The 558,948-nt window shown below is 45.8% G+C and overlaps 2 protein-coding genes and 1 pseudogene across 2 annotated transcripts; all 3 read left to right on the forward strand.

Moving 5' to 3' along the window:
• The first annotated feature begins 7,468 nt into the window (after positions 1-7,468).
• On the forward strand, positions 7,469-46,294 carry LOC148543337 (uncharacterized; annotated as a pseudogene).
• Positions 46,295-59,075: 12,781 nt separating this feature from the next.
• MYO3B (myosin IIIB) lies at positions 59,076-479,585 on the forward strand. Its single transcript, XM_088474539.1, has 30 exons — positions 59,076-59,094; positions 62,659-62,809; positions 80,030-80,095; positions 145,316-145,471; positions 189,845-189,941; positions 193,802-193,918; positions 196,398-196,502; positions 197,825-197,908; positions 202,746-202,948; positions 204,915-205,013; positions 205,112-205,226; positions 211,096-211,222; positions 212,106-212,316; positions 220,512-220,659; positions 222,207-222,360; positions 226,574-226,662; positions 230,519-230,648; positions 273,690-273,769; positions 319,099-319,176; positions 334,102-334,307; positions 342,431-342,542; positions 346,158-346,320; positions 349,981-350,061; positions 364,656-364,770; positions 373,818-373,881; positions 385,588-385,696; positions 388,370-388,476; positions 391,889-391,935; positions 397,379-397,543; positions 479,488-479,585. Exons 1-29 carry the CDS (start codon positions 59,076-59,078, stop codon positions 397,506-397,508), a joined length of 3,363 nt encoding a protein of 1,120 aa, XP_088330665.1. The 3' UTR covers positions 397,509-397,543; positions 479,488-479,585.
• Positions 479,586-493,379: 13,794 nt separating this feature from the next.
• Positions 493,380-496,369, forward strand: SP5 (Sp5 transcription factor). Its single transcript, XM_088467506.1, has 2 exons — positions 493,380-493,727; positions 494,643-496,369. Exons 1-2 carry the CDS (start codon positions 493,674-493,676, stop codon positions 495,714-495,716), a joined length of 1,128 nt encoding a protein of 375 aa, XP_088323632.1. The 5' UTR covers positions 493,380-493,673; the 3' UTR covers positions 495,717-496,369.
• Positions 496,370-558,948: the final 62,579 nt, after the last annotated feature.

Below are 558,948 nucleotides of genomic sequence, written 5' to 3' on the forward strand. Positions count from 1 at the left end.
TACTGCTCATGCATTTATTCATTAGCACTGGTACCTAGCTATGGTCTCGATCCTATTCATAAAGCCTGATACACATAGTTATCATTATTCTGTGTACTGCTGGTCCTGCACCTGCAGTTACATGTATTGCCTGATCCCTAGCAATGAATGTAGTGTGGACTACTGGTCATGCATTTATTTGTTAGTCCTAGTACCTAGCTGTGTTTGTGGTTTTTATTGCTGGTACTGCTCCTGTGCATAAAGCCTGATACATAGTTATCATTATTATTCTGTATGTACTGGTCCTGCATATAATCACAATGCCCGGTCCAATCAATGAATGAATGCGGTGTGGACTACTGGTCATGCCTTTAATTATTAGCCTAGTACCTACCTAGCTACGTTTGTGGGTTATACTGCTGGTCCTGTTCCTGTTCATTTGGCCTGATACATACACTGCATCTGGAAAGTATTCACAACGCTTCACTTTTTACACATTTTGTTATGTTACAGCCTTATTCCAATATGGAATAAATTCATCTTTGCCCTCAAAATTCTACACACAATACCCTATAATGACAACATGTAAAAAGTTTTTTTTGAGATTTTTGCAACTTTAATTAAAAAAACACAACTAAGAAATCACATGTACATAAGTATTCACAACCTTTGCTCAATACTGTGTTGATGTACCTTTGGCAGCAATTACAGTCTTTTTGAATATGATGCCAAAAGCTTGGTACACCTATCTTTGGGCAGTTTCGCCCATTCCTCTTTACAGCACCTCTCAAGCTACATCAGGTTGGATGGGAAGCATCGGTGCACAGCCATTTCCAGATCTCTCCAGAGATGTTCAATTGGATTCAAGTCTGGGCTCTTGCTGGGCCACTCAAGGACATTCACAGAGTTGTTGTGGGGCCACTCCTTTGATATCTTGGTTGTGTGCTCAGGGTTGTTGTCCTGTTGAAAGATGAACCGTTGCCCCAGTCTGAGGTCAAGAGCGCTCTGGAGCAGGTTTTCTCTGTACATTGCTGCATTCATATTTCCCTCTATCCTGACTAGTCTCCCAGTTCCTGTCGCTGAAAAACATCCCCACAGCATAATGCTGCCACCACCATGCTTCACTGTAGGGCTGGTATTGGCCTGGTGATGAACAGTGCCTGGTTTCCTCTGAACAAAACGCCTGGCATTCATGCCAAAGAGTTCAATCTTTGTCTCATCAGACCAGAGAGTCCTTCAGGTGCATTTTGGCAAACTCCAGGTGGGCTGCCATGTGCTTTTTGCTAAGGAGTGGCTTCCATCTGGCCACTCTAATATACAGGTCTGATTGATGGATTGCTGCAGAGATGGTTGTCCTTCTGGAAGGTTCTCCTCTCTCCACAGAGGATTCCTGTAGCTCTGACAGAGTGACCATCGGGTTCTTGGTCACCTCCCTGACTAGGTTCCTTCTCCCCTGATCGCTCAGTTTAGATGGCCGGCCAACTCTAGGAAGAGTCCTGGTGGTTCCAAACTTCTTCCATTAATGGATGATGGAGGCCACTGTGCCCATTGGGACCTTCAAAGCAGCAGATATTTTTGTGTACCCTTTTCCATATTTGTGGCTTGAGACAATCCTGTCTCGGAGGTCTACAGACAATTCCTTGGACTTCATGCTTGGTTTGTGGTCTGACATGCACTGTCAAGTGTGGGACCTTATATAGACAGGTGTATGCCTTTCAAAATCATGTCCAGTCAACTGAATTTACCACAGGTGGACTCCAATTAAGCTGTAGGAACATCTCAAGGATGATCAGTGGAAACAGGATGCACCTGAGCTCAATTTTGAGCTTCATGGCAAAGGTCGTGAATAATTATGTACATGTGATTTCTTAGTGTTTTTTTTTTTTTTTATTAAATTTGCAAAAATCTGAAAAAACTTTTTACACGTTATCATTATAGGGTATTGTGTGTAGAATTTTGAGGACAAAAATGAATTTATTCCATTTTGGAATAAGGCTGTAACATAACAAAATGTGTAAAAAGTGACGTTGTGAATACTTTCCGGATGCACTGTACAGAAGTCACCACCATTTTTCTGTGTACTGGCCCTGCATTATTCACAATGCCCTGTCCTTAGCAATGTATGTGGTGTAATTTATATTTACTGCTCTCGCGTTCTATATGTATGTCCTGGTACCTAGCTATGGTTACTGTGTATGTAGATTACTGTTCCAAATGTATTGACAAGCCCTGGCCAGTGCTACTGTACATATTACATATGTGATTCAAAATACCTGGTACCTAGCTGTTCAGGGTGTGCACGTCCAGTATCTGATATAGTTATAAACTGTTTAAACTCTGCTTTACAGTATTGGACGTGAAACCTTTGTCCTTTTGCATTTTTGCTTTGGCTTTCTCGTGTTGTCTTAATATAGGCGTACATGGCTATTTTTTTATCATATATTTTTTTTTTTAGAAAATGTTTTGGATCCCTCCATTACACGTCATGGCGCTGATTCTGAGGCAGTCGCATCCGCTGATGCGTTTTCATTTGGCCACAGCAGCCTACTTACTTCCTTATGCCAATGAGAGAATCCACTCGGGTATAATGAAAATCCCTGCGACTGCCCACTGATTTTTTTCCTTTGATGCATGCACAGTACCCTGACATCCGGCATGCATTTTAAAGCTTTTTTAACGTATATTAAAATGGATTAAAGGGCACATTATGCATTTTTAGGTCCATCAACAAATACTCAGGGCTCAATCCAATTAGGAGTGAGTTTGCGAAAGTGGTATTCTCACATGCTGTACATCGCACAAATGCGCCACTGAGAAATGCGATATTCAGTTAGAAATGCCAATTTACGGGAAACCGTCCTGGACCCCACAAACTGGCAACTGATAGCAGGACCATATAGAAGGCTGTGGCCATAAGGAAGCACTGCAGGTTCTGGAAAGGTGAGAAATGGCAGATTTTTGCACTTTTTATTAATAGTGGAAAAATGATAGCGAGCAAGTGTTTTTCAGCAAATGAAAGTCTTATCAGCATTTTGGGGTTCATAAATACATTTGTATAGTAATTTTTTAGTGTTTTTTTATACAAGTTTGTAAAGTTGGCATAAACACTTTTTCCTCTCATCTGCAAGTTCTAAAATCCCTCTCCCATCAATGAAACACCTCCACATACCTGTCCCACATCATTTACACCTTCACATACCTGTCCCACATCATTTACACCTCCACGTACCTGTCCCACAACATTTACACCTCCACATACCTGTCCCACATCATTTACACCTCCACCTACCTGTCCCATTCCATTTACACCTCCATGTACCTGTCCCATTCCATTTACTTCTCTACTTACCTGTCCCACATCATTTACACCTCCACATACCTGTCCCACATCATTTACACCTCCACTTACCTGGCCCACATCATTTACACCTACACATACCTGTCCCACATCATTTACACCTACACATACCTGTCCCACAGCATTTACACCTCCATGTACCTGTCCCACAACATTTACACCTCCACATACCTGTCCCACATCATTTGCACCTCCACCTACCTGTCCCATTCCATTTACACCTCCATGTACCTGTCCCACATCATTTACATCTCTACTTAGCTGTCCCACATCATTTACACCTCCACATACCTGTCCCACATCATTTACACCTCCACTTACCTGTCCCACATCATTTACACCTACACATACCTGTCCCACATCATTTACACCTACACATACCTGTCCCACATCATTTACACCTCCATGTACCTGTCCCACAGCATTTACACCTCCACGTACCTGTCCCACATCATTTACACCTCCACGTATCTGTCCCACATCATTTACACCTCCACATACCTGTCCCACATCATTTACACCTCCACATACCTGTCCCACATCATTTACACCTCCACTTACCTGGCCCACATCATTTACACCTCCACTTACCTGGCCCACATCATTTATACCTCCACTTACCTGGCCCACATAATTTACACCTCCTCGTACCTGTCCCACATCATTTACACCTCCGCGTACCTGTCCCACATCATTTACACCTCCGCGTACCTGTCCCACTTCATTTACACCTCCACGTACCTGTCCCACATCATTTACACCTCCACGTACCTGTCCCACATCATTTACACCTCCACATATCTGTCCCACATCATTTACACCTCCACATATCTGTCCCACATCATTTACACCTCCACATACCTGTCCCACTTCATTTACACCTCCACATACCTGTCCCACATCATTTACACCTCCTCGTACCTGTCCCACATCATTTACACCTCCGCGTACCTGTCCCACATCATTTACACCTCCACGTACCTGTCCCACATCATTTACACCTCCACATACCTGTCCCACATCATTTACACCTCCACGTACCTGTCCCGCATCATTTACACCTCCGCGTACCTGTCCCACATCATTTAACCCTATATTTAGCTTTTTAGAGAATTTCACCTGGAAACTGACATTTATTTATTGTCCAAATTATGACATTTAAAGTGCAATATTATTCTTTGGGAGAGGTGTACCAGAGTTTCTGCACAACATTTTTTCCTTGAAATAAAGAGTTTCCCTGCGCTCAGGGGTGTGTGCACAAAATCAATGCGAGTTTGGAATTGGATTGCAAATGAAATTTGCAGGGTGAGTTCGCTGTGAGAATGGCCCGTAGGACCCAACTCGCACCTAATTGGTTGAGCCCTTAGTGTTAGCAATAAAAGTTTATTTAAAAAGTAGATAAAAGATGGTGTGCACTGTTATTGTTTTCATCATAAGATAACATATGCTTTTATTGTTCATTTTTAAAAAAAATAATTTTTTGAAGAATAAAAAGGATGAAGAAAGCAGGAAAACAATTGCCGCTGTATACTGACTTTTATTTAGTTTCCCTTTTATATTTATTACTATAAAATTAAAAGTTAGTAAGGCAGTATATGAGGACATTTATGGATAAAAAGGATGCTGGTGTAACAATTACAACAGAATGAAAAAAGTTGCATATAAAAGACAAGCTCGACAAGCACTATAGCACAATACGGGAGGGACCTGGGTGGACTTTTTTTTTAAGATTTTCCCAAGATTAAATATTATAGGCTAGGTTTTAGCGTAACAATAATTCACAAAGTTGCTCATAAACATAAGGCACATACTTGGCATCCAGTATACATTGTTTCTGAGTGATATTGGTTAATTAATTTGCTAAAACATGTAATGAGGAGGTATGTGACAAACCTAAGTTGAATATTAATGTTTTATTTCTCAGTAATGGACTTATTCCTCCTCATCAAAATTGATTATAAAATCCCGCAGATGCATTTATGAGTAACGGCCTTCAGTGCCTCGAGATGGAGATAAATCATCCTGTGAGAACCCTGAACCATGAAATGATTCTGTTAACATGTCATCTGTCCAGAATATATTTTAAAATCTCTAAAGAACGCTCTAAATGGTGAAGGAAAGGTGTCTAACAAAGTTGGTAGAGTGGGAATTGATACTTTCACCCTCTTCCAGATGGTGAGTGATAGACTAGGCATCTTTATATAAAACACGTGTGACACACACAAACACAACAACTAAATAGCAATAAAAGAAAAACAAAACAGTAACTGGATAACTATCGTGTCTTGACTGCAACTGGAAAAGTCCATTTGAAAGTAAAATTGCCTCATAAATTCTTTGAGCCACATTATCAAATGAAAAGTATTATATCATGTAGATATAATCTTGTCAGCTAACGCCGCAATTACATTTTGAAAAGACGATTAATGGCTGTAGATGAAAACGTGGCAAAAATCCAGGATAAAAGTTTGTGTGAAATATGGGTCCGATATAATGAAATGCTTTTATACGCCCCTCCCACTTTTGATAGTGTTATTAATTTAACCCATGCCTATGTTTGTTATAAATAGTAGTACATCATAAAACGGTGCGCGTGTTCGATTCGCTCTAGTAGCCTCAACGTTCTCTCAATTTAATTTGCTCTCCATAGGACCCTGAGTGGTTGATGTGAAGTCTGTGCATACCCTCAGGCTCATCATTTTCTCGAAATTATTATAACAGGCCCTTTGGGAAGATTTCTGTGCTATTTCAGTCAATGACTACTTCACAACACAGAAATACCGGCAAAGTCTCCGTACGGAGAGGAAATTGTATATCATTAAAAGGGAACTGGCGTTTTGGTTTCCGTATATGTGGGTGTATACCTATTATAATTTAACACCTCTATTCATTTATTACTGACTGAATAGTCATTAGGGTTTACTAGCGTACATATTTAATATAATAAACAATATGTTATAATTATCATTGTCATTTAAAATGTATTTATCTCTAAAATGGCAGCTATTTTCATTAACCCTGTGGGATAATTACAAATTTAAAGCTGGAAAAAAGCGGTATGTAATGCAGTGCTTGTGTTTGGCTCCTTGTATGTATATTCTGTATGAATTTAGATTTATAATAGTTTTACAGTATCCTACTGAATAAATTATATAATACAAATTGGGGTTGCAATGTACTGTACATGGATGTAAATAGGCCTCTAATGCATCCAGAAGGAGAAAAGAGGACCCTACTCCAAAGAGCTAACAATCCGATAAACTAATATGAGACATGTAGATCTATAAGTTGTTATGTATTCTTATGTATTTTATTTAATAGGATTATGCAAAGTGATCCCAGGATAAATATTAGAGATGAGCGGTTCGATTTGGGGTTTCGAATCGAACAGAGGAGCTGATTCAGACCCACTCACTAGGATGCGTTCACTCACAAATGTCTGATTTTCGCAATCTGCGCATGCGTATGCATCGCAATGCGCGTGCGCGAACCAGAGCGAGAGGTTGGGAAGCGTTCGCACGCTGAGCATAGACAGCCCAGCAGAGTGAGTGACAGGAGAAGGCGTTTGTGGGTGGTGACGGGCTGACTGCAAGGAATGGGGGAGTGGAGGTGCGAACGCAGGCTTGTCTAATTGTCTTAACACCGTTTCAGAGGCGTGTATAACTAACAGGCAGCGTCATTGTACACGTCACCTATTGTACACGTCACCTGGTTGTATTTTACACTGAAGTGATCGGAGTGCTTGCGGTAGGGTATAGTTAACCTCAAGCACTGTGATCGCATCCGATGGTCCTCTATCTACCGATGGTTTCATGCAGGGCCGCCATCAGGGGGGGACTGCTGGGACTGGAGTCCCGGGCCCGGCCTCTGTCTGAACGGGGGGGGGCCCGCCCGCTACTACCACATTTGCAGAGCCTGCAGCATGAACTACACCCTAAAAGAGAGGAAAGGAGGCCCGGCCGCCGCCGCTACTGCCCGCCGACCCGGTCCCTTACTAAATGAAAGAGCTGTAGGAGGCTGCCCGGCCCGCTCGGGCCGCTCCTCCACCAGCTTACAGTGAGATAGTCAGACTACAAAGCAAACTTTCAATAAAGCTTGTTTTGGAGTCAGCGCGCGTGACGTCATGACGTCATGGCGCGACTCCGAAGGGCGAGGTCGACGTTGGAGGAGCCGTGGATCAAGAGGAGCTGTGGACCGTGGAGGAAGAAGCCATCGCCAGATTCTTCTTATCGTAAAGGTAAGTGGGGAAATGGTGCGCCGCGCACAGACTGCATTCAACAGGGAGAGGGAGATGATTAAAAAGAAAAAAGGGAGGGGGGGCGGGGAAAGGAGGGGCACAGGGTGGGGGGAGCCCTGCCTGTTCTGTCAGTCCCGGGCCCCACAATTTCTGATGGCAGCCCTGGTTTCATGCACTTCCTGGAGATGACGTGCGCAAGTGGGCATCTTGTAACAGGCTGGTGGGCATCTGCATACTCAAAGTGATCGCATGCTAAGCAGGGCAGTTGAGAGCCTGGCCGGGCCCAGGTAAAGGAGGGGGCATGGCCTAATTGCGGGAGGCGTGGCCACGCCCCATTGAAAAAAAAAAGGAAAAAATTATCACTTTTGCAGCGGCGCTAAGCGGGGGGGAGCACTATGAGCCCCCCAGCCTGGTGCTAAGCGGGGGGGAGCGTGATCAGTGTGATCGCTCACCCCCACAGCCATAGGCGACTGCTCCGGCTGCTGGAGCAGTCTCACACAGCAGCTCAGCACAAGCTGTGTCCTGAGCTGCTGTGAGGGGGGGCGATGCTGGGCCCCTCTAGCAATCCCGGGCATGGGTAAACTGTACCTGCTCCCCCCCTCTCGGCGCCCATGTTGCCAAGATATAGTGGGTGTGCTTATGCCTTGCTGTGCGATCGCCTGCATTGCTGGGTGTGTACCGGATTTGCATACGCTGGGGTCAAGCAAACGCATCTAGCGAGCGGGTCTGAATGAGCTCCAGAGTCCCAGCTCTGATCGCTTTTGGGGTTCCAAGTACAATTGAGTCCCAGTTTTGGATCTCAGGTTTTGGATTGTATGTAAATAGGTCCAAATTACATGATTTTAGCTATTTTTAAAGAAACCCAAACCAAATCACTTGAGGGTGGTTTTGCCAAAACATGGAGGTCTGCACACATCTCTAGTAAACATATGTTTCATTTTTACAAAAGTAGTATATCAGCTTTTTAAAGGAGACAAGTGGAGAAGTTGCCCATCAGCTTTTTAAAGGAGACGAGTGGAAAAGTTGCCCATCAGCTTTTTACAGGAGACAAGTGGAGAATTTGCCCATCAGCTTTTTACAGGAGACAAGTGGAGAATTTGCCCATCAGCTTTTTAAAGGAGACAAGTGGAGAAGTTGCCCATCAGCTTTTTAAAGGAGACAAGTGGAGAAGTTGCCCATCAGCTTTTTACAGGAGACAAGTGGAGAATTTGCCCATCAGCTTTTTACAGGAGACAAGTGGAGAATTTGCCCATCAGCTTTTTAAAGGAGACAAGTGGAGAAGTTGCCCATCAGCTTTTTAAAGGAGACAAGTGGAGAAGTTGCCCATCAGCTTTTTAAAGGAGACGAGTGGAAAAGTTGCCCATCAGCTTTTTACAGGAGACAAGTGGAGAATTTGCCCATCAGCTTTTTACAGGAGACAAGTGGAGAAGTTGCCCATCAGCTTTTTAAAGGAGACAAGTGGCGAAGTTGCCCATCAGCTTTTTAAAGGAGACAAGTGGCGAAGTTGCCAATCAGCTTTTTAAAGGAGACGAGTGGAAAAGTTGCCCATCAGCTTTTTACAGGAGACAAGTGGAGAAGTTGCCCATCAGCTTATTAAAGGAGACAAGTGGAGAAGTTGCCCATCAGCTTATTAAAGGAGACAAGTGGCGAAGTTGCCCATCAGCTTTTTAAAGGAGACAAGTGGAAAAGTTGCCCATAGCAGTCAATCAGATTGTAGCTATCATTTATCCAGCACATTCTATAAAATGATAGGTAGAATCTGACTTGTTGCTATGGGCAAATTCTCCCCTTGTTCTCTTTAGAAGGTTTTATACATTGACTAAAGGGGGAATTAAATTTTTCTTAGCCGCCCGCAGCAGTATTTCACGCCTGACGGTAGCTATTCAATTATTCCTGCCAACTGGCAAGATAGCGTGATTTCCGCTCACGGCCTCCTGAGGCTGTGAACAGAAATTGGTGAAAAGTCCTGGTTTTGGGTGCCCAAACTCCATATTGGGCATGCTAACCAGGTCTTTAGAAGGGTTTAGCCACTTTACGCGCCTAAGCTCAGTCTATTTGGTCGCGACATGCGCTAAAAGGCATGGGTGCCCAAAACAATTTAATATCATCCCTTGATCTTCTGTCACTTTAGAAGGGAGGCCATGCGCAAAAAAAACTATTGAAATACCCCCAAATAGCGTAAAATTCTTGAATTTGGGACCGTGAGACTAGGCTTAGCAATAGAGCTTTGCTTTTTAGGAAATATACACTTTTATCTGATAGGGGAGACTAGTAACATATGGGAGCTGACTTATCATCCTACGCAATCTTCTCTCAATAACTATTATTTCTTATTGCCGCAATAAGAAATAATTTTTCGGGGCAGTTCATCAGGAATATCTTGCTGGAACAGTGGCCCTGTTAAGAGCCGTCCTGGCAAAGAGTAAGTAGCTAAGTTGTAGCTTACGCTATCACTTTACTGCCGTGTTCAGACCGGGCTTACCTAATACGCACGTATTAGGCCTCACATGTTCTTATAGATCCCTTGGTGATTAATTAATTTTTTTATTTAATTTAAAAAAAAAAGGGAGTAAGCATTTACAAACAGTTCAGTCAATCAAGCAGCAGCAATAGAACACCAAAAATATGAGGATGGTTCAATAAGTAAAGTAACAAGACCTCTCACGTGTGTAAAGTTCTCTATTGCTTTCTAATTTCCCACCTGGCCAGAGCAGGTAGATCACCGCTTCTCCTCACGGCCATTATACTACGCCTCATATCAGTCATACTGGCCGGGAAGTACTATATGGAAAATGCGGTGAAAACCCAGTTTTCGGGGCTTTACCGCATTTTTAGTATGTACCATCACCTGGCCGCCGGCTCTCCGATGCGGAGGGTAACGCCAGCTTTTGCTGGCATTACCCTATAGAGGCCTAGGGGCTTCTACTGCATCGGTATGAGTGATCCCTCCCAGCATGCCCCACGCCCACCGCGTCAGTCTGCGCATGCAGCAGATGGACTCCCAGGTCATAATCCCGGAAGTCCACGGCAAAGAGCGACTAGCAAAGGACAGCTCTTATCGGAAGAGCTGTTCTTTGCAGTACTGATCGCATACGTTAGTACATATGCGATCAGTAGGGATGTGGTGACTGGCGGTAAGTAGCAACAGTTTATTACAGACAGATCTGGTATTCCAGAGGGCACAGGAGAGAGGGGCAGAGTTAAAGGTAGAGATGTGAATGAGATTGTCAGGGGTGCTGTAGTGTGGAGTCGAGATTGAATTGGAGCAGTGAAGAGAGTGTAGGGATAGTGCGAGCGCCTCAGCAAGAAATGGAAACTGTAGGTGATGGACAAGGAGAGAGTTTACTGTGATGTGAATGGAGGTGAGGAGAGGTTACTCAGAGCTAAGGGAGGGTACTGGGCTTAGTGGGGCGGTATCAGGATCATGGTGGGAGAGATGTGATAGGAAATGGAGGAACAGGAGAGGTGGAGGAGGGTACTAGAGGGATGGAAGGGAGACAGGGGGAGGAGGAGGAGGAGGAGGACACTAGGGGGGAGGATAGAGTTGGGAACAGGTGGTAGAAGAAAGGATTATCTAGCCGCTGAGCGAGGGGGGAGTTGAAAAAGAGAGCAAGACCATATTCCTCTCTTTTTCAACTCCCCCTCTACACCATATAGAGGGAAATATGGGAGGATAAATGGTTGTAGAAATAGAGACCGTGTGATGCAGAAACTGTCCCGTGAAATTGTCGAAAATGCAGATAAAAGGACAGTGCTGGTAAATAAATATATATGTATAACTACAGTAGTTTATCATAAGATTAATAAACGGGAGATGTTATGGGCGCAGGAATAAAATACTAAAGTAAACAATGTTGAAAAAATTGCATTGATGTGAAGCTATGGTAGAAAGCAAGGACAATGCAGGTAGGGAAAATGTCATTGACACAGGAATGATATAATCAGAGATGTGTAGAAAATTAAAATTAATCAAAAAAACAGAAATCAATGTGTAACTCCTTTCAATGTAAAAGCAGGGAGATCAGTAAGGAGTTCCCAGGACATACTGAGAGCAGGTGTTTGAGGTGATTTATCACCTAAATCTCAGCAGTTTGGTAAAATTAGTTCTTCAAAGATTTGTGATAAAATGTTCTCCGTCTGTTTTTCTCTTGTTTAACTCCAGTACAACTCCGAGTTTATGAGTAAAAAGGAAATAAATAATAAAATGAAATAATCCAGTCCCTAAAGTCAGTTTAATAGACAAGAATCAGAATCAGCCACCCTATAAAAGTCAGGACAGCAGCCTTATAAAACTGATATGCGGGGTTTGAACAAAAACACTTAGGGGTCTATTCATTATGTTAATTATCGGGGTCCGGACAGACCCCAATAATTAACATTCCTACTCGTGGCGAACGCTGGAGCAATTCATCATTGCTCTGACGCGGAGACAGCTGATCCAAAAATCATCTGCCTCCCTGAATGTCTTAATTCAGATTTTTAACTTCTCATACAAATTTTGGACTATTTACCCAAACAATATTTTTCAATGCAGTAGATTAGAAACAATAGTCTGAAAGGTGCAATGATGTAATTACCTGTGGATGAAAAGCCAGAAGAACTGAGAGCAGTATAGTGTTACACAACTCCACATGGTCTAGAACTGGGTCTGCTGTGGCCTTTCTATTTATACATGGCCCTGATCACACAGGAAGGAGCACTTCACCTGAAAGTCCATATTAAGCTTAATGGTGCAGATTTGATAAAAATATAAACCGTTACATAGAAAAACTATATAGATTTTATTACAACATTTTATTTGTAGTTGTACTGCATCCTGAGATGGCAACAGCATTGGGGGACAGGTTTCCATAGGGAATCTAATGCAGGAGCGCCCCACAATGGCCACCACGGGTGACACCTATTGATGGTCAGCGCAAGCATCTGCCTTTGATAAATAGGACCCCGCATATCAGTTTTATAGGGCTGCTGTCCTGACTTTTATAGGGTGGCTGATCCTGATTCTTGTCTATTAAACTGACTTTAGGAACTGAATCATTTCTGTCTTGCAATTTTATTATTTATTTGCTGTATTATACTAGGGGTGAGCGGGTTCGGATTTCTGAAATCCGAACCCCCCGAGGCCGATCCGAGTCAGGCTCGACTTTTCCCGCCTGACTCAGATCTGAAATCGAGGCAAAACGTCATCATCCCGCCTTCCGGGTCTCGCGGGTTTTGGATCCTATATAAGGTACCCGCGTCGACGCCATTTTCTCACTCGGCTGTGGACAGTGAAGAGGGAGGCTGGGAGTTAGGGCTGGCTGGGCTGTGTAGTGTAGTGTAGTGCAGAGTAGTGTTGTGCTGTGCTGTGCTGCTGTTGTCCATAGGGGCTGTGTCCACTACTTCAAAGTCCATAGGGGCTGGCTGGACTGTGTTGTGCAGTCAGTTGTCCATAGGGGCTGTGTCCACTCCAAAGTCCTGTGCAGTGTCCCAGTCCTAAAGGGGTGCTGTAGTGTTGTCCAGGGGGTGCTCTGTCCATCAGGGGTGCTCCCCCCAAGTGCTATAAAAAATTTTTTTTTTCCTGTGTTTGTGAATTGTGTGCGCAGTAGCCGCACGTGCATCAACAAAGTAGTTCCAAGAGTGCGCCTGTGTCATAAGTAAAGGGCCGGCTGGCTTGACCGTTAAAGGGTGCTGTAACCCCCAAAGTACACTCCAAACCAAATAAAAAATATTTTCTGTGTTTGTGAATTGTGTGCGCAGTAGCCGCACGTGCATCAACAAAGTAGTGCCAAGCGTGCGCCTGTGTCATAAGTAAAGGGCCGGCTGGCTTGACCGCTAAAGGGTGCTGTAACCCCCAAAGTACACTCCAGTCCAAACCAAATAAAAAAATATTTTCTGTGTTTGTGAATTGTGTGCGCAGTAGCCGCACGTGCATCAACAAAGTAGTGCCAAGCGTGCGCCTGTGTCATAAGTAAAGGGCCGGCTGGCTTGACCGTTAAAGGGTGCTGTAACCCCCAAAGTACACTCCAGTCCAAACCAAATAAAAAAATATTTTCTGTGTTTGTGAATTGTGTGCGCAGTAGCCGCACGTGCATCAACAAAGTAGTGCCAAGCGTGCGCCTGTGTCATAAGTAAAGGGCCGGCTGGCTTGACCGTTAAAGGGTGCTGTAACCCCCAAAGTACACTCCAGTCCAAACCAAATAAAAAAATATTTTCTGTGTTTGTGAATTGTGTGCGCAGTAGCCGCACGTGCATCAACAAAGTAGTGCCAAGCGTGCGCCTGTGTCATAAGTAAAGGGCCGGCTGGCTTGACCGTTAAAGGGTGCTGTAACCCCCAAAGTACACTCCAAACCAAATAAAAAAATATTTTCTGTGTTTGTGAATTGTGTGCGCAGTAGCCGCACGTGCATCAACAAAGTAGTGCCAAGCGTGCGCCTGTGTCATAAGTAAAGGGCCGGCTGGCTCATTTCTTAAAGGGTGGTGTAACCCACAAAGTGCACTACTCTCCAGCAAAAATAAAAAAATATTTTCTGTGTTTGTGTGCGCCTTAGCCGCACGTATATATCAAATCGATATAACATAAATGGAGGACCAAACTTTCTCCGATAAAAATAAAATAGAGAAAGATCAAGAACCACTTCCTCCTAGTGCTGAAGCTGCTGCCACTAGTCATGACATAGACGATAACATGCCATCAACGTCGTCTGCCAAGGCCGATGCCCAATGTCATAGTAGAGGGCACATACAATCCCAAATGGCAAAGTTCAGGAAAATGACCTTGAAAAAAACATTTAAATCATCTGAAGAGAAATGTAAACTTACCAATATGCCATTTACGACACAGAGTGGCAAGGAATGGCTAAGGTCTTTCCCTATGTTCATGACTAGTGGTTCAGCTTCACATGACGATGGAAGCCCTCCTCCCACTAAAAAAATCAAAAGAGTTAAGCTGGCAAAAGCACAGCGAAGAACTGTGCGTTCTAAGAAGATATCACAAATCCCCAAGTAGAGTCCAAGTGTGGTGGTGGTTGCGATGCCTGACCTTCCCAGCACTGGACGGGAAGAGGTGGCTCTTTCCACCATTTGCACACCCCCTGCAAGTGCTGAAAGGAGCACCCACAGTCCAATTGCTGATATGCAAATTGAAGATGTCACTGTTGAAGTACAACAGAATGAGGATACTGGTGTAGCTGGTGCTGAGGAGGAAGTTGGCGAGGAGGATTCTGATGGTGATGTGGTTTGTTTAAATCAGGCTCCGGGGGAGACAGTTGTTGTCCGTGGGATGAAAAAGCCCATCACGGTCATGCCTGGGCAGAAGACCAAACATTCCACCTCTTTGGTCTGGCAATATTTCTATCCAAATCCGGACAACAACTGTCTTGCCATATGTACCATATGTAAAGGTGAAATAAGTAGGGGTAGGGACGTTAACCACCTAGGAACATCCTCCCTTATACGGCACCTGCAGCGCGTTCATAAAAAGTTACTGTCAAGTTCAGAAACTTTGGCTAAGACCGTAAGCAGTCCAGGGACACCTAAATCCCGTTGTCCTGTTGTATCCAAGCGCCTGCAAACCACACCGTCAACTCCCTCCTCATCAATTTCCTCCTTAGTCAGGATCGGAAGTAGTCCTGCAGGCCATGTCACTGGCATGACTGACTCTCCTATCCGGGATTCCTCCGGAGGATCCTGCATTGCTACGCCTCCTGCTGCCGATGCTGCTGTTGCTGCTGCTGGGAGTCGTTCATCATCCCAGAGAGGAAGTAGGAACACCACTACTTTTACTAAACAATTGACCCTCCAACAGTCCTTAGCGAGGAGGATGAAGTACGACAGCAGTCATCCTGAAGCAAAACGTATAACTGAGGCCTTGACTGCTATGTTGGTGTTAGACGTGCGTCCGGTATCCGCCATTAGTGCAGTGGGATTTAGACAATTGCTGGAGGTAGTGTGTCCCCGGTTCCAAATCCCGTCTAGATTCCACTTCACTAGGCAGGCGATACCGAGACTGTACAGAAACGTCAGAAAAAGTGTCCTCAGTGTCCTGAAAAATGCCGTTGTACCCAATGTCCACTTAACCACGGACATGTGGACAAGTGGAACAGGGCAGACTAAGGACTATATGACTGTGACAGCCCACTGGGTAGATGTATCACCTTACGCAGCAACAGCAGCAGCGTCACCAGTAGCAGCATCTCAGAAACGCCAGCTCGTTCCAAGGCAGGCTACGCTGTGTATCACCGGTTTCAGTAAGAGGCACACCGCCGACAACCTCTTAGAGAAACTGAGGGAAATCATCGCCTAGTGGCTTACCCCACTTATACTCTCCTGGGGATTTGTGATATCTGACAACGCCACCAATATTGTGTGGGCATTACATCTGGGCAAATTCCAGCACGTCCCATATTTTGCTCACACAATAAACTTGGTGGTGCAGAATTTTCTGAAAAGCGACAGGGGCGTGCAGGAGACGGTTTGGGTGGCCCGAAAAATTTCTGGCCACTTTCGCCATTCAGCGACTGCGTGCCGAAGACTGGAGCGCCAGCAAACACTCTTGAACCTGCCCCGCCATCACCTGAAGCAAGAGGTTGTGACGCGGTGGAACTGAACCCTCTATATGCTTCAGAGAATGGAGGAGCAGCAAAAGACCATACAAGCCTATTCATCCACCTATGACATAGGCAAAGGAGGGGGTATGCACCTGACTCAAGCACAGTGGAGAATGATTTCCGTGTTGTGCAAGGTTCTCCAGCCCTTCGAACTTGCCACACGTGAAGTCAGTTCAGACACTGCCAGCTTGAGTCAGGTCATTCCCCTCATCAGGCTTTTGCAGAAGCAGCTGGAGAAAGTGAAGGAGGAGCTAAGACGGAGCGATTCCGCTCGGCATGTGGGACTTGTGGATGAAGCCCTTCATTCGCTTTGCCAGGATTCCAGGTTGGTCAATCTGTTGAAATCAGACCACTACATTTTGGCCACTGTGCTCAATCCCAGGTTTATAGCCTATGTGGTGTCTCTCTTTCCAGCCGACACAAGCCTGCAGAGGTGCAAAGACCTGCTGGTGAACACACTGTCAGCTGAAGTGGAACGTGACACGTCAACAGCTCCTTCTTCATTTTCTCCTGCAACTGGGGCTGCCAGGAAAAAACTTAGGTATCCTAAGCAACCCGCTGGCGGTGATGCAGGGCAGGCAGGACCAAGTTTGGACATCTGGTCCGGACTGAAGGACCTGGCAACAATTTCTGACATGTCTACTGTCACTACATATGATACTGTCACCATTGACAGAATGGTGGAGGATTACATCGGTGGCAGCATCCAAGTAGGCATGTCAGACAGTCCATACCTGTACTGGCAGGAAAAAGAGGCAATTTGGAGGCCCCTGTACAAACTGGCTCTATTTTACCTGAGTTGCCCCCCCTCCAGTGTGTACTCCGAAAGAGTGTTTAGTGCAGCCGGGAAGTTTGTCAGCGAAAGGCGTAGGAGGTTGCTTCCACAAAATGTGGAGAAGATGATGTTCATCAAAATGAATTATCAACTCTTCCAGGGAGACCAGCCTCCAGAACGTACAGAGGGACCTGTGGTGGTGAATTCCAGTGGGGACGAGTTAATACTCTGTGAGGATGAGGATGTACACAACACTGAAGAGGGTGAGGAATCGGTGGATGAGGAGGATGAGGACATCTTGTCTCCGTAGAGCCAGTTTGTGCAGGGACAGATTAATTGCCAGCTTGTTTTGTGGGGGCCCAAACGAACCAATCATTTCAGCCACAGTCGTGTGGCAGACCCTGGCGCTGAAATTATTGCTTTGTTAAAGTGTGCATGTCCTGTTTATACACCATAAGGGTGGGTGGGAGGGCCCAAGAACAATTCCATCTTGCACCTCTTTTTTTTCTTTGCATTATGTACAGTTTGGGGCCTAGTTTTTCAAACTGCCATCCTGTCTGCCACTGCAGTGTCACTCCTAGATGGGTCACGTGTTTGTGCCGCCCACTCGTGTCGCTTAGCATAGTCATCCAGCTACCTCGGTGCAGCCTTTTGGACATAAAAACACTATTGTGAGGTGTTCAGAATAGACTGGAAATTAGTGGAAATTAAGGTTAATAATAGCATAGGAGCAGAAAAACCAACACATTCTGTGATTTTAGCTGTTTTTATGCTTTTTTAAAAAAAAATACAGATCCAAAACACAAAACCCAGAACTCAAAACACGGAAGGGTGGTTTTGGAAAAACCAATCCAGATCCAGATCCAAAACCAAAACACGAAAAGTGGCCGGTGCACACCCCTATATTATACATACCTTGCATTATTGCTCGCAGCCGCAGGACATTCACACAGCTTCAATACGTGCTCTGCACTTTAGTAAGTATGGCACTGGATTAGGGGCGAGAATGAGATTGGGTAACACAGCTATGCACTGAACATTAAAATGTAATATGTAGTTTAGCTCTGCATTTATGTTTATCTAGTAACCAGAGTGAAATAAAAAACTGCTAACTCCGTTGTAATATATTGCTAAAAATGAGTACTGCGAGTGTATTATCCACACACCTGTGCACCTTCTGCTATGCAGAATTAGCACTTCATATTATCTTCAGTCAGTTACTTGCTTTTGACACTGGCTGCTTTGGATATTGCTAATCTCGTCAAACTACTGAATTAAGCAGACCTGTGGGGCTGCAGATGTGATGCCCTGTCACATAGCTCAATATCTTGAATCATTCTCTTTATTTCTGTCATTACCTCAGTTAATTGCTAATATCATTAGCTGAGTACAGCTCTTTGATCTCGATTTTGTGTTATTCAGTAGTGATTCCATCTCATGACCGCATGACAGAACTGCCATTACACTTAGTTGTGTCTACAAAGAGACTGAGGCAGTGAGAAGTAATTGTCCCCTGATGATGTGCTTTCAAAGGGGAGCTTACCACTGAGCATCTGCAGGGACCATCTTGTCTTTACTATAAGAGTGACATGGTGGGAAACAGAAGTCTCCTGCTTAGTGCATGAGAGGCCCAGTGTATACCTGTATAACACTGTTCCAGATTCCTGCACCGCTATCTGTTTGTAGCATATATTCACCAGCTGGTGCGCTGTATAGAATCCAACTCTGCTCCCTTACCAATGTACATATAACAGTGAGTACGGCTGTACCTGCTATCTTTCAATAAACTAACACCACTGGTTATGTAAGCTGTTCACAGTTTTTGTCATCCACTGCTTTGCGCCTATATAACTCTGCAATAGCAATACCTGCACAGTCACATATTTTTCAGCAGTGACATTAGGCCCTTCACCGTGGTGCCAGAGTATTTGCTATGTTATGCACTGGTGCCAGCGCTATATTTCCAGCAATTGGGAGAGCCGCAAAAATCATGAAATTAAATGTAACCAGTATTCATAGAAATACAGCAATTGAAAGCACAAAAGATTTCCATATTGTTATTTTGTAGTAAGATTATGTATCAACCAAATACTGTATATTATTAATACATCAGTAGCAGTGTAAAAAATGGTGATGATTTGTAGTATTATCAGGCATTGATCTTTGCATTGCGCATCTCTGAGAGATGGGATCAGACCTGTTATAATTTGCTTACTATTGGAATACACAGTAAAAGACTAGCCCCCACTGGTAATAGATTTAGAGGAGTGATCTTGGCTCTGATTCTAGGACCTGGAGTTCAGAGACACTGGTATACAGTATGTTCCTGCAAGCTCTGAATAAGTTCCGTTGACTGCAGCTTGCGCGCTCTGAGCTGTATTCATTTACAAGCGAAAAGTCGGAAAGTTTTCGCCTGTCCGACTTTTCGCCTCATTCGCTTGTTTCAGAGGCGAATTCATTCCGTGCTGGTTCCCGCTTTTCGCCTAATTCAATTGCAAAACAGGCGAAAAACGGAAATAGGCGAATGCGGAACAGGCGAAAAGTAATGAAAGAATTGGGGAAACAAGTCTGTACCCCATAAAAAGATACACTAACATAGGAAATCAATATAAATGTGTACTAATAGCCCTAATAAAGCTATTTTGGGTACCGTATATACTCGAGTATAAGTCGACCCGAATATAAGCCAAGGTACCTAATTTTACCACGAAAAACTGGGAAAACTTATTAACTCGAGTATAAGCCTAGGGTGGGAAATGCAGCAGCTACTGGTAGTAATCCCCCCCTGGTACTGTCCCCAGTAGTAATCCCCCCCTGGTAGTGCCCCCAGTAGTAATCCCCCCCTGGTAGTGCCCCCAGTAGTAATATCCCCCCCTGGTAGTGCCCCAGTAGCAATATCCCCCCCTGGTAGTGCCTCCAGTATTAATCCCCCCCTGGTAGTGCCCCCGGTAGCAATATCCCCCCCTGGTAGTGCCCCCAGTATTAACTCCCCCTGGTAGTGCCCCCAGTAGCAACATCCCCCCCTGGTAGTGCTCCCAGTATTAATCCCCCCTCCTGGTAGTGCCCCCAGTAGCAATATCCCCCCCTGGTAGTGTCCCCAGTATTAACCCCCCCTGGTAGTGCCCCCAGTAGCAACATCCCCCCTGGTAGTGCCCCCAGTATTCCCCCCCATCCCTGGTAGTGCCCCCAGTAGCAACATCCCCCCCCCTGGTAGTTCCCCCATTATTAATCCCCCCCCCTCTGGTAGTGCCCCCAGTAGCGATATCCCCACCTGGTAGTACCCCCCAGTAGTAGCCCCCCCAGTAGAAAGAAATGTAAAAAAAAAAAAACACTTACCTGTAACCCCGCTCCTGGTCCTGACGCTGCTACAGGCTCCTCCGCCGCTTTGCATAATGGGAGAGACGTCGTCATGATGACGTCTCTCCCATTACCCACTGCGGGAGCCGGAAGATGGCTCCCGCAGTGGGAGCAGCAGTAGCCGCTGAGAGTCTGACAGACTCTCAGCGGCTGCTGATTACACCAAACACATAGCTGCCGGCTCCAGCGGCTGTGTGTTTGGCAGTGTGTAGTGCTGACCGAACTCCGTCCGGTCAGCGCTACACACGCGGTGCTGGCTGTGTCACAGTGACACAGTCTGCACCGCGGCCCGCATGGTACGCTACTCAGCAGCGTACCATGCGGGCATGACTCGAGTATAAGCCGAGGGGGTGCTTTTTCAGCACAAAAAATGTGCTGAAAAACTCGGCTTATACTCGAGTATATACGGTACTTAAGTTGTGTAAATTGCTTGCTATTAGCGTCCTTGTTAAAGTGGTGAAGAAAGGCATAAAGCAGTATTTTTTGGTAAAAATAAGTAGTCCCATCAAATTTGGGGGACTTGAAAATGGGTGCTAGCATATTATTATGTCTCTAAAGTGAAGTTTTTAAAAGCATGAAAAATCCACCTACTGCATGCACCTGCAATCCCAGAAATGCCTGACCCATCCTTGCAGCCCCCCCAAGAAGCCTATTTTGCTAGTTTTTATGCTTGTCCCCCCACTTTTTACATTTTCACCCCAAAAATTATGTATTTTTTTGGGGTGTTCTTAGGTTTTTGGGGGTTTTTTGGCGATTTTTCCTTTGGGTGACTGTCCCAAGGGTTCTAAGTCGTTTCCCCATGTTTACACCCCAAAATAAAGATTTTGCACTTCTTTTCACCTGCGATTCAGTGGAGAAACTTTTTTGCCAAATTCAATGCCTCAAGTTTCCGCTTAGGTGAAACCGTCATGGAATTGAATTAGGCGAAAAGTTTTTAGGTGATATTTTTGGCAAAAAACAGGTGAATAAGGGTTTTCGCCTCTACTTGAATACGGCCCTCTGTGTGTCTTCAGTCTTCTGAATATGAGCCCCAATGTATTGCTCTGTAAGGGTTATCCATGCCATGAACATACATATTGGGTAGATCATACCTGGTGTTTAGTACAATGGGTTGAGCCATTGCTGTTGCCAAGAACACAAAGACAAATTATAGCTGCATTAACCAAGTTTTTATGTAGCCGTTAGTTAGGGCTTATTGTTTGGCATTTTTTCTCTTTAGCTTTGTCATGGGTGACATAAAAGACGTTGCAGTGTCTGGTGCTATTGAAAGTCTGAAAGGCGTTGCTGGTCAGTGTATAGATGTCTTGTTCTAGAAAAAAGCAGGGTAGGTCAAGACCATCTACAATTAAGATATTGTTATCGGCATTCATCCAGGTAGAGCGTTAGAAGATACCAAAATGCATCAGGGAGTCAGATTCTATCAGAAGGGTCAATAACTAAACATATTCCAATACATGTGTGATGTGCCAAAACAGCCCCAAGGTATTATAATCAGGTTCTGAAGCCAGTCTGCAAACAGAAGCAGAGGTAGTGCAGGAAGTCAGTAGTAGAAAAAGTGGCAGAATCAAAGCTGATTATAGACAAGGGAGTGATTACTGGAATTGATGTTATTATTATGACCTTATATATACATATTAGCAGATCATGGCACAAATAACAAACAATGACATGAAATAGAAGGTAAAGATGACCTTGTGTAAGTAATCTTACAGTCTAAATGGTGTGGAGAACACATGATACATAAGTTGTACCTGTTGATGGTGAGTCTCCTGTAAGGCATTATCAGCCGTCTAGAATGAAGCAGCCATGGGCGATTGGCATTTGTGGTGTGATACGTTTTGAATGTGGAGACATGAAACATCAACTAGTCACTGTAGGAATCTTAAGACTGTCAGATGCTGGCAACCATAACTGTCCATTATTTACCTTAACTGAACCACCTAGAGAAGACCTCCACTTTCATGCTGCATGGTCCACCTAGTGGTTACCTGCCACCTTGCTGTAGCTGTGCGCCTGGTGTTTTCCTTCCACACCATGCTGGTTCCTGAAAATGGACACTTGTCTCCCATGTTCAGTGGCAGCTGCTATCACAAAGAATGCAGCAGAGATAACCAAAGGAGGAACAGAGATGGCAGTAGCAGTAATTACAGCTGAACCTGTCCAGCAGCTGATCGGAGTCTCCTTGTCACCACTATTTACATTACCAAAGCCTTCTAAAATGTTTAACTCTTTATTTGTGAGAAGACAATTGTGTGGAAGGTAGCACCTAGCTGATCTAAGGTGCTACCACCCGCATGCCAAAAGTCAGATTTCACATGAATCACCAGCTCAGTTGCCAGCCACTTTGCACATACCACATTATCAGATACATTAATCAAACCTCCTTGAATAAATATTCTTTTGTACATCTCCCACGACAATGCCTTATTATATCTTCATTGCGACATTATATACCCGTGCTGCAGCTTCCAGGTTCAGCTTCAAATGTGTAATGATGAGACAAATAAACTGCCAAGAGACAAAAGGGTGCTGGCTGGGGAGACAGAAGGGGAGCTATCTGGAGAGACAGAAGGGGTGCTGGCTGGAGAGACAGAAGGGGAGCTATCTGGAGAGACAGAAGGGGTGCTGGCTGGAGAGACAGAAGGGGTGCTGGCTGGAGAGATACGAAATGTTCTGGCTGGAGAGACAGAAGGGGTGCTGGCTGGAGAGATACGAAATGTTCTGCCTGGAGAGACAGAGGGGGTGTTGGCTGGAGAGACTGAAGGGATGCTGGATGGAGAGATACTGTAGAAGGGGTGCTGGCTGGAGATATAGGAATAGTTGCTGCCAGGTATAATAATCAGAATCATACATATCGTGTGACAGTTTTAATATGCTAAGCCAAGCCTGCCTCCAAGATTAATATGTACAGCCATATCTGGTGCCATATGATATGTTGGACACTGTCTCCTGTAATCTGGTAAAGTTGAGATTATGGAATGAACACCGTGTAAGGAAAAAATGTGAACATTTTATTTAACAAAGAGAGTAGCCCTAAAGTGTTAGTAGGAAGGACTTTGAATGGACACTTTTACTCCTTCCAACCTGTGCACCTACCTGAATATGCAGTGCCACAAATAGTAGCTACCACATATATTACATCTTTCCTGAAACCAGAATATGGATGTTCACCTACGTACAGTATGCACAAGGCAGATAGATAAGAACTATATAGAATATCTCAAAGACTGGGAGCTCTGCAGAATGATATGGGGTAATAGTAAGTCTAACAAAATCTCTATATGTAACATAATATCTGGTGTATTTGTTCTAAACCAGCAGCAAATGGCAATTGTTCTGTGGGAGTCACATTTTTGCTGTTTATTCATGACCCTTATTATCTTTAAAATGAAGGGTTTGTTCTATAACTGACTGAATGTGATGTATGTCGATGGCACAATCAACATATAGAAGAGGGTTCTGTATTTTTATACGGCAACAATGCAACATTGTTACAATGAAGCAGTATCTGAAGTGGGAGGCATTATATTTTTGATTAATACAAAGAAATCACTCAGATCATAATAAAACCGCATATTACTGCCAGTGATTAGGGAAGAGCCATTGAGGCTTTTCCTCATATTTTACATGCAGACCTTTTTGCTTTGAAAGAAAGGAGGTCTACGACAAGTAGGCACACCGCAAATCACAGTCATTTTAGGTACTCTGTAGCCTTGGAAACTATAGAACAGCCGCAATTATGTGTCATTTTCATCTCTGGTTTATCACCTAGGAAACCGTAATTGGTTTTCCAGTCTTAACATTTATTGAAAGCCTGGCCCTGCATAAAAATATCAACGCTCAAATGGAAACCATATATTCTATGTTCTACTGAAACAACGGCTATTTCTGTTTCATTTCATCTTATTCTAAGCTGCTCAGTCATAAATAGGTGAACAAACATTATGCACAAAGAGATGTCCTTTTATTGCAGGATATATTGATACACCTGTCATAAGCAAATCCCCAATTGCTGACATAATTCAAGGCTATTATTGAAACGCTATTGTTTAAAGACAAAAGTCAATGCTTGATGTTTTCTGCCTGCCTCCTCCCTGCAGTGACAAGACAAGTGACTTTATTTGTAAACTTGCATAGGGATTTATTGAGCAGCTGACACAATAATCTATAGATATTTTAGAGGCACTTTTATTGAGCCACTTAGAGCTTAAAACAAATTTTCTGTTATTGGGCCCGGAACCTTTTAAATGTTCTGCTATCTACCAATGACAGATCTGTCAATAACACGCAGCAGGAATACATGAATACGGACACAATTCAAAGTGACAGCTGTAGGCAAGACTCAAGAAAGATAATTATGTTAGGATGCAGTGGCGTATCTATAATGGGTGAAGTGTGTGCGGGGCACACAGACCCCCGGGTCCAGGGGGGCCCCGCACCGCACACCCTGCAGCCATATTATTTTAAACTCACCTGTCTGTGGTCCCGCATCGGGTGTCAGCGCTGTTCAGAACACCGGAAAATGGCCACCGCGGCCATTTTTCCGGTGTTCTGCGCATGCACAGTAGACTCCTGGCACACTCTAGTGCCTGGAATCTACTAATGCTCTGGGGCTGGCCAGGCGCTCAGTCGGCTGCCATCCACCGGGGAGAGAGGAGGGGGCCCCGCACGTGGAGTGCACACGGGCCCTCAACTCTCTTAAAACGCCCCTGTTAGGGTGCATACAGAATATTATAGATACAATGTAAACCTCCATGAACACAGATTATGTACAATATACATTATAACCACACCTCTCCCAGAATCTATATTACAGAATATATGTCATAAGAAGACTTGTCCTCCGATCATTCAGAAGGTTGCATTTGACCATAGTATTATATTGGATGTTTCATCAAATGTAATGAAGGACTGAATGAAGGTTGTGGCTGTACAAATTAAGCTGCCTGTATCTCTGTATCTGTATCTATGTGTCATCATTTTTGTTGTCATTTAAATCCTATCCGAAGGGTTGAATACTTTGACCCCAATATTGACATAAAAAAGACTGTGCTTGGGAATATGGTGTGCTAGTATCAATTTCAAAAAAGAAGATTCACATATAATAAAAGACGTATAAGTACTTTCCTTATATATGCAATCTGGATGATTCCCGTATCTGTATGTTCTCTTCCTTATGTGTCCAGTATCATAAAAAACACAATAAATGGGAAAGGAACCATAGTGTAATCAAATAATAACAAAATAATGTATTAACAACCAATAAATGAAGATGGAATAATATTCCTAAAAGTGTCATTCTTATAGATAAAATATGATATAATCCATAGACATCAAATGAAGTTATGGTTTGCAAGATATGTAATTACCAGACATCCCCTTGCATAAAAGCCTGGAGAAAACCACAGCGTGGAAGCCTCCGGATGCTCCACCTCGATTCCTTTGTGCCAGGGGATAGTGTCAGGAACGTCCACACCAAAAACCTTCAGTCTGTACCACAGGCCAAGCCTTTCGAGAGTCCCAGCTCTCTTCCACAAGGCAATGTGGCTCAGACTGTGATGTACAGGCTTTATATCCTCCTCTCTATGTTTACTTCCGGGTCAAACGGCCCATGTCATCACTAATCTTCCATATTTGTATATAATAATAGATCCCTATTGGACTCCATTAAAACAAAATTAATCCTTCATGACAAATAGGCTAGAACAGTTAAATTCTATAAAATCGCATATAATCATTCCTAAACAATTTCAAACCGGAAGTGCCCATCCGAACTTCCGGTTTCGCGGAACGTGTCCTTTGTGACTCTGTAAGTCGCCTTCACTTGTCACACTCCGTGGGTCATCTCTTGGCATCAGTCAGCCTCACTAGCATCTGGACCTTGTTCACAGAAATTCTTAATATTGTCGCACTCTCTAACATGAGAAACCACTTCCGGTCTTTCAACTTCCGGTAATGGCGGAATCATCCGTTTGTTTTGGAATCATCACATGCACAATGGATAAAAAAGCGGAATCTGAGGAAAAGCACAAAAATAGTTTGCATACTATCTTATCATCATAGTGGATCAATGCACCAATTAAATAGATAATCCACACTTAAAAAAATGTAAGAATAAATGGATTAAAAAGGAATTCATATCAACTAAAATACCACTAAATAAATGAATAAGTGAGTAAATGGATATAAAAAGACATTCATCAAACATTTCCAACAAAAAGACTACAATCTAAATATGGACTAGATATATAAAATAATTATAAAAAATATGTCTAAAAAGCTCAGAGAATCCTCTTCAGCTCAAAATCAGAGTTAAGACCATTGGGAATTAATGTCTTTAAATTCAAAATCCAGCTTTCTTTTTTTGCTGGGCGTTTTTCTAGATCTCTATTTTTCCATGTATTTTTGACATTCTCTATCGCTATGAAACTTTGACCCCAATGTTTTCATATTTAGCTTATTCCTGCTGTTGTAGAAACAAAAATGTGCATTTTATAGTTGTACAATTATTTTATTTCCCTGTTAGTGTACACATATTGTTGAAGACTTAGTAGAAATTAAGACAGTAGAGCTGTACCGTAATGGGAGAGGAAGTTGGTTGCCTGGTGTTTGTAGCAAAAAAGTTGTCATGGGTCAATCCTCAGCAACTGTAGTTCTTCTGAGACTGCGGCCATTTTCAGACAAGCCCCATCTCTTTCAAAGTATGCGATTCAGCTGATATTAGGCAGTTGGGAGGTATGGTGGTGTAGGAGGGGAGAGCAGTCCTATACAACACAAACTTAGGGGCACCAAGGGGGGGAGGGGGTGAGAGCTAGTACTACTTACCCGGGCCTGGTCCATTTGGAGGGGCCCAGTGGGGGCCCGGGTTAGCGCCAGTATAGCAGCACATCGGGCTGTGAGAGCACTGAGACTCCTGCCTCCCCACTGTGCTGAGCATGCAGAGTAGTTTCTTCATTTGTTTTGTCGAGGGGGCGACGCATCTGGGATTTGGACATGCCTCCCCCAGTACCTAGGCCCATAAGAACTCTTGATGGCTCTTCACAAACCTGCCTAAGTGCATGGTAGAGCTTATTTCCCCTTCATGCTAAGAACCTGAAAGTGACGTGAGTGAGGGCGGAAGTGCGATTCCATGCCCATTAAGTCCACTTAAAGAAGAGATTTGTCCGCTCGCCTTGCCTCACGGATGGTAGGGAATGACGTTGGACAGTAGCTAATGACGTCCTCTCCGTGAAGGGCATCTAGACACTACCCTAAGGGGTGCATGCCTGTAATACAGCAATGTGATATAGTATTATATACACAATAGAGAATAGTGTCCTCACAGTGTTATTGATAGACTTTTTTTCCTGCTACAGTCCAAATGGAAATGTCCAGGGCCAGATTAACAATAGGTGGAAGTGACTACAGGTCCTGTTCTCCACATAAAAATAGGCCCTGCATGATGATGACCAGTTGTCCCGCTGGCCAGGTGAATGCAGTTAAAAGCAATTCAGTGGTGTGTTAGGCTTATACTGTATGCTAGTGCAGGAACTTACAGTGAACCTTGGCGACAGGCTGCCTGCAACATACTTACTGACTTTGTTGCCCCCCAGGTCGGCAGAGGAAGCGTGGCAGCCACAAAGGTGGGCTGTGTAGGGGTCGTGGCGGTACAATCGTGTCATTGTGACTCTGCCCTCTGCTAAACAGTGCAGAGAAATATGTCCTTGTATAGTGGGCAGCGGGGCTATGATGTCACAATTCAGTACAAATTGCGTCATCCCCCCCTGGAGCGCCCACTTGTGCTCTGGGGGTGGCGTGGATTGAGGGAGTGCGAATGGATGGCAGTGGGGTGCGGATGGCTAGAGGGTGCGGGAGACTTGCCCACTTTTCCGGGTGGTCGGGAACGCCACCCAATTTTTGGGAGAGTAGGCAAGTAGGCCTGCAAGCTTAAATGTATGGATAAAACTATGAACAAATCCCCATGCTTTTATTTGCTAGATACACACAGATTTGTAACACACTGTTACTTATTATTAGTGCAGATAACAAAACTCTTTCAATAAAAGTCCTCTCCTTCTGATTGGCCACATACAGTAGCTTAAACATTATGTTGTCTGAGCTATCTTGCCAGTCACAACCACTTGAATCATTATTCTGGAAGTTTCTTTTCTAGAACAGTGAAAAATCTTGTCTGACGTCAGTGTCTATACTTTCATATGTCTAGGATTTTTTTCCCTTTTAAACAACCACAAGATAATTGGCGGTTTTCACAAACCGCACTTTAGTAAATTCCCCCTATGGCGTTTCCTGCTCTGCAAATGTTAGTTCAATGCAGAAAGAATTGAAGCCCTATCTGGACCAGGCTGTTGACAGTTTGGGTATAAAGTCATAGGGGATGTAGTTAGGCACCACAATGTAGTTAGGCACCACAGTTGGGGTTAGGCTACGGGGGGGAAGTTAGGGTTAGGCTGCGGGCAGGGGGGGTTATGTTTAGGGACCACGGGGGAGGGGGGGTTAACGATACTGGATTAGAACCTCTATATACCCCTAGCTATACCTTCTAATAATCCTACCTATAAACCTCTAAGGATGATGCTAATTTGCGTACGCAGTCATACAGTAAATAGAGACTCCAGACTTAGAACATGTGGTTCCAAAGCACAAAGTATTATTCAAGTAAAAGTACAGTCAGTTACACGCTATTGATCCAGACACAATTCAGCGCAAAGGAATTATACAGACCCAAGTACAGTATACATACGCAGTGCTTCCGGACCAGATGTTAGGCATCAGCAAGAAACCCCTCGTATATCAGCATTCAGCATGAAGACTAAAGATCCAGCGCTTGAGCACACATATTTATACCCCCCAGGAATAGACAAGACAATAGAGACGTTTGTTGCTGATGTCATTGGTTCCCAAGGGGGATACATCTGTTACAGAGCATTTAACAGGCTGATTCACATAGACCCAACCTAGCCCCTAACAAATGGGGGTCTCTGGATTCCCGCCACATGCAACATCCTAACAGTTGTTCATATTATATACATTTTGTTGCTTGAAGTCTCTGCGGTCCATAAGTCGAGAATGCATGATGCGATCTCCATACCGATAATACCGGAGTTCTGTTGCATCAGTACAAAACCAAACACGGCTTACTTATCATGTATAAAACCTTAGTTACCAAATAATCTTTATTTCACAGCATTTATACTAAGTGAACAAACTTAGAATCTTATACCTTAAAGCTTATGGAACCTTGTATGTGAATATGTAATGTGTGAGTATACGGGGTTTGATATAAAGACGCTAGTTAACTGGGGACAGATGCGTGCACATTTAGCTACTAAACAGCGTTTTCATATAGGATCTTATGCATTCGCTAATATGCGACTAGTTAACAGCGCAATTGTGCGTATTAATGTGTATATGAGAAACGGTGAAAGATGCAATCACATTATGCTATTAGCAATATCACCATATGTACTTAAATGTGAGTTTAACTAAAATGGCGCTTGGTCGGCCATTCGCAAAATGGCATCTTGTGATCTCATTTCCAAAATGGCGTCTTGCGGCCAGTTGCAAGATGGCGTCGCTGCGATCCAATTTTAAGCTGATCTTGTCTCAGCCAATAATCTAGCTTCGACAGGGGTTAGGCACTAAGGGGAGAGGGTTAGGTTCAGGTACCAAGGGGAAGAATTTGGTTTATTCACTAAAGTGCAGGGTTAAGGTGTGGGTGTGGAGGGGGAGAGGGTTAGGATGCAGGTACAGAGAGTTAGGGTGTGGAGTAGAGGGGGGAAGGGTTAGGTTTAGGCACTAAAGGGGAAGGTTAGGGTTTGGGGGTCGAGGGTAAGGATACAGGAACAGAGGGATAGGGGGTGGAGGAGAGGGGGGAGGGGATAGGTTTAGGCACTAAAGGGGAGGGTTAGGGAGTGGGGGGGTCGAGAGTTAGGATGCAGGAACAGAGGGATAGGGTGTGTGGGAGAAGGGGGGTTAGCATACTTACGGACCCATGTTGGGATACTAAGCATCGGGATTCCACTGTCAGTATTTTGATAGCTGTCATCCTGACTGACGGTATTTCATACCCAACCCATGTCATACGGACATGCCCAATTCTGTTTAGTACTACTCGAATTTTGTATTATATTTGAGATGCATAATGACTGAGACACCTTAAATTTACAAGAGAATGTCTGTATAAAACTAAGTTTTGTTTTTGTCTATAGTAGCTTTCTGTCCATAATGCCAGTAGCTCAATATTATTCCAAGGTTTCCATCCCCGAACTTCAATGCATCCCATGTAGTGGAAACGTACAAGCTCTGTTTATTCACCCGGCGCTGGAGGTACTGCTGATGTGCAAGTTGCTGGTATCTGTCAGCATGGAGATAAACGCTCAGCTTATGACAGCATAAAATGATGCCTTGTCAAACTCTGAAAAGGGCCTAATGAAACTTTGCAGCTGCCAAACATAGCCAAGACCAGTGGCCTGTAAATTGCAATATTCAGGCAAAAAGTCACAGATAATCCAAATGCTTCAGAGCAGAACATTCTTTATATAAAGTTCTCTTCTTTTTTTTTTCAAAAATAAGTTTATTTCTTCCATTTCAGTTCTACTTTTTCAGCACAGTGTAACTTCTCTGACCTCATTTACAGCAGCAAGATGAATTGTCTGCTGTGTAAAGATGAGAATATGATGAGAGCCATAATACAGGGCAGGGAAAATGTTCTGCTATAAGCATCAGGGTTCTCAGAATATTTTAGTTTCTTACCACAACCGGAAGACAATTCATTTTAATTGACTTGAAAATAAATATCTGCACTGGATATTAAAGGGTGTTTGAGCAGTAGGTTTTTATTCACTTATAAAGATAATGTGACTATAAATTATAGAGATAGGGCTGCGTCATATCTAAAGAATTACCGCAGGTTATATAGCAAGTACTTCTCTGTCATGGGCATCCACAGTCAGCAGTAGCTAAGGGTTGCACTCACCACCATTCAATACTGGACCGACTGGAGTACTAGGCATTGACATTTTTTCATATTGACTTTTGGCAGCAAAACAGAACTCCTGTAATAAACATTAGAGATGTGCGGTTCGGGTCTCTAGAAATCCGAATCCACTTGAATTTTGCGAATCCGGACTGATCCGAGTTGCTGATCTACAGTAATCTCCTGACGAGATCCGGATAAATCCGAGTCACAGTTCTGATCTTCCAGCGGTTTCGAATTCGGATTTTAAATACAAATTTCGGGTTTTGGATTGCAAAAATGACATAATTTTATTTGTTTTTTAAAACTTTTTATCATTTTTTTTTGTTAAAAAATCCATATCCAAAACCAAAACAGGAAAATTAATCCAGATCCAAAACCAATACACAGGGGTCAGCGCACATCTCTACTAAACATGAGTAAAATACATTTAAAAGGCTGTTAAGAGAGAAGGGAGAACCCATGCTATACACATGGAACAACTTAACCATAGATATCGTTGATAGATTTCCCTCCAACTTTCTGTAGTGCAGGTCAAACGATTTTGGTTGGACACACTGATATATATCTATGATAGATTTTGGTTGTACACACTGATAGATATCTATGATAGATTTTGGTTGTACACACTGATAGATATCTATGATAGATTTTGGTTGTACACACTGATAGATATCTATGATAGATTTTAGTTGTACACACTGATAGATATCTATGATAGATTTTGGTTGTACACACTGATAGATATCTATGATAGATTTTGGTTGTACACACTGATAGATATCTATGATAGATTTTGGTTGTACACACTGATAGATATCTATGATAGATTTTGGTTGTACACACTGATAGATATCTATGATAGATTTTGGTTGTACACACTGATAGATATCTATGATAGATTTTGGTTGTACACACTGATAGATATCTATGATAGATTTTGGTTGTACACACTGATAGATATCTATGATAGATTTTGGTTGTACACACTGATAGATATCTATCATAGATTTTGGTTGTACACACTGATAGATATCTATGATAGATTTTGGTTGTACACACTGATAGATATCTATGATAGATTTTAGTTGTACACACTGATAGATATCTATGATAGATTTTGATCATACACACTGATAGATATCTATGATACAATTTGGTTGTACACACTGATTGATATCTATGATAGACATTGGTTGTACACACTGATAGATATCTTTGATAGATTTTGGTTGTACACACTGATAGATATCTTTGATAGACATTGGTTGTACACACTGATAGATATCTATGATAGATATTGGTTGTACACACTGATAGATATCTATGATAGATATTGGTTGTACACACTGATAGATATCTATGATAGATTTTGGTTGTACACACTGATAGATATCTATGATTGGTTGTACACACTGATAAATATCTGATAGATTTTGGTTGTACACACTGATAGAAATCTATGATAGATTTTGGTTGTACACACTGATAGATATCTATGATAGATTTTGGTTGTACACACTGATAGAAATCTATGATTGGTTGTACACACTGATAAATATCTGATAGATTTTGGTTGTACACACTGATAGATATCTATGATAGATGTATCAGTGAAGCTATCTTTTTACAGGCAAATCTTTACAAAATCGGCCAAGTTGGCCTGCATGCATGAAAGACCATAGATATTGTTATCGTTCATGTGGGAACGCACATCGTTGGTCAGGTTGGTGAATGCAACAAAGTGAACGATATGAACGATAATGATATGAACGATATTGTTCAAATCGCTCATAAAAGTCGTACCGTGTGTACTCACCATAAGTGTGCCGAAGCATATGCAGAGAGCCCCAGTATTCAAGGCAGGGCATGAACATGCCCCCCACGGTTTTCCACTCACCCACCCCTAGTACAAAGACGTTCTGGTGGCCCTGTACATTTTTGCGAGTGAATCCTCTGTGTGAGCGTGATTGCAATACAATCGCTGCATGTGCGCAGTGGTGTATTCGTGCATGCGCAATGACTAACAATCGCTAGAGCTGCGTAAATATCGGAATCAAGCCCATGGTGTATTATTTGACAAATGAAAATAAAGTTGTAGCAGGAGCATCTCTCAGTCCTGGAGTACTTGCACTGGTTCCTATTTGCATATTAGTGTGGTTTGTATGTATTTCCTGGGCAGGACATCCATACATTCTTTACGTAATAAAAGGCCATTCTATCAGGTGACGTGCACCCTCCTAGGGGCAGGATTCTCACCTCTCTGTCCCCAGCCTGCTCCTTCTTCCCCTCCCCAGTCACCATGTTCTATGTCTACAGGAGGCAGCACAGTGTGGGTACTAGGAGGTACGAGAAGATACAGATACTTGTAGAGCATGGGTTTGTGACATTGGAATGCTTGAACTGCCTCTCTATACTGTATATAAACTGTTTGCTATAGATATGTTGAATACATACTGTACACATATAAATGGATCATAAAAAGAAAAGGAGAAAGATTCTCATGATTGGTGGTACTTAGAACGAGAGTGTTATTTTTTGTTAGAATTTTTGTTTCTACCCAGCTTGCTATGTTTAAAATAAGTACTTTTATTTTATCTACATTTTTTCCTTAACTTTTATAGGCATACTGTAGATCGGATTAAAAGAAACGTAACTTTGGAAAGGTAACTTCTGGATAAAAGCACAGATTGGTATTTTGCTAAAATCAGATAAGAGCAATGAAAATTACTATTTGCTACTTTAGTAACAATTACTCAGAAATGAGAAGGATTAGTTACACACTCACAGGGAATTCATTTGGAAGCTCAGACTGCAGTGCACGTTATTGGCATGTGCTGTTGAAATCCTATACATATGAATAGCCAAGACTTGGGCCCTGTCAATGTTATCTTGTTGTCCATACAAAAGGAAAAAGTCCCAACAGCTCTGGAGTCATTGGACAAACAAAAATATTGGGTATGTTTGACCAAGATTTTCTAAGTTGGTCTTGCAACTCTATAATTCAGAGAGCATTAGTACCACTTACTGGCAAATCAACATAAATACATGCCCAGGGACCGGTGGACTCCCTCAGAGCAGATAAGTGTGGCTGACAACGGGAGTCGCTGTGCACTGTGGCTACTATTGTTGGTCACTTCTCAGTAAGAAACTCAAGACACAAAAAAGTTGAGGGCAAGACTTGGGACAATAATTCTACAAACTGCTGCTTCCAATAAAGAGGGAACACTGTAACCCTCAGAAATGAGAAAAACAAGAAAAGAACAAAATGGAAGCACTGTCTGACAGACTATTTGATTATATACCATATTATAATAAATAACATAAACAATATAAACCACTCGTCCAGTAAATATCGCATAAAAGTACACTTAAATTTACATACACAATATAAAAAAAAACAACGCAAAGCAATCTATCATCATAGTCTCTGAAACATACTAAATAACTACATAAACATGTGCTGTTTCCAATGTATTTATCAAGATATTAATGTTATTAGTAGGTGTTTAGTAGAAAGTGTTAAGATTTAGTTCAAAGCCAGCATAACAGTAGTTAATAATTGGCAATACCACCTTGTTGCATATATATCCAAACCAGTGGGAAGCAAATAGTATTCCTAATATTAGATGGGATTTTGCTTAATCCAAAGCATGTGTTGCTCTCATGATTGGAAATGCCACCTTAGGTTAGTACAAACTCCAGTGTGCAAGCACTATTATAGCAAATGTCCGTCCAGTTACTTAGCTTCTGGCTGCTGGGGCACTCTATAATGCAGCCTTCAAGGGGGTACCTTTTGTCCGGTCCACAGAGTATAAATCCGAAAGCATAGGCTGGCGCTGGATCAGCACAGTGAGCCAAATGCTGTTATATCTGTAATCCAACACTTAACGCGTTTCTCTGCCTATAATTCCTTTCAGCAGCTTCTCAGGAAGTCTCTGTTCATTTTGCATCTTTGTGTAATGTGGCTTGGAAAGATATCATTACATAACAGGCTGGCAATGTGCTCTGTGAAATTGGACTGTTGGCGGAATAATCATAAAACACCCAGCTAGTATATTTTTGCAGTAGTAATAATAGAACTAATGGTATGTAATTTGCATGGGCGCTGAGCACTGGAGAAACATCTGTCTCATATAGGGCATCACTGGCTGTAATCTGGTTTCAGCAGTCTGGTTTACTGTGTTAAATTGTGGAGCACATCTTTGTGATAATCCATACAGTACATAAGCAGGACTTAGTTTGAGTGTTGTGTATATTAATCAGCACTAACCAGCCATCTCTATAGCAGTTTATCGCACTGATACACAGCACAAATGTGCACGAATCAACAAGCAGGTTTCTAGGGACTGCATTGGCTACAGTGGGTGGGGCTATGTGATTTGCAGGAGACACTTACAGTGTGGGGAGAGACTTCCTCCTGAGTGCAACCCAAACCCCTGAATGTGCTATTTTTTATATTCTTTTTTAAGAGGGGCTGTGGCCATGTCTGCCTCTCAATATCGGGCCCACTTTCTACGGCCCTGGTGGCATTAATGGGCTGATTCACAGTCGCAGGGGGTTATGCAATAAGTGTCGATTTCACCGAGCCGTCTGTATATCTGCAAAATTGCGGCTAAATTTAAAGAAGCAATCATTTATAAGGTTGGTTCAGCCTTATAACTGATTGCTTATTTAAATTTAGCCGCAAACTTGCAGAAATACAGACGGCTCCGTGAATTTGGCACCTATTACATAACCCCAGCAGATTCAGATGCTTTATCGCTTGCAGTGGAGGCCATACTCTGACGAAGAATCTGGACCTAGTATGGGGCAATTGCAAGTCTCTTTGGTGCTATAAATAGTGGGCGTCTTAGCCCTTGCACGCTCAGACGCATGCTTGTACGCTGGGCATGGGCTTATACTAGCTTTAGCATAAAGTCCAAACACGACTAAGACACTAAAGTGGTCCCAAGTCTGAATCAGCCCCTAAATGAGGAGTACAGGGCCGTTTCTAGGGGCAGGCGACCTGTGCAATCCTGCTCCGACCCCTACCGTGCAATGGGGCGCTCTTCCTCCGACCCCTATTTTTTCATGTGGTTCCCTGCAACTGTGAACGCTGGCTTCTGAAGCAATCAGAGGCTAAAGAAGCCTCTGATTGCTTCAGAGGCCAGCATTCCCAGTGATGCACTGATGTGAGGAGCGAGTTTGCTCTGCGAGTCTACTTGGTCTAGTCAGATCCAGTCAGAGCGACTCAAAGGCAGCGGCGATGCAGGAGCTAGCATCAGCATGGTGGGGAAAGTACTGGGCTGGGGGCACTGTATAAGGGGTACTGCATAAGGGGCACTAATTTGAGGGGCACTGCATATGGGGCAAAACTACAGGGGGCACTGCATAAAGGGAACAAATACAGGGGGCTCTGCATATGGGGCACTACTTTAGGGGACACTGCATAAGGGGCACTACTATAGGGGGCACTGCATATGGGGCAAAACTAAAGGGGGCACTGCATAAGGGGAACAAATAGAGATCACTGCATAAGAGGCAAAACTACAGGGGCACGGCATATGAGGAAAACTACAGGGGCACAGCATAATGGACACTATTGCCTGAGAGCCAGTAGGGGGGGCAGCCTGAGAGCTGGTGGGATGCCTGCTGTCATGCTTATAGGGGCATAGTGGGGCTGTTCAGATAACTCAGGGGGGCGTGGCAGGAGTGACACATGAGGGACTGCTGCAATGGCATCGGGGGGCTGCAAAGACACATGAATGTGGACTGGAATGGCAAGGGAGGGGGCTGGAGAGACACATGGAGGAGCTGAAGTGTGTATTATGTGAATCTTGCTTTTTCAATGTATTTTATATGGTTCTGATTTTCAAAATGTGTTTGATGTGGTTTTTAAAACATATTTTATGTGGCTCTGGCTTTTTCAATGTATTTTATGTGGAAGTGGCTTGTTTCAGTGTATTTTATGTAGGGATGTGCACCGACCCCCGTGTTTTGGTTTTGGATCTGTCTGTGACCATAAACATTTCTGGACATTTTTGCATTCAGCAACCACATATCAAAGATTGCAGCAGCTGTGGCAGTTCAACTTCCAACATGGCACATCAGGAAACAAATGCTTTTATTATTCAAGAGACCTGAGGGAGTTGGAGTATGTATGTAGTTGAAGGCAGGGAAAGGAAGATTAATTAGTAGCAAATTTAATTACATTTTTTGATTCCGAAGAAAATTTATGGGGGAGGAGGGAAGGCATTTACAAAAAATATTGAAATCATTCACATCAGTCCTTGCCCCAGAAGAATCCTTGAGCGCTATGCCTGCTGCTGCTGGGAGTGGATTTTCATCCCAGAAGTACTTTAAAAAGCAATTGATTGTTAAACAATCCTTTACAAGGGAGAGCAAGTATGACAGTAGTCACCCAGTTGGACAGCGGATCATACACCATAACATCTATGCTGGTATTAGATGTGTGTCCAATAACTGCCAATAATGCAGTGGGTTTTAGACAGTTAATTGAGGTCCTGTGTCCCCGCTAACAAATCCCTTCTAGATTCCACTTCACCAGAAAAGCAATTCCCAACCTGTACAGGGACATTAAACAAATCTTAATTAGTTAAAAAAATGCCGTTGTACCCACTGTCCACTTAACCACAGATATGCGGGCAAGCTTATCTGTGTATCACCGGTTTCACTAAGAGGCATACTGCTGACAACCTTTTAGAAAAACTCAGGGAAGTCATTGCAAAATGGCTTACCCCACTTGGACTCTACTAAGGATTTGTGATTTCTGACAATGCCACCAATATTGTGAGAGCATTACAGCTGGGTGAATTCCAACACGTCCCATGTTTTTCTCATGCAATCAACTTTGTGATGCAGTTTTTTATTAAAATGACAGCAGGAGATGCTCTCTGTGGCCCGAAAAATTTCTGGATATTTTCGCCATTCAGCATGCGCATGTAGAAGATTGCAGCACCTGCAAGAAATGTTGAATTTGCCCTTCCACAGCTGAAGCAAGAGGTAGTTACAAGGTGGAACTCCAACCTTTATATGCTTCAGCGGATGGAGGAACAGAAAAAAGCCATTCAAAGCTACACAGCATACTATGACAGAGGAAGGGGAATGTACCTTACTCAAGCTCAGTGTAAAATACTTTAGTGTGGTGCAAAGTGCTGAAACCGTTCAAAGTAGTCACCTGTGAAGTGAGTTCAGACACTGCCAGCTTCAGCCAGCTAATTCCCCTAATTAGACTGTTGGGAAAGCAGCTTGAGAAACTGAAAGAGGAGCTGAAACGAATTGATTCTGTAAAGTATGTCGGACTTGTGGATCAAGTCCTTTATTCGCTTCACCAGGATCCAAGGGTTGTCAATATTTTACAATCGGATCAATACATTTTGGCGACCATGCTGGATCCTAGGTTTAACTCATATGTTGTATCATTTTTCACAATTCATACGTTATGTCTTTATTCCCATCTGAAGAGATGCAAAGAGCTGTTGGTAAGCGAATTGTCAGCTCAAGTGGCACGTGATGCAGCAATGGCTTCTCTTTCAGTTTCTCCAGCAAGTACATCTGCTGAGAAAAAACTAAATATTCCCAAAAGACCCACGGGTGATGCAGATGAGTCAAGGAGCTAGCCGACACTGGACTGCTTGTTGGTACTTTTTTAGCCAAATTTTTTAGCTGTTAGCTTGGTACTTTTTTAGCCAAATTTTTTATCTTTTTTAGCCAAAATGATGGATGCGCTGCAGATGATGTAACAGGGAGGAGATTCCTGGACGGTTAAGGTCCTTACCTCTACTTACTCTGGCTTTACTAAAGATACAGTTGGCTTGACAATTGTTATCCGGATTTGGGTAGAAATAATTCCACACATACTGTAAGTGGATTTTTTTGTCTTGTACGCAGGCATGACAATGGGCTTTTCCTCATCATGGGCAACAACTGTTTCTTCCAATGGTGCCTGATTTACACAAACAAACAACATCCTCAACAACCACATCCTCATCATCAACAGTCTCATCATCAATATCCTTATTAGCGTCAGCCCACAAATATCCTGCTCATCCTGGTGCACTTGCACAGAAGCATCCTCAATTTCTATGTCAGCATGTTCACTTGTGCTTACATCATCATAAGAGGCAGAACCACCAGTCATAAATAAAGGCCAAGGCCTTACCCTTTCCTTGCCACTTCGTGGGGTGAAAGGCATAATGTAAATTGTATGTCTTTCTGCAGCTAACTTTCCCTTTTATGTTTTTTTCTTTACCACTGTAAAAGATTGCTTGTTTGATTTTAGATGCCCTGACTTAAGCCCCATGTGCCTTTGGGCATCGGCTTTAGTAGATGACGTAGACGGACTAGTATTGTCATGACTGGTGGCACTGGCAGCAGCTCCTGCACTAATATGTGGTTCCTGCTCTCCTCTCAACTGATCGTTCTCCATATCAACAAACACGAACGAAGTGGGGTACAGCACACACGTCAGTTTGTACCAATTTTAAGTATTAAACTGTGGTATCAATGACCTACAGTGTCACAATATTTTTTGTGAATACACTGCGCTACCACTTACAGTGTCACAATACGTGTTGAATATTACACTGCGTTTCCACTTACAGTGTCAAAATATTTTTTATGAATACACTGTGCTGCCATTTCCAGTGTCAAAATACGTGTTGAATATTACACTGCGTTTCCAGTTACAGTGTCAAAATATTTTTAATGAATTCACTGCACTGCCACTTAGGCTCATATTCAATTTGAGGCGAAAAGTCCAGACTTTTCGCCTGCTGGACTTTTCGCCTTCTTCGCCTGTTTTCCAGGTGGAAAAGTATCGTGCATGTGCCCGCTGTTCCCTTTTTCAATTCCAAAGTAGGTGAAATTGGGAACCGGCGAAACCTTCCCTGCAGAAGAAAGTCGGGTTTTTAAATAGCCGCGGCAGGTGTTTTTTTCCCCGACATTGAAGAAGTGATGCAGAAGAGCACTTAGCTTTTTTTTTCGTTTTTAAAAGTGGTCCCATCAAATTTGGGGTACATGAAAATGGGTACTAGCATATTTTTAAGTCCCTAAACTAATTTTTTAAAAATTCAGCAAAAAAGCACCTGCCGCTAATAGCCTATTCTAGAAAACACCTGCCGCATATTTACAGAATACCCCTGAACCTATGTCGCTATTTTAAACACTGTTCCCCTATTTTTTTTACACCCCAAAATTTAGTATACATTTTTTGAGGTGTTCCAATTTTTTTTCTTCAATTTTCTTTTCACATTTCATTTTAAGGGGGCATTCCCAAGGGTACAGGCTATTTTTTTTAGGCCTGCACCCCTAAACTCCAATTCTGCACTTTTTTCCCCTGCTAAAGGCAAGCAAAAAATTATCACTGTTTTTTGACATTCACTTTTCGCATCATCTACAAAAAAAACGTGAATTTTCGTAAAATGTGCTTGGGACCCCCCTAAAGATGTCCAGACATGGGGGATCACTATGGGTACCCCCATTTTTGCCTGTTGAAGGAAGTCGGGGTTTGTAATAGCCGCGGCAGGTGCATATTTGCGGCTATGAAGAAGTGGTGAAGAATAGCACTTAGATTTTTTATTTTTTTAAACTATTCCTATCAAATTTGAGGTACATGAAAATTCCCTAAAGTGCATTTTGAAAATTCTTCAAAATGCACCTGCCGCAACCACCCGCATTCTTTTAAACACCTGCCGCATACTTGGGAACCCCCCCCCTGAATTAATTTCGTAATTTAAATACGTGTTCCCCATATTTTTTTGTTTTTAACCCCAAAATAAAAATAATATTTTTGGGGTGTCCCTATTTTTTTTTTTTTTTTTACTTTTTTTGACACAGTTAATTGTTAGGGGCTATTCCCAGGGGTGCAGGCTATTTTTGCCTGCACTCCTAAACCCCAAAACATGGTGAAAAGTTATCTCCGTTTTTTTTCAAAGACTTTTCGCACTGGCAAAAATCCAAAACCCGCGAGATTCCGACAGCGGGTTGATGACGCTTTGCCTCGTTTTGGGATCCGAGTCAAGCGGGAAAACCCAAACTGGACTCGGATCCCGGCCCGGATCATGAAGTTCGGGTAGGTCCGGTTCTCTGAGAACCGGATCCGCTCATCTCAATCTCAATTTTATGTGGATCTAGCTGGTTTCAGCGTAGTTTATGTCGATCTGGCTTGGTTCAGTGTATTTTATATCGATCTGCCTTGTTTCTGTGTATTTTATGTCGATCTGGCTTGTATTTTCAATGTGCTGGGCTCACCCCCAGCGTGACTAAAAACTGAGGTGTGACACAAGGTGACTCCTGCAAATGTCATACCAAAGGAGTGCATACAAACATGGGGCGTGGCCTTGTGACAGCTAGGCCATGCCCCATCTTTGAGTGCGCTCCTTAGGCGCACGCAAGCTGTTGACTCTTTAACATGACTACAGATAAATTTATACGGACTCAGGGCCCGATTCAGATGTGGGCGCTAATGCATTAGCAGCTGCGATCCTCTACACAGCTGCCACACAAAGATATGCCAATGCTACAGCCACCTGGCAATGTATAGAGACGGCCACCGACAGTTTCGCAGATCCAAGCAACTGTGCACAAATATGCAGCGGTGGCTGCAGATCTTTTGATATTTGACGATCTGAGTAACTCTATGATCTCGAGACGAGATTGCAGATGTAGGCAGACACAAGCCCCGAAAATGGTCATGACATGCCTGCCTTTTTTCCTCCACTCCCTGTTAGGGTTTGGTATGAAATACCGCCGGGCTAACATGTTATACCGACGCCGGAAAGCAGAACAGGATTCCGACTAAGGTAAGTTTCTAACTATCCCTAACCCTCTCCCCCCCTAACCCTAACTCTCCCTTAGGGGTGCCTAACTCTAACCTCCCCCCCTAGTGCCTCCCCCCTGTAAGTGCCTAAAGCTAACCCCCCTCCCCACAGCCTAAACCTAACCCGCGTGGGGGCCTCACCCTAACCTCCCCCCGGGGGTGCGTAACCCTAACCCTCCCTTCCCCTAGCCTAACCCTAACCCTCCGGGGGGATGCCTAACCCTGTCCCCCCCAGGAGCCTCTAACTTAACCCCTTTGTTCGGTATGCTGGGCGTCGGCTCCCGGCGTAGGTATAATGACAGGTGTCGAGATTTCGACGCCTGTCATTAGTCCCCTGCTGGGATTTGACAGTCGGGGGATGCAGTCAAAAAGCTGGCAGTCGAAATGATGACCGCCGGCTTTTTGACTGCATCCCCCATATTACCTCCCCCAAAATGGTTCCAATCTGTCAATCAACCATAGTCGCCTTTGATCACAATTCAATTGTGCCATGTGCGCATTAGAAACATAGAATTTGATGGCAGATAAGAACCACTTGGCCCTTTATGGCTAAAATGCATGCGCAGTCCACCGATAATCGCTCAACTGCGTGAAATAGCGTAATAATCGCTCAACATCAAAATAGCAGCTACATCTGAATCAGGCCCTTAGCCCATTCATATAACTAATCTTCATGTGAAGTGGGAGTTCTCCAGGTGGTGACTGATGCATATGTAATTGTGTTCTGGACTTAGGGCCTAATTTAGAGCCGCTCACTGCTACTGAGCGCTCGCTCTGAATCAGGGCGTGTTTTTTTTTTTTTCTCCAGCCCGCTCGCAAAGCTGTGGGTGACCACCCACAGCTTGAGCAAGCGGCCTGGAGTCCGTCGCGATTATCCCAACCATCGGGCTTGCGATGAGACCCTGTGGTATGGTCTCGGCTCCCGCAGGCCCGAGTGGACTTCCTGCTCTAATAGAGCAGGAAGTCCACTACTGACATCACTAGTGATGTCAGTAGGGCCGCCCACAAACGCCAGGTGTTCCTAAGGGAACGTCTGCGTTTGTGCAGCCACCCCCCCCTCCCCACATACAAAACGGGGCAAGCTGTCACTCACCATCAACAGCCGCCCCGTCTTGTAGCGAGACCCGTAGCAACTGACATGCAGTCACTGGACGGGTCTCGCTCATGCGCACGCCGGAGATGGCACATGAGCAGTGGGTTAACATCGAGCCACTTGCGAGCGGCTCTGAATCAGACCCTTAGTGCAGCATTATTTATTTTTGGGGTCCCAACCATGGACTTTACCATTTTTGTTTACAATTAGCACATATCCATATATTTTAGCCAGTACATTACTTATTTATTTTTGTACCATTGTTTCTGTTATTAATAAATTGTCATTTTGTACCGCAAACCATTTATTAGTATACTGTTACCTTCATATTCATATGACTGATGGGCTCTGTGTGGCATATAGACAAGTGGAGAATTATGATGTGGCACATTATCAATTGGAGCTACTGTGTGTCATATTGTGAATATGGGGTCACTGGGCCTGATTCAGAGCCGCTCGCAAGCGGGTCAATGTTCCCCCACTGCGCATGCGCTGCCTCCGGCTCATGATGTCAGTAGTGGACTTCCTGCTCTATTAGAGCAGGAAGTCCACTCGGGCTTGCGGGAGCCGAGACCCTCCTGCAGGGTCTCGACGCAAGCCCGATGGTCGCAATAATCGCAACCATCGCCAGGCCGCTCGCACTAGATGTGGGTTGTCACCCATGGCTTTGCGAGCGGCCTGGAGGCCGAAACAAACAAGCAAAAAAAACGCCCAGATTCAGAGCCTCCGAATCAGGCCCAGTGTTGTTTCTTGGAATAAGATTTACTCAGCAAAGAACCCTTAGCTAAATGCTGGGAGGATAACTGTGAGAAAGTATTTTTCTGCCCTCTGTCCAAAGTCATTTTCTTAATTCAGCAATCCAAGAAAAAGTTTGGATGTCCCTGTACTTAACAGTCACTCTTGTTTAATATTTTCAAATGCCTATATTTTACCAGAAGTCAAAGGGGGAACTCAATTAGCTGCGATAAAACGTTAAGTTGACGTGTGTTAATGTAATGCACCTTTCGCCCATTAATGTCACTTATCGCCTGTATGTGTGCTCCCATTTTACTCCCAATGCAATTCGGACAGTCATCTTCCAGCATTTGGGCGATAATTCTTGCAGGTGTTACACACGTTACATATAGGTACAAATGGAGACATCAGCATGTACCAAAAAATATGCAAACTAATATAGGATAAGAGTATAGAAATTTGTTAGTGGCGCAAAGCACTCTTAAAGTGTATCAATTGTCTGCTATAAGCATTTTTCAATAACAGTGAAAAAAATCATAGAAAGCAAGTGTTTTTCCCCAAATAAAATGCTGAAGTAGAATAAGGGGTACATAAAAAAGCCTGTCAGTTTATTTTTGGGTCATTTTAAGCCACTGTTAAAAAAAAGGGCTAAAAAAAACACCTGTAACTGCCATCTGCAATGTTTAAAACACCTGCCCATCCATACAGCACCCCTATATACCTGCCCTATCCATACAGCACCTCCATATACCTGCCCCATCTATACAGCACCCCCATATACCTGTCCCATCCATAGAGTACCCCCATATACCTGCCCCATCCATACAGCACCCCTATATACATGCCCCATCCATACAGCACCACCATATATGTGCCCCATCCTTACAGCACTCCCAAATACGTGCCCCATCCTTACAGCACCCCCAAATACGTGCCCCATCCTTACAGCACCCCCATATACGTGCCCCATCCATACAGCACTCCCATATACATGACCCATCCATACAGCACTCCCATATACCTGCCCCATCCATACAGCACCCCTACATAACTGCCCCATCCATACAGCAGCCCCATATACCTGCCCCATCCATACAGCACCCCCATATACCTGTCCCATCCATAGAGTACCCCCATATACATGCCCCATCCATACAGCACCCCTATATACATGCCCCATCCGTACAGCACTCCCATATATGTGCCCCATCCATACAGCACTCCCATATACGTGCCCCATCCATACAGCACCCCCATATATGTGCCCCATCCATACAGCACTCCCATATACGTGCTCCATCCATACAGCACTCCCATATACGTGCCCTATCCATACAGCAGCCCCATATACCTGCCCCATCCATACAGCACCCCCATATGCCTGCCCCATCCATACAGCACTCCCATATACGTGCCCCATCCATACAGCACCCCTATATAACTGCCTCATCCATACAGCAGCCCCATATACCTGCCCCATCCATACAGCACCCCCATATGCCTGCCCCATCCATACATCACCCCCATATACCTTCCCCATCCATACAGCACCCCCATATACTTGCCCCATCCATACAGCGCCCCCATATACCTGCCCCATCCATACAGCACCCCTATATAACTGCCCCATCCATACAGCAGCCCCATATAACTGCCCCATCCATACAGCAGCCCCATATACCTGCCCCATCCATACAGCACCCCCATATACCTGCCCCATCCATACAGCACCCCCATATACCTGCCCCATCCATACAGCACCCCTATATAACTGCCCCATCCATACAGCAACCCCATATACCTGTCCCAAATATTTTAACCCATTTTACTGCAGTTTGCAGAATTTCTCCCCAAAAATTACATGTCATTATTGGCCAAAGTAAGCTAATTAAAAACTTCTAAGTGCCTAATTAATCATTAGATAGGTGTCCCAGGGGTTCTGAACCAGGGGTCCCGATAATTTCGACATACAATTTTTTGCTTATGTATGTTAGCCTAAATCTAAACCTAACATGTTGAAATCTTTGAATGTCGCATATTGGTTGTCGACCTAAAGTCCTTGCCGACATTCAGTCGATATTTAGAACCTGTCGACATTCTGGTGCTGACATTCTAACCGGATCGCCTTTCAAACACACAGGCGGATGTACTGTACTGTAGAAAACATGGATTATTGGGCTCCCTGTGCTGGATTTTTCAACATCTTCACGACTGCAGAAGTTAATAGGGCACACAAGTAACTAGGACACATTTGCTGGAAAGATTCAGCAGATGGCACACTGATTATATTTCCTATTTTTGGAATCGTTTATGATATAGTTTACAAAAATGTATCTGTTCCTGATGAAATCCATCATCACACCAGCCGCTGGTAAAACTACTACAGGTTTTTGCCTCCAGTATTGCCGACCACTAACACTGACAGGTGTTCGTAAAGAGTGGCTAATTTGCCTATTAGAGATAATTTTCTACGGTCTGATTATACAATCTGTTCACCACAGATTACTCTGATATACCTAGAAAGATTATATTACCGCACGTAGCTAAGTAAATAAAACAAATATGGACCACAGCAATGTTATATTTCATATCACTGCTTCCTACTATAGTGATTATAGAGGTCAAAAGTGATATAGTTTTTTGTCTGTTGTAAACTATTAGCTTCCGAATGGATGTAATTAGGCAGATTGCTCAATGTAACAGCAAATGGCAGTCAATGGACCGTGCCATTGGTCTTATTGTGGTACAATGACACATTTTCTCCTGCCAGCTGTGACATTGAAAGAGGATAAATGACAATACATTACAATGTGACACTTTCAAAGCCAGTATTATCCTTGCTACAGCAGAAGCTTAGCATATCTGTTTAATTCCTCTTATACATCCAGAATAAATAATAACAAAATCAAGACATATACTGTATACAATATTTTATGCCAGTTCTGTATGTTTAGTACAGGCTGTCATGTACATTTATGTCTACGTATAAAAGGCAACTCCAGATGTTTTACTATTTCTCTACTGATGTTTTCAAAATGATTGTTTTAATAAATAAATAATTGTTTTATTAACTTTTCTGCTTTCTGGTGGAAGAATAATCATATGTTAAAGGTGTTTCTAACCCATCTACTTGTGAGGTGGAGATCAGCTGTCATGTCAATAGACTGGAAAAGTGTAGGGTAAATAATACCGTTTTTACACCTAAATTCCGTGTCTGACTCGAAGGTTGGAACAGGGTTCCAATCTGGATCAGACCCGGAATTTAGCCGGCGCTGACCCTGGATTTTCACACCGTTCACACCGGAGCCGGGTCTGCATTGACCCGGCTTTTCCGGCGTTGAAGTGGACGCTTGGAGATGACGTCATCTCCAAGCGCCACTGAGGCTGGCCAATCGACAGGCATGCGACACGATCCAGGTCACCGTGACCCGGATCGCGCCGTTTACACTGCAGAGTTTCACGGGTTATTCCCATGTTAAACCCTGCTAGTTACCTTGGTTGGATTGCCGGGTCACTCGACCTGGCAATCCACCCCTTTCACACCAAGGAGCTACCCGGGTTAACCTTGCAATAACCTGGGTTTTAGCTCTGGTGTAAAAATGGTATAACTGACCAGTAACTGATCCAGTCAATGTGAATACTAAATCTGGATGATTTATTGATAAAATAATAACACAATCCGCAGAGCTTTACAATCAGAACAATGTTCTATTTTTGTTCAAAACTTTAAAGGGCTAAAAGAAAAATCTGCAAATGACTAGAAAGAGTAAAGCTGTCAGTCTGTCCAAGATGAGCAATGAGGTCCTAGATAGTTCAGCTCTATAGAGCAATACTTTTAGTTCTTGTAAGAAAACAAGTATGACAGCAACTAAAATAACCCCTAACATGTCCCATCATCTCTTGTCATGTGTAATGTGCACTATGAAACGGAATATTTGGCCGGATTCACTAAAGATTGCTATTGCAGTAGTGTATGTATGTAGACGGGCGATTGTTACGTACTGCACATGCTTATGCATCGCATTGTGCGTGCGCAGCCACAGAACTGCGGTCGCACTTCGATCACGCAGCTCACATGAAGCCATCACAGAGTGAGTGACGGGAAGTCAGCGTTTGGGGGTGGTGACGAGGGAGTGGCCGGAAAAACGAAGACGCGCCTGTCCGTTGAATAGTGCATAAATTAGCCACTACGCAGCTTGAGTACTTACTGCGTGCAATGAGGATAGCAATTTCTGAGACAGGTCAGAGCTGCTGTAACTGTGTGTGAGGGGCTGATGTTTCTCAATGTTCCCGATGTATACACAGGACTGCAAGGTATTACAGATGTGAGATAACAGTAGTGGGCGTATCATTGCCCCTGATCCACTGTTAAACTTGCATTGTCTGTGTCCTGTAAAATCATTAACAACTTAAAAAGCTCCACTTCATTTTAATATCTTGTTCAGTAAAGTTATTATTACTATTATAAACATACTCAACAACACTTTTTAATTGGGAAGTGCCAATACATGTAGGGAACAATTATCTGACCTCTGGATCCATTGATCAACATGTGTAAGAATGACTAATTTTACTAATGCTGGGTACACACCAGACGATATATCATCCGTACAGCCAATGAACGATATATCGTCTTGACCTTCTGTAAGAGTGTACACCCAATACATCTTTGAGCAATGTTTTTTTCCAATATATTGCATCGGCCATGCTGCACGGCAGATGCAATATATTGAGCAGATATGTTCTCCACATATTGTTGTGTGTACGGTCGGACGATCAAATGGCTATATGAGATGCTGGGCGCAGGAACCTTCAAAAACGTCATCAAAACCGGTTGGGCATCTTTAAATGGGTTCTTCTGAAAATACCTATCGTGTGGCCGATTTCTAAGTGTGTATATAAGATATAGTTGGTGTTCATCGTTTCCTAAATTGTTAAATAAGTTTGTACCCCACATTAGATGTGTGGTCCCGTTTATTAAGGTGTGTAACCCTGTACTGGCTCTACATGTCATTAGCCAAAGTATGTTCTGTAAAATATCCCTATTGGTGGATCTTGGAGTCCTTACTACACCTAAACCTTTTTTTTTAATTATACCCTGCATAAGCGTTTCCTCCATTAATTATACTCTGAAACATGCAACTAAAACATACATAAAAGTTTCTAAACACTGAGCTAGCAGTTTTGTAAGAAGAAAAGAAGAACTGGAATGTGACTGCTTATTTGACTGGTTAATTGAACATCTGTTAATTCAAGGGCAATTTGGTGTCAAGGAGGTTGCATTTTGCAGAGTATGGTAAGAAAGTATGCCAGAAACCAACAATGTTTTAGATATATAATTTTTATTTCCATTCAGCTTGCAGTTTAATTAGTAATTAGTGTGACATTTTGGGATGATACAAGGGCTGCCTTTTATTCCGATTGCACTAAAACATTTTTTTTTTTTAGATACAGTAATTCACTCAGCCTATTAGTTGGCTACTGCCTCTTGTGGAAATATCACACAGGAGGAGAATTGGGTATCATGTGATAAGAAGTTACTTTTCTTTTTTTAGCAACATGGATCCATTAGAGAGAGAGCGTACTAGCGTATAGCAATACAATAAGACTACAGTAGGTCTCTCTCTCTCTCTCTGCTCCTATACAGAAGTGCCAAATCTCGTATACAGTAATACATACTTAAATGAAGTTACAAGATGTATCATTATCACATCTAGGCAGTATTTTATAAGAATTTTTGTTAACAAATTAAGTCACAGCTAAGCATTATTTAAAAATTTCTTGCACAAGCAAAAATACCTCAGGTCACTCAGTAAGATTATAATAAAAAATCGAATGGATATGATGCACTCCTCTTACAAAGAAGGCAGCTCCTAAAAGTGACTGCAATCACCTAACCCTAACCTCCCCCTGGGGGTGCCTAACCCTAACCCCCCCTTCCCCTAACCTAACCCTCCCCGGGGGGTGCCTAACCATAAGTTCCCCCAGGGGCAGTGGCGGGCTGGGCCGGGGGGCAGGGTGCCATGTGCCCCCCGGGCCGCAGCGTCATGCGGGCCGCGGGCAGTCTGTGTCACTGTGACACAGACTGCACCGCATGTGTAGCAGCGCTACACAGCACAAACACACAGCCGTCGGAGCCGGCAGCTGTGTGTTTGCTGTAATCAGCAGCCGCTGAGAGTCTGTCATGACGACGTCTCTCCCATAATGCAAAGCGGCCAGAGGAGCCGGTGGAAGCGTCGGGACCAGGAACGGGAGTTTCAGGTAAGTGTTTTTTTTTTTTATTAAGTCTCTCTCTACTGGGGGGGGGGCTACTGGGGGCACTACCAGGGGGGGGATTACTATGGGGGCACTACCAGGGGGGGATTTCTATGGTGGCACTACCGGGGGGGATTACTACTGGGGGCACTACAAGGGGGGGGACTACTACTACTGGGGGCACTACAAGGGGGGGGGACTACTATTACTGGGGGAACTACAAGGGGGGGACTACTACTACTGGGGGAACTACAAGGGGGGTGACTACTACTGGGGGCACTACAAGGGGGGGGGACTACTACTACTGGGAGAACTACAAAGGGGGACTACTACTACTGGGGGCACTACAAGGGGGGGCTACTACTGGGGGCACTGCAAGGGGAGAGGACTACTACTAGGGGCACTGCATAGGGAGGAGGGGACTACCACTGGGGGCACTGCGAGGGACCACTGCTGGGGGCTCTATATAAAGGGCAATACTGGGGGTACTGCATAGGGGGGAGACTACAACTGGGGCCACTATTTAAGGGACATTGCATAAAGGTTACCACTATTGGGGGCACTGCATGGGGGGGTGGACTGCTACTGGGGGCACTGCATAGGGGGTACCACTATTGGGGGCACTATATAAGGGGCTTACTACTGGGGGCACAAGGGGCAGTGAACAGGGGGGACCACTACTGGGGGAACTACTGGAGGCCTGCATAAGGGTGTTATCTCCTGTGGCACACAGGGGCACTGCATATGGGCACTACGACAGGGGGATGCCCCATATCTTTATTTTTACCTTACATTAATCCCATATGGACCCGCCTCCTCCCTGAAACACTTGAGGGGGGGCGGCGCCGTAGCACGCACGTTCTTCGGGCACCCTGGCTACATGCTACTCCTCTGCCAGGGCCGCCTGCATGCATTTGCCCCCCAGGCTAAAAGTTGCCAGCCAGCCCCTGCCCAGGGGTGTCTAACCCTCTCCCCGCGGCTACGACTTAACAGCACAGACGGTGTAATGGTTAGCATTACTGCTTCACAGCACTGAGGTCGTGGGTTCGATACCCACTACGGCCTTAACTGTGTGGAGTTTGTATATTCTCCCTGTACTTGCGTGGGTTTCCTCCGGGTACTCCGGTTTCCTCCCACATTCCAAAAATATACTGGTAGGTTAATTGACTCCCAGCAAAAATTAACCCTAGTGTGTATGTGTGTGAGCATGTGGTAGGGAATATAGACTGTAAGCTCCACTGGGGCAGGGACAGATGTGAATGGCCAAATATTCTCTGTAAAGTGCTGCGGAATATGTGTGCGCTATATAAATAACTGGTAATAATAATAATAACTATCCCTGGCTTACCTTAATCGGGATGCCGGGCATTGAGATTTTGGCGTGGGGCTAAAGATAGACGTTGGCATTTCATCGCCTAACTTTAGTCCCGGGTCGGCCTTCCGCTCTCGGGATTCCGATGGACGGCATTCCAGGCGGCGGTAATTTAACCGCATCCCAATTATACTTAGGTCCTTACATTATAGGCACATCCCTGTGAGAACTATACTTAGGGTCTTACATTATAGGCCCATTCCTGTGAGAATATAAAGGGCTTTACATTATACACAGACCCGTGAGAACTATACTTAGGGCCTTACATTATAGGCCATCCCTGTGAGGATTATATGTAGGGCCTTACATTATAGGACTTATATGCCCACTCCTGTGAGAAAATATATATGGCTTTACATTATAGGCACACCTCTGTGAGGTCTATCATGTAGGGCCTTACATTGTAGGTACACCTCTGAGAGAACTATACATAGTGCCTTACATTATAGACACACCTCTGAGAGAACTATACATGGTGCCTTACATTATAGGCCTACACCTGTGAGAACGATATATAGGGCCTTATATTATAGGCTCACAGGACCCTACATATAGTCCTGTGAGGACTATATGTAGGGTCTTACATTATAGGCCCACACCAGTTAGAACGATATCCAGGGCCTTACATTATAGACACATCTCTGTGAAAATAATACTTAGGACCTTACAATATAACCACACACCTGTGAGGACTATACTTAGGCCCTTACATTATAGGCACACCTCTGTGAGAACTATACAGATTATAGGCCCACCCCAATCAGCACCATATGTAGAGTCAGCTCCAGGACTCAAGCTCTGAGAGTCGCCCTTATCCATTAGGATGAAATTGGATCATTTGGTGCATAGCCCGAGCTGCTGGCTAGGCTTCACTGGAGCCTGAGCTTTCCTACATGATGCAGTTTTGCGATGTACAACATTGTACAGCGTGGGGTCACATGTGGTTCTATGATGGAACAATTCAGTGCACATTTGCATCATCAATCCCCCAGACTGACCACTTCCACAGTGAAGTGCACAATCCTAGGGGGAGGGTCTTGCTAGCGTGATTTGTGTGTGCATATGAAAAGCTCTCCCAACCCTCAGCAGAGCCCCCCTCCTAAAAAAAAATTAAAAATTGTGAGCCTCCCGAACTTTCTAGAAGAGTAGGTAAGTATAGAATAACATTTCAGGGGCTTATCAACATAAAGGGGCCACTGCAGTTGGGGCAGATGTAAAATGTGCAGAGAGATTTAGATAATAGAGGGGCAGGGGTGTATCTATAATGGTTGCAGGGGGGGCACACGGGCTCCTGGGTCCAGGTGGGACCTACACCGCACACCCTGCACCCATATAGCCTTACACTTACCTATCCGTAGTCTCCAGATGCGCTGCAGAGCAGCAAAAATCACTGGGAAAATTGAGGCGCTCTTTTTCCCAGTGACTCGTGCATGCGCAGTGCTGCTGTCCCCGGGACACCAGCGAGGGCGCCATTTTCCCAGTGACCTGCACATGTGCAGTAGATTCTGCCACAAAGTCAGAATCTACAGCACCGCAGCACTGCCAGAGAGAGGAGGGAGCACACATGGGGTCTGCACGTGGGCCCCATCCTCTCCTAAAACGCCCCTGAAACCTAACGCTATGTTATAATAAAGATGTCCAGCATTTGTGGGTGCATGCAAAAGTCGCCAATATTGACCCTGCATGCAAAAATAATAAATGTATTTGCACCACTTGCATGGAAACATAATTTACCCTGGTCAAAAGCTACTAACTCTTTTCTGCTTTACTCCCACCTCAGAATCAGCCCTAAAATATCCATGACCATTGTATATTACTGCTAGAATACAATTATCTTATGCAGATGGTCATGTGGTGAATGTCAGGTCCTTGCAGCTATGTGGTGATAGGGGAGGAGAAGGGGGTTGTTATTAATAAAATACAAACATTGATAAAATATCATATTCATGTTGTACATTGAGGATATTTGCAGTGTTTCCATTTAATACAATTATTTTTCTACCATATAAATAAGTTCTGTGGCATTTACCTCCAGATGCCTATTCTCATGTAACAATAATCTACATATAGATTGAAAAAAATAAATTGCACATGAGACTTTTCGCAGCTGATTATTAATTAGCATGAAACCATCAAGGACATTGAACACCTGCCAATGCTGCCATGTTAACATTGTTGTGTATGGAGGTTACGGCTATATTTCGTCTGCATTCTGGGCTAGGCCTGGTGTTATTCCATTTTATCAATTATTACCAGGAATTAAATGATTACTAGTAGTATTTCTTAGACAGGACATGTTTTTTTGCACAAGTGGAGGCAGAATTTTTTGGGGTTCAACCAATATTCAGGCAACGTGAACATTTTTTTCTCACTGTTCTCCATGGAATATAGCATGTAGTGCTGGCCGAATACCTGAGATACATCAAGCTTAGCAAATATAGCATATGCGCTTGCTTTAATAGAACTGCACCTCATACATGTCATATGAAAGCTTACGTCTGGGCAGGGGCGTACCTAAGTATTTGAAGGCTGCATAGCAAAAGTTTGTAAGGGCCCCTATGTACCACCCAATGGTGATAAATGTATATAACACATGTAACTTTGACAAGGAAAGTGGGCCACCCTAGGCTGTGGGCCCCATAGCAGCTGCACCCATTGCATCTATGGTAGTTACACCCATGCCCCCATGGTGCATTAGTACATTGATTAAATTAATTGTAGTGCACTTTTGTTTTCTCTTCTCCAAGAGAATCCCAGAGTGGAGAGGAGAGGTAGCTGAAAACTTTAGGGGGTGGGGCTGGACTCTCTCACGTCAGTAGGCCCCGCCCCTGTCATGGCAAAATGCCGCAGAACGCGCATCCGCAGTGAGGGGCTAGAGCCACAATGATGCAATTTGCTGCATTTTAGCCCCGCCCCCTCTCTACCCCACGATTCACAGCAATTATCTACCCATTCTGCCCACTTCACCAGCAAGTGGGTGGGATGAGGGAGATCCAGACACTCAGGGGACTACTCATAGTATCAGGATAATCCCACACCTGTAGGTATATAAGCATGAATGCTACTGCAAATAATCGGGAATGGCTGTCCTGTCTGCGCCATGGGCAGTGGGAGCCATTCCCGATAATTTCATAGATGTGTATTATGCTAACCCCCCAGTGCTTATCATGTAATTGTAATTGCATGTGTGCACATCCACCATGTGATCTTCGCACACTGCACAAGCCGAGTCTAAAGTAGAGATGTGCGCTGGACCATTTTTGATGGATTTGGCTCTGATTCGTTGTCCGGTTTTGGATTTGGATTTGCTAAACTGCCGTCACTGATTTTGAATTTGTATTTTTTTTTAAATTGACATAAAAAGCTAAAATCACATAATTTGGGCCTTTTTTTGTTCCTAGAGTATTATTAACCTCAATAACATTAATTTCCAGTCATTTCCAGTAAATTTTGACCACCTCCCAGCTGCGTGGATTCAGACTGCTTTTACACACACTCTCTGGGGTAACAGCGTACTGGGGTGCAGTGCACAGTACAAACAAATACAACAATTTTTATTTTTAAATTGGCAGCTTGGCTCACACTGCATGGAGTCAGACTGCTTTTGTGCACACGCTGTGGGGTAATACAGTGTGCTGGGGTGCAGTGCTCAGACCAGTACAAATACAACAATTTTTTTTATTATTTAAAAAATTTTTTGCTGACAAATATGGAGTCACACTGTGAACACAGTGGGTGGGGCCTGCAGAGTCAGTGCAGCACCACTATGATAGAATTAGACTAGTTAAAAAAACGTGAAAAATCCACCTTCCGCAAGCACCTGCAATCAAAAAAACACCAGAGGCATACTTGGGGACCCCCCTGTAGTCTATTTCGCTAGTTTTTAACATTGTCCCCCAACTTTCGTGTTTTTTCACCCCCAAAAAGAAAGTAATTTTTGGGGGTTTTCTTAAGTTTTTTTTTTTTTTTTGGACACAATTTACCTTTGGGGAACTATCTTAAGGCTGCACGGGGATTCCCTGACTTTCTTGTGTATGGAAGTTACGGCTATATTTTGTCAGCATTCTGGGCTAGGCCTGGTGTTATTCCATTTTATCAATTATTACCAGGAATATCAGGATACTCCCACACCTGTAGGTGTATAAGCAATAAGCACGAATGCTACTGCAGAATCTATATAATAATCGGGAATGGCTGTCCTGTCTCCGCCATGGGCAGTGGGAGCCATTCCCGATAATTTAATAGATGTGTATTATGTTACCCCTCCCCAGTGCTTATCATGTAATTGTAATTGCATGTGTACACAGTCTACACACCCACCATGTGATCTTCGCACACTGCTAAAGTAGAGATTTGCTGGATTTGGCTATGATTTGTAATCCGGTTTTGTATTTTTGTATTTGTATTTTTTTTTTAATTGACATAGAAAGCTAAAATCACATAATTTGGGCCTTTTTTTTGTTCCTAGAATATTATTAACCTCAATAACATTAATTTCCAGTAATTTATAGTCAAGTTTGACCAGAGCCGGCCCTAGCCAAATTAGTGCCCTAGGCAAGATTTTGGGTGGTGCCCCCTCCCCCCCATGGGATCTAGACACACACACATATGAGTATATATATATATGAGTATATGTATATATACATATATATGAGTATATATATATGTATGAGTATATGTATATATACTCATACATATATATATACTCATATATATATATATATATATATACACACACATATACATATACTCATATATAATTATATATATACATATACTCATATATAATATGTATATATATATATATATATATATATATATATATATATATATATATATATATATGAGTGCCGTCATATATACTGTATATAGCTGTGCTTCATATTATTTGTCCCACCCTGAGTCAGTCTTCTTACCTACACAGCGAGCGTTATTTTATAGTGGCTGTGGCTGGGACAAGATGGAGGCGGAGCCGTGAGTTGTTACTCATGGCTCTGCTCTGCAAGGGCCCATGGGAGGTGTGGCAGCGGCTGGGCATGCGCACCTTTGCTCCTCCGACCTGTACTGTCAGAATGAGCTTCTATGCAGAAGCTAATTCTGACTAAGGGGCCGGGAGCTGGGCGGATGCGGATGACAGTCACATGACCGGCCGCCGTGCTGCCCAATCGGAGAGCTCCGATCGCGGCAGCGCGCTGGGGGGTTAGCTGTGCCGGCGGGCTCTGGGTAGGTGCCGGTGGGACTGGGAGGGCCCTGCTTGATGGAAAATGCCCCTAGCATGCAGAGTCGCCCCTAGGCATTTGCTTATCATGCCTATGCCTAGGGCCGGCTCTGAGTTTGACCATCTCACAGCTGCGTGGACTGGACACAGCTTGCCACTTAGGCCCGTATTCAATATGTTTCGCACCCGCAATACTTTTTCGCTTGGCGGACTTTTCGCCTATATCGCGTGTTTTGGGTGCGGAAAGTTTTCACGAGCGTCCCCGCAATTCCCCGTATTCAATATGAAAGTACGCGAAAAACTGCACCCGGCAATACTTGAGCAGGCGGAAAGTCCTCTCCAAAATGGGGTAATCAGCCTGGCAACCCCCAAAAGATGCACTGACATGGGGGATTACTATGGATACCCCCAAATTGGCCTGCTGAAGGTATTTGGTGTATTTAAATGGTCTCAATAGGCGCTGCTTTGCGTAAATGGTTAAGTGGTGAAGAATAGCATTTTGTTTTATTTTCTGGAGAAAATAACTAGTCCCAGCAAATTTTGGGTACCTGAAAATGGGGGGGGGGGGGTAGCATATTTTAAAGTTGCTAAAGTATAGTTTAAAAAAACTTGAAAAATCCACCTGCCACAAGCACCTGCAATCCAAAAAACACCTGAGGCATACTTGGGGACCCCCCGTAGTCTATTTCGCTAGTTTGTAACATAGTTTCCCAACTTTCGTTTTTTTTTTTGTCCCCAAAAAGAAAGTTTGGTGTGTTCTTAAGTCTTTTTAAAAAAAATGTTTTGACGCAGTTTACCTTAGGGGGACTGTCTGAAGGCTGCACAGGGGTTCCTGCAATGTTGCACCCTAAAACCCCAAATCTGCACTTCTTTCCACCTGCTATTCATAAGCGAAACTTTTTTGACTATTACATTGCATTGACTTTGAAATTGAATATGGCGATACTTTTCCGCCAGGTGAAATGACGTCATCGGCACTTTTTCGCCGATCTCGGCTTTTCGCTCCAAATTGAATACGGGCCTTAGATGGACATAGTGACAGCACAGCCCTTAGAGATGGACATAGTGACAGCACAGCCCCTTAGAGATGGACATAGTGACAGCACAGCCCCTTAGAGATGGACATACTGACAGCACAGCCCCTTAGAGATGGACATACTGACAGCACAGCCCCTTAGAGATGGACACAGCCCTCATTGAGAGTTGATGGCAAAACAGAGGCAGCTTGGAAAGGTAAGCAGAGAGCACAGGGTACCTTGTGCTAAAAGGGGCGCTAAGGCTGGGGTGGGCACAAGCGGCATGGGTTTAGCGGTTCTATATCCTCCTCACCCTGCATTCTATACAGTAGCTGTACATATGCCATTAGTGAGAGTCACAGTGAGGAGTGAGGGGCTGGTGTGAGGACTTGGAGGAGCGTATTAGTACTGGCTGCCCGGGTCCCTGACCGGTCACCTAATGTCACCCCTCTGCTATCTGGCTGTTATCTATCCATATCTCACACTGAATATATATATGTGTGTACTGTGTCTGTATATATGTACATGCTTGTAGAATGCAAGTCCATATCTCATATATACATATATAGATTTGAAGTTTGCAGGGGGGCGTCTAACACCCTAGCACTGCCCATGCCTGCATTGCAGTGTACAATAGCTAGCAATCCAGAAAATGACAGGACCAAAATACTAGTTTAAGATAATTCTTATTGATTTTTTTTGGGGGGGCAGCTACCATTGGGAGATCCCTATTCCTCAAAATCTTTTTTTAAGAAGAGCAATATAAAAGTCACGTTTATAAATATATTCTTTCAAATTTGATCAATAAAAAAATAGGGCACTTCAACAAACCCCTGACACAGGCAAATGCCCGATTTGGCCTAATTTTTTTTTTGCTAGGCAACAGTCTCTGTCTAATTTGCCTGCACAAATAAGTGTATCCATTTGGCATGCAGGACAATTAACCAGATCACTCCTGGCGTAACTGTGGATTTGTAGTGTGGGACGATGTTTTTTAACATAAATCATTGTGATTTGTTATAAGAAAATTGACGCTATTTGTCATTTTCTCTGGTTTATTTTCTTCAGGCTGCTATTAATGTTTTATGGTTTAGGACTACCGTCACATCGACTGTAACATGGCACATGTTTTAGTAAGCAGAGAGGCTTTGAAACAATTCTCTGAGGTCTATCTGTACTGTGACATCCTCATTCTCTGACTTTGCCTGACACATGACATGATATGATCTTTGAGAGTTTGTCTGCGCCTGGCAGCCATTTTTGTTAGCCCTCCAGAGAGATTTACAAAGGAGATAATGATTAGTACGAGAACAGGTAAGAGAAATGGCAGGTGCACGCTTAAAAGGTTATTAACTTGCTATCTATCTATCTATCTATCTATCTATCTATCTATCTCTGACTTTGCAATAAAACAAAGCCTCTTTCTTTCAGAACCTGTAATCTAGTATTTTATGCATTGAGAAATAAAGGGACTTGGCCAAGGTCACTAGCAGCTAACTCAGGAATCGATCCAGAATCTCCTGCCTCAAATTCACTGTCACAGTTTGTGGAGCTGACAGCTGTGCTTTTCCCTTTCCCATCTATAACGAATTGTATTCAATCGAATTGCACCTGCTAACATGCCTCATAATAGATATAAATGTAATTGTCTACCTGCAGTAAATGGATTGTATAAAAGCAAATCTCCAGATTGTGCAGTACAGAAGTTGTGAAAGGGGCGGTATTGGGTGATATCATAATCCGTTACCTGAAACACAAGGATGATAATTACATTAGGGAAAGTGGTGGACTAGGAACTGGTTTTATACGTTATCGGTCATCCTGGGAGTCATTGCTCTCTTCTAATTTGTCATGACTCAGGATGTGGCTCATGTCTAGTTCTTGAAAACTCCTTGGGGTATATAAAGTGAGAGTTTGTAGAAGGGGAGATGTTGCCCATAGCAACCAATCAGATTCTAGCTATTATCTTCTAGAAAGTGCCAGTAAAATGTTAATTAGAATCTGATTGGTTGCTACTGGCAACATCTCCACTTCTAAAAACTATCACTTTAGTAAATAATACCCCCTTGTCACCACAGTTCTTTTTGATCTATTTGAGAGCAGAGTTCTCTCCAGAGAATGTTGACCTATTTTAAATTTTGTTATTCATTACTTGATTTATTAGGTTATTTGCAAACATTTTTATATATTATTTGGCTACAGTAGCTTAGGTTCAAGAGAAAAACAAACACACGTAAGATTACTGGCTTTGCTCTAGTACCTACCACTTGCAGTATATATATAAGTTCAAACATTGGACCTCATGCAGAGTCGGTCGTTGCGGCCGCACGCTCGTACGCCACCGATTTTCGCTAAACTGCGCATGCGTAAAATTCGCAATGCGCATACTAGCTATTACGATCAGAAATTGCTCTCTTCTTCAACTTGGCCAGGTCGTTAGTTTGAGTGACAGGATGAGGCGTTTGTGGGTGGTAACAGGGGAAGGTGCTTGTGAACGGGGGAGTGGAGATCCGAACGCAGGCGTGCCTGACTATGCAAACGGCATTTTATGGGAGTGCATAATTAACTAAATAGCGTCATGGCACACGTGACATGGGAGGATTTTACACTGACTTGATCGTAGTGCTTAAGAGAGGGTATGGTCAACCTGAAGCTCTACGACCAGCTCCGATGGTCTCAATTAATCCTTATATGCCCGGAGATGACGTGTAATGCCAACGAGAAGGGGGCGTATTTTTAATCTTACGGCCGCATCCTCGTCCAGCTAACAATCACATCTTAACGACACAACTTGCAAGCGCTTCATTTGCATATCCGGCCCCTTTTTCCATACGACCGTGCGGCTGTAACGACCGACTCTGAATAAAGTCCATTATGTGAACTGAATGTCAAATGTTTTGTTGACATGTGTGTATTATTAATAAATCCATTAAATAGAGCAGACAGCATCCAAAAACACACAATGCTCCCAAAGGTGATTAATAGGGCGGGATGTACTAAGCATCTGTCATGCCGTACATATTGCCACTTATCGGGTACATACCGGTGTACGCCGAATGATGTGTCGCTCCATGCTGCATCATCTCATCTGTTTTGCTATAGAGCAGATGGGACAATGCGATGAGCGACCCGCGAGCACCCGCGATGGGCGTACACACAATATATCTTTCTGATCCGCGTCGGAACAATATATCATAAGACAGGTCGCAAAGTGTTTACCCAGCTATTATGCAGGGTATAAAAGCTAACCATAGTAGCAGGGGCGTTTTAAGAGAGGAGGGGGCCCATGTGCACTCCCTGTGCAGGGCCCCCTCCTCTCTCCCCGGTGGCCGGCAGCCGACTGACGCGGCTAGCCAGCCACTGGAGCCATAGTAGACTCCGGGTACACTCTAGTGCCTGGAGTCTACTGCGCATGCGCAGAACACCGGAAAAATGGCCGCGTCGGCCATTTTCCGGAGTTTTGAGCAGCGCAGACACGCGACGTGGGACCACGGACAGGCAAGTCTAAAATAATATGGGTGCAGTGTGTTCGGTGCGGGGCCCCCCTGGACCCGGGGGGCCCGTGTGCCCCGCACACACTGCACCCATTGTAGATACGCCACTGCATAGTAGCAGCTGGTTCTAATGTTCAGTTCTAGAAGGAAGGGAGAAGGGTGCAAATAATATCTATGTTATCATTTAAATCTCCAGCTCATTAGTTATTAGAATTTAGAACAAATTCTATTAAATTTGCTTTAAACTACCATGTGACTAGTTCTAAAATATATATGATATGAGTTGTTAATGTAGTATTGTTCAAAGATCTAGAATTTTATAATAGTTCATTTCAGAAGCTGATAACTCATTTTTTTCAAACAATAAGGGTGATTTCTTCAAAGGAAAATATATATCGGCTGTGTCCATAAATAGGAGCCTGCCCGCGTCCGATAGTTTGGCACTCTCCTGCTAGAATGCTTTGTGTGACAATCTGCAGATTTGGGAAATGCACATGTCAGCAAAGGTAACAATTGCGCTTCCATTTACTGCCTGCTATTACATTACAGCACCCCCATCAATAATTAGGTTTCCTTTTTGTCTTCAAAACGTCTGCTGTGGAAGTCTCATTTACCTCTAAGAGCTTATGGCAGAAATGGAAATAGCTACACTTATTGCAAGTGTCACAACTTTATTTAAATGCATACATCAGCGGTTCCCAAACAGGGTACCATGGCACCCTGGGGAGCCTCCGGGCACTTGCAGGGGTGCCACGGGGTGGTGGTCCAGGACTAAATAAAATTATTTATGGTCAGTGTGATAGTGGCTGCCAATCATAAAATGTGTGGACAAACAGCGCTGGCGCTGTTTGGGCCTGTCAAATTTTTGTTTATTATCATTCTTGCTAGTAGCTTCCTCTTATTTCATCCCCAGCATCTCCTAGCCTCCCCTATCTCTTCCCTGGCCCTTCCCCATGAAGCCATGACCCTTTTTTGGGTGCATTATGTCCCTTTGAAAAATGAGGGGGGCGCCAATGCTCTTTCTTGGCACAGGGCACCAAAAAGTCTAGTTACGGCTCTGCTGCCCACCACCACATAACTGTTTTTCTGAATTTCTCAATGAGAAACAATTGGCCTAGGGGTGCCATGAAAGAAATGCTGATACTCTAGGGCGCCATGATTCAGGAAAGTTTGGGAACCACTGGCATACACTATTGCTGGGTATACACTATGAAACATACTACATAAGATCTTGCAAAAGGTGCTTCAATTAAAGCAACGGCTTAAGGTCTGATTACCACTAGTTTTGGTAGTTTACGGTAATTCTGTAGTGACTCCAAATATGCGCAGGCTTCATATATATCTTCTTCCTCGGATTAAAATCTTGCTTGGTATTCATATGCAGGATATGGAGAATTGCTTGAGCTCTTGGATAGTCGGGATCAAAGGCCCCGATCTATGAATGTCTGGTCATCGCTGTCCGTCATAGATCAAACGTTGTGCAATAAGCCCCATCTTGCTGCACTTATATCTGTGTGTATAGGGACGACAGTGCAGTAAATACATATGACTGCACAAAGCAAAAGAAATAGCCATTGTGTTTTTATCGCCAGCAAATAATTGTTGTATTTTATTTTTTGTTCTATTCTACACAGTGGTGTAACTGGAAATTTTGGGGCCACATAACAAAGTTTTGAAGGGTCCCACAAGGTTTCTTTGTTTCCCTGGACCAGCTGTTGTCAGGCTCCATAACAGTTGTTACCCCTGCTGCTGTGGTAGTTGCCAGGGCAGGAACAGGACATCGATACCTTAACATTGATGTTCAGGGGCAAACGCAGGATTTTTAGAGGGGGTTTTACACACACACACACACACACACGTACTGTGTGTGTGTGTATATATATAGTATATATATATATATATTATATATATATATATATATATAAATAATACATACACACATATGTATGTATACATATATACTCACATATACATATATACATACACACACCTACTGTATGTCACACATACATTACACACACACTTACCTTGCAGCAACTGCAGGTTGTAGACCTGGTGAGGATGGGACCTGGCAGACTGGCACCATGTCATTAGGCCCCTCCCCCTCTCCTCCAGACTGACCCGCAAATTGCCGCATTTTGCCATGAGGGGCGGAGCTTAAGAAGATGGTGCCTGCTCTCCAGTCTGTCAGGGGGGGTTCTGGGTACTCAGAACACCCCCCTGCGTGCGCTAGTGATGTTACCAGCAATGTTGCCATCGACACATCACACATTTGACCTCTCACCACTGTCTTCTCCAAAAGGGAGGCGCCAGTCAGAATGCAGCAGGAGCTAGTAGGAGAGGAAATTGAATATGAACAAACATCACTACAAAATCATTGTTGGTGGGAGAATATTGACTTCTCACCATTTATGACAAAATATCATGCATCAACTTAATGTTATCGATGTTTGCACAACATCGGTGTCAATGTCCCATCCCTTTACCAAAGCTCTTCCTGTACATTTTGGGGTCCAGAGCAGACCGAGCAGTTCCACCCCCCCCCACTTCTGCAAATCGGTTGCACAGCCATGGGCGTAACTACAATAGATGCAAGGGGTGCAGCTGCTATGGGGCCCAGAGTTTAGGGGGCCCATCGTCCTTGTCAAAGTTACATGTGTTATTTACATTTTTTTACCATTTGGTGGGACATTGGGGACCTTACAAACTTTTGCTATGGGGCCTTCAAATATCTACAGTAGTTACACCACTGCGCACAGCCTTCTGTTACTCTACAATATATCTTATTTTAAATGTGCTTTTGTTTATCATCCTAAATCCATCATTTGTGTAGGTTGTAAGTCACTTATCAGCTTCCTGAAGTCTAATGCTGGGTACTCACTTGAGCGACGGGCATTTGTTCCGACAATGAATGCCCTTGAACGGGGATTGCCCGTACACACTGGAACAAGTTAATGAACGATGGAACGATCACTGTTCCGTCTTTCATTAACTTACTACAGGTTACTAGTGATATCGCGAAGTTCATACATGCCTACTCTCCCGGAAGTCTGCTGGAGGCTCCCGTTTTCTCGGGTAACCCCCCGCACCCCCAGAAGAGTAGGAATATCTTCCGCACCCCGCCCACTTCCTAGTGAAGTGGGCAGGATGGGGAGATTTTACGAGGAATTTTCGGGTCTGCGAGTAGGGGGCTTGGCTAAAATCCCGTGAATTGCCTAATGACGTATACAGTCCGGCCCCACCCCCCGAACATGTCACAGAATCTCCTCTCCAGGGCTTCTCCCGAGGAGGGGATTTAGAATGTCAGTAAGTATGGCTGTTTGATATGCATCACATCAAACCTAGCGACCATCGCTAGCAAACTGGGGAATGCGCAATCGCTCATACACACTGAGCGGTGTAGGCGATTTGTCTTTACGAAATGACAAATCAGCCCGACATCGCTCCAGTGTGTATCCATCTTAACTCACATTTTGTGTGGGTCAATGGCCACTCAAAGTTACATTTGGTGTTATAACATGCAAAGCAAGACTGTAAAATTAAAAAAACCTGAATGTGGGCATTGATGGTTTGTAGGGTAAATAACATAACATGTCTTCCATAGACTGCCCAAAGGGATATGTTAACTCTTTCTAAGCATTGGCGATCTAACAGTTAAGTATAAGAAAATAACTGACTGTCCCACCAACTGCTGGCTCTACTGAACCTAAATTTTCTCATCTGTTTCACAGATGTTTGCTTGGGGCATGGGCAGGTGGCCAAATCTGCTACACACTGCCAAGCGCAAGTACAATTCAAACAAAGAAATTGCTCATTTACAGCAAGTATCATGTATCTCAGCCAATTTGTACTTTAAATATGTTTTTGCTAACATATCACTTACTGCATATGTCACTGTATCATATGGTATTTAATAACAGCAGGGAAGGCATCAGAAAATGTTAATGTAAACATATAAATATGTAGGAGGGGTGCGGTGCGGTGCCTGCTGCCGTGCAGGTGTACTCCTGTGGCTAACTTTGCGTCACACCCTCTCACCTTCAGGCAGTGTCGGACTGGGGCATGAAGAGCCCACCAGGGAAATGCAACAGAAGGGGCCCACTGAAGGGGCGTGACCAGCCATTACATAGGCGTGGTCATCAACTGGAGGGGTGTGGGCAGAGATAACTTTAGGAAACTAAAGATGAAAAAAATATGAATGGAGGCCAGGTTGTTGCACAGATTGAACATTACAGAATGTGTACAACAATGGGGGAGAGGGAATTGAGTAGTTGTGGCCAGATTACTGGCAACCAGGAATAGGATCAGGGATAGTAGGAACAGTAAAGGATCCAGGGGGAGGTGTGTTGGGGGGCAATCACGGACCCTTTTCCCGGCAGGGTAGTGCCCATGCAGCAGGACTTGGATTTTTTCTTAGCAACCAGGTATATTAAACTGAAGCATTTCACCCTGTGCTGATTCCCCAAAAACTACTGGAATCGGTATGATATCGCGGCTGCAGTATGGCTGGAAGTTCGAATCGTGGCAGCCCGACAAAACAGCAGAGCCCGGCAGCGGAAGCCCGACAGCGCTGGAAATCCCGATTGTCGCTAAGGTAAGCATAAATTAATCTAACCTAACCCCCCCTAAACCCCCCTTACGGGTGCCTAACCCTAACCTCCCCCCCAAGTGCCTAACCCTAATCCCCCCTTCCCCGCTGCCTAAACCTAAGTCCCCCATGGGGGTGCCTAACCCTAACCCTCCCTAACCCTCCCTCCCCCTAGCCTGACCCTAACCCTCCCGGGGGGTGCCTAACCCTAAGTCCCCCCTGGGTGCCCTAAACCTAACCCTCCCCCCCCCCGCTCAGTATGCCGGGCGCCGGTCTCCCGGCGTCGGGGAAGTGACAGGCGTCTAGATATAGATGCCGGTCATTTATCCCACGGCGGGATAAAGCAGTCGGCTTCCCGATTGTATACCAAACTACTAGCCTTGGCTTAATTTAAGGCGTTTTCTATGCCATTCACTCTGCTGGGTGCAGCTGTGGCTATCTGGACCCTCCTCCTTATTGTCTTCCTCCACAGACCTCACACCTTAGTGGAGCGGGACATCATTGCTGGTTCTGGGTGGGTGTGCAGAAATTAGTCAACTGCTCAAAGACAAGTGTACAAACAAATAACTACATGCCTGCAAAGGTATCCACATGCCCATATAGACAGGGCACAGGTAAGCCCATGCCCACACTTGCACGAGCACACTGCACAAGTAAACACAACACACTACCACCCTATTCTAGTCTGAGAATCATTATATAAGGGATGTGAACGGTGCCACTTTTCCTCTTTAAATACAGTAAACCAGTAGAAAGTGTAATTTGTTACAAAATACATATTTCTTTAAATGCAGGTAGATTGGACATTTTATTTTACTTTTCCAATTTGTGATATTCCAGGGTTGCCATGTGCATGAAATAACTGCTCCAGCAGGACGGCATAGTCTTAATGACTGAGTGCTGTTAAGGCGCACACACATGTAACCTCAGCACACATCTGCGCACACAGAGTCCCAAGCACTCATGCACACTGACAGAGATCCAACACACATGCACACCCGCAGAGTCCCTGCACTTATGTATACCCACAGAGTCCCAGCACACCCAAAGTCCCGGCACACATGCACACCCCACGTAGTCTCCCGGCACACATGCACACCCCACGCAGTCTCCTGGCACACACACAAACACACATGCAGTCTCAGCACACACACCCCATGCAGTCTCAGCACACACACATGAACTCACATGCAGTCTCAGCACACACACCCCATGCAGTCGCAGCACACACACATGAACTCACATGCAGTCTCAGCACACACACCCCATGCAGTCTCAGCATACACACAAACACACATGCAGTTAGCACACACACCCCATGCAGTCTCAGCACACACACATAAACACACATGCAGTCTCAGCACACACACCCCATGCAGTCTCAGCACACACACATAAACACACATGCAGTCTCAGCACACACACCCCATGCAGTCTCAGCACACACACATAACCACACATGCAGTCTCAGCACACACACCCCATGCAGTCTCAGCACACACACCCCATGCAGTCTCAGCACACACATAACCACACATGCAGTCTCAGAACACACACCCCATGCAGTCTCAGCACACACACATAACCACACATGCAGTCTCAGCACACACATGCAGTCTCACCACACACACCCCATGCAGTCTCAGCATACACACAAACACACATGCAGTTAGCACACACACCCCATGCAGTCTCAGCACACACACATGAACTCACATGCAGTCTCAGCACACACACCCCATGCAGTCGCAGCACACATACACGCATGCAGTCTCAGCACACACACCCCATGCAGTCTCAGCACACACACCCCATGCAGTCTCAGCACACACATAACCACACATGCAGTCTCAGAACACACACCCCATGCAGTCTCAGCACACACACATAACCACACATGCAGTCTCAGCACACACATGCAGTCTCACCACACACACCCCATGCAGTCTCAGCATACACACAAACACACATGCAGTTAGCACACACACCCCATGCAGTCTCAGCACACACACATGAACTCACATGCAGTCTCAGCACACACACCCCATGCAGTCGCAGCACACATACACGCATGCAGTCTCAGCACACACACCCCATGCAGTCTCAGCACACACACAAACACACATGCAGTCTCAGCACACACACCCCATGCAGTCTCAGCACACACATAACCACACATGCAGTCTCAGAACACACACCCCATGCAGTCTCAGCACACACACATAACCACACATGCAGTCTCAGCACACACACCCCATGCAGTCTCAGCATACACACAAACACACATGCAGTTAGCACACACACCCCATGCAGTCTCAGCAAACACACATAAACACACATGCAGTCTCAGCACACACACATAAACACACATGCAGTCTCAGCACACACACATAAACACACATGCAGTCTCAGCACACACACCCCATGTAGTCTCAGCATACACACAAACACACATGCAGTTAGCACACACACCCCATGCAGTCTCAGCATACACACACCAGTAAAGAAGTTAGCACACACACCCCATGCAGTCTCAGCACACACACATAACCACACATGCAGTCTCAGCACACACACCCCATGCAGTCTCAGCACACACACATAACCACACATGCAGTCTCAGCACACACACCCCATGCAGTCTCAGCACACACACCCCATGCAGTCTCAGCACACACACATAAACACACATGCAGTCTCAGCACACACACAAACACACCCCATGCAGTCTCAGCACACACACCCCATGCAGTCTCAGCACACACATAACCACACATGCAGTCTCAGAACACACACCCCATGCAGTCTCAGCACACACACATAACCACACATGCAGTCTCAGCACACACATGCAGTCTCAGCACACACACCCCATGCAGTCTCAGCACACACACATAACCACACATGCAGTCTCAGCACACACACCCCATGCAGTCTCAGCACACACACATAAACACACATGCAGTCTCAGCACACACACAAACACACCCCATGCAGTCTCAGCACACACACCCCATGCAGTCTCAGCACACACATAACCACACATGCAGTCTCAGAACACACACCCCATGCAGTCTCAGCACACACACATAACCACACATGCAGTCTCAGCACACACATGCAGTCTCACCACACACACCCCATGCAGTCTCAGCACACACACATAACCACACATGCAGTCTCAGCACACACACCCCATGCAGTCTCAGCACACACACCCCATGCAGTCTCAGCAAACACACACATGCAGTCTCAGCACACACACCCCATGCAGTCTCAGCACACACATGCAGTCTCACCACACACACCCCATGCAGTCTCAGCACACACACAAACACACATGCAGTCTCAGCACACACACCCCATGCAGTCTCAGCACACACACCCCATGCAGTCTCAGCACACACACACATGCAGTCTCAGCAAACACACCCCATTCAGTCTCAGCACACACACCCCATGCAGTCTCAGCACACACACAAACACACATGCAGTCTCAGCACACACACATAAACACACATGCAGTCTCAGCACACACACATAAACACACATGCAGTCTCAGCACACACACATAAACACACATGCAGTCTCAGCACACACACATAACCACACATGCAGTCTCAGCACACACACATAACCACACATGCAGTCTCAGCACACACACCCCATGCAGTCTCAGCACACACACCCCATTCAGTCTCAGCACACACACCCCATGCAGTCTCAGCAAACACACCCCATGCAGTCTCAGCACACACACCCCATGCAGTCTCAGCACACACACCCCATGCAGTCTCAGCACACACACATAACCACACATGCAGTCTCAGCACACACACATAACCACACATGCAGTCTCAGCACACACACCCCATGCAGTCTCAGCACACACACATAAACACACATGCAGTCTCAGCACACACACAAACACACCCCATGCAGTCTCAGCACACACACCCCATGCAGTCTCAGCACACACATAACCACACATGCAGTCTCAGAACACACACCCCATGCAGTCTCAGCACACACACATAACCACACATGCAGTCTCAGCACACACATGCAGTCTCACCACACACACCCCATGCAGTCTCAGCATACACACAAACACACATGCAGTTAGCACACACACCCCATGCAGTCTCAGCACACACACATAACCACACATGCAGTCTCAGCACACACACCCCATGCAGTCTCAGCACACACACATAACCACACATGCAGTCTCAGCACACACACCCCATGCAGTCTCAGCACACACACATAAACACACATGCAGTCTCAGCACACACACAAACACACCCCATGCAGTCTCAGCACACACACCCCATGCAGTCTCAGCACACACATAACCACACATGCAGTCTCAGAACACACACCCCATGCAGTCTCAGCACACACACATAACCACACATGCAGTCTCAGCACACACATGCAGTCTCACCACACACACCCCATGCAGTCTCAGCATACACACAAACACACATGCAGTTAGCACACACACCCCATGCAGTCTCAGCAAACACACATGCAGTTAGCACACACACCCCATGCAGTCTCAGCAAACACACATAAACACACATGCAGTCTCAGCACACACACCCCATGCAGTCTCAGCACACACACAAACACACATGCAGTCTCAGCACACACACATAACCACACATGCAGTCTCAGAACACACACCCCATGCAGTCTCAGCACACACATAACCACACATGCAGTCTCAGAACACACACACATGCAGTCTCAGCAAACACACACATGCAGTCTCAGCAAACACACCCCATTCAGTCTCAGCACACACATGCAGTCTCACCACACACACCCCATGCAGTCTCAGCACACACACAAACACACATGCAGTCTCAGCACACACACCCCATGCAGTCTCAGCACACACACACATGCAGTCTCAGCACACACACACATGCAGTCTCAGCACACACACACATGCAGTCTCAGCACACACACCCCATTCAGTCTCAGCACACACACCCCATTCAGTCTCAGCACACACACAAACACACATGCAGTTAGCACACACACCCCATGCAGTCTCAGCAAACACACACATGCAGTCTCAGCACACACACCCCATGCAGTCTCAGCACACACATGCAGTCTCACCACACACACCCCATGCAGTCTCAGCACACACACAAACACACATGCAGTCTCAGCACACACACCCCATGCAGTCTCAGCACACACACAAACACACATGCAGTCTCAGCACACACACCCCATGCAGTCGCAGCACACATACACGCATGCAGTCTCAGCACACACACCCCATGCAGTCTCAGCACACACACAAACACACATGCAGTCTCAGAACACACACCCCATGCAGTCTCAGCACACACACCCCATGCAGTCTCAGCACACACATAACCACACATGCAGTCTCAGAACACACACCCCATGCAGTCTCAGCACACACACATAACCACACATGCAGTCTCAGCACACACATGCAGTCTCAGCACACACACCCCATGCAGTCTCAGCATACACACAAACACACATGCAGTTAGCACACACACCCCATGCAGTCTCAGCAAACACACATAAACACACATGCAGTCTCAGCACACACACATAAACACACATGCAGTCTCAGCACACACACATAAACACACATGCAGTCTCAGCACACACACCCCATGTAGTCTCAGCATACACACAAACACACATGCAGTTAGCACACACACCCCATGCAGTCTCAGCATACACACACCAGTAAAGAAGTTAGCACACACACCCCATGCAGTCTCAGCACACACACATAACCACACATGCAGTCTCAGCACACACACCCCATGCAGTCTCAGCACACACACATAACCACACATGCAGTCTCAGCACACACACCCCATGCAGTCTCAGCACACACACCCCATGCAGTCTCAGCACACACACATAAACACACATGCAGTCTCAGCACACACACAAACACACCCCATGCAGTCTCAGCACACACACCCCATGCAGTCTCAGCACACACATAACCACACATGCAGTCTCAGAACACACACCCCATGCAGTCTCAGCACACACACATAACCACACATGCAGTCTCAGCACACACATGCAGTCTCAGCACACACACCCCATGCAGTCTCAGCACACACACATAACCACACATGCAGTCTCAGCACACACACCCCATGCAGTCTCAGCACACACACATAAACACACATGCAGTCTCAGCACACACACAAACACACCCCATGCAGTCTCAGCACACACACCCCATGCAGTCTCAGCACACACATAACCACACATGCAGTCTCAGAACACACACCCCATGCAGTCTCAGCACACACACATAACCACACATGCAGTCTCAGCACACACATGCAGTCTCACCACACACACCCCATGCAGTCTCAGCACACACACATAACCACACATGCAGTCTCAGCACACACACCCCATGCAGTCTCAGCACACACACCCCATGCAGTCTCAGCAAACACACACATGCAGTCTCAGCACACACACCCCATGCAGTCTCAGCACACACATGCAGTCTCACCACACACACCCCATGCAGTCTCAGCACACACACAAACACACATGCAGTCTCAGCACACACACCCCATGCAGTCTCAGCACACACACCCCATGCAGTCTCAGCACACACACACATGCAGTCTCAGCAAACACACCCCATTCAGTCTCAGCACACACACCCCATGCAGTCTCAGCACACACACAAACACACATGCAGTCTCAGCACACACACATAAACACACATGCAGTCTCAGCACACACACATAAACACACATGCAGTCTCAGCACACACACATAAACACACATGCAGTCTCAGCACACACACATAACCACACATGCAGTCTCAGCACACACACATAACCACACATGCAGTCTCAGCACACACACCCCATGCAGTCTCAGCACACACACCCCATTCAGTCTCAGCACACACACCCCATGCAGTCTCAGCAAACACACCCCATGCAGTCTCAGCAAACACACCCCATGCAGTCTCAGCACACACACCCCATGCAGTCTCAGCACACACACATAACCACACATGCAGTCTCAGCACACACACATAACCACACATGCAGTCTCAGCACACACACCCCATGCAGTCTCAGCACACACACATAAACACACATGCAGTCTCAGCACACACACAAACACACCCCATGCAGTCTCAGCACACACACCCCATGCAGTCTCAGCACACACATAACCACACATGCAGTCTCAGAACACACACCCCATGCAGTCTCAGCACACACACATAACCACACATGCAGTCTCAGCACACACATGCAGTCTCACCACACACACCCCATGCAGTCTCAGCATACACACAAACACACATGCAGTTAGCACACACACCCCATGCAGTCTCAGCACACACACATAACCACACATGCAGTCTCAGCACACACACCCCATGCAGTCTCAGCACACACACATAACCACACATGCAGTCTCAGCACACACACCCCATGCAGTCTCAGCACACACACATAAACACACATGCAGTCTCAGCACACACACAAACACACCCCATGCAGTCTCAGCACACACACCCCATGCAGTCTCAGCACACACATAACCACACATGCAGTCTCAGAACACACACCCCATGCAGTCTCAGCACACACATAACCACACATGCAGTCTCAGCACACACATGCAGTCTCACCACACACACCCCATGCAGTCTCAGCATACACACAAACACACATGCAGTTAGCACACACACCCCATGCAGTCTCAGCAAACACACATGCAGTTAGCACACACACCCCATGCAGTCTCAGCAAACACACATAAACACACATGCAGTCTCAGCACACACACCCCATGCAGTCTCAGCACACACACAAACACACATGCAGTCTCAGCACACACACATAACCACACATGCAGTCTCAGAACACACACCCCATGCAGTCTCAGCACACACATAACCACACATGCAGTCTCAGAACACACACACATGCAGTCTCAGCAAACACACACATGCAGTCTCAGCAAACACACCCCATTCAGTCTCAGCACACACATGCAGTCTCACCACACACACCCCATGCAGTCTCAGCACACACACAAACACACATGCAGTCTCAGCACACACACCCCATGCAGTCTCAGCACACACACACATGCAGTCTCAGCACACACACACATGCAGTCTCAGCACACACACACATGCAGTCTCAGCACACACACCCCATTCAGTCTCAGCACACACACCCCATTCAGTCTCAGCACACACACAAACACACATGCAGTTAGCACACACACCCCATGCAGTCTCAGCAAACACACACATGCAGTCTCAGCAAACACACACATGCAGTCTCAGCACACACACCCCATGCAGTCTCAGCACACACATGCAGTCTCACCACACACACCCCATGCAGTCTCAGCACACACACAAACACACATGCAGTCTCAGCACACACACCCCATGCAGTCTCAGCACACACACCCCATGCAGTCTCAGCACACACACACATGCAGTCTCAGCAAACACACCCCATTCAGTCTCAGCACACACACCCCATGCAGTCTCAGCACACACACCCCATGCAGTCTCAGCACACACACCCCATGCAGTCTCAGCACACACACAAACACACATGCAGTCTCAGCACACACACATAAACACACATGCAGTCTCAGCACACACACATAAACACACATGCAGTCTCAGCACACACACATAAACACACATGCAGTCTCAGCACACACACATAACCACACATGCAGTCTCAGCACACACACATAACCACACATGCAGTCTCAGCACACACACCCCATGCAGTCTCAGCACACACACCCCATTCAGTCTCAGCACACACACCCCATGCAGTCTCAGCAAACACACCCCATGCAGTCTCAGCAAACACACCCCATGCAGTCTCAGCACACACACCCCATGCAGTCTCAGCACACACACATAACCACACATGCAGTCTCAGCACACACACATAACCACACATGCAGTCTCAGCACACACACCCCATGCAGTCTCAGCACACACACCCCATTCAGTCTCAGCACACACACCCCATGCAGTCTCAGCAAACACACCCCATGCAGTCTCAGCACACACACATAACCACACATGCAGTCTCAGAACACACACCCCATGCAGTGTCAGCACACACACAAACACACATGCAGTCTCAGCACACACACAAACACACCTGCAGTGTCAGCACACACACATAACCACACATGCAGTCTCAGCACACACACCCCATGCAGTCTCAGCACACACATGCAGTCTCACCACACACACCCCATGCAATCTCAGCACACACACAAACACACATGCAGTTAGCACACACACCCCATGCAGTCTCAGCACACACACATAACCACACATGCAGTCTCAGCACACACACCCCATGCAGTCTCAGCACACACACCCCATGCAGTCTCAGCACACACACCCCATTCAGTCTCAGCACACACACCCCATGCAGTCTCAGCACACACACCCCATGCAGTCTCAGCACACACACCCCATGCAGTCTCAGCACACACACCCCATGCAGTCTCAGCACACACACCCCATGCAGTCTCAGCAAACACACAAACACACATGCAGTCTCAGCACACACACATAAACACACATGCAGTCTCAGCACACACACATAAACACACATGCAGTCTCAGCACACACACATAAACACACATGCAGTCTCAGCACACACACATAACCACACATGCAGTCTCAGCACACACACATAACCACACATGCAGTCTCAGCACACACACCCCATGCAGTCTCAGCACACACACCCCATTCAGTCTCAGCACACACACCCCATGCAGTCTCAGCAAACACACCCCATGCAGTCTCAGCAAACACACCCCATGCAGTCTCAGCACACACACCCCATGCAGTCTCAGCACACACACATAACCACACATGCAGTCTCAGCACACACACATAACCACACATGCAGTCTCAGCACACACACCCCATGCAGTCTCAGCACACACACCCCATTCAGTCTCAGCACACACACCCCATGCAGTCTCAGCAAACACACCCCATGCAGTCTCAGCACACACACATAACCACACATGCAGTCTCAGAACACACACCCCATGCAGTGTCAGCACACACACAAACACACATGCAGTCTCAGCACACACACAAACACACCTGCAGTGTCAGCACACACACATAACCACACATGCAGTCTCAGCACACACACCCCATGCAGTCTCAGCACACACATGCAGTCTCACCACACACACCCCATGCAATCTCAGCACACACACAAACACACATGCAGTTAGCACACACACCCCATGCAGTCTCAGCACACACACATAACCACACATGCAGTCTCAGCACACACACCCCATGCAGTCTCAGCACACACACCCCATGCAGTCTCAGCACACACACCCCATTCAGTCTCAGCACACACACCCCATGCAGTCTCAGCACACACACCCCATGCAGTCTCAGCACACACACCCCATGCAGTCTCAGCACACACACCCCATGCAGTCTCAGCACACACACCCCATGCAGTCTCAGCAAACACACACCAGTAAAGAAGTTAGCAATGGTCCGGCAGCTTAATGAGGAGATCACACTTACTTGAATTACTGTAGTCTGACTCTGGCAGCAGCTCTGTCGGGTCTCTGAGTGCAGGGGATGGAGGAGGCCAGATGGGAGGAGCCTGCTGTATACACTGAGAGAGAGGAGTGCACCTGCCTATGCTTGTTGCTTGCCGAGTTTGTTGTATGCCGCTGGTCACTCCCTGCTCCTGCTGACGACAACACCCAGCAACCTTTGTATCATCCATGATCCATCAAGGGGAAGTTCCGCAGGGGTTTGTTGGAAACGTAGTCCCTTCCACCTCGGTGACTGACCACAATGAGTCAGACAGAACCTGCCGCTTGCAGTAGCAACTGCAGCCGGCTATAGTAAGGTTATGGTAAATGGCGGCGGAGAGGACCTAGGCTAAGCCCCGACCTCCTTTAATAGTGGGTGTGTCTAGAATCAGCGGGGCCCACCGGGGATTTCCCGGCTCCCCGCTGGGCCAGTCTGAAGCTGCCTTCAGGCCGTGCGGTTAACAGACGGTCCTGGTATGCCAAACTGGACAAGGATACGATGACCTACGCCTAGGAGGAAGGAGATGATGTGAGAACCGTCCTTCCTTAACACAGACTGACACACCCTACCGGACTGAGGACCACACACAACAGGGATTTGAGTTTTAAGTGAAGATCATCACTGGCACTTTTGGTCTCAGATCCTGAGTTTCACCTATTAGTACTCTCTCTCGCACCAGGAGGAAACTTGACCTTGCACTGGAGTGCAAGGTCCACTGTACACCCTGAAGGAAGATAGACAGAAAGAAAAACAGACACAGAGGTTCTCACCAGTGGCACTCTTGAAACTTTGTCCAGCTCGATCCCTCACAGGTCCCTGTAGGGAGACAACAATAACGCCGTACAGGGCCCTATCCTGCTCTAACAGTGTGTCACACTAATACACCTATCTACATATAATAATGGCCCTAACTCACCGGCCTAACAAACTATGTATGTGGTGTAACACAATCTACAAAATGCAACAAGTGGTAACAGGGCTATGTCAATCTACTCTGCACGGCACAACAATCCATATACATAGTAAGAACAGATATACATGCCGCCCTATTAACACTGCCTATTAGAGCTGGCCAGCTCCTCTTCTAGCTGACAAAACCGTTGCTTTAGTTGGAGCCTGACAACTAACAACGTGATTGGCTCGCGGCTTCAAGGCCACTGGGCGCGCCCAGGGCCAACCCTCGCCCGCCGCTGCATTTAGACCGGCGCTGGGGACAAACACTGTCCCAGCATCGGCCACCGATGACATCCCCCTTGTCTGCCTCTGCACTTCTGGCGCTGGGATCGGACACTCGATCCCAGCGCTGGCTACTGACCATACCCCCACAAATATACCTTAGTTATACAGAGCACATGGTCTTCTTCAATTACGTTCTATGTGTAAATGAATATTAATGCAGTAAAGCAAATGGAGTAAAGGGAAAAAAAAAGTAACTTTATACATGGAAAATACCATGTTTCAATGCAAATGGAGCAAATACATTTATTAATTTTGCATGCAGGGTAAATACTGGCTGCTTTTGCATGTAGCCCACAAATGCTGGGAAGCTTTGTTTATACATTGCAATTTAGATCTGGGTTTGAACAGAGAGCAATGCAGTGACAAATGGCGATAATCTTAAAATACCGCTGTGTGTTAAATACAGAAAGGATGACATGACCCCTTTAGCGAGTGCTAAAGAGGTTATACATTGTTAAATGGGACCTTTAATGTGGTCATGTCCTCAAATGGACAACCTAAAACTCTTTTGTCAACTATATTATGTCTACTGGTTATAATAATCTAATTAAAATTGGGACACTTTGGCATGGTATGTCCTAAACACTGATATTTGTGTAAATCTGAGTCTCAGTGTCAGCTAAGCTTTATCACGGCCAGACCGAAACAAGTACTCAATAAGAATCATAATTCACCAATATTGGGTTTATTCTTTGGGTATCTAACTAGTAGCTATGCATAAGGATCAAAAAGAACAGAGATCCTTTTATATGATGTCTACTGTAATGATACCATTTGAAATCCAGGAGTGGTAAGACACATACTGGTGTTTTACTTTGCATAGTTAATTGTTCCGTAAACTGGTCCACCCTAAGAACTAATGAACTAATGTATATTGTGGTTCTATCCTTTCTGGTATTACTTCTTATATCGAACATATACTATCATTTTATATCTGTGTTGTTTTTATGGATTGTTATATATGGTTATATATTACACTAGTGTCATTGAATGCATATATATACATTTGTGGCTATTCTTGATTTATATTATCGTTTTTAATTAATTTCTTTGTAAGTAAATACATTTTTAGGTATATTAGAATGGATGACAAGTTTCTGCAATATATTCTCTACTGTGATGTGACTAATATTTTGATCTTTTTATTAAGAATAGTAATGTGCTGGGCACCTATCCTTTCTTTTTGCCTTTAGTACTATAGGGGTTAAATTTACTACAGTGAGAGTTTTTAGAAGTGAGTTTTAGAAGAGATGTTGCCCAATAGCAACCAATCAGATTCTAGCTATTATCTTCTAGAAGGTGCTAGTTAAATGTTAAGTAGAATCTGATTGGTTGCTATGGGCAATATCTCTTCTAAAACTCACTTTAGTAAATTTACCCCTAGGAGTTTACACAACATCTTTGAGTAGCATCCTTTCATTTTTAAAGCCTTTTAGCCCAAAGGAGATAGATTATTATTATTCTTATTTATTTATATGGCGCCACAAATGTTCTGCAGCGCCTTACAAAGTACATAAACAAGTTGTAGATAAGCGACTTACAGAACAATACAATACAGGACCAGGACATGGATAATATATATTGCTACATTAGCGACCATAACACCCAGATAAGCAACAGAGCATTAGAAACCAAGTGTTGGGTGCCCTAGTGGTGAGTAAGAAGTAGATGAAACTAAAGAAGGGAGAAGCACAAGAGGATAGAGGGCCCTGCTCGTAAGAGCTTACATTCTAAAAGATTGAATCTGAAACAGAGAATATGTAGTTATTATCCATCCTATGATGATTGCTGCCAGCAACAGTAACATATGCGCCTGGTTTACATCCAGGGACAGATTAACAATGGGGCAGATAGGACTACAGCTCCAGGCCTCCACGTAAAAAATAGGCCCATTGTCATAGCATGATGATGACCAGCCGCCCAGCTGGCCACACATTTTCCCATAAATCTTAAGTATCAACATTTTATTTTGTAGTTTCCTCACAAAATTATGCAATTTTTTATGCAATTGTGGGTATGGTCAGTGCCATGTCGGCGTGTACATCCCTTTCACATGGGGCTGATAGTGAAAGGGATGTACACACCCACATGGCACTGGTCACACCCACAACAGCACTGGCCACACCTCCTCTGCTTCAATCTCTCAATAGACCCTGGATCATTTTCAGCCCTGGGCTCATGTGGCCCTTAATTGGGCCCTGTGTATTTACTTGTCTTTATTGTGTTCTGGACATTTTTGGAGGTTATTGGTTATCGATCATTTGCCTTTCTTTTCAGAAATCCACCGCCGACCTTGCTTCATCCTGAAAAATGGTGCAGAGGATTCAGCCACTTTATTGCACAGTAAGTGTCCATATATTTAATTTGTCATTTGATTGTCCATTTATAGTGCAGCTCTAGCCAAACAACCCAGACTTCTCTCCAGCCATTGGGAGCCAAATGTGTTATTTCTTTGTAAAATTGGCAATCTGGAGGAGCACTGATCAGGTTTTTCCGGGCAATGTGGAGGCTTCTAAGGACAAACACTAGCTATACCTGTGCTTAACAGGTCACACATAGGTTGGGTATGAAATCCCGGCTGTCGGGATGCCGCTGTTCAGAATACCGACAGTGGCATCCTGACAGCCAGAATCCCGACACCCATAAGAACTGCTTGTAAGTATTTTCCCTACCCTATTCCTTACCCTAACCCTCTCTCCCCGGTGCCTAAACCTAAACCCCCTTCCTAGTGCCTAAACCTAATCTCCCCCTTCCCGCACCCTAAACCTAACACTCCCTCCCCGGTGCCTAAACGTAACCTCCTCCCTAGTGCCTAAACCTAGTCCCCCTCCCTGCACCCTAATCCTAACACTCCCTCCTCAGTGCCTAACCCTAATGCTTAACCCTAACCCTGCTACCTAACACTAACTTCCCCCTACACCCCGATACTTACCTTTTGGATGCCGACGGTCGGCATACTGGTGCCGAGATCCCGGCCATTTGGGATTTCAGCCCCGGTATTTAGACCATTGGCAACCCGCACGCCGGGATGCCGACTACATCAGTTGGGTATGAAATCCCGGCTCTCTGGTGCCGGGATCCCGACCAGTCGGGATTTCGGGACCGGTATTTAGACCGTCAAATCCCGCATGCCGGGATGCCGACTACATCCCATCACACACGGGTATATCTATAAATGATGTGTACGATGACTGCAGAGATACATGTGTGGCTATTGTCTGGCAAACCTATATGAGGCCCCAGTGATTAGTTAAATTCAATATCAAAAGATCACTTGCCTGTTGAACATTTATGTGATCTGGTTGGTACACCGATATATGGCCATGTGTCCAATGTTGCCTTAACACTCTTACCGGCAGCAGACTGACTTTCATCAATACACTATCTGCATGAAGCGAGACCAGGCCAACAGGAGCAAGGAAACTGTGGCTAACGCCAGGGGACTCTCCCCGGCATCCTCGCTCCTGTCAACCCATTTGTTTTATGCAGGCAGTGAAAGCGAGCAAGCAGCCTTGGGTAACTCGCCGGACTGCATAAACGCAGGACCCCAATCAGGGATAGGGTTAATTATCCTTTATTTACAGATAAATGAAACAATATGGTAGCCGCATGACGAAGTAGGAGGAGTTATAAAGTGATTGTTCTTGTGTACAATAAGCGTTTGTTATGTTGCACCCATGTGGTTGATACAGGTTTAATTTCCCGTTAATTTCAGTAGCCCCTACGTTTGAATGAGTTTTCCAATGTGAGCTCTACATGTAGAAATCTCATTGAAATGAATGAAGAACAATGTAAACTTCTGTAAATTCATTCAGTGACCCTGTAAAATTCCTCTAGCACCCCCAGCACTGGGCAGCCTATGCTCTACTTAAAACTGGAGGACATCAAGCATGTGGTTCCCCTGCTACGGTGAAATACAGCCCCAGGGTAGATTATCTGAGGTAGTTCCAACTAACAGGGGACAATGAATGTGGGGTCAACATGTTAGAGTGGAGACTAGACCCAGGCTAAACAGACCTGGATACTTTCCACAATTAACAGGTAGGCCAAGAGCGTGGGGGCAGAGCCGGATTAATCTTTCGGGAGGACTCGGACACTTAAAACAGGGGGGCCCGCCCCATCCCTCCGGGCCTCTTCCTGTTGTCAGCACTGCCCCCCTTATTGTCCAGGCCTTAGGAAAAGCATGGGACTGCACAGTGCAGCAGTGTTCTCTGGCCAGAGGGGATCCCTGAGGGAGGTGGCCCAGGGGCACCATCCACCTGTTATTCTGGCTCTGGCATGGGGTGCTTCTGTCAGAGTTCTAATCATTCCAAGACTAGTCACAGCAGAGCTTCTATGGGACTCTCAGAGACTGACGGTTCCACAGTGGATAGCATGGTGTTCTTACTGGTACCACTGACCTATGTGTGTCAGGATAAGGAGGTCATGAGGTAGACTGAGGACACTGGAGTGTCGACATTTTGTCACTCGGCAGTCCCAGCAGAATGGTAAGGGTTCCCTTTGACCCCATTGCATTATACAAAAACAGTAAAATATGTCATTCAAATCATACACATGAAATCACATTCTCTTGAAATTGTATACTTCTCCAACATTTACAACTTTATAAATTTTTGGAATTTGCAATTCAATGGGATCCTCCAGTGTTTTATTAATCTTATGAAATATGCATATCTACTTGTAATCCACAGGAAATTGTATCATCAGAAACTCCGCTTAAACTGTAAACCACAGGATAAGAATTGTTGCAAATTGCTCCCTATGAGCCCCACTGCAGAATGGCTATGCTAAATCACTGCAATTGGATTGGCTGGCAGGTGGAGGGGCAATGAACAATGCTGTTGAGCTCCATTCATGTTATAGGGCCATTCATTTCAATGTTACTGAACTTGAGCATTACAAATTCTGATGTGATGAACAGGGAGCAGGTGCCATTGCTATCTACTCTGGCCCTGAAAGCATCATGGCAACATTCCATTTACCTGATGTAATTGATTGTCACTTGGTTTTGAAATCTAATTAGATCAGAGGAATTAAAATGGGATTATATGATTGGGGGCCATCATGATAGTGCACTTTGCTGATGCCAACTCCACTAATCAGGTTCTCCTTTCAGTATAGCCAATTTATCAGGGGTCCCCAGTGGCTTCAGGCATGGAACCCCAGTTGCAAACGCAGGATTTCTAGAGGGGGGTTTCTAAATGCCTAATTTAAAGCAAGTGTGGCCAGTCCATAATAAGCACTTAAACAGTTATGATACAAACGTATGTAATAATTGTGACATACAGTATACAGGACCAGCACAGAATCCCATTATATGCAGAAGTAGGGCCATTCTGTCTGAGTTTGATTTTTTTATTTCAGATGTGGGCTCCATTCCAGATCATTTGAGCAAGTTTGGGAATCTGGGCGGGTGGGCAAAAAAGAACCTTGCACTACCCTGGACATATAGGTACAGATTGGTAGTATTATATAGTATTAATAATTAACCCTATAGATGGTCTATATCAGTGCACCCCTAACAGTGCATGTTTACCTGATCTCCTAGTTGGTGCACAAGTATATTCATTACTGGATGACACTTTTTAAAAGATCAACAGGTGGTGCTAATTATTTCATTTGTGACACAAAGGGGAATCCTAAAAACATGCAACTCTAGTATTATATGCTATTTCTATTGTGGTCATCATGGTGTGGGCTAGGAAGGAGGGTTTCCAGGCAACCGGAAACCCCCTCTGCGCTTGCCTATGAACCCACACTGTAGAGATCAGGGCCCAAGGGGCTGCATCTTTAATGGCACGTGTTGAAGAGTAGACATGCACTTTCCGTAAATAGCGCAATAATGGTTCAAGAAATGTGTGACCTAACTTACAAACCCATCCGCCCAAACTTAAACTTTCTTTAACTTTTTTGAAGAAACGCTAATTTTTTTTGCATTGAAATTTTTTTGAAATTTTATTATTATTATTTTTTATATGCCGTCATTTTGTTTGATTTTATAAATACTGGGAAAGAAAAACCCAGCTAACATAAGCACTTATTTTAGATGTTTTCTGCATACTTTGTTTATTCTTTTGGCTTCTAGACAAACTTGGCTGTATGTTATCTCCAGTGGTGCTGTAATGACTTTAGAAATGACCGTTTTATCATCATAGAACAGATTTTACCTCCAGTCTGGGAGTCACAGATAGAGCAAATGTTTTAATCTACCTGCCACCATTTGCCACTATAACATCTGAGACAGTGCTGATACAGTATTGTACTTCAGTACTGCTGATGTAGAGGCACATCTACCAAGCAAGCGCAGACTGCTATACAAGTGTCCTCTCCCCTCTTGCAGTACTTACTCTGCTTATATATTCCCTTGTTTGTATGGAGAGTGATGAATGGATCTTTCACAGTTAGGAGATAAGATAGAAGAAATGTTTTATTATTTTTCTTGGAATAGGGATGCTGGCCAGATAAAGCCAAACAGATTCACAACAATTTAGGTTGAAACACATTGAAGCCCACACTAAAAACAATGTTTGTGGGGATAGATAGAGCACCCATTGCTATGAATACTCATAGCCAGAGCTGGATTAAGACCTTGAGGTCTTCTTGACACTTAAATTAGGGTAGCCCACTATGGTCTAAAATATCAGGGGTAGATTAATCAAATTCTGGAGAGATAAAGTGGATCAGTTGCCCATACAGTATCAACCAATCAGCTTCTAACTGTCATTTTACAGACTGTGCTAGATAAATGACAGAAGCTGATTGGTTGCTATAAGCAACCTCACCACTTTCTCTCTCTCCAAGATTTGATAAATGTCCCCCTAATGGTGCATACACACGGTCAGATATTACAGGATCATATCGTTATCGTTCATGTCCTGTTTTTGGACCCTTCCAACCCCAAAACGATGGTCATGCACGGGCACGGATGGTCGATATCGACCATCGCCCGTGCATGCAGGCCAACCTGGTCGATATCGACCAGGTTAACCTGGTTAATATAGGGACCCGCAATCGTCGATTGCGGGTCATTATAGTTGTTTGGGGGTTGGTGCATGTGCTGGATGTTCAATATCGAACATCCAGCACATGTAGGACGATCAGACAACGATATCTGATCGTTGTCTGATCGCTCCATGTGTACGGAGCTTTAGAGCATTGTGTCATTATGCATAAGATTGAGCTTTCATAAGCAGGTGGTAAATATTAAAGAGGCAGTCAGACAAATTACGTCATAAATTAAATATCTATTTAACATATACCCAAATACAATAGTGCAAAAATAATACTACCTTGCCGACATCGCCAAATAATCGAATTCCCATGGAAATGTTAATATACCTAAAAACGCAGAGTAGCAGATGAACATATGGGACCGATTTTGAGGGGTGCTGGTTTGGGCGCACCAGGGCGACCTAACTTTTAGTGTTCTGGACTGTGACCATCTGTCTTTATTTCTCTGTGCCCCATCCCCTAAGTCTAGCACTATCCATTACCTGACACTAGTGGATCATCTGCTGCTCACTTAGGGGGTCATTCAGACCCACTCGCAAGCGGCAGTACGCTCGCAAGTGGGTCGATGTTCCCCACTGCGCATGCGCACGACGGAGGGAGCTCCGTCGTGCGCATGCGCGAGACCCGGACTGCGACAGCCAAGCTGTCGCTCCGGGTCTCGCACCAAAGGGGACGTGCTGTCGATGTTGATTGACAGCACGCCCCCTTTGGTGGGCGTGCCGGGGGCGTGCCTGCCAGACGGAGGCGTTCCCATGGGAACGCCTACCGTCTGAAGCCGGCCCCACTGACATCACTAGTGATGTCAGTGGGAGTGATTTTGGCTCTGATAGAGCTAAAATCACTCCAGGGCTTGTGGCTGGAAAACCCGACCGCAGGGTTTCCCTTGCAAGTCCGATGGTCGCGATGGTGAAGACCATCGCGGCCATCTTTTTGGACGCTCGTATATGCTGTGGGTGGTGACCCACAGCTATACGAGCGTCCAGGAGGACGCTCCATTTTAATGGAGGAGGGCCCTGATTCAGAGTGAGCGCTCTGGTCAGAGCGTCCGGCTCTGAATCAGGCCCTTAGATCATTCTGTTGTAACATGAATACACTTGATAATAGAAAATTTTAGTAACCTCACCACAATGGAGGTAGCCATTTTACAGAAGTCTCTTTATGACCAATATTCATTGACCATGCCCAACATCCGTGTTGTACTTGATTGAAGTGAACTGACATGCTACAGATACCTAAGTCCTACCTACAAAATGGCTACCTCCACACCACCATCATTTCAAATGGATGAATTAACTTTATCTATTACATGCCTGCTATGACAATATCCCTGCATCCTTTCTGAACAATTGCTGCTGCTGTCACTGCTTATTCCAGCCAATAAGGGTGTGTTTGTATACAACAAGATGTCTGCCACTCAGGCATGTGACGTAAGCCTGGCTCTATAGGTTCATACGTATGTGGCTGCATTAAGTCACAAGTATCTCTAGTATTTCTGTGTCAGGCTAATGTTAAATGTAATTATGAGTTTTCTTAGCTAACAACAGCATAGAGAGGTGGCTTTACAGTGGTATTAGTAAATATCACATTACTCTGTATGTACACATTATAAGGATTTAATGAAGTGTTAGTAATAAATGTGAACGTTTCATTTTCCATTATGAGATGTCATTAAAGAGTACCACTATAAATATTAAATGGAAATCTTCTTTCCTGCAGTAGTCCAAATGAAAATGACAAATAAGTATTCCGAATAGATGTTGGTGACTTAATATAGTGAAGTGCTATAAGCTGGAGGGATCAATTGTGAAAGAACCATTCAGAATTGGATATATAGTGCTGCTTGAATTGTGCTGCCCACTGGATGCATGTGGTCAGTTGGTGCCATGGAGGGTATAGGACGAGCAAAGCAAAAATGATTTAGATTATTATTGTAATAATTGCATTATATGATAACTACAAAAACTGTTCAGGGCCTGATGCTGCGTTGAATGTAGGTTTGTTGGCAGAGCATATTTTGTGCACTGTGCAGTGTGCATGCAGTGATGTTACAGGGCTTTTGAGCGCCCTGTGCTGCACCCAGGGCCAGCTTCAGGGGTCGGAGCACCCTGTGCCGCCCCTTTCCAGTGCGCCCTATCAGCTGCGGTGGTGGGGGTCCCCAACCTCCCGGTTTGACCACCCTTGGGCCACTTCGGCCCACGGGTGGAACAGCGGGACAGTACTGTCCCGCTGAAATTGGGTTGTTGGGGAGGGGTGCGCCATCTACGGGTGACGCCCCAGTGTGACCGCACAGGTCAAAAACTCCTACAGCCGGCCCTGGCTGCACCCACCCCCTGAGTGCATAACATCATGATGTCAGGCAGAGGGGGCTGGGCCGCCGGCTCTGCCCGGAGCATACTAGGACCTACATGCGCACAAGACCCTATTGTCCGGCGGAAGGAGCCGGACAGGGGTGGAGGGATATCGAAAGGAACCCTCTTCGCAACCTGGATCTCCTTCCCTTAGGGAAGGAATAGGTTGCGAGGCTGGGGCGGGAGCACTCGCCATCTGAAGATGGCGAATGCTCCTGCACTCAAGCTCCGATATTATATACTTAGTATTCTAATTTCCGGAGCTTGATGAATTCTGTCCCCGTACTAGTGTATGGGGACTGCGGCCATTACACGAGAGGAAGGTAAGCAGGAGATATCTGTGATACAGTATCTCCTGCTTTACCTTCTTGATGAATGGCCCAAATACTTAATTTCTACAATTACAGGTGAAAATGTTAATTTTCACCTGCTTTTGTATAAATTAAGTGATGATGAATAGGCCCCATAGAAAGAAAATGGAGAGACAGAATGTACCAGCCAATCAGAGGCCCGTGTTCCCCGCACACCCTGCACCTATTATAGATACGCCCCTGCCGTACACACTGCACGATTTGCCGTGAATCATTAACAAGATTATCAGTTTGAGCTGCATGTAGGGAAGACCTGAAGATGCGACTGACGACGCAGCGGGAGCGCACATAGGACCTGACTCAGACCTGCTCGCTATATGCGTTTGCACGCTAGATGCATATGCAAATTCTGCAAGACAGGCGATCACACAGCAAGGCATTAGCACGCCCACTATGTCTAAGTGTGCGATCGCATTGTGTATGCAGACGCCCATCAGCCTGTCTTAAGGCGCCCACTTGCGCATGTCAACTCGCACCATCTGTAACATCGAGTAACATCGGATGCGATCGCAGCACTTGTGGTTGACCATACCCTACCACAAGCACTGCGAGTGAATACAATCAAGTGACGTGTACTATGACGCTGCCTCTTAATTATTCACGCCTCTGAAACGGCGTTAAGACGCTCAGGCACGCCTGCGTTCGCACCTTCACTCCCCCGTTTCTAGTGGCCTGCCTCTGTTACCACCCACAAATGGCTTCTCTTGTCACTCATTCAGCCAGGCTTTCTATGTGTGGCGAGCAAACGCTTCCCGATTGCTCACACTGGTTCGCGCACGGCGATGCGTACGCAGGGGCGGATTGGGATGGAAAACCAGCCCGGGAAATTTTTGGAAGCAGCCCTAAAGGGGGTGGGTCTATTGAGGAGGTTGGGTTTGTAAAGGGGGCGGGATCCCTATTTATAAGGCCTGTTTCTGAGTCGAAGAAGGTAGCGGCCTTCCTTGCATCTTTTGCTGCAGTTGTGTCTATGACTTTATGCTATAGCCATTACAATGCCCTTCCCTGGTGTACATTCAAGCATCTGAATGATGTGCCAGGACTGAGACGCCTTACAGATGCTACAATCTTGCTTTGTGCGTCTTTAGAAGCCACCATTGGCCACACCATTGAAACTTGCACAGTCCTATACTAGGTGCACCAGAAAAAATATTTAACAAGCCCCACTACTGCGCACTCCAAAAACCATCAATGTGAAACATAAAAGAAATAATATACAAAGGATAGTCCAATGATACATCGGGGCTCAGAGGGCCTGATTCAGACCCACTCGCAAGCCCACAGCGCTTGCAAGCGGGTCGATGTTTTCCCCCTGCGCATGCGCCACGTCCGGCGTGCGCATGCGTGAGCCCCAGCGAGCGACTGAAGTTTAGTTGCTCCGGGGCTCGCTACAAGACGGGGCGGCTGTCGATGTTGATTGACATCTCGCCCCATTTTGTAGGCGGGTAAGGGGGGGTGGTTGAGCAAACGCAGGCATTCCCAAAGGAATGCCTGGCATTTGTGGGCGGCCCTACTGACATCACTTTTTATGTCAGTAGTGGACTTCCTTCTCTATTAGAGCAGGAAGTCCACTCGGGCTTGCGAGAGCTGAGACTCTACCACAGGGTCTCCTCGCAAGCTCTATCGCGACCATCTCCAGGCCGCTCACAAAAGCTGTGGGTGGTCACCCACAGCTTAGCAAGTGGCCTGAAGAAATAAATAAATAAATCCCCGCCCTGATTCAGAGCGAGCGCTCGCAAGCAGCGAGCGGCTCTGAATCAGGCCCAGAGTCCTCAATATTGTAGAGAAGTTTTCATCTTAATAGGTTCTATTCCAATTCTTCTGTCCAACGTTCTCAGAATCCACATGGACTATCTCTCCAGAGTGAACAAAGCTATAAACATCATCTAGTTCTCCACGTAAGAAGTGAGAGCACCATTACATCTCTCTTGTTTTCAACCAAGTGTATATCGGCCACCTCTCTACCTGACTCCTGAGATTGTGCTCTTGTGGATGCAGCTTTACATGGTTGGTGCAGCAACTGAGGTAATGGGCGGAATTTCTGTACTACTGTCTGTGTTAGCAGCAGCAGCGGACACTATTATATCATGACACATTGATCCCTACAAGAAGACAATAACACACATTGGTCCCCACAGGAAAAAAAAGACAAAAAGCATACCTATTGGCCTCGATAGGAATAATAGCCACACACATTGGCTGCCACAGGAAAAAATAACACACTGGCCTCCACAGGTAAAAAAACAGATTGGCTCCCCGAGAAAAAAAAAAAATCTCTTTGGCCCGGACAGGAAAAACATATGTATGGGCTTGTCCTGTCGGCAGAGGGGGTGCTCAGCGCATGCGCACCTGCCGAAACTGAAAGGTAAACAGGGAGGCGGAGCCGTCGGCTGCTCTAATTGTGTTGTATAGCACACAGAGCAGCCGGCCCGGCGAACATCCACTGCTTGTCTCCTCCTTTCTGCCTCCCGTTGCTAGCCATGCACATGCGGCTGCGGGTGGCCCTAGACCACCCACACCGTAGATTCTAGAAGCGCGACCGCCTACCCGGGCTTGCAGGCAGTGGTAGCCGGCCCAGTAGAGGGGAGGATGGGACCGACCCAGCGGGAACATTCACGCTGTCCCGGTGGGCCAATCCGCCCCTGCACATCTCTATATACCACAGTCCCTATATAATGACACACAGCTCTCTATACCACAGTCCCTATATAAATACACAGCTCTATATACCACAGTCCCTATATAATGACACACAGCTGTATATACCACAGTCCCTATATAATGACACACAGCTCTCTATACCACAGTCCCTATATAAATACACAGCTCTATATACCACAGTCCCTATATAATGACACACAGCTCTATATACCACAGCCCCTATATACTGACACACAGCTGTATATACCACAGCCCCTATATACTGACCCACAGCTCTATATACCACAGCCCCTATATACCACCACACAGCTCTATATACCACAGCCCCTACATAATGACACAAAGCTCTATATACCACAGTCCCTATATAAATACACAGCTCTATATACCACAGTCCCTATATACTGACACACAGCTCTATATACCACAGCCCCTATATAATGACACACAGCTCTATATACCACAGCCCCTATATAATGACACACAGCCCTATATACCAGTCCCTATATAATGACACACAGCTCTATATACCACAGTCCCTATATAATGACACACAGCTCTATATACCACAGTCCCTATATAATGACACACAGCTCTATATACCACAGTCCCTATATAATGACACACAGCTCTATATACCAGTCCCTATATAATGAAACACAGCTCTATATACCACAGTCCCTATATAATGACACACAGCTATATATAACATCAAAGCTTCCTATATACAGACACAACCCCTATACACTGAAATACAGTTCTATATATACCACCACAGCCCCTATATAACACAACAGCCCCTATACAACACCACCGCCTCTATACAACATCAACACCCCCTATATAACACCACGTTCCACAATAACATCACATCGACCTATAAACACCAGAGCCTCCCATATAACAACAAATCTATAACAACACAGCCCCCTATATATAACACTGCATCAGTGGCGTAACTAGAGTATTTGGAGCCCAGGGCAAATTTGAAAAGGGAGCCCCCCCCCCGATGGCCGTGGTCACTTAAAAATGGGGCGTGTCAACATGACACACCCCTTTATTTTCACACTGAACATTCCTATCCATATGCACCTTAACCCCAGTAGTACCCCTTATACAGTACCCCCAGTATGGAGTTGTGGTCCCTCTTATGCAGGCCCATAGTCGTGCCCCTTATACAGTATCCCCAGTAGTGGTCCCCTCAAATGCAGTGCCCTATGTAGTGTTCCCCCTTATGCAGTGCCCCCAGTAGCAGTCCCCACAATGCAGTGTGCCCAGTAGCGGTATCCCCTGATGCAGTGCCCTTTATATGGTTCCCCCAATAGTAGTCCCCCCCCCTATGCAGTGCCCTTTATATAGTGCCCCCAGCAGTAGTCCCCCCCCATGCAGTTTTCCCAGTAGTGGTCCCCTTATGCAGGCACCCAGTAGTGATCCCCTCTATCCAGTGCCCCCTGTAGTGGCCCTTCCTATTATTGCCCCCAGTAGTGGTCCCCCGAGTGCAGTGCCTCTACTAGTAGGCCCCTTTTATTATGCCCCCAGTGGTAGTTCCCCCCCAAGTAGTAGTCCCCAGTAGAGGTTCCCCCTCCCGATTAAGTGCCCCCAGTAGTAGCCCCCCCAGTAGAGGTCCTCCCAATAATGGTGCCCCCACCCCCAGTAGAGGTCCTCCCAGTAGTAGCCACCCCCCTCCCCCATTCTGCAGATAGGTTAAAAAAATAAATAAATATGTGTATATATATATATATATATATATATAAAAACATACTTACCTGCTGCTCCGGTCCGCGCCGCCGCTCCCGCCGCTGCCCACCAGTCCTCCTGGGCTGGCACGCTCAGCATTATGGGACAGACGTCATGACGTCAGTCCCATTACCCACTGCAGGAGCCGGACGGAAGTCCGGCTCTTGCAGTGGGTGCTGCTGCAGTCAATGAGAGTCTATCTGACTCTCATTGGCTGCTGTTTAACACATGCATCGCTGGCAGCGATGCGTGTGTTATGCACAGTCTGAGCCCGCCTCCTGGCGCTATTGGGCAAGCGCTCATGGTGAGAGAACGGGCTCAGGCGTGCAGCACAGGACCGGCGCTGGAAGCCTAGCGCCGGTCTTGTGTAAATGTGTAGCGCCGACCGCAATCACTGCGGTCGGCGCTACACTTGTGGCTAACTAGGGGGGGCCGGACCGTGGCCGGCAGCGCCCCCCCGTGCCGCCGGTCCCACGGCGCCCAGGGCACGCACCCTGCCCGACCCCCCCTAGTTACGCCACTGCACTGCATCCCCTATACAACACCACCGCCTCTATACAACATCAACACCCCCTATATAACACCACGTTCCACAATAACATCACATCGACCTATAAACACCAGAGCCTCCCATATAACAACAAATCTATAACAACACAGCCCCCTATATATAACACTTCATCAGTGGCGTAACTAGAGTATTTGGAGCCCAGGGCAAATTTGAAAAGGGAGCCCCCCCCCCCCCCCCCTCCCCCCGATGGCCGTGGTCATATACCACAGTCCCTATATAAATACACAGCTCTATATACCACAGTCCCTATATACTGACACACAGCTCTATATACCACAGCCCCTATATAATGACACACAGCTCTATATACCACAGCCCCTATATAATGACACACAGCTCTATATACCACCCCCCTCCCCCATTCTGCAGATAGGTTAAAAAAATAAATAAATATGTGTATATATATATATATATATATATATATAAAAACATACTTACCTGCTGCTCCGGTCCGCGCCGCCGCTCCCGCCGCTGCCCACCAGTCCTCCTGGGCTGGCACGCTCAGCATTATGGGACAGACGTCATGACGTCAGTCCCATTACCCGCGCCCTGGGCGCCGGTCCCACGGCGCCCAGGGCACGCACCCTGCCCGATCCCCCCTAGTTACGCCACTGCACTGCATCCCCTATACAACAACAGTGACAGTCACCTGGTGGACACACTCACCAGCCACAGTCATGATGCTGCCAAGCTGCCGACATTGAAGATAAGAGGATCCATTCCCTCTCTGCTGCAGCTGCACCTGGCTCTTCTGAGACCCCGGGCCCAGTTACTGCCTGGCTCCTCCCCTTCCTGTCACACTATCGCTGCTGCTCTCAGCAGGGGACAGGGCTGTGTGTCTCCTTGCTTCAGTACACAGAGTGGAGCCCTGCCCCCCGCTTACTCAGCAGACAGGTCCTGGTAGTCAGCACAGCAGCCAGCAGTAGCCCTCTAATGAAGCTCTGCAGAGCGATGCAGAGCTGCTGCGGTCCTTTCTGCGCGGCCAGTGTTAGTCAGTCACTGCCTGCGCTTGTTTACATGCAGCCCAGTCCCCGGACACTAGCGGCCAGCCCTGGGGGAGGGGGCAGGAGCACATTTGAGTCGGCCCAGCGGGAACTGTCCCGATCTCCCGGCGGCCCAATCCGCCCCTGTGCGTACGCATGCGCAGAATGCAAACCACCGGCTGGCTGCGTGCGAACGCATCCTAGCGAGCGGGTCTGAATCAGGTCCATAGTGCGTACACACTTGACAATTTGAACAATTTGACGTTCCAATGCTTCCGAATCGGCCAAATTGTTCAAAAAAATCGTCTAGTGTGTACGGGGCTTTAGGCTTAGTACATCTTCCCCAACATTCCTGTATCGTATTATTTGTAACTAGTAGAGGGCTGGGATACGGGCGTAGTCAGGATAATGACTAGTACCAAACCATGGGCCTGTGACATGACATTTAGGACCTGATTGGCTGGTACTTTATCGCCGTTCAAATTATCTTCATCCACGGCTTAGTAAATAGACCTCATAATGGTTTATACAATGAGGGACTAATGTTGAAATGACCCCTAAATCTGCAAACTCACTTTGATCAGTCAGTCCTAGGCTACAATGGGTATTTTGCTTTCTTTCATGAAATAATGCATACATTTATCTCTTCCTGCTAAATTGTTCACTGTGAGTTTCTTGACCTCAGATTATGCAATCTGCATTTTTTGTTATTTAATCATCTATGCAAGCAATTTTGAATCATGTTTTCTTTGCAATAGATCATGAGCTAATGAAGCATAGAACAAGAGAAATGTATTAAGTATAAACAATTTAAAGAGAGCTGTAATTTGAGTTGTCTCTGCAGATATTGTTAGTACATATTTTTGGAATGTAATTCCTAGTGATAATGTGCAGGGGTATAGAGAGCGTTGTTTATCCCTGTGAAACGATGGGGTGAAGACCATTAATAACCAGCATTCCATTTATTTAAATTAAAACATCAGGGCACATCGTGGCGAGCCTTTGGCCATTATAGATAATTGACTCATTTATTTGCATTAGTTATGCATTTGTCAATACAGAGCTTCTTACAGTTGTGCGATGATAGATGTAAAACGGTGCTTCTCATAATTCCATATTGCATTTCTGCGTGTGATCAAAATGTGGCTGGTACGTTCTGTCATTTTTTTGACGAGCAGTTCGCTGTTTAGTGATTTAATTAGCAGAAGACTGCGTGAAGGATAGCAATATACATACCATGCTTATCTTGTTTAATGCAGTTTAGGTGTTTTGTTGAATGTTTTTATTTAGTAGTATTGTTTTTTTTTTTTTTTTATAGAACAACTTTGGGCCTGATTCAGAGCCGCTCGCTATTTGCGGTCGTTCGTTTTCTAAAAAGGGGTGGCTATTCAAATGAACCGTTCGCACTTTGCGGTCTGTTCACGCCTCTAAGTCTGAACGAGCGAGCAAAACTTGCGGTTGTAATTTTGAAAAATACGCCCCCTGGCCGCTCACACCATACGTCATGTCCGCTATTTAATAGATTAATCGAGTACATCGTACAGCGTATGAACTGCTCGCTATTCTTGAGGTTGGTTTTTTCAACCGCTATTTTGCGAGCAGTTCTGAGTTTAAAAAAAACGAATGACGTGGTCAATGACGCTGCTGGATTAATTATGCACTCCCTTAAAACGCCCGTTTTGACCTTTAAGCATGCCTGCGTTCTGAATTTCACTCCCTGTTTTCAAACACCTTCCCCTGTTACCACTCACATACGCCTCCTCCTGTCACTCAAAATAGCAGGCATTCGCTATATAGCGAACAAACGATTTTCGGCCGCACTGACTGGTTCGCGCATGCGTATTAAAATCCGTACGCATGCGCAGATGTGCGAACATCGGTCAGAACAAACGAGCGGCCGCTTACGAGTGGCTGTGAATGAGGGCCTTAGGCCCTCATTCAGAGCCGCTCGCTATTTGCGGTCGTTCGTTCTAAAACAAGGGGTGGCTATTCAAATGAACCGTTCGCTCATTGCGGTCTGTTCACGCCTCTAAGTCTGAACGAGCGAGCAAAACTTGCGGTTGTTATTTTGAAAAATACGCCCCCTGGCCGCTCGCACCATACGTCATGTCCGCTATTTATTAGATTAATCGAGTACATCGAACAGCGTATGAACTGCTCGCTATTCTTGTGGTTGTTTTTTTCAACCGCTATTTTGCGAGCAGTTCAGAGTAAAAAAAAACAAGTGACATGGTCAATGACGCTGCTTTATTAATTAGGCACTCCGTTAAAACGTCCGTTTTGACATTTAAGCACGCCTGCGTTCTAATTCCACTCCCCCGTTTTCAAGCACCTTCCCCTGTTACCACCCACATACGCCTCCTTCTGTCACTCAAAATAGCAGGCATTCGCTATTTAGCGAGCACACGATTTTCGGCCACACTGACTGGTTTGCGCATGCGTATTACAATCCGTACGCCTGCGCAGTTGTGCGAACATCGCTCAGTGCGAACGAGCGGCCGCTTACGAGCGGCTCTGAATGAGGGCCTTAGTTTTGTGACCTGGGCTCTGGAATGTAATTAATCCATGCAGATTTCATCTAGATTACAGGTTTTATGTATTATTTTCTGGTTTCTATAAAAGAGCATATATTAAATCTATAGCAAACATAAGTTTTCCTAATATTAAGACGTATTGGCCATGTTTTCAGGACACAGGAAGGGAATAGGGATTGAGCTACTATATGGGTATCACCTGGGATAAGAAAAATATGTTTACATTTGCTGGCTAGTACCTGTATCACTTTGTGGCCTCCAACTACTTAATTTGTTACATTATAACGGAATACTATTGGAATACTTGTGCTTAACTGGGCGGATTTTGTTTTACTTATGACATTATGCACAAGGTGATATCTGATTTAGTGGCTGATTTTTCAGAATTACTAGACTATGGTATCAATCTAATTAGCCGCAATGTACTCGAGAGTCCAAGTCATCGCGGCAACAGACGCACTACATGGCAGCCCGAACTCAAAAGTGCTTGCAGCTCCATAAGGCTGTAATTGAGCAAATTTGGGCTGAGAGCAGGCCATGAGGGGTGCGAGATGAGGTGCCGGTGACAGGGTTTTAACGCCGTGGCAGCGGCAACTCGCACCCTTCGTGGCTAATTGGATTGACCCCTATAAGTCATGTGGTGATCATTATGTCCAGCACAGCTTCAAAAATCTGCCTGTTTATCTTGTGTTATGCTGATCCTATAACAGCATGAACAGGTATTCCACATGCAGGTCACACCATCAAAATGACACATCTAGAAGTTACTGTATCTCAAAGCCTATATCTATGTGCAAGGTCTATAGAAGCTGTTTTGTATTGACTCAATGTAATCAACTGGGATGTTGGCCCATGAATTGGTTTCATAATTGACTCCCACTGACTTTTTGCTGCTAATTAGAGGTAATGCAATATTTAGAAAGCACAAATGCAACTGTTAATAATACTGCATTATTTGGAAGGCTATGAGGGCTGTGAACTATCATTGACTTTTATCAATTGTTGAACTTGACCATGTAAAGATGCAGAGCAGAATTTACTTTTGTGTTTACCAATCACCACTGATCCTCTGACAGTAAAATAATAGGTAACCAGTGACAAACATGCTACAGTAATACCGCTTTTATACCTAAATTCCGGGTCTGACCCGGAAGTTGGAACAGGATTCCAAACCGGATCAGACCCAGAATGTAGCCGGCGCCGACCCAGGATATTCCCGAGTTGGCGCTGTTTGCACCGGAGCCAGGTCTGCAGTGACCCGGTTGTTCTGGTGTGGAAGTGGATGCTTGGAGATGATGCATCTCCAAGCGCCACTGAAGCTGGCCAATCGTCCGTCATGCGGCGCGCTCCAGGTCATCGTGACCCGGATCGCGCCATTTACACTGCAGGGTTTCACGGGTTATTCCTGTGTTAAACCCTGCAAGTTACCTGGGTTGGATTGCTGGGTCACTCGACCCGGGAATCCAACCCTGTCCCCTTTTACACCAAGGAACTACCTGGGTTAACCCTGCAATAACCCGAGTTTTAGCTCTGGTGTAAAAGGGGTATAAGTTAGTATAGGACCATAGAATTGTGAAGCCCCTGGTGCTCAGTATAACAGGGCACAATGATAAACCCTTCCTCTTAAGTCGCAGATAGGTTGTGGATGGAGCAGACTTGACCATTCTGTAGGTACTCCGAATACACGGTTGCTTAGCACATAAATTTCCAAGAGGGGGACACGGATGATGAAATATGAGGCATTGCAGATTATGAACACAATTTGGGCACTAGGTCATCTCTTATGCAAACCCCCCCCCTTTATTTACGTCTCTCCCTATGGCACATGAATATTTACAAATTTAATACAATCTACTGTATACATTATAAAGGATTCATACATTAACATATCTCTCCCAGCACAATACTTTAGCAAATATTTATTCCCCTTGATGAAGTCCAGATAAGAGGATGAAATGCGTTGGACCCTGCTTTCTGCCATTATGAACTTTCCCAAGCACTGCTGAAAGATAATCTGAACTCTGATTTCCAAATTTTTACACTAAAAAAATATTACATCTTATTGCTTTTTAGTTTATTTCTCCATTCTTACTGTTTTATATTTCCATATATGTTCTGTGTGAAACTTGGATGATTTGTCATTTTTTTACTTTGATTATAAATAAATTGTATTTTAATACTTAAGAACCCTTAAGTCAGTTTTAAGGTGCATACACACGTAACGATTTTTTGAACGATTTATCTATAACGACGTCGTTCAGTTTCTGAGTTATAACGATGAACGATTATCGTTCATGCGCGTTCCCGTTTGTAGTTCATTCTGACTGACCAACTGAACGATTTTCATTAAGGGAAGTTACAAAAATCATTTGTAGTTCAAAAAATCATTCATTACACTTTAAAAAATCTGACAGATAATCTGACAGAAAATTGTTCATAAAATCGTTCATAAAATCGTTGGTAACAAAATTGTTGTGTGTGCATGCAGCTTTAGTTTTTTATGTACTAAGAGGTTCTTCACATGCTCTTATCTATATATTAGGATTAGACTTATATATTTTTTGCACTAAGTCACTTTCAATGTTGTTACAGTGATGTTACACTAGCAAATAAGCACGTTTGCACTTTTTCCATAATTTTGCACATTTCACTTTATAAATCATTCAGAAATTGCACTAATAGGCAGTATAAATGTTTGATAAAATTTTATACCTAAGTGGCAGAATCCAACTGCCACCACTCTGTTGACTGAGCAGTCCCCTTGTACAAAGGGAGTGCCCCATATATACAAGTATATGTACACAGTCACACATATATAAATCACCTTATATGCAAATTTCATCTAATAAGCACCCACTAGTGGAAGTACTACACGCTGTTCAATGTGGAATAATATCTGGCGCTGTTATCATTTATTGATTTGTAAATATTTATTTGCTGTTAACTTGCATAACGGACGGTCTCCTCACAGTATTACCAATAGGTTACATGTTCTGCAGCAGTATGACGGTGACTCAGGAATATACTATCTAATCATACCTTGCAGCTCGCAAACATCCTCTTACCCAGGAACTAAAGTTGTAGCCAGGCTGGCCAGTCACATGCAGCTCAGCCACTGCACCTCTGTTGGACATTGATGGTACAAAACCATTGATGGTTACCTATCGATGGAAAACCATTTTTACTGGGGTAGCTTTGCTTAAGTCTGGCCAGCGCTACAGAATATAAAGAGGTCAGTAATTATCTAACATCCTATTGAAAGACTACTACTACACTCAGATGTCCCAGAATAAATACCTTGGGTTTTCTGTCTGTCCAGTTATGATTGTGACCCTATTACAGCTACCTTGGGTGTGCACTGTCACTGTGTAGTGTGATGAGCTCTGGTTTTCTAAATTAAATAGACATTAACCTCATTAATTTTTATTTCTTTACTTGTTTTATTTACATAGTTACATAGGGCTCTATTTATTAACATTATTTTGACTAAAATAAAGTGATAAAGGCTGTTTTGTGTTTTCACACCCTTTTCACATTATTTTAGTATCACCTATAGTTATTACAGGGCAATTGGAGTAGAATTTGTAAACTTCTACTCCAACCCCTAAGTATCACTTATTTTTAGTAAGCAGATCGCATTTCCCATAATTGTAATGGGAAATGTGATCTGCCTGGTAGTTATTAAAAATAAAATGTGAAAAAAATACCTAGGGAGGCCCTGTGATAATAACGGCACCTGGAGGTGGCGTTATCCAGGGTCTCCCCCAGTTACCGGACTCTTGCTCCGCTCTAACGGGGAGAGCAGAGCCGGGAGTCAGTCCCAGTGATCAGCTGTGTGGTCTAAACAGACCGCAAGCTGATCACTGTAAAAAAAAAATAAAAAAAAATAGTAAAACAAAAATGTACTTACCTGACTCCAGGGACCAGTGGTCGGGACTCCAGGTGATGTCCTCCCTCCAGTCAGCTGGTCTCCCATAGTGCACTGCGGCCCGGTCATCAGGTGATCGGGTCCCAGTGCAGTATGGAATATCACCTGACCGGAGGACATGGAGGACATTACCGGAGGCCCGGATCATGCAGGTATGTGCAATTAAGGGAGGGGGGGTCTGCGATCGCGGGGGCAGTTCTTAGCGCCAGGGGACGGGGCTTATTGCAGGGGGGGCTAACAGCGACGGCCAGTCGGCGCATGCGCGGGCACTTTGTCACGATATTTTTTCCGAAAATACCGTGACTAGTGTGCGGATGGGATTCGCAGGGACAGAGCTTTTTCGCAAGCTCTGTCCCTGCAAGGGATTTGTAGTAAATCCCTGTGCTATTGCCTGAATTCGCAATGCGAGTTCAGTCGTTCATATCACACTAAAATTTGCATTCTGTATGCAGATTGTAGTAAATAGTGCCCATAGTAAGTAAAGTTGAATAAGAGCAAAATTCAAGTCCTAAAAGTGCAGGCCTGTGAAAATTTGATTTATTTTTAACTTATATCTTTGCTAAAAAAAACATTTTTGAGTGCGGAAGGAAATTTTTACCCCAGCCATGATAATTATTTATTGACTCCCTCGCCTCATCTTTCTCCCCAGAGATCTGTAGGGTTCCTGTGCCATAATTGCCTACATTTCATTTCTCCCTTCTGGGAGAAGGGTGACTCCCTGAAAATGTAGGAGTCTTCCAGACATTATGGGACAGTAGGTAAGTTTTCCGTGTGGCCACATGTATGGTGGTTTAGGCATTGTTGGTCCTCTGTCGAAGCTGAGGGGTGTGTGGGAGTGGCATCTCTGGAATGTGTTCACACCTCCCTGGCACTGCTAGGCATCGGATAGCCCCCCTCTTGGTGACACTGCTCCTCTCTGAATGAATGCCTGATAAGAAAGTACACTTTGGAAGGATAGTGGTGCAAAATAAAGGTGACAGGAAGTGACCATTTTTAGCAGACACATATACTGTAGGAGGTCTTACCTATAATACAAGCACCAAATCAGATATTAAGGCCCGAGCTATAAAAGAAGATTCAAAAGTGATTCCGTAATCAGACCATCACAAGCGGATAGCTAGTGCTGGTGACTGCATATTTGTAGCAGCCACAGACACTGTCAAATGATATGGCTACTGACAGGGGTATATGCATCACCATGCAGGTCTGCCACAGTTCATAATTATGCAAACTCACGCTTACTATGTATTTGGTCTGCATTTGCACACCCCTTCCCTCCATCGCTCATATGGGAGCTGCTTTCTTGTCTAATTTACTAAGCTCTGGGATGCAAAGCATCCCGGAGATTGGCCCCTTTAGCCAACGCCACTGAAGATGGCGGTAACCATTGTAAGCCATTATGCTGCATTTCACAAAAGGTTCTGGGAGAGGTATCGTTAGGATCCCTCCCTGGCAGTCACCACTCGTACATGTGCTGTGGCCCCCAGAAACTAAAAGAAAAGTGATCGTTTTACTTTTACACATCACAGGGATGGGCTCCTATTGGAACCCTGTCTCTGCATGTGTACAATAGTACATCCTGTTGGTACTAAAGTTCTTATTGCCGCGATTATTAATAAAAGGGCCCCCATGTGTAAAAGTCCAGTGTTAGCTACGGATACGGACATAGATGTACACAAATGTCGTTGGCACGCGCAATACAAATCTCCCACTACCCTGCTTGAGATACATAGCAGTGTCCCTCTGCCAAAGGGCACCTAGACCATCAAATGACTGTTGCTCTGCACATATGTCCATTTAATTGCCCGATGCATAACACACCAGCTCGGACTCTGGTGAGGATCTTTATGACATCCTGCGCTCAAACGGGACAAGAGAAAGAACATTTACATTTAACAAAGTGCGCAATAAAGAAGCTACCCGGGAGCATGTGTGACCACATTGAAAAACTTAGTGACTGCTATCATTTCCGGGTACAGTGCTTGCATCATAGTGCTACGTGAGAGACCATGCAGCCATATCAACTATGGGAATAGCAAGTTGACCTGGCGGCTGTTAAAGGGCGCACTGAGCAGCAACAGCAGGATGGTCATGATCGCACATGATTACACACATCAGCCCTGCGGACAGTGCATATGAAGACTCTCGCAGCACACTGATCTATGGGAGCAAGGCCAAGCACATCAAGGCATGGGTGGAGAGGAACCATGTCTGTGTCCACCACAAGACCTCCTGAGGTCAGCAGAGGAAACAAAGTGCTGCCGAAAGACACTCGTCCTGCAGGGCCCGACCATAAGAACAACTCGCAGAGAGCACGGGACATTGATGTGGGTTCGCAGCATATATTGCCCCTCATGGTTCCTATCCCAAGGAAACAACTGGCGCATTTGAGGTGGGGAGTAACCATGTCTGTGTCCTCCACAAGATTTCTGAGGGCGGCAGACAAATCAACGTGCAGCTGAAACTTGTCCTCCAGAGTGGGACCATAAGAACTTGCACAGTGCCCGGGACATTGATGTTATCAGATACATTGCTAGTTTGCGGCATAGATAAAACCATATTCATTACACTGGGGAACAATGAATCTGTTGCCAGGGATTTAAGAGTCAATTTCGATTAATTTTGTGCTCCTGATCATGAATATGTCATGCTTGTTTTTCAATTGGCTCTAGTTTTTGAGATATGCATATGACTTTAATATTTCTGAAAAATGTAATTAAACAATGTTAAAAATAGTAAAAAATTTTTTTTTTAATTCTGATTACATTTGATTTGTAAAATGTTATAAAAAGACACAGGATAATTACATACATAAGTGTTGGGAAGCTATGAGAACCGTTTTTTGTAGGATTTACTATTGTTTTCTTGTGCGGGCAGTCCCTCTGCAGACTCCAACAGTAATTGGCCATCATGTGACGATCCCACCTACTTTGATATCTTTCTTCCCTTACCTGACTATCCTGGTGGAACCGTGCACCCTGTTCTCCGCTTAAATCTCCTATATTGGATGGGAAGAGATCTAAATGGCTGTACAAAAAGTGTACTTGAATACTCATGTTGGCACCTACTTTCTGAAAACATTTTAGCATGTTGTTGACTAAGGGCCTGATTCAGAGGCACTCACAAAAAGCGAGCGCTCGCTCTGAATCAGGGTGGCTGCTTTGTTTTAAATAACCCGGCCTCCTGGCCGCTCGCTAAGCTGTGGGTGACCACCCACAGCTTTAGTGAGCGGTCAGGTGATGGTCGCGACCATCGGGCTTGCGACGAGACCCTTGTGGTAGGGTCTTGTCTTCCGCAAGCCCCAGTGAGCTTCCTGCTCTAATAGAGCCGGAAGCTCACTACTGACATCACTCGTGATGTCAGTAGGGTCACCCACAAACGACGTTCCTTCAGGAATGCCTCCGTTTGTCCAGCCACCCCCTACCCCACCTACAAAACGGGGCAAGCTGTCGATCAACATCGACAGCCGTCCCGTTTGTAGCGAGCCCCGGAGAGAGAGAATTTCTCTCTCACTCATAGGCTTGCGCACGCGCATTGCGCACGCCGTGCGCGTAATGCCCCACCATCGACCCGCTTGCGAGCGGGTCTGAATCAGGCCCTACGTCATGATAGTTGTCTGCCTTGTGATTGCCTAAAAAATTTTGATTGACAGACACATAACTCAGCCATGCTTCAGATTCGGTTCCAGTCATAGATATGGTAACATTTAGATCCTTCACCAGTGTCCAGCTTCCTGCCTTTAATTTTTCAATACTAAGAGATGGAAATGTTCGACAAATGTACGTGAAACAATCGCCTGACTTGTCCTATGCTTTTACAAATTGTTTAATTAAACCCAGTTTGATATGGAGAGGCGGCAGTATGATTTTTTTCCTGTCAATTAAGGGCTCATGAATGATGTTGGCTTCTCCTACAGTTATAACTTCTCTTGGAGGCCATATGGTTTGCTGCCAGTGCTTTTGTTTTGCACGACTATCCCATAAGCATATGTAACAAGGATACTTAGTATATCCACTAGCAGGGGCGGATTGGGATGGTAAACCAGCCCGGGAAATTTTTGAAAGCAGCCCTAATGGGGGTGGGCTCTGTTGAAAGGGCAGGGTCTGTTGATGGAATGGGATACTCCCTCCTTATAAGGCCTGATTCTAATTGGATGCAGTCACGGCTACTTCTAACCCCTTGCATGGTGCACAGCTGTGTCAGAATGTGCAAGGACTGAGACGCCTACATTTAGAGTCTATAGATGCCGCAATACCGCTTGGTGCGCTTTTAGATGCCACCATCGGTTGCACCAGCAATATACAAGTTGCATTTCATCTATCCGTATGGCCTGAATGTGTATGCAACTACTCGCAACCTTCCAATAACATGCCCATATTATGCTACATCTACATCTGATTAGTAACCACCTGTAACCTCCCAGGATCGCCCAACACATTTAAAATATTGATATTGCTTTGCAGAAATAAATAATTGAACAGCACCTTATTTTATCATAGGGCCTGATTCAGAGTGGGATGCTGCAGTGTCAATCTGTGAGTCCTTTGCCGCAGTCGCATCTGCAACCTTATACTAATGTTGCAGAAAAATCCTTGCATGGTGCACAGCCATGCATCTTAATGTGCAAGGACTAAGATCAGAGCCGTAACTAGATATTTTGGTGCCCTGTGCCAGAAATAGCATTGGTGCCCCCCCATCCCATAGTCTAAACAGGGACAGTGTGCGCCTCAGGCGTGCTGCTCAAAAAAGGTTGTGGTCTTGTAGGGAAAGGTCATGGCCGCACTATAGTACCCCCAATTCACATTACGAGACATAGTAATAATGCTTCTTACACATTATGACCACACAGTAGTAGTGCCCCTTACACATTATCCAAAAGTAGTACTGCCCCTTACACATTAGGCCCACAGTGTTACTGCCCCTTACACATTAGGCCCACAGTGTTACTGCCCCTTACACATTATGCCCACAGTTGTAATGCCCCATACATATTATGCCCACAGTTGTAATGCTCCATACATATGCCCACAGTAGTAATCCCCCATACATATGCCCACAGTAGTAATCCCCTCCCATTTACACGTTATGCCACATTACAAATGCTGTGTGTTCACGCTCATGGAAAAGTGGAAGTGACTTCGCAACAAGGAGGCATGGCCTCAAAGGTAGTGTTGTATCCACAAGCTATGCCCTCATTGGAGAGGAAGTGGGTTATGCCTAGAAATGGATGACAAAGGGAGGCAGTGGGTGACGCTATGGGGAGGTAGTGGGTACCGTAGAGGAAGATAGGGAGAGGCAGTGGGTGTCAGGGAGCAAGGGTAACAGGAGACATAGGTGACGAGGAGAAATAGTTGGAGACGGAGAGGCAGTGGGTGATGTATAGGGAGGCAGTAAGTTGGGAATGGGGCAGTAAGATGGTGCTGGGAGGAAGGGAACACTAGGTTGGAGAAGGGGGTTCACTGGGTTAAATGATGGGGGGGGGGACCCCCCAGTCTTGCTGAGAACCAGTGGGCTGGTTGGGTTAGGGAAGGAGCTAGATACTAGGCTGGCAGGGTGGGAGACACTGGTATGGGGGCATGAGATGGTGAGTTGGATGGGGGGACATTTTGTGAATGGGGGCACTGGGCAGGATGGGAAGGAGGCAATGAGAAGGTGTAGGATTACTGTTTGCATAGTACCAGTGCCAAATAGAATTGCATATAGTAGATGTGCTGGGGTTTTGGAATTGTAGAGAGAGCAGAGCAATGAGCTGCAACACAAAAGATGTCATCTGTGGAATTGCTTTTCCACATTTTTGTTTTGCAGATCATTGTACTCTCTTTCTGCAATTCAATTAAAAAACCCCAGCACATGTACTATATATTACACAGTTACTATGTATTTGCCACATACACAGTGTGTATGTGTGTACTAAATAATAATACACCTTACCTATATGGTGGTTTCTCTGTGATGGGGAACCTCTGAAGAAATTGGTCCTCCTTTGGCAGACAGTCGGTATTCAATATTCATGTAGGAAATCCCATAAACCGGATGATGCCTGTTTGTGTAGGAATATAACCAATGTCATCATCATACAACAGGTTCAGCCAAACTCGTGCCTCATGTCCCCTCCAGCCTCCTACCTGTGACACTCCAGACTCCTGCTCCATGTCCAATCATTCATGTATCTCTCAAGCTACATGCCCCGTGTCTCTCAAGTCTTGTGCCCTGTGTCACCTCCAGCCTCCTGCTCCATGTGTTACCTCCTGCTCAAAGGCCCTGATTCAGAGCCGGACGCTCTGACCAGAGCGCTCGCTCTGAATCAGGGCCCACCTCCATAATTATGGAGCGTCCTCCTGGACGCTCGTATAGCTGTGGGTCACCACCCACAGCCTATACGAGCGTGCAGGATGATGGTCGCGATGGTCTTGACCATCGCGACCATCGCCACTGTGAGCCGAAGCCTGCGGTTGAGTTTCTCAACCGCAAGGCCCGGAGTGATTTTGGCTCTATCAGAGCCAAAATCACTCCCACTGACATCACTAGTGATGTCAGTGGGGCCGGCTTCTGACAGTAGGCGTTCCCTTGGGAATGCCCCCGTCTGGGAGTCACGCCCACGGCACGCCCACCAAAGGGGGCGTGCTGTCAATCAACATCGACAGCACACCCCCTTTGATCAGACACAACAAGCGAAGGAAAGTCCTTCGCTCATCGCGTCTCGCGCATGCGCACGACGGAGCTCCCTCCGTCGTGCGCATGCGCAGTGCACACCATCGACCCACTTGCGAGCGGACAGCCACTCGCGAGTGGGTCTGAATCAGGCCCAAAGTCCCCACCAACCTTCTGTGTCTCCCTAACCTCCTGCCCAATGTCGCCTCCTGCTCCCTGTGTCACCTCCTGCCCCATGTCACTTGAGCTTCCTGTCCCACTGTCTTTCCTCTGCTACCTGTCTTTCAAGACTCCTGCTCCCCTCTGTAATTTCAAGACCAGCTCCTGCTGTCTTTCCTGCCCGTCACCTGTCTTGCAAGCCTCTGCCCCATTTTCAAGCATCCTGTCTCCCCTCTGTATTTCCAGCCTCCTGCTCCCTCTGTATTTCCAGCCTCCTGCCCCCTCCGTATATCCAGCCTCCTGTCTCCCCTTTGTATTTCCAGCCTCCTGTCTCCCCTCTGTATATCCAGCCTCCTGTCTCCCCTCTGTATATCCAACCTCCTGCCCCCTCCGTATATCCAGCCACCTGCCCCCTCCGTATATCCAGCCGCCTGCCCCCTCCGTATATCCAGCCGCCTTCCCCCACCGTATATCCAGCCGCCTGCCCCCTCCGTATATCCAGCCGCCTGCCCCCTCCGTATATCCAGCCGCCTGCCCCCTCCGTATATCCAGCCTCTTGCCCCTGCCCCCTTCCATATATCCAGCCTCCTGCCCCCGCCGTATATCCAGCCTCCTGCCCCCTCTGTATATCCAGCCTCCTGCCCCCTCTGTATATCCAGCCTTCTGCCCCCTCTGTATATCCAGCCTCTTGCCCCCTCTGTATATCCAGCCTCCTGCCCCCTCCGTATATCCAGCCTCCTGCCCCCTCCGTATATCCAGCCTCCTGCCCCCTCTGTATATCCAGCCTTCTGCCCCCTCTGTATATCCAGCCTCTTGCCCCCTCTGTATATCCAGCCTCCTTCCCCCTCTGTATATTCAGCCTCCTGCCCCCTCTGTATATCCAGCCTCCTGCCCCCTCTGTATATCCAGCCTCCTGGCCCCTCTGTATATTCAGCCTCCTACCCCCTCTGTATATCCAGCCTCCTGCCCCCTCTGTATATCCAGCCTCCTGCCCCCTCTGTATATCCAGCCTCTTGCCCCCTCTGTATAACCAGCCTCTTGCCCCCTCTGTATATCCAGCCTCCTGCCCCCTCTGTATTCCCCCCCACCCGGGCACTATCTTGCCAGCTTGCTCAATCTGCAGCCTGCATGGTCCTCCTCTTCATCTGGTGAAATCGCGCTCCGGCTCCCGGCAGTCTTGGAGATAGAGGAGCTGACAGAGCACTGTGGGCCAGGATGGGAGAGACTTCCGTCATGACGTCTCTCCAAGTTCCTGAAGAACTAAGAAGACGGGCCAGGGAGGGGGCGGAGCACATGGGAGAGACAGCTGCAGCGCTCCCCAGTGCGTCGGGTGAGTAAACTTGTGCGCATGCGCAGAAGCTGTAACACTGCCGATCGCGGCAGCAGGGGCCGGCCCGGCTGATCATAGAGGTGGTGGGTGATGGGACCGCACCAGGCAGCTGCCGGCCCCTAAAGGCATATAAACGGACCGGCCCGGCGTCCCGGCGGCCCAATCCGCCCCTGTCCACTAGGGATGTGCGCCGGACCATTTTGCCGGATTTGCTTCTTTTTCTTCCTAGAGTATTATTAATTTCAATAAACTTAATTTCCAGTCATTTACAGTCAATTTAGACCACCTCACAGTTTAAATTATAGTTTTCACCATTATTGGCCAAAGGTTGCAGTGCGCTGACTGGTTACCAAGCGACAAAGCAGCGGCACAGACACCACAGTTTAAAGCACAACTATGACACAGTGCCACACAGCAGTGGCAGAAATGAAAAGTAGTGCACCCACCCAGTGGAGTACGGCCAGCAGAATCACAGTACTTGTTTACAAAGTGGGCTATGGCCCTAGGAGTCACAGTGCACAATCTTATTCACATTACACTGCCCCTGATTCACATTACACCATAAAGTAGTGTCCCTTATGTATGTTACGACACACAGTAGTGCCCCTGTTACACAATGCCCACATTAGTGACCCTTTTATACAATGCCCACAGTAGTGACCCTTATACACAAAGCCCACAGTAGTAATGCCCCTTATACAATGCCCACAGTAGTAGTGCCACTTATACAATGCCCCCAGCAGTGGTGTCCCTTACGCAATGCCCCCAGTAGTGGTGCCCCCTATGCAGTCCCCTTAGTAGTAGGGCCCCCTATGCAATGCCCTCTGTAATAATATGCCCCCCATTAGCAGGCCCCCAGTAGTATGCCCCCAGTAGTAGTATGCCCCCCAGTAGTAGTGCCCCCATTAGCAGGCCCCCAGTAGTAGTGCCCCTCATTAGCAGACCCTCAGTAGTATGCCCCCAGTAGCATGATGCCCCCAGTAGTAGTGCCCCCAGTAGTAGTATGCCCCCTAGTAGTAGTGCCCCCATTAGCAGGCCCCTAGTAGTAGTGCCCCCATTAGCAGGCCCCCAGTAGTAGTAGTATGCCCCCCAGTAGGAGTGTCCCCATTAGCATGTCCCCCGTAGCAGGCCTCCAGTAGTAGTGCCCTGATTAGCATGCCCCCAGTAGTAGTATGCCCCCCATTAGCATGCCTCCAGTAGTATGCCCCCCAGTAGCAGGCCCTCAGTAGTAGTGCCCCCAGTAGTAGTATGCCCCCCAGTAGTAGTGCCCCCATTAGCAGGCCCCTAGTAGTAGTGCCCCCATTAGCAGGCCACCAGTAGTAGTAGTATGCCCCCCAGTAGCAGTGTCCCCATTAGCATGTCCCCCGTAGCAGGCCCCCAGTAGTAGTGCCCTGATTAGCATGCCCCCAGTAGTAGTATGCCCCCCATTAGCATGCCCCCAGTAGTATGCCCCCCAGTAGCAGGCCCTCAGTAGTAGTGCCCCCAGTAGTAGTATGCTCCCCAGTAGTATGCCCCCAGCAGCAGGCCCCCAGTAGTAGTACCCCAAGTAGCATGCCCCCCAGTAGCAGGCCCCCAGTAGTAGTGCTCCCATTAGCAGGCCCCCAGTAGTAGTGCCCCCAGTAGTAGTGCCCCCATTAGCAGGCCCGCAGTAGTAGTATGCCCCCCAGTAGCAGTGCCCCATTAGCATGCCCTCAGTAGCGCCCACTTACAAACACACATATTAAAAAAAAAATCTTACCTGAATCCCCGCTCCTGCCGCCGTCCGCTCTGCTCTATTACGCGCGGAGGGAGCCGGAAGATGGAGCTCATGAGTGAGCTCCAACCGGCTCCCTCCGTGCAGCAGCCAATGAGAGTCTGCCTGACTCTCATTGGCTGCTATTACAAACACACAGCTGCCACTGGCGGCTGTGTGTTTGTGTCTGTGTAGGGCAGACCGCTATCACAGCGGTCTGCCCTACACTGGAGGAGCCCTGACGTCGGAGTCTCTCGTGAGAATCCGACATCAGGAGGCCACCGTTCGGCCCCGAACGGGGATCCGAGTCAGGCGGGGAACACCCGAACAGGGTTCAGGTGAACTTGGATCCCCTATGTTCGGATTCCCCTCATCTCTAATATCCACTTTGCTGCTCAAGAAGAAAGTTTACAATTTTTAAATCAACACAAACAGACCACTGATGCTGAGAACAAGCAATTTTTTCTAAGACTAACTTGATATTTTCATACTGTTCTTTAAGTTTTGTTGATTGATCGATAGGAATCGAAACAATTTATTCCCATTGTGCAGTAATACTCATTTTATGCTCCTTTTAGAACTATCCAAAAAGAGCCGCCAGTCTTCTGCTTGATATTCTGGTAAGCCCATCATCTGGAGAAGTTCCAGAATATTGTTGCAAGACACAAGATTGTTATCTTGGCTAAAGAACGGCAGTATGGCTTGCTCTCTATTTCGATACGGCGTTATAGTAACATCCGGCTCAAGACAGTCTGGATGCTAAAAGCTCAGCTCCTTTTTTCGATAAATTCAAGTCATGAATTAAATCGTTTAGTTCCTTTTGAGAAAACTTGTTTGGAGTAGAGGAACTTTCTTCAAACTCACTTTCATCTGTGTTGTCACTTGCACTGGATGAAATAACATTTCCACATCATCACATTCAACTTCGCACAATGAACTGAATGATGGTACAGGTAAATCTTCGCTATGTGGTATTAGTTGTTTTGCAGAATTCATACTTGGGTATTCCCATTTGCGTTTCTTAAATCGATTCATACCCTTCACATGTACAGCACAAAAATAGCAGTCACTCAAGTGATCTTTTGGCTCACACCACATCATAGGTATGCAGAAATGAAGTCCTTTCCGATCACCATTAGTCCAATTGCAGAGTGATTCCATGCAGGTTTTACAAACTTTGTGAGGCACCCACATCTTGTCTTGCTGGCTTATGTGACGTCCAAAATAAGCCTGATACGCTTATTTTACAAATACAGTTATATTTTTTCATACTTTTGCAACACTATATTTGCCACAAATATAACAAAAAACATCAGGGTTGTTAGTACACTGTCTCCGAGAAGAACTAATTTTTACGGCGAAACGTTTTGTTTCACACATTCAGTGCTAACTCCCAACAAAAGCTGAGGACGTGCTGAACAACACAAGCCCAAACGGCGGGAAATTGGTTGCGGTGTGACAGAGAGAGGGACGAACAAAGGAACAGGAGGTGCGCTAATTGCTTCACTCGGTCCTCTCCATTGCTCCTCTCTGTATGCTGGGAGGAGGCGTGGCTGTGGTCAGGATGTCCCAGCAGTGCATGGCCACGCCTCCTCCCAGTGTTAGTGAGGAGATATGAATGTGTTATGTGTGGCTCCTCGCTGTATGCTGGGAGGAGGCGTGGCTGTGGTCAGGATGTCCCAGCAGTGCACTGCCTCGTCTCCTCCCAGCGTTAGTGAGGGGATATGAATGTGTTATGTGTTGCTCCTCTCTGTATGCTGGGAGGAGGCGTGGCTGTGGTCTGAGGATGTCCCTGCAGGCTCAGCAGTGCACGGCCACACCTCCCAGCGTTAGTGAGAAGATCTGAATGTGTTATGTGTTGCTCCTCTCTGTATGATGGGAGGAGGCGTGGCTGTGGTCAGGATGTCCCAGCAGTGCACTGCCACGCCTCCTCCCAGCGTTAGTGAGGAGATATGAATGTGTTATGTGTTGCCTCTCTCTGTATGCTGGGAGGAGGCGTGGCTGTGGTCTGAGGATGTCCCAGCAGGCTCAGCAGTGCATTGCCTCGTCTCCTCCCAGCGTTAGTGAGGGGATATGAATGTTATGTGTTGCTCCTCTCTGTATGCTGGGAGGAGGCGTGGCTGTGGTCTGAAGATGTCCCAGCAGGCTCAGCAGTGCACTGCCACGCCTCCTCCCAGCATTAGTAAGGAGATATGAATGTGTTATGTGTTGCTCCTCTCTGTATGATGGGAGGAGGCGTGGCTGTGGCCTGAGGATGTCCCAGCAGTGCACTGCCACGCCTCCTCCCAGCGTTACTGAGGAGATCTGAATGTGTTATGTGTTAAGGTGCATACACACTAGACGATATGCTCCCTGAGCGATATCGTCTAGTGTGTCCCCGGCAGGCTGTGCTCAATGTCATTCATGACATTGAGAACAGCCGCTGAACGATATCATTAACGATATCGTTCAGCGCCGGGCTCTCTCCCCCATTCCCTGACATGCAGCAACCTGACGAGATCGTCAGGTTGGCCTGCATGTCAGCCCGATGAACGATGATGACGAACGACCCGCGGGAACGCGCGTCATCGTTCATCTTTTTGGGCTTAAAAATGGACGATAAAGTGGACGACTGAACGATAACGATATCGTTATCGTTTAGTCGTCCACTTTATCGCCCAGTGTGTACGCACCTTTACTCCTCTCTGTATGCTGGGAGGAGGCGTGGCTGTGGCCTGAGGATGTCCCAGCAGTGCACTGCCACGCCTCCTCCCAGCGTTAGTGAGGAGATATGAATGTATTATGTGTTGCTCCTCTCTGTATGATGGGAGGAGGCGTGGCTGTGGACTGAGGATGTCCCAGCAGGTTCAGCAGTGCACTGCCACGCCTCCTCCCAGCGTTAGTGAGGAGATATGAATGCGTTATGTGTTGCTCCTCTCTGTATGATGGGAGGAGGCGTGGCTGTGGTCTGAGGATGTCCCAGCAGGCTCAGCAGTGCACTGCCACGCCTCCTCCCAGCGTTAGTGACGGGATATGAATGTGTTATGTGTTGCTCCTCTCTGTATGATGGGAGGAGGCGTGGCTGTGGTCTGAGGATGTCCCAGCAGGCTCAGCAGTGCACTGCCACGCCTCCTCCCAGCGTTAGTGACGGGATATGAATGTGTTATGTGTCTCAAACGTTATTACAAATAAAACAAATTCTTGTTATTGTTGAAAGAGGGTAGTTGTTAGAAAAGCAAAACTAAGTTGATTCTGTTAAGTAAAGCAGCCTAGACTAGTAAGGTACTTCAAATGGAGAAAATAATTGAATTTTATAATTTTTCATTAATTTGAAAACTGGAGCCAATTCAGCTATAGCGAAGATCTAATGCGAAAATAGGACCTGCGAGTACTCTCACACCGATCTTACACTCTTGGCAAGAAAAAATAATATTTTTATGTTCCCCAGTGTTATATAACTGTAACTTGACCATGTTTTGGTAAACAGCTAAAATAAAAAAAATTGTATCAGTGTCCACAGGGCCGGCAATAGAAATCTCGCGGCCTGGTACACACGTGTTTTTGGGGCTCCCTTTCCCCTCCCAGTAGGTACATGCAGGACATCCCCTGTGTCTCTCCAGCCTCATCCCCAACTGTGTCTCTCAGCCTTAACCTTGCGTGTGTTGCACCAGTCTCAATCCTCATCTCTCCAACCTCTTCCTCACCTGTGTCACTCCAGTACCATCCCGGTCTCCATCCTCATCCCCTGTGCCTCTCCATCTGCAGCCATCCACTCATATTCCCTGTGTTTCTCAGCTTCATATGCTTCACTGTGTCTCTCAGATTCATTCCCAAGCCCCCGTATCTCTCATCTTTATTCCCCAGCTCGTGTGTCTCTCAGCTTCATTCCCCAGCCAGTGTCTCTCATCTTCATTCCCCAGCCCGTGTCTCTCAGCTGCATCTTCCCCAGCTGTGTCTCTCTTCTTTTCCCCAGCCCCTTTGTCTCTCGGCTTGATTTTCCCCAGTCCCGTGTCCATCCCCCTCTTCCTCAGCTCCTGTCTGTCATCCCCCTCTTCCCCAGTCCCTGTGTCTGACACAGCCCCTCTCTTCCCCAGCCCGTGTCTGTCACCCCCCTCTTCCCCAACCCCTGTGTCTGTCACACACTTCCTCTTCCCCAACACTGTCTGTCACCTCCTTTCCAAACCCCTGTGTCTGTCACTCCCCCTCTTCCTCATCCCGTGTGTCTGTCATCCTCCCCTCTTCCCCAGCCCCTGTATCTTTCACTCCCCTTCCCCAAACCATATGTCTGTCACACACACCCTCTTCCCCAACCCTTGTGTCTGTCACCTCCCCTCTTCCCTAGCCTCTGTGTCTGTCACACACCCTCTTCCCTAGCCTCTGTGTCTGTCACACACCCCTCTTCCCTAGCCTCTGTGTCTGTCACCTCCCCTGGTCCCTAGCCTCTGTGTCTGTCACACACCCTCTTCCCTAGCCTCTGTGTCTGTCACACACCCCTCTTCCCTAGCCCCTGTGTCTGTCACACACCCCTCTTCCCTAGCCTCTGTGTCTGTCACACACCCCTCTTCCCTAGCCTCTGTGTCTGTCACACACCCCTCTTCCCTAGCCTCTGTGTCTGTCACACACCCTCTTCCCTAGCCTCTGTGTCTGTCACACACCCCTCTTCCCTAGCCCCTGTGTCTGTCACACACCCCTCTTCCCTAGCCTCTGTGTCTGTCACACACCCCTCTTCCCTAGCCTCTGTGTCTGTCACACACCCCTCTTCCCTAGCCCCTGTGTCTGTCACACACCCCTCTTCCCTAGCCTCTGTGTCTGTCACACACCCTTTTCCCTAGCCTCTGTGTCTGTCACACACCCCTTTTCCCTAGCCTCTGTGTCTGTCACACACCCCTCTTCCCTAGCCCCTGTGTCTGTCACACACACCTCTTCCCTAGCCTCTGTGTCTGTCACACCCCTCCTCTTCCCCAACCCCTGTGTCTGTCACACACCCCTCTTCCCTAGCCTCTGTGTCTGTCACACACCCTCTTCCCTAGCCTCTGTGTCTGTCACACACCCCTTTTCCCTAGCCTCTGTGTCTGTCACCTCCCCTCTTCCCTAGCCTCTGTGTCTGTCACACACCCCTCTTCCCTAGCCTCTGTGTCTGTCACACCCCTCCTCTTCCCCAACCCCTGTGTCTGTCACACACCCCTCTTCCCTAGCCCCTTTGTCTGTCACCTCCCCTCTTCTCCTGCCCCTGTGTCTGTCACACACCCTCTTCCCTAGCCTCTGTGTCTGTCACACACCCCTCTTCCCCAGCTCCTGTCACACTCCCCAGCCTCTGTGTCTCACACACTCCCCTCTTCCACAGCCCCTGTGTTTGCACCCAACCTTTCCCCAGCTCCTGTGTCTATCACCCCCCCTCTTCCACAGTCTCTGTGTCTGTCACCCCCCCTTCCCCAGCTCCTGCCACACTGACCCCTCTCCCCCAGCCCCTGTGTCTGTCACCCCCCCTCCTTCATCTGCAGCTCATCTCTAGCCCATCCCAACCCTGGCCAACACTTACATACTGCACTGCCAGTCTTCCCTGGTGGCTCAGACCTGGCCGGCAGCTCCTCTCTGTTTCAGCGGCGCGATGTCAAACACACTGTGCTGGGCCCGGGAGCCATCCTCCTTGACTCTGTCTGTGCCGGCCCGGGTGGCTCTAGCTGCAACCGTGCCAGGTGCCCTGCTTACTGTTGCCTCTGCCACCTGCTGTGTAAGCAGCTTACACAGCAGGTGGCAGAGGCAAGGAGGACATGAACTGGGCTCCAAAAATTTCTCGGAATCTCGGGTCCTGGTACAAGTGTCCCCTTTGTACCCCCCTGTTGCCGGGCCTGAGTGTGCAAATATTTATGGAAATAACTGTATATTTGAGTATACACACACTTATATTATACTTTCATACTTGCCTACTTTTGAAAAAGTATTTCAGGGAGATTGTGAAAGCAGCACCTATGAGTGCGGCAGTAAAGTGGGCGTGTACTGCTACATCTGAGAGGCGTGTCATAAAATTGATTTACAGCCAAATGTAAATGATCCCCAAAGTAGTTAATAAGATCTACTTGTTGATGAAAACACTCCGATACTTTTCAGAAAATGCATGTAGCCATAGGGTTCATTGTGCCTTATAATCAATGCAGAGAAATTATACTGATGATCCTATTTAAACGTATACAGTATATCTCCGATTTTTTTTAATGATTTTTAACAGCTACATAATGGGGGTGAGGTGCAGACAGGGAGATTGCTGCACTCTTCAGGGAGTCAGGAAGATTGTTACTATTTCAGGGAGTCTCCTGGACAATCAGGGAGAGTTGGCAAGTATGATTATATACTGTACAACATGTGACATAGAGGACTTTTATAGGAAACGAGTAGAGAGGGAACCAGAACCTGTGGAGACAGGAAGATGATAATGTGTATACTTCTTTTTTTTTTTTGTTAAATCATAACAGCGGTCCCACGCCATCTCTCGACATGCTGCCATCTCTCGACATGCTTCCATACAGTAAATGACTGTCAGCACTCTGTTTGGTGGGAAGCTCCAGCATTCACTGTTTGACCGCAGGCTGGGAGGCAGGTAGAGAATGCTGCCTGGCCGCTCTGATTCTGTGTAATTTACAATTAGTGCATACAGGCAGCATTCTCTACCTGCCTCCCAAAAAGCTGTAGAGGAACCAGCCCATAAGGCAGATGCCCCTTGCCCCAGCCTATACTGCTCAAAGGCCCCTAGAATTGTGGGGCCCTGGGCAGCTGCACATGCGTTAAGTTGGCCCTGCAAATGCCAACATACGACTAAGTATGCACTTACCAGCTCATGCTAAACAGTACAGATCCAAAATCTATAATTATTCTATTAACTTTGTGGTAGATATTGAGTTTGGTGAATTCTAGCAAGAATTCTGATGTGGTATCTGGATGGGACATATGACAGGATATAGGAATTCTGATGTTGTGTTGTCTGGAAGGGACATATGACAGGATATAGGAATTCTGATGTTGTGGTATCTGGAAGGGACATATGACAGGATATAGGAATTCTGATGTTGTTTTATCTGGATGGGACATACAGTCAGGTGCATAATTATTGGGACATTGACAGAATTTTCATATTTTGGCCTCTATTCACCACCACAATGGCTTTGAAATGAAACAAACAAGATGTGCTTTAACTGCAGACTTTCAGATTTAATTTGAGGGTAATTACATCCAAATCAGGTGAACGGTGTAGGAATTACAACGGTTTCTATATGTGCCTCCAACTTTTTAAGGGGCCAAAAGTAATGGGACAAACTAAACAATCCTAAATCTAACTTTCACTTATTAATACTTTGTTGCAAATCCTTAGCAGGCAATTACAGCCTGAAGTCTGGAATGCATAGACATCACGAGACGCTGGGTTTCATCCCTGGTGATGCTCTGCCAGGTCTCTACTGCAAATGTCTTCAGTTCCTGCTTGTTCTTGGGGCATTTTCCCTTCAGTTTTGTCTTTGTCAAGTGAAATGCATGCTCAATTGGATTCAAGTCAGGAGATTGACTTGACCATTGCATAACATTCCACTTTATAGCCTTAAAAAACTCTTTGGTTGCTTTTGCAGTATGCTTCGGGTCATTGTCCATCTGCACTGTGAAGTGCCGTCCAATGAGTTCTGAAGCATTTGACTGAATATGAGCATATAATATTGCCCGAAACACTTCAGAATTCATTCTGCTGCTTTTGTCAGCAGTCACATCATCAATAAATAAAAGGGAACCAGTTCCATTGGCAGCTATACATGCCCACGCCATGACACTACCACCACCATGCTTCACTGATGAGGTGGTATGTTTTGGATCATGAGCAGTTCCTTTCCTTCTCCATACTCTTCTCTTCCCATCACTCTGGTACAAGTTTATCTTTGACTCATCTGTCCATAGGATGTTGTTCCAGAACTGTAATGGCTTTTTTAGATGTTGTTTGGCAAACTCTAATCTGGTCTTCCTGTTTTTGTGGCTCACCAATGGTTTACATCTTGTGGTGAACCCTCTATATTCACTCTTGTGAAGTGTTCTCTTGATTGTTGACTTTGACACATATACACCTACCTCCTGCAGAGTGTTCTTGATTTGGCCAACTGTTGTGAAGGGGTTTTTCTTCACCAGGGAAATAATTCTTCTGTCATCCACCACAATTGTTTTCCGTGGTCTTCCGGGTCTTTTGGTGTTGCTGAGCTCTCCGATGCGTTCTTTCTTTTTAAGAATGTTCCAAACAGTTGATTTGGCCACACCTAATGTTTTTGCTATCTCTCTGATGGGTTTGTTTTGATTTTTCAGCCTAATGATGGCTTGCTTCACTGATAGTGACAGCTCTTTGGATCTCGTATTGAGAATCCACAGCAACTGATTCCAAATGCAAATGTCACACCTAGAATCAAGTCCAGACCTTTTACCTGCTTAATTGATAATTAAATAACGAGGGAATAGCCCACACCTGTCCATGAAATCCCAAAAAGTGGGAGGCACATATAGAAACCGTTGTAATTCCTACACCGTTCGCCTGATTTGGATGTAATTACCCTCAAATTAAATTTGAAAGTCTGCAGTAAAAGCACATCTTGTTTGTTTCATTTCAAAGCCATTGTGGTGGTGAATAGAGGCCAAAATATGAAAATTTTGTCAATGTCCCAATATTTATGCACCTGACTGTATGACAGGATATAGGAGTTCTGATGTTGTGGTGTCTAGAAGGGACATGTGACAGGATATAGGAATTCTGATGTTGTGGTATCTGGATGGGACATATGACAGGATATAGGAATTCCGATGTTGTGGTGTCTAGAAGGGACATGTGACAGGATATAGGAATTCTGATGTTGTGGTATCTGGATGGGACATATGACAGGATATAAGAATTGTGATGTTGTGGTGTCTGGATGGGACATATGACAGGATATAAGAATTGTGATGTTGTGGTGTCTGGATGGGACATATGACAGGATATAAGAATTGTGATGTTGTGGTGTCTGGATGGGACATATGATAGGATATAGGAATTGTGATGTTGTGGTATCTGGATGGGACATATGACAGGATATAGGATCTTACAATCTGAATATTTCTTTTAATGTATATCTAAAGTATAGGCCAACATGACCCACCCATTTTGTCAGGGAGAAATGTCTTTGGTCTGGTATTCCATTAATTGTTGACTGGATTAAACTGGACATAATTCATTGTTATAAAAATAAGCATTTCCATTAGTCGAGTGCCCTTTATAGTGATAATCAACATTTTTATTGGCTCTCTATGCCGCCTTACATAATTTATGCTCATAATGTATGAGGCAGCTGAGTATGACATTACAAGCCTGAAGTGATGAGAGGTAACTCACTGGTTTGCTGGGCCAGTCTCTGTAGTTGTGCTCATATGTGTTTAAGGGGCCTATTCATGATGTTAATTATCTGGGGCCGAACAGACTCTGAAAATTGACATTCTAACTCTTCGCGGCCACCGGAGCAATTCAGCATTGCTCCGGCGCGGTGGCAGCTGATGTGATATGTGACGGCAGTGCCTACAGGTCACGCATGCGCACAAGAGCCCCGACGTCCGACGGAAGGAGCCGGACAGGGACAGAGGGATCCGAAAGGATCCCTTCTCGCAACCCGGACCTTCTTCCCATAGGGAAGAGCGGGTAGCGATCCACAGGCGGGAGTATTCGCCGTCTGAAGATATCGAATGCTCCCGTAGTCAAGCTCAGAAAATATAATATTTTCTGAGCTTGATGAATTCGGTCCCCATACTAGTGTATGGGAACAGCGGGCCATTCCGCAAACAGAAAGTAACCTTCTTACCTTCTTAATGTATTGCCCGAATACTTAATTTTCACAATTTTCTTATTTACCTTGTTGCTTACTATATATTATACCAGCCTACTCTCCCGGAATGGCCGGGAGGCTCCCGAAGATCTAGTGGTGATCCCAGCCAAGTCTCGCGGAGCCGGCCTCAGAAGTACAGCCTCCCACTTGGTGATTCAACACCCTCCCAATTCAAATCACTGCAACTATGCTAATTTCAGCATATACAGGGGCTGATTCAGCATTGCCTGCGCGTGCGCGGGACCCATTCTGCGAGTGTGCAGAATGGGTTCTGCATAATCGCACGCAGCCCCTTCGATGCTTCTGCCTGATTGACCTTGCATACCTGCGTGCAGCTTTGCAATTCCGTACGATGCTGAATCACCCCCTTTACCTATAAATTTTTGATTTTTAACAGAGCGGTTAGATGCTGTGACTGAAACAGGCCAAAGGTTTCTTGCTCTATTTAAAAAAAAGGGGTATTGAATGGACAGTTAATGGAAACAGCTTCCTGCGAATCAGGATAAATATATACACTCCCCCTGTATGTCTGAAAGCTTTATTACCAGTCACAGTTGTAGAGCTATAAAGATACGTTTCTTTGCTGGTAAAAGGTCTGAGACTGACACAATTTGTCTGGATGTGGTGAAAGACATTTTATCCAGTTAAAACAACTAATGCTACCAAGTAACCCTATGTAACCCTATGTTAATAAGGGACTGAGGGACCTATTCATCATTACTAAAAACTCTCTGAAGGTAATTAGGTTTAGAACTCGCAAGGAGTTCTATCTAATTACAGGAGGAATTCATCATTCCTCCTCTCCATAACTATCTATTCCGAAAAGCTGTCATTTCTGCGATGACAGCTTTTCGGAATAGATACTGTTCCCAGCCTAGTCCTACCTTACCGCAGCTGTCATTCCGTGCTGTGCATGCGCCGCTTCTATTCAGCACTTACTACAGCTGTGCTAATTGAATATATATATATTAGTTACACCAAACGGGCGGCACTCAGTAGACTTTCCAATGAATATTTTCAAAGCATTTATGCGAGGTTCAATGTTTCAGGGTTGCCCCCTTTGTCAAGAACAGCAGAAATACAATACTCAATACAAAATACAATCATATATAGTCAGATTCAAGATTACAAACACCCTCACCTGGAGAACGCCAGCAGATCAACCACCGGAGATGCACGGTCGTACACCACGTTGTGGCTCTCCGGACGTCGTCATGCCGCGCCACCACGCGAGTGTGTACGCAGGGGTGGCTACTACTGGCGGCACTGCATAAGGGGCACTGCATTGGGGGGACTACTACTGGGTGAACTATATAAGGGGCACTGCATAGGGGGTACCACTACTGGGGGCACTGCATAGGGGGGAGTACTACTGGGGGCACTATATAAGGGGCTTACTACTGGGGGCACAAGGGGTACTGCACAGGGGGGACCACTATTGGGGGCACTATATAAGGGGCACTGCATAGGAGGTACCACTACTGGGGGCACTGCATAGGGGGACTACTACTGGGAGCACAAGGGGCACTGCACAGGGGGGATCGCTACTGGGGGCACTGTATAGAGGGGCACCAAAAAATATACTCGCTTACCAAAAAATTTGGGCTAGGGCTGGCCCTACCTTTACTGATGATATCTTTCACTCAGACTTTCATTCCATTGTCACTGAGGAGACTGTTTTCTTGTGAAGCATCAGAAAATGATGGAGCCTTCATAGTGTAACCTTGCCCAACAGAAGCAATGAGGTCTATTCTTCTAGCCATCGAAGATAATCTAGGAGATTTAACAATAGGCACCAACGGTATTGTGAAATGGAGTTTATGCTACACAGTGATCCATAACCAGCCTTGTAGGTTTAGGGGCCAATTCATCATGTGAATAGGCCCCCAATGATTAAGTATCCAACTGACTGTGGGGGATACGTATCACCAGAGCATTTCAGCATTGCTCAGGTGCGGGGGATAGCTACTCCGAAAAGCAGCTATTCCCGCAATTAGTAGCACTGCTACTTACCATGTGGCCAACTTCTGTGCATGTGTGACTTGAGGTCATGCATGTACAAAGCCGTTGGGTACGCAGTGAGGAGGCGGAAGAAGGATCTGCTTGGATGATACATCCAGGCGCTATGATCGCATATTGCAATGTGACCATGGGCGGTAATGTCATGCCCAGATCACATTGCAATTGCGATCATTAATAAATGGGGGCCTTAAAGTTTTAGGAGTTTGATGATATTAGGCGGCCCTATCGGACCCATAATAATGAATGGCCCATTACACAAATATGCGGAAACTTATGTTTTTGCATGTGTAAAGAGCCATTTAAGTGATTATGAATAGTTCCTTATTGAGGAACAGCAGTAACAGTAGTAACATACACAGCAGTGTTGTGACTATGCAGCGGTGGTGTTAGCAGTAATAGGTACTCACACAGTGGCGGTTCTAGGGGCGGGCTAACAGGGCTATCGTCCAGAGCGCCGGCCCCTACAGGGCGCCACTGAGTCCCCAGGAGAGAAAAAAAAAATCCCAGAAAAAAAAACAATGTCGGTCCCTCCCCCCCGCAGGGAGGCTCCATTTGTGGATATTTGTTATCAGCGGGCACTCGGCTCCCTCCGTGCAGCGGCACTCCTGAGCTCCGGCTTCCGGCAGAGAGCACTATGGGAGGGTCGTCATGACGTCCTATAGATCCGAGGAGCCGGAGCTCACTCCTGAGCTCCGGCTCCCGCAGAGAGCACTACGGGAGGGATGTCATGACGTCTTTCCCACAGATCCGTGGTGGAGCGGCAGTCGGACCGGATGGCAGCGGACGCAGGAGCGGGGCTTAAGTGTTGTGTTTGTATTTTTTTTTTCCAGAAGCACTAGCACTGGGGGCATAGCTATAGGGGGGATTACTATAGGGGGCATTACTACTGTGGGCAAGACTATAGGGGGCATTACTACTGGGGGCAAGACTATAGGGGGCATTACTACTAGTGGTATTACAACAGTGGACACCACTAATGGGGGCAAGACTATAGGGGGCACTACTATAGTGGGCATTACTACTGGAGGCATTACTATAGTGGGCATTACTACTGAAGGCACTACTATAGGGTGTATTACTACTGGGGGCACTACTAATGTGGGCATTACAACTGTGGGCATTACTATAGAGGGCATTATGCGTGTAGCATAATGTTTTATACAGGTTATGTATTATACAGGGCATTACTGTGTGTGGCATAATGTATTTTACAGGGCATTAAACTGCGTGTGGCATAATGTGTTATACAGGTTATTACTGCGCACGGCATAACGTGTTATAAAGGGCATTACTGCGTCTGGTATAATGTGTTATAAAGGGCATTACTGCGTGTGGCATAATGTGTTATACAGGGCATTACTGCGTGTGGCATAATGTGTTATAAAGGGCATTACTGCATGTGGTATAATGTGTTATAAAGGGCATTACTGTGTGCAAGGAGATAGGAGACCTCGCAGGAGCGCACTCCTCCCCAACAGATAAAACATTGACCAAGTGAGTCGTCCTAGTGTACATAACCCCAAGAATATTAGAATGTTTCATTAATACTGGACACACACTATCATTGGGGAAATACCTTATTTTATACAGTGTAAAGATATACTTTTGCGTTTGCTTAATGTTGGTATATACCTGTAGACTTTAAACATTAATTATAATTATACTTTAGAATTGGTTCACTATAAAGTAATCAGATATACTTTTGCGTTTGCTTAATGTTGGTATATATACCTGTAGACTTTAAACATTAATTATAATTATACTTTAGAATTGGTTCACTATAAAGTAATCACTTGAGTAAAACCAATTTCAGATTTTTTTCTCTCTCATGCTAAACAAAGACATCGAAATGCAAAATGCTGCAATAAGTAACACTCTCCAGTATAACTCCTGACAAATGAGACCACATATGAAAAACTCTTCAAAGCCTATTTATTTAAAAAGAAAGCAATCAAGTTCTTTTTTTTTTTTTCTAATTCCAGTGTATTTATTAGAAACACTCAGAAGATTAGTAGTAGCCAGTAAATGGTATAGTTCAGGGCGAGATCAATACAGAAACAAATGCTTTCTGCACTATAGAATATCTAGAACACAGATGATAATTGACCACTGTGTCATATGTTAAATCAATCATTTTATTATCTCTGAGTACAAGCGGCAAAGCTGAAATGGGTGCTATTTATCATTGTGCGCTGGGCTTAGACAGTAAATATCAATAAATATGTCTGATCTCTTCAGCCGCGTGCAGAATCCTCAGAGGAAGCAGCAAGTTACCTTATTTATTATTTGGGGATATGGGTATGGCAAGTAATGCAACTAAAGGATGACTCCACACACAATGGAGAAAAAATAGATTTTAGTGAATTTACTAAAAGAAGACATAGGACCTGATTCAGACCCGGTCGCTAGGAAGCGTTCGCTCGTAGCTGCCGATGGTTCGCATTCTGCGCATGTGTATGCATCGCAGTGCGCGTGCACAAACTAGTCCGAGTGATTGGGAAGCGTACGCTAATCGAGCATAGACAGCCCAGCTGAGTGAGTGACAGGAGAAGCTGTTTGTGGGTGGTGACAGGGGCTGGCCACTAGAAACGGGGGAGTGGAGGTGCGAACGCATGGCGTGCCTGAGCATCTTAACGCCATTTCAAAGGCGTGCATAATTAACAGGCAGCATCATAGTACATGTCACCTGGCTGAATTTGACACAGAAGTGCTCGCAGTGCTTGCAGTAGGGTGTGGTCAACCTCAAGCGCTGCGAATGCATCCGATGGTACCCGATGTACCGATGGTTGCATACACTTCCTGGAGATGACGTGCGCACGTTGGCGTCTTAAGACAGGCTGGTGGGCGTCTGCATACACAAAGCGATCGCACGCAGTGGGTGTGCTTATGCCTTGCCGTGCGATCACCTGCCTTGCTGTCACTTAGCCGAATTTGCATACGCTGGGAACGAGCATACGCATTTAGCAAGCGGGTCTGAATCTAGCCCACAGTTCAAAGTTCTACTTTGGGTCCATCATTATCCCAGTATGACAGATTCTCCTTGATGGTTCCAATGGTCCAGCACTCTGGGCCCAATTCAGAGGTGCACGCAGAACCCATGGCCAGTGGAGTCGCTATGCGGGTGTGGGGGGTGCATGCCACGCCCAGTTGTAACCCTCAAAGGGTTGACACCAAAATGTTGGCTCCTCCTCATTGACAGGAGTCGGGTGCTGCAGTGTGACATTCTCTTGTCTCTCCTGTCACAGAGGAGGAGCCGGCAGTGCAGAAACCGGTCTCTCGGGGCGGCCCAGCATCACCAGGGATGCTGGGCATGCCCCCGGAGGGATTTCCCGCGAGGCCACGGCCAGCTTTGATTCCGTGCACAGCGGACTTGCGAAAATATGCTAATGACTTCAGCTGATGTCTTGTGCACTGAAATGTCCACTTCTTGCTGCTTAGGTACAAAAGACGAAACTTCAGAAACATGGGTCGCGCATCGAACAGCTGAGCAACCCCATGCTGTCTCAGAATGTCTTTTTCCCCTGAGATGCTGGGGCCTCTCCAGCTGCGTACAAATTCACAGAGGTTCACAAGGAGATGCCCAGAAATCGATGGCGACACATCTGCGTTTTTGTAGCCATCCTCTAAACGGTCACTGCCTGTCACTCGCTTTGCAAATAAATCCTCACTGCATCTGCCGGTGTGAATCCATCGCAGCGCGTGCACAGTGCTGCTTAGATGCATGTGCAGTGGCAAAAAATTCCTCCACTGCTTCCGACACCAACATTGTGTCCACCTCTAAATCAGACACTCTGTCACCAAGAGGGAGATTTATTAAACCTCCTAAGGAGAAGTGGAGGTGTTGCCCCTAGCAACCAATCAGATTCTAGTTATCATTTATATAGTTAATGATTGGTTGTTCTCTTTAGAAGGTTTTGATACATTTTCCCCTTCTAAAAGTGACAGTGATGTTGTCACTAAGCCTTCACTATGAACGTCACAGACCAATTACCTGATTGAATGCAGAAAGTGGGAGCACAGTGATGGGCAACAGGCAGCCCTGGACCTGCACGTGGCACCCCACAAGCCTTCACATGCAGCTCCCAGATCCTTTCTGCCTGTTGTCATTTGTTTGCTATACAGTAGCTTGAAATGCTTGTATAAAATACCTGCCAATATGTCTCTTTCATCGATTAAATGTATTAAATGAATTTATTACTCAGATGAAAGCAATTATTGTCCCGATCCGAAGACTATTTGCGGATCGGGATGATAATTGCATAGTATATGGCTGTGACCGATAAGAGATGATCAGACAGACGGGCATGAAAAAGCTTCCAATTAGCTCACCTGACCTCACCCTGGACTCGCTGATTTCTGTATGCAGACCTATGGGGGCATGAACACAAAAATCAGCGAGTCCGAAGATACAGAAAGTGCGGCATATACCCGCACTTACTAAAGGGTGCCAGATGATCCCAACTAATTGAATCTACCCCATAGTGTTTTTTACTCATCAATCTCCCAAAGTCTGGCCAGTGGGAATAGCAGGTTCCTTACAATGGTAACTGTGCTGTTACCAAAATCTCGCCTTGGAAATGACCCAGGAAATACTGTAAGCCTGGTGCCTAGTGCTTCATAAACTGTGATTTATTAATAGCAGGAGCCCAAGAAAGGCAGCCCCATCTCTCCCCATCTCTCCCCAACTCTCCGATAGATTGTGAGGTTTAGCATTTTTTAATTTCAAAGCACTTCAAAATTTGGCTAGTTCCTTTCCATACAATTTGTATTGTGTCAGCAAAGTACAGTATAAAACAACATAGGGACTGGTTCTGAGTAGAACGCAAAAATGACCGCAGCAGGGTCTGTTGGTGGTCCCCTGTCTGTGAGTTTATGCGGTCTAATGTGTAAGGCCCATATTCAGCGCCCACATAATACCTACTGGTGTGTGTCCTTATATGCCAGAACACACCAGGTGCCGTGTCTCCTCCTGACTATGACCTCCTCTGCCTGCGGCTGTGTGTCTGTGAACGTTCATTTCTAGCCACCTCCCATTCATCGCACAGGAATGCCCATCACTTTGCCGTCACATTTATTATTCCGTCTGTCTGTTCAGTTCTGGAAGCCATATCTCCAGAAGGATATACTGTAGATACATTAGAGATGGTACAAAGAAGGGCAACTAAAATAGTGCACGGCCTACAGCACAGAACTTACCCGGAAAGACTAAAATATCTTAATACTGTATGTATAGTTTGGAGCAGAGAAGGGAAAGAGGAGACATGATAAAAACGTTCAAATACATGAAGGGTTTTAAGAAGGGACAGGAGGGAGACATTCTTCAAAGGAAGAGATGTACAAGAACACAAGGACATGCACTGACATTGGAGGGAGGGAGGCTCAGAGGAAGAAATGTACAAGAACACGAGGACATGCACTGACATTGGAGGGAGGGAGGCTCAGAGGAAGAGCTGTACAAGAACACGAGGGCATGCACTGACATTGGCGGGACGGAGGCTCAGAGGAAGAGATGTACAAGAACACGAGGACATGCACTGCCATTGGAGGGAGGGAGGCTCAGAGGAAGAGATGCACAAGAACACGAGGACATGTGCTGACACTGGAGGGAGGTTCAGAGGAAGAGATATACAAGAACACGAGGACATGCACTGACATTGGAGGGAGAGAGGCTCAGAGGAAGAGATGTACAAGAACACGAGGACATGCACTGACATTGGAGGTAGGCTCAGAGGAAGAGATGTACAAGAACTCGAGGACATGCACTGACACTGGAGGGAGGGAGGCTCAGAGGAAGAGATGTACAAGAACACGAGGACATGCACTGACATTGGAGGGAGGGAGGCTCAGAGGAAGAGATGTACAAGAACACGAGGACATGCATTGACACTGGAGGGAGGGAGGCTCAGAGGAAGAGATGTACAAGAACACAAGGACATGCACTGACACTGGAGGGAGGGAGGCTCAGAGGAAGAGATGTACAAGAACACGAGGACGTGCACTGACATTGGAGGGAGGGAGGGAGGCTTAGAGGAAGAGATGTACAAGAACACGAGGACATGCACTGACATTGGAGGGAGGGAAGCTCAGAGGAAGAGATGTACAAGAACACGAGGACATGCACTGACATTGGAGGGAGGGAGGCACAGAGGAAGAGATGTACAAGAACACGAGGACATGCACTGACACTGGAGGGAGGGAGGGAGGCTTAGAGGAAGAGATGTACAAGAACACGAGGACATGCACTGACATTGGAGGGAGGGAGGCTCAGAGGAAGAAATGTACAAGAACACGAGGACATGCACTGACATTGGAGGGAGGGAGGCTTAGAGGAAGAGATGTACAAGAATACAAGGACATGCACTGACACTGGAGGGAGGGAGGGAGGCTTAGAGGAAGAGATGTACAAGAACACGAGGACATGCACTGACATTGGAGGGAGGGAAGCTCAGAGGAAGAGATGTACAAGAACACGAGGACATGCACTGACATTGGAGGGAGGGAGGCACAGAGGAAGAGATGTACAAGAACACGAGGACATGCACTGACACTGGAGGGAGGGAGGCTCAGAGGAAGAGATGTACAAAAACACGAGGACATGCACTGACACTGGAGGGAAGCTCAGAGGAAGAGATGTACAAGAACACGAGGACGTACACTGACACTGGAGGGAGGGAGGCTCAGAGGAAGAGATGTACAAGAACACGAGGACATGCACTGACAATGGAGGGAGATTCAGAGGAAGAGATGTACAAGAACACGAGGACATGCACTGACACTGGAGGGAGGGAGGCTCAGAGGAAGAGATGTACAACAACATGAGGACATGCACTGACACTGGAGGGAGGGAGGCTCAGAGGAAGAGATGTACAAGAACACGAGGACATGCACTGACAATGGAGGGAGATTCAGAGGAAGAGATGTACAAGAACACGAGGACATGCACTGACACTGGAGGGAGGGAGGCTCAGAGGAAGAGATGTACAAGAACATGAGGACATGCACTGACACTGGAGGGAGGGAGGCTCAGAGGAAGAGATGTACAACAACATGAGGACATGCACTGACACTGGAGGGAGGGAGGCTCAGAGGAAGAGATGTACAAGAACATGAGGACATGCACTGACAATGGAGGGAGATTCAGAGGAAGAGATGTACAAGAACACGAGGACATGCACTGACACTGGAGGGAGGGAGGCTCAGAGGAAGAGATGTACAAGAACATGAGGACATGCACTGACACTGGAGGGAGGGAGGCTCAGAGGAAGAGATGTACAACAACATGAGGACATGCACTGATATTGGTGGGAGGGAAGCTCAGAGGAAGAGATGTACAAGAACACGAGGACATGCACTGACACTGGAGGGAGGGAGGGAGGCTCAGAGGAAGAGATGTACAAGAACACGAGGACATGCACTGACATTGGAGGGAGGGAGGCACAGAGGAAGAGATGTACAAGAACACGAGGACATGCACTGACACTGGAGGGAGGGAGGGAGGCTTAGAGGAAGAGATGTACAAGAACACGAGGACATGCACTGACATTGGAGGGAGGGAGGCTCAGAGGAAGAAATGTACAGGAACACGAGGACATGCACTGACATTGGAGGGAGGGAGGCTTAGAGGAAGAGATGTACAAGAATACAAGGACATGCACTGACACTGGAGGGAGGGAGGGAGGCTTAGAGGAAGAGATGTACAAGAACACGAGGACATGCACTGACATTGGAGGGAGGGAAGCTCAGAGGAAGAGATGTACAAGAACACGAGGACATGCACTGACATTGGAGGGAGGGAGGCACAGAGGAAGAGATGTACAAGAACACGAGGACATGCACTGACACTGGAGGGAGGCTCAGAGGAAGAGATGTACAAGAACACGAGGACGTGCACTTACACTGGAGGGAGGGAGGCTCAGAGGAAGAGATGTACAAGAACACGAGGACATGCACTGACAATGGAGGGAGATTCAGAGGAAGAGATGTACAAGAACACGAGGACATGCACTGACACTGGAGGGAGGGAGGCTCAGAGGAAGAGATGTACAACAACATGAGGACATGCACTGACACTGGAGGGAGGGAGGCTCAGAGGAAGAGATGTACAAGAACACGAGGACATGCACTGACAATGGAGGGAGATTCAGAGGAAGAGATGTACAAGAACACGAGGACATGCACTGACACTGGAGGGAGGGAGGCTCAGAGGAAGAGATGTACAAGAACATGAGGACATGCACTGACACTGGAGGGAGGGAGGCTCAGAGGAAGAGATGTACAACAACATGAGGACATGCACTGACACTGGAGGGAGGGAGGCTCAGAGGAAGAGATGTACAAGAACACGAGGACATGCACTGACAATGGAGGGAGATTCAGAGGAAGAGATGTACAAGAACACGAGGACATGCACTGACACTGGAGGGAGGGAGGCTCAGAGGAAGAGATGTACAAGAACATGAGGACATGCACTGACACTGGAGGGAGGGAGGCTCAGAGGAAGAGATGTACAACAACATGAGGACATGCACTGATATTGGTGGGAGGGAAGCTCAGAGGAAGAGATGTACAAGAACACGAGGACATGCACTGACACTGGAGGGAGGGAGGCTCAGAGGAAGAGATGTACAAGAACACGAGGACATGCACTGACACTGGAGGAAGGGAGGCTCAGAGGAAGAGATGTACAAGAACACGAGGACATGCACTGACACTGGAGGGAGGCTCAGAGGAAGAGATGTACAAGAACACGAGGACATGCACTGACATTGGAGGAAGGGAAGCTCAGAGGAAGAGATGTACAAGAACACGAGGACATGCACTGACATTGGAGGGAGGGAGGCTCAGAGGAAGAGATGTACAAGAACACGAGGACATGCACTGACATTGGAGGGAGGGAAGCTCAGAGGAAGAGATGTACAAGAACACGAGGACATGCACTGACATTGGAGGGAGGGAAGCTCAGAGGAAGAGATGTACAAGAACACGAGGACATGCACTGACATTGGAGGGAGGGAGGCTCAGAGGAAGAGATGTACAAGAACACGAGGACATGCACTGACACTGGAGGGAGGGAGGCTCAGAGGAAGAGATGTACAAGAACACGAGGACATGCACTGACACTGGAGGGAAGGAGGCTCAGAGGAATAGATGTACAAGAACACGAGGACGTGCACTGACATTGGAGGGAGGCCCAGAGGAAGAGATGTACAAGAACACGAGGACGTGCACTGACACTGGAGGGAAGGAGGCTCAGAGGAAATTTGAGAAAAAATTACTTCACAGAAAGGGTAGTGGATAAGTGGAATAGCCTCCATCAGAGGTGGTTGAGGCTAAGACGGGATAAGCATAAGAATATCCTTAAGAGGTACCTAAGGAGCAAATAGCGTTGAAGTTGCCAAAAGGATAAATGAAAAGGGGAAGACTAGATAGGCCAAGTGGTTCTTATCTGCCGTCAAATTCTATGTTTCTATGTGTTACACATGCAGAATAGATTTTGCACAGTTGCAAAAAACACCTCACTCAGCTACGTTTGCATCGACATTGCGAGCGGATTGTGTGCATCTCAGTATCAGGCCCTGATAGTGATAACAGCTATTTTTCCAGGCAAATGGATAGGGTCAGTGTGGGTGCATTCATTGAGCCAACTCTGAATACCAGTGATGTGCGGTGAGGTCAGTGGATGGGAAGGAACTTAAGACCCCCCGCCCCCACTCCTCTGACCCTCCCCCTCTTGTTTAGCACCACCCCCAATTGCCATCTGGCCTGCCCTTATTTGTTGTCCGGTCCACCCCCACTCATCATCCTGTTCGCACCGTGCCCCCTTGCCACGACCCCCCCAACCCTTCATCGGACTCTGGGCCTGATTCAGAGGCGCACGCTGTTTGCTGTGTTGTGCCGAGAGAACACAGAGGGCCTGATTCAGAGCCGAACGCTCTGACCAGAGCGCTCGCTCTGAATCAGGGCCCTCCTCCCTCAACTTGGAGCGGCCTCATGGACGCTCGCATAGCTGTGGGATACCACCCACAGCTATAGCGAGCGTCCATGATGGTGGTCGCGATGGTCAAGACCATCGCGACCATCGGGCTTGCGTCGAGACCCTGCGGTAGGGTCTCTGTGACCGCAAGCCCTGGAGTGATTTTGGCTCTATCACTTCTGATGTCAGTGGGGCCGGACTCAGACGGTAGGCATTCCCATGGGAACGCCTCCGTCTGGCAGCCACACCCCCGGCACGCCCACCAAAGGGGGCGTGCTGTCACTCACCATCGACAGCACGCCCCCTTTGGTGCGAGACCCATAAAGACGGCTTGGCCGTCGTTATTCTGGTCTCGCGCATACGCAGGACGGAGCTCCCTCCGTCGTACGCATGCGCAATTCGGCACCATCGACCTGCTTGCGAGCGTCCTGCGCTCGCGAGCGGGTCTGAATGACCCTAGTGTCTGAGCAGCAGCTGGAGGAGGGCAAGGGAGTGACAGAGCGAGCCGAGGAGGACCTGCTCACGCTGACAGCAGGTACGTATCACCTTCTGTACGCCACCTGAGAGTGGCGTATAGTAGCACCATCAGTAAGGCGTCTATAAATTTATTGCAATTAAAAAAAATATAAAAACTTACACTAAAATAAAGACTCGGACACAGACTGCTTTGATTAAATAGTCATAACTTGCTTTTATTGAAGGTATGACCATGAGCTTTTAATTTACTTTTGGGAGGCAAAGAAGGATGCTACAAACACTCAGCTCCAGCCATATGTACATGTACATAACCAATATTAGGGAGCGACTGAAATGCCCCCCCCCCCCCCCGTGGTCATTGAAAGCTGAGCACTACTTAACCAATATTAGGGAGCGACTGAAACGCCCCCCCCCCCCGTGGTCATGGTAAGCTGAGCTGTGAAGACTCACAATGATGAGCGTGTCCGCAGAGACGGACTCCCAAAGTCCTCCCGCAGAGGTAGGCCATACTATGACCTTTCAAAGGAAATGTGCTCCACAGCTTTTTCTTACACCTTACGTGGCAGCTGGTTTGTAGCACCTTCCCGCCCAATATGATAATAAAACATAGTGTTAGGAAGAACACAACATATAAAGAGCATAAGAAATAGATAAGGGAGGGAGGGACAAACACTGTCCAGAAAAGAAGTTGCTGGGCGTACAATAGCCTTATAAAGTCCACATAAGCTACTCCCAAAAAACTCACACATGGTCAGAACCAACCAACCAAATAAAACCCCTCAACTACTCTACCTAGCAACAGTTGACCAAAATTCTACCAATTACAAAAAACTAAGGACTCTTATATAGGGCTCTATTTATTAACATTATTTTTACTAAAATAAAGTGAAAAAGGGTGTTTTCACACCCTTTTCACATTATTTTAGTATCACCTACAGTTACTAAAGGGCAATTGGAGTAGAATTCGTAAAATTCTAATCCAACCCCTAAGTATCACTTATTTTTAGTAATCAGATCGCATTTCCCATAATTGTAATGGGAAATGCGATCTGGCCAAAGTTACTAAAAATAAATTGTGAAAAAATACCGGAGAAAGCCCTGTGAAGGTGGCGTTATCCAGGGTCTCCCCCGGTTACCGGACTCCTGCTCCTCTCTGACGGGGAGAGCAGAGCCCGGAGCCGGCCCCAGTGACCAGCTGTGTGGTCTAAACAGACCACATGCTGACTCACTGTAAAAAAAAAGGTTAAGAAAAAAAACGTATCTGACTCCAGGAACCGGAGTTCAGGGCTCCGGTAATGTCCTCCCTCTGGTCAGCTGGTCTCCCATACTGCACTGCGGCCCGGTCGTCACTTGACAGAGTCCCAGTGCAATATGGTATGTCAGCTGACCGGAGGGCATGGAGGACATCACCGGAGCCCGGATCATGCAGGTAGGTGTAATTAAGGGAGGGGGGGTCGCAGGGGGTCCGTGATCGTGGGGGGCAGCACGTGGCGACAGGGGCGGGGCTTAGCGCCGGGGGGTAGCCACGGTGGCCGGTTGGCGCATGCGTGTGGCACTTGTCACGGTATTTTTTTGCAAAAATACCGTAACTAGTGTGCAGAGGGGATTCGCAGGGACATAGCTTTCTCGCAAGCTCTGTCCCTGCAAGGGATTTGTAGTAAATCCCTGTGATTTTGCCTGAATTCGCAATGTGAATTCAGTCGGTATATCACACTACAATCTGCATTACCAATACGGATTGTAGTAAATAGAGCCCATAGTCTTAATCCTATTCAGATTGCGTCTCATCATTCCAAAAATACATAATTTTCGGAATTTGATGAATAGCATAATTTCCATATGCCCATACTAAAGTACTAATGTATGGGGAGTGTGGAAATTAACGCAGACGGACTTAACCAGGCGATATCAGTGATATCTCCTGTGTTAAGTGTCTTCATGAATACTAAAATAACAGTAATTAAGGAAAATGTCCTTAAAACCGTTATTTTAGTGTTGATGAATAGGCTCCTTTGGAGTGGTGTAAATTCATCCCAGAGGTAAGATATAATTTGGTGCCCCCCCCCCTCACAGCCGCTGACACTGTAATGTAGCAATTTGCATGCAGACAGGCTTAAGATAGATGAAGGCAGCAGCTTATGGTCTGACATGGAGCTCTCCACTAGTGTATGGTGGCTTCTCAGGTGCCGGGAAGAGGTGCCGTGTATTGGGCGGCCGTGATGGTACACTCCGGGTACATAGTACAGCCCTGAGTGGGGTGAATATGTTGAGGGCAATGGAGGAGGTGCCCCTTCAGTGCTGGAGCCCGGCTGCAGGCACCTCCATAGTCTCCCATAGTTCTGCCCCTGCTCCTTTGAGTGGTACAATTAACAAAGTTATCTAAAAGTGTTAAGTAATGTGAAAGCACGAAGAATAACTACGAGGAAGTGTGCTCTGTGCTGGTATTCTTCCTGTACCATCACTCTCTAATGGATAACCCCCTTCATCTGTTTTTTTAATCACAGACCTTCCATTCTAGAAACTAATTTATTGTTACCGTGGTTTACAAATTCTATTAAGGAGACTGAAATCGCACTCCTACAAGAGTTTTTAAAAAGATGGATTTCAGCAATGTAGCACTTATTAAGAAGAGAGGAGTCCGTGTAGATAGATTTACAATGCGTACACATAAAATAATACAAGCTGGTTAAAATTAACCATGACAGCGCTTTTGTGGCTCAGTCTGCCTTTATGAGTTCCACCATACGGCTTATTATCTGCTTGTAAAAAAAATTCTGTCTTGTGCTATATGTGTTCTCTTGTTTATAGGGAAGTGGTGATCAATTGGACCCAGCTTGATTTATTTGTTATAAAACCGATTTTCTCTTGGAGGCTTATAGAAGCGATCCTTACAATGTTATCATCCGAGAACATGCATTGTCTGAATTTGTGTAGTCTGCCTGTGTACGCCTGTGCGTTTGTACCTTTGTTGTGTGCTAATGAATACGCCCTTCCAGCTAGGAATTATGGCAGAATGGCTGGTTTACCGTAGAATCAAGATTAGTTTATGGAAAGTACAAATAGTGACTCTGTACCGAGTGGGGGAGAGCTAGATCACTGGTTTGCTGTGTCAATTCTTAGTTATTAATTACATGGTGTAAGAGGGAAGGTTCCATTTAAGCAGAATGATCAGGAAATAAATTTTTTTTTGACATGTTTGATTTTGCCAGTATCATTTCCAGACTGAAGAATCCTAGGAAGCCAACTTATTAAAAAAATATTAGCTAACAATTCTTATATTTGATGCCTTTCTTTTATTAGTTTAATATTATTGTCAGCATACGTACGTCCGTACGCATACACATACAAACATAAACATCCTGTGTGAATGACTCTCTACTGAATACTGAGTTTACAAAGACCATTAACTTGAAAACAACTATACTCCCAACAATGTCCCAAAGGTAGTGGTCATTTATGCCAAAATGGCATTGTTATGCCACATTTGGGGATGTGTCATTTTCCCTGGGGTACATGTCCAAGAGTTCTGGAGCTGTAGGCTCCACCAAACACTCCCTCTCCCCTCCGTTCCCCTAAAAGCATCCTTGAATTGACAAGTGCCCCAGAGGCACCTGAGACCAGCAGCATGGTGCACGGGACCATGCCTCATATCTTCTCAACAACATACATGCCGATGGAAGCCCTGATTTAATCAGTGGCCACAGGGTGCAGAGGAAGAGGATGCCAGGGGAGGGACACAGTAAATTCCGCCACCCCACTGATCGCACTGGCTTTGACTTGGATAATTATATGCCAAACATACAGTCTGTGGGAAAGGAGTTTTCTCCCTCTTGGTCTACCAGCCAAGACTGTGATTTGCAGAAAGCGGTCCCAATGGGAAGCCACTTCCATGCCTTTCTGCCAGCACTGTTGGCTTATAGGGGCAGCGACCACTGAAGTACCTAGAAGCTGGTTTCCTTGTCATCGTCCCCCAGGGTAAAAGATAGGTGTTACCACTGGATGCCTACTTTCATTACAAGGTGAGACAACATTAGACAAAGTTGGACAATGGCAACCATGAAGCTAAGTGATCTTTTGGAGACAGCTGCTTGCAGTCATTGGCTAAGCAATAGTTGGATGCCACAGGGAAAGGCTGACCAATCAGCTAGGGAGAAGGGAAAGCATTTTGGTAAAGACTCCAAGGTACAGGTTCATTTTGTTTTGCTACTAAAAGGTGACTGTATTGATGCACCTATGTATTCCTACCTCTATTGTGTAGTGTTCACCTATATTTGTACTAATAATCTAGACATATACCAGCACACACTATATTCACATTGCTCTGCAGAGCATCTCTTGTGTACAAATATAAATGTAACCATTATTTTTAAAGAGGAACTAAAACTGTCTACTAGCATCTCTATTACAAATGATCACAAGTATTAACATAAAATACACTTAAATATAAAACCCTTCAGAGTATATACTGTTTGTCAGCTAGTTCCCTGGCTCCAGCATTAACCCTGAAGGTGAATGTTGGTGTGGGGTTGGACCAGCTTTCCCATATATTAATAGCATGACTTTTTTGTGTGACATATTTCTATGATGCTGTTTGAGCAGAGCACATCATAATCCAAATGAAAGGTCTCGGTCAATAGATTTGCAGAAAAATATTGGCGTTGTAATTGGTTTCTGTGTTTTGAAGTTATGTGCAAAACGTCCGCCCGCCATTTACAATGCTTCACTATTGTGCTCTCCCTGGGCACCTTCTCGATGACCTAGAACATGTGACCTGCTGGGTAATCTGGTAACTGTGTCATGTATTGAACTCTTCCTGTGGACCTGCTGGGTGACCTGGAACATGTGACCTGCTGGGAAGTCTGGAAACTGTGACAGTTATTTTCAGCCACTTATATCAGCACATCTTGCAGGGACCTCAATCACTGACTGCTGTGTTATTTCATTTTTCACTTCACCTCGCGTTGTTTACACAAAACATGCCTAGAGGTCGGCCTCGAGGAAGTCGATGTTGTGGAACCCTTACAGGTCCCCCAGAGCGCACAGTTCAAAGATCTTAAACAATGTAACAAGATCAACTGATATGTCGCTTGGCTTGGACATGAAATATTCACCAAAATAGTACTCTTTGGGTCCTATGGACGTGCAATGTGTGAACTGTGGTGCCCTACACTTCTTGGTAGAGGAGATTAACAGCCATTTTCCAGATTGCTGTCACAATGGAAAGTTTTGTTGGCCAATGTGGTTGTTCCACCATATTTAGCAGAACTCTTTATGACAATGACCCTGAAATTACAGCCTCATTATCTCCATAACATCCATAATATTCTCCATAACTAAGGCGGTTACCGCCAGGATTCCCTAGTATGTCTTTATTCTGTCTGATGAGCATTACTGACATCTTAGGCTGTCTGTAACAGACCTTACCGGCAGAATGATAAACATGTTATTTAAACCATGCTTGCCTACTCTTCCAGACCCATAAGTGTTGCAATTGCAGTATTGTATAGTGGTGGGTGAGGCCACAATGATGCTATTGAGGTTCCACGCCCCTCACACCACCCACCTGGCTGCTCCATGGCCCCTGGGACCTCCCACATGATTGCCCCCTCCCAGGCAAACATTGTATTTTCTCAGGATTCCGTCTTGTGCTATTTCCCCTGACTGCCACCATTGCATACCCCTGCTGGGCACCTTCTGCCTAGTTTCTACGTCTCCTACGACAGCGTCTCTTGCTCGGTATGTGCACCTATGTTGCTGTGCACAGACTAGACTCACACTGGTCTTCTCCAAGCTTGTCCCCGTCATGTGCTCTGTATAATGTGATCCATTTTGTACTGCTATACATTTTCTGGTGCTTATATTATATAATAATAATAATACATTTGAGTGGGTTACAGCACATTTGTGCCACTTGCATCATGTTTTTAAATGAAGAAAAAAAGAGACATCCATTGTATGCAAAGCAGAGTGATAAATGTGTCTTACTGGGAGGGTAGGTTGTATACACACAAGGCATTGACATGATTTAGCTTTCACTGATTCAGCTCACAGAGAAGAGGAATGAAAGGTCCTGCAGAGAGACACTAAACCACCTGTGAGCAGTGATAAGCAATTTGGGAGAACAGCTTTTTAAGGATCAAATGCCTGAATAGGAAATTCATCCCAGACGCCTACCCTGCAATAACATGCTGTGCACTGACATACAGGATTACTAAAGGAAGCTGCTTTAGGCATAAGTTCCAGGTGAGGTTTATTCATTTTCTGATACTTACAATGATTGCTCATCCTGCTGGATCCTCTATCTCAGTGACAGAAATGTAAGATGCATTGACTCTAACCTGCTAGGAAACAGACTTATAGGGGATTTTGAAACACCGTGCGCATTTTGTGAAGCTGCACTATTTCGTCGATCTCAGCTGCAGATTTAAAGCGGCAAAAATTTAAAAGGCAAAACCAGATTAGCTTTTCCTTTTAATTTATTGCTACTTTAAATCTGCAGCCGAGATTGAGTAAATCGCTTTGCTTCACACAACTCGCACCTTATTTCATATATTCTATAACATCTATAAAGTGTTATATGATCATCTTTGTTTTTATTAAAGATGACTGTAATGCTATTTTGATGTTAACTGAGTCATTGAAACCAAAACCTGGGTCCCAGATGGAAAAGGTTAAGAACCGAACCCCTGGTGTAAAGTTTTTCTCTTAAGGAAGTTATTCTGTGGGCTGAACCCATATTCTTGGAAATGTCTAAGGGGCCTCAAGCTATTTTTTACATAAAATTATGCAGAAACTGCAGTTTCTGCATAATTTTATGTACTGTTCCTATGTATTAAAAGCACAATGCAGGAGATGTCACAGAAATCTCGGGCAAAGTGCTAATTAGCGTTGCAGATCGCAATCCACATTATTAACAATGGGGACTACAACCTGACCCCTATGTACTAAACTCCAAAAGCAAAGCTTTTCGGAGTTTAGTCCCGGTAGTTTACATCATCTTCAGATGGTTTAAACTAGTATAAGCCTATGGAGGCTCCAGGGACAGGAGAGCGATCTTTCGGTCTCTCCCCCGTAGCCCCAGGCTGGCTTCGGAAGCTTCCCCTGGAGAAGTCTTTCACTTCTGTGAAAGACTTTTCCTAAATGCTGTTGATATAACTCGCAAGGACAGCGTTTACAGCAACTGCTGTCCCTGCGAGTTCCGCTCTGTAGATAGCGGGGATATTTTCATAAAAAATTAATATATCCCCTGCGAGTTGGATACATAATAATCGCTGAAGTACCGCGACTATTAGTACATAGACCCCTAAGTTTTGTCACTAGTTACTAAGTCATTCCAAAGTAATTTATAGGCTGCATCGTTATTGTTCAGATCGTTTATTGTTTGGTAACCAGCGATGCGCGGGCACGTATGGTCGATAACAATATCAACCATCACCCGTGTATGCAGGCCAACCTGGTCGATATCGACCAGGTTACATAGGGACCCGCGGTCGCTGGCCCGTCGTTGGTGGGTTGGTGGGGTGCTGGATGAACGATAACGATCATCCAGCACACAGAGAAGGTGCGGGTTGATCAGTCAGTGATATCGTTATCGCTGACTGATCGTACCGTGTGTACGCACCAGTAGTGTATGTTTGCGTGGCAGATAATTAAGACTTTAAGTTCCACTAGGGCTCAAAATTTGCTTATATAGTACAGATGTATCACACTTTAAACCTTTTCTCTGCCGAGGGCCATTTTGATATATATAACATTATTCGCAGGACCGGTGCTAGCCACGCCCCCTCCGTGTGATGTCACACTGGGATGGGCCTCAATTGCCAGTGATTACAGCCTATGCCTGGAGCATCCTGAGGATGCTTCGGGGAGCTGTAAGGGCAGCGATGTGACCATCTGAAGCATCCTAAGAACGCTCCAGGCGGCACTGCCCTAGGCACCCTGTTATCCAGATGAGGCTAGCAGAAAAAAGCTCCGAGGGCCAGACCACATGATTCTGGGGGCCTTACACAACACCTGGGCCTGAGGTTCCCCATCCCTGCTTTGAACTGACAATTAGTCATACTTCCCGACAATCTGGCTGCTCCCTCCTGGAGGAGGCAGCCAGATTGGCACCGCGGGGGGCGTGGTGAGGGGCATGGCAAGTCATTGGTGGTGAAACAGGGACATGACTGCGTGGTCATGTCATCATGGCCCGGCCTCCGCTACATAATGCCGAGTTTACCGGCATTGTGCAATAGGGGGTGTCGCCAAGATGACGCAATTCAGCGCAAATCACGTCATCTCACTTTCCCTGGACCGCGCACTTGTGTTCTCCTACAGGGGGGAAGTGGACGGTGGTGGGGGGTGGCCACAATCTTTTGTTTGTAGTTTGTGAGTGACTCTCCCATTCACAACTACCTCTGCAGTGCCACACAACCCCGTGCACCATAGATGAGCCAGGGAAGCCCAGAGAATAAGTGCTTCTTTGATGGGCTCCTGGTAGGATATGGAGATGGTTAGTAAAATGTATCAAATAGATGGCAGTTTGGCTCTGTGGGGTTGATTCATTTAGGTGTGAGTCGGTTTGCTCTGCGAAGTACTGCGTGTATATATGGCACTTACGGTAGCCCCGGCCTCGCTGATTTTTTTTTGCAGCTCCATAGTGCTGCATACAGAATCCAGGGTGATATGGAGGTGAGAAGGGGGCAGGATGTGTTGCCATTGCTAGTGTTTCCACGCTGTTGCAACGGCACTATGCCCCGCTCTCACCTAATTGAATTGACCCCTGATAGCTGTCACGTCACTCTCTATCTATGTTATCCCATTCATTCTATTTTGTAGTTTTGTACAGGATTTTTAAATATGGAACTACATAAATTACAAATAACTGGTTTATTTAAACCAAAATATATGTTCTTTCCACTCTGTCTGTTCCTCTGTTTTCTTTGATATTTCAGATCCTTCCCCTAAATTTACATATTCTGTTCTGCTATAACATTCCACCCTCATCAGAGTTTTAACTACATATTTTATTTATTTGTTTCTATCTATCTATCTATCTATCTATCTATCTATCTATCTATCTATCTATCTATCTTCTCTGCCTATCCTGCTCTTGTTTATCTATACACATATGTCCTGTGTACCAATGTTGAAGGGGAAATGGTATCCAACCTAGTAACTTTAGTTGTCGTATGACGTATACAACCTGTTAATTGCTTATTTCAATGGTTTCCAAACTTTTTGGAATCATGGCGTCCCAGAGTATCAGCATTTTTTCATTGCACCCCAAGGCCAACAGTTTATCATTGAGAAATTCTGAAAAAAAAAAAAAGATTAAGGGCCCCATTTACCAACGAAGCCTAATACCAGCGCCATTTTTCATTTAGTATTGTATCGCAGTGATACAAACAAAAATGCCACTGGTATTCATCAATACTTACTCCTCCGGCGAAGTCCAGCGAAGTCCTTTGCATCGGCGAGATCCTCTGCTCAGCTGCAGGTGGCAGGCTTCTGTGTAACTACACATGCGCGACGGTCCGTCTGCGCACGTGCATGACATGTTCACCTGGCGAGAGCGATGCAGTGGCAAAGAGCAGTAATCTCAGATTACCGATGTTTGCTGAATAAGGAAAGGATGACATAACCCCTTTAGCAAAGGGGTTGTGCATCATTGGTAAATGGGACCCTGAATGATGTAACTTGTCCTTACATGTGATGTGATGCTTAATGCTTAGGGTCAGTTATGTGAGGGTGGACAGGCTTGTGCTTCTGCTGTCCACCTACTTTATGATTGCCAGCCATCAGCACTGGTTTTGCACCCAGTTTGGGAACCGTAGGCTTATGGCCTTATACCAAGATAAATAATAGGTGGTAGATGTACTGAGCACGGCATGGAATTATCCTTTATGGGAGCTGTCCAGTGCTGAGTGTTTACGTAAGCTTTAGTTGTCTTCATATATTCCTGCAGGTAACAGCTTGTACAGTATGCTGGCTATGTCAATACGTTGCTTTATTTGCACAGAGCTATAATAAGTGCTATTGTTGTATACTGCCTTATACTGTGGCCTCGAATTTCATCCCTGAAAAGTGGGTTGTTTTTTTTTTTGCATTGTGAAATGTCCCTTATTGTTTGGGAAATGGAAAGTCAAGAGCCAAGAAATTAAAGCTACATGTACAGCAAAATGCAAATCAATAATCACATTCACTTGTTATATCAATACATTGCCTATACTGCTCTGGTGTATTGTGGCTCCTGCATTTCATGAGCAATTGTTAACATCGTATAGGATTTGCAGGACACAAAACAAATAAAGAAGGGGGGAAAAAGAAAATCACGAATCGAATATCTATCATGTTGCTCTACTTTCACGCCAGGGAGATGCTTCATTCATCAATGTCAGATAGTTATTCTCCAGCTTTCCTGTGTTTTCTCACCCATTGGTGGCACATTTCTATTTCTGTCTGCGGACATTATATGAGCAAACTGCACATCCCGCACACAATGTACTGTGTGAGAATATGACCGACATACGTTTTATTACTGTATTTATTAATTAATATTTACAGAGAAAGAAAGTGATGTTACTTCTCATGTATTGCCACAGTGATCTGAACACAAAAGACTTATGGTGTGTACACACGGTACGATAAAAATGCACGATATGAACGATAATATGAATGAAAACGATATAGTTATCGTTCAGATCGTTAATTTTTTGGTGCCCAACGACCAGCGATGCACGATATCGATAACGATATCGACCACCGCCCGTGCATGCAGGCAACCTGATCGTTGGTCGCTGGCCTGTCGTTGGTGGTGTGCTGGATGAACAATATCGATCACCCAGTGCAGGATGTTCAGTCAGCGATATCGTTACCGCTGACTGATCGTACCGTGTGTACGCACCATAAAAAGATACATGTAATATGTTGTGAAACTGCTGTAAATGGCAACCCTGGACTTTTCCTAACAAGTTTAATGCTCTCCTTTCCAGATCACTCAGTTTCAAAGGAAAGTTCTTTAATTTGGGCAATTTATCTTTTATTTGGACAATTTTGACCACTTGTCCCAATGGCGGCCACAGCCTAGATTGAAGTGAACAGTTTCTTCTCAAAACATAACGCTACAGTATATAGTCATTCACCACTAGCATAAGCTGGTGGGCGGGCTGCTATGGCCAAATGGAAAAATGTGTACATAGGGCCTGATTCAGACCCGCTCGTGAGCACATAGCACTCGCAAGCGGCTCGATGGTCTCCCGCTGCGCATGCGCATGCCGGAGCCGGCTTCGGCGTGGGCATGCGTGAGACCCAGCCAGCGACAGCCGTTCCGCCGCTACGGGTCTCGCACCAAACCGGGGCAGCTGTTGATTGTGATTGACAGCTTGCCCCGTTTTGGAGGCGGGCAGGGGGGGAGGCTGGCCAAACGGAGGCGTTCCCGAAGGAACACCTGCCATTTGGGGGCAGCCCCACCGTGATGTCAGTAGTGAGCTTCCGGCTCTATTCGAGCCGAAAGCTCACTGGGGCTTGCATGAACGAGACCCTACCACAAGGGTCTCGTCGCAAGCCGCGATGGTCGTGATCATCGCGACCATCACCTGGCCGCTCACTAAAGCTGTGGGTGGTCACTCACAGCTATGCGAGTGGCCAGGAGGCCGTCTTTAAAAAAAACAGGGACGCCCTGATTCAGAGCGAGCGCTCTTAAAGAGCGTCCGGCTCTGAATCAGGCCCTTAGGCTTTATATTAGTCTGTATACATTTTATATTTATGTGTTTTTACATAAAAAAATATATATTTCAATTTTATATACACAAATCACATAAATATAAATGTATATAGACTAATATACTGCGAATGATCGTTTCCGCATTATTTAAGTAAATACAGTATTTCATTGCTGAATAGAGCCCTTAGTGGCATGTGTTTTCACATGGATCTGATCACTGAGAACATTGATTTCTAAGGACAATGCTTTTATCCACACTGATATTTGTTTCAATATTCAGAGTTCAGGTCCAGCCAGTGCTTAAAAAAACATTATATTACCCATAGAGATCTATGATCCCAATGATTCAGTTTGCGTTGACCGTGCAGTGAATGCAGCTGAAGGCTGACTCCTGCCAGTGGAGATAAGCTGTGGTCAGATTTATAGTAAGTACGTACCCTAAAGGCCCCCAAACACCAGCGACTGATAAAACATGTTGAATTTCACTGATTTGCCGATTGCAATCAAAATATGAACGTGATCAGCAAATTGGGTATTTTTTACATGAGGATTTGCACCGACCCCCCCAACAGATCGCTATCATCGAGCTGCCTTGTCCAGCAATGACTGGATACATCTAATGCCTAGTCAGTATCAATCAACCTAATAGTCTACCCTGCACCTGGTATGTAGACAAGAAGCCGGCGGTCTAAATGCTGACCGCTGGCTTCCCGACAGTGAAATCCCTGCATGGGACTAATGATAGGTGTCTAAATACCGATGCCTATCATTAGCCCCATGCCATTAGCCCCATGCCAAAATCCCAACGCCTGGCATACCTACGTAGGTAAGCCGACGCCCGGCATACCGAATGTATGTAAGCCGCGGGGGTGGGTTAGGTTTAGAGACTTAGGGTCAGGCACCCCCCCCCCCGGGAGGGTTAGGATTAGGCTAGGGGAAGGGAGGGTTAGGGTCAGGCACCCCCGGGAGGGAGGTTAGGGTTGCACACTCCCCGGGAGGGTTAGGTTTAGGGTGCGGGGAGGGGGGTTAGTTTTAGGCACTTCTGGGGGGAGGTTAGGGTTAGGCACCCCTATGGGAGGGTTAGGGGGGGAGAGGGGTATGGATAGGGTACTTACCTGCCCTAACGGGATCGTCTCCCTTCGGGCTGCCGGTGTCGGGTTTTTATCCGCCGGGCTGATGTCCGGCGGTCATCCATACCGATCCCCGTACCCAGTAATGGAGCTGGCATCACTGTATCCCAGGAATAGTACATTGATGTTACCATTTTAACATAATTAATATCCACCTGCTAAAATCACCTTTACAACACAAAATCTGGTTTAATGCATTCTCTTATCTGCAATCATAAATTTTATACAAACTGAAATAAAGCAATTTAATAATAATAATTACATTTAGCTTCAACAGCATCGCTTACATTAACCTTGCGGGGATAGCATGGAAAAAGCAGGTGAGGTTGTCATGAAAATAAAGATACAAAAGCCAGCATCTGCCTGTATAATTTTCCTATTATGTCATTATAGGTGTCTTATTAAGGATTTTGAAAAGAGGCCATCAGTCATCCATCTGCTGGAGCATCCATTCATCAGACAGGCGCATGGTAAAGACATGGCCTTGCAGGAACAGCTGTCCAAACTCATCTGCACTCAACAGCAATCCGGCTCCATATCAAAAACAAGGTACAATTCCCTTTCCTGTTCTGCTGCCTAGAAAGATCGCAGAGCATTCAATTCCTTTTGCTATTGTACTGTATAATTGATCTATTTCTATACTAACTGGAATTATCCTTTGCTTAGAAAATATAGGGCCTGATTCAGAGATGTAGGATGTGCCGATATTTGTGCAGTTAAGCGGTTTACGGTAAACTGCGTATGCATCTAAATCGCACTGCGCATGTGTCATGTTACATTACCGCAGTCTATTCCAGCAACTATTTACTCGCAGTATGATTGTCAGTCAGGGAGTGTTTTGGGGAGGTAATGGGAGTGACAGCAATTGGGCGTCATGACCGTTCCGGGGGTGTCTCATCTAGCAAGCGCAAGACCGTATGCAAGGAAAATGGCTCCAGCACTTCCGTTCCCTAGGACATTCTGTGCGACTATAGGGTTACTCAGAAGACCGAAAGCTGCTAAAGAGGATGATCAAAGTAAAAACGTAGGCATATAACTTGTGTAAAGCTGTGTTTAAACTGGAGTCATTATTGTAAAAGCCATCATTTTGCTAAGTACACCTTTTGGAGAGTGCTCTAAGATGTGTCCTGCTTTACATTTCCCTCTGTCTAAGGGCCATGTTCAATTTGAGGCAAAAAGGCCGTTATTTTTCGCCTTTTTCAATTATCCCCATATTCAATTTCAAAGACTTTTCACCGGTGCGGAAAAGTCTTTGTTAAAAAACGGGGATAACTTTTCTCCATTTAATACATGGCGAAAAAAAGTGCAGAATTGGGGTTTAGGGGTGCAGGCTTTTACAAAATAGCCTGCACCCCTAGGAGTGTCCCCTAAAAGTTTTCTGTGTCAATTTTTAGAAAAAAAGTCCTCAGGACACCCCCAAAAATGCACTTTCATTTTGGGGGTAAAAAAAAAATATTAGGGACCAAAGTTTAAAGTAGCAAAATTGATTCAGGTGGTGTTCCCATGTATGCGGCAGGTGTTTTCTAGAATGCGGCTGGTAGCAGCAGGTGCATTTTTGAAGAGTTTTAAAAAATAGCTTTAGGGACTTAAAAATATGCTTACACCCATTTCCATGTACCCCAAATTTGATGGACATAGTTATTTAAAAAAAAAAAAAAAAAGATAAGTGCTATTCTTCACCCCTTCTTCACAGGCTCATTTATGCACCTGCCGTGGCTATTAAAAAAACCCGACTTACCTTCCGCAGGCCAAAACGGGGGTACCCATAGTGATCCCCCATGTCAGGACATCTTTAGGGGGGTGCCAGGATGATTTCCAGAAAATTGACAGGACTTTTCCAATACTTACCTTTCCGCCGGGTCCCATTTTCGCCAGATCCAAATTGAATACGGGGATAAGCGGGCACGCGCCCAATTCTTTATCCCAGGAAAAAACAGCTATGAAGGTGAAAAGTCCGACCTTGGACTTTTCACCTCAAATTGAATACGGGCCTAATACTCCCAGCAGTGGTGATTGGTGGCTATAGCTATGACTGGTTTGAAATTTACCACTGAAATTATTACAAACAATAAGTGACAATGAGGGTGTGATGCATAACGTATCGCACTCGGGATGCGATGCATACCGCCACTCTGCAAGCATTCTGGTGTTGATTACGCTGGTATGCATGAAGGAAAGTGGTAAGAGCGGTCCTTTGCGAATAAGGGACTTCCGGGTCTATGACCCAGGAGTCCCTCTGGCATCATTCTGTGCATGCTTCATCCCGCCCTGAGTGAGGACATATAATTTGGACAAGACAATGGTCAGGGAGGACTGCATGAAGATGGACGGATAATCATCATAGACGGGCAAATATCTACATTAGCATATGATAGCAAACAGGGTGCAGCAACCGGATGAAAAAGCGGCCGCAGTTGTGTCAATTTCAGAACAAGCACACCTGTACACCCTCATCATTCTCATCACCATGGGCAACAGAAATAGTTGCAAAGTTGACGCGTTTCATTTTATTTTTCAAACTGATGGTTTTTTTAATGTATTTTTGTGTTTCTTCCAAAAGAGATTATAATACATTTCCATATGCTGGATCAGGACTGAGAATGGGCTTGTTCCATGGAAATTTCGACTGTTTTGTCTGTTTTGGATGAGGATGTATCAGGACTACTTTTCTCTGATTCATTACCACTAACACTAGCATTGCTTCTTTCTACTTCAGGGTCCATAGGGGGTCCACAGGGTTGACCTTGGGGTATAGGTTGGGAACCAAATCCAGGCACCACGCAGTTAAAGCTTTTAGCTCCCAGGATGCACTGGGTCCACTCTCCTATAACCCCACCCCCAAGCCAGAGGCACCTCAGTTTAAGTTGGTGCCCGGCCGGAGTCGGGTCACCGTTAGCGCAGGGGGAGCTGATTAGCAGCCCCTAAGCTTTCTTTTATTTTTTTAGGGACAAAGTTTTTTCTAAGGACTTTGGACTCTTCGGAGCGGCAGCGTCGGACTGTCCATAGGACGTCTAAGCTGCCGCTACGTCACCCCACTGGCGCTGAGACGCCAGTACAGATCTGGGGATCTCAGCGGGACCCCAGAGCACCCAGGACTGCTGCCGGATCCACGGGGAGCAGGTAAGGTCGCGGATCACCGCTTGTGGTGATCCGCGCATTTCAAATGCAGTCCTGTACCTCCGGTCTCAGGGGACAGACCGGAGGCGCCGGCAGTGGCGGCGGGCCCCCCATACCCCGTGTGTCCACTAGACCACCAGGGACTTAACAATCGGCGCAGGGAGCCGGCGTCCCAGGGGTTAATAGCCAGCCAGGGGAGCAAGCCTTCCCTGTTACAGCGGCTCCTCCCCTCAACTCAGCGTGCCTTTCAGTGTCAAAAGTCTGGCGTCGCTGAACTGCTTCCTCTGCGGGCCGCGCTGCTTCTGAGGTCTCCAGTGGCCATCTTCTCTGTGGTGCAGCAGCAGATCTCCGGAGATGGCGTTTGGCTCAGTCCCCCTGCGTACCTCACCACTAGGTCAGTGTACATAGCACTGTAGCCTTCCCAGACACAGAATCTGGGCAGTTGAATGCAGTGACATTTTGCAGTATATTGTATGTCATGCTTATGTATGTATGTATGTATGTATGTATATATATACAGTATATATATATATATATGTCTGCATTGTATGTGACTTATGCTAGTGCTGACTGTCTGTACTTTATTCTCTCATCTGTCAGTGTATATCTATCCCTTTTCTTTACAATCTACCCTTACAGCTGTACTTAGGGTGGTTCTGAGACCTCACATTTATATACTTGTTAATATTTGTGAGGTTTGTCACATACTGTTGCGTGCTGCGCGTTGCCATATTTTAGATGGAACGGTGTGTTGCATACGCTGAAAATGGGTCCCTGCAGCTAATTTTGGCATCAGTCAGGACCAGTATAGCGCTGCTTGATATTTCCGCCATTGGTCAGATATCTCTGACCAGGAGATAGAGCACGATACTGCACCCATTTTACTATCTTGCAAGTCATGTGCTGCAGGTGTTAGTGCGGAGGATTTGACTCATAAAGGGTTATGTATGCAGCGCCATCTGGTGCCGGCCCCCTTTCACGACCCCCTTGGGTGGTTTGTTTTCTCGGGATCCTCTCAATTGCGGATCGCCGGGCGGGCCCCATTGTTGTACCTCACTTGGGGTTACTTCACCATACTGCCCTTTTCAGTTTAGGGTATCTCGCAGTTTCTTGCACTCTTCCCCTGTGACACAGACTACCGCTCCCTGCAGAGATTTTTCACAGTATATGAATTCCCCCTGGTGCCACAATAGTAGTCTGTCATTCCCCTTGCAGGGATTACTGCTACAGCCACCCTGGATGGATGTCGTTTTTCTACGAAACGCAAAGTGGCATGGTAGACGCCCTGTGGTTACTTCCCAGTTGGCTGTGCCGTGCACTGGATACTGTTTTGGGCTCTTTCCCTCTTACACGGGGGGAAGCCTATTTCTGGTATTATTATCCCTGTTTTAGGGCTAGTAGCAGGTCCATTCTGGTTAGAGTGAGTGTTGACCTGCACCTGTATCATACACCCTCAGTCTAACATGCCTTCGGGTTCCCTGTTGCTGACTAGTGGGTGGATCGCATGGTGGGACTCTGGCTGTTGCCAGATACGAGGTATTACAACAGTGTTTGGCCTCCTGTCCCAAATTTCCTGAGGGTCATCACGAGCCCCTCTTGGGGTGGATGGGCTTGTTACTCGTCTTATTACAGACTTTACTACACCTCCCACTCCTGCGTGGTCGGATTCTTCGGATCCGTAGGTGGTAACTCTGCCTGAAATCAGTATACTCGCTTTCAGGGGTTGTTACCCATCCTACCATGGCTATAGCATGGTTGGTTAATACTACTGCATACTGGGCTGATGCATTTGTAATGTTTTGTCCCCTCCAACACGTCTGGTGTTCAAATGTCTTTGGTCGCTCACGTAATATATGCAGTTGTCATAGGTGGAAATACCTTTATTGGATACCAGTCTCCTAACTTTCAGAGTTCCGGCTGCGACTGTATCCTCCGTAATACCCTATGACTGCGCTCTGGGAATCTAGAGGTGCAGATACCATCTATAGGGAAGATCTTGTTTGGTCCTGACCTTGACAAGATTGTAGTAACATTGGCAGTATTACTAACGACAAGTTTACCGCCTTCAGCTACGCCCACTCCAAGGCCTCAGACTAAGTCTGTTAAGTCTTTTTGTCCTCAGGGTCAGCCTAAAGGTCTGTTTCTTCCTAGACTGTCGGCCTCTACAATGGCCGCCATATCCAGTACCGAGCAGGCCTGGACTGCCAGCCGATCCTACTTCTGAACCTACGGATATATGTTCAGCAGGCCTACAACTGGGAGATACCGATTTTCTCAGTCCGCCCGGTACTAGTGTCAAGTTGCCGCGGCTACTTGGGTAGGAGGGTACACCCTCTCATTGCTCAGGCGGCCTCTTTACATGTGATGGTACACGTGCCCTTATTTAGACCCGAACATGGCCTTACAAATCCAGAAAGCTATGCACTCGTTGCGGTAGGCAGAGCTAATTAGGCCATCCCCACTATCTCAGTGAGAGACTGGTTGTTCTGCCTTCTTTCTGGTGCAGTGGCTGAATGGTCCTCTTTGGCCTATTCTCTGTCTAAATTCCCTGAACCAGTTCCTAAAGCTACCTGGGCTCAGGAGGAAATTCCTATGCTCCATCATATGATGTTTGGAACCTGGGGACTTTATGGTATCTCTGGATATACAGGACACATGCCTTCGGGTACTTATAGAGACTTTTCATCAGCATGGGCTAATGTTTGCTGTTTCACTTACAATTTTTCGGACTCTGCCTTTTGGGTCATGGTCATGACAGTGGCTTCCTTTTTAGCAACACTGTTTTTTGGGTGGCAATGACAAGTATGTCACACATTCGGACATTGGACCTGATTCAGACCCGCTCACGAGTGCTGAGCGCTTGCAAGCGTGTCGATGGTGCCCTAGTGCGCACCAAAGGGGGCGTGCTGTCGATGGTGAGTGACAGCACGCCCCCTTTGGTGAGGGTGCTGGGGGCGTGGATGCCCAGACGGAGGTGTTCCCACGGGAACGCCTACCGTCTGGGACCGGCCCCACTGACATCACTAGTGATAGAGCCAAAAGCACTCCTGGGCTTGTAGCAGCGAGACCCACCGCAGGGTCTCGTCGCAAGCCCAATGGTCGCGATGGTCTTGACCATCGCGACCATCTTTTTGGCCGCTCGCATAAGCTGTGGGTGGTCACCCACAACTATGCGAGCGGCCAGGAAGCCGCTCTAATAATAGGTAGGAGGGCCCTGATTCAGAGCAAGCGCTCTTGTCAGAGCGTCCGGCTCTGAATCAGGCCCATAGTCCGAGGGTTTCCTCCCGACCATCTCGGCAGTGTTCATTTCAGGAGCTCTCCATTGGGAAGCGGGATTCCTCAGACGTCACGACGTGCATCCCGGGGACTAGTGTCTTCCCCAAGAGAGGTTTCATCTCCTGGTGAGCAGGGGGGGCCCCCTGAGGTGACCCTCATGGCCTTCTGAATTTATCACACTATGGTGTACAGTCCAGCTCTGGGAATTCTGAAGCAACCTTCAGTGACTCTTTGTCGGTGAAGTGGTCCTTCCACTTTGTGTACCTGTTTTCTCCGGTCTCCCTTCTTCCTCGAGGTCTTTGGAAGTGTTTCAATCGAGACGGAGATGCTTTCCTGCTGGTGGCTCCTGATGTCAGGGGTACTTGGATTTTCGGAGTCTCTCCATCGATACTCCATTCCTGATGCTTCACTGCCCGGGCCTGTTGTTTCAGGGTCCTTGGTTTTGCCTTGGACCTGGGTCATTTGTCTTTGACTGCGTCCCTACAGTGGTCTTACGGCTTCCCTGGCTTTGTCATCATTGGAATGATTAGAGCACATAGATCAGCTTTTGCTGGGACCTACCACAAACTGTGGCAGCCATAATTCTTATGGTATTGTACCTGTCGATACCATCCTCCGGTGTCCAGGATTTCCATATATTCTGGCATTCCTTCCAGCTGGCTTGGGTCTCACCCTCAGCCTGGCCTTCCTGACAGTGCGGATCTCTACACTGTCAGTATGGTTAAGATATGGAATTTCTCCACTCTGGTATCCAGTTCATCCTTTGGAGTGTTTTCTGGATTATGCCTCCATTTGTCCTCCCTAGGGGCTCCTTGGGAGTTAGCAGTGGTTCTTCATTCCTTCCGGGGACAGTCAATGGAACCGCTGGTTGCGATAGCCATTACATGGTCTATTGCTTAGGCTCTCTCTTTCTCTCAGGGTGTTTATATCAACCAGGAGAGTGTCTGAATTGGGAGCGTTCTCATGTGGCTCCCTCTTCTGGAGGTCATCATGTCAGGGTGTAAGTTACTCTCGCCCTGTGTTTCTTCTTAAAGTGGTTTTTAGGTTCTATATTATTCTGGAACTTATGGTACGGCCATTCAGTCCCCACTCCTCTCGGCTGGTGTGGCCTCATTGACTGTGGTCCGGCCTCTTTGGATTTCTGTGATCCGTTCAAGTTCCTTAGGGAAGTCGGACTCCTTATTTGTGGTCTGAGATTTCTGGTTTTCACAGGAAAGGATGGCCGGCCTATAACCAAATGTTGGCTGGATGGCCTCTTATGTCTTCCTCAGGGGCCTACCCATGGGTAGGCCTTTCTGTTGTTGATGCTTGTTTTTTCTCGGGCCATGTAACCCTCATGGGCGGCTCGCTATGGTGCCTCGGCTGTTTTGCCTTACTAGGTGGCCACGTGGTCTTCAGTCCACACCTTTTTAAGGTTCTAGGCATTGGTTTCCTTTGCCTCTCAGGATGCTTCCTTTTTGGTGATGGATTCTCCTCTCAGCACAGGAGTATCCCCACCCTTGGTTGAACTGCTTTGGGACATCCCCAGTGTCAACCCTGTGGACCCCCTATGGACCCTGAAGTAGAAAACAAGAGATATGGTAAGAACTTATCTTTGTTATCTCTGTTTATACGAAGTCCATAGGGTCCACAGGGCGCAAGCCCTGACAGTCCTGGCTTCTTATGGGCGGTGTTACTGGTCGCCGGTTTCCCGTCTCCTTCTCTGAGAGTATGGTTATTGAGTGTTCCAGTTTTCTCTATCTTTTTCTCTCCTCCTCCGGCCTTTGGCTACTTACAAACTGAGGTGCCTCTGGCTTGGGGGCGGGGTTATAGGGAGAGTGGACCCGGTGCATCCTGGGAGAAATGCTTTAACTGCGTGGTGCCCGGATTTCGTTCCCAACCTATACCCCAAGGTCAACCCTGTGGACCCTATGGACTTCGTAGAAACATAGATAACAAAGGTAAGTTCTTACCATATCTCTTGTTTTTCCTGTGTAAGGTATTTAACCATACTGGGTTTGTGTGCATACATTTGCACTAGTACCATGCCAGAAAATCAGCTTATCACTAGGTGGTAAGGTTTTGTCTTTATGTGACCGTCTTTGAGGATGAAATGAGAGTATGAGCCAAATGTAATAGGGTGAGAGTTTAGCAGTCACTATTGGGTTATCAATTGCACATGGAGCAAAAGGGAATATGACTATTACAACAGTCAGAGGGAAAAATACTGATGATCACCACAAGTCACAATCACATATAGCAGCATTCACAGTTGGTTTCCTTAGAACAGATGAGAGAATGATTGAGAGAAGAAATACATGTTCCTTAAATAAGACTATAGATGGGACGTTTACAACTCTTAACTAAATTATGTGTAAATCTGGAAAGTTTTGTGAAATGCTGACATTTATGCCACTTTCAGAAATGGCCGCCTTGATTCATTAAGTTTTAACTATTGGAATTACCAGGGCTAATCTGATTGCATAGACTGTCACACTGTCATGATACATGTATTTTTAACAGGTGTCTGCAATTAATCAATTTATTTGGTCAACCTAGACAGGACAGTCCCGGAGGGCTGATGAGCTTCCTCAGTAGACACAGGGGGTCTGATTCAGTGTTGATGACGGGCACAAGTGGACAATTTTTTTCAGTCTTCGCACTGCGATGATTACCGTTGAAAGCCACAGAATGAATTTGCAGACTCTGGGCCTGATTCAGAGCCGGACGCTATTTGCGCTCGCAGGGTAGCCTGCAATTTCGTTCACACACTCAGGGCACACTTAAGGGCATATTCAATTGCGGTCAAGGTAAAAAACCTTGCGCCCCTCGCGCCCAAATGTGGAATAACGCAGATGTGCGCACTCCTTACCCACGGTATTCAATTTAAAAAAAAAGGCACACTGGGTTTTCAGCACTGATAACCCCGCGGTGTGAGGGAAAAAAATAAATAAATACTCACCGGTCCGGTGGTCTCCACAGATCCCGGTCATCTCCTCTCCATCTTTGCACTGGGGTGGAGGCTGCTGTGAGGGTAGGGGGCTGCTCACACATAATTACACATACTACACACACTGACACAACATAATTACACACACCGCTACTGCAGGAGACCTGGGCCCTCATTCAGAGCCGTACGCTCTGAGCAGAGCGCACGCTCTGAATGAGGGCCGGCCTCCATAACTATGGAGCGTCCTCCTGGATGCTCGTATAGCTGTGGGTCACCACCCACAGCCTATATGAGCATGCAGTTTGATGGCCGCGATGGTCGTGACCATCGCGACCATCGAAACTGCGAGCCGGAGCCTGCGGTTGAGGTTTTCAACCGCAAGGCCCGGAGTGATTTTGGCTCTATCAGAGCCAAAATCACTCCCACTGACATCACTAGTGATGTCAGTGGGCCGGCTTCTGACGGGAGGCGTTCCCTTAGGAACGCCCCCGTCAGGGAGGCACGCCCCCGGCACGCCCACCAAAGGGGACGTGCTGTCAATCAATATCAACAGCACGCCCCCTTTGATCAGACACAACGAGCGAAGGAAAGTCTTTCGCTCGTCGCGTCTGGCGCATGCGCATGACGGAGCTCCCTCCATCGTGCGCATGCTCAGTGCAGAACATCGACCCACTTGCGAGCGGACAGCCGCTCGCGAGTGGGTCTGAATCAGGGCCCTGGTCCAGACGCTGGAGGAAGAAGACACCTCTTCGGAAGGTGAGTATTTACTGACTAATTAAGCTAATTGGAAACTTCCAATTGCTTAATTAGTCATTAGGAGGGTGTCGCTGGTTGCTGGTCCCAGTGCATTTCCTGACCATTTTCCTTAAAAATATGGATTTCAGGAAAAATTGGTCGTGCTCGGGAGGTGCGCAAAAAAACCTCCTGGCGCTCAAAAAATAAAAAACCCTGCACCTAATCCCTAAACCTAACAGGGTTGTATAATAGGTTTCGAGTATTCAGAAGCAGTGAGATTTCGGCCATCTCAATTTGCAGATTTAAAGCAGTAATAATTAATCATTGAAATGCCAAAAACAGGATGGTTTTGTCATTTAAATTATTGCTGCTTTATATCTGCAGTCAAGATTGCTGGAATCGCGCGGCTTCTTAACCGATGAAGCCTATTACACAATCCCCTGTATGTCTTGACAATTAAGTGGTTAAATCAGTGCACCCATTGCCTACACACAATGAAGGCGGACGTTTTGTGGACGGCTCTAATATTCATTAGAATGCAGCATATCAATTTACTAGATATTAGTGCCTTTAATTTGCGATCATGCCTTAGTATCATTGTTAGTATCTAGTGGATTGATAGGCTGTGTTCTCATGAATATCAATTCAAGCCACACAATGCTTATACATAAACTTTGACATTATTTTTTTTTTATATATATTCAAAGTAATCTAGTACTATGGAATTGTGTCTTAGATTTGCTTATAGTCATAAGAGCTAACAATAGATAAACTTCATCAGACAAATATAATGAACAGTTTTAAAATGTATTCAGCATTTTGGCTTCATGTGGTACCGGAAAAGAGGCTGCTGTTCTGTCTTCTACCAGAGGGTGGCAGGAGACCACTTCTAAAGTGAAGCTTTTATGTAAATGACTCATTGCATGACTGAGCACCAAACAACCCTTGCAGATAATGTATCAACATCCATTTCTGCTATGGGCGTAATTAGCAGCCTGTCCCCCGCTCATAACTATATGTTGCACACAGCTTAGTCATAATGTATATTACATAGCCTGCATACACTGCATCATATGAGAATGGACATACAGTACATTTCCTTTATATTTTAGATTACAAAGTACATTTTTTGCTTGCAGTCTTGTTTACAGGTAGGGTTAAATATTTTGGAGACAAGATGGGAATAAAATGCAGGTGGCCGGGAACGCAAACTTGCCAACTCTCCCTGATTGTCAGGGAGACTCCGTGAAATGCTAATAATCTCTCTGTCTCCCTGAAGAGTCCAGCAATCTCCCTTATTGCACTTTACCCCCATTATGTAGCTGTTATATAGAAAAAAAACCCAGAGCTATATACATTCAAATGGGATCATTAGTATAATTTCCCTGCATTGGTAAAATAAGGCACAATGGGTCAGATGTATGAAGCTCTGGAATGTGATAAAGTGCAAAGTTATAAACGACCAACCAATCAGCTCCCAACTGTCATGTTACAGGCTGTGTTTGAAAAATGACAGTTGAGAGCTGATTGGTTGGTCGTTTATCACTCTCCACTATTTCACTTCCCAGAGTTTCATACATCTGCCCCAATGATCCCTATGGCTACATGCAGAGCCGTAACTAGACTTTTTGGTGCCCTGTGCCAGAAAGAGCATTGGCGCCCCCCTCATTTTTCTAAGGAACATAATGCACCCAAAAAAGGGCCATGGGGAAGGTCGAGGGAAGAGATAGGGGAGGCCAATAGATGCTAGGGATGAAATAAGAGGAAGCTACAAGCAAGAATGATAATAAACAGAAATTTGACAGGCCCAAACAGCGCCCCAACAGCGCCCTTGACCTGTGGTGCCCTGTGCGATGGCACCGGCCGCACTACCCTAGCTACGGCCCTGGCTACATGCATTTTCTAAAAAGTATCAGAGTCTTTTCATCAATAAGTAGATCTTACTGACTGCTTTGGGGCTCATTTACATTTGGATGTCAGGTAAGTCAGATTTATGACACGCCCCTCAGATGTAGCAGTACACGCCCACTTTACCGCCGCGCTGATAGGTGTTGCTTTCCCAATCTCCCTGAAATGCTTTATCAAAAGTAGGCAAGTATGCGGGAACACCACCTAATTTTCGGGAGCTTCCCGGCCATTGCGGGACAGTCGGCCAGTATGGTTTACAATGCGCATCACAGACACTTACTTTATCCGTTCTTAATCATTTTTTATTTGCTACAGGCGCATTCGATAATACAGTAAGAATCTATAAATCTGCTGAAACCTCTCTAAAACAGCTGAATAAACTCCCCGTCTCATATCAGCGGTATCATATGCATGTGCGATAAATAAGCACCAATCAGCGTCAGTGAAGTGTTTGTAATTAGCCACTCAGAACTGGTTTGCCTGTGCTGGGGATCATTGTCATCATTCACCAGCAAATAAGGTCTTCCTCAGGCACATATGTGTCTGTGTCTCGGTGTATCCACAATTGCATGAACATGCCCTTATTGTTTGTAGCCTACATTAGAGTCCCACACCCTCCCTGTGCATTCAGCAGTGTCAGAATCACACAAACATGAATGGGAGCATATGCGGTTGCTCGCTGTTCTGGCCACGCTCAGATCTATGCCATGCTGCGAGATATGGTATACCAACTGGCAAAGTACTGCATCAGCTCTCGTCACCAAGCCGTCTGTGTGCTCAGATCCACTCTGATTCTACAAGAGCAGCCAAATCCCACTTTATGACAACTCTGTGCACCACCTTGCTACAGAAGGCTATAGGCAATACTATCAGTAAATCAATGATAATAGCAGGGGTTAAAGTGAACTGGAACGGGGTGGAACTGAGTTCCATTACCTCTAATGGTAGGTGGAACTAGTTCCACCTCCACCACATCCCTGCACAGAAGTCCCACAGACAGAGAGCCACTCTGGCGGCGGCCTCCAACCCCTCCTCCGTTTCCGGCTCCATGTTCCGCCTCCTCCTCCACCAGCCACGAAGAGCAGCAGGTACCAGGGCAGGCACGAAGACACAGACACGAAGGTAAGCTGCTGATAGAGGGTCCCGGGAGGTGTGTATGGGGGGGGAATAAGCTGCTTGTGGGAGAGGAGACACAGGGGTTGGGAGCTGCTGCTAGAGGGACACGGTGGGGATAAGCTGCTGGTGGGAGAGAAGACACAGGTGCAAGGAGCTGCTGCTGGGGGACATGGGGCAGGGAGCTAATGGTGGGGGGCGCAGGGGAAGGGACCTGCTGGAAGTACACAAGGGGGTAAGCTGGAGAGACACAGGGGGGTAGTGTTGGAGTGAAGACACGGGAATTGCGCTGGTGGGCTGATGCTTTTGAAACACAGGTAGATGGTGCTGAAGAGACAGTGGGGAGATGGAGTTGGAGAGATGCACGAGGGATGTAGCTGGTGAGACACAAGGGGGATGAAGCCTGTGAGAGGAAGGAGGGATGGCCCTGATGAGTAGCAGGGGGGGGTGTTGGCACTGTAGAGTTGCAGGGGGATGATGCTGGAGAAACGTAGGAGTATGTTGTCTCTCCAGGATGTTTATTCAGGGAAGTTCACATTTTGCTCTACCCCCAAAACGTATATTACTAATATACACTGTCAAAGCTGCTGGGGGCCTAGGCCATTCACTTTACAGTTTCCTATACACAACAGTAGTTAACGTGGGCCAGAACGGGAACCAGTTCCGCCTCCAGCCCACTTTTTTTTTTTTTTTTAATAGGGGCCCCCACATGTTTGTTGCCCAGGGGACCCCACAGACCTTAATCTGTCCCTCTATCTATCTATCTATCTATCTATCTATCTATCTATCTATCTGTGATCTATCAGTTTGTCTGTCTACCTGTTTGTATGTCTGTTTATCTATCTATATTTGTGTATCATCATTACTGTTTAATGATGTATAACAGCTGCATGTAATCCACAATTAAATATCATTCTCACTGTAGTATTGTTATTATTATCATTAATATTATACTTATAACAAAATTAATTATTTTGCTATTATTATTATTATCACTATTTGTTAAACTCTAATCCTATTTACATGCATATTTAGCTTTATTTGGATTTTTATTATTTATCTGGAATCAGGTCCCTGTCTATTTTATTAAATCAGTTTATTCCAGTTTTATATTTTATTCTATAATATTTCATTCCATATAATTTTACATTATTTTTATCTCAATTTAAATCTGTCATCACCATTATTGCTTCACTTTGTAATGTGATTTACAGCATTAACTTACTCTATACTTGTGTTTATGCAACTGATATCTTCCTTATAAGTACATATAATTATTTTGCATTTAAATAGACACACTGCTTAAAACACACTACAATTCCAGTACCATTACCCTACATACTCAGCCAGATCACATCAACACGGCCAACACCATTCCTAATGGAGAAAGATAAAATTGTGAGTGTTAAAGTACCAACCAATCAGCTCCTAACTGTCATTTTTTTAAATACAGCCTGTAAAATGTAAGTTAGAAGCTGATTGGTTAGTACTTTATCTCTCACAATTTTATCTCTCTCCAATCTTTGATAAATACCCCTGGCTGGACACAGCAGCTCACCAATCCAGTACTGAGTAATAAACACATTTCTAGGAAAATTTTGGCCAATGCAATAAAACCTTTAAAACACACAAAACTGATCTAATAAAAACAGTCCAAGTGTAGATGCAGACTAAAGCTGGGTACACACTGAACGATGTGGTTACCCAGCGATGTTGCTGACGAACCCAGCGCCGTCGGGCTGACATATCGGGCCTACACACTGGGCAATCCCCCCCCCAAATAGCGCTGCATGCAGTGGTCAAAGTGGACATTTTTAAGTGGGGGTATGGAAATAACAAGGGGGCTTTACTTTGGTAAGCCTAATGCTGATTAAATGATGATCATTCGCTCCTGGATGTGGTTGTAATTAGCAGCTTTCTTATAAATGGTCAGACACCTGGCCAATTAACAGTTCAATCAAATAAAAGAAGCGATGTATAAACTAAAATAAAATAAAATAAAGTGAGATGGAATATAAAATGTGGTTGGATAATGTACCAGCAGAGGTGAGACAAACAAACAACACTCAATACATACAATGTCACAATAGATGTTTATAGCGCTTTCTGTGAAGGGTTAATAGTCCTGGAAATCAGTGGTACCCGTGACTGCGCGGCGGTATATACAGGGTGTAAGTACTGACCCTACCTTTCCCTATGCTCCTCCGTGCGGGGCTAGCTTGGTCCGGGCTGCTGCTGCTCAGTCAGCTGTTCGTCTGCTCCACTCACCGTTGGTGAAGTACACGATGCGTCGGGGCTGAAGGTGTAGGTGTAGTTTAGATACTGGAATGTCCATGCGGACTCCAGTATGTGGGCCGCACAATCAGGAAGTCTAAAACAAGGATTGGGGAACATATTTATAATATACAGAAAGGGGTAACAACACACAGTGTCTCCAACCACTTTTTGACACACCACCAGAAAAATCCTAAAGGAATGAAGTTCATGGCAATCAAGAAAATACTGAAAGACTGGCGAGGTCGTCAATATTTGGAAAAAATCTCAAGGTCCGAAACAGAATGGATCTATCAAATTGGAACATTACATCCTAAAGGATTAAATATAGACTTCGATTTAGGAGCATTTCTGAGACTATGACCAAAATCTCATACAATGTATATGTACAGCATTATACATATTTATGTATATTTGTTTCATTTTATTCTTATTTTTATTTTTATATTTTTTATTTTTCATTTTTATTTAGATTTTTATTCTAATACCCTTTATTCTACTCATTCTAAACATTGTCCCAATATTTTTGCAACATTTGACACAATCCAGCATGAGGTGTATTAACAAGAAACATTCTACTGACAAAATAACATAAATGTGTTTGCTAGCAATCTGTTAAGGAGAATATATTACTTCAAAGCACTTTCATTTTAAAACAACCATTTATTTTTAACCAACATTCTTACCATTTGCATTAATGAAATATATTTTATAGCATACACACACCCAAGGATGTGCAATAACTCAGCCCCTTTCTCCGATATCCAGCTAGAAGGCTTGTTTGATTGACATAACACACAAGCCAATCAGCATGTTAACAACAGGTTAAAAGAAGAACAAGTGCAATCCTGAAGCACCTTGACAAAGTCCGAAAGGATGAAACGCGTTGGTGTCCACAACCCGATTGACGTCACCAGCCAGTGAGCGCGGTAAATGAACTCCACAGGGAAGCGGTGGCCGGCTTACAGATGGTCACAGGAATACTACAGAAGGAGGCTGCCCCGACGCATCGTGTACTTCACCAACGGTGAGTGGAGCAGACGAACAGCTGACTGAACAGCAGCAGCCCGGACTAAGCTAACCCCGCACGGAGGAGCATAGGGAAAGGTAGGGTCAGTACTTACACCCTGTATATACCGCCGCGCAGTCACGGGTACCACTGATTCACTGATTTCCAGGACTATTAACCCTTCACAGAACGCGCTATAAACATCTATTGTGACATTGTATGTATTGAGTGTTGTTTGTTTGACTCACCTCTGCTGGTACATTATCCCACCACATTTTATATTCCATCTCACTTTATTTTATTTTAGTTTATACAGCGCTTCTTTTATTTGATTGAAGCCTAATGCTGAGCCCCCTGATATTTTCTTACCCCCACTTCCTCCCCTCACAGCACACCTCCTCACAGCGCACCTTACACCACCCAATGCCACATACCTGCCCAGTGCACCGCTCCGCTCCGCGGAGCCAAATTTAAACGGAAGCCCACAGCCGCTTGTTGACTGGCGCTGGGACAGTGACAATCCCAGCGCAGGTCTCCGAAATGAAGTGCCGGTATGACATACCGTTTCATACCGGCACACTTCGAGCACTGGCTGCATGGAATCGTCAGACACATCGGGCCAATTGTAATAGGGTGAGAGTTTACAAAATGTGAGAGAAAACTGTTGCATTTTTAAACTCAGCCAATGTACTAAAGTCACAGAACATGGAAACTTGCTTGTTATTCAGACTGAAAAAACTCTCAAGATTTAAACTCTCATCCAGGTGTTTCCTGTTTTGAAAATACAACTCGATCAATGTGTAAAGCACTATACACACACAACGATTTAGTACATGAACGATTTTAGTAAACATATTTAGTTCATTTTTTCAAGGGAAAAATTAACGAAAATCGTTTGCTAAAATCGTTCATTTACTAAATGTAATGAACGATTTTTTTGAACTACAAACGATTTTTGCATATTCCCTTACTGAAAATCGTTGAGTTGGTCAGTCTGACTGAACTACAAACGTGAACGCGCATGAACGATGATTGTTCATCGTTTTAACTCAGAAAGTGAAAGATTTTTTCAACGATTGAACGATAAATGATATCGTTATCGATAATCGTTCAAAAAATCGTTGTGTGTGTGTATGCACCTTTAGTGTGAGAGTTTTACTACTAAACTCTCACATTTTCTAAACTCTTACCTTATTACATTTGGCCCATCGTCTGACCTTACATGCTGCACATAACATCAGGCGACGAGGCTGACGACCCCATGGGAGCGCGCACTACACTATGTAGTGCATACACACTACACATGTTTAATGATGTGTCGGAATCGGCCAAATCATTAAAGATATTGGGCCTGATTCAGAGCCGTTCGCTATTTGTGGTCGTTCGTTCAAAAACAAGGGGTGGCTATTCAAATGATCCGTTCGCAAATTGCAGTCTGTTCCCACCTCTAAGTCTGAACGAGCGAGCAAAACATACGCTCGTTTATTTGATAAAAACGCCCCCTGGCCGCACGCACCATACGTCATGTCCGCTATTTATTAGATTAATCGAGTACATCGTACAGCGTATGAACTGCTCGCTATTCTTGTGGTTGGTGTTTTCAACCGCTATTTTGCGAGCAGTTCTGAGTTAAAAAAAACCAAGTGACGTGGTCAATGACGCTGCTGTATTAATTATGCACTCCCTTAAAACGCCCGTTTTGACCTTTAAGCACGCCTGCGTTCGGATCTCCACTCCCCGTTTTCAAGCACCTTCCCCTGTTACCACCCACATACGCCTCATTCTGTCACTCAAAATAGCAGGCCCTCGCTATATTGCGTACCAACGATTTTCGGCCGCACTGACTGGTTCGCGCATGCGTACTAAAAACCGTACGCATGCGCAGATGTGCGAACATCGCTCGGAACGAGCGTACTGCCGCTAGCGAGTGGCTCTGAATGAGGGCCTTTGTGTATTGTGTAAGGGCCTAAACTGTATCATTTCAACATTTACCGAAACCGTGATGCGGATCTGCCTTTAAATTTACTTTAACGTAGGGGCAATTACGCAAATGGAAACATTATGCAAGTCCGAAACTTTTTCATTTTCTTAAATGACCTTTATTATTAGCAATAAAACTTCCAGTAAAATATCTTTAACAGAAACTGGGATTCCAAAATAATTGTCTATTTGTCTGTGTTTTTATCATACATGCAAATCTGTATGACTTGAAGCCGTACTGCCTGCCTCTCCCCCTCTCCCCCCTTCTGAACACGTAAGTGGCATCACCCCTGTAAATATCAGTGATCAGGATGGAGCAGCGGGTACAGCTGCAGGAGTGTATGATGTATTTTGCTAGGAGAGAATTTCCTCCATGTCTGCTGCGTTGGCCTCATTATCATATCGCAAGATGCAGCAGTTGATTGAAGCAGTGAAGCAGACATGCATGGGGCTATTTGTCAAGCAAGACTAAAGGGCACCGGAAGCAAGAGTCACTTAATGGAAGCTGTGCTTGTTACTAATGGTTTTCTACGCACTTTTGTGCACTGCGTGACACTAAACTGCAGGCAGCTTTCATCTATGCAAATGTGCTCAGTGTATGTAAATTTGCATTTCCGTTCTGAAATCACAGTTCTGCAGATGCTTTCTCAACGTTATTTTTTTACCTCCTCGTGACAACGAAAATGTTCTTTTTGTGTCTATTTGTTACATAAACAACATTTATACTACAGATGGGTCTTTTATTTTATAGAATATTATATTATATAAATATATTTATATTTTAAGTCAATCAAATTCAGATGAAAATATATATTTTTAAGATTCTGCTTACTATTAATACCATAGCATAAGGGGCGTTTTCACTGCAGAAAGCTTTTCCTTTATAATGACACATTACTATGAATAGGGAAAGGTTTTCTCATGGAAACCCTGCTGCATTATGCATCATTATTATCTCTTCTTTATAAAGAGCCACAAAGTGTCTCAGCACCCTACAAAGGGTAAAAGTAAAAACATAACCGCATTACAGGGCATGTCTTTATAATAAGCAAGAAAGCTGTCTATCTGTCTGTCTTTTTGCCCTTTATACATGTTCACCAAATTTGGCATGTTGGTGTAGTTTGACTAAGATTAGGTTTTTGCCTAGGTTTGAACTTCGTCAGGGCCACACACCGCCACACAGTCGCTAAAAATGGGGACACTCTTAAATCACACAGGTACCAGGGCTGGCTCCAGTGGAATCTGGCAGTCTGCCAAAAACCTGTTAGAATGCAGCATAAGTATCCTTTTCACCTCGATCTGAATAAACCTGACTGCTCATGCAAGTCCATATTAAATCCAGAGCCTCAGTGTTTGCATGCAAGTGCATAACCAGGGGCGTAGAAAGCCGCCTGGGGGAAGGTGCCTGGCCTAATTGTAAGATGCGCGGCCACGCACGCTTAGAAAATAAATAAAACTTTGGGGAGGGGGCGCTGTGAGCTCCTCAGCCGGGGTAAAACCAAGGGGGGCGCGATCAGTGTGATCGCTCCCCCCTACAGGTAGAGGAGGCTGCTGCTGTTGCTGAGCTGAGACTTAGCAGCACGCAGTCTCCCATTGCAGCCCAGCACACTGCAGCGTGTGCTAGGCTGCTGACAGGTAAGAAGGAGGAAGGGGGCGGCTTCTGACCCGGGCCCCCGCCAGGCCCCTCCAACAAGCCCGGGTAATTAGTACTCGCACCCCCCCTCTCGGCACCGCTTGGTGTAAATCCAATTTTGTGGGTCACATAGCAAGATCACCACACAGAGGGCCTGATTCAGAGCCGGATGCTCTGACAGAGCGCTCGCTCTGAATCAGGGCCGGCCTTCTGTTTTTTTAAAGCGGCCTCCTGGCCGCTCGCATAGCTGCGGGTGACCACCCACAGCTGTAGCGAGCAGCCAGGAAGATGGTCGTGATGGTCAAGACCATCGCGACCATCGGGCTTGCGACGAGACCCTTGTGGTAGGGTCTCGTTGCCGCAAGCCCTAGAGTGCTTTCGGCTGTAACAGAGCTGAAAGCTTTTGGCTCTATCACTAGTGATGTCAGTGGGGCCGGACCCAGACGGTAGGCGTTCCCATGGGAACGCCTCCGTCTGGCAGCCACGCCCCCGGCACGCCCACCAAAGGGGGCGTGCTGTCACTCAACATCGACAGCACGCCCCCTTTGGTGCGAGACCCCGAGCGACGGCTTCCCTGTCGCTCGCCGGGTCTCGCGCATGCGCACAATGGAGGTGCCTCCGTCGTGCGCATGCGCACTTGGGCACCATCGACCCGCTTGCGAGTGCTCAGCACTCGCGAGCGGGTCAGAATCAGGCCCAGAGAGCGGACAGGCCTGAGACATACAGTAAGGTGGAGGTCCCTGACCAGGGACAGACTGGAGCTCTAGATCAACCCTTGCATTCCCCCTTGTGCGCTCGCCATACCCCGTGGCCTCGCCTCACAGGGGTATGTCATGAGTAACAGGGGCCTGGCCACATGATATGCCCCCGTCTGTCAGTACCCGTGAATGGGTGGGTAGGGGCCCCAGTGCATTGCTTTGCCCAGGGCCCATACTGCTGTTAAGACAACCCTGCACATTGGGTGTTGGGAGAGACATCATGAAGTATCTCCCATAGTGCTGAGCGTGAGGAGCTGTTGGACGGTGATGGATGCAAGGTTTCAGATAAGTACAGTGTCGTGTGTCATTACAGATATGTCCACATCTATCCTACGTGCACTACAAGTCACAATACACATAACACGGGAGCTCCATGTGACTCGATACCGCAGAGCATCTTAAAGATGGCATTACCCATTGGGTCCAAGCTACGGAAAGCTTTGCCTATCAGAAATTGCGGCGAAACAGCATTTTTGGGGGTTTGACCGTGTTATTGATGATAGTGCATACCGCCCAATGTGTGATACTAATGTCTTTTGATGATATTGCACATTAGAAAATACATTACATGAAATTAACTCTACACACAGAAGATTTTATGCACTAGTTATGTTTGCATTTTTGTTTAATAGCGTAATTAACAGGGTTTATAGAGAATTGCATAAATTAAAAATAAACTAGATGTGGTTTTTGCCCAAAGCTCTTCAGTCCTCACACCACAAGCACACGCAGCATCCTAGCTCCTCTCTCAATCAGCAGCGCAACGTCATGACGTCACGCTGCGCCAGCTCAGAGTCACAAGCAAAACTTTATTACTGCTTAGGCAGGAGGCAGAGCGGGACGGCGGCTGGGTACTTCTTGTATGGTGGTCGGGGGTTAGTAGTGGGCGGCTCTCTGTTAGGAGCGGGCCCACGGCTGGGCCTGTCACTCACTATCGAGGTGATAGGAGTGGGCAGGCAGTCACTATTGTGCAGAAGCAGGGGGGTGGTAGACGGCGGCCCCCCGGAGTGTCCGGGCCCGTGACTTCAGGCCCGGCAGTCCCGCCCTGATGACAGCCCTGGCTGTCGATAGCGACAGCTGCAGCGGGCAGAACGATCAGGTGAACTGACCGTTCATACATAGCACCCCTGTAATTTACTGCCCAGACCCCCAATCACATGGGAGAAGCGGTATCAGCGTACATAACATGCGCTGATTCCGCTTCGGCGGTTAATACATCTCCCCCAATGCTACTTAGCAACCCTTACAAAAAAAGTCATATGATTACCATGCTAAATAGCCATAGATTCCATGCTAATTCCTTATCATTTAACATTGCACTTTTTCATAGGTAAATGCACTAGGAATTATTCGCATTACAAAGTGCCTCATGCCTCAGTGCCTTATAAAATGTCTCTCTCTGTTATGTGTTAGTAATTGGTCTTGAACGTGGTAAATCAAAGGAATTAATAATAATTAGCAATTTAATGTCTCAGCTACTGTATAGCGTAATGGAAGTTATCTCATTCATACCTCCCAACATTGGTGTAGAGGAGGGACAGGTTAGCCATTAGCCTCACTGGGAGTTTACTTCCTTCACCTCCCAGTTCCATCACCCCACCTACTGTGGTGTGACAGGAACCGTCCTTACCCTCAGGGTCATGCTGCTGTGTCTTGGCGGAGAGCACGGGCTAGGGGATCTCTGGGTGCGCTGTTGGTGGTGGTCTCAGGGGCTCTGGTGGCATTCCCGCAAGGCTCCGGACACTGTGCGCTGCTATGGTGGGCAGGGCAGGCTGGTGACGATGCTGGCGGGCTCCCAGTGTGGTGGTGGTCTCAGGGGGCTCGAAGTCCAGCGGCGTTCCCACCGACTCCGGACAGTGGGCACCGCCGTAGTGGTCCCGGTCAGCTGCCCGCTAGTCTCCAGTGACAGCCAGGCCACCTGGCCACATCAGCCAATCGCTGCGAGACTCAGGGTATAAGTATCCTGCCCTGACAGCACTCTGTATCTGAGCTGTGTCTCTGATACATGTCCTAGGCTCTCCTCCTGGCTTATTGTCATCACGCCCGGATGTATATGGGCTACAACTGCTTTAACTTGGGCCGGTGGTCTAAGGGTAGCGAGTGAGTGGAAACGGGAAGGCAATATACACATCCTCTTCATACATCTCTCCCAGGTGTTGGCGAGACCTATCCCAGGGCACGGAGTCTAGTCCACTCGATTGTATTAAGCATTAACCCCTCCAAGCGGGATGTGGGTTTCGCTGCACCTAGTGAACAGGTCGCAGCCCCTGAGGCAGGTACCTGGAGAAAACACAGAGAGAGATATGGGAGGACTATATAAGCACTGATGAGCAAGGATGATGCTCCAATGACTGATATGTGAGTTGCACTGGTAATCAGCACCTGGTATGGGATGCTGAATAGCGATGGTTATCAGGAGCTGGTATGAGATGCTGAGTGACGATTGTAATCGATAGTTGATAAGAGATGCTGAATGACTATGGTAGTCAGCACTTGGAATGAGACACTGAGAATCGATAGGGATCCTAATCATAGAGTTGCACTGAGAAATGTAGACAGGAATACACAGAATTTGTAGGAATCCTAATCGCAGGGTCGCACTGAGAAATGTAGACACAGGAATACACTGAGAATTTTTAGGGATCCTAATCGCAGAGTTGCACTGAGAAATGTAGACACAGGAATACACTGAGAATTTGTAGGAATCCAATCACAGAGTTGCACTGAGAAATATAAGGAGAAGTAAACACAGGGATTCAGCTTTACAGCTAAATTGGTAATTAGCTTGAAGGCTGACACATGTAACACAGAGAGCCAGCTAGAGATCTGAGCAGCACACTAAAAAACAACACAGGAGCTGTTACATGAAACACTGGAGTTCTGTGAGAAAGTAACACGCCTAGAATTAGCATGGGAGCTAATACAAGTAACACTGGAGGTCAGCACACTAGAGATACTTCTTGGAAAACACTGAAGAGCATAACAATCACTGGAACAGCGAAGTTGAACAGCATCTTCCTGTTCCTGGAGTGAGACTATATATACCCATAGGTAGCTGGTCATTGGATCAGAGGATCAGCTGAGTGACCGCACGGCTACCATTGGGGGAGACTAGTCAGATGATATGGACCAACATGTTTGTGCCTATGCCCGCTGCCACGGGAACTAGGACGCAGACATGGAAGCCCTAGCAGACCCCAGGAAGCCACCACTCACCTCCACTCCCAGTGGCTGAACACCTAAGCCCAAGGACGCTGGCGCGGAGATGAGCAGTGACTGATCCCAGGTCACATCCTGACAATTGTCTTATACTCATTGCAGACTCTGGCTCCAGTGTGTATTCCAAGTCTGTTCCCACTCCGGCTCCAACCATTGTTTCATGTCTGGACCCACTGCTCCAGTGTATATTCTACGTCCGGTCCCACTCCGGCTCCAACCTGTGCTTCAAGTCTGGTCCTACTCCGGCTCCAGTGTATACTCTAAGTCCAGCTACTCCAGGCTCCACTCTGTCCTTGTCTCAGTGCATACCCCAGTCCAATCCCACTCCAACTCCTGTGTATACTCTAAAGTCTGGTCCCACTCTGGCTCCAGTTTGTACTCCAAGTCCAGGATCAGTCTGGCTCCAGTTTGTACTCCAAGTCCGGGATCACTCTGGCTCCTGTGTATGCACTCAGGGCCTGATTCAGCAAGGAACGCATGCACTCGGCTGATGTTTGTACACTGTGCATGTGTATGCATCGCACTGCGCGTGCACGAACTAGTCAGTGCGATCGGGATAGGGAACACAGACTACATGCAGCGTGTACACAGACCCCTCTGATATTGATTGACAGGTAGTGGCGTTTATGGGTGGTGACGAGGACTGGTCAGGCAAACGCAGGCGTCATAACGCCGTTATAGGGGTTTGCATTATTAAGGCAGTGCAGCAGCATATGCAGCCATACCATAAGCTGTACACAGGAAGTGGGCAAAATCCTGTAGCAGGTCAGGTCAACCACTATTATGCTAACAGGTCCGATGGTTCTCGAAGTTACTGATGTTTACACTATCTTGCGTGCTGATCAGGCTGTGAGTAAAGGGAGATGGGCGGCATAGTATGGGGCTGGGCGTCTGCATCTTGTGCTGTAGTCTCTGTGCGTATGTATTGATTAGCATATTCTCGCAGCAGAGGGGTGCGTGCAGTCCGGTCTCTCTACGGCTCCAGTCTGTGCTCCAAGTCCGGTCCTACTCCAGTTTCTGTGTATACTCAAGTCTGGTCCTAATACAGCTTGAGTGCCTGTTCTGTCTAGTCCCAGGTCGTTTCCGGTATTACTAACCTAGGGGTAAATTTACTAAGATTCGAGTCTGATCAAGTTTGTTTTTTTTAAACTCGATTTGCATCACCGAAACTCGAGTGATTTGAGGCTCCTGAAACTCACAAATTTACTAAGAAGTGAGTTTAGCTGAGAGTGAGTTTTCCGATGGTGAAGCAGATCGAGATACAGTATCTCCACCGAGTAGCAAGTTTAGATGCGATTACTCACCCGAGATTGCAGTGTTTTCTCTCTGCCAAACTCTCCTGAACAAGCAGCCTTCACATATCAGTGAGATATGTGAAGGCTGCTTGTGATGTACCTGTAAAAAAAGGGTTAAATGTTTTTTTAAAAAATGATGAAAACCACAACACACACACAGAATAATCCTGGGGTGTTGGGAGAGGGGGGACTCCTTTATTGGGGGGTCCCTACCTCCCCTGAGATACCCAGCTTGGGCTAACCGCCTTGGGGTGCGAATGCTTTGGCTAAGGTGATCCGGTGATAGGGTTCCCTGGCTGTGGCATTACACCCCAGCCGGATTTGAGCCTAGTGCTGGGTTTAAATATTGGTGGGAGCCCTACGCAATTTTTTTCACCCTATTTTTGAAACCAGGACAGGCTCAGCAGCCAGGTGCTGGTAACTAAAATATGGGGGGGACCCTATTCATTTTTTTCCCCCTGGATTTTTAGGAACTAGGACTGGCTGAGCAGCTTGGGGCTGGATATGCTTTTGGAGGGGAACCCTACATAATTTTTTTTAAATTAACACTTTAGAGAAGGTCACCAAGCAGAAACATACACAAATCACACTGATCTGTGTATGTTTCTGGCAAACTCGCAGCTCAGGAGGTGTTCTATTTGAAACTTCTAATTAGCTGCAAGTTTGCTACAATTACACCCGAGATTGTAATCTCATTTCTTAGTAAATTCCTGAGTTGTATCTTTTTCATGAAAAGTATTTCAGAGTTTGGCCGATGGTGATTTTAATCAATTTCGCAATCTCACACGAGTTTTTCAGTGATAAATTAGAAATCTCTCCCAAACTCACCGGAGTTTGTCTTAAATAAATTTGCAAGATGAAAACATGCCTAAACTCAACCGAGATTGCAATCTCGACCAAACTCGAATCTTAGTAAATTTACCCCCTAGTGTTTATTCCATGCCCTTTCTTACTTATACCCCTTTTACACCAGAGCTCAAACCCGGGTTATTGCACGGTTAACCTGGATAGTTCCTCGGTGTAAAAGGGGACAGGGGTGGATTCCCAGGTCGAGTGACCTGTCAATCCAACCCAGGTAACTTGCAGGGTTTAACATGGGAATAACCCGTGAAACCCTGCAGTGCAACGCTGCGATTTGGGTCACGATGACCTGGAGCGTGCCGCATGCCGGACGATAGGCCGGCTTCAGTGGTGCTAGAAGATTACGTCATCTCCAAGCGTCCACTTCCACGCCAGAAGAGTCCGGTCACTGTAGACCCGGCTCCGGTGTGAACGGCACCGACTCTGGAATTTTCGGGGTCGGCGCCGGCTAAATTCCAGGTATGATCCAGTTTGGAACCCTGTTCCTACCTCCGGGTCAGACCCGGAATTTAGGTATAAAAGCAGTATGAGTAAGCTGAGCTGAGTAAGCCTCAGCTTACTCAGGCTGGCCGACTTGCTAGCCCAGGACACTTATACCCCTTTTCCACCTAAATTCCGGGTCTGACCCGGAGTTGGAACAAAGTTCCTATCCGGATCAGACCCGGAATTTTGCTGACTCGGGATATTCCCAAATCAGCGCCGCTCACACCGCAGTCGGGTCTGCATAGACCCGGCTTTTGCGGAGTGAAAGTGGTCGCTTGGAGATGACGTCATCTCCAAGCACCACTGAAGCCGGACCAATCGGCCGGCTAGCAGCGCACTCCAGGTCATCGTGACCCGGAGTGCGCTGTTCTCACAGCAGGGTTTCACGGGCTACACCCGTGTTAAACCCTGCTAGTTACCTGGGTTGGATTGCCGGGTCACTCGACCCGGCGATCCAACTCTCTGGCCTTTTACACCAGGAAGCTGCCCGGGTTAACCCTTCAAAAACCCGGGTTTTAGCTCCGGTGTAAAAGGGGTATTAGTTGATCAACACAGATCCTGGAGCCGCCCCTGCACCACCCCTTAAATGCCTCTGCCTGTCAATCAGACAGAAGCACAGAAGGGTCTGCGTGTGTCTATGCAGGACCCATTCTGAACACTCGCAGAATGGGTCCTGCACACGCCATAGATTCCATGCTAATTCCTTATCATTTAACATTGCACTTTTTCATAGGGAAATGCACTAGGAATTAGTCGCATTACAAAGTGCCTCATGCCTCAGTGCCTTATAAAATGTCTCTCTCTGTTATATGTTAGTAATTGGTCTTGAACGTGGTAAATCAAAGGAATTAATAATAATTAGCAAGTTAATGTCTCAGCTACTGTATAGCGTAATGGAAGTTATCTCATTCATACCTCCCAACATTGGTGTAGAGGAGGGACAGGTTAGCCATTAGCCTCACTGGGAGTTTACTTCCTTCACCTCCCAGTTCCATCACCCCACCAACTGTGGTGTGACAGGAACCGTCCTTACCCTCAGGGTCATGCTGCTGTGTCTTGGCGGAGAGCACGGGCTAGGGGATCTCTGGGTGCGCTGTTGGTGGTGGTCTCAGGGGCTCTGGTGGCATTCCCGCAAGGCTCCGGACACTGTGTGCTGCTATGGTGGGCAGGGCAGGCTGGTGACGATGCTGGCGGGCTCCCAGTGTGGTGGTGGTCTCAGGGGGCTCGAAGTCCAGCGGCGTTCCCACCGACTCCGGACAGTGGGCACCGCCGTAGTGGTCCCGGTCAGCTGCCCGCTAGTCTCCAGTGACAGCCAGGCCACCTGGCCACATCAGCCAATCGCTGCGAGACTCAGGGTATAAGTATCCTGCCCTGACAGCACTCTGTATCTGAGCTGTGTCTCTGATACATGTCCTAGGCTCTCCTCCTGGCTTATTGTCATCACGCCCGGATGTATATGGGCTACAACTGCTTGAACTTGGGCCGGTGGTCTAAGGGTAGCGAGTGAGTGGAAACGGGAAGGCAATATACACGTCCTCTTCATACATCTCTCCCAGGTGTTGGCGAGACCTATCCCAGGGCACGGAGTCTAGTCCACTTGATTGTATTAAGCATTAACCCCTCCAAGCGGGATGTGGGTTTCGCTGCACCAAGTGAACAGGTCACAGCCCCTAAGGCAGGTACCTGGAGAAAACACAGAGATAGATATGGGAGGACTATATAAGCACTGATGAGCAAGGATGATGCTCCAATGACTGATATGTGAGTTGCACTGGTAATCAGCACCTGGTATGGGATGCTGAATAGCGATGGTTATCAGGAGTTGGTATGAGATGCTGAGTGACGATTGTAATCGATAGTTGATAAGAGATGCTGAATGACTATGGTAGTCAGCACTTGGAATGAGACACTGAGAATCGATAGGGATCCTAATCATAGAGTTGCACTGAGAAATGTACACAGGAATACACTGACAATTTGTAGGAATCCTAATTGCAGGGTCGCACTGAGAATTGTAGACACAGGAATACACTGAGAATTTTTAGGGATCCTAATCGCAGAGTTGCACTGAGAAATGTAGACACAGGAATACACTGAGAATTTGTAGGAATCCAATCACAGAGTTGCACTGAGAAATATAAGGAGAAGTAAACACAGGGATTCAGCTTTACAGCTAAATTGGTAATTAGCTTGAAGGCTGACACATGTAACACAGAGAGCCAGCTAGAGAGCTGAGCAGCACACTAAAAGACAACACAGGAGCTGTTACATGAAACACTGGAGTTCTGTGAGAAAGTAACACGCCTAGAATTAGCATGGGAGCTAATACAAGTAACACTGGAGGTCAGCACACTGGAGATACTTCTTGGAAAACACCGAAGAGCATAACAATCACTGGAACAGCGAAGTTGAACAGCATCTTCCTGTTCCTGGAGTAAGACTATATATACCCATAGGTAGCTGGTCATTGGATCAGAGGATCAGCTGAGTGACCGAACGGCTACCATTGGGGGAGACTAGTCAGATGATATGGACCAACATGTTTGTGTCTATGCCCGCTGCCACGGGAACTAGGACGCAGACACGGAAGCCCTAGCAGACCCCAGGAAGCCACCACACACCTCCACTCCCAGTGGCTGAACACCTAAGCCCAAGGACGCTGGCGCGGAGATGAGCAGCGACTGATCCCAGGCCACATCCTGACAATTGTCTTATACTCATTGCAGACTCTGGCTCCAGTGTGTATTCCAAGTCTGTTCCCACTCCGGCTCCAACCATTGTTTCATGTCTGGACCCACTGCTCCAGTGTATATTCTACGTCCGGTCCCACTCCGGCTCCAACCTGTGCTTCAAGTCTGGTCCTACTCCGGCTCCAGTGTATACTCTAAGTCCAGTTACTCCAGGCTCCACTCTGTCCTTGTCTCAGTGCATACCCCAGTCCAATCCCACTCCAACTCCTGTGTATACTCTAAAGTCTGGTCCCACTCTGGCTCCAGTTTGTACTCCAAGTCCAGGGTCAGTCTGGCTCCAGTTTGTACTCCAAGTCCGGGATCACTCTGGCTCCTGTGTATTCACTCAGGGCCTGATTCAGCAAGGAACGCATGCACTCGGCTGATGTTTGTACACTGTGCATGTGTATGCATCGCACTGCGCATGCACGAACTAGTCAGTGCGATCGGGATAGGGAACACAGACTACATGCAGCGTGTACACAGACCCCTCTGATATTGATTGACAGGTAGTGCCGTTTGTGGGTGGTGACGAGGGGTGGTCAGGCAAACGCAGGCGTCATAACGCCGTTATAGGGGTTTGCATTATTAAGGCAGTGCAGCAGCATATGCAGCCATACCATAAGCTGTACACAGGAAGTGGGCAAAATCCTGTAGCAGGTCAGGTCAATCACTATAATGCTAACAGGTCCGATGGTTCTCGAAGTTACTGATGTTTATACTATCTTGCGTGCTGATCAGGCTGTGAGTAAAGGGAGATGGGCGGCATAGTATGGGGCTGGGCGTCTGCATCTTGTGCTGTAGTCTCTGTGCGTATGTATTGATTAGCATATTCTCGCAGCAGAGGGGTGCGTGCAGTCCGGTCTCTCTACGGCTCCAGTCTGTGCTCCAAGTCCGGTCCTACTCCAGTTTCTGTGTATACTCAAGTCTGGTCCTAATACAGCTTGAGTGCCTGTTCTGTCTAGTCCCAGGTCGTTTCCGGTATTACTAACCTAGGGGTAAATTTACTAAGATTCGAGTCTGATCAAGTTTGTTTTTTTTAAACTCGATTTGCATCACCGAAACTCGAGTGATTTGAGGCTCCTGAAACTCACAAATTTACTAAGAAGTGAGTTTAGCTGAGAGTGAGTTTTCCGATGGTGAAGCAGATCGAGATACAGTATCTCCACCGAGTAGCAAGTTTAGATGCGATTACTCACCCGAGATTGCAGTGTTTTCTCTCTGCCAAACTCTCCTGAACAAGCAGCCTTCACATATCAGTGAGATATGTGAAGGCTGATTGTGATGTACCTGTAAAAAAAGGGTTAAATGTTTTATTAAAAAATGATGAAAACCACAACACACACACAGAATAATCCTGGGGTGTTGGGAGAGGGGGGACTCCTTTATTGGGGGGTCCCTACCTCCCCTGAGATACCCAGCTTGGGCTAACCGCCTTGGGGTGCGAATGCTTTGGCTAAGGTGATCCGGTGATAGGGTTCCCTGGCTGTGGCATTACACCCCAGCCGGATTTGAGCCTAGTGCTGGGTTTAAATATTGGTGGGAGCCCTACGCAATTTTTTTCACCCTATTTTTGAAACCAGGACAGGCTCAGCAGCCAGGTGCTGGTAACTAAAATATGGGGGGGACCCTATTCATTTTTATCCCCTTGGATATTTAGGAACTAGGACTGGCTGAGCAGCTTGGGGCTGGATATGCTTTTGGAGGGGAACCCTACGTAATTTTTTTAAAATTAACACTTTAGAGAAGGTTACCAAGCAGAAACATACACAAATCACACTGATCTGTGTATGTTTCTGGCAAACTCGCAGCTCAGGAGGTGTTCTATTTGAAACTTCTAATTAGCTGCAAGTTTGCTACAATTACACCCGAGATTGTAATCTCGTTTCTTAGTAAATTTCTGAGTTGTATCTTTTTCATGAAAAGTACTTCAGAGTTTGGCCGATGGTGATTTTAATCAATTTCGCAATCTCACACGAGTTTTTCAGTGATAAATGAGAAATCTCTCCCAAACTCACCGGAGTTTGTCTTAAATAAATTTGCAAGATGAAAACATGCCTAAACTCAACCGAGATTGCAATCTCGATCAAACTCGAATCTTAGTAAATTTACCCCCTAGTGTTTATTCCATGCCCTTTCTTACTTATACCCCTTTTACACCAGAGCTCAAACCCGGGTTATTGCACGGTTAACCTGGATAGTTCCTTGGTGTAAAAGGTGACAGGGGTGGATTCCCAGGTCGAGTGACCTGTCAATCCAACCCAGGTAACTTGCAGGGTTTAACATGGGAATAACCCGTGAAACCCTGCAGTGCAACGCTGCGATTTGGGTCACGATGACCTGGAGCGTGCCGCATGCCGGATGATAGGCATCTCCAAGCGTACACTTCCACGCCAGAAGAGTCCGGTCACTGTAGAACCGGCTCCGGGGTGAACGGCACCGACTCTGGAATTTTCGGGGTCGGCGCCGGCTAAATTCCAGGTATGATCCAGTTTGGAACCCTGTTCCAACCTCCGGGTCAGACCCGGAATTTAGGTATAAAAGCAGTATGAGTAAGCTGAGCTGAGTAAGCCTCAGCTTACTCAGGCTGGCCGACTTGCTAGCCCAGGACACTTATACCCCTTTTCCACCTAAATTCCGGGTCTGACCCGGAGTTGGAACAAAGTTCCTATCCGGATCAGACCCGGAATTTTGCCGGTGCCGACTCGGGATATTCCCAAATCAGCGCCGCTCACACCGCAGTCGGGTCTGCATAGACCCGGCTTTTGCGGAGTGAAAGTGGTCGCTTGGATATGACGTCATCTCCAAGCACCACTGAAGCCGGACCAATCGGCCGGCTAGCAGCGCACTCCAGGTCATCGTGACCCGGAGTGCGCTGTTCTCACAGCAGGGTTTCACGGGCTACACCCGTGTTAAACCCTGCTAGTTACCTGGGTTGGATTGCCGGGTCACTCGACCCGGCGATCCAACTCTCTGCCCTTTTACACCAGGAAGCTGCCCGGGTTAACCCTTCAAAAACCCGGGTTTTAGCTCCGGCGTAAAAGGGGTATTAGTTGATCAACACAGATCCTGGTGCCGCCCCTGCACCACCCCTTAAATGCCTCTGCCTGTCAATCAGACAGAAGCACAGAAGGGTCTGCGTGTGTCTATGCAGGACCCATTCTGAACACTCGCAGAATGGGTCCTGCACAAGCACAAATTCCCTATAATGGGGAATCTGCAATCAGCAGTAAAATTCTTTTCACTGCTGACTCAGGCCCTCAGTCCTCAGGACCCCACATTTTTCAGGTCACCCAGCAGGTGCACAGGTGTATTCATTACTCACTGATACATTTTAAAAGAGCCACAGGTGGAGCTAATTATTTCACTTGTGATTCTATGAGGAGACTTGGAAAACATGTACTGTTTGGGGTCCTGACGGCTGAGTTTGAGAACCTCTGATTTAGATGATTAACAATCATCTGACATATAAACAATTCAGTGACTGTAACAATGATTATCTTGCCCAGGTCTATATACTGGGGTTTATTTAAACCCAATGCTCTCCCATTATATTATACCAAACAGTAATAATTAAATTGTTTTTAAAATTGTTGACTTTTATTAGCATTCTTTAGAAAAGGACAGTCATTGCTTTTCATCTACACAGCTCTTACATTAAAACTACTTTATTGATTTTCAATATAAACTATTAATTTTGGCACGTCATATTTCCATAGTATAACTGCACTATGGCAAAACATAAGAGCAAAGCACTGCTTTTGTGTGAACTAGGCATTTTGCTTACTGTATTGGTGTTATAGTAACATAACCAAGTAGTGAAAATTCCATTTGGAATGTGATGTGGGCAGTTGTTTCACTAGAAAGTGTGGTGAAACGGCCAAGCGTTATTACTCTATAAAGGTGTGACCGAGTGCCAGGGCACAAGTGCACCCTCTTCTGCCACTCAAGTGTCACTTGGGGACCTGAGTTTAAATATACTCAGGTTTCCCGCTCAAGGGGTGGTGGCCATTTTACACTGGGATCCAGGGTAGGGAAGGTCATTGAAGATGAAACCATCAATGGCTAGAGAGAACGCATGAGGAAATGGTAAGAGTCGCGGAGTGCATATGTAAAGTGGAGAGGATGGGAACTTCTATCAGATCTCTGCAATCGATTGCTGCATCCATCGATGGTTGATAGCCATCCTTGCTCTCTCATAGTACCTGGGTCTCACTGAGCCAATTCCACAAGGAATTCCATGTGCAGTTAGGTACTAGGTAATTCCATGAGGGCACCAGAAATAAGAGGAAGGGACCCCCAGAGATGAAAGGGAGTTACCTCCATTGTGTAATGAGCTGGGTGCCCCACAAAGCAGGAACAGGGTTCCCACATATGAAGAGAGGAGAGTCCTTGATAAAAAAAAGGGGGATGAGCCTCACTGAAGAAAAGAGGAAGAGTGGCCCTTTATGATGTGGCAGGAGGATCATAATACAAAAAGAGAAGGGAGAGACTTCACAAACAAAATTTTGAGGCACTGTTATTATTACAGCTCTGCCACACCTCAGAGACTGTTTGAGCATGTTCAACCCAGGTATTGTGCTGGAATGTAGAAGGTGTGTATATAAAGTTATGTGCTTCAAAATAGGAATGGTCTGGTGCCCAACATATTTGTATTCCACTACACCACCATCGCCTCCACCATCTCCACCACCATCACCACCACTAGCACCACCATCACCCAGTGACCACCATCACCACCACTATCACCCCTACCATCACCCGGTGACCACAACCATCACCACTACCACCACCATCTCCACCACCATCACCACCACCCCGTGACCACAACCATCACCATCACCACCACCCAGTGACCACAACCATCACCATCTCCACCACCATCACCACCACCCGGTGACCACAACCATTGCCACTACCACCACCACCATCACCACCCGGTGACCACACCCAAAGAAATTTAGAAAAATGCTTCTGTTCTCCAAACATATTTTAAACCGTCTTTTCTCCATTATTTTTCATGTTCTGTAGTAGAATAAAATTAACCTAATATACATTAATTTGTATATTGTAAAGATTGACAAAGGTACATTGTTCTCTGCAGAAAACTCATCATTTCAAGCAGAATGGCTTCAATTTATCCTCTTTGTTTGCATGCGTGTTACTCATGCATTGATAGTCACATATTGTTTAGGACCAGGTATGGGGAGATTTAATACTCTGCAACCTGCAGGAAATCCATATGCTTCTGTCTAACATAGACTATATGTGTACATGCCTGGCAGCAGTATAAGCAGATGCAGCTTTGCTTTACATTCATAGATGAGCACACACCTTGGAAGATGTCTGGAAACAAATGAAAATGAAACAGTTTAATGTTCATTTACATCACAAAGCGCTGTATTAATGTCTACATAGTAATGTCCTCCTGTGATAATCCTCCTCATATGCATAGTCGTGGGCGACCGCTGCTGAGTAAGTCTAATGCCACATACACACTAGACGATAAGTTGGATGATATGAACGATAACAATATCGTTATCGTTCATCGTGTTCAGTATCATCCAGTGTGTATGCCAAACATCATTAATGATGCGTGCTCCCGCGAATCGTTAACGATGTCTTTCATCGCCTGTGCTTACAGGGCAACCTGACGATATCATCAGGTTCTGCAAGTACGGGGATGAGGGAGGGTGCAGTCATTGAACGATATTGTTAACAGTATCGTTCAGTGTGTATGCTCATTGTCATTAACGACATTGAGCCCGGCAATGCAGGGGAAACATTTGCATATCATTAAGTGTGTATGAGCCTTTAAGACCTGATTCAGCAAGGATCGCTATTGCGATTACGCACACAGGGCCTGATTCAGACCCGCTCGCGAGCGCTGAGTGCTCGCAAGCGGGTCGATGTTGCCCAAGTGCGCATGCGCACGACGGAGGCGGCTCCATCGTGTGCATGCGCGAGACCCGAATAACGACGGCCAAGCCGTCATTATGGGTCTCGCACCAAAGGGGGAGTGCTGTCGATGGTGATTGACAGCACGCCCCCTTTGGTGGACGTGCCAGAGGAGTGGCTGCCCAGACGGAGGCATTCCCATGGGAACGCCTACCGTCTGGGGCCGGCCCCACTGACATCACTAGTGATGTCAGTGGGAGTGCTTTTGGCTCTGATAGAGCCAAAAGCACTCCAGGGCTTGCGGCAGCAAGACCCTACCGCAAGGGTCTCGTCGCAAGCCCGATGGTCGCGATGGTCTTGACCATCGAGGCCATCATTTTGGCCGCTCGCTATAGCTGTGGGTGGTCACCCACAGCTATGCGAGCGGCCAGGAGGCCGCTCCAAAAAGTAGGAGGGACGGCCCTGATTCAGAGCGAGTGCTCTGTCAGAGCGTCCGGCTCTGAATCAGGGCCACAGTTCAACTGTAATAGTATAGTAATCCATTGCGATCACTATGCCATCGTAGCACTACATAAGGACGGGCGTAGTGGGCACTTTACCTTATACACATCCATAATGTTTAGCAAGATTACGAAAATATCGGTACAATCGAGTACCATCGCAGCCTCGCGCACACCTGCACATGGTCAGACATTTCTCATAAATTGCTAACTTCAGCACATGGTATGAGACCTCAGGCTGCGTAGGACATTGCAGTGGATAATTTATGCACACCCACGAAACAGCGTTGAAATGCACTAGCACACCTGCGTTTCGCCGCCCCCCCCATCACCACCCACAAATGGTACTTCCTGTCAATCACTCTGCAATGGGTCTGCATAGTCACTGAGACCGCAGTCCCAATCGCAGTGTAGTACACGTGCACTGCGATGCTTATGCATGCGCAGAACGCAACAATCGGCCGTTTGCGTGCGTGTTAGCAACTGAGTTCTTTGCTGAATCAGGCCCTAAGACCACATCTATCACCTACACACAGCACAGACAGACACTTTGTAGATAACCAATATAAATGAGAATGCACGTGGGCAGCATGGATGGAGTAATGGTTAGCATTACTGCCTTATAGCACCGTGGTCTTGGGTTCGATTTCCACCGTGGCACTAACTGTGTGGAGTTTGTATATTCTCCCTGTGTTTGCAGTGTGCTACGGTTTCCTCCCAGAATCCAAAATATAGGAAGTATAGAATGTAAGCTCGCCTGGGGCAGGTTCTGATGTGAATGGCCAAATATTCTCTGTAAAGTGCTGCGGAATATGTGTGCGCTATATAAATTACTAAAAATAAAAATGCAGCTTCTCAGTATACTAGTTACCTAACGCTTCACAAATATTTATCATGCAGAGTCTCAGGGCCTGATTCAGACCCGCTCGCAAGCGGGTCGATGGCCGGGCAGTGCGCACGCGCGGCGTGCGTGAGCCCCGAAGCGAGAGAGAACTTCACTCGCTCGGGGCTCGCAGCAAAATGGGGCGGCTGTCGTTGTTGATCGACAGCTGGCCCTGTTTTGTAGGCGGGTGTGGGGGGTGGCTGGCCCCGTTTGGGGGCGGCCCTACTTACATCACACGTGATGTCAGAAGTGAACTTCCTGCTCTATTAGAGCAGGAAGTTCACAGGGGCTTGCGGTGGATGAGACCCTACCACAAGGGTCTCGTCGCAAGCCTGATGGTCGCGATCATCGCCAGGCTGCCCGCGAAAGCTGTCGGTGGTCACCCACAGCTTAGTGAGCGGCCTGGAGGCTGGAGAAAAAAAAAAAACGGCCCACCCTGATTCAGAGCGAGCGCTCGCAAATAGTGAGCGCCTCTGAATCAGGCCCTCTGTCTTTTGCTGGTCTCAGTGTATTATAAGGTGAAACAAAACTTGAACTGTTCACTCATCACTAATAATCTATACAGTTGCTTTCTGCCTATTGCCATAATATGAGAATGTTTACTTCACTTGTAAATGATCATGCCAATAGTTTTAGAATATTGATCAACGGGCCAATTAGCTATTTGAACTCTGGGCCTGATTCAGACCCGCTCGCGAGCGCTATGCGATTGCAAGCAGGTCGATGGTGGCCCAGTGCGTATGCGCACGACGGAGCCGGCTCCGTCGTGCGCATGCGCGAGACCCGGATAGCAACGGGCAATCCGTCGCTCCGGGTCTCGTACCAAAGGGGGCGTGCTGTCGATGTTGAGTGACAGCACGCCCCCTTTGGTAGACGGGCCGGGGGCGTGGCTGCCCAGACGGAGGCATTCCCATGGGAACGCCTACTGTCTGGGGCCGGCCCCACTGACATCACAAGTGATGTCAGTGGGAGTGCTTTTGGCTCTGTTAGAGCCGAAAGCGCTCTAGGGCTTGCGGCAACGAGACCCTACCACAAGGCCGCTCGCTATAGCTGTGGGTGGTTACCCACAGCTATGCGAGCGGCCAGGAGGCCGCTCTAAAAAAACAGAAGGCAGGCCCTGATTCAGAGCGAGCACTCTGTCAGAGCGTCCGACTCTGAATCAGGCCCTCTAACTCGAAGCAAAGTAATCTTTATTGATGAGTATGTATTTGCACTCAGCATAGTGCTGCGAATGTTGAGGCTGTGACTTTTTGATTAGCGTTTCATGTGCTTTGCCATTCACAGATCATTTCCCATCACCAATTGCTAACAGTCGCCCCAAATGCCTAAAAAACAAAAATTAAATGTATATACAATAAATGTATATACCACTAAATTAAATGATATATACAATTACTCTCCGGCTCCAACAGACTTCTATGCTTTGCTCCATCTGTAGTCTCTTTTCTTTTCTCTGCTCCATCAGCTGCATTATTGTTTTAGGCTGCATGAAAAAGTGGTTGGGTACAGGATGCCGGCGCTTTGGATCCCGGTGGTCAGAATCCCGACACCGGCATCCCGACAGGGTTAGGGTACCGACAGCTGTCAGTAAGCATCCTTACCCTGTCCCTACCCCTCCCTCCCCACAGCCTAACCCTCCCCCTGCTGCCTAAACCTAACCACCCCTAGTGCCTAACCCCAATACTTTCCATCGGGATCCCTGCGGTCAGAATCCTGACACCGGCATCTCGACAAGGTTAGGGTACCAACACCTGTCAATAAGTATCCTAGCCCTACCCCTAAACCTAACCCTCCCTCCCTCCCCACAGCTTAAACCTAACCCTTCCCCCCCAGCCTAAACCTAACCTCCCCCCTAGTGCCTAACCCTCCCTCTAACCCCAATACTTCCCATCGGGATGCTGGTGCCGGGATTCTGACTGGTGTCGGAATTCCGGTGCTGGTATTCTGGCCGTCGGCATGCTGACAGCCGGGATTTAAACTACATCTCTGAAAAAGGATGGTTAAGCTTGTAGGGAAGTTAGGGAAAGTAGCCAGAAGCAGAGGTTGCTAGATTTAAGAAAAGAGGAAGGAGAAGCACATTTGTTGGCTCCTGTGATTGTGGTTCCCCAATGTCAGTGGGAGCTTACCTGTTGGCATTCTGCACGTCGTGGTCTGTCTGTGTCCTCTGCATATGAAAGACACACCTCCAAGTTTGCTCAACCAACAGTTGATCATTGAAATTTTGCTTTTAAGTGACAATGGGCCCTATTTATATGATATTATCAACTAAATTCACTGGAAGCCTGTCCTGGCAAAGAGCTGCAAGCAGTGAAGCACATTGATAAATGACGCTATCACATTGCTTCTAGGTTGGGACCCGGCCAGCCTAATATGCACGCACAGCCGTCTGAAGATGGCGTAAGTTACCGGGAACAAGCTGCTTGGTAGATCTCACAACTAGCAGCCCACATAGAAATCTATGGCTGCTTGTGCGATCAAAAACCGAGAGTATCTGCTGCTGTCCCGTCCTCCTCTAGATACATTCAGGAGATACTAGAAATCTGCAGATAACACCCAACAATGGGTGTTTTAGGTGGAAACTCCTTAAATTCCTTTTTCTAGACATATCCAAATGGACGTGATACACGATCATCAATTATGCAGTCAAACCCGCGAATGCCATTTTCAGTGGTTTGACCACATTTCTGATATGCTCCAACATAGCTGTAACTACCATAGGTGACGGGTGCAGCTGCTATGGGGCCCAGAGCTGAGGGAGGTCCACCTTCCATGTCAAAGTTACATGTGTTATATACATTTATCACCATTGGGTGGTATATAGGGGCCCTTACACATTTTTGCTATGGGGCCTAGTTATGCCCCTGATTAACAGCTTGGTTGGCAACGCTATCTTCAGATGGATTTGCCCACTAGAAGCCTATGGACTTCTTTTTGCATTCTGACCTTAGAGGGATCCAATCGGATCCCTACCAGCACCGCCATGGCGTGCGCATCAAACAAGGCATGCGCAAAAGGACTTCTAGGTCATGAACCCAGAAGTCCTTCTATCTCAGAGGACAGCTCCTATCACAGCTGTCCTTTGCGAATTTACTCGCAAATCTTCATCCATACCAGCATTATTAATTCTTGCAATGAGTTAGTGAATGCTTGATGTATCCTGCCTAATAAGTCTTATTTACTAACATTTCTTAAAGGTTTGCACTAGAACTGTATTAGAATCATTAATTAGCCTTTAACTGTCTAGCCGTGCAAAGTGACTATTTAAAGGCAAATAAAGGGAGGAATAGTGCTGCTCTTCTTTGCTCCACACTTGCCTTGATACATAGGCCAGAAAGTAGACATAACCTTCTGTATGAATCTTTGCTAAATTAAGTGCACTCTTAGACATTCCACATGACACATTATGACCACTGGAATTTCGACGAGCATTGTTACTATTGATTTTTCAAATGGCTCTTGATTGTAAAAGTGGCAAAAGTTTTGGTGGCACAGTTGCTCCATGGTTAGCATTGCTGCCTTATAATGCTGGGGTCAAAGGTTTGATTACAACCAAGGTCCGATCTGTGCAGAGTTTGTATGTTCTTCCAGTGTTTGCATGGGTTTCTCCATGAGCCTTGGTTTCGCCCCATACTCCGAAGATACACTGATAGATCCAGTGGCGTCTGAAGGGGGGTGCGGGGGGTGCGGCCGCACTGGGTGTCACCCTTCAAGGGGGTGACACCAAAAAGAGCAGCATACAGACCCGCGCACCGCACCTGCTGGCCGCACACCCCCTTCCTCTGCACCACCAACAACCCCAAGGCCCTGCACGCCGCTGCCGGGGGTCACTTGGTTCTCTCACCGTGGCCGGCGTCCAGAGCCACACACAGGCACAGAGCATCTCTATGTGCCTATGTGTTGCTCTGGACGCCGGCCACGGTGACGTCATCATGCACGCAGCATGCCGGAGGAAGAAGGAGGTGCGCGCCCGGAACCCTCCTGGTGGAAGCCAGCCTGGATATCCTGAAGATAGGTAAGTATTATTGCACTGGGGAAGGGGAACAGCATAAGGGGCATTACTGGGGGTGTTCTGGGGCCACTGCATAAGGGCACTACTGGGGTCACAGCATATGGGGCACTACTGTCTGGGGGCACTGTATAAGGGGAGCTACTGGGGGTACTGTATAAGGGCACTACTGAGGTACTGTATAAGGGCACTATAGGGAGCACTGCATAAGGGGTGCTACTGGGGGTACTGTATAAGGGCACTACTGGGGTACTGTATAAGGGCACTATAAGGGGCACTGTATAAGGGGTGCTACTGGGGGTACTGTATAAGGGCACTATAAGGGGCACTGTATAAGGGGTGCTACTGGGGGTACTGTATAAGGGCACTACTGGGGTACTGTATATGGGCAGTATAGGGGCACTGCATAAGGGGCACTCCATAATGGGAGCAACTGGGGGCACAGCGTAAGGGGCTCTAATACAGGAGGCATTGCATAATGGGCTTTAATATAGGAGGCATTGCATAATGGGTTCTAACACAGGAAGCATTGCATATTGGGCACAACTACAGGGGGCATTGCATAAAGGGGGAACTGCATAATGGGCACTACTACTGGGGGCATTGAATTATAGGCACTACTACTGTGGGCATTGTGTATAAGTGTCAATAATGTGGTCATTACTGTGTGTCAGAGCATATATAAGGGACACTACTTTATGGTGTAATGTGAATCTCTAGCACTATGCGCGGTGTAATGTGGATAAGATTGTGCTACTTCTTTCAAGATCACGCCCCTTTTTTGCGCTACACGCCTTAGGCGCACGCTGTCCTTTTTTTCATAAATCGCCGTGGGCAGGGGGGGTCGTTCCACCATATCTCTAGGACCACATTAAGCACTGCTACCCAAAATATCGCCACTAGTGATGTCAGTGGGAGTGATTTTGGCTCTGATAGAGCCAAAATCACTCCAGGGCTTGCGGTCACCGAGACCCTACTGCAGGGTCTCGTCGCAAGCCCGATGGTCAAGACCATCGCGACCATCTTTTTGGCCGCTCGCATATGCTGTGGATGGTCACCCACAGCTATGCGAGCGGCCAGGAGGCCGCTCCAAGTTTAGGTAGGAGGGCCCTGATTCAGAGCTAGCGCTCTGGTCAGAGCGTCCGGCTCTGAATCAGGCCCACAATCCACACATAGGAGGAGGTGAGTATAGATTTTTTTATTACAGGTACCCTATGGATTCCTACTGGACAAGGGGACATGATGGATTCAGGGATAAATAGGTGCATGTATGTGTTATAAAATTTGTACTGTCACGGTGTGTGTGTTCTGTGTTTTTTTTTATATTTATTTTGCTGTGGAACTACAGGTACCAGCGGGCCCATAATGCCCCACATGCTGGTACTTGTGGTTCTCCAAGTAGCAGCATGCAGGGGAGGCTTGCTGGGACCTGTAGATCCACAGCAAAAGACAATATTTTTACTACTATCAATCACACCACACTACATAATCAACCCGGCACCCATCTGCCAGAGGTGCCAAGGATAGCCCCGAGCTATCAGCCCAGGCCTGGGGTTCCCTGGAGAGGGTTACCTCTTTATTGGGGGGATCCCTAGCTCCCCAGGGATCCCTGACCTGGGCTGACTAGTGGTCAGGGGTAATGCTTTGGCTGGGGACCCCGTGAAAAGGTTTCCCTGGCTGTGGCATTATCCCCCCACTAGAAAAGTTTGATAATGGTTCTGGAATTTTCAGGAGAACCCTACGCCTTTTTTCTCCTGTATTTTCAAAACCAGAACTGTCTCAGAGCCCAGTGCTGGTTGCGCTAAATACAGGGGACCCCTACATCTTTTGTCCCCTGTATTTTGGCAACCAGTGCTGGTTCTGAATAGCCTGGTGCTTGTTGTGCTTAATACAGGGGACCCCTACATCATTTGTCCCCTGTATTTAGCACAACCAGTACTGGGTCTCCAAAGCCCGGGGCTGGTTGTTCTTTTGGGAGGGGGGGCACACCATTTTATTTTTATTTTTTACACTGGTTTTAATTTTTTTAAACACAGAAGCACCGATCTCCCTGATCCTGTCCGTGCTTCTGTGTTTATTTACCCACGTGGGAACTGTCAGGAGCTGGAGCCAATCAGCGGTCGCTCTACAGTTAGTGGCCGCTGATTGGCTGCCGGCTCCTGACAGTTCACACTGAGCAGTCAGGAGCCGGTTAGCGATGTATGTGGTCACACACATACAACGCTAATGTAAGTTTCTTGAGTGGGTTGCGGTTTGTTTTTTTGCCAAGACATGGGAATGCTACGGAGACTAGCGCCAGGAAGGAGGTGAGTATTGTTTTTTTTTTTTTTTCGTTACTCCCAGTGGATTCTATGGGACAAGGGGGTAGACCAGCTGGTAGCAGGGATGTTTGAGTAAAGTAGGTAGGTATGTAATAAAGTTGTACTATACATGGTATGTGAGTGTTGTGATTATTTATCTATTTATTTTACAGTGGGGTTACAGGTGCCGGCCGCCTGCTGGCACTTGTAGTTCCACAAGTGCCAAAGGACAGGCATGCTGGCACCTGTAGTTCCACTGTAAAATAGAATAGTGTCCCACATTATTACCCCCGAATCCACAGCCCAAGGGTGCAGGGAAGAGCCTCAGGCTTCAGCCTAAGCCTGGGTTTCGGGAGAGGGGGGACCCCTTCTTGGGGGGGGTCCCCACCTCCCCTGAGATCCCCAGCTTGGCTGACTGGTTTGGGGTGTTAATGCTTTGGCCAGGGAGACCCGGTGATAGGGTCCCCTGGCTGTGGCATTACACCCCGGTCAGTTTGGGTTCAGTGTTGGTTTTAAATACATTTTTCCCCCTATATTTAAAACTAGGACTGGCCCTGCAGCCAGGTGCTGGATCTTAAATCACGGGGGAACCCCAGACATTTTTTCCCCGTAATTTTAGAAACCAGAACTGGCTGAGCAGTCCGAGGCTGGTTATGTCTATTGGGGGGGACCCTACATCATTTTTTTTAACATTAAGCATTACAATAGTGATTCAACGCAGAAACATAAACAAATCACACTGATCTGTGTATGTTTCTGGCAAACTCGGAAGGTGGTCTATTTGAAACTTCTAATTAGCTGCGAGTTAGCAACAATTACACCCGAGATTGTAATCTTGTTTCTTAGTAAATTCCCGAGTTGTATCTTTTTCATTAAAAAGTACTTCAGATGGTGAGTTTATTCAAATTTGCAATCTCACACGAGTTTCACAGTGAATAGAGAGAAATCTCTCCCAAACTCACCCGAGTTTATCTTTAGTAAATTTGTGAGTTGAAATAAATGCCTAAACTCACTAGAGATTGCAATCTCGACCAAGCTCGAATCCTAGTAAATTTACCCCTTACAGTTTGTTATCATAAGGCATTGCAATGTGAAATGAATGTTTTATTTTTAATCTAAAGGGTTTTTATATTATTGTTTTAATACTTTCATCAAAATGATAGTTATTTTTTCAAAATATATTATTGCTTCAACACATTGAATAAATGATTCTCATATATAGATTTTTTTTGGTAAATGAAAAGCTGCAAAGATAATTGGTATTAATGCAGTAATATAGCAATGCTTCGGGATTTATCCCAGAGGCATCTGATCATGTGACTGCCTAGCTTCTATGGGAGAAGTCAGAAGTCTTCATTGCGGATCAGTGCTAAATGTTCCACAGCAGGGGGCTACTGCTCTCTAACCCAGACACTGTTCTACTTCCCCATTTTATAATTCAAGACAGGAAATCTGCATAGGATACAAGCTTGCCTGCCTCAGTGGAGTTGCCTCGACAATCCCTAGTTTTTTGTTTCTTTGTTAGTCCATTTTAATGCAATTGTTGAATAGTTTCAAGATTTTGAGTATAATCAGATTACATAGAGTTAGCAGATAAAATGTCTTTGCTTCTAATTCCGTAACGTAAAGACCAAGATTACATCTCAGACCAGGAGCTTGGCCAGTACAAGTACAAATGGACTGCTTAAAGGAAGTCTTGTGTCAGAAAGGCTGCCTGATAGAAGAGGCCTTGTGTAATGCAGAAAGGTAACTATACAGGAGACCAACTCTGACAACCACTCTCAGGTAGCTGGGAAAATATTTATCTATTACGTGGAAGGATGGTGAGTTTTCCCACAGGCTGATTGAGCTGCTGTACCAGAGCTGCACATCTGATTCAGTATTGGGGCAATTCTGTCTGAATACAATTTCCCGTACCCTATAAATGAATTGATAGACACAACTACTCGCAGAGTTGCGTGAGCTGTGCATGTGTAATAATAACATATAAGTTTATTCAATGCCTTTATCTTACAGGTATGAACGGATGCACACGAGGCGGCCCTATGTGCTGCAGACCAAGGAACCCGCATGTCTGGATGATGACCTGGTCAATCTGGAGGTGCTAGATGAGGTAATACAGTAAAAATGTTGTATTGCGATGGTGCTCACCTGTGCATGATTGTTAGCATAAACCAGAGGATCCCAAACTCCGCCATTGCAGTCCAGGTTTTAAGGATATCCATACTTGAGCCCAGATGGTTAAAGCAAATTGACTGAGATACTAATTAAGTCACTGGTGCTCAAGCATGGATATCCTTACAATGTGAACTATAATGGCAGAGTTTGGGAAGCTCTGACATAACCAATATAGGGGGGTATCCAATTAGCCGCGATCTGCGAAAAACTGGGATTTTTCACCGATTAATCCAATTTTTCGCCACATGTTTTTTTCCCCCTATCCTATTATTTCAGATGAAATAATAGGATATTTCTCCACAAAACGCATAGGATCCGTGGTAAGTTCACAGACCTATGTGTTTTCGCCATTTCAGGGGTGAAAAAAACTGCACTTTTCGTGGAATTTTTCTCGGACACATCAGGTCCTGAAAAGAAAGCCCCAGTGAGTGCCCGCATCAGGCTGACTTCAGGGCTAATTGGATAACCCCACGGGATCCATTAGTGCCTGAACAATGTGCAGGGCTAATTGGATAATGCCATAATGTAACTTTTATATTATGTTTTATTTTGTAAATATATACACCAAAAAAATCCCAAATGTATTCTTATCTGAAGTGTTACACGGAGCATGGTCTCAGTAATTCCTTTATGTGAGTTAGGTTAGAGATGTGTTGGCATCTCCATATTACAGGATTAGCTGTATCATTCATTGTATACAGGATTGTGTGTAGGTGCTACTCTCGCTCAGCAATTCACCCTGCCAGAGTTTCCAGCATTTCAAAATAGTTCAAAGGAAGATTTTGCTGAATCTAACCACGTCATGTCTCTACGAACTTTGGAGCACTACAATCCCAATCATGACAAGTTTACTGATTTGATAATAACTTACTTTTTCAAGTTTAAACTTTTTATTATTGTGCTATAAAACCCAGACTATAAGGATACATGTGAGAATTGCATACAACATGCAGTAAAATATACATTTTACTGAATGTCGTCAGCATGTCAGAAGGTCGGCACCATCATGTCCAATATCATAAAGTTGAAATGGTTAAAATGTTGATACCTGCAAAATGTCAACACAGTTAAAACATTGACAATATAAATTTTAGGGTTGGGTTTAGGGTTAGCATAGGAGTAGAGTTAAAATTGGGTGCCTACATATTGTCTGTTGACATTTCGAACATGTCAACATTTTGTCAATGTCGACATCGTAGTTGTCATCATTCTGTACATTTCGACATCTTGTCTGTCGACATGTTTCTGTCAACATCATGATGTCTAAATAATGACTGTAGACATTGTGATCAGCGAACAAACATACTGAACCCATATTGTCATTACTGGAAAATAGAGATATTTCCAGGGGAAAAAATATTCTGAGAACAAACTTTTTGAAACTGGGACTGGCCCAGAAACTTAGAGGGAGTGGACCAGATGTGTCCTAATTAACCTACTGTGTTTTTAGCCATATTGTGCAAGACTTGTGGCGCAGATTAGAAGCCACATATAGGACCTCATTCAGAGTCGGTCGAAGTGGCCGCACGGTCGTACGCCACCGATGTTCGCTATACTGCGCATGCATACAGTTTGCAATGCGCGTGCGCAAACTAGCCGCTACGATCAGAAATTTCTCTCTCCTTGAACACAGCCAGGTCGGTAGTTTGAGTGACAGATGGAGGCGTTTGTGGGTGGTAACAGGGGAAGGTGCTTGAAAACGGGGGAGTGCAGATCCGAACGCAGGCATGCCTCATTATGCGAATGGCGTTTTATGGGAGTACATATGGATTATGGGAGTGCATAATTAACAAAGTAGCGTCATGGCACATGTGACATGGGAGGTTTTTACACTGACATGATCGTAGAGCTTAAGAGAGGGTATGGTCAACCTTAAGCTCTACGACCAGTTTCGATGGTTGCCGATGGTCTCGATTAATCCTTATATGCCCGGAGATGACGTGCAATGCGTACGAGAAGGGGGCGTATTTTTTGGTCATCCGACCGCTTCCTCCCCTTGGTCTGCCAACTACCGATCCGAACTTAGGGACGCAACTTGCGAGGGAATCATTTGCATATACGGACCCTTTTCGCGTACGACAGTGCGGCCGCTTCGACCGACTCTGTATGAGGTCCATAGTTTCTGACTTTTGCAATGTAGCACTGCAGCCGCACACCAACAGACTTGTAGTGCACTGGAGGATTTGCACATTTCTCACAATTATGGCACGGCTCAGCCATATCGGTCCCCGGTCTCTTGCTATTTTTTATCCAATTAGCATAATTTTTTGTAATAGCAGCAAATCCACTAGTGGTGCACAGGGTACACTTGTCTCTTACCTTGTGCTTGTATCAGATTAGCAGTGTGAGAAAGATGCAAATTGAGTAATTAAGCAAAAAAGACACATGTCATGGCTTAGTCACATTTTTCATGGCGCGCCCAACAGCGCTATTTAGCGGGATTTGAGGATGGGTGTATATGAGGATAGAACATCTGTATACTTTGCTGGTTCTCCTGTAATCATTTGATGAAGTGTTGGCTTGCATGATCCCAGGACTAACAATCACACTCAAGTCATGCATCATAATAGCCCTGCCCCTTTGCATGAAGCTGTGATTCGTCGCATTGTGTTGCGGGGGCGTGGCCAATTGACGCGTTTCTTCTGCCTCTTTCCCCAGTGGCCTCCTGTATCTCAATCCCTGTATGTACAGGTATGACACAAGTGGTACTTGTCCATGAGACTCCCAAATTTGATTGAGCTGAAGACTAGACAACCTCACCGCATCCTTTCAAATTCTGCAGTCAAGTGGGTGGGGGGAGGCTGCAGTGCACACTGGCCGACTTTATAAACCTCCTCCCGGGAGAAGCTCGGAGAGGAGATTCTGTTGACATCTTCAGGGGTGGGGCCGGACTGTGTACGTCATTAGGCCCCGTCCCACCATAGGAAAAGGCCACGGTTTGAGGGTCCGCCAGTAGGGGGCAGGGCTAAATGATGCGATTTGTGTAATTTTAGCCTCGCCTCCTTCTCACTGACCTGAAAATTCCCCGTAAAATCTTCCCATCCTGCCCGCTTCATTAGGGGCGGGATGTGGGAGAAGTGCCAACTCCGGGGGTGCGGGGGGGGTTACCTGAAAACTCGGTCGAGTAGGCATGTATGCTGCATTGATGTGATACACTGTGACCCCCTTCTGCTACAAATTGGCATGAATTGTTTTTAGAGGGGCAGAAACGTGATTCAATGCCCCCCCATCCCCAGCGCAGTCGTTCCTTGGACTTCCCCTTCGAAGATCTCCTGGAGGAGAGTCCGGCAAATCCTCTTTTTCCCCATTTGAGACCTCCTTATTTTACTATTAAAAAGTACATTAGACAACTATTCATCACTGCAGGGTACTACAGCGGTCTCTGCACGCGCCCCTCATCTTGGCAATAAGCTGTTATGCGTTGAGGCAAATTTGTAGAGCTGGATACAATGGTTATCTCATATATAGTGCATATCATATTATATAGAGGGATATTTATCAAACCTTCTAAAGAGGACGAGCAACAAATCCAATACTAACTATCATTTTATAGAATGCACTAGGTAAATGATAGCTATAATCTGATTGGTTGCGTTGGGAAGCTTCTCCACATGTCCTCTTTAGAAAGTCTGATAAATCTTTCCCATAATGTTTGATATAACTGAGCATTAGAATGGACTATTAGAATAATGGGCTCCTACTTACCTTCGTCAGGTATTATCTTCTTATTGTATACGGTTTGGTTGTGTTACCAATGGGTGACCGTTTGGCTTATTCTGTGCTTATTGATTTCAGGAAACCATAATACAACAGTTGCAGACACGATTTGCTGACCTACAGATTTACACCTATGTTGGAGATATTTTAATAGCTTTAAATCCTTTCCAGAATCTCAGCATTTACTCCCCACAGGTAAGAAGCAATAGTAACAGTAATATTATTATTATTATAATTATTATTAGTATTAATAATAGTAATAATTGTAAAGAAAATTTATATGGGAAACCGGAATCAGGTGATAAAATAATTACACTGCCATTAAAAACTGCAAAAGGTTCAGATCTACAATCCGGGTTGGTGCTGCCATTAGGCAGATGACTAGGGTGCTGCTGGGACCTCTGGAGTACCACTGAGGACACCTAAGACTAAAATGAAGTGTGTCTGAAAGAGACATCCTTATTGTACTTTACAAAATTCCCTTTACATAATCTCATCCCACAAAACTAAGGGGTATATTATTTATCAAGGCCTTGCATTATGAATTATTATGTATCAATGCATATTTCAGGGATAGATAATGTTCTTCCGCTGCAATTTTCCATGCTTGGGTTCCTGTGCAGGGATTTTGTCCTGGTCACTGACAGAGATGCCAGCGCAGGTTACAGTAATATGTACATACTTGGCTAGCGGCCACTACAGGTTTGCTAGTTATCGTGGCCACAGCTAATGCGCAAGGAATAGCTTGTTACGTGTACTTAGGCCGCCGTAAGTGTCGGGAAGACAGGTATTGCAGAAGAAATCAGTGATTTCTCCACTTTTTATTTAATGGTATATTGGGAAAGTCTGAGGGCCTGATTCAGCAGCGTACGCAATTGCAACTACGTACGCAGATCGTCGGATTGTTCAGTTTTGTGTATGCATCGCACTGCAATTACGGACGCACTGAGGAATCACTGGGGGTGGTGACGGGGGAGGTGACGGGGGAGTGGATGGAGAAACGTAGACGTGCCTCTCCATTTGAACGCAGTGGGCGTGCATAAATTAGCCACTGCGAGCGACGAGACTTGCAATTTCTGTCACCGATCAGACCTGCTGTAATTGTGCGTGACGGACCGATGTGCTTTGATGTTACCGATGTGTACGCAGGACTGAGAGGTATTATGGATGTGAGGAAGCAGCAGTGGGCTTCTCTATGCTGGCTGAGCTGTGGCAGACATTAGCATGTTTTCGCAACTTCATTGCGTGCGATTACGCAGCAACGATCCCAATTGCGATCCATACTGAATCAGGCCCTGAGATAAGCCCTTTCTATGACGAAAACACCAGAGAAAGGGCTTATACCAGCTTCATCAAGAGACCCCTTTAGTGTTCACCTTCCCAGGGCCATAGAGAGCAGCCAAGGGCACCGATATTGTGAGGGGGGTGGTCAATCTGGGGATGTGTGGCCACGGACCCTCTGAAAAAAGGCCAAAAAATTAGTGTCTGCCCTGCCTACTGCAGATCACATAGCCCTGCCCACAGCTGTGTAGAGAGACGACTTCTTGAGTGCACACACCCTCTGCCAATCATGTCCCCTCCTTCTTGCTGCTGTACAGGGGGGTGTCGGCGGCCGTACAGAGGGCCTGATTCAGAGCCGGACGCTCTGACCAGAGCGCTCACTCTGAATCAGGGCCCTCCTACATGAAAATGGAGCGTCCTCCTGGACGCTCGCATAGCTGTGGGTGACCACCCACAGCTTATGCGAGCGTCGTGATGATGGTCGCGATGGTCAAGACCATCGCGACCATCGGGCTTGTGACGGAGACCCTGCGGTAGGGTCTCGCTGCCGCAAGCCCTGGAGTGATTTTGGCTCTATCAGAGCCAAAATCACTCCCACTGACATCACTAGTGATGTCAGTGGGGCCGGCTTCAGACGGTAGGCGTTCCCATGGGAACGCCTCCGTCTGGCAGTCACGCCCCCGGCACGCCCACCAAAGCGTGCTGTCAATCAACATCGACAGCACGCCCCCTTTGGTGCGAGACCCTGAGCGACGGCTACCCCGTCGCTAGCCGGGTCTCGCGCATGCGCACGACGGAGCTCCCTCCGTTCGTGCGCATGCGCAGTGGGGTAACATCGACCCGCTTGCGAGCGTCCTGCGCTCGCGAGCGGGTCTGAATGTCCCCCAGAGTTCCCCGTAGCAGCTGATCTGGGCCCCAAGCTGGGCCCCTCTAACAAGCTTGGGCTTGGGTAATAAGTACCTGCTCCACCTCCTCTCTGTGCCCTGTATATTCCTAGTCTGTACCCCAATCTGTCTAACCCCTCCCATTGGCTTAGTTCACACTTTTGCACCCCAGAGTTGCTGCGGTCTCTACACAATATCTTTATTGAAGCTGCCGTCTAATTCACAGGAAAATGATAGCAAATATAATATTATTATAGCGTCTCTTCTTAACTATATTTAGCATACATTTTATATACAGTATACTATAGGCTATTTCTGTAGATTGATTGTAAACTTTCCACAATGCTGATATAAATATGCTGTAATACTGTTAGTAGCCTGTGCACGGTATTGAACACATTATATTCAGTGAACGGATATTACTTCTGAAACAGGTAATTTCTTATTGGCGATCTACCTTAACATACAGTATAAAGGTGTTGCCATATAACAGTTTTTTTTTTGTTTAGTTTTCCAAGTTGTATCATGGAGTGAAACGAGCATCAAATCCCCCACATATATTTGCCACGGCAGATGCGGCATACCAAGGAATGGTGACTTTCAGCAAGGATCAGGTACAGTACAGGATACAGTATACAAGGACTGGAATGCTTCATGTTCTGACATTTGCACTGCGGGCATAATGATGGCTTAGGATGTACAGTCTGCTCTGGATTCTGTCTTGGACTGTATCTAATGAGAACTAAAATGACATGATATATTAACAGCAAAATTTTGTTCTAAGGGTTTGATTCAGACCTGGACGCAAAGCCACGGATGCACGCTATTGGCAATTGTCGCCTGTCTGCGCATGCATACGCATCACAGGGTGCGTGCGCAAATCAGTCATTGCGATTAGGAATCGTGCGCTCTTAACTGGACGCTAATTTGAGTGACAGCGCTGTTTGAGGGTGGTAACAGGGGAAGGTGCTTGTGAACAGGGGAGTGGATGCGCGAACGCAGGCATGTCTGGGCGTATTAACGGCGTTTTATGGGTGTGCATAATTAGCAAAGATGCGTCATTTAACACGTCACTTGGTTGTATTTCAGCCTGCAGTGATCGCAGTGCTTGCGGAGGGGTAGGGTCTACCTCAAGCGCTGTGTGCAGCTCCGATGGCTCTCGATGTCACCGATTAGTCACACACTTCCTGGAGATGACGTGCTAAGAGAGAAAGGTGGGCGTCTTTATACTGGCGTGCGTTCGCTCTGCCGTCGCTCTCTAAGACATAGAGGGCATCCTAACACCAGACAGTGCGATCACGGAATTTGCAAACCCGACCCCTGACAGCAGCGAGAGAGCACAGCTTAGCCTCCAGGTCTGAATGAGCTACTAAGGGCTCAATCCAATTAGGCATATAGCCGTGAATAAGTGCGGCTATGTGCCGCCCTTACGGTACTGCAGATGCAGATGAACAAAAAGTCACAAACCTGGGGCAAGATAGGGCCAAAAGGGTGACGAGTTCCAATGCAGTTGCCGCCGTTGCAACAGCAACTCACCCCCTTCGCGTGCAGAACCGAGTTAATTGGATTGAGCCCAAAATATGAAACGAGGACAGTATTTGTGTGTTCATCTCTCTCCTGTGTCAGTAAAGTGATCTGGATCACTGTGTATTAGAAGTGTATTTCTGTGTTTCTTCACACTGCTATTGGTGTTATAAAGTCCAAATTAATATTGCCTTTTAATGGACATTTTCTAGGAAATACAATATACAGGATGTAATTATTTCTCTCTTTAACTCACTTTCGTCATTTCCCCTAAAATGAGGCAAATGAAATTAGTAAAATTGAAAAAAAAAAAAACAAGTTAAAGGCAGCGATCGTCTCCATCTATGTAATGTAACTCAGGTCGGCCACTTGTATGATGATTTCACACACTTCATTATTTCTGATCCATCAGTGCATTATCATCAGCGGAGAGAGCGGAGCGGGGAAGACAGAAAGCGCTCATTTGATTGTGCAGCATCTGACCTTCCTAGGAAAGGTACGGCCTGATACTTCATGTCACTATGTCCTTAGTATACACGGCCACACAACATACGCACACTGAATACAGAGCAGCACCTCCAATGATTTCACAGCAGTACAGTTTGTGTCATTTGGAGTGCTGCTATGTTTTCGTTGTGTACATAATTGTGAGGATCGGGGACAGCAGGGAGCGAGGTGGTTGTCAATGAGCGGGGTCTATGGTGGTTGTCAACGGGTGGGGTCTGTGGACGTGGCGGAATCGTTCTCCTAGAAATACCATCACACACACATTATAATAATACCAACACCCATATATACAATAATAAAAGCATCACACAAACACATTGGGGTAAATTACTAAAGGTCGGTGTTTGGGTTTTTCTGATGATTTTGCAAACCGGACATTTACTAACGTCAAAATCGACAGCCAAAACATCCAAAAACCCGACTTTACAACATCGGACCAACAAACGATTTTTTTTAACATGGAGTACACTAGGATACTAAAGGTCGGTTTTAAAACCGATCAAAAACCAATGGAAAAAACTATAGTAAACCAGCCCAAACGATAGATCTGCCTGTGGCAGGCGAGTTTGGGAGAAGCGCTGCACAGATCACTATGACTTGGCCTCCAAGTTCCCCAGAGCTCATAGTGAGTGTCCTGAAATGTCCCTACCTGTGCTACACCAGGTAAGGATGCTGTGGCAGCTGCATCGGGTCTGACTCCCCTGTTTTGGCCGTCTGACGTCACGAGACCCATCAGACGGCCAAACTGCGCATGCTCTGGAGATGTTTTTTTGCTTTGCTAATGAGTGAAACCTCTCCAGGCACTTCTCTGGGACAGACCTGATGCCGTGTCACTGGTTTCAGCAGAGTGAATTCTATGGCCACCCTGAGTAACCTGAGGGTTACTTAGATGCAGGGCTGTAACTAGGGTAGTGCGACCAGTGCCATGGCAAAGGGCAGGGGGCACTGTTTGGGCCTGTCAATTTTCCTGTTTTTTATCATTCTTACTTGTAGCTTCCTCTTCTTTTATCCCCAGCATCTCCTGGCCGCCCCAGGAGTACCCATATCTCTTTCCTGGCCCTTCCCCATGAAGCTAAGGCCCTTTTTCAGGTGTACTATCTTATGTCCCTATTTAAAAAATGGAGGGGGGGGGCTGCTCTCTCTGGCACAGGGCACCAAAAGTCTAGTTACGGCTCTGCTCAGATGACCGATGTTCACGCAGATAATCCAATGCTGCGTCTTTTTAAGCAACAGAGAGGCTGGCAGAAGGTGTCTATAAGATGCCTCCTGCAGCATTAGCTTATTATCACCCAGCCGCTGCATATAAGGACACAATGGCTGTGTGATTACCGTACACCTCCGAATTCTCTGACACACAGACATAAACGCGCACTGTGGTTAATTTTGTTGTGGCCAGTTAATCTAGACATACCAACTGTACACTGATAGGGCCCTGGTTGGAAATTAAAACATTGCCCAAGAACTGTTATGCAGTGTTAACCACTGTGCCACCATATCGCCCATGTGGCTGAGCATAGGGTATCTATATTTTTTCCAATAACTATATGTGGGAGTCACGGCCTTTGTTATGACAATGGGAAGTACACTATATGGTGGTCATGATGATGGGTGAAACAGTGTGTCTCTGGGTCCCATACCAAAGGAGCCAGCTAGTGTCAAAAGAGCAGAACAGGGGCCTCTTCTAGGCATGTATATATTTTGAGAGCAGAGTGGGGTCAATCTTACCGGGCCCCAGAGCAACAGCACCCCTTAGCTCTACCCCCACATGCAAGAATATCTGTGTTTATTACCACACCATGCATACTACGTGTCAGGGGCGTATCTAGAACTTTGTTGGTGTACATAGCAACATTTCAAGAGGCCCCAATGCTTCCAGAGGCACACATACGGGATGAAAGATACACATACAAAATTATAGACAGGCAGGTCCGGTGCAAGGTTTATTGGCACCCTAGGCATTTCTTCAGCCTTACGCCCCCCTGCCCCCACCCTTGATAGCTACACAAGCCCTTATACAGTGCCCCCAGTAGTGGCCCCCCTATGCAGTGCCCCCAGTAGTGATCCCCCTTATGCAGTGCCCCCAGTAGTGGTTCCCCCAATATAGTGCCCCTTATACAGTGCCCCCAGTAGTAGTCCCCCACCTATGCAGTGCCCCTTATATAGCGACCCCAGTAGTAACCCTCCCTATGCAGTGCCCCCAGTAGTGGTCCCCCCATGCAGTGCCCCCAATATAGTGCCCCTTATACAGTGCCCTCAGTAGTGCCCCTTATACAGTGCCCCCAGTAGTAGTCCCCCACCTATGCAATGCCCCTTATATAGTGACCCCAGTAGTAACTCTCCCTATGCAGTGCCCCCAGTAGTGGTCCCCCCGATGCAGTGTGCCCAGTAGTAGTCTCCCCCCAGCAGTACCCCAGTAGTAATCCCCCCAGTAGCAACCCTCCCTATGCAGTGCCCCCAGTAGTGGTCCCACCAGTGCAGTGCCCCTAGTAGCAGTCCCCTCCAACAGTACCCCTAGTAGTAATCCCCCACTATGCAGTGCCCCCAGTAGTCCCCGCAGCAGTGCCTCTAGTAGTCCCCCAACAGTGCCTCTAGTAGTCCTCCCAGCAGTGCTCCTAGTAGTACCCCCAGCAGTGCCCCTAGTAGTACCCCATCAGTGCCCCTAGTAGTACCCCCATCAGTGCCTCTAGTAGTACCCCCACAGTGCCCCCAACAGTGCCTCTAGTAGGGCCCCCCGCAGTGCCCCTAGTAGTACCTCCATCAGTGCCCCTAGTAGTACCCCAGCAGTAGTCCGTCCATCCCCCCCCCCCAGCTAGACACACACACATGAAAAATAAAAAACTCTCCACTTACCTTAATCCCCGCTCTGGCATGCTCCTCCGTCCGGCGTCCTCCTGGGCTGGCCCGCTCTGCATGATGGGAGAGACGCCATGACGTCTGTCCCATCAGCCACTGCGGAAGCCATAAATCCGGCTCCAGCAGTGGGCACAGCAGCCGATGAGAGTCTGTCTGACTCTCATCGGCTACTAAAATAAACACACAGCTGCCGACGCCGGCGGCTCTATGTTTGTTCCTAGTAGTGTAGTGCGGACGGCACTTATGTGCCATCCACACTACCGCCCTGCAGTGGCCAGCTCTCTTAGACAAATGCCTAAGTTTGCCTAGTGGTAGCGCCGGCCCTGTACACAGGGAGGGAAAAAGAAAGGGGAGACAGACATACATGGGAGCGATAGATAGAGACATACACACAGATGAGGGACAGAATGCACACAATTGAACAATGCACAAAATAGGAGTAGAAGTGCTCAGGAACTGCACACCCAGTGGAACCGGTGCAAAGGTAGGGGTCCGCTTACACAGCTTTTGCATATAAAAAGGCTTTGAACCGTATGTATAGAGAGTGTCTGCAATCTACCAATTGTAGTGGTCCCATTGGTAAACGCTCTGCAGAGAAAGACTGGCATAAGCTGGGCAGAGAGTGGGGAGACACTTGCAGCAGATGGACTGAGAGAGGGAGACACCAGTGTTGCCAACTCTGAAATGGAAAACAAGCAACCTATAAGTAACACAACAAGCCTAAACCAATCCTTAAAATCCCAATAAAAAAGCCCAATTTATGGGGGTGCCTTTGTCCTCACTCTCTACCTGCCTAACTTCCTTTATTCCCCTCTTCTCTAACCTAAATATGTTAGTGTGTGCACAGCCTTATCTGCCTATATTGCTTTTCTCCCTCTACACCAGCCTCCATGTTTTTACCTCCTCCCTCTTTTCATACCTCATTCCCTTGCCAGTCTTCAACTGGGTACACACTTGCCGGTGTGTGTGTCCAGCAATGCGACGCCCGACCACGCAATATATATCGGGAGGTCAATACATACTGCATGGTGTGGTGACCAAGCGCCCGATATGTCGGGCACCGGCTCCATCCACTATACCGGCGTCGGCATCTGGGTCGTTCCATCAACCCTACATGCAGGCCAACGGAGCGTCCCCGATGGACGACCCGCGGGAGTGTGCAGGGTCACGAATTGTGGGTACACACTGGCCGATGTGGACGATATGTCAGCCCAATCGGCAGGATCAGGCGACATATTGTCTATTGTGTGTACCCACCTTTCCTTTACTTGACTCTTCTTCTCTGCATTTTTCTCACCCCTCTTCTTTACCTCCTACATTCCTGTCACCTGTCTAATTCCATTATACCCTCCTTTTAACAGCCTCAGTCATTTTAACTTACCTCCATGTACCTGCCTCATTTCTGTCATCTAGCTTACCGTTCCTTCATGCCTACCCCCTCCAACTTCACCCTGTCCACTGCCCTCTATTCCCCAGACACAACCTTCCCCCCTCCCTCACACACACACACACATTTACTTACCTCCAGGGGTGCCTCGGCAATACACACAACAAAAACAAGCTAAAAAACTAGCAACCTTAAAAAAACAAGCCCAAAAACAAGCAACAAGCAACTTGCAAAAAAAACAAGCAACTTGCAAAAATAACAAGCCCAATTCCGCTTGTTATAAGCGATCTTGGCAACTATGGAAGACACTTGCACTGTGACTGTGCTATCCCCGCCCCATAAACACATGTTGCCAAGACATTACGCCAAGGGGATGGGGCCAGAAATACCTGGCTACATAAAAACTGTAACAACCATACTGGCTGCAGGGTGCCGTGCCCTAAATAGCCCTGATACTAAAAAGGTGCCTTAATCATGCAGAATATGCCACTTTGTTGTATCTTTTTTCACTATTAAACACCCACAATATATAACATTGTAAGAACATGCCTTTTTACATTCCCCTATGGTGTGATTTTGTACCTAGGCTAATAACCGTACACTGAGAGAAAAGATTCTACAAGTGAACCCTTTGGTTGAAGCCTTTGGAAATGCTTCCACTGTGATCAATGACAACTCCAGCAGGTTTGGAAAGTATCTTGAAATGATGTTCACTCCAACTGGGGCCGTAATGGGTGCTAAGATCTCTGAGTATCTGCTGGAAAAATCCCGGGTTATAAAACAGGCTGTGTAAGTGAAATGGCTTCATCAAATACAATGTTCCTTCTTATATATATCCTACCTCCTAAAATATGTATTCAAATAATATATCCATTTATGTCTATATTTTACCCTAAAAAACACCTTGATTTTTAATAGCTTATTTTTGGGCCAATATTTAAGAAAACCTATTTATACCAAAACTGTTCTAGCAGACTTTCAGTGATGTACTGTATATATAACAAAATGCAAAACTTCTATTTTTAATATTCTTTAGAACAATGTTTGGATCACTTCCTGTCAGCATGCTAATAATGTTATATATGAAGAGAGTAATGATTCATAACTAATGAAATAATGATCCTGAAATAAAACAGGATTTTCCTTCATTTTTATTTTTTAACACTTTTATTTCAGTTACATAAAATATCGGTTACTAGATTCTTTTTAATAAAAAGTGATTATTTCGATTTTCAGTGCAGCGCAGAAGGGGTTTTCAGTACAGCATTCTATGGGGAGCAGATGGCACGTTTATGGTTGGGATAGCTAGGGGTTTTCAGTACAGCATTCTATGGGGAGCAGATGGCACGTTTATGGTTGGGATAGCTAGGGGTTTTCAGTACGGCATTCTATGGGGAGCAGATGGCACGTTTATGGTTGGGATAGCTAGGGGTTTTCAGTACGGCATTCTATGGGGAGCAGATGGCACGTTTATGGTTGGGATAGCTAGGGGTTTTCAGTACAGCATTCTATGGGGAGCAGATGGCACGTTTATGGTTGGGATAGCTAGGGGTTTTCAGTACAGCATTCTATGGGGAGCAGATGGCACGTTTATGGTTGGGATAGCTAGGGGTTTTCAGTACAGCATTCTATGGGGAGCAGATGGCACGTTTATGGTTGGGATAGCTAGGGGTTTTCAGTACGGCATTCTATGGGGAGCAGATGGCACGTTTATGGTTGGGATAGCTAGGGGTTTTCAGTACGGCATTCTATGGGGAGCAGATGGCACGTTTATGGTTGGATAGCTAGGGGTTTTCAGTACGGCATTCTATGCACTGGGTCCTATTGGGATCTGTTTTGCTCTTTTTTACTGAACTGTTATACAGAGCTTGCATCAGCAAACCAATGGAATATTTAATGGAGTTTTTTCAGATCAGACTTTGCTTAATCTACAATGTCAAGATAATTCTACATCACGAGACATTTATAAAATCTGTTCTACAGGTAACTGTGCAGAAACTGTACTACTGACCATTGTAGCCCATCAGATTATTTCTTACTGGAAGTTTCTAGACAGGAAATGTGCCCAGGCCCTAGACAAATAGCATTGTAAAAGTGAAAGCATGTCTGAGTGCTTTGGACAACACGAGGTAACCTGAACTTCTTACTGCTTTAAAGGTTTTATTAACCTGCATAAGGCTAGAGAGTAATCCCGGGCACGCTAGCACTGCTGCAGGTACTCAAGGCTGACACTGCCTGTTATGTGCAGACATATAGAGCATGTAATGCAGGGGATCCTCGGGCTACAATATGCAGGTGCTTAAAGCTCCTCAGTGCCACTAGCCAAAGATTTCAGTGCACAGTACAAGCGTTGGTAACCACTTACAGCTTGTGTACCTTTAAATGGACAATTAGAACTATACATATTAATTTCCATGGAAACTGAATTCCTTTATATACCAGAAGGCAGTGTAGCTAGAGCTGCAAGCAAACCACCTTCACTCTCCTTGAGAACAAGACTTGAGAAACAGTCTCATCTCTCCTGGCTCCTCTGTCACACATGGGCCCTATACATTGGCACAAGATACACACCATAAATATTGGTCACTGCTTTGGGAAGTGGAATTAAAATGTAACCAAAAAAATTCAATAAATAAATTGTGTATTATTACAGTACTTATTTCATATTTTACAAATACCCATTCAGTTCCGTATAATGTATAGGTAATACTGTATGTGTATTGTTTTTATTACTGATTTCTTTTATTTCCATCAGGGGCGAGAAAAACTTTCATATATTTTATTACATCTACGCTGGACTTTATCACCATAAAAAGCTTTCTGAATACAGTCTCCCAGATAAAAAGCCTCCTAGGTAAGAAAAACAATGATTTTATAAAGTTCATATTACTCTTCGTCATTATTTGTTTTATTGCCTATCTTCTTTTTCTCTTTTCTTTGCACCGCTAATAGATATATTGACAATGAGAGAGGTTCAGTCATGCAAGACATTATCTCTAAGGAGTCCTACAGAAGACAGTTTGCAGCAATTCAGCACTGTTTTAGGATTATAGGATTTAGTAACGAGGTGAGTGACAGCGGGTTTAGGTTTAGCCATTTACTTCTGGCTTATTCTCCAAGAGTCAAGACGTAATATGAAAATTGTTTACTTGAAATTAACTTATTCTCTAACTGGAATTTGTTCCCAACCAGCCAACTAACCAACTGACTGCTGGACATGTCTTCTTGTGATAACAGAATATGAAATGAACTAAGTTAGCACACACGTGCACTCCTCCCACATTGTCTGAGCTACGCAGGGCCGTAACTAGGGATGGTCGACTGCTGCCGCCGCACAGAGCGCAGGGCTGTGTGGGCGGCACTATCGCCACCCCACGGCCCCTGCTTCTGACTGCAGGGTGCCTAGAACGGCACCCTGCAGCCGGCATTGCAGTTTTAGTGCTGCCTGCAGCACTCTTTGGACGCTACAGGCAGGCACCGGGCCGTAATTACAGCTTCCCAGAGCACTCCTGGCACTGCTGCAGGTGCCAGCGCCCCCCTCCCTCTGTGTAACGTCACCTAGTGATGAGCAGAGAATAGTGCACTCAGATGGAACGCAAAATTGGCGCAAGATATGTATAAAATGAGTGTAAGATGCATCAATCCTCTATTCACATATTAAGATTCTAAGTTGGGAATAAAGCAATAAAAGGAAATAACTTTGCACCTCTGTAAAACCATGTTGTACTGCCGGCGGGGGGGATTTAAAGGGGCTGATTCTAAGTCGGGCACAGATGCAACAACTACTCTCTCTGTCCGTGGATGGCTGATTACTACATTATGCTAATGTGACAATCCAGCCATGTATACTAAAAGTCTGAGCGAATGCATGTGGAAGCCCCCTGTTCTTATGTCCGCAGCTGTCACCAACAGGGCCAGACCAGCCATCCTCTACTTCTGACAATGACAGAAGGGCCAATGGCCTAATGGGCTGGTCTAGCCTCTTAAAAGCCTGATTGAGCAGCTCCACTGCTTGGCCGGCATGCAGAGTCACAGGGTGTTCCGCGAGGCACGGCCATGCCCCAATGAAGCATGGCCACTCCACTTCTCCACGGACATGCGTGCTAACAATGCTGGGGCCGGGAATCGAGCCCAGTCCATCGCTTTTCATCATTCGTTTTTGTATGCTGGGTGCGAAAGATCGGTCTGAAACAGAGGCCCCATCGGCGTCCGCAGGCTGCAAATGAGCACTGAAGGTGGCTGACACACCCATAAAATGCCAAAAAAAACTTCCATTGGCCTCGGCCAATGTGCAGCCAGTGATTCCTTTGTGGGGCACTCTTTTATAATAAATGAATTTACATAATTGATATCAGGAAATATACATAATTACAACATAACTTTTAATCAGTTCCCTCTTTAAAGAGATTGGGGATTATTTTGACTCTTGAGAGTGAAAATATGACAGAGTCACCCATCAATAAACACCCATAAATTCCATATAACTGATATAAGGAACTTAACATAATTAAAACATAACTTTTAATCGGATCCTTCTTTAAAAGAAATTGGGAATTATTATGACTTTGATTATGAAAATATGATAGAGTCACCCATCAATAAGCACACATAAATATCATATCCATCAATAAGCACACAGAAATATTATATCCATCAATAAGCACATATAAATATATCCATCAATAAGCACACATAAATATCATATCCATCAATAAGCACATATAAATATCATATCCATCAATAAGCACATATAAATATCATATCCATCAGTAAGCACACATAAATATCATATCCATCAATAAGCACACATATATATCATATCCATCAATAAGTTCACATACATATCATATCCATCAATAAGCACATATAAATATCATATCCATCAATAAGCACATATAAATATAATATCCATCAATAAGCACACATACATATCATATCCATCAATAAGCACATATAAATATCATATCCATCAGTAAGCACACATATATATCATATCCATCAATAAGCACACATACATATCATATCCATCAATAAGCACATATAAATATCATATCCATCAGTAAGCATATATAAATATAATATCCATCAATAAGCACACATACATATCATATCCATCAATAAGCACACATATATATCATATCCATCAATAAGCACATATAAATATCATATCCATCAATAAGCACATATAAATATCATATCCATCAATAAGCACACATAAATATAATATCCATCAATAAGCACACATAAATATCATATCCATCAATAAGCACACATATATATCATATCCATCAATAAGCACATATAAATATCATATCCATCAATAAGCACATATAAATATCATATCCATCAATAAGCACACATAAATATCATATCCATCAGTAAGCACATATAAATATAATATCCATCAATAAGCACACATACATATCATATCCATCAATAAGCACATATAAATATCATATCCATCAATAAGCACATATAAATATAATATCCATCAATAAGCACACATAAATATAATATCCATCAATAAGCACATATAAATATCATATCCATCAATAAGCACACATAAATATAATATCCATCAATAAGCACACATAAATATCATATCCATCAATAAGCACATATAAATATCATATCCATCAATAAGCACACATAAATATCATATCCATCAATAAGCACATATAAATATCATATCCATCAATAAGCACATATAAATATCATATCCATCAATAAGCACACATAAATATCATATCCATCAATAAGCACATATAAATATCATATCCATCAATAAGCACACATAAATATCATATCCATCAATAAGCACATATAAATATCATATCCATCAATAAGCACACATAAATATCATATCCATCAATAAGCATACATAAATATTATACCCATCAGTAAGCACACATAAATATCATATCCATCAATAAGCACACATAAATATTATATCCATCAATAAGCACACATAAATATCATATTAGACATTCTGTAATTGTGTATGAAATAATTACCTTGAGGTGATCATATTTAATCATTAACAAAGTATCCCCTAATGGGTAAATTAGGCAGGTCTAGCAGTTAATACATTCACTCCCTTTCTTCATTAATTCATTTATGTAGTAGTACTATATGCAACCAACATACACATAAATTAGAAATTAAACACTATAATGCTTCTAAAAAATTGTATTTGATAAATGTTAAAGTATATACATACAGGACAGATATATTCTCAATATACTTTTGTTATATGAGAGAGTTTGTTTTATCTCTGTCTTTCTCTCAACCATAAATGCCAGCAATTCAGTATCATGTATTAGAAACAAATAATAGAAAATAAATACATGACACATCTAGTCATGTATACAATGTTGCAGCCCCTGTCTCCTGTGATTATTATTTATACTTCATGGAAAAACAATTGGGGACAATACATGAACAGTGCTATTAATAAATGAGCTGGCAGCAAGAACCAAGGAGGTTCAAAAAGGACAGATAAATGGTTAGGTACGGTGTGAGGGTCCGGTTCCTTCTGCTTTCCCAGGTCTTCAAATTGAGAGGACCTGGGATGAGAGAGGAACACACGGCAGCACCGTTGGAAACAAAAGGGAGTCGTGGGGGACAGTGCGCCCGTGTATGCTGTTAGGTGGGCCCTGTTACTTAAAGTATTGCAGGAGCCGGATGCGCCATCGGGGTAAGTCGCGACCCACCTGAAATAAAAATACCTGACTTGAAGAGAATCCGTCTCAAAGGAGCCTGCCGCCTGCTGCAAACACTCTCCCCTTGCAGCGGGGAAGTGTCAGTGAGACAGTATGCACATTTCACCACAGTCGGGATTGTTCACCTGTCAGTCTGCAAAGGAGCACTAAAGTTAGCTGACAAACCCATAAAACTCCCATGATCCAGATCATTTCTATCACATGGTCGCCGTCCAGATACCGCACAAAAATACCCATAGTTCAGATAGTGTGGTCCGCCGACTGCTGGATCAATCTATGGCCCTGATTCAGAGCCGGACACTCTTTCAGAGCGCTCGCTCTGAATCAGGGTGGCATTTTTTATTTTTCAGAGCCGTCCTCCTGGCCGCTCGCTAATCTGTGGGTGACCACAGACAGCTTTTGCGAGCGACCAGGTGATGGTCGCGATGGTCTCGACCATCGGGCTTGCGATGAGACCCTTGTGGTAGGGTCTCCTCCATCGCAAGCCCCAGCCTCACTACTGAGGCCGCCCCCAAACGGCAGGCATTCCTTCGGGAACGCCTCTGTTTGGCCAGCCACCCCCCTGCCCGCCTCCAAAACGGGGCGAGCTGTCAATCACAATCATCAGCCACCCCGTTTTGGTGCGAGACCCGTAGCAACGGAGCGCCCGTCGCTGGCCGGGTCTCGGGCATGCGCACGCCGGAGCCGGCTCCGGCGTGCGCATGCGCAGTGGGGGACCATCGACCCATTTGCGAGCGCTGTACGCTCACGAGCGGGTCTGAATCAGGCCCATTATCCACTAGTGAACACCTTCTGTGTACTTAAGTCAGATTCCTGTCTTTGGCGCATGCGCAGTAAGCTGAAATCTACATTTGAGAGGGACGTGTTGAATCTCAAATCTAAAATGCAATGTAAAAATAATGCTGTCCAGCATGTGTGGGCTACTGTACATGCCAAAGCAGCCAGTATGTACCCTGCATGCAAAAACAATACATGTATTTGCACTCCTTGCTTTGCAGCATGGTTTGCCCTGGTAAAAGTTACTTGCTCTTTTTGCCTTGCTCCCATATCAGCCCCATTGTGCTGAATGACCTTTCCAATCTTCATATGGATCAATGATCCCTTTTTAAAGCCCAGCCTGACGTGCTTTCTCCTCTGATTAGCATTAGTACAAGGAAATGCGTGAGAGATATAATTGGACTTGGGGCTGACTGCCGTGTAAATGCAGCCATAGGTAAAATGCACAGAGGTGTCTTTCAATGCATTCACCATCCATCCTGTTCCTGGCAATGAATGCTCACAGAAGGAGCAGCAATCCCTATGGGCAGATGTAGTGTACATGGGCTGCTTATCAATGTATAACTAACAAGAGGTAGAAACATTGGGGGGAGGGGGGGTTCAGTACAGGTACGCTAACAACACGGTTCCCTACACTCATCTACAAGCCAGCAAGGTATGACATTGTAATAGTAATAGATGCAGAAGCCTTAATTGCATACATTTACACATACTGTATGTGTGAGCCACCACTTACAGGTAGAGATGGGCAAAGCAATCTGCCTGATAGGTGTACCATTGGCAAGTTAAATTGCTAAATTACCAAAGCACTAGTGACTAATGATAATCGGTCGCTGGAACACTGCTGCACTATTCCTGTAACCCCAGGAATTCTGTTAGCTGCGGTTTGGCCAAAATTCTTTCTCAAAAGCCACAAATTGCTGCAAAGTTCCAAAATAAGGAAAGTTACCCCCGTAATGTAAAAAAATTAAATAAAATCTATATTTGTTATAAGATCAGATCAGCGTGGGAGCACATATGCAGGTGTCTATGTGCACGTGCAGCTGTCTACAGGCACCTTGCACTATTACGGTTATGCGCTAACCAAGCAGCATCATGGGTGTTCCGATTAGTCCAAGTAGGTGATTAGAACCCATCAGTGGCACGTTCATAGTATTTAGGAACTGATCATGTATAGCCTATATTTTATCATGTACTCGGGAATTACAAACTCATTAGAAGCATGTGTGCATAATAGTGCAGCAACGTTAAATAATAATGTCGTGTAATTTAAAAGTTAGTTCTTTAATTAAATATTTGCTGTATAGGAAAAAAATGAGTTTGCCAGATATTAACCTTTCATAGAATTTCACTAGGTGCAGCGTAGTTATTTGTTTATCGTGTATAAATCATCACACAATTAACAAGTGCAGCGTTGCCTTCACCTTTAATTAACAGGAAGTCCATTCAGTGTACAGGATCCTGGCTGGAATATTAAACACAGGAAACATCGAATTCACTGCTATATCTTCTAAACACCAAACCGACAAGAGTGAGGTTCCTAATGGAGAAGCCTTAGCAAACGGTATAAAGCCCATATAGCATACATGATATACATTATAGATTTACAGTAATAATTATGGATGCATTTATAGTTATAGATAAGGTATGTAATTGCTATTTATACTATTGGGGAATGGAGAGAATGTACAGTACAGCTTTATTCTGTCTTCGCTGGCTGCTCTTAAAATGCAAGTTTTAAAAACATGCTCATATTGACAACCCGCACGATCCATGCAACCCTATATAATGAACTTTTCTAAAAGAGTAATAAGATATTAATGGGTACTTGTGTACTTTATGGACTCATTGCAGAGAGAACCCAATGAATGTTTGAAATGGTACTTTTGTGTACTTTATGTACCTATTAATATTTTGGAAACATACAAATTGTGGGTTTATATGTGTATAAACATCTGTATTAAAATAATGTGCATGTCTTCTGTGAAAGTTCTATAGATATTAGATAAGATTCTTATAACCTGTATAAAAGCACTATGGTATGGGGTCATTATTACATGGTAATGATCTCCCTGGTGACTTTATACATACCGAGATTATAGCATTGTGTGTGTCGGGGGCAGGACTGCGATGACGCAATTCAGCACGAATCACATCATCCACGTGGACCGCCCATTTTCAATCGTTAACTGGGCAGCTGTGGGGAGGGTGGGAGGGATTTGTCGCAGGTGGCGGCTGGACCAGAAGACTTGCCCTCTCTTGGGAGCGGTTAGGAGCACCCCCTAAAGATTCGGGAGCTCCCCGGCCCTTCCGGGAGAGTCGACAAGTATGATACAGTATCTTTATCATTTACAGTTGGGGTTTCCTAAGAGCACAGCTTATAGGAACAATGTATCACAAAACCTGCAGCAAGTACAATATGCCATTTGTCATTTACCTGCTTTTAGCCGCCTCCCTTCTCAGCATTGGTGCCGAAGAGCTACAAGAGGCGCTGACTTCCCACTGCGTAGTGACCAGAGGCGAGACCATCATCCGCACAAACACTGTGGATAAAGCTGCTGATGTGAGAGATGCAATGTCCAAAGCTCTGTACGGCCGTCTTTTCAGCTGGATTGTCAACCGCATCAACACCCTGCTCCAGCCTGACAAAAACATCTGGCAAGTAATGTGCGATAAAATGTCATCAAAAAGTTAAACTTTTTTTTTCTAACAGGAAAACAGACTCACAGCAAAGAGGTCTTCTTGGGGTGCAGCAGCCTCAGACACAGTAGAGGATTTTTGGGACAGATAAACAATATACTACAGTGATAGATTTCCTTGAGAAAAAAAAAAGGTGCAGGTTCACTTTAACAAACAAAAAACAATCAACAGCACCACACACGGTAGGCTCTTTGTTTGCACTGCAGTGTGTGAGTGTGCAGTGTGTGTGTGCAGTCAGTGTGTGAGTGTGCAGTGTGTGTGCAGCAGTGTCGGACTGGGGCATGAAGGGCCCACTAGGAAAATGCAGTGGTAGGGGCCCATGCTTAAGGGGTGTGGCCAGCCGAAACAGACAGTTGACTATCCATTAATCAAATCTTGGTGTACAGTAGTTTATATAGAAGGAAACCAAGCCCTCATGTTGATCAGTGGTCCTGCTCCTCCAGGTAATTGACCATCTTGATAGAAATCTATAATTTGAGGTCTGGAACCTGACACCTAGAAGAGGAGGGTCGGCCCACAGGCAGTGGGGCCTACCGGGGACTTCCCCTGTACCCCTGTGGGCCAGTCCAACCCTGGTGTGCAGTCAGTGTGTGTGACAAACACACATACAGTACACTGACAATAATGCCTGCGGTAACCCTTCCCAGGCACCTACTCCATCTACCTACCCTACAGACAGACTTTGTCCTACACAGACTCCTATTCCTATTGGTGCCCATATAGCACCCCGGAGGCGTGCTAATTACATTTTTATATTACAGTGCTCCAACCCACAGTCCCGCACCCTCTCCCTCCCCGCTCTCCTGTGTGAAATGGCGCCTGATCTGGAGGGAGGGACTTTTATATGCAATTCAAAACACGAGAGATCTGACGCTGGGTAGATGACACTTTGCCCTGTTCTGGGATCTGAACTTAGTGGGAAGAGTTGGTCACTATTCTGAGTCATACGTGTGCAAGAAGGTGGCCAAATTCAGACAGATCTTGGGTGTGGTATATTTGTCGACATTGCTGTAATGTTGACATGCTTGACATGTCAACATTGACCACTTCCACATTCCCATGTGGACATTATGATTGTCGCCATGATTAGAATGTCGACTAAATGTTCTTGGCGGTCTAGAGGTGACTCAGAAGTGACTCAGAGTCATCATAATGGAATGATGACCGCTGTGGCACCTTCCGACCTGTGCGCAAAAGTGGGAGTGGCTTTATGCCCTTGGAGCCACGCCCCCTAATATGTGTCATTTTGGGGAGTGTCACGTCCTCATCATGCTGGGGGCTTGTCCAGTACTCTGGGAGTTTCTGGAAAGCCACCAGTCTCTCCCAGCACAGTGTGGGTGGCGTGCGTCATCCATCACCGCTGCAGCTCTGCTCGGTGACACTATCACAGGGAATGACACCAAAATAGCAAAACAGCTCAGATGGTGTAATCCTGTGCAGCTCGCGCTCCCCTAGTGACATCATTATAGGGGGGTGCATAGTCGCATTAGTGCTGCTGTTTGCATTTCATTGACATTACATTCATAGCGGCCGTCTGGAGTTGCGTTCACATTATGTACTGCTCAGAATCAGGCTCACAGATAGCAGTAGTATTCCAATTGCATTTTCCAACAAGTTCGATAATAATCTGTCCATTAATTTGAATTGGATTATTATTATCTGGTTCATTTTACTGACAAACATCCTGCAGTATTGGACATACATACATGAAGCAGTGATGATACCAGTATAATATACTGCTGATAAACAAAGAGTTTAGCCATATCAAGTGGTAAATATATTAATGTAGTAGCAAGTGATACAGGGGCCTATTCATTGTAACTTAAATTCTCTGGAGGTAATTAGGTTTAGAACTCGCATGGAGTTCTACCTAATTACCGGAGGAATTCATCATTCCTACTGTATCTATTCCGAAAAGCTGTCATTTTTGCGATGATAGCTTTTCGGAATAGATACCTTTCCCTGCCTAGTCCTACCTTACCGCAGCTGTAATCAGTGCTGCACATGTGCCGTTACATTCACAAAAGCGGCACATGCACAGCACTGATTACACCTGCGATAATTCTGTGTACCCCCCTCTCCCCCCTTCACTTACCTGGCCGGCTGTAGCCGCAGATCCCAACCTCCTGTCCGGCCCTGGTCTGCAGCAGACTACACGGACAGGCAGAGGGGGCTGAAGATTTTTTTTTTATTATTATTTTTTTTACTTTATTTTGTTCTCACAAGGGAGCAGAGCGACAGAGGGAGCCGGAGGAGGACCTGCCCAGCTGAAAGCAAGTAAGTGTAACCCGCTGTACGCCACCTGACAGTGGCGTATAGTAACACCATCAAATTCCAAAAATACATAATTTTCAGAATTTGATGATTAGCCTAATTTCCATATCCCCGTACTAATGTACTAATGTATGGGGAGTGTGGAAATTAACGCAGGCAGACTTAATCAGGAGATATCAATGATATCTCGTGTGTTTAGTGTCTTCATGAATAATAAAATAATGGTAATTAAGGAAAATGTCCTTAAAACCATTATTTAGTGTTGTTGAATAGGCCCCACAGAGACCTATCTGATGGTAGGTTTAATATGTAGATCCATATCTGATGTTAAGTATATGATAGAGCAGGGCCGGATTAAGGCTTGTGGGGGCCCCGGGGCTCTCCACTGACTGCCAAGGATCGCAGTATACTACTTCATGTCCGCAACACTGCTGGGAACCGACTCCCAGCAGCATAGCATACATGGTCTAGTACACTGCCAGGGGCAACACAGGATTTGGAGTGGGGGGTTAGAAAGAGAAAAGGGGGGAGGGAGGGAGACAGGCAGAGATAGGGGAGTGAGTGAGATATAGGCCGGGATGTACTAAGTATCGGATCCACAATGCAGTACATCCCACTTGTCTTCGGGTACATACCGCAGTTGATTACCGCGATATGTACCTAGAATATCACAAATTACAGCTCTCCCGATAAGAGCTGTCCTTTGTGATGGCTCCGGACAGAGGGACTTCTGGGTTTAACACCCAGAAATCCATCTGGTGTCTGTCTGTGCATGTGCGGAAGGTCGCGAGCCGCGGGGGGTGATGGGAGGGATCCGCACGGATCCCTTCAAAGGGGGAGCGTTCCTATAATAAGCCCATAAGCTTCTAGGAGTAACGCCACCTGAATATGGCATTACCCATTGGGACAAAGCATTCTGGTGTACATATGGGGAATGAGGTAAATGCCCCGAAAACTGCATTTTCGGAGGTCTTACCGCATTTTCCCATTTAGTACATGGCGCTCATAGAGAGGGAGAGGTGAGAGAGATAGAGGGAGGGAGAGAGAGAACGAGATAGATAGATAGATAGATAGATAGATAGATAGATAGATAGTGGGAAAGAGAGATAGAGAGGGAGAGATAGGGAGGAAGATAGAGAGAGAAGTCATGAGAGAGTTAGAGAGAGAGGGGGAGAGAGAGAGTGGGAGGGAGAGCACATACATATTTCCCTATCTCTATGTACAGCAGCAGGCAGCAGGGTTGGCTTCTAATGGGGACAGGCACGTCACAGCATTAGGCCCCGCCCCCTCCCAATACACCTGCGAATTGTGGCATTATGTCAGTGAAGGGACGGGGCTTCCATCGTCTGCCGCTGTGTGTCGATGGAGTGTGCTGTCACTGAAGTGCAGTGCTGCATGCTGCCGGCCGGGACCAGGAGTCGGCCACAGAGGGTTCAGAGTGGCCCGGAATGTTTGTGGCAATGTGGGGGCCCCTGGACGACCACCCCTTCCGCCCTGCCTATAATCCGGCCCTGATAGAGAGCCATATCTAATGCATATATAACACAGAGAGCCATGTTTGGTGTCAAGTCTAATATGCACATTTATATTTGGAGGTAGGGCTGTAGAGAGCCTGGCTGGGCCTGGGTAATGACATGGGGCGTTACCAAATGCCAGGAGGCATGGCATCCTTACAATAATAAGTATCTGCAGTGTTGCTGTGCCATTGTGCCCCTCAGCCAGAGGCAGATCCAGAGGAAGGGGGCGTGGTTAGTGCGATCTCTCTCCTCCCTCCCTCCTATCAGCAGCAGTCTCTCTGTACTTACTGCACTGCTGCCGCTGACAGGACTAGGAGAGGGGAAGGGGGGGGAGAGGCAGACCCGGTTCCTGGCTGGGTAATCAGTACCTGCTCCCACCCGCCACCCCCTGTCTGGAGGCTATAAGCATAATATTAGCATGTGCTAGAACTGATATGCTGACCAATACTAATCGGTTGCACTTTATTATTATTATTATTAATAATAACAATTACTTGTATAGCACCAGCATATTCCATTGTGCTTTACAATTGGAAAACAAAACAGTAATAGAACAAGACTTGGTAATAACAGACAAAGAGGTACTGTACGAGGGCCCTGCTCACAAGCTTATAGTCTATAGGGTTGTGGATATTGCTATGGCAATGTTTTAATTATAGATCTCCGGTATGTACCATAAACACTGATCAAGTTGCAGATTTTTTATAGCTGTTTAAACAGCCCTATAATTCATCTTGGCAGTGACTATAGGAAAGTGGTTACTGATCTCTGAAAGACGAATTGTAGGAGCGCTCTGTCTTGCATGGAGTCACAGTAACCTCCAGTGACCCAATGCTATACACAAACACAGGTGGCTGAAGTTCTGAGGCACTGGCCCTCACACTATTACCATCTATACTAGATCTAGACTATAAATACACGTCACTTTGGCTACTGAGGACAGATACCACTTCTCTCTCCCTGGCAATTGTTTCAGTAGCTTACAGACTTCCTGGCAGGTCAGAAACAAATGTAACTATTGTACAGTGCATAAGAAATTCTGAGACATCACGTCTGGAGCCATCGTACTCTAGTATTCAGATGATATATACGTTTAGCAGATGTTCCCGGGAATAACAATCCTGGGGGGCAATTCAATTCAGCACGATGTTAAGTCCGACTAGAACCACTTACGACTGAGAAAGGCGATTACCATGCCTTAAGCTGGGTCTTTAGTCATACTAACTGACATTCTCCGACTAAAGTGCCGACCGCGAGGCTGTCAGCGTCACGCTAAGCCAGAACACAGCATCGAGGCCGGCACGTAAGTCAGATTTCTGCTCGCACCTCAGGAGGGTGCAAGCAGAAATCCTGTAGTCGGACTTAACAGCGTGGTCAATTGAATAGTTCCATCGCGCTGATTTGAATCACCCACTGGATAGCCCGAGAAATCACATTGACATATTTTGGGACTGTCCCACAATGACATCAAAATATGTATTTAGCCTAAATTCTGGTGCTTTTTTAAACTGGAAATATGTGTGAATATTTTATTATATTTAAAACAATGGGGTTGACTCTGAGTTGGACAAGGCTGCGTCTTTTGCCCATAAAACGCAACATGCATGCTCCCAGGTGAGTTTGGGGGTTGCCAACGCCGGATCACTATTGATCCGCTTAGGACTTTGGGGTCTATTTACTAAGCAGTGTTAGGAGACAGAGTGAAAAGTGATAAGAAAGTGATAAGGTGCCAGCCAATCTGCTCCCAACTGTCATCTCACAGGCTGTGTTTGAATAATGACAGTTGGGAGCTGATTGGCTGGCACCTTATCACTTTCTTATCACTTTTCACTCTGTCTGCTAACACTGCTTAGTAAATAGACCCCTTAGTACAGCCTGCATTGTGCGCAGCGGTGGGAAAACCCTTCACTTTGTGGGCCCCTGGACATTTGCCAGTCTGGCCATCAGTTCCGTCGCTGCTATTACGTTTCTGTTACTGTGTGTCAAAATCTGTACTGTGACTCTGTATGTACATAATCGGGACACATGCGCGGTGCTACTCAGACGCATGCGTAGAGAAAAGCATCGGCCATTTGCGGGTATATTGGCAAAGCTTGCACCTCTGAATTAGGCCCGATATGACATTATTTAAATCTAGAAGAAAGATAAGTGCCCAAATCCTACTATTCTAAGGCACAGAAAGAAAGGGAACGGTTCTACGGCCGTGCGTATCTCAACTGTAATATTGTACCATATAACTTTTATTTATTTGTTTAGAACCACACTCTGTGAAATGCATAAAGTTAATATACAGCGCAATAAGATAAAAATGAATAAGATAAATGTTGTGATTCAGTATTATACAGATGTGTCCTCACACACTGAGCATCTTTACATTATACGGCTAGAGACACCCGGCACGATTGAGACGGTCAGAGATGAGTAGCGTACCGTATTTTTCTTTACATTTTCCGTTATAGTCGCATTGCAGACGCAGTGAAAAGCCGCTGGCAGTGTACTAGGACACTAGGCTACGACTTTTAGGGCACAGGAATTGATAGAACACACGTACAAAGCCGTACTGTATGTGGCATGAGGAAAATACTTTTTTATACAGATTCAGGGGCTGTTTGGCGTGACTAGTGCCACAGTGTATAAGGACACATCTGTATATTATCCAAATGCAGAGTGGTAACTAGAGGTGTGCGACGTGCCGCACAGGGGGGAGGGCCTTGGGGGTAGTACCTTCGCTGCCCCACCACGGCTCCTGCATCTGACTAGCAGGGTGTCTGGAACAGCACCCTGCAGCCAGTATCGCTGCATTAGGGTTTCCGGAGTGTCCTGTGTACTCTCCAGACAGTCTGTGCAGCCACGCAGAGTGTCATTAGGGTGCTGCGGGCAGTGCTGCACTTCCCGATCCTGGGAGCCCACTGTGTAACATAATAATGTCAAGAACTCAAGGGGGGGGGCAGGGCCAGAACAGGGCGCCCGGCCAGCTTGTTACAAAACTGTCCAAATGGAGTGGTGTCTCTGTTAAATCACCAAACCATTTGGATAATCAATTTTTTTTTTTTTAATATTTTAACTTTATGAAATTCACAGAGAGTGGTTTCAAACAAATGGGAAAAAAAGTTATGTTTAAAGTTGTTATGGGCCAGATGTACTAAGCTCTGAAAAGTGATAAACTGGAGAGTGATAAACCACCAGCCAATCAGCTCCCAACTGTAATTTTTCAAACACAGCCTGTAACCATACTTGCCTTCTTTTAAAATAGCATTTCAGGGAGATTGTGAAAGCAACACCTATGAGCGTGGTGGTAAAGTGGGCGTGTCCTGCTACATCTGAGGGGCGTGTCATAAACCTGACTTACATCCACATGTAAATGAGCCCCAAAGCAGTCAGTAAGATTTATTTGTTGATGAAAACACACTGATACTTTTCATAAAATGCATGTAGCCATAGGGATCATTGTGCCTTATAATCAATGCAGGGAAATGATACTAATGATCCCATTTGAATGTATATATCTCTGTTTTTTCTTTTATATAACAGCTACATAATGGGGGTAAGGTGAAATCAGGGAGATTGCTAGACTCTTTAGGGAGACAGGAAGATTGCTACTATTTCAGGGAGTCTCCCTGACAATGAGAGAGAGTTGGCAAATATGCCTGTAACATGACAGTTAGGAGCTGATTGGATGGTGGTTTATCACTCTCCAGTTTATCACTTTTCAGAGCTTAGTACATCTCCCCCCATATTTGTTATATGTGTAATGTGCATCGCCTTAGGACCTTTCTTTTGTCTTTCTGGGTTTCGGGTCTGCAGTTACACCCCTTAAACACAAATTTTATAAATTTGAAATATAAAGTGAAATATATGGGGCATACAACTTTATAACAGACGGTATGCAAAAGATTTCTTGTATGGTTAATTTGCTGATTGTACGACTCACAAAACTTTTTTCTAGAACATGTGTTAAAAAAACAAAAACATGCATTTCACATTATATTGCATTATCATATGTGCATTAACCATTACACGGAATGTTTACCTTTTCTAACAATTGAGCATAGTTTACAATTCACATACATAAATAGTACATATGTTTATGCCCTTGTGAAGGGGTGATAATAGTTCTAAGGTACTTATGTAAGTCAGGAGGAGAATACTTTACATGAGGCAGGAACTTTTGGAAGTGCCATTAATGTAAAAGTACCTGTGCTAATTACATTCAATCATGAAAGTCTAATTGCGATCAAGGAAAAAGTATTCTATAATTCTGTAGAATATGCAAATCCTGGGCAGGTTGGAGTTATTACCCTAAGCCTAAGATTAACATTAAAGCACCTGCAATAAACGGACTCCTCCTTTGTTTCTCTCTAGCAATGCAGATAGCGGTATGAACGTGGGCATTCTGGATATTTTTGGATTTGAAAACTTCAAACGGAATTCTTTTGAACAGCTTTGCATTAACATCGCCAATGAGCAGATCCAGTTTTATTTTAACCAGCACATATTTGCCCTTGAGCAGGTAAGTTTGCAATTCTTGTAGAAACAGTCTAATTAAAAAATATAAAATATACATTTGTCAATAGCAGGATTGCTGTACTTTGGGGTCTGTGTATCATAGCAAATTAATCTTATGGGCAACAATTTTGTACCCTATACACAGAAATACATATTTAGTTGTTTCAATTTAGACATTTTATTTGATACAGAGAGAAAATAAGTGACCATTATATGTCTTTTTTAGGAATATCATCATAGTTATTTACCAAAGCTAATGACCACTTTGTCCATGAACATTGAACATGTGGTACAATGGTTAGCATTGCTGCCTCACAGTACTAGGTGTGGAGTTTGCATGTTCTCCCCATGTGTAAGTTGGTGTCCCTTGGGAACAGATACACAGACAACAATACTGATACCTCCTGGCTAGAAAAATATCCATGAATTGTATTATAAACTAGACCAGAGGTTCTCAAACTCGGTCCTCAGGACCCCCACACAGTCCATGTTTTGCAGGTCACCTAGCTGGTGCACAGGTGTAGTCATTACTCACTGACACATTTTAAAAGATCCACAGGTGGAGCTAATATCTCACTTGTGATTCTGTGAGGAGACCTGGAAAACATGCACTGTTTGGGGTCCTGAGGACCGAGTTTGAGAACCTGTGAACTAGATTAAGTCTTGCAACATTTTGCTGTATTTTATTTTTTTAATATGTTTGCGAACATTTTTTAATTGACTTGCAAATATTTCTATTAACATTTATAAATCATAGTATAGTTGCTTGTTTTGTTGGGACTGCACTTAACTTGCTTTTTCACCTTTTGACGCACTGTGCTCTAGTTTTAGGAATGTCCCTAATTCAGAGGTTCCCAAACACAGTCCTCAAGGCTCCCCAGCAGTTCAGCTTTTAGAGATATCCATGGTTGAGCACAGGTGACTTAATTAGTACCTCAGTCAGTTTGATTTAAATACCTGTGCTCAACCATGGATAGCTCTAAAACCTGACCTGTTGGGGAGCCTTGAGGACTGTGTTTGGGAACCTCTGGACTAATTATTTGTTTGCTGTTTATATTACTTGGTAAAGACAAGCAAATATATTACATTGTGACAGTTTGGTAACTAGGGGCAAAGTTTCACTGGAAGTTTTAAATTATATTATATTTTACCTCAGAGGTTTCTGGAGCACTAGTAATTGTCACAGTCCTCTGTCACTACAATCTCAGGGAATGGTTATGGTGCATACACACGGTCAGATGTGTCAGATGAACGATTGAATGATTTTTTACTGCATTAAAATGACTGAAATCGACCAAATCTGACTGCAAACACCTCAGATGTCAGATATCGTTATCTGACAATCGGGAACGCGCATCGTTCATCGTTGAAGCCTCACACGTCAGATTTTCCTTCAGATATGAATGATTGAATGATTTTTAAAATCGTTATCGTTCAGATCTGACCGTGTGTATGCACCATTACTCTTGTTGCAAATAGAGCTTAGAATGAAAGAAAGACATTATTCTACATCATGAGTGTAAACGGGTCTCCTCATTTCCTCTCCTACAGATGGAATATCAGAGTGAAGGGATAGATGCTGCCCTGGTGAACTATGAGGATAACCGCCCTCTCCTAGATACTTTCCTTCAGAAACCAATGGGCCTTTTGTCTCTGCTAGATGAAGAAAGCAGATTCCCACAAGCAACAGACCAGACCTTAGTTGGTAGGGAAGTAAATGAAATGTGTTTCATACTTGCCTATGTTTGAAAACTAGTTTCAGGCAGTTTCTAGTTGGTGGTAGTTGAAGGGACATGTCATGCTCCATCTGGAGGGTGTGTCTAGCTCCACATATGGGCGTATATGTGCGTAAATGCATGTTGCAAGATGTTTCTATATTACAGTTGCAATGTATTTGGAGACACTTTGCAAGTATTGATACTAACATTGCTGCCTGCAATCCTGTATTTCTTGTTTTACACCATTCCCTGTGATATATCTTCTCACTCAGCACAATATACATGATAAATGTGCTGCCTATGCATCTATATTTGAACCTATGTAATTGATAAAGTTTACCAACCAAACACTCTCACCATCAGCCACAGCTCACACACACTAGCAACAGCAGCAGATGATGACAAAAGAAGAAACTATTCACAGGGGTCAGGCAAGTGGTGTTCTATCTTGCTGGGGGTCCAACATGGAATTGCTGAGAGTCGACAGCAGGAGCTGATGAACCCAGACAGCAGTCATAGTGACTACAGCAAATCACTGTCCTTGCCAGAAATTCCTTGTTTGTCCCCTGGCTGCAGTGAAGAATCCAAAGAATCCGGGGGATTGGATTTACAATGAAGGGGAGGTTAGGTAACTATGATATGTTTCCCTATGTAAAATATGTCTTGTTCTTATCTTTAATAACCTATGCTTTTTTTTATTAGTGAGTGTGACTATCTTAATATCCCCCAGGTTAGCGAATAACTATTCCTTTTATCCCTTACTTTGAATGGAAATGTAATAGGATATTTTTGTCTCTTTAACCCAAAGTTGTTTGGTGATCTATGACCTACATTACTTACACGCAGCATGTGACATAATTCTGCACCCATGTACATGAATGCAATGAGCATAAGATGATCAGCTGTCATGAGATAGATAAAAGACTAGCCGTTAACGTTACCAGAGGATCCTGCACAGGGCTCTAGAACAGTGGAGTAATTGTGCCAGGTCAAAGCTCTGGTACTTTTTTTTTTTTTTACCAAGTAGCATAGTCAGGGCGAGTTACTAAAGGAAAATGTAAGAGGGGCAACATTTTGTGGAGCCGACCCTGTATCTTAGGGACCTTTTAATGAATATTGAGAAATTTCCCCATTAGTTATCATTTCATATTCTTCTTTTGTCATCATCTGCTGCTGTTACTAGTGTGTGTGAGCTGTGGCTGATGGTGAGAATGTTTGATTGGTAATCTTTACCAAATACATAGATTCAAATATAGATGCATAGGCAGCACATTTATCATGTATATTGTGCTGAGTGAGAAGGCATATTATGGCAATAAAGAATCATTTTTTGCACCTATTTTTCAAAGAACTCTCGCCAGGTCAGCAGCTCCAATAAGAGACTGTCCTGCTGACAAGCTTGGTAGTGAAGTGATTGCTTTCATGATAACTTCAATGTCTTTTCATTATTTAGGATAGTCACACTCACTAGTTATAGTAGAACAGTCACACCCACTAGTCACAGTAGAATAGTCACACCCATTATTTAAGATAGTCACGCACACTAGTTATAGTAGAATAGTCACACCCATTATTTAAGATAGTCACACCCTCTAGTTATAGTAGAATAGTCACACCCATTATTTAAGATAGTCACGCTAACTAGTTATAGTAGAATAGTCACACCCATTATTTAAGATAGTCACGCACACTAGTTATAGTAGAATAGTCACACCCATTATTTAAGATAGTCACACCCACTAGTTATAGTAGAATAGTCACACCCACTAGTCACAGTAGAATAGTCACACCCATTATTTAAGATAGTCACGCACACTAGTTATAGTAGAATAGTCACACCCATTATTTAAGATAGTCACACCCTCTAGTTATAGTAGAATAGTCACACCCATTATTTAAGATAGTCATGCTCACTAGTTATAGTAGAATAGTCACTCCCATTATTTAAGATAGTCACGCACACTAGTTATAGTAGAATAGTCACTCCCATTATTTAAGATAGTCACACCCTCTAGTTATAGTAGAATAGTCACTCCCATTATTTAAGATAGTCATACTCACTAGTTATAGTAGAATAGTCACAACCATTATTTAAGATAGTCACACCCTCTAGTTATAGTAGAATAGTCACACCCATTATTTAAGATAGTCATACTCACTAGTTATAGTAGAATAGTCACAACCATTATTTAAGATAGTCATACTCACTAGTTATAGTAAAATAGTCACAACCATTATGTAAGATAGTCATACTCACTAGTTATAGTAAAATAGTCACGACCATTATTTAAGATAGTCATACTCACTAGTTATAGTAAAATAGTCACGACCATTATTTAACATAGTCATACTCACTAGTTATAGTAAAATAGTCACGACCATTATGTAAGATAGTCATACTCACTAGTTATAGTAAAATAGTCACAACCATTATTTAACATAGTCATACTCACTAGTTATAGTAGAATAGTCACACCCATTATGTAAGATAGTCATACTCACTAGTTATAGTAAAATAGTCACGACCATTATGTAAGATAGTCATACTCACTAGTTATAGTAAAATAGTCACGACCATTATTTAAGATAGTCATACTCACTAGTTATAGTAAAATAGTCACGACCATTATTTAAGATAGTCATACTCACTAGTTATAGTAAAATAGTCACGACAATTATTTAAGATAGTCATACTCACTAGTTTGAATATTTACGCTTTTGCACAACTTCTGGCAGAACCTTTACCTTAATTTGCTTTGCACTGTGAGAATATGAGAATATTGATTAGTATAGCCAATCTTATTTATAACAAGTTTGATACAAGAAAATCTTTTTATTGCCCTCTAATATCAAAAGATCATTAACATGTTTATTGTTCATGAATGTATGGCATAACACAAGTGAGTTATTAAAATCTATCATTTGCCACTTGTCAATGGAAAAATTTGACTGATTTACCTGGTGCACACCCAGGTGTATATTAATACAGTGCGGGTTTATAGAAGTGGAGATGTTGCTCATAGCAACCAATCAGATTCTAGCTATCATATTCTAAAAGGTGCTAGATAAATAAGTAGAATCTGATTGTTACTATGGGCAACATCTCCACTTCTATATACCTGCACTTTAGTAAACATACCCCTTAGAATCTCAGTTTAACAGAAGTTAAATTGATTTTTTGAGAGTGGTTTAGGGGTCTATTCACTAAAGGTGGGTACACACCTGGTAGATATATCTGCAGATCGACTGACCTGCAAATACATCTTCAGACTGTGCAGAACATATATTCTGAATACAGTCTGCATGGTCCGTTATAACTAAAGTCACAGCTGGGTGGGCATTTACATCAATCCCCATCGGCCCGTGCAGCTTGTGTACGGGTGGTCGTATGACCGCTCGTCCACACAGCGCGATGCCCCAATATATCTGCAGAAATATTTGGCATCGGCTGTGTAGCACTGCTGACGCGATATGTCTGTAAATGACGTCACTCACAGACATATCTCTGGTACACACTGTGTACCCAGCATAAGCCTTGGAGAGAGATAAAGTGGAGAGAGATAAAGTACCAACCAATCAACTCCTTACTGACATTTTTCAAACACAGCCTGTAGAGGGACAGGAGCTGATTGGTTGGTACTTTCTTTCCTTCTCCCCTTTATCTCTCTCCAAGGCCTAGTGAACAGACCCCTATCTCACAGTACTATATTATCCCAAATATAAGCAATTTTTCCAAATTAAGTTTTTTAAATTTTTGTTTTCATCCTGAAGCGCATCAAACAATGAAACAAACAATTTATAATGTCAGTTAAGAATTAAAAGACATGGAAAATATAGAATAATACCAGGCTAATGGAAAAGCACAGAAATACCAGGTACAAATACTAAAAACATAGCAAACAAATTTACAAAAGTGTTCAACAAGGACCAAATTAAGTTTTTAATTCATAGCAGAAAACTATTTTAGCATCATTGCATCCGGCCCTTATATGATTAGAAGAAGTAGTCACAGACCTGTGTTATACTGTCTTGTATATAAGTAGATATGGGTCATTTTCTTTTAACATAATAGTAAAGCTTCGTTCTGATATATAAAACAACCTCCACTTATAACCAGACTGATTTACATTCATCATTTTCTAGACATCGATTAGTCTGATATTAAATTTAATGTACAGTAATATTTTTTACGTTTTACAGATAAATTTGAAGACAATCTAAGGTGCAAATACTTCTGGAGGCCAAAATGTGTAGAAGTTTGTTTTGGCATTCAGCATTACGCCGGAAAGGTAAATGAGCTGCAGTCACAGTGTGTTGTTACTGCTTTATTGATATTTAAATGATTGTGTATGGAACAAAGGGCCTGATTCAGAGCCGGTCGCTATTTGCGGTCGTTCGTTCAACAAAAAGGGGTGGCTATTCAAATTAACCGTTCGCTCTTTGCGGTCTGTTGACGCCTCTATGTTTGAACGAGCGAACAAAACTTGCGGTTGTAATTTTGAAAAAGACACCCCCTGGCCGCTCGCACCATACGTCATGTCCGCTATTTATTAGATTAATCGAGTACATCGAACAGCGTATGAACTGCTCGCTATTCTTGTGGCTGGTGTTTGCTATCACAAATTTGCGAGCAGTTCTGGCTATAAAATAACCCAGTGACGTGGTCAATGACGCTGCTGTTTTAATTATGCACACCCATAAAACGCCCGTTTTGACCTTTAAGCACGCCTGCGTTCTGATTTCCACTCCCCGTTTTCAAGCACCTTCCCCTGTTACCACCCACATACGTCTCCTCCTGTCACTCATATTAGCAGGCATTCGCTATTTAGCGAACAAACGATTTTCGGCCGCACTGACTGGTTCGAGCATGCGTATTACGATCCGTACGCATGCGCAGTTGGGCAAACATCGCTCGGAGCGAACGAGAGGCCGCTTACGAGCGGCTCTGAATCAGGCCCAAAGTTCCACATCAGTAGGCGCTGGGAATTGGTGGCTGGCATCATTATATCAGTAGGCGCGAGGAATCGGTGGCTGGCATCATTATATCAGTAGGCGCCAGGAATCGGTGGCTGGCATCATTATATCAGTAGGCGTGGGGAATCGGTGGCTGGTATCATTATATCAGTAGGCACGGGGAATCGGTGGCTGGCATCATTATATCAGTAGGTGTGGGGAATCGCTGGCTGGCATCATTATATCAGTAGGTGTGGGGAATCAGTGGCTGGCATCATTATATCAGTAGGTACGGGGAATCAGTGGCTGGCATCATTATATTAGTAGAGGCGGGGAATCAGTGGCTGGCATTATTATATCAGTAGAGGTGGGGAATCGGTGGCTTGCATCATAATATCAGTAGAGGTGGGGAATCAGTGGCTGGCATCATTATATCAGTAGAGGTGGGGAATCGGTGGCTGGCATCATTATATCAGTAGAGGTGGGGAATCAGTGGCTGGCATCATTATATCGGTAGAGGGGGGGGATTGGTGGCTGGCATCATATCAGTAGGCACAGGGAATCGGTGGCTGGCATCATTATATCAGTAGGCACGGGGAATTGGTGGTTGGCATCATTTTATCAGTAGGAGCTGGGAATTGTTTTCTGGCATCATTATATCAGTAGAGGCATGGAATCGATGGCTGGCATAATTATATCAGTAGGAGTTGGGAATCGGTGACTGGCATCAGAGGACTGGTAGATGTGTCTCAGTCTGCTTTGGATGGTTCTGAGCAGGGTGTGTCAGTGCATCCAAACACTATGATAAATAGTGCTCTAGGGAAAGATGCATAGTTGGAATTAGTACTTTACTCAAAAGAAACATGCTGGAAAAATAACAAATATCATACATGCGCAGAGCTGTATGCAATCCGAGATATACACGTGTATGCATTGGCAGTATAGGCACCTCGTTTACTACATCTCATTCTTATGTATGTCTCTTGCACTATCATAGGATCAATAATACTTGCTAGATGGGCTGCATTTTCATAAACTGCATGGACTACATTTTCAGAAACACGTCCTTAATAAGTGAGAACGCCTCTACTCATCCCCTATACTTCCCCTCCCATAGGCAAATGCAGGGGGGGTATCCAGTTGCCCAGTAACTCCTCCCTCACAGCCAGAGGCTCAAATCATGACCACATTAGCAGTAGTAGATAATACGATTTTACTAGAGCTGTAGCAACAGCATACAATGTAAGGGACAAAATAGAACTACTGCTCATGTCCAGTGTCAGTAGCTTCAAGTCTGCTGTTTGTGGATCTGAGCACTCAGTCAGTGCACCGGACCAGAGAGCAGCTGCCAGCAAGAAGAGTCATCATGCAGCATGAGGTGGGAGAATGTGCGCATAGAAAGCTCAGTTCTGTCTCCTACTACTTATTCTATGTGTATTTATTATGGAATGTTCTCCTTTTTCCTGATCTTATATGTTATTTATATGTGATAATTATTTCTGATACACAAAGTTAATTTTAAAGGGGTCCATTCAGTATGCTAATAATCTGGGGCTGGGCAGTCCCTGATAATTAAGTATCCAACTCGCTGCAAATTGCAGCGGTGTATACAAATTCACCGGAGCAATACAACATTATTCTGATGCCCTGATCAGATGTCTCTGCGATCCCCTGACTCAGCAGTGCCAGCGCGCCAGCGTGATCTGGGCTTCACGTAGGTGCACAACTCCCCTGTGTCCAGTGCAACGAGCCAGACAGTGGGGGAAGTATCCAAATGGGTCCCTAATCGCAACCCGGGACTCCTTCCCATAGGCAAAGAGCTGGGCTGCAGCAGCAAATGCCATCTGAAGAATATTATATTTTCGGAGCTTAATGAATTTTGGTCCCTATACTAGTGTATGGGGACAGATGGGGCTGAAAGGTAAGCAGGAGATATCAGTGATATCTCCTGATATGTGTTACCTTTATAATGAATAGCCCCAATCCTTAAACTCTACAAAAGTTGCTTTTGTAGAAATTAAGTGATGATGAATGGACCCCTTAGACTCTCTCCCCTACAGCCTATACTATAGATCATCTATAGTGTTACTTATTAGTATCACATTACATACACTACCCAATTTCGAAGGCTACTAATGTGTACACATATGTCCGGGGCCGGTGTTAGGTTCTTCTGCTGCTCCCCCAGACTCACGAACTAGCGCCAATGCTCTGCCTAGCAGGGGACTAGGATTATGGAATGGTGACCATGTCTGGGGAAAAAAACAACATCTAGCTCAGACAGGCTGGTCCTGCTGCTGCAGCTAATGGCTAACAAGGATCGTTGGCCCTGTATATGTCTGATGTATTACATACTGTACATTGTATGAGGCAGACTATAACTTGTTATATGCTGATTATGCCCCCTTCATTGGCTGGCCGCACTCGCTCAACAATCAAGTGTTTGTAATTCCCCCCCCCTAGATATCTTGCGATTGCCCCGCCTCCAATGGTAAGTGTAGGTGCGATAAGAATGTGTGTGACTCTACATTTCCAATGTTGCTGAGCATGTGCAGCAGAATTTCATGCCAGATACGCAAACTCTGCGGCAGCCCCTAAATGAGCAAACTGGTCCTCACAGCAAACTGTTCTTCAGGTAACTGTGCACAAAAGGTGACTATGGCCATAGCAAATGATTGTATCGTCTTATAGACTGTACTGGGAAATGTGACAGTTTGGTACGTCTGACAATGGGAACCACATTTCAGTTTTTTATTTTTGCATTTATATTATCGGCAAACAGATTCCATTAAAACAAATTTGGTGTGATTTATGCGCAGATAATGACAAATCTGGTCAAATCTTCAGACACTAATCACAGTGATGAAGACGGGGACAAGATTGGACATCATAGAAAAAAGTGCACCCTGAACCCTCAATCATTATCAGTTATAATAATTATGTTTTACCTAAGGTTTAATGATTGCTACTTCTTAACAGAAGGCAAAAAGTTGGAAGTCATATGTAAGATCCTGCAACATTTTTGTTTGATCTACTATATCCCAATTTTCGTGTTTTATTTAAATTTGTGGGGCATTCTGTCCCACTGTATCTGCATGGGTTTGAGAATAGGACGTCCAGCATTGAATATTATTTGATTAAAAGGATCACTTTGGAATCTGTGCACTATATATCCTATCCTTCATGTAACAGGTGCTCTATGATGCCTGCGGATTCCTTGAGAAGAACCGAGACACTCTGCCAGCTGATATTGTCGTGGTGTTAAGGACATCAGAAAATAAACTTCTTCAGCAACTGTTCTCGAGCCCATTGACCAAAACAGGTATGCAGTATGTATACAGTATGCATGTCAGAATCTAAATTCATTGGAGTGTGTTCATGTCAGCCTATGCTTTGCTTTCAGATCATGTTTTTAGAACTTACCGTATTTATTATATGTTTTAATAAATAACTCAGTAGACTGGTGTTTTCGATAGCTATTTATTCCACTTTGTTCATAAGGTCGCAACATACTATGCAGTCTTGACAGTGAGCAATATATTATTTCATACATTATTAAAACATAGATGAACGCTGCTCATGTAGACGTTCAATTTCTGGAGAATTCAGTATTAGTGATATACTAGGTAGCCGATGCGTTCACTTTAGCCAGGAAGCCTGAATTCCCAGTCATCCCAAACAATTGTCTGATCCACCCAGAGTACTCCCGTTTTAGGTAAGGCCATTCCATGAAGGGTGCTGAAGATTGGGACTGTCCCACAAGAGTAGAGTCATTCTAGATTCTTGTGGGTCAGTACCCATTTTCCGTTTGGAAATTAAATGGAATCCAGAATAAACTTAGTAGTTTAACACTAGAGGCTTAAATACATCAGCATTTAGGGAATCAGGTTATCGTGCTGGTTTGAAACACATAAATAGAGGAAAAACATTCATTTTAAAATAAACAGTGGTTAATTTCTATTTCTACAAACCCTCTGTTTTAAGTTTGTTTTGGGTTCATGAGCATTTTCAGTTCAACACATACTGTTAATTTAAGCTTTACATAAATAGCGGTATTGTTTAATAGCTACAGTAATTACAAAGAGTATATATTAGCTGTGCTGATATTGTTACTGTGTCCTGTAGGTGGCCCCGTTGGTCTCTGGGCTGAATTGTACATGGCAGGCATTGTACGCTTCTCAGCGTGCCAATCTGTCTCACAAATCTCATTTTAAAACATGTGATTTTTATTTATTTTGTTATCTATGTGCCAAGGATTTTTACTCTATAACTTCATGATGCTTGCTTTTAATTATTAGACCAGGTCACACATGACTCTTTGATTGTATTGAACCACAAATGCCAATAAGTATGTTTTTGAACGGTATGACCTGCAAAGTATTATATTCTAAAATACTGATGTTGTGGTCTGGGCAACTAAAGAGCTAACAGTTTAGTAGGCATCTGTGTAGAAAAACTAGGAGATGACGTATATTCTGTGATCGCGGATGTTAATGCTTAAGACGAAAAATTCTCTAATGGTGCATACACACGTAGTGATTTAAAAGGACGATTTGATCGATATCGTTATCAATCAAATCGTCCTTTTAAATGGTCCCTACCAACTTACCTTCGTCCAGCGATGCGCGGGCACGTATGGGCAATAGCGATATCGCCCATCGTCTCTGCATGCTGGACAACCTGCTCGATATTGAGCAGGTTACTATAGGGACATGCGATTGCGGATCGCTATAGTTGCTGGCAAGTTGGTGATGTGTTGGATGATCTATATAGATACCAGGGTGGGTGCAGTATGATCTGTCAGCGATATCGTATCGCTGGCAGATCGCTACGTGTGTATGCACCATAAGAATAATCGGTAGGTGCAGCCTCAGAAAGAAATGGGGTAATTTAGAACCGGCATTGCAATATTTTACATTGTCTGCTACTGCGACTGGATTAACACAGATAATACTATTTTACTATTTTCATTAGATGAGAGAATCTATTTTACCAAAGTTAAGATTTTCCAGATTTCAGTAAAGCTGGGATATTGGGATATTGAGTAACATTACTAAGAGTGCATACAAATAATGTTTTTAACCATAACTGGGTTTTAAATTGTTGTTTTTATACATAAATGAATTTACATTTGTTTAATATACTTTTAATTAAGAGAAAAAAAATACTATATTTTGTGGATCATTAGTCACCATCTTAGAAGCAACATTAATGAAATGTGTTAAAGGGTAAATTAGCAGCAGCTTAGCACAGATAGGAATACTTTGTCTTCACCTAAAGTTACCATAGTAGCATGTTTTGCATTGACTATTTATTGCAAGTTTATTATTTTGTTTTTTGTGGAATGATTTAAGATGCTTTAAGATGAATAACTTGTACACAATAAGTTACTATACAGCAAACAACTTAAAATACATTTCCAGTTCAGAGATATGGGAGACCCAACTAATTACTCACCGATCCCTCGGACCCAAGCTGTCTCTCACCACGCTTCAGCTTCCTGCACTCTGATTGGTGGATAGCTCCAGCCATCTACCAATCATTGTGGTCAGCCCTCCCACTATTGTGAATGTAGGTATACGAATGCAGAACGCGTGTGGTCCCAAATCAGTATATATCTACCTTCCCTGTGGGCTGGGCGTTATCCAACACTATTTAAAAAAATATATATACAGTCAGGTGCATAAATATTGGGACATTGACAGAATTTTAATATTTTCAATGGCTTTGAAATTAAACAAACAAGATGTGCTTTAACTGCAGACTTTCAGATTTAATTTGAGGGTAATTACATCCAAATCAGGTGAACGGTGTAGGAATTACAACGGTTTCTATATGTGCCTCCCACTTTTTAAGGGGCCAATAGTAATGGGACTATCAACTCAAAAGCTATTTCATGGACAGGTGTGGGCTATTCCCTCGTTATTTCATTATCAATTAAGCAGGTAAAAGGTCTGGAGTTGATTCTAGGTGTGACATTTGCATTTGGAATCAGTTGCTGTTGACTCTCAATATGAGATCCAAAGAGCTGTCACTATCAGTGAAGCAAGCCATCATTAGGCTGAAAAATCAAAACAAACCCATCAGAGAGATAGCAAAAACATTAGGTGTGGCCAAATCAACTGTTTGGAACATTCTTAAAAAGAAAGAACGCATCGGAGAGTTCAGCAACACCAAAAGACCCGGAAGACCACGGAAAACAACTGTGGTGGATGACAGAAGATTTATTTCCCTGGTGAAGATAAAACCCCTTCACAACAGTTGGCCAAATCAATAACACTCTCCAGGAGGTAGGTGTATATGTGTCAAAGTCAACAATCAAGAGAAGACTTCACAAGAGTGAATATAGAGGGTTCACCACAAGATGTAAACCATTGGTGAGCCACAAAAACAGGAAGACCAGATTAGAGTTTGCCAAACAACATCTAAAAAGCCATTACAGTTCTGGAACAACATCCTATGGACAGATGAGACAAAGATCAACTTGTACCAGAGTGATGGGAAGAGAAGAGTATGGAGAAGGAAAGGAACTGATCATGATCCAAAATATACCACCTCATCAGTGATGCATGGTGGCGGTAGTGTCATGGCGTGGGCATGTATGGCTGCCAATGGAACTGGTTCCCTTGTATTTATTGATGATGTGACTGCTGACAAAAGCAGCAGAATGAATTCTGAAGTGTTTCGGGCAATATTATATGCTCATATTCAGTCAAATGCTCCAGAACTCATTGGATGGCGCTTCACAGTGCAGATGGGCAATGACCCGTAGCATACTGCAAAAGCAACCAAAGAGTTTTTTAAGGCTAAAAAGTGGAATGTTATGCAATGGCCAAATCAATCCCCTGACCTGAATCTGATTGAGCATGCATTTCACTTGATGAAGATAAAACTGAAAGGAAAATGCCCCAAGAACAAGCAGGAACTGAAGACATTTGCAGTAGAGGCCTGGCAGAGCATCACCAGGGATGAAACCCAGCGTCTGGTGATGTCTATGCGTTCCAGATTTCAGGCTGTAATTGGCTGCAAAGGATTTGCATCAAAGTATTAAAAAGTGAAAGTTAGATTTAGGATTGTTTAGTTTGTCCCATTACTTTTGGCCTCTTAAAAAGTGGGAGGCACATATAGAAACTGTTGTAATTCCTACACCGTTCATCTGATTTGGATATAATTACCCTCAAATTAAATCTGAAAGTCTGCAGTTAAAGCACATCTTGTTTGTTTCATTTCAAAGCCATTGTGGTGGTGAATAGAGGCCAAAATATGAAAATTCTGTCAATGTCCCAATATTTATGCACCTGACTGTATATTTTTTTGAAACACACAATATTAACATCGATTTTTAATGATATCAGTCATCGATATATATCGGACTATCGATGATCGGAATATCGCAACCATCATGACTTTGATTTACCCAGGGGCTGCTCCACTGAGCCAGAAGGACTTACGCCCTGAGACCCACGCCATGGAGACCATACTGCAATAAGCTTGTCCACCATGTTGTTTCAAAGACTTGTTATGTACTCCATTTTAGCCTCAAACCAGATGGGGTTTGGAAGCTGTTGACTGGTTGGAGGACATTGCTTCCAAGACCAAGCAATTTAATATTTAGCGGCATAGGAAATATGTAGGACCAATTTATTATCGTTTGGATAATTGGATGGCCGTGGCACACAGAAGCAGAGGCTGGAGTAAGGGGGGAATCAAGGGGAACTAATGAGGACATAAGGGATTGGACCATCAACCAGAAAGGGGCAATATGTGGACATGTCCTCCAAATGTGGAAAAAGGAACCGATTTGTCCACATTGTCTCCAGCAGAGGTTAGATGTATTTGGGTATATTTTATATAAATACTCTGGAACAAGGTACCAGCGAGTAAATAACTTCTAAGAGTTTTCCTTAATAGAAACACTAATAGAACATTTTGATATATTGAGGTGTATTGCCTCCCAAGTATCATCGCACTCCTAAATGCAGGTAATAAGTGGGTTGGCGAGGCTTGTCAGGCGTGGTGGGAGGGTAAGGCAGGTACTCCAGACAAGCCTGACAAGCCTCGCCAATCCACTTATTACCTGCATTTAGGAGTCCGTTTACCAGGGCAGAGAGTTGCTGCAGCAGCGGGCACGAGCACCACATCCACCGCTTCCAGACTGTGGCCGGCTACACATCCCTGTGCGGACACTGTCATCTGGTCCGCAGGAACGCTAACAGCGACGGCCAGTTCTCACCACACACAACGTCTAGCGCTGTACAACATCAGCGACATTGCTCTATATAGAGGAGGACATTCAGTTCTGGACATCTCCTTTACAGATTACATCTACCAGTGAGTTGGGGATATCTTAAGGTGGATATACACCTGCCCAATCGGACTGAGGTAAACAAAGTATTTCACTTTACACTGCAGGATTTATGTGGATATAACTGGGATGCCAGTTTATTATCCTTCCACTGTGAGTGGCTGTTTCAGGCTTGTTCATACGAGACTATTTAGGATTGCAACAACATGGTTACTTGTTCTCTATTTTAAGAAACACAGATTTTTCTATTATTAGTAACATTGTTTGAGCTGGGAACATTGATTTTTCTCCACACAGGAGTGGAGTTCTAACAGCTCTGCGTACACCTTATATTATTCAATCAATCTCCACTTTATATGGTCATGCTGCTTATTAAGAACATCATTGTATTTACATGAGTTATGTCATTATTTATTGTGTTTTTTATGTCTTTTTTGATTTCACTGATTAGGTATTTATGTGAATAAATTATTCTTGTTTATTATTTTATACAAGCCTTTTGCACCTTATTGGAAAGCAAACACCATTATATGTTTGAATATGATTGTGTATATTTATATCACTATGCGCAGTATCTAAAGTTCTTTCAGTTTTTACATACATCCCCTTAGGTCTTAACTAGACCTTTTACTTGCGGCTGGTGATATACAATTATAAATCCTTAACAGCGCCAGGAAGTGTAGTGATTTTTTCACTAAAGCCAATAGAGGCCAAAGAAACCTTACTGAGAGCAGACTTAAGATCGATCTAGCGTTAGGTACCTTTGGGAGAATGCTAAGAAACTAGTTGGCTAAGTCTATAGGCTTGATAATATTTGGACAATGATGGGAGACCAAGACCACCGTCTGTAGTACTCTTGAAGAGTATATCTCTGCAAATACGAGGTCTTTTATTGTTCCAATAAAATTTACCATAAAGCGTCTAACGAAGAGAGGACACAAAGGGTAACTGCTACAGGAAGAGTCTGGAATAAGTAAAGGAGTTTGGGAGGACATTCATTTTAATCATTAATGCGACCAATCCAGGAGATAAACAAGGTCTGCCAACGAGAATGTCTTGTTCTATAGCTCTGAACAGGAGAGGATAATTTGCTTTGTAGAGACTGTGGTAAGATTTTGGGGCCCATTTATCATTGAATATTTGAGGTATACTCCCCGAAAACACCCCCATCCCCCTTTCAGAGTCCGTGTCCCTGCATGTCCCGGATGATACATCCGGCCGCTATGATCGCATTTTGCAATACAAATATGGGCGGTACTGACATGCCCTGATCGCATTGCAAATGCGATTATTAATTAATGGGGGCCTGCAAGGACTGTGGCAGAGGGATAATGATAGAGGCCCTTGATGGCCTCAAGAAATTGCCTCTAAAGCCAAAATTGAGGAGAGTATTAATCATAACAGGCCTCGAGACGCTATCAAAGGCCATCTCGGAATCGAGGGCAAGAAGAAGAGAGGAGAGGCTAATTGAATTTACATGGTAGGAAGGAACAAAGCCAACCTGATCCAGATGGATAAGTGAGGGAAGGATGGGGTTCAGTCTATTTGCCAAAATTTTCGAGGTCAGTATTTAAGAGGGAAATCGGGTGATGGTTACCAATTGAGGAATTTACCTAATTTGGAATAACCATTATTTTGGCACAAGTGGTGTCCGGGGAAAAAAAGCTACCCTCAAGGATTTGGTTAAAAGAGTTAGTAAGATGGGGAATTAGTGAGCTCTGAAAGGTTCTATAATAAGAGAAAGGGACACCATCAGTATCAGGTTCCTTAGAAAGTTTTTGTAGTTTAAGAGCGATAGAGACCTCTTCCTCAGTTATAGAGAGGTTAAGTGTCTCGGAGGTGGAGGAGTCAATCCTGGGAAGTGCACAGGATGACAGGTAATCAGCAATGGGGGTGTGACCCATAATTATGGCCATTATTATGCTAAGAACCTCTTGGATGCAATTTAGCAGTATAATTATTAGGTTCAGCATAGTTAGAGTGTGCACTTGCATCTGTCTCTTTTTCTGCTTGCAGCACTACAAGTCTCAGCAAGTAGCACCTCACATTGTGCTTACGGTGTGCAATCTAGGGCCCCTCCCCCTATGTCTTCCTTCCTCCCCGCCTACCCCATCTGTGTCACTCCTGTTTGTCTGCCCCTCCCTTAAAGAATGTAAGCTCTTTCAAGGAGGTCCCTCTATCCTCTTATGCTTCTCCCTACTGTAATTTAATTTATCTCTTACTCCACACTAGGGCAACTAACACTCGGCTGCTTATGTGGGTGTAAAGGTCCCTAATATAACAATGTTTATTATACATGTCCGCGTCCTGCATTGTATTGTATTGTAAGTCACTGGTTACTTTTTTGTTTATGTACTTTGTAAGGCGCTGCGGAAAACTTGTGGTGCCATATAAATAAATCATAATAATTATAAATAAGTGAGCAAATATTTAACTTGGAGGAGACAAACATTAAGATTAAATTGAGGCATGGTCACTGGAAGTCAGGTCACTCACGAGCCGCCAGGATCCTCATCTGAAGAGAGACCAGATTCTTCTAGGTGGTGAAGCAAGTCCTTGCATTCTCGAAGATCTCGGATAAGAACGGACTTGCCGTTCAGGTTGACTACAATCTTGAAAGGGAACCCCCAGCGATATCTGATTCTCCTGCCTCTGAGTGCTATGGTCAAGTCACGGAATTCTCACCACTTAGCAATCGCCAGGGGGGAAAGATCTTGATAGAATTGGAGCTTGGCTGAGTCAAACAGAATGTGAGGTCTACCTCGAGTAAGGGTGAGGACGATTTTTTTGACCTTATAGCTGAGGAACCTAATGATGACATCACGGGGTGGGGGTCATTGTCCCTGGGTTTAGGACGGAAAGCGCGGTGCGCCCTTTCCAATGGTAGTGAACGGGAGCTGAGATCAGGGAGCAGGAAAGAGAAAAGTCTATTTAGATATGATTCCAATGCGTCCTGGGCAACAGATTCTGGGGCAATACGGATACGTATATATTATTCCTTTGTTCCTGATTTTCCAAGTCTTCATTTTTAGTATGGAGGTCAGAAAGTTCAGTGACAATATGATACAAGTCCCTGCTGGTTTTGTTCAAGGTTTTTTGGAAACCATCCTGACGAGATTCAAGTTTAGTGGTTCGTGCGGCAACGGTTGAAACTTCAGATTTTATGGAGGCAACCGCCTTGTCTAGTTTGGTTTCAAGACAGTCCTTGAACTCCATGTTAAGGGAATGAAGAGCTAAGATGTCCTCTTTGGTAGATGGAACGGGTGAATGAGATCCGGCCTTTTCCATGGTACCGAGAGGGGGGGAGGGGTGGAACCCTATATTGAGTAGATTTTGTGCCTCCTCCTTGTTTAGGAATCTTGGCGATTGTTTTCTGCATGTGTAGGCCACCAGAAATGAAACCGCAGGAGAGAACAATACCGTTAAATTTGTCAGGGGGGGAAAAGAAAAAAGGGAAATGGGGAATAGAGTAGCGCAGAAGTAACTAGATGCGCACGTCAGTGGAATATATTGGGGACAAGGCACTCAGGGGATGGGAAATTTGCCTATTAATGAGACATTGTAGTCAGGATGGTGAGAACCCAAGAATGAAATTAGTAAAGGATAAAATATAAAGAATACAATTGGGACTAACTAAATTGCTTTGAGGGGGCCCGTCAACTATGAAATGTTTTATCTATATTTTATAGATTTTTTTTTAATAAATAGCTGTTTGTATCTTGATGACGAATAAAAAGTTTTGTTTAAAAAAATAACTCTAAGTCGTACTGTTCGAAAAATATGGTAGATTGTAAAACATGTTCTATGCACTTTTTTCAGATAAATAACTTTCTTGCATATTTAAAAAACAAGTATTAACATTCATTGAACCATAAAACTAGTTATTAATTGACCAAAGCTATTGGTCAAGTTTCCTGAAAGCCAACCAGAAGATCACTCATCTCTATATTCTACCAAGGAATAAGAGAAAATTAATTTAATTGCAAATTTTTCAATGTTCGCTTACTCAGTAGGATATATAGCAACTAAATCAACCGCTTTACTGTCTTTGTTTGACTGTCAAGATGATTTATGTAATTCAGCTTTTGCTAACTTTTTTATACAGTCCATTAATGGCTTCAGAAATGTTACAGTGGTAGAACACATGGTTCACGTGCTGTGGCATTCAAAGAAAATGATGGGTTCTTCGCTCAGGAACATTCATAATACATCAGGTGTAAATCAGTGAAAATTGCCAAATTCACTCCAGAGTTCGTTCCGATACAGTACAAAGAAGTATAGTATCAAAGTATGGACAAATAAAAGTCAACTTTACCAAAGTAAATTTCAGGGGAATGTATAAAAAATTACCATATTTTTATGGCCCGGGACAGAAATGCTTTTGTCAGCTTTTTCGTATACTTAGGGTCACACAAAGCTCCAAAATATGTCAACACGTTTGTACACACGTGTATTTTTCTTTCGTTTTATTTCTTTATTAACTTGCTGTTTGGTTGAGCCTTTTTTGTGTCTTTAAATACCGTTGTTGGTTTGCTTATATGATTTATGTAATACAGTTTTTGCTATCATTTGTTCCCTTTTTTGTATACAACCTATTAATATGCTGTAAAATTACTTGGTAGTAGAATGTTACATATGCTAAAACTAGGGGCGGAACAGTGCATCCTGGACTCCACAGCAAAATGTTGTAGGAACCAATTGCTGCCCGCCCCCGGTTTTAAATAGGGGCATTGCCAAGTACAATTGGGCTCTCCTGGTACCCCTGACCTTTAGGTACTTTGGAAAAAAAGCTAAAAAGTGTCCCCCCTAAAAATTATAATTAAAAAAGTACTGCCTTATGCTTGTAATAAATATTATGCCCCGTAATTCCTGTAATAAATAACAGTGGCCCCTTAAGCTTGTATCAATTAGTAGTGACCCAATATTTATTTTAATATTTATTAGTGTCCCCATTTACTATGTTACAATTTTCCTTCACTTATTGCTCCATAAGTTTCCGTAGTGCAGAAAAAGACACAGTAAATACTTACTACATTATTTTTCTTTTCTTTATCCAACATAAGACATTGGTTAAAAATACAGAAAAAAACCTGAATTTGCCTGATGGCCTGCCCAGGAGGAGCACCAAATGAGAAATGAGTTAGTGTCCGGGGTGTCCACCTACTAAATAGATTGCCAGCCAATCAGGAGTGGTCTCTCATCTCTCATAATTTATTGAAGGGCCTAATGAGTGCTGCTAGGGAATAGCATAGCCACGCTGAGGGTCTTGGGGTACATGCACATTAATCACACCGTAAGAGCAAAAATGACATACAGGTACCAGTAGCTGAGAATAAGATCCTTTACATGTTCTATAAATAATTAATATATTTTTATTACATTGGAAGAATTATGACTAGAAATGCAGTATTCATAATAAAGTGCACTTAGTAGGTACAAAAAGCATCGTAAGTACAGATCTGATTTTGGGCAGCTACAGAGAGATCTATAGGGGGAAAGAGAGGCGTCACAACGGGTGTGCGGCATCTGTCAACCCCTTGCGCACATCGAAGGGAGCCTGAACTCGTGCTCGTGAGGTCACGCCCCCAGATGTGTGTAGTTTTGGGGGCATGATACGTGATCCTCATCATGCTGGGGGGCTTGTCCAGCACTCTGGGAGCTGCTGGGAAGACCCCAGGCTCTCGTAGCACAGTGTCATCCATCATTGCTGCAGCGCAGTTCGGTGACACCATACAAGGGGATGACCCCCTGGGATGGTGTCACCAGGTGCGGCCCGCACCCCACTAGTGACGTCACTGGGGGGAAATGTGATGACCTGCGACTTGCATGCATTGGAGAGATCTTGACGAGTCTGCCCGATGGTTTAAAAGTGATGATCATTTAAAAGGTAAAACCAATCTGGTTTTGCCTTTTAAATGATTGCCACTGTAAAACATTGGACAGACTCACCGGGATCTCGCAGATGCCTGCAAGTCGCAGGCCATTACATTTCCTCATAGAAGTTTGCCGCGACAAAACACATGGCGGATTCCGCTAAACAGAGAATGGCCATTCAGTCCAAGTTATATCCAATTTAAATATGTCATCCTGAAAATTAACATAATGTCTTTGGAAGTGGGCACAATGCAAGATGCAATGGAAGGCGCATTTAGCAAGGAACACCACAATCAATTTCCCATCAGAAAATACAAAACTTGCAGTGACTTTTACTAATGAAGCCAGACCCAGTTGTATCCTCAGCAGCCTCATACATAGAACATAGCAGTGACGTTGTCGTCCCCTTGTGCAGATTATTCCAATGACCTTATGTGGAATATTTCACTAACGGTCTTATTATTACTGTGTCTGTTATCACATTTAAATTTCAACGTTAATAGAATAAATGAATTTCCTCTTGAGGCTTAGCATTTCCTAGATGAATTCAGGCAGCACAATCTCTAAGGTTGGGTAACACATCTTGAATAGAAATTTCAAAAGAAAATCTCAGCATGGCAGGCATTAAGATGTTTGGTTTAAGCCCTCAGCATCCATAGATAGTCCTACGTATTTCACTATACAGAATTTTTAAACTGCACGTTTCATATGATTTTGCAGTATGCTAGTAATGTTTATGAGTTATATAGATTTTTACTTCTTTATCTGCACAGAATTTACAGAAACAGTATAAACTCTGACAAAGCAGAGATATCCTTAAAACATGCCCTGCAGTTTCACAGTGTAATAGATAAAATGAAAGGAGATAAATGATGTGCAAATAATTGTGTGTCACACCTATATCTCAAACAAAAAAAGCCTTAAAAAGATCTATACCTCTTTTCCACCAAAAACCCGGGTCCGACCTGGGTTTTTGGACATGCTTCCAACCCAGGTCAGATCCCGTTTACACTGCACCTTCGATCTGGGTTACTCCCAGGTCAGCCCTGTTCACATTGAACCCAAGTCTGCCCTGCTAAACCTGTGAGGTCATAAAAAGTGGGAGGTGACTGCTTAACAACCACAAATCAGCTCATTTTAGGCATGACCCAGGTCAGATAACTGCACTATTACCTGGGTCAATCCTGGGTCCAACCCTGGTAGCTACCTGGGCTGGATTGTCAGGTCACTTGACCTGGCAATCCAGGTTTTGACCCAGGTTTTTGCTCTGGTGTAAAAGGGGTATTAGTGGCACTTACAGATATTCCAATACATATATGTCTGTGTGTCTGATTGGAACTGAAGATACAGTATTTGAAGCACCTGTGTCTTTCTCTGCTGGGTAATAGTGCAGTAATTAAATCAGTGCTTTTCCCGAAACTGACCTATGTAATGCTAATACTCCCAATCAAGATGGTTAGTGTTAGGTCAGATATGTGAAACGTACTAAATTGTTCCTGGCAGGGGGAAAAAGCCTAGGATGCATCCAAACAAACTGGTGGTAAGTAAGACTCAAGGAGGTATCAACTTTCCTTATAAAGATGCGTTCAAACAGTCAGTTAGTCACATGACGGGCTGGCTATTAGATCAGATTACTGTTATCAATTTGCTACAACCACCTAGATCTAAGTTTCTTGGCTTGGTGTACCATTAACAAAGAAAAAAAATCAAAGACGATGGCACATAAATGGATCTCTTCCTCCCCACCTCTCTCCCACCCTCTCTCACTATCAGAGCGGTAACTATAAACTTTTTGGTGGCCTGTGCCAGAGAGAGCATTGGCGCCCCCCCCCTCCCCAATTTTTTAAAAAGGGACATAAGTTAGTGCACCTGAAAAAGGGCCATGGTCTCATGGGGAAGGGCCAGGGAAGAGATAGGGCAGGCTAGGAGATGAGGGGATAAAAGAGGAAGCTACAAGTGAGAATGATAATAAACAAGAAAATTGACAGGCAAAACAGCGCCCCCTGCCCTGCGGTGCCCTGTGCCATGGCACTGGTCGCACTACCCTAGCTACGGCCCTGCTCACTATTGCTAAGTAGGGTCTCCTAGAGCTCTTGCATTTTGAGAGTTGTGCTACATTTCCAGATGTAAATAAAATGGGTATAGAAAAGTTTTATGCTAAATCTGAAATCCAATGTACAACGAGACATCCAGGGGCGTTTTAAGAGAGCAGGGGGTCCATTCGGGCCCCCTCCTCTCTGGAAGAGCAGTAGATTATGGCTTAATGCCATTTCATAGATACTGAGGCTACCACCACAGGGACATTTTAAATACAGTATATTAAAGGAATATACTGTTAAATCCTGTGGATCCATTTCCACAAATAAGGAGCTTTTGTTTGGGACAATTTTTATTTGTTTGGTATCACTGATGGTGACTCAGCTGTCTTATGTTTTGTTTTGTACTGCTGAAAAAAACATTAAAAAAGACCCTTATAATGGCTTTACTTGTTCTTTACCGTCTTACTATGTTGCTACCTTTGCTCTTCAAACCAATTTATGATATTAATAATAATAATAATAATTTACATTATTTGAGAAAACCTGTAAAAACCAACAAAACCTGTTTACATTTATTTGTGTTGGTTTCCAGAAAGTGTCTTGTTTCATCTGCTCACAGTCCGGGCAACAGAGTAGGCAAAGTACGTGGCGTTACACTAGTGATGATCATGTAGGGCTACGGTACATTGCGTTTCATGCTTTCCTTATACTGTCGGATCAGAAAGCTGCACCCTGCCGTCTGACCATCTGCAGCTCTCTCTATTCTGTGGCGATGTAACAAAGTGGCATCACAGAGAGAAGAAGAGCAGATCTGTCTGCTGAGATATTAGAGGGAAATGTGAATAAACATAAACGTGCATATACAAAGCTTTATTATCTGTGCTGTGACTGCGAGAAATGCTAGTGTGCCAAGAACTATTGGTAACTCTTGTATCCTTTATATTTATGAAAAGAAAACACACTTGTTTATGATAAGATAAGAGCCCCCTAGCTGTTTTACAGAAGATTCACACTATGGGCCGTATTCAATTAACCGTGATAAGTCAGTTTCTGCGGAAGTATTGTAAGTGACGTCATTTTGCCTTTGTGAAAAGTTTCTTCCGCATTCAATTCCAAAAACTTTTTGCCGATGCAGAAACTCAATGCAATGGGACCTGCGGAAAATTTTCACCTATGAATAGGTGTCGAAAAAAAGTGCAGAATTGGGGTTTTGGGGTGCAAAACTGTGGGAACCCCCCTGGACCCTTGGGAGAGTTCCCAAAAGGTAAACTGCATTAAAAAAAAGTTTTAAAAAGTCTTTAGATCACCCCAAAAAAGTACTTTCGTTATAGGGGTGAAAAAGTCCAAAGTTGTGGGGCAAATTTAAAAACTAGCGAAATAGACTCCAGGGGGGTCCCAAAATATGCCCCAGGCATTTTTAAGTTTGCAGGTGCTTGCGGCAGGTGGATTTTTAACGTTTTTTTAAAACTACACTTTAGCAACTTAAAAACATGCTAGCACCAATTTTCAGGTACCCCAAATTTGCTACTTATTTTTAGCCTAAAAAACTGCTAAATGCTATTCTTCACCACGTCTGCAAAGACGCAAAATAGCAGCTATTGAGAGCATTTAAGTACCCCGAATACCTTCAGCAGGGCCATTCGGGGGTATCTAGAAGATCCCCAATGTCAGTACATCATTTGGGGGGTGTCAGGCTGATTTTCCCAAATCTGACAGTACTTTTTCGCATGTTACAGTTTCGCCAGCTCCCGTTTTCGCAGATTTGTAATTGGATACGGCAAAAAGCGGGCACACGTGCGATACTTTTTCGCATTGAAAACAGGCGACGTAGTCGAAAAGTCCAGCATGCGAAAAGTATGGGACTTTTCGCTGGGAATTGAATACGCCTCTTACAGTATATTATTATGTAAAAGTTCACATTACTCGACTGAACTTTATATTTTTGTCATTGTATTAACATTTTCCCAGCTGATGAGTGCAAGCTTGCAATCATCAGCCAAAAAGAGGCGGGTGGCATTGTTCTGGAATAGGATTACAGTCACACCCATTATCTCAGATATCTTCAGGTCTGACAAATTCCAAGTGAATGTTCTAAGTAATTTTTTGGTATAAGCCACATTGCATTTTAGCTTTAGTGCTCCTTTACAGTACCATTGTCACAATGAATCAGTATCACATTAAAATAAAGAAAAACCCTTTATTATTTCTGACAAAATGCTTGGATGATTTTACTGGGTTGTAGTTGCTCTCTTACATATATTAAATACATGTACAGTACATTGATCATGATGCAAGGCTGAAGGGATGGCTAATATTTGTACGTTCCAGGCACCCTGCAGCCTGGAGAGCTGCCCGAGAGTTTCCTGATGCATACTTAAGGCCCTTATCCACTAAACAAATAAGTTGAGCGATTGAACGATAACAATATTGTTCATAAATCCAGTGGCGTATCTGTAATGGGTGCAGTGTGTGTGGGGCACACGGGCCCCCGGGTCCAGGGGGGCCCCGCACTGCACACACTGCACCCATATTTTTTTAAACTGACCTGTCCGTGCTCCCACGTCGGGTGTCAGCGCTGCTCAGAACGCCGGAAAATGGTCGCCGCAACCATTTTTACAGCATTCTGCCCATGCGCAGTAGACTCCAGGTACACTCTAGTGCCCGGAGTCTACTAATGCTTCTGTGGCTGGCCAGCCGCGTCAGTCGGCTGCCAGCCACCGGGGAGAGAGGAGGGGGCCCCCGCACGGGGAATGCACATGGGCGACACCCCTGCATAAATTGTTTGCAAATGGTTTGCAAAAATGTCTAAAATGCCCAGCGATGCGCGTGCCCGCTGGTCTTTTAGACATCTATCATCATGCAAACATGCTGGTCAACCTGACGGTAACGTCAGGTTGAGTATGTTTGCAGATGATGGATGAGCCTGAATTGAACGACTGCTCGTTCAGTGCAGGCTCATCACAGACTGACAAACGACTGCACAATTACAATGTCATAATCGTACAGTCGTTTTCATGTCTGCTAGTGGATAGGCCCCTTTAGACTGCATCTGGTGCTCAGATTCCTGGTTCCCATTCCCTCTTCATAATGTCATGACCAGGGCCGAAACTAGGATTTTGTCACCCGGGGCAAGACAGTAATTTGGCAATAAAATAACAAAACAAAGAAGACGTTACCGAAAAAGGGTGTGTAGTTTTGAGACACAGTAATGCCCCTTACACATTATGGGCTCTATTTACTACAATCCGCATATTGAATGCAGATTGTAGTGTGATATTACCGACTGAGGGCCTGATTCAGAGCCGGACGCTATTTGCGCTCGCTCGTCCAGAAAATAGGGGTGGCTATTCAAATGAACCGTTCGCTGTTTGTGGTCTGTTGACGCCTCTAGGTCTGAACGTGCGAACAAAACTTGCAGTCGTTTTTTGGGAAACTACGCCCCCTGGCCGCTCGCATCCTACGTCATGTCCGCTGTTTATTTGATTAATCGAGTACATCGAACAGGGTATGAGCTGCTCGCTATTCTTGTGGTTGGTTTTTGCTACCACAATTTTGCGAGCAGTTCTGGCTTAAAAAAAACCCAGTGACGTGGTCAATGACGCTGCTGTTTTAAATATGCACACCCATAAAACGCCCGTTTTGACCTTTAAGCACGCCTGCGTTCGGATCTCCGCTCCCCGTTTTCAAGCACCTTCCCCTGTTACCACCTACATACGCCTCATTCTGTCACTTAAAATATCAGGCATTCGCTATTTTGCGAGCACATGAATTTCGGCCGCACTGACTGGTTCGCGCATGCGTATAACGATCCGTACGCATGCGCAGTTGGGCAAACATCGCTCGGAACGAACGAGCTGCCGCTTACGAGTGGCTCTGAATCAGGCCCTGAATTCGCATTGCGAATTCAGCCAATATCACAGGGATTTACTGAAAAATCCCTTGCAGGGACAGAGCTTGCAATAAAGCTCTGTCCCTGCGAATCCCCTCTGCACACCTATCACAGTATTTTCGTAAAAAATACTGTGACAAGTGCCCGCGCTTGCGCCGACCGGCTGCCGCTAAGCCCCACCCCCGTTGGTAAGCCCCGCCCCCACGATCACAACCCCCCTCCCTTAATTACACCTACCTGCAGTCATCGGTGCTCCGGTGATGTCCTCCTTGGCTCCGGTCAGCTGACATCCCATACTGCACTGGGACTCAGTCAGGTGATGACCGGACCCCAGTGCAGGATGGGAGACAAGCTGACCGGAGGGAGGACATGACCGGAGTCCCGATCTCCCATCCCTGGACTCTGGTAAGTTTTTTTTTGTTTGTTTTTTACCAATTTTTCTTCTTTTTTTTTTTTTTTTTTTTTTTTTTAGCAGAGATCAGCGTGTGGTCTGTTTAGAGGTGTCGTTATTATCACAGGGCTTTCCCCGGTATTTTTTCACAATTAATTTTTAGTAACTTTGTCCAGATCACATTTCCCATTACAATTATAGGAAATGCGATCTGCTTACTAAAAATAAGTGATAATTATGGCTTGGAGTAGAATTTTACGAATTGTACTCCAATTGCCCTTTAGTAACTTTAGGTGACACTAAAATATTGTGAAAAGGGTGTGAAAACACCCTTTTTCACTTTATTTTAGTAAAAATAATCTTAATAAATAGAACCCTATGTCACACTAAGTAATGTCCTTTATAACACATTGTTCCACACAGTAATGCCCCTTATAACACATTATTCCAGACAATAATGCCCCTTACACATTATGCCATAGTAATGCCCCTTACACATTATGCCACAGTAATGCTCCTTACACATTATGCCACACAATAATGCCCCTTATAATACCTTATGCCACACAGTAATGCCCTTTACACATTATGCCACAGTAGTGTCCCTTACACATTATGCCTCTACCCATCAGCAGCCTCTTAACCCCCCCTCCAGCAGACTTTTACCTTCCTCTTCTAGCAGCCTCTTACAACAGCGGCCTCTTACCTTGCCCCCCGTGTGCCTGCATCAGCAGGTGTAGATTTGGAACCAGACTGGCAGCCAGCCACCCACAGCAACCCTTGAGACTAGAGACACAGCGCCACCATCATTCTAATGTGGCCGGACGCAAGCCAATGGGAGCTCACGGACTTCCAGCCACTGCTGATTGGCTGCCAGTCTGCGAGATCCGATTGGTTCATGACTGGTGCCACATTAGAATAACAGCTCCACTGTGTCTCTAGTCTCAAGGGCTGCTGTGGGCAGCTAGCTGCCAGTGTGGCTCCAAATCAACACCTGCAGCCACCGGGGCTTCTCACTCACGTCCGGCACCTGGGGCATGTGCACCCCTAGCCCCCCTAGTTGTGGCCCTGTCATGACATTACAATAGTAATGCACATTTGCACTTTAGTGCCCTTCTACGGCACTGACATTGATTTATCAGGCAAAGCTAATTTTTATGTGTATCATACTTTATTGCACCCTTAAAGCAAATGTTACCTGATGAGGGGAAACTGTTAGGGGAGGACTGAGTGGAATTTAGTAAATTTAATTTTAAACCACCCATTTTGGAAGTCTGGATAAATGTGGCATCTGATATTTTGGGATCTGCAATCAAGTGTCACCTTCAGTCCACACCTCCTGTCCTATAACACAGAATGCCTAGTATAGTTCACACCTCCTGTCCTATAACACAGAGTGCCTAGTCTAGCCCACACCTCCTGTCCTATAACACAGAATGCCTAGTACAGTCCGCACCTCCTTTCTTATAACACAGAATGCCTAGTATAGTCCTAACCTCCTGTCCTATAACACAGAATGCCTAGTATAGTCCACACCTCCTGTCCTATAACACAGAATGCCTATTATAGTCCACACCTCCTGTCCTATAACACAGAATGCCTAGTATAGTCCACACCTCCTGTCCTATAACACAGAATGCCTAGTATAGTCTACACCTCCAGTCCTATAACACATAATGCCGAGTATAGTCCACACCTCCTGTCCTATAACACAGAATGCCTAGTATAGTCCACACCTCCTGTCCTATAAAGCAGAATGCCTAGTATAGTCCACACCTCCTGTCCTATAACACAGAATGCCTAGTATAGTCCACACCTCCTGTCCTATAACACAGAATGCCTAGTATAGTCCACACCTCCTGTCCTATAACACAGAATGCCTAGTATAGTCCACATCTCCTGTCCTATAACACAGAATGCCTAGTATAGTCCACACCTCCTGTCCTATAAAACAGAATGCCTAGTATAGTCCACACCTCCTGTCCTATAAAACAGAATGCCTAGTATAGTCCACACCTCCTGTCCTATAAAACAGAATGCCTAGTATAGTCCACACCTCCTGTCCTATAAAACAGAATGCCTAGTATAGTCCACACCTCCTGTCCTATAACACAGAATGCCTAGTATAGTCCGCACCTCCTGTCCTATAACACAGAATGCCTAGTATAGTCCGCACCTCCTGTCCTATAACACAGAATGCCTAGTATAGTCCGCACCTCCTGTCCTATAACACAGAATGCCTAGTATAGTCCGCACCTCCTGTCCTATAACACAGAATGCCTAGTATAGTCCGCACCTCCTGTCCTATAACACAGAATGCCTAGTATAGTCCACACCTCCTGTCCTATAACACAGAATGCCTAGTATAGTCCACACCTCCTGTCCTATAACACAGAATGCCTAGTATAGTCCACACCTCCTGTCCTATAAAACAGAATGCCTAGTATAGTCCGCACCTCCTGTCCTATAACACAGAATGCCTAGTATAGTCCGCACCTCCTGTCCTATAACACAGAATGCCTAGTATAGTCCGCACCTCCTGTACTATAACACAGAATGCCTAGTATAGTCCGCACCTCCTGTCCTATAAAACAGAATGCCTAGTATAGTCCACACCTCCTGTCCTATAAAACAGAATGCCTAGTATAGTCCACACCTCCTGTCCTATAACACAGAATGCCTAGTATAGTCCACACCTCCTGTCCTATAACACAGAATGCCTAGTATAGTCCACACCTCCTGTCCTATAACACAGAATGCCTAGTATAGTCCACACCTCCTGTCCTATAACACAGAATGCCTAGTATAGTCCACACCTCCTGTCCTATAACACAGAATGCCTAGTATAGTCCACACCTCCTGTCCTATAACACAGAATGCCTAGTATAGTCCACACCTCCTGTCCTATAAAACAGAATGCCTAGTATAGTCCACACCTCCTGTCCTATAACACAGAATGCCTAGTCTAGGTTTAATTCACTAGAGCTGGGAACTCTTATTTTCTGCTTACTGTCTATTGTGTGTGAGTCCAGGCATACATCCTAACATCAGACAACCTCTTAGTTTGTAATATATAAGCCATCCATAAATGTATTGCAATTAACCAACGATATATACAACCGACATAACTTAACACTAAAAATAACCACACGGACACATTGGTTTAAAGGTCATATATGTTTTATTATTAAGAATGACCCTGGTTTTTTATTTAATTGGGAGGCAAAGAAGGACGCTACAAAACACTCAGCTCCAGCCAACAATAATGACTAAATTAGGGAGCGACTGATACGTCCCCCTTCCCTGTGGCAAATGTAAGCTGAGTTGTAAATGCTCACCATCCCTTACTAAAGCATAGTACAAGCGTGTTCGCAGAGACAGACGCCCAAAATCCTCCATCAGAGGTACTGTAAAGTCATGCTAGCCATCCATGAAAGGGATGCCCCACAACTGCTTCTTATACCCTACGTGGCCGCTGGTTTGTAGCGTCTTCCCATTCAACGGTACCATAAGAATGTATAGTTAGTAATATGAGAAAACAAGAATGAAAATAACAAAAGGGAGGATCACCGACTGTGATCACCAACAGTCCTATATCAGAGAATTAGCCACTCCCCTAGGATCCCTCATAGGCCAATCCTGATAAATACCATACCCAGCCCAAATTACCTAGTAACTATTGACAAATTCTGAACCAATTACAAAAATCTCTTATATATTCCTAAGCTTAAACAGCTCTCATCCAATTTTCTCTCTCTTGCCTCCAAGATTCTTCCATGCTGTTCCCCATTTCACTCACTTTCCCAATTAAACTAGTATCGAACATGTCTTAAAATGTTATCTTTTCATAATAGCCTACCTGCCCTCCTCCTAATTCATCCTCCCCATCACTCTACCCACCCACAGTGTCACCCTCTTGTGTCTGTCCTTGCTCCCCTAGATTGCAAGCTCTCATGAGTAGGACCCTCTTTCTTAGTGATTTCTCCCCTCTCTATAAGAGTGACCTGCACACATCTATGTCAGCCATTTCCTGATGGCTCTCTATGACTCCTCCAGCACTTTGGTACCTGCTGGATGCGCCCATACTTTAATCACCATATGATAAAAATAATTTATCTAGCTCCTACATGTCTTAGCATTATATCCAATCTGGACACAATGTACGTTTCATATCACATACTGTACATATACAACTAATGATGTGGAGTCACCCGCCTCCGCAACCTGCAGCGGTGCAGTACTTCCCAACAAGCCCGTCCCCTGCAAATCGCAACCAACGTTCAAAATCAGGATTATTCTGCCCATAGTGGGAGGTGTGAGGTGTGTAATTATAAATTGTGCTGTGATACCACTATCATACTATGCCTCGGGGTGTGAATCAGAGCTGTTCTGCACTTTTTGTTTTTATACTGCACATGGGTGTGAGTCGCAGTGCGCATGTGCCAAGATTGATTACTGACGGCGGTCACAGTGAGAATCCAGACGCAGAATGAGTGACAATCAGTGAGCGCTTGTGGAAAGAACAGAGGGGGGGCTAGACAAACACAGTCGTCTTGAGACCATTTCAGGGACATGTCTCTGCCTGCGACAGCATCTGTGTATACTGCTACAATGGCTCCGGCGGCTGAATTCAGATACTCTGAACTGCCATAGAGTTGTTTAGAGGATCGATAGCGTGACCGATCTGCATCCGATGGTGCGTCTGTGTACGCAAGCACCAGATCAGAAACGACGCTGGTGGGCTTCTCTGTCTAGCAGCTGCAGCATTAGCATATTTTTGCAAAACCGCTGGGCAGGGGCTGGCTGACAACTTTTAGCCTGGGGGGCAAGTACAAGACAGTGGCCCTGATTTACCGATAACACTGTACAACAAATTAATACTTTTAATTTGTTCCCTTTGTAAAAATAGTCATACATTACTAATTTGAGGTCAAGAAAAACTAAAATGATTTCAGAATGTTTTTACTAGCTCTATTTTTTGAGCTACACTACTTGTACTATCCTGTATGTACTTTACTAATATAGTCATAGTGAAAAGCTATTTTAAAATAATCTGATATTTTCTTGATAGAAAATAAATAACAGTTGTTTTAATTCAATAAATCACAAATAAGAACACAAAATGAAACAAACATACAGCATACGAAACAAACATACAGCATACGAAACAAACATACAGCATAGGAAAGTACTATCTAATATAGTGGCCTATACATGGGGGTGCTTTCTCTTTGCTTGTCGCTTGTACTCCTCTTCTGGGGCATCTCTTGTCACTGTCCAACAGTAGTGATCACCTACCCTGATATCTTTGTTCCGTTGCTGAAGTGTCTTGGTGGAATTGCTCACTATGCTTGTCACTCAGTGACCACAGTTATCTTGTGTGGGTAATCTCGTGAATCGCATATATTTGAATAGGGGAGGGGACAAATAACTGATTCATTTAATTGGGTCATTAGGCCCCGCCCCCTCTGCGCAGAACGCAGATTGCTGGTAAGATTCTCTCCATTCTGCCCACTTCACTAGGAAATCAATTAGAAGTAACTATTTTCACATCGGAAACATTTTAATTGTTGTGCAGTGTAATCACTCCACTCCGTAAACATTCGGTATTGCGTACAACTATGAATCAGGCCCTCTGCTAATACTCTTATGCAGGTCTCCAGCAGTGCCCCCAGTAGTGATCCCCCCTATACAGTGCTCCCAGTAGTGATCCCCCCTGTGCAGTGCCCCTTCTGCCCCCAGTAGTAAGTCCCTTATATAGTGCCCCCAGTAGTAGTCCCCCTATGCACTGCCCCCAGTAGTGGTACCCCCTATGCAGTTCCCCTTATATAGTGCCCCCAGTAGTAGTCCCCCCCATGCAGTGCCAATAGTGGTACTCCTTATGCAGTGCCCTTTAAATAGTGACCACAGTTGTAGCCCCCCCTATGCAGTACCCCCAATATTGCCCTTTATATAGAGCCTCCAGTAGTAGTCCCCCGATGCAGTGCCCCCAGTGGTAGCCCCCCCTCTATGCAGTGCACCCAGTTGTAGCCCCCCTCTATGCAGTGCACCTAGTAGTAGTCCCCCCCTTGTAGTGCCCCTAGTAGTAGTCCCCCCCTTGAAGTGCCCCTAGTAGTAGTCCCCAATGCAGTGCCCCTAGTAGTAGTCCCCACCATAGTAGTCCCCCCTTGTAGTGCCCCTAGTAGTAGTCCCAAATGCAGTGCCCCTAGTAGTAGTCCCCCCTTGTAGTGCCCCCAGGAGTAGTCCCCCCCCTTGTATTGACCCCAGTAGTAGTCCCCCCCTTGTAGTGACCCCAGGAATAGTCCCCCCCTTGTATTGCCCCTAGTAGTAGTCCCCACCCCCTTGTAGTGCCTCCAGTACTGGTGACCCCCCTTGTAGTGCCCCCACCCCACCACCACCCACAGCAGACACACACAAGTACTAAAATAAATAAATAAACTTACCTGAATCCCCGCCTGCACCCGCCGCCGCCATCCGCTCCTCCGTCCGTCCGCCTGGCCCGCTCTGCATTATGGGAGAGATGTCATGACGTCTCTCCCATTACCCACTCCAGGAGCCGGAAGATGGAGTGGCTCCTGCAGTGGGCGCAGTAGCAGCCGATGAGAGTCTGACAGACTCTCATTGGCTGCTAATAAAAACAAACACACAGCTGCCGGTGCCGGCGGCTGTGTGTTTGTCATTGTTTAGTGCTGACCAAACTCCGTCCGGTCAGCACTACACGCGCGGTGCAGCCTGTGTCACAGAGACACAGACTCCCCGCTGCCCAGGTTAGTGTGGCGCTGCGGCCCGCCTCTGCCACTGGGTATGGAATCACAGTTGCGACGAGGTTTGCGTGCACCTCTGAATCAGGCCCTCGGTTTACTGCTCTGTCTCATTATACATAAGTTACATTGGGGCTTGAAACTCTAATTTATACCCCTTGTACATCACAGCAATAAGCAGCATTTGGGCTACCACAGGGTTCTTCCCATTGCCTGATCAGACCAGTCCTCATCTGAAGCTTCTAGGCAGCACTGAGTACTCTGAGGAGGCACAGAGAATCTGTGCCTCCTCAGAGCAGTAATACAATGTGGCCTCTCCAGCTTCTGTAGAATGTAGGATCTGTCACATTCCCAGTGTTTTCTTTCCTCAGAGTCACCGAACACTAGAAAGCGCTTCTTTTGCAGTTCTCCACTCAGCTGCTCATTGTCATCTATAAACTCCCTGGAATGCAAAAAAATCATTAGCTCTTTCCAGTTGAGTGTCAGACACAGTGAGCTGTAAAATCCGCTTTTTAGGCAGAAAAGCTACATACAGTATGTATCCAGGAATCCGTTCACACAGTATGCTTTGGCGAAGACTTTAGATGCTGTATATTTAACTCTTTGGCTTCATGAAGAGAAAAATGTGCCCTGTACATGTAGTTTTATGTACAACGTTTGCTACTACATAAAATTGTATGCACATTTTTTTAAGTGACACACCTGTAGGTCAGGATGCAATTCACTGGTTACACTGTGGTATAAAGTGCAAATGCAAATGGGAAATAAGCATCTTCTACAAGCTAAATATAGTGAGATGTATTGTATTATACGTGAGTGGAGAAAATATTATTTTATAGAGAACTAATTATTACTTAAGTGTGTGGAACTACAGGCACCAGCATGTCATGGAAGCCAGAGCCTGCTAAGGATGGACATCGACCATCAATGGCCGATGGTCTTGCCACCAATGGTGTGTGATGCTGCAATGGGTTTTTTTGTTGCCCGGCAATTAGCCCCTCCTCCATTGTGCATTGTTTAGCCCCACCCTCCTACTCTGTTTGGCCCATTGAATTCATATGTCCCACTGTAGTGCTGCCCATAGATGACTCAATCCATTGATGGTTTCCTGCCATCAATGTAAAGTACAGATGGCACAATTGATGGAGGCCATCAATGGTAAACCATTCGATGGCCATCCCTAGAGCTCGCTGTAACATGTATATTGTAGGAGAGCTTTAGTAGAACTAATAATGAATAATTTCTAATTCCATCTTTATTGTACTCCTAAAAATATTGGGTTCTCCTTGTCTTCTGTCCTAGTGCTAGTGGTGCCATGACATAAATGAACAAAAAAGGGGGATCTTGCCTCTGATTGGCTAGGGCTCTGGATGGTTAGTCTTGTATAGCATCTATGAATTAACCTCACTGTAGCAAGAAACTGGCACTTCATTCTTAATCCCTTATTATTTCATTGCAATTGGAAGTAAAACTATGCATATATCTGTGCCAGGGGAACAATGCACACATAAAGAGCCCCAGATTCAGTGATAGCAAGTTTTTTTTTTAAAGAAAAAGGTACTAATTTAACCTGGAAATATTACATTGACAGGGTGTGAAGAGTTTTTCCCAAGAGAACATTATTAGTACTGGAGGTGACATGACTGCGAATATGCACGCAATTGGATGATTGTTGCATTCTGCGCATGCACTGCAGTGCGCGTGCACAAACCAGCCACTTCAATCGGGACTCAGGGCCGGCGCTGCCACTAGGCAAACTTAGGCATTTGCCTAAGAGCGCCGGCCCTGCAGGGCGGTAGTGTGGACCGCACATAAGTGCAGTCCGCACTACCTACTAGGAACAAACACAGCCGCGGGAGCCGGCAGCTGTGTGTTTGTTTCAGCAGCCGATGAGAGTCAGACAGACTCTCATCGGCTGCTGCGCCCACTGCCGGAGCCGGGCTGGAGCTCCGGGTCCTGCAGTGGGTGATGGGAGAGACGTTATGACGTCTCTCCCATCATGCAGAGCGGGCCCGCCCGGGGGACAGAGGAGCGGACGCCGGAGCGGGATTAAGGTAAGTGAAGTATTTTTTTTTTTTTTTCCGTGTGTGATTGGCTGAGATTACTGCTGGGGGGGGGAGATCACTACTGGGGGCACTGTTGGGGGGAGGCTACTACTGGGGACACCGCATGACTACTACTGGGGGCACTGCAGGGGGGGGAGATCACTACTGGGGGAGGCTACTACTGGGGGCACTGCTGGGGGGGATCACTACTGGGGGCACTGCTGGGAGGGGGGATCACTACTGGGGGCACTGCTGGGGGGAGGCTACTACTGGGGGCACTGCTGGGGGGAAGCTACTACTGTGGGCACGACTACTGCAGGGAGGAGGGCACTGCTGGGGGAGGCTACTGCTGAGGGGAGGCTACTACTGGGGGCATGACTACTGGGGGCACTGCTGGGGGGGCTATAACTGGGGGAGGCTACTATTGGGGGCGCTATTACTACTGGGGGCATTACTGGGGGGGAGGCTACTTCTGGGGGCACAACTACTACTGGGGGCACTGCTGGGGGGGCTACTACTGGGGGCAGTGCACAGGGGGGACTAGTACTGGGGGCACTATATAAGGGGCACTGAACAGGGGGGGACTAGTACTGGGGGCACTATATAAGGGGCACTGCACAGAGGGGGACTACTACTGGGGGTATTCCTCTGACGAAATTACCTGGAGTAAATATACGCGTTAGGAGACTGCCTGGGAGATTGCTTGATGCTCACACATTCACGGTGGAATCGTCAGTTCACCAGCGCTGGAGCCACCCACATGCAGTATTATTCCCAGGACTATTGAATAAGCAACGGCTACACAGACGGCTCTGAGCGGCTGATGTGCACCGCTCCGGGCTAGATAGAGACGCTGGTCTCATTGGGCCTGTGAACGGAGCTTCCAACACGCAGTACAGACCAGCGATTCTCCCGCTGCACATTTCTGGACAACCCCAGTGCTATTCTTACATCAATTCCCAGTGGTAAGCAATCCACTGTTATTACCATTCGTGACATTCTATTATAGTCCAGCAGGGATAAGAAGCTGCCGGTTGTTAACTTCCTCATAGCCCATATTCATATATACACTGCAGTGTCAACAGCTTGTCTATTCTATGAGTAAGAGGGGTTTTTCTCATGGAACATTTGTGATCACCACTAATTGCACTTTGATGGTGACATTGTTTCAATTGTATTAACCTATATTCCTGAGCAGATATAATTGTATCAATTGAATATTCTTTCTTCCCCGCAATACACATGGAACATTCATATTTATTTTTGGAGGATTGATTCTTTTTGGATCACTTCATATTAATATTAATAGGCTCCAATATCTTTCCTAATAGGAAGGATCTTTTTGTATAATTTATTGCAATCAGTTTTATTAATGTTTATTATCAATTGTATTTATGCATATTAATTAATATATGTTTATAGTTCATAAATAATATTTATTCTTATACCTCTTATATTATTTTATTTGCTGTGATTGATATAGTTCCTTTTTTACTTTTTTCCATTATATAAGGGACACTGCATAGGGGGATTACTACTGGGGGCATTATAAGGGGCACTGCATAGGGGGACCACTACTGGGAGCACTGCATAGGGGACCACTGCTGGGGGCACTGTATAAGAGCTTGTGTAGCTATCCGAGGGTGGGGGGGCGCAAGGCTGAAGAAATGCCTAGGGTGCCAAGAAACCTTGCACCGGCCCTGTTGGGACTGCGATCGCAGTGACTACGCAGACCCATCTCAGAGTGACTGACAGGAAGTACCGTTTGTGGGAGGTGATGTGGAGGTGGTCGGCAAAACGCAGGCATGCCAGTTTGTTTGGACGCCGTTGCAGGGGCATGCATAAATTATCCACTGCGATGCCTTAAGCAGCCTGAGGTCTCATAGCGTGCGATGAGATTAGCAATTCCTGAGTAAGGTCAGAGCTTGTGCAAGTGTGTGTGAGGCTGCGATGGTACTCCATGTTACCGATGGTTTCGCTGTATTGCTAAACATTACGGATGTGTATAAGGTAAAGTGGGCATCCTTATGTTGTGCTGCGATGGCAATGAATTAGCATACTATTGCAGTTGACAGTTGAACAGCGTGCGTAATCACAGCCACGATCACAGTTGCGATCCAACCTGAACCAGGCCCACTGTCACATGACATAAGAGCTTGATTCATAAGTGGAGGCTGCTGCGTCCACTCGTGCGCCTGTTGCCGGCTGCGATAATATGGAAATGCTAGTTTCAGCCTCCCCCTGAGGTAGTAGCCTGGGTCTGAATGAGCAGGCGCCAAAACGCCCACTATCAGCATCTCTGCACGCTGCAACACCACCGGTTATTGTCGACACACCACCATCGGGAACCATCGACGCACCATGGACACTTGCACCAGCCCTATGGCAGGCACAGTTTCCCCGTCTAAACATGGCCGCTGTGGCTGTATGGCTGAGAATGCAGCCGCTGTCACTGACACGCCTGCAACACTCCCATAACACTCCCATAACACTCCCATGAGACTTTTTTTTGTGTTCACTACAGACCACCTGCCAGTCAGCCCTCACTTTGCTGCCCCATTTCTGATACCACCTGTCCTGATCACAGTAGAATCTGTGAGCGTACACTCTGTAATGAATGCGTTGAAGGGGTTTTCAGGACTTTTTGCGCATGTGCAGTGGCAAACAATCGCTCAGCTATGTGAACATCGGCATAGCATTGGAATGGCGTGTACATCTGGATCAGGCCCTAAGTGGCTGATTCTAAGTCACACGCTGCTGCTGCAACCGCTTTAGCATCTTTTGCTGTAATCGCGTCTATAACTTTATGCTAATGCTGGTATCAGCCCTTCCCCTGGGGTACAACCCTGCACCAATTACTTTATGCTAATGCTGGTATCAGCCCTTCCCCTGGGGTACAAGCCTGCGCCTGTGACTTTATGCTAATGCTGGTAGCCCTTCCTCTGGGGTACAAGCCTGTGTCTATGACTTTATGCTAATGCTGGTATCAGCCCTTCCCCTCGGGTACAAGCCTGCATCTGTGACTTTATGCTAATGCTGGTATCAGCCCTTCCCCTGGGGTACAAGCCTGCGTCTGTGACTTTATGCTAATGCTGGTATCAGCCCTTCCGCTGGGGAACAAGCCTGCACCTGTGACTTTATGCTAATGCTGGTATCAGCCCTTCCTCTGGGGTACAAGCCTGTGTCTATGACTTTATGCTAATGCTGGTATCAGCCCTTCCTCTGGGGTACAACCCTGCACCAATTACTTTATGCTAATGCTGGTATCAGCCCTTCCCCTGGGGTACAAGCCTGCGCCTGTGACTTTATGCTAATGCTGGTATCAGCCCTTCCTCTGGGGTACAAGCCTGTGTCTATGACTTTATGCTAATGCTGGTATCAGCCCTTCCCCTGGGGTACAAGCCTGCGTCTGTGACTTTATGCTAATGCTGGTATCAGCCCTTCCCCTGGGGTACAAGCCTGCATCTGTGACTTTATGCTAATGCTGGTATCAGCACTTCCCCTTGGGTACAACCCTGCACCAATTACTTTATGCTAATGCTGGTATCAGCCCTTCCCCTGGGGTACAAGCTTGCATCTATGACTTTATGCTAATGCTGGTATCAGCCCTTCCCCTGGGGAACAAGCCTGCATCTGTGACTTTATGCTAATGCTGGTATCAGCCCTTCCCCTGGGGTACAAGCCTGCGTCTGTGACCAGGGCCGGATTATAGGCAGGGCGACAGGGGCGGTCGTCCCTGGGCCCCCACACATAGGGGGCCCCCACTCCCTGTCCCCTGCCACTATTAGTGAGACCAGCGGAGTACAGCATTTAGCTGTCTCCGCTGCAGTCCTCCGTCACTTCAGGCGGGCAGCGCTCGCTGAGCACTTGGGCTCAGAGTGCGGCGTTGCTCCAGCCGGTGGGCAGGCTGTGCAGTGGGGCTGTACAGCAACGCAGGCGTGACGTTAGAGGTCATGCTGCGCAGCCCCACGCCAGACCACCCCCTCAACAGCCGCGTCTGGAGCCCGCGGAGATGAATTGAAGACAGGAGCTGCAGGTGCTGCCTCGGGTCACTGGCTGCTGCTGCTGTGTTATTGCCTCGGCCCGGAGGGTGAGTCAATTAATTTTTTTTTTATTTTTTTTCTTAAAGTGTGGTGCTGCTGGTGGGCTGGTTGTGGGGTTGGGGGGGGCACACTGTGTGTGTGTGTGTGTGTGTGTGTGTGTATATATATATATATATATATATATATATATATATACTCAGATCACTGATAGGGGGCCCCACAAGTTTGTTGCCCAGGGGCCCCCACAGACCTTAATCGGGCCCTGTCTGTGACTATATGTTAATGCTGGTATCAGCCCTTCCCCTGGGGTACAAGCCTGTGTCTGTAACTATATGCTAATGCTGGTATCAGCCCTTCCCCTGGGGTACAAGCCTGCGCCTGACTATACAAGGACTGTTTCAGGGTCTAAATCACACATTTAAATATATAGTGAAATCACTGCACTTATGTAAAATGGAGCAGCTCTGTAACAGTCGGACAGTTTTAAAATGAAAAACAGCACTATTAAACTAAACATTGTATATAAAAAAAGTTTAAATGTATATAGATAATAAAATGCAATGCCATAAAATAAATAAAAACAAGACTCACTGTTAATAGTCTTTTGATAGAGTATATGCGGATCCGGTGCGCTTGTTTATACAGGATTCTAGCTAACTGTCCCTAATTCCTACCTTCCAATGTTCAGACTTCTCCTCTCGGCTGGTCTCCTTGCACTCGGCGTACACTTCTGGAGGTACAATCCCTCCTCACCAGAGAGCTGTGGGGCAGTTGCAGCTTCTGCCTGGCTACCGCTGTGTGCGCAGGTAGCGCAGATACTGCAGGCAGTGTGTGGACAGTGCGCTGCGTCCTGTATGCTCCCACTAACCAACCTGTATACCGCCACTACACACTGACCGTGAGGCCTAACATGATTTTTGACATTGTTTTTAAAAAAAAATATGTAAAAAATCATCTGTTAGTAAATGTATGATTTAGTACCTGAGATGCAAAATCAACCAAAAATCAACAAAAATGTTTTCGTCTGAATAGCCACCACCCAGGAACGCCCAATGCATTTAGGACGCGTGCACGGTGCGACTTTTTAGTGACTTACACATATGCGCAGTTGAATATCAGCATTATGTGTGACTCTTAATGGCGAGCGCTGTTTCCCTGTCATACACGAGTGCCTAAGCTCCGACGTGCAAGAGAAAAAGCGTTTTCTTCTAAATGAATTGTATTACAGGTTGTCTATGCAAAACGACTGGGACCAGAAGTGTTTCGGAATATTTGCATATAACACAAAATTAATTTATGCTTCATTTACAGCTTATGAAGGTCGTTTTATACAACTTGCACAATATCGTCATATTCTGCCTGTGCAGAGATGTAACAGGATGACTTCACTGAAAGAGACCTTTCAAGTCGTTGGTGGTACAGATCGTAGCGTGTGTATGCAGCTTCAGAGAGCACTTTTTACATTACAATACTTTATCCATGTCCCACTAATACATTTGAATTGTGCTACAAAGGATTATTAACATACCAAATTTAAATAAGACCGTACCGTATTAGTACAAGGTCTGTGTAGGCAAGGTGTGCAGTGCATTTGCATAGGTCTATTGTTTATTCATGTTTTAAATCCTTTTGAAATCTGTTAAAACACCTCTTACACATTACAAAAATCCTGCCACCCAAGTATTAGGACTTTGATGTCACCAATCCTGCTTCAAAGGGTTCTTACAATGCTATTAATCAGCGCAGCCTCTGAAGATATAGCCAGGGAAAACATTTGGACATCTTGTGTTGAACTTCGCGCAAACTTATTTTTGGATGTCTTGCAGATGAATTCTGCACATCGCTTCCCCTGTAGCATAAGGTCAGTCATCTCTAGCTATTTCTGTACAAACAGAGGGCTTAGATGGGTACAGTCGTGACATGGAAAGTGCTGTAGAGAAGCTGAATATATAGTGTATATGTATGTGTATATATATGTGTGTATATGTATATGTGTATATATATATATATATATATATATATATACAGTCAGGTCCATAAATATTGGGACATTGACAGAATTTTCATATTTTGGCCTCTATTCACCAACACAATGGCTTTGAAATGAAACAAACAAGACGTGATTTAACTGCAGACTTTCAGATTTAATTTGAGGGTAATTACATCCAAATCAGGTGAACGGTGTAGGAATTACAACGGTTTCTATATGTGCCTCCCACTTTTTAAGGGGCCAAAAGTAATGGGACAAACTACACAATCCTAAATCTGGTGAAGCGAAGGAGAGAGAACACCTAGCGCATATAACTCCCTAGTTAATCAGATAATAGATAAATGAGTGGTGCTAGTTAATTATTCAATCAGTCAATATACATATGTATTGCAGCCCCACAAAGGGTGTCTTCTGCAATATAATCAATAGATATCATAAAAATAACTAAGGATATTCCCAAAGAAATAAATACATACAAGATAAATATATAAAAATAGATTTATTTTATTTAAGATATTGAAAGTTAATGAAGACTGAAATTTTAAACAGTACTAATAGAATGAATAATAAAATTATATAAATACTGTCTATTGTCACAAATTGAGACACCTTGTGTGCCTATATATATGATAATAACTGTATAAAAACGGGCAGCATGTCATATGTAATGGTGGCTACACAATTATTGGAACTAATACCGGTATACAACAAATAACATAGGACGTTACAAACAACATGTATAGTGTGTTTGCCTTAAGCAATACGCTAAATAGCGTTTTACTTGCTCTGCAATGTAGAGCTAGTCCTGGTTACACTCAGCACAGTATGACTGTACTTCTTAAAGTCACTACTGCGTTCTAGTATCTAGGAGGGATAATGATGTCACCCCAGACCAGTGCGGGCTGTGGCCGCCTCTTGTTCCCTTATCGCGGGGTATATGATTACCTTCCTCTTCTTGATGATCGGAAACGGTTTCTCAGAGTCCTCTGAAGTAGGTTCGTCTGCCGGCAGACTTTCCAAGATGGCCACGGTGAGCACTGTGCGACTCGTGCGGCTCCTGTCAGGATCAGTGAATCTGCAATCTACGCGTTTCGCCTTCAGGCTTCCTCAGGATAGCAGATGATCTCCTGCCCAACTGGGACTCTATTTATAGGCAGTGGCGGCCATTTTAGGTGTGGTATATCTGCACATTCTTCTAGTATACTCCTTATTCGTGACCTGACGGCCATTTTGATGATGGGAAACTTTGCCAGGATTATATTTTTAGCTGTACATAGTCCATATTGATTATAAGACGTACTCACATAGACACAAAAACATACAACGTTAAATAACAATATTACATAATCGTCCCAATTAGGGTAATATTCCTGGAAAAATATATATAATAATTAATTAAATAATAAAAAAAGTAATAATAAATGATAATAAAAACTGGATTGGAAAAAACTGGATTGGAAATAGCACCATACTAATAAGTATGTGTATAAATATTGTAATAATATTTAATTAAAATAGAATATAAACTTCCCTAGAAAAACCTAAATTTACTTATATTAAAAATTACTTTATTCAGAGGATGCCCTTTATCTATACCTCATAATCATAGGTATATTAGGGGTAAATAGGTGCATTAGGGGTACATAGACATGGGCAAGTACACTATTTAGTAAAAATTATCGGAGACAGTTATTAGAGAAATGGCGCAATCTCTATATCTATATTTAGACCCTTAGGGTTTAGGGTTCCCATTCTATATATTATTTTAGTCTCTTCCTTGCTCAGCAGATCGTCGATATTTCCTCCTCTCCATGGTGGTTTTATCTTCTTAAGGCCAATAAACTGTAAATCTTTAGTATTGCTGTTGTGTTTTTCTGTGAAATGAATTGGAATACTGTGATTTTCTTTCTTATTCCGTATATTACAGAGATGTTCTTGTATGCAGACATGTAGTTTCCTCTTTGTTTTTCCTACGCAAGGGCATGTAAGCATGTAAATCACCCCTATCGTTTGACAGTTAATGCGGTCTCTGATGGTAAATTCTTTATTGTTACTGAACGAAGTAACCTGTTTAACGATTTGTGTGCAATCCCCCTTAGTTTTTCTGCAAGCTGTACATATCCCACACCTGGAGAAGCCAGTGGTTTTTGATGTTTTCTCACTTTGTTCTTCCTTCAGATGGCTACTCACCAGTGTGGTTCTGATAGTGGGGGCTCTTCTATATACCATCCTCGGGTGTTCCCGCAGGAATGCTCTAAGGTCTTCGTCCGCCTGAAGGATATGCCAGTGTTTCTTAATACTATTTTCCAATAACGTGCTCTGCGCTGAGTAATTGGAAATAAATAAAAGTTTTTCTGGTTTGTCTTCAGGTATTTCTTTGTACTTCAAGAGATCTTCTCTATTTATATTATAAATCTTCTGTTCTTCTTTCTTGAGGAGTTGCGGATTGTACATTTTATCTCTAAAATTGGTAAGCATTTCTTGTGATTGTGTTATGAAATCTTTTACCTTCGAACAATTGCGTCGTAATCTTCTCAATTGCCCCCCTGGGATATTAGATAACCATTTTTTGTGGTGGTTACTAGTTGCTTCCAAATAGCTATTGCAATCTGTAGCTTTGATAAAGGTCTTAGTGTGAATAAGTCCTTCTTCAATCTATATGGTAAGATCCAAATAATTCACCGTATGAGCACTAATTGTGCTGGTAAACTCCAGATTGGCTTTATTGTCAATAAAGCCAATCTGGAGTTTACCAGCACAATTAGTGCTCATACTGTGAATTATTTGGATCTTACCATATAGATTGAAGAAGGACTTATTCACACTAAGACCTTTATCAAAGCTACAGATTGCAATAGCTATTTGGAAGCAACTAGTAACCACCACAAAAAATGGTTATCTAATATCCCAGGGGGGCAATTGAGAAGATTACGACGCAATTGTTCGAAGGTAAAAGATTTCATAACACAATCACAAGAAATGCTTACCAATTTTAGAGATAAAATGTACAATCCGCAACTCCTCAAGAAAGAAGAACAGAAGATTTATAATATAAATAGAGAAGATCTCTTGAAGTACAAAGAAATACCTGAAGACAAACCAGAAAAACTTTTATTTATTTCCAATTACTCAGCGCAGAGCACGTTATTGGAAAATAGTATTAAGAAACACTGGCATATCCTTCAGGCGGACGAAGACCTTAGAGCATTCCTGCCGGAACACCCGAGGATGGTATATAGAAGAGCCCCCACTATCAGAACCACACTGGTGAGTAGCCATCTGAAGGAAGAACAAAGTGAGAAAACATCAAAAACCACTGGCTTCTCCAGGTGTGGGATATGTACAGCTTGCAGAAAAACTAAGGGGGATTGCACACAAATCGTTAAACAGGTTACTTCGTTCAGTAACAATAAAGAATTTACCATCAGAGACCGCATTAACTGTCAAACGATAGGGGTGATTTACATGCTTACATGCCCTTGCGTAGGAAAAACAAAGAGGAAACTACATGTCCGCATACAAGAACATCTCTGTAATATACGGAATAAGAAAGAAAATCACAGTATTCCAATTCATTTCACAGAAAAACACAACAGCAATACTAAAGATTTACAGTTTATTGGCCTTAAGAAGATAAAACCACCATGGAGAGGAGGAAATATCGACGATCTGCTGAGCAAGGAAGAGACTAAAATAATATATAGAATGGTAACCCTAAACCCTAAGGGTCTAAATATAGATATAGAGATTGCGCCATTTCTCTTATAACTGTTTCCGATAATTTTTACTAAATAGTGTACTTGCCCATGTCTATGTACCCCTAATGCACCTATTTACCCCTAATATACCTATGATTATGAGGTATAGATAAAGGGCATCCTCTGAATAAAGTAATTTTTAATATAAGTAAATTTAGGTTTTTCTAGGGAAGTTTATATTCTATTTTAATTAAATATTATTACAATATTTATACACATACTTATTATTATGGTGCTATTTCCAATCCAGTTTTTTCCAATCCAGTTTTTATTATCATTTATTATTACTTTTTTTATTATTTAATTAATTATTATATATATTTTTCCAGGAATATTACCCTAATTGGGATGATTATGTAATATTGTTATTTAACGTTGTATGTTTTTGTGTCTATGTGAGTACGTCTTATAATCAATATGGACTATGTACAGCTAAAAATATAATCCTGGCAAAGTTTCCCATCATCAAAATGGCCGTCAGGTCACGAATAAGGAGTATACTAGAAGAATGTGCAGATATACCACACCTAAAATGGCCGCCACTGCCTATAAATAGAGTCCCAGTTGGGCAGGAGATCATCTGCTATCCTGAGGAAGCCTGAAGGCGAAACGCGTAGATTGCAGATTCACTGATCCTGACAGGAGCCGCACGAGTCGCACAGTGCTCACCGCGGCCATCTTGGAAAGTCTGCCGGCAGACGAACCTACTTCAGAGGACTCTGAGAAACCGTTTCTGATCATCAAGAAGAGGAAGGTAATCATATACCCCGCGATAAGGGAACAAGAGGCGGCCACAGCCCGCACTGGTCTGGGGTGACATCATTATCCCTCCTAGATACTAGAACGCAGTAGTGACTTTAAGAAGTACAGTCATACTGTGCTGAGTGTAACCAGGACTAGCTCTACATTGCAGAGCAAGTAAAACGCTATTTAGCGTATTGCTTAAGGCAAACACACTATACATGTTGTTTGTAACGTCCTATGTTATTTGTTGTATACCGGTATTAGTTCCAATAATTGTGTAGCCACCATTACATATGACATGCTGCCCGTTTTTATACAGTTATTATCATATATATAGGCACACAAGGTGTCTCAATTTGTGACAATAGACAGTATTTATATAATTTTATTATTCATTCTATTAGTACTGTTTAAAATTTCAGTCTTCATTAACTTTCAATATCTTAAATAAAATAAATCTATTTTTATATATTTATCTTGTATGTATTTATTTCTTTGGGAATATCCTTAGTTATTTTTATGATATCTATTGATTATATTGCAGAAGACACCCTTTGTGGGGCTGCAATACATATGTATATTGACTGATTGAATAATTAACTAGCACCACTCATTTATCTATTATCTGATTAACTAGGGAGTTATATGCGCTAGGTGTTCTCTCTCCTTCGCTTCACCACATGTATGTTCACATATGAGTGAGGTTTTGTAGTGCCCTCACTTACGCCAAGCTGCAATAACCCTAATCAAATAATAGTGGATTAGAGCATCCCTTCCCCCCTTTTCATATACCACAATCCTAAATCTAACTTTCACTTTTTAATACTTTGTTGTAAATCCTTTGCAGGTAATTACAGCCTGAAGTCTGGAACGCATAGACATCACCAGACGCTGGGTTTCATCCCTGGTGATGCTCTGCCAGGCCTCTACTGCAAATGTCTTCAGTTCCTGCTTGTTCTTGGGGCATTTTCCCTTCAGTTTTGTCTTCATCAAGTGAAATGCATGCTCAATCAGATTCACGTCAGGGGATTGACTTGGCCATTGCATAACATTCAATTTTTTAGCCTTAAAAAACTCTTTGGTTGCTTTTGCAGTATGCTTCGGATCATTGTCCATCTGCACTGTGAAGCGCCGTCCAATGAGTTCTGAAGCATTTGACTGAGTATGAGCATATAATATTGCCCGAAACACTTCAGAATTCATTCTGCTGCTTTTGTCAGCAGTCACATCATCAATAAATACAAGGGAACCAGTTCCATTGGCAGCCATACATGCCCACGCCATGACACTACCGCCACCATGCTTCACTGATGAGGTGGTATGTTTTGGATCATGAGCAATTCCATTCCTTCTCTTCTCTTACCATCACTCTGGTACAAGTTGATCTTTGTCTCATCTGTCCATAGGATGTTGTTCCAGAACTGTAATGGCTTTTTTAGATGTTGTTTGGCAAACTCTAATCTGGTCTTCTTGTTTTTGTGGTTCACCAATGGTTTGCATCTTGTGGTGAACCCTCTATATTCACTCTTGTGAAGTCTTCTCTTGATTGTTGACTTTGACACATATACATCTACCTCCTGGAGAGTGTTCTTGATTTGGCCAACTGTTGTGAAGGGGTTTTTCTTCACCAGGGAAATAATTCTTTTGTCATCCACCACAGTTGTTTTCCGTGGTCTTCCGGGTCTTTTGGTGTTGCTGAGCTCTCCGGTGCGTTCTTTCTTTTTAAGAATGTTCCAAACAGTTGATTTGGCCACACCTAATGTTTTTGCTATCTCTCTGATGGATTTGTTTTGATTTTTCAGCCTAATGATGGCTTGCTTCACTGATAGTGACAGCTCTTTGGATCTCATATTGAGAGTCAACAGCAACTGATTCCAAATGCAAATGTCACACCTAGGATCAACTCCAGACCTTTTACCTGCTTAATTGATAATGAAATAACGTGGGAATAGCCCACACCTGTCCATGAAATCGCTTTTGAGTTGATAGTCCCATTACTTTTGGCCCCTTAAAAAGTGGGAGGCACATATTGAAACTGTTGTAATTCCTACACCGTTCACCCGATTTGGATGTAATTACCCTCAAATTAAATCTGAAAGTCTGCAGTTAAAGCACATCTTGTTTGTTTAATTTCAAAACCATTGTGGTGGTGAATAGAGGCCAAAATCTGAAAATTCTGTCAATGTCCCAATATTTATGGACCTGACATATATATATGTAAGGGTTGGGTATGAAATCCCATCTGTCGGGATGCCGTTGTTCAGAATACCGACAGCATCATCCAGACAGCCAGAATCCCGACACCCATAGAAACTAAAGGTAAGTATTTTCCCTACCCCTACCCTAACCTTCCCTCCTCCGTGCCTAAACCTAACCCCCCCCTTCCTAGTGGCTAAACCTAACCTTCCTCCCCGCACCCTAAACCTAAGACCCCCTCCCCGGTGCCTAAACCTATCTTCCCCCATAGTGCCTAAACCTGACTTTAAGGCAACTCCCTCCACCATACAGTATATGAACATAATCTTTTCTCTTTCTCAGTTCTACAGTATCTCTTAAGATTTTTATACGCACTTAAAACATGGTAAATAGTATGTGTCATTTTTGCAATCCTGTGTAGACAGAGGTAAGTTCCTTACTCACTTCCCCTCTCTCTTTCCATCTCACTTTGGGCTAGACTTACTAACCCGCAGCTTGTCAAAGTCATAATCGATCGGCGAATTTGACCAATAGTTTTAAAGTGGCAATGGAAATAAATGTTAAATCAGGCTAGTTTAGAAATGATTCCTGTTGTAGCTTTAAATCCATCGGTCAAAGCTGCTGCTCATCAGCCACTTGGACAAGCTTTGGGTTAGTAATAACCCTTTCACATCGCAATGCGGGTCGCACCCGGAATTTTGTACACGGGTCCATCCCGGGTACCACTCCGCTGAGACCCCTTTCAGACTGGCGGCACGACCCGGCTTATTGCCGGGTCGATGACATCACCACCATCGTGTGCTGAGCTGGTACATCTCCAAGCGCCGGCTCTTTCTGTGCTGTGAAAGGGTCCCGGTTGCGTGTTATTGCTGGCAGTGTGAAAGGGATATATATCTTGCCCTTTGTCTTCCTCTCTTTTTCCATATCCCCTCGTTACATGTATTAGTTTGCAGTCTTTGCACACTAGGGGCCTGTTTCAGAGTTGTACCCTACCCCGATGTTCACACAGTTGAACAATTGTTTACTATTGCGCATGCGTGAAATGCAGAGGAAAGTCTCGCTGAGCACACAGCAGCTGTAGTTTTATGTGCCACTCGCAATGACTCTGTGATCGCAAGGTCCTGAGCAGACCAATGTGATCCATGGGCGTTCCTGAGTGGAGTTGCAGAAGTGTTTGCAAATGGAGGCTGGTGCATGCGCGTGGGGTGTGGTTCATTAGTTCTTCAGTAAAAAGGTCCACAGTGTATAGGTCGACACCAAATGGTTGATAGTCAATAGGTCGACAGGGACAAAAGGTTGACACACAAAATGTCGCCATTGATGCAGGTTGACACATACAAAAGGTCAATGTGGGAATGGTCGACACAAAAATTTATGACACATTTGGATTTTTTGTTTTCTAACCCTAATCTTCACCCTAACCCTCCCCTTGGTGCCTAACCCTAACCATCCCTTCTAGTGACTAACCCTAACCATCGGAGTTAGTGCCTAACCCGAACCGTTCCTCCTAGTACCTAACCCTAACCATCGGAGTAAATGCCTAACCCTAACCGTTTCTCCTAGTACCTAACCCTAACCATCGGAGTAAATGCCTAACCCTAACCATCCCTCCTAGTACCTAACCCTAACCATCCCTCCTAGTACCTAACCCTAACCATCGGAGTTAGTGCCTAACCCTAACCGTCCCTCCTAATACCTAACCATCAGAGTTAGTGCCTAACCCTAACCGTCTCTCCTAGTACCTAACCCTAATCCTCCGATAAGTGTCTAACTGTGACCGTCCTTTCTAATGCCTAACCCTAATCCCCCGGTAAGTGTCTAACTGTAACCATTCTTTCTAGTGCCTAACCCTAATCCTCTGGTAAGGGTCTAACCCTAACCGTCCCTCCTAGTACCTAACCCCAATCCTCCGGGAAGTGTCTAACCCTAACCGTCCGTCCTAGTACCTAACCCTATTCCTCCGGTAAGTGTCTAACCCTAACCGGCCCTCCTAGTACCTAACCCTAAACCTCCGGTAAGTGTCTAACCCTAATCGTCCCTCCTATTACCTAACCCTAATCCTCCGGTAAGTGTCTAACCCTAACCGTTCCTCCTAGAACCCAACCCTAATCCTCCGGTAACTGCCTAACCCTAAAAAAAAACTATTTGTCAGACATTTTTGTGTCGACCATTCCCATGTTAACCTTTTGTACCTGTCAACCATCTAGTGTTGACCTATTGCTTGTCAACGTTTTTACTGTCGACCATTCATCTGGAACTCATGCAAGGGTGTGTCTGCGCTTGCAGCTGCTTTCCCAACTGCAGAGAAACAATCTCAAAGACCATTTTTAGAGAGAAAATCTGCGCAGCCCAGGACTTATTTGGGAAGTCGATGTGCGTCCAATGTTGCATCGATGGTGGTGTGTTCTCAACCCCTGGAGGATCTGCGCACAACATAGATAGGGGAAGTGGGTGTAGCAGTGCTCAATCCGTCGTACTGTCGTACACTGGGCCTGATTCAGACCCACTCGCGAGCGCTGAGTGCTCGCAAGCGGATCGATGGTGGCCCAGTGTGCATGCGCATGACCCGGATAGCGATGGGCAAACCGTCACTCCGGGTCGCGTACCAAAGGGGGCATGCTGTCGATGTTGAGTGACAGCACGCCTCCTTTGGTGGGCGTGCCGGGGGCGAGGCTGCCCAGACAGAGGCGTTCCCATGGGAACGCCTACCGTCTTGGGCCGGCCCCACTGACATCACAAGTGATGTCAGTGGGAGTGCTTTAGGCTCTGTTTGAGCCAAAATCACTCCAGGGCTTGCGGCAACGAGACCCTACCACAAGGGTCTCGTCGCAAGCCCGATGGTCGCGATGGTCTTGACCATCGCGACCATCTTCCTGGCTGCTCGCTATAGCTGTGGGTGGTCACCCACAGCTATACGAGCGGCCAGGAGGCCGCTCTAAAAATCAAGAAGGCCGGCCCTGATTCAGAGCAAGCGCTCTGTCAGAGAGTCCGGCTCTGAATCAGGGCCACTGTTTCAGGAGGTGATTAGCATATTTTCACACATAAATTGCGAGTGCTGTGGTAGCTGTGAATGCAGTAGCTCTGATTCAGGCCCTAAATTCTTAATGTCCTTCAACTGCTTCCCGGACTCTCTTTCTATGGACCTTTTCCAGCGAGATAAATTACTTACCGGAACCGCATTCATGACTGTATCTCGCAGGTTATTACATAAGGCCAGAAAAACTCCACATCGATAGGGCCCACATAAACATTAGCCCTGCTTTGGAGCAGCAGTGCTAATCACTGTACCACCGTGTTGTCCACATTTCGAAAAGCGACAGACTCGGCTATTGCAGTTTAATATGCACTTTTCCTTTTGTAAGCGCCGGGATATTTTACTGTTTGTTTTCTGATAATAAAAGGAGAAGAGCCTTAATTTTCTATAAGTGTTACTTCTTTTCACTGTTGCCATTTTGAAACATGAAGGCACACTGGTTCCCCTGCTGTGTAAATGTAAGTGCAGCCGTGGTTGTTGTTTTTTTTAAACGGACAAAAATGTAATGTAATTACTTTTTTTTATTTTTTTTTAAATGCAGTTTTCGTGTGTATACTCTGGGGGCACTCAAGAGCAAACACTTCATAAACTTTCACATGAACGTGTTAAGTTATAGATTAGCATATTGATATCACTATAGTCTTCCTTCTCTCTCTCTCTACTATTTCTAGTTATCATGCCATTCCCTGTAGCAGTGCAGTGCAGTCTCCTCTAACCTTGGCTGTAAACATGACCGACTCATCTGTCGCTCAGAATTGTGAAATGCTAAATTGTTTTTTTGTACTTTACTGTATGTAATTGCTCATACTGTCTTTTTAATGGTGCGAATAGTGTAAGTCACAAAGGGGCAGGTACTTATTTTACACCCTGTATGGGTGTGAAATAAGTAAAAATGTCTATTTCATCTCCATTCCATGCCCCGTGAGATGAATGACATTTTCTGTACTTGCCTCTGATGGAGAAGCTTTGCTATGAGTGTTTTTCGTTACTATGAAATGTTACCATTTAGTTTCTGCGACCTATATACAGGCTCTTGTCCTGCCACTTTTTATTGATGTATACTGGCTACTAGACTGCTAAGATTCGACTCTTATGTATGGAATTATATGGAGAAATTAAAAAAGGACCTGTATATAGTACATTCATTGAAATATGGCATATAAATAGCAGATATTATTAATTTTATGTGATTATATTCCTAAATATAACATTTTTGATTCCTAATGAAACCTGTGGGTTTATTGGGTCAGTTGTCTGGAGACTAATTAAAAGTTATCCGCTATTTCTGCTGCAGGTAATCTGGCTCAGTCAAGGGCACGGGTGACAGCGGCGTCTAGATCTTTACCCCCTCAACTCAATGCCGGGCGTATTAAGGTCAGTATCTATAGAAGTGGCAACATTTTATATTTATTTATCTTAAAGAGAAAGCAATCCCATTATTAAACATGAACACATTGAGGCAGGCAGTGTAATACTAAATAGCTTAAAATAACTCATACATGTGGTTGACTAATCTGTACAGTACGTTACCTGTGTTATTTATGGTATTTCTCTACCAGCATTGCTCGGGGGCATTGCAGAAATAGCACTTGCTTGCAGTCTCATAGGTAACAGGGATACTGAACATTGATGGAATCACACATTATAAGTATAACAGACACTGTAGCTTAATCTTAGGCTGGACAGCAACTACAACTAAGAAAACCTAGGCAGACTCTAAAGGCCCCCATACACGGTCCGCACAAATGGTGCGATCGGGTGGCCGACCGCCCGATATGCCGGCTTTCCCCTGTCTCACTCACATAGCAAGCCATGGGATCGCACATCGCATCCCCTGATCTCATGGTCCTGCAGACAGATCAGGGGGTGCGCTCGGACCGATATCAGGGCCATGCATGGTGCGATATAGCAGGCAAATCGCACCAATCAGTCGGATCGCCTGCTATATCGCTCTGTGTATGGGGGCCTTTAGGTTGTCAAGGTTTAGAGGCCACTAAAACAATGAGCTAGTGATACAATATCACTCTTATTCAGTGTTTTTAATACCCCCATGGTACCACCACACTGGGCACTGGCTGCTTACAAGGAGGATCTGTGGCTGGTAGACTCTTACCTGTGAAGTTGTTGGTTACTACTCCTCCATGCTGTGACAGTGGGATATGATGTCACAAGTCAGCACCACACTTTCAGGGGAAAATCCAATTAGGTGCGAGTTGGGTGACGGGTCCTGCAATCCATTTATTGTCACGGTTCTGGTATTCTGTAGATCTGGCACGGGGTCCAGGGTGTTACTGAGCAGTGCAGGAGATACCACAACTCATAGGTAATACAGATACCAGTAGACTAGACACACTAGGAATCACGGACCAGAGCAATACAAGGATACTAGAATTGGAACAGGAACCCAAGCCACCGGGCACCCTCTCACCTAATGGTCCAAGGACCAATCAGGCAGGAGAACTACTCCAGTTACAAGAAGAACATGAACTCAAAACAGTATAGTACTGACAGTCTGGACCTGGGAACTAAGCCAGGAGTCGGAGTCTTATGTGAACAGGGAAGAACTAATGAAGCTATCTCCCTAGTACAGCTCTGACGCAAAGCCTGGAGCATAATCCGGAAGGGGAACTCAGGATAGAGAGACACTTCAGGCACACACAGTACTGGACACCTCGATGCTAAAAGACTGTGACCCGATCATGCTCTCCAGACCTGGAATCCAACACTGACTGTCAGCCCAAGACAAGAGCACACAGTACAGGATAACCAAAATAGTCAACCTAGATTATGCAGTAACCCACTATAGCCACAGAGTGTAGTGATACTTGCATCATAGTCCAGATTATACCCGCACAACACAGAGTGGAATCCATGCAGGTGATAAGATGTGTGGCAACAGCAGATGGTATGTACCGCAGGTACACTGGCAGAACTGGAGCTGGAAGCGGTCTGTGTGCGGCCTGGGAGATGTTACACAGCGGTAGATGGAATGCAGACAACGATGCTTAGTCTGTGTGTGGCGTGGAAGCCGCAGCGCTGAGAGATGATGCACTGCAATAGATGGAATGCAGACAATAGCAAGCGGTCTGTGTGCAGCATGGAAGCCGCAGCGCAGAGATGGTATACAGCGGCAATAGTAAACAGTCCCGGTGGTTATCTGTATGTGGCAAAGAAGCCGCAGCGCTGATAGGCAAACAGCGATGGTACAAGTGGGTAATGGTTGAGATTCGGCAAGGAAAGTATCCACAGGAGAAAGCTCTGGAAACACAGGAGACACTGAGCCTTGAAAAGATCATCAGGAAGGAACACAGTTGTTCAGGCAATGTCTTTCCTAGGCCTGGAAATATATAGGGAGTAATAACAGGTAATTGGTCAGGCTGACCAGGTGAGCAGCCAGGTGAGCGGTAATCACTGGGATAGTCTGTTGGAGGTTTAAAGCCGCGTATCCACCAGAGCCGGATTTAGACCTCATGGGGCCCTAGGCAAGATACCGGTTTGGGGCCCCCTACCTCAAACAATCCTGTACATATAATTACAGTTGGTGTCTCTGGACCCCATTTGGAATGTCACATGCGAGAACAGAGGGAAATAACAGGGAGAGGGGGACAAATGGGGTGAGACGGGAGGAATTGGGGTCGAACATAGGGTGAGACAGGAGGAAATGGGGATGATCAGAGGGAGACAGGAGGAAAAGGGGAGAAATAGAGGGAGATGGGAGGAAAGGTAATGTCTAAATTCCCTTCATGGAGTGGACCCTGACGTCATCGGTTACTGCCCAACATCATTCCCTACTATCTACGTGGGCATAGAGGGAGAATATAATCTTGTGACGAGCAAGCGAGGGGACAAGGTTTCCTTTAGATGGACTTTAAGGGCAGGGATTTGCACTTCCGCCCTCACTGACGTCACTTCCAAGTCCCTAGCGCAAAGGAGAAATAAGCTCTACTGGGACGAAAGGGGGACAAACAGGTAGACTGGGAAAGGGGGACAAACAGAGGGAGACGGGAGGAAAGGGGGACAAACAGAGGGAGACGGGAGGAAAGGGGGACAAATGGAGATGGGAGAAAAGGGGGACAAACAGAGGGAGATGGGAGGAAAGGGGAACAAACAGAGGGAGACGGGAGGAAAGGGGGACAAACGGAGACAGGGAAAGGGGGACAATTAGAGGGAGATGGGAGGAAAGGGGGACAAACAGAGGGAGATGGGAGGAAAAGGGGACAAACAGAGGGAGACGGGATGAAAGGGGGACAGAGGGATACTGGAGGAAAGGGGGACAGAGGGAAATGGGAGGAAAGGGGGACAAACAGAGGGAGACTGGAGGAAAAGGGGACAGAGGGAGACGGGAGGAAAGGGGGACACACAGAGGGAGACGGGAGGAGAGGGGGACAAACAGAGGGAGACGGGAGGAAAGGGAGACAAACAGAGGGAGACGGGAGGAAAGGGGCATAAAAAGAGGGAGACGGGAGGAAAGGGGGATAAACAGAGGGAGACGGGAGGAAAGGGGGACAAACGGAGCCGGGGAAAGGGGGATAAACTGAGGGAGATGGGAGGAAAGGGGGAAAAACGGAGACGGGGAAAGGGGGACAAACAGAGGGAGACGGGAGGAAAGGGGAAAAACAGAGGGAGACGGGAGGAAAGGGGGACAAATGGAGATGGGAGGAAAGGGGGACAAACAGAGGGAGATGGGAGGAAAGGGGGACAAACAGAGGGAGACTGGAGGAAAGGAGGACAAACGGAGACAGGGAAAGGGGGACAAACAGAGGGAGATGGGAGGAAAGGGGGACAAACAGAGGGAGACGGAAGGAAAGGGGGACAAACAGAGGGAGACGGGATGAAAGGGGGCCAGAGGGATACTGGAGGAAAGGGGGACAGAGGGAGACTGGAGGAAAGGGGGACAGAGGGAAAGGGGGACAAACAGAGGGAGACTGGAGGAAAGGGGGACAGAGGGAGATGGGAGGAAAGGGGCACACACAGAGGGAGATGGGAGGAAAGGGGAACAAACGGAGATGGGGAAAGGGGGACAAACAGAGGGAGACGGGAGGAAAGGGGGATAAACAGAGGGAGAGGGGGATAAACAGAGGGAGACGGGAGGAAAGAGGGACAAACTGAGACGGGGAAAGGGGGACAAACAGAGGGAGATGGGAGGAAAGGGAGACAAATGGAGATGGGGAAAGGTGGACAAACAGAGGGAGACGGGAGGAAAGGGGGACAAAGATAAGGAGACGGGAGGAAAGGTGGACAAACAGAGGGAGACGATAGGAAAGGGGGACAAACAGAAGGAGACGGAAGGAAAGGGGGACAAACAGAGAAGGGGAAAGGGGGACAAATGGAGACAGGAGGAAAGGGGGACAAAGATAGGGAAACAGGAGGAAAGGGGGACAAAGATAGGGAGACAGGAGGAAAGGGGGACATACAGAGGGAGATGGGAGGAAAGGGGAACAAACAGAGGGAGACGGGAGGAGAGGGGGACAAACGGAGATGGGGAAGGGGGGACAAACAGAGGGAGACGGGAGGAAAGGGGGATAAACAGAGGGAGACGGGAGGAAAGGGGGATAAAAAGAGTGAGACGGGAGGAAAGGGGGATAAACAAAGGGAGACGGGAGGAAAGGGGGACAAATGGAGACAGGGAAAGGGGGACAAACAGAGGGAGATGGGAGGAAAGGTAGACAAATGGAGATGGGAAAAGGGGGACAAACAGAGGGAGACGGGAGGAAAGGGGGACAAAGATAAGGAGACTGGAGGAAAGGTGGACAAACAGAGGGAGACATGAGGAAAGGGGGACAAACAGAAGGAGACGGAAGGAAAGGGGGACAAACAGAGAAAGGGAAAGGGGGACAAACAGAGACAGGAGGAAAGGGGGACAAAGATAGGGAGACAGGAGGAAAGGGGGACAAATGGAGACAGGGAAAGGGGGACAAACAGAGGGAGATGGGAGGAAAGGTAGACAAATGGAGATGGGAAAAGGGGGACAAACAGAGGGAGATGGGAGGAAAGGGGGACAAAGATAAGGAGAGTGGAGGAAAGGTGGACAAACAGAGGGAGACATGAGGAAAGGGGGACAAACAGAAGGAGACGGAAGGAAAGGGGGACAAACAGAGAAAGGGAAAGGGGGACAAACAGAGACAGGAGGAAAGGGGGACAAAGATAGGGAGACAGGAGGAAAGGGGGACAAACAGGGAGACGGGAGGAAAGGGGGACAAACAGAGGGAGACGGGAGGAAAGGGAGACAAACGGAGGAAAGAGGGATAAACAGAGGGAGACGGGAGGAAAGGGGGATAAAAAGAGGGAGACGGGAGGAAAGGGGGATAAACAGAGGGAGACGGGAGGAAAGGGGGACAAACGGAGCCGGGGAAAGGGGGATAAACAGAGGGAGATGGGAGGAAAGGGGGACAAACGGAGATGGGGAAGGGGGGACAAACAGAGGGAGACGGGAGGAAAGGGGGACAAACAGAGGGAGACGGGAGGAAAGGGGGACAAATGGAGATGGGAGGAAAGGGGGACAAACAGAGGGAGATGGGAGGAAAGGGGGACAAACAGAGGGAGATGGGAGGAAAGGGGGACAAACGGAGACAGGGAAAGGGGGACAAACAAAGGGAGACGGGAGGAAAAGGGGACAAACAGAGGGAGACGGGAGGAAAGGGGGACAAACAGAGGGAGACGGGAGGAAAGGGGGACAAACAGAGGGAGATGGGATGAAAGGGGGACAGAGGGATACTGGAGGAAAGGGGACAGAGGGAGACTGGAGGAAAGGGGGACAGAGGGAAATGGGAGGAAAGGGGGACAAACAGAGGGAGACTGGAGGAAAGAGGGACAGAGGGAGACGGGAGGATGGGAGGACACACAGAGGGAGATGGGAGGAAAGGGAAACAAACAGAGGGAGACGGGAGGAGAGGGCGACAAATGGAGATGGGAGGAAAGGGGGACAAACAGAGGGATATGGGAGGAAAGGGGGACAAACAGAGGGAGACGGGAGGAAAGGAGGACAAACGGAGACAGGGAAAGGGGGACAAACAGAGGGAGATGGGAGGAAAGGGAGACAAACAGAGGGAGACGGGAGGAAAGGGGGATAAACCGAGGGAGACGGGAGGAAAGGGGGACAAACGAAGATAGGGAAAGGGGGATAAACAGAGGGAGATGGGAGGAAAGGGGGACAAACGGAGACGGGGAAAGAGGGACAATCAGAGGGAGATGGGAGGAAAGGGAGACAAATGGAGATGGGGAAAGGGGGACAAACAGAGGGAGACGGGAGGAAAGGGGGACAAAGATAAGGAGACGGGAGGAAAGGTGGACAAACAGAGAGAGACGGGGGAAAGGGGGACAAACAGAAGGAGACGGAAGGAAAGGGGGACAAACAGAGAAGGGGAAAGGGGGACAAACGGAGACAGGAAGAAAGGGGGACAAACAGGGAGATGGGAGGAAAGGGGGACATACAGAGGGAGACGGGAGAAAAGGAGGACAAATGGAACCGGGAAGAAAGGGGGACAAACTGAGGGAGATGGGTGGAAAGGGGGACATACAGAGGGACATGGGAGGAAAGGGGGACATACAGAGGGAGACGGGAGGAAAGGGAGACAAACGGAGGAAAGAGGGATAAACGGAGGGAGACGGGAGGAAAGGGGGATAAATAGAGGGAGACGGGAGGAAAGGGGGACAAACGGAGCCGGGGAAAGGGGGATAAACAGAGGGAGATGGGAGGAAAGGGGGACAAACGGAGATGGGGAAGGGGGGACAAACAGAGGGAGACGGGAGGAAAGGGGGACAAACAGAGGGAGACGGGAGGAAAGGGGGACAAATGGAGATGGGAGGAAAGGGGGACAAACAGAGGGAGATGGGAGGAAAGGGGGACAAACAGAGGGAGATGGGAGGAAAGGGGGACAAACGGAGACAGGGAAAGGGGGACAAACAAAGGGAGACGGGAGGAAAAGGGGACAAACAGAGGGAGACGGGAGGAAAGGGGGACAAACAGAGGGAGACGGGATGAAAGGGGGACAGAGGGATACTGGAGGAAAGGGGGACAGAGGGAGACTGGAGGAAAGGGGGACAGAGGGAAATGGGAGGAAAGGGGGACAAACAGAGGGAGACTGGAGGAAAGAGGGACAGAGGGAGATGGGAGGATGGGAGGACACACAGAGGGAGATGGGAGGAAAGGGAAACAAACAGAGGGAGACGGGAGGAGAGGGCGACAAATGGAGATGGGAGGAAAGGGGGACAAACAGAGGGATATGGGAGGAAAGGGGGACAAACAGAGGGAGACGGGAGGAAAGGAGGACAAACGGAGACAGGGAAAGGGGGACAAACAGAGGGAGATGGGAGGAAAGGGAGACAAACAGAGGGAGACGGGAGGAAAGGGGGATAAACCGAGGGAGACGGGAGGAAAGGGGGACAAACGAAGACAGGGAAAGGGGGATAAACAGAGGGAGATGGGAGGAAAGGGGGACAAACGGAGACGGGGAAAGAGGGACAATCAGAGGGAGATGGGAGGAAAGGGAGACAAATGGAGATGGGGAAAGGGGGACAAACAGAGGGAGACGGGAGGAAAGGGGGACAAAGATAAGGAGACGGGAGGAAAGGTGGACAGAGAGAGACGGGGGAAAGGGGGACAAACAGAAGGAGACGGAAGGAAAGGGGGACAAACAGAGAAGGGGAAAGGGGGACAAACGGAGACAGGAAGAAAGGGGGACAAACAGGGAGATGGGAGGAAAGGGAAACAAACAGAGGGAGACGGGAGGAGAGGGCGACAAATGGAGATGGGAGGAAAGGGGGACAAACAGAGGGATATGGGAGGAAAGGGGGACAAACAGAGGGAGACGGGAGGAAAGGAGGACAAACGGAGTCAGGGAAAGGGGGACAAACAGAGGGAGATGGGAGGAAAGGGAGACAAACAGAGGGAGACGGGAGGAAAGGGGGATAAAACGAGGGAGACGGGAGGAAAGGGGGACAAACGAAGACAGGGAAAGGGGGATAAACAGAGGGAGATGGGAGGAAAGGGGGACAAACGGAGACGGGGAAAGAGGGACAATCAGAGGGAGATGGGAGGAAAGGGAGACAAATGGAGATGGGGAAAGGGGGACAAACAGGGAGACGGGAGGAAAGGGGGACAAAGATAAGGAGACGGGAGGAAAGGTGGACAAACAGAGAGAGACGGGGGAAAGGGGGACAAACAGAAGGAGACGGAAGGAAAGGGGGACAAACAGAGAAGGGGAAAGGGGGACAAACGGAGACAGGAAGAAAGGGGGACAAACAGGGAGATGGGAGGAAAGGGGGACATACAGAGGGAGACGGGAGAAAAGGAGGACAAATGGAACCGGGAAGAAAGGGGGACAAACTGAGGGAGATGGGTGGAAAGGGGGACATACAGAGGGACATGGGAGGAAAGGGGGACATACAGAGGGAGACGGGAGGAAAGGGGATAAACGGAGATGGGAGGAAAGGTGGACAAACAGAGGGAGACGGGACGAAAGGGGGATAAACAGAGGGAGATGGGAGGAAAGGGGGATAAACAGAGGGAGACGGGAGGAAAGGGGTTAAACGGAGATGGTAGGAAAGGGGATAAACGGAGACGGGAGGATAGGGGGACAAACAGAGGGAGACGGGAGGAAACGAGGATAAACAGGGAGACAGGAGCAAAGGGGGACAAACATAGGGAGATGGGAGGAAAGGGCGACAAACAGAGGGAGACGGGAGGAAAGGGGGACAAACAGAGGGAGATGGGAGGAAAGGAGGACAAACAGAGGGAGACGGGAGGAAAGGGGGACAAACAGAGGGAGACGCGAGCAAAGGGGGATAAACAGATGGAGACGGGAGGAAAGGGGGACAAACAGAGGGAGATGGGGAAAGGGGGACAAACAGAGGGAGATGGGAGGAAAGGGGGACAAACAGAGGGAGACGGGATGAAATGGGAACAGGGAGACTGGAGGAAAGGGGGACAGAGGGAGACGGGAGGAAATGGAGACAAACAGAGGGAGATGGGAGGAAAGGGGGACAAACAGAGGGAGACGGGAGGAAAGGGGGACAAACAGAGGGAGACGGGAGGAAAGGGAGACAAACGGAGGGAGACGGGAGGAAAGGCGGATAAACAGAAGGAGACGGGAGGAAAGGGGGATAAACAGAGGGAGATGGGAGGAAAGGGGGACAAACGGAGAAGGGAAAGGGGGACAAACAGAGGGAGATGGGAGGAAAGGGAGACAAATGGAGACAGGGAAAGGGGGACAAACAGAGGGAGACGGGAGGAAAGGGGGACAAAGATAGGGAGACGGGAGGAAAGGGGGACAGATGGAGACTGGAGGAAAGGGGGACAGAGGGAAATGGGAGGAAAGGGGGACAAACAGAGGGAGACTGGAGGAAAGGGGGACAGGGGTAGACGGGAGGAAAGGGAGACAAACGGAGGGAGACGGGAGGAAAGGGGGACAAACGGAGGGAGACGGGAGGTAAGGGGGACAAACAGAGGGAGATGGGAGGAAAGGGAGACAAATGGAGGGAGACGGGTGGAAACGGGGACAAACAGAGGGAGATGGGAGGAAAGGGGGACAAACAGAGGGAAACGGGAGGAAAGTGGGACAAACAGAGGGAGACAGGAAGAAAGGGGGATAAACAGAGGGAGATGGGGAAAGGGGGACAAACAGAGGGAGATGGGGAAAGGGGGACAAACAGAGGGAGATGGGAGGAAAGGGGGACAAACAGAGGGAGACGGGATGAAAGGGGCACAGAGGGAGACTGGAGGAAAGGGGGACAGAGGGAGACAGGAGGAGAGGGGGACAAACAGAGGGAGACGGGAGGAAAGGGGGACAAGCAGAAGGAGACGGGAGGAAAGGGGGACAAACAGAGGGAGACGGGAGGAAAGGGGGATAGAGGGAGACTGGAGGAAAGGGGGAAAGAGGGAAACGGGAAGAAAGGGGGACAAACAGAGGGAGACTGGAGGAAAGGGGGACAGAGGGAGACGGGAGGAAAGGGGGACAAACACATGGAGATGGGAGGAAAGGGGGACCAACAGAGGGAGATGGGAGGAGAGGGGGACAAACAGAGGGAGACGGGAGGAAAGGGAGACAAACGGAGGGAGACGGGAGGAAAGGAGGACAAACAGAGGGAGACGGGAGGAAAGGGGCACAAACAGAGGGAGATGGGAGGAAAGGGGCACAAACAGAGGGAGACAGGAGGAAAGGGAGACAAATGGAGGGAGCCGGGAGGAAAGGGGGACAAACAGGGAGACGGGAGAAAAGGGGGGACAAACGGAGATGGGGAAAAGGGGGAAAAACAGAAGCAGATGGGAGGAAATGGAGACAAACGGAGATGGGGCAGGGGGACAAACAGAGGGAGACGGGAGGAAAGGGGGACAAAGATAGGGAGATGGGAGGAAAGGGGGACATACAAAGGGAGACAGGAGAAAAGGTGGACAAACGGAGATGGGAGGAAACGGGGACAAACAGAGTAAGACGGGAGGAAAGGGCACGGGAGACAGGAGGAAAGGGGGACAAACAGATGGAGACGGGAGGAAAGGGGGACATACAGAGGGAGACAGGAGAAAAGGTGGACAAACGGAGACGGGAGGAAAGGGGGACAAACAGAGGGAGACGGGAGGAAAGGGGGACATACAGAGGGAGACGGGAGGAATGGGGATAAACGGAGATGGGAGGAAAGGGGGACAAGCAGAGGGAGTCAGGAGGAAAGGGGGACTAAGAGGGAGACGGGAGGAAAGGGGGACATACAGAGGGATACGGGAAAAAAGGTGGACAAACGGAGATGGGAGGAAAGGGGGACATACAGAGGGAGACAGGAGGAAAGGGGGACAAACAGAGGGGGACGGGTGGAAAGGGGCACATACAGAGGGAGACGGGAGGATAGGCTGACATACAGAGGGAGACTGGAGGAAAGGGGATAAACGGAGACGGGAGGAAAGGGGGACAAACAGAGGGAGACGGGAGGAAAGGGGGATAAACAGAGGGTGACGGGAGGAAAGGGGGACAAACAGGGAGACGGAAGGAAAGGGCGACAAACAGAGGGAGACGGGAGGAAAGGGGGACAAACAGGGAAATGGGAGGAGAAGGGGACATACAGAGGGAGATGGGAGGAATGGTGGAAGAACAGAGGGATATGGGAGGAAAGGGTGAAGAACAGAGGGAGACGGGAGGAGAGGGGGACCAACAGAGGGAGACGGGAGGAAAGGGACAAAGATGGAGATGGGAGGAAAAGGGGAAGAACATGGTCAGACAGTAGTAAAGGGGGTAGAACAGAGATAGACTGTGTGTGTGTGTATTTATATATATATATATATATATATATATATTTATTTACAGATAGGGGAATTGACCATGAGCGACAAATCCGCTAATCAGTGCAAAAATGCAATAAGTGCAATATAATATAAAGTGCTAATATTAAAGTGCTAGATATAGTGATATATAAGGTAGGACTATAAATATACCAATAAAATAAAGTTTAAAATGTGATGTACAATTTATTGCAGAGAATTAAAACAAGGGGAAAAATGGATAACATGAAAAAGAGAAAATGGGGGTAATCAATTAAGAGATTTAAAACATAGCCATTGCAATTTAAATAGATTAAAATTTCAAAATGCATAAGAGGTAATAGCTTTTCTGAGTCATGGATCAACGGAAAAACACTTTTCCTAGGACAAGAGATGTGGTACCCAACGCGTTTCGTCTTATGGACTTCTTCATGGGGATGGGGGTTTAGGTTGTGCAATTCATCTATTTATACCCCCTTTCTATCATTAGGGACTGATCACTTCCGGGTCAAGGTTGAACCCTGCATATGTTAATTAAGCTTTCAAAAGGGCAAATTCCCATACATATTGTGTGGAAGTGCTGATTAAGAGGACATATGGCTAGTAATGTGCAAATCTATTCTAAACAAATAGTTCTTCTAATAACATTCCTCCATCTGGGGTGGTAAGCGATTCGTCACTTCCGGGTATCGCGAGAGCGCTTCCGCCTTCTCCATATGCTTTGCGTGTGCTTCCATCATGTGTGTCCCTGCAACCAAGCCCACCTACTTCATTCCGGGATGACGCACTCGGCCGGCGTCTAATCGGGTAGCACAGCTGGCCGTGAGGGAGATAAAAAGGGCGGAAGCCAACCGCATGGAGCCGCGATGTAAGGGCGGAAGTCACTGGTGCTTGGGCTACCCGATTAGACGCCGGCCGAGTGCGTCATCCCGGAACGAAGTAGGCGTGCTTGGTTGCCGGGACACACATGATGGAAGCACACGCAAAGCATATGGAGAAGGCGGAAGCGCTCGCGCGATACCCGGAAGTGACGAATCGCTTACCACCCCAGATGGAGGAATGTTATTAGAAGAACTATTTGTTTAGAATAGATTTGCACATTACTAGCCATATGTCCTCTTAATCAGCACTTCCACACAATGGACCTCATTCAGAGTCGGTCGTTGCGGCCGCACGGTCGTACGCCACCGATGTTCACTATACTGCGCATGCGTAAAGTTCGCAAAGCGTGTGCGCAAACTAGCCGCTACGATCAGAAATTTCTCTCTCCTTGAACACAGCCAGGTCGTTAGTTTGAGTGACAGAATGAGGCGTTTGTGGGTGGTAACAGGGGAAGGTGCTTGAAAACGGGGGAGTGGAGATCCGAACGCAGGCGTGCCTCATTATGCAAACGGCGTTTTATGGGAGTTCATACGGATTATGGGAGTGCATAATTAACAAAGTAGCGTCATGGCACATGTGACATGGGAGGTTTTTACACTGACATGATCGTAGAGTTTAAGAGAGGGTATGATCAAACTTAAGCTCTACGACCAGTTCCTATGGTTCACGATGGTCTCGATTAATCCTTATATGCCCAGAGATGACGTGCAATGCGTACGAGAAGGGGGCGTATTTTTTTGTCTTCCGACCGCTTCCTCCCCTTGTTTGGCCAACTACCGATCCGAACTTAGGGACGCAACTTGCGAGTGAATCATTTGCATATCCGGACCCTTTTTCTGTACGACCGTGCAGCCGCTTCGACCGACTCTTAATGAGGTACAATATGTATGGGAATTTGCCGTTTTGCAAGCTTTATTAACATATGCAGGGTTCAACCTTGACCCGGAAGTGATTAGTCCCTTATGATAGAAAGGGGGTATAAATAGATGAATTGCACAACCTAATCCCCCATCCCCATGAAGAAGTCCATAAGACAAAATGCGTTGGGACCCACATCTCTTGTCCTAGGAAAAGTGTTTTTCTGTTGATTCATGACTCAGATAAGCTATTATCTCTTATGCATTTTGAAATTTTATTCTATTTAAATTGCAATGGCTATGTTTTAAATCTCTTAATTGATTACCCCCATTTTTTATGTTATCCATTTTTCCCCTTGTTTTAATTCTCTGTAATAAATTGTACATCACTTTTTAAACTTTATTTTATTGGTATATTTATTGTACTACCTTATATGTCACTATATCTAGCACTTTAATATTAGCACTTTATATTATATTGCACTTATTGCATTTTTGCACTGATTCGCGGATTTGTCGCTCATGGTCAATTACCCTATCTGTGTTTATGTACTAGGTGGTATACCACCAATACTACTTTATTTTGACAGGGAGCTGACGCCCATCTACTAACCTATGGGCATATTCGCATGTTATACCAAAGTTGGTATTGATCACTTGATGTTATTCTGTACTGGCGCCTAAACCCACAAAATTTTCTATATATATATATCACAGGTAAAGAGAGCTGTCCCTGGCAGAAGACCAGAGTCCAGTGTAGTCCGCCCATACAACTCACTTGGGTGGGGGAATAAAGATGAGTCTTCGGTGGAAGTCTCCAGCGGTTCCTACATCAAGGCAGGGAAGGTAGAGTTAGAGGAGGCTGGCTACACTTCAGGAGGAGGGAGGCAGATGGTTAGAGGAGACTGCTATACACTGCGGGGGGAGGTGGTGGAGTGGTTGGAAGGGAGAACTCGGTCTGGCTGCTACACTTTGGGTGGAGATGGTGCAAGGAGGCTGCTACACACTGCAGGGGGGAGGTGGAGGGGTGGTCGGAGGACTGGGAGTCTGGCTGGGAGGAAGGGGGTTGTCGGGGCAAGTAATGGAAGAGGTGGTTGGCCGCATTCACTGTGAACGCGAGGGGGGGGGGGCGGCTACAGACAGCAGCGCAAGTTGCAGGTGGGTTGGCTGGAGGGGACTGGTTGGATCAGCACATGCTGAGGGGTAGGGGAGTCTAGTTACGCTACATTGCGGCAGAGGAGACCGGCTACACTCACTATGGTGTCACTGTGGTGTGACTGCAGCAGCACATACTGACAGCACACTTTACAGGAGCTGATTGGAGACTAGGAGCTCCCCGGGCTCCAAGCTGATGGACTACTTCAACTCTGCTTCCTCCTCACCCCGCATAGTAGGGGCAGGGCCCCGGACCGTACTGCTGCTGCTTTGTGTGTCCTCTTTCTGGCCGGTGCCAGCAGCAGTTTAAACACATCTCAGCAGGTTCCCGGACACGGGCCCCTTGGAACAAGATGAGCCATAGGCAGGCGCCTTGGTAGCCTAGTGGAAAATATGGCCCTGATATCCACTAGCAAATGCCGGTATGACAGTATGATTACGACGACGTAATCGTACCGTCGGTCCCCTTCCCCCTGCAGTGCCTACACTGAACGATTGATTGTTCAGTGTAGGCACATCAATCATCTCTGAACATGGGCAATCTTATCGGCAAATTGACCAGCATGTTCAGTAGATAATTGATGTCGGAAACGACTAGCGGGAGCGCGCATCGCTGGTCGTTTCCGACATAATAGTGCCCGATTTCTGAGCGAATGCACAATTACAATGTCGTAATCGTGCAATCGCTCAGTAACATCGCGTAGTGGATACGTGGCATTAAACACAGCAATGAATGAATGTTTAACCCTGTATGGACGGCTAAGACCATGATTCGTGACAATTATAAACTCGTATTGATTTTTCAGAGGAAATTCACGTTTTTTTGTGCACACCCTCCTGAGCAGGTGAAAATGTAGGGAAAATCTTTATTTTAAGGTAACAATGTCGGGACAAAGGGCCTGATTCAGACCTGGTCGCAAGCTCTGAGTGCTCGCAACCGGGTTGATGTTTGCCCACTGGGCATGTGCACGATGGAGCCGGCTCCGTCGTGCGCATGCGCGAGACCCGGCTAGCGACGGGTGCTCTGCCGATCCTGGTCACCCACAGCTATGCGAGCGGCCAGGAGGCCGCACAAAAAAAAACGCCCAGATTCAGAGTGAGCGCTCTTTCAGAGCATCCATCTCTGAATCAGGGCCACAGTACAGAACCTCTGGTACACCCCTCCCAATGAATAATCATGCACTTGGAGGGGTTTAAATAGTATAATTTGGACAATATAGACATTTTTCAGGTGTATGTCTCTAAACACCCCAATAATGGGTTAAATGATGTGGGGCAGGTATGTGAAGTTGTAAATAATGTGGGACGTGTATGTGGCGATGTAAGTCCACAGAATGAGTAAAGTGCCAAACGACCAAACCTGCCAAGGTAAGCCACCTGACTCCGTGGAACAGCTTTGACATAATGGTTGTAATAGACATTGTTAAAATTACCTGTACTCTGGACCCTGCCTCAACCAAGCTTCTAATAGGCATGCCTTCAATAATGACCCTCTCCAGGAAGGACACAATGCTCTGTTCCTGGGCTTCCCTGGTAATTTATGATTGCCATCACCTGTGGTGAAACACCTTTCTTATCAATTGACTAGTTCACAACAGGTGATGGCAATCATAACTTTCCAGGGAAGTCCAGGAACAGATCATTGTGTCCCTCCGGGAGAGGGTCATGTTGGGAGGTATGTAATAGGGTGTATATGGACGCGATTGGCCCTGTATTTGCAAAAATAGTTCAATGCTCTTTGCAGACAGGCATTTTTCCTGAACCACTAAAGGAAGCAATTGTTAAACCACTTCTTAAAAAAAACGAATTTAGACCCCGACTGCATTTCCAACTACAGGCCAGTATCAAAGCTTCCTTTTCTAGGAAAGGTTATTGAGAAAGTGGTGGCAGCTCAACCTTAAACCCGCCTGTCAACCCATGATATTTATGATCCATTCCAGTCAGGATTCAGGAGAAGATATTGCACTGAAACAGCCCTGGTATGTGTGTTTAATGATAGCAAGAGACAGAGGTGACTGTTCAATCTTAATCCTCCTGGACAGGGGCGTAACTAGGCATTAGTAGGTCCCATAGCAAAAGTTTGTTAGGGGCTCTATGTACCACCTAATGGTGAAAAATGTATATATCACATGTAACTTTGACAAGGGCCATGGGCCCTCCTAAGCTCTGCGCCCCATAGCAGCTGCACCCCTTACACCTATGGTAGTTTCGCCCATGCTCCTGCATCTCTGCAGCATTTGATACCATGGACCATGAGATTCTAATTGAGCGCCTAAAAAACTTCTGTGGACTGGATGGCACAGTCCTTAACTGGTTCAATCATTTCTCACCGGATGGTCACAGAGAGTCTCTTCGGGAGTAAACTCTTTGTCACCAGTGCCACTTCCATGTGGTGTCCAACACAGTTCTATACTATCTTCCATGCTTTTTGCAGTATACATGCTAATACTGGGTGAAATAACAAGACGTCACCTAGTCTACCACTGCTATGCAGATTATACACAACTGTACATGTCCTTTGCTCCAGGTACTGAGAACCCAATACCATCCCTAAATGGCTATCTTGCCGAGCTCCAGTAGTAGATGATGCCAGTTGGCTGCGACTGAACCCTGATAAAACAGAGGTCCTGATGATAGGTTGCAGGACAAGGCTGCAACATAGCCAACCAACAGGTCTTACGCTTGGAGGTTCAGAACTAAAAAACACTGAACATGTACGGAATCTTGGTATTGTCCTGGATCACTGGCTTGACACTTAAACATCAGGTATCAGCCACAACCAATTCCTCATTCTTCCATCTGAGGTACATAGCCAGAATCAAGCAATGAATTCCCTCAGAAGATCTGCCTAAATCATACATGCATTTATATCATAGACTACCTAGACTACTGCAACGCCCTCTACCTTGGTCTCCTATCAAAAGAAATGCACCGCTTGCAGCTGGTACAAATTGCAGCTGTCAGGCTATTAACCAACCAGCCCTGTTCCAGCCACATGACACCCATTCTCTACTCCCTTCACTGGCTGCCTGTCAGATGGCAAATTGTTTTCAAGATTGGCTTAAAAACTTACACAGCCCTACATGACCATGGCACAAGGTGCCTGAAGCAGCTTCTGATTCCTTATTGTCCGACTCGATTACTGCGATCCTTTGATGAAGGACTATTAACAGTACCTAGAGCAGTGATTCCCAACCTCGGTCCTCTAGGCACACTAACAGTCCTGGTTTTAGTGATATCCATGATTGTGCACAGATGGTTAAATCAAATAACTGAGGTACTAATTAAGTCACTTGTGCTCAAGTATAGCTATCCCTAAAACCTGGACTGTTAGTGTGCCTTGAGGACCGTGGTTGGGAACCCCTGACCTAGAGTCTCCTATAATTCATTTGGGGGTCGAGCTTTCAGCTTTGTGTCTCCAACTATGGAACTCCCTTCCCGGCGCAGTTCAAGAAGCCTCAACTCTAAAAATCTTCACAAATAGACTCAAAACTCATCTGTTTACCCAAGCATTTCACGAATGTCCCTTATTAGGCATGTTTTGTATTTTGTACTGTAAAGGCAAATGTAAAGCACTTTAAGTCCTATTAGGAGAAAAGTGTTATATAAATAACTTTACTATTATTATTATTATTATTATTATAATATGATGTGAGACAGGTATGTGGAAGTGGAAATGATGTGGGACAGGCATGTGGAGGTGTAAATGATGTGGGACAGGTATGTGGAGGTGTAAATGATGTGGGACAGGTATGTGGAGGTGTAAATGATGTGGGAGAGGTATGTGGAAGTGGAAATTATGTGGGACAGGTATTTGGAAGTGAAAATTATGTGGGACAGGTATGTGGAGGTGTAAATGATGTGGGACAGGTATGTGGAAGTGGAAATGATGTGGGACAGGTATGTGGAGGTGTAAATGATGTGGAACAGGTATGTGGAGGTGGAAGTGATATGGGACAGATATGAGAAGGTGTAAATGATGTGGGACATGTACCTGGGGTTGAAAATGATGTGGGACAGGTAAGTGGAGGTGAAAATGATGTGGGACAGGTACGTGGATGTGGAAATGATGTGGGACAGGTATGTGGGGGTGTAAATGATGTGAGAAAGATATGTGGAGGTGTAAATGATGTGGGACAGGTATGTGGAAGTGGAAATGATGTGGGACAGGTATGTGGAGGTGTAAATTATGTGGGACAGGTATGTGGAGGTGTAAATGATGTGGAACAGGTATGTGGAAGTGGAAATTAGGTGGGACAGGTATTTGGAGGTGTAAATGATGTGGGACAGGTATGTGGAGGTGTAAATGATGTGGAACAGGTATGTGGAAGGGGAAATTATTTGGGACAGATATTTGGAGGTGTAAATTATGTGGGACAGGTATGTGGAAGTGGAAATTATGTAGGACAGGTATTTGGAGGTGTAAATGATGTGGGACAGGTATGTGGAGGTGTAAATGATGTGGAACAGGTATGTGGAAGTGGAAATTATGTGGGACAGGTATTTGGAAGTGTAAATGATGTGGAACAGGTATGTGGAAGTGGAAATGATGTAGGACAAGTATGTGGAAGTGGAAATGATGTGGAACAGGTATGTGGAGGTGTAAATGATGTGGGACAGGTATTTGGAGGTGTAAATGATGTGGGACAGGTATGTGAAAGTGGAAATGATGTGGGACAGGTATGTGGAGGTGTAAATGATGTGGAACAGGTATGTGGAGGTGGAAGTGATATGGGACAGATATGAGAAGGTGTAAATGATGTGGGACAAGTACCTGGGGTTGAAAATGATGTGGGACAGGTACGTGGAGGTGAAAATGATGTGGGACAGGTACGTGGATGTGAAAATGATGTGGGACAGGTATGTGGAGGTGTAAATGATGTGAGAAAGATATGTGGAGGTGTAAATGATGTGGGATAGGTATGTGGAAGTGGAAATGATGTGGGACAGGTATGTGGAGGTGTAAATTATGTGGGACAGGTATGTGGAGGTGTAAATGATGTGGAACAGGGATGTGGAAGTGGAAATTAGGTGGGACAGGTATTTGGAGATGTAAATGATGTGGGACAGGTATGTGGAGGTGTAAATGATGTGGAACAGGTATGTGGAAGTGGAAATTATTTGGGACAGATATTTGGAGGTGTAAATGATGTGGGACAGGTATGTGGAAGTGGAAATTATGTAGGACAGGTATTTGGAGGTGTAAATGATGTGGGACAGGTATGTGGAGGTGTAAATGATGTGGAACAGGTATGTGGAAGTGGAAATTATGTGGGACAGGTATTTGGAAGTGTAAATGATGTGGAACAGGTATGTGGAAGTGGAAATGATGTGGGACAGGTATGTGGAGATGTAAATGATGTGGGACAGGTATGTGGAGGTGCAAATGATGTGGGACAGGTATGTGGAGGTTGAGGTGATGTGGGACAGATATGAGAAGGTGTAAATGATGTGGGACAAGTACGTGGGGGTGAAAATGATGTGGGACAGGTATATGGAGGTGAAATTGATGTGTGACAGGTACGTGGATGTGGAAATGATGTGGGACAGGTATGTGTAGGTGGAAATTATGTGGGACAGGTACGTGGAGGTGGAAATGATGTGGGGGTGGGACAGGTACATGGAGGTGGAAATGATGTGGGACAGATATGTGGAGGTGGAAATGATGTGGGACAGGTATGTGGAGGTGGAATTATGTGGGACAGGTGAGTGGGAGTGGAAATTATGTGGGACAGGTACTTGGAGGTGGTAATGATGTGGGGTTGGGACAGGTACGTGGAGGTGGAAATGATGTGGGGGTAGAAATTATGTGGGACAGGTACGTGGAGGTGAAAGTGATGTGGGACAGGTACGTGGATGTGGAAATGATGTGGGACAGGTATGTGGAGGTGTAAATGATGTGAGACAGATATGTGGATGTGTAAATGATGTGGGACAGGTATGTGGAAGTGGAAATGATGTGGGACAGGTATGTGGAGGTGTAAATTATGTGGGACAGGTATGTGGAGGTGTAAATGATGTGGAACAGGTATGTGGAAGTGGAAATTAGGTGGGACAGGTATTTGGAGGTGTAAATGATGTGGAACAGGTATGTGGAAGTGGAAATTATTTGGGACACATATTTGGAGGTGTAAATTATGTGGAACAGGTATGTGGAAGTGGAAATTATGTAGGACAGGTATTTGGATGTGTAAATGATGTGGGACAGGTATGTGGAGGTGTAAATGATGTGGAACAGGTATTTGGAAGTGGAAGTTATGTTGGACAGGTATTTGGAGGTGTAAATGATGTGGAACAGGTATGTGGAAGTGGAAATGATGTGGGACAGGTATGTGGAGATGTAAATGATGTGGGACAGGTATGTGGAGGTGTAAATGATGTGGGACAGGTATGTGGAAGTGGAAGTTATGTGGGACAGGTATTTGGAAGTGGAAATTATGTGGGACAGGTATTTGGAGGTGTAAATGATGTGGGACAGGTATGTGGAGGTGTAAATGATGTGGAACAGGTATGTGGAAGTGGAAATTATGTGGGACAGGTATTTGGAGGTGTAAATGATGTGGAACAGGTATGTGGAAGTGGAAATGATGTGGGACAGGTATGTGGAGATGTAAATGATGTGGGACAGGTATGTGGAGGTGCAAATGATGTGGGACAGGTATGTGGAGGTTGAGGTGATGTGGGACAGACATGAGAAGGTGTAAATGATGTGGGACAAGTACGTGGGGGTGAAAATGATGTGGGACAGGTATATGGAGGTGAAATTGATGTGTGACAGGTACGTGGATGTGGAAATGATGTGGGACAGGTATGTGTAGGTGGAAATTATGTGGGACAGGTACGTGGAGGTGGAAATGATGTGGGGGTGGGACAGGTACATGGAGGTGGAAATGATGTGGGACAGATATGTGGAGGTGGAAATGATGTGGGACAGGTATGTGGAGGTGGAATTATGTGGGACAGGTGAGTGGGAGTGGAAATTATGTGGGACAGGTACTTGGAGGTGGTAATGATGTGGGGTTGGGACAGGTACGTGGAGGTGGAAATGATGTGGGGGTAGAAATTATGTGGGACAGGTACGTGGAGGTGAAAGTGATGTGGGACAGGTACGTGGATGTGGAAATGATGTGGGACAGGTATGTGGAGGTGTAAATGATGTGAGACAGATATGTGGATGTGTAAATGATGTGGGACAGGTATGTGGAAGTGGAAATGATGTGGGACAGGTATGTGGAGGTGTAAATTATGTGGGACAGGTATGTGGAGGTGTAAATGATGTGGAACAGGTATGTGGAAGTGGAAATTAGGTGGGACAGGTATTTGGAGGTGTAAATGATGTGGAACAGGTATGTGGAAGTGGAAATTATTTGGGACACATATTTGGAGGTGTAAATTATGTGGAACAGGTATGTGGAAGTGGAAATTATGTAGGACAGGTATTTGGATGTGTAAATGATGTGGGACAGGTATGTGGAGGTGTAAATGATGTGGAACAGGTATTTGGAAGTGGAAGTTATGTTGGACAGGTATTTGGAGGTGTAAATGATGTGGAACAGGTATGTGGAAGTGGAAATGATGTGGGACAGGTATGTGGAGATGTAAATGATGTGGGACAGGTATGTGGAGGTGTAAATGATGTGGGACAGGTATGTGGAAGTGGAAGTTATGTGGGACAGGTATTTGGAAGTGGAAATTATGTGGGACAGGTATTTGGAGGTGTAAATGATGTGGGACAGGTATGTGGAGGTGTAAATGATGTGGAACAGGTATGTGGAAGTGGAAATTATGTGGGACAGGTATTTGGAGGTGTAAATGATGTGGAACAGGTATGTGGAAGTGGAAATGATGTGGGACAGGTATGTGGAGATGTAAATGATGTGGGACAGGTATGTGGAGGTGCAAATGATGTGGGACAGGTATGTGGAGGTTGAGGTGATGTGGGACAGATATGAGAAGGTGTAAATGATGTGGGACAAGTACGTGGGGGTGAAAATGATGTGGGACAGGTATATGGAGGTGAAATTGATGTGTGACAGGTACGTGGATGTGGAAATGATGTGGGACAGGTATGTGTAGGTGGAAATTATGTGGGACAGGTACGTGGAGGTGGAAATGATGTGGGGGTGGGACAGGTACATGGAGGTGGAAATGATGTGGGACAGATATGTGGAGGTGGAAATGATGTGGGACAGGTATGTGGAGGTGGAATTATGTGGGACAGGTGAGTGGGAGTGGAAATTATGTGGGACAGGTACTTGGAGGTGGTAATGATGTGGGGTTGGGACAGGTACGTGGAGGTGGAAATGATGTGGGGGTAGAAATTATGTGGGACAGGTCAGTGGAGGTGGAAATGATGCGGGACAGGTATGTGGAGGTGTAAATGATGTGGAACAGGTATGTGGAGGTGGAACTGATGTGGGACAGATATGAGAAGGTGTAAATGATGTGGGACAAGTACGTGGGGTTGAAAATGATGTGAGACAGATATGTGGAGGTGTAAATGATGTGGAACAGGTATGTGTAAGTGGAAATTAGGTGGGACAGGTATTTGGAGGTGTAAATGATGTGGGACAGGTATGTGGAGATGTAAATGATGTGGAACAGGTATGTGGAGGTGGAAATTATGTGGGATAGGTTATTGGAGGTGTAAATGATGTGGGAGAGGTATGTGGAAGTGGAAATTATGTGGGACAGGTATTTGGAAGTGGAAATTATGTGGGACAGGTATGTGGAGGTGTAAATGATGTGGGACAGGTATGTGGAAGTGGAAATGATGTGGGACAGGTATGTGAAGGTGTAAATGATGTGGAACAGGTATGTGGAGCTGGAATTGATATGGGACAGATATGAGAAGGTGTAAATGATGTGGGACAAGTACGTGGGGTTGTAAATGATGTGGGACAGGTATGTGGAAGTGGAAATGATGTGGGACAGGTATGTGGAGATGAAAATTATGTGGGACAGGTATGTGGAGGTGTAAATGATGTGGAACAGGTATGTGGAAGTGGAAATTATGTGGTACAGGTATTTGGAGGTGTAAATGATGTGGGACAGGTATGTGGAGGTGTAAATGATGTGGAACAGGTATGTGGAAGTGGAAATTATTTGGGACAGATATTTGGAGGTGTAAATGATGTGGGACAGGTATGTGGAAGTGGAAATTATGTAGGACAGGTATTTGGAGGTGTAAATGATGTGAGACAGATATGTGGAGGTGTAAATGATGTGGGACAGGTATGTGCAAGTGGAAATGATGTGGGACAGGTATGTGGAGGTGTAAATGATGTGGGACAGGTAAGTGGAGGTGTAAATGATGTGGATCAGGTTTGTGAAGGTGTAAATTATGTGGGACTGGTATTTGAAGGTGTAAATGATGTAGGACAGGTATGTGGAGGTGTAAATGATGTGGGATAGGTATGTGGAAGTGGAAATTTTGTGTGACAGGTATTTGGAAGCGGAAATTATGTGGGACAGGTATGTGGAGGTGTAAATGATGTGGGACAGGTATGTGGAAATGGAAATGATGTGGGACAGGTATGTGGAGGTGTAAATTATGTGGGACAGGTATGTGGAGGTGTAAATTATGTGGGACAGGTATGTGGAAGTGGAAATGATGTGGGACAGGTATGTGGAGGTGTAAATGATGTGCAACAGGTATGTGGAAGTGGAAATGATGTGGGACAGGTATTTGGAGGTGTAAATGATGTGGGACAGGTATGTGGAGGTGTAAATGATGTGGGACAGGTATGTGGAGGTGTAAATGATGTGGAACAGGTATGTGGTGGTGGAAGTGATGTGGAACAGGTATGTGCAAGTGGAAATGATGTGGGACAGGTATGTGGAGGTGTAAATTATGTGGAACAGGTATGTGTATGTGGAAATTAGGTGGGACAGGTATTTGGAGGTGTAAATGATGTAGGACAGGTATGTGGAGGTGTAAATTATGTGGGATAGGTTATTGGAGGTGTAAATGATGTGGGACAGGTATATGGAAGTGGAAATGATGTGGGACAGGTATGTGGAGGTGTAAAAGATGTGGGACAGGTATGTGGAGGTGTAACTGATGTGGGACAGGTATGTGGAAGTGGAAATGATGTGGGACAGGTATGTGGAGGTGTAAATGATGTGGGACAGGTATGTGGAGGTGTAAATGATGTGGAACAGGTATGTGGAGGTGGAAGTGATGTGGGACAGGTATGTGGAGGTGTAAATGATGTGAGACAGATATGTGGAGGTGTAAATGATGTGGGACAGGTATGTGCAAGTGGAAATGATGTGGGACAGGTATGTGGAGGTGTAAATTATGTGGGACAGGTATGTGGAGGTGTAAATGATGTGGAACAGGTATGTGTATGTGGAAATTAGGTGGGACAGGTATTTGGAGGTGTAAATGATGTGGGACAGGTATGTGGAGGTGTAAATGATGTGGAACAGGTATGTGGAGGTGGAAATTATGTGGGATAGGTTATTGGAGGTGTAAATGATGTGGGACAGGTATATGGAAGTGGAAATGATGTGGGACAGGTATGTGGAGGTGTAAATGATGTGGGACAGGTATGTGGAGGTGGAAATTATGTGGGATAGGTTATTGGAGGTGTAAATGATGTGGGACAAGTATGTGGAAGTCTAAATGATGTGGGACAGGTATGTGGAGGTGTAAATTATGTGGGATAGGTTATTGGAGGTGTAAATGATGTGGGACAAGTATGTGGAGGTGTAAATGATGTGGATCAGTTATATGAAGGTGTAAATTATGTGGGACGGGTATTTGGAGGTGTAAATGATGTGGGACAGGTATGTGGAGGTGTAGATGATGTGGGAGAGGTATGTGGAAGTGGAAATGATGTGGGACAGGTATGTGGAGGTGTAAATGATGTGGAACAGGTATGTGGAGGTGGAAGTGATATGGGACAGATATGAGAAGGTGTAAATGATGTGGGACAGGTATGTGGAGGTGTAAATGATGTGGGACAGGTATGTGGAGGTGTAAATGATGTGGAACAGGTATGTGGAAGTGGAAATTAGGTGGGACAGGTATTTGGAGGTGTAAATGATGTGGAACAGGTATGTGGAAGTGGAAATTATTTGGGACACATATTTGGAGGTGTAAATTATGTGGAACAGGTATGTGGAAGTGGAAATTATGTAGGACAGGTATTTGGATGTGTAAATGATGTGGGACAGGTATGTGGAGGTGTAAATGATGTGGAACAGGTATGTGGAAGTGGAAATTATGTGGGACAGGTATTTGGAGGTGTAAACGATGTGGAACAGGTATGTGGAAGTGGAAATGATGTGGGACAGGTATGTGGAGATGTAAATGATGTGGGACAGGTATGTGGAGGTGTAAATGATGTGGGACAGGTATGTGGAAGTGGAAGTTATGTGGGACAGGTATTTGGAAGTGGAAATTATGTGGGACAGGTATTTGGAGGTGTAAATGATGTGGGACAGGTATGTGGAGGTGTAAATGATGTGGAACAGGTATGTGGAAGTGGAAATTATGTGGGACAGGTATTTGGAGGTGTAAATGATGTGGAACAGGTATGTGGAAGTGGAAATGATGAGGGACAGGTATGTGGAGATGTAAATGATGTGGGACAGGTATGTGGAGGTGCAAATGATGTGGGACTGGTATGTGGAGGTTGAAGTGATGTGGGACAGATATGAGATGGTGTAAATGATGTTGGACAAGTACGTGGGGGTGAAAATGATGTGGGACAGGTATGTGGAGGTGAAATTGATGTGGGACAGGTACGTGGATGTGGAAATGATGTGGGACAGGTATGTGTAGGTGGAAATTATGTGGGACAGGTACGTGGAGGTGGAAATGATGTGGGGGTGGGACAGGTACATGGAGGTGGAAATGATATGGGACAGATATTTGGAGGTGGAAATGATGTGGGACAGGTATGTGGAGGTGGAATTATGTGGGACAGGTGAGTGGGAGTGGAAATTATGTGGGACAGGTACTTGGAGGTGGTAATGATGTGGGATTGGGACAGGTACGTGGAGGTGGAAATGATGTGGGGGTAGAAATGATGTGGGACAGGTCAGTGGAGGTGGAAATGATGCGGGACAGGTATGTGGAGGTGTAAATGATGTGAAACAGGTATGTGGAGGTGGAAGTGATGTGGGACAGATATGAGAATGTGTAAATGATGTGGGACAAGTACGTGGGGTTGAAAATGATGTGGGACAGGTACGTGGAGGTGAAAATGATGTGGGACAGGTACGTGGATGTGGAAATGATGTGGGACAGGTATTTGGAGGTGTAAATGATGTGGGACAGGTATGTGGAGATGTAAATGATGTGGAACAGGTATGTGGAGGTGGAAATTATGTGGGATAGGTTATTGGAGGTGTAAATGATGTGGGAGAGGTATGTGGAAGTGGAAATTATGTGGGACAGGTATGTGGAGGTGTAAATGATGTGGAACAGGTATGTGGAGGTGGAATTGATATGGGACATATATGAGAAGGTGTACATGATGTGGGACAAGTACGTGGGGTTGAAAATGATGTGGGACAAGTACGTGGAGGTGAAAATGATGTGGGACAGGTACGTGGATGTGGAAATGATGTGGGACAGGTATGTGGAGGTGTAAATGATGTGAGACAGATATGTGGAGGTGTAAATGATGTGAGACAGGTATGTGGAAGTGGAAATTATGTGGGACAGGTATGTGGAGATGTAAATGATGTGGGACAGGTATGTGGAGGTGTAAATGATGTGGAACAGGTATGTGGAAGTGTAAATTAGGTGGGACAGGTATTTGGAGGTGTAAATGATGTGGGACAGGTATGTGGAGGTGTAAATGATGTGGAACAGGTATGTGGAAGTGGAAATTATGTAGGACAGGTATTTGGAGGTGTAAATGATGTGGGACAGGTATGTGGAGGTGTAAATGATGTGGAACAGGTATGTGGAGGTGGAAATTATGTGGGACAGGTATTTGGAGGTGTATATGATGTGGGACAGGTATGTGGAAGTAGAAATTATGTAGGACAGGTATTTGGAGGTGTAAATGATGTGGGACAGGTATGTGGAGGTGTAAATGATGTGGAACAGGTATGTGGAAGTGGAAATTATGTGGGACAGGTATTTGGAGGTGTAAATGATGTGGGACAGGTATGTGGAAGTGGAAATGATGTGGGACAGGTATGTGGAGATGTAAATGATGTGGGACAAGTACGTGGGGTTGAAAATGATGTGGGACAGGTATTTGGAAGTGGAAATTATGTGGGACAGGTATGTGGAGGTGTAAATGATGTGGAACAGGTATGTGGAGGTGGAATTGATATGGGACAGATATGAGAAGGTGTAAATGATGTGGGACAAGTACGTGGGGTTGAAAATGATGTGGGACAAGTACGTGGGGTTGAAAATGATGTGGGACAGGTACGTGGAGGTGAAAATGATGTGGGACAGGTACGTGGATGTGGAAATGATGTGGGACAGGTATGTGGAGGTGTAAATGATGTGAGACAGATATGTAGAGGTGTAAATGATGTGGAACAGGTATGTGGAAGTGGAAATTATGTGGGACAGGTATTTGGAGGTGTAAATGATGTGGGACAGGTATGTGGAGATGTAAATGATGTGGGACTGGTATGTGGAGGTGTAAATGATGTGGGACAGGTATGTGGAAGTGGAAGTTATGTGGGACACGTATTTGGAAGTGAAAATTATGTTGGACAGGTATTTGGAGGTGTAAATGATGTGGGACAGGTATGTGGAGGTGTAAATGATGTGAGACAGATATGTGGAGGTGTAAATGATGTGGAACAGGTATGTGGAAGTGGAAATTATGTGGGACAGGTATTTGGAGGTGTAAATGATGTGGAACAGGTATGTGGAAGTGGAAATGATGTGGGACAGGTATGTGGACATGTAAATGATGTGGGACAAGTATGTGGAGGTGTAAATGATGTGGGACAGGTATGTGGAAGTGGAAGTTATGTGGGACAGGTATTTGGAAGTGGAAATTATGTGGGACAGGTATTTGGAGGTGTATATGATGTAGGACAGGTATGTGGAGGTGTAAATTATGTGGAACAGGTATGTGGAAGTGGAAATTATGTAGGACAGGTATTTGGATGTGTAAATGATGTGGGACAGGTATGTGGAGGTGTAAATGATGTGGAACAGGTATGTGGAAGTGGAAATGATGTGGGACAGGTATGTGGAGATGTAAATGATGTGGGACAGGTATGTGGAGGTGTAAATGATGTGGGACAGGTATGTGGAAGTTATGTGGGACAGGTATTTGGAAGTGGAAATTATGTGGGACAGGTATTTGGAGGTGTAAATGATGTGGGACAGGTATGTGGAGGTGTAAATGATGTGGAACAGGTATGTGGAAGTGGAAATTATGTGGGACAGGTATTTGGAGGTGTAAATGATGTGGAACAGGTATGTGGAAGTGGAAATGATGAGGGACAGGTATGTGGAGATGTAAATGATGTGGGACAGGTATGTTGAGGTGCAAATGATGTGGGACAGGTATGTGGAGGTTGAAGTGATGTGGGACAGATATGAGAAGGTGTAAATGATGTGGGACAAGTACGTGGAGGTGAAATTGATGTGGGACAGGTACGTGGATGTGGAATTGATGTGGGACAGGTATGTGTAGGTGGAAATTATGTGGGACAGGTACGTGGAGGTGGAAATGATGTGGGGGTGGGACAGGTACATGGAGGTGGAAATGATGTGGGACAGATATGTGGAGGTGGAAATGATGTGGGACAGGTATGTGGAGGTGGAATTATGTGGGACAGGTGAGTGGGAGTGGAAATTATGTGGGACAGGTACTTGTAGGTGGTAATGATGTGGGGTTGGGACAGGTACGTGGAGGTGGAAATGATGTGGGGGTAGAAATGATGTGGGACAGGTCAGTGGAGGTGGAAATGATGCGGGACAGGTATGTGGAGGTGTAAATGATGTGGAACAGGTATGTGGAGGTGGAATTGATATGGGACAGATATGAGAAGGTGTAAATGATGTGGGACAAGTACGTGGGGTTGAAAATGATGTGGGACAAGTACGTGGGGTTGAAAATGATGTGGGACAGGTACGTGGAGGTGAAAATGATGTGGGACAGGTACGTGGATGTGGAAATGATGTGGGACAGGTACGTGGAAGTGGAAATTATGTAGGACAGGTATTTGGAGGTGTAAATGATGTGGGACAGGTATGTGGAGGTGTAAATGATGTGTAACAGGTATGTGGAGGTGGAAATTATGTGGGACAGGTATTTGGAGGTGTAAATGATGTGGGACAGGTATGTGGAAGTGGAAATGATGTAGGACAGGTATTTGGAGGTGTAAATGATGTGGGACAGGTATGTGGAGGTGTAAATGATGTGGAACAGCTATGTGGAAGTGGACATTATGTGGGACAGGTATTTGGAGGTGTAAATTATGTGGAACAGGTATGTGGAAGTGGAAATGATGTGGGACAGGTATGTGGAGATGTAAATGATGTGGGACAAGTACGTGGGGTTGAAAATGATGTGGGACAAGTACGTGGGGTTGAAAATGATGTGGGACAGGTACGTGGATGTGAAAATGATGTGGGACAGGTACGTGGATGTGGAAATGATGTGGGACAGGTATGTGGAGGTGTAAATGATGTGAGACAGATATGTGGAGGTGTAAATGATGTGGGACAGGTATGTGGAAGTGGAAATTATGTGGGACAGGTATTTGGAGGTATAAATGATGTGGGACAGGTATGTGGAAGTGAAAGTTATGTGGGACAGGTATTTGGAAGTGGAAATTATGTGGGACAGGTATTTGGATGTGTAAATGATGTGGGACAGGTATGTGGAGGTGTAAATGATGTGGGACAGGTATGTGGAAGTTATGTGGGACAGGTATTTGGAAGTGGAAATTATGTGGGACAGGTATTTGGATGTGTAAATGATGTGGGACAGGTACGTGGAGGTGAAAATGATGTGGGACAGGTACGTGGATGTGGAAATGATGTGGGACAGGTACGTGGATGTGGAAATGATGTGGGACAGGTATGTGGAGGTGTAAATGATGTGAGACAGATATGTGGAGGTGTAAATGATGTGGGACAGGTATGTGGAAGTGGAAATGATGTGGGACAGGTATTTGGAGGTGTAAATGATGTGGAACAGGTATGTGGAAGTGGAAATGATGTGGGACAGGTATGTGGATATGTAAATGATGTGGGACAGGTATGTGGAGGTGTAAATGATGTGGGACAGGTATGTGGAAGTTATGTGGGACAGGTATTTGGAAGTGGAAATTATGTGGGACAGGTATTTGGAGTTGTAAATGATGTGGGACAGGTATGTGGAGGTGTAAATGATGTGAGACAGATATGTGGAGTTGTAAATGATGTGGAACAGGTATGTGGAAGTGGAAATTATGTGGGACAGGTATTTGGAGGTGTAAATGATGTGGAACAGGTATGTGGAAGTGGAAATGATGTGGGACAGGTATGTGGAGATGTAAATGATGTGGGACAGGTATGTGGAGGTGTAAATGATGTGGGACAGGTATGTGGAAGTGGAAGTTATGTGGGACAGGTATTTGGAAGTGGAAATTATGTGGGACAGGTATTTGGATGTGTAAATGATGTGGGACAGGTATGTGGAGGTGTAAATGATGTGGAACAGGTATGTGGAAGTGGAAATTATGTGGGACAGGTATTTGGAGGTATAAATGATGTGGAACAGGTATGTGGAAGTGGAAATGATGTGGGACAGGTATGTGGAGATGTTAATGATGTGGGACAGGTATGTGGAGGTGTAAATGATGTGGGACAGGTATGTGGAGGTGTAAATGATGTGAGACAGATATGTGGAGGTGTAAATGATGTGGGACAGGTATGTGGAAGTGGAAATGATGTGGGACAGGTATGTGGAGATGTAAATTATGTGGGACAGGTATGTGGAGGTGTAAATGATGTGGAACAGGTATGTGGAAGTGGAAATTAGGTGGGACAGGTATTTGGAGGTGTAAATGATGTGGGACAGGTATGTGGAGGTGTAAATGATGTGGAACAGGTATGTGGAAGTGGAAATTATTTGGGACAGATATTTGTAGGTGTAAATGATGTGGGACAGGTATGTGGAAGTGGAAATTATGTAGGACAGGTATTTGGAGGTGTAAATGATGTGGAACAGGTATGTGGAAGTGGAAATTATGTGGGACAGGTATTTGGAGGTGTAAATGATGTGGAACAGGTATGTGGAAGTGGAAATGATGTGGGACAGGTATGTGGAGATGTAAATGATGTGGGACAGGTATGTGGAGGTGTAAATGATGTGGGACAGGTATGTGGAAGTGGAAGTTATGTGGGACAGGTATTTGGAAGTGGAAATTATGTGGGACAGGTATTTGGAGGTGTAAATGATGTGGGACAGGTATGTGGAGGTGTAAATTATGTGGAACAGGTATGTGGAAGTGGAAATTATGTGGGACAGGTATTTGGAGGTATAAATGATGTGGGACAGGTATGTGGAAGTGGAAGTTATGTGGGACAGGTATTTGGAAGTGGAAATTATGTGGGACAGGTATTTGGATGTGTAAATGATGTGGGACAGGTATGTGGAGGTGTAAATGATGTGGGACAGGTATGTGGAAGTGGAAATTATGTGGGACAGGTATTTGGAGGTGTAAATGATGTGGAACAGGTATGTGGAAGTGGAAATGATGTGGGACAGGTATGTGGAGATGTAAATGATGTGGGACAGGTATGTGGAGGTGTAAATTATGTGGGACAGGTATGTGGAGGTGTAAATGATGTGGAACAGGTATGTGGAAGTGGAAATTAGGTGGGACAGGTATTTGGAGGTGTAAATGATGTGGGACAGGTATGTGGAGGTGTAAATGATGTGGAACAGGTATGTGGAAGTGGAAATTATTTGGGACAGATATTTGGAGGTGTAAATGATGTGGGACAGGTATGTGGAAGTGGAAATTATGTAGGACAGGTATTTGGAGGTGTAAATGATGTGGAACAGGTATGTGGAGGTGTAAATGATGTGGAACAGGTATGTGGAAGTGGAAATTATTTGGGACAGATATTTGGAGGTGTAAATGATGTGGGACAGGTATGTGGAAGTGGAAATTATGTAGGACAGGTATTTGGAGGTGTAAATGATGTGGAACAGGTATGTGGAAGTGGAAATTATGTGGGACAGGTATTTGGAGGTGTAAATGATGTGGAACAGGTATGTGGAAGTGGAAATGATGTGGGACAGGTATGTGGAGATGTAAATGATGTGGGACAGGTATGTGGAGGTGTAAATGATGTGGGACAGGTATGTGGAAGTGGAAGTTATGTGGGACAGGTATTTGGAAGTGGAAATTATGTGGGACAGGTATTTGGAGGTGTAAATGATGTGGGACAGGTATGTGGAGGTGTAAATTATGTGGAACAGGTATGTGGAAGTGGAAATTATGTGGGACAGGTATTTGGAGGTATAAATGATGTGGAACAGGTATGTGGAAGTGGAAATGATGTGGGACAGTTATGTGGAGATGTTAATGATGTGGGACAGGTATGTGGAGGTGTAAATGATGTGGGACAGGTATGTGGAGGTGGAAGTGATGTGGGACAGATATGAGGTGTAAACGATGTGGGACAAGTACGTGGGGGTGAAATTGATGTGGGACAGGTACGTGGATGTGGAAATGATGTGGGGGTGGGACAGGTACATGGAGGTGGAAATGATGTGGGACAGATATGTGGAGGTGGAAATGATGTGGGACAGGTATGTGGAGGTGGAATTATGTGGGACAGGTGAGTGGGAGTGGAAATTATGTGGGACAGGTACTTGGAGGTGGTAATGATGTGGGGTTGGGACAGGTACGTGGAGGTGGAAATGATGTGGGGGTAGAAATGATGTGGGAGAGGTCAGTGGAGGTGGAAATGATGCGGGACCTCTACCCATCTGCTAAGGCAAGAAGTGAGGTTAGGTGCAAACTGTGCCTGTGTGCAGAATTACCATACTGAGATCTGTAGTTCTAATGCAGAAAAAAGGAAATGTAGGTGCACACTCTATGGGGTCTATTCATCATCCCTTAATTTCTACAAAAGTGGGTGAAAATTAACATTTCCCCCTACTTTTGTAAAAATTAAGGCTCAGGGCTATTCATTAAGCATATAACGCAGGAGATATCACTGATATCTCCTTGTTACAATTCAGCCCCGATAATTTCCACTGTAATTTCTTGATAAATTACATAATTTCTTGATGAATTACATAATTTCTACATCCCCATACTAAAGTATGGGGATGTAGAAATTATGTATTTCATCAAGTTCCGGGAAAAAAAAGCATTTTTTTTCGGAACTTGTGAGTGATACTGTACGCTAGCCTGAGATGGCGTACAGCAGTCGTAACTAGACTTTTTGGTGCCCTGTGCCAGAGAGAGCATTGGCGTCCCCTCCCCCATTTTTAAATAGGGACATAAGATAGTGGACCTGAAAAAGGGCCATGGCCTCATGGAGAAGGGCCAGGGAAGAGATAGGGGAGGCCAGGAGATGCTGGGGATAAAAGAAGAGGAAGCTACAAGTAAGAATGATAATAAACAGGGAAATTGACAGGCCCAAATAGCACCCCCTGCCCTGCAGCGCCCTGTGCCATGGCACTGGTCGCACTGCCTTAGTTACGGCCCTGGCGTACAGTACCAGATGCCATGCATAAGCTACCGGGGAGAGCTTGTGTGGGGGAATATGGGAGGGGGAGTCCGGATTGGACACCAGTGGAAGGGGTAGGAGGGGGTTCCGGATCGGACACCAGCGAAGGGGTGGAAGGGTGATCCAGATCGGACACTCGCGGTGGCCATTGGGAGGGGGGGGCGGATCGGACACCCGCAGGGGGTGTGGGAGAGAGGGCTGGATCAGACACCCGCGGAGGGGTGAAAGACAGCGGGGGAATAGAGAGGGGGGGCACACACAGTTAGGAAATCCTTGTAGATACCTCACCTGTAGGGGACAAAGTGACACTTTTCCGTAAAGCTGACTCCGCAAAAAGAGCAGCTTTTCGGAAGTGATACTTTTGTTAGTGAGGCATGATGAATGCCTCCAAAAGATTTTTTCAACTCGCAGTGAGTTTAAAACATAATTATCATATGTAATGATGAATAGGCCTCTAAGGGCTTTATTCATCACCACTAATTCAGCCCTTTTTACAATTTTTTCATGAACTTCTCAATTTGTAGTGTGTTTGCTATTCAACAAGGCTGTAACAAAGGAGTTATTACTGATATCTCCATGTTACAAATCTGCCCAGATCATTTCCACACTTCCCATACTTAAGTATGAGGATGTAGAAATTGTGTGATTCCTCAAATTCCGAAAATGCTTTATTTTCGGAATTTGACAGTGGAACTGTTCGCCATCCTGAGATGGCGTTCAGTTTCCCGAATGTGCTGATAAGCTGCCGGCAGATCCCTCATGTTGTGCTGCTAGTACCTCCTCCTCCTGGCCGCCTGCTTGCTGCACTCACCTTCTGCCAATCACTGGCTGCTGCATTGTCCCCATTTCCTCCTCCTGGCCGCCTACCTGCTGCACTCACCTTCTGCCAATCACTGGCTGCCTTCTTGTCCCCATCTCCTCCTCCTGGCCGCCTGCCTCCTGCACTCACCTTCTGCCAATCACTGGCTGCCTCCTTGTCCTCTTCTCCTCCTCCTGGCTGCCAGCCTGCTGCACTCACCTTCTGCTGGTCACTGGCTGCTGCCTTGTCTACGTCTCCTCCTACTGGCAGCTTGCCTGCTGCACTCGCCTTCTGCTGGTTACTGGCTGCTGCCTTGTCCCTGTCTCCTCCTCCCGGCCGCCTGCCCGCTGTACTCACCTTCTGCCGGTCACTGGCTTCTGCCTTGTCCCTGTCTCCTCCTCCCGGCCGGCTGCCCGCTGCACTCACCTTGTTCCGGTCACTAGCTGCTGCCTTGTCCCTATCTCCTCTTCCCGGCCGCCTGCCTGCTGCACTCACCTTCTGCCGGTCACTAGCTGCTGCCTTGTCCCTGTCTCCTCCTCCCGGCCGCCTGCCTGCTGCACTCACCTTCTGCTGGTCACTAGCTGCTGCCTTGTTTCTGTCTCCTCCTCTCGGCCTCTTGCCTGCTGTACTCACCTTCTGCCAGTCACTGGCTTCTGCCTTGTCCCATCTCCTACTCCAGACCACCTGCCTGCTGTACTCATCTTCTGCCAGTCACTGGCTTCTGCCTTGTCCCATCTCCTAGTCCAGACCACCTGCCCGCTGTACTCACCTTCTGTCGGTCACTAGCTGCTGCCTTGTCCCCATCCACTCGTCCCAGCCGCCTGCCCGCTGTACTCACCTTCTGCTGGTCACTGGCTGCTGCCTTGTCCCCATCCCCTCCTCCCAGCCGCCTGCCCGCTGTACTCACCTTCTGCTGGTCACTATCTGCTGCCTTGTCCTGTCTCCTCCTCCCTGCCGCCTGCCTGCTGTACTCACCTTCTGCCAGTCAGTGGCTTCTGCCTTGTCCCATCTCCTACTCCAGACCACCTGCCTGCTGTACTCATCTTCTGCCAGTCACTGGCTGCTGCCTTGTCCCCATTTCCTCCTCCCGACCACCTGCCTGCTGTACTCACCTTCTGCCAGTCACTGGCTTCTGCCTTGTCCCATCTCCTACTCCAGACCACCTGCCCGCTGTACTCACCTTCTGCTGGTCACTAACTGCTGCCTTGTCCCTGTCTCCTCCTCCCTGCTGCCTGCCTGCTGTACTCAACTTCTGCCAGTCACTGGCTTCTGCCTTGTCCCATCTCCTACTCCAGACCACCTGCCCGCTGTACTCATCTTCTGCCAGTCACTGGTTGCGCCCTTGTCGTCGTCTCCTTCTGCTCTGCCCGCCGCTCACTGCTCCCCGGGTTCGCTGTAAGTACTGCCCATTTTATTGTTAAAGTATTCAAAGAGTTGGGTTTTTTTCAAATCAACTAAAATCTATATAATTTATATGCATATAAGTATGTAGCTCCTTCTCTCCAGCTCCACACACTTGTTTTCTGCGCATGCACAGAAACAATAATCATCCGGCAGAGAGCAGAATTACCTGGTGTCGCAAGGAAAAAATTATCACTATTTCGAAAAACTGACTCCGCAAAAGTAGCCACTTTTCGGAAGTGATAATTTTATTAAAGCCCATTGATAATTTCCATACATTATTAGTAAAAATAAAAGGCGAATTCAAAACTAAATTTTCACTTATTACAATTTTTGCATGATGAATATGGCCCTAAACACTAAAAATTCTGAACAAAATATTTATAATAAACTCCAACAATTAACATATTTTTTAAGTAACAAAACACCCACCGAATCTTTCCGTTTGCTAACCAAGACTTAAGCTGGCCACACACTAGACCACCTTACATCCAACCAGCCAACTTGTTGATTGGTTGGAATGAAAATCTGGTAATGTATAGGAGTAACTGATAATCAGCAATTTGCTCCTAAATGCCAGAAAACAGATGAAAATGGTCGTCAGACAAGTTTGTTAAATGTTTCATCTAAACAATTTGCTCAAACAACAGTTTTTGTCCATTTCCTGGCGTTTGGGAGCAAATTGCTGATTGTCATTTGCTTTCATACCTTACCAGGTTTTCATTCCAACCAATCAGCGAGTTGGCTGGTTGGACAGATAACCTTTAGATGTGTGGCCAGCTTTACAGGGCAGATTGTTTGTCACGTGCACGTGTGTTTGAGTGGCACAAAAGATTTAGTGACGGTTGTGAGGATGTCAAAGATGATGAACGTCCCAGAAGGCCTTGCACATCAAAAACTAATGAAAATGTGGAAAAAAATTGAGAACGGTGTTGTAAATGACCATCGACTCATCAACCGAATGATAACAGATTTGGTAAACATCGACAAAGAAACTGTTAGGCAAGTTTTGCATCAAGATCTTAACTAGGGGTGTGCACCGGCCACTTTTCGTGTTTTGTGTTTTGGTTTTGGATCTGGATCTTTCTTCGTGTTTTGGATCTGGATTGGTTTTGCCAAAACCACCCTTCCGTGTTTTGGGTTCTGGGTTTTGTGTTTTGGATCTGTATTTTTTTGAAAAAAAGCATAAAAACAGCTAAAATCACAGAATTTGTAGGTTTTTCTGCTCCTATGCTATTATTAACCTCAATAACCTTAATTTCCACTCATTTCCAGTCTATTCTGAACACCTCACAATAGTGTTTTTATGTCCAAAAGGTTGCACCGAGGTAGCTGGATGACTATGCTAAGCGACACGAGTGGGCGGCACAAACACGTGACCCATCTAGGAGTGACACTGCAGTGGCAGACAGGATGGCAGTTAGAAAAACTAGGCCCCAAACTGTACATAATGCAAAGAAAAAAAGAGGTGCAAGATGGAATTGTCCTTGGGCCCTCCCACCCACCCTTATGTTGTATAAACAGGACATGCACACTTTAACAAATCAATCATTTCAGCGCCAGGGTCTGCCACACAACTGTGGCTGAAATGATTGGTTCGTTTGGGCCCCCACAAAACAAGCTGGCAATTAATGTGTCCCTGCACAAACTGGCTCTACGGAGGCAAGATGTCATCCTCATCCTCCTCATCCACCGATTCCTCACCCTCTTCAGTGTGTACATCCTCATCCTCACAAAGTATTAACTCGTCCCCACTTGAATCCACCACCACAGGTCCCTCTGTACCTTCTGGAGGCTGGTCTCCCTGGAAGAGCTGATAATTCATTTTGATGAACATCATCTTCTCCACATTCTGTGGAAGCAACCTCCTACGCCTTTCGCTGACAAGGTTCCCGGCTGCACTAAACACTCTTTCGGAGTACACACTGGAGGGGGGGCAACTCAGGTAAAATAGAGCCAGTTTGTACAGGGGCCTCCAAATTGCCTCTTTTTCCTGCCAGTACAGGTATGGACTGTCTGACATGCCTACTTGGATGCTGTCACCGATGTAATCCTCCACCATTCTGTCAATGGTGACAGTATCATATGCAGTGACAGTAGACATGTCAGAAATTGTTGCCAGGTCCTTCAGTCCGGACCAGATGTCCAAACTTGGTCCTGCCTGCCCTGCATCACCGCCAGCGGGTTGCTTAGGATACCTAAGTTTTTTCCTGGCAGCCCCAGTTGCGGGAGAAAATGAAGAAGGAGCCGTTGACGTGTCACGTTCCGCTTCAGCTGACAGTGTGTTCACCAGCAGGTCTTTGCACCTCTGCAGGCTTGTGTCAGCCGGAAAGAGAGACACCACATAGGCTTTAAACCTAGGATCGAGCACGGTGGCCAAAATGTAGTGGTCTGATTTCAACAGATTGACCACCCTGGAATCCTGGCAAAGCGAATGAAGGGCTTCATCCACAAGTCCCACATGCCGAGCGGAATCGCTCCGTCTTAGCTCCTCCTTCACTTTCTCCAGCTGCTTCTGCAAAAGCCTGATGAGGGGAATGACCTGACTCAAGCTGGCAGTGTCTGAACTGACTTCACGTGTGGCAAGTTCGAAGGGCTGAAGAACCTTGCACAACACGGAAATCATTCTCCACTGCGCTTGAGTCAGGTGCATACCCCCTCCTTTGCCTATGTCATAGGTGGATGTATAGGCTTGTATGGCCTTTTGCTGCTCCTCCATCCTCTGAAGCATATAGAGGGTTGAGTTCCACCGCGTCACAACCTCTTGCTTCAGGTGATGGCGGGGCAGGTTCAAGAGTGTTTGCTGGCGCTCCAGTCTTCGGCACGCAGTCGCTGAATGGCGAAAGTGGCCAGAAATTTTTCGGGCCACCCAAAGCGTCTCCTGCACGCCCCTGTCGCTTTTCAGAAAATTCTGCACCACCAAGTTTATTGTGTGAGCAAAACATGGGACGTGCTGGAATTTGCCCAGATGTAATGCCCGCACAATATTGGTGGCGTTGTCAGATATCACAAATCCCCAGGAGAGTCTAAGTGGGGTAAGCCACTGGGCGATGATTTCCCTCAGTTTCTCTAAGAGGTTGTCGGCGGTGTGCCTCTTACTGAAACCGGTGATACACAGCGTAGCCTGCCTTGTAACGAGCTGGCGTTTCTGAGATGCTGCTACTGGTGACGCTGCTGCCGTTGCTGCGTAAGGTGATACATCTACCCAGTGGGCTGTCACAGTCATATAGTCCTTAGTCTGCCCTGTTCCACTTGTCCACATGTCCGTGGTTAAGTGGACATTGTGTACAACGGCATTTTTCAGGACACTGAGGACACTTTTTCTGACGTTTCTGTACAGTCTCGGTATCGCCTGCCTAGTGAAGTGGAATCTTGACGGGATTTGGAACCGGGGACACACTACCTCCATCAATTGTCTAAATCCCACTGCACTAATGGCGGATACCGGACGCACGTCTAACACCAACATAGCAGTCAAGGCCTCAGTTATACGTTTTGCTTCAGGATGACTGCTGTCGTACTTCATCCTCCTCGCTAAGGACTGTTGGAGGGTCAATTGTTTAGTAAAAGTAGTGGTGTTCCTACTTCCTCTCTGGGATGATGAACGACTCCCAGCAGCAGCAACAGCAGCAGCGGCAGCAGTAGGCGTAGCAATGCAGGATCCTCCGGAGGAATCCCGGATAGGAGAGTCAGTCATGCCAGTGATATGGCCTGCAGGACTACTTCCGGTCCTGACTAAGGAGGAAATTGACGAGGAGGGAGTTGACGGTGTGGTTTGCAGGCGCTTGGATACAACAGGACAACGGGATTTAGGTGTCCCTGGACTGCTTACGGTCTGAGCCAAAGTTTCTGAACTTGACAGTAACTTTTTATGAACGCGCTGCAGGTGCCGTATAAGGGAGGATGTTCCTAGGTGGTTGACGTCCCTACCCCTACTTATTTCACCTTTACATATGGTACATATGGCAAGACAGTTGTTGTCCGGATTTGGATAGAAATATTGCCAGACCAAAGAGGTGGAATGTTTGGTCTTCTGCCCAGGCATGACCGTGATGGGCTTTTTCATCCCACGGACAACAACTGTCTCCCCCGGAGCCTGATTTAAACAAACCACATCACCATCAGAATCCTCCTCGCCAACTTCCTCCTCAGCGCCAGCTACACCAGTATCCTCATCCTGTTGTACTTCAACAGTGACATCTTCAATTTGCATATCAGCAAGTGGACTGTGGGTGCTCCTTTCAGCACTTGCAGGGGGCGTGCAAATGGTGGAAAGAGCCACCTCTTCCCGTCCAGTGCTGGGAAGGTCAGGCATCGCAACCACCACCACACTTGGACTCTCCTTGGGGATTTGTGATATCTTCTTAGAAAGCACAGTTCTTCGCTGTGCTTTTGCCAGCTTAACTCTTTTGATTTTTTTAGTGGGAGGAGTGCTTCCATCGTCATGTGAAGCTGAACCACTAGTCATGAACATACTAGGGATCGACCTTAGCCGTTCCTTGCCACTCCATGTCGTAAATGGCATATTGGCAAGTTTACGTTTCTCTTCAGCTGATTTAAATGTCTTTTTCAAGGTCATTTTCCTGAACTTTGCCATTTGGGATTGTATGTGCCCTCTACTATGACATTGGGTATCGGCCTTGGCAGACGACGTTGATGGCATGTTATCGTCTATGTCATGACTAGTGGCAGCAGCTTCAGCACTAGGAGGAAGTGGTTCTTGATCTTTCTCTATTTTATTTTTATCGGAGAAAGTTTGGTCCTCCATTTATGTTATATCGATTTGATATATACGTGCGGCTAAACACAGAAAATAATTTTTTTTTTGGTTTGGACTGGAGTGTACTTTGTGGGTTACAGCACCCTTTAACGGTCAAGCCAGCCGGCCCTTTACTTATGACACAGGCGCACTCTTGGCACTACTTTGTTGATGCACGTGCGGCTACTGCGCACACAATTCACAAACACAGAAAATAATTTTTTTTTGGTTTGGACTGGAGTGTACTTTCGGGGGTTACAGCACCCTTTAACGGTCAAGCCAGCCGGCCCTTTACTTATGACACAGGCGCACGCTTGGCACTACTTTGTTGATGCACGTGCGGCTACTGCGCACACAATTCACAAACACAGAAAATAATTTTTTTTTGGTTTGGACTGGGGTGTACTTTCGGGGGTTACAGCACCCTTTAACGGTCAAGCCAGCCGGCCCTTTACTTATGACACAGGCGCACGCTTGGCACTACTTTGTTGATGCACGTGCGGCTACTGCGCACACAATTCACAAACACAGAAAATAATTTTTTTTTGGTTTGGACTGGAGTGTACTTTCGGGGGTTACAGCACCCTTTAACGGTCAAGCCAGCCGGCCCTTTACTTATGACACAGGCGCACTCTTGGCACTACTTTGTTGATGCACGTGCGGCTACTGCGCACACAATTCACAAACACAGAAAATAATTTTTTTTTAGGTTTGGACTGGAGTGTACTTTCGGGGGTTACAGCACCCTTAACGGTCAAGCCAGCCGGCCCTTTACTTATGACACAGGCGCACGCTTGGCACTACTTTGTTGATGCACGTGCGGCTACTGCGCACACAATTCACAAACACAGAAAATAATTTTTTTTTGGTTTGGACTGGAGTGTACTTTCGGGGGTTACAGCACCCTTTAACGGTCAAGCCAGCCGGCCCTTTACTTATGACACAGGCGCACGCTTGGCACTACTTTGTTGATGCACGTGCGGCTACTGCGCACACAATTCACAAACACAGAAAATAATTTTTTTTTTGGTTTGGACTGGAGTGTACTTTCGGGGGTTACAGCACCCTTAACGGTCAAGCCAGCCGGCCCTTTACTTATGACACAGGTGCACGCTTGGCACTACTTTGTTGATGCACGTGCGGCTACTGCGCACACAATTCACAAACACAGAAAATAATTTTTTTTTTGGTTTGGACTGGAGTGTACTTTCGGGGGTTACAGCACCCTTAACGGTCAAGCCAGCCGGCCCTTTACTTATGACACAGGTGCACGCTTGGCACTACTTTGTTGATGCACGTGCGGCTACTGCGCACACAATTCACAAACACAGAAAATAATTATTTTTTTGGTTTGGACTGGAGTGTACTTTCGGGGGTTACAGCACCCTTAACGGTCAAGCCAGCCGACCCTTTACTTATGACACAGGCGCACGCTTGGCACTACTTTGTTGATGCACGTGCGGCTACTGCGCACACAATTCACAAACACAGAAAATAATTTTTTTGGGGGTTTGGACTGGAGTGTACTTTCGGGGGTTACAGCACCCTTAACGGTCAAGCCAGCCGGCCCTTTACTTATGACACAGGCGCACGCTTGGCACTACTTTGTTGATGCACGTGCGGCTACTGCGCACACAATTCACAAACACAGAAAATAATTTTTTTTTTGGTTTGGACTGGAGTGTACTTTCGGGGGTTACAGCACCCTTAACGGTCAAGCCAGCCGGCCCTTTACTTATGACACAGGCGCACGCTTGGCACTACTTTGTTGATGCACGTGCGGCTACTGCGCACACAATTCACAAACACAGAAAATAATTTTTTTTTGGTTTGGACTGGAGTGTACTTTCGGGGGTTACAGCACCCTTTAACGGTCAAGCCAGCCGGCCCTTTACTTATGACACAGGCGCACGCTTGGCACTACTTTGTTGATGCACGTGCGGCTACTGCGCACACAATTCACAAACACAGAAAATAATTTTTTTTTTGGTTTGGACTGGAGTGTACTTTCGGGGGTTACAGCACCCTTTAACGGTCAAGCCAGCCGGCCCTTTACTTATGACACAGGCGCACTCTTGGCACTACTTTGATGCACGTGCGGCTACTGCGCACACAATTCACAAACACAGAAAATAATTTTTTTTTAGGTTTGGACTGGAGTGTACTTTCGGGGGTTACAGCACCCTTAACGGTCAAGCCAGCTGGCCCTTTACTTATGACACAGGCGCACTCTTGGCACTACTTTGATGCACGTGCGGCTACTGCGCACACAATTCACAAACACAGAAAATAATTTTTTTTTAGGTTTGGACTGGAGTGTACTTTCGGGGGTTACAGCACCCTTAACGGTCAAGCCAGCTGGCCCTTTACTTATGACACAGGCGCACGCTTGGCACTACTTTGTTGATGCACGTGCAGCTACTGCGCACACAATTCACAAACACAGAAAATAATTTTTTTTTGGTTTGGACTGGAGTGTACTTTCGGGGGTTACAGCACCCTTTAACGGTCAAGCCAGCCGGCCCTTTACTTATGACACAGGCGCACGCTTGGCACTACTTTGTTGATGCACGTGCGGCTACTGCGCACACAATTCACAAACACAGAAAATAATTTTTTTTTAGGTTTGGACTGGAGTGTACTTTCGGGGGTTACAGCACCCTTAACGGTCAAGCCAGCCGGCCCTTTACTTATGACACAGGCGCACGCTTGGCACTACTTTGTTGATGCACGTGCGGCTACTGCGCACACAATTCACAAACACAGAAAATAATTTTTTTTTTGGTTTGGACTGGAGTGTACTTTCGGGGGTTACAGCACCCTTTAACGGTCAAGCCAGCCGGCCCTTTACTTATGACACAGGCGCACGCTTGGCACTACTTTGTTGATGCACGTGCGGCTACTGCGCACACAATTCACAAACACAGAAAATAATTTTTTTTTTGGTTTGGACTGGAGTGTACTTTCGGGGGTTACAGCACCCTTAACGGTCAAGCCAGCCGGCCCTTTACTTATGACACAGGCGCACGTTTGGCACTACTTTGTTGATGCACGTGCGGCTACTGCGCACACAATTCACAAACACAGAAAATAATTTTTTTTTTGGTTTGGACTGGAGTGTACTTTCGGGGGTTACAGCACCCTTAACGGTCAAGCCAGCCGGCCCTTTACTTATGACACAGGCGCACGCTTGGCACTACTTTGTTGATGCACGTGCGGCTACTGCGCACACAATTCACAAACACAGAAAATAATTTTTTTTTTGGTTTGGACTGGAGTGTACTTTCGGGGGTTACAGCAGCCTTAACGGTCAAGCCAGCCGGCCCTTTACTTATGACACAGGCGCACGCTTGGCACTACTTTGTTGATGCACGTGCTGCTACTGCGCACACAATTCACAAACACAGAAAATAATTTTTTTTTGGTTTGGACTGGAGTGTACTTTCGGGGGTTACAGCACCCTTTAACGGTCAAGCCAACCGGCCCTTTACTTATGACACAGGCGCACGCTTGGCACTACTTTGTTGATGCACGTGCGGCTACTGCGCACACAATTCACAAACACAGAAAATATATTATTTTTTTAGCACTTGGGGGGAGCACACCTGATGGTCAGAGCACCCCCTGGACAACACTACAGCACTCCTTTAGGACTGGGACACTGCACAGGACTTTGGAGTGGACACAGCCCCTATGGAGAACTGACTGCACAACACAGTCCAGCCAGCCCCTATGGACTTTGAAGTAGTGGACACAGCCCCTATTAACAACAGCAGCACAGCACAACACAGCCAGCCCCTATGGACTTTGAAGTAGTGGACAACAGCAGCACTACACTACACTACACTACACAGCCCTAACTCCCACCCTCCCTCTTCACTGTCCACAGCCGAGTGAGAAAATGGCGCCGACGCGGGTACCTTATATAGGATCCAAAACCCGCGAGACTCGGAAGGCGGGATGATGACGTTTTGCCTCGATTTCAGATCCGAGTCAGGCGGGAAAAGTCGAGCCTGACTCGGATCGGACTCGGATCGGGGGGGTTCGGATTTCAGAAATCCGAACCCGCTCACCCCTAATCTTAACATGACAAAAATATGTGCTAAGATGGTTCCAAGGCTTCTCATTGCCGAGCAGAAAGAAAATGGAGAGGGAGTTTGTACAGACATATTGGAACAAATTCAATTGGATTCACATTTTTTAGATAAAGTTATTGCCTGTAATAAAACATGGAGTCCATGCACTGGAAAACACCATCATCACCAAGAATGGCAAAAGCACGTCCAAGCAAATCCAAACTCAAAGCCATTTTAATTGTTTTCTTTGATATCAAGGGTGTTATTTTGGAAGACTGGGTACCAGAAGGCGCAGCACAGAATCAACATTACTACAACAATGTTCTAGTAAATTTGTGGGAAAGAATCAGAAGAAAGAGGCCAGAGTTGTGGAGAAATGGTTTCATCCTCCATCAGGACAACTCACCAGCCCACACAGCTCTCTCTGTGATGCAGTTTATGGCTGAGAAACAGATTGCACTGCTAGAACACCCTCCGTACTCGCCAGGCCTAGCACCATGTGACTTCTTTCTTTTCCCTAAAGTCAGTACTTAAGGGAACCTGATTTGCAGCAGTTACTGAAGTCAAGTAGAAAACGATGGAGCGGCTGAGACAGCTGACAGACATTGAGCTACAGCACGGGGTCTGACCAATGGGAAATAACAATACAGCGGTGTGTGGATGCAGAAGGGGAGTACTGTACTGTATATAAAAGGGGAACAGAGTTAAAATGTACTTGATATAATTAAATGTAAATTATAGCATGTCTTGTTATTTAATAGCCATACTTCATATATATAGTTATATACAGTATAATGCCCAACTGAAATTATCTATTTATTCTTCCTACTGTATATCTGTATTTAGGTGGACACAATGGAAATGATGAGACATCCAGGGGAAACAACAAATATGAAAAGACAAACCGTGGCTTCCTATTTTAGGGTAAGTTTCTTGATTACAGTCCTTGAATGTAAGTGGAACCGATTAATAATATGGAAACAGTGCATAATACATATCCTCATATAAGAAGATATAATGACACTTCAGGCCAACTGTAATGTAGAACAAGGCGTATTCCTCATTCAATATTACCAATGTTTTTTTTTTTTTATTTCGATAACAAAACCGCTGAGACTCAAACTGTCAATTAATAAATTTAGTTCTTCATTTTCCTTAATATTATCTTTTACAAAACACTACTATGTTTGGCCTATACCTACCTCCCAAATGTTGATTTACAGTTACTGTTGTTAGAGGAGCGATATGCGCAGCCTCTGTTCCCTTTAGCTTGCAGCAGCCAGGAACTAGGACCCAGCAGCTCTCCATGGAGGGCTGACCTCTGACACTGCGCGTCTTTTCTCCATGGGAAGCCCTACAAAGCCCAAAGGAGACTCCATTACCCTGTACCACCACCGCACAGTACAATAGACCTCCCGCTCTCAGCATACATTGTGTGTGTGTATATAACACCCGACGCACTACAGCATCCAGCATACCCTATATGCTCCAGGCTGCATCTGGCATACCATCTACGGCCTGTACCTGTATTAATCCTGGCCTGGATGTATTAATGCTTCCCGCCGTGTTCTAGGCTCTGAATTTGCAGCGGTGACTTGATCGGGTTTCTTTAAATAAAGTTAACGTGAAAAGTACTTCCGCACTCCCATTGAAAACCCTTGTGACATACGCTCAGCCGCTTGTCCCATCAGCTGTGTATGTAAACTCTACGGTAGCATCGCTGGAGTTCAATGACGCTCTTCAAATTAATTTTTTTTCATGTTAACTTTATTTAAAGAAACCTGATCAAGTCACCGCTGCAAATTCAGAGCCTAGACCGCGGCGGTAAGTATTAATACATCTCGCCCCCTGTGTTCTATGCTACCTGTTTCTCCCTGGTTAATAAACCAACACCTGGTTAATGTGTCGGCGGTGTGGACTCACCAGCATTCGCAAACCACTTTGTACTCAGCACCATTGTATACTCTGCCCATAACTGCTACATTATCCCGATTATCAGGACTTTGCCCGAATCAGGCTATAACTTGGAGATATGCCCCACGGGAGGTAGTCGGCATCCCACAGGACTGCATGCCGGCGGTTGGAATCCCAGCGCTGGATTTCCAACCGCTGACATCCAGATGGCAAGTATTAGGGTTAGTGGCAGAGTTAGGGTTAGGGGTTAGGCACTAGAAGGAGGGTTGGGGTTAGGCTGTGGGGATGAGGGTTAGGGTTAGGCTGCGGGAGGGGTGGGTTAGGGTTAGACTGCGGGAAAGGTGGGTTAGGGTCTTGCCTGCATGCATCGGGATTCTGACTGTCAGGATGCCGCTGTCGGTATTCTATTGAATAATAAAAGGTGCAAATAACACTTGCGGCGCTACTACATAGAAATTCTTGACACGTTCAATTCCCATTGGTCTCTCCAAGGGATGACATTATACAGTTCAATGGTGTCAGTCAATTGTTGTTCAAACAGTCACTGTTTCCAGCCGTTCATCAATATGACCCCAAAAGAGAAAAAAAAGGATGCAAATACTGCAGTATGTCCACAATTGATTTCATAAAAATCACAAACAAAAGGCCTTAATTCTTGGCCTTAAATACAATATATCAGTCAGAATAAAGACAATATCCTTAAATGGCCAAAATAAAACTGTACCGTATTCAGCACCTAACCAGGTGCTTTAAAAGTGAGTATGAAATGGGAGGTTCTGGTATCCCCTTTCCCTCTCCCTTCAAAGCGAGGTGCTGCTGGGCTAAACCACGATACAGGTTATCAGGTAAGTGCACGTAAGTCCATAAAACTCCACCAACGCGTTTAGAGAGTACTGCTGACTCTTCCTTAAGGTTGTATAGACTTACTGGGTAAGGCACCACTATTTAAGTGTATCTTAAACCGCCATCAATGCCTTCTAGCCAGCTTTCTTGAGACACAGAATGAGCTGGAAGTAATACTTTCAGAAAATTAATATTTGTATTATATAGGATTATTTAACCACTGTTTGAGGATAGATATATTTATCTTATCTTAAATGTTCATATGTGATTTGATTATCATTTGAAATTATTTGGGATTATATTAGAGATGAATGATTGAGTGCACTTCCGGGATAAGATACACTTAAATAGTGGTGCCTTACCCAGTAAGTCTATACAACCTTGAGGAAGAGTCAGCAGTACTCTAAACGCGTTGATGGAGTTTATGGACTTACGTGCACTTACCTGATAACCTGTATCGTGGTTTAGCCCAGCAGCACCTCGCTTTGAAGGGAGAGGGAAAGGGGATTCCAGAACCTCCCATTTCATACTCACTTTTAAATACGGGTGTGCACCGGCCACTTTTCGTGTTTTGTGTTTTGGTTTTGGATCTGGATCTTTCTTCGTGTTTTGGATCTGGATTGGTTTTGCCAAAACCACCCTTCCGTGTTTTGGGTTCTGGGTTTTGTGTTTTGGATCTGTATTTTTTTGAAAAAAAGCATAAAAACAGCTAAAATCACAGAATTTGTAGGTTTTTCTGCTCCTATGCTATTATTAACCTCAATAACCTTAATTTCCACTCATTTCCAGTCTATTCTGAACACCTCACAACTCACAATAGTGTTTTTATGTCCAAAAGGTTGCACCGAGGTAGCTGGATGACTATGCTAAGCGACACGAGTGGGCGGCACAAACACGTGACCCATCTAGGCGTGATACTGCAGTGGCAGACAGGATGGCAGTTTGAAAAACTAGGCCCCAAACTGTACATAATGCAAAGAAAAAAAAGAGGTGCAAGATGGAATTGTCCTTGGGCCCTCCCACCCACCCTTATGTTGTATAAACAGGACATGCACACTTTAACAAACCAATCATTTCAGCGCCAGGGTCTGCCACACAACTGTGGCTGAAATGATTGGTTCGTTTGGGCCCCCACAAAACAAGCTGGCAATTAATGTGTCCCTGCACAAACTGGCTCTACAGAGGCAAGATGTCATCCTCATCCTCCTCATCCACCGATTCCTCACCCTCTTCAGTGTGTACATCCTCATCCTCACAAAGTATTAACTCGCCCCCACTTGAATCCACCACCACAGGTCCCTCTGTACGTTCTGGAGGCTGGTCTCCCTGGAAGAGCTGATAATTCATTTTGATGAACATCATCTTCTCCACATTCTGTGGAAGCAACCTCCTACGCCTTTCGCTGACAAGGTTCCCGGCTGCACTAAACACTCTTTCGGAGTACACACTGGAGGGGGGGCAACTCAGGTAAAATAGAGCCAGTTTGTACAGGGGCCTCCAAATTGCCTCTTTTTCCTGCCAGTACAGGTATGGACTGTCTGACATACCTACTTGGACGCTGTCACCGATGTAATCCTCCACCATTCTGTCAATGGTGACAGTATCATATGCAGTGACAGTAGACATGTCAGAAATTGTTGCCAGGTCCTTCAGTCCGGACCAGATGTCCAAACTTGGTCCTGCCTGCCCTGCATCACCGCCAGCGGGTTGCTTAGGATACCTAAGTTTTTTCCTGGCAGCCCCAGTTGCGGGAGAAAATGAAGAAGGAGCTGTTGACGTGTCATGTTCCGCTTCAGCTGACAGTGTGTTCACCAGCAGGTCTTTGCACCTCTGCAGGCTTGTGTTGGCCGGAAAGAGAGACACCACATAGGCTTTAAACCTAGGATCGAGCACGTTGGCCAAAATTTAGTGGTCTGATTTCAACAGATTGACCACCCTGGAATCCTGGCAAAGCGAATGAAGGGCTTCATCCACAAGTCCCACATGCCGAGCGGAATCGCTCCGTCTTAGCTCCTCCTTCACTTTCTCCAGCTGCTTCTGCAAAAGCCTGATGAGGGGAATGACCTGACTCAAGCTGGCAGTGTCTGAACTGACTTCACGTGTGGCAAGTTCGAAGGGCTGGAGAACCTTGCACAACACGGAAATCATTCTCCACTGCGCTTGAGTCAGGTGCATACCCCCTCCTTTGCCTATGTCATAGGTGGATGTATAGGCTTGAATGGCCTTTTGCTGCTCCTCCATCCTCTGAAGCATATAGAGGGTTGAGTTCCACCGCGTCACAACCTCTTGCTTCAGGTGATGGCGGGGCAGGTTCAAGAGTGTTTGCTGGCGCTCCAGTCTTCGGCACGCAGTCGCTGAATGGCGAAAGTGGCCTGAAATTTTTCGGGCCACCCAAAGCGTCTCCTGCACGCCCCTGTCGCTTTTCAGAAAATTTTGCACCACCAAGTTTATTGTGTGAGCAAAACATGGGACATGCTGGAATTTGCCCAGATGTAATGCCCGCACAATATTGGTGGCGTTGTCAGATATTACAAATCCCCAGGAGAGTCTAAGTGGGGTAAGCCACTGGGCGATGATTTCCCTCAGTTTCTCTAAGAGGTTGTCGGCGGTGTGCCTCTTACTGAAACCGGTGATACACAGCGTAGCCTGCCTTGGAACGAGCTGGCGTTTCTGAGATGCTGCGACTGGTGACGCTGCTGCTGTTGCTGCGTAAGGTGATACATCTACCCAGTGGGCTGTCACAGTCATATAGTCCTTAGTCTGCCCTGTTCCACTTGTCCACATGTCCGTGGTTAAGTGGACATTGGGTACAACGGCATTTTTCAGGACACTGAGGACACTTTTTCTGACGTTTCTGTACAGTCTCGGTATCGCCTGCCTAGTGAAGTGGAATCTAGACGGGATTTGGAACCGGGGACACACTACCTCCAGCAATTGTCTAAATCCCACTGCACTAATGGCGGATACCGGACGCACGTCTAACACCAACATAGCAGTCAAGGCCTCAGTTATACGTTTTGCTTCAGGATGACTGCTGTCGTACTTCATCCTCCTCGCTAAGGACTGTTGGAGGGTGAATTGTTTAGTAAAAGTAGTTGTGTTCCTACTTCCTCTCTGGGATGATGAACGACTCCCAGCAGCAGCAACAGCAGCAGCGGCAGCAGGAGGCGTAGCAATGCAGGATCCTCCGGAGGAATCCCGGATAGGAGAGTCAGTCATGCCAGTGACATGGCCTGCAGGACTACTTCCGATCCTGACTAAGGAGGAAATTGACGAGGAGGGAGTTGACGGTGTGGTTTGCAGGCGCTTGGATACAACAGGACAACGGGATTTAGGTGTCCCTGGACTGCTTACGGTCTTAGCCAAAGTTTCTGAAATTGACAGTAACTTATTATGAACGCGCTGCAGGTGCCGTATAAGGGAGGAAGTTCCTAGGTAGTTAACGTCCCTACCCCTACTTATTCCACCTTTACATAAGGTACATATGGCAAGACAGTTGTCCGGATTTGGATAGAAATATTGCCAGACCAAAGAGGTGGAATGTTTGGTCTTCTGCCCAGGCATGACCGTGATGGGCTTTTTCATCCCACGGACAACAACTGTCTCCCCCGGAGCCTGATTTAAACAAACCACATCACCATCAGAATCCTCCTCGCCAACTTCCTCCTCAGCGCCAGCTACACCAGTATCCTCATCCTGTTGTACTTCAACAGTGACATCTTCAATTTGCATATCAGCAAGTGGACTCCTTTCAGCACTTGCAGGGGGCGTGCAAATGGTGGAAAGAGCCACCTCTTCCCATCCAGTGCTGGGAAGGTCAGGCATCGCAACCACCACCACACTTGGACTCTCCTTGGGGATTTGTGATATCTTCTTAGAAAGCACAGTTCTTCGCTGTGCTTTTGCCAGCTTAACTCTTTTGATTTTTTTAGTGGGAGGAGGGCTTCCATCGTCATGTGAAGCTGAACCACTAGTCATGAACATACTAGGGATCGACCTTAGCCGTTCCTTGCCACTCCGTGTCGTAAATGGCATATTGGCAAGTTTACGTTTCTCTTCAGCTGATTTAAATGTTTTTTTCAAGGTCATTTTCCTGAACTTTGTCATTTGGGATTGTATGTGCCCTCAATTATGACATTGGGCATCGGCCTTGGCAGACGACGTTGATGGCATGTTATCGTCTATGTCATGACTAGTGGCAGCAGCTTCAGCACTAGGAGGAAGTGGTTCTTGATCTTTCTCTATTTTATTTTTATCGGAGAAAGTTTGGTCCTCCATTTATGTTATATCGATTTGATATATACGTGCGGCTAAACACAGAAAATATTTTTTTATTTTTGCTGGAGAGTAGTGCACTTTGTGGGTTACACCAGCCTTTAAGAAATGAGCCAGCCGGCTCTTTACTTATGGGACACAGGCGCACGCTTGGCACTACTTTGTTGATGCACGTGCGGCTACTGCGCACACAATTCACAAACACAGAAAATATATATTTTTTTGGTTTGGACTGGAGTGTACTTTGGGGGTTACAGCACCCTTTAATGGTCAAGCCAGCTGGCCCTTTACTTATGACACAGGCGCACGCTTGGCACTACTTTGTTGATGCACGTGCGGCTACTGCGCACACAATTCACAAACACAGAAAATATATATTTTTTTGGTTTGGACTGGAGTGTACTTTGGGGTTACAGCACCCTTTAACGGTCAAGCCAGCCGGCCCTTTACTTATGACACAGGCGCACGCTTGGCACTACTTTGTTGATGCACGTGCGGCTACTGCGCACACAATTCACAAACACAGAAAATATATATTTTTTTGGTTTGGACTGGAGTGTACTTTGGGGTTACAGCACCCTTTAACGGTCAAGCCAGCCGGCCCTTTACTTATGACACAGGCGCACGCTTGGCACTACTTTGTTGATGCACGTGCGGCTACTGCGCACACAATTCACAAACACAGAAAATAATTTTTTTTTTGGTTTGGACTGGAGTGTACTTTGGGGGTTACAGCACCCTTTAACGGTCAAGCCAGCCGGCCCTTTACTTATGACACAGGCGCACACTTGGCACTACTTTGTTGATGCACGTGCGGCTACTGCGCACACAATTCACAAACACAGAAAATAATTTTTTTTTTGGTTTGGACTGGAGTGTACTTTGGGGGTTACAGCACCCTTTAACGGTCAAGCCAGCCGGCCCTTTACTTATGACACAGGCGCACGCTTGGCACTACTTTGTTGATGCACGTGCGGCTACTGCGCACACTTTGAAGTAGTGGACACAGCCCCTATTAACAACAGCAGCACAGCACAACACAGCCAGCCCCTATGGACTTTGAAGTAGTGGACAACAGCAGCACAGCGCAGCACAGCACAGCACAACACTACTCTGCACTACACTACACTACACTACACAGCCCAGCCAGCCCTAACTCCCACCCTCCCTCTTCACTGTCCACAGCCGAGTGAGAGAATGGCGCCGACGCGGGTACCTTATATAGGTTCCAAAACCCGCGAGACTCGGAAGGCGGGATGATGAAGTTTTGCCTCGATTTCAGATCCGAGTCAGGCGGGAAAAGTCGAGCCTGACTCGGATCTGCCTCGGATCGGGGTGGCTCGGGGGGGTTCGGATTTCAGAAATCCGAACCCGCTCACCCCTACTTTTAAAGCACCTAGTTAGGTGCTGAATACGGTACGGTTTTATTTCGGCCATTTAAGGATATTGGGCCTGATTCAGACCCACTCGCGAGCGGCTGTCCGCTCGCAAGTGGGTCGATGTTATGCACTGAGCATGCGCACGACGGAGGGAGCTCCGTCGTGCGCATGCGCCAGACGCGACGAGCGAAGGAAAGTCCTTCGCTCGTTGTGTCCGATCAAAGGGGGCGTGCTGTCAATGTTGATTGACAGCACGCCCCCTTTGGTGGGCGTGCCGGGGGCGTGCCTCCCTGACGGGGGCGTTCCCACGGGAACGCCTCCCGTCAGAAGCCGGCCCACTGACATCACTAGTGATGTCAGTGGGAGTGATTTTGGCTCTGATAGAGCCAAAATCACTCCGGAGCTTGCGGTTGAAAACCTCAACCGGAGCAGGCTCCGGCTCGCAATTTCGATGGTCGCGATGGTCTCGACTATCGCGGCCATCACAAAGCACGCTCGTATAGCCTGTGGGTGGTGACCCACAGCTATACGAGCGTCCAGGAGGACGCTCCATGAAAATGGAGCCCGGCCCTCATTCAGAGCGTGCGCTCTGCTCAGAGCGTACGGCTCTGAATGAGGGCCATTGTCTTTATTCTGTCTGATATATTGTATTTAAGGCCAAGAATTAAGGCCTTTTGTTTGTGATTTTTATGAAATCAATTGTGGACATACTGCACTATTTGCATCCTGTTTTTCTCTTTTGGGGTCATATTGATGAACGGCTGGAAACAGTGACTGTTTGAACAAACAATTGACTGACACCACTGAACTCTATATTGTCATCCCTTGGAGAGATCAACAGGATTTAAACATCACAAGAATTTATATGTAGTAGCGCCGCCAGTGTTATTTGCGCCTTTCAGGGCCGTAGCTAGGGTAGTGCGGACGGTGCCATCGCACAGGGCACCACAGGTCAGGGGGCACTGTTTGGGCCTGTCAAATTTCTGTTTATTATAATTCTTGCTTGTAGCTTCCTCTTATTACATCCCCAGCATCTCCTGGCCTCTCCTATATCTTCCCTGGCCCTTCCCCATGAGGCCATGGCCCTTTTTTGGGTGCATTATGTCCCTTTGAAAAATGAGGGGGGCGCCAATGCTCTTTCTGGCACAGGGCACCAAAAAGTCTAGTTACGCGTCTGGCGCCTTTTATTATTCAATTGAGTATTTCTGTGGTTTGTGGAAATCCACTGTATTTGGTACTGTGGCAGCTATTTACTACTTGCGCCATTTGTTTGTTGTTTCTTTATATATTTTATTTGGCTGTCGGTATTCTGACTGCCGGCATCCAGACCGCCTGGATCCTGTACTCAACCCTGCTCCACTGCATGTTGCCCTTTCAGTGCTGAGCATACCAGTGGCAGTTGTCTTTAGGAAAGGGGAAATGAGCTGGGGATGACCTAGGACTTCTGAAGCACTGAAACACCGCTAGTGTGACATGGAAATCCCGGGGTAGCTTGACCTTGTCTCCTTCTGCTGTGTGCACACTCTGTACTGACTTCCATATCTATAATGTTGGGAGGCATGCTAGAGGTTTTCCAACTGTGGGCCAGCATGAACAGTAGAGTTCACTCCTTAAAGAACTATACCCTAAACAAAATCTAACAAATGAATAAAAGCTTCAAATAATTTGTTGGTGAAGCAGAAAGGGAACATGTTCATGTTGTTTATTTAGCTTCTGGAAAAAAAACCTTTACACACAGAATTAATCTACAGTATTACTTTCCCAGGGTCTGGGGTTACACCTGATCCTTATCTCACCCCAGCAATGCTCTCCTCTCTGCCTGTATGACAGAGACCTACCTAAGAAGGGGTGAGGAGAGCATAGCCAGGGTGCTGCTGACATCAGCACCCCAAATAGGGGAGAAAGCTGGACCCAGGTAAATAATATTCTATTAGTGTTTTATCTATGAAACTCACATAAAACTGTATTTTTACCTTTTTGGGTGGAGTTACCCTGTAAGCGTGCTCTGAATGATCAAGTAGCAATATGTAAATTGGAGATGGATTTGTTTCTGGTTTAGAAACAATTACATTTATGTCCAATCTGATTTTGGGTTTCAACATGTTTTATAGCAGGATGTTTCTGTAGCCACACAATCTGATCAAAGAGTAATTGTCAGTGTGCTGAGCTATTGCAATAGCCCACATTATCTGTTATGAAGATGCCACATAGACAGAGATAAAGCATTAAAATAGGGAATGTGTTGTCATATTAAAGCCATTTAATTAATTCCAGCCTAAACATGTAATTTCACATAGGGAAAAATTGCATTGCTTAATTTAGTTAATTAAATACCCTCAAGCTTTAGAAATACTAACATTTATATTATGTGATGCTAATTTATTTGAGAAGGATATTGGTTTTTTGTATTAAATGGATTCAGTGTTCCTTACAATTAACATCATTTTACAGATATTAATATGCAAATAACAGACAAACCATTGTTGTATTCTGCTGAATAAATAGAAGCTTTGGGCACATTAGTGCATTTGCATGACAGCAAGATTTGTTTTGGTGCAAGACTGACAAAATGGTCACATGCAGAACATGTTATTATTATTATTAACTTTAATTTCTAAATTAAGAGACATACAGAGGAAACAACATATACAGTAACGCAGCACTGAACATTGAGGGGATCATAATTAGGGATGTGCGCCGACCCCCCGTGTATTGGTTTTGGTTTTGGATCTGTATCTCCTTTTGAGGTTTTGGATCTGGATTTAGTTTTGCAAAACCGCCCTTGCGTGTTTAGGTTTTGGTTTTGATCTGTATTTTTAATTAAAACATTATAAAAACAGCTAAAATCACATAATTTGGTCCTGTTTTTGTTCCTACACTGTTATTAACCTTAATAACAATCATATTCAGGCATTTACTGTCAATTTTAACCACCTCACAGCTCACAATATTGTTTTCACTACTTTTTTTCACCAATAAAGGCCAAAGGCTGCAGCGAGCTGGCTGGCTAAAGTAAGTGACAGAGCAGCAGCACAAATGCACGGCAGTTTAAAAAGATTATAGGACATCTATGAAACATTGCCACACAGCAGTGGCAGACAGGATGGCAGTTTAATAAACTATAAAAATGTCAAGCGGCAATGCCCCAAATTGTGCAAAATGTAAATAAAAGAGGTGCAAGATGGAATTTTCCCACCCACTCTTATGTGGGATATTAAAAAGGACATGCACAGTTTAACAAACCAAGTACTTTAGCAACAAGGACTGACACTTTTGTGGCTGAAGTCCTTGGTTTGTTTGGGCCCCACAAAACCATTTTTTGGAAGGAGCCGTAACTAGAGTTTTTGGTGCCCTGTGCCAGAGAGATTATTAGCACCCCATCTCCATTTTTTAAATAGGGACATAACATAGTGCACCTGAAAAAGGGCCATGTCTTCATTGGGAAGGGCCAAGGAAGAGATAGGGGTACTCCTGGGGCAGCCAAGAGATGCTGGGGATAAAAGAAGATGAAGCTACAAGTAAGAATGATAATAAACAGGAAAATTGACAGGCCCAAATAGTGCCCCCTGCCCTGCGGTGCCCTGTGCCATGGCACAGGTCACACTACCCTAGTTATGGCCATGACTACCTCCAATCATTAAGGAGGAGGTTGATGATGAGGGTGTTGGTGGTGGAGATTGCATGTGCTGGTCCAAACTGCTGGTAGCTGATACTGGACTGCTTGTTATTAATTTTCAAATTATTACAATTTTGTTAAACAAATTGCATGAACTTGCTGCAAATAAAGTAACAGGGAGGAGGTGCCTAGATGGTTAACGTCCCTTCCTCTGCTAACTTTGGCGTCAAAAATGGTACAGATGCCTTCACAACTGTTGTCAGGATTTGGGTTAAAATAATTCCACACCCAAGACTTGACTTATCTGATCTTATGCCCAGACGTCACCCCAGCCTATAACCCCAGGTTATATCGTTACCACAGCCTATACCATCACCCAAGCCTATATAGTCACCCCAACCTGTAACCCCATTTTAATTTTATATTGTCACTCAAGTTTATACCATCACCCAGCCTATAACCCCAGTTTACATCATTACCCCATCCTGTACCATCACCCCAGATTATACCAGCACCCAAGCCTATATCATCACCCCATCTTGTGTTGTGTATAAATTACCGCTGCACTCCCTGTTAGATTGGGGATTCATTGTCCATTTCAGTGGATGTGAGCTCCATTTTAGTCCATATCACCACACCCCCTATACATTTTCTGACCTGGGCTACAGGAGGAGCAGATGCACTCTGGAATACGGCGGCATGGAGTTGCCCCTTTGACTCGCTGGAGGGGCCATGGGTAAGGACACGATATCAGAGAATGCAGTTCTAGCTGCTTTTTTACGTTTTTTAAACCGTATCCTTTAATTTCACATTTTGAAAATATGTTTATGTGAATCGCATGTTATTTAGCACTTTGTTGTGGTCTTGTAGTCGGCGTGTAGACTAATCATTTATTCACGATTGAGGAAAGAAGGGAAAAGTTGCATTTTTTAATTGCTAATTTTGTATTATTACATTGTAAAATTGTGAATATTACACTGCGTTTCCACTTACAGTGTCACAATACGTGTATAAATATTACACTGCGTTTCCACTTACAGTGTCACAATACATGTTAAATATTACACTGCGTTTCCACTTACAGTGTCACAAGATTTTTTATGAATAAGAAAAGAATAACACACTGTGCTATCACTTACAGTGTCACAAGATTTGTTATGAATAAGAAAAGAATAACACACTGCGCTGCCACTTACAGTGATGTAATTATGTTTTAAATATTACACATGTTATTTAGCACTTTGTTGTGGTCTTGTAGTCGGCGTGTAGACTAATCATTTATTCACGATTGAGGAAATAAGTGAAAAGTTTAATATTACACTGCGCTACCACTTACAGTGTCACAACATTTTTTTGAATAAAACACTGTGCTACCACTTACAGTGTCATAATATTTTTTATGAATAAGAATAACAGACTGCGCTATGACTTATAATGTCACGAAATGTGGATGATAAACTGCGGTCTGGCCGACAGTGTCACCGAACAATAACAGCGCAGCTAAGTTGCTAAAACACACACACACAAAAAAGAAAAAAAAGATTTTTTATTTTTTTTGAGGAATGATAATTTTATTTCACTTTTTTTTTTTTTACACTGGAGAAAAGCACCCCTGGACGAGGCATGCCGCCCCTTGATGAGCAATACAGCACCCCTTTATGGACAATAAAGCACCCCTACGGAGTGCGGACAGACCACCTGCAGAATCACAAATACGTGGATGATAAACTGCGGTCTGGCCAGCAGTGTCACCGAACAATAATAGTGTAACTAGTTACTAACTAGCACACACAAAAATAAAAAAATAAAAAATGAATATTTTAATTTGAACTTTTTTTTTTTCTTTACACTGGGGAAGAGCACCCCTGGATTGATAGAGCACCCCTGGATGACACAGCACCCCTTTATGTCCTGCATCTCTAGCCCCTTGATCGATAGGACAACACAGCAGCACCCCTCTATGTACTGCAGCCCCCCTTTATGTACTGCAGCCCCTTTATGGGCAACACAGCAGCCCCCCTTTACGTACTGCATCCCCAGTCTGACAACACTGCACCCTTGAACAACAGCAGCACAGACCCCCAGCCCCACAACACTGCACCCTTGAACAACAGCAGTACAAACCCCCAGCCCCACAACACTGTACCCTTGAACAGCAGCAGCACAGACAGAGCACGTCTGTTCTACACAATCTCCACAGCTGGAATGAAAATGGTGACGATCACCGGGACCTTTATAGAATCCAAAACCCGTGAGAATCCGACAGCGGGAGGATGACGTTTTGCCTCATTTTCAGACCAGAGTTAAGCAGGAAAATCCGAGCCTTGCTCGGATCTCGGCTCGGAGAACGGGACCCGCTTATCTCTAATCATAATACAAATACATTGCATACAATGACATGAAACAGAAGATACAGATGGCCCTTCCCAAATGAAATTACAATCTACAGATCAGAACGATGCCAAAATGATGTGATGGTTGTTCCAATTTCCTTTCATCCCAGAACAAACTATATTGAACATACACACAATGTAATCCTTGAAGCGACAAAACAATTTAACATGTCATTTGATCATATACGTTTATCGTTGCTTCTGTAAACACTAGAACAGGCATGTCTAACTCAAAATACCAACCGGGCCAAATAATCAAGGTCCTAAAGGTGTGTGTGCCGCAACAAAAAAAAAGTCTTGTATGCAATTTTGAAAGGTTTATTATTAATAAAAACCAATGCAGTGCCCCCTGTAGTAGTGCCCCTTAGCCCTTCTGCATTTCCCCATGAATTTGTGCCCATTATGCAATGCCCCTTATGCAGTGCCCCAGTAATGCCCCTTATGTTGTGCCCTCAGTAATGTCCCTAGTAATGCCCCTTATGCAGTACCCCCAGTAATGCCCCTAGTAGTGCCCCTTATGCAGAGACCCCAGTAATGCCTTTTTACGCAGAGCCCCCAGTATTGTCCCTTATGCAGAGCCCCCAGTAATTCCCCTTATGCAGAGCCCCTTATGTTGTGCCCCCATTAATGCCCCTTATGCTGCGCCCCCTCCCAGTATAGAACAGGCCCAACTCACCTGTGAAGTACTTGCCTTTCTTCACTATGGCCGCTGGGCACCGCTCCAGTCCACGCCGTATTCACTCCCACCGTCCTGCGTAGACGCTGACGCTGACTGAATCTAATTAGATCCAGAGCGGCAGGCACAGGCTCCTCTCATCGCGGGAGACGCGATGCATCACTGGGAACGCTGGCCTTTGAAGTGATCAGAGGCTTCTGATTGCTTCAGAGACCTGCGTTGCCAACTTTAAATAAAGTAAACACTGCCCGATCGGAGCTGAACTCCGATCGTGGTAGGGGTGTGGGTCGCATATTAATTATACTGTATATATTGTATGTGGGCCCACACTGTCGGGCCTCATAAAATGTCTATTTGGTCCGTGGGCCGCATGTTTGACATGCCTGCACTAGAACAACCATCTTTAGATCACTGACTTCAGTGGCCAAATCAGAACGACATATCGCCTGGTTGTCCGGTTGGCCGTACATACTCAGAAGATATTGTGAGCAATCAGAAGATGTATAGGATGCACGAGAGGGCGCAATTGAGCGTACACACTATGCGTTTTGCTCAACACTGTATGTCGTTCTAATTTGCCTCAAAATTACATATCGTGCCGAAATTGCTCTAGTGTCTACCCAGCCAATTTATGCTCTAGTCTAAATCAGGCCCTTTTACGCCTACATTTGTTTTAAATATAAAGCTTTAAAAATACTGTAAGATTTCTCATTGGATTTCATTTTCTAACATGTAATAATATTTCTTGTACAGTACTCACTCATGGATCTATTATCCAAAATGGTGGTTGGGCAGCCTCACTTTGTCCGCTGCATTAAACCGAATGATGACCAAGAGGCAATGACGTTCGATCGGGAAAGGGTGCTCATGCAGTTACGCTACACAGGAATTCTGGAAACGGTCAGCATCCGCAGGCAGGGCTATTCTCATCGTATTTTATTTGAGGAGTTCCTAAAAAGGTAAAGAACACATACTGTATTATTTGACCAATGATAATGTTATATTTCAACTTGGTGGGTTTATAAATAAAAGTCCCATTAGCTATTTACCTGCAGTGCGGTAGTGTTTTTTTGGAACACTACTTGTTCCATTTTATTTCCTGCTATGGGAAGTCTACAGTAATCTGTAAAAATTAATGTAAAACACCAGTAGGTATGACAGCTTAAACAGACAGCAAAGCTGCAAGGAAAGAATGTAAGCTTGCGAGCAGGGCCCTCTTACCTTTATGTCTGTCTCTTACAACCCAGCTTTGTTCTATTAATGTTGTTTCAAATTGTAAATTGTAAAGCGCAACGGAATATGCTGCGCTATATAAGAAACTGTTAATAAATAAATTAATATATAGCTATATATCCTTCAAATTCATTACCATTGTGACTTGGTCAGACCTTGGTTTTCCCACATTTCATTCCCGTTTAAGAGATGTATGAAACCCCCAAATTCTTTATTGCCTATTCATCTGAAAGCAGAAATAAATTTGTGAATCACATTGAATTCACCTCACTCAATTTTTACAATTCAAGTATTTTTTTGCAATTAGGAAAGGCTACGTTATTACAGAGGATGAGAAATGGTACCTTGTCAGTTCTACATGCCCCAAATCACCTCCTAAGTGTTCAAGAAAACAAAGAGGGTTCTACTGAGCAAAAAGAAAATGAAAGAGCAAGATCATAATGGGCAAACATTTGTATTTGGCTGTCTTCTTATAGAATCTAACGTTACTTTGCTCCAAATCAGTCTAAAGAATACATACTGTACCTTTACTGTTACAATGTCAATTCGGTTAAAATGCTTCAACTAGCAATACAACAGTGTCGACATAAAGCCACTGGCATTCTCCCATAGACATATTCACTGTCGACATATTGATTGTTGACAAAATGCCTGCATACCCAATATAATATTACACATATTATGGTTGTCGCAGAGTCTTAGCCCCCATTAACGGGTCCAGCTGTGTCATGTCATTGCCATCCGTGCCTCTCCTGGTCGTCCCTGGCATCCCTGAGACCTTGGCTGGCACATTTTCATGTGGGTGTGACAAATCCCCTCTGGTAGTACACGTGGCGGCAGAGCATGGGCGCCGCCATCTTGGATTTATTTATGTGACTACATTGACCTACCAGATTCTTACAGCCACACTCACATGACCTGTCTGACCAATAGGCACTGGGCGCTCCCTATTTAAACCTCCTCTGCTGGCATGCTTAGTACCAGAACAACACTCTTCTACCTGAGAGCAGTTTCCTGGCTCCTGGCTGCGGTAGCTTCCAGCTTCAACTCTCTGCATTTCCAAAGTGCATCAGTATCTGTCTGCAGTTACCAACTATCTGCGTTACAAGTACACCAGTACCAGTCTGCAGTTACCAACTACCTGTGCATACTAGTGCATCCTGCAACTTTCAGTCCGCATTCATCCCTAGTATATACCTCTTGGGCTGTTCAGCAATTCGCACCTTTTCCAGCCTGTCTCATTATATAATGGTGCATTCTACTACATTCTGCTGTTAACGCAGTTGTAATTGTAATTGTACTTGTAACGCAAGTATCTCCTACAGATTATCACTGATACTATGGACACTTCACTGTTGTCACTGCTGTACCGTAGTTCCAGAGACTATATCGTGCTTCCGGCTACTCTATTTCGAGTAATCATCAGACTGTTTTTATATCTGTTCATTCATCACATCCAAACAGCCGTTAGTAGAACTGGTCTAAATGAGAAAGAGCTTTATTTGGGCCTCAAGTTTCTGCTATTCTCCTAACCACAAGGCTAATCCCAAGGGCCCCAATCCGCATCTACAAAACCCCAGTGATGTGACAATAGTACTGTAATGTTTTAAACATAGCACACTTATAGCACTGAATACACTACACCAGGGGTTCTCAACTCCAGTCCTCAAGTACCAACCACAGGTCATGTTTTTTGGATTCCTTTAATCATGAACAGGTGAGTTAATCTATGTTGCTGGGTCAGTAATTATGCCACCTGCTTCCACATGCAGAAATCCTCAATACATGTCCCGTTGGGAAAACTTGAGGTTTGGATAATTTGAGTAATTATGGCAACCATTCATGCCAGTATATACCAGTGGATCACAGTAAGGACAGCTCAGGTATGCATTTACTAATTACTGACAATAAGTAGCTAATTAGGTGGATTAATAGTGTCTTTTTAATAAAGTTCCCATAAAAAATTTTTATTTGGATGTTAATATATCTTCTTTTTATCGTACATTACATTTGATGTAATGGAGGATATGTAATAAATTGCGATTTTTCAAAATCTATGTTATTTCTGTGACCTTTGCCACAGGACTTAAAGCCGCCATTTTATAGAAGGCAAATCTCAGCACAATTTGCCTATAATAGATCCCCATTCTAAATACTGTGGCAAAGATTGCTAAAAAAAAAAACAGAGAATTTTACAAATGGCAGTTCTTTACATCCCCCCCTCAGTGATTGTGAACTGACACATTTTGTATAGGACATACTTCCATTTCTTGCTGTAAAGTGTCTGTGTTTCATGGCAATACGCAGATGTGGCAAAAACCTGCCATTTTCTGATTGACTCTATAAAATTAGCCCCAGTTTCATAATTGGGTGACTTGATTCCCTGACATTATGAGTCACTTTTACTTATAGAACACTGCAGTGGCATAAGTTCATCCCAGATGCCCGGAGGCAAGTTATAATTTGGTGCCCCCTCCTGTCACAGCCGCTGACACTGTAATGTAGCAATTTGCATGCAGACAGGCTATAGATAGACGAAGGCGGCAGCTAATGTTCTGACATGGAGCTCTCCAGTAGTGTATGGTGGCTTCTCAGGTGCCGGGAAGGGGTGCCATGTATTGGGCGGCCGTGATGGTACACTCCGGGTACATAGATACAGCCCTAAGTGGGGTGAATATGTTGTGGACAATGGAGGAGGTGCCCCTTCAGAGCTGGAGCCCGGCGGCAGGCGCCTCCATTGTCTCCCATAGTTCTGCCCCTGGAACACTGACATATTACGCAGTGCTGTATATTGATATAAGTAATTACACACAATGACATACAACAGAAGATAAAGATGGCCCTGCCCACATCAGCTTACAGTCTAAAGGCCCTTACACACTAAACGATATTTTGAACGATTTGGCTGATCCCGACACATCGGAACGTCCACTTATTCAAATCATCCAGTGTGTATGCACTATGCGCGCTCCCGCGGCGTCGTTCTTTCGTCGCATCTTCAGATCTTTTGTACATGCAGGAAGATCTGTCAATCTCATTAACGATTCCTCTCAACTCGTGTACGCACTACCGGACGATCAGGCGATATGGTTACATTTAATTATTTAACGATGTAACCAACAAACGCTGCAAGATATATTGTTTGGTCGTGTGGTAGCTTGTACAGTGTTGTATGCACTAGATCGTTTGCCCGGGAGTTCAGGGGGAATCGTTGACGACATATCATCGTCTGCAAATGGTCTAGTGTGTACCCAGCCTTAGAGGTGTTGAAAACAAATACATAAAGTAGCAGAATAATTATTGTAGCTGTTGGTAGGGAGAGTGTCTGTGGCTTCTGATGCATTATCACCACTGTCAGCACTGTCCATCTCTAATCATTACTGAATTGCACAAGTTGTATGGCTGGTTCCGAGCCAGGATAGTTCCAGACATAAAACAGCCACCTGGAAATGATAGCACACAAGGCATAAACCACCAGACGGACGGTAAAGAAATACACTGCCTGATAAACATTGATTTTCTTTATTCTGTCCTAGCCTATCCTTAGATGTCGTATTAGTAGTTTCTAAAATGCAACTGTCAAATAAGCATTGTTTAAGGATACCGGGGGAAAAACTGCAAACTCATCTATTTTGTTTATACAGAACTAAAAAGGATCAAAGTAGCAATTAAGTTTCGGGCTTAAGGATCTTTCATATCCTCAGATTTACCATGAGGCCGGGGCTCTTGTTCATTCTTGCCTAATGGGTTTTTGAATATGAACAAAGAGGTGCCAATCTGTTCAGCATTTGATCTGCTCTTCTGAATATTTGAAGAATTTCATGGATCACTGGCTAATGTATTTATCTATTCCCGATATTTCACTTACAGAAAACATTTCACAGCTTTAGCTGCGGCTCTGAGCACAGCAAATAATTTGTGCAAAGTGTTACAAGGCCCAATTTGCAGAAATAGGAATCAAGAATGACTGATCGTAAATATCTATGCTGGCAAAAAACTTTATCGCAAAAGAGATGAAAGAACAGGACAAGCACGACTTGCTCGCTAATAGCTACCAATGTCTATGCATTATTGAGCTGAATGCTATCCATGAAGTTCTTATTCTTGCCTGTATATGTCCATTGTGCTTTCTTTCACCTCTCTACAGCAACTTGCCATGTTAGGAAGAGTTGCCTCTGTCTGGGCATAGTGTGAGTGACCGGCTTGGAAACTTGGGTGCATGGGTATTATAGGGGAGAAAAAAAGCATTGTCCAAATGCTGCTCCTGTCAGTGATATGATGTCCCGGGATTCACCAGTGATATGTGGAAATCAAATAAGCATTGTGGTAGTACTGGTGTAATACAGTACTTGCGGGGCATATTTACCAATATTCATGAATTGGTCCAACTAGTTATAATTTCTTATTGCTGCATATTTCGGCAATTAGTAATTATGTATCGTTGGAATTTATCCAAAAACAAATGCAGGGATATGGGCTCCAACAGGAGCCCATCCCTCCGATGTGTATAATGTTAAGTGATCACTATTGCAATCACTTTACTTCTGATTGTAGATCCCGGGACACAGCTACTGTGCATTATGGTGCGTACACACGTAGCGATTTAAATGATCGATTTGAATGATAACGATATCGTTACCGTTATTGTTCAAATCGGTCATTTAAATGGTCCCTACCAACTTACCATCGACCAGCGATGCGCGGCCACGTATAGATGATAGCGATATCATCCATCGGCCGTGCATGCCGGTCAACTTTCCTCGATATTGAGCAGGTTACTATAGGGATTCATATAGTCGTCAATGAGTAGGAGGTGTGCTGGATGATCGATATCGATCATCCAGCACACCAGGGAGGGTGCATGACGATCATATCACTGGCTGATCGCTACATGTGTACGCATCATTACAGACAACGTATCTGTATGTGGAGATGCCTAAAAAAGTTTGAGTAGTGTAGCCCACAAGTTCTCAAACTCGGTTCTCAGGACCCCAAACAGTGCATGTTTCCCAGGTCTCCTCTCAGGACCACAAGTGAAATAATTAGCTCCACCTGTGGATCTTTTAAAATGTGTCAGTGAGTAATGACTGCACCTGTGCACCTGCTACGTGACCTGTGTGGGGTCCTGAGTACCAAGTTTGAGAACCACTGATGTAGCCCATTGCTTACAATGGTTACTCCATGGAAAGATGGCTTTAGATTTCTGTGCCAAGTTCTGGAAAGTTACACTTTATGGGACATGGTGGATTTCACAATTTCCTAAAGGGGGCTGCTTTTGGGAACAGAAAATGGTGGGACTGCTGCTGCCCCCTCTTCCTAAATCCTGGAGAGACTTTTTGTATAAATGTGCCCCATGGTCTGTTATTGCCATCTCAGAATCTAGCTCCAGTTTCACAGCACATGCATGCCTATATGTCCTTATTCTGGACAAGTAAAGCTGTAAATTACACAAGGAAAAACACAGTAAAACTACTGTTGGAGCGCTACTGGTCGGGTGTATGACATTAAAAAGGTGAGCAGCTGTGAATAAGAGGATGGTCAATCCTCAATAGATAGCACAGTACATACAAACAAGAATAAACAGCGCTCTCATAGTAAAAATACAATTACTTATTTTAATATTGATGAATAGGAAATAAACCTTAATCAGCACATTACTAGCATAGAATCATAATATTTATATATATATATATATATATATATATATATAACAATAGCTTCTGTTCGGCACTCCACAGAATAATCCTCAGCGTTGCCAGGTGCCCTTCCCCAGTCACAATAGAAGCATATACAGAAATAGACGGCACTCCAGCTTACTACATCCAAATAAAGCAGACACTTCAACTGCGTAAATCACTTGTCAACGTTTCAGAGCGTTGCTCTTTTATCAAGACACATAGAAAAAACGAACAGGGTACATACCTTTATAGACAACACACCCATCGTGTTGGGTGTATTGTCTATAAAGGTATGTACCCTGTTCGTTTTTTCTATGTGTCTTGATAAAAGAGCAACGCTCTGAAACGTTGACAAGTGATTTACGCAGTTGAAGTGTCTGCTTTATTTGGATGTAGTAAGCTAGAGTGCCGTCCTATTTCTGTATATGCTTCTATATATATATATATATCTCGGTAAAGCGCTGCGGAATATGTGTGCGCTATATAAATAACTGGTAATAAATAAATAAATAAATATATATATATATATATATATATACACACATACTGTACACATCTTTCATTAGTCTCTCAGAAAGTGGGTCCTGATCACATAGAGAACAACTTCACGTATTCATTTAATAAATATTGGGTATAGTGTGGATTAATGTCCAGCCAGATAATTACCTAGTCCAGTGTCCACATAGGTATGAGGTCCGTTTGGCAATGCTGGTATGCTAGTGCACAGTAGGTTCCCCCAAACACAAGTGTGTGAAGGACTGTTTGGGACAGGTCCAGTGTCCAAATATACTAGGGTCCGGTTAGCGATTCGGCAATTCGCACAGTGAGGTCCCCAGGGCACAGAGCACAGGTCCAATAGTAGGCTGGTATGGTAATGTTCACTTGCTAGGCACAGCAGTGTATTGCAGCAAGCGTTTCTCTGGATCAGGAGGAATAATGTCAAGTGTAACAGCCAATCTCTGACATGTTTTACTGTGTCCAAATCACAGCTTTATCAAAAGCCCACTGGACTGGGTAATTATCTGGCTGGACATTAATCCACACTATACCCAATATTTATTAAATGGATACGTGAACTTGTTCTCTATGTGATCAGGACCCACTTTCTGAGAGACTAATGAAAGATGTGTACAATATACAGTATATATATATTTTATGCTTCTATGCTAGTAATGTGCTGATTAAGGTTTATTACCTATTCATCAATATTAAAATAAGTAATTGTATTTTTACTATTAGAGCGCTGTTATTCTTGTTTGTATGTACAAAGCTATAAATTAGCATTTCGTTCTTCAGGACATTATTGCTAATGTATAGATAATTTGCTGCAATATGTGATTTATTATTTATATTAATAAATAGACCTCTTGTTGTGTACAAATGTATGATTTATGTATTTATGCACAGGGGGCAGGCTAATGATTTTACATCAGTTTAAGTGACTTCAATTATAGCCTTGTCCTGTATCAGTTTCCATTAAGTCACTTACCTAAAGAGGCTGCAGCCTGATGGCTTCTGCTGGGAATGTATTAAATGTTACATTATGCACTGTATTATTGTGCTTATACCAAACAATGTATTTAACCATAACGCTTCACATGTGATCATTTACTGTACATTTTGGGCATTTAAATGTGAAATAAAACTACACAGCCAAGTGATGTGAAAATCAACAGTGAGCAACCACAAGAGATTTCTGTGTACAGACAGAGGAACTTTGCCCAAATTTAACAAACTATTGTCACCAATCACCATAGTACACATCTCACTATGGTCGAAGGGCAACACCTTGTTACTACTTGATATTGGTTAATTTGGGTGGGGGTGGGGGACTGCCAGTGCTCGTTACTTGCTGCTACACTGTTTTAATATTTTGTTTAGTACTTTGGTCTGCACATATATATTTGCTGCTGTATGTTATGTTCTTTTACATATATTATTAATGTGATTGAACGATACTCGTTTGCATTGTTTTTGAATGCTGATTTCTGTTTTCTATTTTTTTTTCTTTTTCTGAAAACCAATAAAATACACTTGATGAAATAAAAATCAACAGTGATCAGCGATTATAGAGTAGTAATGATCACGAAGACAGGAAACAATAATTCAGAACAAATAGACAAATAGCTAGCTTTAATACTGTACATTATTTATATTATTCTGTCTTTTAGGTATTATTATCTTGCCTTCAAAGCACATCAAAACCCACCAGCAACAAAAGACAGTTGTGCTGCAATACTAGAAAAAGCTAAACTTGACAGGTGGCTACTTGGGAGAACTAAGGTAAAACTACTATTCAAGTTCTTTCTTAGAAATTAACTTCAAATACTCAATTGTGGTTTGCAGCTATATGAGTTTTACCCCATGGTCCCTATTATTTGTGTAGTCTTTGGTCCATACGATATCATGCAGGTGTGCCTGACCGTTCCATCTGGCTCTACCTGTGCTAGTGATTGCATCATTTACAACTATGGCCAGACTGCAATAAGCAATTAACTCAAGTCCTAGACTACTTGCATGCTATATTTTAATCTTGATACAAAACAAGCTGCCAGTAATACCGCTTTCACACAGAATGTGTGAAATATCCCGGCTTTTACATGCCGGGTGGGTTTGCCAGTTAAAGACTTACCCCCCTTTAACACAGAAAACGAAATTACTGGGTAAAGCACTGCTGGTAAAAAGCAGGGTCGGAGACACGGCAAATTCGACCCTGGTTGACCCTTTCACACAGAAAAAAAACCTGCGTTGATATGCAAATTACCAGGTAATACCCCTTTTACACCAGAACAAAAACCTGGGTTTTTGCTGGGTCTACCCAGGTCGCAGCTCAGTGTAAAAGGGTCCCTGAAAAAAAACCCGGGTCAAGTGACCGGGCAATCCAGCCCAGGTAGCTACCAGGGTCGGACCCAGGATGGACCTGGGTAATGGTGCAGTGTAAATGGCGCAACCCGGGTTATCCAACCTGGGTCATGCCTAAAGTTAGATGATTGGTGGTTGCGGAGCAGTCACCTCCCACTTTTTATGACCTCACAAGTTTAGCAGGACAGACCCAGGTTCAGTGTGAATGGGGCTGACCTGAAAATAACCCAGATCGATGGTGCTGTGTAAACGATGTCTGACCTGGGTTGGAACATGTCTGAAACCCAGGTCGGACCCGTGTTTTTGGTATATATATATATATATATATATATATATATATATATATATATATATTATAGATTTTTGAGCTGTCAGAGTAACAGGCACTTTTCACATACCTGTATCTTTCTGTTGTTTGAATCTGTGAATTAAATGATACAATAACTATGTTATAAATTAACAGTAAAAAAATATTAAAACTACATTTTGGAAAACCAGCAACTTAATACTGTACCGTACATCTCAGGGTCTTGAAATAGTAAAAATATATGGTAAATGAGGCCAGAATGTTATTTCTCTATTAATTATTTCATGGAAAGTAAGGAGCTGTGATAGACTCTGAAACATGACTCCAAACTCAATCGAATGCATGCATTAAAGTTACGCATGCCTGTTACCATAACTATATACACTGTAGTAGCTTAATGTCATAGGCCGGATCCCGGCGATCAGTGATGGGACTTTTGTAATTGAGCGCTTGGAACATAAATTAGCTTTAATTATCAGCACTGGTAAAGCAAAAATAAATGATCATTATGAAAACAAAAAAACCATCCCCCATAGTAAGGGCTAGCTTACATCTGTGCCTTTCTCTATCACCTAGGCACCTAGCACACTTACCATGTTCGCCGTGTTGCCAGGACACAGAAATACACAGTCCTTGCACTTTTGAAGTCCCTTCCTTGGCTAGTCACAGGTCAAATCATATTTAGAGTATAATCCATTCCTTACTGGGCAGATGCCTCAGAGGGGCTGTTATGCTGTAAACTGTAGCAACCGAACATATATCGGCTTTCAGAAGAATGCTGTATCTGTGAGTTACAGCGCTAGTGGTGCTGAAGATCATCTTACCAGTGGATCGTGTCCTAATGGCGCACACAGTTTCAAAAAAGGTTTACTTTTCACAAAAGCCTGCAATACATTATAAAGGGTCCCCCCCGCCATAAAGAATGAATAAAATGATATGTGGATTTCATAGATTTTTGTCATTGGTAAACAAAAGCTAGGGCTTCTTTAAATATGTTCTTGCCGGGGATATTCAAAGGGATAGTTACAAGAACAACTATTTCCAGTGAACTGTTTATCAGTTGTCTGTGACTTGGAACAAGCATATAAACACTTCTCTTGCTCACAGTTGCCGATAAATATGTATACAGTTTGTCCAAAAATGTCACTGCCCATAAACAGCTTTCTTGGCAATATATCTTTGAAACATCTGTTTCTTCAGTCACATTGATTTAATTATGTAGATTAATGAAATATAATTCACCATTTACTATTTTAAAAAGCATTTAAAGCCTTTGTTTTACATTAATTTAGATCTATGCTATTTACTGTTGTGTTTAAAAATACACCTAACATAACCTAATACTTTATACTGTACTTATGTAATACTAAAGACAACCACAGAGTGACTGACAGTTTGCAGACTTGCTTGACAGAAATGCATTGTGTGGCATTATACTGAGGGGCAGTACCAGTAATGTACCTATACTGAACTAGTACAGTGCACGTCATCAGATTTTTCCGTCTGCCCGCAAACCTAGGGGCACTTCTAGTTTGCCAGGGCATTTCCCCAGAATGGATAGTAGCTGTGTCTCTTTAAGGGACATATGTATCAAAGCTTGATGCGAGATAAAATTGTGAAATATATATCACCATCCAATCAGCTCCAAACTATCATTTCTTAAACACAGCCTGCAAAATGTAAGTTAGAAGCTGATTGGTTGGCGATCTATTCATCAACTCTAAAATAAAGTTTTTAAGGACATTTTCCTTAAATAACGTTATTATAGTATTCATGATGACACTTAGCACAGGAGATAACACTGATATCTCCTTGCTAAGTCCCTCTGCGTTAATTTCCACACTCCCCATACATTAGTATGGGGATATGGAAATTATGGTATTCATCAACTTCCGAAAAATTATGTATTTACCTGCTATTCGCCAATGTGAGGTGGCGAATAGCAGGTAACACTTACATGCCGTCAGCTGGACAGGTTCCCCGCAGTTCCTTCTGGCGCTCTGGTCCCTCCTCTGGCTCCGGTGGTTGGTCGCACACAGTGGGGGTCATTCAGACCCGCTCGCGAGCGCAGGACGCTCGCAAGCGGGTCGATGTTACCCCAATACGCATGTGCATGACGGAGGGAGCTCTGTCGTGCGCATGCGCGAGACCCGGACAGCGACAGCCAAGCTGTCGCTCTGGGTCTCGCACCAAAGAGGGTGTGCTGTCGATGGTGACTGACAGCACGCCCCCTTTGGTGGGCGTGCTGGGGGCATGGCTGCCAGACGGAGGCGTTCCCATGGGAATGCCTACCGTCTGGGGCCGGCCCCACTGACATCACTAGTGATGTCAGTGGGAGTGATTTTGGCTCTGATAGAGCCAAAATCACTCCAGGGCTTGCGGCCACCGAGACCCTACCGCAGGGACTCGTCGCAAGCCTGATGGTCTCCATGCGAGTTCTAAACCTAATTACCTCCATCGATTTTTAAGGTATGATGAATAGGCCCCTTAATGTGCTAGTTTAGGTTCACCGGTGCAAAATAAAAGTCTTTTGCAGTGTACAGTATAATGAGCATGCTTCATAAAAAAGGATATGACTTTCTTGCAAAAAATGTAATGCGTGTATTATAAATAGTATAAAGCAAACTACACAGGATAACTGCATATTGGTCCATGAACACCTAAACCTTTGCCTGGAATTTCTTCATAGGACTAATACAAGTGAAAGCCCCACCCTTTTCTCTTTCAAGGTGTTTCTGAAATACTACCATGTGGAGCAGTTAAACCTCTTACTGCGTGAAGTCATTGGACGAGTGGTGGTGATGCAAGCCTACACCAAAGGATGGCTCGGTGCCAGGAGATATAGAAAAGTGAAACAGAAAAGGGAGAAGAGTGCTGTCTGTATCCAGGCTGGTAAGTATCCTTATGTGCGGAATAATGTGTTATCCTGAGCTGGAAGAAACCGTTCTACTTTGCAATAGAATACAAGTCCAGGGGGGGCTACACCGCACACAGTGTACCCATTCACTAAACTTACATTCTCCGGCGGCTGCCTCCGACTCAGAAGAAATCTCAGGGAAATGGCCATTTTTCCAGAGACATGCACATGTGCAATAGAGAAATCACTGGTAAAATGGCATCTGCGCTATCTTTCTGGGGATATGCCCATGTGCAATAGAGAAATCACTGGTAAAATAGCATCTGCGCTATCTTTCTGGGGATATGCACATGTGCAATAGAGAAATCACTGGTAAAATGGCATCTGCGCTATCTTTCTGGGGATATGCACATGTGCAATAGAGAAATCACTGGTAAAATGGCATCTGCGCTATCTTTCTGGGGATATGCACATGTGCTTAAGACTTTGGCATTGTGCCAGAGTACAGACTGGGCATGTGAGAGGGGCCCTCGCTCATTAACTGCATCCCCCCCATTAGACTCCCCTGTTTAGGTGGCGTATCTCCTGCAGGTCCTGGAGGCCAGATGACTTTTGTGATGATCATGGCACCTTCAGAATTGAGTAGCCGTTTCTGGCTGGCTGCACGTGTCTTTGCTGTCAATTTGCATTTCATATTTGTTTTTGTCCATTTGGACTGTGGCAGCTCAGAAAATGTCCATTTAATTTTTTAAAGTGATAAATGGAGGTTGTTTTATATTAATTACATTTTATACTAGTGGTTTATTTCAGGTGTTGCCTGTTTTCTTTTCACTCACCCCCTCTCCTCCACCCCTTTCTTTTCGCATTTTCTATTCCATGTGTATCCGTCTGTACAGTACAGTACCAATGAGTGCAAACGTATTCACTTTCCATGTGTATCCCTGTGTACAGTACAGTACCAATCAGTGCAAACGTATTCACTTTCCATATGTATCCCTCTGTACAGTACAGTACCAATCACTGCAAACGTATTCACTTTCCATATGTATCCCTGTGTACAGTACAGTACCAATCAGTGCAAACGTATTCACTTTCCATATGTATCCCTCTGTACAGTACAGTACCAATGAGTGCAAACGTATTCACTTTCCATATGTATCCCTCTGTACAGTACAGTACCAATCAGTGCAAACGTATTCACTTTCCAGGTGTATCCATCTGTACAGTACAGTACCAATCAGTGCAAACGTATTCACTTTCCATATGTATCCCTCTGTACAGTACAGTACCAATGAGTGCAAACGTATTCACTTTCCATATGTATCCCTCTGTACAGTACAGTACCAATCAGTGCAAACGTATTCACTTTCCATGTGTATCCCTTTGTACAGTAAAGTACCAGGGGCGTATCTACCCATTGGCCAGGATGGCACTCGCCAGGGGCGCCGACCAAAGGGGGGGCGCCGTCCGGCAGTGCCACCAGTAGCCAAGGGGTGGACAAGTCCCCTGGCCCCACAAGTGTAGGGCAGACCGCAGTGAGAGCGGTCTGCCCTACACCATTTACAAACACACATCCGCCAGTGGCAGCTGTGTGTGTGTAATAGCAGCCAACCAATGAGAGTCAGACAGACTCTCATTAGCTGCTGCGTCGTCCGCGGAGGGAGCCGGCTGGAGCTCACTAATGAGCTCCGTGTGCCGGCTCCCCCCGCAGCATGTGATGGGAGAGATGTCATACATCATAACGTCTCTCCCGTGCAGGAGAAGAGTGGCCGGGAGTCAGAGCGGACAGAGGCGGTCGCGTCAGGAGCAGGGATCAGGTAAGTTGAATTTTTTTGTTCTTTGTGTGTGTAAGCCTGGCGGGGGGGAGTCACTGAAATAGCGGGTGGCCGCTACTGGGGGCACTTTATAGGGGTGGCTACTACTGGGGGCAATGCAGCATAGGGAGGGTAGGGGGGGGGGCACCAGTCCATTACATTGCCAGGGGCGCTTGGATCCCTAGATACACCCCTGTAAAGTACCAATCAGTGCAAACGTATTCACTTTCCATGTGAATCCCTCTGTTCAGTACAGTACTAACTAATCAGTGCAATCGTATTCAATTTCCATGTGTATCCCTTTATACAGTACAGTACCAATGAGTGCAAACGTATTCACTTTCCATGTGTATTCCTCTGTATAGTACAGTACCAATCAGTGCAAACGTATTCACTTTCCATATGTATCCCTCTGTACAGTACAGTACCAATCAGTGCAAACGTATTCACTTTCCAGGTGTATCCATCTGTACAGTACAGTACCAATCAGTGCAAACGTATTCACTTTCCAGGTGTATCCCTCTGTACAGTACAGTACCAATCAGTGCAAACTTATTCACTATCCATGGGAATTGGGTGATATATTACTCACTTGAGTTTCTTGAGGACCTATAAAGTGATGTCTGTCTAGTGCAGGAGTGGGCTATTACTTCAGCTGGGGTTACACTTCATTTTTAGTGTACTGTCAAGGGTCGTACATAAAATATCTTGTATTTACAATACCTATCATAAAAACTGCAATGGGATTGAACATAAAAGAAACACTAAAGCTGGATACCCACTGGCAGATATATTGGCCGATCAACCGATTATGTGACGTTATTCACAGACATATTGTGTCTGCTATGCTGCACAGCCCATGTCGGATATATCTGCAGGCTATGGTCAACCACAAGCGCTGCGTTGGCTTCCGATGGTTGCACACACTTCTGGAGATGACGTGCGCAGGTGGGCGTCTTAAGACAGGCTTGTGGGTGTCTGCATACACAGAGCGATCGCACGCCAAGACATAGTGGGCGTGCTAATGCCTTGCCATGCGATCGCCTGCCTTGCTGTTAGTTAGCCGAATTTGCATACCTGTCTAGCGAGCGTAGGCATCTAGCGAGCGGGTCTGAATCTGTCCCACAATCCGGTAGTTTGTTAGTATAATGAAAAAAGATTAGATTATCCTAAGGCTGAAAATATAGGCTTAAAATAAATTTTAAAGATATATAAACTGGGATCAGGGGGTGTGATACGTCGACATACATAAAGTCAATATGGCCATAATGTCGACATAAGAATGTCGACATGGTCATAATGTCAACTTTAATCATCTATTATAAAATGTCAACATGTTAAATGTCGACATATCATCCTTGATGGGCAAGCAGTGGCTTACCTGCTCCTGACGGCTGGAGCGGCTCCTGAAACCAGGGCAGAAGATAAAGTTGTAAAGTTTTGCTGATTATATGATAAACTGTTAGTATAAAATCACCATTCAAGTTGAAATTACCAGATTAAACCAATGAATTATTACGCATAGAATAATAATAGGAATCACTCCAGGGTAGCAATAAGGAAACATGATGTCAGAATGCTCCTACTCCTGTGGACCTCTCTGAGTGAAATGTACGCGTTTCACCGCGCAGGGCTTTGTAAGGGGGATCAGTGAGTTAGGTGGGAGACATAAATCTCGTGGGCTTTTTAGTGCATTTGGTAACAGTTGTGTATTTGGATAGAACGACACTCTTAAAGGGGACACTAGAGTATTATCAGTGTATAATATATTTTTATTTTTTAATGTATGAAAAAAATAAAGGGGAACATTATTTATTTGTACTTATGTATATACTGTATATGCATGCAGTCACATCACAATATATGTGTTTGGCTTTCCAGCATGGAGAGGATATGATTCTCGTAAGAAATTCCAGGAGCTGAGGACTAAGAGAAATAAAGCAGCTGTTCTTATACAAGCAGGTAATAAAAGCAGTATCAGGATAAGCAGTGTAGACACTGATCACCCTCACCCGGGTCCATGTACAATCCCCTGGAGCTGGTTAAGCTATGGAAAGGTCACTCCGGCAGTGAGTGTAGGCTGTTTATATATATTTAGAGTTAGTGGAAGGGAACCCAAGAGGTTGGGGGTGACTTATTTTCTATTTTGCTGAACTATAATACAATTGTATGTACTGTAATACATTTATATATAAATTAAAATATACTGGTAGGGTAATTGGCCCCCCAACAAAAATTAACCCTAGTGTGTCTGTGTGTGAGCATGTGGTAGGGTATATAGATTATAAGCTCCATTGGGGCAGGGACTGATGTGAATGGCCAGATATTCTCTGTAAAGTGCTGCAGAATATGTGTGCGATATATAAATAACTGGTATTAAATAAATATATGATGTGCCTAGCCTATAGGTATGGAACAATCACTGTTAAAATGTATCAACTAAATTTTATATTAATAAAAAAAATAATCCAAGGCACGCTGCTAGCAATTGAAGCAGTGATTTCTAGTCTGAATATTTCAATAAATAAGTTTTAGGTTCATTGTGTTATGTAGCCTAGACCACCCCTAGCAGCCCGGTGCAGCATGCCAAATTTCGGGGCAAAACCATAAAAAAATCTAAAGTTCCAACTGTCAGTTTTTTCTGACACTCTCAGTTAGGACCACTTTTCTGCTGTTCTCTATGGGGGATTGTTGGGAAGGCATAACTCAGGGTAGAGGGTGAAGTTAGACTTGATTTTTTTTTATTAGGCAGCTGTTGCTCCAGGGTAGGGCCTTTTGGGGTTCAGGTAATTGATAAAGTTACAGTTTTTAAACTATTACCTCACAAATCCGCCATTGTAGAGATAAGAGTTTCAATTCCTTGCGCAGCCTCAGAAGGAGCCTCCAGCAGGTGTACTCACTGTGGCATCACTTGGGTGCACCAAGATGGCTGTCCTCTACGGGTGGTAGCGGGGGCCGGGACCGGTGGGAAGGAAGCCGGTCGTTTGCTGTGGATGGACCCCAGGGGGAGGTAGCGGGCGTTAGCTGCGGCTGAGACCCAGGGAGAAAGCAGGTGGTGGTGGTGGCGGTGCGGCCATTAGCGCCCTAGTCAGGACGGCTGGTGGGCAGTAAGACCCGGGGGGAGGATGCAGGCTCGTGAAGGTGCATCTGAGTGTAAATAAAAAGGAATGTGTAAAAGAAAATAAATGGTGTGGGGCCCCCCCCCAAAAGAGTAACCAGCACAGGTCTTTTAGTGACCCAGTGCTGGTTGTGCAAAATACAGAGGACAAACAATGTAGGGGTCCACCGTATTAAGCACAACCAGCATCAGGCTGATCAGAACCAGTCCTGGTTGCCAAAATACGGGGGACAAACGACGTAGGGGCCCTCCATATTCAGCACAACCAGCACTGGCTCTGAGCCGGTCTTGGTTCTGAAAATACAGGGGAAAAAAATGAGTAGGGTTCCCCTGTATTTTTCAGAACCAGCACAGGACATTTTCTAGCGGGGGGTGATGCCACAGCCAGGGGAGCCCTTTCACCGGGCCCCCAGCCGAAGCATCATCCCTGACCACTAGTCAGTCCAGGCAGGGGAAATCTGGGGAGCTGGGGACCCCGCCAATAAAGGGGTCCCCCTCACTAGGCTGATAGCCCGGGGCTATCCACGGCCCCCTTGGGCTGTGGCTGCCGGGTTGATAGTGTAAAAAAATAGAAGTATAATATTGGCTTTTGCTGTGGAAACTACAGGTCACCCCTGTCTTATCTTATCCAAGTTACCCACTGCACACATATCTAAGTGTGCCGGGACAGCTTAGTGAGGGGACGTATGATACACTTAAACGGCAGGTCAGCCCCTTAGAAGGGTATATCTACACCCTACACTTATTTTTAACAGGACAAACCCCCCCTTTTTTTGAGGTTCACTCACTGGGGACCATTTAAAAATTTAACTACTGGACATATTGAGGCTGTCACATTCAGTGTTAAAAGGGAAATGTAGGCACTCAGGGCCTGATTCAGAGCCGCTCGCTAGATGCGATCGCTTGCACCCAGCGTATGCAAATTCGGCTAAGTGACGGCATGGCAGGCACTCGCTCAGAAAGGCATAAGCACACCCACTTTGTCTGTGCAAGCGAACGCTTTGTGTATGTAGAGACACCCACTAGCGCACGTCATCTCCAGGAAGTGTATTAAAACATTGGTACATCGAGGACCATCGATAGCGAACGCAGCACTTGTGGTTGCCTTACCCTACCGCAAGCACTGCGAGGACTTCAGTGTAAAAAACAGGCATGTGACGTGTACTATGACACTGCCTGTTAATTATGCATGCCTTACAAACGACGTTGCAACACTCAGGCACGCCTGCGTTCGCACCTCCACTCTCCAGTTATTAGTGTCCTGCCCCTGTTACCATCCACAAACGGTCTCTCCTGTCACTCATTACACTGGGCTGTTGTCGCTGGGCGAGCGAGCGGATTTCGATCTCATAGAGTACTTCACGCACGCGCAGAACGAAGTGTGCGCATGCGCGGTCACTTACCATCGGCCGTGTACGAGCGAGTGCCCGCTTGCGAGCGGCTCTGAATCAGGTCAGGTATAGTGCTATACGGAAAGAGACACCCTAAAGGAGTCTGCTGAAAGGACTGACTTATCTGGGCCATCCCAGTCTAGCCATCGGCAGACGTAGACACACATTTGTGCCGTACGGAAAGAGGCACCCTAAAGGAGCCTTCTTACCTCACCCAATAAGAGCCAGAATCAACAACAAAATATTATTGTGATTTTTGGACAGTAACTTCACCGACAGGAGCATTGTGACTCCTTCTTCATTAAGCATATTAAACACCTACTTTAAACATATAATGTTTCATGTTCATCTGTAAAATAACATACTTCACTATACACCCATATACCTATAAGGTTAGCGCTGGACACTAAACCCTAATTCTATACTATTTATTTCCCGAGCCTGGACAACTCTGTGCCCAGCAGCTTCCGAGACAATTGGTGGGGACACTGTAGCGCTTGTGTATTAAAAACCCCAGGAGAACATAAGTGAACTACAGGTCCCAGCAAGCCTCCCCCACATGCTGGTACTTGGAGAACCATAAGTAACCAGCATGTGGGGCATTATGGGCCCGCTGGTATCTGTAGTTCCACAGCAAAATATATATTAAATAAACACAGGACACACAAAAAAAATATACTCACCTCCTCCTATGTGTGGATCGGTCCTCTTTGGTCCAAAGTAGGCAATCCCTGGGCTTGGCAAAACAAAAAAATGAATAGCGCGGATCTACGGACATTAGTACTGTCCTACAAAGACAGTACTACCCGAATGAGAGCTTAGCGGTGGGATTTCACAATGCAAACCCCGCCGCTAAGAGCTCATTGGCTGAGAGAGGTGAGCCTTCCACCTCTCAGCCAGTGAACAGTTCTCACCATTGACTTCAATGGTGAGAACCGCGTGTGCCCATTTAAAAAACACAATTTTTTATAAGTGAAAGATGGCTGCCGCGAGCCAACCACAGCTTGCGACATCATCGCCCTGCCCCCTCGGCTGGCCTATATAAAGCCAGCGCGAGGCACAGTCAGGCCAGTCCATCGATGGGGATGCAGCAGTGAAGAGCTGCCAAAGACAGAAGACGCTGGGGAAGTCCTGGTTGGGCAACAGCCATGCAAAAAAGCTTAAAGGCTGCCGCCCTCCAGGTGAAGATGCCGTGGCAGTCCTGGGGGAAGCGGCAGCCATGAAAAAGAGCTTAAAGGCTGCCGCCCCCCCCCCCTGGTGAAGGTGCAGAAAAATAAAATATTAAAACAAAAATGGTGTCTGTTTTATTTTAATATTTCTTTTACAGGGGTACTATAGGTACCAGCAGGCCCTTAATCACCCGCTTGCTGGTACTTGTGGTTCTCCAAGTACCAGTATGCGGGGGAGGCCTGCTGGGGCTCCACTGGCTGTGGCATTACCCCGCCACTAGTAAAAATCTGGTGCTGGTTCTGTTAAATACAGGGGAACCCTATGCATTTTTTCCCCTGTATTTCCTGAACCAGGACTGGCTCAGAGCCCAGTGCTGGTTGCGATGAATACGGGGGGCCCCTACATTGTTTGTCCCCTGTATTTTGGCAACCAGGACTGGCGCTGATTAGCCTGGTGCTAGTTGTGCTTAATACAGGGGACCCCTACGTCATTTGTCCCCTGCACTTAGCACAATCAGTACTGGGTCTCCAAAGCCCGGTGCTGGTTGTTGTTGTTTTTTGTTTTTTTTTGGGGGGGGGAGGGGACACGCCATTTTTTTTACACAAGTTTTTTTTTTCTTTTAAACACAGAAGCAGATGGGTCTCACTAAATCCGTTCCTGCTTCTGTGTTTGTTTGTTTGTTTATTTATACACAGATGCAGGTATCATGGTTCTTTCAGATCTGAGCCTGCATCTGTCTACCTCCCTAATGCCCGCTACCGTCCCTGGGTCCTAGCCACAGGTAATGCCCGGTTTTCTCATCAAAACCCTGATGGATAATAAATTATAAAAAGCAATGAAATTCCATAGACAAAAAACATTACGGTGTGTATTCCAATGAGCACACAATTCTGTGAATTAGCAGCTCCACCATTTTGTGAGTGACAGCAATCTCACTCTGTGAGAGTGCAGAATCTGCAGTTAACCACAGGGTTGGATGGCATACCATATCTATAAGGTACACGTCCATTAAGGCGTCAGACTTAATGATCGGAATTTCATTGCTTTTTTTAGTTTGAGTGGCACAACTTCAGTGTGAAATTTCAGATCATGTCTAACAAGCCTTAATGGGACATGTGAAACCGTAAGGAAGGGCTGGGGGGGAGAGGCAGAGAGAAAAAGCTATTCCGCAGATAATGCTGACTAGGATGTCTGAATCTGTGTAAAAATGGAAAGGCAGAGACTACTGTTGTGTATCAGTCATGAAATAATGGGTAAACAACACGATCAGGGTGTCTACCAAGGGACACCCATCCCCCTTCTGCCCTGAAGACAACCCGGGCAACTTTAACATCATCACCTATCAGCGACTTTCAATACTGGTTGGCAGCATTTATTCGGGCAAGGAGACCACAGGATGCCGTGGTTCATCATCCCCCCTATAATCCACAAGGGGCATTTTTCAAATATTGACTACCTGAACTGTTCCAACAAACAACCACCTTAACAACTCCACCATATATTCTTTTTTACATTTTTCTTCTTCTTTATTTACTTTTGTTTTGACTTGTATATTATTTTTTCTGTATATTATAGACAATATTGCAATACTCATTTTTTTATTATTAACTTGCTAAATCTGGGTATTATCACGTATCGTGATCACATGGTCTACATTATCAGTAAAGGATTTTTTTTTATTATTTATATACCCATAACAATGTATAAGACCTTATCCATACTTCCTAGGTAGGGTTATAGAGAATGACCTCATAAATAGTTAACTCCCACTCACCTCGTGGAGTTAGGGCACACTTTATGTAGCAAAGGAGTAGTGTGCAGTAACATCGTTGATTATTTACTTGCTATTTACTTGCTTTTTCTTTACTTGCGGCAGACCCAGACAATTATCCGTTGGCCCTTGGTGCGCAGTTTGATCCAGCCATAACTGTTTACTATAGAGTTGTTTCGGGCGCTGGATTTAAAGGGCAAATAATATTAAATTAAAAAAATGTCACATTGCGGGAAGATAAAAATAAACATTAGTATCACAAGATCTAAAAAAGCAGCAGAACTGTAGTTTTTGCTTTAATAGTCGAAAGTTTACATTTCATTATTTACTTTTAACTCTCCATACGAATGACAGGGAGAGGGCTGAACGCCATGCATATCTAGTGCCATTCTTAGAATTTAGGAAACATTTGGCTTACATGTTTCTACAGCCCTGCTCATATTGAAATAGTTTCTTTCATCTCTTTCCCAGTAAAATCAGAAATGGGGAGGGGGTTATCCCTTTAGCTTCCTTAGAACTTCCTTTTAGAATTCCCAATCTATCGCAGCACATTCACATGCCAGGAACAAGATGCCTTTTCATGCTGTCAACTTTTTTTTTTCATCTGAAATGTAAATTAATTCTTGCTAGTATGCCTTGGCAGAGATCAAAGTAGGGGTATTAACCTTATTGGGCCTCCACTCTACCGGAATCTGCTGCTGAGACGGGGAGGTTAGTGTTGGGGGGCCAATGTTAATTGTTGTCTGTGGCAAATCTCCAAGCAGTGATCCTGCTACAAGTCAGTATTTCAACCTGTTCCCTTTTTTTTTTTTTTTTATAGCGATGGTATCATTTTTGTAAAGTGTCCAAGAAATATAGTCCTGAAAACTCTACAACTATGCGCAATTGCTATGTGATTTTTAGAGAGTACCAGCCTGATTGTACAATGTTATCGAAATGGTTTTGAAAGCAATTGATCTTTAGTATATATATGTATATATATATATATATATATATATATATGTATATAAAAAAACAGGAAAGCAGCGCGCTGATGGAAATCTCTTAGCTTGAGAGATTGTTCTTTTTTATTATTTCTGTCGAGTCTTTGGGGGTATAAGAAATTAGCATTTTAAAAATAAACAGACTCCTTTCAAATACATGAGCTGGTGGTCGAGGGATCTCAGTGGGCTTATGTACTGCACAACCCATTGATCAAGTGGAAGAGACGTGGAAAGATAATCTAGTTGAAGTCACATTCCCTATGGGTATGGAAATATACATACAAATTGGGATATCTGATGTGCAATGCTGTCAGACAGAAAGTCAATGAATAAGTGCTGACAGCGTATTCTGCTCTGGTGCTGTGGTATTTGTAGAGAGGAAGCCCACCTACACACCTGCTCTGTATAATACAAACATACTGATAGCACTGATGGAGAGGATACGCCGGGTCAGAGCTCACATTACACATTATCTAGGGGGACATGCACTTAGCCTTGGGGAGTGATAAAGGGAAAAGTGATAAAGTACCATCTTTAGAATGTGGTTTTCATTTTACGCTATAACAGCTGGTGCACAAGTGGGGTTAGGTACTATCTGCCTGTATGGGTTTCACCTGTAACTGACTGGATGGGCAGTTATAAGGCTAATGCAACTGGTAGGACATCATTAACCCCACTCTAATCTCAAGAATTAATTTTTATGTTTTATTCCTGTTGCTGGCATTGATGTCACTGCTACAATAGAATTTCCCCTTCTATCAACCCAAACATACAGTTTGCTAATATGATATAGTACTTCTGAGACTTGTCAAAGCTTGGAGAGAAAGAAAGTGGATAGAGAGAGAGAGAAAGTACCAACCAATCAGCTTCTAACTGTCATTTTAAAGGCTTTGTTTGAAATGGAGTTAGAAGCTGATTGGTTACTTACCACTTTCTCTCTCTCCAAGCTTTAATAAATCCCTCCCACCCCTATTTTAGAAGAGACAGCATTTGGCCTAATGCATACTGTACCTCCCAACTGGCCTGATATTGGCAGGACAGTTCTGGTTATTGGACCTCAAAAGGGGCAGGGTTTCACACCCAAGGTAGATGTTTCTGGGCAGGGTTTGTCTGGATCAGGTGTAGTTTTGCTGGGAGTTGGAGCTTATTTTGTGTGTCATAAATGTTTGTTATGCGGAAAAATTAATTTAGCTCAATTAGGGGCCTATTCATCATTACTAAAAAATCTCTGGAGATAATTAGGTTTAGAACTCGCATGGAGTTCTACCTAATTATCGGAGGAAATCATCATTCCTCTCTATCTATTTCAAAAAGCTGTCATTTTTTAGATAATACAGCTTTTCGGAAAATAGATACTTGTCCCTACCTGAATCTTCTGCCATCCTCTGTCTCCCCGCTCCATCAGCTCTGTCTCCCGGTGGCTTGTTCGGCTCCCACACCCGCTGCCTGCTCCATCCACTTTCCCCTGCAACCCCCCACCTCCCCCTACCAGTGCAGGTTCTGCCCAGCTGTCATATACTTATAGTGTGCCAGCTACATACCGCTCTGCAGCCGGACCTCCGCTGGCGGGTCCCCAGTCTGCCGGGCTGTGACAGGACACAGCCAGCAGGGAGATGGTGTGAGCTGGGCAGAGGGGGCTGCAGATTTGTTTTTGTTTTTTTAATACTATCCTATGTTCTCCCCGCCGCCGCATGCTGCTGCTGCTGCCAGGAAGAGTCTCCCCTCTGTCTGTTCCCCGGTGACACTTGTAAGTTCTTCTTCAATTAACTGTTTATACTAAATAAACAGTTAATTGAATAAGCACTTACAAGTGTCACCGGAGAACAGACAGAGGGGAGACTCTCCTGGCAGCAGCAGCATGGAGAACACACTGTCCAGCTGGAGGAGGGAACCGGAGGAAGACCTGCTCACGATGAAAGCAGGTACGTATGTCCCGCTGCTACACAAGCTGCCGTGTAAGCTGCTGCTTGTGTAGCCTTACAGGGGCTGTACGCCGTCAGAGGATGGCGTACAGTAACACCTTCAAATTGTGAATATACATAATTTTCGGAATGTGATGAATAGCCTAATTTGTAAAGTATAGGCAGTGTGGAAATTAACGCAGACGGACTTAACCAGGAGATATCAGTGATATATCCTGCTTTAAGTGTGTTAATGAATATAAAAAAAAAAGTAAATTAAGGAGAGAGGTCCATAAAACCGTTAGTTTAGTGTTGATGAATAGGCCCCTTAGTCTGGGCAACGGACACTGCTATTAAGCCTTAGTACTGTCTGGTCTACCTTCTATTTCTGACTTATGTCTTATCTTTCCTGCAACTGTTAACACTTTTCTGCCAGGACTCAAACACTAGTCACTCTGACCAGGCATGACATGATTATGTACCAGGGGAAAGGTAGATACTGAATTAGTTCCCATGATGGATGATGGGAGTTGTAGTGCCACAATCATTACACAAGATGCTGTGATGTCACTGCGGCACCCTCGCTCCACAAGGAGTGCATTTTGAAAAGAAACAAAAATCAGAAAACTGTCCCTGGAATACAGTGGAAGTCACAAAAATTAACAAAAACAGAAAATTCTATTTTTTTTATTACATTTTATTTTGTATCTAGGTTACAAATAAACCCGGACTTTGTGGAAAGTTTCTGCTGCAGCCAACCAGACAAGCCACAGCAAGCATCCAGCCAGCTGCAATCCAGTGAGGATAACAATGGGCAAAATTTACTAAGCGGCGGTTTCTATTCTGTTCTAAACCCCGGGGTTTGGTGGCAGTTTTGCAGCGGTTTCTAAATGACAGCTCTGTTATATTCTATTCTAAAATATGTTTTGACTGTGGTTTGGCGGCGGTTTTGCTATCTGCAGATTTACTAAGACCAAAACCGCTGCAAAACTGCCATCAAAACACATTTTAGAATAGAATAGAACAGGGCTGTCATTTAGAAACCGCTGCAAAACCGCCACCAAACCCCCGGGGTTTAGAACAGAATAGAAACCGCCGCTTAGTAAATTTTGCCCATTGTTATCCTCACTGGATTGCAACAGAATAGAACCCGCTACCAAACCGCCGGGGTTTAGAATAGAATAGAAACCGCCATCAAACCGCCGCTTAGTAAATTTTGCCCAATGTCTTAATGACATTTGTGATGCACACAACTAGGAAAATAAATTAAGGGCGCAGCAGAGTTCACCGTACTGTACGCCTGTTGGCGCAGCGTACCTCTTCTCGTGTAGGTTTAGTGAGGGCGTGTCAACATGTTTCCAAGCTATGCAGAGTCATCTGGAAGTGTAAATACACCTGTTTTCAGACTTATCTGTTGCACCAATGATGATGGGTACTGATGATGATGATGATGAGTAGCAATAATGATCGGCCTCCTTTCAACTCTGCAGCAGCCCCAATGTGATTGCCGTGAACAGCAGCCATGTCCATGTCACACAAATTCAGACATTGTTTATGGTTTTATATTACAAGGAGTTTTTTATTACCATGAGAGAAAGTGAAAGTATTTCTATACTCTTAAGGAGAAACTGTATCAACCCTTCTAAAGAGTGGAGAAATAACAACCAATCAGCTTTGAGGTAGCATGAACCAAGCATATTCTATAACATGATAGCTAGAAGTTGATTGGTTGATATGGCCAACTACCTCACTTCTCCACTCTTCAGATGGTTTGCTACATTTCCCCCTAAATTTTTGTAAGACCATCAATCATTTCCAAATCAGTGACATATTTATAATGGGTGCAGGGTGTGCGGTGCATATGGGCCCCTGGGTCCAAGGAGGGCCCACATTGCACATCCTGCACTCATATATTAAACTCCCCCCTCCAGAGTTCCTCACTGACGCTGCAGAAATCAATGGGAAAATGCCACGGCGGCCATTTTCTTAGAGATTTGCACATGTGCAGTAGAGAAGCCACCGTGAAGTTCGGGAACATGGTGCTGGCACCATTTTCCCGGAGACCTGCACATGCTCAATAGACTCTGGCACAGTGCCTCAGGAGGGGGTCCGCACAGAGGGGGTCATTCAGACCTGCTCGCGAGCGCAGGACGCTCGCAAGCGGGTCGATGTTGCCCCACTGCGCATGCGCACGACGGAGGGAGCTCCGTCGTGCGCATGCGCGAGACCCGGATAGCGACGGGCTCTCCGTCGCTCCGGGTCTCGCACCAAAGGGGGCATGCTGTCAATGTTGATTGAAAGCACGCCCCCTTTGGTGGGCGTGCCGGGGACGTGGCTGCCAGACGGAGGCATTCCCATGGGAACGCCTACCATCTGAAGCCGGCCCCACTGACATCACTAGTGATGTCAGTGGGAGTGATTTTGGCTCTGATAGAGCCAAAATCACTCCAGGGCTTGCGGCAGCGAGACCCTACCACAGGGTCTCCGTTGCAAGCCCGATGGTCGCGATGGTCTTGACCATCGCGACCATCATCATGGACGCTCGCATAAGCTGAGGGCGGTCACCCACAGCTATGCGAGCGTCCAGGAGGACGCTCCATTTTCATGGAGGAGGGCCCTGATTCAGAGCAAGCGCTCTGGTCAGAGCGTTCGGCTCTGAATCAGGCCCAGAGACTCTACACGGGCCCCCTACTCTCTTAAACCACCCCTGTTCTAAGTCACTTTACTCTGTAAAAAACATTAACCTACGAGACTGTGCTCATCTTCCATAATAATAATGCAATTTACTCTACTGCACTACAGTTTAGGAGTACAGCATTAAAACTCATTTCTGGCAACAGAGGGTAAGTTCCTCTCATTTAGACATAACTCAGAAAGTATCGTGTTCCATATATTTAATGCCAAGCATTAGATAATAAATCTGAACCAGAGTTTGCGGCATCAAGTCCTGCAGTAATGAGTATTTGACTGAGCTCTGAAATTATTATTAATAAAGTACAAAATATATTTGATGAACATCTGCTTGTAGACAATTCTCATATTGCAATACCTTACTGATCACTCATAGGGTGCTACCAGTACAGCCTGTTAATTTCACACTGAATGAGCTAAATGTGTAAGTGCCAAGCTAGAAGTGAATAGCAATTTATACTCAATGGTACTGCTTCCTTGATTACAATAGTAGAAATCATATTTTTAGTCTTTGTTTAACTGTCTAGATCAAGAGTAGATATATTTTAACACATCAGTGTTTGCTGAATTACATATCCCATCAGCCACCCTCATGAGAAATATAGATGATCAACTGTAGCATGTTTGCATCAATTTTATTTACACGGCCGACATTCAAATGGTAAAGTAGCATTACCATGACAGACGTAATGCAGTTATCACACATATCTGCTGTTTTGAGACATAGTTTAGGGCATCATTTTTAAAAGTGTAAAAATGAGGACCCACAGCGCGTATAACGATTTGTGATGTCATAGTTAGGAAGGTTGAAAAGTGACACAGGTCACTTGATAATCTTGAAATATTTTGATCCCGGCAAATGCAACAACAAAAAAATAACATCAACAAAAAAACAACAACGTAGTGTGATAAATATCAAATTATCTGCACAAGAGGTAAAAATAAAATCCTTCCAGCTTCAAAAATATAAATCTGATAAATTCCTGGATTAATTAACCCCATAATAACCTATAGTAATTATAGCTACATATACCAACTTTTGCAAGAAAGTAATCGTATCCATTTATTACTGTACATTCTGTTTGTGAATTTGATACCACCACCTTAGGTGGTAAACTATCTATATTTTCACAACCTTTACAGTAAAGAACCCTTTCCTATGCTGCTATGCTTCATAGTATTGGCCTGTGATATATGTATACATATTAGGTTAGCTTTAAGGTATTTTTTCCCCAAGGTAAATAAGCCTAGTTTTACTAATCTCTCTTTACAAAGTAACACCACCATCAGAGCCGTAACTAGACTTTTCGGTGGCCTGGGCTAGAAAGAGCATTGAAACCCCTCTATTTTTCAAACAGGGACATAAGGTGTGTGCCCAAAAAAGAGGTGTGGCCTCATGGGTAAGGGCTATGACAAGGTCAAAATAATGTGCAGTGATTACAGGCGCTTGGCACTTTTTTCTTGCAGGTAAATCGTCAAAACTAGTACCACCCTTAGATACTAAGACATATATATTTAACAACAATTGTGACAATTCAAGTGCGCACGGTGCTAATGAAAGAATTATAATACTTCCCAACAACTTTGATGTAGGGATCCCGTGTATAGCTGTCAAATTTCAGTGGTGATACTTTCGTTTTTGTGAAAAACAAAGATCATCCAAACATAGGCCCTTATTCAATTTGGAGCGAAAAGCCGTTTTTGCGTGTTTTCGGCAAAACTTTTTCGCGAGTGATGTCATTTTCGCCTGTTTTGGTTTTACCCCGTATTAAATTTGAAGGACTTTCCGCCTAGGCAGAAAGTCAATGCAATGTACCAGGCGAAACAGTTTCGCCTATGAATAGCAGGCGGAAAAAAGTGCAGAATTGGGGTTTTGGGGTGCAACATTGCGGGAACCCCCGTGCAGCCTTCAGACAGTCCCCCAAAGGTAATCTGTGTAAAAAAACAAACAAAAAAAACTTAAGGACACCCCAAAAAATGTCTTTGAAAAAGGGGGCGAAAAAAAAAAGTTGGGGTACAAAGTTAAAAACTAGCGAACTTGACTCTGGGGTGGTCCCCAAGTATGCTCTAAGTGTTTTTTTGATTGCAGGTGCTTGCTACAGGTGGATTTTTCACAATTTTTACAACTAGACTTTAGCAACTTTTAAATATGCTGACCCCCATTTTCAAGTACCCCAAATTTGCTGGGAATAGTTATTTTCATAAAAAAACTCCTAAATACTATTCTGCATCACGTAGTGAAAAACGCTATTTAGCAGCTATTGAGCCCGTTTAAAAACCCCAAATACCTTCAGCAAGTCAAATCGGGGGGTACCATAGTGAACCCCCATGTCAGAGCATCTTTTGGGGGGTGTCAGACTGATTTCCCCAAATCTGACAGCACTTGCTTCAGTTTTGCTGGGTGCCGTTTTTCGCGTACTTTCAAGCGTGCACGCGCTCGATACTTTTCCGCCTGCCAAACAGGCGAATTAGGCAGAAAGTCCGGGCCGCGAAAAAGTATCGCGGCTCGGCTCATATTGAATACGGCTCATAGTGTGATATAGTAAAACAACAAATTTATTCAAATGTTTCCAAATTAAAACAGGAATATTCCAAAGTTAAACATTGGTGTGTTTTCCACGGCACACCTTACATATACATAACAAATGCAGCAAGCTGTATGCTCAATTTTGGTGCATACAAAAATTCTCATACATGAGGATTACTGTTACTCGTTTTAGTAATCAATGAGGAATTACCGGACGTCCCTCTTATAAAGGCCCGTAGTCATAAAAGTGGAGGTCTCTGGATAACCTCTCCCTTGGATCCTTATCAGAGGTCTCCTTTGTGTGATTCCTCCTGGATAGATGATCCTGTCACTGTGTGCCACATGCGATATCAGCTGCCCCCGCAAGCGGCTTCACTTCTCCTTTTCGGAGCAGTGAATCCTCTCTCTTCGCAACCTGGGCCTTATTCCCATAGGGAAGGAGCGGGTTGCAATGCCGGAGTGGGAGCATTCGCCATCTGAAGATGGCGAATGATCCCACAATCAAGCTCCAAAAATATAATATTTTCGGAACTTGATGAATACTGTCCCCATACTAGGGGGACAGCGGGCCATTCCTCGAGAAGAAAGGATGTAGGAGATATCTGTGATATCTCCTGCTTTACCTTCTTGATGAATGGCCCGATAACTTAATTTTCACAATTACAGGTGAAAATGTGCATTTTAACCTGCTTTTGTGAAAATTAAGTGATAATGAATAGGCCCAGAACCCAACAGTATATGTCTTGTGTGTTTGGGAGGCTGACCTTGGACCACACCCTCATCTCCTACTTCTTGTAATGTTTAAATTACCATTAGGCCAGACGATAGCAACATTGTTTAGAGATGGTATTGGGTGAGAATTATGTTTAATGGACATTTAACGTCATGATTTGTGAATACACAGATTTCACTTGTCCTTTCAATACTTGTTTTCTCTAATTGTGCCATTTTGAACTAGAAACTATTTCCCAAGAAGTAACATGTGTTTCCTGCTTCCTATATAGCTTTTAAGGGATACATTGCAAGAAGGAATTATATTGTAATCAAGAATAGCAAATCATTCACACTTACAGATGAGATATCCAGCAATACATGTACCAACCACAGCAATGGGAAATGGTAAGTCTAGATATTTAATACAATGTGAAATGTGAATACATTAACATTCCGCAGTCATTAGTAAGAACAAAATGTCATCTCTTCACCTGTTAGAAACATTTTTGTCTGAGCTTCTCATAAAGATTTTTCCTTATTCACCCAGTGTTTTGGTGCTATATAGCGCACGACGCAAGGTGTGACCTAGACACCACGGATAGCTAGTTTCTGACATTAGGGCCTTTTTCGCACTTCATAGCACCTTTTTTGCAGTACAGCAGCACACGAAGAGGATTGTAGGGTACCAGGGACTTAGGGGTACATATATTAAAGTCAGAGTTTTTAGAAGTGGAGATGTTGCCCGTAGCAACCAATCAGATTCTAGCTATTATCTCCTAGAAGGTGCTATTTAAATGTTAAGTAGAATCTGATTGGTTGCTATGGGCAACATCTCCACTTCTAAAAACTCTCACTTTTGGTAAATATACCCACTTTTTTCACAGTAGTTTCAGTGTAAATTCACACGATGTTGAGTAACGGGATAAATCGTCTGGCACAGTCATATTGGGCCCTGTTCTCTTGACAATTTTTTTTCAGATTAGGGTCCTTGTTGCACTGCTATAGCACACAAACCCGCAGGTGGTATACAGAGTATGTATATTCTGTGCTTTTATTGCGTTAGCAGTGCGAAACAGACGCAAATTTAGTATAAATCGTATATAACGAGACGCATAGTGCAGCTTAGTTGCTTCTTTTGTGGCGTGCCAAATGGGGCTATTTGGTGCAGTTTGAGTGAGAGCACATCTGTAAAGCTTGCTCCACTTTCAGGTTATCACAGAGTACACAACAATCGGCCGATTGCGTGCATCTTGGCACTTGCAATCCTTGTTGCATCAGGCCTTATATCATGTGCAATGTGCCCATTATTGGTAGTCACATGACACCATGTTAGCAGTGCTTATATCAGTGGTACACATCCTGTGGGTCAGATATCCATGTGAGCTCAAAAAATCTACATTTCTGATCGCAGATTGAAAGATATTCTACTCATTCTGTTATAAACACCTCTTTTGGGATATCAAAAGTATAGCACAATGACAACTGGGTATTACAAATAGGAAAAAAAGCAAAACTACTTTATATAACACTATTATAAACAATTTTTTTTCTTGTGTAACCCTGTGTCACTGTGTTAGTTGGTATAATGTCCCTAAGCAGAGCCGTAACTATACTTTTTGGTGCCCTGTGCCAGAAAGAGCATTGGTGCCCCCCCCCCCCCTATTTATAGGGGAGGCCAGGAGATGCTGGGGATAAAATAAGAGGAAGCTACAAGCAAGAATGATAATAAACAGGAGACTGACAGGCGCAAACAGCGCCGCCCTGCGGTGCCCTGTGCCGTGGCACAGGCCGCATTACCCTAGTTACGGCCCTGTCCCTAAGTGTATAGGGCACAACCGATATACATAATAGCAAAGTGTAAGCAAAGAGTCATTTAGAATATTGGCACAGGTGTTGGTACACATGTATGCTGAATGCAGTTTAGCACACTAGATCACTCATATAAGCTGGACACCCATCCATATCTTATCACAAAATATACTCTCTTTATTTTGATCTTCTCCAGCACATAACCTGGGTTAGAAAATAGAAAGGTTTCTTCTACTCACCTCAAGTAAACTTCTTTGTACTTTACAAATACCATGAAAGAAACCAAACTGTTAAGAGGCGGTACTGTAGTATAATAAAATTATATTTCTCCTTCACCCACCAGGGGACACTGGAGTCTCAGTACAGTGGGGTATAGATGTGGGATAACCAGGAGCTAGCCCTTTAATAAATCTGAATAGTAGCTAGCTCCTCCCCCTCTATACCCCCCTACAGGTCAGTCTTAATTTTGTGCCAAGGGAGTTGGTCACATACAAAGAGTTCTCTGCTAAAAATCAAGGATCCTCGATCAGCAAGAGGATCAGACAGGCAGCTCACTGCCCTTCCTGTGCTGCTTCGTTGGAGCTGCCGTGGAGACCTCACTGCCGCTGCTTGCGGCGTGCGCTGGGGTCTTCAGCTACAGAGACCATTATCTCTGGGGGGTACCCAGATGCGCTGCGTGCGGCGCTTGTCGCAGTCCCCCATTACCTCTGCCTGCCGCCGGCAGTATTTGGCAGCAAGAAGGTTAGTGACTTCTGGCACCCTGAGTAGCAGGGTGGCCAGGAGAAAATGACAGACGTGCATTAAAAAGCAGCAAGGGCAGAGCCTAACACACAGTTCTGCTCCTGCCTCCCAGCGCTCCCAGGAGGAGGCTTGTGGTCATTTTAGAAGACACAGGCTGCTGACCTGTCTATCCAGATTGTGACTGCACAGTGGGGTTAGACTTGTAAAGAGCAGGTTAGACTGTGTTTACACAGTGATTACAGCACATTATATTGTGTTACACAGAGCTGGTCTCTGCATCAGTGCTGGTTGGGCTGGGTAAATAGCATAATCTCCCTCTATGCCCTTAATCTCTTCGTTTCAAACAGTCTCTCTGTGTGTGTTTGTGTGTATTACTACCTTTTCTCTGTGTGTGTGTGAACAGTGAATTGGTAACATGACTTCAAAGGGGTCTAAGGGTGCACAAAAAGCTTTCTCCTGTAAGAATTGTGCAGAGAAGTTTACACAGGGACTATCATCCAGTTCCCTGTTGACTGAGAAGTGTGTTTCAAAAACACAGACTGCAGCATCCCCACAACACCCTATTTGGGCTGATCAAGTTACATCAGTCATGTCTCACATGTCCGCAGAGCTGGAAACTTCTCACAGGGAGAGAGAGGTTGAAAGATCTCAGAGATCTGCCTTCTCTGAACCAAACTGGGCGCGGTCTTTAGCCAGGTCTGTAGAAGGGCTCACAAGGGTTATGTCAGCCTAGATTCCGTCCATGGCATCATCCTCTATGTTGGATGATCCCGGAAGAGGACGACATGCCTGATACAGAGGAAGGGGAGGTACAGGCGCCAGAGGAAGCGGAGCCTGTATTTCATGATGTAGAGGCGCTGATTGCAGCTGTACGCCAGGTGTTACATTGAGGACATGGACCCTGTGGAAGTTAGGCCGTCTAGAAAGAAACAAAGACTAGCAGCCTCCTTCCAGTGTCTGAGGAACTGGACGAGATCCTTACCTCGCGTGGAAACACCCAGATAAGAAGTTTCAGATCTCACGTAAACTTTTATCCTACTATCCCTTTCCTGCAGAGAGCAGGAAATTATGTGAAACACCACATTCAGTGGACCCTTCAGTACTACGTCTGTCTAAAAAGACGGTGCTCCCTGTTCCAGGAGCAGTTTCTTTAAAGGAGTCTTCTGACAGGAAGTTAGAATCTACCTTAAAATCTATGTACACTGTAGCTGGGGTGTCCCTTCGACCCGCATTGCTCAGCTGTTGGGTCAACAAGGCGGTGGAAGCATGGGCTACGCAGTTTGCTGAGTGCCTTAAGACTGGTGTTCCGGCGGAGCATCTGGTTCCTCTGGTGGAACAGATTGCAGAGTCTGCTTCTTTTCTTGGAGAGGCTTCAAAAGATATTTGTAGTCTTTCCTCTAGATCCTCGGCTTGGCTGTCTCAGCCCGCAGAGCCCTGTGGCTGAGATAATGGCAGGAGGATGCAGAATCTAAGAGAGCTGTGGAAGCGCTTCCACTCACAGGGGAAGCTCTGTTTGGAACGGAACTGGATAAGTCACAGGTAGTAAGTCCACTTATCTCCCATCTGCTGCTCCTCCTCCTAGGAAACCCTTGCTGGACCGTCCTTTCAGTCCTTTTGTATCCCAGGGAGATTCATGGGTCGTGGCAGAGGATCTCCCGCTATCTCCCATGGTTCCAGAGGCAGGGGTAGAGCCACTGCATCCTCCTCCCAGCAGGATAAGTCTTCAGTTAAGGCTCCGGCATGATGCACTCCCTTCTCTCCTGGGGGACCCCAGGGTGGGAGCTCGCCTTCGCAATTTCAAAGAAGTTTAGATCAAGTCTTGCCAGGACGCGTTGGTCTGGGACATCTTTATTCAGGGGTTGAAGTTGGATTTTCAGATCCAACCTCCTCATTTTTTCACAACCGGTTTCCAGCATCAGCGGACAAACGGGTTGTAATACAGAAAGCAATAGAAAAGCTACTGTCTTCTCAAGTATTAGTGCATGTCCCTATCCATCAGCAGGGTCAAGGCTTTTATTCCAGCTTCTTTGTAGTTCCCAAGCCGGGCAGCTCAGTGAGACCCATTCTGAACTTGAAACATCTCAATCCTTATTTGTGGACCTTCAAGTTCAGAATTGAGTCCCTGCAGTCTGTCATTGCAGGGCTCGAGAGGGACAAGTTTCTCATATCCTTGGACATAAAGGATGCCTATCTCCACAGTCCAATTTGGCCTCCTCATCAGGTATTCCTTCAGTTCGCAGTGCAGGCCTCTCATTTTCAATTTCAGGCCTTACCTTTCAGTCTTTCATCAGTACCAAGAGTGTTCACGAAGGTCATGGCAGTAATGATGGCCCTTCTTCAGATTCAAGAGGTTACTATGGTCCCGTACTTGGATGACCTGCTTCTCAAGGCTCCGTCAGTCACTCAATTACTGCAGGACAACTGGGTAACACAGAGTCTTCTGTTACAACAAGGATGGATCCTGAATTACCAAAAATCTAATCTACAGCCTACTCAGTGTCTGCCTTTCCTAGGGATGATTTTGGACATGGTGGAGCAGAAGGTATTTCTTCCGCAGGAAAAGGTCACCTCCATTCAACACATGGTGCGATTGATACTGCGTCATCGCAGGGTGTCAGTACACCTGTGTATTCACCTTCTGGGGAAGAAGGATGCGACCTTCGAGTCCATCCAATACGGGAGGTTCCATGCCCATCCCTTCCAACTGGACCTCCTCTCTCATTGGTCAGGGGCCCACCTTTTTCTTCACCAGCGAGTTCAACTGTCACCCAGGACTCGAACATCTCTCCTTTGGTGGCTGAATTCCTCTCAACTATTGGCAGGCAAGCGGTTTGCAATTTGGGAATGGATTTTCTTTACCACAAATGCCAGTCTCAGAGGATGGGGGCAGTGACTGGGGGAAGATACTTTCAGGGCCCCTGGACTCGACTGGAGGCGGTACTGCCCATAAACATTCTGGAACTAAGGACTGTGTTCTATGCTCTTCAGGTAGCACATCCTCTGTTGAAGGGCCGTGCCATCAGAGTGCAGTCCGACAATGCCACAGCTGTGGCGTACATCAACAGACAAGGTGGCACCAAGAGTCAGTCCGACATGAGGGAGGTAAGCCGCATTGTTCTCTAGGCAGAGGAATTTGCTGTAGCGATATCAGCAATTTTCATCCCAGGGGTAGAAAATTGGGAGGCCGACTACCTGTCGACAAGACATTCATCCAGCAGAATGGATGCTTAATCCACAGGTCTTTCAACAACTGATTCAGCGTTGGGGTCTCCCTCAAGTAGATCTCATGGCCTCGAGGTTGAACCATCAACTGCCACTTTACTGCTCATGGACAAGAGATCCACAGGCGGTGGCAGTGGATGCAGTAACAACTCCTTGGCGGTTTCAGTTTGTTTATCTGTTTCCACCACTCCCACTTCTTCCTCGTCTGCTTCAAACAATAAAACGAGAAATGGTAAAGGTTCTGTTGGTGGCTCCAGACTGGCCCAGACGGGCGTGGTATTCCAACCTACGTCTTCTACTGATAGAAGAACCGTGCCCTCTTCCTCTGCAAGAAGATCTACTGCAACAGGGTCCGTTTATCTATCAGGACTTAAAGCGGCTTCGTTTGACGGCGTGGCTGTTGAAAGGGCTATCTTAAGAAGAAAAGGTATCCCTTCCAGGGTGATTCCTACTATGTTAAGGGCTAGGAAGGATGCTACCTCAAATCACTATCATCATATATGGAAGGTGTATGTCTCTTGGTGTGACCACAAGGGTGCGCCACCATCAGAATTCAACTTAGCCGGGCTGCTTCTTTTTCTACAGGCTGGTTTATCAGCAGGTCTTCGTCTGGGATCTTTGAATGTTCAAAGATCAGTTCTATAAATTTTCTTTCAGAAGAAACTAGCATTATTGCCGCATGTCCAAACATTTCTACAAGGGTTGTCAGGTTACAACCTCCGTTTGTACCTCCAATGTCCCCATGGGTTTTGGTCCTCTCTTTTCTCCAGTCTTGCCTATTTGTTTTGAACCTTTACAGGCTGTGGAATTAAAATTTTTATCATGGAAAGTGGTTCTCCTTTTGGCGCTCGCCTCTGCTAGGCATGTGTCGGAGCTAGGGGCGCTTTCTTGTCGTCCTCCTTACCTAATTTTTCATGAGGATAGGGCTAAACTACGGACGCAGTTAACTTTTTTGCCTAAGGTAGTGTCTGTGTTTCACATCAACCAACTGATTGTGGCTCTGGTGTTTAAAGATGATCCTTCGGCTTCCAGATCCCTAGACGTTGTCCGGGCTCTTTGGATTTATGTTGATAGGACTGCATCCCTCTGGAAGTTGGATACGCTGTTTGTTCGATATGATATGGCGCGTCCAGGCTGGCCAGCTTCTAAGGCAACTATTTCTAGATGATTCGTCTCACAATCAGACAAGCCTATCTGGCTGCATCAAAGCAACCACCAACTTCAATCACAGCGCATTCGACGTGCTCGGTGGGTCCTTCGTGGGCGGCTGCCCGCGGTGTTTCCCTGACTCAGCTTTGTCGGGCGGCCACTTGGTCAGGCCGGCATACTTTTGCAAAGTTTTACCATTTTGACATGTTTGTGGCATCTGCTTCACAGTATGGCCATGCTGTTTTGCAGGGTTCTCAGCGCTCTCCCGCCCGGGATGTAAGCTTTGGGATATCCCCACTATACTGAGACTACAGTGTCCCCTAGTGGATGAAGGAGAAAACAGGATTTTGGTACTTACCGATAAATTCCTTTCTCCGATTCCACAGGGGACACTGGACGCCCACCCGGCGCTGTTTCACCTGCATTGGTTATTGTTCTTCCTGGTTTGGACAGTCATTTTTCTTCAAGATCTGCTTGATTTGTTTGCATATTTGCTTGTTTGTTCATGTATGTTCGAGCTTCTCTTCTCCTCTATTATTCTATTTTCCAGCTCTCCTTGGGCAGTTTCTTAAGAATTACCTGTAGGGGGGTATAGAGAGGGAGGAGCTAGCTACTATTCAGATTTATTAAAGTGCCAGGTCCTGGTTATCCCACATCTATACCCCACTGTACTGAGACTCCAGTGTCCCCTGTGGAATCGGAGAAAGGGATTTATCGGTAAGTACCAAAATCCTGTTTATTGTGTAATTAGACGTAAGAGTCAGGTAGACATAAATAAGCATTTAATAACCATATAGTAATATAACAATATTATTTAACTGTTGTAATATCAATTGAATCAATTATAAATTCTACAATATTAAAAAACACAATTATATCATTTTAGCAGTATGCAGGAAGATATGATTAGCGGCAATTATTCATACAAAAGTGTTTAAGTCAATATAGCTGGTGTTTCTGTGTAAAATTGATTTTCTTTGAACCTATTATAAGCAATACAAGTGTCCAGATGAGTTACCACTTGTTGGGAAGAGCTGAGGATATGCATTGCTATTTGGAAATACCTCCATTGCAGGGATTGTAGCTCAAAATATCCTCAGATACAGAGTCCCACAATGATATGTGGTCAATAGATGAAAAATTCACTACTTGTATTCTGTGGGTCTCAAAAAAAGGAGCACAGTGATAGCAGGATACCAGTGAAAGTGCAGCGAATCAGTCCATAATACTTACACGTTACGTCACAGATAGTGTGATTTCATCAGAGGAAATATCATTTTATAATAGTTTAGCTCTGCCTTTAGCAGTGTGAAGAATTTATTATACGCCTTCATTCCTCATGCTCAATGCTTAATCATGTCAGCTGGTGTATTTGACATATGTTTGATATTTGTCAAGAATATAGTTTCATCTCGTTACATGATCTCCTTCATAACCAGTACAGTCTTAAAGCTCTGTTGCCATTAACAATTTTATATTGAAGAGAGGATTATAGGGAAATAATAGGTTTACTAGCTGATTAGCATACAAGTGAAAGCTTTGAAGGTCACTAGAGTTATTTTGTAAGGTATCAAATTCTAACAGTTGAGTAAAATGTAAATTGAGTTGTCTGGAACGTGGTTTCTCCTCTGTGCTGCCCCCACACCAAACATTTCATTGGATGCAAATGACGAGTTGGGGATTTGGCAACAGCATGACGTACCTGGGCAATATGGTGCCCTAGCATTGGTTGCCGGTGTCACGTGATATCCTCACATCCTACCCTGGGACGTGATAAATATGACAAATCAACCATCCGCTGTCCTTAATGCTTCAATGAGGTTGTGCTTTCAAAGCCAGTAGTTGCCATATGCAGTAATTAGTTATGAAATGTCATTTACATAATTTATGTAAGCATGTAAATACTCCGGGGCTGATTCTGAGTGGGAAGCAAAGTAATCATGTCTGCATGGTGCCGCTGAAGCCTGTTTTACTAATGCTAATGGGAGGATTAATGCAGCTTCAAGCCAGAAGCCGCGCTGCCCATTGTTTTTCCATCTACAGCCATAGCTGTTATCATTAGTATCGGCACTTGCATCAGCGCCATGGGAAGTGTAAGAGATCCATCAGAAATCGTCTTCACTTCCCCATATGCATGACTCAGAATAGCACGTACCTCTAGCCACATGCCCTCGATACTCCCACCAACCAAACAGCTCAGTGCGATTGCCTTGTTGCCGCCCAGTTCCTACCCAAAAATGCCCATATCACGCTTAGCGAGCTCCAGCAAGGACCTGTCCAAATCAGACTATGAAGGAGATACACAAAAATACTTCAATTCGTTTCTGCGCATGCGCTATATGCTAAAACTTGCTATTTCCACGTAGAAAGAATCAGCCCCACAAAGTATACAAGCCATGGTTGACCAAACTTTCACTTACCACAACCCAATAACATTCTTAACTACTAATCATGTATATTATTGGGTAATTGTGTTTCATTGCCTATAAATTAGGTTGTTTTTTTATTTTACATATTTCTCTGTCTCCCAGGCAAGAGAACGGTGACCCGATCCATTTCACAGAGTCACACAGCCTGGACCAGCCGTCAGAGAAGGTAGTCTCATGTGCAGCCCCTGCATTGTTACTTCACATTCCTCTGTCTTCTGTTCCGAGATGTGTTCACAGCTATTTGGCTGAGCCATGTGAACATGAAACCGTTAGTTGTGTTTTGAAGTCTCTGAGACAAAAGCCCTGCTTGCTGAGGACTTCAGTTCTGTGGAAAGACAGGGAGGTACAGTGAAAAGAGAGTATCAAAAGGCTGAAAATTTGCTGCGGAGAATAAAACGCTGGCTGCTCCCTGAGGTGGTGTGTCTGTGCACTCCGCTTAGCTACAGATGTTACAGCCTCTATTTTAGTAAAGACCTGAGGTTCTTTGGTAGCACTTTGATATCCTGCTCGAATTCAATATGTGAAATGGAGGAGTCTCTCTGTGACTTGGAGCACAGCGCGGGCTTTGAAGTTTGATCCAATTTTTGCTGCTTACCATTTGATGTTGAAAGGATGAAATGAAGAAAATGTACATTTTTTTTTTACCAGTAACTCTGTAGAGCATATGTAAGATAAAAACCGAAAAAAGTCAAAATCCGTCGGATGATGTACTTAGAAATGTTAAGCAGATTAATACCTTCCTATAGCATTTTGCTGATACAAATGAAGCACGGGGGGGGGGGGGGGCAGTGCATAATGTGCCCTGAGATTTCCACTCCATAAAAGTACAGCTTTAAAAGGAGCTATTTATCAAGACTACCTTGTGATTTCAGACACTGCTTAAGCCTTGTTTGACCATTTCCTGTTCTACCAGGTTTCCACTAGAAGGTTGAAATAGTGTTTAAGGGTCATCGTCTTTTTGCCCAGAACTACTGTCAGAGTGGATTTTCCACATACGTTGTGGGATATAGGATATATAATCTCCTATGTCATAATTCTACTCTGTCACATGATCACAGGTTTTAGTTTCTACATCTATGTCCTGATTAGTTTCTTTTTGGCTTTGGGTCAGTGCTAATATCATAAGATTACTTCTCATAATATAAGGGGTTGCAGCCCAGAGAGGATTACATTTCCCAATAAGATTAGTCGCCCTTCTCGGCCAGATTATTGGGGGAGTTTGCAAAGTGTTGTTACCCCTTAAAAGTCCCTTTATATTCTATTTTCTTCATCATTCATAGTTTATCTACATCGACTTTGCATGTCTTCACAGGTGGACCATTAATCTTATATGCTCCCTGCCAGCCTCATCTATTGACTGTATATGCTGCCTGCCAGCCTCATCTATTGACTGTATATGCCAGTGTTAGCTAACCTTGACACTCCAGCTGTTGTGGAACTATATATCTCAGCATGCCCTGCCACAGTTTTAGCATGCCCTAATAGCAAAACTGTAGCAGTGCATGCTGGGTTATGTAGTTCCATAACAGCTGGAGTGTCAAGGTTAGCATATGCTGCCTGCCAGCCTCATCTATTGACTGTATATGCTGCCTGGCAGCCTCATCTATTGACTGTATATGCTGCCTGTCAGCCCCATTTATTGACTGTATATGCTGTCTGACAGCCTCATCTATTGATTGTATATGCTGTCTGCCAGCCTCATCTATTGACTGTATATGCTGTCTGCCAGCCTCATCTATTGACTGTATATGCTGCCTGACAGCCTCATCTATTGACTGTATATGCTGCCTGTCAGCCTCATCTATTGACTGTATATGCTGCCTGCCAGCCTCATCTATTGACTGTATATGCTGCCTGACAGCCTCATCTATTGACTGTATATGCTGCCTGCCAGCCTCATCTATTGACTGTATATGCTGTCTGCCAGCCTCATCTATTGACTGTATATGCTGTCTGCCAGCCTCATCTATTGACTGTATATGCTGCCTGACAGCCTCATCTATTGACTGTATATGCTGCCTGACAGCCTCATCTATTGACTGTATATGCTGCCTGACAGCCTCATCTATTGACTGTATATGCTGCCTGCCAGCCTCATCTATTGACTGTATATGCTGCCTGCCAGCCTCATCTATTGACTGTATATCCTGCCTGCCAGCCTCATCTATTGACTGTATATCCTGCCTGCCAGCCTCATCTATTGACTGTATATGCTGCCTGACAGCCTCATCTATTGACTGTATATCCTGCCTGCCAGCCTCATCTATTGACTGTATATCCTGCCTGCCAGCCTCATCTATTGACTGTATATGCTGCCTGCCAGCCTCATCTATTGACTGTATATGCTGCCTGTCAGCCTCATCTATTGACTGTGTATGCTGCCTGCCAGCCTCATCTATTGACTGTGTATGCTGCCTGTCAGCCTCATCTATTGACTGTGTATGCTGTCTGACAGCCTCATCTATTGACTGTGTATGCTGTCTGACAGCCTCATCTATTGACTGTGTATGCTGCCTGACGGCCTCATCTATTGACTGTGTATGCTGCCTGCCGGCCTCATCTATTGACTGTGTATGCTGCCTGCCGGCCTCATCTATTGACTGTGTATGCTGCCTGTCGGCCTCATCTATTGACTGTGTATGCTGCTGCCAGCCTCATCTATTGACTGTGTATGCTGCCTGCCAGCCTCATCTATTGACTGTGTATGCTGCCTGCCAGCCTCATCTATTGACTGTGTATGCTGCCTGTCAGCCTCATCTATTGACTGTGTATGCTGCCTGCCAGCCTCATCTATTGACTGTGTATGCTGCCTGCCAGCCTCATCTATTGACTGTGTATGCTGCCTGCCAGCCTCATCTATTGACTGTATATCCTGCCTGCCAGCCTCATCTATTGATTGTATATGCGGTCTGCCAGCCTCATCTATTGACTGTATATGCGGCCTGCCAGCCTCATCTATTGACTGTATATGCTGCCTGCCAGCCTCATCTATTGACTGTATATGCTGCCTGCCAGCCTCATCTATTGACTGTATATGCTGCCTGCCAGCCTCATCTATTGACTGTATATGCTGCCTGCCAGCCTCATCTATTGACTGTATATGCTGCCTGCCAGCCTCATCTATTGACTGTATATGCTGCCTGCCAGCCTCATCTATTGACTGTATATGCTGCCTGCCAGCCTCATCTATTGACTGTATATGCTGCCTGCCCGCCTCATCTATTGACTTGACATGCTCTCTACCAGTCCTATTTATTGACCTAACATAGCGTCTGCCATCCATTGACTTTACTGACTAATTTTTTTGCACCCTATTCTGTATTCCATGCTCCATCCTCTACTGCTCAACTTTCCCTAGTCTACAGGCCATGTTAGCTCCACTTAGACTATTATTATTGATAACATTCATCAAAATAATATTGGGGAATAAATGTTTTATTCTAAGATTTAAGTTTTTTGTTTGTTTTTTTTTCTTAAATTAATTTTCTTCAGATATCGCCATCCTGAGATCCTGCAACACCAGATGAAGGATTGCAGTGGTTACATGTACCATCAATATCTTTCTTAAATAGGTGCTATTACTAACATAGTGCAGTACTTACCGCCACACACTGCATCCCTACTGATCGCTATGCACTAACATATGCGATCAGTAACGCAAAGGACAGTTCTTCCGATAAGCGGTGGCCACGGGGCTTGCTGGGAGGGATCAGATTGGATCAATTCATACCAGCGTCATGCGGTAGAAGCCCATAGGCTTCTATAGGGTAATGCCAACAATAGCTGGTGTTACCCTCCGCATCGGAAACCCGGCGGCCACACATTTGTGCATATGGAAAATGTGGTAAAACCCTGGAAATGGTGTATTTATCACATTTTCCATTTAGTGCATCTCGCCCCTGGAGTGTTCTACTGCCAGCAAGGGCTAGCAGCGCTATCACTGGGGATGACTACTTGGTGTACAGTATAGGGCAAAGCACCAATGATAAACATTTTCATTGGTGCTAGGTCTCGCTACAAATCACACACACACACACACCAGCAGGGCCGTAGCAGGCCACTTCGGTGCCCTGGGTTGACCCTGCCACTCCCTATCCCCAGCATATGTGATATCATGACATCACAGAAGAGGGGGCTGGGAGCAGGAACATGAGCACTACTTTCCCAGCTGGAATGGCACCCTGCAAGCCAAATACAGGTGCCACCCAGGGTAGCAATGATGCCACCTCTTCAGCCTTGCACCTTGGGTGGCAGCACTGGTGGAACACCCATAGATACAGCCCTTTACACACATACTGTGTTTTTATATATGTATCATGTACTCCTTAGTATTTTTCCTTAATGATGTTTAATTCATGTGTCCATTCCTTGTTATACCGGGCAGACTCTCCATCGTCACTCTGCCCACTTTGCTGCAAGCATGTCAATGTGTTTCCCGTGTTTTTTCCAATACAAAGCAGCTAATCCATATAGACTTACATCAGAAATGTTTCATCTTCTGTATTCTGTGCCCCCTCAGACAATAATATCACTTACTACACGTTTACCGCATAATAAGTTACTGTAATAATTTTTCGCTAAACAAAATACAAAACAAACAATGAATTTTGAATGAATTCCACTTTTGTTTTATTAACCTTAAGCGAATCAGCTTCTTATGCTGGAGGCATATTTGTTGTGGAGTTTGTTCTGCCACATTAATTGTAAGCAGATTTTAAACTATACTGATTTGTGAGTGTAGAAATCGGCCAGTCATACTGTATGAAGTTGCTGTAACTTAGTGGCTGACTAACCAGAATGTCCACTAGCGTTCCGAAGCTGGGAGCTCTCCCGGGTTACTGACAAAGTAGGGCAGCCATCCGGATCTGCCCCCTTTCCAAGAAGTGGGATGTCCAGGGCTTGATGGCACAATTCGGGGTGTATCGCATCATCATGGCCCTGCCTTGTGCATTGGGCAGCAGGCGAGAGGACCGCCATGTTGAAATTCACCATATTATAGTCCCATCCATCATACTCCTGTCCTCTGGGATCTCCCAGGAGCAGGGGTGGATCAAGAGAGGGGAGGGCCTTTGTGCAGCCATCGTGCGCCCCCCCCTCTCACTGGCAGATTTCCGCAGTAAATTCTTGCACTTGCTAGAGTCTACTGCGCATGCACCAATGTCTAGAAAATGTCACCATGCTTTTTGGTGATTTCTGTTATTCACATGCGACATGTTCCCGGTGATACCAGAGGCGCAAGCTGGAGAGGTAAATATTGTGAGTGGGTGCAGGGAGTCGGTGTGGGCCACCCTGCACTCATTATATATACACCCATGTCCATAGGGCATTATTAACATGTAGGCAGGTATGCCCGGGAATCTTTTCATTTGGGCCTCCAAGTGTATGCCCGGTAATCTGCCACACACATTAAAGGTTTCAGACTCCTCTATCAGTAAGATTACTTACACAGATTGTTATCTTTCTCATATAATTTAATTTTCCACTGTTGTGCATTGGATATATGTTGTGTACTTTATTGGTGTTTATGTTACCCCTTGTAGGGTGCTGCGTACACAATGTGACACCTAACAAATAAAAGATAATAGTAATAATGATCCCTGCAGTTATTTGCCCATTTGTAAACGAATTAGTAGAATTATCTGTACGTTATTGTAATGAATCCATTTATTTTTTAATTGCAAGAAGTTCCTCATATAATGATGACTTTCTCTATGGCTTATTTAACACTAATAAGCTTGAATGTTAGACAACAGCGATCTTGAAACTCATTTCTGAAAATGCTTTTTGTACAGCAGTCGGAGATCAAACCTTCCTTCTAAACTAAATAAATATCAGTGTGACTATGAAAAGTAGGCGGGAGCAGACAGGATTCTAAATGCGCCCGGGAGCTCTAATCTCACCAAGTGAAACACAATATGGTCCGTGACGATCTTCTAACATAACTGTAATAATGTGTGATAATACATACCTCTAACATTTGAATGATCTAAATATGAACAAGGTCACACCTCCTCCAAAAAGTTTATGTGGCTGTGTCATGTTAGGAGCATGGTCATGTCAGAGTGGGCTTTCAGTGCACTAGACTTCACCCAACACCCAGGGCCGGATTATAGCGGAGGCGAGAGGGGCGGTCATCCCGGGGCCCCCACAGCTAAAGGACCCCCACACAGCAGCAGCAGCTGCACAAGAGCAGGCAACGTTATTAAGCCGCGCCCACCTTGCGCCAAAATGCCACGATTCGCGGGTCAATTGGCTGGAGGCGGAGCCAGTAAGATGCATTTCCATGCAATTGATGCAATTGTGTCATTTGGCTCCACCCCTTTCCGATTGACCCGCGAATCGCAGGTAAAACTGCCAGGGAGCAGAGCTTAATAACATGGTGCCTTCCTGCCAGGTCCCCTCCCCATCCACAACATGCAGTGCAGACGGTGCAAGGTAATTGTAAGTGTGTGTGTGCATGTATGTATGTGTGTTTGTGGCCACAGTACAGTATGTGTGACACATGCGTGTGTGGTGTATATATGTGTTTTTCTGTGTGAATGTATGTATGTGTGTGTAAGTATATAAATATATGTGTGTGGTGTATGTGTATATATAAATATATACAATTATATTGATAGGGGCCCCCACAAAGTTGTTGCCGCAGGGCCCCCTCATACCTTAATCCGGCCCTGCCAACACCCATCCTCTTGTTGGGACATATCTCCCAACAAATATACCAGCCGTGAAAACCAAGACAGCCCCCTCAAATTGGGACAGATGGGAGCTATGGGTAAAATGTAATACCCTTATTGTCTAAAGTACCATTCCTTAGCAAATTTTCCTTCTTAATTATTTATTATATATGTCATACTGCACTCTCTACCTTTAACTTAGAGATATTAGACTATACTAGATATGAGATACAAGACTATAGTACAAGTGCTGTTACACAGGTTAACAAAATGCCTTATCCCAAATGGTCACTGAGTTCACTACTGAGCATATGCAGGGGCCATCTTGTATTTACTGTGTAGAGTGACATGGTGGGAGACAGAAGTCTCCTACTTAGCTCCTAAAGAGAACCTGGTTAACACCTGCTTTTAAAGCTGCTCTAGGACCCTGCACCGTCACCCGTTTGCAGCATACACTCACCGGGTGGTAAGCTGTATAGAACCCTGTTCCGTTCAAGCTCGCTCCATTACCAGTGTGCATGTAAAAGTGAGTACGACTGTACCTGCTATTTATCAGTAAATCAACACCACTAGTTAAGTAACTGGGCTGTTCATAGTTTGAGTCATCTGCTGGTGTGTGCCTATATAACCCTGTGATATCAACACCTGCAAACACATAATTTCCAACACTAACATCTATAATTCACAGGTGGATTATTGTTCCTATAATGTATAAGTTTTTTGAACACAGAAGTGATGACATCAGAACTACTTTATTATGTTATGACATCAGATTCTCACTATTTATACAGATACTGGGCCTGATTCAGACCTGGTCGCAAGCGCTGAGCGCTCGCAACCGGGTTGTTGGCAGCCCAGAGCGCATGCGCGAGACCCGGATAGCAACGGGCAATCTGTCGCTCCGGGTCTCATGCCAAAGGGGGCGTGCTGTCGATGTTGAGTGACTGCACGCCCCCTTTGGTGGGCGGGCCAGGGGGGTGGCTGCCCAGTTAGAGGCGTTCCCATGAGAACGCCTACCATCTGGGGGCGGCCACACTGACATCACAAGTGATGTCAGTGGGAGAGCTTTCAACTCTGTTAGAGCCGAAAGCTCTCTGGGGCTTGCGGCCACGAGACCCTACCACGAGACCCTACCTCGTCGCAAGCCCGATGGTTGCGATGGTCTTGACCATCGCGACCAACATCATGGCCGCTCACTATAGCTGTGGGTGGTCACCCACAGCTATGCAAGCGGCGAGGAGGCCGTTCTTAAAAAAAAAAAGACCGGCCCTGTTTCAGACCGAGCGCTCTGTCAGTGCGAACGGCTCTGAATCAGGGCCACTATGCACACAGTTTATAAGGATATTAACATCACATCTGTATCAATAGTAAATTAAGCTAAATAGTTTGTTTCTACTGTATGGGTTGTTTACTGTTAAAGGACAAAACTGCTAAGATGCAACCAATCAGCAGTTTTCTATAATTGATCTTGTTTAAGTTAGAAAATTAATCCAAACATCTGATTGGCTCATTGTGCTTTGTTAGTAATTAAGCCCATATAACTTAAACACAGTATTACTTGTGGGGGATTACTTTTGTGTAATATCATTCAAATGACATCTCAACCTTAAGTCTAGGTTGATGAAATGTTAATGGATAGTTCTGTAACACGCAGTTATACTATATACTGTATGTGGAGAAGAGGCATTTGTCTTTGGCTATAATTATGAATTTCTGAACTTTTTGCATAGGTTTGTAGGAGCTATCGGTCTACACTCCCGGAAAGACGGGAGGCTCACGAAAATCGGGTGGCGCTCCCGGCCACCCGGAAAAGTTGGCAGGTCTCCTCCACAGCCTGCACCCCCCAGCGACCCCGCCTACACCCGCTCGCAAACTGTGGCTGCCCATTTACAGAGCACAAGTGGGCAGTCTGGGGGTGGGGGGTGCTGACCCGATTCGTGGTGAATCACATCATCGTAGCCCTGACCCCCCCGCTATACAATGCCTGTTTTCTCAGCACTATATAGCAGGGGGCGGGGCCATGAAGACGCGATCATGCCACCGTGCCCCCTTCCACGCCCACTTCCCTGGCCACCACAGCCCCTCTCTGCCGGCCTGGTTCCCCCTCCCTCCCTTGGGGTAACCTAGTAGTGGTTGGTATGGGTAATCAGCATCCATATGTGCTATACACAAGTCAGCTCTATTAACCGGACACTAAAGTTCATTTACAAACCACAGAGAAGCGCAGGTCAACACCACTGTGTTAGTTGCACATCTGTGCCTTTATATCTGCCAACATCATGTTCCTTGGTACTGCTCTTGGAAAATTAATCCATGCCCAGATTAGCAGATCTGCTCTGAAATGCACAATGTATAAAGTGTGCGAACATGTCTTCAAAGTCCAATGTACGACCACTTTAGGGTCACCAAGGTTATTAAAGAAAACATTTATTTATATATTTCTCCTAAAATATAGCTTTGTTGAGCGTTAATTAATGTCTTCAACTAAACTATTAGAATAAAGACTCATCTGTATTATATTACTTTATTGTATTTATTATGTGTCATTTTTGTCTCTTTGAAGTCTGCTATCTTTACACTGCTTAAGGTGCTAAAAGGCAATTGGAAACAACGCTTGTACAGAAAACCAATGAAGTGCTTGCTACATAGTTGTACTATATAGTTAAATACATTTATTGTAACATTAAATTATAAAATAAATAATATATGCCTACACAACCATCATAATACATATTAAAATGTCTGTATAAAAATAATGATAACAATGCAGTCCTTTGTGTAAACCACAAGTTGATAAGAAAGTTCTTGGTATTGTTATTGCTTCCATCGGTGTGGACACAGGTATTACCCGAAGTATACAAGTAGGAGAGAATAAAAGTTCAGTCCTGAGCCATGTGTATATTTACTGTGTGGGAGTAATCTGGGGAATGGATCGACTTTATCTGGCCGCTTTCGGAAGCGTTCCCCTCCGCTACACGGAGCAATGTTGGCCAGTCAGGGAACAAACGTATTAGCCGGTTGCAAGCTGCATGTGAACTCTGTTGTTGTTAGACAGTCACTCTCCTCTTAGGGATTTGACTGGTCAATCCGGGACCACGGGGGTCTTTATAGATTGTATTTTGGAACGGTGAATAAATACTGCTTCCACAGACGCGTTTCACTGGTTCCCCAGTTTTATCAAAGGTGATTTATGGGCTGCACAGAAGCTCTCTATATATCTGTCTTAAGTGGCTGATAATTATCAGCTGTTTCCGATTTGGACGTAATCAAAACAACTCTTAAGTCAGAGAAACATAAAATTGATAAAGCTGAGGCACCAGCAAAATGCGTCAGTGGCAGCAGTATTCTTTATTCACCTTTCCAAAAAATTATCTATAAAGACTCCCTGCGGTCCCAGATTGACCGGTCAAATCCCTAAGAGGAGAGTGACTGTCTAACAACAGCAGAGTTCATACGCACCGTGCAGCCGGTTAATGCGCTTGTTCCCTGACTGACCAACATTGCTCCGTGGTGTTGAGGAGAACGCTTCCGAAAGCGGCCACATAAAGTCGACCCATTCCACGGATTACTCCCACACGGTAAATATATACATGGCTCAGGACTGAACTTCTTTTCTCTCCTACTTGTATCAACTTGTGGTTTACACAAAGGACTGCATTGTTATTATTTTTATACTGACATTTTAATATGTATTATGATGGTTGTGTATGCATATATTATCTATTTTATAATTTAATGTTGCAATAAATGTATTTAACTATATAGTACAACTGTTTAGGAAGTACTTAATTGGTTTTCTGCACAAGCCCTGTATCTAATCGCCTTTTACTACCTGTTTTGGAGAGTGACTACCTCCTTATAGCAGCGGCTTTTAGAAAAACATCCCATAACAGAGCCGAGATAGGTATCTAGTATACCTTATCACAATGCTTAAGGTACACCTTAAAATATATTTTCTTGTAACTGCGAGGTGCAACTTTTGTCCCAGTGAACATAACAAAGATGAGGCCTCAACTGTGAAAATTGAAGTCCACCCCCTTTCTCCCCCCAAAGTTTTCCTTCTTTGAAACCGACACCACCAAACATTTGCAGTGACCGGAGTGGGAAAGCTGCTCTCCAAAAGGGGACATGGTAATTCATCACGGGAGAGTGCCCAGTGCTTCCAAAGCTTTACCTGCCATGTTCTCTTCCCTTTTAGTCCCGTACACACCATGGCAGGTGCATGCTGCACCCATTCTCCGCTGCTCAGCTATGCAGGACAGCAGGGACTTGGACTTACCTCTCCAACTGCCCGGCCAATCAGTCCAGTAACAGAACCCTCAAATCAGGACTGTCCAGTTGAAATTGTGACGTATTAAAACACCACCGTATTGATCTGCAATACCATGCATTGTGGTGGAAATTTAGGAACACAAGTGGAAATCGAGGTTTACAGCACTCTGGCCATTTTGCTCTCAATGAGTATGCGCACATATGGGGTAGACAGGGCCGGCTCTACCATTAGGCAGCTGCCTAGGGTACCAGAATCTGGGGGGGCTTCACTAACGCTGCCTACCACAAAATTGTACTTGATGCTGGTGGCAGCTATGGAACTTATAAGATGTACTTTCATCTGAGGGGCTGGGAAGTGGGCATTGATGGTGGTTGGGGGCAGTAGGTTGAAGTTTTGCCTAGGGTGCTGAGAAACCTTGCACCGGCCCTGGGGGTAAATGTACTAAGCCTTGGAGAGAGATAGAGTGGATGGAGAGAAAGTACCAACCAATCAGCTCCTAACTGTAAATTTTCAAACACAGCCTCTAAAGTGACAGTTTGGAGCTGATTTGTTGGTACTTTATCTGTTTCCACTTTATCTCTCTCCAAGGCTCAGTACATCTCCCCTTAATAGTTTTAATACACGGTTTACTGGGCAAGAGCTGCCATAGAACAAAACTTTAATTCTGGTTTCATTAGTATTTGATGTTTTGTGCTTTTTGTTTTAAATTATTTACTTTATTATGTGTCAAAGCACAACGTAGAAAACATTCAGTAAATGCTGTCATGACATTCCATATTTTGAATATTTGGCAATGAGAGGGAATAGTCAGGGGCGGAAGGAGGACAGAAAGGGGATTAGAATGCTGGATGATGTTGGCGTTTATGTACCAGTCAAATGAGGAATTTACTGTAACTTTTTTTTTTTTCTATCTTGTGTGTTCTAGGATCTGGATGTCTGTATAACTGAAGTTAGCAAACTGATAGATGCACATGAAGCACACATGGTTGGAAGTAGGCGGCATTCCAATTACTGTGCATCTCACAGGAGTACAGGTACATTGCACAACTGGCTCCCTCCTAGGATGTATAGGCGCATGGCACAAGCACTAAACCAACAGCAATTGTAAAAGGACAGGATTATGAAATTATAGAGGGTAAAATTTACTAGAGGTTGATATTAATCAAATAAAAATGGATCTAAATCGATCAAATCAAGATTGCTGTTATGTTTCAGAGGCTAAATCACACATTTACTAACAGAAGATTTTTTATATTGATTTTTAATTTTTAGTAAATGTGCGATGTAGCCCCTGAAACACAAAACATCGTTATCGTTCAATCGCTTGTTAATCGTTCACAAATCGGCCATGTAAATGTCGAAAACGACCAGCGATATGCGCGCCTGCTGGTCGTTTTTGACATCTGTCATCGCCCGAACATGCTGGTCAACCTGACGATGTCGCCAGGTTGCCCATGTTCGGGGATGATTGATGTGCCTACACTGTACGACTGAACGTTCAGTGCAGGCACATCACAGACTGTGAAACGGCAGCACGATCACAATGTCGTAATCGTGCACTCGTTTCTATGTCTGTAAGTGGATGTGCCCCTTAAGGGTTTAATTACCACAATTTTGTTTCTCTCTGTTTCAAAAAGTACAAATTTCACCCAAAAATAACTGAAATTGAGAATTACATTCCCAGCCATAAAAATAAATAAATGAGGATGTGGGCATTTTATACATAGTATGCATATATTATATGTGCCAATTCTGTATGTGCAAAACCTTTTATTACATTGCTTAGTGAGTCTAGAAACATTCTTCTCCGTGAAATCAGGCTACATTTCATGGACAAATATACAGTACCATGGATTCATTTTTAAAAATGTGCTTTTCTCTAGAAAAGTCCTAGGTTTCGGCATCTGAATTGATGCAACAGAAATCACGAGTTCTACAACCACAGCTGCGACTGTTCTAATCCATACTATCATGTCTGTGCTTAATGACCGTTTTTATCTTTTTAATTGGATATTAATTATATTATGGATGCTCTTTTCCATAGTCCCTTTCATCTCAAAAGATTTATTTATACCATGTTCTTAGTACGTTAAACACTTTAGTAACACATAAGGACCTCATCTTCCAGCTGTAAAAATGGGGATGATGAAGTGGAAATATTACATTGTTTATAAAAAAAAAAAAAAAAAAAAAAGAATTGATATTGTTCAGTACAATGATATTCTTCCTGATAAACAGATAAACACAATGGGTTCAATATGTTTTGTTGACGTCATCGTGTTGACATGCTTAGCTTGTCGACATTGACCATGTTGCATGTTGACACTGGTGAGAAACAGTAGGTCCCAGCGTGCGGCGATCACTTAACCTTTACGGTGCAACGGTGTCTTCCGGGTCTTGGGTATCAGGTGATGCGGAGTTTCGGAAGTGTCATCTGATCAAGCGGGTTTGGTGGGGACTACGCTAACCCCTAAACCCTTTTTAGTTTGAGATAATGTGCAGAAATGTTAATTTACGTATTGATGTAAAGGAAATTACATTTGCAATATAAGTTACTTAATAAACAGAACTAATATTAATATTCACGAATGTATGAAGGTTTGAGGAATTTTGGGGGTAATCATCATTCCTTGGAGCAATCGGTTTTCATGTGTATCTACTAAAAACACTGCAGAAACTCACCCAGAACATAGGATCTGTAACTCAACGGTTTGAACTCAGCTAAACATATATTACACTCTATGTATGGGAGGTTTTATGTTTACAATTTAGGGTCTAAGCATTTATTTTCATATTCAAAAAAATTAGTTTACTATGCATATAATAGGAAGACTAAACTGTTTACAAGTAAACAATACCCAACTGTTTCCTTTAGACTTCCCACTTTACTTTTTACGCACAAGAAATTAACAAGGATTTTTAAGTTTGTGGTGCATTTTTCACTGGAAGGTGCACAAGGAGCTGGCAGTCTTCCTCCTTGTTGTTTTTCATGAGACACATCTAAGCGTGTCACAAGTGGTGCTTCTTTCCTGTTAGATGAGAAACATCTAAGCGTGTCACAAGTGGTGCTTCTTTCCTGTTAGATGAGACAGATCTAAGCGTGTCACAAGTGGTGCTTCTTTCCTGTTAGATGAAACACCTCTAAGAGTGTCACAAGTGGTGCTTCTTTCCTGTTAGATGAGACACATCTAAGCGTGTCACAAGTGGTGCTTCTTTCCTGTTAGATGAGACACATCTAAGCGTGTCACAAGTGGTGCTTCTTTCCTGTTAGATGAGACAGATCTAAGCATGTCACAAGTGGTGCTTCTTTCCTGTTAGATGAGACACATCTAAGCGTGTCACAAGTGGTGCTTCTTTCCTGTTAGATGAGACAGATCTAAGCATGTCACAAGTGGTGCTTCTTTCCTGTTAGATGAGACACATCTAAGCGTGTCACAAGTGGTGCTTCTTTCCTGTTAGATGAAACACCTCTAAGAGTGTCACAAGTGGTGCTTCTTTCCTGTTAGATGAGACACATCTAAGAGTGTCACAAGTGGTGCTTCTTTCCTGTTAGATGAGACACATCTAAGCGTGTCACAAGTGGTGCTTCTTTCCTGTTAGATGAGACACATCTAAGCATGTCACAAGTGGTGCTTCTTTCCTGTTACAGAAGATAATAATCTGATGTTGATTATTTAACGGTGCATGAAGCCATTTTCCCGTGGCAGGTTCAGGGAGGTTCATCGAGAAGAAGTTGAGGACAACACGGAGGCGATGCCAACAACCCAAAACCCTGAGTAGCCCGGAGGACAGCTTGTACTACAACCAGATCAATGTGAGTGCCGTGTCCAATACCAGTGTGATTGAGACAAAGAGCTTCAGGTAGCAGTGTTCTAATGCAGAAGGGCTTTTAAAATTAAAACAACAACATTAATTTGGCTTTAGTGAAGCCATTTTAAACCTGTTTGACTAGGATAAGAGTGTGTATAACATTTATTTGATTTGTGCATGTCAGTATGTAGGACAATTTATATTTATCTTAACTAGACCAACATTTAGCCAATCTGAGCACCCAATTGTTAACAACAGCACAGAATGGTCATATGAGGCTTCTGTTAGTGGGAGATTGTGTCAAAAGTACCTTCATTTACTTGGTAACCAGCCCAGCTAAACTTGACTTTTCATTTGACGGAATACTTTGAATATGCTGGTGGACGGCATCCTAGGCGTCGATATTCCGACGCCCAGAATAATGCCGATGACGATATCCCAAAGAGAATCAGGATACCGACGCCGGCATCCCGATCCCCACCATCCCGAAGGTAAGAAGACTGGTAAGTATGATATTTAGACTGGGGATGGGGGGGTTAGGTTTATGCACCCCCAGGGGTAGATTAGGGTTAGGCACCCCTCGGGGACGGTTAGGCGGCGGGGAGGGGGGTTAGGGTTAGGCACCATTGGGGGGAGGTTAGGGTTAGGCACCCAAACCAAGAGGGTTAGGTTTAGGGTGCGGGAAAGGGGGTTCTGGTTAGGCACCACCAGGGGGAGGTTAGGGATAGGCACCACCGGGGGGAGTTTAGGGTTAGGCACCACCAAGGGAGGGTTAGGGGGGGGGGAGGGGGAGAGTTAGGGTACTTACCGCCCCTGTCGGGATTTCACTCCATTGGGCTTCCGGTGTCAGAATTTGAACCGGTGACTTTTTAACCACCGGCATATCATACCCAACCCCATTTGACAACTATGCTTACTCTCCAGTCTTCGTGTGCTCATTATTCCAAAGCGTGAAACTTAATCTGTCCCTTCATGCATCCAGAGGTGTAGCATGGTGCCATGGAGCCCGGTGCATGCCTACAAACCCTCCTTCCTCGTTACTGAATTTTGCTAAAGTGGGCTGAGCTAGCTTATAAAGCTAATTTGAAATGAAAAAAATATCATAAATGGTTTAAGAGACGCTCGTTTGATGGATATGTTTTATATTTCACAAATGTTATGAGCGACAGCCCTGTTTTAAGACATCTGTAATTTTATGATTCATTGATGACAAACCCTTTGACATATATATACAGTATGTTGTAAAACAGTACAACAAAAAATAAAAAGTTATGATTTTTTTTAAATATTTAAGTTATTTATTTGTCAAATATCTAGGGGGTATATTTACTAAAGTGCGGCTTTTTAGAAGTGGAGATGTTTCCCATAGCAACCAATCTGATTTTTGTTATCATTTATCTAGCACCTTCTAGAATATAATAGCTAGAATCTGATTGGTTGCTATGACTTATTGATACCCTTTGACATATATATATAAAGTACAGGTGATGTTGCCGTGGGGGGAGAAGAGTGTGCGCCACATTTAGCCAAGTGAAGTAAACAGATTGCAGCACTATAAGTAGACAAAAGAAAGTGTTGTGCAGTAGGACCCAGGAGTGTGAAAAGTCATAGTGAGTATGACTACAAATATACAATATAGTACAAACATAAAGGGCCTGATTCTGAGTCGCGCACAATGCCTATAGTCCTGGATTTCAGCGGTTTTCTGCTATTTCTCATGCTCAAAAAACCCTAATACAGATGGGCCCAGCTTCACTGTAGCTCATAGCGCAGCGAGTCGCGCCATGCGTGGCGTGAGACGCCTTCCCGCGATCGGGGCAGCGCAATAGCATCTCCACTCAATCCTATGGAGACGCACTTCCGCCATCAGGGGGGGACGCGCGAGTGCGTCTCCATAGGTTTGAATGGAGACAAACTTCCACGATCCGGGACGCGCCATAGTGTAGCTTGGCGCATAGCGCGATTCGCAGGCGCGATTAGCAACAAACTTTCTGGGCGCATCTGTAACTCGTACAGTGCATGCTTTACGTACAGAGGTGCAGATGCGATTGAGACACTCACTTTGGAGGCCATACTCCTAGGGAAATCTGGAACCGACCATAGGACTGCGACAAATTTTAGTGGTGCGACCATTGGTGGCGTCTAAAGACGTACTGAGCGGTATTACAGTATCTTGTATAAATGCTCTAAGTCCCAGTCCTTGCACAGTCAGGCGCGGGCTTGTACACCAGAGGAAGGGCTGATACTAACATTAGCATATAGTTGCAGTTGCGACTACGCCAAAACACGTGAAAGCGGGTGCAGCAGCAGGCGTCTGAGAATCAGGCCCAAGTGCAGAAAGAATTTCTATTTCCTCAGTAGATGATTCCTTGAAATGTGTTAAGGATTGTCACAGCACTGACATTTTATTTTATAAGCTGTTGAAGCACCCCGACATCAGGTTGGGTATGAAACCTGGCAGTCGGGATGCCTGCTGTCAAAATGCCAACAGCGGCATCCCGATGCTGGCAATCCCGACCGTGGTCAGGTAAGTATACTAACCCCCCACTTCTCCCCCTAACCCTCACTTCTTGCACCCTAATCCTAACTCTCCCCACCCAGCACCTTAACATTTCCTGTTAGTGCCTAAACCTAACCCTCTTACCTTGGTGCCTAAACCTAACTCTGCCCCCTTAGTGCCTAACCCTAACCTCCCCCCCAAAGCCTAACTCTTAAGAGGTGCCATAATCTAACCCCCCCCAGCTTACCTTAGATCGGGATGCCGTCTTGTCGGGATTCCAGCGTCAGTCTGTGGGCTGGTGTCGGGATTTAGCCGCCTATGTTAAATCCCGGGTCGGGATTCCGATGCCGTGATTTCAACAGGCGGTGTCCCTACCAGTGCCATCAGTATTTTAACTACATCCCTCTGACATCATGTTCTATCATCATAGTATTACTGAACCTGTTCTGCCTCTGGGCATACAGGTCTCAGCTTCCATCCACCATACGTATAATGGAAGATTCGCAAAGCCCTTCACTTAATTGAAGCGGTCTTAAATTCTCTTTATTTGATGGCCCTGAAGCTCCCTGCTTGCTCTTTGTAAGACTTCTTCAACCTTTCCCTCCTTCCTCCATTGTAGCAGCCCATCTCTCCATCCCCTCTCTTAGCACAGAGCTGGCTGAACATGTGCCTATGCCCTTTATCAGTTGCTTTCATATCAGGATGTCTCCTTTCACGGTGAATAATTGATGTGGTTTATCAAAGAAAACCAACATGCATGCTTCATCAGGCTCACTTGAGCCCTTTGATCAAAAAATTATGCTTTGACTTGTGATATTATCAGCATCTGCTTGCATTCAACACAAAATCACTTTGAATTAAAAATTAACGACTCCCTGCTTAGCTTCTGAAAGCGTGTTCTTGGTCCTTCCCGCAGGGAACGCTAGAATATCAAGGGAGCAAGAGGAAGCCAAGAAAACTTGGGTAAATATCTATCTTAATTCTAACAACTGTAAACAGAAGTCCTTTTGTAAAATGGAAAATTCTCAAACATTGAGATTGGTTAATATTGGCCCCTGGTTGTATAACTGGCTCTTAAAAAAACAAGTGAACTACCTAAAGAATTTGCAGCAATTATTATTAATATATATATATATATATGTTATAGATTAGTTTTCGTCCCTTGATTTCCCATTTGTTTCCTCCACTGTGAGCTTAGCAAAAAAAAAACCACAATGTGGTATCATATCGGAAAAATTTAATTTTACTCCCCAGAATTATACAATTTTTCTGGGGCGACTGCATAGCAAAGTTTCTTTGCCGACTAATTTATAATTCAACTCAGAGTTATTTAAAAGAAGGTAAAGACTCTTGATAGATTAGCACAGGCATTAAATTCCACTCCCCTCTGTCTCTTCCTTTAGCTCTGTGATCCTCTAATATACAATACCACTTGTTGTTCTCTATGAGGCCTACTTATCATTGAGGGGCTCATTGCAGTGATAAGTCTGATTTATTTATCAAAGGGAAAAAATCAGTTATCGCTACAATTTAATTTAAAATAGAGGCAACATTAAACTGTATCTCCAAGGGCCAAGGCGAGAACCATAACCTAGCTACATGGTTTCTTTGAGATCAATCTTAACCAAATGCAGTAAATTGATCTTCAAGGAGATGGGCCCAATGACGATACCCTCAAAAAAAAGCCCAAAGCTTGGAGAGAGGCTAAGGAGTAAATTTACTAAAGTGAGCAGGGCCGGATTATAGGCAGGGCGGACGGGGCGGTGGTCCAGGGGCCCCCACACCTTGGGGGCCCCCACACTCTCGCAAATATTTGCATGAACCTGGCCACTCTGGATTCTTCCTGTCTGGCTGAGCTCCCGGCAGCATTTCTCACATAACGCTGCAGCAGCCACCCTCTCATCACTAATGTATTGATTTGGACCTCACCTGACGGACTATGGAAGCCCCGCGATTCGCGGGTATATGGATGGGGGGGGCCTAAAGTCGGGAAGTGCCCACCCCCATCAGAAAGCCGATGAAGCTTCTGCAATTTGCAACAGGTACAACTGTGTCTGTGTGCGCGCTGTCTGTCCATTCCTACCTCTCTCTCCCCCTGCCCCTTCTTCACCTTCTCTCGCTCTCCCCGTTCCCTCCTCCCTCTCTCTCTCTTCTGACTTCCTCCCTCCTCCTCTCTCCCTCCCCCTTCCTCCCTCTTTCCTTCTATCTCATTCCATGTCTCCCTCTGTCCCCTCCTCCCTCCTTCTCTCGTCTCTCTGTCTCTCTCTCCCTCCCTTCCCCTCTCTCCTTCCCTCTCTCTCTCTCTGTCTCTCTCCATGTCCCATCCTCCCTCTCTCACCTCTCTCTATAGCTCTATCTATGGCAATATTTACTAACTTTTACAGTAAAGATATTTAGCACTACTGCTTGCCACAATTTTTTTTTTTGTTTAATCCAGAATCCTTCATTCACTCGCTCGCCGGCGAGCGCTAGTGTTAAAAAACCAGGCAGCGCTGTTTCTCTCTTTAAACAGCGCTGCCGAATAAAGTTGATATTATCAGGAGTGAACTGTGCGCATGAGCATTCCAGCTGACTAAACGCAGAGGAGATCTGGAAGCGGAGCCATATTGTTTGCGGACTGATGCTGATTCCCTTATGGCTGCCTCCCCTCTAGGGAAACTGAGCTGTACTGGCAGCCACATCAGCATCAGTCCACAAAAACAAGCCTGGCTGTGGCAGCAACCTCTCTTGGGTGGGGACGCTGGATGATGTGTACTGGGAGAGGGAGGGGCTGAGTGGCGGTGAGTCACTGCTGGGGTGGGGGTCCGCTGGGTTCTGTGGGGGTGTGTGCTGCTTCGTACTGGGGGAAGGGGGTACGCTGGGTGATGCGCACTGTGGAGGGGATGAGGGGGTGGGAATGGATGGAGAGGTGCTGTGTACTGGGGGAAGGTGATCAGCTGACGGGCTACTTTCTGGGTAGACCCAGATGCCAGGTCAGACAGCTGAGAGCATAATGCTCGTCAGCACAAGAAATCATGTCCGCTATGCTGTCGGGTATATGATGTAGTATGCTGCCACCTTGCCATAGTCCAGAGGCAAGGTAAGGGGAATAGTAGTCGCTGCATGAGGCCATGGCAATTTTATTGGTGGGGCCCCCACAACTTAGTTGCTCCAGGGCCCCCACAAGTCTTAATCTGGCCCTGAAAGTGACAGTTTTTAGAAGTGGAGATGTTGCCTATAGCAACCAATCAGATTCTATTTAACATTTAACTTGCACCTTCTAGAAGATAATAGCTAGAATCTGATTGGTTGCTATGGGCAACATCTCCACTTCTAAAAACTCTCACTTTAGTAAATTTACCCCTAAGAGATACAGTGGATTGAAGATTACTGTATTGAAGTGGTAATTTAGCATTTATGCAGAACGAGGTCTGTATCACAGATACTCTAGTGCTGGCATTCTTGAACCCTATACTCTATTAAGATGTAAGTACACATAGCCTAGGTAGAGATCTCTACAAGGTGCCTGATAAATAATAATGTGTTTTAATACAGCTAAAATGGAAATATTTATTATGCATGGTATTGTGAAAGAAATGCCAAATCAGCTGTCCGTTAATATACCACCATATAGCCTCTCATTCCTCCATGCCTACTAATATTCCTCCATATAACCTTACAATGCACAATGTAGCCAGGATTTCTCTATATACCTTCACATGCCAACAGATGGATCATATACTATGCCATATAGCTTCACAAATCACCAGATATATAAGTTACTCCCCCATACCGTTTCACATGCCCCATATAATAAAATCTAGACAATGTGCCCCATATAATAAAATACAGCAACTTCACATATTGTCACCTGCTAGTATAGTATGCAAATACTTATCTTACATGTCAGTGGCCAGCGCCCAGGTGGGGGTGCCACAGTAAAAATAATATGTCACTCATACCACTTTCAGACAGAAACCCCGACTTTAACCCGGCTCGGATCCGGGACACTAAACTCTGGTTGAAGCCGGGGTTTCAGTGTTTACCACCTTTCACACCAGGGGAAGGACCCGTGCTATTCCCGGGTTGTCGCCTTTCACACCGTGCCCGGGTTATGCCTTTCACACAGAAGGCTACTCTTGTTGGACCTGGGAATAAAGCCGCGTATCCACTTGCAGTAATACATATGTGATTGAAGGATTACAACATCGTAATCGTTCAATCGCTCATTAATCGTGCATAAATCGGGCAGTTTAATGTCGGAAACGACCAGCGATGCGCGCTCCCACTGGTCGTTTCCGGCATCAGTCATCGCCTGAACATGACAGTCAATCTGCCGAAAATGACAGATTGGCCATGGTCGGGGACAGTGGCGTAACAATGGCCCCCAACAACGGTCCCCACAGACTTGTGGCAGGCGGGGGCGCATAGTGATATAGGTCAGAGGTATATGTATAATGGTACTATCACAGCATCCGTGCACCCTTCTTGGCGTTACAGCAGGTGATTGGATGAGAGCTGCTGTCCCCGCCCCTAGTGATGCTCTGCCCCCTCTGATTGGAACTGCTCGGCACTGGCAGTTGGTTGGAGCCCGGTCTGATACATTGAGGCGGCCAGCGGCCCGACTGTGTAGAGCGGCTCAGTGTGGGTCCCGGCTGTTGACAACAACGTCTGCAGGTACAGCCAGGGCCATCCAGTTAATTCTGGGGCATACGGGCAGCGAAGCGGAGGCAGGTAAGACAGCGCACTGCTGCCGGGGCCATCGGGTTCATGCTGGGGGATATAGGCAGCAGAACGGAGCGAAAGAGAGGAGGCAGGTGAGACGGCACACTGCTCCTAGCCCAGTGCCGTCCTGTGCCTAGCCTGCCCACATGCTCCCCTGCTCACCTCAGTGACTGGCACTGTCCAGCCCGGCAGAATCCTAACTCCGCCGCCGCTCTTCCTGCTCACCTCCAGACACCACCCTGTCTGCTCTGCACCCTCACACACACCCCCTCCTCACACCACCCTGTTTACTCTGCACCCTCACACATTCCCCCCCTCATACCAACCACCCTGCCTCATCATCCCCTCACACCACCCTGTCTGCTCTGCACCCACACACATTCCCCCCTCATACCAACCATTTTGCCTCATCCTCCCCCACACCACCCTGTCTGCTCAGCACCCTCACACACATCCCCCCCTCCTCATACCAACCACCCTGCCTCAACCCCCCCTCACACCACCCTGTCTGCTCTGCACCCTCACACACATTCCCCCCTCATACCAACCACCCTGCCTCATCCCCTCCTCACACCACCCTGTCTACTCTGCACCCTCGCACACATTCCCCCCTCATACCAACCACCTTGCCTCATCCTCCCCCACACCACCCTGTCTGCTCAGCACCCTCACACACATCCCCCCTCCTCATACCAACCACCCTGTCTCATCCCCCCCTAACACCACCCTGTCTGCTCAGAACCCTCACACACATCCCCCCCCCCTCCTCATACCAACCACCCTGCCTCATCCTCCCCTCACACCACCCTGTCTGCCCTGTCTGGGGGGCAGGGGGGAGCAAAATTTATAGTTACGCCACTGGTCGGGGATGAGGGAGGGTGCTTGCACTGAATGACATATTGTTCAGTGTAGGAACTATAGGGGATGAGGAACGACTGTACGGTTACGATGTTGTAATCGTACTGTCGTTCCACTATCTGCAAGTGGGTACGTGGCTTAACACTGGTAGCGATCAGGGTTGAAGTCCTGGGAATTTCAACCCAGGTTAACCCTTTCACCCAAAAATGGACCCGGCTTGCCCCAGCAAATTACCGTGTCCTTTTCTCAGTCTGAAAGGGGTATCATTCAGAGTTTTAGGCACCGCCCTAAACCTTGAAGCCATAGACGGCTCGCCAAGTGGTAGCTCCTACATATTTAACACTTTTCTATTCAGGAAGGTTATGAATTTCATAATATGAAGTTATTAAATTATGTTCCTATATTATAGGGTTAATAAGCTAATATTAAAGTTCAGCAAAATATTTTTTACACAGAGAACTATAGATGTAAACTACAGTATAACACACACACTTGTGGATTAAGGGTCTGATTCAGACCCGGTCGCAAGCACTGAGCGCTCGCAACCGGGTGGATGTTTGCCCACTGGGCATGCGTACGACAGAGCCGGCTCCGTCGTGCGCATGCGCGAGACCCAGCTAGCGACGGGTCTCGCACCAAAGGGGACGAGCTGCCGATGGTGATTGACAGCTCGCCCCGTTTGGTAGGCAGGCAGGGCGCTATGCGAGCGGCCAGGAAGCCGACCGAAAAAAAACGCCCTGATTCAGAGCGAGCGCTCGTTCAGAGCGTCCGTCTCTGAATCAGGCCCTAATTCCCATGTAAATGACATTACTGGTTTCTTACTACATTTCCTTTTCTCTTATAGCCAAGTCAAAGTTTTAGATGGAGAGGATGAATATTACAAACTGCTATCAGCTGCTGACTCCATTCCTGAGGAGGATCTATCTGCCTGCTCCCCTTTAGCACAGCAAGGATTTTTTTTTGCCTCTAACTAAAGTTCTGTTCGTTAATCCAGACTGCTGCAAAATGGGTAAGAACAATTAATGCTTACTGCAGGGATAATCATGTATTCTGTAAAGATTATGGACCTCATTCAGAGTCGGTCGAAGTGGCCGCACGGTCGTACGGGAAAAGGGGCCGGATATGCAAATGATTCCCTCGCAAGTTGCGTCCCTAAGTTCGGATCGGTAGCTGGCCGACCAAGGGGAGGAAGCGGCCGGAATTCAAAAAAATACGCCCCCTTCTCGTACGCATTGCACGTCATCTCCGGGCATATAAGGATTAATCAAGACCATCGGTAACCAACGGAACTGGTCGTAGAGCTTAAGGTTGACCATACCCTCTCTTAAGCTCTACAATCATGTCAGTGTAAAAACCTCCCATGTCACATGTGCCATGACGCTACTTTGTTAATTATGCACTCCCATAAACCGTATGCACTCCCATAAAACGCCGTTCGCATAATTAGGCACGCCTGCGTTCGGATCTCCACTCCCCCGTTCTCAAGCACCTTCCCCTGTTACCACCCACAAACGCCTCAATCTGTCACTCAAACTACCGACCTGGCTGTGTTCAAGGAGAGAGAAATTTCTGATCGTAGCGGCTAGTTTGCGCACGCGCATTGCGAACTTTACGCATGCGCAGTATAGCGAACATCGGTGGCGTACGACCGTGCGGCCGCTTCGACCGACTCTGAATGAGGTCCAATGTTTGAGAAAGCATAAACCCACGTATCTTCCTATAGCTGAAATATCGGCATATGCAATAAGTGATCATGAACTTGCTGTCTTTTGTTGTCTTCTAGATCAAAGCAAATTTTAAGCTTGATAGATTGGTGTATTTATTCATCCTAGTTGTAGATTGCCGCTGATGAGTCTTATGTGAGGTAGAATAATGAAAGCAGCTGCCCTATTGGTTACTTTCAGCTCCTGCACTGTGCAAGTTTACTATTATGTTAATAAATATCCCTCTCTCCATGTTCATAGACTGCCCAATCAAAATGAGAGATTTTGGGACTAAAGGTGCCCGTACATTTGCGCCGGATTGTCGCGATGTAGCAATGTGATCGGAAATGCCAATCTTCCGGGTGGATACGCCGACTGCCCACCATCGATGTTCAGCGATCCGTCGCAGGATCGCTGAATTTTTACATGTTAAATGTCCCCGATTAGACAATCACGGGACGTCTTAAGAGAGGAGGAGGCCCATGTGCATACCCTGTCAGGGGCCCCCTCCTCTCACCCCGGCGGCCAGCAACCGCATCATCAATAGACTCTGGGCACTAGAGTGTGCCCAGAGTCTACTGCGTATGTGCAGATCACCGGTGGAAATGGCAGGGCCACCATTTTCCCAGCAATTTCCTCACAGCGCATGCGCAAAACACTGGCATTTTGAGCAGCGCTGAGAGACCCGACGCGGGACCTCCGAGAGGTAAGTTTTAAATCAAATGGGTGCAGGGTGTGCGATGCGAGCCCCCCCTGGACCCGGGGTCCCGCATGCTCCGCACACCCTGCACCCTTTATAGATACGCCCCTGACAAGATGTGCCGTTTTGGAATGGCACATCATGACCAGCAACATCCAGTGTCGGACTGGGGCATGAAGGGCCCACTGGGGGAATGCAATGATAGGGGCCCATACTTATGGGCAGGGGCTGGCAGGCAAGTTTCAGCCTAGGGGGCAAACAAGAGCAAATGGCCCAGTTTTTCTACCAGCGAATGCAATTTTAAAAATGGGCGTGACAATAATGTTGTGGGTGTGGGTTGCGTAATGTGGGTATGGTTTAAATAGCAAATGAAATCTGAAATTTTTTTATGACAAAGAGCTATAGTATAAACAAATATATCATATACCAGCCCCATATGACTAATGCTGGGTGCACACTGACAGATATATTGCCTGTTCTATTGAACAGGCAATATATTTGTAGAGCATGATCGGTGAGTGTGTAAAAATGATATGTCTATTAACTATGTCATTCACAGGCATATCGCATCTGCCCTGAAGCACAGCTTATGCAGATATATATTTAAGAGTTACTTACATGTGTACGGGTGACCTGCCGACTGCCCTTACCCTTGCTGCAGGGGTCTGCCAGTGACTGATATCTCACCTGGGTGGGCAAATTTAAATGCCCAACTAGTTGTGATGTCAGTACAGACACATCAGCCTGAACGGTTGGTAAGGTTCTATGCACTTACCAATCGTTAGATAGGTCGACCCGTCGGCCAGGTGTGTACCCAGCTTTGAACATTAGGGCCAATTTAAGGTTGTTTATTATGGTGGCCAGATTTTTTTCTTTAAAAAAAGCTTAGACTGTGCTTGGGTCACAGTGGAAATAAGGGCCTCTTCATGGTAAAGTGCTATCCAGCTGTGGCCACAAACGTCTGCCTGTGTCAACCCACCGGTCTGCCCCCCGCCTCTGCTTAAGCCTCTCACTAACAATTATAAAATGAGCAGCAGCTTGTGTTTGTAGCATCTAATAATGCCTGTCCGGCGGATACTGGCCCAAAGCATTCAGTTTGCTCCATATCCTTCAGGTAAAATCATGTGCTGTCCAGACTCTGGTGACTCGCAGTCACAGGGGGAAGCTGTACGTCTGGGTGTCCCTCTCCAGCTGGATTTGGCTGCTGGAGGCATGTAGTGGGAGCCCTGGGTTCCACCTTCTATTGCGTGTGCCTCCCAGGGGCTGGGTTGAGTAGTTGCGCCCGGCCCTTTTTTCCACCTCCCCTTTTTGTGTTGTGTGTGTCTGCTGTGGAAAAGGCGGGGTGCAAATCATCTATTACAAAACGGGCAAGGTGCATTTCACGATTAACAAAATGGACAGTGGGTAAGGGTACACACACATATACATATATATGCAGTGGTCGAAGTGAGAATTTTGAAGTGGGGGTATGGACAATTTAGAAGTGGTGGCAGCGGTGTAAGTAGTAAAAACGCGCCAGTCACAATATAAGTGTGCTTGGTCATGCGTCACAAGGGGCGTGTCAGCATGATACACCACCCGTTTCTTGTCACTCTGGTAGCATTCCTGTTAGAGATGAGCGGTTCGGATTCTGTGGAATCCGAACCGCTCCGAACATTGGGGATCCGAGTCAACCCGAACCCTGTTCGGGTGTTCACCGCCTGACTCGGATCCCCGTTCGGGGCCGAACGGCGGCCGCCTGATGTCGGATTCTCACTAGAGAATCCAACATCAGGTCTCCTCGCGTGTAGGGCAGAGCGCAGTGATAGCGCTCTGCCCTACACAGACACAGACACACAGCCGCCAGCGGCAGCTGTGTGTTTGTTACAGCAGCCAATGAGAGTCACAGACTCTCATTGGCTGCTGCACGGAGGGAGCCGGCTGGAGCTCACACATGAGCTCCGTCTTCCGGCTCCCTCCTCAGCGTGTGACAGAGCGGACGGCGCGGGAGCGGGGAATCAGGTAAGTTTTATTTTTTTTATTTTTTTACTTGTCAAAGGTCCGGGGGCGCTACTGGGGGGGGGGGTCTGCATTACTGGGGGGGTCTGCTACTGGGGGGGCTATACTACTGGGGGGGCCATACTACAGAGGGGCCTGCTACTGGGGGGGCTATACTACTGGGGGGGGTCTGCACTACTGGGGGGGGTCTGCTACTGGGGGGGGCAATACTACTGGGGGGGCCATACTACAGAGGGGCCTGCTACTGGGGGGGGATATACTACTGGGGGGGGTCTGCTACTGGGGGGGCCATACTACTGGGGGGGATCTGCACTATTGGGGGGCCATACTACAGAGGGGCCTGCTACTGGGGGGGGGGCTATACTACTGGGGGGGTCTGCACTACTGGGGGGGGTCTGCTACTGGGCGGGGCTATACTACTGGGGGGGCCATACTACAGAGGGGCCTGCTACTGGGGGGGCTATACTACTGGGGGGGTCTGCTACTGGGGGGGCCATGCTACTGAGGGGCCTGCTACTGGGGGGGGCCATACTACTGGGGGGGCTTACTACTACTGGGGGGGGCTGCTACTGGGGCAGCCTACTACAGGGGGGGCCATACTACAGGGGGGGCCCATACTACAGGGGGGGCTACTACTGGGGCAGCCTACTACTGGGGGGGCCTGCTACTGGGGCAGCCTACTTATGGGGGAGCCATACTACTGGGGGGGCATACTACTGGGTGGCATGCTAATGGGGGGCATACTACTGGGGGGGCCTGCTAATGGGGGGCATACTACTGGGGGGGCATACTACTGGGGGGCATTCTACTGGGGGCACTGCATAGTGGACCCTACTACTAAGGGGACTGCATAGGGGGCACCACTGCTGGGGGACATTGTGTAAGGGACACCGCTACTGTGGGCATTGTGTAAAAGGGTCACTACTGTGGGCATTGTGTAAAAGGGGCACTACTGTGTGTCGTAACATAAATAAGAGATACTACTTTATGGTGTAATGTGAATCAGGCCCTATGTGCGGTGTAATGCTAATAAGATTGTGCACTGTGACTCCTAGGGCCGTAGCCCACTTTGTAAACAAGTACTGTGACTCTGCTGGCCGTACCCCACTGGGTGGGTGCACTACTTTTCATTTCTGCCACTGCTGTGTGGCAATGTGTCATAGATGTGCTTTATACTGTGGTGTCTGTGTCGTTGTGCCGCTGCTTTGTCGCTTAGTAACCAGTCAGCTCACTGCAACCTTTGGCCAATAATGTTGAAAACAATATTATAAGCTGTGATATGGTCTAAATTGACTGGAAATTAATGTTATTGAGGTTAATAATACTCTAGGAAGAAAAAAAAGACCAATTTATGTGATTTTAGCTTTTTTTGTCAATTTTTGTAAAAAAATCCAAATCCAAATCCAAATCCAAAGCCAGTCACCGCAGTTTGGCAAATCCAAATCCAAATCCAAAGCCGGACGACGAATTAGAACCAAATCCAAATCCGGCAAAAATGGTCCGGCGCACATCCCTAATTCCTGTACATTCCATTACAAATACACCTTACCAAAATGGTGGTTTCTCGCAACGGGGATTATCTGAAGAAACTGATCCACCCTGGGTAGATGGTGTCTTCAGTCGATATTCACTATTCATGTAGGAGATCACATGGTCCGAAAGATGCCTGTTTGTGTAAGAATATAAAAGTTATAGCCAATGTCATCATCATACAACAAAGGTTCAACCAGACTCATGCCCCGTGTCACCTCCTGCCCCCTGTATCCCTACCAGCCTCCTGCCCCTTGTCTTTCCAACTTCCTGCCACCTGCGTGTCACTCCAACCTCCAACACATTGTCCCCACAGGAACTAAAAAACACATGGTCTTTGTATAAAAACATAAAAAACATACACATAGGCCCCCACAGGAAATAAAACAAAAACACATAGGCCCCCACAGAAAATAAAAGAAAAACACAAAGGCTTTGTTTAAAAAAATAAATAAACATTGGCAACGATAGGAAAAAAAAACACATAGGCCCCCACAGGAAATAAATAAAAACACATAGGGGGAATTAATTTCTTCTGTGTGGCGTCAAAGCTAATGGACGGATGATGGAGCAATTCAATTGCTGCTCTGTCAGGCGCCCATAAGCTGTGGGAGACACAAGTCTGTGGATAAAGTGCCCAAACGTCATGGGTGGTGGGGTACACAGGGGTGGTGGGGTGTACAGTTATAATAACTGATGGTATTACTCAGGGCTGCCATCAGAAATGGTGGGGCCCGGTACTGACAAATTAGGCAGGGCCCCCTCCCCCGCGATATGGGGCAGAAGTGGGCGGAGCTGTGGATGTGGGTGGAGCTACTTTGGGGGTGAGAGACAGGGAGGGCTGGACATATTGGGGGCACAGATTAATCGTTCGTAAATTCTGTTATATTATTTGCTGTGCTGACATTTTTATTTGGATGTTTTTAATTTAATATATCTAAGCACAAGATGTATTGTGTGTGTGTATATGTGTGTGTGTGTATATATATATATATATATATATATATATATATATATATATATATTACATACACAAACAAACAGAGCCGTAACTAGACTTTTTGGTGCTGCGTAGCTATATTAAATTAAAAGCATGTAGGTGTCAGCACAGCAAGTAATATAACAGCACTTACCCACATTTATGTGTGTGATTATATATATATATATATATATATATATACACACACACTGTATATATAATATATATATATATATATATATACACACTATATATATATATATATATATATATATACTGTGTGTGTATATATATACACATATATATATATATATATATATATATACAGTGTGTGTGTATATATATATATATATATATATATATATATAATCACACACATAAATGTGGGTAAGTGCTGATATATATATATATATATATATATATATATATATATACACAAACTTACCTGGACACTCTGCCATCTTCGTGACTCTGGGAGCTCAGGGGACTGCCAGCGCAGAGTGATGTGCGGTACCGCGTGTCACTGGTGGAATGCATGCACCGGCAGCTGCCAGAGAAGAGGAAGAGTCTTGGTGGTATTTAATACATGGAGCCGGTCGCATGCCAATCACAACTCGCTGAACGGCAGCCAGCCAATCAGCAGCGGCCACTGCTGATTGGCTGGATGTTGTTCCACGAGCTATGATTGGCTCGCGGAACTGCAGCCAATCAGCAGCGGCCGCTGCTGATTGGCTTGCTGCCGTTCCGCGAGCTGCTGTGATTGGCTTGCGGACGGCTCTATGTATTAAATGCCACCAAGTCTCTTTAGTTCTTTGGCTGCCCCCGGTGCATTCCAGCAGTGATGTGCGGTAGCGCACATCACTGCATTTCACACCACCGCTACCCTTGCCCCCTCTCTCTCGGGCCCGGGACTGGAGTCCCCGCAGTCCCCCCCTGATGGCGGCCCTGGTATTACTCACAAGTTGCATCAATCTGACTGAGACGATTATAGTGATGGGGTGGAGCGGGATCTTGAGGCATGATGAGCAGGGAGCAGTGTGGCATCAGAGAGGAGGAAGGGGGGGAGGGGGGTGTCAGTAACTAAGAGACCATGGCAGCAGGAAGAAGCGCCAGCACCTGCTTTGCTTGGTGCAGGCGGCACTGTAGGGCTCTGTATGTCAGCCTTGCTGCGGGCGGGCGACATCACAGGAAGGCTGCGGACTCGGAGCATCAGTATTGCTGGGGGTGGGTGGCATAGCAAGGCTCCACAAACCCGCTTTGCGGGGGGGGGGAAATGGGGCAGACGACGCAGCAGGGATCCACAAACCAGCATTGCCGGCAGTGGGAAAGTTATTCCAGCGGGGCAGCAGAGCATCAGAATTGCCAGGGTTGGAGGGTGGACGGCACAGCAGGGCTCCGGAGTGTGCAACAGCTTTCCCCGCTCAGTGCTTAAGTTAAGCCACACCTCTGCCCTTAACCTCAGCCCTGCAGTCTGTGTAATAAGTTTGTGGAAGCTGAGACTAAAAAAAAACTGGAAGTGCTTGAAAGAAGTGCCGGTATGTCATACCGCTGCATACCGGCACACTTCAAGCACTGTGTGTATATATATATATATATCTCGCACGCACACACACACACACACACAGATCGAGGGACACACGCATACATACAACACAGACAGACACACACACACACATGCAACAGACAGATAGACACATACACACACATACAACACAGTCAGACACACACACATACAACACAGACAGATACATACAGACACACTTAGTCAGCACACTCATATTTGAAATAACAAAACAACGCCCCCCTGCAAAATTTATGCCACTGTGACATATAAATATGCCCCACTCCACCCTCCACTTACCTGGTATGGGGTAGTAAGGGTAGTAGATAAGTGGAATAGCCCCCCATCAGAGGTGGTAGAGGCTAGGACAGTAGAACAGTTTAAACATGCTTGGGATAGGCATAAGAATATCCTTACAAAGAGCTGAGGATCACATAGGGTTGAGGTTACCAAAAGGTAAAAAAGGGGCAGACTAGATGGGCCAAGTGGTTCTTATCTGCCGTCAAATTCTATGTTTCTTTGTAAAAGGGAGTTCCGGCCAAAACGCAGGTGTGTCAGGGCCGTTTCCTGGGCGCATCCTAGCTCCAGCTGCTCAGTTACTGCGCCTGTTCTGAGTGACCGTGGTGCCAGCTTCTGAGGGCTGCATTCACGCTCCAGAAATGAACACAGCTCCAGTATGCAGAGAAGTCTGAGCAGTGAAAGTAAGAAAGGGGTTTAGAAGTCTAAAATGCCACAAAGTAATTTGCTTTATACTTCTTATTTACAAGAAGATTTTTGAGAATTTCTACTGTCTGCCAGTAAATTTACTGGCAGTTGATAACCGTGCTATGGGGTTGTTTCAATAACCTTTGAGATGTTGCCGGGACAGCTTCTGGAGTCTTTGCGGGATGCGTCTATCTGGCTAAGTTCTGCTCACAGACTATGGACATGTGTTCAGAAATCAGCTACTGCATTTGCACTTATGTGCACAGGAGCTGATTCTTACCCGCTTGCTAGGATGCGATTGCTCGTAGCCGGCCGATATTTGCAATCTGCACATGCGTATGTGTCGCACTCGCAATGCGCGTGCGCGAGCCACTGCGAAAGATCAGGAAGCACTCACTCGTGTGCCTGAGTGTTTCAGAGGCGTGCATAATTAACAGGCAGTGTCATAGTACACGTCACCTGGTTGTATTTCACACTGAAGTGATCGCAGTGCTTGCAGCAGGGTATAGTCAACCTCAAGCGCTGCGAGCACATCCGATGGTGCTCAATGTACCAATGTTTTCATGCACTTCAAGGAGATGACGTGCGCAAGTGGGCGTCTTATGAATGGCTGGTGGGCATCTGCATACACAAAGTGATCGCACGCCAAGACATAGTGGGCATGCTGATGCCTTGCCGTACGATCATCTGCCTTGCTGGGCGTGAGTTAGATTTGCATACGTTGGGAGCGAGCGATAGCATCTAGCGAGCGGGTCTGAATGAGCTCCACATAGCGAGCTGCTGGCGTGTCATTTAATCTGCCCCTATGTGTGCATATATGATGAATTCAGCAGTGTCATTTATCTTTCTCTGTTGGACTCATCTGTTCTCAAACGTTGGATGTAATTCTCAATGTATTATCAATATTTATAAAGTATCTAAATGTAAAGTTGACTGTGATTTCTAAGAAAGATTTGTGTCTTATTGTACCACTCTAGTCCATTCTTACTGTGCTGCCCAAGGGTTCGGTATAGTATACCGACGGTGGCCAATGTCGGCATTCATACTGTCGACATGAGAATGCCGACACAAAAGTAATGTTGACCGACAACATGTTGACCTGTTCATCATGCTGTCAATCAGCATGTCGACACTGATTAAATGTCGTCATGGTCATAATGTCGACAATGCATTTCTAAGGTATCCCTAAACATGTCATACGTCGATATTTTGTCCATATGGACATTTTCCAGGTATCACTGTTGACATTCTAGTGTTGACATTATGAATGTAGTGACTGTGGACATTGTGACAGCATACCCTGCCCAATACTACCACCTCTCCATCCAGGGGCGTTTCTCGAGAGATGGGGGTCCGTGTGCAGTTTCCGTCATGGGCCCCCTCCTCTGTTTGGTGGCTGGCAGCGCAATGAGCGGTGCGCGGCCAGCACTAGAGTGTGCCCAGAGTCTATAGCGCATGCGCAGGTCACCGGGAAAATGGCCACGGCGGCCATTTTCCTTGTACTGTGCATGCGCAAACAAAGGGAAAATGGCTGCGGTGGCCATTTTCCAGCCATTTTTACAGCACAGACATTGGCACTGACGTGGGACTTCGAAGAGGTAATGTAATATGGGTGCAGGGTGTGCGGTGCGGGCCCCCCCTGGACCCAGGGGCCCGTGTGCCCCGTACGCCCTGCACCCATTATAAATACGCCCCTGCCTCCATCACATTATCGTTCCATGGTAAATGATTTTCATTATCCAATGTTTAAAAATAGAGTAAACAGAAATAATTGAAACCTAATTAAGCTTAATAACAGGTCAAAGAATAATTTCTGAATCTGCAAAATATAACAATAAATGCAATGACGTGTAAAGTGAGCAGGGACGTAGCTAAAACTTTGAGGGTCCCTTAGCAAAATTTGAAGGAGTCCCCAATGCTTCAAGAGAGATAACATAGTGGTCCACAAATGGGGAGGTGGTTCAGAGGCACTCATGGAGAGGCAGGGGACAGAGGCACTAATGGAGAGGCAGGGGGCTGAGGCACTCATGGAGAGGCAGGGGGCAGAGGCACTCATGGAGAGGCATGGGACAGAGGCACTCATGGAGAGGCAGGGGGCTGAGGCACTCATGGAGAGGCAGCGGGCAGAGGCACTCATGAAGAGGCAGGGGACAGAGGCACTCATGAAGAGGCAGGGGACAGAGGCACTCATGAAGAGGCAGGGGACAGAGGCACTCATGAAGAGGCAGGGGGCAGAGGCACTCATGGAGAGGCAGGGGGCAGAGGCACTCATGGAGAGGAGGGAACAGAGGCACTAATGGAGAGGCAGGGGGCAAAGGCACTCATGGAGAGGCCACTCCTCAGGGAACCCTAACTGTGCATGTTTTCAATGCTTCCTCATATAATCACAAGTGAAATATTCGGCACCACCTTTGGATCTTTTAACGAGTGTCAGTCAGTAATGAAAACAGAATGATATATGGACCATGTCTAGATTGTTAAACGGACACCTTCCAAGGCTGTAGGGAGGCGCATGGTGGCCCGGGTCAGCTGCTCAGGGGGACATTGTCAGGGAAAGCCCAGCCTGGCGTGGTCGCATCTCATGCAACCACTCCATGCAAGTGGCTAAAATACCCTTTCCATTCTATATAAATCCTATCAAACCACAGGAGGCTACTAAGATTTGGATGGAAAGGTCAACTGTATCACTTGACATTAATAGTAATTGGCCTGTCCAACGCCCCTTATACATTCACAAGGGTAATGAAAGTGGTGCTGTCTCATATCCGCCAAAAACAAGTCCAGTGTATTGCTTACCTGGAAGAAATGCTTCTGACACACATAGATCCATTAATTCCCATTCAGCACAGAGACATGATGCTGTCCCTTCTACCAGACCTAGGATTCACTATAAACCATCACATATCTATACTAGTTCCAGCTCGTCAGATTCCCTTCCTGGGGTTTTTTCTGGATACCCCTTCTTTCTCACTGAGGGTCCCAGCAGACAAATGGGCAGCAATTGAAATGTCAGTACATAAAAATATACAGAAAAATAAAAAACAACTCTCTGGCTATAGTAATTGGGAACATGATAGCACTATTCCCAGGGTTCTCCCATATTCCCCAACCCTGCAGACAAGACCAATATTAGCTAAGGAGTCTACTCCATGCTAATCTTACATGGTCAGACCACATCAACATAACTTCCCCAGTACTTAGATAAATTACATTTTGGAGCACCATGTCCATTCTGTCTCACAGACCACTAACAGATCCTCCCCCAGAGATTACAATAACCTCCAATGCATCACTCCAAGGCTGGGTAGCTCTCTCCCAACACAAAGCAATAAGAGGACTTTTGTCCATAAAAGAAGAAAAAAACTCCCACATAAATCTTAGATCTCAGAGCTGCAAAACTAGCTCTTTAGAGATTTGCAGCCCGAGGGCCATGTAATATTACAGTCCTGACAGCAGCATCCTACCAGGGGTGTATCTAGGGGTCCGAGCACACCTGGCAAAGTAAGGGACTGGCCACCCCCTCCCCCATGGCACTGAAGGCTTCCCCTATATCACTCCAGGCATCCTCTGTGCCTCTCCAGGCTCCCCTTTTGACATTCCTGGTCTTCTCTGTGTCACTCCAGGCTCCCCCTGCGTCACTCCTGGCCTCCACTGTGCCACTCCAGGACTGAAAGCATGAAGATTCACTGCTGCACCCAATACGTTTTGCTTGGTAAAATCTCCCTTCACCTAATACAGATACCCTAGCTCTAGACCAGTGGTGTCAAACTCGGGCCTTTCAGCTTTTGAGAGACTACATATCCCAGCATACCCTGCCACAGTGTTAGCAAAACTGTGGCACTGCTTGCTGGGAAGTATAGTTCTACTGCAGCTGGAGAGCCGGAGTTTGATGCCACTGCTCTAGACAGTGAAATAGTATAAAACCACAATCTCCAGAACATCAAAGCTTCCAAGTTTTAATTATTGAAGCCCGAGGTGCATGCTCCAATCACCCAGTGCAATGGAAAACTGTGCTGCGTGCATGGAACATTAGATCCTCTCCAAAAGGAGAAGGGCAGAGTTTCTCCCCATCCCCTCAGAATCAGAAGGCCCCACTAAGGAATGAAGGAATCCTCAAATACCTTTCACCAAAGCTAGGAGGGACTCCTTTACATCCTACACCTCCAGAGCCAAAAGACCCCTTAGGGGACAAGGGTCTTCAGGCTTCCCTCTGCTACAAGGATCCCGGTTGAACTACCAATATGTTAGATAGCAAACACAAGTAGCTATCCAATAAACTTGGCTACAGCGAAGGAGCTGGTCGGCAGGCCCGCCAAGAGCTGCGGCGGGCCCGGGTAACGGGGCGTGGCCTAATCGCGGGGGCGTGACCACGCCCCCTTCAAAAAAAATTCTGCGCGCGCTGGCGAGGGGGTACATTGAGCCCTCTTAGCACGGCGCAAAGCCAGGGGGGGCGCGATCAGTGTGATTGCTCCCCCCCACAGGCATAGGAGACTGCTGTGGCTGCTGCTCGGCATCCACGAGCAGTCTCCCACTGCAGCTCAGCACATGCTGTGTGCTGGGTTGCTGTAAGGGAGGGGGAGGCGGCGGACACGGGCCCCCGCTGGGCCCTTCAGGAAGCCCGGGTAATCTGTACCCGCTCCCCTCCCCTCTCGGCGCCCCTGCTGGTGGGTGCTCGGCAAATAGCGTTCCCCCCTTAGCCGGTGCCCCTTGTGAGTGCCATTCTGGCCAAGAGGTAGATACGCCCCCTGCATTCCTACATAAACAGAATGGGAGGAACACGTTCAGTTTCCCTATGCAAAGAGGCAGTGGAAATTTGGCACTGTGCAATGGAAAAGGGAATAATCCTCAAGGCAACATACATACCAGGCCACACAAACAAATTAGCAGACACACTTTACAGAGAGCGTCTCACACTAGACAAAGTGGTTTACAGAAGTCAGTATTTCAGAAAATAATACAATCTATTACTAAGAATTCTACACAAAATCAGAACAGACCAAACTCCCAAAATGATTATTGTGTAACCATTATGGCCAGTGAAAGTCTGCTTCCCCCTAATATCACACCTCAGAATGGGACCCAGGCTTCCTCTAAGATACTCCAGAGAATGATTTCAGGGAACCATAGACCCGTTGGACAAACTGCCCCAGTTAGGCGCGCCAAGGGCGATGCCAGTCCCGGGTGAAGGGGGCGTGGCCTCATTGTGGGAGATGTGGCCACGCCCCCTTAAGTGCTGGGAAGGGGGGCGTTGTGAGCCCCCTGAGCCCGGCGCATAGCCAGTGGGGATGCGATCACTGTGATCGCTCCCGCATAGGCATAGGAGACTGCTGCTGCTGCTACTTAGGAGCCGTGAGCAGTCTCTCAGTGTATCCCAGCACATAGCAGCGTTTGCTGGGCTGCTGTAATTAAAGAGGGACAGGGGGGGCCGCGCCGGCCCCAGGCCCCTGACGATCCCCTCCAGACAGACCAGGTAATTAGTACCTGCTTCCCCCCCTCTCGGGGCCCATGGCCTAAGTCTATGCTGACAGATTTACCCTTCAGCTCCTACCACCACAGCATTTATAAACACATCCTTAAGACCCCAGACCAGTAACGATACTGGATCAGAACCTCTATACACTCCTTCCTATACCTTCTAATATCCTGCCTATACCTTCTAATATCCTGCCTATACCTTCTAAAGATGACGCTAATTTGCGTACGCAGTCATACAGTAAATAAAGACTTAAGACCTGGAATTTGTGGTTCCAAAGCACAAGTATTATTCAAGTAAAAGTACAGTCAGTTACACGCTATTGATCCAGACACAATTCGGCGCAAAGGAATTATACAGACCCAAGTACAGTATACATATGCAGCGCTTCCGGACCAGATGTTAGGCATCAGCAAGAAACCCCTCGTCTATCAGCATTCAGCACGAAGACTAAAGACCCAGTGTTGGAGCACACATATTTATATCCCCCAAGGATAGACAAAACAATAGAGACGTTTGTTGCTGATGCTATTGGTTCCCAAGGGGGATCCATCTGTTACAGAGCATTTAACAGGCTGATTCAAATAGACACAACCCAGCCTCCGACAACTGAGGGTCCCTAGATTCCCGCCACATGCAACATCCTAACAGTTATTTATATCATATACATTTTGTTGCTTGAAGTCTCTGCGGTCCATAACTCGAGAATGCATGATGCGATCTCCCCACCGATATCACCGGAATACTGTGGAAAGAGTACGCATCAGTACAAAATCAAACACGGCATGTATAAAGGAAAGATTTCTGGACTGTACAACCTGACTATATATATATATATATATATATACAGTCAGGTCCATAAATATTGGGACATTGACAGAATTTTCATATTTTGTCCTCTATTCACCACCACAATGGCTTTGAAATGAAACAAACAAGATGTGATTTAACTGCAGACTTTCAGATTTAATTTGAGGGTAATTACATCCAAATCAGGTGAATGGTGTAGGAATTACAACGGTTTCTATATGTACCTCCCACTTTTTAAGGGGGCAAAAGTAATGGGACAAACTAAACAATCCTAAATCTAACTTTCACTTTTTAATACTTTGTTGCAAATCCTTTGCAGGCAATTATAGCCTGAAGTCTGGAACGCATAGACATCACCAGACGCTGGGTTTCATCCCTGGTGATGCTCTGCCAGGCCTCTACGGCAAATGTCTTCAGTTCCTGCTTGTTCTTGGGGCATTTTCCCTTCAGTTTTGTCTTCATCAAGTGAAATGCATGCTCAATCGGATTCAGGTCAGGGGATTGACTTGGCCATTGCATAACATTCCACTTTTTAGCCTTAAAAAAGTCTTTGGTTGCTTTTGCAGTATGCTTCGGGTCATTGTCCACCTGCACTGTGAAGCGCTGTCCAATGAGTTCTGAAGCATTTGACTGAATATGAGCATATAATATTGCCCGAAACACTTCAGAATTCATTCTGCTGCTTTTGTCAGCAGTCACATCATCAATAAATACAAGGGAACCAGTTCCATTGGCAGCCATACATGCCCACGCCATGACACTACCACCACCATGCTTCACTGATGAGGTGGTATGTTTTGGATCATGACCAGTTCCTTTCCTCTTCTCTTCCCATCACTCTGGTACAAGTTGATCTTTGTCTCATCTGTCAATAGGATGTTGTTCCAGAACTGTAATGGCTTTTTTAGATGTTGTTTGGCAAACTCTAATCTGGTCTTCCTGTTTTTTTGGCTCACCAATGGTTTGCATCTTGTGGTGAACCCTCTATATTCACTCTTGTGAAGTCTTCTCTTGATTGTTGACTTTGACACATATACATCTACCTCCTGGAGAGTGTTCTTGATTTGGCCAACTGTTGTGAAGGGGTTTTTCTTCACCAGGGAAATAATTCTTTTGTCATCCACCACAGTTGTTTTCCGTGGTCTGCCGGGTCTTTTGGTGTTGCTGAGCTCTCTGGTGCGTTCTTTCTTTTTAAGAATGGTCCAAACAGTTGATTTGGCCACACCTAATGTTTTTGCTATCTCTCTGATGGGTTTGTTTTGATTTTTCAGCCTAATGATGGCTTGCTTCACTGATAGTGGCAGCTCTTTGGATCTCATATTGAGAGTTGACAGCAACTGATTCCAAATGCAAATGTCACACCTAGAATCAACTCCAGACCTTTTACCTGCTTAATTGATAATTAAATAATGAGGGAATAGCCCACACCTGTCCATGAAATAGCTTTTGAGTTGATAGTCCCATTACTTTTGGCCCCTGAAAAAGTGGGAGGCACATATTGAAACTGTTGTAATTCCTACACCGTTCACCCGATTTGGATGTAATTACCCTCAAATTAAATCTGAAAGTCTGCAGTTAAAGCACATCTTGTTTGTTTGATTTCAAAACCATTGTGGTGGTGAATAGAGGCCAAAATCTGAACATTTTGTCAATGTCCCAATATTTATGGACCTGACTGTGTATATATATATATATAAATATATATATATATATATATATATAATGGGAAGTTATTTCTCAGCATTTAAACTAACTTAACCAACTTGAATCATACATTTGATGCTTATTGAGTGAATATGAAATGTGTGGGTGTTCAGGGTTTGGTATAAGGACGCTAGTTAACTTGGGGCACATGCGTGCGCATAAAGCAACTTTTTCAGCGGTTTCATACAAAATCTTATGCATTCGCTAATATGCGATTATTTAATAGCGCTCTTGTGAGTATTATTGTGTGTATGAGAAATGATGAAAGAAGCGATCGCATAGTGCTAATATAAATATCTCCACATGCACTATACTGTGAGTTTACCTAAAATGGCACTTAGGCGGCCATTCGCAAAATGGCGTCTTGCGATCTCATTTCTAAAATGGAGTCTTGCGGCCATTTGCAAGATGGCGTCGCTGCGATTAAATTTTAAACTGAACTTGTCTCAGCCAATTATTCAGCTTCGACAGTCCACCCTTTGATAGCAAACAACATGCTATCACAATCTGCTATATAAATTTATTTTAGGCTTACATTTACATATTATTTAGTGTTATTCTGGGATGGCACAAGGTGGGTCTTAATCCATCAATAATGTGTCTCTGGGTGGGGACATAAAACTACTATTATATGCATACCGCAGATCTTGGGAGATCATGTGACAGGTGTGGGAATGCACCAGTCTTATAACCGCAGTCTTGAAGGGGAATTTGAGACTTTACATTGTCTGAGGTGTTCTATAAATAACATTTCAATAATATCTTCTATGCATGTCTAAATATTATACATTTAAATGATGGTACTTCCTAGCTCAGGGTTGTAATGCAGTTCTGTATCTACCTCAGTATACATATTATCATTTCTGACCACCATCATTGTTTCATTCTTTCGTTTCACTCTGTTTTTACATTTTCCACACTTCAACACAATAGGAACACACCGGACGCATATGCCAATTACTATGATGATAATCAGTATAAGGATCAAGAATTTGCCTATGCTGGCGATCACTTCCTGGACCCATTCCCCTAGACCCGAGAACCATTTCACTGGGTTCAGCCATGACACCCATCCTTCTATCTTTTCCCCTGCTTCAGCCAATGATGCATTATGGTTCTTACGAAATTCCCACTTTAGCTGTAGAATCTTATCCATCTTCTGGTCTATCACCTCCTTAGGGTCGCTGGTATCATTGGTGACATAAGTGCAACATTTTACTCCAAATTGGGTGGCTAACGTTACGCAATACCCACCAGTAACAGCAGTTAAATAATTCAACACTAGCCTGTGTTGCACTAGTTCTTTCTTGTACGCTTGCAATTCTCTCCCTGTGTACCTGAATGTGTCATCGTACATCTCGGTGATATTATCTATTAATTTAGCAAGTTCCTGGATATATCTAAAATTTAATGTACTCCTAGCAATTCTGGTGGGATCCAGGGCAACTAAAACTTGGAAGCCAGTTGTCTCAATGATTAACTGAGCGGCTTTATGCCCACCACCAGGTATCATATTTCTCTTGCCTCTGTGTTCATATTGTGTGTGAAGATATGGTGATGGTGTGTTTTTATGTATTCCCAACATTTCAACATGTGTGAGGGTCATAACTTCTGGGACTACTCTCCCCAGATAACACAAACCTTCGGAACTCGGGGAGAGCCATTTATACGCTTTTCTTCCACATATAAAATATACATTATCCGGGAGAACATAAGGAATGGTATGCATCATTATCATTAAACACATTTCTCTTGCAAACAATCCTATCTCAGGCTCTTCCATCTGGTATATGCAAGTTTCTGGTTGTATTATTTTAGCACAATAACCATCTGGTACTTTACCAATAATTTCTTTGGTGGAACTCAATGTATACCTGTACCTAAAATATTTCCCACTTGATTTAATTGAGCATAACAGATCATAGTTTATGGACTCATTATCAGCTCTTTGTGAGAAGGTCATCGTCTGATTATTCCCCGTTACTTCCCAACCTCCGGGTTTATTGGGGTTGGTTATGTTTAAACACAAAAGTGATCTATCTACTTGGAATTGATAGAGTTTGAAATGAGGTGGTTTGGATGAGAGGGATTTTCCATCCAATGTTTTCCCTTTTTGCAGTTCTAAAATTTCCGTCACATTCAGCGGAAATGGCACCAACCCTACATTATGCTGTCCCTGTGGCACATGTGAACACACCCAGCAATCAGTTTGATTTAACACTTTGCCTACCATGCTGTGATAATCCTCTAAAGGATACCCTCCCCAGTACGGGTTATATTTAGGTTGGCACCGTTGGATACAGTTCTCATCAACTAGGGTCCCACAAAACTCACAAATACAGGAATCTTCAGTCGATAAACCTCCACACCTTCCCCGAGTATCCGGAATGACAGCTCTCTTAACAATAACAGTACTAAGATTGGTCAGACACTCCCCTGATTGGCATTGCACTCCTCCTGATTCCACTCCATCAGCACTGCCATCAGCTCCCGTTTCCTCAATCGGTCCCCCATCACAGACACTGGATATTCCCGAACTGACCAGGATGGTGAACACTCTAAAAGAGAATATGACAATGAACACAGCAGGCCCGTCCATTTTATCAACGAGTCCTGCAAAATTTCTCTCAGTTCAGGTATCTCACTACGGCCTTTTCAATCCTCCCGGAACAAGTTCGCGAGCGACAGGTCCACACTATCAGCCTTGTCTCTGCCTTGTTTCTCCACCGGTTGATTGACCTTTTTGCAGTGAGTGGAATGGACCCAGGTATCTCTCTCGGCCACCTTCAAAGATGTAGTACTCGTCAGCAGCACCTGGTATGGACATTCCCACCGATCAGTCAAACAACCTGAACGCAAGAAATTTCTGATCATTACATATTCTCCTGGTTCAACATCATGACAGTTCGTTTCAGGCATATCATTAGACAACAATTTCAGTTTCTGCTGCTGTTGCTTTAACTGCCTACTCATTGATATAAGATACTTTACAGTTACCTCGTTGTTACCCTTCAAGTCTTCCTGGGGACTTATAATCAAATGAGGTTGTCTGCCGAATAGTATTTCAAATGGGGACAGATTCAGAGGAAGTCTAGGAGTGGTCCTTATGCTATGTAGGACCAAAGGTAACGCTTCTGGCCATCCTAGTCCAGTTTCTGCCATAATTTTACTTAGCTTATTTTTAATAGTCCCGTTCATCCTCTCTACCTTGGCACTGGCTTGCGGTTGGTAGGGGGTGTGAAGTCGGCTATTAATACCCATCAGCTTACACATATTTTGAAAAACATCACCTGTGAAATGGGTACCCCTATCAATCTCGATGATTCTAGGGATACCGTACCTGCATACAAATTCCTGAACTATTTTCTTGGCAGTAAATGCAGCAGTATTACTGCTGGCAATACTCTCCTCGACGCTACCTTGCCGCATGTGCGCGCCAAATTGCGGCTCGCCCGTATTGCAACTCAGCGTTGTGCATGTATTTTCTGGCAATGCGTTCGCAACGCTAGTCTGCGTCGTTTGCACATTTTTAAGCCACGCATCCCCTTCATGCTGCCATAGTTTTAAACATTCAAAATACTTAATCTTTTTCTCTCGGGATCGCACCATACTGATGTGATCCTGGACATTATCTAACACATTTTTGTCAAAACTACCAATTCTGGGAAACGGTCTAACATTCTTCCTCGTCATATTAAACCATAAATCACAATACCTTATTGCATAAGTACCGTACTTAGTATGCATAATACGACGGGCCGATCCAATCGGAGCCTCCATTAGCAGCACATCATTGCCTAACATCTCTACTGTTTGCGTGGCTTCCATTCTGAGACAACTAATACGCTTTTCAATAAAAATTTAAACTAGTGAAAGACAATCAAGATACTTTCACTTACCTGTGGACGATTTAAGTCAGCGGCGCCCACACACCTGGATAAGATTTAGTAAGGAAACTTCTACACCTGGATAAGATTTGAAACAGGCAACTTCCACACCCGGATAAGCTTTAGTAAGGTAACTTCCAGACCTATGAGAGTTTATATGTCGGCCACTCTCACGCACCTCTATACAACAAAGACAACATGTACACCTGCTACTGTGTATAGAACGGTAAAGCTGCTTACCGAGCGGCTAACCTAACCCTTGCACCTAGCCCTTAAGGATCATACGATACCCTTAACTTTGTTCAACAAGTATTCACTGTTACACACTTTTTTCCTGCGCAGAAAAATACACGTTTAACCCAGATATTGGTAATAGAAAAAAAATGTAAACCTCAATGGCTTTGTTCAAACACGTGGCAGCAGAAACGGAAGTGCGTATACGCTATTGTGCGACCATCCGCATACACATTAATGCGACTACCACACAACCGTATAATGACTTTTTAACTGCGTACGCAAAAATGCGTTTTAGCCGCGTACGCAATACTTCGTCACCCCTCTAAACGCAAGGTTCTATCAACAGAGGAAAACAAACTTTTTCCTCTCTTGTCCCTGGATTCTAGTCAGTTTCCTTAGTTCACATGGAGACGGATAGCGATCTTTCAGCACAAAGCGGTTGCAGGCAAACCCTGCATGTGGCCACTCCACCCTTTGCTGAAATATCGATGACCGTATGTACCATGTAAGCAGGTAAGTGACTTCTTTACGAGCCCCCAACTAACGAAACTGGATCAGAACCTTTATATACCCCTGCCTATACCTTCTAAAATCCTTCCTATAAACCTCTAAGAATAACGCTAATTTGCGTACGCAGTCTGACCGCAAATAAAGGCAGAAGTGGAATCTGTGGTTCCAACGCACAAGTATTATTCAGGTAAAAGTACAGTCAGTTACACGCATTTGATATATACACAATTTAGGCGTAAAAGGAAATATTACAGACCCAAGTACAGTATATATACGCTGCGCCTCCGGACCCAGAGATAGACCTCAGACTAGAGACCCTCAGTACATACAGCATTCAGCATGGACTAAAAAACCAGTATTCGGGCACATGTATTTATCCCCCCCCCAGACTAAAACAGGACAAAGGGGAAATTTCCTGCTGATGTCATTGGTTCCCAGAGGAGAAGCATATGTTACAGCATATTTAACAGGCTGGTTCAAATAGACTCCCCCTGCCTCTAACAGCAGGGGAATCTTTCTAATAACGCCTCCTGTAACATTCCAACAGCTAAACATTTTGTTGCTTGTAAGTTCTGTGATCCGTAACTTGAGTTTGCATGATGCGATCTCTCCACCGATAACACCGGGATGCTGTAAAAGCGTACGCATCAGAACAAGACCAAATACAACTTGCTTATCATGTATAATACCTTAGTTATCAAAAACCTTTATTTCTCAGCATTTAAACTAACTTAACCAACTTGAATCATACATTTGATGCTTATTGAACCTTATGAGTGAATATGAAATGTGTGGGTGTTCAGAGTTTGGTATAAGGACGCTAATTAACTTGGGGCAGATGCGTGCGCATAAAGCTACTTTTTCAGCGGTTTCATACAAAATCTTATGCATTCGCTAATATGCGATTATTTAATAGCGCTCTTGTGAGTATTATTGTGTGTATGAGAAATGATGAAAGAAGCGATCGCATAGTGCCAATATAGATATCGCCACATGTACTATACTGTGAGTTTACCTAAAATGGCGCTTAGGCGGCCATTCGCAAAATGGCGTCTTGCGATCTCATTTCTAAAATGGAGTCTTGCGGCCATTCGCAAGATGGCGTCACTGTGATTCAATTTTAAACTGAACTTGTCTCAGCCAATTATTCAGCTTCGACAGGACATAGGGCCTGATTCAGACCCGCTCGCTAAGATGCATACTCTCGCTGCTGCCAATGGTATTGCAGTGTGTATGCATTGTGCGCATGTGCATACCTTAGCGTAAGTTCACAATGCATTTGCTCGCTGCGCATAGACAGCCCAGCAGAGAGTGACAGGGGAAGCCATTTGCAGGTGGTAACAGTGGCTGGCCATTAAAAACGGGGGAGTAGAGGTGCAAACGCAGGCGTGCCTGGGCGTCTCAGCTGCGTTTTAGAGGTGTGCATAATTATAAGACAGCATCATAGTACACATCACCTGGCTTGTTTTTACACTGAAGTGCTCGCAGTGCTTGCGGCAGGGTATGGTCGCATCCGATGTTACCCGATGTACCGATGGTTGCATACACTTCCTGGACATGACGTCCACAAGTGGGCATCTTAAAACAGGCTGGTGGGTGTCTGCATACAGTATGTGATCGCTCTCTAAGAAATACTGGGCATGCTAATGCATTGCTGTGCGGTAGTACTGCCTACGCAATTTGCATACACATCGTGCGAGCGATCGCATCTAGCGAGCGGTACTGAATCAGGCCCATAGATCCATAATTGTCCTTTCTATCATCCTTACCTTCCAGATCAGACATACAGGGGTATTCAATGTGAAGCGAAAACGCAGTTTTTGCAAGGTTTTCGATCGGATGACGTAATTTTCGCCGCTTTGACTTTTACACCGTATTCAATTTGAAAACTTTTCGCCGGTGCATAAAATAGGAGTTATGGTATGACATAGCTTTGTTAACTCCTTTTCTTCGAGGTCCATGGGGTCCACAGCCATCACATTGGGGTTTATGGATTCATCCAGGCACCAAACAGTTAATCCAAGCTCTCAGCTCCCAGGATGCACTAGGTCCTCCCCCATATACCCCGCCCCTGGTCACAGGGCGTCAGTTTGTCACAAAGCCCACCAAGAGAAGGCAAAACGAGGGAAACACTCAAGCGATACAACAAAACTACCCATTAACACTAGGTGCATTAGGGTGGGTGTCCTGTGGACCCCATGGACCTTGAAGAAAAGGAGTTAACAAAGGTATGTCATACCATAACTCCTATTTTCTTCTTCGGGGTCAATGGGGTCCACAGCCATCACATTGGGGATATACCCAAGCAGTACCCCTAAGGGCGGGAATGCTCCTGTGTCTTGGAAGAAAGGAGGATCCTGCGCCCAAAGGAGGCATCCTGAGAGTCAAAGGTGTCAAATGCATAATATTTATAATGGTGTGGACAGACGACGACGTGGCTGCCTTACACAATTGTTCCGCAGACGTGCCCCAGCGGGCTGCCCACGAAGGACCCACAGACCGCGTAGAGTGTGCCCTGATCGAGTCTGGCACCCTACGACCCACCTGAGTATATGCCTGTGATATGGTCATACTGAAGCCATCTTGCTAAAGTCTGCTTATTGGCTGGCCATCCCCGCTTATGGCAGCCATAAAGAACGAAAAGAGAATCAGACTTCCTCAACTTGCTGGTGCGCTCCACGTAAATACGTAAAGCACGTACAACATCCAGGGAAGCCTCACCTAAGGACAGACCTGACACATGAAAAGCTGGGACCACAATTTCTTCGTTTATATGAAATCGTGATACCACCTTAGGGAGATATCCTGCTTGGGTCCGCAGCACCGCTCTATCCTGGTGGAAAACCAGAAAAGGAGAGCAAACTGACAAGGCCGCCAAGTTGGACACTCTACGAGCAGAAGCAATGGCCAAAAGAAAAATTGTTTTTCTTGTTAACCATTTGAGATCTACCGACTCTAATGGCTCAAAGGGGGAAGCCTGTAAAGCCTTAAGAACTAAAGACAGGTCCCATGGTGCTACCGGAGGAACAAACGGAGGCTGCACCCTCAAAACTCCCTGAAAAAAGTTTTTACATCAGGCAACGAAGCAACGCTACGCTGGAACCAAACTCCAAGCGCAGAAGCCTGCACTCTTAGGGAGGCCAAACGAAGACCCTGCTCTAACCCTGACTGGAAAAGGCTTTCGTGCCCTCATCATGGTCTTTATTACTGGCTCTGACAACCCTTTGGCTCTTAACACAGAGGCCTCAAGAGCCATGCCGTCAAAGCTAACTGAGGGAGATCCGGATACCAGCAGGAACCCTGTAGCAGCAGATCTCGCCTGAGAGGAAGTGGCCAAGGTGTGTCCACTGAGACGTTTTGTAGATCGGTAAACCAATGGCGCCTGGGCCAAGCAGGGGCTATCAATATCACCATGGTGTCTTCTTGTTTGAGTTTTCTGACCACCCTGGGAAGAAGAGCTAGAGGCGGAAAAAGATAACCCAGCCCGAACTTCCACCTTACTGACAATGCATCCGTGAAGTCTGCCCGTGGGTCCCTGGTCCTGGACCCGTACCTGGGGACCTTGTGGTTGCGATTTGAGGCCATAAGGTCTATCTCTGGAAGACCCCATCTGTGCACTAAGACCTGGAATACCTGCAAGTGGAGAGCCCACTCCCCCGCGTCTATGTCCTGCCGACTTAGAAAGTCTGCCTCCACATTTTGTACTTCTGGTACAAAAACTGCCATTATCGCAGGAAGATGACGTTCTGCCCATACTAGGATCCTTGACACTTCTGCCATGGCTCCCCGACTTCGGGTGCCTCCCTGCCGATTTAGGTAAGCTACTGTGGTAACATTGTCGGACTGTACTTGCACCGGCTTCCCCTGCACAAGATCCTGGGCTTGTACCAATGCCCTGAAAACTGCCCTCAGTTCCAGTACAATTATGGGTAGACAACTTTCTGCCCTTGTCCATCTTCCCTGGAAGACATGCGGGCCTAACACTGCTCCCCAACCCCGAAGACTGGCATCGGTGGAGAGGAGAGTCCAATCAGATATCCAAAACGGCCGACCCTGGTTGAGGTGGTCCGCCCATAGCCACCAGGACAGGGACAACCTGACCTCAGGGGAGAGGTAGATCCTCTGAGATTTTATCGACCGATAATCCCTGTTCAAGCGTGAGAGAACCCACCGTTGCAGCGGCCGGGAGTGGAATTGTGCATATTGCACCATGCTGAAGGTGGATACCATTGACCCCAGCACTCGCATGGCCATATGCACTGATACCCGCCTGTTGTGTAAAAGATTGCATATGCGCCCCTGTAGGATCGCAATCTTCTCTTCCGGCAAATACAATCTCTGCTTTACCGAGTCCAGTCGTGCCCCTAAGTGCACCAACTGCTGTGCTGGTTGAAGGAAGGATTTCTTCCAGTTCACAATCTAACCATGCCTCTGCAAACAAGAGACTGTCATCTCGAGATGCCTCATCAACTCCTGCGGAGACTGCCCTAGCAGAAGGAGATCGTCTAAGTAAGGCAAAACTCTGATGCCCTGGCGCCTGAGGGCTACCATTATCACCGCCATGACTTTGGTAAAAACCCGGGGGGCTGTGGACAGGCCAAACGGTAACACCTGAAACTGAAAATGGTCCTGCCCTACTGCAAACCTGCAGAAACTGTTGATGGGATACCACAATGGGCACATGTAAATAAGCGTCTTGAATATCGAGGGATACCATGAAGTCCCCTGGTTCCAAGGCTTAATACTATTGACTTACTTACTGTCTCCATATGAAACCTGGGTACCCGTATGAACGTATTGAGGTCCATTAAATTTAGAATTGGTCGGAAAGACCAATTTGGCTTCCCAACCAGAAACAGGTTGGAATAAAACCCCTTTTGAACCTGTTCCTGTGGCACTCGGACAATCACCCCTGTCCTCAACAGGGAGTGAACAGCTTGTTGTATAGCCAACGCTTTCACCGACCCCACTGGCAGGGGTACGGAAAAAAACCTTTGGGGTGGACTTCTCAAAAACGTTATGGCATAACCCTGGGACCTATTTCCCGAACCCAGGCATCTGTTGTTGTGAGACGCCAGATGTTCGAAAACCGAAGAAGTCGGCCTCCTACCCTGGATCCCCCAGGAGGAGGCCCCTCCCATCAGGCCACGGGTTTATCCTGTGACTTGGAACCCGGGCATTTGGTTTGCCAGGGCTTTTTAGGTGATGGCTTTCTACTAACACCTGCTCTACCAAAAGGCTGCCCTCTGACCTTCCCCTGAGGCCGAAAGGTATGAAAGGAAGAAGACCTTTGTCTAGACCCTGATGCTGAGGGTAACCCTGCAGCCTTAGAGGCTGCCACCGAGGCTACAATTTTGTCCAATTCCGAACTGAAAAGGACTCCACCTGTGGAAGGGTAGAGACTCCAAGGCCCTCTTGGACCCTGAATCAGCCTTCCAATCTCTTAACTATAATGCTCTACGAGTGACTACAGAGGCTGCTGAAGCTATGGTGGACAATATCCCTGCATCTTGAGCTGCTTCTCCACCCGGAGCAGCTGGAACTGACAATCTCTCGGCCACCTGGGCCATGATCTGGGAAAAAGCAGCCCAAGGGGGTTCCTGACCTGAAGGTGGCAAATTTCATTGCTGTGGAGACTCTCTAAAACAGTGAACACATAAGGACAAACCTGCCTTACAGGCTACACATGATATCAAAAGAGGGGCCTCAGCCACCTGCCTTTCAGAATCTTTTGACATAAAAAAGTCTAAATTCTATATATATATATGTGACCCCCACCCCACGCATCGGCTGCAGGGAGAGAAACAGTAATGAAATGTAAGCAATACATACACACAGTTTCACAGGTCACAAACAATGCATATATACTTAGCAGAGTCTATGCAATTTGTTTAGGCTCCCATGCACTATAATTAGCAAAGCCTAGAAGCATATATGGAGCTTCTGTATAAATGATCCCAAAGGAGAAGTATACAGGGAGACTGACCCAATGCTTCCTGAGCAACAGCCATAGAGAGCACTGAGTGTGGTCTGTAGCTGACTCAAATAGGAAGCTGGGTGGAGCAACACAAAAGCGGGACCTCAGGAGGGCTGTAGTTCGGGTTGGGGGAGGGGCCGCCGGGGAAGCGTGCCTCCCCTATGCTGTATGGACCACCCGGCAACTGAAATGGCCGCTGCCACCCCCCCCCCGGCTGTCAGACATATCCCGGTGGTCTGTGAAAGCAGACCCAGTGACTGGCTGCCCAAACAGCAATCCTCCAGCCCGTCTCTAAGCCGGAGGACGGACCGCTTATGACCACGGCGTCGGCGGCCGCCCACGGTCCACCTACCTGCACCCCGCTCGGTCCAGAGCCCTCTTGTCCGGAGAGCCCCTGCTGAAATCACTAGCCACGACTAGCGTTGCGGCGCCGGCGGGGTTTGCTGAAGCCGGGACCCGTGTGCGAAGACGTGCCCCTGCCTTCCTGTAGCTTGAACTTCAGGACTGCAAGCAGTCCCACTGCTAGTACGGTGCCTTCTCGCACCAAACAGTACACTGACGCCCTGTGACCTGGGGCGGGGTATATGGGGGAGGACCTAGTGCATCCTGGGAGCTGAGAGCTTAGATTAACTGTTTGGTACCTGGATGAATCCATAAACCCCAATGTGATGGCTGTGGACCCCATGGACCCCGAAGAAGAAAGTATATTGCATTCGACCCTGCGAAAAAGTATCACCAAGGATTGGGTGGCGAAAAAAAGTGCAGAATTGGGGTTTTGGGGTGCAACATTTCGGAAACCACCCTGCAACCTTCAGACAGTCCCCCAAAGGTAAACTATGTAAAAAAAAAAAATGTAAAAAAAAACCTCAGAAGACCCCCAAAAAAGCACTTTCATTTTGGGGGCAAAAAAAAAATTTGGGGGGGTACAACGTTAAAAAGTAGCGAACTACAATCTAGGGGGGTCCCCAAGTATGCCCCAGGTGTTTTTTTTCATTGCAGGTGTTTGCGGCAGGTGGATTTTTCACGTTTTTTAAAACTTCACTTTAGCAACTTTTAAATATGCTCACCCCCATTTTCAAGTACCCAAATTTGCTGGGACTACTTATTTTCAGCAAAAAAACCTTCTAAATACTATTCTTCACCACCTTCCCAAATCCCCAAAATAGCAGCTATTGAGCCCGTTTAAAGACCCCAAAAACCTTCAGCAGGGCTAATCGGGGGTATCCAGAGTGATCCCCCATGTCAGAGCATCTTTTTGGGGGTGTTAGGGTGATTTCCCCAAAAATCTGCAAAGTTTTCGCTGATTTCAAATTTGCTGGGTGCCGTTTTCGCTGATTGAATACGGGTATAATCGGGGGCGCGCGCGATACTTTTTCACCGGCAAAAGCTCCGATGTGCGGCGAAAACTTCGACACGCATAGACGGCGAAGTTTTCGTTTCATATTGAACACCCGTTGGTGGCTGTTTCAAAGAAACTAGCCTCCCTTTAAGCATTAACATTAGCTGAACTCACCTTAATTGATATTTCAGATTCCTGGTTAACACAGACCCCACAATATTATCACATAATTCTAAAAGGTCACACCAAGACTTCTCATCTATAGAATTCCTTAGTAGAATTTGATGCCATTAAAGATGATGAGGAGCCAAAAATTCGTATACTATTTTGCCTACCTAACTACCTGCCCTTGACATCAGATATCAGGCAAGATATTCAACAACTGATCAACAAGGTTTCTCAGAGCAACCACCAGGTATGTGGTAGTCTGACAACTAGCTGTTGCTAGATGGCATTCTTCCCGAAGAACAAACTGTAGTTTGCAGGAAACTATGACATACAATCCTCATTTGTTCTAGGGCAGTGGTTCTCAAACTCGGTCCTCAGGACCCCACACAGTTCATGTTTTCCAGGTCACCTAGCAGGTGCACAGATGTATTCATTATACTCACTGACACTTTATAAAGGATCCACAGGTGGAGCTAATTATATTACTTGTGATTCTGTGAGGAGACCTGGAAAACATGCACTGTTTGGAGTCCTGACGGACCGAGATTGGGAACCTGTGTTCTAGGGAATAAGATTGTCACCTAGCAACAGCCTGTAACAGTTTCTGTTGGTGACTCTTCGAACCTTGATAAAATAACTTACAGTACCATTTCCTTCAGTGCCTCCAAGAGAAGAAGAACACGAGTTAGAAACGTAAAAATAAGAAAGAATAGATTCCAACTTACTTGGATTGTTCACTGTCCTTGTATCAAAGAATATTATTTATGGTAAAAATGTGCAGCTTAAAACAGCTGGGGACTCTGTATTCTACACATACTTGCCGACAATCAGCTCCAGCCTTCTGGGAGGGAGCTGATTGTCGGCTAATAGCGGGGGGCGGGGCCGCCCATTGGGGGCGGAGCGGCCATTTCGGGTCACACTGGGGGCGGAGCCGGGGATGGAGCCACACGATCGCATCATCGTGACTCCGCCCCCTCTTCACAATGCCGTGATTTTCGGCATTGTGAAGCAGGGGGCGGGGCCACGATGACGCGATTCTGCGCAAATCGCGTCACCGGGCCCCCCGCTGCGGGGATTTCTGTTTTTTTCAGGGGGGAGGGGGGGAGACTTCCGGGAGGCTTGCCTGCCTTTCCGGGGGACCGGGAGCGGCACCCGAAAATCGGGAGGCTCCCGGCCAAATCGGGAGGGTAGGCAAGCCTGATTCTACCAGTATACTTTGCTGCATTACTGACGCACTGATTATACAAATTGCTATTTATTATTATTATTATTACCAGTTATTTATATAGCGCACACATATTCCGCAGCACTTTACAGAGAATAGTTGGCCATTCACATCAGTCCCTGCCCCAGTGGAGCTTACAATCTATGGGGTCTACTTACTAAGCAGTGTTAGGAGACAGAGTGAAAAGTGATAAGGTGCCAGCCAATCAGCTCCCAACTGTCATCTAACAGGCTGTGCTTGAAAAATGACAGTTGGGAGCTGATTGGCTGGCACCTTTTCACTCTTAATAAATAGACCCCTATGTTCCTATCACATGCGCTTACACATACACACTATGGTTACTATTTAGTTAATTATTCAAATGTTCATGATAAGCAGTCTGGTTACAAATTGTGAATACATTTACTATTTTTAAAAAACAAGTCATTATTATTACAATTCTACTAGGGGTGTGCACCGGCCACTTTTCGTGTTTTGTGTTTTGGTTTTGGATCTGGATCTTTCTTCGTGTTTTGGATCTGGATTGGTTTTGCCAAAACCACCCTTCCGTGTTTTGGGTTCTGGGTTTTGTGTTTTGGATCTGTATTTTTTTTAAAAAAAGCATAAAAACAGCTAAAATCACAGAATTTGTAGGTTTTTCTGCTCCTATGCTATTATTAACCTCAATAACCTTAATTTCCACTCATTTCCAGTCTATTCTGAACACCTCACACCTCACAATAGTGTTTTTATGTCCAAAACGTTGCACCGAGGTAGCTGGATGACTATGCTAAGCGTCACGAGTGGGCGGCACAAACACGTGACCCATCTAGGCGTGAAACTGCAGTGGCAGACAGGATGTTAGTTTGAAAAACTAGGCCCCAAACTGTACATAATGCAAAGAAAAAAAAGAGGTGCAAGATGGAATTGTCCTTGGGCCCTCCCACCCACCCTTATGTTGTATAAACAGGACATGCACACTTTAACAAACCAATCATTTCAGCGCCAGGGTCTGCCACACAACTGTGGCTGAAATGATTGGTTCGTTTGGGCCCCCACAAAACAAGCTGGCAATTAATGTGTCCCTGCACAAACTGGCTCTATGGAGGCAAGATGTCATCCTCATCCTCCTCATCCACCGATTCCTCACCCTCTTCAGTGTGTACATCCTCATCAAGTATTAACTCGTCCCCACTTGAATCCACCACCACAGGTCCCTCTGTACCTTCTGGAGGCTGGTCTCCCTGGAAGAGCTGATAATTCATTTTGATGAACATCATCTTCTCCACATTCTGTGGAAGCAACCTCCTACGCCTTTCGCTGACAAGGTTCCCGGCTGCACTAAACACTCTTTCGGAGTACACACTGGAGGGGGGGCAACTCAGGTAAAATAGAGCCAGTTTGTACAGGGGCCTCCAAATTGCCTCTTTTTCCTGCCAGTACAGGTATGGACTGTCTGCCATGCCTACTTGGATGCTGTCACCGATGTAATCCTCCACCATTCTGTCAATGGTGACAGTATCATATGCAGTGACAGTAGACATGTCAGAAATTGTTGCCAGGTCCTTCAGTCCGGACCAGATGTCCAAACTTGGTCCTGCCTGCCCTGCATCACCGCCAGCGGGTTGCTTAGGATACCTAAGTTTTTTCCTGGCAGCCCCAGTTGCAGGAGAAAATGAAGAAGGAGCCGTTGACGTGTCACGTTCCGCTTCAGCTGACAGTGTGTTCACCAGCAGGTCTTTGCACCTCTGCAGGCTTGTGTCGGCCTGAAAGAGAGACACCACATAGGCTTTAAACCTAGGATCGAGCACGGTGGCCAAAACGTAGTGGTCTGATTTCAACAGATTGACCACCCTGGAATCCTGGCAAAGCGAATGAAGGGCTTCATCCACAAGTCCCACATGCCGAGCGGAATCGCTCCGTCTTAGCTCCTCCTTCACTTTCTCCAGCTGCTTCTGCAAAAGCCTGATGAGGGGAATGACCTGACTCAAGCTGGCAGTGTCTGAACTGACTTCACGTGTGGCAAGTTCGAAGGGCTGGAGAACCTTGCACAACACGGAAATCATTCTCCACTGCGCTTGAGTCAGGTGCATACCCCCTCCTTTGCCTATGTCATAGGTGGATGTATAGGCTTGTATGGCCTTTTGCTGCTCCTCCATCCTCTGAAGCATATAGAGGGTTGAGTTCCACCGCGTCACAACCTCTTGCTTCAGGTGATGGCGGGGCAGGTTCAAGAGTGTTTGCTGGCGCTCCAGTCTTCGGCACGCAGTCGCTGAATGGCGAAAGTGGCCAGAAATTTTTCGGGCCACCCAAAGCGTCTCCTGCACGCCCCTGTCGCTTTTCAGAAAATTCTGCACCTCCAAGTTTAATGTGTGAGCAAAACATGGGACGTGCTGGAATTTGCCCAGATGTAATGCCCGCACAATATTGGTGGCGTTGTCAGATATCACAAATCCCCAGGAGAGTCTAAGTGGGGTAAGCCACTGGGCGATGATTTCCCTCAGTTTCTCTAAGAGGTTGTCGGCGGTGTGCCTCTTACTGAAACCGGTGATACACAGCGTAGCCTGCCTTGTAACGAGCTGGCATTTCTGAGATGCTGCTACTGGTGACGCTGCTGCTGTTGCTGCGTAAGGTGATACATCTACCCAGTGGGCTGTCACAGTCATATAGTCCTTAGTCTGCCCTGTTCCACTTGTCCACATGTCCGTGGTTAAGTGGACATTGTGTACAACGGCATTTTTCAGGACACTGAGGACACTTTTTCTGACGTTTCTGTACAGTCTCGGTATCGCCTGCCTAGTGAAGTGGAATCTAGACGGGATTTGGAACCGGGGACACACTACCTCCATCAATTGTCTAAATCCCACTGCACTAATGGCGGATACCGGACGCACGTCTAACACCAACATAGCGGTCAAGGCCTCAGTTATACGTTTTGCTTCAGGATGACTGCTGTCGTACTTCATCCTCCTCGCTAAGGACTGTTGGAGGGTCAATTGTTTAGTAAAAGTAGTGGTGTTCCTACTTCCTCTCTGGGATGATGAACGACTCCCAGCAGCAGCAACAGCAGCAGCGGCAGCAGTAGGCGTAGCAATGCAGGATCCTCCAGAGGAATCCCGGATAGGAGAGTCAGTCATGCCAGTGACATGGCCTGCAGGACTACTTCCGATCCTGACTAAGGAGGAAATTGACGAGGAGGGAGTTGACGGTGTGGTTTGCAGGCGCTTGGATACAACAGGACAACGGGATTTAGGTGTCCCTGGACTGCTTACGGTCTTAGCCAAAGTTTCTGAACTTGACAGTAACTTTTTATGAACGCGCTGCAGGTGCCGTATAAGGGAGGATGTTCCTAGGTGGTTGACGTCCCTACCCCTACTTATTTCACCTTTACATATGGTACATATGGCAAAACAGTTGTTGTCCGGATTTGGATAGAAATATTGCCAGACCAAAGAGGTGGAATGTTTGGTCTTCTGCCCAGGCATGACCGTGATGGGCTTTTTCATCCCACGGACAACAACTGTCTCCCCCGGAGCCTGATTTAAACAAACCACATCACCATCAGAATCCTCCTCGCCAACTTCCTCCTCAGCGCCAGCTACACCAGTATCCTCATCCTGTTGTACTTCAACAGTGACATCTTCAATTTGCATATCAGCAAGTGGACTGTGGGTGCTCCTTTCAGCACTTGCAGGGGGCGTGCAAATGGTGGAAAGAGCCACCTCTTCCCGTCCAGTGCTGGGAAGGTCAGGCATCGCAACCACCACCACACTTGGACTCTCCTTGGGGATTTGTGATATCTTCTTAGAAAGCACAGTTCTTCGCTGTGCTTTTGCCAGCTTAACTCTTTTGATTTTTTTAGTGGGAGGAGGGCTTCCATCGTCATGTGAAGCTGAACCACTAGTCATGAACATACTAGGGATCGACCTTAGCCGTTCCTTGCCACTCCGTGTCGTAAATGGCATATTGGCAAGTTTACGTTTCTCTTCAGCTGATTTAAATGTCTTTTTCAAGGTCATTTTCCTGAACTTTGCCATTTGGGATTGTATGTGCCCTCTACTATGACATTGGGCATCGGCCTTGGCAGACGACGTTGATGGCATGTTATCGTCTATGTCATGACTAGTGGCAGCAGCTTCAGCACTAGGAGGAAGTGGTTCTTGATCTTTCTCTATTTTATTTTTATCGGAGAAAGTTTGGTCCTCCATTTATGTTATATCGATTTGATATATACGTGCGGCTAAACACAGAAAATAATTTTTTTTTTGGTTTGGACTGGAGTGTACTTTGTGGGTTACAGCACCCTTTAACGGTCAAGCCAGCCGGCCCTTTACTTATGACACAGGCGCACGCTTGGCACTACTTTGTTGATGCACGTGCGGCTACTGCGCACACAATTCACAAACACAGAAAATAATTTTTTTTTGGTTTGGACTGGAGTGTACTTTCGGGGGTTACAGCACCCTTTAACGGTCAAGCCAGCCGGCCCTTTACTTATGACACAGGTGCACGCTTGGCACTACTTTGTTGATGCACGTGCGGCTACTGCGCACACAATTCACAAACACAGAAAATAATTTTTTTTTTGGTTTGGACTGGAGTGTACTTTCGGGGGTTACAGCACCCTTTAACGGTCAAGCCAGCCGGCCCTTTACTTATGACACAGGCGCACGCTTGGCACTACTTTGTTGATGCACGTGCGGCTACTGCGCACACAATTCACAAACACAGAAAATAATTTTTTTTTTGGTTTGGACTGGAGTGTACTTTCGGGGGTTACAGCACCCTTAACGGTCAAGCCAGCCGGCCCTTTACTTATGACACAGGCGCACGCTTGGCACTACTTTGTTGATGCACGTGCGGCTACTGCGCACACAATTCACAAACACAGAAAATAATTTTTTTTTGGTTTGGACTGGAGTATACTTTCGGGGGTTACAGCACCCTTTAACGGTCAAGCCAGCCGGCCCTTTACTTATGACACAGGCGCACGCTTGGCACTACTTTGTTGATGCACGTGCGGCTACTGCGCACACAATTCACAAACACAGAAAATAATTTTTTTTTTGGTTTGGACTGGAGTGTACTTTCGGGGGTTACAGCACCCTTAACGGTCAAGCCAGCCGGCCCTTTACTTATGACACAGGTGCACACTTGGCACTACTTTGTTGATGCACGTGCGGCTACTGCGCACACAATTCACAAACACAGAAAATAATTTTTTTTTGGTTTGGACTGGAGTGTACTTTCGGGGGTTACAGCACCCTTTAACGGTCAAGCCAGCCGGCCCTTTACTTATGACACAGGCGCACGCTTGGCACTACTTTGTTGATGCACGTGCGGCTACTGCGCACACAATTCACAAACACAGAAAATAATTTGTTTTTTGGTTTGGACTGGAGTGTACTTTGGGGGTTACAGCACCCTTTAACGGTCAAGCCAGCCGGCCCTTTACTTATGACACAGGCGCACGCTTGGCACTACTTTGTTGATGCACGTGCGGCTACTGCGCACACAATTCACAAACACAGAAAATAATTTTTTTTTTGGTTTGGACTGGAGTGTACTTTCGGGGGTTACAGCACCCTTAACGGTCAAGCCAGCCGGCCCTTTACTTATGACACAGGTGCACGCTTGGCACTACTTTGTTGATGCACGTGCGGCTACTGCGCACACAATTCACAAACACAGAAAATATTTTTTTTTTTGGTTTGGACTGGAGTGTACTTTCGGGGGTTACAGCACCCTTTAACGGTCAAGCCAGCCGGCCCTTTACTTATGACACAGGCGCACGCTTGGCACTACTTTGTTGATGCACGTGCGGCTACTGCGCACACAATTCACAAACACAGAAAATAATTTTTTTTTTGGTTTGGACTGGAGTGTACTTTCGGGGGTTACAGCACCCTTAACGGTCAAGCCAGCCGGCCCTTTACTTATGACACAGGCGCACGCTTGGCACTACTTTGTTGATGCACGTGCGGCTACTGCGCACACAATTCACAAACACAGAAAATATTTTTTTTTTGGTTTGGACTGGAGTGTACTTTCGGGGGTTACAGCACCCTTTAACGGTCAAGCCAGCCGGCCCTTTACTTATGACACAGGCGCACGCTTGGCACTACTTTGTTGATGCACGTGCGGCTACTGCGCACACAATTCACAAACACAGAAAATATATTATTTTTTTAGCACTTGGGGGGAGCACCCCTGATGGACAGAGCACCCCCTGGACAACACTACAGCACTCCTTTAGGACTGGGACACTGCACAGGACTTTGGAGTGGACACAGCCCCTATGGAGAACTGACTGCACAACACAGTCCAGCCAGCCCCTATGGACTTTGAAGTAGTGGACACAGCCCCTATTAACAACAGCAGCACAGCACAACACAGCCAGCCCCTATGGACTTTGAAGTAGTGGACAACAGCAGCACTACACTACACTACACTACACTACACAGCCCTAACTCCCACCCTCCCTCTTCACTGTCCACAGCCGAGTGAGAAAATGGCGCCGACGTGGGTACCTTATATAGGATCCAAAACCCGCGAGACTCGGAAGGCGGGATGATGACGTTTTGCCTCGATTTCAGATCCGAGTCAGGCGGGAAAAGTCGAGCCTGACTCGGATCGGACTCGGATCGGGGGGGCTCGGGGGGGTTCGGATTTCAGAAATCCGAACCCGCTCACCCCTAAATTCTACTGTAAGCTTCCGAAAATGGCCACCCAGCTGCCAGGGGGCGTGCATGTGACCTCCGTGCAGGAGATCCCCTTTCTGTGATTTTGAACTTTCCCTGCTTATAGCATGTCTTCGGGTGCCCACTAGCTGTTGCTAGGTGACAATTCTATTCCTTAGAAAACAGGTTCTCAAACTCTGTCCTCAGGACCCCAAACAGTGCATGTTTTCCAGGTCTCCTCACAGAATCACAAGTTAAATAATTAGCTCCACCTGTGGATCTTTAAAATGTGTCAGTGAGTAATGAGGTCACCTGTGCACCTGCTGGGTGACCTGGAAAACGTGACCTGTGTGAGGTCCTGAGGACCGAGTTTGAGAACCACTGCCTTAGAACAAATACAGTTTGTATTCATGCAAACTACAACAGTGGTACGTATGTTCTGGAAAACATTGCAGGATAACAGCAGAAGAGTAAGGCCGGGTACACACACAGTACACGATAAATTAGACGATTTGTTGTTTTGAGGCAAATTGAAACGGCAAATCGTGCATATTATGCAGTGTGTATGCCCGATTGCGCACTCCCACAGGTTGCTTGCATCATCATGTGATTGGCCGATATCACACGATATCGAAAGCGGGGTTTTTTAGTTTAATGAAGAACAGATCGAGTGATCGTTTTTACATGATATGGTATTGTAGTCCTTTCCTCTCCTTTCTCGTCTCACACTATCTCTTTCTATGTGTGTGTGTGTGTGTGTATATATATATATATATATATATATATTGTGACACAGTTAGGTTAGGGGGTCCCTCTCCTGGGTAGAGGACTCCTTCCTTACACACACACACAGCAACAGGGAAGCAGCACACCAGTCTAGTTGCAAGTACAAGCTGGTCGGCGCCAGTCTTTATTGTACAATGTCAGAAATAACACAAAGAAAACATAAACGTAAATCCTAGCCCTGTCGGGGCACTAACTTCACAGGTAGTTCCCTCACTACCAGAACCTGGCAGGGCCTAATGCCCTCGCCAGCAACAAAAGCACAGCACAACACTTACAGTTAGGTATCCAAGTGTCTCTGAGCAAACTCCCTGCCTGCTCTCCCAGGTGAGACAATCAGCCCTCAACACACTAGGCTTATATTGGCCACTCTCAGGTGGAAACCTTAACAAGCCTGTTACCAGGCTAAGAGAACCAAAACCTGGAGTGGCCGTGGGTGGAGCCCTCCCTCTCCTCTCACCCACAACCCCCAGGTCCCAAACCGGCTTTTCAAAAAGCCAAAACTCAAGCCTGCTACACTGCAGACTTTCTCCTGGGGATTTTAAACACATAGGACAGGAATCTGGGATAAATGTCCCTGCCACAGACCACTTTACCAGTGATCCTATCACATATCCCCCCCCTTTGTTTCGACCTATGGGGCGGAACAACTGAAGCCCCCAAACAATGAACGCGTGACAACGCGTCTGCTTTAAACAACAGGCCCCCTGGCCTGTGTTCCAACGAAAATTTAAAAGTTTGTAACGCCCACTTTATGGCCAACGCCTCCTTCTCCACTGTGGCACCGGGTAGGCATCGAATTTTGAAACACTGTTCAACTTTCGGAAGTCATTGCAGAAACGCACACTCCCGTCGGGCTTTGTAATCAACCCAATGGGACTTGACCATTCACTATGTGATACTTCAATAACCCCTAACTCTAGCATATTTTTAATTTCTTTCGACACCGATGCTCTTGGTGCTTCTGGTAACCTATAGGGCTTTAGATTAACTTTAACCCTTGGGTCAGTGATGATGTCATGTTTAACGACCGAGGTTTTCCCAGGTACGTCCGAGAACAGCACCCTATTTCTAACCAGAAACTCCTTGACCTCTCGTTGTTGAACGGCTGACAGGGTTTTTGCCACTGTCACTTCAGGAACTAAGGGCCCTGGACTTACTGGAGGGGCTCGGACGGCCGACAGTACCGTTCTATCTTTCCAGGGCTTTAACAGATTTATATGGTATATCTGTTCCGTCTTTCTTTTCCCCGGCTGGTAAACTTTGTAATTGACCTGTCCCACTCTTTCTAAGATTTCAAAGGGCCCTTGCCATTTAGCCAAAAGTTTATTTACCACAGTGGGAACCAACACTAACACTCTGTCCCCAGGAGCAAAGCTGCGTAACCGAGCATTGCGGTTGTATACCCTCTGCTGTGCCTGTTGAGCCTGTTTCAGGTGCTCTCTCACTATTGGCACCTCTACAATAGGCAATGGAACTAGTGGACCCTTAAAACATGGTCAGGGAGCATGATACTGACACTCAGGGCAGGATAAATCCTGACACATTGCCATGTGGGGATAGGACAAAGGACTATCAGGGTCTACGGGTTTACCATCAACTACCTTTACATTCTTCCTGGCTTTTACCAAAGTAGGGTCTTTCAACTGCTCCACGGCAAAGACCTCTCTTCTGACCTCTAAATCAGGCAGACGATCAACTGGCCCAACAACACTTCCCACCTCAATGGGAGGCACATCAGTTGGCGGGCCACCGTCATGCTCCGCATTCTCTAGTTCGCCAACCATAGTAGGAAAAGGGAATAACTCTGACTCAGAAGAAACTCCCTCCTCCACTATATCGACAACCTTCTCAAGTGGACCGGGGTTGTTCACTTCTGGAACAAAACGGCTTTCCCACAATTTCCAGAAGTGAGCAAAGTCTCTCCCCAATATTGCATCGTACATCAGACCAGGCACCAAACCCACAGAAACTATAGCAGAGCCACATGGTGTCTCGATGTTCACCTCGGCAGTAACATAATATCGATTATCCCCATGTATGCAGGTCACACCAACAGTTTTCCCTGTATGCCTCAAGGGGTTCACCAGCTCAGCTTTTATAAGTGTCACCAAGCTACCAGAGTCTAACAGTGCCTCTACTCGGTTGCCATCTACAGTGAGTACACACATGTGCTTATCAGTCTCAGCCTGCCGGTCAGCCGTACAGGCTGTCTGCAAAGAAAGACCCCCTGCGGTAGACATGAGCAGTATCACATTGCATAGGTTCAGTTGTAAGTGAACAATTAGCGGAAATATGGCCGAAGTCACCACACCGGAAACACTGAATCATATTAATGTCTAGTCGTTTACGGGGCAAGAACCTTCCTGGCCTGGCAGGTCTGTCTCCAGGTTCTACACCCTCAGTCTTAGGTACATCCCACCGCCCAGCACCCTTCTCCCCTGGAACAGTCTTACCAGTGTCTGTGGGAGTTCGCCGGTGCGCCATCGGGGCTTGGTGGGGCATACTCCTCAGCCGCCACGTACCTCTCCACTAGCTCGAAAAACTGGTCCGCGGTCTTAGGGTCTGCATGGCTCACCCACTTGCGCAGAGTCGCGGGTAATGATCGCAGGTACTGGTCCATCACGACCCTTTCCACGATCTGTGGTCCCGTCAGCATCTCGGCTTTTTGTGGCTCCCCAGACAAAAAAGGTGCCAACAGACTTGCCCACTGCTCCTGGGGCCAACTCTCCCTTTCGGCCGTTCTTTCAAATGTGGCGAGATAGGCCTCCACATCATTGCCCGAAGTCATCTTTTGGAGGAAGTGACTGGCTCGTACGGAGTGAGTGGTGGTGGGAGGACTAGTATTAACATCTCTGGGCCGGGCGACCAGGTGCTGTACCACCTCTTTTATGGCCTGGCTGTTTTCCGCTAAGGCCTGGCGGGTTTCCTCGATGGCGACCTGTTGTTGCCTCTGGGCTGTCTCCAAGGCCAACAGTTGAACCCTGGTGGATTCCTGCTGAGCCCTGGTAGATTCCTGCTGAGCCCAGGTAGCTTCCTGCTGAAGTTTGTTCGTCTCCTGCTGAGCTCTGGTAGATTCCTGCTGAAGTTTGTTTGTCTCCTGCTGAGCTGCTGTAGCTTGGAGCAAGGCCTTAACAATGTCCTCCATTTTGTCCTGGAGTGTAGGTTGGAAGCTGAACCTTGCCTCTCTGAGCATTGGCTGACGCCTCCTCTATGGGACTCCAAGGACACAGTGTTATTTCCACACTCACAAATTGGGTGTCTGTCCCTTTAATTTTTAAATGGAAAGTTTTCCTCTTGCTGCAACTTTAGTGTGTGTGGTTGCCCGCATTCTCCACCATATTGTAACACAGTTAGGTTAGGGGGTCCCTCTCCTGGGTAGAGGACTCCTTCCTTACACACACACACAGCAGCAGGGAAGCAGCACACCAGTCTGGATGCAAGTACAAGCTGGTCGGCGCCAGTCTTTATTGTACAATGTCAGAAATAACACAAAGAAAACATAAACGTAAATCCTAGCCCTGTCGGGGCACTAACTTCACAGGTAGTTCCCTCACTACCAGAACCTGGCAGGGCCTAATGCCCTCGCCAGCAACAAAGCACAGCACAGTACTCACAGATAGGTTTTCCAAGTGTCTCTGAGCAAACTCCCTGTCTGCTCTCCCAGGTGAGACAATCAGCCCTAAACAAACTAGGCTTATATTGGCCACTCTCAGGTGGAAAACCTAACAAGCCTGTTACCAGGCTAAGAGAACCAAAACCTGGAGTGGCCGTGGGTGGAGCCCTCCCTCTCCTCTCACCCACAACCCCCAGGTCCCAAACCGGCTTTTCAAAAAGCCGAAACTCAAGTCTGCTACACTGCAGACTTTCTCCTGGGGATTTTAAACACATAGGACAGGAATCTGGGATAAATGTCCCTGCCACATACCACTTTACCAGTGATCCTATCACAATATATATATATATATAACATATCTGACCTAGTTTCCTGTTCCCGGCATCTAGTTCCCACTTTATGGTATTAAATGCTCCATTCACTCATGTAACTAGGCTGCAGACATTATCACTGAAAGGGGTTTGAATTATAGAACAAGAAAATCAATCTTATTGTATTGTGCATTTCCAGCAGCACTGAAGCTTTTTTTTTATATAATGTTTATTATATACTAGCTTTTGCCCACAGCTTCGCTCGCATGGATGTCTGTTATTACTCAGCAGAACTAATTTTACAAAGACAGTAGTGGCCTCTAATATTGTGATGTATATTTTATATTGTAGACATTGATCACAAAATGTCTTTGTAAACAGTACAGGTTGAGTCTCCTATATCCAAAATGCTTGGGACCAGGGGTATTTTGGATAACAGAATATTCCGTATTTTGGAATAATTGCATGCCATAATGAAATATCTTGGGAATGGGTCCCAAATATACACACAGAATGCATATATGTGTTATATACACCTTATACACACAGCCTGCAGGTCCTTTTATACAATATTTTCAATAATTTTGTGGCTCAAGCAAAGTTTGTGTACATAAATTAAATTCATTTATGTTTCATATACACACAGCCTGAAGGTTTATACAATATTTTTAATAATTTGTGTCTTAAGCTGGCCACACACTAGACCACAGGTTCTCAAACTCGGGCCCTCATTCAGAGCCGTATGCTCTGAGCAGAGCGCACGCTCTGAATGAGGGCCGGCCTCCATGAAAATGGAGCGTCCTCCTGGACGCTCGTATAGCTGTGGGTCACCACCCACAGCCTATACGAGCGTGCATTTTGATGGCCGCGATGGTCTTGACCATCGCGACCATCGAAACTGCGAGCCGGAGCCTGCGGTTGAGGTTTTCAACCGCAAGCTCCGGAGTGATTTTGGCTCTATCAGAGCCAAAATCACTCCCACTGACATCACTAGTGATGTCAGTGGGCCGGCTTCTGACGGGAGGCGTTCCCGTAGGAACGCCCCCGTCAGGGAGGCACGCCCATCAAAGGGGGCGTGCTGTCAATCAACATCGACAGCACGCCCCCTTTGATCAGACACAACGAGCGAAGGACTTTCCTTCGCTCGTCGCGTCTGGCGTATGCGCACGACGGAGCTCCCTCCGTCGTGCGCATGCTCAGTGAAGAACATCGACCCACTTGCGAGCGGACAGCCGCTCACGAGTGGGTCTGAATCAGGCCCTCGGTCCTCAGGACCCCAAACAGTGCATGTTTTCCATGTCTCCACACTGAATCAAGTGAAATAATTAGCTCCACCTGTGGACTTTTTAAAATGTGTCAGTGAGTAGTAATTACACCTGTGCACCTGCTGGGTGACCTGCAAAACGTGAACTGTGTGGGGTCCTGAGGACCGAGTTTGAGAACCACTGCACTAGACCACAGGTTCTCAAATTCGGTCCTCAGGACCCCAAACAGTGCAGGTTTTCCAGGTATCCTCACAGAATCACAAGTTAAATAATTAGCTCCACCTGTGGATCTTTAAAATGTGTCAGTGAGTAATGAGTACACCTGTGTACCTGCTGGGAGACTTGGAAAACGTGACCTGTGTAGGGTCCTGAGGACCGAGTTTGAGAACCACTGCACTAGACCAACTTACAACCAACCAGCCAACTTGTTGATTGGTTGGAATGGAAATCTGGTAATGTATGGGAGTAACTGATGATCAGCAATTTGCTCCTAAATGCCAGAAAACAGATGAAAATGGTCATTCAGACAAGTTTGTTAAATGTTTGATCTAAACTATTTGTTCTAACAACAGTTTTGGTCCATTTTCCAGCGTTTGGGAGCAAATTGCTGATTGTATTCCTTACTAGATTTTCATTCCAACCAATCAAATAGTTGGCTGGTTGGACAGATAATCTTTAGATGTGTGGCCAGCTTTAGACAAAGTTTGTGTACATTGAACTAGGGGTGTGCATCGGCCACTTTTCGTGTTTTTCTGTTTGGGTTTTGGATCTGGATCTTTCTTCGTGTTTTGGATCTGGATTGGTTTTGCCAAAACCACCCTTCCATGTTTTGGGTTCTGGGTTTTGTGTTTTGGATCTGTATTTTTTTTTAAAAAAGCATAAAAACATTAAAAAATCACAGAATGTTTTTCTGCTCCTATGTCATTATTAACCTCAATAACCTTATTTTCCACTCATTTCCAGTCTATTCTGAACACCTCACACCTCACAATAGTGTTTTTATGTCCAAAAGGTTGCACCGAGGTAGCTGGATGACTATGCTAAGCGACACGAGTGGGAAGCACAAACACGTGGCCTATCTAGGAGTGACACTGCAGTGGCAGACAGGATGGCAGTTTGAAAAACTAGGCCCCAAACAGTACATAATGCAAAGAAAAAAAAGAGGTGCAAGATGGAATTGTCCTTGGGCCCTCCCACCCACCCTTATGTTATATAAACAGGACATGCACACTTCATGCTTGCCGACTATCTGGCTGCCCCTTCCGGGAGGGAGCAGCCAGATCGGCTTTACTGGGGGGCGTGGCCAGCAAACGGGGCGGGGCCGGCCAGACTAAAAGAGTATGCAAGCGGAGGGCGGAGCCACGTGATTGCGTCACTTTGGCCCCACCCCCGCTACACACTGCCGTTATTACAGGCAGCGTGAAGCAGGGGGCGGGGCCAAAATGATGCGGTTCGACGTGAATCGCGTCACAGGCCCCCCCGCTGCCGAGGATTTTACTGTAATTGCGGTGGGGGGCAGGAGGGGTTTGCAGCCGCCGGGAGACTTGCCTGCCTTCCCGGGAGGCCGGGAGCGGCTTCCGATTTTCGGGAGGCTCCCGACCAAATCGGGAGGGTAGGCCAGTATGGCACACTTTAACAAACCAATCATTTCAGCACCAGGGTCTGCCACACGACTGTGGCTGAAATGATTGGTTCGTTTGGGCCCCCACAAAACAAGCTGGCAATTAATCTGTCCCTGCACAAACTGACTCTACGGAGGCAAGATGTCGTCCTCATCCTCATCATCCACCGATTCCTCACTCTCTTCAGTGTTGTGTACATCCTCATCCTCACAGAGTATTAATTCGTCCCCGCTGGAATCCACCACCACAGGTCCGTCTGTACGTTCTGGAGACTGGTCTCCCTGGAAGAGTTGATAATTCACTTTTATGAACATCATCTTCTCCACATTTTGTGGAAGCAAGCTCCTACGCCTATCGCTGACAAGGTTCCCGGCTGCACTAAACACTCTTTCGGAGTACACACTGGAGGGGGGGCAATTCAGGTAAAATAGAGCCAGTTTGTACAGGGGCCTCCAAATTGCCTCTTTTTCCTGCCAGTACAGGTACGTACTGTCTGACATGCCTACTTGGATGCTGTCACCGATGTAATCCTTCACCATTCTGTCAATGGTGACAGTATCATATGCAGTGACAGTAGACATGTCAGAAATTGTTGGCACGTCCTTCAGTCTGGACCAGATGTCCAAACCGGCCCTTGACTTATGACACAGGCGCATGCTTGGCGCTGCTGCTGTGTTGATGCACGTGCGGCTACTGCGCATACATTTCGCACACAAACACAGAAAAAAAGAATTGTTTATTTTTTGTGGAGTGCACCCTTTAACAGACTTATGGGACACAGGCGCACGCTTGGCGCTGCTCCTTTGTTGATGCACGTACAGTGCACACAATTCACAAACACAGAAGTAATTTTTTTATTTTTGTTGGAATGCACTTTGGGGGTTACACCAGCCTTTAACAGACAGATGCACGCTTGTCGCTGCTGCTTTGAGGATGCAGGTGCTGCTACAGCCCACACAATTCACAAAGACAGAAAAAAAAAGAATTTTTTATTTTTTGTAGAGCGCAATTTGAGAGTTACACCACCCTTTAACAGACAGATGCACGCTTGTCGCTGCTGCTTTGAGGATGCAGGTGCGGCTACAGCCTACACAATTCACAAAGATAGAAAAAAAAAATTTTTTTTTTTTTTTTGGAGTGCACTTTATGGGTTACAGCACTCTTTAACGGACAAGCCATCCGGCCCTTTACTTATGACACAGGCGCACGCTTGGCGCTGCGCCTTTGTTGATGCACGTGCAGCCACAGTGCACACAATTCACAAACACAGAAAATAATTCCTCCACCATTCTGTCAGTGGTGACAGTATCATATGCAGTGACAGTAGAAATGTCAGAAATTGACATTGTTGGCACGTCCTTCAGTCCGGACCAGATGTCCAAACCGGCCCTTGACTTATGACACAGGCGCACGCTTGGCGCTGCTGGTGTGTTGATGCACATGCTGCTACTGCGCATACATTTCGCACACAAACACAGAAAAAAAATAATTGTTTATTTTGTTTGCAGTGCACTTTGGGGGTTACAGCACCCTTTAACGGTCAAGGCAGCTGACCCTTTACTTATGACACAGGCGCACGCTTGGCGTTACTTTGTTGATGCACGTGCGGCTACTGCGCACACAATTCACAAACACAGAAAAAAAAATTATTTTTTTTTTGGAGTGCACTTTGGGGGAGCACCCCTGATGCACAGATCACTCCCTGGGCAACACTACAACACCCCTCTAGGACTACAGCCTTTATGGGACACTGCACAGCACAGTCCAGCCAGCCCCTATAGACTTTGGAGTGGACACAGCCCTTATGGACAACTGACTGCACAACACAGCCCAGCCAGCCCCTATGACAGCAGCACAACACAGACCAGTCAGCCCCTATGGACTGAGTGGTCACAGCCCCTATGGACAACAGCAGCACAACACAGCTCAGCCAGCAATAGCTCCCACTCTCCCTCTTCACTGTCCACAGCCGGAGTGAGAAATGGCGCCGGCGCGGGGACCTTTTATAGAATCCAAAACCCGCGAGATCCGGAAGGCGGGATGATGACATTTTGCCTCGATTTCAGATCCGAGTCAGGCGGGAAAAGTCGAGCCTGACTCGGATACGACTCAGATCGGGGGGGTTTCGGATTTCAGAAATCCGAACCCGCTCATCAAAAATCAAAGGTTTCATTATCTCAGTCATGCCAAAATAATTCCGTATTTCGGAATATTCCATATTTTGGAATATTTGGATATGGGAGACTCTGTATTTGCAGTTTTTCCTTCAGGAATTAACACAAAAAGATGCCTGGGTCTACTAACTCATGAGGAAGCCATCTAACCTACATTACCACTGAAAGTTTGCAAGTAACATGAGGTGCGACTCTATGATATGTAGTATTTGTCTTGGTGCTCTAACTACTAGATTGACATGTATTCTGCAACTTCATGGGACAAGATAAGGTGCCTCATTAGTGCTAAATATATAGTTGGCTTTTCCTGCAAAATAAATCTTGAGATATATATATCTATGTATTTATATGTGCATACTTATATAACTGTTTGGGTGTGTAATATTTGTACAGTGTGTGTATATATATAGATAAATATATCTATACAGTGCCTCCGGAAAGTATTCACAACGCATCACTTTTTCCACATTTTGTTATGTTACAGACTTATTCCAAAATGGAATTAATTCATTTTTGTCCTCAAAATTCTGCACACAATAGCCCATAATGACAACGTGTAAAAAGTTTTTTGGAGATTTTTGCAAATTTAATAAAAAAAAACTAAGAAATCACGCGTGCATAAGTATTCACAACCTTTGCTCAATACTTTGTTGATGCACCTTTGGCAGCAATTACAGCCTCAAGTCTTTTTGAATACGATGCCACAAGCTTGGCACACCTATCTTTGGGCAGTTTCGCCCATTCCTCTTTGCAGCACCTCTCAAGCTCCATCAGGGAAGCTTCGGTGCACAGCCATTTTCAGATCTCTCCAGAGATGTTCAATTGGATTCAAGTCTGGGCTCTGGCTGGGCCACAAAAAGACATTCACAGAGTTGTCCTGAAGCCACTCCTTTGATATCTTGATTGTGTGCTTATGGTCGTTGTCCTGCTGAAAGATGAACTGTCGCCCCAGTCTGAGGTCAAGAGTGCTCTGGGGCAGGTTTTCATCCAGGATGTCTCTGTACATTGCTGCATTCATATATCCCTCTATCCTGACTAGTCTCCCAGTTCCTGCCGCTGAAAAACATCCCCACAGCATGATGCTGCCACCACCATGCATCATTGTAGGGATGGTATTGGCCTGGTGATGAGCGGTGCCTTGTTTGCTCCAAACATAACGCCTGGCATTCATGCCAAAGAGTTCAATCTTTGTTTCATAAGACCAGAATCTCCTTCAGGTGCATTTTGGCAAACTCCAGGTGGGCTGCCATGTGCTTTTTACTAAGGAATGGCTTCCGTCTGCCCACTCTAATATACAGGCCTGATTGGTGGATTGCTGCAGAGATGGTTGTCCTTCTGGAAGGTTCTCCTCTTTTCACAGAGAAATGCTGTAGCTCTGACAGAGTGACCATCGGGTTCTTGGTCACCTCCCTGACTAGGACCCTTCTCCCCCAATCGCTCAGTTTAGATGGCCAGCCAGCTCTAGGAAGAGTCCTGGTGGTTCCGAACTTCTTCCATTTACAGATGATGGAGGCCACTGTGCCCATTGGGACTTTCAAAGCAGCAGATTTTTTCTGTACCCTTCCCCAGATTTGTGCCTCGAGACAATACTGTCTCGGAGGTCTACAGACAATTCCTTGGACTTAATGCTTTGTTTGTACTCTGACATGCACTGCCAAGTGTGGGACCTTATATAGACAAATGTATGCCTTTCAAAATCATGTCAAATCAACTGAATTTATTACAGGTGGACTCCAATTAAGCTGTAGAAACATCTCAAGGATGATCAGTGGAAACAGGATACACCTGAGCTAAATTTTGAGCTTCATGGCAAAGGCTGTGAATACTTATGTACATGTGATTTCTTAGTGGTTTTTTTTTTTTTATTAAATTTGCAAAAATCTCAAAAAAACTTTTTACAGGTTGTCATTATGGGGTATTGTGTGTAGAATTTTCAGGACAAAAATGAATTTATTCCATTTTGGAATAAGGCTGTAACATAACAAAATGTGGAAAAAGTGAAGCGTTGTGAATACTTTCCAGATGCACTGTATGTATATATATATTCATTTTTCACTTGAGGAGTCTGTGCAAATTCCGATAAAAAAAAAAAATAATCTCCATAGTTCACAAACAGACTCTAAAAGTATATTTGTCCCCAAAAAAATTATATTTATATACATCTAGTAATTTTTGGCGCTCTGCACGCACCAAGTGTCAAGCGTCTTTCTTTTTCTCCTTTATTGCTCCTCTCCCTGATGTCACATTGAGATAATACATACCTCAGTTTATTTCTAGGTGACTAATACAATATCGAAAATGCAATCCAAATTCATCCCGTGATGCCGGAACAAACAGACAAAAATTCCTAAAAAAAAAAATGTTGTCTCCATAGTTCATACACTGGGAACCCATTCATCGATGGTACCCAAATGCGCACGACAGAGGGAGCTCCGTCGTGCGCATGCGCGAGACCCGAATAACGACGGCCAAGCCGTCGTTATGGGTCTCACACTAAAGGGGGGCGTGCTGTCGATGGTGACTGACAGCACGCCCCCTTTGGTGGGCGTGCCGGGGGAGTGGTTGCCAGACGGAGGCGTTCTCATGGGAACGCCTATCGTCTGGGTCCGGCCCCACTTACATCACTAGTGATGTCAGTGGGCGTGATTTTGGCTCTGATAGAGCCAAAATCACTCCATGGCTTGCGGCAGCGAGACCCTACCGCAGGGTCTCGTCGCAAGCCCGATGGTCGCGATGGTCTTGACCATCGCGACCGTCATCATGGACGCTCGCATAAGCTGTGGGTGGTAACCCACAGTTATGCGAGCTCCATTTTCAGGTAGGAGGGCCCTGATTCAGAGCGAGCGCTCTGGTCAGAGCGTCCGGCACTGAATCAGGCCCACAGTCCCAAGGAGTACTTTTCTCCAAATATAATTCTATGTACAGATACAACCATTACAACTCTTTTATAAGTATAGATTTTGTTTTCCCCATTCTCTTGTCAAGTATATGGGCTTATGATTCTAGAGATTTTGTTTAGACGTAAATGTGAAATATACAATTTAAACACCAGAATTCCACATTTGTGCTATACAGAATGACAATAAGATGTGTTATACAGAATGACAATAAGATGTGTTATACAGAATGAAAATAGAAAAGTGACCACGATTGTTCCAAATCTGCAGCTAAAGTGAAATGTTCCGCTCCTGTGCTCTCACCTTAGATTAACACTAAAGCTGCATACACACACGATTTTTTGAATGATTGTCATTAAACGATATCGTTTAATGATAATCATTTGAAAAAATCCTTCACTTTCTGAGTTTGTAGTTTGTAGTTCAGTCAGACTTGTCAACTCAACGATTTTCATTAAGGAAATATGCAAAAATCGTTTGTAGTTCATAAAAATCGTTCATTACACTTTAAAAAATCTGACAGATAATCTCACAGAAAATCGTTCATAAAATCGTTGGTAACAAAATCGTTGTGTGTGTATGCAACTTTACATATGCCGTTTCTGGACTAGAATAACCTTGCAGCATTAACGCCATAGTATAATGCTGCACTGAAATTGCTGATAGTTTGAGGTCTTTTTTTTCCCTGTAATTCTAACAATCCTTAAAATCTGCCCTGCAGCAGTGGCTGGATCCAGAGATCAAAGTATCCTTCTATGTCAAGTGTTCTTTTTTCCCTCTCTCCCTGCTCTTTCATCCGAGTTCCCGAGGTCTCATTCATGATCTTCCAATAAACACGGCAACAATAGCAGAGAGCTGGAGATTTCAGGCTGTACTTCCGGAACCCCTTTGCGACACAGCTGTATAAGTTGCGCTAGGTTTTTTTTATGTCTTTGTTTTAGCTTTGCTACAATAAAGCCCTGGTCTTAGTTTTATTAAAAAGTAATCACATCCAGACAGTTTTAGTGTGGGATAAACAAGACATCTCTGATTACTCCTCCACGATAGTACTGAACACATTTTATTGAAGACACATTGAGGCTGACATGAAAACTACTGAGGCAGCATTATTCGGGAAGGCCCTTTACTCACTTCAAAAGAGGAAAAAAAGTTGGTGTTTGTCATGAATTGCTTTCCAGTCTAAAAATAAACGGTTGCAATGCACAAATAGCTACCAATGCCCATCATTCCAAATGGGTGGGCATAAAACAGATCAAGTCAAGGAACATATGGTATACATCTCACATTATGCAGGACAATATGCAACGTGACCTAATACGCCACCTGTCAGTCACATCAATAACAACAATCTAAAAGGCAGAGCAGAGCCTGCCCCAGTGATCAGCTGTGTGGTCTATACAAACCACACACTGATACACTGCAAAAAAAAATAGTAAATATAAAAATTCACTGACCTGACTCCATAGACCGGTGGTCGGGGCTCCGGTGATGACTCCCCTCCGGTCAGCTGGTCTCCCATGCTGCACTGCGACCCGGTCATCAGCTGACTGGGTCATGGTGCAGGATGGGAGATCAGCTGACTGGAGGACATGGAAGACATCACCGGAGGTCGGATCTTGCAAGTAAGTGTAATTAAGGGAGAGGTGGGGTTGCGGGGGGGTCTGCGATCGCGGGGGCGGGGCTTAGCGCCGGGGGGTAGCAGCGGCGGCCGGTCGGCGCGGGGCACTAGTCACGGTATTTTTTTGCGAAAATATCGTGACTAGTGTCCGGAGGGGATTCGCAGGGACAGAGCTTTCTCGCAAGCTCTGCCCTGCAAGGGATTTGTAGTAAATCCCTGTGATATTGCCTGAATTCGCAATGCGAATTCAGTCGGTAATATCACACTACAATCTGCATTACTAATACGGATTGTAGTAAATAGAGCCCTTAGGGAGGTGGTCAGATGGAGGGGAAGTCGGCCAGGGAGGAGATAGTGGCAACCAGGAGATACCGGGGATAAAAGAAGAGAAAGCAAGTGATACTAATTATACACAAAACATTGACAGGGCCAAACAGCGCCCCCTGCCCTGCGGTGCCCTGTGCCATGGCACATGTCGCACCACCCTAGTTATGGCCCTGATAGGATGCGCATACTCTCATGTTTATATCTGCCCAGAATACAGCTGTCTTCTTTGGTTGCATTTTGTTTTACTCGACTTTTCACTGTACTCATTTGCTTTCCAGTACATTGCTTGTCTTTATAATATCTTCTGATAATCTTCTCTACAAAGTGAATGCGCCAAGTACGAGAGCTGACAGCTGCTGTCCAGAGTTCAGCACTAAGCTGCTACCAGGTCTAACTCCCTCCTCCCAGCTCCTGCTCACTGATGACTAAACCCATTTCCTGCATGGCAGGATAATAAGCAATGATTGTGTGCTTTAGGCTTCATACATACAGGTGTCAGTAAATCCTAATACATGCTATAGTGCTGAGGCTTTTTTATTATTATTATTATTATTATTAATAAAGCATTATTTTTATATTTCAAAATAGTTATATTTTTATACAGTTTTTGTTGCTTATTTCCACTTAAGTGGAACTTAAAACAAGCATGGACTTTCAGTACCGCTGCCTATGTGTAAGCCAGCTAGCCGGGTCACACTTTGCCATATGTCATAATCATAACACTGACCCGGTAATTTATGGTGATAGTCTTTCTATCACTGTTTTTCTCATTGTAGGGCAAATCAAATATAGGTGTGGATGCTTTAAACCTACTAAAGAGGACAATTGGAGGTGTAACCCATAGCAACCAATCAGACCCGCATTTCTAAGCTAGACAAATTATAGCTAGAATTGTTCAGTATTGTTGTGGCACAAGTAACGCCATAACTCTTTATTAATACGCTTCCCCATAAAAAGGCGGCAGGACTTACCACTGGCACTAGCATTGTTGTGAACCCTTTGAAGTGAAATAAGGCCCTAATGATTTATTAGTGGAAATGTGTACTTTATATAAAAAAAAATGACGTAGGGTCCCCCCCCCCCAAAAAAAAGCCATAACCAACCCCAGCCAGTCCTGGTTCCAAAAATTATGGGGAATAAAACGAGTAGGGTTCCCACCATAATTTAGGCACTAGCACCTGGCTGCAGGGCCAGTGCTGGTTTTAAATATAGGGGGGAAAAAATAGAGTAGGGGTCCCCCTATATTTAAAACCATCACCGGATCCAAACTGACCGGGGTGTAATGCCACAGCCAGGGGACCCTATTACCGGGTCTCCATGGCCAAAGCATTCTCACCCCAAGCCGGTCAGGCCAAGCTGAGGATCTCAGGGGAGGTGGGGACCCCCACAAGAAGGGGTCCTCCCCTCTCCCGAAACCCCAGGCTTGGTCTGAAGCCTGGGGCTCTTCCCTGCACCCCTGGGCTGTGGGTATGGGGGTAATAATGTGTAAAATAGTAGAAAACTATTCACCGTTTTTATGCCTAGCTACGTCCTCACAGCCTTTCCAGCTATAGCGTCTCCGAACGTGCCTTCCGGTTCCTGCTGTGTGATTCTGGCCCTGATTCAGAGCCACTGGCTGCCCCTGGATTGTGGGTGTTTTTTTGTTTGTTGTTTTTTTGTTCTCCGGCCCCTCGCAAAGCTGTGGGAGACCACCCACAGCCTGTGCGAGCGGTCAGGAGACCATCGAGATAATCGCGACCAACGACTTTGCGACGAAACCCTACGGTAGGGTCTAGGCTGTCGCAAGGACAGATAGAGCAGGAAGTCCACTACTGACCTCAGTAGTGATGTCAGTAAGACCTCCCTACAAACGCCATGCATTCCTAGGGGAACGCCTGCGTTTGTCCAGCCGCCCACAAAACGGGGTGAACTGTCACTCACCATCAACAGCTGCGCCATCTTGTTGCGAGCCCTGTAGCGACTGAACCTCAGTCGCTCGGCGGGGCTCGCGCACGCCGGATGTGGCGCATGCGCAGTGCCTAAACATCGGGCCGCTTGCGAACAGCTCTGAATCAGGGCCTCTGTCTCTGCATTGTTGTGTCTTCACCTCGGTCACTTCAGGCCGCATCAATACCACTGGCCGAACTAGCCACATCACGGCTCACTTAAGCCGCACCACGGTCACTCCAGGCCACATCAATACCACTAGTTATTCCAGCCACATCATGGCTAACTTAGCTGCACCACGGTCACTCCAGGCCACATCAATACCACTAGCTATTCCATCCACATCACGGCTAACTTAGCTGTACCACGGTCACTCCAGGCCGCATCTATACCACTAGCTATTCCAGCCACATCACCAGGCCCGCTGAGAGCCGTGGCGGGCCCGGGTAATAGGGGGCGTGGCCTAATAGCGGGAGGCGTGGCCACGCCCCCTTCCCCCCCCCAAAAAAATATGCAGTGCTGCGAAGCGGCGCTGCGCGCTGGGGTGGGGGGCGCTCTATGTCCCCTCAGCCCTGCTCAAAGCCAGGGGGGACGCGATCAGTGTGATCGCTCCCCCCCACAGGCATAGGAGACTGCTGTGGCTGCTGCTCAGCAGCCACGAGCAGTCTCCACTGCAGCTCAGCACACGCTGTGTGCTGGGCTGCTGTGAGGGAGGGGGAGTGGCGCCGGACCCGGGCCCCCGCCGGGCCCTTCAGGAAGCCCGGGCCCCGGTAGTCTGTACCCGCTCCCCCCCCCTCTTGGCGCCCCTGCACATCACAGCTAACTTAGCTGCACCACGGTCACTCCAGGCCGCATCAATACCACTGTCTGTACCAGCCGCATCACGGCTAACTTAGACGCACTGCAGTCACTTCAGTCTACATCAATACCACCGGCTACATCAGCCACATCACGACAGACAAAGTCGCATTGCGGCATTAGTCACACTCCAGATCTTATAGCCATCTCCTGACTCTTTAGCTTTACCCGAGCCTTACCAGCAGTTCCTGTTCTCTTGTCACTCCTCTTATAGGGATCACGTATACCCTGGTCTTCCTAGAATATCTATGTGAACCGCTATTGCCCCGAGTTTAAGTCAGGCGGCCACCTAAGTACTGGTGAACGTATTCAGTTCTAAGGGTACAGCTGTTGGCTGTTATTGGCAGAAGACCTCGCCTTTGAGCTTCTGGGGGTTTACACAGTGAGTCCTAGGAGACTGTAACAAATGATGATCCAACATTAATGTTTTTTGTTATAAATATTGTGAATCTGTGGTTTTAGTAACTGGTGGGACCCACGTTATGAGCATTGGGGGTGATTCGATTCAGCGCGATGTGATGGGAATTTGGGTCGGCGATGTGATTTTGAGGGTAAAAGTCAACTCTGTACAATCTTGCAATTCCAAACTCTGGGACAAGTTTCACAGCAAAATTGCATTTTTCTCCTGGGAAAAGGTAGGGATCTTTAAAATGTCGGGCCACAGTGCAAAACCTCTGGTACACCTCTGACAATGAATCATCAAGCACTTGGAGGCATTTAAATAGTACAATATGGGCAGTACTGACATGACAATTTTCAGGTGAATGTCTCTAAAATGATGAAAAATGGGGTAAATGATGTAGGACAGGTATGAGGGGGTGTCGCATTACGGGAAAGTGTTTTTGAACTTGCAGGTGTGAGTTAAAACCTTTTTTCCAACATTTTGCAAATTTGAAAAAGTACATTAAAAACAATTTTCTATTCCCCAGATACTGCACAGACTTTAATTTGCTGAAAAAAATTTGCTTCCTACAATTTTTCCACAATTACTTAGAAAAATTAAAATGAACATTTGACACCTTATTAAGATCACTTACCGCCTTTTGACACTACGGTATACTGCTATGTTATTTGGCACTTTTGGGGGGGTTCATGGTGATTTCCCTATTTTTTCATCAACTTCTCCCTGGTTGCACATTGTAGAATTAATGCGTGATATTGACTCAATTCCTGTGAATGGCCATTTACAATTGAACTGTGGCGATGTGTGCGCTATTAAAGTTACAAATTTGTGCTTCCAAAGTCCCGCTGAATTCCCCCCCCCATTGACTTCAATAAAAAGCTTATGCCAATTGTCCATCAGTCCTGCATATCAGTTTAGAGCAATGTTTGACCATTCCTCCATACAGGACTGATAATCCTAGAGCAGGGATGGGGAACCTCAGGCCCGGGGGCCGTATAAGGCCCCCGGAATCATTTGGTCTGGCCCTTGGAGCTTTTTTCTGCTATCCTCACCTGGCTAGCAGGGTGCCTAGAATGACACCCTGCAGTCAGAATCTATGCAGCAGTCCTGCCTGGAGCATCCTTAGGGTGCTTCAAACGGTCACACCGCTGCCCTTACAGCTCCGGGCATTGCTGTAATCACCGGCAATTGTGGCCCCACTCTTGTGTGAATCACACGGAGGGGGCGTGGCCTGCACCAGGCCCAAAAAATAATATTATATACAGTATACTGTATCAAAATGGCCCTCAGCAGATAAAAGGTTCCCCACCCCTGTCCTAGAGGTTCACATACTTTTTTCAACATGGAAATTTAATGTTGATCAATAAATTAATCAAAAGGTATATAATTTAGTGTGTCATTTGATTGATGGGTTCTCTCAGTGGCGGACTGAGACATGAAGGGCCCACGGGGGAATGCAGTGGTATTGGCCCATGCTTAAAGTTTGTGGTGATCCACCAGAGGGGGTGTGGTCATCCACCAGAGGGGGTGTGGTCAGGCACCATAGATGCTTGGCTAACCAATGGGCAAATCTTGGTGTACTTTCTATAGAAGCGTACCAAGCCCCCATGCTGATCAATGTTCCCGGTAACTGACCATCTAATGAGTAACAATCTATAATTTGAGGTCTGGAACCTGACACCTAGAGGAGGGGGGTAGGCCCACAGGCATTGGGGCCCACGGGGATTTCCCCTGTACCCCTGTGGGCCAGTCCAACCCTGGATTCTCTATTTTTATAACTTAGAGAAGAACATCCAAGCACATTTAAGGTCACGTTTATGCAGAAATTCTAAAGGGTTCACAAACTTTCCAGCAGCACTGTATGCCCCGATAAATTGGTAAAATTAATGTTTCCTTCATTCATTCAGTGAAATATTTATCATTAATTCTATCTCTAGTTGCCAGACACTAGTGCTGTAAATGTTATACTAATAAGTCTCCTTTTATTGCATTACACTGTAGAGTTGCATTTGTATCTGTCACAGAGAGACGGAGGTCCTGGGCTCATATGTCTCTCTGTCTGAGCTGCTGCGCATTGTTAATCATTTTGATAGGCTCTATTTAAGTGCAATTTATGTAACATTTTTTTAAAGCCTTCCTTTCACAGTGATTTTTAATATACTGCTTTTGATCTACCGTTGCCACGTGGAGATAAGAATGAAAGCTAAGACGTTTGAAAATTGGCTTCTAACCAAAGCCATCAAATCACTAAGTAGTTGACTGCACACAAACTAATAGAGAGGTCTGATTGCGGCATAACATGTCTCTGCTTCTGAAGCCAAAATGAATTGTTGTTCTGAAAAGAACTACTGGGGGGGGGACCCACTTGAACAGAGAATCTGAGGTTGTCACTTAATCTGAATCAAGGTCATTTGCACATTGTTTGAGCACAAGTATAGTCCTGTGGACAAGCCCCTACATGTTATGTTCATTGAGAAGTGTTGCATTTGTAGTGTAGGTGAATGTGGACTGCCCCTCCTCTCTCATGATTGATAGTCATTAGTAAATTTAATGCCATTAATTTAAAATCTAAATCAAAACACTACTAAACTACTCAAAAATAACAAGCATTGCCATGCAAGTTTGGGCCTTCAGTAATGCTGTGAATCTCAAATATCTGATTTCTGGGATGGATAATTTATTTAATATGATACAGTATGTATATACAGTAAATCATTGGGGGAAGAGGACACTACATCGCCCGGACTCACAACAAACTTAGGAATGGGTGGTCTGTCCAACCATGGCCACTCTACTTCTCTGAGCATGCACAAACTCCAATGTAAGCCCTGTTTGGTTCACTGTATTCGCATTGTAATAATAATGGGTGCATTCAGTGGTGGAACAACCAGCATTGTACAATGTGCAGGGACTACTGTCTCCTGTTCGTCTCTGGGTCCCAACACTGGTGCACTCTCCTCTGCAACTTCAGTCGTTTCACCACTGGTTCAAATTTATAATATAATCACTGCAGCCTAAATTCTGTCTCCACAGCCACACAGTAGGGATGAGATGAGGCCCAGCCCTCCTCACAGCTCTCACTGGCTGCTTGACAGACTTGCAGTGTGGTCCCTCTCCCTCACAGACATAGCTAGTACTGCCTTTACCTGGAGCTGGCGCCACCACCACCATTTCCATCATACCTCTACACTCACAGCATCTGCACCCTCTCCACCACTCAAGGCACCTGTGGGCCCCCCAAATTTGCAAACCCCCACTCATGATAGCCCCATGAAATTACATGGATGTGGGGGGGACAGATGAGAGAGATGGGGGGGAGGAGTGGGACAGGGATCTGAGAGAGGATGAGAAAGAAAGGGCTGGTGGTTGACAGTGATGTCAGTAGGTCTGCCCACAACACCAGGCATTCCTAAGGGAACGCCTGCGTTTGTGCAGCCACCCCCCTCTCCTCGCCAAAAAAACGGGGCGAGCTGTCACTCACCATCGGCAGCCGCCCCATCTTGTAGCGAGACCCGTAGCGACTGAGCTGCAGTCGCAGGACGGGTCTCACGCATGCCAGAGGCGGCGCATGCGCAGTGGGGGACCATCGACCCACTTGTGAGCGGGTCTGAATCAGTCCCTTAGACCCCTTTGTGAGGGACACTCTAACTGCCCAACTCCTCCCCTCAGTCTGTGCAAACCTCTGCTTCTTCTCACCACCCTGCAAGTGAAAACCCATGCATCTTGCTCTGAAGTTTTCTACAACCTGAAGAAAATCTAGGATCACTTGTGCAATGTGAGGGGCTCAGGGACTCCAAAGTTTTCCACTGTGCATATTTTGCACTTTGTAAATTGCCTCCACTGACTCTTCTGCGTTACGTAAATGAGTATGGGAGGAATCGGTCATTTCAGTACATATGGGCAGACATGGGAATTGCTAGACCCTGGCACCAGGGGCTGAGCCTCAAGCACAGCCCCCCCCAAGTCAAAATTCTGTTTTTTATTCATTTATTGAGAATGTTTCTTATGTGCAACATATTTATTTAATACCAATGTAATAATGCTGATAAATATTAATGTACTAGAATATTTAGCAATACCCTGATCATCGTAAGAGTGAATATATGTATTTGCTGTGAGACAAATACATGTAATGCACCAAAATGAGGATCTCACATTATGCAAAATGTCAATATTTCACTAATAAAATTATTATTATATTTTTAATATCATTTACATTTCACAATTATCAAATGAATGTTAACTGCTTGGTATATGTTCCTGTCCATTGGGGAAATATTGCATGTGCAAGTAACCTTTGGATAATATTTTCATTCCTGTACGCTTGTTATCTCAGATCAAACATTTTCTTTCCCAGTTGCATCTGTTCAACACATACCAATTCCCATGCTCCAATTAAGTGAAGATCGCTCCCCTGGCATCCTTCGCCTCCAAACTTTGGGGGCCCCCTTCAAAGTCGGCCTTCTCAAATTAGAACTTGATCTAAATCAGACTAGCAGTTGTCTTCTGCATCCCGCCTTTCCTTGCCGTCTAGTTACCACACTTCTATGTTCTGATATTATTGCGTGTCAAGGTCTCATTATCAGTAATATTAATCATGCTAGCACTTTCATATATCATAACATTGGTGCCCAGAAGCAGGGAAATGATGCATTAGGCAAGGTCCACCCTTGATTTTACACTCACTGCCTGGGGAACAGGTGAGAGGCCTGTTGAGAGACACTGATTACTGTGCTAAAGACTTCTGTATTATGAGAAGGACATTAGGTTCCTTACTCTCAGAAAGAGGGAATCATTTTGCTTTATTTAGAGCCAGACAGGCCAGGATTTCATTTTATGTTTTGTTTATTTTTGTGTTGCTTAGTAAAACTAGCTGTGGATACTTCGCTGCTGCATGACTATTGAAACGTTTTTGTCCAGGAAACGGCACCCTCACCCTGGTCCTGCCACAAAGTTTGTGGACAGGGCCCTTTTCTCTTCTGTTACTTCCCTCACACTGTCCTTACCACCAGTGCTCCTTGTCTTTTGTGTCCTTGTCCTTTTCAGTGAACGCCTGCTCTGGGCAGGTACTTGTCACTTTGTCTGTGATATTATTGCAATATTTTATATTTATACTGTGTACCATATTGGGTTTTTATGTTACCTCTTGTCTGCACTGCTTACATCTTTTGGTGACTAACAAATAAAGGATAATAATAACAATGCAGTAAGTATAGCAGCAGCAATATACCATTACCAAAGAGATGGTAGTTCTAGCTCCATTGGATCCACCATGAAGTCAATACTGCTGACTGGACTGTACCTAAAATGCTGCTGACTGGACTGCACCGTCAACCATTGCGACCATCAACCACTGATGGCCGCCATGGTGATCCCAGCCACAGTGCTGGGATCGCAAATGCTGCAGGTGGTGTCATACACCTCCTGCTGCATTTGCAAGGATGGATTTGCAAAGCTGCCTGCATGCAGCTTTTGCAATTCCATCCGATGCTGAATCACCCCCACTGTCCTCTTTTGACCTAACACACAATGCCTCCATCCATTTACATCTAGTGTCACAAATATGCGAAGGATTCTGGCTTCTAGATCTAACAGCTGGTATTTGCACAACCAGAGACAGAGGTGAGTAGTCTAACACACCGTTGATATGCTCCACATACCTCCTGCACTGGTTCCTAGCATGATAGGCTGGTATGGGATGACACAAGATGTCAGCAAGCTGAACTCTAGCATATCTAAACAGTCAAAAAACAGCCACAGAGTACTGCCCAGGAGAGTCATGGACAAGCCAAGTCTAAACACAGTGGGATCTTGGAAACTACAGTGATATAGCAGAATAGGATCATGGACAAGACATGGTCTAAACACTGGGAGGTCTCGAATGTAACAGGGTTTTAGCAGCAAGAGGTCAATAACAAGCTGGATCATACACTGGAACACTCAAATGTGGTCAGCAACTAAGTAGCAGGTGCAAGTTACTGAGCCTAATACTCTGGCAACATGTTGCAGCCAGAGTGGGGTGTACATAGGGAAGCTTCATTGGAACTGCCCGCCTCCATTATGTCAGAGGTCAAATTACTTCACAAATATAGCTGCCAAAGTGCAAACAACAAGACAGTGCAATGTAGAACAGTACAATACATTAAATAATAAATCCAACTCTCAACAAAGCTACTGATGCAAGGGGCACAAGCGGAGTATACAGCGCAAACTGAAACCTGCATCCATTAGCATAGCCGTAACTAACAGGATTAGATCTACTGAAAGAGGTGCGAGAACTGAGACAAAGATGGGGTGGAGTCCGAGGGCAGAGAGCCCAAGGAGTAGGTGTGGACCCTAGCTGGTGAGCAAGAGGACTAGGTGATGAGAACTGGAGGGAGGAGGGCCCTGCCATGGGACCTTACAAACTAAAGAGAAGGGGGAGACAAATGGATGACACAGAGTGAGCCAGTGTAAGAGGAGCTGAGGGCAGGATGCAGGAGTGGGAAAGATGGTGGATGAAAGAGGGCAAGATAAAGTATATTGTGATATGGTTGGGTTGGTATGCTTTTATAAACAGATGAGTTTTCAGTGGCCGTTTGAAGCTCTGCAGGCTGGGGTATATTCTGATAGAAAGAGGGAGATTGTTCCAGTATTTGGGGGCAGCATGGGAGAAATCTTGGATTCGGGAGCGAGAGGTAGTAACGAGAGGGGAAGAAAGGTGACAGTCAATGGCTGACAGGAGATGACTGAAGGGAGTGTGTATGGAGATGAGGTTGGAGATGTAGGGTGCAGAGGAGTTGGAGAAGTCCTTGTATGTGAAGGTGAGGAGTTTGAAGAGGATTCTGGAGGGGAGCAGGGCTTGGCAGAGAGGGGAGGCAGATATGGAGTGGCTGGAGTGAAAGAGAAGTTTATCTGTAGCATTAAGTACAGATTAGAGGGGAGCAGGATGGGAGTAGAGGAAGCCAGTGTGGAGAAGGTTGCAGTAGTCGAGACTAGAAATGATCAGTGAGTGGACAATAGCTTTGATGGCATCCTGAGAGAGGACGGGTCTGATGTGAGCATGGTGCGAAGCTGGAAATGACAGGATTTGGCAAGAGATTAAATGTGAGAGGCGAAGGAGAGGGAGGAGTCAAGAATAACAACTAGGCAGTGGATTTGGGAAACAGAGAACATGGTGGTGTTGTCAACAGTGATAGAGAGGTCGGGAGTGAAGGAGTCACTTGTTGGAGGGAAGACAATGAGTTCAGTTTTGGCCATTTTGAGTAAGAGAAAGTGCGCGGACATCCAGGAGCTAATGGTGGAAAGGCATTTGGACACACGAGAGAGGAGGGCATGGGAGTGATCAGGAAAAGATAGAGTTAGTGTTGAGTGTCATTGACATTGAGGTGATACTGGAGGCTGAAGGAACTAATAAGTTCACCCAGTGAGGAGATGTATATACAGAAGAGCAGAAGGCCAAGGAAAGATCCCTGTGAGACGCCCACAGGTAGGATGGATGAGGGGGAAATGGACCCAGAGGCAGAAACAGAGAAACAGCAGTTGGTGAGGTAGGAGGTGAACCAAGAAAGGACGGTATCAGAGAGGCCAATAGTTTGGAGGGTGCGTCTTTGTATTATTGTATTATTAATGATATAATGACCCAATAAACCTCATCCTATTTAAAACCCAAGATTCCTGGAGATTCCAGGAAGTTCTAATTTAGCATAAGCTATTTTCCTGTGCCTTTAAAAAGAAGCAAAGGAATACCCAGGCTGAGTGGATCTTTAAAGAAAAAAAAATCTAAAAGAGAAGATAAAAGACAGCCTAGAGTATGAACATCAAAGAGTTGTTAATGACAAGAAATACCATTAGGCTTTGCAAGTCTTTTGTTTTAACCCACAGCCCCACTCCTTTGCACCTGCAAAGTGTTACAAGGCTTTGTTCACAAATTTGAATCTCTTCTATCTACAGTAAATGATGACAATGGAAACACTGAATATACCTTTTCAGCTCCGTCCTGTTCTAAAAATAAGGTATTGATACTGCACCGTCGCTCCCTAAAGGTATCCTGTACAGCAGAACTTCCTAAGCTGGATTCTGTTGATTGCAAATGAGCTCGGGTTGAAAGGAAGGGATATCTTTTGTTACTAGAGAAAAAGAAGGTAATCAGCAACTATGAAAGACTCGCATAAGAAGCTCAGGCTCTGGCAGGAGTAAGAATAACACCTAGCGAAATCAGAGCGTGAAATTCAGATTAGTCCTCCGCAGACTTTGATAGGAAGGGGGTAGCAATAGATTTGGCATGGCCAAAGGTATAACCTATTTCATTTGGGCCTTGAAAAATTTGAAAGCAGATGGAGGGACCAGCTGCCCTTCTCCGTCCTTTTAATAAACCCTTAGATGGTAGCAGTATGAAAAGTAAAAGGGGTTTAGCTATATAGCCATAGGGGATAAGAAAATCTGTCACAGCTTAACATTGTGCCAAAATGGTTGATATTCGGAATAAACACTGCAAATGTCATAGCCACAAAACTGATTGTTAAACATATTTGAATCAAAGTTATTAAAACTACAAGACTTAGAGGCTTCACAGTATTAGGTCAGATAATCGGTATGTTTAACTGCAGATAGGGCTGGTACACAGAAATAACATTCCAAAGATTGTGTCTTCGGCTTAATCCCATGAGCGGTGGGATGTGCGTTAAAGTTACAAACTAACCTTGTAGTACATGGCAATAGCTGCTATTGACAGTGATTGGCCAAGAGAAGTTTAAAAGGGAATTTTTGTTTTCTATTTACCAATTTATACTTGTTTGCTTGCCATCCAACACTTTAGGGAATGAGCAACATAGGAATCCAATCATGCACTGATGATAATGCGATAGAGGGATTCCCAGGGTCTGGACGGTGGGCCATCCAACTGCCTTGCAGGCAATATGATTTTTAATAACCCTGACTGCCATGATAACTCATTTGTTTGACAGAAGGCCGGTGAATGCAACACTGATGGTGGTATGCAACAGGAACAATTATAAGCTCTCCTTTCAATGCCATTTTATATCACTTTTAAAGCTGAACGTGCAGTAAAATGACTGATTCATTCTGCACACAGCAGTAATATAAGTTTCAAATACTGGGAGAGCAAACTTGACTATTCATATTTCTGAATAATATTGTGGATTTGATTCCCACATCGCATAGTAATTATGTTATAATTAAGAAAATCATTTTTTGATTACCTTAAAGATTGTAAACCACCTGATTTTCCCTGGATAGTTCTTTAATTAAAATCTTAGAAATAAATATATATAAATACTAAGAATTTACCAATATCTCCCAACATTGGGCTCCTATAAAATATGGGACAAGCAGGTGTGACTGCATAGGTGAAAGTGTCATATGGAGGCATGTGCACGTGAGAGTGCTGTGTCATTTTGGGGCTCGGGGAGCGCGTCAGAAGCACTAGGTCACTCACAGTGGTGAGCACAGACATGTCTGACAACTTCCCAGGAGTTGGGACATAAGGGCCGGGGCTGCTCTCCGATGATGTCTGCAGTTCTCAAGTGGTTCATAAGCTGTTGGTAGAAAATTTTGTTAACAAGTAATTTAGCATGATTGTTGTAATGTATATTTTTATACACATTACAAACCAATATTTCAATCCATTTTCACTCCTTAATTAGTAATTAGTACTTGTCTGCTGTCAATACATTATGTATGCATCTTATACTTGTTTACTGGGAGGCTCCCGAAAATTGTGTGGCGTTTGCCGGCCTCAGTTGCCCACTTCCCCTGAGTAGTGGGCAACACAGGTGCCCAATTTCGTGTTAAATCGCGGGATGTAGCGGCCTCCAGTCTCAATCCCGATGCCGGAATCCCGACAAGGGAGTTAAGATAGGCGTGGAAATACCGACGTTTCTCTTATTCCCCATGCCGGAATCCAGGAGGATGCTTGCCCAAACGAAGATAAGCCGGCGTGCCAAGGGTGTCAGCCGCATGGGTCGGCTGGGCGGTTTTAGGTTTAGGTAAGTTAACAGGGTTAGTGTTAGGGTTTGGGTGGGAGGAGTTAGGGTTAGGCATCCCTAGGGGGGAGGGTTAAGGTCAGGCACCACTGGGGGGGGGTTAGGGTAGGGCACTGCGGGGGGAGGCACAAAAGGGGAAAACTTAGGTTTAGGCACTAACGGGGAGTGTTAGGGGGTGGGGTGGGTTAGACTACAAGAAGGGAGGGTTAAGTGGAGAAAGGGGGAGGGTAAGTATATTTACCCGACCCGTCGGTATACCAACCATTGGGATGCCGCTGTCGGTATTGTGACAGGAGGCATCCAGACAACCGGCATTACATACCCATTCCTTAAATCGCATCACCGTGGCTCCGCCTCCACTTCACAATGTTGGTAATAGCGGCATTGCATAACGGAGGCGCGGTTACACTGACTGCCCTCCAGACCCACCCACTTCTGCTCCCCCCCCCCCCCCCCCCCCCCCACAGTGCTGTCTTCTCCCGGAGGAGGCAGCCAAAAGGTCAGCTCAGCTGGTAAGCCTGAACTGAGTGAACATAAATTTAAACCAACTAAATAAGGTGACTACGAGCTGCAGTGTGTGGCCCATACAAAGAGCATAAGTGTCACTGACAGTCTCAGGTTTTAGTGAAGTGGCCACCGAATCACTGTACAATAGTGTATGCTAAAGTGAGTATGGGATGCAGACATCATGTCAGCATTCATAATGTCGACAGGACAATGTTGACAGTTATATTGTTGACATTCTTGAAATGTCAACAGATGCAAAATGTCTTTATGTTCACAACGTTGACATAGTTAATGTTGACAAGTGAAATGCTGACATTTTGTGACACTTAGCTAGACCTAATGGGGCCCCATAGCAAAATTTCCATGGGGCCCACATCATACTTGCCTACCCTCCCGGAAGTCGCAGGTGGTTCCCGATATTTCGGGTAGCCCCCTGGAAGGGTACCCCCTAGTGAAGTGGGCAGAATGGAGAGAATATTACCGGGGATCGGTGGGTCCGTACGATGGAGGCAGGGCCTAATGACGCGATTCTGTGAGAATCACATAATTTAGCCCCGCCCCTATTTTAAATATCTGGCATTCACGGTGAATTCCCGTGAGGGGGCGGGGCTTAATGACGTGGCTTGGCCGGTCCCGCACCCAACCTGCTTCTCCTCCCCAGGCTTCTCCCAGGGAGAAGAATTTATAAGTCTGCCAGCATGGCCCCCAAAGGTCTAGGTTATTGTTGCTATATTTCAAAAATAATAAACCGGGACACATTGCCAGGGATCCCGCCAGTGCAGTCAATCCGAACTGCGCCCTATTACATAAACCCCATAGTATGGGAATTATATTGCCGTGAAGGCAGAGTACAGGCTGTATATATAATTTGGTCGTGTTTGGACATTTAAAGCTCACAATATATCCTGACTTTTCCTAAAAACAAACGTGCCTACTGCTCAAATACATAAATATTTTTAAAAACTCACATTATGAGTTGATGTTGTTCCTACGCTTTCATTTTGAGAGTAGGAGACTCATTATCCACTTTGTCAGGTGTAAAAAAATCTCGTCACCTTCCAGAAGTTAAAGAAGCCTGAGAGGCAAGTCTGTGTTTCTTTGATTTAATATGGACCATACTGTCAGACCTCGCGCCCTGACCAATTGCAAACACAGCACTGCACATAGGGCCCGATTCAGCAAGGAACGCAGTTGCTAATACACTCGCAATTGATCGATTGTTGCGTACTGCACGTGCATATGCACAAACCGGCCACTGCGATCGCAGTTACTACGCAGACCCATCGCTGAGTGATTCACAGGAAGTGTCGTTTGTGGGTGGTGATGGGGGGATGGTCGGGCAAACACAGGCGTGCCAGTGCATTTGAACGCCATTGCAGGGGCGTGCATAAATTAGCCTATGCAATGCTGTACACAGCCTGAGCTCTCATAGCAATTCCTGAGTAAGATCAGAGCTTGTGCAAGTGTGCGGCTGCGATGGTGCTCTATTGTACTGATGGTTTCGCAGTCTTGCTAAACATTACGCATGTGTGTAAAGTGGGCGTCCTTATGTAGTACAGCGGTGGCATACTATCGCAGTTGAACTGCGTGCGTAATTGCTATTGCATTCGCAGTTGCATTCCGTAGTGAATAAGGCCCATTGAGCATAACACAGTCTCATTGCCATTCTCTTTACATTTCTTAATAAAAGGAAAGTCATTATGCGATCTATCTGGTAAATGACATCTTCTCTTTGGTGGTGTCATTCTTAAATAATCATAAATTAGAGCTGTGAGCTTAAACACACAACAGGATTTATATTAATAATGGGAGACAGATTTTGAGTCAAAAGACTAAGACCAAGTTGAAATACAACATAAATTTTGTATCCCTTATTGCAGGGTAATAGTGTCCTGTTAAGTATTTTGCTGCTTTGCACAACAATTACTAGAGTAAAAATATGTGAAGCCAAATACAACTTAAAATACAAAAAAAAAACCACATCGCAAACCCGGCTCTGACCCGAGATTTTGAACACGGGTCAAACCTGGCTGCGACCCTTTTAGCACTGCACCTTCGACCCGGGTTGGCCCCGTTCACACTGAACCCGGGTCAGCCCTGTAAAACCCTATGGATGTATTTAAAAATTGCAGATTGTAAGATTGTGAGCAGGGCCTTCCTAACTCTATGCCTGTCTGTTATTAACCAGTTTTGTTCTACTAATGTTGTGAAGTGCAACGGAATATGTTGCTATATAAGAAACTGTTACTAAATAATAAATTAATTACAAACCTTTTTCAGGCTCACAAAAATAATGTAACAAAAGGGAGAGTGGGGACTGCTCACAGCCTAGCAGGAATCATGGCTGATGCAAACCGCTTCCTAGTCACAGGCTGAAGCAGGATGGATCTGCAGCCACTTCTCTCACTGTGTAATGCTGCTGAGGTGAGCTGGGTGCAGGGGGATGCGGGACCCAGAGGTGCAAATGGGCCCATAGCAACCGCACCCCTACACCATTGGTGGCTACGCCCCTGGCCACAGCCTTTGCGTTAGGGTTAGGTTTAGTGCACTTACCTGCGCAAACTGCTGGAACAGTTGCATCACTGATTGTCAAGCATGTTGTTAGCATGTTGACATTTCATTAGTGTCAATATGCTCTATATCGACATGGTCAATGTCAACATGCTGAACATGTCGACATTACTCCCATGGGAAAATTGTGGAAAAAGTAATGTATGAAGTAGCTATGCTACCAAAAGTTACTAAAACAGTCAGTGGTGTCATTAGGGTGGTGCGACCTGCACCGGATGTCACCCTCCAAGGGGGTAACACCAAAATGCTGCCTGCTCCTCATTGACCTGGAGCCGGACGCTGCACTGTGATGTTATTATGCTGTGCCCGGCTCTTGGTCTCCAAAGAGGAGCTGGCAGTGCAGGGATTGTCTCTGGGGGCAGTCCGGCACCTACGCCCCCAAAGTGATACATTTGGGGGCATGCCGTTAGGCCACTTCTGCAATTCCACGCTCTCTTTTCGGGAGCTCACGCAGGGGGCCTAACTGGCGCACTGGGTGTCACTGACCCCAGTGACACCACTGACAAGATTGACATTTAGGGGTAAATTTACTAAAGTGAGAGTTTTTAGAAGTGAGTTTTAAAAGTGACATTGCCCGTAGCAACCAATCAGATTCTAGCTATTATCTTCTAGAAGATGGTAGTTAAATGTTAAGTAGAATCTGATTGATTGCTATGGGCAACATCACTTTTAAAATGCACTTCTAAAAACTCTCACTTTAGTAAATTTACGCCTTAGTAAGAGATGTTAAGCAGGAAAAAAATATGAGATATGGTAAGAACTTACCCTTGTTATCTCTATTTCTACGAAGTCCATAGGGTTCCACAGGATACCTTGGGGTATAGGTGTGACGTTAGTCGCAGGGCACCAAAGAGTTAAGCTTTCAGCCTCCCAGGATGCACTAGGTCCCCCTCCTATACCCCGCCCCCGGGCCAAGGCACCTCAGTTAGTTACCAAGCCATAGGCCGGAGGAGGAGAAGGAAGAGAGAGAACAAAGATCTGGACACATACAAGAATCACATTCTCACCAGAGGGAGACGGAAAACCGGTGACCAGAGCAAAGCCCATCTGCAGCACAGGTGCGACAGGGCGGGAGTCCTGTGGAACCCTATGGACTTCGTAGAAATAGAGATAACAAGGGTAAGTTCTTACCATATCTCATATTTTCTACTTCAGGGTCCATAGGGTATCCACAGGATACCTTGGGGATGTCCCAAAGCAGTATCCTTTAAGGGTGGGGACGCTCCTGTGCAGAAAGGAGAATCCACCGCCCGAAGGAAGCATCCTGAGAGGCGAAGGTGTCAAACCTGTAATACCTCACGAAGGTATGGACAGAAGACCACGTAGCAGCCTTGCAGATCTGAACTGCCGAGGCACCACGTCGAGCTGCCCACGAAGGACCCACAGACCTAGTGGAATGAGCCTTCAGAGAAGGAGGGACCGGTAGGCCTTCATGAAGATAAGCTTCAGAAATAGCCATACGGATCCAGGCTGCCAAAGTTTGCTTTGAAGCAGGCCAACCCTTTTTACGGAAGCCAAAGAGGACAAACAAAGCGTCCGACTTCCTAAACGAAGAAGTGCGGTCAACATAAGTCCTTAAGGCCCGCACAACATCCAAAGAGGCCTCACCCACGGAAAGACCCGGTGAGTTAAAGGCCGGAACAACTATTTCCTCGTTAATATGAAACTGGGAAACAACTTTGGGAAGAAACTCGGGCCGAGTGCGGAGCACTGCCCTGTTCCCATAAAAAACCAAGAAAGGGGGTCTACAAGAAAGAGCCCCTAACTCAGAAACACGTCTGGCCGAAGCAATGGCCAGAAGGAAAACAGTCTTAGCTGTTAGCCATTTAAGATCCACTGAGCCCAGTGGTTCAAACGGCGGTCCTTGGAGAGCCCTCAGGACCACAGCCAAATCCCAAGGCGCCATAGGTGGAACAAAGGGCGGCTGAATGCGGAGAACACCCTGCATAAAGGTGCGCACATCCGGGATTGTAGCAATCCTACGGTGAAACCAGACAGATAGGGCCGAAACCTGTACCTTCAAAGAAGCAAGGCGAAGCCCATGATCTAGTCCCGCTTGCAGGAAGGCGAGAATCCGAGACAGACGAAACTCCCGCGGTGCATAACCTCTCGGTCGACACCACTGGAAGAACGTATGCCACACGCGATGGTATATCCTCGCGGAAGACGGTTTCCGAGCTCGCAACATGGTACGCACCACAGAGCTGGAAAACCCCCGGGACCTCAGCATGGCCGTCTCAACAGCCACGCCGTCAAAGACAGCCGAGTCAGGTCCGGGTGAAGGCAAGGACCCTGAGACAGAAGGTCCGGTCGTAGCGGCAACCGCAGAGGAATGTCCACGGACAGAACCTGAAGGTCTGAGAACCAGTGCCGTCTGGGCCACGCGGGAGCTATCAACAGGAGCGTCCCTCCTTCCTGTTTGAATTTCCGGATTACCTGTGGAAGAAGGGAGACCGGAGGGAACAGGTATGCGAACCGGAACGTCCACCGGACGGACAGAGCATCCACCAGAGACGCCCCTTCGTCTCTTGTGCGAGACCCGTACACCGGCAACTTGTTGTTGTGCCGGGACGCCATGAGGTCGATTTCTGGAAGACCCCACCTGTCCACCAGTAGTTGAAAAACGTCCGGGTGCAGGGACCATTCCCCCGGATGAACGTCCTGGCGACTTAGAAAGTCCGCCTCCCAATTGAGCACTCCCGGGATGAAGACCGCTGATATGGCCGGAAGATTGCGCTCCGCCCAAACCAGGATCCGAGAGACCTCTACGAGAGCCGCCCGACTGCGAGTTCCTCCTTGCCTGTTTATGTAGGCCACGGTGGTAGCGTTGTCCGACTGGACCTGCACCGGGCGACCCTGGAGAAACCGCTGTGCCTGCTGGAGAGCATTGAAGACCGCACGGAGTTCCAAGATATTTATTGGAAGCTCCGCTTCTGTCGGCGTCCACCTGCCCTGGAACAAGTGTGGACCCGAAACTGCTCCCCAGCCCCGAAGACTGGCGTCCGTTGTCAACAGGACCCAATTTGGAACCCAGAACGGACGTCCCTTGTTGAGGTGGGTCATCTGTAACCACCACGTAAGGGACAGGCGAACCTCCTGGGTGAGCACAATCGTCTGGGACTTCAGAGACTGAGTCAGCCCGTTCCACTTGGACAGGATCAGGTGCTGCAGAGGTCTGGAGTGAAACTGGGCGTATTCCACCATGTCGAACACCGACACCATGGAGCCCAGTAACCTCATCGCCGAGTGTAAGGACACCCGGCGGCTGTGCAGACAACTGCGCACCCTTGACTGTAAAGCAGAGATCTTGTCCTCCGTCACGAAGATCCTTTGCTGTCCCGAGTCCAATAAGGCTCCAAGATGCAGAATCCTCCGAGACGGGATTAGAGTGGACTTCTGCCAGTTGATTAGCCAGCCGTGCCGTTGCAGCAGTGCAATGGTCAGGTCCAAGTGGCGTAACAGGAGCTCTGGAGATCCTGCCACCAATAACAGGTCGTCCAAATACGGCAACATGCGGACTCCCTGCAGCCGCAGAGAAGCAGCCTTGACCGCCATCACCTTGGTGAAAACACGTGGTGCTGTTGCCAGGCCAAAAGGTAACGCCCGAAACTGGAAGTGGTCGCTGCTGATTGCGAACCTGAGGAACTGTTGATGGCGCCAAAGAATAGGGACATGCAGGTAAGCGTCCTGTATGTCCAATGACACCAAGTAGTCCCCAGGTTCCAGCGCCAGAATGATGGACCGTAGGGTCTCCATCCGAAACTTCGGGACCCGCAAAGACTTGTTGAGTGCTTTGAGGTTGAGAATCGGACGATATGACCCATTGGGTTTCTGTACCAAAAATAGATTTGAATAGAAACCCTGGCCCCTCTGGGAGAATGGAACCGCCACTATAACTCCAGCCTGGAGCATAGTGTGCAATACCTTCCGCAGCTCCGTAGCCTTGTTCCGGTCTGATGGGAGACCCGTGGTGAAGAAGCGAGCCGGGGGTCTGTGCCGGAAGGAGAGGGCGTATCCGTGAGAAACCACCTCCAGAACCCAAGTGTCTGTCGTAGTGGTCGACCAACACTGGGCGAACTGTAGCAGGCGGCCTCCCACCCTGGGATCCCCCAAAGGGAGGCCCGGACCGTCAGGCCGCAGGCTTGTCATCTGGCTTGGGGGCCGGACGTCTGGTACTCCATGCCTGCTTCCGGGGCTTGACCGATTTCTTAGGGCCAGCCTGTCGAGGAAACGACTGTGGTTTGGGCCTGCCCTGGGCCCTAGATGACCGAAAGGACGATGGTCCCGAACCAGAAGGAGCAGCGGCCGACGGGAGACAGGCAGATTTGGCTGCCGCCAGCGTGGCCACAATCTTATCCAGATCCGGACCGAAGAGAACTTCTCCGGTAAACGGCAACGCTTCCAGACCTTTCTTGGAATCTGCGTCCGCCTTCCAGGATCGCAGCCACAAGGTGCGACGAGCAGCTACCGCTGCTGAAGAAATTCTAGACACCAGAGTACTAATGTCTAGAGCCGCCTCGTTGATGTAGGTGGCCGAATCACGGAGATTGCCAATCAACTCCGCCTGATCGGCCGGACAGTCGGATTCAAAAGAAGCCTCTAATGAATCCGCCCAGCGCTCCATCGCTCTGGCAACCCAGCAAATGGCCATAGCCGGCCGTGCTGCCCCCCCTGCAAGGGAATAAGCGGACTTCAGGCAGATTTCTACCTTGCGGTCCGTAGCATCCTTAAGGGAGGACATGGATGGCATCGGCAATGTGGCACTACGGACAAGACGGGTCACGTGAGAATCCACCTGTGGAGGGGATTCCCACTTCGCAAAATAATTATCCGCGAACGGATAAGCCACCGCCAGGCGTCTCTGCGGCTGGTATCTTTTGCCAGGTTGTTTCCACGCCTCCTCTAAATGGTCCACCAACTGACCCGAAAGAGGAAAGACTGTGGCATCGCCCTTCACATCTTTGAAAAAGGCATACTTAGATTTAGCCGCTGGGGGAACTTCGTCCTCAATCACCAAGGCTGTGCGGACCGCCCGAATAAGTCCAGGAATATATACTTTGGACTTAGCATCAGCGTCCTTAGTATGGAGAGGTTCCTGATCGTAAGGATCTAGAATCTCCCCATCATCAGACGTCCCTTCGTCATCCTCATAAGGAGCGGACAGAGACGCCACCGGCCTTTTATGAGACCGCATCACAGACTCCCCTTGCAACACATCCGACAAGTGCTGTACAGAACTCGTTAGGGAGTTAACCCACGCTGGCTCCTGAGAACCCGGGAGCGGGGAAATAGGGAGACTGTGGGGTACCACCAATTGTCGTGGGAACCCCTGCATGGGTGACGACACCACAGACTGCTGGGACAAACCCATCGGAGTAAACGCGGGCTGCGGAGCTAACTGGCCCACTAAAGCTGTTAACGCCTGAGCGAAACAAGCCCAGGGCGGCTCCTGTACCGGTGCTGTAACCGTAATAGGCCGCGCCATGGACAAACACTGCCGGCAAAGGCCCTCCGCGCTACCCTCCCCCTCCGCTAACGGTACTTTGCACGTGGTACACTGTAGCCGGAGGGGAAAATCACTTTCAGACATGATGGCACCACGTATGTGACCTCTCTCACCAATTAAGTATTAAATAGGCGAGAGACCACCCTGCAGCACCGCACCGCAAGGGCTTTAGCAGAAAGAACAGGGACAGTAATAAAGCTGACAGTTTAGATGAAGAAAAGATTACAGGCAGCAGCGCTAGCACAGTCACATACAATGCAGAGAAATAACAATTCCTGCACTAACAGCGCTGATCACTCAACTACACAGACACAGGGCCTGGTAGGACACAGCGCTGCATACACAGACCTGACCACAGCGGAGGAGAGGTATGCGGGGGGACCCAGACCACGATGCTTCCGTCCAGCGCTTCCAGCAGCGTTCACCATGCGTTCTGGAGAAGATGGCCGCCGAGGAGCAGAGAGGAGGCTGGCCTGGGGGAGGAGCGCTGCCACAGGACCAGTCGGCAGCATGCAGAGAGGGCTGTGTGCAGCGGGGGAGGCGCCGGCTGTGAGACAGGGAAGGCGCGCTCCCCTGGCATGCATTTAACCCCTGGGACGCCGCAGCGCTACCGCTCTGCTGCGGTCCGCTGTCCCAGGGGGTAGTGGAAGCGCAGGTTGGTCGCCTGGCTCCACGCTGCAGCCAGTCCCCAGGGAGCCCCCTGCCTGGGGACTTAGGACCATGTGATCAGCGGGGACCCACCGCGGGACCCCGCTGCTTACCTCTGTCCCCCTTGAATCCGGCCATGGTCCGGAGCATCTGGGGTCACCGCTAGCTGTGACCCCAGATGCCCACCAGCATCCCTGGATCAGTACCGGCGTTCTGGTACCGGCGGGGTGTAGGGAAGACAGCATGGACGTCAGGACTGACTGTCCATGCTGTACATCCAGTTGTGCAGCCACAGCTGCATGAAGAATAAGCTTCAGGGGCTCTTCTAGCCCCCACTCCAACAGGTGCACCCGACTCCGGCCGGGCACCAAACTAAACTGAGGTGCCTTGGCCCGGGGGCGGGGTATAGGAGGGGGACCTAGTGCATCCTGGGAGGCTGAAAGCTTAACTCTTTGGTGCCCTGCGACTGACGTCACACCTATACCCCAAGGTATCCTGTGGATACCCTATGGACCCTGAAGTAGAAAATTTCTTAGTCTAATCGACACATAGCAAAGCAGTGACTCGTGACACAGTCATGAGGATCTAATAAAACCATAGCCACGGAAGGGTTAAGCTACCGGAAATGATCTGATGTATATAGAAAGCTATTTGGTCTTATAATGTTTAAGCTTTCTACATTGTGACCTATTTTTTTATTACATAGATCCAGTGTTTTTACCTGTTGGTACTCAGTGGGACGCAGTAATGGCATTATTTTATTTTTATACATTTTTTTTAATTTTCATTTTTATAACTAGCTCTGGAAACAGGAAACAATCAATTAAATTATTTCAGATTTGAATAAAATAAGTGTCTGAAGACTTGTCCAGAGTGTGGAATCTACTGTGCAGTAAAAAAAATTGCTGAATACAGTAGATCTGACAGTATATTTGGTATGATCTAATTATATGCCCTGCAAAGCTTGCAATCTAAACTTTATCTGCTCTTTTAGTAACTGATGTTGGAACAAATGTCAGTCCTATTTAACTTGAAACAATTTGTCTTGGGTGAAATGGGCTGAGTTGTCTGAGTGCTAAAGGGTTCCGAAACCCCCCATAGACCATTCTCATGGAGAAATCATTTTGATTCAGGGGGATTATTACATTTGGTTCTGCCTACCCCTTTGTAGCTTAGTACAGCTAATGGTTTCAGATAAGAGAGGGCAGCTAATTAATGACAATCTGTAACCCTTTCATTATCAGGCCTTTTTTACGTTATAAGGGATGGGGAAACTGGGAGGACCAAACATGGGGCTTTAGGAAGCCCGTCAATCACAGTTAGCGAACTGAGGGAAGATTAAAGAAGTTTGGGAAAGCCAGGGGCTGGGGGTGTTTGCTGAGGCTAGAGGAAGGAAGCAGTCAGTTAAGGTGAACGAGGACTTATTGCCTGGGGAAACACAATAGATAATAACTACAAGAACTGAATGGGGATTTAATGGAGCTCATTTGCCTGTCAGTATTCTTCTGTGTCATTTTGTGCTTTTGTTGCTCTTGACATGTTTGATTGATGTAACTTGAGCAGGGTTAGAGTCGTTTTGTGAATGTTTGTTCAATTAGCAGGAATAATACTAATAATATAAAATATGAATCAGAAAAGCAACTACTCACAAATAAATCATGTACAATCTTCTACACTATGTAGACAAAAGTGATTGGACACCCCGGCACAAGCGAAATGCATTGCACACGAGTTCCAAAGGGACACAAATGTGGCGGTTTTGACAAGAACACTTGGTAGGGAGGCCCATGCACTTGCAGTTCTACAGAAACAACAAATGTTTTTATCAGGACGACAATGGCACCTGTCATGTTTCCAGGGCGACGCTGGACTGGTATGCAGAAAGTTCGGTAACCCGGATGGACTGGCCAGCTCAGAGTCCAGATCATAACCCTATTGAGAACCTCTGGGAGTAATTGGAGCGACAGGTGCATTCTAGGCCAACTCGACCTTCTTCAGTGTCACAGTTGGTCACTGTACTTAGGGCGGAACGGCCAAACATACCGCCTGCTGCTATCCAGGAACTTGTGGGCAGTTTGTCAAGAAGGCTGTCTGCAGTAATGACTACACGTAGTGGACATAACAAAGTACTGACCTCAATAAAATCTTGTTGATCTATTTGCTGTCAGTGTCCAATCGCTTTTGTCTACTTTTGTTTACATAGTGTACAAAGACCACTGCTGAAAAACAAAACAAATACAGTACATGCAAATGTAACAATATCACTGTGAGGATGGATGGTCCATCTTTGCTTTTTCACAAACATTTTCATATTCTCCGTCTATACATCTACAAATTTGCTCTACAAATCATGTTGTAAACTGACCTGATCTGTGCTGCCATTGAAAAGTCTACACAAATAGTCTGCAAATAAAAAGCCAGAGCAATATAGAAAACATTGAAATAGCCACGTTCACATAAAATACGCAGAAACAAGCCAGATCCACATATAATATATAAAAAACTACATCCATATAAAATACATATTGAAATCCAGAACCACATAAAATACATTGAGAACGCCAGATCCACATAAAATATGTTTTAAAAACCACAGCCACATAAAATACATTTTCAAATCCAGAACCACATAAAATACATTGAAAAAGCAAGATTAATATAATACACACTTCAGCACCTCCACGTGTCACTCCAGCCCTTACCATTCCAGCCCACATTCATGTGTCATAGTGGCCCTCCCATGCCACTGCAGCGGCCCCTCATATGTCACTCCAGCCACTACCCCCACGCGGAATTATCTCAACAGTTCCACTCTGCCCCCATAAGCATGAAAGCAGGCATCATCCTCCCAGCTCTGAGGCTGCCCCCCCCCCCACACTGGCTCTCAGGCACTGGTGCTCATTATGCTGTGTCCCCTGTAGTTGTGCCCTCTAAGCAATGCCCCCGGTAGTTGTGGCATTTATGCAATGCTCCCTGTAGCTGTGCCCCTTCTGCAAGGCCCCCTGTAGTTGTGCCCATTATGCAATGCCCCCAGTAATTGTGGCCCTTATGCAATGCCCCCTGTAGCTGCGCCCATTATGCAATGCCCCCAGTAGTTGTGCCCCTTCTGCAGTGCCCCCTGTAGATGTGCCCATTAAGCAATGCCCCCGGTAGTTGTGCCCCTCCTGCAATGCCCCCTGTAGCTGTGCCACTTCTGCAATGCCCCCTGTAGTTGTGGTCCTTATGCAATGCCCCTTGTAGCTGTGCCTATTAAGCAATTCCCCCTGTAGCTGTGTCACTTCTGCAATGCCCCCTGTAGTTGTGGCCCTTATGCAATGATCCCCTGTAGCTGTGCCCATTATGCAAAGCCCCCTGTAGCTGTGCCCCTTCTGCAATGCCCCTTGTAGCTGTGCCCATTATGCAATGCTCCCAGTAGATGTGCACTTTCTTCAATACCCCTTGTAGTTATGCCCATTAAGCAATGCCCCCAGTAGTTGTGCCCCTTCTGCAATGCTCCCTTTAGTTGTGCCCCTAGTACTAGCTCCCCCTCCCCGCCCCCACCCCTATGAAGAAACTGACCTGTCTTCAGGATGGCACCACTCCATGTCGTCATGGCTCCTGAGTCCCCCCATTGCTGCCGCTTCCGCTGCCTGCTGGAGCTAACTGGATCCAGCAGGCGTGCGGGCTCCTCACATCGCAGGTGATGTCATAACGTCACCCGCACACTGCATTACTGGGAACACTGGCCTCTGAAACGATCAGAGGCTTCTTTGGCCCCTGATCGCTTCAGAGGTCAGCGTTCACAGCACCAGTGGGGGTCTGCCGAGCCGCGTGGCGGGAACTGCATCAGAAAAACAAAAGAGCCGCGTGTTTGCCACCCCTGGTATAGTGTGTATGCCCAGTCACGCATGCACAACAGATGGTACGATGCAATGAATGACGTCATGCTGCTACATATATATCACGCGGTCGTACACCAGATCGTGCAGTGTGTACAGCCAGTGCATCGCTGGGTACAGATCGTGCAGTGTGTACAGCCAGTGCATCGCTGGGTACAGATCGTACAGTGTGTACAGCCAGTGCATCGCTGGGTACAGATCGTGCAGTGTGTACAGCCAGTGCATCGCTGGGTACAGATCGTGCAGTGTGTACAGCCAGTGCATCGCTGGGTACAGATCGTGCAGTGTGTACAGCCAGTGCATCGCTGGGTACAGATCGTGCAGTGTGTACAGCCAGTGCATCGCTGGGTACAGATCGTACAGTGTGTTCAGCCAGTGCATCGCTGGGTACAGATCGTACAGTGTGTTCAGCCAGTGCATCGCTGGGTACAGATCGTGCAGTGTGTACAGCCAGTGCATCGCTGGGTACAGATCGTGCAGTGTGTACAGCCAGTGCATCGCTGGGTACAGATCGTGCAGTGTGTACAGCCAGTGCATCGCTGGGTACAGATCGTACAGTGTGTTCAGCCAGTGCATCGCTGGGTACAGATCGTACAGTGTGTTCAGCCAGTGCATCGCTGGGTACAGATCGTGCAGTGTGTACAGCCAGTGCATCGCTGGGTACAGATCGTGCAGTGTGTACAGCCAGTGCATCGCTGGGTACAGATCGTGCAGTGTGTACAGCCAGTGCATCGCTGGGTACAGATCGTGCAGTGTGTACAGCCAGTGCATCGCTGGGTACAGATCGTGCAGTGTGTACAGCCAGTGCATCGCTGGGTACAGATCGTGCAGTGTGTACAGCCAGTGCATCGCTGGGTACAGATCGTACAGTGTGTACAGCCAGTGCATCGCTGGGTACAGATCGTGCAGTGTGTACAGCCAGTGCATCGCTGGGTACAGATCGTGCAGTGTGTACAGCCAGTGCATCGCTGGGTACAGATCGTGCAGTGTGTACAGCCAGTGCATCGCTGGGTACAGATCGTACAGTGTGTACAGCCAGTGCATCGCTGGGTACAGATCGTGCAGTGTGTACAGCCAGTGCATCGCTGGGTACAGATCGTGCAGTGTGTACAGCCAGTGCATCGCTGGGTACAGATCGTGCAGTGTGTACAGCCAGTGCATCGCTGGGTACAGATCGTGCAGTGTGTACAGCCAGTGCATCGCTGGGTACAGATCGTACAGTGTGTACAGCCAGTGCATCGCTGGGTACAGATCGTACAGTGTGTACAGCCAGTGCATCGCTGGGTACAGATCGTACAGTGTGTACAGCCAGTGCATCGCTGGGTACAGATCGTACAGTGTGTACAGCCAGTGCATCGCTGGGTACAGATCGTGCAGTGTGTACAGCCAGTGCATCGCTGGGTACAGATCGTACAGTGTGTACAGCCAGTGCATCGCTGGGTACAGATCGTACAGTGTGTACAGCCAGTGCATCGCTGGGTACAGATCGTACAGTGTGTACAGCCAGTGCATCGCTGGGTACAGATCGTACAGTGTGTACAGCCAGTGCATCGCTGGGTACAGATCGTGCAGTGTGTACAGCCAGTGCATCGCTGGGTACAGATCGTGCAGTGTGTACAGCCAGTGCATCGCTGGGTACAGATCGTGCAGTGTGTACAGCCAGTGCATCGCTGGGTACAGATCGTACAGTGTGTTCCCAGCTTTAACAGCTTTTCATTAAGTATTTCTGGTCTAGCAGGAGGATTACAGACAATGTAATTCACAGGTTATGTATGGTTTCACTTCTACCACCTATAGTAGGTGTCTATTTTTCCTAACATGCTGTCTTCCCCTAACAGGAACCCTGAGGTGTAATACCAACTGTCAAATTAATTTTGTTAAGGACCAATTTGTTGGCTAATGATTGGTCCTTCAGACCCCTCCCCCCTCCTCCTACAAATAATTTTCATGTGAGTGAAATAGAGCAGCCCCGGAATAAATGGCTGCCATCTAGGGAGGAATGTCACTTCTGGAAAATATTTTCCTACGTTAGACTGCAGCTTTCAAGAAGAACGCCACCCAGAAATAAATTAGCACCCACTCCCGAAATCTAGCATGAGCCTGGAATGGAAACACTCCAGTACGTCTTGTGATGTGAGTGCTGATTGGACAGCTCTCCTGCATTGTACACACAAGATAATGTTGTGGTGTTGAAGCTTATTTGGCTGTCAATAACATATATCTATAATAGTGCTAGTTACAACACTACCAAGGACATTATTGCTCACAATGATAAAACCGTGATATCTGCCTTACTTGTACTTTTCTGAATGCTTCTGATTGAGTGTAACTAAACATTACAACATATTCTTATTTGGATTTTTTCTTATTCTTAGCATGTGTTTATACAATAGATTGACATATGTGCATTGCACTTCAAAGACTTCTGCTTTACACTGTTGTCTCAGTCATTTCTGTGTGGCTGATCGCCCAACTGGAGGAGTTATAATAGAGAGACATAGGATGACAATTAAATCACTCACTGCCCATATGTTTTCAAAAGGAATGATAAAATGGGTACAGTGTATCTCACATTTCACAGGCAGATTGAGCACGGCCGGTAGTGGGAGAGAATGTTTGCACTAGCTTTGTGAATCTTAATACACTTACAGGAGTATCCTTGTATTGAAACCTGCTGACCATATGTGATAGATTACATTAGCCTTTGTGGTCTTGACCACACATGTGGATTGTCTGACATGGCAGGTCTAGATGCAAAGCCATAAAATGTGTTTTCTGGCAAGTTGCTGGCTTACGCAGCTTCCTGTATAAGAGGGGACTGATAACTTTTTGGAATTGGCAATTAGGGGCTCTCTGGATGTTGCTGAACTACAGTATCCAACACAACAGGGTTGCCTAATGGTGCATACACACAGTCAGATAAAAAGCATGATTTAAACGATAACGATGGTCGATGCATGAGTACGGATGGTCTATATCGATAGTGCATGCAGGCCAACCTGGTCATTATTAGGTTAACCTGTTTACTATAGGGATGTTACGTTGTTTGGGGGTTGGTGCATGGTGCTGGATGTTCGATATCGAACATCCAGCACATGGAGGATGATCAGACAATGATATCTGATCGCTGTCTGATAGTCCCGTGTGTATGCTCCATAAGCCTGACTCAGCAAATAGTGATCTTCTTCAGTGGCCAATCATACTGTATATTTAGAAAACTGGTTTACTGAATTTATGCTATGACTATCATACTAATGTTTGACGATACAGTAAAAGATGGTCTTCAAATACAATGTACATTCATTTTAGTTTATACTCCTATAGCCATCCCTAAATATATTGCTTTATCTTTTTTGCTTTCATCTGTGTTTCATGGCCTAAATATTAACCAGTAAGAGTGTTTAATAAAAAATATGATACAATGTTGTAGAGATACAGTTTTATCCAGGAGCGCAGTCAGAACTTTGTAAACTCGATATCACTGTCTGGTTACTTATTTTTTTTGGAGGTGGTGAGTTGAAGTGGGTGCCTCGGGGAGGTCCTCTCTCTGGGGCTCTGGTCAGCTGGTCTCCGGGCACTTGCACTATGCAGCAGCTGACCAGGGTCACAGTGCAGGAGCCCAAATACCAGCTGACTGGAGACCCAGAGGACCTCACCGGAGCACTTGTCCCCGGATGCAGGTAAGTGTTTCGGTTTTTTTAACTATTTTTTTTAAAGTAATCAGCTTGTGGTCTGATTACAGGGGCCGTCTCTGCTCTACCTGTCAGGAACCGGGGGAAAGCCATAATAACGCCATCTGAAGGTGGCGTTATCACAGGGCTTTCACTGGTAGTTTTTCATAATTTATTTTTAGTAAATGTGAGCAGATCCTATGTCCCATAACAAGTATGGGAAATGTGATCTGCTTACTAAAAACAAGTGAATTAAAGGGATTGGAGTAGTTTTTCACAAAAACTGCTCCAAAAGCACTTTAATAAATTTATGTGATACTAGAATAATGTCAAAACACCCTTTTTCAATTTTTAATATTAATAAATGGGACCCCAAGTCCTTTTTAAGCAATAACTATATGTTATGAAGCTGTCACGAGCGTCCGAGCATATCTTTATACCAAAGCTTAGGGAGCAGCAATAAATTTGCCTCCTAAAAGAAGCAAATGACTAGTTCTAAAGAAAACTACCACATGCAGAAAGCTGACCCGTCAGTCAGTTGCTGCTGCTATGACTGCACAGTGGAGATGGTAACTAACCAGAGAGTCATAATAGGCCTACAAGAGAGTCAAGCTAGACCCAAATGCAGAGTTATTAAGTTGAAAGTAGTGACTTGCACTGAGACTGAACCCTGCTCCTTCCAAATTTCAGAAGAGACTGGTGATTTTAGTAGGTAAATGGCCTGCTCTTTGGAGGCTTACCCCACACAGACAAGCTCGCAGAAAATGTGTTACCCACTTTACATATATATGCCCTTAGGCCACAAGATTGGTGACTCTAGCTCTCCTCACGTACACATTTCACGCATGAGATCCAGAAGGAAAGGATCAGATTGCAAGAAAATCTCTGAAAATTAAAGAGGGCAAAGTTTGATCTCTTCCATATTGAGACCTCTGAACAATAGAATCTTTATACTACAGCATAACTCCAGGACATCAAAGCTCTGATGAGGGTCTAATCTAAGTACATAACACTATTTTATAAATCTGCACGGGTATACAGATGTCCTGCCCAAACCTTGTGTTGTTATCACAGTTCACACAACCAGTAGCCGGGAGCTATTGTTTTTTTTTTTTTAACAAAAATATGCTATAAAGCAGATGTTAATAATACATATTTTACCACAAACAAAAACATCACTATATATGCATAATGCTAATATTTATTTTTTGTTTAATTTTATAGGTGGCGTCAAGATGAAAAGGGAAGCAGGAAGATTTTGTATAATTGTTTTATTGGGCATTAAAGCATTATAAACTAATGTCACAATTTTTATTTCATTTACAAGGCATTCCATGATGTTTTATACAATTTATTTATTTGTTTTAATAAATGCCACGTGTACTTCTGACTTATTACACATTGTTAAACAAATGTGTTGGTCTAATAGTTTTCTTTACAAAGTATGTTAAATATTATTTATTATTTTTTTTATTTGTGCTGGATCCTTCACAAAGTATAACTAACACTATGGACTATATAAACACATAGAGGGATATTCAATATGGGAGCGAAAAGCTGGACTTTTCGCTCCACATCGGAGATTCTCCTGGGATAAAGTATCGGGCGCGAGCCCGCTTTATCCCCGTATTCAATATAAAACCTACGAAAACGGGAAGCTGCGAAGTGGGATCTGTGTAAAAAAACGAAATTTTCCTGGAATAAATTGTAGGACCCCCCTAAAGTTGTAAAAACATGGGGGATCACTATGGGTACCCACTTTTTAGCCTGCAAATGAAAGTCGGGGATTTAAATAGCTGCAGGAGGTGTTTTTTCCCCACATTGAAGATGTGATGCAGAAGAGCACTTAGGTTTTTTTTTTTCATTTTTTTAAGTGGTCCCATCAAATTTGGGGTACATGAAAATGGGTACTAGCATATTTTTATGTCCCTAAAGTAAGTTTTAAAAAATTCTGCAACTATGCACCTGCCGCTAATAGCCTATTCTAGAAAACACCTGCCGCATACTTGCAGAATAGCCCTGAACCTATTTCCCTATTTTTAAACACTTTTTTTTCCCATTTTTTTTTTCACCCCAATTTTTTAATTAATTTTTTGGGGTGTCCCTATTTTTTAGAAAAAAAAATTTTGACAGTTATTTTTAAAATGTCATTCCCAGGGGTGCAGGCTATTTTTTTTAAGCCTGCACCCCTAAACCCCAATTCTGCACTTTTTTTCGCCACCTATTCAGTGGTGAAAAGTTATCCCTGTTTTTTTTCAAAGAACCTGCGAAAAGTCTTTGAAATTGAATACGGTGTAAAACCAAAGCCTCCGAAAATGACGTCATTGGTGCGAAAACATCGCAAAAACAAAGTTTTCGCTCCATATTGTATACCCCTAATAGTACTGTATAACTGAATGTGTGGCTGTAGCCTACTTACAGTGGAGGCTGTTGTTTTGTGGGCTGGACCCGTATTTATGAGAATGCAGCAAATCACCAGGAAGTAGTGACATCACTAGTGCTGCCAGGGAATCTGTCATAGACCGTTACTGGAGGGTGTGGCCACGCCAAGTTGCAAATAGTAGGGTTCTAAGGGCATGGGCGTGTCGCCTTGGGTAGTGGCTGCGCCCCATGATAGGTCAGAGATCATTGGCTGGAAGATGATCCCCTGGTCAATCTGTTCCCCAAACACCAGTAGCTCTTGTACCCACCTGATGGAGACCCTGGATCAGTGACGTGCGGTGTGGTCAGATGGGTCTGAGTGCTGGGAACCTGTCTCACCCCCTACCCATTGTAACTCTCCCTTCACTACACTCAGCTTCAGTGTCCACTGATTCTCCTACCTGCACCAGTGTCTTCTCTTGCTGCTGCTGACTGAGCTCCATCTCTAAACACTGCAGAGCACTTCCTGGTCACATGACACATCCAAGGTGTCCATCAGTGCTAGTCAAATGTGGGCGTGTCACAAGTGTTTTGTGGATGTGTCGCAGCCAGCAACTGCCTCTTTGCCCGCAGCTTTACTGGCACCAGCGGCTTATTTCCACCAGATATTCTGAGCAGTCAAAGGGTTGCTCAGAAGTTCAATATGCGACTGGTGTCTTAGCTGTGTACACAAGCAGCGGATTATAGCTTACCTGTACTGCGTGCCTAGTACTGCTGTTTTCAAAAACAAACTGTGATCACTAACCTACTGAACTTTGTAGCTCTAGAGAGGACTTTACATTACGGCAAATCATTTCTGAGATGAAGTCCATTCCTCCTGTTCCCACAAGAGCTGCCTTACACGCTGCAATTGTTATGCCCATTCTTGTGATTTTACTTCCAGTCATATACGCTGGGGTGTTTTATCCACTGCTATGCGTTATTGTTGATTTATTTGATGTCTGGATTAAAAGGTAAACAGTTCCTTAATAATAATAAGTTCTTTCCTTAAGCCTTTGAAAACTGTTATTTGAAAGTTTTGCAGGTAAACAAAAGTTTATGTGTACAGTTGCTAGCACTTTGCTAATCTTTATAATGATCAGGACGGGAGTGTGGTAATTTGTGACATAATAGTGCAGTGTTAACTCCCTTATAAAGTAATGTGACAAGATTTGTGCCGTTGCAGCGGCTTGGCATCAGGCTTTATTTAGCAAGACGACAACTTGTGCAAATTGCGCTTAATGATCAGTGCGTTCCAGATGCTGGGCCACAAACACAAATATTAGACATTTTCTCTGTATATAAGGTATTTAAATGAAACACATGGGGATCAAAATATGATGAGTAAGAAGGTGTTATTGACTATTGTCATTAGGGTGCTGTTTGCATATCCTAGACCAGGCCTGGCTCACCTATGACTCTCCAGCTGTTATGAAACTACAAGTCCTAGCATACCCTCCCACCGATCAGCTGGTACAGCATGCTGGGACTTGTAATTTAACAACAGCTGCAGAGCTGCAGGTTAGCCAGGCCTGTCCTAGGCGGTCATTTGGCCACAGTATGGTACACATAATGATTTATGTTAAAATAAAAGCTCAAATACAACAAACCAAATGAAGACAGTCCCCTGTCTGAGCTAAATATTTAAAAAGTGTCCCGGCTGTTTGCCTACCCCCCGACCCCCCATACTCCCCCCCCCTTCCCCCCCCCCCCGCAGTGTATGCGGGAGGTGATGACGTGCTTCACACTGAATCACATCATCATGGTCTTCCTCCTGCTTCTCAATGCCGGTAATAGGGACATGTTGATGTGGTCGCATGGTCAAGCCCCCGGTTGTGCCCCCAGTGCTGCGTCAAGACTCTGCCACTCCCCCCTTCAGGAGACGGCAGCAGCAATGTCGGCAAGCATGACTTAAACCTACTGTGTTCTCAGTTGTCTTTCTAAATTGTACCTAACTGAAGGGGAAGTAAATGGCAGATACAATTATGCTATTCCTTTATAAAGGCTATTAAACTGTTGTGTCAGAAGCCCATTGCCTTATCCCTGGAACTCACCACACCCCCAATGACATCATACCACAGCCTCAATTTTATATTTTGCCACAAGGCCATGCCCCAAGCTGCTGTAGTGAGAGTGGATTAGCACATATCAATAAGACTGACAGGGCAGCTCTGGAAAAATAAACTGTATTCAGTACTTAGAACAATAAACAATAATGGTGCGCCAAGCCAGCCTAGATCTGGACTATATCATGGAGGTATCACGTGGTATTTAACAATTAAAGTCCATTAATAACGACCCACAAGAAATGGATCCAAACTTCACTGTGTCCTCCTTTGTTTCTTCCAACCAGATAAAAACATGCAAGAGATAGAACACAATACTATGGGGCCTGTTCAGAGATGGACGCTATTCTCATCGTTGCTGCGTCTTTGAGCGTATTTGCAGATAGAGGACCTGCACATTCACAGATCTCTAACAATCAGACGTGTAGTATTTTAGGACTTGTTGAGGAAACCACGGTGTTCATGCAAGGAAAAACGTGACACTATGGGGCATATTCAATTGGGGGCGAGAATAGCAAAAATACCGCATATGCGGGGTTTTCCTGCAGGTGCTATTCAATTAGGATCAGGGTTTTTGATTTTTTAGAGCGCTGGGAGGTTGTTGTTTTTGCGCACCTCCAGAGCACGACCAATTTTTCCTAAAATCCACAGTTTTAGGAAGAATGGTCGGGAAATGCTCTGGGACCCTGGTGGCACCCCTCCTAATGACTAGTTAAGCAATTGGAAGTTTCCAGTTAGCTTAATTAGTCAGTAATACTCACCTTCCAAAGTGCTGTCTTCTGCATCCAGCGTCGGGACCTGGGACCTCATTCAGAGCCGGTCGCACAGAGCGTGCGGTCGGTCTGAAAGAGGAGAGGACCTCTTCCTTTGCGGTAGTAAGGCTGTGGGTTAACACCCACAGCCTTACGACCGCCTAAGGTGATGGTCAAGACCATCGCGACCATCGGGGCTTACGACGAGACCCTAGGGTAGGATCTCCCTTGTCGTAAGCCCCGGAGAGCTTTCGGCTCTGTCTGAGCAGGAAGCTCTCCACTGACATCACTAGTGATGTCAGTGGGGCCTCCCCCAAACGGTAGGCGTTCCCATGGGAACGCCTCCATTTGGGCTGCCACCCCCCCGGCCCGCCTTCCAAACGGGGCGAGCTGTCAATCAACATCCACAGCTCGCCCCCTTTGGATCGAGACCCGCTATGACCGGCGCTATCGGTCGTAGCGGGTCTCACGCATGCGCACGACGGCGCCGGCGCCGTCATGCGCATGCTCTGTGGGGGGCCATCGACCCGGTCCGAGCGCATCGGCGCTAACGACCGGGTCTGAATGACCGCCCTGGTCTCCTGCAGCAGTGGTGAGTATATCAGTGTGTGTGAGACCCCCAGTGTGTGTGTGTCCAGTGTAAGTATGCCCCCACGTAACGGATGCTCAGAGAACTACATCTCCCAGCAGCCCTTGTGCCTCCCTCCAGCCCCTGTTTGATGATAGAGGGGAGGCCACGGGGAGCCGCAGAGACCCCCGGGGAGGTAAGCATAATTTTTTTAATAGATTTTTTGACGTGGTGCGGGGTTTTCTGCTCTGAAAACTCTGCGACCACTTTTTTAAAATTAGATACCACGGGTATCGGGAGCGCCCATACCCGCGGTAAACCAAAATTGGGCGCGAGGTTTTTTCCTTGCTAAACCTTGCGCCCACTTGAATATGCCCTTATAGGTATTCTTCCGTCACCAGGCTGGGAGTACTGACAGTCACAATAAACCAGAAAAAAAAGTTTCCTTCCAGAGCACTGCAAAAAAAGCAGCGAAAAGACTTGAATGCTACAAGATAATATAAATTCAGAGATCCTTGTTGCATATATTTGCAAATACATGGTTAAGCCTCGGGCCCAGTCAAGGCTCCTCTATACCGGCATCTCCAATGCTACAGGATAATAGCGCCCACTCTGGGTCATATAATAGCATACTGTTGTGCCACATGACATCAGCACATACATAGATATATTTAATTAGAGCCAACTCACCTATGAGGTACCCCTGAGACCTCCACCTAGCACTACAGGAACCAGCACACCCTCCCAATGCTGGTCCCATCCATGTCACCCAGAACAGAAATACACACTAGAGGTTGTTCTATGAGCCTCAGAGATCATCTGCGTGACCATCGGCCATGTCAGTTACCCTCAGGTTACTCAGGATGTCCAGGTATATCACGCTGCCGGGGCCAGTGAAGATGCGTCCAAGGATGCAGCCATAGGCACCAGCATGCCAAAAAAACAGCCGTCACGCCCCCTGTTTTCTGGGACACTGTGTCGCCGCACCCCAAACACCGTGCTGCAGCTTTTGGGGCACTGCGAGTGACATCTCAAAAACAGATCTGCACCTGCGCTGTGCGGCTCCTGTGCATGTGCAGATCTCAAAAAAACAGAGATGTACACAAACCACAGGTTTTGCAATGCATACATCTATGATTTAGGCCCTAAATGGGTGCAGGGTATAACTATAAATTCATTTCCAGAGTCCCGCGTCAGCGCTGCAGCACTAGCAGAAATCACTGAGAAAATGGTGCTGCGGCCATTATCCTGGAGATTTGCACATGTGCAGTAGAGAAGTCACCGGTACCATGAAGCAGGCACCATGTTCCTGGAGATCTGCATGCGAAGTACAATGCCAGAGTCTACTGAACTGCAGAGGGGAGGGGGAGCCTGCAAATGAGCCCCCTCCTCCCTTAACCGCCCTGGTCAAGTAACTTTGCTCCATGGTAACAACATGCTGCACTGCAGGGGGGGGGGGCAAATTTAGAATGTGCTGAGAGATTTAATTTTGAGGGAGGTTTGTTCAAACTGAAATTTAAAATGCAGTGTAAAAATAAATCTGTCCAGCATTTGTGGGCTACATACAAAAGCAGCCAGTATTTACCCTGCATACAAAATAAATGCATCTGCATCCCTGGGCATTGCAACATGGTTTGTGTACTTGGTCTTTTTGCTTTGCCCACAAGTCAGAATCAGCCCCCAAGTGTGTGAAGGGCCCCCAGACTAAAAGAGGAAATGAGGGTGGGGCTCTGATTTACGCTGCATAAGCCAAAGTTAAACTGCACGTTGTGATTATGATAACTGCTGTGGTTGCTCACAATGAAGAGACTAGAAGGGTGAGAAGTGAGACTCTATCTCTCTCTCTTACCAGGAGTTCAGGATAAAGCCATGAGAGAGGACTTGGCACTTTAATCCCTTCAAAGGGACCAATGTAATACAGGCCCGCTTTCCCTGGCAAGTCTTTGAGGGGTATAGTATTGGTTTTACTGCAGGGAGGCCACATAAAGAGCGCTCTCCTGGTAATATGAACAATGTACAGTTATGATCGTATTACCTTGCTGCAGCAAAGGGACTGGGCAGGAATTATTCATGTGCCATGGAAACACTACAGCTAACAAATCATGTCTTGTATTTATTACAATCTGAGATAAAGAGGGAAGTCCTATGCTTTCATTCATTTGCCTCTGGCAGCTAGGTGGGCGCACTTTGCCTATTTTCCAGACATGACCGAGGAGAGAAACTAATTGACAAATGCAAAGTGTATGATCATACAGGACATGGGGTAATAAAGCAAAACGAAGGGGTCAATTCAATTAGGTGCGAGTTGCAAATTTGTTACATGAAATTCTTAGACTTTGCACTAATATGCACACCCAAGAATTCTCCTATCCAATTATAACTGGGGCTGGGGGGGGAGGGGGGGTTGCATATTGTCAGCTAAATGTGATGTGAGAGAACTGCATGAAAAAGTGGGGAGACCTAATTGGACCCCCAAAAAAGTGACAGTTTTGATCACAGAATCATACAGAAGGCTGTTAGTGGGGATAAAAAAGTGCTGGAAGTATTTAAACTGTGTTAAATGGCTAATTTGTATATTTAAAAAAAAAAAAGTAAAAAAATTTAAAAAGCAAACTTTTCATTTACTTTCATACGAAAAAAATGCATTAAAAACATTGGAAAAAAGATGCTTCTGGGGTACTTTGAGAGGACTTTAAACATTTTTAAAAGGCAATTATTTTTCCAAAAAATAGATACTCTAACGACATTTGGGGTGCATAAAGAAAAAAAAAGATGATTTGGGTGTAATTAGAGGCCATTTTTACACCCCAAAAATGACATGTAATTATTGGACTAATTAGGCTAATTGGAAACTTCTAATTGCCTAATTAGGGGTGATGTCCAAGGTGTTTTGCATGGTGTCAACACATTTTAACCTTTAAATATTTTTCCTACCATCGCTCACCCTTAGGGAGGTGTGAATGGAAATATGAGAGTTTACTCTGACTGGTTCAATGCGAGTTACTAATTGGATTGCAAAATGAAATTGCGATGTGAATTCGCAGAGAAAACTGCAACTTGCACCTGATTGGATTGACCCCTAAGTAGTTAGTAGTGTAGAAGTCATGCAGCTAAAATACAGCACTGATATAAAAAGAAAGAATCTGACTGGTGCAGAGCTGAGTGCCAGCTGTCAGTAATTACACCCACATTGCCTGCACGGAGCAATTTACCCTATACTGAGCTATATGCACCTGTGCATCCAGACCGCCCCATCCTTACCCTCGGTCTCATACCTATCAGTGCGGACTTGCACCAGTCCTATCCCTGTTGCAAAAGATCTATCTGATAACAGGTGTATTTCTGCATTAGCACAATTCTGCTTAGCCCACAATTCTGTCCGCATCACCTCGTTACACCCTTATAAACTCTACCTATGTACAAACATCCCTGCAAATGGTGATGCGATTCGGTTGAATATGCAGCACCAATAGTTGTGTATGCTGAGCTCCGGAGCACGCACAATGCGAATTCATACAGCCGCATGACTGACATGCGTTCCTCTCTGCATCAGCCCTAATGTGAGAACATGGAAGTCAACTCATCTCTCACATGGGGAAATGTATCAAACCTTGGAGACAAAGTGGATAAGTTGCTCAAATCAACCAATCAGCTTCTGTCATTTATCTAGTACAGTCTGTGAAATGACCGATTGGTTGATCTGGGCAACTGCTCCACTTTATCTCTCTCCAAAGCCTGGTACAACTCCAGAAAAGAGAGGAGAGCTCAAGATCAAAATTTGTCAAAGGCACAATCATTGTTATGGTCACCCTGCCCGCATAGACACCTCCTGTGAGTTATCGGGCATATCTATAATGGGTAAATGGTGTGCGGTGCACACGAGCCCACGCTGGCGCTGCAGAGCACGAAAAAATCACAGGGAAAATGTCGGCAGCCATTTTCCAGACTTGCATGTGCGCAGTGAGAAAAGGAATCCTCTGGTGCCTCCTATAGGTCCCGTATATGGCAAAAAGTAACAATCACAAAATAGATGATAAAACAAATGGTTTATTTAAGACACCATAAACATGAATATGTATGGTGAGGTATGAACGATATTATGATAGGCTATAGCCAATAAAAAATAGACAAACTCACTAACAACATGCAACATAAAACGAATACAGTGGTAGGTAGGGCAGCAGACACGCTATGTGTGCGTTTTACTCTGCTCATAAGATCCTGTAATGGTAATCCAAATATATGAGGTGGTTAGATATAAATATCCTCCTAGATAGTGTCAATCTCAGGTAACAGGTCCCTCTCCACTGTCATCAACGCGATTCGCCTACTACTAGACTTCCTCGGGATGGTGTCACGTGCGCAGTAGACATGTCCCCAGGAATAAGGCGGGGGTGCCAGAATCCACTGCGCTGTCAGAGAACGCCCCTGTGTGAGTTGTTCTGCATTTGTACATTGAACCTGCCCCGTGCACATCTGTGCCAACTATCCCGCTTTTGGTAGGACAGTCCCACTATTCAGGGACTGTCCCACCCTTCCACTCATGGGCCACAGTGTCCCGCGGTGGTGGGGGAGTTTGGAGAAGTCACTCTCACCGCTGCTCACAGGGAAGAATGTGAAGAGAAGCCCATAGGTTTAGGCCTATAGATGGCGTTGCCTACCGGCCACAGGCTCTGGAAAGTTTTCCGGAGAATTAAACATATGGGGAATGCAGTCAAAACTCCGAAAACGGCATTAGCCATCGGTTCTACCGCACAGCCTCTGCCCCTGGGTAAAGAGCCATTCAATTAAAGGCCTGGGATCAACCCACAACTAGTCCAGAGGCAACACTTAACAAATTTGTGCTGTGGGCTGATGGCAATAATGTAGTGTAGTGTAGAGTAGCTCAGAGCCGTAACTAGACTTTTTGGTGCCCTGTGCCAGAAAGAGCTCTGGCTCCCCCCTCATTTTTCAAAGGGACATAATGCACCCAAAAATGGGCCATGGCTTCTTCATGGGGAAGGGCCAGGGAAGAGATAGGGGAGGCCAGGAGATGCTGGGGATGAAATAAGAGGAAGCTACAAGCAAGAATGATAATAAACAGAAATTTGACAGGCACAAACAGAGCGCCCTGACCTGTGGTGCCCTGTGCGATGGCACCGGCCGCACTACCCTAGCTACGGCCCTGGTGTAGCTGTAGTGCACAGAGGCTCTCAGTTCCCCATGTGTGCTTCTGTCCCCTTTCCCATTACAATATGTGCCTCTTCCCCCTTTCCCATTAAAATATGTGCCTCCTCCACCTTTCCCATTACAATGTGTGCCTCCGCCCCCTATCCCATTACAATATGTGTCTCTTCCCCCTTTCCCATTACAATATGTGTCTCTTCCCCCTTTCCCAATACAATATGTGCCTCTTCCCCCTTTCCCATTACAATATGTGCCTCTTTCCCATTACAATATGTGCCTCTTCCCCCTTTCCCATTACAATATGTGCCTCTTCCCCCTTTCCCATTACAATATGTGCCTCTTCCCCCATTTGCATTATAATATGTGCCTCTTCCCCCTTTCCCATTACAATATGTGCCTCTTCCCCCTTTCCCATTACAATATGTGCCTCTTCCCCTTTCCCATTACAATATGTGCCTCTTCCCCCTTTCCCATTACAATATGTGCCTCTTTCCCATTACAATATGTGCCTCTTCCCCCTTTCCCATTACAATATGTGCCTCTTCCCCCATTTGCATTATAATATGTGCCTCTTCCCCCTTTCCCATTACAATATGTGCCTCTTCCCCTTTCCCAGTACAATATGTGCCTCTTCCCCTTTCCCATTACAATATGTGCCTCTTCCCCTTTTCCCATTATAATATGTGCCTCTTCCCCCTTTCCCATTACAATATGTGCCTCTTCCCCCTTTCCCATTACAATATGTGCCTCTTCCCCCTTTCCCATTACAATATGTGCCTCTTCCCCCTTTTGCATTACAATATGTGCCTCTTCCCCCTTTCCCATTACAATATGTGCCTCTTCCCCCTTTCCCATTACAATATGTGCCTCTGCCCCTTCCCCTTTACCATATGTGCCTTTACCCTCTTTACCATTTGTGCCAGTATTCCATCCCTATCTGTGACTCCCTTATATCAGTACCATTCAGGGTCATAACTAGGGGTGTGCCGGCAGTGCTGCTGCGCAGGACCCCGGGGGGTGGCACTGTTGCTGCCCTACGGCACCTACATGTGGCTTGCAGGGTGCTCCGGGCAGGCACCATGCAGCTTGTGGGGCATCTCCGGACAGGCAATATGCAGCTTGTGGGGCATCTCCAGGCAAGCACCATGCAGCTTGTGGGGCAATGATGCTCCGGGCAGTGCTCTGCTTCCCAGAGCCAGCAGCCCTGCCCCCTAGTTGTGAAGTCATGATGTTACGGGTTTAAGGGGTGTGGACAGTACAGGGCAGATTAGATCCCTGGTCCAACCTTAATACCATTGCCTCTATTACCACCTCTGCCCCACCTGCCCATGTGTACCTCTGCCCGCTCTCCACATTAATAATTCTGCAAAAGGGAATCTTGTTTCCTCACTGTTTCACAAAACCCATCACTGGGAGAGGGAGCTGGGCCAATATCAGAGACTTATGAGAGTTGGTATGTATGGGCCTGATCATTATTTTCTGATGCTAGCACAGGATGGGCAGCACCTTGTGTCTTGTAGATGTTACTTATTCCTAGTCAGTTAATAGACACCCATCTAACACAACCTATGCATGTGCAAGCATACTGCTGACACCCATAGCAACTATGTCAGAAATGTGCTCTCATTGGTTTACATGGCACTAGATGACCATAGCTAATTGATAATTTATTGTTACTATGGAAACTTGCACCTATGATAGTAAATATCTCTCTCTGCATCTGATTCCTGTTGCAAGGCGTAAAAACGAGTGAATCATGATGCAGAGGTGCCATATTTAGGTCATTCAGGTCATCCTGAATTCCCGTCAGCGGCAGCCCGACATGAGCAGAGTTCGAAGCAGCGGAAGCCCGACAGCGCTGGAAATCCCGATCGTGGATAGGTGAGTATCTACTAACCTAACTCCCCTAACCCTAACCCTCCTTAGGGGTGCCTAACCCTAACTTCCCCCCCAAGTGCCTAACTCTAATCCCCCCTCTAAGTGCCTAACCACCCCCTTCCCCGCTGCCTAAACCTAAGTCCCCCGGGGGGGTGCCTAACCCTAAGTCCCCCCCGGGGGTGCCTAACCCTAACCCTCCCTCCCCCTAGCCTAACCCTAACCCTCCCGGGGGGGTGCCTAACCCTAAGTCCCCCCTGGGAGCCCTAAACTGAACCCTCCCCCCCCCCGCGGCTGTCCACTCGCGGCGCCCGGCATCACTACGATCGTGACGCTGGGCGCCGGTCAAAAGCGGGCGTCTACATCTAGGATATGACAGTCGGGAAGCTGGCTGCCGGTATTTAGGCAGTCGGCTTCCCGATTGCATACCATCCTGATTTACCTGCCATTGTGCTAAGAAAAATAAGGGAACATTGAGGTTGCCTTTATCTAATGTGTCATTTTCTCCATTTGGTGACTTTATATGTGTGTTTATACTGAACAAACTAGCTGTGCGGAGCTAATAACACCATATTAAATGTGCTGGTTAAAGCCACTGCAAACAGGCTGCTACAATGATGTCCTTAGGTGCATTTAAAAAATTCTGTGCCGTAATCCAAAGCAAAGAAAGCCTTCAGGCTCGGCCAATATACACCTCTTGTAGCTCATTTACCTCTCTTTGAAGCATTTTAAAACCTGGATTTGCATCTATAACAATCAGACAGGTCATTATTATGCATAATGAATGCCCCAACACCCAACCTATCACCCCAGCAAGTATTTCCCATTGTGCCAGGTGCCCATTTGCCATACAAATCAATGTGCAGAACATAATATATATAGAACCAGTGTAATATAAAAAGGGGGGAAGAACATCTTTAGTGTTGGAAAGTTACCTTCACTGGCCATAGATGTATTCAGTGTGTTGCCCACTGGGGGACAGTGACCTAAGGGGTTTCCTTCATGAATCTTCAGGAGTGTGTTCCACACCAGTACAAGGGATTGCCCATCTAGGGGAGCAGGACTGTAACTGCAGCACTAAGGAACCACTCCTGGCATTCCTGTATAATTACATAATCACAGCGTGGTCAACTTTACAAAAATCCCAGTTATTATATATATTATTTATTACCAGTTACTTATATAGCGCTCACATATTCCTCAGTGCTTTACAGAGAATATCTGGCCATTCACATCAGTCCCTGCCCCACTGGAGCTTACAATCTAATTCTCTGCTACACAAATACACCAGGGTCAATTTTGTGAAAAGCTGAATGTCCCCATCCTGCAAAATTGTATGTACCATAATATTCTATTTCTGGCTAATAAAAATGATTAGAGAATAGAGATATAGGGGCATATGTATCAAAGCTTGATGTGAGATAAAATTGTGAAATATATATCACCATCCAATCAGCTCCAAACTATCATTTCTTAAACACAACCTGCAAAATGTAAGTTAGAAGCTGATTGGTTGGTGATATATATCTCACAATTTTATCTTACACCAAGCTTTGATACATATGCCCCATAAAGTATTATTTTACATTCTTAATTACGTAACAGCAAATAGTTTCTTCACTTTGTAAGCTCTCATCAGTGATGCTATAGAGATGTTTACAGTACATCAGTGATATTTATTTGACGCCTTTTGTATCCCGTAAAGTGATGCCGGTCACATAAAAACTTAGACGTCTTTATTATAAAAGAATGCATTCAAATGAATGAAGTTTATTTCTGATGACCGTGTTGCACATGTAATAAATGTATAGCTATTAGGTCGCAGATAAGAAGGAATTCTAAATCCTCAATAGGTCACTTGTGTCAGCCAAATATAGGCATTTTTGGAAATTCCTCCACATAATAATAATACTATTAATAATCGTAATAAAGTGCTTAGTACATTACTTTATCAACAAAATTCACCCAATATCAGGAGGGAAAGAAGAACAAAATCTATCTCTATACACAAATAACAAAGGGAGATTGTCTCTTTGCTACAAATCCTTAATTATAAAAAAAAAAGCAGAGAGGAGGGGGATCCTGTCCTGGACAAGCAGTGTGAGGGTCTCCAGGACCTGAGGGTCCCTTTGATCAGGAAAATCCAATTATTTGTATATATACATTTCCCACATAGTGATTACTTCATTAATTGTCCCGCCTGTATCACCTCCCTTCCCACCCCCTGTAATAATCAGCTCTTTTATCCAAACCAACAAACACTCTGTAGGAGCTTTTGTAGATTGGAAGGATTTGCTTTCTCCTGTGAGAGAGCTGCTGTGCTTTGATGATTGGGCAGCTGGGAACTTCAAAGGGACAGACCCGGGCTGTGACTGGCTGGCGGCCCAGCAAAGTCCTCATCACATTCTTGGAGGTGCTCCGGCTACACTCAGTCTGCAGGGGGGGGGGAGGACCAACCTGCACTGAGCCCGGGACCAGGCACTCACACACCCTGGGGACCGGGACTGGGCTCCTCCATGAGTCTGCAGCAGTGTGCTGCCCATCAGTACCCAAGCTTCACCCAGCTGCTGCAGGAGCAGGACCATGGCCGCTGCTGTCGCTGTTCTGAGGAGCGACTCGCTGCAGACATTCCTACAGGTCAGTGCGACTTTACTTTGCACACGCGCAGGTAGTGGTGCAGTCTAGCAGCAGCAGGGTATGTGAGAAAGTAATGCTACAAACAAAATAACTTAATATAATGTCCATAAACAGCCACAAACTGAATGACTACAATGCATATGGATATTAATGAATTGATAATTACTTGTCATTAAAAGTAGAGTTTCTTTTAACTAGTTTTTTTTAAACTTTATTACAATAATTTTAAAAGCTTCATATATTATATAATAATATGGAAAAATGCAGCAAATACAATATTGATTTATGTTAAGGATATATATACACACACATGTATCTAGCTACAGTATATAGATTAACTTTCACAGTTGCAAAATAAAAGTTGACATTTTGGTCTTTAATAGATTGCAAAGCTATGTTTACGTTTTCCTTTGTAAATCCCTTTGTAAATGGCATATAAATATGTTGGCTGTGCTTTTTGGATACTATGATCCTTTATGAAGCCAATATTTAATATGCAAAATGGTCCAAAAATGGTAATAGGGCTCATAAACGCATACACAGTAATGTGCAGCAACAACCTAAACTCACCAACATTGATCATTGAATTTTGATATAATAATGTTAATGGCAGTAAAATGCAGTACTTGACAACGGTAAAGCACTAAGTAAGGTATATTTCAAATTTGAGAATTATATTGCACATGTCAGTATGTTTTGAATACAGGAACTATGATCATTTACTAATGGACTAATTATTTTGAGTTGTTTCACTTTTGATTGTTTTTACATCTCTGTAAATGTGCAGGAGCAAAGCAGTTTTAAAGTTTAAAAAGTTACCAGCATGTGAAATATGTACAGTATATTCTGATGGCATTTTATACATCAGACAACTGCAATACTTTCTAACGTATCCTTAAATGTCTTTATTTACAGGACAGAACGCCCAGCGCCTCACCAGATGTGGGTAAACATTCCCCTTTGGCACTTCTGGCAGCTACATGTAGTCGAATAGGTCAACCTGGAGGTGGTCATGACTTTATTCAGGTTCCTTATGATCCAGCCATCGGTTCTCCATCAAGGATTTTCCACCCATGGACTAATGACATTTCTACGCACTCTCCAGGTGGACTTCAGGCACACAACGGTCTTGGACTTATGGCTCAAAAAAATCAGCTCTCATCTCACATTCAGTCTTCATTTGTAACCCATGAACTACCCTTGACTCCCCCTGCTGATCCCTCCTACCCATATGAATTTTCCCCAGTTAAAATGTTATCTTCGCCTATGGCAGCTTTTCAGTCTTCTAACTGCCAGTCAGCCTATGTACCTTCTGTTTCCTATGCTCCTGCTGCCCCCATTGCTTCTGCAATTCATGGTTTTGTACCAGGTCATTCGAACCTGATTCGGCAACAGCACAGGCAACTGTCCCCCAATCCAGCGGAAGATATATCTTGGTGGAGTATTCAGCAGTCAGTTCCAGTCACCCACCAGTCTCCAATTCCTCATGTTCATCACCGGTTTCCCATCCAGAGAAGTTTAGTTCTGGGACACTCAGACTTTGCACAGTACCAGACACAAATAGCAGCACTCCTACAGACCAAATCCCCGCTGGCTACTGCCAGGAGGTGCAGGCGCTGCAGATGTCCTAACTGCCAAACTTCCAGCGGTCAAGATGAGCCTGGGAAAAAAAAACAACACATCTGCCACATCCCAGGTTGCGGAAAAGTCTATGGTAAAACCTCACACTTAAAGGCTCATTTAAGGTGGCACTCAGGGGAGAGACCATTTATTTGCAACTGGTTGTTCTGTGGCAAAAGTTTCACCCGATCGGATGAGCTGCAGAGGCACTTAAGGACTCATACTGGGGAAAAGCGATTTGTCTGTTCGGAATGTGGGAAAAGATTCATGAGAAGCGATCACCTGGCCAAACACGTGAAGACACATCAGAACAAGAAGATAAAAGGGGTTGAAAGGACAGTAAAACAAGAGCAAATCAAAGACCACTAAAGGAGCTTGATGGATCCTTCCGCAGTGCAATATACTTGAATACAGAGTTCTTGGAATACTGTTAAATGTATCAGAGCACAATACATGTCAGATTCCCCCATGATTTATTTTTGGATCATCCCAGTGAATCCATGGATTTGTATATTTCTGCTAACAGTGTTGTTAAATAAAGTCGGTATAATTCAAATATTTAAGACTTTTTCTGAAGCCTCCGTTCGTTCCCAGCAGACTATTGGTGTATTTGTTTGCAGGTATTTTTCTCCCTCGCATATCAGCATGCATTATTGATTGTGTAAATGGGATTTAACACGGTTCCACTTTCAAATAAACAATTCTCTTGTGCAAAGATTCACAGCCAAATTGGCTTTGTCTGAATTTGAATTTATATGCGTCATGACACTTGTACCGATTATATGGTCCTGTATCAAATACTTTTTCATACCTCCTTCTGGATTGCGTTTCATCTTTCCTTTCTTAACATCCCACTTTAGGGTATTTTATACACTGTACTATTTTTATGGCTATACACCTTCATCAACTTTCAGACATTTTGGCCTGTCTCCTAGTTTTTCTATAATTCTATATAAACTATTATTGTTACTGTGACATCAGTATCATGCTCTATGTATAATGTTAATTTGATCCTGCAACCAGCCGAGTTATGTGCTTGTTTACTTAGTATTTATTTAGTTTCTTCTTTGGTATTTAAAACGTTGAAACATATGTTTTGTTGGATTTCTCCACAGTATTCAATTAAAGCCAAAACAAAATAGTATGATTGAGGCCAATCAATAATCAACTTATTGCCATAAAAAATTAGACAATGCAATTGTGATTGAATATTTTTATTCTACTCACTGACTTCCATCACCAAACATACAAAGGCTTATTTACGTTGATGTTGTATACATTTCAAGAACAGACTTTAATAAAGGTACAATATGGGTTTTGTTTTAGAATTAGCTTTATGCATTATCTTTAAACAAGACCATTGGGGTCATAGAATTTATCATCAATAACACTGTCTATCTTTAGCAAACTATGTTCTAATTGTAGCTATCACTAATTTTGGTGCTGCTACATACTTTTGTACTAAGGACTTCAGGACTGCCTTCTGCCTAAAGGCCCCCATACATCAGCAATTGATTGCAGCAATCGTGTAATTTGCAATCGATTGTGTATAAAAATCTTTCCCTTTTTCAATCGATTGCAGAATTGCCACAATCGATTGAAAAAGGGAAAGATTTTTTTATACACAATCGATTGCAAATTGCACAATTGCTGCAATCAATTGCTGATGTATGGGGACCTTTAGCCACTTAAAAACAATTCCAGTTTATCCCGATTCCTAGGGGTATATGTAGTAAAGATCGATTTTAATCAATCGATCAACATCGATGTTTTGTTTCTGGGACTAAATCGCACATTAATGGTGCATACACACAGTCAGATTTTTCTTCAGATCTGAACGATAACGATTTTAAAAATCATTCATTCGTTCATATCTGAAGGAATATCTGACGTGTGCAACAATGAACGATGTGCGTTCCCGATTGTCAGATAACGATATTTGGCAACTGATGTGTTTGCAGTCAGTTTTGGACGATTTCCATTCATTTTAATACAGTCAAAAATCGTTCAATCGTTCATCTGACATATATGACCGTGTGTATGCACCATTACTAATACTTAAAAAACGAATTCAAAAATTGACTGTTAGTAAATGTGTGACTTAGCCCCAGAAACAAAACATCGATTTTAAATGGACCTTTAGTAAATATACCCCCTAGCATGAGATGGGAAATTAGTTTTGAGTAACCTTCAGCTTTTATCAATATACGATATAAGTACTCTGTTACTGGCAGAGGATTAAGGTGTTAATGCTTCTAAGATATAGGTTGCCAGTATCAATGTAAGTAAATTGGTGGTATGTTCCGTTACCTTAAAACAATTTTATAGTTCCTCTTTTCTATCACCTTTACTTTCTTTGGGTGTGAGTATTTATTAAGACATTAGCCCAGTGGCTACCGAACTTTCTTGAATCACAGCGCCCTAGAGAATCAGTAAAAAGTTTCTTCATGAGAACTTCAGCAAAAATGATTCAATGAAGTAACTTGTACTTACCTGTCATTATTAGCTCCAGTGATGGATGGTGGACAGGGTTGTGCTTCTGTTTGTCCGCAGATATGATTGGCAGCCACCAGTACTGAATTTGCCTATCACACTGACAATTAATAATTTGCCTTGGTTCTGGACCACCAACCCATGGCACCCCTGCAAGTGCCCTACGGCACCCAGTTTGGGAACCACTGGATTAGTTACTACTACACTCTCCAGTCACAGGTGAGCAGAACACTGCCCTGTTCCCATGTGAGAAACATACAGGGCCTGAGTTGTATCTTTGCACCTTGGTAAAACCATGTAGCACTGCAGGTGGGGGAGATCTAAAAAGTGCAGAGAAATTTAGATATAAGAGGGCCTTGTCCAAACTTAAATCTAAATTGCAGTGTAACAATAATGCTGTCCAGTATTTGTGGGCTACATGCAAAATCCAGCCAGTATTTTCCCTACATGCAAATAAAAAAAAAAATTGCACCCCTTGCATTGCAACATGGTTTGCTCCACGTGCAAAGTTACTTGCTTTTCCTTTGCTTTGCTACCAACTATTGCTGGGCATACATTGTCAGACAGACAGACATTTTATCTGACAACCTGAAACAAGCAGATACCATGGCCATACGCTGGGAGATATGTCACAGTGCATGGCCACCACAATATCTGTTTTTCTCCTCTGAGAAGGAGACATTGAAGGAATGGGGAAATGGTGGATGGTCAGCCGCAGTGGCGCATACACTGCAGCTGACCAATTATCGGACCTATCGGACATGCGTTACAATTTTGCATGTCCAACAGACCGATAATAACTGCTCAGTTGTGGCAATACACTGTTCAATTATCAGATGATTATCGGCTGACGGGGCTGATGATTGGACAGTGCATGCCCAGCATAACACTCAGGGCCACCCTACAGTATCACAGTTAACCATTTCATATTAAAAAGTCAGGACTGGAACATTGCAATTCCTGATCAGCATTTTTAACAGACGTCTGGATGCAATGAATTTCTTAACATGCATTTTATAACTTATTTTGCAAATGTTGCAACTTATAAATGTCAGATATCAAATGGAACTGCCCATATAAAAGTAAAAAAGTTGCTAAACTGAATCCAAAAACATGAAGCCCCCTGTGACTCCGGTGGCGAAACTTCATATTTTGTGGCCGAAAATCGGAGACAAATACGACATGACAGGACAAACGCTATTAAGTAAGTGATAAAGTGCTACAAATAAAATATCAAAGTAGATCATTCTAGGATTATTTAACTACCTGTTGTTCTGAAGGTGCCAGCAATCAGGCAAAGCGAGGCGGTTATCTGGCAGAAGGATTTGCAATGCAGTAAATTGTACAAATTACATTTAAAGAATACATATTGTTGTGATCATTAGTGTTAATTTACTAACAAGGTACAAAAAATGCACTGTAGCACAGCAACCAATCATCACTGAGGTTGTATCTATCCTGTGCAAATACATTTTTGGTTACTGTGGTTTAGCACAATATTTGCTCTAAATTGTTACTGGACAACATTGGTCTATTCTAGATTATAATGCAATAAAATACATAAAATATGTTGCTTCATGAATGGGATAGGAATTGCTCCACTCTAATGGTCGGAAAGACCGAGGGACTGGTGGGAGCAAATCAGAAACGCAAGTAACATTGTATCTGGAAGATGTTGCATTGCAAGGGGTGCAAATACATACAATTTTTTGCATGCAGGGTAAATACCGGCTGTTGTTGCATGTAGCCCACATATACTGCACAGCTTTATTCTTACACTGCGATTTAGATTTAAGTTTGGACGCTCCCCTCCCAAATCTAAATCTCTGCATATTTTACATCTGCCCCACCTACAGTGCAGAATGGTTTTGCCATGGTGTAAACTTACTTGCTCTTTTTTGCTTTGCTCCCAATGTATAATCAGCCCAGGCATCTCCCCAACCTCCCAAAATAAATATATATGTGTGCATGTAGAGTCTTCATATTAATTTTCAGGGTTTTGAAATCTATTCTTCTCAATATAACAGGTGCATTAATTACATTTTGCCTTGGAAGTCTACAGCCATGGCCAAAAGTTTTGAGAATGACACAAGTTTTGGTTTTCACAAAGTTTGCTGCTTCAGTGTTTTTAGACCTTTTTGTCAGATGTTACTATGGTATACTGATGTAAAATTACAAGCATTTCACAAGTGTAAAAGGCTTTTTTAGACAATTACATTAAGTTTATGCAAAGAGTTAATATTTGCAGTTTTGACCCTTCTTTTTCAAGACCTCTGCAACTCGCCCTGGCATGCTGTCAATCAACTTCTGGGCCACATACTGACTGATGGCCGCCTATTCTTGCCTAATCAATGCTTGGAGTTTGTCAGAATTTGTGGGTTTTTGTGTGTCCACCCGCCTCTTGAGAATTGACCACAAGTTCTCAATGGGATTAAGGTCTGTTGAGTTTCTTGGCCATGGACCCAAAATTTTGATGTTTTGTTCCCCGAGCCACTTAGTTATCACTTTTGCCTTATGGCAAGGTGCTCCATCATGCTGGAAAAGGCATTGTTCATCAACAAACTGTTCGTGGATGGTTGGGAGAAGTTGCTCTTGGAGGATGTTTTGGTACCGTTCTATATTAATGGCTGTGTTCTTAAGCAAAATTGTGAGTGAGCCCACTCCCTTGACAGAGAAGCAACCCCACGCATGAATGGTCTCAGGATGCTTTACTGTTGGCTTCAGAATACCAGAGTAACATCTGACAAAAAGGTCTAAAAACACTGAAGCAGCAAACTTTGTGAAAACCAATACTTGTGTCATTCTCAAATATTTTGGCCATGGCTGTACATACATTTTTCAAGTACATTTTAGAACTGTATATGTTTATTTTAAATTTTAGTCAGAGGCCTGTGCACAATAACATCTCTTGAGTTTTAACTGGTTGAACATTCAACAAGAATGATAGTCAATGATGCAAGGTATTAATTACTGCTTCATTAATTATATATCAATGTTCATTAGAGGCAAATCAGGCTAGTTGGTCTAGACTTTATATTATCCAATTTTAAATCATTCACTGAATTATATTAGGAGACAAAGTTCTAACAGACAAAAAATATATACTATTATTAAACTTATATAATTTTTTTTTAGTGATTGCACATGGTTCAGATTACAATCCCATGTATTTAAGATTTGTAGTTTGCCTATTCTGGTCCAGAAGGGCTCTATATGACATGATTTGATCAAACAAATGTACCTAGGGTAACAGTAATAATGCTTTTATACCAAAGTTCCTGGTCTGATCGGGAGGTTGAAACAGGGGGTCTCATTCAAACTCGCTCGCGAGCGCAAGACGCTCGCAAGCGGGTCGATGGTACCCAAATGCGCATGCGCACGACGGAGGGAGCTCCGTCATGCGCATGCGCGAGACCCGGATAGCGACAGCCAAGCTGTCGCTCCGGGTCTCGCACCAAAGGGGGTGTGCTGTCGATGGTGAGTGACAGCACGCCCCCTTTGGTGGGCGTGCCGGGGGCGTGGCTGCCAGACGGAGGCGTTCCCATGGGAACGCCTGTCTGGGTTCAGCCCCACTGACATCACTAGTGATGTCAGTGGGAGTGATTACTCCTGGGCTTGCGGCAGCGAGACCCTACCGGTCTCGTCGCAAGCCCGATGGTCGCGATGGTCTTGACCATCGCGACCATCATCATGGACGCTCGCGTAAGCTGTGGGTGGTAACTTGGAGGCCGCTCCAAGTTTAGGTAGGAGGGCCCTGGTTCAGAGCGAGCGCTCTGGTCAGAGCGTCCGGCTCTGAATCAGGCCCAGGGTTCCATGCTGGATCAGACCCGGAACTTCACTGGCACCGACCCGCAATATTCCCAAGTCAGTGCCATTCACACCGTTGCTTGGTCTGCACTGACCCGGCTCTTCCGGCGTTGAAGTGGACGCTTGGAGATGACGTCATCTCCAAGCGCCACTGAAGCATGCGGCGCGTTCCGGGTCATCGTGACCGGGATCGTGCCGTTTACACTGCAAAGTACCCGAGTTGGGTCCCTGGACCCGGGTGGATCCATTTACACCGACAGAAATCCCAGGTTGATGCGCATCAACCCGGGATTTTTAGCTTGGTGTGTAAGGGGTATGAGTAAGGACAGCTAATGATGACGATCAGATGTGATTATTGACCAGATTTTACAGCTAATCTTAAATCTCAATTAGATGTTGACCAGAATTATTGGTATAATTGAAGATATGTTAAAAAAATAAATAAATACTATTGGGGTAACCTAGTACAGGTTAGAAAGTGATGCCAATCTCATTTATTGTGATGTTTCACATCTTTTTTTTTACATTTTCTTCACCTAAAAGTATTTATGTAATGATGGGCACAATTGAGAAGACATCAATAAGTTTTTTATTCATTAAAAAAAAAAAAAAAAAGCAAAAAAACCAAACACAACAAAAATCAATGTATGCTTGAATGTGTAAGTTTAGAACTACAGTAAATATAAAAGGAATTAGTGTAATGTGGGGTACACACTTGGACGACAGACCCACAGATGAAACAGATTTTGTTAAGCTTACACACTTACCAATCAGGCGCACATGTCTGGCCAGAACACCCCAGTTATGCCCACCCAGTTCTGATGTAGTTTGGAATGGTTCTTGCGGCCAACATAATGTGCGGCCATTTGGTCGTGTGTACACACTATAAGATGTGAACTACAAATCTCTACAATGTATATCACGGCTGCTGCGTTATATCTGTGAAATACACTGTTCACATATTGTGTGTCACACGTGCAGATGGACTGAACGATTGCCTGTTTGCTGTATGAACGATATATCGTCCAGCGTGTTCCCAGCATCAGCTAATGAGTAAAGTCAGTATTTCCATTGACATATAGTGTGTACTCTGTGAATTAAAAATCTAACACTTATGTGATATTCATGCTGCAGGGCTGCACTTGTCATCTACTCTTTTTTGCAGCCCAGCAGAAAGTACTTATATATGATTTTATGCTCTATTTGGAAGAGGCACAGCATCAAAGGATGACTTGGTGTACGTGTATGCTGCACCTATTAAGTACACTGCTGTAGCAAATCATTAAAGTGGGGCTGCTTTCATTTGTTGGGTTGAACAAAACATTCATAGGAATTGTAAAGCACAATGAGCAGGGGGGTAATTTTCCACCTGGGCTGGTCACTCTGCTTGTCAGGGCCAGACCAGCACTGTGATAGGAGGATTGTACCAGCCATTTACCAAAAAGGAATGTTGGGAGATCCTGACTAGTGCTATGTACCAATCACAGTGATATTAGTTGGCACAACCAAGCTTCCACTATATTGTGCAGAGGGGCAAGTAAACTATTTGGGTCCGCATTGTGTCACAGTCAGAGATTTGGGGGTGTTCTACATGTAGAGACATCAGACTGGGGTTGTTTATTGTGCAACTTCCAGATGTTTATGAAAAGAGGTTCTGCATTGTTTTACTACCGAGGAGATGGGGATACAGGGGTGTAGAGAGAGGGAGTGCCTGGGTCAGTCTGAGTGACACAGAAACACCCCCATTGCTGTGCCTACATTCTTAGCAATGCACAATATGCTGAGGTGGGTATGGCCACTCTCCCATGAATAACTACACCCCCTACCTAGCGCCAGGGCCCATCTGATGTCTCAGTAGCCCTGAGGGGATATGTTTTTTCTTTTTTTAAATTATGTTTTTATTGAGGTTAAAAATACTGACAAGGGAGAGGGCAGTAAGGAGAAGGGGAATGGGAACAGATTCTGGTACAGCTATAGCTGATCATCAGTATCGGTAGCAAAGTGGTGTAATGTGATAAGCATTTTGACAGCTGTACAGGAGACTACTCACAGCAAAACGGTGTACCAGGAGCAGGAATAGGGTGAGGAGGGAGGGTAACCTGGGGAGGTTAGTATCGGATATGGTGGAATGGGGAAAAGGAGAAAAAGTAAGAGTCAATATAGAGCAACATTAGGACCTTGGTGGGTCCATGTAAATAATGGAAAGGGCTTGATATGTTTCAAAAGAGGTCAACCCATGAATTCCAAACATCCAGGAAAAGGTGAGGGCAATCGTGAAGGATGTGGGTGAATTGCACCAATTTGTACACCACCCATTCCCTCTTCATAAGGGCTGAGAGCTTAGGTGAGTCAGGGCTCACATAGTGGGTGACAAATAAGCAAAGGCCGCAGTGGGAAAATGGTGAATAAACTTGCAAGTGGGCTTATGGGTGTTATATATGGGCTGTAGGAGAAGGTAAAAGGAGAGGTTTGCAGGCAGGGAGACATTGCTAATAGTGCGAGTAAAGTCTTGGACTTTGCACCAGAAAATTGTGACCCTGGGGAAGGCCACCCCAATGTAACATAGGACAATTATGCCAACAAAGATTCGACATGAAGGGAAAGATAGTGTGAACTCTTGTGTGTACAATATACCAGCGAAATAATCATATACAAATATTCAGTGGTACATGTTCATATCGAAGATCTGGCCATGTGATACGGACCCATTGCTCCACGTCCAGGGCTCCACATGTCCTCCACCCAGCGAACCTTCTGGGGGCTTTGGCCGGTTGACGGTACATCTGGAGTAAGGAATATAGGGGAGAAAGGAGACCCCCGGAGAAAGACCTGTGAAGGCAGAACACTTAAAGGGGAATAATATTTGCATTTGGTTTCATTGATATAACTGAAAATATTGATAGTAATTAAGTTAAAATGGTCACGCAGCACTGAGAATTCGGGGAAGAAGCCACGTGGGACAAGTAGGATTTTTTTTTTATCCATGAAGATCATGAACTGCTCCTTATCTTGTGCTACATATGACAAGGATGAATTGCTAAATGTGTAATGTTTTTAGTATCTTAGACCAGGTTAGGAAACAATTAAATCTGTTTCTTTTGAAACTTTTTCCTGAATTGTGCTTGTCAACTGCTGCCCTGGAGACCCCAGAATCAGACCCCGCCGCTTACCTTTGCGGGCGCTGACCCGCGCTGTCTTCCGGCTCCCGCGCCGTACTTCTCTCTCAGGGCGGTCTCCTCTGTTGTCCTCTGGAGGGTCCTGCTGCTGTGCTGCTTCCATGCCGGCTCCTGCTGATCGCTGGTCTCCGCTGGTTACATTCAGGAAGCGCTGTCCTCCGGTCCATGGGCGCTGCCATCTTGGATTGCCCATGTGACTCCATTCCACCAATGAGGAATCTTCTCCTTCTCTCTCAGCCTGTCAGCTCTCAGCGTCTACTATAAAAGGATCCCCAATGCTGACACAAGTTGCCAGTGCAACTAGTTTCTTAGTTTTACTAAGTGAGCCTTCCCACTGTGCTCCAAAGGTGTTTCCTGCTACCCAGCCGCTCCACGTAGCGTCCCAGCTACCAACGTCTCCACTCGGCTACCCAGCCGCTCCACGTAGCGTCTCAGCTACCAACGTCTCCACTCGGCTACCCAGCCACACCACGTAGCGTCTCAGCTACCAACGTCTCCACTCGGCTACCCAGCTCCACGTAGCGTCCCAGCTACCAACGTCTCCACACGGCTACCCAGCCGCTCCACGTAGCGTCCCAGCTACCAACGTCTCCACACGGCTACCCAGCCGCTCCACGTAGCGTCTCAGCTACCAACGTCTCCACTCGGCTACCCAGCCGCTCCACGTAGCGTCCCAGCTACCAACGTCTCCACACGGCTACCCAGCCGCTCCACGTAGCGTCTCAGCTACCAACGTCTCCACTCGGCTACCCAGCCGCTCCACGTAGCGTCCCAGCTACCAACGTCTCCACTCGGCTACCCAGCCGCTCCACGTAGCGTCCCAGCTACCAACGTCTCCACACGGCTACCCAGCCTCTCCACGTAGCCACCCAGCTACCAACGTCTCCACGGCTATCCAGCCGCTCCACGTAGCCACCCAGCTACCAACATCTACCCACGGCTCTCCAGCCACTCCACGTAGCCACTCAGCTATCAACGTCTACCCACGGCTATCCAGCCGTTCCACGTAGCCACCCAGCTCCTAACGTCCACTCAAGGCTATCCAGTCTTTCCAAGTGGCTTCCAAACTACCATGCTACTTCTACGCTACTCAAACTCCCCATCAGTCCACTGCTCCCTCTCATGCGGAGGAACTTTATTAAGCCAAGTCTCCAGCGACCGTCTGCGCCAACTAGTACAGGTCCAAGGCCCAGTCCGGGAACACAGCCTCTAAATCCCACGATTGTGACAGTTTGCACTGGCCCAATGGACTCGGCAAGTGGTCAAGGATCTGGGGTAGATCCAGGAGACCTCTCAGGCCCAGTTGATCCAGTTCATCCAAGATATGTCATCAAGCTTGGACAACATTCAGTCCTTATTGGCTCATCCCGCTCCCGCTGGCTCCCAAGTCGCCTCTCCTCCTGTGGTGCCACCTGCTCCTCCGCTTCTACCTCCTGCTCGTCTTCAGCTTTCCCCTCCGAGCAAGTTCGATGGCAACCCCAAATTGTGCAGGGGTTTTTTAAACCAATGCGAAATCCAGTTCGAGCTACAATCCGCCAATTTTCCGACAGCCAGAACCAGGGTGGCATATATCATCTCTCTGCTCTCTGGCCAAGCACTCGACTGGGTCTCGCCCCTTTGGGAGAAGTTGGATCCTTTGCTCTCCAACTACCCCGAATTTATTTCCACATTTTGCAAGATCTTTGACGAACCTGGAAGAACCACTTTCGCATCAGCTGATATTCTACGCCTCTGTCAGGGTAGCAGGACCGTCGGTCAATATGTAGTCCAGTTCCAAACTCTGGCCTCAGAACTCAATTGGAACGAAGATGCTCTCATCGCTGCCTTCTGGAGTGGCCTTTCAGAAAGACTCAAAGACGACCTAGCTTCCCGTGACTTTCCAACCAATTTGGATGATTTCATTTCCCTTTGCAACAAGGTGGATCTTCGTCACAGGGAGCGTGCCTTGGAAAGAGGCAGACTTGATCGCGGAAGGCCACGTCCAGCTTCCCGTTTACCTTCTCCTCCTGTGGGTGAAGAACCCATGCAGGTCAACCACTCTCGTCTATCGACTGAGGAACGACAGAAAAGGCAGAGGCAGAACCTCTGTATGTACTGCGGATCTCCTCAACATTTAGTTAGATCCTGTCCCATCCGTCCTATTCGTCCGGGAAACGCCTCCTCCTAACTTATGACAGAGAGGTTAAGTTAGGAGTTGCCATTGAATCACATAGGAAGTCTGATTCCACCATCCAGACTCATTTAAAGCTTCCTCGAGGTTCCAAAGCTGTATTAGCTCTTCTGGATTCTGGAGCGGCAGAGAACTTTGTCACTACGGACTTTGCCCAGAAACATCAAATCCCCATAGAAGCGTTGCCTCGAGTCATCACTTTAACCGCCATCGATGGTAGCCGCATTACTAGTGGAACCATCACCCACCGTACAGCACCACTTAGCCTTACCATTGGAGTGCTCCATACCGAACAACTGTCCTTCCTAGTGATTCCCAAAGCCTCTCATTCTTTAGTCCTTGGACTACCCTGGCTACAGAGACATTCACCACAAATCGATTGGACCACCATGCAAGTAACCTCTTGGGGTTCCAATTGTTTCAAAGGCTGCCTTCAGCGGGTAGTACCTGTCCGATCTTCTGTCATACAGGATTCTAATAACCTGCCCAAAGCTTACGGTGGGTTTTCTGACGTCTTCAGCAAACAGAGCGCGGATCTATTACCTCCCCATCGTGATTGGGACTGTCCCATAGATCTGATTCCCGGAAAGAATCCTCCTAGAGGCCAAACCTACCCACTATCTCTCCCTGAGACTCAAGCCATGTCAGAGTACATTAAGGAAAACTTAAGTAAAGGCTTCATTCGACCTTCCACTTCTCCAGCCAGGGCTGGATATTTCTTCGTAAAAAAGAAAGACGGTGGGCTGCGCCAGTGTATTGACTACCGGGGTATAATGAAATAACTATTAAGAATCGCTACCCTCTTCCTCTCATAGAGTTATTCGATAGAGTCAAGGGAGCCACAGTTTTTACCAAACTCGACCTAAGAGGGGCCTATAATTTAATTCGTATCCGTCCAGGCGATGAATGGAAAACGGCCTTCAACACCAGGGATGGGCACTACGAATATCTTGTTATGCCCTTCGGCATCTGTAATGCTCCAGCCGTCTTCCAGTTTTTCGTCAACAAAATCTTTCGGGATCTTTTGTACAAGTGTGTGGTCGTTTACTTGGACGACATTTTGATTTTTTCTCAAGACCTCCAAACTCATCGAGACCAGGTGAAAGAAGTCCTTCTGAGGTTGCGGTCCAATCAACTTGTTTGCAAATTAGAGAAGTGTCTTTTTGAAGTCTCAAGTGTACCATTCCTGGGGTACATCATCTCCGGAACAGGCCTTCAAATGGATTCTTCAAAACTACAAGCCATTCTTGATTGGTCTCTTCCTTCTTCCTTAAAATCCATACAAAAGGTTCCTAGGATTTGCCAACTATTATCGCAAGTTTGTGAAAGATTTTTCTACACTGGTAGCTTCTATTACAGCCCTTACCCGTAAGGGAGCAGATCCAACTAAGTGGCCCGTCGAAGCTACCTCGGCATTTCAACTCCTTAAGCAAGCCTTCATCTCCGCTCCCATCTTAAAGCAACCGGATTCCACCCGGCCATTTATCCTGGAGGTGGACGCATCCTCTGAAGGTGTCGGTGCTGTGCTCTCCCAGCGGTTTGAAGATGAAAAACTTCATCCTTGTGGTTTTTTTTCCCGGACGTTTTTGCCTGCAGAAAAGAATTACACCATCGGAGATCAAGAGCTACTCGCCATGAAACTAGCTCTCGAAGAATGGCGATATCTTCTAGAAGGAGCTCACTACCCCATTACCATTTTTACAGACCACAAGAACCTGCTTTATCTTAAATCTGCAAATTGCTTGAACCCTCGTCAAGCCCGGTGGGCAATGTTTTTCTCCAGATTTAACTTCAAACTCTCCTATCGCCCCGGCTCACAAAATCTCAAAGCCGACGCACTCTCCCGTTCCATGACAAGCGACCCTGATCTACCCATGGAACAGCCCAACCAATCCTAAATCCAGCTTTCTTCGCCTCTACCAAATTATCTTCTATACCCCCAGTTGGGAAGACTTTTGTCGCTCCAGAACTCCGCAAGAGGTTGCGGCATTGGGCCCATGCTTCCCGGTTCTCTGGACTCTTTTGGTATGGATAAAACCCTTGAATTCATCCAGCGGTCCTATTGGTGGCCTTCGATGAAAAAGAACATCAGCTCTTGCGTATCGTCATGCATCAAATGTGCCCAACACAAAATATCTCGGCGGGTTCCACACGGTCAACTCCAGCCTCTTGCAATTCCATTTAAGCCATGGACTCACCTCTCTATGGATTTCATCTCTGATCTTCCTCCATCTCGGGGCCACAACACCATTTGGGTTATCGTGGATCGCTTTTCTAAAATGGCTCATTTTGTACCTCTTACTGGGCTTCCGTCTGCACCTCTACTCGCCCAGAGTTTTATAAAAGAGATCTTCAAGCTCCACGGCCTTCCTCAAGAGATCATCTCCGACAGGGGAGTACAGTTCGTAGCGAAGTTCTGGAAGTCACTCTGCTCAGCCCTTCAAATAAAACTCAAATTTTCTACCGCTTATCACCCCCAGACTAATGGTCAGACCGAAAGGGTCAATCAAGGCCTGGAACAGTTCCTGCGCACTTTTGTCTCCTCCTCCCAAGATGACTGGATTGAACTTCTTCCTTGGGCCGAATTTGCTCACAATAATCATTATCACACGTCCACCAACTCAACTCCTTTTTTTACAGTTTTTGGTCATCATCCTCGAGTGCCAGATTTCCCTCTTCTTCCAACATTAGATGTGCCTGCGGCCAAGATGTCTCTTCAACGGTTCTCCAACATCTGGGAAAAGGTTCGTTCCTTTCTGACTAAAACCTCAGCCCGGTACAAGAGATTTGCTGACTGCCATAGACGAGCGGTTCCCAAGTTCCAACCTGGGGATATGGTCTGGCTCTCTACCCGAAACCTAAGACTCCGAGTACCCTCAATGAAATTTGCCCAGCGGTACATTGGTCCATTCCCAATTGTCAAAGTTTTGAATCCTGTGGCCTACAAGCTAAAACTTCCTCCATTCCTTCGCATTCCAAGCTCTTTCCATATTTCTCTTCTAAAACCACTGGTCTTAAACCGATTTCAGAAGGTCCTTCCCAAAGCTTCTAGTGTTCAAACACAGCAAGGAGAGGAGTTCGAAGTTGACAGAATCTTAGATTCCCGGTGTCGATACAATCGTCTTCAATACCTCATCGACTGGAAAAATTATGGTCCGGAAGAACGAATCTGGATAAATGCCTCCGATGTCCATGCGCCCCGTCTGGTCAAAGCATTCCATATGAAATTTCCTCATAAACCAAGGAAGTGTCCGGTGGCCACTCTTGAAGAAGGGGGTACTGTCACACGCTGCCCTGGAGACCCCAGAATCAGACCCTAACGCTTACCTTTGCGGGCGCTGACCCGCGCTGTCTTCCGGCTCCCGCGCCGTACTTCTCTCGCAGGGCGGTCTCCTCTGTTGTCCTCTGGAGGGTCCTGCTGCTATGCTGCTTCCACGCCGGCTCCTGCTGATTGCTGGTCTCCGCTGGTTACATTCAGGAAGCGCTGTCCTCCGGTCCATGGGCGCGGCCATCTTGGATTGCCCAGGTGACTCCATTCCACCAATGAGGAATCTTCTCCTTCTCTCTCAGCCTGTCAGCTCTCAGCATCTACTATAAAAGGATCCCCAATTCTGACACAAGTTGCCAGTGCAACTAGTTTCTTAGTTTTACTAAGTGAGCCTTCCCACTGTGCTCCAAAAGTATTTCCTGCTACCCAGCCGCTCCACGTAGCGTCCCAGCAACCAACGTCTCCACTCGGCTACCCAGCCGCTCCACGTACCGTCTCAGCTACCAACGTCTCCACTCGGCTACCCAGCCACTCCACGTAGCGTCTCAGCTATCAACGTCTCCACTCGGCTACCCAGCTCCACGTCGCATCCCAGCTACCAACGTCTCCACGCGGCTACCCAGCTGCTCCACATAGCGTCCCAGCTACCAACGTCTCCACACGGCTACCCAGCCGCTCCACGTAGCGTCTCAGCTACCAACGTCTCCACTCGGCTACCCAGCCGCTCCACGTAGCATTCCAGCTACCAACGTCTCCACTCGGCTACCCAGCCGCTCCACGTAGCGTCCCAGCTACCAACGTCTCCACTCGGCTACCCAGCTGCTCCACGTAGCGTCTCAGCTACCAACGTCTCCACACAGCTACCCAGCCGCTCCACGTACCCACCCAGCTACCAACGTCTCCGCGGTTATCCAGCCGCTCCACATAGCCACCCAACTACCAACGTCTACCCACGGCTATCCAGCCGTTCCACGTAGCCACCCAGCTACCAACGTCTACCCACGGCTATCCAGCCGCTCCACATAGCTTCCCAGCTCCTAACGTCCACTCAAGGCTATCCAGTCTTTCCAAGTGGCTTCCAAGCTACCACGCTACTTCTACACTACTCAAACTCCCCATCAGTCCACTGCTCCCTCTCATGCGGAGGAACTTTATTAAGCCAAGTCTCCTCCAGCGAGTGTCTGCGCCAACTAGTACAGGTCCAAGGCCCAGTCCGGGAACACAGCCTCTAAATCCCACGATTGTGACAGTGCTCTAGGATACAAATAAAAAAATCTGCCCAGCTGTGGTGGCTATACCCTCAAACTATTGTATTGGCAAAGAAATGTAGGTATGCTGAATAATAGTAGAGTAAAATTTGCGCAATAAAAATATGAGATAGGTGATGACGTCAGGCATCGGGCACCATAGAGTTAAGTTTTCAGCCTCCCAGGATGCACTAGAGTCCCCCTCCTATACCCCGCCCCCGAGCCAAGGCGTCTCAGTTACGTACCAAGCCATAGGCCGGAGGAGGAGAAGGAAGAGAGAGAAAAAAGATCTGGACATACACAAGAATCACATTCTCACCAGAGGGAGACAGAAAAACCAGTGACCAGAGTAAAGCCCATCTGCAGCACAGGTGCGACAGGGCGGGAGTCCTGTGGAGCCCTATGGACTACGTAGAAATAGAGATAACAAAGGTAAGTTCTTACCATATCTCATATTTTCTACATCAGGGTCCATAGGGTATCCACAGGATACCTTGGGGATGTCCCAAAGCAGTATCCTTTAAGGGTGGAGACGCTCCTGTGCTGAAAGGAGAATCCGCCACCCGAAGGAAGCATCCTGAGAGGCAAAGGTGTCAAACACGTAATACCTCACAAAGGTATGGACCGAGGACCAAGTGGCAGCCTTGCAGATCTGGACTGCAGAGGCCCCACGTCGAGCAGCCCACGAAGGACCCACAGACCTAGTAAAATGAGCCCTCACAGAGGATGGAACCGGAAGGCCTTCATGCAGATAAGCTTCTGAAATGGCCATACGAATCCAGCCTGCCAAAGTCTGCTTTGAAGCCAGCCAACCCTTTTTACGGAAGCCATAGAGGACAAACAAGGCGTCCGACTTCCTAAACGAAGAAGTGCGGTCAACATAAATCCTTAAGGCCCGCACAACATCCAAAGTGGCCTCACCCACTGAAAGATCAGCTGAGTTAAAAGCCGGAACAACGATTTCCTCGTTGATGTGAAAACTGGAAACAACTTTAGGAAGGAAACCAGGACGAGTGCGCAGCACCGCCCTGTTCCTATGAAAAATCAGAAAAGGGGGTCTACAGGAGAGAGCCCCAAGTCAGAAACACGTCTGGCTGAAGCAATGGCCAGAAGGAAAATTGTTTTAGCTGTCAGCCATTTGAGGTCCACTGAGCCCAGTGGTTCAAACAGCGGTCCCTGGAGAGCCCTCAGGACCACATCTAAATCTCAAGGCGCCACCGGTGGAACAAAAGGTGGCTGAATTCTGAGAACACCTTGCATAAAGGTGCGCACATCAGGGATTGCAGCAATCCTACGATGGAACCAGACGGACAGGGCAGACACCTGCACCTTCAGAGACGCAAGGCGAAGCACATGGTCCAGTACCGCCTGTAGGAAAACTAACACTCTAGACAGACGGAACTCCCGAGGAGTATAACCTCTCGGCCGACACCACTGGAAGAACGTATGCCACACACGATGGTATATCCTTGCAAAAGATGGTTTCCGAGCCCTTAGCATTGTTTGCACTACAGAGCTGGAAAACCCCCTGGACCTTAACATGGCCGTCTCAACAGCCACGCCCTCAAAGACAGCCGAGTCAGGTCCAGGTGAAGACAAGGACCCTGTGACAGGAGGTCCGGTCGTAACGGCAACCGTAGAGGAATGTCCATGGACAGTCCCCGGAGGTCTGAGAACCAGTGCCTCCGGGGCCACGCGGGAGCTATCAACAGGAGCGTCCCTCTTTCCTGTTTGAATTTCCGTATTACCCGTGGAAGAAGGGAAAACGGAGGAAACAGATAAAAAAACCGGAGCGTCCACCGGACGGACAGAGCATCCACCAGAGATGCCTTTTCGTCTCTTGTGCGAGACCCGTACACCGGCAACTTGTTGTTGTGCCGTGACGCCATGAGGTCGATCTCTGGAAGACCCCACCTGTCCACCAGAAGTTGAAAGACGTCCTGGTGCAAAGACCATTCCCCCGGATGAACGTCCTGGCGACTGAGAAAGTCCGCCTCCCAGTTGAGGACTCCCGGGATGAATACTGCTGATATGGCCGGGAGATTGCGCTCCGCCCAAACCAGGATTCGGGACACCTCTACGAGAGCCGCCCGACTTCGGGTTCCTCCTTGCCGATTTATGTAAGCCACGGTGGTGGCGTTGTCCGACTGGACCTGCACGGGGTGACCTTGGAGAACCCGATGTACCTGCTGGAGAGCATTGAAAACCACGCGGAGCTCCAAGATGTTTATTGGAAGCTCTGCTTCTGCCCGAGTCCACCTGCCCTGGAACAAGTGTGGACCCGTGACTGCTCCCCAGCCCCGAAGACTTGCGTCAGTTGTCAACAGGACCCAATTCGCCACCCAGAATGGACGACCCCTGTTGAGATGGGTCGTCTGCAACCACCAGGCTAGGGACAGGCGAACCTCCGGAGTGAGCACCACCGTCTGAGATTTTAGACTCTGAGGCAGTCCAATCCATTTGGACAGAATCAACTGCTGCAGAGGTCTGGAGTGAAACTGGGCATATTCCACCATGTTGAATACCGACACCATGGAGCCCAGTAACCTCATCGCCGAGTGCAGACACACGGCGATTCTGCAGACAACTGCGCACCCTCAACTGCAAGGCAGAGATCTTTTCCCCCTTCACAAAGATCCTTTTCTGTCCGGAGTCCAAAAAGGCTCCGAGGTGCAGAATCCTCTGAGACGGGATCAGGGTGGACTTCTGCCAGTTTATCAAAAAGCCATGCCGTTGCAGTACCGCAATGGTCAGGTCCAAGTGGCGTAGAAGGAGCTCTGGAGATCCTGCCACCAACAGAAGGTCGTCCAAGTACGGTAACATGCGGACTCCCTGCAGCCACAGAAAAGCCGCCATGACCGCCATCACCTTGGTGAATACACATGGTGCTGTCAACAGCCCAAAAGGTAATGCCCGGAACTGGAAGTGATCGTTGCGGATTGCAAACCTGAGGAATTGTTGATGGTGTAAAAGAATAGGGACATGCAGGTAAGCGTCCTGTATGTCCAACGACACCATGTAATCCCCAGGTTCCAGCGCCAGAATGATGGACGTAGGGTCTCCATCCGAAACCTCGGCACCCGCAAAGACTTGTTGAGTGCTTTGAGGTTGAGGATCGGACGATACGACCCATTGGGTTTCTGCACCAAAAACAGTTTGGAATAGAAACGCTGGCCCCTCTGGGAGAATGGAACAGGCACTATAACTCCAGCCTGGAGCATAGTGTGCAAAACTTTCCGCAGTTCCATGGCTTTTTTTCCGGTCTGATGGAAGACCCGTGGTGAAGAATCGGGACGGGGGCCTGTGCCGAAAGGAGAGGGCGTACCAGTGAGAAACCACCTCGAGAACCCAAGTGTCTGTCATGGTAACCGACCAACACTGGGCGAACTGCAGCAGGCGGCCTCCCACTTTGGGATCCCCCAAAGGGAGGCCCGGACCGTCAGGCCGCAGGCTTGTCATCTGGCTTAGGGGCCGGACGTCTGGTACTCCAGGCCTGTTTCCGGGGCTTGGCCGATTTTTTGGGGCCAGCCTGTCTGGGAAAGGACTGTATCTTAGGTCTACCTTGGGCCCTGTAAGGCCGAAAGGACGACGTACCTGAACTGGAAGGAATTGCAGCAGACGGAAGACATGCCGATTTGGCTGCCGCCAGCATGGCTACGATTTTGTCCAGATCCGGACCAAATAGGACTTCTCCATTAAAAGGCAAAGCTTCCAAGCCCTTCTTGGAATCAGCATCCGCCTTCCAAGATCGCAACCATAAGGTGCGACGAGCAGCTACAGCTGCCGAAGAAATACGAGACGCCAGGGTATTAATATCCAAGGCCGCTTCATTGATATAAGTGGCCGAATCCCGGAGATTGCCTATCAATTCGGTCTGTTCAGCCGAACAGTCGGAATCGAAAGACGCCTCCAAACTATCAGCCCAGCGCTCCATAGCTCTGGCTACCCAACAAATGGCCATAGCCGGCCTAGCTGCCCCCCCCGCAAGGGAATAACCGGACTTTAGGCAGATCTCCACCTTACGGCCCATAGCATCCTTCAAGGAAGACATGGAGGGCATGAGCAATGTGGCACTTCGGACCAGGCGTGTCACATGAGAATCCACCTGTGGAGGGGATTCCCACTTAGAAAAATAATTATCCGTAAACGGATAAGCCACCGCCAAGCGTCTCTGAAGCTGATACCGTTTGCCAGGATGTTTCCACGCCTCCTCTAAATGGTCCACTAACTGACCCGAAAGAGGAAACACTGTGGCGTCACCCTAAATATCCTTAAAAAAGGCATATTTAGATTTGGACACCGGAGGACCTTCATCCTCAATCACTAAAGCCGTGCGGACTGCCCGAATAAGTCCAGGAATATATATCTTGGACCTAGCGTCCGACTCTTTAGTACGGAGAGGTTCCTGGTCAGAAAGATCCAGAATCTCCCCATCATCAGACGTCACGTCGTCATCCTCATAAGGAGCGGACAGAGACACCACCGGCCGCTTATGTGGCCGCAACACAGACTCCCCTTGTAACACGTCCGACAAGTGCTCTACAGTCCTTGTCAGCGAATTAATCCACGCAGGCTCCTGAGAGACTTGGGGAGGGGAAATAGGTAGACTGTGGGGTACCATCAATTGTCTCGGGAAACCCTGCATGGGTGACGACACCACTGACTGCTGGGACAATCCCGTCTGTGAGAACACAGGCTGCGGATCTAACTGGCCCACGAGGGTTGTAAGCGCTTTGGCGAAACAAGCCCAGGGAGGCTCCTGTACCGGAGCCGTGACAGTAATTGGCCGCGCCAATAAATAACACTGCCGACATAGCCCCTCCGCGTTACCCTCCCCCTCCGCTATTGGTACCTTACACGTAGTACACATAAGCTGGATAGGAAAGTCACTCTCAGACATGATGGTAAGTATGTGACCCCTCTCACTGATACTTGGTAGTATAGTGTGAGACCACCCTGCAATCACCGCACCGCAAGGGCTTTAGCAGAAAAAGATCAGGGACAGTGAAATGGCTGACAGTAGAAAGTGAAAGTACAGGCAGCAGAGGCTAGCAGACGTCACATACAATGCAAAGAAATCAATTCCTGCACTATCAGCGCTGATTCTCAACTACGCAGACACAGAGCCTGGTAGGACACAGCGCTGCATACACAGACCTGAACCAACAGAGGAGAGGTATGCCGGGGGACCCAGACCGCGATGCCACCGATCTTCAGCGTCCAGCAGCGCTCACCATGCTTCCAGCAAAGATGGCCACCGAGGAGCAGAGAGGAGGCCGGCCTGGGGGAGGAGCACTGCCACAGGACCAGTCAGCTAGAGCAGAGAGGGCTGTGTGCAGAGGGGAGGCGCCGGCTGTGTTACAGTGAAGGCGCGCTCCCCTGGCATGCAGTTAACCCCTGGGACGCCGCAGCGCTACCGCTCAGCCGCGGTCCGCTGTCCCAGGGGGGTAGTGGAAGCGCAGGTTAAGTACCTGGCTCCACGCTGCAGCCAGTCCCCAGGGAGCCCTCTGCCTGGGGACTCTGGACCATGTTTCAGCAGGGTCCCACTGCGGGACCCCGCTGCTTACCTGCTGCCCGCTTGAATCCGGCCATGGTCCCAAACATCTGGGGTCACCGCTAGCGGTGACCCCAGATGCTTACCAGCATCCCCGGATCAGTACCGGCGTTCTGGTACCGGCGGGGGTGTAGGGAACAGCATGGACGTCAGCACTGACTGTCCATGCTGTACTTCCAGATGTGCAGCCACAGCTGCTTTGAAGAAAACTTCAGGGGCTATCTTAGCCCCCCTCTAAACAGGTGCATCCGACTCCGGCCGGGCACCAAACGAAACTGAGATGCCTTGGCTCAGGGGCGGGGTATAGGAGGGGGACCCTAGTGCATCCTGGGAGGCTGAAAACTTAACTCTATGGTGCCCGATGCCTGACATCATCACCTATACCCAAGGTATCCTGTGGATACCCTATGGACCCTGATGTAGAAATGATAAAATAGCAGCTTAATAGACACTATAAAGGATTTCTCAAAAGAATCCTAACAAATACAATACAAAAATAATTATAATGCCACTAAAAGTGCTGTTCACCATATACATGTCCAAACAAAAGTTTATAATGGAAAGTAATCACCCTGTTAGAGATGAAAGCTCTGTCCAAATTTTTCTAGATAAGATTTGTCTAAAGAGTAGTATTCCACAATTTCTAGGAATATTGGTGTATATTCCAATGGTTGGATAATCAATCTGAAAGATATAAATTGTATCTCCCATTTCCCATATCATGTGGAAAGAAATTGGGCCGATACATAAAAAGTGCTAGTGCAGAGACCTTTTGACAAGGGTAAATATTTTAATATAAAATCAATGCACTCACAATGTGAACAATAAATGCAAGCATATAATGTACTCTTTCTCCAGTCGCAAAAGATGGGGGTCAGGGATTCGCCTACCCGGGGTCCAGATGGAATATGGACCAAAGCCACACAATTATCCGGATATCATACGTTCTTACCAAGTGGTAAATCCCAAAGTCCCATCCAGCAGTACCGGTTCAGATCCACACGTCCCTGTGTTTTTAAAGTAAGCTTTAGTTTGAACTACCAGAGGTTGGAGGTGGAAATCAATAAGAGCTGATAAGTTACTTGTAAGACTATTACAACCTGAAATTATAGGTCAGCCAGGAGAGTGGGTGGGGTTTTTATGGATTTTAGGTAAAGTATACATCGTTGGAATTGACAGTTCTTCAATATTAAGAAAATCATGTTCATTCTTACCAATAACCCCTTTTTCCATAGCCTTTGTCGTTAAAACCAAAAAGGCTTTTGTTATTTTTTGGGTAGGATCACTTTTTAGTTTTTTATATGTTACTCCATCATTTAGCAATGTATGGATTCCCTTCACATAATTATCTTTGTCCATTAAAACAACCCCACCCCCCTTATCAGCTGGCTTAATGATCAACTCCTTATCGTCTTTAAGTGATTTTAGAGATTCAAATTCTTTTGTAGTGAGGTTTTTTACATTTTTTTGACTTTATAATTTTTTCAGTTTCATTACAAACTACCTTATTAAAACAATCCAAGAAGCTCCCTCTACAGTGAATGGGATAAAAAGTCGACTTTTCCACAGATTGATTTGATTGGAATGCAAGCCGGAAGTAACAACGTATTGTAACACGTGGATCATGCTCTAATGTTTTATTGTTAACAGCTGAGTTCAATTTATTGTATTAGTAGGGTATATAATGTAGAAATGTTGTACATGACACACATATGCTTCTGAAGAAGGGCACTTAGGTGTCTGAAACGTGTTAAGCCGCGTGTGGATCTGGACCGGTACTGCTGGATGGGACTTTGGGATTTACCACTTGGTAAGAACGTATGATATCCGGATAATTGTGTGGCTTTGGTCCATATTCCATCTGGACCCCGGGTAGGTGAATCCCTGACCCCCATCTTTTGCGACTGGAGAAAGAGTACATTATATGCTTGCATTTATTGTTCACATTGTGAGTGCATTGATTTTATATTAAAATATTTACCCTTGTCAAAAGGTCTCTGCACTAGCACTTTTTATGTATCGGCCCAATTTCTTTCCACATGATATGGGAAGTGGGACATACAATTTATATCTTTCAGATTGATTACCCTACCATTGGAATATACACCATTATTCCTAGAAATTGTGGAATATTACTCTTTGGACAACAAATCTTATCTAGAAAAATCTGGACAGAGCTTTCATCTCTAACAGGGTGATTACTTTCCATTATAAACTTTTGTTTGGACATGTACGTGGTTAAGACTGTAGGCAGCCACATGTTAAAAATGTCTACGGGTGCCACTCAACTGGTTCCTTTCAAATATTTGGGTAGCTGCCCCCCCTCTCCCGTTATGACGCCTATGCTATAGTACTAGAATAGCGAGTTCACTTGCCTGCTGCATGCTTTAATTCAAACCGGTTAAAGTGTGTCACTCAGTTGGAATGCATTGTACTGATATCAAGAGTAGTTACACCAGTGTTGGCTTGGAAATAGTGATCATGTTTTCAGGCAGAACGTTCTCTGCTAGATCATGGTCAGAATTCAAAGAGATAAGCAAGATGGGCACTGAAAATCTTATTAATGTGATGCAGCTGTGTGTGCCCAAATGTGTGTGATCCCTCTAATCACTTCCATACTTCAACATTTGAATGGTGTCCCATGTGATATCCCAGAAGTGTGGTACTAGTGAAAGATGTGGGGACGTGAACTGCATAATTTCAGCCTCGTACCCTGCTGTACAAAGCCACGATTAATGGCATTGTGCAGCTGGTGGGGCCATAATGATGCAATTCACTGAGCATCGCATAATCAAGCCCCCAAACTGTCCACTTCACTGGGGAAGTGTACAGGATCTGGGGGGCTGGTCTACTCTGCCAGGGGCCCAGAAAAGCTTCCCCAAATTCAGGAGTCTCCTGGACATCCCGGGAAAGTAGGTAAAGAGGAAAAGGAGGAGTCATGTAATAACGTATGTGAAGATGTGGCTGGCTAGCTGGAAAGGGCGTTTCGAACTTGAAAAGACTGCAAAATAAGAGTTATGGTAAAACTTACCTTTGTTAACTCTCTTTCTTCGAAGTCCATACCATGGGATGTAGGTGGTGGATAAGGACCTGACACCAAACAGTTAAGCTTTCAACTGCCAGGATGCAACGGTCCCTTGCCCCTAAACCCCGCCTCTGAGCCTGAGGCAAATCAGTTTGTTAACAAGCCCAAGGCAGGAGGAGGAGAGGAGAGAAGGAAGACTGGCACACAGAAGAATCACATCAAAGAGATGGGAAACCGGTGACCAGTAAACCCAACCCAGAGAAGTCAGGGGTGTCAGGGTGGGCACCCTGTGGACCCTCTGGACTTTGAATAAAGAGAGTTAACAAAGGTAAGTTTACCATAACTCTTTTTCTTCTTCAGGGTCCATAGGGATCCACAGGGATACCATGGGGATGTCCCATAGCAGTATTCAAGGGTGGGCATGCTCCTGAGCTGAGGAGTATCCTGCGTCCAAATGAAGCATCCTGAGAGGCAAATGTATAGAAGGCATAAAACCTAAGAAAGGTGTGGACAGAAGACCATGTGGCCGCCTTACAAAGCTGTTCAGCTGAGGCAAGCTGCCCACGAGGGTCACACAGAGCGAGAGGAATGAGCAGAGACGGTAGCCGACACAGAAAGGCCCATCTGTGTGTAAGCCTGTGAGATAGTCATGCAAAGCCATCTGGCCAGAGTCTGTTTGTTAGCTGGCCATCCCTTCTTGTGGAATCCATAGAGGACAAATAGGGAATTTGTTTTCCTAAGAGAACTTGTACGATCCACGTAGATCCTGAGAGCACGGACTACATCCAAGGAGGCCTCATCTGCCGAGAGGTCTGGTGATTGGAAGGCCCGGACTACGATTTCCTCATTAATATGGAAATGAGAAACCTTGAGAAGGAAGTCAGGATGAGTTAGAAGAACAGCCCTGTCCTGATGAAAGATCAGAAATGGGGAGCGACAGGAAAGCACCCCTAAATCTACTGGAGGACATAAGAGCCAGAAGAAAGAGTGTCTTCGCTGTGAGAAACTTGAGTTCCACAGATTCCAGGGGTTCAAATGGAGGGCCCTGAAGGGCCTGGAGAACCACTGACAAATCCCATGGCACCACTGGAGGGAAGAAGGGAGGTTGAATACAGAGGACACCCTGAAGGACGATGTAAACATCCGGCATTGGAGCAATTCTGCACTAGAACCAGGAGAGAGCAGAGACATGGACTCTCAGCGAGGCCAGGCAGAGTCCAAGGTCCAATCCTGCTTGAAGGAAGGCCAAGACTCTAGAGATCCTAACAACTTGACGTTCAAAACTCCTGGTAGCACACCACTGGAAGTATGTGTGCCACACTCTGTGATAGATCCGGACAGAGGTCAGCTTATGCACTCTGAGCATAGTCTGGACCCCCGAGCTAGAAAACCTTTGGACCTTAGGAGCAGATGTCTCAGTAGCAATGCTGTCAAAGACAGACGGACTAGGTCCGGATGTAGACATGGACCTTGAGATAACGGTCTGGACATTGAGGAAGTAGGAGAGGAGTGTCTATGGAGAGGCTGTAAAGATCGGTGTACCAATGACATCTGGGTCAGGCCAGAGCCACCAGCGGGACGGTGGTTCCGTCTTGCTTGAACTTCCGGTGAACTTGAAGAAGAAGGGAGACTGGATGCAGTATATGTGTGTGTGTGTTAGAAGGACCATACTATATTGAGTATTTTATTTTGATTTGTGTAATATATACAATACTGTGCAAAAGTTTTAGGCAGGTGAAATAAGCATGATGTGTCTTTCATCTGATGCACTAAGTTTCCTTGGCAAACTGTCACGGGCAGGGTATTTCAGCATGGCGCTACGCGGGTGTTACCTGTGAGGTCGTTGTGGCGCGGGCTGTCTGGTGGTGGAGCTGGTGGCTGGCGGGGGACTTTGGCTGCCCGCGTTGTTGTGTGGGCCTGTTGTCACTCTGCGCTGGTTAGGCCTGGCGGCGTCTCCGTTCCGTTTGGCATGGGCGCCGCCATCTTGCCTTCTGGCCATGTGATGCGGCTGGCCAATCCTGGTGAGTCACATGTTCCCTCCGGCCAGTAACAGCACGGCATGGGGTATTTAGGAAGGGTCAGTGCCTTCCTTCTTTGCCAGTGCAACGTGTATCTCAGCCTAGCTGAGAGGGAGTTCTCTGTGCTTATCCTGTTCCTGTGAATTCGCTGTCTGCCAGTCTGCCTGTCAGCTCCTAGCTTCCGCTGGACTACCCCGCTTCCTCCATTACCCTTGCCCATACCTGAGTGCCTGAGCCTGCTGACATCCTGCTCATTGCCTTAGTTCACTACCTGCATACCTGGCTTATTATTTTACCGCATTACTACCTGCATACCTGGTTGATTATTTTCAGTCTCACTACCTGCACACCTGGACAGCTCTAATTGTTTCTACTTGGACATTAACCCATTACTCCCACCACAGAACTCTTGTGCACATTTATATATTCCTGGACTTTTATTTACTGCCATATTTTATGTCTTCTCAAGCACTTATTAGAAAACCTAGTTTTTTATTCAAATCCGCTTCTGTGATCGCTCCTGCTACCACCCCGGGTCCACAAACAACCCAGAACATAACACAAACCACTGCGTCTACAGTCCTCAACGTTGCCTGTTACTTCGTGCTTCTTCAACTTAACCAGCACATCTTGAAGCCCCAGTCTGCTTTGAAATCTTTGCCTGGGAAAGACCTTGCTGATGCAGTATAACCACCTTGAGTCTTGTTGCTATGTACAGTCTTGCCATGGTGTATGACCTGTGACCTGAAACTGTCTTCCACAACCTCACCTTAGTTGCAGAGTGTGGCTGTTTCTCACCCAGTTTTAAGCCTCCGACACAGCTTTTTCTATTTCAGTTAATGTCTGTGTTTCAACCTACAAATGAAAATGATGATCATTATCACCTGTTCAGTATGATTGGTTAATCATACACCGGACTATAATCCTACAAAATCCCTGACTGCAAGTGTACCTAGAATGATGCTGTTTTGAAGGCAAAGGGTGGTCACACCAAATATTGATTTTAATTAGATTTCTCTTCTGTTCATTCACTTTGCATTTTGTTAATTGATAAAAATAAACTATTAACACTTCTATTTTTGAAAGCATTTTTACTTTGCAGGATTTTTTCCACACCGATCTAAAACTTTTGCACAGTATTGTATATATATTTGTACAAGATGGTCTAACTTATTTATTCGACTAAACTATTCAAATGCAAACAAGACAGAAAAGAGCAATAGAGAAACATTATAACTAATGCATGTCATACAGCCAGGGAATGTCCCGTCTGATCCGCAGACATTTCATGGATCATGCTCCCTGGGTGCCACTGTTCCTGCATTATTATAAACAGCCAGGTTCAAATAGAAGTTTAAACACACGTCAAACGTTTTTACCTGCAATTGGGAGGTCATTGAATGACACTTCATTAGCATCAACACTTATCTTGGGCAGCTTTATTTTTCAACTACGATCTAAAGATTATTACCATTATTATTATTACCAGTTATTTATATAGCGCACACATATTCCGCAGCGCTTTACAGAGAGTCCATTCACATTAGTCCCTGCCCCAGTGGAGCTTACAATCTATGTTCCCTACCACATGCACACACATACACACTAGGGTTAATTTGTTGGGAGCCAATTAACCTACCAGTATATTTTTGGAGTGTGGGAGGAAACCGGAGTACCCGGAGGAAACCCACGCAAACACAGGGAGAATATACAAACTCCACACAGTTAGGGCCGTAGTGGGAATCGAACCCACGACCTCAGTGCTGTGAGGCAGTAATGCTAACCATTACACCATCTGTGCTGCCCCAGATGAGCTACAACGCACCCCTGGCCATTCTAAGGGCTCTATTTATTATCATTATTTTGACTAAAATTAAGTGAAAGGGTGTTTTTGTAAATTCTACTCCAAGCCTTAATTATCACATATTTTTAGTAATTAGATCACATTTCCCAATTGTAATGGGAAGTGCGATCTGTCTGGTAGTTACTAAAAGTGAATTGTACCGGGGGAAGCCCTGTGATAATAACGCCACCTGAAATGCAGAGCAGAGCCCGGAGCCGGCCCCAGTGATCAGCTGTGTGGTCTACACAGACTACAAGCTGATACACAGCTAATAAAAAAAAAATAACTTACCGGACCGGAGATCGGGGCTCCGGTGATGTCCTCCCTCCGGTCAGCTAGTCTCCCATCCTGCACTGGGACCCGGTCAGCTGACTGGGTCCAAGTGCAGGATGGGAGATCAGCAGACCGAAGCCACAAAGGACATCACCGGGGCCCCGATCACCGGAGGTAAGTGTAATTAAGGGAGGGGGGGTCACGATCACAGGAGGCGGGGCTTAGCAAAAGGGGTGGGGCGTAGCGGCGGGCGGTCGGCGCATGCGCGGGCACTTGTCATGGTATTTTTTGCGAATATACCGTGATAAGTGTGCGGAGGAAATTCGCAGGGACAGAGCTTTATTGCAAGTTCTGTCCCTGCAAGGGATTTTTAGTAAATCCCTGTGATATTGGCTGAATGCGAATTCAGTCGGTAATATCACACTACAATCTGCATTACCAATGCGGATTGTAGTAAATAGAGCCCTAAATCTCTCCAGGCATTGTAAATTAGCCCCCCTTTCAGTGCAGCAAGGTTTGTCCAAGGAGCAAAACTGCACCTTCTAATCTAAATAAGGGCTTTCATGGTGCAATTCCTGACTGAAGCCATAGTGAAATAATGCATTGCAAACTAAATATAGCAAGTCTATTTGCGGCAATGAAATGGTTGATTGCTTCAATGATCTGACATGCCATAAAAGTTGCATGTTTATGGGGATTCATTAAGACTTCATTTTGATATCTTTTGCCCCCATGGATTACAGATACCTCAGATACAGCGCAGTTAGATATATGGATAAGGGAACTAACTAACTCAGCTTTAAGCGTTGCTTTGTAAATCAGCGTCTGATTGGAACATTGTGATACTTTGCTATATCTTCAAAAGAATAATGTTGCCAGATAAAAATCTACTTTTAATGAGTTCAGCTTGAAAGTCTGTATTTGTTTTGTGCAGATGGCATACATGTCATTGGATAATAATATAAATCCTAAACGGAACGCTAACAAATTGCAGTAATACATACAGCACACAAACAAGAGGGTACAGAAAGTCGCAATAAATTCTCAGTTCATTTGTGTCCTGAAAACATTACAGTCTCAATTGTATTGCAATGGATTAAACATACAAGTTTGCAATATTTAGTGAGATAGATGCTGCAGCTTTTTGGTAAACAGTACTGTATCTAGTCCTAATGCTGCCTGATACGGTAACCGAAAGGTCATCCTCATCCCTTTGGGTCTAAAGCTAGCTCTGTATTTATGTCTGGGATAAAAAAAATGTTCCAATAATAACAAATGTTACCAGTACACATGTATCACATGTTCAAGTGCATAGTGAATGCATTCAATAAAGGTATACATCCACTGTAAATTATGTAGCGTCTCCCAATGCAGAGGAATTGAGGGTGACGATGTTGAGCTGCAGACACTGAATGGTAAAAGCAGAGTGAAAAGAGTTGATTATATAGATTATTAATTTATATGGTAACTGCACCGTCGGTATCAGGCTCTGACCGAACAAAAACTATAGGCAGGATTCAGGCCTGTCCGGTGCATGGAACAAGCGGTCAGTGGGTTCACACAGTGTGGATCCCACATAGATCGGTCATTGCAACTGAACGCGTCTGCAAGTTGCCCAATAGGAGCCACAGAAATATTTATAGAGGACACGTACCCTAAGCAGTTTGTCCACTGGCATTACAAATGTTGCTTTTAACATTGTTATCTAATACTAGTAAAAGTATATAGGTGGGTATAGGGAATGGAACCTATTGGTTCCGATGACCCAGTAAACACTTGCTCTAGAAGTTGGTATTGCAGAGCATCTTTTGGACATAATTGACGACTTTACTGATTCATTTTCACAGCAAGTGAACGCCAGTGGGCCAATACGGTATCTATGCTAACCCCTCCCAGAAAGTGGCAGATGAACAATAGCTTGGGTGGGCCTGATTCAGAGCCGGACGCTCTTTAAGAGCGCTCGCTCTGAATCAGGGCATTTTTTTTTTGTTGCGGCCTCCTGGCCGCTCGCTAAGCTGTGGGTGACCACCCACAGCTTTTGCGAGCGGCCAGGTGATGGTCGCGACCATTGGGGCTTGCGACAAGACCCTTGTGGTAGGGTCTTGCCCGTCGCAAGCCCCAGAGAGCTTCCTGCTCTAACAGAGAAGGAAGCTTTCCACTAACATCACTGGTGATGTCAGTGGTGCCTCCCACAAACGCCAGGCGTTCCTTTGGGAACGCCTCTGTTTGTGTAGCCACCTGCTCTCCCCGCCTACAAAACGGGACGAGCTGTCGATCAACATCGACAGCCGCCCCTTTTGTAGTGAGTCCCGGAGCAAGAGAATTTCTCTCTCGCTCCGGGGCTTGTACATAAGCGTGCTGTGCGTGCGCAGTACCCCACCATCGACCCGCTTGCGAACGCTTTGCGCTCGCGAGCGAGTCTGAATCAGGCCCTAAATCCCCAGGACTCCAAATAAAAATAGGCCCATCATCATGACAGCATGATGAAGATCATTTTCCCAGCTGGCCACACGGTTGGCTATAATTCACAAGAATTAATATTGTATTTATATTTACCTCACAAACTTATACAATTATTCTACTTTTACATTAGAGACACATTTTGGCTGATACTGTAAGGGGTGTACACGCCCACACAGCACTAGCCACACCCACATGGCACTGGCCACACCCACACAGCACTGCCCACGCCCACACAGCACTGGTCACAGCTCCACCTCTCCTCACAATAGGGCCATGTTGGTTTTCAACCCCAGGCCTACTCACAGGTAAGTAGGGAGCTGTACTCAAATCCACATGAACATTTACATTAGCTTGATGAAAACTTACTTCTACTGCCCTGAACATGTGGGAGACTCCTTAATGTTCACAGAGTCCCCCGTGGTCCCTGGAAGAGAGGGTGGTCCTCTTGCATTCCGCCCACTTCATGAAGGGGGCAGGACGGGGAGTATGGCTTGGTGCACTGTATAAAACAAAGATATTGTGACTTTTAATCATTGTAATATCTAAAAGCAATGTATAGACCATTAGCTCTGACATGTTCAACATGAAGCGTACCATTTTGTTAAATGAATTACCTAAATCTGGCTGCGCGGCTCTGTGCATGACGTCAGTACTTGAGTCTATAAAGAGTCAGGTTCCTCGTGTCCACGAGGTGGTCAGCCATTTTTTGCGGGTCCCGCAGGACCCCAGTGTCTAGTTTTATAGAGGGGGGTTGGCCCCATTTACAAGGAACCCCATTGCAGTTACCCCACATCAATAGGAAAGGGAACCCAAATTTGTTAAAGGGACCCCTCTGTGAAAAGTCCTACAAAAGTAGGAGGGTAGAAGAAATACTACCCAATGCAGCTGCAAAGTGGCCGGCAATGAGAGGGAGACCCCCCCTGCAGAAGACAAATGTGTGTGTGTGGTGTGTGTACAAGTGTACAGTGTGACTGTGACTCCTGCATCAGACCAGTGGAGGAATCCTGGTGTCATAATAAAAGAACAGTGAGGAAGCTCCTGTGAAGAGCAGGGGCACAGAGAGGGGACGGGGAGCAGGTACTAGTTACCTCTTACCTGTCAGTGGCTGTAGCCTCTCTCCTGCTGCTGTGTGCTGGGCTGCAGTGGGTAAAAGGAGGTTGCTGCCGCTGAGCAGCAGCAAGCTTTCTGCCGGCATGATGAGCAAGTGACCGCGCTGATCATCCCCCCCCCCGATTTCCTCCCTGGCTGAGGGACGCCTGGCGCCCTACAGCGTGGTCTATTTTATTCATCATTTTTGGAGGTAATATGATCACGCCTCCACGATTTAGCCATGACCCCTCCAGGGCCCAGGCCCGTCCCCAATCTCTGGGGATGAGAGACTCATGAGGGTCTCCATGTGAGGCGTCATGCTGAATCACTGTTTGTTAGATGTTGCAAGATGGCAGCGTGGCTAGAGGGGAGTCCTGAGTAACAAATGTGCTAAAGTAGAGGAGCCCAGCATTGGAAGAGTTAAAGGTCTGCATAAAGTTGCCAGTACGTCAGATGAAAGGTCCCTGGATAGTGGGATGTGTAATAGCGACAGAGTCCCTGGATATAGAGAATGATCATATGCCTGCAGAAGGTGTATGCGGGGTGATGGAAGGAGAGAGGGTCCCTGTGTTATGGGATATGCCACACATTAGGAATCTCCCATGATGGTTGAAATGAGGTGCGATGAACTTCAAGTCTGGAGTCCCCTGTATGTTGTAGGGTGTATTTGATGCACTGATATGCCGTAGAACCTGCAACACCAGGTATGTACTGCCATTTCAGGGCCGTAACTAGGGTGGTGCGACATGTGCCACCGCACAGGGCACTGCAGGGTAGGGGGCGCTGCCCGGCCCTGTCAACTATCTGTTTTATCCCCAGCATCTCCTGGCCGCCCCTATCTCCTCCCTGACCTACTTCCCCTCCATATGGTCACCTCCCCTAGCACCTTCATTCACATCCTCTTTTATTTAACACGGACATTTCAAAATACTGTCTTACCCAGGACTCAAACCTATCACCTCTCACATGACAGTCAGATACCTTACACATGGAGCAATCTGCTCCTCAATTTGCAGCACACCTCATGTACCTTTGGCAGTGAGCTCAGCTGCCGGCGTAGGATACATACACGGATCTCCCCGCCACTGATATTTGCTGCATATACACTACAAGTAGCACTCTTTCTATACCTTCAGTCAGTGAGCTACACTGCCGCCTGTAGGCTTGTGCACGGCTGTTCTGATGAACAAATCCTGCTTCACCAGCGCTCTGCTACATGTAGCATGCGCGTAGCATCCATTCAGACTCCAGGGTCCGGCACAGTCACACAGCTGCGGCAGTGGGGGTTCCCAACCTCCCGATTTGACCACCCGCTGGCCACTTCGGCCCACGGGTGGAACAGCGGGACAGTAATGTCCCACTGAAATCGGGATGTTGGGGAGGGGTGCGCCCTCTGTGGGTGGCGCCCCTGTGCGACCGCACTGGTCGAACACCCCTAGAGCCGGCCCTAGCTAACAGGTCAGTTATATTGTGAATGCCCTTCAGCAGGCAGCAGCTTACTATAGTTCACAACGCCAGTCCGCTGCAGCTGATCCTGGCCCCCGCCGGACACTCCAACTAGTAACATTACCCTTCCCCCCCACCACCCTCCCAGCGCCCTGCTTGTACTCAGCCCTGTACATGGCCTCCTACCACTTTCAATAAATACATTATACCCAGTTACTTATACAAGCAGAGTTATTTATTTTTGTAGCCATCACAACCAGGCGCCTGCCGTACTGTAAACCCCAAAAGCTTTCCCCTTCTTCAATCTTTCCCAGCTGATAAAGTGTTTAGCATTTATGTCAGTTAAGTGCTGAATCTATTTAAGAATTCCTGGAGTGAGTAGTTAAATATAAAAATAAAAAATAACAATTATAAATTTAAATCTGTAATGATTGGAAACACATAGGGGACGATTCAATTATCCGCAAAGGGCGTGAGTTGCAGTTACAATGGCCTGGAAACGCAGGCAACCTCATTTCACCCTTCTTACAGTCCAATCTTTGTATGCAGCTGCGGATAAAAATCATTGAGTCTGGAGCTACTAGAAGTGTGCCATACAGCCGCACTTACTCTCGGGACAAGCAGACTTGCCCCTAATTGAATTCCCCCCATAGAGCCAAGTTTACAACTCAATTTTTGGAGAACCAAAGAGTTGAAAATCTTTATTGTCACATACAATCTGCCCCAAATGGTTTCCTATCAAGTACTCTGTTTTGTTAAAGAAACCTTTTTAAAGCTCATTCTGTCTCAGGTATGATATATCGGCTATTAGGTTAATTATATCAGGTATTACAGTAAGTAACGTCCTTGCTAGTTTCTAATGCACTGTAGCTGAAGTTACTGTATGTCAACAACATTCTCATAGAAAATCTATCCACAGATTGCCGTAAAATGAAATAGACCAAGGAGAAGGCGTGGGGAGCGCTTATGTGCACGTCGTATATAATGTAATTAGTGACTAAACCTCTTCCTTTTACCTCACAGCTTTAAAAATTGCTCTCACTCAGATCTTGCCGTAAGTTTTAAACAAAACCATTAAGTGAAATGACCCAAGGCAGCGCAAAATAGATTGCGTTTTTCCAAACTCTAATTTAATTTTAATATACAACAATACCAACTATTATATGAGGATGAATGCCGGTTATTATTTCCTTTTCAGAGACAAACTCACCTTTCCTTGAATTTTATAGAATCTGTAGAAAATAAACTGCAATTCAGACAGATTTTTGCATAATGGAATCTCTGCCTGAATAAAATAGCTTCATTATTTACTTAAAATGAGAGCTACTTAAATCATTCCCAGCTATATAATTATGAAAATAGTGATTATTAATAATATTGTTGGATATAATAATATTGGAATGGCCCGAGAAACCATGCAGTGTAAACGGCGCGATCTGGGTCACGATGACCTGGAGCGCGCCGCATGCTGGCCGGTAGGCCGGCTTCAGTGGCGCTTGGAGATGACATAGTCTCCAAGTATCCACTTCCACGCCGGAAAAGAACTGGGTCACTGCAGACCTGGCTCCAGTGTGACCGGTGCTGACTCAGGAATATCCTGGGTCGCGCCAGCTAAATTTCGGGTTTGGTCCAGTTTGTAACCGTGTTCCAACCTCCGGGTCACACCCGGAATTTAGGTATAAAAGTGGTATTAGTAAGGCAGCACAGTGATCTGCAGCGCCAGGACATGTGTAGGAATTCAGATTAGATGTTTGCAGACAAGATTTTGTGGGCCTGGAATCAAGCCAGTCCCGTCCAATCAGGTGCCACATAATTATCCACATGGTGCTTGGCAGGATTCAACTGCAGAGAAAGGCCTTTCCTTCTGCTGTAAATATCAACTGCTCTCAGGCAATGGTGGGGATGCCAGGAGCAGGGTCTCTCAGGCAATGGTGGGGATGCCAGGAGCAGGGTCTCTCAGGCAATGGTGGGGATGCCAGGAGCAGGGTCTCTCAGGCAATGGTGGGGATCACAGGAGAAGGGTCTCTCAGGTAATGGTGGGGATCACAGGAGAAGGGTCTCTCAGGTAATGGTGGGGATGCCAGGAGCAGGGTCTCTCAGGTAATGGTGTGGATGCCAGGAGCAGGGTCTCTCAGGTAATGGTGAGGATGCCAGGAGCAGGGTCTCTCAGGTAATGGTGGGGATGCCAGGAGAAGGGTTTCTCAGGTAATGGTGGGGATGCCAGGAGCAGGGTTTCTCAGGTAATGGTGGGGATGCCAGGAGCAGGGTCTCTCAGGTAATGGTGGGGATGCCAGGAGCAGGGTCTCTCAGGTAATGGTGGGGATGCCAGGAGCAGGGCTCTAGGTAATGGTGGGGATGCCAGGAGCAGGGTCTCTCAGGTAATGGTGGGGATACCAGGAGCAGGGTCTCTCAGGTAATGGTGGGGTTGCCAGGAGCAGGGTCTCTCAGGTAATGGTGGGGATACCAGGAGCAGGGTCTCTCAGGTAATGGTGAGGATGCCAGGAGCAGGGTCTCTCAGGCAATGGTGGGGATGCCAGGAGCAGGGTCTCTCAGGTAATGGTGGGGATGCCAGGAGCAGGGTCTCTCAGGTAATGGTGGGGATGCCAGGAGCAGGGTCTCTCAGGTAATGGTGGGGATACCAGGAGCAGGGTCTCTCAGGTAATGGTGAGGATGCCAGGAGCAGGGTCTCCCAGGTAATGGTGGGGATGCCAGGAGCAGGGTCTCTCAGGTAATGGTGGGGATGCCAGGAGCAGGGTTTCTCAGGTAATGGTGGGGATGCCAGGAGCAGGGTTTCTCAGGTAATGGTGGGGATGCCAGGAGCAGGGTCTCTCAGGTAATGGTGAGGTTGCCAGTAGCAGGGTCTCTCAGGCAATGGTGGGGATGCCAGGAGCAGGGTCTCTCAGGTAATGGTGGGGATGCCAGGAGCAGGGTCTCTCAAGTAATGGTGGGGATGCCAGGAGCAGGGGGTCTCAGGTAATGGTGAGGATGCCAGGAGCAGGGTCTCTCAGGTAATGGTGGGGATGCCAGAAGCAGGGTCTCTCAGGTAATGGTGGGGATGCCAGGAGCAGGGTCTCTCAGGTAATGGTGGGGATACCAGGAGCAGGGTCTCTCAGGCAATGGTGGGGATGCCAGGAGCAGGGTCTCTCAGGTAATGTGGGGATGCCAGGAGCAGGGTCTCCCAGGTAATGGTGGGGATGCCAGGAGCAGGGTCTCTCAGATAATGGTGGGGAAGCCAGGAGCAGGGTCTCTCAGGTAACTCTATATCACATATAAAAATTGTGTACCTGAAGGGCAGCAGTATGTAACAGCAGAGCATAAATAGATACACAGTTTATATATTGGAAATGAATAAACATAACCAATTTGTAGCAATAATATCACATTGCTTACTTAGCATTACAAATTACATATTTAGCAGCCATATAAATACCATCACAAGGTACAAACACATCTAAAATATTTCACATTATCACAGGGCAATGTATAAGACCATAATAACAGCAAAATCAATAACAAAGTACACCATACAAAAGTCCCATGCACCAGACCAGAAATGTGACCTGCCAGCTCACACTATATACGATTCAAATTTATTTATTACCAAGGTGGAAGATAACACCAACAATAATTATATGAAACAATGGATCCCCATTGTCTTGTGTCTCTGCTGAGTACCTAAGGAGGACACTGGGGCAGTTGCTGCCAGTGGAGATTCCAGGGGTGGGGCTGCAGCGCAGAAGTTCAAATAGGGGAGCCAAACCAACTGCCAGGGAGTCCCAGCCAGTGATGCTTGGCGGTGTTGGAAATGGCAGTTGGTGTGGCTCCTGTTTGAATTTTGGAATACGCTGCAGCCCCGCCTCTGGAGCAGCCACTGGTTGCTGCTATTAACGTGAGTGCTGCCCGACTGATTATATATCTCAGCATGAAATTTCCGCCACTCACTGTTTGAAGTCTTTGAAATATTGCTCCCTGGTGCCTTCCTTATCAGCATACAAAAGCTTGGCTTGATGCAGGAAATACAAACGAGCTTGAGGTGGCACTCAGGGATAAATAACCTGTGTGGAGACAGCCAGTAAGTTAAGTTGGCTGTCTCCACACTGGTTATTTATCCCTGAGTGCCACCTCATTTATATATACTGTATATATTCCATTCCATAGACAAAACACCTTACGGTTTCACATGTTCCATTAAGGCTTCTTAGGCATGATCTGAAATTTCACAAAACCTACTGAATTTCTGACACTCAAACTTAAAAAAGCAATGAGATTCCGATCATTAAGGTGGACGTGTTCCTTGCGCAATACAGATATGGTATGCCATCACACTCTGTGGTTAACTGCAGATTCAGCACTCTCACAGAGTGAGAAGGCTGTCACTCTCAGAATGGTGGAGTTGCTAATTCACAGAATTGTGTGCTCATTGGAATACACACATGCAGTCTATGCAACTGAGGTCTGAGCAGTTATGTGGCACACACATCCCACTCAGTGCCCACAATCTTCCCATTCGTTCACCACAACAATCCCACTGGGTTCCAACAACCTTCTCACTCCATACATCCATCTCATTCAGAATACACGTTCAGTGTTCTAAAACTATCATACTCTATGCATGTACACTATCTGTGCCTCCATTGTGCTCTATCTTCCCCAATCCCTACATCTGTGTGGTCTCCTAACTGTGCTAGCACTTTATTCCCTCATCCACACCAATCTGTCTTTCCCCGTCTGCACCGCCCTGTCTACCTGCATCCGTTCCATTCTGTTTCCTTCCATCTGCACCACTACCTTCCCCCAAGCCACGCCACTCTGTCTTACCCTCATCTGTGCTAGTCTTTCTTCCTCCATCTGCACCACTCTGTTCCCCCCAACCGTGGCACTCTCTTTCCCCCACCTGCACCACTCTGTCTCCCCCCCATCCGCAGCAATCTGTCTTCCCCAATCCCTACTGATGTGTGTTCTCCCATAGTGCTAGTCTGTGTTCCCTCATCCGAGGGGACAGCACACAGGAGGTGTTTCGGGGGTGCAGAGGTAGAGACGGCTGAGGGGCCAGGCTGCAGGCATGCGAGGCAGTGGCAGCACTGGGGCAGTGTACAGGGGCAGCAGCTAGGGTGCGGAGCAGTGGCAGCACCGGGCAGTGCAAGCGGGAGACAGAAAGACTCACTGGCACTGCTGGTTCCAGCCCTGAACTGCTTCTTAAGGCCCCTACACACGGAACGATGTGCTCACGATGCGATATCGTAAACGATTTTCCTTGAACACTCCCTGGCACTCCAGGACATGATATGCTGCTTAAACAGCACATTTTGACTTAAGAACTATTGTGCAAGATCTAAAGATAGCTGACTGCATGCACGGATCAGTGAGATCCGTGATGCAGGCATCTGTGTAGCATAAATGATTCAGAGATGCATACACAGATCAGTGTGATTCGTGTGGCTTGCATCTGAAAAAAAAAATCAATAAGACACAGATGCATGGACAGATCAGTGAGATGTGTTTTTATATATATATATATATATATATATATATAGTAGAGTCCAGATACTCGGCACTGGGCTAAATAAATATCAACTGCTGCCGGTGCCCTCCTTCATAATAGACAAGTACACAAACAAGCGGCGGCACTCGAGCATACATTAGAAATAAACACACGGAAAAAACGTATCAGTCAACGTTTCAATTCAAAACATGAATTTTCATCAGGACTGATACGGTTTTTCTGTGTGTTTATTTCTAATGTATGCTCGAGTGTCGCCGCTTGTTTGTGTACTTATATATATATATATATATATATATATAAAAACACATGTGCCCCAACCCCCGCAAAAGAACAACCAGCCCCCGGCTCTGGAGACCCAGTACTGGTCGTACTTAATACAGTGGATAAACGACATAGGGTTCCCCCGTATGAGGCACAACCAGCACCGGGCTTTTCAGAACCAGACCTGGTTGCCAAAATATGGGGGATAAACGACATAGGGGTCCCCTGTATTTAGCGCAACCAGCACTAGGCTTTGAGCCAGTCCTTGATCTGGAAATACAGGGGACAAAATATGTAGGGGTGCCCTGTAAATTCCATAACCAGCACCACACTTTTTCTAGCGGGGGGGGGGGGTAATGCCATAATCAGGGGAGCCCATTCACCGGGCACCCCAGCTGAAGCATCACCCCTGACAGCTAGTCAGCCCAGGCAGGGGATCCCTGGGGAGGTGGGGACCCTCTCCAGGGCACCCCAGGCCTGCACTGATAGCCCGGGGCTATCCCCGGCACACCTGGGCGGTGGGTGCTGGGTTGATAGTGTAGTGTGGTGTATATGAAAGTTAAAATATTGTCTTTTGCAGTAGGAATACAGGTCCCAGCAAGCCTCCCCCGTATGCTGATACTTGAAGAACCACAAGTACCAGCAAGCAGAGAATTAAGGGCCCGCAGGTACCTACAGTACTCCTGTAGAAGAAATATTAAAATTTAACAAGAACACTGATTGTTTTAATATTTTCATTTTCCTGCACCTTCACCTGGGGGCGACAGCCTTTAAGCTCTTTTACATGGCTGCCACCTCCCCCAGGACTTCCACGTCGTCAACTGGAGGGCACCGCCCATCCAGGACTTCACCGGTGTCTTCTTTCTTCAGCAGCGCTTCTCGGCTGCCTCCACGCCATTGGACTACCGTACCGTTGCCTCGCGCTGGCTTATATAAGCCAGCCGCTGAGGGGCGGGGTGTCGAATCTGGATAATTGGCTGAGACAAGTTCAGCTTAAAATTAGAATCTGCACGACGGCATTTTGCGAATGGCCGCCCAGCACATTGCATTTTAGAAATGTTAGTAAGGAGTGTATATATATATATTGTGATAGGATCACTGGTAAAGTGGTCTGTGGCAGGTACATTTGTCCCAGATTCCTGTCTTATGTGTTTTAAACCCCCAGGAGAAAGTCTGCAGTGTAGCAGGCTTGAGTCTCGGCTTTTTGAAAAGCCGGTTTGGGACCTGGGGGTTGTGGGTGAGAGGAGAGGGAGGGCTCCACCCACGGCCACTCCAGGTTTTGGTTCTCGCAGCCTGGTAACAGGCTTGTTAGGGTTCCCACCTGAGAGTGGCCAATATAAGCCTAGTATGTTTAGGGCTGAGGGTCTCACCTGGGAGAGCAGGCAGGGAGTTTGCTCAGAGACACTTGAAAACCTAATTGTGAGTACTGTGCTGTGCCTTTGTTGCTGGTGAGGGCATTAGGCCCCTGCCAGGTTCTGGTAGTGAGGGAACCACCTGTAAAGTTAGAGCCCAGCCAGGGCTAGGATTTATGTTTATGGTTTCTTTTTATTGTTTCTGTTTTGCACAATAAAGACTGGCGCCGACCAGCTTGTACTTGAATCCAGACTGGCGTACTGTTCCCCAGCTGCTGTGTGTGTAAGGAAGGAGACCTCTACCCAGGAGAGGGACCCCTAATCTGACTGTGTCACAATATGGTGGAGAATGCGGGCACCCACACACACTGTGTTGCAGCAAGAGGAAAACTTTCCGTTTAAAAATTAAAGGGACAGACACCCAATTTGTGAGTGTGGAAATAACACCGTGTCCTTGGAGTCCCATAGAGGAGGCGTCAGCCAATGCTCAGAGAGGCAAGGTTCAGCTTCCAACCTACACCCCAGGACAAAATGGAGGACATTATTAAGGCCTTGCTCCAAGCTACAGCAGCTCAGCAGGAATCTACCAGAGCTCAGCAGGAGACGAACAAACTTCAGCAGGAATCTACCTTGGCTCAGCAGGAATCCACCAGGGTGCAACTGTTGGCCTTGGAGACAGCCCAGAGGCAACAACAGGTCGCCATCGAGGAAACCCGCCAGGCCTTAGCGGAAAACAGCCAGGCCTTAGCGGAAAACAGCCAGGCCATAAAAGAGGTGGTACAGCACCTGGTCGCCCAGCCTAGAGATGTTAATACTGGTCCTCCCACCACCACTCACTCCGTACGAGCCAGTCACTTCCTCCAAAAGATGACTTCGGGCGATGATGTGGAGGCCTATCTCACCGCATTTGAAAGAACGGCCGAAAGGGAGAGTTGGCCCAAGGAGCAGTGGGCAAGTCTGGTGGCACCTTTTTTGTCTGGGGAGCCACAAAAGGCCCATTACGACTTATGCCTGGCTGATGCCAAGGACTATAAAAAACTAAAACAGGAGATCCTAACTAGCTTGGGAGTCACCACCTTTGTTCGTGCCCAACGGGTCCACCGCTGGGAGTTCCATAGAGACAAGCCTCCACGTTCACAGATGCATGACCTCATCCATCTGTCCTCAAAATGGCTACAGCCCGAGACGCTGACGGGACCACAGATCGTGGAAAGGGTCATGATGGACCGGTACCTGCGATCATTACCTGTGACTCTGCGCAAGTGGGTGAGCCATGCAGACCCTAAGTCCGCGGACCAGTTGGTCAATCTGGTGGAGAGGTACGTGGAGGAGCTGATGAGTATGCCCCACCGAGCCCCGATGGCGCACCGGCGAACTCCCACAGACACTGGTAAGACTGTTCCAGGGGAGAAGGGTGCTGGGCGGTGGGATGTACCTAAGACTGAGGGTGTAGAACCTGGAGACAGGCCTGCCAGGCCAGGAAGGTTCTTGCCCCGTAAACGACTAGACATTAATATGACTCAGTGTTTTCGATGTGGTGGCTTCGGCCATATTGCCGCTAATTGTTCACTTACAACTGAACCTATGCAATGTGATACTGCTCATGTCTACCGCAGGGGGTCTTTCTTTGCACAGACAGCCTGTACGGCTGACCGGCAGGCTGAGACTGATAAGCACATGTGTGTACTCACTGTAGATGGCAACCGAGTAGAGGCACTGTTAGACTCTGGTAGCTTGGTGACACTTATAAAAGCTGAGCTGGTGAACCCCTTGAGGCGTAAGGGGAAAACTGTTGGTGTGACCTGCATACATGGGGATACTCGATATTATGTTACTGCCGAGGTGAACATCGAGACACCATGTGGTTCTGCTATAGTTTCTGTGGGTTTGGTGCATGGTCTGATGTACGATGCAATATTGGGGAGAGACTTTGCTCACTTCTGGAAGTTGTGGGAAAGCCGTTTTGTTCCAGAAGTGAACAACCCCGATCCATTTGAGAAGGTTGTCGATGTAGTGGAGGAGGGAGTTTCTTCTGAGTCAGAGTTATTCCCTTTTTCTACTATGATTGGCGAACTAGAGAATGCGGAGCGTGACGGTGGCCCGCCAACTGATGTGCCTCCCATTGAGGTGGGAAGTGTTGTTGGGCCAGGTGATCGTCTGCCTGATTTAGAGGTCAGAAGAGAGGTCTTTGCCGTGGAGCAGTTGAATGACCCTACTTTGGTAAAAGCCAGGGAGAATGTAAATGTAGTTGATGGTAAACCCGTAGACCCTGATAGTCCTTTGTCCTATCCCCACATGGCAATGTGTCAGGATTTGTTATATCAGGTGAATAAGAAGTGGGAAGATATTGTGGAACAACTAATAGTTCCCAAAGCCTACAGAAGAACAGTGTTGGATCTGGCCCATGGTCATATAACGGCAGGCCATCTAGGGGTAGAGAAAACCACTGAGCGAATAATGCAGAGGTTTTCTGGCCCGGGCTTCATAAAGAGGTGTCTGACTTTTGCGCATCCTGCCCTGAGTGTCAGTATCATGCTCCCAGGCCACATTTTAAGGGTCCACTAGTTCCATTGCCTATTATAGAGGTGCCGTTTGAAAGAATAGCAATGGATTTGGTTGGACCCTTAATGAAGTCTGCCAGGGGACACCAGTATATTCTGGTCATAATGGATTACGCTACCAGGTACCCGGAAGCGATCCCGTTGCGCAATACGTCAACCAAGACCATTGCCAGAGAGCTAGTTCATGTCTTTAGCAGGCTGGGTATACCCAAGGAGATACTAACTGACCAGGGTACACCGTTTATGTCAAAAGTCATGAAAGAGTTATGCCGCCTGTTCAAAATTGAACAGTTAAGAACTTCGGTTTATCACCCCCAAACCGATGGGCTGGTCGAGAGGTTTAACAAGACGTTAAAACACATGCTTAGGAAAGTGGTCGACAAGGATGGTAGGGATTGGGATTACTTATTGCCGTATTTATTGTTGGCCATAAGAGAGGTTCCCCAGTCCTCCACCGGGTTTTCACCCTTCGACTTGTTGTATGGGAGACACACAAGGGGGTTACTAGACATTGCCAAAGAGACATGGGAGGGGCAGTCTAGTCCTTACAAAACGGTGATTGAGTATGTTTCTCAAATGCAGGAGAGAATTGCTGCGGTAGTGCCGATAGTGAGAGAGCACCTGGAACAGGCTCAACAGGCACAGCAGAGGGTATACAACCGCAATGCCCGGTTACGCAGCTTTGCTCCTGGGGACAGAGTGTTAGTGTTGGTTCCCACTGTGGAAAATAAACTTTTGGCTAAATGGCAAGGGCCCTTTGAAATCTTAGAAAGAGTGGGACAGGTCAATTACAAAGTTTACCAGCCGGGGAAAAGAAAGCCGGAACAGATATACCATATAAATCTGTTAAAGCCCTGGAAAGATAGAACGGTACTGTCGGCCGTCCGAGCCCCTCCAGTAAATCCAGGGCCCTTAGTTCCCGAAGTGACAGTGGCAAAAACCCTGTCGGCAATTCAACAACAAGAGGTCAAGGAGTTTCTGATCAGAAATAGGGTGCTGTTCTCTGACGTACCTGAGAAAACCTCGGTCATCAAACATGACATAATCACTGACCCAGGGGTTAAAGTTAATCTAAAGCCCTATAGGAGTTTCTGATCAGAAATAGGGTGCTGTTCTCTGACGCACCTGGGAAAACCTCGGTCATTAAACATGACATCATCACTGACCCAGGGGTTAAAGTTAATCTAAAGCCCTATAGGTTACCAGAAGCACAAAGAGAATCGGTGTCGAAAGAAATTAAAAATATACTAGAGTTAGGGGTTATTGAAGAATCACATAGTGAATGGTCAAGTCCCATTGTGTTGATTCCAAAGCCCGACGGGAGTGTGCGTTTCTGCAATGACTTCCGAAAGTTGAACAGTGTTTCAAAATTCGATGCCTACCCGATGCCAAGAGTGGATGAACTGATTGAGAGACTAGGGACGGCAAGGTATTTAACCACTCTTGACCTAACCAAAGGGTATTGGCAAGTACCGTTAACCGAGAGCGCCAAACAAAAGACAGCTTTTTCAGCGCCAGAGGGCTTGTTTCAGTACAAGATGTTGCCCTTCGGCTACATGGGGCACCTGCTACCTTCCAAAGAATGATGGACAGGATTCTAAGGCCCCATAGACGGTATGCGGCTGCTTATCTGGATGACGTGGTCGTTCATAGTCCTGATTGGCAGTCTCACTTACCCAGGATGCAAGCAGTGTTGGACTCCATCTATAAGGCAGGTTTGACAGCCAACCCAAAAAAGTGTTGTCTAGGCATGGAGGAAGTAAAATATCTGGGATACACCATTGGCAGAGGCCTGATAAAGCCTCAGCTCAATAAAGTTGATGCCATACAAAACTGGCCACGGCCTCTGAATAAGAAGCAGGTGAGAGCCTTCTTGGGAATTACGGGGTACTACAGGAGGTTTATACCCAACTTTGCCACCATGGCAGTCCCACTGACTGACCTGACCAAAGGCAAACAAAAAGTCATGGTAGAATGGAGTCCTGAGGCAGAGAAAGCTTTTCAGGAGTTGAAAGTAGCGTTGTGTTCCCAACCAGTCCTGATGACTCCTAATTTTGAAAGGGAATTCATAGTACAAACCGATGCATCAGAAGTAGGTATAGGAGCGGTCCTGTCCCAGAACAAGGAGGGTGAGGAACACCCTATTTTCTATTTAAGTAGAAAGTTGAATGTACATGAGAGAAACTATACCACAGTGGAGAAGGAGGCGTTGGCCATAAAGTGGGCATTAGAGGCTCTCAGGTACTACTTGGTTGGAAGAAAGTTAAAATTGATCACTGACCATGCCCCTTTGAAGTGGATGTCCGAAAATAAGGACAGTAATGCGAGAGTTACGAGATGGTTCTTGGCGTTACAAACTTTTACATTTTCAGTGGAACACAGGCCAGGAAGCCAGCTGGCCAATGCTGACGCGTTGTCACGCGTTCATTGTTTGGGGGCTTCAGTTGTTCCGCCCCACAGGTCGAAACAAAGGGGGGGGATATGTGATAGGATCACTAGTAAAGTGGTCTGTGGCAGGTACATTTGTCCCAGATTCCTGTCTTATGTGTTTTAAACCCCCAGGAGAAAGTCTGCAGTGTAGCAGGCTTGAGTCTCGGCTTTTTGAAAAGCCGGTTTGGGACCTGGGGGTTGTGGGTGAGAGGAGAGGGAGGGCTCCACCCACGGCCACTCCAGGTTTTGGTTCTCGCAGCCTGGTAACAGGCTTGTTAGGGTTCCCACCTGAGAGTGGCCAATATAAGCCTAGTATGTTTAGGGCTGAGGGTCTCACCTGGGAGAGCAAGCAGGGAGTTTGCTCAGAGACACTTGAAAACCTATTTGTGAGTACTGTGCTGTGCCTTTGTTGCTGGTGAGGGCATTAGGCCCCTGCCAGGTTCTGGTAGTGAGGGAACCACCTGTAAAGTTAGAGCCCAGCCAGGGCTAGGATTTATGTTTATGGTTTCTTTTTATTGTTTCTGTTTTGCACAATAAAGACTGGCGCCGACCAGCTTGTACTTGAATCCAGACTGGCGTACTGTTTCCCAGCTGCTGTGTGTGTAAGGAAGGAGACCTCTACCCAGGAGAGGGACTCCTAATCTGACTGTGTCACAATATCACAATATATATATATATATATATATTAAATCCATCATAAATAGAATCACATGAATAATCATCGCACATCATGCACAGTTGCGCTGTTAACATGTCGCACATTAGCGAATGCATAATACCCCGCATGCGAACGCTGTTTATTAGCTTCATGCATACGCATCTGCCCCAAGTTAACTAGCGTCTTTTCCCAAACCCCTAACACTTACACACTGCACATTCATGTAAAAGGTTCCATAGTTTAAAGGTATAAGATTCAAGTTTTATCCATTTAGTATTAACGCTGTGAAATAAAGGTTATTTGGTATCTTAAGTTTAATACATGATAAGTAAACCGTGTTTGGTGTCATACTGATCTGCACTTTCTCAACAGCTTCCCGGTATCATCGGTGTGAAGATCGCAACATGCATTCTCAACTTATGGACCGTAGAAAGTTAAAGCACCAAAATGTACTTTGTAAAATTAACAGCTTAGGTTTGCATGATGCGGGAAAACAGAGACAAAGGCTGTCGGAGGCGCCATTTTTGAAATTGGCATGGAAGTAACCATAAGTTACTTTTGCAGTTCTCTCAGCCAATGAGCGCTCTGCACCGGGATTTCTGTAGTGAAATCTTGCTGCGGAGCCGTCATTCGGTTAGTACTATCCTTAGAAGACAGTACAAAGTTCGTGGGTTCGGGTTGTGGTATCTGGTACCTAATCCGGGCTCCTAATCCGGACTCCAGCAAAGTTTAGATAGTGACCCCCAAATTCTATTAACTTACAGTGGCCACTGGTGAAAAATGAACACACGTGCAGGCAGTTGTGCGTATAAAGAATTCTTCACCTTTATTTCTCCAAACAGGGGTTTTTATAAAATGTTCTCGTTTCTATGCAAGTTTTACTTTCTCTTAGGGCGTTTTCAGCCTTGGCTTGCTGCTTAACCAATCACATTACAGTGCTCAGCTCATCTTTATCTTATTGCTTAGCTAAGCATGTTCCACTATTTGTGCATAAATATAGATGAATGCTCTTTGTCTAATAAAAGCTGTGTTACTTACAACTGTAGTTACATGTTTCTAAAATGTTCCAGCATTTGAATAAATCACACTTGTTCATAAAGCTGTGCAAGGCTATGATTATGCAGTTCTAAGCATTTCTAATACTTGTCATTATAAATATCACGAGGGTTCCTTAAGTAAACAATATGGCAGTCTGACTTTAACAGGATATTTGCATTTTTTTTTTTTACCAACCCCAGGGATGCCTACATGGAACGAAGAGGACGTGATCCACGCATAGGAGGAGGTGAGTATGGATTTTTTATTACAGGTACCCTCAGAGGAGTAGCGTGGAACCATGGCGCCTGGAGAAAGTGCATGTCGTAACGCCACCTCCCTCCCTGTACTCAATTGTGCCAGTGGGGTATGGCCAGCCTGTGGGGGAATACTGAATTGAAGACAAAAACAGCAAACAGTGGCAGTATCACGCTGGGCATTGAGGTCCCATTGGAGGAATAGAATGCTTCGGTGATGCACTATCTGATATTAAATGGTATCTCCTTTGGCACTGCTTTATGTATAGCACCTAGGATGTGACTTTTATCTAATTTGAATCATTGTTATTAGTCAATAGAGGAGATTGTATTATATACTCTGATCATTTAACTTACATTGAAAGAATACATGTGCTAGAGTGAGATATCACAGGGTGCACAGCTTATTACTGCAGTTACTGCCCCGAGCAGCTATCACTGGAGTGGGGACATCTATAGGAAGCTCCCTTCTCAGATATGCTCCTACTTCACAAATATACATTGCATCTACAGTATATTAATGTGAGTACTACTAATCATGTTCTGTCTACTATAATTATTATTATTATTTCAGGTCTCCTAATACAGTATTTTTAAAAAGACATTTCAAATAACACTTTGTGGTCATGCCTAGGACCTCATTACTCTAAATAGCAAAGCAGTGACTTTTTTTTAAACTAATACCTACCAATAAGAAAAGGAGAGAAGAGGGGAGGTGACAGAAGCCAAAAAGAAAGGAGAGGGGAGGAGCAAAGAGCAGATCCCATGGTAGATAGGGGAGAGAATTAAAGAAGTGAATGTAATCAATCTGACAGGAAAGGGGAGGTGACAGAAGATGATCACAGAGGAGGGGGGGCCGGAGGGGAGGCAATCTGGGCAGCGTGAGGGGACATGAAATGTAGAAACGGATCTCAGATCCGTAACTTATTTAGGATACAGAGCAAACAATCCGAGATAAATCTAATAGGCGGCCGTCATACTATCTAGCGCCCCATGAATTCCAGAACCCTGGATGGCGCCCTCTGTCCATTTTGGCGCCCAGAGCTCATGCTCCACTGGAACCACCCTGGGTACCCTATGGATTCCTACTGGAGAAGTGGACATGATGGATTCTGGGATACTAGGTGGGTATTTGAGATAGTGTGTGCATGTATGTTTTAATAAAATTTTACTTTCTATGGTGTTTCTATGGTGTGTGCCTTGTGTTTATTTTAATATTTATTTGGCTGTGGAACTACAGGTACCAGCGGGCCTGTAATGCCCCGCATGCTGGTACTTGAGGTTCTCCGAGTACCAGCATGTGAGGGAGGCTTGCTGGGTCCTGCAGTTCAACAGAAAAAGACACTATCAACAAATGCACCACACTACACAAACAACCCAGCACCCACCACCCAGGGGTGCTGGGGATAGCCCCGAGCTATCAGCCTGGGGTGCCCTGGAGGGTATGCAGTCGGGAAGCTGGCAGACCTAATCCCGAGAGCCGGCTTCCCGACTGCTTTATCCCGGCGAGAGTTAAATGACAGGCGTCTAAATCTAGGCGCCTGTCATTTTACCGCCGCTGGGAGACCGGCGCCCGACATCCCGATCAAGGTTGTCGAAGTCAAATAATTGGTTATGATCGTTTGTAATTATTATCTGACGATCTAGTCGTTTATGGGCGGATAGAGTAAAATCGGACGCTACTCAACATTGGAAGCAAGCAGATGCGCACAAATGCGTATATATATATATATATATATATTGTGATAGGATCACTGGTAAAGTGGTCGGTGGCAGGTACATTTGTCCCAGATTCCTGTCTTTTGTGTTTTAAACCCCCAGGAGAAAGTCTGCAGTGTAGCAGGCTTGAGTTTCGGCTTTTTGAAAAGCCGGTTTGGGACCTGCGGGTTGTGGGTGAGAGGAGAGGGAGGGCTCCACCCACGGCCACTCCAGGTTTTGGTTCTCGCAGCCTGGTAACAGGATTGTTAGTTTTCCACCTGAGAGTGGCCAATATAAGCCTAGTTTGTTTAGGGCTGATTGTCTCACCTGGGAGAGCAGACAGGGAGTTTGCTCAGAGACACTCGGATACCTAACTGTGAGTGTTGTGCTGTGCTTTTGTTGCTGGCGAGGGCATTAGGCCCTGCCAGGTTCTGGTAGTGAGGGAACTACCTGTGAAGTTAGTGCCCCGACAGGGCTAGGATTTATATTTATGTTTTCTTTATGTTTCTGACATTGTACAATAAACACTGGCGCCGACCAGCTTGTACTTGCATCCAGACTGGTGTGCTGCTTCCCTGCTGCTGTGTGTGTGTGTAAGGAAGGAGTCCTCTCCCCAGGAGAGGGACCCCCTAACCTAACTGTGTCACAATATGGTGGAGAATGCGGGCAACCACACACACTAAAGTTGCAGCAAGAGGAAAACTTTCCATTTAAAAATTAAAGGGACAGACACCCAATTTGTGAGTGTGGAAATAACACCGTGTCCTTGGAGTCCCATAGAGGAGGCGTCAGCCAATGCTCAGAGAGGCAAGGTTCAGCTTCCAACCTACACCCCAGGACAAAATGGAGGACATTATTAAGGCCTTGCTCCAAGCTACAGCAGCTCAGCAGGAATCTACCAGAGCTCAGCAGGAGACGAACAAACTTCAGCAGGAATCTACCTGGGCTCAGCAGGAATCTACCAGGGCGCAGCAGGAATCCACCAGGGCACAGCAGGAATCCACCAGGGCGCAACTGTTGGCCTTGGAGACAGCCCAGAGGCAACAACAGGTCGCCATCGAGGAAACCTGCCAGGCCAAAAAAGAGGTGTTACAGCACCTGGTCGCCCGGCCCAGAGATGTTACTACTGGTCCTCCCACCACCACTCACTCCGTACGAGCCAGTCACTTCCTCCAAAAGATGACTTCGGGCGATGATGTGGAGGCCTATCTCGCCGCATTTGAAAGAACAGCCGATAGGGAGAGTTGGCCCCAGGAGCAGTGGGCAAGTCTGGTGGCACCTTTTTTGTCTGGGGAGCCACAAAAGGCCTATTTCGACTTATGCCTGGCTGATGCCAAGGACTATAAAAAACTAAAACAGGAGATCCTAACTCGCTTGGGAGTCACCACCTTTGTTCGTGCCCAACGGGTCCACCGCTGGGAGTTCCATAAGGACAAGCCTCCACGTTCACAGATGCATGACCTCGTCCATCTGTCCTCAAAATGGCTACAGCCCGAGACGCTGACGGGACCACAGATCGTGGAAAGGGTCGTGATGGACCGGTACCTGCGATCATTACCTGTGACTCTGCGCAAGTGGGTGAGCCATGCAGACCCTAAGTCCGCGGACCAGTTGGTCGAGCTGGTGGAGAGGTACGTGGCGGCTGAGGAGCTGATGAGTATGCCCCACCGAGCCCCGATGGCGCACTGGCGAACTCCCAGAGACACTGGTAAGACTGTTCCAGGGGAGAAGGGTGCTGGGCGGTGGAATGTACCTAAGACTGAGGGTGTAGAACCTGGAGATAGGCCTGCCAGGCCGGGAAGGTTCTTGCCCCGTAAACGACTAGACATTAATATGACTCAGTGTTTCCGATGTGGTGGCTTCGGCCATATTGCCGCTAATTGTGCACTTACAACTGAACCTATGCAATGTGATACTGCTCATGTCTACCGCAGGGGGTCTTTCTTTGCACAGATAGCCTGTACGGCTGACCGGCAGGCTGAGACTGATAAGCACATGTGTGTACTCACTGTAGATGGCAACCGAGTAGAGGCACTGTTAGACTTGGGTAGCTTGGTGACACTTATAAAAGCTGAGCTGGTGAACCCCTTGAGGCATACAGGGAAAACTGTTGGTGTGACCTGCATACATGGGGATACTCGATATTATGTTACGGCCGAAGTGAACATCGAGACACCATGTGGCTCTGCTATAGTTTCTGTGGGTTTGGTGCATGGTCTGGTGTACGATGCAATATTGGGGAGAGACTTTGCTCACTTCTGGAAGTTGTGGGAAAGCCGTTTTGTTCCAGAGTTGAACAACCCCGATCCATTTGAGAAGGTTGTCGATGTAGTGTAGGAGGGAGTTTCTTCTGAGTCAGAGTTATTCCCTTTTTCTACTATGGTTGGCGAACTAGAGAATGCGGAACGTGACGGTGGCCCGCCAACTGATGTGCCTCCCATTGAGGTGGGAAGTGTTGTTGGGCCAGGTGATCGTCTGCCTGATTTAGAGGTCAGAAGAGAGGTCTTTGCCATCGAGCAGTTGAATGACCCTACTTTGGTAAAAGCCAGGGAGAATGTAAAAGTAGTTGATGGTAAACCCGTAGACCCTGATAGTCCTTTGTCCTATCCCCACATGGCAATGTGTCAGGATTTGTTATATCAGGTGACTAAGAAGGGGGAAGATGTTGTGGAACAACTAATAGTTCCCAAAGCCTACAGAAGGATCTGGCCCATGGTCATATAACGGCAGGCCATCTAGGGATAGAGAAAACCACTGAGCAAATAATGCAGAGGTTTTCCTGGCCCGGGCTTCATAAAGAGGTATCTGACTTTTGCGCATCCTGCCCTGAGTGTCAGTATCATGCTCCCAGGCCACATTTTAAGGGTCCACTAGTTCCATTGCCTATCATAGAGGTGCCGTTTGAAAGAATAGCAATGGATTTGGTTGGACCCTTAATGAAGTCTGCCAGGGGACACCAGTATATTCTGGTCATAATGGATTACGCTACCAGGTACCCGGAAGCGATCCCATTGCGCAATACGTCAACCAAGACCATTGCCAGAGAGCTAGTTCATGTCTTTAGCAGGCTGGGTATACCTAAGGAGATACTAACTGACCAGGGTACACCGTTTATGTCCAAAGTCATGAAAGAGTTATGCCGCCTGTTCAAAATCGAACAGTTAAGAACTTCGGTTTATCACCCCCAAACCGATGGGCTGGTCGAGAGGTTTAACAAGACGTTAAAACACATGCTTAGGAAAGTGGTCGACAAGGATGGTAGGGATTGGGACTACTTATTGCCGTATTTATTGTCGGCCGTCCGAGACCCTCCAATAAGTCCAGGGCCCTTAGTTCCCGAAGTGACAGTGGCAAAAACCCTGTCGGCAATTCAACAACAAGAGGTCAAGGAGTTTCTGATTAGAAATAGGGTGCTGTTCTCTGACGTACCTGGGAAAACCTCGGTCATTAAACATGACATCATCACTGACCCCGGGGTTAAAGTTAATCTAAAGCCCTATAGGTTACCAGAAGCACAAAGAGAATCGGTGTCGAAAGAAATTAAAAATATGCTAGAGTTAGGGGTTATTGAAGAATCACATAGTGAATGGTCAAGTCCCATTGTGTTGATTCCAAAGCCCGACGGGAGTGTGCGTTTCTGCAATGACTTCCGAAAGTTGAACAGTGTTTCAAAATTCGATGCCTACCCGATGCCAAGAGTGGATGAACTGATTGAGAGACTAGGGATGGCAAGGTATTTAACCACTCTTGACCTAACCAAAGGGTATTGGCAAGTACCGTTAACCGAGAGCGCCAAACAAAAGACAGCTTTTTCAGCGCCAGAGGGCTTGTTTCAGTACAAGATGTTGCCCTTCGGCTACATGGGGCACCTGCTACCTTCCAAGGAATGATGGACAGGATTCTAAGGCCCCATAGACGGTATGCGGCTGCTTATCTGGATGACGTGGTCGTTCATAGTCCTGATTGGCAGTCTCACTTACCCAGGATGCAAGCAGTGTTGGACTCCATCTATAAGGCAGGTTTGACAGCCAACCCAAAAAAGTGTTGTCTAGGCATGGAGGAAGTAAAATATCTGGGATACACTATTGGCAGAGGCCTGATAAAGCCTCAGCTCAATAAAGTTGATGCCATACAAAACTGGCCACGGCCTCTGAATAAGAAGCAGGTGAGAGCCTTCTTGGGAATTACGGGGTACTACAGGAGGTTTATACCCAACTTTGCCACCATGGCAGTCCCACTGACTGACCTGACCAAAGGCAAACAAAAAGTCATGGTAGAATGGAGTCCTGAGGCAGAGAAAGCTTTTCAGGAGTTGAAAGTAGCGTTGTGTTCCCAACCAGTCCTGATGACTCCTAATTTTGAAAGGGAATTCATAGTACAAACCGATGCATCAGAAGTAGGTATAGGAGCGGTCCTGTCCCAGAACAAGGAGGGTGAGGAACACCCTATTTCTATCTTAGCAGAAAGTTGAATGTACATGAGAGAAACTATGCCACAGTGGAGAAGGAGGCGTTGGCCATAAAGTGGGCGTTAGAGGCTCTCAGGTACTACGTGGTCGGAAGAAAGTTCAAATTGATCACTGACCATGCCCCTCTGAAGTGGATGTCTGAAAATCAGGACAGTAATGCGAGAATTACAAGATGGTTCTTGGCGTTACAAACTTTTAAATTTTCAGTGGAACACAGGCCAGGAAGCCAGCTGGCCAATGCTGACACGTTGTCACGCGTTCATTGTTTGGGGGCTTCAGTTGTCCCGCCCCACAGGTCAAAACAAAGGGGGGGGGATATGTGATAGGATCACTGGTAAAGTGGTCGGTGGCAGGTACATTTGTCCCAGATTCCTGTCTTTTGTGTTTTAAACCCCCAGGAGAAAGTCTGCAGTGTAGCAGGCTTGAGTTTCGGCTTTTTGAAAAGCCGGTTTGGGACCTGGGGGTTGCGGGTGAGAGGAGAGGGAGGGCTTCACCCACGGCCACTCCCGGTTTTGGTTCTCGCAGCCTGGTAACAGGATTGTTAGTTTTCCACCTGAGAGTGGCCAATATAAGCCTAGTTTGTTTAGGGCTGATTGTCTCACCTGGGAGAGCAGACAGGGAGTTTGCTCAGAGACACTTGGATACCTAACTGAGTGTTGTGCTGTGCTTTTGTTGCTGACGAGGGCATTAGGCCCTGCCAGGTTCTGGTAGTGAGGGAACTACCTGTGAAGTTAGTGCCCCGACAGGGCTAGGATTTATATTTATGTTTTCTTTATGTTTCTGACATTGTACAATAAAGACTGGCGCCGACCATAGTCAGAAATCCACTGCACTCGCCACTCCTAGATTTGGGGTGCAGACCTGCACTCGCCATTCCCAGGACTTGAGTGCAAGTGGCCTGTGACCACATTGCTTAAATAAATAAAAACAGAAAACCCAGCACTCACCATGTTTAAACACTCACAATGATGTATAAATAAGTAAATAAATAATGGAGATTTAGTTCATGGATTGATCAATGCATTTAAGCCCGCAGCCCACATCACGGGTCCCCACTTTCTGCAGGTCCTACACTATCCGTCACACTGATGGAAACCTGGTAGCTGCTATCACATAGTTTAGACTGAAAAAATGTTACGTGGTTTAAAGCTCACCTGCCAGCCAATGGCTTTTAAAGGTAAGGCAGTCACTCTGAGGAGTGGCGAGTGCAGTGGATTTCTGACTTTGTTTATGTGGTTAATTTTTATTAACCTTTTGTGATCATAGCTTTCTCATGCACCCCATGTGCAAACTTGTTTATGTTAACCTGTGTCAGCTGTCTTTTTGGTAGTGTGATAGAAGCTATGTCAGGTGACTGCCTTACCTTTAAAAGCCATTGGCTGGCAGGTGAGCTTTAAACCAGGTAATATTTTTTTCAGTCTAAACTATGTGATAGCAGCTAACAGGTTTCCATCAGTGTGACGGATAGTGTAGGACCTGCAGAAAGTGGGGTCCCGTGATGTGGGCTGTGGGCTTAAATGCATTGATCAATCCATGAACTAAATCCCCATTATTTATTTACTTATTTATACATCATTGTGAGTGTTCAAACATGATGAGTGCTGGGTTTTCTGTTTTTTTATATATATATATATATATATATATATATATATATATATATATATATATAATCATTCAATGGTTAGGCAAGTGTGTGAGAAGCAGGAGTATGTCTGAGAAAAGTAATTAAACATACACAAAGATACTGTGAGTGTTTTGCATATAAATTGAGAAGCTCTGCATACAGATACAGTATGTCTGTGGCAATTGAAATATAACCCAGACACTGATATGCACAATTGAAGTGTTCTGAAAGTAGACAATTGTCAGAAGTTTGAATATCATTAGAAATTGTCGCCTTGTGTCCAATGCTGATGTGTTTAAGAAGAACTAACAATTGTATTCTAAATAAGCATAGGAAAGCCTTTGTTAAAATTATCAGACTTCTTGCCAAAGCTTGCTCCACCTGTGCGCAGGGCAAACTTCATTTTATATGACCTTTTGTAATTATCTTCAGATGGATATAATCTAAAAGAAACAGTTACTGGATGAAGCTATATATATGTATATTAATATCAATATTAAATATATGGTATATATATATATATATATATATATATATATATATATAAATCCATAACACATATTCAGACACACATTAGCGAATAAAATACATACAGCACGTTTGCATGATACACAACACATGCACGCAGCACAGCGTTTGCGCTGCCTTCAGACGCGCAACACACACTGCTGAATTCCTGTAAATATCTCACTATTACTTATGCTAGCACATATAGAAAAGGTTCCCTAGCATTAAGAAAAGGTTTTGTTAGACAATCATTATGGTATAAAGTGTGCATATATGATATTTAAGGTATACAACATGGTATACACGGCATGTTTGGTACTATACTGACACCCTGTTTATTTCCAGATATTCGAGGGAGTCGCATCTTGCGTTCGATGGTTATGGATCATAGGAAATTATTTGTTAGAATGTATACTTTGTATGTAGTGTCTTAAACCAGTTAAAGACAATGTAATCTCAATACATTGTTGGAGAATTGGGACATACCCCTAGTGACAACATATGAACTGTCCTATGAACTACAGCGTACTACAAAGACCAAGAGAAAGAACCAATGGAATTATGTTTGTCTGTCTACATTGTTGTTATCTGTGATCAGTAAAGTATATAGCCTGCTTGCTGATCCCAACATACAGCAATTCCCCTTGGATGACCACAGGCTTCTGAACTGATTACTGTATGCTGGGACCAGTGTGTACGCGTATGTATTGGGCTGCATTTTACTTTCTGTATTTAATTGTCTTTGCGCTAATTGTGCTAGATCAAAGCGTGTACCTTTCTTTTTGAATGCAATAAGAATTTTTGTGCTTTGGAATCACAATTATTGTCTGGACAGCGATTATTTCTCTCTAGCAATTTAGGGGTATTCATAAAGTGATGCCGGGCGCTGCTGTGGACAGCCGCGGGGGGGGGGGTTAGGTTTAGGGCTCCCTGGAGGCACTTAGGGTTAGGCACCCCCCCGGGAGGTTAGGGTTAGGCTAGGAGAAGGGGGGGTTAGGGTTAGGCACCCCCGGGGGGAGGTTAGGGTTTAGCACCCCCCGGGGACTTAGGTTTAGGCAGCGGGGAAGGAGGGGTTAGGTTTAGACACTTAGAGGGGGGATTAGGGTTAATCTTGCGTCCGGCGGTAATTCATACCGATTCCTCCTGGAGAGGGGAACCACCTTATTGGAGGATCCCCGGCCTGGGCTGACTAGCGGTCAGGGGTGATGCTTCGGCTGGGGGACCAGGTGAAAGGACTCCCCTGGCTGTGGTTTTAACCCCCTCCCGCTAAAAAAAGTCCAGTGCTGGTTCTGTATAATACAGGGAGACCCTACACATTTTATTTCCCTGTATTTCCAGAACCAGGACCGGCTCAGAGCCCAGTGCTGGCTGTGCTTAATACAGGGGAACACTACATAGTTTGTCCTCCGTATTTTGGCAACCAGGACTGGTTTTGAAAAGCCTGATGCTGGTTGTGCTTCATACGAGGGACCCCTACATCATATGTCCCCTGTATTTAGCACAACCAGTACTGGGTCTCCAAAGCCAGGGGCTGGTTGTTCTTTGGGGGGGGGGGGGGCACGCTTTTTTTTTTTACACAAATTTTAATTTTTTTTAAACACAGAAGCACAGACAGATCTCACTGAATCTTTCCGTGCTTGTGTTATATTTGTACACAGATACAGGCATCACGGATCTTCCTGATCCGAGCCTGCATAAAGCCCGCTACCTCCCCCGGGTCCTGCAGCCGGCATCACCGCCCGCAACGCTGCTAACACCCGCACCTCTGCCGCTAACCCCCACTGCCTCCCCCAGGTCATGCAGCCCACACCGCCACAGCTAACGCCCACTACTTTCCACGGGTCCCGGCACATCTAATGCCCGCTTCCTTCACCACTACCGCCCACAAAGGACAGCCATTTTGGTGCAGCCAAGTGAAGCTACTTTGAGTACACCCCCCTGCTGGAGGCACATTCTGAGGCTGCGCATTATACAGATAGGAAGTTGAAGCTTCTATCTGTATAATGCCGTAATTGTGAGGTAATAGTTTAAAAACTGTAAGTTTCTCAATTACATGAACCCCACAAGTACCTACCCTGAAACAATAGTTACCTAATAAACAAACCCCAAGTCTAAATTCGCCCTATACCCTGACTTAAGCCTTCCCAAAAATCCCCCATAGAGAACAGCAGAAAAGTAGTCCAAACTGAGAGTGTCAGAAAATACTGACAGTTGCTATTTTTTTGGCGAGATATTTTGCATGCAGCACCGAGCGACAGTTCTACCCGTCCATGCCAAATTTCAGCTTGGTAACTCCAATAGCTTTTGAGGTGTAGCCCCTTAACACCATGTCACCCCCCTCAGGAGTTCTCTATGGGAGAAAGCTGTTTCTTTTTCGATTCAGCCTTAATACTGTGCTCTATATATATATATATATATATATATATATATATAAAGTCCGAGGTAGGTCAGCACTCATTTTAAACAACCAGACCGTCCTGCCTGGGGTGACCGTTCATTGGTGCTCAGAGGGTACCAAAAATACAATGCAGGTCATAAAGAATGCACTCACCAGGGCTTCTCTTCAGTTTTCAAAAAGGTTATAAAAACCTACTTTAATGTTCCCATCATAGTTGAAGTTAAAATGTCAAACAGGTCGATGTTTCGACAACATAAACGCGGTCTTCTTCAGGTCCTATGTGTGCGGTCTTGACATCTGGACCTGGAAAACATGCACTGTTTGGGGTCCTGAGGATCGAGTTTGAGAACCTGTGCTTTACACAATAGTTGCATAGTTCCAGGGAAGACAGGATGGGATTTTACATTTCTGGACAAATTAAAGCAAATATCTCTTAAAACGGCCTGTGACCGTGAATGAAACAAACAATAGAATAACCTTTATTATATAGTGCTGCTGCCATCTACCATTATCTGTAACGGATGCATATTGTACGCTTAGCAATCGTCTGGATCACCAGACAGTAACTGAAGATCCCCTTAATATATAATTTTTCCACAGATTGGGAGGATCTAAAGCCCATATCATAGAATGTGTAAGAAGCCTAATGGTATTTTCATAAAACACAAACTCTTCCCAAGGTATAATCTGTGTGGGAACTGCATAAAAAAAATCAGTGATATTGATGTTGGAATGTGATGAGTGCTAACGTAAGCCACCTGAGCTCAAGCATGGATATCTTTAAACCTGAACTGTTAGGGTGCCTTGAGGACCGAGTTTGAGAACCACTGAATTAGATGACACACTCCACGCAATATTAGGGTAGTAAAACATCACTTATTTAATAAACAATGTTTTATCTAGTGTAAAACCGTAAAAGTGCTCACAGCCGCAAATCGCCTGAGGCTCCAACGTGAGCTCTAGGTAATAAAACCTCCCCATAGATTCAGTGAAGCATGTCATTTCACCATGGTTGCCCAAATATGTGCATACAACTGTTTATGGCACACACAAAGCTGAAAATAGATCTGTGTCATAGACCCAGCAACATGATTACCGGGAATGTTCAAAATGTATTTGCATTGTATTTTAAACTATTCTATTCACATGTTCTTGTATTTGTACAGGCCCTCAATCATTCACCATGGGCTCAGCTCCTTCCTGCTTTTTTCCGTTTGTGCTTAGATCTGCATTATGAAGGTGCCAGCATCCAGGGGCGTAACTACAGTGCGTGCACGGGGTGCGATTGCTATGGGGCACGCAGCACTCTGGGGCCTGCCCCCTCCTGTCCCAGCTCATCTCAGTGGCATTATATGGAGAGAAGCCGCTGATGATCCCTCCTGCAAAGTGCATTTTAGTCACAGGCAGCCTGCGACTAGATAGCAATTTGCTGCCGGGGCTCATCAGCGCTGCAGGCCCCTCTTCTCTGATATATCTGTTACTCACAGAGGAGGCGTGGCTGTGCTGAGCTAGGACATCCCCGGACCACGGCCACGTCTCCTCCCAGCTTTAATGAGACACGGAGCGGCGCGCTGGGCTCAGTTATACCCCTTTTACACCAGAGCTAACCTGGGTAGCTCCTTGGTATAACAGGGGACAGGGTTGGATCACTGGATCGAGTGACCCGGCAATCCAACCCAGGTAACTTGCAGGGTTTAACACGGGAAAACCCATGAAACCCTGCAGTGTGAATGGCGCGCTCCGGGTCACGATGACCGATTGGTCCGGCTTCAGTGGCACTTGGAGATAACGTCATCTCCAAGCGTCCGCTTCAACGCCGGAACAGCCGGGTCTATGCAGATCCGACTCCGGTGTGAACAGCACCGACTCGGGAATGTCCTGGGTCGGCGCCGGCTATATTCCGGGTCTGATCCGGATTGGAACCCTGTTCCAACTCCGGGTCAAAACCGGAATTTAGGTGTAAAAGTGGTATTAGTAAGCAGAGCTGGGCTAGATGGGGTGGACGGGAAGGGGGGAGGGGCATAACTAGACCTATGGGTCTGACCAACACTATAATCTGCAATGGCTTCCTAGGAGCAGGCACCTTATACCTGCCCCTCCCCCCTCACGGCACACCTAGGTTTATGTGACCTAATTTTTGGGGAAGATGAGCACATTTTACTTACTTTATGGATCCTGCATTTCCTTTCTTACAGGATGTGTATTCCTTAAAACACAACAAATGACAAGGCAAATGAAGTTGCCATTGTGTATAGTAGCCTAAACCTGGGTAGTAACAATGATCCAGGGGAGTTTTATGAGAGGAGAGGGCCCGGATGCAGACTCTGTGCGGGCCCCCTCCTCTCTCTCCGGTGGTACCGTAGTGCACTGTAGATTCTGGCTTAGTGGCAGAATCTACTGCGCATGCGCGGGTCTCCGGGAAAATGATGCCAGCGCTGTATTCCCGGGTACAGTAGTACTGTGCATGCGCAGGTCACTGTGAAAATGGCCGCTGCCATTTTCCTAGTGATTGTTGCTGCTCTGCAGCGCCAGCTCGACGCTTCAAGGCAGCACTACGGAGAGGTAAGTATAGGACTATGGGTGCCTCTGGATCCAGGGCCCCGCACACCCGGCACCCATTAAAGATACGCCCCTGCAGTGATCCTCATTACGAGGCATGCTGGATTAGGACCGTGAGATGCTTTGGTTTGCACTTGTGCACATGAATGGGCCATTCAGCGCACCACAAGGAGCACATTGATTTTCTGGACCTGATTCTGAGTCGCACACAAATGCGCCCGTACCAGCATCTACTGGCAGTGGCCCGTCTGAGACTTTATGCAAATGCTGCTATAAACTCCTTCCCTTGTGTATATCCATTCGCCTAAATGTGCAAGGACTGAGACGCCCACTTTTAGCGTCTGTGCGCTCTGATACTGGAGGTGCGTCCTTATATGCCACCATTGAAACTTGCACCAGCCCTATGGCAGGTGCAGTATCACCGCCTGACCAGGGCCTCCTATAGCTACGGCTGTGTGCCTGAGAACGCAGCCGCTTGCTTTGACATGCCCGTATCACTCCAATAATACGCCCACTGAATGGACCTTTTTTTGCGTGCACTAGTAGCCACCAGTCACCCATCACTTATCCGCCACCGTGTGACCCGATTGCACCAGCACCATTGTGGGTACACTCTGTGTAACGCATGCGTTGGGGTTTTCAGAACTTTTCACGCATGCGTAGTTGCTAATAATCGCTCAACTATGTAAACATCAGCATTGAGTGCGGATTGCGTGTGGCTCTGAATCAGGCCCCTTATTCTTTGCAAACTAGTTTTGGAAGGAGACAGAAAAATCTGTCACTAGGTAAATGTACAATGCCCAGCCTAGCACTTTCATCAAACTCTTTTTTTTCACCTAACATACAGTACTGGTTTGTTTAGGTTAATTTGCTCATTTAAAGCTTAAATTATTATTATTATTATCAATAATAATATAGACATTAGAGCTAATCTCTATGTATATAAAATAAAGTCTCCGGTTTAGGGGTCTGTCTGTTTGTTCGGGCTAAAAAACTGCCCATTGTGCTGAAACAGTAGCAGAGCATCTGAAACTGAGCCAATCAGAGATAGCAATGTGCCCTGTTGCTCGCAGCAGCCTAGAGAGGGGAGGGAGTCATGGACTGAGCAGGGTCATGTCAGAGGCAGAGAGTGAGAGACAGCCTCCAACGAACCCATTAAGATGCCATGATGCAGACACAATAGCCAAGGAGCCAGGGGAGGCATAGCTATCGGGAATGAAAAAGGGAAAAAAAAAAAACTATGGAAACACCATCGAATGATTTCGATTTTATGGTGGCATTTATCAGACTGCCACCATCAAAAACACTACCATTGATAAAAAGCATTGATGGTTAGTAATCATTGGATTCCGATATCCATCCCTACGCTGAACCTGTAGATGGACTCCGGCCACCACTCCTCCACCGTGAAGTGTTCCCTATCCAGCGTAATGTTCTCGCTCAGCACCTCCCATGGAAGTCAGCGTTCTTCCTGCCCTTCCTAGTACATCCCAGTGGCCGGGCCCCAGCCTGCTGCAGGGCAGCAGCAGTGCGGGAATTGGTGACACTTTTGAGATGCAGGGGGCAGGAATGAGAAGCAGGGGCTTGTGGTGAGATGCAGGGGGCTGTGGTGACATAGCATAGGTTGTTATCAGATGCAGGTGGGTCGCTAGTTTCACTATATATTAAAGTTTTTTGTGTATGACGTTTTAGTTATTACATTGAGCAAAGACTTCTACAAATACACTTCTCCGCTAAAACGCAAAGGGAAGGTGCAATTGTGTCCCATTAAAACTATAGGATGATCTTTGTCAGCTATCAACTGGTGCAAAATTCAACTCCTTTAGGAAATTTGCTATGTGCCCCTCTGCGCAATGGCAAAGGCCCCTACAAATTGCTCCTTGTCCAGACCTTTAACCACCTCCTATGAGCTCGGCTGTAAAGTCGGCGTGTACTGCTACATCTGAGAGGCGTGGCATAAAATTGACTTACAAATGTAAATGAGCCCCAAAGCACTTAGTAAGATCTAGTTGTTGATGAAAACACATTAATACTTTTCACCAAATGCATGCAGACATAGGGATCATTGGGCCTGATTCATTACTGATCGCAACTGCGATTACGCACACAATTGGCCGATTGTTACGTTCTGCACGTGTTTGCATCGCAGTGCGCGAAGGCAGTGTCTACACAGACCCATCACAGAGTGATTGACAGAAAGCGACTGTGGGGGTGGCAACGGGGGTCGGCGAAATGCAGGCGTGCCAGTGCTTTTGATCGCTGTTACAGTGGCGTGCATAAATTAGCCACTGCAATGCCATACATAGCTTGGGCTCTCACTGCGTGTGATGAGGTTAGCAATTTCTAAGTAAGGTCAGACCTTGTGCAAGTGTGCGTGAGGCTCCGATTGTACTCAATGGGCCGAATTCAATTCAATTC

Source organism: Taudactylus pleione, unplaced genomic scaffold (assembly GCF_031769625.1).
Source record: "Taudactylus pleione unplaced genomic scaffold, aTauple2 ptg000004l, whole genome shotgun sequence".
Lineage (NCBI taxonomy): Eukaryota > Metazoa > Chordata > Amphibia > Anura > Myobatrachidae > Taudactylus > Taudactylus pleione.

Bases quoted from the DNA above. Each gene is read 5' to 3' on its own strand.
- MYO3B (XM_088474539.1), top strand. The intron at 205,227-211,095 runs GTGAGTGACAGC...TTTAATTAACAG, and splicing joins TTATAGGATTTAGTAACGAG to GAAGTCCATTCAGTGTACAG. The intron at 334,308-342,430 runs GTAAAGAACACA...TCTGTCTTTTAG, and splicing joins TTTGAGGAGTTCCTAAAAAG to GTATTATTATCTTGCCTTCA.
- SP5 (XM_088467506.1), top strand. From the start codon at position 493,674: ATGGCCGCTGCTGTCGCTGTTCTGAGGAGCGACTCGCTGCAGACATTC. The intron at 493,728-494,642 runs GTCAGTGCGACT...CTTTATTTACAG, and splicing joins CGCTGCAGACATTCCTACAG to GACAGAACGCCCAGCGCCTC.